The sequence below is a fragment of the Monodelphis domestica genome, chromosome 8 (genome assembly GCF_027887165.1).
Source record: "Monodelphis domestica isolate mMonDom1 chromosome 8, mMonDom1.pri, whole genome shotgun sequence".
In the NCBI taxonomy this organism is placed as follows: domain Eukaryota; kingdom Metazoa; phylum Chordata; class Mammalia; order Didelphimorphia; family Didelphidae; genus Monodelphis; species Monodelphis domestica.
The window spans coordinates 82,749,371-83,326,086 of NC_077234.1; the positions used below are offsets into that span (position 1 = coordinate 82,749,371).

The 576,716-nt window shown below is 36.1% G+C and overlaps 1 protein-coding gene, 2 long non-coding RNA genes and 3 pseudogenes across 6 annotated transcripts; 3 read left to right on the top strand and 3 right to left on the bottom strand.

Moving 5' to 3' along the window:
* Positions 1–8,473: 8,473 nt before the first annotated feature.
* On the top strand, positions 8,474–9,222 carry LOC100618805 (acidic leucine-rich nuclear phosphoprotein 32 family member B-like; annotated as a pseudogene).
* Positions 9,223–72,704: 63,482 nt separating this feature from the next.
* Positions 72,705–226,267, top strand: PTH2R (parathyroid hormone 2 receptor). Of its 4 annotated transcripts, none has more exons than XM_007501827.3 (13): positions 72,706–73,702; positions 106,717–106,819; positions 119,015–119,125; positions 119,240–119,361; positions 121,599–121,696; positions 123,756–123,942; positions 125,000–125,153; positions 147,736–147,796; positions 178,412–178,478; positions 213,826–213,920; positions 221,351–221,489; positions 222,979–223,020; positions 224,606–224,929. In XM_007501827.3, exons 1-13 carry the CDS (start codon positions 73,628–73,630, stop codon positions 224,813–224,815), a joined length of 1,464 nt encoding a protein of 487 aa, XP_007501889.2. In that variant the 5' UTR covers positions 72,706–73,627; the 3' UTR covers positions 224,816–224,929. The 4 variants fall into 4 exon arrangements, with proteins under 4 accessions (XP_056663751.1, XP_007501889.2, XP_007501888.1 ...); XM_001369519.4 differs by lacking the exon at positions 224,606–224,929 and adding an exon at positions 224,992–226,267 and having other exon boundaries at positions 72,718–73,702; XM_056807773.1 differs by lacking the exon at positions 119,015–119,125 and having other exon boundaries at positions 72,705–73,702; positions 224,606–226,267.
* Positions 145,738–358,122, bottom strand: LOC103106632 (uncharacterized). Its single transcript, XR_008914074.1, has 4 exons — positions 356,713–358,122; positions 268,129–268,176; positions 231,085–231,155; positions 145,738–147,983 (listed from the first exon to the last, which is right to left on the bottom strand). It is a non-coding gene; the product is annotated as an uncharacterized LOC103106632 (long non-coding RNA).
* On the bottom strand, positions 163,865–165,513 carry LOC100013431 (SH3 domain-binding protein 2-like; annotated as a pseudogene).
* Positions 313,590–316,594, top strand: LOC103106274 (eIF5-mimic protein 2-like; annotated as a pseudogene).
* LOC130455874 (uncharacterized) lies at positions 320,409–355,457 on the bottom strand. The gene is made up of 3 exons (XR_008914073.1): positions 354,318–355,457; positions 321,688–321,794; positions 320,409–320,769 (listed from the first exon to the last, which is right to left on the bottom strand). It is a non-coding gene; the product is annotated as an uncharacterized LOC130455874 (long non-coding RNA).
* Positions 358,123–576,716: the final 218,594 nt, after the last annotated feature.

The window sequence follows — 576,716 nt, forward strand, 5'->3', positions numbered from 1 at the left end:
TAGTATGGTTTTACTATCTATTTCTTCTTTGAGCTCATTCAATTTTTCCTTTAGAAATTTAGATGCTATACCTATAAATATTTAGTAATAATGACATTACTATCTTGTTTATATTACCTTTTAGCAAGATGTAATTTCCTTCCTTATTTCTTTTAATCAGATTAATTTCTACTTTAGCTTTGTCTGTTTCATGATTGCTACTCCTACTTTTCACTACTAAGTCCTGTGTGCTCCTGATTATAGCTCCATAGTATATGGATAATGTCTTTATGGCTGTTTAAAGTATTTTCTCTTTGGATTGGTGGCTCTTGAATTTAGCTATTAGATTCCTGGATATTGTCATTTGAGGATTTCTTTCTGGGGTGATCTGTGAATTCTTTAAATTTAAATTTTATTTTCTTGTTCAAGGATCTCTGTGCAGTTACCTTTAATAATTTCTTCTAATATGATGTCCAAGGTTTTTTCCTTGATCATGGCTTTTAGGTAGTCAAATAATTCTCAAATTGTCTCTCCTAGATCTATTTTCTAATTCAGTTATTTTTTTCAATAAGAGGAGTTCATGTTTTTCTCTGTTTTTTTTTTTCATTCCTTTGATTCTGCTTTATTGTTTCTTGATTTCTTATGAAATCATTAGTTTCTAGAGGGTAAATTCTGATATTTAAGATCTGATTTTCCTCTGTCAGATTTTTGTTCTCCTTTTTCAACTGGTCTATTTTTTCTTGCATCACTTTCATTTCCCTTCTCCACTTTTCGTATGCCTCTATTAATTGTTTTTTTTAATTTTTTTGAGATCAGAAAACTAATTTTTAATAATACCAAAGATGTCTCTACACATGGATATCACCAGATGGTCAATATCAAAGTCAAACTGATTATATATTTTTGCAGCAAAAGGTAAAAAATATCTATATAGTCAATTAAAACAAGATGTGGAGCTAACCATTGCTCAGATCATGAGCTTGTTATTGAAAAATTCAGATTTAAATTGAAGAAACTAGGGAAAACCATTATACCATATAGGTATGACCTAAATAACAACTCTTGTGAATATGAAGTGGCAGTGATGAATAAATCTAAAGGATTAGATCTGCTATAGTGACTAAAGAACATAGGCTCACAATATTTACAGAAAGCAGTTGGGGGAAGAAAAAGTCTAAAGAAAAAGAAGGAGAAAATGGCTGTCTGATGAGGCATTAGAAATGGATAAGGAAAGAAGTAAAATAAAAGGGAAAGGATAGAGGGAAGACATATAAAACTGAATGAAGTATTCCAGAGAATAGCAAGGAGAGATAAGGTTTTCTTATAGGGAGCAATGCAAATAAACAGATGAAAACAATTGAAGGAAAAAACCAAGAAATCCTTTCTGGTAAATTTGAGGCATTCATTTCATATGAAAATGGGCTTGATAGAATGCAAAACTGATAGAGACTTAAAATAATTAGAAGAGATAAAGATGAGGGGGAAAGTACAGAGAAGAACTATTCAAGAAGGATCTTAATTATATCACCAATAACCAAGACGGTGTGCTGTCAGATCTAGAATCAGACATCCTGGAAAATGAAGTCCCAAAGGCCATAAAAGGCCATAAAACTGTGTGTGCCCTTTCACCCAGCAACACCACTACTATTTCTGAAACCCAAGAAGTTTTTAAGATATAGTGAAAAAAAAAGTATCAAAAATGTTTATAGCACTTTTTTGTGGTAGCAAAGATGGAAACTGAAGGGATGTCCATCAATGGGGAATGGGCTCAACAAGTTGTTATATATTCTTGAAATGGAATTCTATTGTGCCATTTGAAATGTCAAAAAATATGATCATACACATACACCCACACACACACACACACACACAAACCTGAAAAGACATATAAAGTGAAGCAAATTGAAGTGAGCAAGAATCAAGAGACATTTTACTCTGAAATAACAATATTATATGATCATCAACTATGAATGACTTAGTTATTATAAGATGGAATCTGAATGCAGAATGAACTATATCATTATTCACTTTATTTCCTCCAATAATTTTCTCTTGTATGAACAATATGACTTTTTCACATATTTCCATGACATACATGGAAATATATATTTTATGATAATATATGTACAACTCATATCATATTACTTGCCCTCTTGGGAGGAGTAAAGGGATGGGTGAAACATAGATTGCAAAATGTCAGAAAATGAATATAAAAATTGCATTTACATGTAATCTAGAAAAATATATTTTTTAAAAGTGTTTTGTATTTCAATTTATATAGTTCCAGGGTTTGTCTTGGCAGGTAGACTCTCAAGTATTTTATATTATCTAATATTTTCATGCAATTCCTTTTTCTATCTCTTGGTGCTATGATTTGTTGGTAACATAGAAATACTGAAGATTTGTGTGTATTATTTAATATCTTGCAAGTGTGTTGAAGTTACTAATCATTTTAATTAATTTTTAGTTGATTCTCTAGAGTTCTCTAAGTATGCCATCTCCAAAGAGTGATAGATTTGTTTCTTTGTTGCCTATTTTAATTCCTTCAATTTCCTTTTTTCTTATTGCTATGCTTAACATGTCCAATAAAATATTGGATAATAGTGTTGATAGTGAGCATCCTTTTTTAACCCCTGTATCTTATTGGGAAGACCTCTAGCTTGTCACCATTATATATGATGCTTGCTGATAGATACTACTTATTTTAAGGAAAGCTCCATTTTTTTCCTGTGTTCTCTAGTGTTTTTAATAAGAATGGTTGTTACGTTTTTGTCAAAAGCTGTTTCTGCTTCTATTACAAAAATGTAGTTTCTATTAGTTTTGTGATTGATAGAATCAATTATACTAGTGGTATTCTTAATATTGAACTAGTTCTGCATTCCTGGTATAAAAACCCACCTGATCATAGTGAATGATCTTTGTGATATATTGGTATAATCTCCTTGCTAGGTTTTTTTTTTTAATTTTTGCATCATTATTCATTAGGGAGATTGGTTTATAGTTTTCTTTCTCTATTTTTGTTCCTCTTGGTCTGGGTATCAGCACTATATTTGTGTTATAAAAGGAATTTAGAAGGACTCCTTCAGGTGAATTCATCTTTTTCAGTTTTGATATTTGTAATTGTATATCCTTCTTTCTTTTAAAAATTAAAATTAATCAATGGCTTATTTATATAATTAATTTCCCCCATAAAACCAGGTTTTAACTTTATTTATTAGTTTAATAGTTTTCTTTCAATTTGATTCATCTCACCTTTGATTTTCAAGATTTCTAATTCTGTGTTTAATTAGGGATTTTTAATTTTTTCTTTTCCTAACTTTTTTAATGATATCCCAATTCCTTGATCTGTTCTTTCTCTAATTTATTGCTATAATCACGTAGATATATAAAAATTTTCCCTAATTACTATTTGGCTGAAATTTTTGTTTTAAAGTTATCCTAAGCAATGAAATAATATCAAAAATCTTTAGAGTAAATTTATCTGATAAAGGCCTTATTCCTCAAATATATAAGGAACTAAGTCAAATTTAAAAACATAAAAGCAATTACCCAATTGATAAATAGTCAAAAGATATGAATAAATTCTTTTTAGTAGAAGAAATCAAAGTTCTGTCTAGTCATATATTGATTAAAGATATGCAAATTAAAACAGCTTTGAAGTTTCATGTCACACCTATTAGAAATGAAAAATGCTAGACTGGATGAAGAAAAATAAGAATACTAATGAACTGTTGGTTGAATTATGAACTAGTTCACATAACTCTAGAGGACAATTTGGAACTGTGCCCAAAGGGCTATAAAACTATGAATACCCTTTGATACAGAAGTATCATTACCATGTTTGTACTCCAAAGAGATCAAAGAAAAAAGAAAAGAACTTAGATTAAAAAAATACTATTTAAGGCTGCATTTTATTTCCAGCAAAGAATAGGAAATTGAAGGGATACTCATCAGTTAGGGAATGGTGGAACAAGTTGTGGCATATGATTGTGATGGAGTACTTCTGGGCTATAAGAAATGATGAATGGGATACAAAGCCCTTTATGAACTGATGGAAAGTGAAGAAGAACCAGTAGATAATTGTGTATAGTAAAAGCAATTTTATAATGATGATCACCTGGGAAAGACATGGCTATTCTGATAAATAAAACAATTCAAGATAATTCCAAAGAATGCATGATGAAAAATGTTGTCCACTTCCAGAGAGGAAATTGATTAACTCAGTGCAAACTGAAGTGTAATTTTCTTGCTTTATCTTTTTTATTTTTGTGATATTACTTATATGGAAATATCTTTTTGCCTTAAAAAACAAAATCCATACAAAGGATTTTGCACTTTTCATTGTTGGTTCACATCTTGTTGGTATTGACTCATCTTTTCAGAATGTCATACATTTTAAATAATTATTCTTTTGTTTTTCATATTAGTTATTCCATTTAACTTCGTGTTAGTTGCAAATTTGATAAGTACATGCCTATATCTTCATCAAATATGTTAACAAAATATAAAATATGACATATACAGGAACAGAAATCTTGTGGTACATCATTAAAAACTCTATCATTTGATATTTATCTATTAATCAATGATCTTTGAAAATGATTATTAAGCTACAAATCTGCCTTTCTCTATTTTATCTCCAAGGATATTACAATTTATTCCATATCAGTGAAATGCCCTTGAATCTGATTCTGCAGTCTAATAAGCCTATCAATCAAGGAAATAAAGTTTGTAGAAAATAGTTTATTTTTAGAAAATTCAAAAAGGATCTAAATGAGACCTTTACCCCAATCTTGTTTTCTAAGCACTCTCAAGCCATTTTCTCATAATTTCTTCTAATTTTGCCTTAGAAATTGATATATTTCCATTTCTAGATGCAACATATTTTCCCTTTGAAAATTTGCCCATTTCCTATTACCTCCCTTGTTTCTTGTTTTCCATGAATTCTCAATTAATAAAGTTGTTTAATAATTTTAGCTACAAATGGTTTTAGAACTATAGCTGGTATATTTCTCCATTTTAGATCCTAATTTCATTTAAAGTAGCTAGACTCTTCATTATTTTCTCTATAACCTTTCAACTAAATCTAAAGTGAATTTATAATACACAAGGTATTTTTAACTTTTTAAGTTGCCTATCATTCCAAGAATCAGTTTTCTTTCTGACCTAGGCATGAGTCCTTGACTTATTTATCCATACGTTTTGATAATAAGTGGGTTGGGAGGGGAGGCTCAGGGAAATAATTGGTAATATTTCTCTTTTTGTCCCTCTTGCTACTTCTCATGAATCTATTCTATAGATCTTCAATTCATCAGTTTCTAAGGGCAGGCAAGTATTCAAAGAGTTCTCTAAACTTTCTTTTTTTCTATACCATCTTCCTATGAACAACAGTGACAACATAATGAAACAAAACAAAATCTCACCTCTGACACTACTTGTTTGACCATAGGAAAATCATTTTGTTTCTTCATCTGTAACTGTGGAATTTAATATATAGCCCATAAGCTTCCTTTCAGTTCTAGATCTTACAAAAAAAAAAGTAAAAGCTCACCTAAGTCCTATTCTCCCTACCTTTTCACTGCTTTCTACCCATGGATCCCTCTCTCTGCTTTCCTTTGTTTCTCTCATAATATATGATCCTTGGAGTATACACACTCTATGCTATGGATGTGACTTTGTGATAAGGCTGGTGTATTGGACAGTTTGGCTCAGAGAAAAGGAAGTTGCATTCATCTTTCCTAAAACTGAGGACAGCCTTGAAATCTTGTCATGTTCATTTCTTAATCATTTGTGAACATATTACAGATTTCTTCTGATTCTAATGCTAACTCATTCTGCTGTGCTGAAAAACAAGAATATATTATCAAATTAGAATTAACTCAGGTAATTTCAGGGCTGACTCATTATCCTTATGGGAGAGGGATATGTAGTCTGTTGGATTGGATGCTTTAGTTGATCTAATTTGATGGTAGCCATCAGTGCCAAATGGTTGTGTCATTTCTACTCATTAAAATTCTAGGCAAGGAATCATTTCCCCCAACAAAAAAGGTCATTATCATTAGGCTAACCAACTTTCTGGCTGATTTAACTAATCGATTAGGGTGAGATAGAAGTCTTTATCAGACCTTTTATAATGATTTTTATGTATTTTAAAAATCAGCACTGTTCACAATTCACAGGAAGAAGCCTTTTAAAACTCAGTTATTTCTGAATCTAAACATAATAAAAGTCCAAAGACCCAAATCATTATGAATTTCCTTTCTTTTTTAAACTCTTATTTTTGCTCTTAGTAATAATTTAAAGATAGAATGGTAAGGGGGGCAGCTAGAGTAGCTCAGAGGTTAGAGTGCTAAGGATAGAGATGAGAGGGGTCCTGGATTCAAATGTGGCCTGACAATTCCTAGCTTTGTGACGCTGGTCAAATTATATAAACCCAGTTGTCTAGTCTTTGCTACTCTTCTACATTGGAACCAATAATTAATATTAATTCTAAGATGGAAGGTAAGGCTTTCAAAAAAAAAAGAAAGAAGGGCAAGGACTAAGCAAAGAGAGGTAAGTGTCTTGCCCCAAGTCAAACAGCTAGGAAGTGTCTGAGGTCACATTTGAATCCAGATCCTCCTGGCCTAGCACTCTATTAACTCTGCCACCTAGCTTCCCCCAGACTTTCTGTCTTTAATAATTTTTTTTATTTTGACATTTCCCAATAACATTGCCCCCAGTCAAATCCTACCTCATAACAAAGCATAATTAAGAAAAATAAACCAGAACAGAGGCCATATCTGACAATGAATCTGTCTGTCTGCGGTCAAATACCCAGTTCAATATCTGTAATTTACTAGAATATTCTGAAAAGGAATAAAATCTATTTAATTGCTAGTCCTCTGAAATTTAATTGGTTTCAATGATTTTAATGACTTTGCATTGTTATGTTCTTTGCATTATAGAGACATACTATCCAGAAACTTAGAGAAGTCATGAGTAGCATATCATAGAATTATATCTTTAGGGAATGAGAACCACTCCTGATAGGCTTCAAATAAAATATAAATACCACATTAGACAATGAGTTGAAGTATCTGATGGCACATCACATTAACAGTCATATTTTAAGGCCAAAAGATATCACATTGGAGCATAATTGAACTGCAAAAGAGGAACCCAATAATTTTTAGATCAATGAACTGGTCTGCTTGTTTTCTGAAAAACTGCAGTCATGTCTAATTTTTTTAAAATGTAACGAGGGCATATTGTGTTATTTTAGCCAGTCATGAACATGGGATACTTTCTTTTAAGAAAACAAAAAAAAACATTTTAAAAAATGGACACAAAACAGACTTTTTTTAAAGGGAAATAGATCTAGATCAGGAAGACAACTCATGGGAAATCTAGTCGTGTCATTTTTTAAGTGATGAAATTTAAGCCCATAGCAAGGTAATTAGCATAGCCAAATGTTACATTAGTAATAAATTACAGAGGATGAGATTTGAGCCAAAGTCTTCTAGAGTCCAAATCCTGCCCTCTTTCCCTTTAATATTCATTTTCCATAAGAGAAAATAATTTTAAGTACAAAATGTTCTTCATTTTATGGAAGTGAACAAAAGAACACTAGACTTTGTTTTAGAAAGTAAAGTACTCTAGTATGATTCAGATAGATCAGCAAAGATGGTGGAAATAGAAATTGGTACTGCCTATTTTCCATTACAGATGACTACATAGTCAACCTTTCCAGAGCAAGCACACAAATTCCACTGAGGCAAGTAATAGTAATTTGAATTGTTGATGCTTTATTCAAAACAAGGTCAGTACTTATGGAATAGTGGTGGACAATTTGGCATCATAGCCAGATTGTTGATGGGTTAGGTCAGTAACATCTATGCCATTTCTCTAACTCCAGAACAGGATCTTGAGCTCAGCCCTAGCACTCAGAACAGGGCTAAGCATGCAGAACTATCATTTGGAATATGTAGAGCCTTCAAGCTAACTGGCAGAATCATCAACTGCTTATTAAATCTCCATTAAAGGAAAAGTCTACCATTCTGTTTCCTAGATCTAAAACTGAAAGAATATGGTACTCAATACTTGGAGAACAAAGGGAAGAATGTCAGAGAAGAAAGGACAGGACCATAGAGGATATAACATTACTTTAAAAAGTGTGCAGAACTTGGCTCTGCCACAAAGTCTCCAAATAGGAAGTGATGTTAGAAGAATGAGTAAGTAAAAAAAGATAAAGAGCTTTTATGTTTCTAGGGATGCTTAAGACACAAATCTAGAAGAGACAATGAACTCCAAAAGATCTACAAGCAAAGCTTTAAAGAAAAACACAGTTCAATTAAAATTATTAGAAGAAACACATATTTTAAGGAGGTAAAATAATATTATAAACTAAATGCAAAAACAAGAGGAAGGCTTTTGGCGCCTTCCTGGCGGTCTCCCTGGCGGCGACTCTGGGGGCTCTCAGGGATCTCTGGCTTGGCTGGGCTCAGGCTGAGTGGCCATGGACATCAAGAGGTGGCTTACACTGGAGCTGGGGAACAGGAAGCTGGGGGAGGTGAAGGATCTGCTCTTGGATAACTGTTCCTCGGAAGATGGCAAGATTGGGGGCCTGACTTCAGAGTTTGAAAATCTTGAGTTTCTCAGCATGATCAGCATCTACCTTGTGTCTTTGGTCAATCTTCCCAAGCTTCCCCTGGAGGTCCTGGCGGAGCAAACACCCAGCCCGGTCCAGTTAAACCTCAGTAGGAACAAAATCAAGGATCAACACTGGAGCCCCTGAAAAAACTGCCTCACCTCAAAAGCCTGGACCCTTTTAACTGCGATGTGACCATGTTGATGAGCTACAGGGAGAGCGCGTTTGGCCTCTTGTCCCAGCTCACCTACCTGGATGGCTACAGCACCAATGAAAAAGAAGCTCCAGACTCTGACCCTGAGGCTGATAGGGAGGGCCTGGATAGTGTCTGCAGGGAGAATGGAGAAGGTGAAGAGAAGGAGGAGGAAGAGGAAGAAGAGAAGCTTAATGAGGATGTCATTGATGAAAAGCATGGTGAGGATGATGAGGATGAAGATGTTGATGGAGAAGAGGAGGAAGAAGAGGAGGAAGAGTAAGAGGAGGAGGAAGATGGCATAGAGGATGAGGAGAACGAGGAAGATGAAGAAGAGGAGGGAGAAGTACCCCAGCATGGAGAGAAAAGGAAGTGAGCCACAGATGAAGAGGGTGAGGACATCAAGGATGAGGAGGAGGACTGAGCTAGCTGCCCTGCCCTGCAGTCAGGAAGTGAGCAGTGGCTTGTGGATGGACTCTGACAGCCTACCCTTGCCCTTTGCTCCCCATGCCCTGGGCACTGCTGGCTCTGGGGTCTGTTCTCTTCCAGAAGGGGCTCAACAGGCACAGCTTGGCCAGGGGATTTGGTGACCAAAGGTTCTCTCCGTTTTCAGAGGTGTTTTGTGCAACAATTTGTTGGAATTCTTTCTAAATCTTTGTTTCCAAGAAAACCATGTTCCATACCCTGCCTGGGCCCCAAAGGGGCAGAGACTCTGGCACTTTCTCAGGATAAGCCTTGCAGCCCACTCCCTCTTCCCTCTTATTTGTCTTTTTAAATAAATAAAAACTGAAATTTTTAAAAAAAGAGGAAGGATTTGGGCGCGCAAAAGCTTAAAAAAAAAGAGTTGGGAAGAAAAACTAACAGCTTACTTGTAGAGGTTCAATATCCTCATCCATGTGATTGACACCTCAAAAATTAGAATACACACAACAGTGGTTAATAAATCTAGGAGACAAGAAGAAAACATTTTAAAAAGTACAGAGGATTGAAAAAGAAGAAAATAAAAGGAATAATGCCCAATAAGATGTACAAATAACATCAAAATCAGCTAGAAAAGAGAATTCAAGAATTTGAAAACTACAAAAATAGAATGAAATGGTCATACATAAAGAAATTATGAAAGAAGCTACTCAGACCTCTTAAAACAAGAGGGCAAAGTGATAATGCAAAGATGCTACCAATCATCTCCTGAGAGAAACTACAAAGTGAAATTGCCCATCATTATCATAGCCATAATCTAGAGATTCTAGGTCAAAGAAAAAAAGACTGTATGTAGAAGCAAAAAGGAGTTCAAGTATTGTGGTTGAACAGTCAGTACCACATTGGGTATAGCAGCTACCAATAAAAAGGAATGAGAAAGATAAAAATGTAATATGCTAAAAGGTAAAAGATATAAGCCTTTAACTAAAAAGGTTATAAATTGATTTTTAATTAAAGTACTTCCAAGCATTATTGATAAAAAATAATAACCCAAATAGAAATTTGAAATACAAAGGCATGAGTCAAGAGAAATATCAACCTAAGTGTCTGGTCCCCTTAGAATCCTAATGTCATAAAAAGTTGTAAAAAGGACATTAGGCTTGGAAGTCATTTTATCTTTTAATGATCTTAAACAGAAAAGGAGAGTGAGAAACAACAAATCAAAGGGAAAGAAGGAAGGTTGGGCCAACCTATAAGGATTTATATTATTTAGTTGGGAGGTATAAATGGAATTTCATACAAATTAGGAATAGGTGAGAGTGAGTGATAACCACTTGAAGCTCACTTTCATTTGACTTGGTCGTAAAAGATTAAAAAAATGGACTCACATAAAGAGTTTGGTGAGAAATACATTCAGATTTTTTAAATGAGTGAATAGGTTAGAGAAGGAAGAGGAATAAAATGAAGAGAGTAGATTAAGGGAGGAATTAATCATAAGCAAAATAAAACCTAAGCTAAGAGGGAGGATCAGTAAGAGGACTATTAAGAGACATTTTGCTGCAAGGCTGATGATCATTTGGGGGACTGACATAAAGTAGAAGAAAAATAATAGCATCAGAAGAGCAGAAAACAGAACCCAAGGTCCTTCCAAATATATAACTTCTTGTCATTTTTAATGGAAATGTTGCTAAAATAGAGAAGAATATAATTCAGCATCACAATGCTGTGTTGCAAAAAAAATAAATAATTTCCTGGATTTTGCTTCATTCCCTAAATTCATCATTGCCTACAATTGGCCAAGAGAAAGTTTGCAAATACTCAAATTAAACAGACTTGGTGCTTGATTTACCAATTGATTACCAATAACTGAACTTGCTCCAAGTGTCTGAGACAGATAGTTGACTGATTTAAGGCTTTGCCAGTACCTAATGAGCTCAGTGTAAGATCACTTTCTTGCTGACACTCAGTGGATAATCCATCAATTGCAGAGAGACATTCAGGTGGCTATCTGTGGGCACTAATAAAAGAATAAGACATTTCCTCGATATGAAGCTATTATCAACAATCAAATAATAGCACTTATATCCAGGTTAGGTTCACATTTATAGCAGTTTCCTATATATAGTAACTAATTTGGTTGAAAGTCTATTAAAAGCACTTATCCCCTCAACTAGCACTTTTTTAAGGGGATAGAAACATGGCTTTTAATTAGCATGTGAAATTTCTGGTATAGAAAAACCCTCCCATGATACAGAATGGCAAACTGTGCATTTTTATCATTTCAGATTTGGAGCATTGAGAAACTCGGTAACTTGACCATGCTTTTATAGCTGGAAAGGAGGGAGACCTTGAACCCTAGTCTACCTAACTCTAAGGTCAGGAATTATATCACATCATTATGTCACACTTTCATTCACTGAAACATGTGATATGCTACATTAATATTTTTGAAGGAACATATTAACCAGCTCTTGCCATTCTCTGTTTTTATTCTCCTAATGTGCCTTTGATATTTGAATATTTAAGTTGGATCTATATGACAATATTCACATGTCAATTCATATGACTTTTGTGCATATTCCTAAATGAAATCATTTTCCATTGATTACATTCAATCATTTCCTAAATCATTTACATAATAGTTATGGAAGCCAGTAAAATGCTTGATCTGTCTATCCTTTCCTCTTCTGACATGATAGCTTTCCTTCTTTTCCTGGGAATATCCAGTGTTGTCTTCCATGTCACTAACGTGCAAGTCATTGTTGGTAATATGTTATAATCACCAACCCTGTATGGTTATCATATTACAGATTTCTGAGATGGTAAAAAGTTAGACAGGAGGTGGCTCTTTGCAAAATGAAGAAATATACCAAGTTTGTCTTGAGAAAACTTGACCTCTCTTATGGCACTCTATCTCTCATCTCTGCATTATAATGTCCTCATGTTTCACTCTCCCTTATTAAAATCTACTTTCAGGAAGTGTATAAGAAGAAAAGAACAACAACAACAAAAAAACCCAATGCTTTTACTGATACAGAGAATTCTCTGATAAGCAAACACATTTTACTCATGCAGATCTGCATATCATCTTCAATTTATATTCTTAGAAAGTTACCCAGAGCACTGGGAAGAGACTTATATGCAACAGTATATGTCAATGGTATTCCTTGAACCCAGATATTCCTAGCTTTAACTTCACTTCTCTATCCAAAACAATACATTGCCTCTCTGGTAAAGAACTAATAAATGCATTTATACTAAAGATAATACTAGATAATATAGATAACTTTATGGCTACAAATTATTTAGTCTGATTCATCTCATTTGAGTCAAACACCATATATTTTATCTCCATTATCCTTGCTTTGACCTCCAGTTTCTTCTCTAAGCCATCACTCCTGTTGTGATTTCACAACCTTGCTTCCCAGTCTCAACACTTTCATTTAACAGTTCAATTCTACTCTGTTCTCCACTTTAATTCTTTGTTCCATTTTCCATTGCCATTCATGCCTTGCCAAATTTCAGCCTTTGATTACTCCAGTCATCTATTTCTTCCATTCTTATTCACCGCTCTATATTTTATTTCCTAATCAGACACATTAAGTATTCTAAATCTTTTCAAGTTTCTGACACTGCAGTCTAATGATCTCCTATCGGCTTTGCATCATACTTTATTAAGAAAATAGGTGTAATTCACTACAAATTCTGTTTTCTCTCCTCTTTTTCTCATATATATTTGACCTCATCTTCTGTGCTCTTCTCCTCTACTAAAATCTCTGATAAGGTAGCTTGTCTCCTCAACCTAACCCATCTCTTTTCATCTACTCTTGATCTCAAATCTACTCTTTTCCTGCATTTTCCTTCCACAATCATCCCTAATTTTCCTTTAGTCTCTCTCCCTCTATTGTTTTCTTCTCTACTGCTTAAAAAACAAGACCAAGTCTGCCTCCTTTTTTTTAACATTTTCACTGAGTCCTCCCTTTCTTTTAAATTTACATCATATACCTCATCTTCCATGACAAGGATCCTTATTTTCATTACTTCCATATTATTTCCTCTCACATACACTCAGCCTTCAGAGAACTGTATTCTAATCTCCTCACTCAACTGAAACTTGTCTCCAAAGTCCTAATGATCTCTCAATTAACAAACCTGATAGTCTTGATTGAATCTCCATCCTTCACCTCCTCACTAATAGCATTTGACATTTTTGACTACCCTAACCTATATACTTTTACCCCTCTAGGTTTTTGTAACCTTCATATGTTACAGTTTTCCTCTTACCTGTTTAACTACTCCATCCCAGTCTCCTTGCATGACCATAATCCAGACTATATTCCCTAACAGGGGTGTTCTCAAGATTTTTTTCTTAGATTTCCTTCTCTATTCTCTATGCCTTCATGCATTGAGCACATCAGCTCACATCAATTTAATAATCAACTTTATGCAGATGATACATGGATACATAATTTCTCAGTGAAGGATCCATAATTCATCCTCTTTCCTGAGCTTCAATATGACATTACCAATTGACTATTAAAGAATCAAATTATATGTTCCTGAGCCATCTCAAATGGAGTACATCTTAAATAGACTCATTATCTTTTTCTCTTTCCTGCATGTCACTGTTTCTTTGAGGGAACTATCATCCTTGCAAGGACCAAAATTTGTTATATCAGTGTCATCCTTAGCTCCTCATTCTTCCTCTAAATACTTATCCAATCAGTTTCAAATCTTTTTGCTCTTTAACTATATCTCATGTATTTCCTCTTCTCTCTGGTTAAACAGCATCCCCTCTAGGTCATACTTTTGTAAGAAATTCTTAGTTGGTCTCTTTGCTTTGAGTCTTTCCCCTTTCCAAAATATACTTCTCACATCCAAAAACATATTGTTGTTCATGGGCAGGTATGATCATTTTACACTCTTGCCAATATCCATTCAATAAACTCTAAGGTCTCCATATTGCCTCTAAGAGCAAATATAAACTTTTCTGTTTGTGATTTAAAGTCCTTCATAACCTGACATCCTGTTACCCTTCCAGCTTTATTGCACAATAATCCCTTCCACGCAGTCTTTAGTCCAGTTACAGTTTTTCCTGCCACCAACACACAGTCCTCCATGCTGTGTTTCTATACTTCTAAGATTACTTATTCTTTTGTATATTATATGTACTTAGTTATTTCAAAGTAGTTTTCTCCATTAGGATTTGAACTCCTTGAGACCAGAGACTGTTTTTGTCTTCATTGATATCCCCAAGTCTTAACATAATGCCTAGGACATAGTAACTGTGTAAAAATACTTATTGAGAAATTGACTGATTTGATTTGCCCTGATTTTCCCCATGCCTAGAATGCACTTACTCCATAGCTCTACTTCATAGTCTTAGTTTCCTTGAAGTTTCAGCTCAAGAGCCACCTGTGGCATTAGGCCATTTCTAGTTCTCCTGGTTGCTAATTCTCTCCTCTCTTTTTAAATCAAAAATGTATTTGTTTCTAACTAAGAAATTTCAGCCCAAGCCATTATCAAATTGAATTCAATTCAACAAGTATTGAGAAGTCATACCATACAGTAGAGAGTCCTGAGTGCATCTTATTGTACATGTTTTCTTGGGTGAGTCTATTAATCTCTCTGAGACTGCCTTTTGTAGTATGTAAAGTGGGATTAATAATTTCTAAATGGCTCTACTAAACTCACAAGTTGGCTACTTTTATAATCCAAAGAGTGAATGAAAAGAAAAAAAAATGAGTATTTACTACGTGCTAACTACTGTTCTATGTGTTAATGATAGAAATACAAAAAAAGAGACAGTCTCTGTCTTCAAAGAACTTAAATACAAATAAGGGAAGACAACCCAAGGAAGAGTGTTTTATATTGAGGAGTCACAGAGATGATGAATTGCACAACAGGTCGATTCAATGATATCCCTTTTATTTTTTTTTAGTCAATGCTATTGTTGATCATATTATCATTCTTAGCAAAAATGTGGAAAGAGAGAGAAAAGTAGGGATGCATGCACATGGAGTCAGAGAGGAAATCAATAAGGTGAAAATAAAGATTTATGATTACAGATCTATAACTGTGAGGTGTTATGCCCTTTTTTGCTAAGTTCTACTCAAGAGCTGCCAAGGAGAAGGGTAACTAAGAACCACAGTGCACAGGTTACCAGTCCTGGAAACAGGAGGTCTTGGGTCTAAATATGACCTCAGACACTTCCTAGCTGTGTGACCTTGAGCAAGCCACTTAACTTGCCTAGTCTTTACTTCTCTTCTGCCTTAGAATCAATACTTAATATTAACTCTCAGATAGAAAGTTAGGATTTTTTTTAAAAGAATTGTCAAGGATAGACCTGGAGTTCTGGGGACCACAAAGTAAAAAGATCATGACCACATGAAAAAAAGATTCCTTGCATTCACTTGCTAACAATAATGCAATTTTTACTGCTTCTTGATAAATAATGTAGATAATATCCTATGTGGATCATTGAAGTGGTATTTACTATCCAGAAATGAATTTTTATTTTTATGCTCAGTTTCAAATTCTTCCCCTCCTTCTTATACCCTACTGCACCAATGCCTAGCTTAGTCATGTGGTCCAGACCAGACCATGATGAGACCTTATTCCCTCTTCAGACGAGCAAAAGAAAGTGAGTTGTGATTTCTTAGTAAGTGGTGTGGAAATAAGTGTTAGTGCCTGAGGCATTGACAGTGTTCCTGTAGTGATGGGGAAAGTTGATATCCCAATGTGTCTGACTTCTATCAGATTCACTTTGGAACTGAAGCCAGGATACAGAACCATGACCAGAATGGACACGTAACTCTCCTAAAGGTTTATGGGAAGAGGAAATGCTTTTCCTGAGGTCACAGGTCTTGGCAATTCTTAATAACATATTTTCATGATATGATACTTACTGTCTTAAGTAAATTATTCAGGTTCTACACCATGATATTATATTTTACTCTTAATCAAAGGCTATATCTAAATGGGAGTAATTTTAAGTGGGTAGAAGAACCCATACCCTGGGAAGACTCTCAGAAAATAACAGGAAAATCCTCTTAGGGAGACTATTCAAATACACATTAAACTTTTGTTTTAATAAATAGCTACACAAGACACCTTCTTGAATTTTATTAAATTATTGATCACTCAAATATGTCAAATATATTTTTTATCTATCAAGAATTATCATTAGTCTCACCTCGACTGTGCATGTTTCATCTGTTTAGTCTTATAGACTAATGACTTTACCCAACTATAATTGCTTTTTCAAGAGGTTTTAAATCTTTTAAACTTGGAAGGATAATTCAATGATTTGGTTGCTTTCACTTATCACTCAAATCCAGACAGTCCCTTGATACTTAAAGGATGCTTGAGTTCCACTGTATATATATGGGTTGGGGAGTGAATTGAAGATGAAGAAACCCATGTCACTGAAGTCTCCACAACACAAGGAAACGAATCAATGATAAGGTCAGCCCCAAATGTCAATACCTGGCATTATTTATCACAGTCAGTAAGACATTTTGCTTGTACTGAGTCAGTCAAACTCTATTTGCTGCAGTTTACCCCCTGCTACTGTAGATTACTACCAGTTATGATTGTTTGTCTGTATGAAATTTATCCTGTCCAATTTATATACAACTTCCTTCCTTCAGGTCAAGAGGAGACAATTCTCTCAGTGGTATTTTTTTTCTCTCTACCTTACAGCATGAACAGAAGAGCAAAGTTAGTTACTATGAATGTGTATTCAATGCCAGTACATTCTTTAAAACAGTATTAAGTGGTGTCATACTCAACAGCAAATGGATCTAAGTGGGCTGTGTTGATTTAGAAGACCATAAGTTAACATTATATATGCTGTGTTATATTTTTTATTTATTTTGGTAAACATTTCCCAATTATATTTTAATCTAGTTCAAGCAAAACCAAGGAATTATATGGTCCTCCCTCTGAAGATTTTGACACCTCTGTTCACATTTGACTTCTGGTCAAGTTTAATCTATGACATGTGCTACTGCATCAAGTAGGAAGACCACATTTCTAGAGCTACTTTCTTAGAACAGAGGTACCAATAGCAGACCTTTATCCAGGTTTCTTATCGACAAATCCACTGGAATGGTTATCATTTTATGTATTTAAAAGTAATAGATACAATCCCTGCCTTCAAATAAAGAAACAATAGATAATTTAATTAATCCCCAATACCAAATAAATTGTGATATCCAATGAGAAGCAGTCACATTATCAATAGCATTTTTTTTTGCTTAGCATGTTAGCTGAACCCCATTATTTCCCATTTCCATTGTGATCAGGTTGTCTTTAGTGTAAACTAATATATGGTGGGTTTAAAAAAAAAAACAAAGTATCCTGGCCAGGGACTGCATTTTCCAGCATACCTCAGGGGTCCCTCCTCCTTACTCCCTGGTGTGAGATTGGTTGGGGAGGGACCACGCCTCCCTACTTTTGGAAGTGGGAGTAGGGGAGCGTGGTCCATCCCCCAGCACAGGATTGTTCCATTCAAGATCAATCCCATACCAGGAAGTAAGGGGGACCCCTGGGGCACGCTGGGGAATGCAGTCCCCAGGCAGGATATTTTTTTAAACTATCAATGATATAACTGCTGTGAATTTTTCTACAGTGATCCAGATAGCCATCTTACCCAGGATACTTGACCCAATTGAAGATGCTATTCACTGGTATCATGCCTAAAGATAGGTCTATATTTAATATTCTGGTTCTACCTTACTTACTTTGTCTGGAGTGAATCGTATAAGTAGTCAATATTACTGATGGAGGTAGTAAAAAAAGTGCCAAAGGAGATGCTATAGACTTTTAAAGTCATTAATTTTTTCTTCATGTATACTCTTTCCTTAGATTTTTCTGGTCATGTAAAATTCTCCTAGGGTAATGGTGACTAGATATGTCATCCCATTTGATGAAAAAAAAAGATGTATTGATGTAATACATTTATAGAGGAGTGATGGCATTAAAACTATTATTTCAGGGAGGCAGCTAAGTGGCTTAGTGAATTGAGAGCCATGGCCAGACACAGAGGCCCTGGGTTCAAATATGACTTCAAACATTTCCTAGTTGTATGACCCTAGGCAGGTTATTTAACCTCCACTGCCTATCTCTTACTGCTCTTCTTCCCTGGAACCAATACACCAACAGACAAGGTAAGGGTTTAAAAAAAACACCATTCTTTCAGGAACAAATCTCCACAAGTCTGTAGGGCCATTGGTCAGTCACTACGGCATAGTAGTTAAAAAAAAAATCAGTTTACCACAACAAACATACATCTTTAGCCAAAAATTACCTGGTGGCTAACTGACAGAATTATTCTCCATAGAGCATCATGATATGATAGAATCTAAAATTTAGAGATAGAAAGGATCTTTAAGATGATCTAGTAAAGCTCGTTCATTTTCCAGATGAGAAATCTGAAATAAAAATAAATGAAAAGGTCTTGCCAAAGCTGGTTATCTAGTTATGGCAAAGCTGAAAGACTATAACTTGATCTTATTCTTGATGTGAAGGCATATCTATAAGCATTTTTACATGATTGTTATATCTAAGGTACTACACATTACTCTAAGGAGATATAAAACAGAAATGAAAGAGTTTTTCACCCTCAAGAAGCTATTAGAGAGGAGACAGAGACAATACACAGACAAAATAAACAAAAAAAAATCTAGATAATTTCAAGGGGAGATATCAGTAGCTAAGGGAATAAGCAAAGGCCTTATGAAGGAGTTAGTACTTGAGTTGATTCTTGATCTTATAGATTTCCACTGCTCTCATTTGCTTAGGGTCCCTAGTAAATTTTTAAATTACACTTACTAGTTAGTGTGATCTTAGGCAAGCCATTTAATCTTACTGTCCTTCATTTTCCTCATATATAAATTCAGGATAACTACCTACAAGGGCTGTTGTGAGCCTAAAATAAAATAATATTTATTATGTACATTATAGACCTTAAAGGATTATATAAATTCTACCTGTTATCATCATTTAATGTTTATTTGAATGACTGCATAAATTATTTGATTGTTAACAAACTAGCAGAGTATCACTCTAACCTACTCATCCTTCCTTCTTGTAGGGTCAGTTCTTCCATGGTACATTATTCTACCAGCTCTGTATTTGTTAAAGAATTGTAACATTACTAAAAAATATTTGAAAGGAGCATTGGTTTTAGGGAAATAAGTTGTTTTGCAATTCCTCAAATCATCAACCAAGAATTTTATCCAATTCCCAAATCCATTTTGAACATTCAAATGACCAAACCTTTATCCTTGCCCTTTTCTATACCACCACTATATACGTCAGTGTGGGTACTAGTGTTTTCAAATTAATAGGATGAAAATTGAATAATATGTGTTCTGGATGGGGTTGAAGAAGATTTAAAATGGCAAATAAGATGGGCAATGTCAGGATCCATAAAAAATAAAACTTGAAAGATTATAGAAATTATTGAGGCCCTATTATATGCCAATAAACCTGATAATCTAAGTGAAATAGATGAATTTTTACAAAAATGCAAATTGCCTAATTAGTAAAAGAGGAAATGGAATCCTTAAATAATCGTTTCTCAGAAAAAGAAATCAAATAAGCCATCAATGAATTCCTGAAGAAAAAACCCTTAGAGCAAGATAGATTCACCAGTGAATTCTTTCAAAGATTTAAAGAACAATTAATCCCAATACTACATAAACTATTTGGGAAAATAGGCAGGGAAGGAATCCTACCAAGTTCTTTTTATGATAGTAATATGGTACCCAAAAGAACAAAAACAAAGAAATTTACAGGCTATTTTCATTAATGAATATAGATGCAAACATTTTAAATAAAATATTAGGAAAGAGAATACATCAATATATCATAAGGATATTTCACTATGACAAGGTGGGATTTACACCAGTGTTAGGGGCAAATTTAGGGATTTTTGACTAATATATTGTACTAATGGTTGCCAGAGATTAATTCAAATCCCAATGAAAATACTCAAGTCAGTTTGGGAATTTTATGATGGTTTAATTAATATAGAGGGAAAGAATTACAAAGAAGAGAGAGAGAAAGGCGTAGAAGATTTCTCTAGCCTACCCTAAACAAAGAGAAGTTCAGAAACCTCAGTCATGAGGTCTACTCCGAGATGAGGGGCCTCCTAGGAGGATAGTGCTTTTAGGAAAGGTAAAGGAAGAAAAAAAAAAGGAATTAGACTAAACTCCAAGAGAGCTCAGGGAAGAACCCTCACCTGCCAAAATGACACCCAGAACAAAGAGCCAAATCTCTGCAAAAAAACACAGAGAGAGACCCAGAGCTCAACACCTCTGCCACCAAAGAGAGAGCTGGACAAGAGGAAGTGACATGAATATATAGACTTTTTTTTACATCACTTCCTGCATCTCACATGTACCAATGGTAGCTTAAGCTTGACTTAGCACAGCCCAGGGGGTCTGTCACAAAAAAACACAAAGTTGTTTCTTATTTGTCACTTGCTAGCACATGTCTTTCATAGGACATCCCTCCTCAACACTTAATCCTTAAGTAGGGGTGTATAAATTCCTGTTTGTTAGGATTTTAAAAACTAATCAGGGTGTAGAAAATCTCAAATCCATACCAGGAACATAGGGCTGGTATAATATTAGGAAACTATTGCATAATTTACCATATCAATAACCAAACTAACAGAAATCACATGATTATATCAATAGATACAAAAAAAAATTCATTGACAAAATACAAGACTCATTCCTATTAAAAACTAGAGGACTTCCAGGTAAGTGTGGCTGCAGAGTAGATGCAGCTCAGACCCAAAGACACAGACGACCTCAAAAGACCCTCCCCAAAAAAACAAACAAACAACCATCCTCATAAGATTGGAGGGACCCCACACTAAGGCTCAGCATTGAAGGTAGGTGGGATTCCAGCATTTCCACAATATAAGGGAATGAAAAGCTGACCCATCCCCACTCTCCCCACCAACCATACATCCGGAGCCAGAGTTAAAGTCAGCACTGGCCAGAATCAACAAGTGGGGGAGGGGCAAATGAACAACGGACAGCCCCAGTTCTGGGGACCTGACTAAGACCACCAAGGACCCACTCCTGTGAGTAGTAACACCTGAAACCCCGGCAGGCAGGCAAGGGGAACTCAGATCTGAGGCACCCATAACTAGCTCACTATAATCAACGAGTTCACAAAGGGATCCCCTGAAGTGAGCAAGGGGCACCCACAGGTTTTGGGAGTTAACTATGACCACCAAAGACCTACACCTGAGAGCAGTAATACCCAAAATGCCAGCAGGCGGGCAAGGGGAACTCAGATCACGAGTGCACAGAATTAGCATACTATAATCAACGAGTGCGCGAAGGGATCCCCTGAAGTGTGCAAGGGGTACCCACAGGTCTTGAGAGTTAACTAAGACCACCAAAGACCTACACCTGAGAGCAGTAACACTGGAAACACCGGCAGACAGGGGAAGGCAGACCCTGGGCTCCCCCGGGGAAGACAGCGCAGCTGTGGAGAACCAAGAATTTACCCGAGGCTAAAGCCTTGATCTTTAGACCCTTACACTGATAGCAAGCCCTCCTCACTCAGATTTCTGACTGGAAAGGGGAGGGGGAAAAAAACCATAGAGATGGCAAACAATGCCCAGTTATAGCCTCCAAACACCAAGAAAATCAAGAAGAACGGGGTGACTTTGGATACATTTTATAGAGGGAAAATACAGAATACAGAGGAAATAGAAGAGGAAACACAAACAAATGCTCCAAAACCTTCCAAACGAAATAGAAATTGTCCACAAGCTCTTGAAGAATTTAAATTGGAAGTGATCAAAAAGATGGAAGCCTTCTAGCAGGAAAAATGGGAAATAATGCAAAAGGAACTCAGCAATCTGAAGCATGAAAACATGCAACTGCAGAATCAGCTTGAAGCCTCAAAAGGCAGGTCAGACCAAACTGATAAGGAAAACCAGTCTTTAAAGGCCAAAATCAGGCAACTGGAAGACAATGATCTTGCAAAAGAGCAAGAATTAATAAAGTCAAAGGACTAAGAAATTGGAAGATAATATAAAATATCTCACTGACAAGGTAACAGACCTGGAAAACAGAGGAAGAAGAAACAATCTGAGAATCATTGGTCTACCAGAAAAGTCAGATATAAACAGTAATCTGGATATCATAATACAAGATATCACCCAAGAAAACTGCCTGGAGATTCTAGAACAAGGTTGCAAAATAGGCATTGAAAGAGCTCACAGAACACACTCTACACAAGATCCCCAAAAGACAACTCCCAGGAATGTAATTGCCAAATTCCAAAGCTTTCAAGCAAAAGAAAAAATTCTTACAAGAAGCCAGAAAAAGACAATTTAGATATAAAGGAATGCCAATCAGGGTCACACAAGACCTTGCAATTTCTACACTGAATGACCATAAGGCATGGAACATGATATTCAGAAAGACAAGAGAGCTGGGTCTTCAACCAAGAATCAGCTATCCATCAAAACTGACTATATACTTCCAGGGGATAGTATGGGCATTCAACAAAATAGAAGATTTCCAAGTATTTGTAAAGAAAAGACCAGAGCTCTGTGGAAAGTTTGACATCCAAACACAAAGAGCAAGAGAAACATAAAAAGGTAAATATGAAGGAAAGGGAAAAAGAGAAAATGTTATCTTTTTCTTTTATTCAAACTCTCTTCTATAAGGACTATATTGATATCAAATTATATATATTAATATGTGGGGAAAATGTAATGTGTAACTCTCAAAAATTGTATGCATCATTAGAGTAGTTAGAAGAATCATGCATAGGGAAAGACTGGGGCATAAAGACGATATGGAGAAGGGGGAAGAAAGAAAAAGGGAGGGGGGGAATCATTGATGGTACTAAGATATAATTCAAGAAAAAGAAAAAAAGTAAACAGAATAATCTTTCTCACACAAAGATACATATGGGAAGGGGAGGGGAAGAAATCTCCTATAAGAAGGAGAGGAAGAGAGTGCTTATTTGTATTACTTAAACCTTACTCTCAATGAAATCAACTCTGAGAGGGAAGAACATCTAGATCCATTGGGATCTTGAATTCTATCTTATCCAACTGGGTAAGAGAGAAGGAGAAATTAAGGAAGGGTGGGGGGGTATAAAAAGGGAGGGAAGGAGAGGGAGGAAAGAAGTTAACAGACCCTAAAAAAAAACCAACAAACAAACAAGAAGGGAACAAAAAGGGAGGGCCTAGAAAGTGAATCATAGCAAGGGAGGGACTAGGGGGACTGATTTAAAGTAAATCACTGGTTAAAAAAGTTATAGCTAAAAGAAGAAAGGTCTGAATTAGGGGAGGATATCAAAATGCCATGGAGTCCACAAGTGACAATCACAACTTTGAATTGGATGAACTCACCCATAAAATGTAGACGAATAGTAGAATGGATTAGAATCCAAAACCCTACCATATGTTGTCTTCAAGAAACACACATGAGGCGGGGAGACACCCACAAGGTCAGAATTAAAGGATGGAGTAAGACCTTGTGGGTCTCAACTGACAGAAAGAAGGCAGGAATTGTAATCATGATATCTAACAAAGCCAAAGCAAAAATAGACATGATTAAAAGTGATAGGGAAGGTAAATATATTCTGTTAAAGGGAGTATAGACAATGAGGAAATATCACTAGTCAACATGTATGCACCAAATGGTATAGCAGCCAAATTTCTAATGGAGAAACTAGAAGACTTGAAGGAGGAAATAGACAGTAAAACCATATTAGTGGGAGACCTGAACCAACCACTATCAAATTTAGATAAATAAAATCAAAAAATAAATAAGAAAGAGGTAAAAGAAGTAAATGAAATCTTAGAAAAAATAGAGTTAATAGACATATGCAGAAAAATAAATAGGGACAAAAAGGAATACACCTTCCTCTCAGTCCACATGGCACATTCACAAAGATTGACCATACACTGGGTCACAGAAACATGGCATACAAATGCAGAAAAGCAGAAATAATAAATGCAGCCTTTAAAGATCATAAGGCAATAAAAATAATGATCAGTATGGGTACATGGAGAGCCAAATCAAAAATTAATTGGAAATTAAATAATATGATACTCCAAAATCGGTTAGTTAGAGAACAAATGATAGAAACAATTAATAATTTCGTTGAGGAAAAGGACATCCTTTCAAACCTTATGGGATGCAGCCAAAGCAGTACTCAGAGGAAAATTCATATTCTTGAGTGCATATATTAACAAATCAGGGAGGGCAGAGATCAATGAATTGGAAGTGTAAATCAAAAAACATGAATGTTAACAAATTAAAAACCCCCAGAAGAAAACAAAACTAGAGATCCTAAAAATTAAGGGAGAAATTAATAAAATGGAAAGTGATAGAACTATTGAACTAATAAATAAGACTAGAAGCTGGTACTCTGAAAAAACAAAGAAAATAGACAAAGTACTGTTCAATCTAATTAAGAAAAGGAAAGAAGAAAAGCAAATTAACAGCATCAAAGATGAAAAAGGGGACATCACCTCCAATGAAGAAGAAATTAAGACAATCATTAAAAAATACTTTGCCCAACTATATGGCAATAAATATACCAATCGAGGTGATATGGATGAATATTTACAAAAATATAAATTTCCTAGAATAACAGAAGAAGAAATAGAATTCTTAAACAATCCCATATCAGAAAAAGAAATCCAACAGGCCATCAAAGAACTGCCTAAGAAAAAATCCCCAGGGCCTGATGGATTCACCAGTGAATTCTATCAAACATTCAAAGAACAACTAACCCCAATACTATACAAACTATTTGACATAATAAGCAAAGAGGGAGTTCTACCAAATTCCTTTTATGACACAAACACTGTACTGATTCCAAAGCAAGGCAGGTCTAAAACAGAGAAAGAAAACTATAGACCAATCTCCCTAATGAATATAGATGCAAAAATCTTAAATAGGACACTAGCAAAAGGACTCCAGCAAGTGATCATGAGGGTCATTCACCATGATCAAGTAGGATTTATACCAGGAATGCAGGGCTGGTTCAATATTAGGAAAACCATCCACATAATTGACCATATCAACAAGCAAACCAACAAAAATCACATGATTATCTCAATATATGCAGAAAACTCTTTGATAAAATACAACACCTATTCCTATTAAAAACACTAGAGAGCATAGGAATAGAAGGGTCTTTCCTAAAAATAATAAACAGTATGTATCTAAAACCATCAACTAATATCATGTGCAATGGGGATAAACTAGATGCATTCCCAATAAGATTAGGAGTGAAAAAAGGATGCCTATTATCATCTCTATTATTTAACATTGTAGAAACACTAGCAGTAGCAATTAGAGAAGAAAAAGAAATTGAAAGTATTAAAATAGGCAAGGAGGAGACCACGTTGTCACTCTTTGTGGATGATGTGATGGTCTACTTAAAGAATCCTAGAGAATCAACCAAAAAGCTAGTCAAAATAATCAACAACTTTAGCAAAGTTGTAGGATACAAAATAAACATGCATAAGTCATCAACATTTCTATTTATTTCCAACACAGCTCAGCAGCAAGAATAAGAAAGAGAAATCCCATTCAAAATTACCTTAGACAAAATAAAATACTTAGGAATCTATCTCCCAAGACAAACACAGGAACTGTATGAACACAACTATAAAACACTCTCCACACAACTAAAACTAGGTTTGAGCAATTGGAAAAACATTAACTGCTCATGGGTAGGATGAGCCAATATAATAAAAATGACCATTCTACCCGAACTTATTTATCGATTTAGTGCTATACCCATTGAACTTCCATAATTTTTTTTTTTTACTGATTTAGAAAAAAACATAACAAAGTTCATTTGGAAGAACAAAGGATCAAGGATATCCAGGGAAATAATGAAAAAAAAATACAAAGGAAGGTGGCCTTGCAATCCCAGATCTCAAACTCTATTATAAAGCAGCAGTCATCAAAACAATTTGGTACTGGCTTAGAGACAGAAAGGAGGATCGGTGGAATAGACTTCGGGTAAGTGACCTCAGCAAGACAGTCTATGACAAATCCAAAGACCCCAGCTTATGGGACAAAAACCCACTATTTGACCAAAACTGCTGGGAAAACTGGAAGACAGTATGGGAGAGATTAGGTTTGGATCAACACCTCACACCCTACACCAAGATAAACTCAGAATGGGTGAATGACTTGAACATAAAGAAGGAAACTATAAGTAAATTAGGTGAACACAGAATAGTATACATGTCAGACCTTTGGAAAGGGAAAGGTTTTAAAACCAAGCAAGACTTAGAAAGAGTCACAAAATGTAAAATAAACAATTTTGATTACATCAAGTTAAAAAGTTTTTGTACAAACCAAACCAATGTAACCAAAATGAGAAGGGAGGCAACAAATTGGGAAACAATCTTCATAACAAAAATCTCTAACAAAGGTCTAATTACCCAAATTTATAAAGAGCTACATCAATTATACAAAAAATCAAGCCATTCTCCAATTGATAAATGGGCAAGGGACATGAACAGTCAGTTTTCAGCCAAAGAAATCAAAACTATTAATAAGCACATGAAAAAGTGCTCTAAATCTATTATAATCAGAGAGATGCAAATCAAAACAACTCTGAGGTATCACCTCACACCTAGCAGATTGGCTAACATGACAGCAAAGGAAAGTAATGAATGCTGGAGGGGATGTGGCAAAGTGGGGACACTAATTCATTGCTGGTGGAGTTGTGAATTGATCCAAACATTCTGGAGAGCAATCTGGAACTATGTCCAAAAGTTGATAAAAGACTGTCTGCCCTTTGATCCAGCCATAGCACTGCTGGGTTTGTACCCCAAAGAGATAATAAGGAAAAAGACTTGTACAAGAATATTCATAGCTGCACTCTTTGTTGTGGCCAAAAATTGGAAAATGAGGGGATGCCCTTCAATTGGGGAATGGCTGAACAAACTGTGGTATATGTTGGTGATGGAATACTATTGTGCTCAAAGGAATAATAAAGTGGAGGAATTCCATGGAGACTGGAACAACCTCCAGGCAGTGATCCAGAGCGAAAGAAGCAGAACCAGGAAAACATTGTACTTAGAGACTGAAACTCTTTCGTATAATCAAATGTAATAGACTTCTCCATTAGTGTCAATACAATGTCCCTAAACATTCTGCAGGGATCTAGGAGAAAAAACACTATCCACAAGCAGAGGACAAATTGTGGGAGTAAAAACACAGAGGAAAAGCAACTGTTTGACTACAGGGGTTGAGGGGAGATGTCTGAGGAGAGACTCTAAATGAACACCCTAATGCAAATACCAATAACATGGAAATGTGTTCAAATCAAGGACACATGTGATACCCAGTGGAATCTCGCGTTGGCTATCGGAGGAGTAGTGGGGGTGAGGGGGAAGAAAATGACCTTTGTTTCCAATGAATAATGTTTGAAAATGACCAAATAACATAATGTTTTTTTTAAAAAGTAACATATCCTTTATATATAGATGACTTTCCCCAGATTTTTAGAGATCTTCATTCATTCCCTCACCCTCCCACCCCTCCCCTGTTTCTCATCTCAAGGCTTGTTTAGGTCAATTTTGTCATCCTCTTTTATAATAAGAACCAAATCAATACAATGGACAACAACATTTCTTTTTGTTAACAGAGATCAATAGCTATCTTTTCAATTTTGACTTATACATTATATTTCTTTTCTCTTCAATAAAGTTGGAATGCTCTTCATGAAATAAAAAAATAGAAAGCATAGGAATAAGAGGATCATTCCTTAAAATAATAAATACTATATACCTAAAATCTTCAGCAAGTATTATCTGCAATGGTTAGAAGCCTTCCCAATATGATCAGGAGTGAAGCAAGGATGCCCATTATCACTACTATTATTTGATATTGCCCTGGAAATGCTAGTTTTAGCAATAAGGGAAGAAAAAGAAATTGAAGAAATTAAAGTAGTCAGTGAGTAAACTAAACTCTGATTCTCCTTAGATGATATGATGGTATAATCACTGAATCCTAGAGAATCAACTAAAAACTAGTTGAAATAATTAATAGCTTTAGTAAAGTTTCAAAATACAAAATAAATCCACATAAATCAACAGCATTTCTATATACTACCAACAAAGTCCAGCAGCAAGAGTAAGAAAGAGAAATTCCATTTAAAATCACTCTAAACAATATAAAAGACATGAGAATATATTTTCCAAGGCAAACAGAGAAATTATATGAACATAATTGCAAAACACTTTTCACACAAATAAAATCATATCTAAACAACTGGAAAAACATTAATTTCTCATGGGTAGGCCAAACTAATATAATAAAAATGACAATTCTACCTAAATTAATTTATTATGTGTCATACAAAACTATCAAATAATTATTTTATAGAACATATAAAATATGGTGGGGTGGCAGTTGGAGCAGGAGAAGAGGCTTGTGGGAGTGAGAGAGGAAAAGAGAGGTCTTTGCCTTTGGAACTCTGGAGAGTGAGGAGCTAGAACCTGAGCTCAATATCCCAACCTGTGGTGACAGAGCTTTGCCTCCATTTCCCTTGCCTTGAAGAGAGAGGATTCCTGATATCTTTAGATCATCAACTAAAGAAAGAAAAGAACAACAGTGGCAACTGAAGGTTGCTGATCACTTGAACTTCACAGGGTCACCCTGAAGATACTTCCTATCCATTGACCTTCCCAAGAAGGACACTTGAAATCTGATTAGAATAGGATAGTGACAGTGATTAGAGAGTAAGGAGAAAGAGAAGCTGAGGCTGAGTCATTTGGCTCAGCTAAAGTAGGACAAAGACAACTTGTGGGTCTCCTATTCCCATAAAACTATTCTCCCTTTTATTACTTGAACTATTAAATTACTTTATATTGAAGAAACTCCAAGTCAGATTCAAATCATAGAAGAACAAAGAAAGAAAGTGTGGTGGGCTAGGCTAGCCATTTAGCCTTGGCTACTCAAATAAGAGTCAACAAGGACAGTCAGCCTGCCTGACTAATAAGGCTTCTTTGGCTCATGCAACAGCCAAGTCCTGAGGGAAAGTGAGCTCCATTATTCCCCAGAAGCCTACTCATTGAAGCACAGTCCCTGTTTATTCCTTGCCATAACATTAACTCAGGGGTACCTCTCTCTTGGATTTGAAGGGTGAGGGAAAGAGAGACTTTCACGGATCATTTCTCAGGCCCAGTGGATATCTCTCCCTTTATCTCACCAGCCCTCCTTATTCTCTCGGTCCCTTCACCTCCTCCATCCCCTGTTACAAACCATCCATATTCCCTTTTCCCAAATCCTTACATACCATAACCAAATTAGGGGAACACAGAATAGTTTACTTGATAGATCTTTAGAGAAGAGAAGAATTTATGACCAAATAAGAGATAATATTATAATATGAAAAATGAATAATTTTGATCACATTAAATTAAAAGGTTTTTATACAAACAAAAATAATTTAACCAAGATTAGAAGGGAAACAACAAAATGGGGGAAATTTTATAGCAAACATCTTTGATAAAGATCTAATTTCTCAAATTTATGAAGAACTAAATTTATAATAATACAAGCCATTCCTCAATGGACAAATAGTCAAAGGATATGAACAAGCAATTTTCAGATGAAGAAATCAAAGCCATTAATAATCATATGAAAATATGTTCTAAATCACTCTTGATTAGAGAGATGAAAATTAAACAACTCTGAGGTATCACCTCACACCTATCAAATTGGCCAATATGACAGTAAAGGAAAGTGGTAAATATTGGAGGGGACTTGACAAAATTGGAAAACTAATGCATTGTTGGTGGAGTTATGAACTGATCCAACAATTCTGAAGGACAATTTGGAATTATACCCAAAGGGCTATAAAACTGTATTTACTCTTAGATCTGGTAATACCACTACAGGGTATGTATCCAAAAGAGATAATAAAAAAGGGGAAAAGACTTGCTTGCACAAAAATACTTATAGTTGCTCTTTTTGTGGTGGCAAAGAATTGGAAATTGAAGGGTTGTCTATCAGTTAAGGAATGGCTGAACAAATTGTGGAACATGTTGGTAATGGAAAACTACTGTGCTATAAGAAATGATAAGCAAGATGATTTCATAAAAAGCTGGAAAGATCTGTGGGAACTGATGCAGAGTGAAATAAGTAGAACTGGGTGAACATTATATATAGTAAAAGCAATATTGCACAATGATTATCTATGAAAACTTGGGTACTCTGAGCAATGCACTGATCTAGGATAATCCTGAAATATTTATGATGGGGAATCCTATCCACCTCCAGAGAAATAACTCTGAGAGCCATCTTTTGCATTAATGTATTTATGATTTTATTTTGGGATTTGGGTTATACATGAGTTTCCTCATAAAACAATGGCCAATATCAAATTGTGTTTTGTATGACAATAAAAATGAGAAAAAGGAAATTATTGAGGCTTTGCTAATGAGTTTACCATTACAGATTCCTAAATAATCTAAACCACCACCATAGTTAGACTACATAGAAATTCAGATTTGTAAAGGAAAGCCATGGTATATGACAAATAATTTAGAGAACATTTGTGTAGATTACATGTAATTAACAGTTGGATCAATGAAATAGACTAGGGTAAATGACCTCAGCAAACTAGTATTCGATAAACCCAAAGATCCCAGCTTTGGGGTTAAGAACTCACTCTTCGAAAAAATCTGCTGGGAAAATAGGAAAACAGTATGGGAAAAATCAGGTTTAGATCAACATCTTACATCTTATACCAAGATAAATTCAAAATGGATAAATGACTTAAATATAAAGAATGAAATCATAAATAAATTAGATGAACATACAATAGTATACCTGTCAGATCTGTGGGGAAGGAAGGAATTTAAGACCAAGCAAGAGATAAAGAACATTACAAAATGTAAAATGAATGACTTTGATTATATCAAATTAAAAAGGTTTTGTACAAACAAAACCAATAGAAGGAAAGCACCAAGTTGGGGGGACATTTTTATAACAAAACTCTCTGACAAAGGTTTAATTTCCCAAATATATAAGGAAATGTATGTGGTAGGTTAAAAGAAGGGTTATATATATATATATATATATATGTATATATATATATATATACTTATTTTTTATTTTTATATACATTTTTATTTTTATCTTATATATATAATAAAAGTTTATTTAACTAAAGGGAGAAAGGAAGGGAAGGGAAGGGAATCAGGGAATAATTTACTTCTAACCCACACCTGATATTAAAATCCTAAATTTTCTATAATTATTCTAAACTAACTAATTAATTAAAGTTAAGGAAGTATTGGTAGTGGCAAGGACAAAGGGCCCAAAGAAATCTCAGAACACAGGAGTCCTTTCTTTGATTCAAACAGCAATCCCAGTAAGAAGTTACCAGAAACAGCAGAAATCCACTTCTCTGTAACAGCAGCAGTAGAAACAGGCAGAATATCAGGACAGCCAAAGAAAGAGGCAACCAACGGCTCTCTGGGTCTACTGCAGAAAACCAGACAGCTACCCTCTGGGTTATCCTGACAGCTAGAGAAAATGCAGTCTCTCACTCCTCCAGAGTCCACCAACTGCCAGCAACCTGTCTTTGCTCAGTCACCTCCTGAGAGCACTTGAATGTTGGCCCTGTCATTTCCCTGTGGGATCTCTTTGCTTCTTGCTTTTTGCAAAGCTAATTCTTTACAACAGAATTAAGTCAAATTTACAAAAAAATCAAGCCATTCCCCAATCAACAAATGATCTAGGTACTTGAATGGACAATTTTCACAGGAAGAAATCAAAATATCAATCAGCACATGAAAAAGTATTCTAAATCCCTCCTGATTAGAGAAGCACAAATGAAAACAACTCTTAGATACCACCTCACACCTAGCAGACCCACCAATAAGGCAGCAAAGGCAATTTATAAATGTTGGGGTGAATGTGGCAAAATTGGGATGCTAATACACTGCTGATGCAGTTGTAAATTGATCTGCTCATTCTGGAGAGCAATTTAGAACTATGCACAATGGGTTTTAAAAGAATGTCTTCCCTTTGATACAGCCATACCACTGCTGGGTTTGTACCCAAAAGAGAAAATAAGGAAAAATATTTGTACAAAAGCATTTATAGCCGTGCTTTTTGTGGTGGCAAAAAAAATGGAAAATGAGGGGATGCCCTCCAATTGGGGAATGGCTGAACAAATTGTTGTATATGTTGGTGATGGAATACTATTGTGCTGAAAGGAATAATGAACTGGAGTATTTCTGTGTGAACTGGAAAGATCTCCAGGAATTGTTGAAAGGAGCAGAACCAGGAGAGCATTTTACATAGAGATGGATACACTGTGGCACAATGGAATGACTTTTCTACTAGCAGCAATGGTAGATCCAAAACAATCCAGAGGAATTTATGAGAAAGAATGCTATCCACATCCAGATAAAGAACTGTGGGATTAGAAACAGAGTAGAAAAACATAGGATTGATCATGTGGTTTGATCAGGTTATGATTAAGTTTTTGATGTTAAAGGATCACTCTATTGCAAATATGAATAATGTGTAAATAAGTTTTGAACACTGATACATGTATAACCCAGTGGAATTGCTTGTCAGCTCTGGGAGGGGGCAGGGAAGAGGGAGAGGAAATCATGAATCATGTAACCATGGAAAAATATTCTAAATAAAGAAAAAATGTTGAAAGGAACAGAATGAAGGAATGAGCCACAGTAGAAAGTCTAGATGCAAGGAGACATGACAAGACAATTGTCCACCTTGCCTCCATCAATGGTCCCCAAAACTAAATTATTAACTACAGAAAACCAGCATAGCCCCTACCACAAAATAAGATATCAACAAAGAACTGCTGGACAAATAACAGAGTTACATAGATAGATTTATTTCTAGAAAGCAAGGGTTTATGAGGGTACCCAGAATAAGTGAGAATTGGTGTCAGAGAAGAAATCTAAGTTTCTTCAGTTTTGAGTTTCTGATCTGGCATCTATAGGAAGAAGGAGATAGAGTTTTATGTTAATGTTGAAACTGATTTAATTTTTTCAGTTAGTAAAATAGTTTTCATGCATATTTTCATCTATGAGTTCTCCTTACCTCTCCAAGCAGAATCACTGTGTAGCAGTTCACAGTCATAGGAGAGCGCGTTCTCTGCCCTGCCCATGGCCAGCAAGGCACTGAACTTTGATCCCAACTAGTTTGGGCACGAAATCAGGTTTCTTTGTTTTCTCCAGGCTGAAAAAGGATCCGCCCTTATCTTATGACAATTTACCTTTCTACCAATGATAATCCGCTAAGTCTTTAATTAATATGTATTATGTATCTTTGCATGTGGAAATCAATAAAAGACGAGCTCACAGACTTTGCCCAGCTTTTACCACTCATCTCTCTTCCTTACTACTATCTCTTTTTCTCTCTCTCTTGGAGCTGGCCTCTGGCCATGCTCAGCACCTCTGTTTCTCTAATCCCTATCATTAAGCCCGTGCACGGGTTTAAGGACTGTGGCTTGTCTCTATTGATCTCTAAGCTTATTTCTGTTGCCCATGATGTTGTGTTATGGTATTCTCACTGTCTTATGTATCTATGAAGTGGAAGGCCAGAGCTAAAGTCTGTGGGCTCGATTTATGTATTTGGTGCCTGGTTTTCTCTCTTGCCATCCCTCCCGGCTTCAGATCCTGGTTGCCCCAGAGATAAACTTCTATCTATCTTTCCTCTTGTGTGAGGGCTGCTGGCCAGTCCCTCTCGCCGCACACTGGATGAACCTAGCTTAGGCTTGACTCAGGATAGGTGGGATAAGCATACCAGAATGAGTACACTGGATAATCTTTTGATTCTCTTCTTGAATCTCAGCCATTTCATAGTTTTTTTTATTATTACTATTGTTTCTGTTCATCTCATTATTCTCCCCTTTTAAAAATGTGGTTCAGATAGAAATGACATAGAGATAAGTTGCCATCCGGCTACTATTCTTTTATATATAACTTTTTTGTTGACTGTTGTACAAGTGAATTTTTTAAAAGAGTTTTTGTATTTGAATAAAAGTATTGATTTGAACTCACTTTTTAGAAGTTCAATGAAAGCATCAAATTATTTTAGTAGCAGACAGGATATGTTATTAATTTATTCTGCTAGATCTCCATGTCAAAAAATTTGTTCCACTTAGCTTGAAGTTAATGAATATTTGCTATAATGAAATAACTTGAAAATATTCTTAAATCTTTTTATGGAAAAATATAATTTGTGGGTGATTCTGAGCAAATATTTTGCTTGAAAATAACAGTTATGTTCCCAAATCACATAAGAACAGTAATTGATTTAATCTAATTTTTGAGGAAATTTTGACATCTATATTTAGGAGGGTTTTTCACCTGTTAGTTTATGAAAGATAGTGATGTATAATTTTAGCTGCCAAGTCATATATTAAGCAGATACTAATTTTTATAGCCTTCAGTGATGTTTTCAAGAGTTTGTATTATTTTCATGAGTAATCTGTGCCTATATTGACATCATAAAAACTCATTCTTCTTATTTTGTTTGATAGACTTTGGATTAAAACAGTTCTGGGACAAATAATTATTCTGTTATTCATTTATAATTGATATTCTGTGGATGCTTCCCATTATGGACAATTTTATTTCTTAATCAGGATTTTTTTCCTCCTAATCTGGAAAACAGTTTTTTTGCTTTTGTTTGCTTTTATTTTTCACTTCATAGGAGACAAGATTTTTTTTAGATCTATAATTTTTTTCTTCATGGTAATATTCTGAAAATTTTTTATTTTAATTTTAATTTTGTTTTATTGGGTTTTTTGAGATGCAAGAAACTTATCCTGGCTTGACTTTATCCCACCTTTATGCAATATTTATTGATACGGTATCCCAAGTCAAACATCTTGACTTTTATCTTTTCACTGGACTATGATGACTCTGGAAGAGGGAATGAGGCCAATTATTTCACGCAATCACCTAAGTCTAATTTATGTGTGAGTCAACAGACATCACAAGTCAAGCCACTTTGATCCTCTTCAAGTATGTAGGACAAAAATCAACCAACTGACTTTACTGCAAGGTAAATAATTCATATATTTTTATCCTATTTATAATTTTATTTATATTTTACAGATGAGGAAATGTAGTGACAGATGAAAATCAAAATTAGTCTACTTCCTACTTTGAGTCTAAATCTCTCCCTATTATGCAACATTTTCTCTTATTTAGTCAATTCAGTAATTCTCCCAATTGTCTATTTAGTCATTAGTTATTTTCCTAACTGAAAAAAAAAGTAGTAGAAGGGTAAAAAATCCTGAAAAGACTTTACACTTTGATATGCCAAAAAATCATACATTATATCATGAGGGCAAGAACTCTTTTCATTGATTAGTAGATTGCAAATATCTTGGCATCTTAGGAGATGCTCTTTAAAAGTTGCGGTTTCAAAAAAGTATTGAGTGGGTGGCCAACTCACTAATGAGGAGTCTCTATGAACATTGCTAGGCTGGTTCTTGAATGATAAATATGAACTATAGTTCATATTCATATAGTTCATGAATAGTTCATATTCATATATAATGAACTATAGTTCATTACTGGATCTAAACCCAAATCTTTCCCCTTAAAAAATCTGTAGAAAGCTTCATTTTAAAATGAAGTTTCACCTCCATGCCAGTATGCATGTGCACATATACACATTTGTATATGTAAGAAGAGCATATAGGTCTTACCACATTCATTTGTAGGTCACCCAACCTCAGCTGACTATTGCTATACACTTAATTAATTATTGCTGACATCTATAGAAATCTAGGAGTAGGTTGGATAATTTACTTTAAAAACAAATCATTAATCTTTTTATTATTTAATTAACTCAAATCCTCGCTAATTTCATTATTAATTATTCAGCGAACTAGAAAAATCTCTTTTCTCATTAATAATATTGTTTTTGCTTATTTCTATTTAAATATATCTTAAAATTACTAAATATTAGGATTTAACAAATTAGATCAATAATAAACATGAAAATGTATATATAAAGTAACAAAATAATTTTAATAACTAATTTCATCACTAGAGTCACCTCAGTTTTTTACTCATTTGGAAACAGTATCAAATCACTCAATTCAATTCTGATGGTGATTTAAGCCTATTAAGCATCTTCATATCTCTCTTCAGGATTAAGCTATTCTCTTCTCTTCATCAACACAGGAATTACCTTCCAAGGAGTATATGCAAGTAGGTTAGAGATAGGCTGCATTGGGGTCAGGGAGCTATCCTAGAATTCAGGTTACTACAAGATAGATAATTCATGAAATTGTTTATGGGATAATTGTTTATCTAAATTGAATTTAGGAAAGCTGATAGTTCATGATTTTTAATCAAAAAAGATATTTTGAAAATAAATTATTTCTTGCTGGATATGAGATCTCAAGTCATCCAGTTGGTAGAGCTGTCCCAGAATTACTTTGTTTATATTCTATAGATATATATGTTTTTCCCCACAACAGAATGCCCTTGAGGGCAGGTACTTTTTTCATTCTTGAATTATATCTCAAAAACTGAAATCACTGCCTGGATCATAAGAGGAACATAAATGATTGCTGAATGAAGGAATTATGCTTATGTTGCATTCCTATACAGATAATAATAAAGATCATTTAATTGTTTTAAAATCATTTTATGTCTTCTGTGTGAATGGATAATTGGTGTTTCATATAATAATTTAACACCATAACACATTAATACTAATAGTAATGAGTTATACAATCAAGCTAATTTGCTATATTCCATAAATTTCTTATCTACAAAATATTTAGATGTGAAATGATTATAAATATTATTAAGTTTTCCTACAGATCAGTGAATACAGAAGCACTGTCAACATGACACACCACATTTTTCTTATATTTTGAACAAAAAGTCAACAAAAGAAAAAGTCATATTTAGTTATATTTAATAGGTGAGATTTTTCAGTATTTTTGAAGTTTAAGCATTAAACATATCCTGAATATGAAACATTAGAAATGTTTCTCCCTTTGTTCTCCCCAATTGCTTTGAAAAGAGATTATAAGATATATTTTGAGGTATGTAGAAAAGGATGATGCATTTGTATACATCCAGACACCTGTGATCCAGAGGGGTGTGTCTGTATGTATGTGTGTGTGCATGTGCATGTGTGTGTGCTTAGTGGATTCTCCAAATATAATAAATTAGAATACTTTATCAATGATTCTTGATGCTTTTTAGTGTTCTATGTTATTTTAATTAAGATCCTTCCTTATTATTTTTAGCCCTTGGCAATTGTTCTGCTTAGTTAACTCAATCAATTGTGCGTTACAGAAAGTACTGTTAATTAAAAAAAATCCATGAAAGTTAATAAACAGTCATAAAAGAGCAAAAATATATCAGATGCATTAAGGATTGAAAATAAACTAGACCTGTCTCCTTTTGCTCATGAACATGAATCCAACTTTAACCAGGAATTAGTTGGGTTCTTGGAAGCATTGAATGCTTGATGTAAATGTGTGCATCACATAATTCTCCATTTGGGCACCTTTCACCAATTTCTCATGCTGCAATAAGCGGTTCTAATGATCAGTGAAATGGCTCATTAAATTCATTTTACCCATTATTGTGATCAAGATAATACTCTCTCAATCAAAATAAGATACCATTGACACCTAACAAGTCCATGACATGTAATAGTAGTTTCATTCCAATATGATCAAACTGCTGTTAGAAGAACTGAGACTCATTAAATTATAGTAACTTACATATGATTATATAATGGTGACTGGTAGAATTTGGACTTAGTTGTGATTTCAGATCATGTGTTCTTTCCACTGAGGGAAAATGTCTTTTCTCTAACTGAATATGATTTGGGACAACTAACACTTTTCTGGTAAGTGAAACAGAAATATAATGTTTTACATTGTGAAAGTTGTGCTTGTTTTCTCAATTATCATACTATTGTTGTCCAGGTTTAACTCATACCTTACTAGTACTTCAAATTTTAAGTCTAAATTAAATCTAATCTAATTGTTTAATTCTAAATCTTAAGACTAAAATAAAGTAAATAAATATAAATAAATAAAGTAAATGCTTATTTAACTAAAAGGAGGATGGAAGGGAAGGGAATAAGGGACTACCTTACTTCTAACACACCCCAGATATTAAAATCCTATATTCTCTATAATTATACAAAACTAACTAAGTAATTCAAGTTAAGGAAGGATTGGTAGAGGCAAGGACAAAGGGGTCCAAAGAAATCTCACAATACAGGAGACTTTTCTTTGATCCAAATAGCAAATCCCAATAAGATATCAGATGAAATCTTCTCCATAGCAGTAGCACCAGCTCCAGTAGCAAGGACAGGCAGAAACAAGGAAGCCCATAGGAAAAAGAACCACTGGCTCTCTGGGTCCACTCCAGAAATAACCAGATAGCACCCCTGGGCTCTCTTGACTGCTAGAGGAAAGCAGCCTCACTCTTCCAGAGTTCACCAACTGCTTTCTGCAACTAATCTGTCTCCAATCCCAGTTTCTGGGAGTTCTGAGTGGAATGTTGGTCTGCAGGGTCTCATTCTGTCAGCTTGCCCTGTTATACCCTGCTAGAAATTCCTTACTACAGTATGCACAGCAGTGGAATCTCTTAATCAAAGAGTATCAGTTTAATCACTTATACGTGTATTTGCAGATTCCATTCCCAAATGGTTCTACCAGTTATTGGCTTCTCCAACATAAGCATTAGTATGCTTATCTTTCCACAGTCCCTCTAACATTGATTGTTGCCATCTTTTGTTATTTTTGCCAATTTGCTGGGCATAAGGTAAAACCTTAGAGTTGTTTTGATTTGTATTTATCTTATTATTAATAATTTGGAACAAAATGAAAGAATTCATAGGGTTTCTCATAGTTTACACTTCTTTTGCCAACTGTTCATATCCTTTGACCACTTATCTATTAGGAAATGGCTTTAGTCATATATTTCTATTATACATACATGTAGACACACCTATATATATAATAGATATAAAATTATATCAAAGATAATTGATACAAAGTTTGCACTATCTTGATATTTCTCTTTTTATCTTAGATGCATTCATTTTGTTTATATAAAAGCTTTTCAGTTACATAATCAAAATCATTTATTTTATGTTTTTTATTATTGCCTCTGTCCTTTGTTTGGTTAAGAATTCCTTCTCTACCCAGGACTAGAAATGACATATTATCTACTGTTCTTCATCCTTTATGGTATAATAGAAAACATGGAAGTCATATCTATTCTGAAAATATGGAATATAGCATAAAGTGTTAGTTTAAGGTTAATTTCTGCCAGACTGCTTTCCAGTTTTCCCAGCATTTCTTATAAAATTGGGAGCTCTTTCCTAGGTAACTTGGGGTTTTAATCAAAAACTGGGTTATTGAATTCAATTATTTCTGCTTCTCCCTTGCCTAATATGTTTCATTGTTAAGCTTTTCTATTTTAAAGTTAATAACAAATTGTTTTGTTGATGGTTACTTTATAATATGCTTTTTTTGTCAGAAAGTACTATCTTCATTACTATGTTTCCCAATTTGCTTACCCAGAAAAGGAAAAGGATTTTCAACAAGGATACAGAATTGATTCAGTTCAGAACTTCCCTGCTTTTGTGCCATTCATGCTAATTTTCTGGTCATTAGTCTGAGTTCCAGATGCTTTGAACACTGGCTTTTTGTATATAGGAAGCTGGAGGCTATGATAATGTCATAGGCTTTGGCCTCATGAGCCAATTAAGTTTCTACCAAGGTTTCACTGTTTTAAGGAAAAAATAGCCAAGCCCTACATAACAGATATTATGTCTCTCAGTGGTTAGGAAAAAATCTCTTTTAACAGAGTATTTATCCATTGTAAATCTAAACTAGCAGATCATAGAGGATTTTTGTTGCATTGGAAGAAGTATAGAATTGAAGTCAGAGGACCTAGGTTTGGGTCCTTTCAGTTCCTACCTATACAAATAACAAGACATTTGATCAGAGTTTTGGCCTTTTAAGGGTCCCCTTTAGCCTAACATTTATGGTGATAGTAAGAAGTCATGAGTAAGAATTTACTCAATAAAAATCTTTGTGTTCTGAGAGAGTTTATTAACCTCCAATGGGACTTCAATTGAACAATGGAGGAGTTGATTTACCACAAAATGCACATACTTTTAGAGATAGATTCATTTTTTTTTAATTTCAATTCTCCTTATCTCAATGAATGAAGTGAAATGCTGAACTCATTCTCCCATATTCAGTTTGGAAAAATAATCTTTCTCTTAACTCTAAATGCAATTTTCTAGCCATCAGACAAAATTCTCTCTCACTTTGTGTAATGATCTGGTAGTGTTGGCTAAATCCTTCATATGCAGATAGGGTCAGTGCTAATGAGGGCTGGATGGCCACCTAGATCCCTTCCAACTCTGAAATTGTGGTTCTCTAATGGACAATTAGATTAGATAGAGGAAACAGACAGATTTATCCTGCAGAACCAGTGCTTCATAGTTAGGGGACATTTTTAGTGTTGATCAGTCTAAAAGACTTTGGTCTGTTGCTGTCTAGTCTACTTTTCCAATATGGATGAAGGAAGAATATAGTCCAATTCCACCACAGTGCAGCCTTTTACGATACTAAATATAAACTGAAATAACAATAACAAGTCAACAGTCTTAAGTGAATAAAAATTTATTTTTGTAACAGAAGAATTTGCTACATGCCAGATATAATTTTTTACTTCAGTGAGCAGATGACAGTGATGAAAGGCGGTGATTAAACTCCTAATTTATGGGTTCCTAGTAATGATTAAAATTTCTCAATTCAAAATATTCTCTGCACCTTTTTGTTTCTTTGGCTTCTTCTGAAAATCAAAGTAAACAATAAAAAACAAAAAAAAATAGTATCATTTTTCTGAAGTCAGCCATTGATTATAAAAAACAGATTAGGAAGAATTTCCTTCAGTGAAAATACCTGTAATGAGAAATTACAAGTATTCTCTTGCAACAGTGAGCAATATAGAAATACATTTTGCATGATAATACATGTGTAACCCAGATCAAATGGTTTAACATCTCCAGGATGAGGAAGAGAAGGGAAGAAGGGAGACAATTTGGATCTTATCACTTCAGAAAACAGATGCAGAAAAATGTCATTACATGTAATTGGGAAAATAAAATATCTTTTAAGATAAAAAAGCTAAAAAATTCTAGTTCTAGTCTCTTTCAAAACATATGGACTAAATGGTATCTGAAATCCCATTTTGATCTTCTGCCTTATATACGAAGTATTAGTGCCAAGGCAAAAATGTGCCAAGGGCTAGGCAATGATTGACTTGCCTACAGGCACACAGCTAGGAAGTGTCTGAGTTCTCATTTGAACCCAATACCGCCTATATCTAAGCCTGGCTTTCTGTCTACTGAGCTACCTAGCTGTCCCTCAAAAATATACATTTTAAATAATATTTTTAAAAATCTTAAAATTACTCATTGATGAAATGATATTTTCATGTGCATAGAATTTTTCCTCCTCTAATACATTAAAGAATTATTTTTGATAAACACCCCAGGAAAAAATGACTCTAGTTATATTTCATAGGATCATAGATCAAAATAGAATCTCAGATATAATCTAGTCCATACATTTTGTAAGAAACCAAAACTAAAATATTCTTTTTTTTTATTAGGCAGGTGGGTAGCATAGTGGATGCAGTATTGGACCCAAAGTCAGGAAAAACCAAGTTCAACTATGTCCTCAAACACTTGGTTGTATAACGCTGAGCATATTACTTAATCCGAGTTTGCCTAAGTTTCCTTATCTGGAAAATGAGGATAATAAAAGTACCTACTTCTCAGCATTCTTGTGAGCATAAAATTAGATTTTATTTCATTTTTTATTTTATTAATAAATCTAATTCCTAGTATCTCAGCCCTTTCTTCCCCTCCCATCCATGTACCATAGAAGGCATAATCTGGCACATAGATTATATATACATATATATAATGTATTACATATATATTTATATAGAATGTATTTCATGTTTCCATTTTTCAGTTCATTGTCTGGAGATGAACAAGTTATTCTTCAAATATTAAATGTGTAGCTATATACAGTGTTTTCTTGGTTCTACTCATTCCACTCTTCATTATCTCATGTATTTCTTTACAAGTTTTTTTTTAATTAACTTGCTCATTTTTTCTCATGGCATGTAAAATGAGATTTTTAAAATTGTGAGGTACCTTCAATCTCTACACAAATTCAAGCTGCTGCCATTGCTTTCAAATGAGGAAACAATACCCAGGAGTTTAAATGACTAGTCCAAGATGACAAAACATTAGAGGCAATATTTGAATGCAATCTCTATGAATCCAGAGCTAGATATTTCCACATTAGCACTCAGCCTCATCTAGTCCTTTTTGAAAATAAAGGAATTGTCATTTCATAATCATAACCATATAGGACAAGCAGATATAATAGTTTACAATAATAACAGCTAGACCCTATATGGTACCTACAGTATGCTAGATAGTTTGCCTACATTCACATACATGTCTTGGTTTAATTTATCTTCCTCAATACATGACATAACTACAATAAGATAGAGTAAGCAATAAGAGTTTAAAATTTAAATAGCACTCATTTGATTCCAATTTTATTAGATAGGTAATGAAAGTATCTCAATCTATGCTTTAAAAAGGATGAAACAAGCGAGATATATTTTACCCAATAGTCATGTAGGTAGTGAGTAAAAGAGATGGGAATCATTCCCAGATCTTCTGATTTGAGAAGGTGTGCCTTGAGCAAATCACCTGGACTCTCCAAGACTTAATTTCATTACCTGTAAAATTAGGGAAGTAGCCTAAATAATCTCAAAAGTCCCTTTTAGTTCTAAATTTCTAAACCTGTGATCCATTTTTCAATTTTTCCATGATGCTCTAAATTCAGCTCAGCCAGTCTGATCTAAGGACCATAATCTAAGTTATTCCCAGCTTGGTGTCACTAATTGTGAGACAAGTTCACAGAAATTGGAGTCTCTCCAAATCACTAAAAGTTTAACGTGCCAAAGAGATATGGTTGATGGTTTTTTGTTGTTGAGTCATGATATTTTCTTGAGTTTTATAACCAATGAGGAGCAGTGAAGAGATATGAAAAAGGAGTGGAATTTGTTTCATTCTAATTGAAAGATAAAAAGGGGGTATTTTTTAGTTAAAATGTTTATGTTACAAAAACACTTTTTGAATGGGGTCAACAAATAAATATTGTTAAAAGTATATCCTTCATTTGTCAAAGAACACATTAAAATTAAAATATAGGAACTCAACTTGTGTGGTTCTGGTTTTTTATACTTAGCTGATCAAATGAGATTTTCAGAAAGATTTAAAGTCTACACAAATATTTAACTGGTTCAGTTCAAAACAGAAATATTTCTTATGTTTATTATGTGTGAGGCATTAAGATCTGAGAGATGCAAAGGAAAGGGCAACAGTCTTTAACCTATAGCAGCTTCTATTGTAATTAAATGAATAGCTTATATCTTTTTTCTAATATGCAAAATTATATTTTCATGTAGAGAATTCAATTGAGAATTACAACATTAATCATACCTTTGACCTTATTAAAAGGATCATGCTTTATGTATATCATTAAAACAGGAGACAAAAAGAAAAAATCTGCCTATAGGCACACAAAAATTCAGAGGAATTTTATTTCAAGGAGGAAAATAGCCTGAAAACAAACCCTATATACCACAGTTGAATAATGGGAGAAAAATGACATCACTTTAATGTAAAAAATACTATTGTGCCATTTAAAAAAATAAAGGAAGTATGTCATGATAAAAGATAGATCTATCTCAGGAAGACCTGAATTCAATTCTAATACATACTTCCTGAGTGGCCCTGGGTAAGTAACTAAACCTCAGTACGTCAAATAAATCTCTACAACTATATATTGAAGAAGAGTACCTAGTAATATTGGTAAAGTTTCTTACTGGAAGTTCCCACTAATGCTAGCTCCTTCCCTCTGGTGATTAGCTCTAACATCATTATATGTATCTTGTTTGTTTGTACATAGTTGTTTCATTTTGTCTCTCCAAAACTGTGAGCTGCTTGAGATGAAGGACTGACTTGTGCTCTTTGACTCCCCAATACTTAGCTCAATAGTAGGTGATTCATAAATAATTAGTGATAGACTTGTTGACTCATAAAGCTAAATATATTTCAATTCTAGTAAGAAAAAATACAAATGAGAAGCATGAATAATCCCAGCAAATTATGGAAAAAGTTATATGAAGTGATATAAAGTTAAAAAATAACATACACATTGTCTGTAATCATATTATTAAAAAATGATGGCAACAAAGCTCAGAAGAAAATGAGATCAGGAGAGGGACCATAGAAGGAAGTAGAACATGTTAGTTCTTATTTTCTTAAACCTAATATATAGTACAAAAGGTAAATTGTAAATAATTAAAATTTTGTTGTATAGATGATTTCATTTTAAAGTTTTGTTTATTTAGATTTTTGTTGCTATTACAGTTACCAGATAATTTTATACGGTCAATGAAATACAGTAAATAAATTCATAATCGGTAGGGGAAGGGAAGAATTAAATCAAACATGCAAAGTCTTAAGCATAAGTCCCAATTAGAAACCACATAGTAACTAGAAACCAGAGATAGCTGGTGCTGCACTGGATAAAACAGTGGGCCTGGTGTCAGGAAGATCTGATTTCCAGTTTGACCTCAGACATTTACTAGTTGTATGACCCTGGGCAAGCCACTTAAACTCTGTTTGCCTGAGTTTCCTCAGGCATAAAAAACAGATAATAACAGTATCTAAGTTAGAGAGTTGCTGTAAGGATAAAACAAAATAATATTTGCAAAAGTATTTAGCACAGTGCCTGGCACATAGTAGGTACTCTTCCCCTTCCCCTTCCCCTTCCCCTTCTTATTTCTTAGAGTTTGCTGTCTTGCTTTATTCCATTTTCGTATGTATATTCACACATACAGAATGCCAAGGCAGAGGTTATATGAGAACTTCATTGGAAAATGCTGTATTACTAAAGAGATGGCCTTACCAACATGGGATGATATGCAATTTGAAAAAAAGAAATAATAAAGTCTTATTACTATGTGACAAGAAGGAAGTATTGGGGCATTTAATAAAAAAAAATTAGTTATCACAAAATAACACATTGGCAAGGGCTCGAGGAGGCAGACAAATTGAGTACCTGGAAGATCGTGAGACTCTAAAATGCAAGCAGGAGGACATAAGGGAGGTCAGAGGCCAATAAACAGTGTCCAAAACAGGGCATTTGAGCTTATTGCAGAGATATATTCTCGATTTGATTGGGAGAGTGGGTGAACCTGTCTTAGTATTTGGAGTCATCCATGTGCCCCCTAACTTTAACAAATAAGCATTTGTTGTAGTCAGCTCTTGACTGTCTTGTAGCAAATCCAAAGTCCAGCCTTTTATTCCCTTCTTCCTCATTCACTGGCAGCTGACATTAGTTCTAAAGATAGCTTGCAGAGTAAATAAATAATTTTCATTCCTCAGTCATTTTCAGTAGTGTCCAATACTTTGTGATATCATTTGGGGTTTTCTTGGCAAAAATATTTGCTTCTCCAGCTCATTTTACAGATGAAAAAATGGGGGCAAACAAGGTTAAGTGACTTGCCCAGGGTCACACAAGTAGTAAGTGTTTGAGGCCATATTTGAACTCAGAAAGAGGAGTCTTCCTGAAACCAGTACTCTTATCCATTGTGTTTCCTAGCTGCCATGTTCTAATTTATGATCTATCTATATACCTAACCTGCCAGGAAACATTTGTATTCTTACTCTACATTCATTCTCCTTATTATGGAATTCATCTAATTTCACATTTCAAATACTATAAGAATTTTAACTCCTTAGTTTATATTATTTTAAATATATTTATTAATTTTACATAAATTTATAAAGTCTCTCCTATTCCCTCCTCAAAGAGGAAAAAAAAAGAAATTAAAAGCTTCATCATAAACATTCATATTTTGACAAAACAAATTTCCACATTGTGTATGCCCAAAAAAGTATCTGCATCATAAATTTATCATTTCTCCTGCAGGCAGTGAGTGTCATTCAAATATTATGTGTATTAAAATGGTTACGATTGGCTACTTTTATCCCTTGCCCTTTACCCACTCCCTATCTGTGTAAAGCTACCTACATCTCTTTTTGTATATTCTAATGACATTTGAAAATTATCATGTTGAAAATTAAACTTGTATTACTTTACCTTCCAAAGCTCTTCTTAACTTTTCATGGCTGTAAACACCATCACTACTGGTCAGTTTTCAAGGTCTGAAAAGCTAGTCCTATATTCAATCATAGCATTGCAGAATATTCAAGCTGTGAGAGAACTTGGGAAATCTATGCCCTAGACAGAGAGTTGGAAGAGACTTTAGAGATCATCTAGTTCAAACAGAAAATTTTACAGATGAAGAAATTCAGGCCAGCAGAGGTTAAGTGACTTCCCCAAGTTCCCACAGTAAATAGCAACAGCAGGATTTGAACTCAGGTTTGAAATAAAAATCTAATGCTCTGTTCCATTGCACCATTCCCTTATTAGATTGGTGCATTTTTAATGTTCAATTCACTAAAACTTCAAAGTCAAAGAATTACAGAAACATTGAGTTGAAAGGTACAGCTAACACCATTTACTCGAGTAAATTCCTGGAAAAGAATTATTTCTGAAAACATTCCTGGGACAGTTAAGTAGCAGAGTAGATAAATCACCAAGTCTGGAGTTTGGATGATGTGAGTTCAAATTTGGCCTCACACTTCCTAGCTATAAGACCCTGGGCAAATCACTTAATCCCATTGCCTAGCCTTGGCCACTCTTCTGTCTTAGAAATGATACTAAGTCAGAAAGAAAGAGTTTTAAATGAAAAAGAATCCTGACTCTTGATTCACCCAGCTGCCCCCCACCCCCCCGTGTTACATACATTCTTAAATTGTTAGGACACTTTTACTTTAGGTGTGAGGCACCAAGTGATACTTCCCAATATACTATTTCATTGTCACTATTACTTGAGCAATTCCATTATAACTATAAAAGAAATAATTCCACGATATCATCCTGGATTGTGTGATAAAGCATGGAAAGGTTTGCAATAGTCACACTAATAGAAGATATTCTGTTTCTAAAAGAAATCATAGAGCTGACATAATGGCAAAATTTGCGGCCAGAAATGCTCCAGTGTATATTATGAACTTATCAACTATAGAATCTGATGATCTAGAAAAAGGTTATATAGACTCAGAAATACAAAAATGGAAAGAGAAGTTTGGAGCAAGAAAAGAACATGGTATATGCTTAACAAATACAGGAAAGCCGCTGTTACCAAAAGACTTGTATACCTATTTGTGACAAGCCATTCACACAAAAGGTCATTTTGGTAGTCAAGCTGTAATTGACACAGTAAAGAGTCAATGGGTTGCTCCTGGAATAAGTACTGTAGCAAATGAGATCTGCTCATGATGCTGTTTTTCAAAAATTCAATCAAGGAGCATTCAGACAGAAAGGTTTAGGTGGTAGACCTTTAGCATATTGTCCATATGAGAGTCTGCAGATTGATTACATCAGTATGCCAAAGCTGGAAGATGCAAGTTTTGCTTGGTAATTGTTGATAGATAATTTCACTCAAGACATCCTGAAAAGAATCTATGAAAATCTAGGAATAACACCAAAATATCATATGCCGTATCATCCCCAAAATTCAGGCCAAGTTGAGTGTGTAAATAAGGAAATAAAGATGATGGTAGGGAAGCTCTATGCTGAAACTCATCTCAAATGGCCAGAGATTCTTCCCATAGCTTTCCCTTTACTTACATACGAGACCAAGAGCAGATTTACATATATCATCCTATGAAATGCTCTTTGGAGATGCTCCACTACAAGCAAAAACTTGTAAGGCAGTCTATACATGCCTCTTAGGAGGAGATTGTCAACTTGCTTCTTACTTAAGTGCTTTAGAACAGACTAAAAGAATTACATGAAATGGGAGTATTCATTCAAACTGGTCCTTTGGATTATTCTCTTCATAATTATGAACCAGGAGATATGGTATATGTAAAAAATTTTGCTAAAACATCAGCAACACAGGAAAGTTGGTTAGGTCCTTACACTATTGTGTTGGTTTGTCTTCAGTGAAAGTTTTGGGTAGAGATTCTTGGTATCATTGTTCACATATAAAATTAGCATATGGTATAAATAATGAAAATGTACAAATCATTGAAGAAGGAAATGAAGAGATTGCAGAAAGATAGAATCATCAGTCAAATTGAGTCTGCAGTCAGAAAGATCAGTAAGGAAAGGACCATTCCTGCAGAAGAGGATAGAAGAGGACAATGCAGATGAAGAGGAGAATTCAGGAATTAATGGACATTGATGAAAGACTGAGAACTTAAAAATTTAAAAGACTTTGTGAAATTTGCAATGAAGAGGATTACAGGATAAATGGACTAAAGATTTTATACTTTGGGTAATGTATTATAGTATATAATAACATAGCATTTATTCACATACAAACACAAATGTATTTCCTACTATGGAATTGCAGAAGGATATTCAAGAGGAAGGAAGTAGGGGTGAGTATGTTGCATACAACAGTAACATAACTCTTATATAACAGTAACACTGACATTTAAATAGCAAAACAACATGACAACAAAAGTAACTACATAATCAAACATAAACACAAAACATAAACATGGTTAGGTTACATTGAATCACTACTTAAATTAGTGAAACATGTATAGTTAGGGTACTAACAGTGTTATGATTAACTATAGATATGATATTTACTAACAAAATGTAGTTACATATTTAGATTTAGTTTAGGTATAGAAATTTAGTTAGGAGAAGTATTTTGAAGTTAGGTAAAATTAAGTAAGATAAGGTAAGAAAATTAGATACTGACTTGCACTGCATAATACATTACACAACACAAACAACATATGACATCACATATAAAACAAAATTGTCATAAATATGTAAATATATGTAAATAGGCTATATAATAGGATTGTAAATTAATTGTATTATAGTGTATGTAGATATGTAAACTATGTGTAAATATATGTGTATATGTATAGCATACATGTATATACTGTATGTATGTACTTTGTGTATATATATAAATTTTGTACATAGCTCACTGTTACACGTATTTGCATAAATGAGTTTATTGTTTGGTTTAATTTTCATTGTAAAACTTATGCAATGTTGGGTTTATTGTGATTTAAAAAAATTTTTCGGTAAGTTTAATGTCAATGTATTGCAATACTAGTACATTGTTCTGTTTTAGCTGATAAGAGTATTTTAAGTTTGATATTTGCATGGAAGTAATGTTCATCTGTTTGATGTTATTTGCTGTTCTGATTTGGCTTCTGTTTGACTTTTGTACTTGTTCATTATTTACTTTGTTTTCCTTTTCCTTTTTCCCTTGTTACAGTTCCTTAGAATAGGTTAGTGTAGGTTAGAGTAAGATAGTTGAGTGTAGGTTGTTTATTATTTTTAGGTAGATTTCTTAGTTTAGGTAACTGGTAAGTATTTTAGATTGTGCACAAATTCAAAAATTGTGTTTTCAACATGATTTTTGATTTGTGCAATAGGGGGGAATTGTGATAAAGGATGGAAAGGTTTGCAATTTGCAAAACTGTGCAAAAACTGAAAAGTGCAAACCTAGGTATGACTGACAGTGACATGAGACCAAGGGTCACATGGGAGCCTGAGGGGAGGATCTGGGAAGACGCCATCTTGCCCCAATGAACTTTTCTTCTGGTCTCCTGAGGAAGTCAAGACGAAGGTATTAAGAGGGTTTTCCTGTGTTGAACTGAGGAAGGATTCCTCTATCAAGCCTGTTGTCAGCATTCAGTCTCACTTGGACATCAGGACTTGCTTGGACATCTAACAACAGATCCTGGTTCTAACTGGTTTTTGGACCCCTGCTGAGTAAGATTTGGAAATGTGAATCTTAAAATTTCTCAGACTTGTGAATGTTAAAAATTCTCAGACTCTACCTTAGAACACTTGGTTAAGACCATTCCCCATTTTAAAGAATGAAGGTACTTGATCAGGAATGTGAGAACTCTAATATTACTCCACCCATACTTTAGCATATTTTAGGGGAAGATAAAGTTGTAAATTCCTTACTGAACAATGAAAAGCACTTACCCCATACTTAAAGTAAAGCTAAAAGCCCTTAAGCTAGGTCTATTTTTAGATCTAATACAAAAGGGTGCTAAGTATCTATGAAGGTCAAATTAATCACTAAAAGGTCAGGCAACTTGCAAACTTGCCAGGGACAAGCTTAACAAAAGAGCTGTGAAGTTTTAGTTTACTCAGGTGTGAATTACTCAAAAGTTTAGTCTACTCAGGTGTGAATTAAGAATGGTCAGTGCTGTGAAAACGTCTGCTGTGATTGGTAGATGTGAAAACTTAGGGGAGGTGACATAGGAGAAAATTCTCTTTAAAAGGAGGTCAGAAGGCCTCTGAACAAATTCAGCTATGGAGCTGAATTGGAGGCTGGGCTCTCTCTCGGTGGCTGAATTTAGTTCAGCTTCCTGAGCTATACTGGAGGGTCTCTCTGAACACTAGAGTTTTGCTTGGAAGAATGTTGTGGTGAGTTGATAAAAGACTGACTGATCTCTCTCGTAAGGTTTAAGCCTAGGCTGGCCTAGCCCTTTTCTCATTATTTCCTCTTACTCTCTCTCTCCCTTTCATTAATTTCTTATTTGTATTAATTAAAATCTCCATAAAAACCCAGCTGACTTGGGTATTTCATATATGGGAATTTTCCCATGGCGACCACTTTATTTTTTAATATAAAATCAAGACACTAAAAATTATCTTTTACAGTTTTGGCAATTCAAAGTCTTGAACTCATATTTTCGCGGTCACAGTTTTTAACAACCACTCTTTTGTCTTTTAACAGGAACTTGGTTAAGTTTTAGTTTAGCAATCTAGTTAGCATAATTAGTTTGTTTTTAAAAATAAGAATAAGCATAAGTAAATCCCCAAGCCCTTATTTCTTTCCCTTCCAAAACAATAAAGTAGATTTTTAATAGTCCGGCCCTCATACAGTGAACTGGCTCCCTGTCTAAAGAGTTTGGGGACCCCTGACTTAGAGGCCTTAATTAACCCTTTCATTTTCAGAATTTATGTTTTTCAGTCTTGGTGTCCTCATTTGGGAATGCTCCTACCAAGTCCCTTACTTCAGGCAGGATCTATTCATACTTCACTTCAACTCACATCCCTTAGGTACCTTCTTTTTTTTTTCCTAACCCTTAACTTCTATCCTAGAATCAATACGAAGTATTGGCTCCAAGGCAGAAGTACAATAAGGGATAGGCAATGGGAGTCAAATGACTTGCAAGGGTCACAGAGCTAGGAAGTGTGTAAGGTCAGTGTTGAACTCAGGACCTCCCATATGCAGGCTTAGTTCTCTATTCACTGAGTCAATTAGTTAGACATTTACTACCCTCCTCCCCTACCAAGATAGCTTCATGATAACCTCACCAACCTGCCTTACCACCATGTGGTTGCCTCCAGTTCTAGAGACATGATCAAATAAATCCTATCATCTTTCCTGGAAAGGTTTTTTTTTTTTTTTTATCAAACTATTCCCCCATAGTTCACTCAGTATCCCTTTATGGCATGTCCTTCTCTTACCACCACTGCCCTGTTTGTGGTGTATTCCAAATCAAAATGTAAAATCCTTGAAGGAGACTATTTTTTGCATTTGTATTTGTAGCCACTGTTTGGCCCATAGTAAGTGTTTAATAAATGCTTTGTATTTATTCAGCGTTATAAATGCATGGATCTTCTGTACAGATAGGATAGATAACTGAACTTATGGGAATAAAGAGGTAAGTCCTGCCTGTGACAGATATTCTGACTGCATGGCACTGGGCAAGTTACTTTAACTCTCTAGGATGATGTATTGTGAAGAAGATGCTTATATACATCAATAGAGAGAATTCCCCATCCTCTTCAGCAGCTCCTCATTACCAATGGGAAAAAAATGAATGAAACATTTATCTAGAATAAGATATTCTAATGGGAAGTGAAAAATCACATGGAGATCACATGTCAGCTGCAAGTGAGATGAAAAGGTCCAATGACCCCCTTAAAGCAGATGGAAATGTCTTTTCTTTAGGATTATTTCCACTGGCAAAATCTCATCATCATTTCATGTTTAGCTATCTGTCAATGGGAGGGATTTTGTTGGCATTGACTCTCATTTCTGGGATTTCAGATCCTGTCCCTTATGCTAAATCATGTTACCTTCCTCTGCCCTTTAAATATCTTATTTCTTTTCAATAAGATACCCTCATCCAGAGTTATATTCTAGTCATAGGTTTCATGGCTTCAAGTTTTAGTGATAACTCTGATAAAATTTGCCTCATTATATTAGGATTGCTATTCCACCTTGCTTGGTGCCTATGCTGCTATGTTTGGCTGAGTTTTGCCATTCAATGGATTTTACTACTAGTAGATTCTTGTCTTGGATTTTGTTCAATTCTGTCAGAATTGCAGATACTCTGGTTATTTTGTCCTTTTTCCTACCTTTTCAATGAAAAAGCTCTGTTGATTTGACTTATATGTTCATTTCCAAAAGTGAAGGGTATTCTTTCTCATTGGCCTGGATATCATCCACTTTCTTCTCTTATGACATTTTATCTCTTCTCTAGCATAGGCTCCTAAATACTACCAAATCTCTCCCTCTCCAATTTATCCTTCACTTTGAAGTCACATTATTTCTCCTGAAGTACAGTTCTAATCATGCCATTCTCTAGTATCAAAATCTTCAATGACTCTGAATCAAGTCCAAACTCCTTCCTCTGTCATTCAAGTCAGCAATGACCTGACAGAAACCATTTATCAATCTATGTCTTTCTACACGAGTCAGAAACTATAGTCAAATTAGTCAATTCAATGCTAATCCCTCCGGCTAGAATATCTTATCCCTCATATCTATATGTCAATTTCTTACCCATCCATAGACTTCCAACTCAAATTCCACCACTTTCATAAAACCTTAGACTGATCTGCACTCTCCCATTTTGAAGAGATTCCCCTGCCCTCAAGTCATTTTTGTACTTCTTTATTTATCGCATTTTTCCTCTTATTCATGTAATATAGTGTTCATATCCTTGAGTAGCAACTTGACGAAGTGGAAAGAGCATTGGACATGAAGTCAAGAAGAACTGATTTCAAATACTTCTACATATACTTATTAGTAAATTGATCCTGGATCACACTGACCCTCATTTTCCTTATCTATGAAACAGAAACAATAATGGCACCTACTTCAAAGGGTCGTTGTGAAGATCAAATGAGATATATATTAAATGCAAACATTTAAATATCACATATATTTATTTATTGTTGTTATACTCTTATCTGAAAGCTCTGTGAGGACAAGAATTCTATCCTATCATGCATGGAATTATCCAAGGATTTGTTGATAGATAACTGCTGCCAAGTCATAACTGTCAAACATACAGAGATAAGGAAAAACTGTTTATTTTATTCTCAGAGCATAAATTCACTGTATAAACAAATCAGTGAGCCCTGAGCAACAGTTTCAGCAACCTTACATAGGTTTTAGTTACCTAGGCAGGACCAGCACAATGGAACTTTGCATAGGAAAGAAAGATAAGGTCAGGATTTATACATCAAAGAACAGCTTGCCAAAACCTCTATAATACATACAGAGAAAGTCGGCAGTGAACACTAGGGATATAGCTGAAATTTGCAAACCAAACAATAACACTGGAGTTAAATTTAAAATTTCAGCTTGATTTTGCACAGCCTAGCTATCATAAGTAAATGATGGTAATAAAACGGAGCCAGAAATTCTCTAATGGCCCTCATCTTCTTTTTGCCTAGTAATTTGCAGGACATAGATGGGGTGTTGAGGGAGGAATAGCATCTGTCTGACCCAAACAGATGTGAAGATTCCTACCCACCCACTTCCATTCCTGCAGAATGGATGAGAACAATTTGTTCCAGTGGCCACAAAGGCCCTGGGGAGTGCTTCAGAGCTTGGTCAGATATTGAAGACACCAAGGTCATCTTCCTTATCCTAGCCAATCACCACTGACTTTTGTCCTGACAATGGATTTTGACTCTGGAAGAGAGAGTGAGGCTGACGATTTCATGCAACTCTGCCTCACTTAAATCCCATGACATCATTGGTCCTCTTCAAAAACTAAGGATAAACAACAGTAACTTTCACAGTGTAGATGCTCATGATATACCTGTTCGATGAATACAAGAATAACCAGTCACTGGAAGATATGTATACAGTTATCCCTTCCATATTGCAACTTTCCCTATAACCGGTTCTATATATCACAGGTTAGCAAAAGAAATCAAATGGGAATATTGGGAAAGTTTTGCAATAGCCAAGGGTGACACATGAAGGCCAGCAGGTGATGCAGAAAAAGTTCAGAGACTCAGAAATGCTTAATTAACCCAAAATTTACAATAGAGTGCTGTGAATAACAAAAGAAAATAATAGACTTCTTTTCTGGTAAGAAGGGAAGACCAAAAAATTTTACATGGATTTTCCAGATCATGCACCAACCCCTGTGATATAGAAGGAATGTATATTTTTTCTCCCTCATCTCCCACTACAAATCACTACTGTTTTCTCCATCTTCAAATTGCATGGTATTTACTAATTTATATACAAGATGCCTGACCCAATGCAAGCTTCCTAAGGGCAAGGACAATACAATTTGTTTCTTCCTGCCTTCAACATATAGTACAGTTCAATACCTATGTCCATAATAGGTGCTTAATAAGTATGTATTAAATTGACTAGAATAGGGTCTCTTTTGAAAGCACAAGATGTCAGTAAGTGACCCCATTCATAGTATATTGACCCCAATTTTTAAAAATTCCAAGTAAAAAAAAAGTTTTCTAAATGGCTCCTTTACTTATAATGCAATGTCAGTCCTAAAGTCCAGAGAGAGAGTTCAATTACCTCAGTTGCAGCTAGAACCATATCTACTATGAACATGATTTTGATGTCTAATGGAATTGGGGGAATATATTCTTGAACCAAAAATTCTTAGGACAAAGCAGGCTAAAAAAAAAAGTGGGGAATATAGGTTTGTTTTTTTGTTTTAGGCAAAGACATTTATAAGGTGAACAAAGAGGTAGAAGGTATTAAAAAACCAGGGATGTCAAAGCGTTGCCCCTTTCAGTTTTTCAAAAGGTTGGCCCTTCTTTGACAAAAATAAAATTTCTGCTCTACCCAAAATATACAGGAAAGCTTAGACCACATGCTTTAATTTTGTTGGCTATCAGGTGCTAATATGTTTATTTTTTTAATATAGAGAGCTCAGAGGAGTGAATACCAACACTAATTCATTTACTAGTTCTTGAAGTAGTGTTCTACTTTAAAAAATATAAAGTGCATAAAAGGCATGATTTTGCTTTAACAAGGTGAGATTTATGACTTAATAACCAAAACTCATTGTAAAATACTTGAACATTTATTTCATAGCTTAACAGAAAGTAATTATAAGAAAAGATCAGCATCTCAAAAGTTCATTTAGGATTAATGGAAAGAAACCATAAATTTGGGGCTCTCTTCTTTAAAAAAAATGACTACCTTCCATCTTAGAGTCAATATTGTGTTTCAAGGCAGAAGAACAGTAAGAGCTAGACAATAGGGGTTAAGTGACTTGCCCAAAGTCACAAAACTGGCAAGCATTTGGAGTTGGATTTGGACCCAAGACCTCTCATCTTTCAGCGTGACCCTCAGTCCACTGAGCCACCTACCTATAACCACAGGACTTTCTTCTTTTAAAGATAGTTGTATAGAAAATTGTGAAATATGCTAAGTTTGGCTTCCTCGGGCAGAGAGCAGTGCTTTCTTTCTCTTCCATTCTCTTAAACCATCTCTTAGAATCTCCCTATAAATTTCTCTATACTACTCCCACCTCCAAGCTCCTGTTGGAATTACCTCAACCCAGTTCCAATGACTGTGAATTTTTTAGTGTGAACATTTATACCTTGGAAATCAGCAAACTGCACATCAGAAATTAATTTATTATTTTGTTGTTTGTCTAGGTTTTTTTTTTTTAATTGATAAAGAAAATGTCATAATGTGGAATAAACCTAAAAGCTATAGGGCAAACTTTTTGAGGTTCTATTGTTTACTGTTGATACTCTTCTGACTAGTGCTTTCCCCTCTTGAGAATTTGTGTTCTCTAAATGTTTTGACTACAAAGCAAAATGGTTGTTTATGTAAATACAACAATTTAAAAATGTAAATGCCATTTTTTTTGGCCCTGAGGCCCTATCACAAAAAAAGGGCAGGATTTGGCCCTTGGGCCTTGTTTGCCTATTCCTGAGCCTCTAGTCCTCTAGTTGACAGTCCAAATGATTCAACTGTAGGGAAAACTCCATGTTTTATAGCTAACCTCATCCACAAATTATTTTTTTGAGAATATCCTCTGTTTTGAATCTTGGAACCTTATCCAACAGAGAAATTCTTTCTGCAGCCTACTTGAGTGTCATTCATCCTCTGCTTTCACTTCTACTTCCAAGGAAAGGGGCAACCTTTTAATAATAATTGCTTAATTTTTTTCAAACCCTTTAAGGTTTGAAAAGGCATTTACAAGTATGTATTATTTCATTTTTTTCTTATAATACCTCTGAGAGATAGGTGCCACTGTTGGTGGATGACCATGAAAATACCTTCTAACTCCAACATTTTATAAAATACCCCAGGAAAGGGTATTGTTAAATTTAAATTGTGGTTGGACTCTGAATTATATTAATTAAGTGGTCACCAGGGATTTAATTCCTAAATCCCAAAATGAATTACAAATGGAATTTTTGGCAGTTTATTTACAATATTTACAATAGAAGGAAGATATTAAAGAATGAAAGAGAGAGAGAAAACTCTGGCTTCTTCTGATACCAGTTAGAAATTCTAAGCCCCAGGCAGGGGAAGAGAGTTTCAAGGAGTTGGACCTTTCCTGGAGCCTCAGGCCTCCAGAAAGGTGAGGTCACTAAGTCAGCTCAACGGTAACAGTCTAAAAGAAGTCTGGGTGTCTATATTCTGGTCACTTCTCTGAGTCAGTGGCCTAATGTGTGAACGAATCTCCAACTCTCCGAATGTCTGTCGTCTCTTCAGCTCCAAGTGACTGATCCTTCACTCCAAGCCCCGGTGACTGACTGTCCCCTTCAGTCTTTTTCCCCTCTACTTACAGACCTTTTTCTCTTGTGTCACCTCCTCTAAATTTTCATGTCTACCAATTACAGCAGAAGCTTTTCTCCAGGACTGCCTATTCTTTAGTTCTCACTTTCTTTGTTTAGATTTTCTCCAGGATTGTCCATTCTTTAGTTCTTAACTTCTTTTGGTTAGATTTTTATATTTTTGGGTTACTTATATCCTCTTTTGTTAAGTTCACCTTTTGTAGTTACTTAACACCTTTTTGTGGTTAATTCACCTTTTGTAGTTACTTAACACCTTTTTGTAGTTAAAATCTAAAAAATAGATTGTAGCTTACAATTATAGCTTCACTCTAAAGGAAGAACTAAGTACCTTCATTGTTACAATTAGGAGATTACAATTTTATCTTCACAGTAAAGAAAGAGCTTAAGTATCTTCATTGTCACATCAGAAGATAGCTAAATCCAATCTTCACAGTATACATCAAATCATTTATCCCCAAGTATAAATTAATTTTGCCCTTTAAGTAGTTGTAAGGAAGAGAGAATTTGAGCATATGGTGTGGGTCTGCAGGGAGATGTAGATGCAGGGAAAATATTCTAGGATGTGTGTGTGGGAGCAGTGTGAAACAGTTAACTGATGTTGGAGCTGGGTCCTTCTCTGGTTTTGACCTGGAGGGACTGGCTGCTTTCCCTTGGTAGCTGTTTCTCCCTTGTCTTTCCCATACGACCTACTTACCTGCTGTTTTGTTGTCATCTACAGAGCTTCCTGTACCATTTTGGACATCTGTCTGTAACATAAGATCTGGGGTCCTTCTGGATCCAGGACCTCTCCTTGGGCCCTGTCCTGCCAAGCTGCCAAAACTCACCACCTCTATTACCATAAAAAGGGGATGGGGGATTAGGTTTAGTGTAGGTTTTTCTATATGAGGGATTGGGGTCTTTAGACAGATAGGTAAGAATTAGGTTAGCTCAAAATCTGGGAAGATTTTTAGATGTTCTAGATCTTTTTAGATTTTTTAGATCTTTTTAGATTTTTTGAGTTTAGGTAGTTGTTATTAGTTTAGGATTATCCAAATCCCATTTTCACCTTTCCTTGCCATAATAAATCCAACATTCATCCCTGTTCTATAGTGGTCTGTGTTTGTTACCTCAGAACAGGCTCTGCCTGGACTGGGTCTGTTAGCCTATCAGGTTACAGTCAACCTACTGACACTGCCTTCCCAAATCAGTTAAATCTTCTTAAAGTGATCCTATCTGAACCATCTAATCCCATTTCCAAACTATCCACCTTTACAAAGTGAAGTGATTTGCTCAGGGTCACAGAGCTAATGGATGTCTGAGGCTGCTTTTGAACTCGGGTCTTCTTGATTCTAGACTCAGTGCTTTATGTACTATACCACCTACCTGCTGCATTATGTGACCAGTCCATATTTTTCCTAATGTTTCCTTGATGATATTCTTTATACCATTTCCCTTTAATAGATTGTTCTTTGTAATATTTTTTTGCTATTTCATGCCCATTATATACCCTTTCAATAACCTTTGGAAAATACTCAAATTTTATCCTGAAAGCATCCAGATACTTGTTTCAGATGTCCATTCCTACTGACAATTAATACTCAGATATGTTCTTCTCTCATTATATTGGCTTCTGATGAATTGGCATCATCTTGTTCTTCCATTTTCTTATGTATAAATAATGACAACTTCTTTCTACCTTCTTTCCAGAAATTTTAAGACTTGAGGTGATAATATCTATAAAGAGCTTTGAAAAATACAGTATCTCTAGCAGTCTTTTTTTTAAATAATATTTTATTTGATCATTTCCAAGCATTATTCATTAAAGACAAAGATCATTTTCTTTTCCTCCCCCCCAAACCCCCCATAGCTGATGCGTGATTCCACTGGGTATCACATGTGTTCTTGATTCGAATCCATTGTCATGTTGTTAGTATTTGCATTAGAGTATTCGTTTAGAGTCTCTCCTCTGTCATGTACCCTCAACCACTGTAGTTGGGCAGTTGCTTTTCCTCGGTGTTTTTTTACACCCACAGTTTGTCCTCTGCTTATGAATAGTGCTTTTTCTCCTAGATCCCTGCAGATTGTTCATGGAAATTACACCCCTACTAATGGAGAAGTCCATTACGTTCGATTATACCACAGTGTATTAGTCTCTGTGTACAATGTTCTCCTGGTTCTACTCTTCTCTCTCTGTATCACTTCCTGGAGGCCATTCCAGTCTCCATGGAATTCCTCCACTTTATTATTCCTTTTTGCACAATAAAATTCCATCACCAACATATACCATAATTTGTTCAGCCATTCCCCAATTGAAGGGCATCCCCTCGTTTTCCAATTTTTGGCCACAACAAAGAGTGCAGCTATTAATATTTTTGTACAAGTCTTTTTGTCCATTATCTCTTTGGGGTACAGACACAGCAGTGCTATGGCTGGATCAAAGGGTAGACATTCTTTTATCGTCCTTTGGGCATAGTTCCAAATTGCTCTCCAGAATGGTTGGATCAGTTCACAACTCCACCAGCAATGAATTAATGTCCCTACTTTGCCACATCCCCTCCAACATTCATTACTTTCCATTGTTATCATGTTAGCCAATCTGCTAGGTGTGAGGTGATACCTCAGAGTTGTTTTGATTTGCATCTCTCTGATTATAAGAGATGTAGAACACTTCTTCATGTGCTTGTTAATAGTTTTGATTTCTTTATCTGAAAACTGCCTATCCATGTCCCTTGCCCATTTATCAATTGGAGAATGGCTTGGATTTTTGTACAACAGATTTAGCTCTTTATAAATATGAGTAATTAAACCTTTGTCAGAGGTTTTTATGAAGATTTTTTTCCCAATTTGTTGCTTCCCTTCTGATTTTAGTTACATTGGTTTTGTTTGTACAAAAGCTTTTTAGTTTGATGTAGTCAAAATTATTTATTTTACATTTTGTGATTCTTTCTATGTCTTGCTTGTTTTTAAAGTCTTTCCCCTCCCAAAGGTCTGACATGTATACTATTCTGTGTTTACCCAATTTACTTATGGTTTCCTTCTTTATGTTTAAGTCATTCACCCATTTTGAATTTATCTTGGTGTAGGGTGTGAGGTGTTGATCAATTCCTAATCTCTCCCATACTGTCTTCCAATTTTCCCAGCAGTTTTTATCGAATAGTGGATTTTTGTCCCAAAAGCTGGGATCTTTGGGTTTATCATATACTGTCTTGCTGAGGTCTCCTGCCCCCAGTCTATTCCACTGATCCTCCTTTCTGTCTCTTAGCCAGTACCAAATTGTTTTGATGACTGCTGCTTTGTAATATAGTTTAAGGTCTGGGACTGCAAGGCCCCCATCATTTGTGTTTTTTTTTCATTATTTCCCTGGATATCCTTGATCAATTGTTATTCCAAATGAACTGTGTTATGTTTTTTCTAAATCAGTAAAGAAATATTTTGGGAGTTTAATGGGTATGGCACTAAATAGATAAATAAGTTTGGGTAGGATGGTCATTTTTATTATATTGGCTCGTCCTATCCATGAGCAGTTAATGTTTTTTCCAATTGCTCAAGTCTAGTTTTAGTTGTGTGGAGAGTATTTTGTAGTTGTGTTCATATAGTTCCTGTGTTTGTCTTGGGAGATAGATTCCTAGGTATTTTATTTTATCTAAGGTGATTTTGAATGGGATTTCTCTTTCTAGTTTTTGCTGCTGAGCTGTGTTGGAGATATATAGAAATGCTGATGACTTATGTGGGTTTATTTTGTAACCTGCAACTTTGCTAAAGTTGTTGATTATTTCAATTAGCCTTTTGGTTGAATCTCTAGGATTCTTTAAGTAGACCATCATGTCATCTGCAAAGACCAATAACTTGGTCTCCTCCTTGCCTATTTTGATGCCTTCAATTTCTTTTTCTTCTCTAATTGCTACTGCTAGTGTTTCTAATACAATGTCAAATAGTAAAGGTGATAATGGGCATCCTTGTTTCACTCCTGATCTTATTGGGAATGCATCTAGTTTATTCCCATTGCAGATGCTATTAGCTGATGGTTTTAGATATATACTGTTTATTATTTTTAGGAACGTCCCTTCTATTCCTATGCTTTCTACTGTTTTTAAAAGGAATGGGTGTTGTATTTTATCAAAGGCTTTTTCTGCATCTATTGAGATGATCATGTGATTCTTGTTGGTTTGCTTGTTGATGTGGTCAATTATGTGGATGGTTTTCCTAATATTGAACCAGCCCTGCATCCCTGGTATAAATCCTACTTGATCATGGTGGATGACCCTTCTGATCACTTGCTGGAGTCTTTTTGCTAGTATCTTATTTAAGATTTTTGCATCTATATTCATTAGGGAGATTGGTCTATAGTTTTCTTTCTCTGTTTTTGACCTGCCTGGTTTTGGAATCAGTACCATGTTTGTGTCATAAAAGGAGTTTAGTAGAACTCCCTCTTTGCTTATTATGTCAAATAGTTTGTATAGTATTGGGGTTAACTGTTCTCTGAATGTTTGATAGAAGTCACTGGTGAATCCATCAGGCCCTGGGGACTTTTTCTTAGGAACTTCTTTGATGGCCTGTTGGATTTCATTTTCTGATATGGGATTATTTAAGAATTCTATTTCTTCTTCTGTTAGTCTAGGCAGTTTGTATTTTTGTAAATATTCATCCGTATCACCTAGGTTGGTATATTTATTGCCAGATAATTGGGCAAAATAATTTTTAATGATTGCCTTAATTTCCTCTTCATTGGAGGTGATGTCCCCCTTTTCATCTTTGATGCTGTTAATTTGCTTTTCTTCTTTCCATTTTATAATTAGTTAACCAGTACTTTGTCTATTTTGTTTGTTTTTTCAAAGTACCAGCTTCTTGTCTTATTTATTAAATCAATAGTTCTATGACTTTCGATTTTATTAATTTCTCCCTTAATTTTTAGGATTTCTAGTTTGGTTTTCTGCTGGTGGTTTTTAATTTGATCGCTTTAGAGTTTTTTTATTTGCATTTCCAATTGATTGATCTCTGCTCTCCCTAGTTTGTTAATATATGCACTAAGGGATATGAATTTACCTCTGATTACCACTTTGGCTGCATCCCAAAAGGTTTAAAAGGATGTCTCGCCATTGTCATTTTCCTCGGTGAAATTATTAATTGTTTCTATGATTTCTTCTCTAACTAAACAATTTTGGAGTATCATATTGTTTAATTTCCAATTAGTTTTTGATTTGGTTTTCCATGTACCATTACTGATCATTATTTTTCCTGCCTTGTGATCTGAAAAGGCTACATTTATTATTTCTACTTTTCTGCATTTGTGTGCCATGTTTCTGTGACCTAATGTATGGTCAATCTTTGTGAATGTGCCATGTGGTGCTGAGAAGAAGGTGTATTCCTTTTTATCCCTATTTATTTTTCTCCATATGTCTATTAATTCTAATTGTTCTAAGATTTCATTCACTTCTTTTACCTCTTTCTTATTTATTTTTTGATTTGATTTATCTAAATTTGATAATGGTTGGTTTAAGTCTCCCACTAATATAGTTTTACTGTCTATTTCTTCCTTCAATTCTCCTAGTTTCTCCATTAGAAATTTGGGTGCTATATTATTTGGTGCATACATGTTGATTAGTGATATTTCCTCATTATCTAAAGTCCCTTTTAACAAAATATAATTACCTTCCCTATCCCTTTTGATCAGGTCTCTTTTTGCTTTGGCTTTATCAGATATCATGATTGCCACTCCTGCCTTCTTTCTGTCAGTTGAGGCCCAGAAGGTCTTACTCCATCCTTTAATTCTGACCTTGTGGGTGTCTACCCGACTCCTGTGTGTTCCTTGAAGACAGCATATGGTAGGTTTTTGAATTCTAACCCATTCTGCTATTCGTCTATGTTTTATGGGTGAGTTCATCCCATTCACGTTCAAAGTTATGACTGTCACTGGTGGACTCCCTGGCATTTTGATATCCTTCCCTAATTCTAACCTTTCTTCTTTAGCTCTACCTTTTAGTCCAGTGATTTACTTTAAATCAGTCCCCCTTGTCCCCTCCCTTGATATGTTTCCCTTTCTAGTCCCTCCCTTTTTGTTCCCTTCCCCTACCCCCTCTTCTTCCCTCCCTTTTTTGTGTTCCCTCCCCCCCACCCCCCTTGGTTTTCCCTTCTCCCTTCCCTTGTTGGGTAAGATAGAATTCAAGATCCCACTGGATCTGGATGTTCTTCCCTCTCAGAGTTGATTTCCCTGAGAGTAAGGTTTAAGTGAAAACTCTCTTCCTCTCCTTCTTATAGGAGTTTTCTTCCCCTCCCCTTCCCATGTGAATCTTTGTGTGAGAAAGATTATTTTATTTGATCTTTCTTTTCCCCCTATTTATACATTACATTTTCCCCACATGTTAGTATACATAGATTGATAGAAATGTAGTTTTTATAGAAGAGAGTTTGGGTAAAAGAAAAAGATAACATTTTTCTCCTTTTCCCTTTCCTTCATATTTACCTTTTCAGGTATTCCATGCTCTTTTTTTTTCGATATCGAACTTTCCACAGAGCTCTGGTCTTTTCTTTGCAAAAACTTGGAAATCTTCTATTTTGTTGACTGCCCATACTTTCCTTTGGAAGTATATAGTCAGTTTTGCTGGATAGCTGATTCTTGGTTGAAGACCCAGCTCTTGTCTTTCTGAAAATCATGTTTCATGCCTTACGATCATTCAGAGTAGAAATTGCAAGGTCTTGTGTGACCCTGATTGGCATTCCTTTATATCTAAATTGTCTTTTTCTGGCTTCTTGTAGGATATTTTTTTTGTTTGAAAGCTTTGGAATTTGGCAATTACATGCCTGGGAGTTGTCTTTTGGGGATTTAGTGTAGAGGGTGTTCTGTGAGCTCTGTCAGTGGCTGTATTGCCCCCGTGTTCTAGAATCTCTGGGCAATTTTCTTTGATCATATCTTGTATTAACGATGTCGAGATTGTTGTTTGTTTCTGGCTTTTCTGGAAGTCCAATTATTCTTAAATGATCTCTTCTCCCTCTATTTTCCAGATCTGTCACCTTGTCAGTGATATATTTTATGTTCTCTTCTAATTTCTTGATCTTTTGGCTTTGCTTTATTGATTCTTGCTCTTTTACCTGCTCGTTGTCTTCGAGTTGCCTAATTCTGACCTTTAAAGCCTGGTTTTCCTTTTCAGTTTGGTCAAACTGGTTTTGTAGATACGTGAATTTCTTTTGCATTATTTCCCACTTTTCTTCCCAGAATGCTTCCATCTTTTTGATCCTTTCCAATTCAAATTCTTCATGGGTTTGTGGAGAGTTTCCATATCCTTTGGAAGGTTTTGGAGCATTTGCTTGTGTTTCCTCTTCTATCTCCTCTGTATTTTGTAGTTTTGCTCCATAAAATGTGTCCAAAGTCACCCCCTTCTTCTTGTTTTTCTTGGAATTTTGGGGCTTTTGTGCTTCTGTGGAGGTTGCCATCTCTATCTGAGTCAGGAGGACTAGCTTTTCTTATTGCTGTCTGGTGTTCAGAGGTTTTAGCCCTAGGCAGATTGTCCGTTCTATGCAGTTGTTGTTTTGTCTTCCTGAGGAAGCCAGGAATTGTTGGTGTTTTGGTGTTATTGCCCTCCTCAGTTCCCTCCCGATGCTTCTCTGTTGCCTTACTTCCATGCTCTGAGCCTGGCTCGGCACTTTCCTCGGGGTGTTTGTTTCTGTGCCTTAGCTGGCCAGGAGAGCCAGCACTCTGAGGGGGGAGGGGCCGCAGCTTCCCGGAGCTCTGAGGGCTAATGATAAGATTAACTTTCTCTGGGTTGAACTGAGTAGGCTTTGAGGCAGGGACCTTGAGACTCGGATGGAAGGATCCAGCCAGGGGGCTGCAGGTTCCCCCATCTCTTTCTGTTTCCCTACTGCCTGGGTACCCCCTCGACTGGGTCACGTTGTTTTCAGGATGCGGCCTTCAGGATAGCCAGCCCTGAGGCTCTGAGGTTCCCTCTGCTGCCTCGGACTCAGCGCTCTAGGTTGGGGGGATGGGTCCTGGGACCTTCCTTCTGCCTACCCCTTAGGTACGAGTGATCTCGTGTTCTGACTTTTGGGGGGGCCATACCTTTTGATCCAGGTCCAGGTCCAGGAGGAGGATTCCCGGGGTCTATGCTGTTGTTTGTTTTGAATTTTGGTGCCTTAGGAGCATATAATTTGAGTTTGGTAGGGAAGGGTTTCCGGAGATCTGAACTTTAGCTTTCTCTAAGCTGCCATCTTGACCGGATGACTCTAGCAGTCTTACAGAAAGACTAAATAAAACCAGTGTATAAATGGAGATTTTGAGCCTGTGGACTTCATCCCCCAGGAGTCCCTTAGAATTTCCCAAAATTTCCTTTTCCTGCATCCCCGCATTTTGCATGATTGTATTTAAGTGGCTGTAACTCCGCCCTCTTCCTCTCTTGGACCTGAAACCAGGCTGAAGTCAAGCAGTTCTTTTGTTTTAGTTATTATTAATAAGACTTAATAAAATATAATATTTAGTTATTGATTATTAATTTTAAAATCCACATTTTGCTTACCACAAAGGGACTCTGAATTCTCAAAAAATTTTTGAGCAGATAACCTTACAGTAAATATAGTAAGTTTGCCTGGTCTCTGCCCACTAAGAGTGTCCAGTGGCAGGGTGTGCTTGCTCTCCTGCCCCACCTGCAGCTGCGGGCTGTTTCTCCTGTCCATCTGCTTGGCCAGCATTCCTCAATGCTCTCCACCCATCTTGAAGTCTCCTCTTGCTGAGACCAGACCCACCACAAGAGCCTGCCAATCCCAGCCATTTTTTCCCCCACAGACATATAAAAATCTTTCTGCCCCAATCCCTTTCCATACTCCATATGTGTGTTTCTAGTCTGCCATAGCCATTTTTCAGTGAGGAGAAAAGAACCCCACACATTCTAATTTTCAAGCAGATTTTTTAAAGCTGATCCTGGATTCCTAGTTTAGGAGACTGTTACTAAAGGTTTTTCACAGGGAGGACAGTTAGTTCCAAATCAGTAGATTTAAACTCAGTTTGGGGGAATAAGCCTGTATTTTTTCCTTCTTTCTCTTGACCCAAAATACCAAGGAGAAGTATATTTTCTTTCATATGCAAATACACTATTGTTTTTCATCAAAGTTTTGTTTCTTTCTATTTACTCTTTAAACAAAATCCATTTAGCCTCCTTTAGGAAAAATGCTGTTGCAAAGCATGCTTGAAACTCTGAAACAACAGTTTGAGTTGGTAGAGCTAAAAAGTGCAGTTTGTATATGCTTAATTCTTATCCTGGGACTTTTTATTTTCATTGGAGATTCCCACTTTATTTCCTTATCCTCAAGAATATGCCACAAGCTAGGCTGCTTATGCTACAAACCAACCTGAAATATTTTGACAAAGTTCTGAAAGTCCTATCTGTTCTCAACATGCAGAGTGGAGATTCTGCCCTGTGCTTTTATGAGGAAATTCAGACCTCTGGAAATGAAATCTAAATGGATAATAAATATGAGGGGAGGGGAAGGAAACTTTAAAAGAGATCTGGAAGTTCCTTGCTAACTATTTTCAGTTTATTCTCCTCCTGTAATAGTGAACAAGTCTATTGGGATTGGTGAAAAGGATTTTGACTGCACTGCCTGCACCTTCTCATTTGTTTATATTTTTGCATTTACTGATTGCTTTTAAGGTTTAAATTTTTTTATCTGTATTAATCTAGTCAATACCTTTCTGTAATACTGAATCATTTTAAGTTACTATGTTTTGCCTATATTGATCTTTAATTTGTACCTTTACCTCTGCTGAAGAACAAAATATCACTGTATAAGCCCATGAACATCTTGCCTAAAACCCTTGTCACTACATCCATTGAAGATCACATGTTGCCCTTGTTAATTGTCACATAGATGATGATGGATGGATTTCAACAAAACTGGTTAAATTGTGTGCAATCTTTGGAGAATCTAATGAGCTAAGAATTCAAATGGTAATTCTAAGGGGTCTTTAGAAATAATTTTAGATAACTAGTGGTTTTTGAATGGATGATATTTTCTATTTCTATTTCTATTATAAAGAATGTTATATTAAAGGTAAAGAAACAAAGAAATGTTCCTACCAAGGTGTTTCTATGTAGCAAGAAGCTGGAAAAAAAAGAGATCCTGTAAAACTCTTCATTTTAATTTACTTCCACCAGAACAATCTAGATTTCTTGATGATGTTCTAGACCCAAATAAGTTTTACTTTGTTTAAAAATATATTTGCCAAGGTTGAAAGATTTGCTATCTCTGTAAAAATTGTGACAAATATTCATCAGTTCATAAGGTTTTTTTTATGTCATACAGCAACTTATATGAGATATGATAGTGGGTTTGTTTGCTATTGTAATTAACTGAACTATTGTGAATTTTGGAGACTGGTATTTTTAATGTTCATTATCTACTATGTTACTATTTTATTCTAAAAATCATTTGTAATCACACATGGCTGGCACAATATGTCACTGATTTTAAGCTATGTATTTTTGATTTTTAAAACTTTTTTATTATTGCTTTTCCTTGCATGTGCAATATAGTATCTGAGTTTTATTTTTTCCTCTCTTTTTTTATTTGAAGCACATGTTAACAATATTGAGATTTTTCTTTAGCTTTTTTTTATTTTGCAGTAATACTGAAATATATTTGTTCTAATATTAATGCATACCCAAAAAGCTTTAGACTATAAAAATTATGTCATTGATCCTTTTAAAGAATTATGGTATTTGCTTCATGATTCTGTCTCATTCCAGAAGAAGGGAATACACAAAAGAGCCACTGTGCAGTGCTAAAGAAGCACAGAGCACCTGTATAGTGCCTATGAAACACAAGATCAAAGAGACCAGATCCCAGTGGGGTTGATGTAATTTTCAGCCAAGACAAGAGGACTTGAACTTGTTTGGAGTTTGAGGTTGTAGCTGTTTTGACATATGTCAGAGGCTGGACTTCCTCTGAGCCACATTCTATCAAGTACCTACTTTTTGCTGCCATCCTGGCTCCCATTTGCTGCTGAAATCTACTCCCTTTTCTGTCTTTCATAGTGTGGCAAACTTTCTATAATCTTGACTACTGTTTCGGTGCTGCATGATTTCTTAAATCATTTTAATTGGGCCCTGATTCAAGGACCTGTTATAGATTTGTTTTGCCTTCAGACTTTTCAGACACAAGACTTTTACATTTTGTATTTCATCCACAAGTTATTTTTCTTTTTTACTTGGACTTTTTCATGTTTTTTATTTTCTTTTTCATAACTCAGCCATGAATACCTGAGGGATCCCTGTGTTTGTTATTATTCACCTGGGGGGGGGGGATAAGTTATTGTTTGAACTTTGATCTAAATTTGAGCAATTTTAGGATAAGAAACTTGCTACCTCCCAGAATCCAGAATGCAGCATGAAGATAGATGCCCGCAGAGACCACATGCTGCACTAGAAGATCCAGAGTGAACTTTGGGATGTGAATTGAACTATGGGGGGTTGAAATGTTTTTGTTTTGAATGTATACTCTTATGCCAAAGGGGACTGCCCCCAAATTGGTTTTTTGTCCATCTAGTAATCATTGGTTTTGTTCTCTTTTCCTTTTATCCATAAATTATTGCAATCTTTAAGTTGATGATGTTTCCATGATCCTTTTGGGGAAACTGGTTTCCCAATAAGGTCATAGGAGGGTATGTATAAATGGAGATTTTGCGCCTTTGAGAAGTCCCTTAGCATTTCCCAAAATTCCCTTTTCCTGCATCCCTGCATTTTGCATGATTGTATTTAAGTGGCTGTAATTCCTCCCTCTTCCTCTCTTGGACTTGCAACGAGGCTGAAGTCAGACAGTTCTTTTGTTTTAGCTATTATTAATAAAACTTTATAAAATATAATATTTAGTTGTTGATTATTAATTTTAAAATCCACACCAGCCATTATCAATATATACTAACATTTGGATGCTTGGTTAATAATAAGAGCTAGCATTTATATAATGAATTTTAAGATTTGCAAAGACCTTTATAAATATCTTCCCAATTTATCCTTAAAATAAACATGTAAAAAATGATGTGATCAGTACAAAGAAACATGAAAAAGACCCACAAGAACTGATGCAGAAATAAGTAGTCAAGAAAAGAATATACACAATGACCACAACTATGTAAATAGAAACACCTTTTACCAAAAAAAAAAATCAAAAAGTAAATGTAACAAAATTGTAAAGATTAAGTCAGATTTCAATTATATCCCTAACGTACCCCTTCTTGGAGGTGGAAGGTTCACAGGTATTATGTTACATATTCAGACTTTTAAAATATATCAATTAGTTGTTTTTTTAAACTTTTTCATATGGAAGAGCAAGAGGGAAAGACACTGGGGGCAACTATGATGATGATGAAAGAAACAGAAGATATCAATAAAACTTACATTTAAAAACTATACTAAGACTTTTGGGATATCTTTCATACATATACATCCTCTCCTCTCCCCTGATCTATGGTTCTTTTATCCTTGCTCTTTCCTTCTCATTCTTTTCCCTCTTTTCTTCTTTTATCATTTTTTCTCACCTTTTCTTTCTTCTCCTTTGTCTCTTATGTCAATTTAACTATAATAAATGGCATTTCCCTTTTTCTTTTTCAGTTTCTAGAAGCATTAGAAAAGGACAGAATGTTAAAATTAGAAGAAAAATTAAGGAATATTTCATCAAAACCCCACATTTTACAATCAAGGAAACTAAAATTCAAGGAAGACTAATTTATTTTTTCATTTTTGACTTTTCCTCTCAAATTTTGGATGGTTTGAATGATTTCTATTGCCTCATTATGAATTTAACTGAGAAGGATTTGAAGCACTTTGGGACTCAATGAAATCAGCATAATGCTATCTATTAGTGGGAGCTTTTGGAGAATCTCATTTGGACTCTGATAATAAGATATCATTCATTATAATAGTAACTATAAGTGAACATATGATTATAACTTTATGTTAATATTCAGCATATAACTGAACAAATTAGCAACATAGTTACATTTAAAATAATTTCAACATAGATATAAGAGATATTTTATTTGGGGGAACCTTTAAGACAGGATTGTTTTTAAGTTTTGTTTGTTAATACCAGTATATCTATTATTTGGTTCAATAAATATATGCTTTTATCTGGGTGGGGAGGAAGTTCAGAGTGCTATAATTAATGCCAGAACCAGAGCAGATGTTATCAACCAAGCACTAAATCTACCTCTCATATTCCAAGACTAGAGAACACTCTGGGATAACTTCCAACTTCTTTTCTGGCTCTCACAACTAGCTATTTCTTTCCCCTTATCTCTGTCTGTCCCTGTCTATTACCTTTCTCTTATTCGTCCAAGGTTTTATATGAATTATCCAATTAGATCATGGCTCTATTTGCTTGTTTTGTACTCTTTGAAAATTGTCCCTCCTATATTTCTTCAACTTAGATCTTGTGCATAGTCAGCACTTACTATTTGTTGAATTTTTTTTAAAGCATAGTAACTCCAAAGGAGAAGGCTCCAAAGAGGTAATATCACACATGATAGGCAATGAAGCTTTTCTCCAACACAACCATGACTAGTCTTAATTCCCAACATTCTCTAATTTTCCTCCCTTCTTTTGGTATGCCAGTCCCACAATCTTTCAACTGTGGAGGCTAACGTTGATATATCAGGGCATTTATGATCTTCAACCTGGTACCCATGGTAGCAACTGGCAGGTTTCTTTGGGAACATTTCCATTTTCTACCCTCCAATAGAATGCCAGCTTTATTCTCCCTCCAAAACACATTGTGGCTGGGGAGACACTGCTGAGAAGACACTGGTGGATTCCTAATCTCCTTTACCTTGTGTCATCGCTGACTACTTTTTAAATGTTCCTATGTTTCTCTAATTGTTCACATTCACTCCTTTATCCTTTGCCCATCTCTGTTGTTCAACCAGACAAGTGAAATCGATATCAGCATATCCAGAGTATAAGGACTATTAAACATTAAATAATTGTCCTCAAGTGTGGGAGGAGAAGCAAGATAAAGAAATGAAAGGCTATAAAAGTTTTTGCTGCTGTGGAATATGAAGAAACCTATTTCCCAAGTTATTGCCAAGTTATTACAAAAAGAGCAGGTGATTGACAGTGCTGCTCATTGTTAGGAGAATATAGAGAATTGAGTTAGCTACTATAGAAAAAAATGAATATTTAAAAAATTTTACTGAACTTAATCCAGGTAGTAAGACACTCTAAAACAAAAATTTTATACCATTTAATCAAATTCAAATTTAATTTATAAAAGGGATATCAAAAAAAGTATTTTGAAGGAAAAAGGGTTAATGTTATTTCTGACAGCATCAAGGTCTCACTGTTACCATTTGCAGGCACTTAGATGAATACAATACAATTCAAAGAAAACTTACTGAGCATTAGGTCAAAAATGCTGAAGAGACTGATTGGTCCCAGGCAGATTAAAAAAAAAAGACAAAGAAAGAAAAAGGAAAAAAAACATCTTTAAGGAGCTTAAAATTGATTGGCTAGATGCAGTGTATATAAGTTCAGCAGATGCTTAAACTGCCACAAATAAAAGACATTTCTTGAGGTCAGCGCTAGAGCAGACCAGCAGTCAAAAAACCTAATGAACTATGAAACTTTAAACCAAATCTCTTTATTCACACATTCTCAGTTTGACAACCTGTCAGTGTTCTTTGCAGCCTAGCGAACAGGATTAGTAGGTGATCTGATCACAAAAACTGTGTTGTTAACTGACAATTGTTCAATTGTTTTTCAGTCATGTCCAAACTCTTTGTTACCCAACTTGAGGTTTTCTTGGCAAATATACTCCAGTGGTTTGCAATTTTCTGCTCCAGCTCATTTTACAGATGAGGAAACTGGAGCAAACAGAGTTAAATGACTCACCCACCTAGCACTACTCGTGTCTGAGGTCAGAGTTGAGCTCAGGAAGATAGCTATTCCTGACTCCAGGCCAGATATTTTACCCAATGCATATCCTCCCTGACTACTGGCAGCTGGGTAAAATCTAACACTTTGGGGACAGGGAATGATCAGAACTTCCCCTTAGCTTCAGGTACAGGGGATAATCAAAACCAAGTCCTTTCCACCCAAGTCAGTATTGCAGGCAATATGAGCTCTGGGAGGATTTTTTTAAAACTCACCAGCTAGTCTCTGGCAAGTCTACAACTATCTTTCATTTATGGTCCTTGGAAAAGGGAATCTGCTTTCTTTACAAGAGAATTGCTTTGATCGTCCAAAAAGTGAATCCTTTACTTTTATGCCACAATATGTGAGGCTTCTCAACTAAAGCATGGAGAGGTTCCAATCGGAGAGAGGAGTATTCACATCAATGAAATCGAGGCTAAGTACTATATTTAAACAGCATAGGGAAAGGTGCACAGGATTCAGAGGACTTGGGAGACTACTATAATCAGTCAGAGAAAGTCAGGGTACCAGTCCGCCAGAGGTTTTGAGTTGTTAATCCTGTCTGCCCTCCTACCTCAAGTGACTAATCAGGTTGTGCGGTCATTCAGAGAACTTTCTGGAGTGATCGCTGAGAAGGCAGGGTGATATTACAGAAAGCAGAGCTGAAACACGGGAAACGGATGCAGCTCAGTTCACTAGCTCCATCCTGCCTGCTGGCTGAAGCACCAAGAGAACTCGTAGAGGACAAGGGCTCTGAGGAGCCCCTGGAGCTGCCTGGCACCAGGGCGATCCGCAGGGGCTTTCCTCCCGCCCTCTTCTTTGCCCTCTCCTTTCTTCTCCGGGCTTCTCCCTTTTCCAGACTGCAGCCTAGGCAGAGCCTGTGCTTGTTTGTTTGTTTGTAAACCTAGAGTATACCATTTCCCAGATGAGAGACCAAGAGAGGATCGACTGACTGTACTGGAGACAACCTGGCCCAAAAGAACGCGAGAAAGCTGGGACTCCCCGGAAGCCCGGGAAGAGATTCGTCTCTGCCAACAGTCCGAGCAAACTTGGGCACCGGCTGCCCTGCCCTCGTGACAAGAGGACTAGGGGCTGGTTGGAACTCTCTGTGGGGAGCCACAAGTTTGACGAGCGTGAACAAAGTTGGCAGTACCTGGATTCATAGTGAAGTGTTGTACCCCTCCGTCTCTCCACTGTGCTGCCCATCTCTAGCTATTAGCCATGGTCAAGCCCCGGGGGCTGCCCTATGTCTGGGGCTGGATGGCTCTCAGCAGCTGTCTCCTGACCAAAGCACAGGTAAGGAGGACGGGGGGGGGGGGGGGGGGGGGGGAGGGGGGCCTGAGGGGGGGGCCGGGAAGAATCACCTGCCCACCGAATCCCATCTTTCCCAGGGACCTACCCAGAGGAGATTCTTATTTACTAGGGAGATCCTGGATTACCTCCCCCTTCCTGAATCCTACAGGTGGTAGGGAAGCCTGGGATTTGGAAACATTTGGCAGAGTCGTAGGGATGGGAATGGCCACTTACTTTTTCCTGAGCACTGCCTTGCAGAAGTCCTAGAAAATAAAGAGGGGGTCCCCCTAGACAAAAAAGGGGGTGTGGAGACGGGGAGAAAAGGTGAAGGAATGAATACTTCTCTTCCTAGACAATTCCACCACGAGACAACTCTCCCAAAGATCTCGTATATGAGTCATCCAACCAGACCTGAGGACACTTGGAGTTTAGCAAAGAGTATGGCTATTACTTAAAATCTTAAACTTTCCTCCTCTGTTTCAAATAGACTCTCCAAAAGTGAGGGAAGCTAGATAGGAAAGACCAGTTTTGTTTCTAGTGTTGTTATATTAAAATCAGAGCCTTTATTCACTTTTTGATGTATTCATACAGGTGTGTGGTCTACTTGTATTGCAGAATTATCTGACCAAGACAAAACAACAGGTTTAAACTCCGAGCTTTTTTTGAATAAGTGAAATGTATGTGTTGACGAATGATAGAAAGTGGGAACTACAGTAATTGTGAATTTATTTTACATAACGTTCCATTTCCCTCTTCAATACAGTAGGGGGCGCTCCTTCACTTCCCTATGCGGTGCTTTCACTCACCTGTCCTCTTTTGGGAAAGCAATTCCTAATTCATGATAATATTTTTGTCAGTGGTAACTAACCATGCTTGATGATATCTTGTTCTCTAATCTTATATGACAGTTATCAAAAGTTCAATAATTTCAAAAGAGCAATTATGGTCCATTAAAGTAGCTATTATATTTCTAATCTAATAAATTAGGGATTGAATGGGCATTTCTAAAAAAAAAATGGGAGAATTATGAAATACTTTTGATTGTAGAGAGTATCATCACTATGTCTTAAATCCTCTAATGGAAATGAAAGCCAAGTCAGTTGTCTATCACTGATTTATAGAACTGGTCAGGGGCTTTTCAATGGAGAGCAAACTTAAAAAATTATTTAAACTCAAATATACCTCCAAGTTAATGAGTGGACTTTGATTGCAGCAATTACATGGGAAGTGTAATGGACAAGAAATTTTGCTTTTGGAAACTATTGAAAATCATCTTCTTCCTAATGGGACCCTCTGTCTTTCCTTTGGAATGTTGTTATTTAGTAGTGTCTACTTCTTCATGATCGCAAGATATTGCAGTGGTTTGTCATTTCTCCAATTTGTTTTAGAGATGAGAAAATTGAGGCTAACAGGATTAATGGATTTATTCAGGGTCACATAGCTAGTAAGGGTCTGAGGCTGTTATTTGAACTCCAGAAGATGAGTCTTTCTGACTCTAGGTCCACTATGCCATCTATTTGGAATATTGCTCTTGTAAGACCCATTTGCTTGTTTATAGTGCAAATTAACTGCAAGCAAGCATTGCTAGAAATGTTAAGTGCACTGGTTGATTTTTCTAAGGTGATAAGGAAATATCTTTTACTAAATGGGGAGGAAATCTCTGTAGTATGCCCAATTAGAGTGCTCTGCATTAATAATTGCATTCTGCTTTTAGATTAAGTGTTTTTTTTTAACTTGTAGTAAACAGTCTTAAAGCAAGGCATCAATTAAATGTTATTTGTGTTTTTCTAAATACTTAGTTCAAACTGTTAGCCACTTGCAGTTGGAATTTATCATCTTTCAAATGATAGTACATGAAAATGTGGGAAACTGAACCAAGGATTTTTCCTTTAGTAATAAACAAATAAACTAAATGCTAAATTCAAAGACCATATAGATTTCCTCTGAAAAACAGATAATGGAAAGATTATGAGAATGGAAGTCAGGACACTAGGGTTCTAGTCTATTTTCTACCATTAAACTATCTGTTTCCTTAGATTATATTTATTTATGTCTATCTATATATCTAATCTAATTTATATAAAATATAAAATCTAATATATTTATGTGTATAATATTTATATATATGTTAGATTTATGTCTTTAGGCCTCAGTTTCCTTATTTATAAAATGAGACCTCTGTGATTTTGTTAATTCACTGAAAGTCTCTTACTTTGTGAGTAATAAAATTTTATATTTCAATTTAAAATATGAAAACATTTGCAAAAAGTATAACTAGCAACCAGGCATCCCCTACAACTATTGAGCCCCTAGGGTAGGGAACATCCTCTGAGGAGAAGGGAAGCATTTCTGTTGATGCTAAACTAGGAGGGAGAAACCCTTTGCAAAATTGAACACACACACATATATGTATGTATGTATGTATGTATGTATGTATAATTGATCTACTTTGACTTCTATCTATCCCATAAGGGCAGTTGTATTTAGCCATTTGAAGGTCGGTTTGTCCTTGTTCTTTTCTAGTGATATCTAGAATTTTACTCATTTATCTTTTTGTAAGGAATTTGTGTCCATAAGGAGTAGACAGGGAAGACAAGGTCCATGGAAATTAGAACTAACTGTTGGCAGTCCTTTTAATCTCCCAAAGCAAGGCAGCATCAAGATGGAAAAGAGCCAGGAACTGCTGGGTTAGCTTGCTGTTGCCAGCACTGCACAGGAATTAGACCAGCCCTGTAACACTTTCTCTATTTATTAAGGATAAAAAATAGAAGTCTTTAAAAGGTAATGTTCATAGGCACTAGGGACTGCAATAGAGCTGGTCTTGCTCTCCAGTATGGCGTTTAAATTAGGTTACCTAACAGAGGATCATTGGCTTGTTTTTCTTTTCTTCTTAAAACTTTTTAGATGAAACATAATGACAGTTTCTTATCAATGTATCTTTTTTTTCTTTTTGATACCTAATTGTCCCTGATTTTTTTCTGAAGACTAACTCAGTTTTCAAGAAAAGGGAAATAAAACCAACAAAATATTTTTAAATTCTCTACATATACTATTTCTATTAATTTCCAGCTTTTTTTTGTCTTTACAGTTATGAATAGATTGTGAGCTCATTGGAAGTAGGAACTGTTCCTGGCCAGCTTTTTTTTTTCTTTTGTACCCCAACATTCAGCACAACTCTTGTCTCAGAAGAGACTTTTGACTTGACTTTCCAGATAAGAATTATCAGTTCCTTAAAGGCCTCAACTGGCTTTTGCCTCTTTTTATATCACCAGCACTGGCTTTTAATCAATTGATTGATTGATTGATTTCTATTGTGCTTCAGGGTTATCTTTGTTGAAAATTTTCTTTTGGCTTTTGTTGGTCTAAGAACTCAATCATCAGATCTGGAGTGAAAAGGTCCAGCTGGCCATCTTACCCAACAGATTCATGGCAAATTGATTCATAAGTCATTTCCTCATTTAATAAGCATTTAATGGAGTTCAAACTTTACTGTAATTTCTCTCCCTACTGGAGATAGTGTCACAATCCCTGGAGAGTAAGTGCTGGGGCAACCAAATTAAAATGAGTGTGTTTGCTTACTGAGTAAGAAGGAGAGAGCTGAGTATCTTAAATGTGGATCTATCTGCAATAAGACCTAATCAATTATTCTCCCACATAGGCTTTAAACTCTAAGATCCTGTTTCCATTTTTATTGACTATTTCTCTTTTTTAACTTCTCTTTCCTATGCTACAAAATACTATGCAAACATTTTCATGACATTTCCCCCCTTAGCTCTATGATTTTCTATTAATGCAAATGGAATTTTGCTCTAATGCCTATCTTACATTAATTTTTGTCTGAATAAAATATATTCCCTTCAGCACAATTTATGCATTTTTATCTTTTTTATTCTGGGGTGGCATGCTAATTTGTATTATTTTTTTCATGCAAAGAAAATACTCCTTTTTTTGGCCTTCATCTTTTTTTTTCAATCTTTGGTCTGATTTCTAGTTAGCCATCACCTCTCTAACTACTTTCTATAGTGTGCATCTGTAATTAATCTTTTTATGGGTCATGGTCCTTTTTGGCAGTTTAAAACCTATGGTTATTAGCTTGGAATAATGTTTTAATTTTTTATTTAAAACCCTTACCTTCCACCTTAGAATAAATATTGTGTATTGATTCCAAAGCAGAAGACTGGTAAGGGTTAGGAAATGGGGGGTAAGTGATTTGCCCATGGTCATACAGCTAGGAAGTGTCTGAGGTCACATTTGAACCCAGGACCTCATGTCTCTAGGCCCAGCTCTCAATCAACTGAGCCACCTAGCTGTCCCTGGTATAATGTTATAATTAATTATTAAGTAATAAATCATATAATTAATTATTAAAAATCAATTAATTATATTTTATTAATAAATACCAATTATTAATAAAGCACATTAAGTATGATTGTCAAAAAACAAATTATTTTAATATATAGTTATCAAAACAAGTTCATGGACCTTAGATTTAAAATCTTTGTTCTCCAATTTCTATTTTAAACCAGGCTTCATCTATTTTCCTAGACAAGGGAGGGGATGGCACATGTCACATTTCTCATCCAGAGTTCATAGCATGGAAAGATTAAGAGAGGAAGTTATATATCTCTTGACTAGTAGCACTCTAAGAGAATTTAATATTTTTTTAAAAACCCATTTAGCTTCACCAATGGGCAAGACTTAGAGAACTAATTATTCACCACAGATATTGTACCATTGGCTAATGTACTAGTGATTTTTTAAGTTCTCTGGAAGAAAATGAATCAATGTGTCCCTCCCTGCTCCCCCACAACTTTTAAGTTTACTGTGCTCGTCTAGAGAGTTAGAATTCCTATATCATCATTATGTAAGAGGTAGTCTGGATTTTAAGTAAGAAGATAAAGGATTCCAGTCTATCACTTTTCAGCTGTATGTATTAGCACTTAGGTTATTTTATGTCAAATCAGAGTTATCAAACCCATAGCCATTGTGACTCAAGATACTCTGAAATGTAATTAGGAAACATTTAACAAAATAAATAAAAATAAAATAAATCAGATAATATTAATATGTGATTTTCTAAGTCACTGTGTATACAGAGTTTGGGGACCCTCGTTTCTATTTGAGTTTGACACCAATGTCTCAGAGCATCTATGTAATGGCCTAACCAAGAAGAGGAGCAGAAATAGCTAAACCTAATGGGTCAAGACCAAACCCAGACAGATTAGGAAGAATTGATATGGGCCTAATCCATCATTCTCTACAATACCTCTTAGAAACTGTGAGCTTCACTATTTATTTGCCATCCACTATTTTCCCCATGGGTTTTTCTCCCCATCTCTGCACTAACCAATTATTGTCCATTTAGGAGAAAACTATCCCCAACCCCTTCTCCCATTCTATTATTTTCATTCTTTACAACCACACTTTCCTCACATCCTATTCTAACCCTGCATACCTCCTCCAATGTGCCTGCAGAAATTTCTGATCCGTAGTAAATATGCTTTACTGAATTTTGGAGCTCTTCCTCTCAGACTCTTATCTACTAGACTTCATTGAGACTTGTCTTCCCTCTGACAATACAGCATTTTTGGCTACAGCACTGGGGGCACCTTCCTTTATACCCTTCTCCTGGACCTTATCATTCTAGAGGGAATTCAATTTCTTGCTCCCCATTGCCACTTCAAGGTTCTCTCCTGGATTATTCTCACCCTCCATCTCCACTGCCCTTTCTCACAAGTGATTGGAGGAAGGTGTACAACAATGCTAACTGAGTTCATTATAAATACATGTTACCTGTACTCACCTGGACCCTTACTGCAGCAAATACGTCCTTTTACTCTTTTATTGGATTGTATGACATGGTTAAGCTGCCACCTTTCCCCCATTCTCTTCATTTCAAAATCCCTTCACATCTCATCATCTCTTTTCTTTTTCTGACCTCTAACAAAGAGGCAGCTTTACCCTTGACCAAGACTCTCTACACATACACTTTATCCCATCCCTCCCCATCTTAACAGTTTATATCTTCAACTTCTTCTTTATTGAACCTTTAATCTCTCACTAAATACTGGTTCCTTTCCCATTGCCTTTAGCCTCTGCCATCTTTAAAAAATCCATTGGCTCTATATGGCAATCTCTCCAAGAAGTTGTCCTCTATTTCTTCTCCCTATCACACCCAAGCTGCTTGTCAATACTTCTTGTATCCACTATCATCTCACCCCTCAAGCCATTAAAATCAGGTTTCTTACCTTGTCACTCAATTAAATCTGCTTTTTTCCAGAGTTCCTGATGATCTCTTCATTGTTAAATATGATAGTTTTTTATGCCACCCCCCCCAAATTGCTACTATGCTCACTGTTTGATTATTTATCCTCATGGCTCTTCAGCTGGGGGGAAATTATCTTCTTTTTTCTACTTGCACATAGCCTTGCTAAACTCGTATAAATTACCCATCACCCTTAAAAGAGCATTTAGAAAAAGTTGCCTATTCATGTGAATAAGAGTTCTTTGTAAGTCAACTGCCAAACTCATCAAATTGACCAGTTCTGGGATAAATATTTAGACTGACTCAGCATTCACTCATCTGGATACTGAATTTTCCAGTAACAGCACAGTTCAAATTAATTATTTAAGGCAGCCCACCAGCTTTCTAGAAGTTACAAAACCCCTTCTACATTTCTCTCATAAACCAAGAGAAAGCAGAGGCTCATCCTCCTCCAAACCTAGTTGGTTGAGAAAGCCAGTTGCTGGTCACTATTAGTGAAAGGTATCGGTTCTCTTACTATTCCTGAATCACTGAATTGAAATATTCTTTTAGCTAACTACTTTTGCCAGAATTTGAATACACTGTTTTTCATCCCGCTCTAACTCTTCTTAGGTTCTTTTTCCTTTCTTGCATGAAGATTCTTTCCTCCTTTATTCTTAAATGAAATTCTCCTGATTCTTGACTCATCCTTTACTTTTTTTTTTAAACCCTTACCTTCCATCCTGGAGTCAATACTGCGTATTGGCTCCAAGGCAGAAGAGTGGTAAGGGCTAGGCAATGGGGGTCAAGTGACTTGCCCAGGGTCACACAGCTGGGAGGTGTCTGAGGCCAGATTTGAACGCAAGACCTCCCATCACTAGACCTGACTCTCAATCCACTGAGCCACCCAGCTGCCCCCAACTCATCCTTTACTTAAAAAATTCACAACTTCCTAAATTCCTTCTATCATAGTTAGTTCAATTTAACTGTTTGATAGTAGTTCAATTAATTTCAGGAAGGCGGGCATAATTATTTTTGACTGTCTTTTTAAAATTATACCTTTAAAATCATACCTCAATCTCTAATTATTTACATGTTTCAGATTTTATTCTCTTAAATAATCTAACATATGCAAATTAGGTGGCATGCCATGATTCTGCAGTTCTTAAGTGCTCAACACAATAGTGGCTTTTTGGTATCCTTAAAACTGTGCTTTTCATTTTCACAGTTATTCTGTGTTTACTGAAAAATCTTTATCCAACTCTTAATAACAGTAAGATTCCTATATAAGTAAGGCATCATTCTATCTTGCTAATAGAGATTTAAGTCCTCAAGTCTATACAATAAATCATTTTCTTTCCAAAATTGTCTAACATCACATATGGGAAAAAGGTTGTTTTTTTTTTAACACATCTCTTAGCTGTTGACATTAAAATCAGCATTTTTCCTAATTATATTAAGTATCAAAGTATTTGAAACAGTGGCAATATGCTACACCCTTTGACAATCAATGCAAATCTCTTCCTTTGCACATTTTCTGCCCTTTTTATTATTAACTTATCCTTATGAAAATCACCTTAATGACTAGTGAAACTTAATTATTTTTAGCTTTCAAAAACCAACACATCTTTGTGGCTTCATTTGAGCATTATCCCCCATCTTCTTTATGCTGAGATTCAGCCCAGCTAATCTTTTCTCAGGTCTTCCCTCATAGACTTTCGCTCCATCTCCAGTGTCTACATCTCTGAGCTGGCTGTCCCTCATGCCTCAAATACGTTTGCTCCTTACTTCTGCTCATCAAGTCCCTGTCTTCATTTATGAAGCATCTCAGGCACCATCTTCTACATGAAGGCTTTTCAGAGCCCCCAGAACTGCTAGTGACCTGAACTCTAAATTACTTTTACTTATTTTGTATACTTTTCTTCACTTTATATATATATACGCTGTGTATATTTTATATGTATTTATTGTCTCTCATTAGAATGTGGACTCCCTGTGAGTAGGAACTCTTTCCTTCATTTCCCTTATATCCTCAGGACCTAGCATAGTATCCAGCACAGAGTAGGTGTTTAATATTTATTTGCTGATTGGTTGATTGAAAGTCCATTGCAGGAGCAGCTAGCTGGCTCAATGGACTATAAGTCAGGTCTAGCGATGAGAGGTCCTGGGTTCAAATATGACCTCAGACACTTCCTAGCTATGGGAGTCTGCACAAATCATATAACCCCATTGCCTAGCCTGTACCACTGTTTTTTCTGCCTTGGAACCAATATACTGTATTGATTCCAAGATGGAAGGTAAGAAGGAAGGCTTTTTAAAAGTACATTACATAGTATAGTGAATAAAGAATTGGATTTAGAATCAAGAAGATGTGGGTTGGAATCTTGAGTCAGTTATTAGTTATATGACTCACAAAAACCCATTTATCTTATTTTTCTCATCTGTAAATAAAGATAACTGTAGCACCGACTTTTTATGAGGGTTTATGAAAAGATCTAATGGATTCCTACAGAGAATACTCTGTAAAACCTTAATATAAGTCATTATGTAAGCTAAATAATTGTGAGTTGGGATTAACAAGCTACAACTATATGTGACTTTGAACATATACTAATGGAGAATAGTGTTCCCAAAAAGGATGCTAGAGTAATTGTAGCCATTCTATTCTATGTCACCAAATGAAAGCAGCTAGCAAACTCGTAAGAGATTTTTACAGAGAATGACAGGATTTTCCAGAAGAAAAAAATCCAGAAAAAAAAAACAGCAGTAGGTCCTGTCAAGCACTCTCTAGTCTAATGATTAGGGAGGGAGCTGGTTGCATGCTCATGATGACATTCAGAGTCTAATTTAAATTACATTACAACAACCAGCTTAATTAACATTTCCTAAGTGAAAAACAACATTGGAAGGCTGCTTCTCTCAATACTCTCTCTCAAATACTCAGTACTCAATACTCAGATGCTCTTAACCCCCTATTTCTAACTAGGCTGCTACTGCTGCCCATAATTGAGAAATTAGGGCTTTATTTTTTTTTCTTTTTAAGCCCTTATCTTCCATCTTAGAATCAATACTATGTATTGATTTCAAAGCAGAAGTGAGGTAAGGGCTAGGAAAATGGGGGTTAAGTGACTTGCTCAGGGTGACACATCTAGGAAGTTTTTGAACCCAGATTCTCATAAATTTAGACCTGGTTCTCAATCCACTGAACTACCTAGCTGGCTCCTCCTTTTACTTTTTAACAGTCCAGTTAAAAGCCAAAAACAAAAAATAAAAACAAAAACACTCAATAACAACTGATTAATGTCACTGTTAAATGAAGATAGGTGGCACAGAGTGTGTTTGTGTATGCTTTTATATGCTGCTTCCTCACCCAAATGAGAATATGGGTTTCTTTGGTTTTAGAGAGGCACTCCTGTATAAAATGGCTTCCAGAGTGGAAGTTCTCTCTCTGTCAATTTAATTTTGAATGGAATAAAAATACAGAAACAAAATTCTGGTGGTGGCCATTTGAGCAAAGGTTTCTCTCACATTTTCACATTGATAAACATAGCCTGGAGATACCTAAAAAGTTTATAATGAGTTTCATTGTATGGGGTGCAGAGATGGTTTAATGGATCTTCAAGAAGCCTTAAAAACATGCTGTAAATGAGGATCAATGCCATTATTCTATTCTACCCAACTTGCTCACAATTAATAGAAGAAACATATTAATGCTTTAATAAGCATGATAAGCCTCACATGTGCTTGAAGGAAGTGGTGTCAAACTCCAGTAGAAATATACAAGGATCCCTGCATGCCACATGTTGACTTAATTTTAAAATGTGATATTATCTAGGTTTTATTGTATTTTATTTATTTTGTTAAATATTTCCCCAACTACATTTTAACCTGTTGGGTATATATTTGACAATTCAGCCTCAAAGAATTACAGATCTACATGGTTCAATGTGGATATGATTGGAGATGTAGACTCTAAACAATCACCCTAGTGCAAATATTAATAATAGGGAAATAGGTCTCAATCAAGGACACATGTAAAACCCAGTGGAATTGTTCATTGGCTACGGGATGGGGTTGAGAGGAGGGGAGGGAAAGAACATGAATCATGTAACCATGGGAAAATATTCTAAATTAATTAATTAAATAAAAAATTTTCAAATAAAAAAAAAAGATTTACAGATCTAGAGTAAAGGAATCCTTGGACTTTCTAGCATGATCCTCTCATTTTTATAGAGAGGAAACTAAGGCTCAGCAAGTTGAGTGATTTACCCAAAGTCACATTGATAGTAAGAGTAATCAATGACCAGTAATCAAAGGTGGATTACATCCTTTAACTTCAAAGGAGAAACTCTCTTTCTTTTCTAACATATCCTTATATGCTGCCTTATATTGTTGTTATTTGTGTGAATCTTTTTGTTGTTGTTGAAGCATCTGGAAGCCCAGTGGATAGTGCTTTGGTCCAGGAGTCAAGAAGGTCTATAAATTCAAACCCTGTCTCTGACACGTTCTGGCTATCTGACCTTGGGCAAGTGACCCAACCTCTCTCTACCTGAGTTTCTCCATTTTTAAAGTAGAGATAATAATAAAACCTACCTCCTAGGGTTCTTATGATGATAAAATAACATCTATAAAATGCTTAGAAAACCTTAAAGTGTTACATTATTCCAGATAATATCATCATCATCATCATCATCATCATCATCATCATCACTGCTGTTACTATTATGTACTAGATTATTATAAACTGACTGTTGGCCATAACAGTTACTTGAACTTCTTTATAGCTTCCACAACTCCTTACATAGTGTTTTTTAACTCTTACCTTCATCTTAAAATCAATATTGTGTATTGGTTCCAGGGCAGAACAATAAGGGCTAGGTAATGACAGTGAAAAGACTAGCCAAGTGTCTAAAGCCAGATTTAAATCCATGACTTTTTATCTCTCCACCTTGCTCTCAATTCACTGAGTCACCTTGCTGCTTCTCCATAGTGTTTTATATATAGTAAGTGCTTGTCATCAAACTCAATAACTATTATGTTTGATCTACTATAATTGTTACTCTAAACAGCAAAGTTTTCTACTTGTATTGGGAAAATCTCCATTTGTATTAAGTTCTTCTAAAGTTTTTCTTAATTCTTCATGTCAAGATTTCCTTCCCTACCTATGTTTTCCCTTTACCTAATATGCCTTCTTTCTTTTTCACTGTTTTTCTCATATAGAATAAATATTCCATAATTTTCTGTTAATTAAATTAAAGGACAGAGTTGTCGTTTCTCAATGTAAAAAGATAATTATGTCTGACAGTGGGAAGTGCATAGAAATAGAAATTACTCCACTTTCAGAACCTAAATTTCCTTATCTGTAAAATGTAGAAATTGGACTCAGAGACTGCTTTGGTTCCTTCCAGATCTAAAATGTTTCATTCTTCATATAGGGAATTAACAGTCCTATTAAATGAGCAAAAGTCAATCCTTTAAAGATAACATGCAAAATGCTATTTTTGTTAAAACTTAAAAATTGGTTCACATAGGAAATAGTATAAATGAATCTAAGATCTTTGATGGTGAGTATCTAAAATATCCTATCAACTTAAAGACTCTTATGTGTCCATGCAACCCATAGTAATTACACAATTTCAACTGATATATCCTTTTAGATTATTTTTCTAATAGAACTTACAATCACAGTATCTTAATTGGTGTTTTAGAAACACAGAGAGTATGCTGATATTCTCTAGGTGTATTATCTATGGCCCTAGATATGTTCTTTGGTTTATGTTAGTTACACTAGTTTTCTACCTTTAAGTAACCCTTCTGCTTAAATTTAGTAGCAGTCACCATTATAAGCAATTAGTACTTTTTCATTTTTTAAATCAGCAAAAAAGGATAGGGGATGTTTATTTCCAGCCAATCTTTTCTTTTCTTTGAGATGGGAAATCAAAATGGATGGAGTACTAATTTGCCCACTCACTTCTATCTCTTTGAATTTCCTCAATTTAAAATTAGAATAATAATAGTAACATCACTTCTATGGTTGTTTTGAGTATAAAATGAGATAATATTCATAAAGTGCTTAGTATCAATCCTGTCAGACAGTAGACAATGAATAAATGTTTTCCTTTCTTCCTTCCATTATAAGATTTTGGTGTTGTGTCCATTTTTATGTTATTTTGTGTTTCTTTTCCTAAAAATATCCTCCAATAAAAACAAAGAGTAGCCTGATTCTAGGGGACAAATTATAGGATAGAAAATGGCCCTGTGATTACATTAATAAAACTCTGCTTTCTATACCAATCCAGATTTGGCATTTTCTCTACTGTGGATAGTATTAAAGAGTTGCCTAAGGCACTGAGAACTTAAATGAATTGTGCTGGGCCACATAGCCAGCATTTGTCAAAGGCAAAACTTTAACCCATGTCTTCCTGGGTCCACAGTCAGCTTTCTATCCACTACATCACTGCCTCTCATGTATATCACAACTGCACTTAGAAGGAACAGGTAGGTAGTACAGTGTATAGAGCCCCAACCCAAGAGCGGGGAGGACTTGGATTCCAATTTGGCCTCAGACACTTCTCTGCTGTGTGACCCTGGGCAAGTCACTTAACCTTGATGGCCAGCCTTTGCTGCTCTTCAGTCTTCAGAATTGCTACTAAGACAGAAGGTAAGGATTTTAGAAAAAACTGCACTAAGAGTACCTTTTAGCTTGTCATAATAAATAGTCCTCCCTCCCAGTATTAGTAAATCTAGCCATACTATACATCTAGATTCTGCTTAGTATGAATAAAGAATTCTTTAACAGGGTTGCATTACTCAAAATCATATGCATGTTTCCATTGGGCTGGAACCAATTACCATATTTTACATAATTATAGTTTTGAATAGCAAGAATTCAAATACATGCAACTACTTCTAGGGATTCATTAGTCACACAGATTAGAATCTGGCTGCAATGCATGTGAATTTTTAAATTTAGTATGGATATAATGGCATAATTTTACTTGGAAATTTGAGTGTAAGAAAGAGTCACATTTTCATACTGATTTTTCTTTCGAATCCTTTCATGCTAATCTTGGCTATGTCAGTATCTTGCTATACAGCCATAGCTAAGATAGTTCCTTTAGATCTACAATTTAATTTTGACATCTGCACATTGAGTAATTTGATTTAAAAGCTTTATGTTTTCTGTTTATTGAGGACACATGATTTTCCTTTTCATTTGTTGTATCCTCAGCACTTTGGACAGTTGCCTGGCATGCCAAAGTCACTCAATAAATGTTCATTGGATTGGATTCCCTAAAGGTAGAGGACCCTTCCTACTAGCTCTAATATTCATAACATTTATAAATAGCACGAGTTATAAGAAGAAGTCATCCAGAATTTTCACTTCATGAACAATGATTCATACTTTTGTCTTCAGTAAGTAAAAATATGCTGGTCATTCTACCTCCATTTTGTCCTGTCTGTAGAATTAACCATTTCAAATCTTGGGCAACGGCTCAGAAAACTAACTATATGTACCTATACATTAAAGAGAGCACTCTGATTGCAAATGTCTACCTTAAGAGTCATTATAGAAAAATAACTACTAGAGGGATTTGATGTGAAAACTATATGGCTATGAAGCCCTGCTCAGGTGTGCCATACACATTTATAGGGGTTCAGATTGTCCTTTTGAACTTTTAAAAAATATTTATTTAAATTATTTTTCCATGATTACATGATTCATGTTCTCTCTACCCTCTTCTCTTCCCCCTCTTGGAGCTGACAAGCAATTCCACTGGGTTATACACATACTCTCACTCAATACCTATTTCCATATTATTCATTATAATAATAGAGTTTTAAAGCCAAAAGCCCAAATCCTATGCCCATATAAACAAGTGATAAATTATATGTTTTTCTTCTGCATTTCTACTCAATGTGGATAACATTCATTGAATTGCTATTAACAAAGTCAATTACATTTTGATTGTCCCATAATATTTCAGTTCCTGTGTAAAATATTCTCCTGGTTCTGCTCATTTCACTCCACCTCAGTTCATGAAGGTCTTCCCAGTTTTTATAGAAATCAAGTAGTTTATCATTCCTTACAGCACAATAGTATTCCATCTCCATCATATGCTACAATTTATTCAGCCATTCCCCAATCCAGGGACACCTCATTTTGCAAAATTTTTTTGCCACCACAAAGAGCACCACAAAAATGTTTGTGTACAAACTATTTCTAATCTTTTTGGGGTATAAACCTAGTAGTAGTATTGCTGGATTAAAGGGCATGCATTCCTTTAAAGCCCTTTGGGAATAATTCCAAAGTACCTTCCAGATTGATTGGATCAATTCACAACTCCACCAGCAGTGTATTAGTTTCCCAATTTTGCTACATCCACTCCAACATTTATTATTTTTCTTTACTGTCATATTGGCCAATCTGCTAGATGTGAAGTGGTAGCTCAGAGTTTTTTTTTATTTGCATTTCTCTAATCAGGAGGGATTAAGAACAATTTTTTCATGTGATTATTGAAAGTTTTGATTTCTTCATCTGAAAACTGCCTATTCAGGTCCCTTCACCATTTTTGAAATGGGGAATGGCTTGATTTCTTGTACATTTGACTTAGTTCCTTATATAGTTGAGAAATTAGAACTTTGTCAGAGAATTTTGTTATTAATTTGCTTTCTAATTTTGTTTGCATTGGTTTTGTTTATACAAAATCTGTTTAATTTAACATAATTAAAATTATTCATTTTGTTTCTTGTTATGTTCTCTGACTATTGCTTAGTATTAAATCCTTCCCTTTCCCATTGATCTGACAGGTATATTATTCTATGTTCCCCTAATTTACTTAAAATTTACTCTTTATATTTAAGTCATTTACCCATTTTGAATTTATCTTGGTATAGTGCATGAGATGTTGATCTAAACCTAATTTTACCATGCTGTTTTCCAATTTTCCTAGCAGTTTTTGTCAAATAGTGGTTTCTTATTCCAAAAACAGGGATCTTTGGGTTTATTCAACACTAGCTTGCTGAGGTCCTTTACCCCAAGTCTATTCCATTGATCAACCCTTCTGTCTCTTAGCCATTTCCATACTGTTTTGATGATCACTGCTTTATAGTACTGCTAGGCCACCATCCTTCACATTTTTTTTCATTAGTTCCCTGGATATTCTTGATATTTTGTTTTTCCAGATGAACTTTTGTTATTTTTTTCTAATAAGTTTTTCTTATTCCCCTTCAACTTCTCTATCAAGTAAGATATAATTCTATATTCCAGTGAATCTGGCTTTCTTCTCTCCCTGAACCAATTCCAATGAGAGTGAGGTTTAAGTGTGACCTGTCACCAACCTCTTCTTCCCTTCCATTGTATCGGTCTTCCCCTCACCCCATGCTTCTTTACCTGATATATATTTACCTCATTTTACTTCTCTTTTATAATTTCTCTTAGTATTATCCTCTTTTTCACTAGTTTTATATATATTTTTGAAATGTCATCCTAAATAGTTTACTACCACACCCTCTATGTATACTTCTAACTACTATGATAATAATAACAATTTTTAAGACTTACAGATATTATCCTTCCATATAGGAGGTATATATTTTTCTCTTTCTTATTTAACTTTTTGTTCTCTTTGATTTTATATTTGTGCCTCAAATTTTCTGTTTAAGTCTGGTCTTTTCTTCAGGAATGCTTGGAAATCTTCTATTTATTAAATAACCATAATCTCCACTAAAAGAATTTAGTCAGTTTTGCTGGGTAGTTGATTCTTGATTGTAAAGCCAATTCATTTGCCTTCCAGAATATATTCCAAGCCTTTCAGTTCTTCAGTGTATAGGTTGCCAGATCCTGTGTGATCCTGCCTGGGGCTCCATGATATCTGAATTGTTTCTTTCTAGATGATTGGAGTATTTTCTCCTTGACCTGGGAGCTCTTGAACTTAGCTATAACATTCCTGAGAGTTATCATTTGGGGATTTAATGGAGCAGCTGATCTGTGGATTCATTCTATTTCTATTTTATCCTCTTGTTCAAGAATATCAGAGCAGCTGTCTTGGATAATTTCCTGTAACATGATATCTAGGATATTTTTTTGGTCATGAGTTTCAGGTAGTCCAATAATTTTTAAATTGTCTCTTTTAGATATATTTCCCAGGTCAGTTGTTTTTCAAAGAGATATTTCATATTTTTTCATTCTTTTGATTTTGTTTTATTATTTCTTGATGCCTTTTAAAGTCATTAGTTTCTAATTGCCCAATTCTAATTTTTAAGAACTAAATTTCTTTCATGACATTTTGATTCTCCTTTTCTAATTGGTTCATTCTTCTTTTTAAGTCATTCTTTACATCCTTTGACATTTTTGCCTCATTTTCCACTTGATCAATTCCTGTTTTTAAGATACTATTTTCTTATTTTAATTCATGGACCTCTGTTTTTAGATGACTTATTTTGTTTTTTAAGCTGTTGTTTTCCTTTTCCCATTTTTCTTCGACATGTCTTATTTGATTTTAAAATTCCTTTTTGAGATTTTCCAGAGTCTGAATCCAATTTCCTGGATTTTTTGAGGTTTTGCTTGAAGTTCCTTAGATCTTATCATCCTCTGTTGGTTCTGTTCTTTGGTCTTTATCCCCATAGAAGTTTTCAATCATTACCTCCTTCTTTTTATTTACTCCTCCCCCCTAGACTTTAAACTCATCCCTCTGTTGGTTTAAAGGAACAAGGCACTTGAAATGCCCTGCCATGGACAGGTCTTCTATTTCCTCTGCTAGTATACTGAATTAGACTGATTGAGCTGACCTGCCATGCTAATCTGCCATGAGGCCAAATCTTCAGTGTAGCCAAGTCACCATAGAGGCCAAAGGTGCCCAACCAGATGTGCTTCCCCCCCCCCCAAGTTTTTCCCTGATAGCCACTGTCAGAGTCTTAGATGTTGTATGATGGATCTGAGGTGCTTCATCATGGTTGAAGCCCCTTCCTGGAAATCCCACAGTCAACCCATGTCTATTCTCAGGTCTCAGCACATTAGGTTGGGACAGGGTATTCAGGCAGCCAAGTCTTCTTTCCTGTTTCTCCCTACCATGGAAATTAACTCTCTTTGCCTACCTTTCAAGTTGTTTTCAGCAGGAGAGTTCTGTAGCTCTGTCTTGTTGTTCAGTTTGGATTTCTGTCTTTTTTGAAGGACTCTTAAAAGATTGGTATGGAAGGATAGTCAGAGAGATTTCACCTTTTGCTTCTCCTAAGCCACCATCTTGACTTTGCCCCCACTGTTCTTGTGAACTTGTAAAAAAAGTGACTGTGTTTCTGTGCTTCAGACAAACTAAAATGAAAATGACAAAAATAATGGTGAAGTTGATGATTATATTTACCTTCAACTCTTTGCTGCCATAGAAACCTAGCCTTTTCAATTTTGGCTGTCAATTCCTTTAATATCCTGCCTGTAAACATTCTTCATACATATTTCCTTTATACTAAGATGACTCCTTATATACATTAGTCACTAAGTGTTAATTTGATATTAATTTCAGGAATTCACCATATTTTGAATTAGAGTTTTAATGAACTAAAGCATAAAGAATAAATGTTAACTAGGAATCTGTTATATATATATATATATATATATATATATATATATATATATATATATATATATATATATATATATATATATATATATATATATATATATATGGCTTCCATTGATATTAATAGGTATTATTTTCATTTAACTGAATGATTTAAGCCTTGATTTTGGGAAATTTTTTCTTTACTTTATGGGAATTGCGTAACATTTTCGAGCTAATTTTTTATGAATATAGGTGATGGAGGAAAATACCACTGAAAATTTACATTTCTTTCCTCTATTCTAAAAGTGACTTTAAATGTTTGTTCTTTTAGTATTCAGTAAAATACACACAAAAAAAAACACCTTAAATAGTTTCTCAAGCCATTTTTCTGACTAACTTAGAGTCTATTGAGATTCCACTTAGAGAATGCTGTGAGTCATACTTATACCTCCAAAAAAATTATATGATGATTTTCTTCCAATATATTTATAGAATTCTGAAAGCATTATTTAATGAAATCTCATAAACCACTTCCTTCCCTCCCCAACATAATCTATTCACAATCATCCCCAACTTTGTTGAGTGGAACAAGATTAATTTGACCTGAAAAACTCATCACACAGAGGTGTTCAATTATATAACTGTTCATGGTGAATAAGCAGAAGAGTCTAAAATCTTTCAGTGAACAATGGATGAGGAACCAAATGGACTGTGTTTTTATCCCTACTTTACTGATAATAAGCTTCCTGGGGACCTTTGACAAAGTATTCCAGTTCTCTAAATTTGCTTCCTTGTATGAATATTCCTGTACTTTTAGTAATTATCAAATCCAGAGACTTCTTCAAAATAGTCACTACATATCATGCCAACTGCCTCATATATTCTCACCACCACAAAAAGAAATAAAAATAAAAATAAACTTTGCTAGGGGAATGCAATGACTTTTGATGAGATGCTTGTTAGATGGTGATCTTTAAATATTAAACAAAAAATAAATGTTTTATTTATGCTAAAAAACTATACATACTAAATAAGGAAAGTATTTGTATAACAAAGGATCTGCTCCTAGAGCTCCCAAAATATCTGGAGAGATCACAAGATTGGTCCCTATGTCACAAAACAGGAACTACTAAACCTGATCATTAATTAAAATTTATAAAACTTATATTCTTACCTTAGACAGCACAAACTGTACTGTGAAGAATACATGTTCAATAAAAAGTTTAAAAAAATAATAAAAACACCTAAAGAAATGAAGAGGACTCTAATGGAAGGAATAAAGTTAAAAGGTTAATGGGCTAGTTGGTTAGCTGAATAGCACTAGTTATGTGACATCACCTATATTCACTCCCAAATGATAATACCACGCTGTGAATAATCGAAATTGTTGTTGGTGTGTCCTGCCCAATTATCTTGTACATGCTGTTTCTATAGCTTCTGCTACACATTGCCTCATTCTGAACATCTTTCTAGTAATTATGGCTCCATAATTATAGTTCAGTAGTAGTTTAATAAAATACTGTAAAATGAACATTTATATCTCATTGTCCCCTAGTCATGGCCCTTATTTTTTAAGCAAATGCTTTCAGAGCAAAGTATTATTTCGTTATCTTTATATTTGGTATATTTTGAAGTATACTAAAACATTTAGCTTCTGGATTCCTATATGAAATCCATTTATTTTCCCTTTTTCAATTTTCATTTCATTCTAAGTATTAAGTATTTGAAAATGGCGAAATGAAAAAGTTTATTAAGAAAATGAGAGACAGACAGACAGAGACAGAGGGACAGAGAGACAGGGACATATAGAGGAAAGGAGAGCGAGTAGCTGGTCCTATGTGGTAGCAATCACAATTCTAGGCAAGATCAAAGAGAAGTTTGTCCTACATGTATTCATTCATGAGTTTATTAATCCTATTCCCAGACAATTATTCATTAGAAAAGAGACAACAGAGACTCCTTATCATATGCTCTAATACTAGACACACACACACACACACACACACACACACATACATACACAAAATGAGAAAATGAATAAAGGTACAGAAGCTAAAAATAAATAGAAGGGAAGTCACTGTGGTCCTGAATGAAACCTAACATCCCGTAACATTTGCTGTTTAATAAAAGGGGTCATCATGCATTAAAATGGTGGGAATGAATAGAGTATACAGTTAGGGAAAGTTGCCTCCCCCTACCGAAATGCTATGCTAAGCTACAATCCCCCCCCAAATCTCTAGCTGTAATAAACTTTTGTAAATAATGCATAGTACTTATCCAATGTCCAGTTGTCTTTAATGGGATTTTACTAATAGACACTTCATGTGGCGGTACCATCTTTTATATAGTAACAGATAAAGCACTGCAGTATGAAATTCTAGCATCATCTCTGCTATGTATTCTCTATGTGGCTATGGGAAAGTCAATTCTTCTGTATTTTTCTCATTTTTAATCTGCAAAATGAGAAGTTTCAACCTAATGATCTCTGACTTCTTTAATACTTCTTGTCTCTTCTTCTTACATGATTGTGTTCTTATAAATATCTATTGAGATTTTCTCCATCCTATTCTAAAAGGAATTGAGGTTTACTCAGTGAAGGAATAAAGAATTGGGCTTGCATTAAGTCATTACTTTTTCTTGAACTAAAACTAGGTTGGGTGTCAGGAGGCATGGAATCTGGATTCAGCCCATCACTGAATATGACAAATGACTTTATCCCCCTTTCCTCAATCTATACCCTCTTCATAAGGACATTAGGAAGATTAATGTGCTAATATATTTAAATGAGGTCTTAATACCTCTGAAAACAAAATTATTATATAAATGCCTATAGCTATATTATCATTCTTTTAGAATTGATTCATTGTAAATGTTTAATCATTATTATACCTGAAAACTATATATCCTTCTCATCTCTTATTCAGGAACCAGGAATGTTAAATCAAACTATAATAAAAACATTACCATGGAACCAATTTACACACTTGGGGACTCCCACAAATATTTACTTTTTGTCATTATGTACTTTCTGTTTGTATAAATGTATGTTTATTAGACTGTCCTTGATTTCTTCTAAATGCAGAATTATCATGCTTTCATTGCTAAGAGATAACTCCTTTTTTTTAGAGAGAAGGAATTTTTAATTTTTTAATTTATTTATTTTTAACATTTATTTTTTAAGATAAAATTTGAGTACTAAATGGTTTTCCTCCCCCCTCCTTGATTCATTGAGAATGCAAGTAATATAATATCAATTAAAATTTTGAAGTCAAATTAAACATATTTCCATATTAGCCATGTTGCAAAAATGAACAATAAAAAGCAAGAAACGTAAAGTGAAAATAATAGGCTTCAGTCTGAACTAGAGCTCAATTTTCCATTGAAAAACTTAATATTTTGTCTCTGGATTCACTTAAGTACATGTTTTCAGTATTACTTTTCTCTTAGAACAATTTTCTTTCTTCTAAGCAGAATATTGAGAGTAAAATTGGAAGCTTTCCTATAGCATTATCATATTTGTAATATGGTAAAATGTAAGCAATCATTTTGGTTTACAGCTACTCGGTTTCTGAACACATTGCATTTTCAGTGCCATCACAATAAGCAATATAAAATTCTTGTTCTCTTCCTTAGGAAAATCAAAGAATATATTTTAATAGTCTAACAAATACCAATCCCTAACAATTCTAATATTGAAAGTCCCTCTTTTTTTTCCCTATAGACCTAATGGGTCATTGTGTAGTTAGCCTGCATACTTCCATTTTTTGAAGGAAATTGTTCTTCCTTGTCAAAAATTTCCAGGCAGAGAAGACACCTAAACTTCTGATTGACTGAAGAGTTGTCAGTTAAAGGTTCAAAAACTTTTCTTATGTGTATAGCCTTTGAAAATGTTCTTAATTAGCAGAATTTTCAATAGGATGTATGAACTCCAAAATTTAAAAGATCTATAAATTCATTAAGGTAAATCCTCCCAAAAGAAAATTCTGATTATCACCTCTTTAATTTAACAGATTATCTTTAAGTCCTGCCACAATGGTCAAAAACAATTGTGCTTGGGGATTAAGGCAAAGAAATTTTCAAATGATCCAAATATTGAATTTTTAAATTTTTTTACTAGATGAGATCATGAGTTAGTGAGAAGAAAGATGTAATGAGAGATTAGCCTAGTCCCAAATCATACTAAGGTCCATTTTGTTAGAGCCTGTGATTCAAATGATGCATAAATTAAATCTGATTATCAAGTGAACAAACATGACGTCCTATGCTCACCATTATTTGCCACTTTCATGATGGTTATCCCATAAGAATTTCAAATGGAAGAGGAACTCCTTAGATCAAATGAAATACTATTTGAAAAGAATTTAGCACAGTGCCTGGCATATAGAAAGTGCTTAATAAATGTCTGCTATCAACTTCTTCTTACCGTAAAGTAGATGAATCAGTCTAGATGCTCGTCTTTGCCAATAGATGATAGTTTTGACTGAAATGAACAACAGAAAAGTTTCCCTTAAGATCAATTCATGGTCACTCAAAAGAGGTTGATCAATAATCGACACAGAAAAAAACTAAGTAGATAAAGAACACATTTCTCAGATAATGAAATGTAATTAGATGGCCAACCAACTGAGTTAGTTTATCTACATGAAACATATATGCAAAGAGTTGAATACACAAACACATGTAACATTTGTTTTGGAGAAGAAAATTGATAATTTCTTAGTTTTAGGCACTAATATTAGAGTGGGACAGTTCCTCTTCTCCTAAGAAGGCAAGGTATTCTGTTGATGTCATTTCTCAATAAGGAGCCAATTTTGTTTGCATTAAGAGTTATAACTGATATTAAAGGTATTAATTCTTTTTTACTGGAGTTATATATGATGAACTAAAATGTAGCATTTCATGCTACAAAAAATTGTTACTCCTAGAGACAGCTAAATTGATTGTAACATTTGTCTTTGGGATAATGTAGAGGGATCATTCTGAATAATTTTAGTGGTTTGGATATTTATCTTTATCCAAAAGTACACTGTAAGGTCTCTACAGTTATATCTGGATGCTAGGACAAAAAGATTTGGAATGATGTTTATAAATGAAATGGCAAATAATCCCCCCCTTATATTACTCAAATGTAAAAGATATCCAAAAGAAGAATGGTCTCCTTTGGGTAGTAATAGATTCTACCTCCTGAAGATTCTATGAAGACCAACTTGACCACTAACTGGGTGTGTGTATAAAGGTGATCTTTGTGTTGGTATGAGTTCAAATGCTAGCCTATGGTCCATTCAGGTCTGTGTTCCCTGAAAACAAGGACTCTTTGGCCTTTCTGTTCCTGGTGCCTGGTACACAGTAGATGCTTAATAAATGCTAACTGATTGCCTGAAACAGAGTAGGCATGCTGACACAGTAGGTAGAGAACTGATCTTAGAGTAAGGGAGATCTGACTGGCCCTCATCTTCCTCATATATAGCTCTGTGTTGAGCATTTGCTCTTCAAAATAATGCTGAAAATTAGTTGCTGTAATTATACCCATTTTACAGTTGAGGTAACTGAGACAAACAGAGGTTAAGTGACATCCACAGATTATATAGCTAATAAGTGTTTAAGGCCACATTTGAACTTAGGTTTTCCTAATTCCTGTGCTACCAGCTACCTGAGGAAATGAATGAAATGTGCTTTGCAAAATTTAAAGCATTCTATAAAATAGAGTATGTTCATTATCATTCCTTATTCATTCGTATGAGGCATAATTAGAAATGATCCTTGAATCAATCACATATATATTACATTATTGTAATAATAACTGCTATTATTCTTTGATATTTAATATTCTTGGAATATTGAGTAAGTGAAAAAATTACTAGGTTTTGTAGTTTAATCAATCTATGAGGATTTAAGTTCATTTTCTGTAGGTTGAAAGCCTCCTGAGTAGAACTTCAGCTGAGCTTAGAACATACAAATACATCATGAACATGGAACTGGTTGAAAGGTTTTGTGATACTCAACAAAGCCCACATAAATAATATCAATAATTTGGATAATTAAGTTATTCCCTTCCCCATACATACCTCTAAATCCATGGATTTTTCCCCACATGCTTTAAGTGCTTCTATAATTTTTAGTGATGTAGGCTATAAATATATATATAAGGTACCCAAGTATTTAAATGTTGGTAAAATATCTGGCTGATAATTCATTATTGGTATTATTATATTTTTATTATATAGTCTTTGATTATCCTTTTAGTTCTTGAGATCAAACAAATGGACTCAAACTTAATCCACTATCTCCCAAAATGTTAGTAAAAAGGAGTCATTGTTCACAACGGTGGTTTAAGAAAGCAGGATCTTTTGTAACTATTTCTGGAAAATGAGTAGCAAGGAGCAGTTTCCTTGCCATAATCCCTTGAAATATTGCCAATAATGTCTCATTTCTTTCTTTTTACCTGACATTTGGGATTTGGAGGATTGTATGATATGATTAGATTGCCAATATTCAAATCACAGTGCAACAGAGTGAGTTTAGTTTCTGTTGTCCTTATTTGAAAGATAGATCCATTTGGAATTCAAACACACATAGAAAGCATAATTGAGTTCATCTTTTGGTCTCTTTAATGAAATCATTTTATGAAATACAAAAAGCAGAGTCTGGGTCAGAGCTACCATTAGAATATAAATTCTGAAAGTGTAGGTTCTCGCCTATTCACTGAGTCAGTCAGTCTCACAGAAACTATGTAAAGAACATTCATCCAGGTAAAATGATCATCATCAGTAAAATGAGGAGGTTGGGATTAGCTGAACTCTGTGTCCTGCCAAATCAAAAATTATTAATATTCAGCGAGGTAAGAAGATTCCTTTTTCTAAAACTAAAAGCATTTTATTTTTCTTTCTCTACTCATGCCTCTAATTTCATATTTATTCACCACAATTTATCTTTAACTTTCAATTTAATTTTTAATAAAATGAATTAACTTTGCTTTATTATTACACTTTGTAAAGCACAACTACTTGCTTAAAATCCCTCTCCATAGGGAGCAGTTGGGTAGCTCAGTGGATTGAGAGCCAGGCCTAGAGACAGGAGGTCCTAGGTTCAAATCTGACCTCAGAGACTTTCCAGCTGTGTGACCCTGGGCAAGTCACTTGACCCCCATTGCCTAGCCCTTACCACTCTTCCGCCTTGAAGCCAATACGCAGTATTGACTCCAAGGCAGAAGATAAGGGTTTTAATAAAAAAAAATCCCTCTCCATATAATAACCCTGCCTTGAAACAATGCCAAAACCACGACAAATAGAAATATATAACATTTCTTACTCATAAGAAAAATACTTTCATATACAAATAATGTACTCAGTCATTTACTAATTGAGGGTCACCAACTTTAAGACTTGGTTTTTATTTTTTTTTTTGCAACAACAAAAATACTGCTGAGAATATTTTCATATGAGTGGGTTATTTCTTTTGGATATGGACTTTTGGGGTATATATGCTTAGTACCGGGATACATGGATCAAAGTATATCCACAATTAAGTAACTTTCTCACTTCTTATCAAAACAATTTCAAGAATGGCTGAACAATGTACAATGATGAACTATGAATGAAATAACTATTGTCATCAAGGCATGATCTAGGACAACTATAAGAGACGCATGATGAAAGAGGCTATTCACCACCATATAAGGAACTGATAGTGTCTGAATACAGACGAAAGCATCCCATTCTCCTCTTTATTTCTTCCATGATTTTGTTCTCTACTGTAATAAATGGGTGTCTTTTTTTACAACATGATGAACATGGAAAAATGTTTTGCATGATAATACATATATAACCTATATCCTGTTACCTGACATCTGGGCTGATGTTTGGGGAGGGATGAAGGGAGAGAACATAGATCAACTATATGTCAGAAAATTACTATTAAACATTGTATTTACATATAAATTTTTTGAAAGAATGTTTGGACTAAAACAGTCAGGTCAAATTAACAAGCATTTATTTATGAAGTGCCTACTATGTGCCAAGCACTGTAATAAACACCTATTAGTGTGCCTGTATTCCAATAGTAATTTCAACACTGAAAATTTTAATATATTTGAAATAGAAGTCAATATAAAATCACTTGTTAGGGATTTATTATGTACCAAAAAAATATCTTAAGTAACAATATTATAAATAAAAAGACAACCAGGCCTTGTTCTCAAGGAACTCACATTTCAATTAGGAAAGAAAACATATAAAGTTGATGTGACTTCATGGGAAAATGGAGGGACCTATTGGTCCTATTAGGAAAAGCAGTAGAACAAATGGTATGGCCCTACACACCTTGGGAAGGGATGGTATGGCATATGATACCCAAATAATGGTAGCTGAGAAAGTAGGAAAGGCCCTGCAGGTCAGAATGAAGTGGAGTTCTGGGCTAACTCCAGCAGAAATGGGACAATGAGTCCTTTAGCCTAATTATTAGCAATACTTCCCAAGTTTATCTTGACTTCATCTTCTGGGATTTATGGTTCTAGATCAGTAGTTACATTATCATGGTTATCAAGGATATTAAGATCTTTCTTGTATAGCTCTTCTGTATATTCTTGCCACTTCTTCCTTATATTTCTTTGCTTATCTTTAGTATTAAAATGCTTAAATTTTTTTATTCCATTCCCTATAGTCAGACAGTTATTTTGCTTGACAGGCAAAAGAGATGAACAATCTGAGTTGTAGTTTTATTTTCCATCTCCTATGCATTATCTATTCCAAAATAGAGCCTATCCCTTGTTTTGACTAATATAGATTTTTTAAAAATTATTTTTTGTAAGTCTTAGCACATGCCTGGTTTTACCCAAAGAAAAAGTACTCTTACTTTTAGCCTTACACAATTCTGCTTTTAACTGAAAGAACCCTACATGTGTCAAGGTGGTTCAACTTACCTTTTAGGAAATATCATGGGTGCCACTGGTAGCAGCTGTCAACCTTAACTATCTAAATAATGTATTATTAATTCAATAAAAGAAAGGCATTATAAAAGGTTTATTTGGTTTGTTGAAATACTAATTCTGGGCAAGTAAAATCCTGGGCAAGGATCTTGCTACTAGATCTGAGCAATGATCTTCCATAGTTTGCTTTTCTCTCATGCAAACTCTAAACAGTGGCTAATGAGAGGCAGAGTCAAGATGGCAGTGTAGAGGCAGCCAAAGTTCAGACCTCTGAAAGCCCTCCCTTATCAATTACAAATTAAATGCTCCTAGGAGACTGAAAATCAAACCCAACAAGAGGAGAGAGCCAAGGAACCCTCCTGCTGGACTCAACTTAAAAGGTACACCCCCCAAAAGTCTGAATTTGAGAACACTTGGGTTTAAGGGTAAGGAAGCAGGAAGTTCCAGGATCCTGCCCCACCTAGAGCACTGAGCCACTCTGGGCAGGCAAGGGCGCTAGTCTGGAGGGAGTACCTTGCAGGCAAAGCTGTGCCAGGCTCAGAGCATCGAACTCAGGCAGTGGAGAAGCAGTTGGAGAAGAAGCAACCTCTTCACAGCAACTGAGACACTCACTCCACATTGCCCCACCCCTTCCTGAGTTTTTGGCTTTAGGGCACATCCAGCTCTGCAAGTTCAACTCAGATGGCCTTAATCTCATCAAGACCTCAGAGGGCAAGGAAGCTCAATTTCCAACACCCCTCTCCCACAGACTGCATTGAGAGATTTGCTGACTAAGCTCCAAGGGTGAAGACTGACAGAAAAGACCAAAACCACAGATCCAGCACACAATGAGAGGAGCAAGAATGCAGGCAACTCCAGGGGGAAAAGAAGGGGAAAATATGAGCAAACGACAGAAAAAGAAAAAAGAAATTACAATCAACAGCTTCTATCCAGGCAATGAATAAAAAGCAAAAGCAACAGAGAAGGATGAAGGACACCAAGAAAAACATAGAAACTCCAGCAAATTGGGCACAGGCTTTGGAAGAACTCAAAAGGAAATGAAAGATGAGGCAAAGAAAATGAAAGATGAGGCAAAGAAGATGAAAGATGACTTACAAAGAAAATCAGACAAGAATGAAAAGGCCAGGGATGAAATCCAGTCTTTAAAAATCAGAATACAACAATTAGAAGCAAGTGACCTCACAAGGCAGCAGGAAAGTATAAAACAAAATCAAAAGAATGAAAAAATGGAGGAAAATATGAAGCACCTCATCCACAAAATGGAAGATTTAGAAAATCATTCCAGGAGAGACAAGTTAAGAATCATTGGTCTACCAGAAGACCATGACATCATACTACAGTAAATTATCCAAGAAAACTGCACTGATATTCTAGAATAAGAGGGAAAAGTGGAGATTGAAAGAGTCCACAGATCATCTCCTGTACTTAATCCCCAATTGACAACACCCAGGAATGTTATAGCCAAATTCAAGAACTATCAGACCAAGGAAAAATTATTACAAGCTGCTAAGAAGAAGTCATTCAGATACCAAGGAACTACAGTGAGGATAACACAGGATCTGGCTACATCTACACTGAAGGACTGAAAGGCATGGAATATGATATTCTGGAAAGAAACTTATCTACCTACTTAGTGCCATACCAATTGAAGTTCCAAACATCATCTGCAATGGGGATAAACTAGATGCTTTCCCAATAAGATCAGGAGTGAAAGAAGGATGCCCATTATCACCTCTATTATTTAACATTGTACTAGAAACACTAGCAGTAGCAATTAGAGAAGAAAAAGAAATTGAAGGTATTAAAATAGGCAATGAGGAGACCAAGCTATCACTCTTTGCAGATGATATGATTGTCTACTTAAAGAATCCTAGAGAATCACCTAAAAAGGTAGTCGAAATAATCAACAACTTTAGCAAAGTTGCAGGATACAAAATAAACCCGCATAAGTCATCAGCATTTCTATGTATTTCCAAGACATCTCAGCAGCAAGAATTAGAAAGAGAAATTCCATTTAAAATCACCCTAGACAACATAAAATCCTTTGGAATCTATCTGCTGAGACAAACACAGGAGCTATATACAGACAACTACAAAACACTCTCCATACAAATAAAACTAGATCTAAATAATTGGAAAAACATTAACTACTCATGGGTAGGATGAGCCAATATAATAAAAATGACCATCCTACCCAAACTTATCTACTTACTTAGTTCCATACCCATTGAAGTTCCAAAAAACTTTTTTACTGAACTAGAAAAAAACCATAACAAAGTTCATTTGGAAGAACAAAAGATCAAGGCTATCCAGGGAAATCATGAAAAAAATACAAAGGAAGGTGACCTTGCAGTCCCAGATCTCAAACTATACTATAAAGCAGTGATCATCAAAACAATTTGGTACTGGCTAAGAGACAGAAAGGAGGATCAGTGGAATAGACTTGGGGCAAGTGACCTCAGCAAGACAGTCTATGACAAGCCCAAAGATCCCAGCTTTTGGGACCAAAACCCACTATTTGATAAAAACAGCTGGGAAAATTGGAAGACAGTGTGTGAGAGATTAGGTTTGGATCAACATCTCACACCCTACACCAAGATAAACACAGAATGGGTGAATGACCTGAATGTAAAGAAAGAAACTATAAGTAAATTAGGTGAACGTGGAATACTATATATGTCAGATCTTTGGGAAAGGTAAGATTTTAAAACCAAGCAAGAGCTAGAAAAAAAATCACAAAATGTAAAATAAATAATTTTGATTATATCAAAATAAAAAATTTCTGTATAAACAAAACAAATACAACCAACATTAGAAGGGAAGCAACAAATTGGGAAACGATGTTCATAACAAAAACCTCTGACAAAGGTCTAATTACTCAAATTTATGAAGAGCTAAATTGATTGTACAAAAAAATCAAGCCATTCTCCAATTGATAAATGGGCAAGGGACATGAATAGGTAATTTTTAGTTAAAGAAATCAAAACTATTAATAAGCATGTGAAAAAGTGCTCTAAATCTCTTATAATTAGAGAAATGCAAATCAAAACAACTCTTAGGTATCACCTCACACCTAGTAGATTGGCTAATATGACAGCAATGGAAAGTAATGAATGCTGGAAGGGATGTGGCTAAGTCAGGACATTAATGCATTGCTGGTGGAGTTGTGAATTGATCCAACCATTCTGGAGGGCAATTTGGAACTATGCCCAAAGGGCAATAAAAGACTGTCTGCCCTTTGATCCAGCCATAGCACTGCTGGGTTTGTACCCCAAAGAGATAATAAGGAAAAAGACATGTACAAGAATATTCATAGCTGTGCCTTTTGTGGTGGCAAAAAATTGGAAAATGAGGTGATGCCCTTCAATTGGGGAATTGTGGTATATGTTGGTGATGGAATACTATTGTGCTCAAAGGAATAATAATGTGGAGGAATTCCATGGGAACTGTAATGACCTCCAGGAATTGATGCAGAGTGAGAGGAGCAGAAGCAGGAGAACATTGTACACAGAGACTGATACACTGTGGGTGAATCAAATATAATGGACTTCTCCATTAGTGGCAATGCAGTGATTCTGAAAAACCCGGAGAGATCTACGAAAAAAGAACAGTATCCACATTCAGCGGAAAAACTGTGGAAGTAGAAACACAGAAGAAAAACCACTGCTTGATTACATGAGTCAAGAGGATATGATTGGGGATGGAGACTCTAAATGAACATCCTAGTGCAAACATCAACAACATGGAAATGGGTTCTGATCAAGGACACATGTAAAACCCACTAGAATTGTGCATCAGCTATGGGAAGGGTGGAGGGAGGGGAGAGAGGGAAAAATATGATTCTTGTAACCAAGGAATAATATTCTAAATTGACTAAATTAATTAACTAATTAAAAAATAAAATACTGATTAAAAAAAACAGTGGCTAATGTAGCCTTCTTGAGATGGAAGATATATCAGTCAAGAAAGACCAAAGAGCCCTCCTAAGTAAAAACAAAACACAAAGAAGTGATCTTTTGAGCAAATCTGATTTTATTAGTTCACAAAGTCAGGGTCTGCAGACATACCTAGCATAGTGTGAGACCTTGAACATTTCAGCTTGACAGATATTTATTTAAAACTTTTTTTCAAAAGGGCCAGATTATACAAATCTATCCTCAGAAGTGGGAGTGTTTGTTAAATATATTTCTTCTGCTCTTTAAAAGAAGGGCAAACTTTACTTTCCCTGAAAGCCAGATAGCTATAATTCCCATTGACAAAGGTCTAAAAGCTGAATTTCCTCCTTCAAGAAGGTCAGGTTATATCTTCTTTCTACAGGGCAGATTATGGAATCACCTACTATCTACATGATGGCAATAAAGATGGCCACGGTTTTTCTGTAGCTTCAAATCTACATGAGATAATATGGCTTCACAAACTCAGAAACTCCAGGCTACATTCTACAATGCTGAAGGCATGTGGAAATTATCTTTGGCAAAGTACTATGAATAATTTTTATTATTTCATTCATGCCATGATTATTAGTTATTGTTTCTTCAATCAACTATTCAATCAATAATTGTGATTAGTACTAAGAATTTATCATTAAAATGCTGAGTAGCTAATGGTATTAAATGTACATGTATAAAACTACAGACATTAAACAATGGATTTTGCAATTGCTTAATTAAGATAACTTTTACATTTACTATGCTTTGTACATGTTTCTAAGCAAAATAGTCCCTACATCACAAGTATAAAACTTTCCTGATAAGCATGGAAAAAAAGAAATCTTTATACTCTAGAAGTTCACATGGTAGAGGCTAGTGGTCAGGGATGCTAGTAGCATCCCTTGATTTCTATATGGCTTGTAATTCTATCTACTTCACAGTTTATGGAACAACTGTTTGAAATTCCATCTATTCCACAAGGACTCCTCCACCCCATTATGTATTTATAGCCCTGTCTTATGGACTATAAAAATATGGAAGTGTTTTTCATGATAATAAAACTAAAAAAAATTAAAAGGAGAAAATGGTTATGATATCCTAAGACCCTATATGTGTGTCAGTTTGATAATCTGCCTAATTGAAGAACAGTATTCTCTCTGCTTTAGATTTGAATTAAGCAACATGTGCACACACTTGTGTAGTAACACTATTATTTTGTCATTTCACATTTTAAATTCTTAATTTTAATGAATACAATAAAAATATTTCCTTATACAAAGTAGAACAGAAAAATGGGATTTCATATGAAATTATAGAAATATATTATGTAAAACTTGCTTTTTATTGATATGTATATCAATACAGTATACATCGATATATACATATTACACATAAGAAGCCATATATAATAGATGTACAGTTTTGCATATAATGGATTTTTATATGAGGAAATATATCTTAGGACAAAAATAGAAACCATTTTGTAATGAAAATTTAATAGTTTACAAAACATAAGATTATGTGTGAAGTGAAATCTATTATGCATAGCTTTCATATGTGTATATCATTTAGATATATATTATAATATCTTAATGAATTCATATGTACAAGCTGACAGAATAAATCCAGTACAAAATTAGTATTTCCTCCATGTATTCCTCTAAATTCTTTTTCCTTCTAATAAAGTTACTGAACTCTGATGGGATTATGGCAGTCCCCCCTATTTCATCATCCCCCCACTATGTCCCATTATCACTACTCTAGTCAGAAAGATTAATAAATGATTATTATAAGAATAATGTTTTGAGACTCACTAGTGCACACTATAAAAATATAAGCATCAGAAGAAATTGTTTCCCTGGGGTCTTGTAGTTTAAAAATACATTAAACTGTTGTCTTGTTTCTTCATATTAGGCATAGCACCTGGGAATATCCTTCTCATGGGAGGGGCTGGACAAGTATCTATACTTAAGACAATGAATGAATGAACTCAATATAAATCACTCCCTTACAAACATATCCTTAATAGGTCACTTTATCATAATTAATAGATGCCATTCTAAGACAGTTCATGAACTTCATGTTTAATCTTCATAAATCAAAAACATATAAAATTTTCTTACTAAGAACTTAATTAGTGTGAATGTTTTCTCATTTGAAACTACAAGTAAAAATAGCACAAATCCTTTTAGATTGTGGCAATTTTTTATTTTGTATCAGTTAAAGGAATATATTAAGCAACTTTCTAAAATAATATTAATAACCTCATTCTCTCCTTTTTGGAGGCCGAAACAAAAAAAACAATGTCATCTTTCTAGTGGGGAAATGTTTCATTTATTTTTTCACTCGTTTACTCTTTGCAGATAGATTCTGATGGCACAATTACAATGGAGGAACAGATTGTCCTTGTACTGAAGGCTAAGGTGCAGTGTGAACTGAACATCACAGCTCAGCTCCAAGAGGGAGGTAAGGAGATTCAAAACACTCTTTTATTGTTTCAAAATGGACTGAAGTTGTAAGTTTCCCTTCATTATTCTTATAGTGGGAGACAAAAAGCTTGAAGCTAGGTTCCCATTAGGAAATAAAACATACAGACTGGATTTCTACTTTAGATTCAATGACAACAACAAAACTGATCATTGGCAAGTCTACCAAGTGGTCACAAAATGAGCTGAGAGATGTTTTAGCTGTGTTTAAAACTAAACTGGCTGGTAGAATTTGTATTTTTAAGTAAAGAAAGAAAAATTAGCTAAATACCTACATATCTTCTTATGAGACAAAAAAAAGAAGTTGTTAATTATATGTTATGGACACAAGGAAAAGAAAACTGGATTTGAGCCACAGCTCTGTTTCTTCATTTAAATTTGTGACCTTGGGTAAATAATTTAATCTTCCTATGGCTCTGTAAAATGGACATAATAATGTTTTGGCCTCAAAGGGTTGTGAAAAACCAAGTGGAATCCAACACTGTATTAAAAAAAAAACACTATGTATACCCTACAATGCTTTCTGAGAGGACATTTTCAATGGCACAATATAAAATACTGGAAATGTAACTTTTTAAAATGAAATCTTTCCATACAAAGAAAAACTAGTATAAAAGGTATATAGGAAATGGTTAGCCTGATTTTAAAAAAGACATTTTCATGTCACTAGCTAGAGTAAGTCACTTAACACCTTTTCTCCCACAACTGTCTCAGTTTACTCCTCTGTAAAATGAGAGACTTACCAGACACAAAACAGGAACAAATCAGTATACAGATGGTCCAGCTCAAGCCATAGAAGGAGGCAAAGCTACATCAACACTCAGAAAGAAACTACAGGAAAGTATTTTACTTCAAATAGATTTTTTAAAGGAATAGAAAGGCAAAACCACGATGGCAAAATAGAGACATGGAAAGTTCTATCCTCTCTGAAAATCTTGTCCAAAGAATCTTAAAATAATGTTTCAAAAGAAATACCGGAGTGACAGAAACAACTATAGCAGAACATCCCCACTCCCACACTTGGAAGTTCCAAGTCCTAACACAAGCCTTCAGAGAAGCCCTAAGTTCTAGGTAAGGCAGTCCACAATGTGCCTGTTCAGTGTAAGCCTAGATCGAGGCCCAAGCCTGTAGTGAGGCCACATGCCCCAGCTTAGAGAAGCATGCAGCACACTTGGCTGGTATAGGTCAAGAGTGAGGATTAGAGACTCTGTCCAAGCCCAAAGAGAAGCCTCAAGTCTCCACAAAGAAGTCGGCAGTGCTTCAAGCTGTTAAGCCCAAAGAGAAACCCAAAGCTGCTATTCAAGTCTCCAGCGAGGACCTAAAATCCAAGTGCAAGGCAGTGCCTGCTGTACCTGGCCAGTATAAGCCCAGGGTGAGGCCTGGAATTCTTACTCAAGCTAGAAGTTCTGAGTGCCAACACAAAGTAGCTCATAGTACTCTGAACCCTAAAAGCTACCAGCATGTTCTGGAAGAGAATGAATCTGGATACAGGCAATTATATCACATAGGAAGAAATGAAACTTGCAGAAACACAGAAGTAGAACTGCAAGAAAAAACTGAAGCTTAAAAGAGTACCCCCTCTATATTTAGAACACAGCCCACCTTTAAGATACAAATAAAAGTCAAGAAAAAAGGATAGAAAAATGAACAAATAATAAAAAACACTCAGCCATGGAAAATCATTATGGAAACAAAGAGTAAAACACAGACTCAAAAGGGGAAAGTGAAATCAAAGTAGCCACATGCAAAACTTAAAAAAAAAAACTTTGGAAGACCTCAAAAAGGATTTCAAAAATTAAATAAGGGAGGCAGAGAAAAATGGAGAAGATAAAAGGAAGTGAGGCAAGAATAAAATAGTATCTTAAAAAGTAGAATTGGCAAAGAAGAAGAGGGACAACAATCCAATAAAGAAAGAGCTTCTTAAAAAGAACTGGCCAAATGGAAAAGGAGATTCAAAAGCTCATGGAAAAAAATAATTCTTTAAAAATTAGAATTGGACAAGTAGAAGCTAATAACTTCTTGAGACATCAAGAAATAGTAAAACAAAACCCAAAGAATGAAAAAGTAGAGGAAAATATGAAATATCTCATTGGAAAAACAACTGACCTGGAAAACAAATCCAGAGTGAAAATTTAAGAATTATTGGACTATATGAAAGCTATCATAAAAAAAATCCAACCATGGCATTATAAGAGATTATCAAAGGAAATTACCCTGATATCCTTGAATAAAATGGGAAAATTGAAACTGAGAGAATTCACATCTCACCTTCTGAAATAAATCAAGAAATGGTAACTTCCAGGAATAGTATAGCCATATTCTAGAGCTTGCATGCCAAGAATAAAATATTGCAAACAGCCAGAAAGAAACAATTCAAATACCATGGAGCAACAATCAGGATTACACAGGATATAGCAGCTTCTACATTAAAAAAACAAAACAAAACAGAAGTTTGGAATATATTACAGAAGTCAAAGGAACGAGGTTTACAAGCAAGAATCACCCACACAGCAAAATTAAGAATATTCTTTCAAGGGAAAATTGGTAATTTAATGAAATAGAATATTTCCAAGCATTCCTGATAAAAAGACCAGAACTAAACAGAAAATTTTATTTTCTAATACAGGACTTAAGAGAAGCAGAAAAAGGTAATGAAGAAAGGGAAAATATAAGGGATTCAATAAGTTTAAACTATATTTCTACATGGAAAGATATTTGTAAGTCTTAAATTTTTTATCATTGTTAGAGCAGTTAGAAGAAATATACATAGGTAAAGGGTGCAAGAGTAAGTTTATTAGGATGACATGATATGCAAAAAAACAGGGAAAGAAAGAATGGGGTAAATTATCTTACCAAAAGAGGTAAAAAAAGAACTATTATAGTGGAAGGGAAGATAAGGGTGACGACAGGCAATATTTAAACCTTACTCTCATCAGAATTGTGTCAGAAAGGGAAAGAGAAGAATCAAAAAGGGGGAAATAAAATGGAAGGGAATATAGAGGTGGTCATCATAACTGTGAATGTGAATAGAATGAACTCACCCCTAAAATGGAAGTAGATAGCAATGTGGATTAAAAAATCCAATCATATAATGTGATGTTTACAAGAAACACATCTGAGGCAGGGAAACACACACATAAAGTAAAGATAAGAGGCTGGAGCTGAATTTATTGTACTTCAGCTGAAGTTAAAAAAATTAGGAGTAGTACTCATGATCTCCAGTTGAGCTATAGCAAAAATAGAACTAATTAAAGAGAGAAGGAAGGAAAATATATCTTGCTAAAAGGTACTATAGCTAAATAAGTAATATCAATACTAAACATATATGCACCAAATGATATAGCCTCCAAATTTATAAAGAGTAAATAAAATGAGCTTCAGGAATAAATTAACAATAAAACTATACTAGTAGAATACTTCAATTTTCCTTTTTCATAACTAAATAAATCTAGCAAAAAATAAGAAAAAAGTGAAAGAAGTGTATGAAATTTTAGAAAAGTTAGGTTTAATAGATCTCTGGAGAAAATTGAATGGGAATAGAAAGGAATAACCTTCTTTTCAGCAGTACATGACACCTACACAAAAATTGACCATGTATTAGGGCATGAAAATTTACCAACCAAATGCAAAAAAGCAGGAATAATAAATGCATCCTTTTCAGACCATAACACAATAAAAATGATCACCAATAAAGATAAATGGAAAGAGAAATTAAAATTGAATTGGAAGTTTAACAATCTAATTCTTTAAAAGGGTATGTTTAAGGACAAATAATAAAAAAAAACAATAATTTCATTAAAGAGAATGACAATGAGGAGACAATATATTAAAACTTATAGGATACACCCAAGGCAATACTTAGTGGAAAATCTATATCTAAGTTTGGCATGCAACTAAAAAAATAGAAAAAGAACAAATTAAAAATCCCTAATTAAAGACTACATTGGAAATCCTAAATATTGAAGGAGAAGTTAACAAAATTGAAAGTAAAAGAACCATTGAAGTAATAAATAAGAATGGAGCATATTTCTAGGAGAAAAAATAATATAGAACATTGATTAATTTGATTAAGAAATCAAATTACCAATTTAAAAAAAGTGAAAAGGGTCACTTCATCATCAATGAAGAGGAAATTAAAGCAATTATTAGGAGCTTCTTTGCCCAAATATGTGCCAAAAAATGTGGCAATCTAAGTGAAATATATATATATATATATTTCAAAAAACACAAACTGCCCAGATGAACAAAAAGAGGAAATAAAATACTTAAATAATCCCATCTGAGAAAAAGAAATTGAGCAAGCTATAAATGAACTCCCTAAGAAAGAATCCTCAGGGCCAGATGGATTCACAAATGAATTCTTTCGAACTTTTAAAGAATAACTAATCTCTAAACTCTATAAACTATTTGAGAAAACGGGCAAAGAAATTAGTCCTACCTAATTGTTTCTATGATACAACTATGATGCTAATACCCAAGCTAGGAAAAGCAAAATCAGAGAAAGGAAATTATAGGCCAATTTCCTAAATTAACAGAGATGCAAAAATCCTAAATAAAATACTAGAAATGAGACTGAAACAATATGTCACAAGAATCATTCACTATGATTAGGTGAGATTTATTCCATAAATTCCAGGATGGTATAATATAAGGAAAATTATCAACATAATTGACCATATCAGTAACAAAGCTAACAGAAATCGCATGATTATCTCAAAAGACAGAGAAAAAACTTTAACAAAATAAAAAAAAATCCATTCTTATTAAAAAAAAAACATGATAAAGCATAGGAATAATTAGGCCAGTCCTTAAAAAGATTAATATCAGCATATATCACATGCAATGGGGATAAGATAGAAGCCTTCCAAATAATATCAGGGATGAAGCAAAGATGCCCATTATGAACACATTTATTTAATATTGTACTAGAAATGCTACCTTTAGTAATAAGAGTATATGAGAAATTGAAGGAATTTAAGTAAATGAAGAGACCAAATGATCACTCTTTGCAGATGATGATATGATGGTCTACTTAGAGAATCCTAGAGAATCAGCTAAAAAACTGTTGAAATAATAACTTAAACAAAGTTGCAGTATACAAAATAAATCCACATAATCAGCATTTCTACATATTACCAACAAAGTCCAGCATCAAAAGATAGAGAAAGCCCATTATGACTATAGACAATATAAACTACATGGAAATCTACTTGCCAAGAGAAACACAAGAACTATACAAATAGAATTATAAAACACTTTTCAGACACAAATAAAGTGAAATTTAAAACAATTTGAAAAGTATTAACTGCTCATGGGTAAACTAAGCTAAAATAAGAAACATGGCAATTCTGCCTAAATATATTTACTATTCAGTGCCACACCTACCAAACTACCAAAACACTCTTTTATAAAACAAGAAAAAATAATAAATAAATAATAAAATTCTTCTGAAAGAACAAAAAAGTCAAGAATATCAAGAGAATTAATGAAAAAATGTGAAGGAAGGTGGCTTATCCATACCAGATCTCAAACTGTACTATAAAATAGTAATCAACAAAACAATCTGATCCTAAGAAACAGAATGATCGCTCAATAGAATAGATCAAGATATTCAATATCCAGGATTATATGACCTTAGCAATCTAGTGTTTGATAAATCCAAAGATGGGTGCTTTGGTGATAAAAATTCACTATTTGACACAAACTGCTAGGAAGACTGGAAAAGAGTGTGGCATAAATTGGACATATATCAACAGGCCTCCTTTCTCAAATATATACAGAACTAATTTAAATTTATACAAATACAAGTCATTCTCCCACTGACAGCCATCAAAGGATATGAAAAAGCAGTTTTCAGATAGAGAAATCAAAGCTATCAATAATCATATAAAAATGTTTTAAATTTCTCTTACTTAGAGAAAGGCAAATCAAGACCATTCTGAGGTACCGCCTCTTACCTGTCAGATTGTCCAATAGGATAGTAAGGGAAAGTAACAAATGTTGGAAGGGATGCGGCAAACTTGGGACACTAATGCATTTTTAGTGCAGTTGTGAACTGATCCAACCATTCTGGAAGGTAATTTGGAACAATGCCCAAAGGGCTATAAATCTATGCATACTCTTTAATTCTGTAATATCATTAATATGTCTGTATCCCAAAAAGGTTTTAAAAAGGAGAGAAGAACCTCCTTATGTAAAATTATTTATAACAGCTTTTTGTGGTAGCAAAGAATTAAAAATTGAGGAGATGTCCATCAATTGAAGAATATTTGAAGAAATTATATGATTGTAATAGATGATGAACAACATGATTTCAGAAAAAAATCTGTGGAGATTTACATGAACTGGTGTAGACTGAAATAAGCAGAACCAGAAGAATATTGTATATAGTAGCAGCAATATTGTACAATGATTAATTGTGAAAGATCCAAGACAGTTATGAAAGAACTTAAGATAAAAAATGCTATCCACTTCTAGACAAAGGAATAGTCTCTTAATAAAATGATGAATGTGGAAGTATGTTTTGTATGAAAACACATGTATAACCCAGATCAAATTGCTTACCGCCTCAAGGAGGAAGGAAGGAAGGGAAGAAGGAAAACAATGTGGATCTTATAATTTTGGAAAATGTATGTTTTGGAAAATGGAAATTGTTAATGAGTGTAATTGAGAAAAATAAAATTCCTTTTAAAAATGAATAAAGAATTAGTTTAAAAGTTAATTTAAAAAATCAAAGAGTTATGGTGAAGCTCTCAGGATAAGACAACAGTAACGCTAAATATGACTAAAAGCAATAATCAGGGAAACTGATACTTAATACACCATATATATTAATATTAATAGTTTAAAATATTGCATTAGATTATATAATACCTAAATACATAAGTAAAATTTAACCAAAACATAGGGAGATTTATACAGTAATTTAATGAAGGATGTCATTGTACCTGTTCAGACCTAGGAAAATACAACAAGAAGATCAAGAAAACCAAGAAAAATGAAATTTTAGAAGTTATATGTAAACTTTATAATAGTTATAAGGATTATAGTGGATTGAAGAGGGACAGGGGGTAAGGAAGGTTTTGTAACATGGAATGGAAGAGTTGAAGGGACAGAGGGAATATGGCTGCCGGTGAGGTAAAAGGAGAAAGATACCCCTGCTGAGAGGCTATCTTTGAAAAATAGGTTCCCAGAAATGGGCCAATGATAGCCTGAGGGAGTGTCTTTCCTATTGATTGATGTTGAAGATACCCTGAGTAGGTAAGCACAGACCCCCCTGAGGGACAAGTCTCCCCCAAGACCAACATTGCTCAACAGGGGTCCCATGAGGATCATTTATGGTTCAATGGCTATCCTTAGGTTCTGCTCCCTCTAACGTCCCCCTGAAATGACAGTCCCCTTATCTGACTGTGGTTTATTTAAATAAAGATGAATTTTAATAACAAGTTTGGATTGGGGAGGTATCAGGGTAGAGGGAATAAGGATTTCCCTATACTTTTCCCCAGATGAGATTTGAGTCTCTCTCAGCTTTTGAGCTGAGGCCAGGCCTCACAAGATGGTGGAGGGTTTCTTTTATTCCTATCTATGCTATATCTCTGCTAGCTTTCTTAAGTTCAAAGTCTTTAGTAATATACAACAAGAGGAAGAAAAGATTCTGACATTCAGAGCTGTTTGGGCCTGTATCTTCAGGCTGACGCCCCTAAAGAATGGCCTTACAGTTCAAACTGCTCCACTTAAATACTTTTTTTTTTGATGACATGATCACAGGAATCCAGGTAGAGCACACAGTTGGGAAAATCAGGAATAGAAGAATTTCTATCCAGAGACAGGGAGAGAGGCTCCTTCCAGTCCGAGAGCCAGGAATAGAGTCTCAGGAGATCAACTGTCACTCTCCAAGTTTCCCTCCCCCCACCAACTGTCATTCCTGTCAATATCTTCTCTTTAACATTCTAATTGCTGTATATTCCACCTGAGTGGCAGAAAGTCCAAAACTTACTTCAGTTTTCCTTTCTACAACTTCAGGAGATTACTGGGTTAGAAAGGATAACAGATTTTGCCACTGTACATAGCATCTTTACAAAAACTGATGATACATTAAGACCTAAAAACTTCATGAACAAATTCCAATAAGCAGAAATAGTAAATACATCTTTTACTGGTCAGAATTCAATAAAAATTTATATTAAATAAAGGACTATTGAAGAACAGATTAAGATTAGTTGTAAGCTAAATTTATTAGTCAAAGAATGGTGGGTAAAAAAACAGTTTCATGAATCAAGCATCCTTCTCTCCTCTTGGTAAAGAAGTGATAAACTCAAGAAGCTGCATGTGATATTTTCTGACATGACCAAAGTGGGAGTTTGCTTTACTTGACTACTCATAGTTGGTCATGGAATTTTATAATCAGTTTAGGAGGGAAGAAGTGGGAAAAATAGAAAAGATGGTGAGAGGGTCAATGAAGTTTTGTGGAATTTTTAATGCTTAATGGAAGATAAAAGGAAGATAGCTTTAAAAATTACATGTTGAATTTCTTATATAAGCAAGCTGCATATTATATAGATTCACAGTTTCATTTAAGATGTTTCTTGGTTCTAATTTATATATGGAAATGCTCATTTAACTTATTTATTTTCATAATAAAAATTTAATTTAATTTAAAAAATTAACTTTGATGAATTCTGATGTGCCTTTTACCTATAGCATGCCATCTCTCTATGATCATGTTACCTCATGGCAAGTAATGAATGTTTCCTTATTCAATTATTTTTACAAATTCATATGGAAATTGAGGGAAGACAATAGAATGAAAATCTGAATTAGTGAGATGAAAAGACTAGGATAATGAAAAACATTTCATTTCTAATTTCTCTCAAGAATAAAAAAAAGAAAAAAGAAACAAAATCCTAAGTTAAGGAAACTGAATGGACATGTCAACAATATTAAAATAATTTTAATTTAACCCTAGATTTAAAGCTGGAATATAGTCTTAAAAGTCATCTTATCTAACTCTTTCATTCTACAGGAAAATTTAAATGACTTGCCTCAGGTCATATTAGTAGTAAGTAAGATAGACAGGATTTGAACCTAGAACCTCCAACTCTAAAGTCAGCACTTTCTCTACTATGCTATGGTCTATGATTACCAGCAATTATATTACTACCAGTACAAAATAGTAGAATTTATCTTAAGTTTCAAGAATACAGAAACATAGGGAAAGTGCATTTGGAACTCTCAAGATATTAGAATATATTTTACGTCACAGATTAAAAATTTCTACTAATAAGTTTTTGTGCTGGCACATACACAGATTTGGGTGTGATAATTAAGGATGTTAATTTAGGGAAAGAGATTAGTGAGTCATTATGCAATTAATTGTAAGAAGGAAGTAATACATTTTTCCCTTTTGTCAAGTAATGTAATATAGTTTATACTTACAATATATGAAATGATGATGAAAGAAAAATATGTTAATTAAAATTTATATTCAGTTGGACATTGATAAACTCTCTGAGAAGCAGTTATGGAAATATCTGATCTTTTTCAAAGGATCAACATTAAAATGTTGTGTTTTAAGTAAACTTGTCTGCAAATTCTTTTGTTTGGGAGGTTAATTTTATTTGAAAAAGATATTTCTACGGTCAAAAATGTATTGGGAAGTCCTTTTAAATAAATATATCATTTAAAATGGGTGACTAGTTGTAATAACCATTTAGTTAACAAATAAGCCAACAATTTTATTTAACATTTATTTGAAGGATAATAACTTTAAGAAGCCACACACAGTTAGTTAACCTTGTGTAAAGTGCTCCTGCCTGAAAATTTCATGTCGGAGCTATGCATTTTTAGTGGAGAAAATAGCAAATGGAAGATAAACATGGACCAATTAGCAGATAGGTTAGACTTGGAGTCAGAAAGACGAGTTCAAATCAAACCTCAGGCACTTATCTGGAATGAAAATAACATGTCAGGTGCTTTGCAAACCTTAAAATGCAATATAAATGCTTTCATTGTTATCATTACAGGGATAATTTACACAGATATCATAGAAAATATGTTGGATAATCTAACACAGGTAACACAGATAATCTAACACAGTAAATTATCAATAGTGAAAGAGAAAAAGATATACTATGTGGTTTAGGAACAGAAATGAACATCTTGGACAAAAGCTGAGAATAGAGATTGTTACAGCATGAGCAGAATTTTGAAAGAAGGCAATAAGCCCAGAGTGAGAGGAAACAATGAGAGCAGTTTAGACAGCTATACCAGTGGAGAGAGATGTAGGTGGACCTGAGCATAGAGAAAGAGGTGGCAACCAAGGTGTAGAGGTCTGCTAAAGAAATACATATTTTAGTTTGTGACATTTAGTGTCACAGCTTTTGTTTCTTAATAGGCTAAAAATGAAGCTTTCTCAAAGGAAATTTGATTTTCTTGAAAAAGTACTATAAATATATTCCCAGGAATAAAATCAAAACATTTTCTTAAGTTATTGTCCCAGAAATCATCAAGCTATATGAAGGAATGAACTATACCAATAATATGACAGGTATGTAGGATGCATTTCCTCAGGAGCAGATAAAAAGAAAGCTTTTTCTAGCATGAGATTTAAGTTGTAATTTTAAAATCTTTCTTCATTCCCCTCTCCCATCAAGTAAATACATTTATCACTTTACCAAGCAGACATACTTTCTCTAATCCATTTCCCAATGAATAATGTTATAGTAAAATTCCAGTATGTTTGACTACCCAGAGCAGAGCTATAGTCTGCATCATTTTTTTGAAATAATGGAAGAATTCCGTTTTTAGTGAAATTATTGTGACATAGAATGAAAATTATACAACCTATTGAAGTTGGGTTTTTTCTTATTTGGATGAGTTCTGGGTGTAAAATGCCTAAGGAGCTGTGATCTGATTTGAGAGATTTAAGCAGATGTTTAAAGCCTGTTGGCAACTAACTCACTGTCAGCAAATATCCAGGGCTCAGGCAAAGATAAATTCTCTGTCTTTCAGAATTAATGTTGGACTTCATGGAATTGATGAAAAGAACAGCAAGAAATTAAGACTAGATCTTAAGTTTTTGGTGTGATGTTCAATCTACCCAACTCCATGCTTCCTGATATTCTGTTTGTATACTGTGAAGATAAAGAAATAGGATTGTAGGTTTAGAGCTAGCTGGGACTTTATATATCATCTAATACAGTGATGGTGAACCTTTTAGAAACCTTAGAGACCGAATGCCCAAACTGCAACCCTTATGAAGCATGAGAGCCTCTCCCCCATCTTACCCAAGATAGGGGAGGGGAGAAGCACTCCCATTGGGCTGCTGGGCAGAGGAGTGGGTGATATGATAAATATCCTCAGATGGGCATGGAGATGGGAAAGGGAGCAGCCTCCTCCAGCATGCGTGCCATAAGTTCACCAAAATGGATCTAGTCAAGTCAATCATTTTGTAAATGAGGGAACTGAAACCCAGACAGGTTAAGTTACTTGCTCTCAGTGTTACAAAGTTAAAGTATAAAGCCTACAAGCATATTTAATAGACTTCAGTAGCTGCAGCTCCTTTGCCCAGGGAATATTTTTAAAATAATGAGTTCTGTAGCTCATGTTTTAGTTGCAGTAACTCTATCAGGCAAGTTATTCAGGTATTGTTCACATTTTCAACTATGAACATATCATCATAGATATTCTGTACACACAAGTTCCCATTCTTGCAAATATAAAGGTCTCAATGGTTGTACTTTTAACAAAAATAGTCAAGTAGGTTCAGGGACAAGCAGGGAGGAAAAACTATATTTCAGAACATTGAGGTAAACAGAATTTGAGTATTTGTGATATGTAATTTTAAGTACTGAGTGAGTATTTGCAATATGTAAAGTAAGTCTAATTTTAACCTCCTTGTACCTCAATTTGTGCATCCATGAAATACAGATAATAGCATTTCCTCTGCCTACCAGGCAGAATAATAGTGGAATAGCTTATTATTATTAAGTAATTATTTAGTGTTACTTCTGCTTCATCTTAACATTCAGGTTTCCCTTATATCTTCACAATTCCCTGGAATTTTTAAGGTTTTTTTGTATTTGTAGTCTGTTGTAAAACAGCTCTATTTTCTAATGTTTTCATTTTCTTTTTTATCTCTTTCCTTCCTACCTGCCCTCCCTTTCTTTTCCTTCAGAGGGAAATTGTTTTCCAGAATGGGATGGACTAATTTGCTGGCCCAGAGGCACAGTCGGGAAAATACTGGCTGTCCCATGTCCTCCTTATATTTATGACTTCAATCATAAAGGTATTGAATTCCTCCAGAAATGGTTGATCAAAAACAGAAAAGTAGTTCTCTTATGTTTGTGATAGAACTAAAGGGAAATGATCAGACTAAACATGTTTCCTTGCATTTTTACAGGAGTTGCATTCAGGCACTGTAACCCAAATGGAACATGGGATTTTATGGACAGTTTAAATAAAACATGGGCCAATTATTCAGAATGCCTCAGCTACTTGCAACCAGAGAGCAGCACAAGAAAGGTATCTGGATGTTGGGTTTTTTAAATAAATAGCATACTGATCTTTAAAATACTTTTGGTATCCTGCAGTTATGTATAGAACTCATTTTTATGCTTTCTTCATTGAGAATATGGAAAAGAACATAAGAATAAAATGAAATTCTTTCATTCCTTTTATTCAATTAAGTAGATATTTAGTGTCTACTATCTATACAAGTCACTGTTCACCTGCATCTTGGTCCTTTCTGATATTTTCAATGATATATAAGCTTATTTTCTTTTTCATGCACCAATCCCAGAGAATGGGACACCTTTTTTTTTCTTCCTTAAGTCAGGGCTACTTCTAAATATCTGCCAAATGGAAGACCAATAGTGATAAATGAAGCAATGGAACTATATAGGATTTAAGGTCCTTTCTAAGTCTAAATTCTATTATCCTAGAATTGCTTCTAAACTCTTCATGAATAGCCTGCTCCTACATTCCCTGAAACCCAAAATATTTTAAACTCTGGCTTCCCCTATACTGAATGGGTATACCTTTTGATTTTTAGATGGCAAATTTTAAAAAATCTTATAAAGGATGCCTGGTAGTTAATTTCATGAATATTTGAAAAACTAGAAGCATCTTGACATAATGGAGAGTTACCATAAAAGTCAGGAATATCTGGATTCAAATCCTATCTCTAAAAGCTGTGCAGCCCAGATATAGATTTGCTCTGGTTCAGAATTTCCTTTTTAAAACTTCACTAGACTAATGGAATGAAAGCTCTGATCACTAAATTTTGAAAAGTTATAATTATGAAACCCAAAATGTTAGTACTTTCTTTAGTTCCTTAAAGATCATTCATTCCCAACGTCACCACCCTCAGCTTCCAGATGAGGAAACTCAAAACCAAAGAGATGAAGACTTTGCTATGATGAAATAAATAGTCATTGGAAGAGCCAGAAGTTGAAATATGCAATTTGTTTTTGACTCCCAACCCAGTGTTTGGACAAAGAAGTGATTAACAAGGCCTCTAGAATTTTTCATAAAAAGAAATAAAGAATAGTTTACATATTGTAATGCAGTCATTGCTTTATCTTACTCATTTAAAATGCATTTAATGTTTAATGTTAATTTAATGTTAAATTACTTAGTTATATAAATATTATAGAATTCAATTTCAAAATGTCTATTTTATAAAATATATATAAAAATTGATTGGTTTTAATGAAAAGTATAAATGAGATTTCCAATGATAGTAGACCACTTCTAAATCCCTCTCCAATTAAGAATCAATTTAATTTGGTAATATTTCATGAATTCTGACTTAGATGATTTTGACCTTGATAAAATCACTTAACCTCCCTTGGTTTCAGTTTCCACACTTGTGAAATGGGGATGATTTTAGCATTTATCTCATTTAATTGTTGGAAGATCAAAGTTTTTAGCTTTTGTGTTTCCAATTTTTAATTTTTAAATAGCTACTTCTCTTCACTTTTCCCTTCCCCAGCATGAAAGGATGCTATTCTATAAATTCTTTGGAAAGTTACTAAACATTTTGACAATAAGCATCATTTCCACAAAATAGCATTGTAACCAGGAGTAGTGAACAGATAATAAAAGCATCTACAACTTCATCTAAAAATGAATTAAATTATATTTGATTAGATACATATTTTGGAGTCCTAATCATGTTGTGTTATGTAATATAATTGGTACAGTTGTATTTTTAAAGTTTTCTTTTATTCCCAATATTGAAAATACAATCTCAGAAAATATTAGAAAATTATTTCCCTCAAGACTTAAAGCTTTGAAGTGTCCTGACTTAATTCTCTTATATGGATTATATATTATTGGTTGTTGCACAAATGATACAGTCTTAAATGATTAGATTAGGGGAAAACAATGTGAAATTTGAAGATCTTAGGGAACCATTCTTTTGAAATTTGAGAAAAGATTATTAAGAAAAATTTTATTACCTTCCTTAGTACTATTAAAGATTTCCAAATATTTTCAAATAGCGAGTGAACAAATAAGGAAAGAATGATTTTGAAAGTAGAGAAGGAAAGGGACCCTTGCTATTTGGCACAAATTGATTAAAATTGCTTGAAACACAAAAGTTCAACCCTATTTGTAGTATACCAAAAGATAACTAAAACCCTACATATTGTGATTTCATATCCAGAGAAAATGTGTCATATTTTCTTTTGTTACACAAAGAAGGAAAATAAGTAGGAAATAATTATGTGACATAAGCTTGTTTGTTTCTCCTCCAGCGGGAGTTCTTTGAACGTCTCTACATCTTGTACACTGTTGGATATTCCATCTCCTTCAGTTCCCTAGCTGTAGCTATTTTCATCATTGGTTATTTCCGGTGAGCAGATCAGTCATGATTCCCTTTTTCTCATTTTCCTCTGTACAGTGAGAGAGGTCTTGTTTCCCATCCACAGAAGACATAAAGGTCCCAGGACCTTCCATGTTGAAATGCATTTATTCCACATTTGTATTTCATGTATTCAACCTTCCATTGTTCCATTATTCAATTTTGGCAAAGCTCTTATCACATAAGCAAGTTGGTGAATTTTTCAAAAATCACAACGGATCAAAGCAGAATAAATCCCAGAAGCCAATGGATCAACATTACAATTCATTTGTTTGCCAAAGATAGCTGTGTGAGTGATAAAAGATATATTTGTGGCTTACTGGCTCATTTCACTTATCATAAATTTACTCTGATGCCTATGAATAAAGTTGTCTCCTGTATATACATAAAGGAAAGAAGAACGTAAGAGCACACCAGGAATTTGGTATCTTTTACTATAGTACTTCAAGAAAGTGGTTTCATTAGTACAAAAGATCACCATCATTCCATTATTTTGTACAAGTCCTGCAGCCAAAACATAATCACTCTGATGCCAACTTTGAAATGAGCCTTGCTAAGCCTTCCTGGCTGGTCCTCTGATGACTTGCAGAAATCTCATCTCACCAAGCCTGAATGTCTTGGATGGACCTCTACTGGTAGAGATGTGAGGAACTCACTAAGCTAAGCATCAGAGAAGGACTTCAGCTCTTATAATAACTAAATTCTAGGGCTTTGTAATAATGGAAGTGAGAAATTATTATTTTCCCCATAATATTTTTTTACTATTTAAAGAATCACTCCTCAATCAATCTCTTAAATAATCCTTAACTATTTCAGTGAATGAAATTTCCTGGAGGACAGAGGCCACTTTTTGTTTTATCTTTGGATTCCTCACATCTAGCACAATGCTATACACCAAAAAGAAGCTACATTCCTCAAGTACTACTATCAGAGCATTTTCTTTTGGGAATAGGATATTAACTTTCCACAAAACACAAAGAAATTAACTTCAAACCAACTAGCATTTAGTACCTTCTACATATGAACCAAAAAACAATTCATCAACCTACTCTAACTATTTTTAGTACTGCATATGCCAAGGAAAGAGGGATGATAATTGTCATATACCATCTTTAGAAACAAGTTCAGGGGGCAGCTGGATGACTCAGTGGATTGAGAGTCAGGTCTAGAGATGGGAGGTATCTGGGTTCAAATTTGGCCTCACACACTTCCCAGCTGTGTGACCCTGGGCAAGTCACTTGACCCCCATTGCCTAGCCCTTACCACTCTTCTGCCTTGGAGCCAATACACAGTATTAACTCCAAGACAGAAGGTAAGGGTTTTTTAAAAAAAAGAAACAAGTTTTTTATACATTATGTTATTATTTTGTATTGTTTCCAGATTTTCACTAATTCACTTGGTATGAGTCAAAAGTTTTTCCATGCCCCTCCATAATCTCCAAAGTCATCATTTCTTATTGCTCACTAAATTTCTATTATATTCATCTACTACAGCTCATTTATATATATATGACAAATAGTATATAACTACTTTGTTCTTAGCCCTTTAGTATTATGCTCTAAATATCTTGGTGTATATGAGATCTATATTTGACCTCCTTGAGGTTCACTTCTTTCACTGGGATCTCAGGGTAAAAGAATTTTATTAATCCTTTTAACATATTTCAAAATTGATTCCAGAATAATTAGACCAACTTGCAATTATTCTTTTTCAATGTAGATAATTTATTGACTATGTTGGGATAAACATGAGAGACTCAGTAATATTTAGTTCAGCTAATTTTGCATTGAACATGATAGAAAACGTTACTCATTTGATCTATGTGGTTTTGGTCACATGCTAATTTATTATTTTAAACATTAATTAGGTTTCAAATAACCCCTATTTTAGTAATGGCTCTATAGTCACACTTGGGATCACAGGTTAATGGATTTGCAAAAAGTTCCTTCTTTATTTAGATTCATGACATTTATATGTGTTCCTTTTTCTCCTTTCTGGTTCCCTTAATAATTCTCTCCAAATCTTTTCCTTCTCTGTTTCCTGTTCTCAGGAGGCTGCATTGCACCAGGAATTATATCCACATGCACTTATTTGTTTCTTTCATGCTGAGGGCTGCAAGCATCTTTATTAAGGATAAAGTGGTCCATGCTCGTGTGGGTGTAAAGGAACTTGAGTCCCTTATGATGGGTGACCCACAAAATATAATGGTGGCACCGCCAGTGGACAAATCACAATATGTAAGTATTGTCTGCTCATGAATGATTAGAACCCTTTTCAGAAAGAAAAAACAAGCACACATGACCATGACCACACAGAAGAGGACCCAAGAATGCCATCCACTGGGATGATGCTACTTGTCTTATCTTGTTTGCTTTGAAACCATTCCAGAGAAAACAAAGATAAGTAGATCTAGCACATTGTTCCCCATTATTGATCTCATTGCTTCTTCCTATTCCCTACTTTGATTTGTTCATTCATTGTTCATTTTTCTGTGTTTATTGGATGGGATTTTCAGTCAAGACACCTCATCTGGCAATTTAGATTGAATTACATTTTAGAATCTGATTCTCAGGATGGGTAGACGTTTTGATGTTAAACTTTACTATAACCTGGATATCAAACCACAGGAATTCTGAGGTGTAAGTTACTCTCTTGACAATCCTGCTCTTCACCTACAAGTGTTTCCCCTTTTACTTCCTTTGTTTCTATGTACATCTTCAAAATGGAGAAAATAAACCTTGTTTACAATAAATAGGTATAATTTTCAAATAATGAATTTGAGTTTTCCCAATTAATAGAGTAAAGTGCTCACCTGTGGACTCAGACAATTGGATTTTGGAAACAGTAGAGTATCCAGGAATATTTGAGTAATCTAGAGCTTAGAACAACAAGGATGTTATATGTATGTATGTATATATATATATATATATATATATATATATATATATATATATATATATATATAAATACCTGAGTTAAGCCACAAATCTGTTTGTTTCACCAGGTGAATCAGGTGAAAGGTTCTTTTTATCTTCAGAGTTTATCACAGCATCTGGCACAGGATAGGAACTTAAAAAATAAATGCTTGTTGACTTGATGATTTTTCAAACTTCTTATAAGAAATCTGCCCAAGATGAAACCTTGGTGATCTGGATTTTATTTATATCACTGCATAAAGTAATATAATAATAAAAGCAAAAAAATTCAGCCCTGAGGTTTGAGGTTATGAAGTGTCATATTGATGTTTAAGTTCAACTGTCTGGAGAAAGTAAAACTTTTCATTATTTTTAACAGGTGGGGTGCAAGATTGCTGTAGTGATGTTTATTTACTTCTTGGCCACAAACTACTATTGGATCCTAGTGGAAGGCCTGTATCTACACAGTCTCATCTTTGTGGCTTTCTTTTCGGATTCCAAATATCTTTGGGGCTTCACCTTGGTGGGCTGGGGTAAGACTTTTAGGTTTCATTTTTTTATCTGAACTTTAAGATTGAATAATTTTGATCATGATGCTTTTCTTTCTTTAGTAATCTAGTAATGGAAAGATAAATAGTTCAGCTATACTCCAACATGACATGATTTGAAGAGAAAGATCATAGTCATATTTGAGGGGATTAATAATAACCTTCCTCTGATTGATTGTTCTTTAAAATGAAATTTGCTACAGGATAAAGATAAAAGAAAACTTTAAAAAATTGCCTATCAGGACTTATAGCAGCTTCCCAAGATTATCAAAATAAAGCCACCCATTTCTTTTCTTAAATAATATATTTCACTTTTAAAAATGTGAAAGCAAAACACATTGCTACTCATGCTAATCATTAAAAAACCCTTAATAGAAAATTAGACCAATTAAGTGGCTCATTTTGCTCTAACACTTCACTTATAAAGATACTATAATAAGAGATAGAAATAAAATTCTAGTCCTAGAGGCAGCCTGTCTTTTTCTAAGAAACTCTCATGTCTTTCATTAGTAGTTAATGAAGTCAAAAATCATTTTTTATTACAACTAAGCCCATATAACCCCTGTGTTATATTTAATTTGTTCAAACAACTAATTGAAACTTTTAATAAGCATTCACTTGGAAGGACTCATAAAGAACTGGATTGTATCCTACCCTATTATGATGTTTTCCTTAAAATTCGAGATTGATTTTTTTAATGTTCTAAATGTTTTTTCTCATTCATTGGGGGGGGGGGGGTTTCCTGTTTTTCTTTGTAGTTGTTTTATGTGTGTATGTCTGGATGGTTTTCTTTTGGATTGCCTGATGTTACCTTCTAAGAAAGTTAGTCTTCATTCTGAGAAAGATTTTGAAAATGGAATTATTCATCCTAAAGTGGATATAAATGGTATTTATAAATTATAAAATGCAATGAACACACTAGAGGACATTGTATTTTAGCAACCTCCTTGCTGTTCAGGATATTCGCTATATTGAATGATCAGCTTTGTCCCTTGCTGCTTGGACATGGCCTTTGAGGATTTTCTATGGAAATGAAGAAAAGGCTTGATGATGTCATCAATGAAGTAAAGTCATCAGTAGAAACTTCAATAATAAAATGTAGTAATGGGTCTACATTTTTGTTTAAAAGGCAGGGTCTGGGAGAGACAGCTGCTGTTTAACTTGGCCAAGGGAGAGAAGGGGGGAGTAAGTCTGTAGTTCCCCCCTTCAGTCTCCCCTCAACTATGGCTATTCACCCAAACTTCCTTTTGACTTCCCTCTAATACTATGATAGATAGAGCTTCCATCCTCAGAGAGAGAAAAGTTACCCCCCCCCAAGCTGGAACTGTTTCCTCACCTACACTAGAACCAGTTGGGGAAGACAACAACTTTATTCTAACTTATCAATTGGGGATACAGGGAAATGACTGCATTAGAGGTTTGTGAGGAAAGAGGGGGAAAAGGTGACCCTATTTTAGCTATCCCTTCCTCCCTCCTCAAGTAGGGGAACTGTAAAAAATGGAGACTTGAATCCAGGACTTCAATCCCCAGGAGTCCTTGCTCACTTCCCAGAATTCCTTGTAACCTCGCCTGGGCTGAGAGGGAGATGGGGTATTTAACCTGGCTGTAAAGGTTATTAGCGCTCTTCTCCTCCTGTCTCCGCTAGCAAACAGATGTGTCTCATGATGGAAGTGAAATTTGGGTGGGCCTCATGGCCCACCTAGCACATGCTTCTCTTGCTTGTATTTTCTTTAACCCTTGACCTTTCATAAACCTCATAAAAATAATACTCCTTGCAGAGAGAAACTAATTTCTACCTCTATCAGTTTCCCCCAATTTTAATCTTTACAGAACCCAGGCCTTGGCAGCCTTAGGCCCTTGAGAGATTCAGACTTGGATGGCCCTCTTGGCCCCGCTGGGCACAATTCAAACCCAGAGCACCAGGAACTGTGAGGTGATCTTGTCAGCTGCTTTGTGTCTTCTCAAGCCTTCCACTTCACTTGGGAACTGGAGGGAAGGGTATCCAGTCAACAGGAGAAAGATGGAAGACTTTTCTTAGGAGCAAGTCTTGACCAGACCTTTTCCTCAGGCTGCCTCAGGAATGAGAGAGCTAACTGCCTCTTCCACAGAATCTCCTCCTCTCTCAAGTTTCCAGAATCTCTCCTGGGGCCCCTCCCTCATTGTGGCTGAGGCTCCAGCAATTTCCCAGACTGTAACTCCAGTTCTTGTGGTTGAAACCTCTATCACACTATCTATACCCTATCCCTGTAAGAAAGCTTTCAAAAGAGCAGGGAGGGAGGCGTCTAGCAAAACTAAGCACTGCCACAGTGCTAGCTCTCAAAGAATGGAAGAAGGTCCACTTTTGGCAAGGTCCAGCCTTGCTGTTGTTTTTATTGTTCATCTTTTCAGTCGTTCTTGATTCTTCATGACGTTACTTAAGATTTCCTTGGCAAAGACAGACTAGAGTGGTTTGTTATTTTTTTCTTCAGCCCATGTTGCCGATGAGGAAATGGAAGCAGAATTAATTGACTTGCCCAGGGTCACCAGCTTGTTTGAGGTCAGATTCAAACTCAGGAAGATGAATCTTCCTGACTCCAAGCCCAGATCTCTGGCCACTGTGGCTACCTAGCTGCCTGGTCAACTTTGGTCATGCTCATTATTTGGACATCAGTTTGGGTTTTTTTTTTGGTGGTTGTTCCTTCTATTTACATTTTTTGTACTTGCTGTTTATATTGCTTTCCTGGATTTGTTTGATTCACTTTGTATCATTTCATATAAGTCTTCTAATTCTCCTATAAATTCTTCATTTAAATTATTCTTATGGATCAATAACATTACAGAGGTAGCTTAGTGTAATAAAGTCCTTAGATGTAGAGTCAGTCAGATCCAAGTTCAAATCTTTCCTCATATATGTATTATCTGTATGACTCTAGATAAGTTATTTTACTTCGTGAAACCTCAGTTTACTCATTTAAAAGAATTTTTTATTAAATTATATTTATTTTTAAACCCTCACCTTCCATTTTAGAATAAAAACTATAAATTGGTTCTAAGGAAGAAGACTGGTGGGGACTAGGCAATGGGGATTAAGTGACTTGTCCAGAGTCACACAGCTAGGAAGTGTTTGAGGACAGATTTAAACCCAGGACCTCCTCCCATCTCTAGCCTGACTCTCAATCCACTGAGCCACCCATCTTCCCCCAGTTTACTCATTTGTAAATAAAGAGGTAAAAAAAAATATCAACTCTCTAAGACTGAGAATACATGTAAATCATTTTTAAACTTTAAGGTGCTATATAAGTATTATTATTATTATTATTATTATCAGCTGCCATGTACCACAATTTGTTTAGCCATTTCCCACTTGATGGGCATCTGCTTTGCTTCCATAGATAGCATTCCATCTACTGCCTTTGTGGAACTGGCTGTCCCAAATGTCTATAATGCATTCCCTTCTTACCTCTGTCTTACAGAGTCACCATCTTCCTTAAAATCACAGTGCAAGCACCTGCATCGTGAAAGCCTTCCTGATCCCACCTTTGTTAGTGCCCAAACTAGCTTGGATTCAACTAGTTTTATACATTCATATTTATATTTTTTTTTAATTTTTGCTGGATATATGTTATATACTTATCCCTTTCCCAATTATAATGTAAGTGCCTTACATGTAGGAGTGGCTTTAGCCTTTTTTGCTTCTATCCCCAGAATACAAAATACCTGGCAACTTCATCAATATTTGATTGATGTGGCAGAAACATTAAGCTGGCAAAAAAGAGTGCTTTCGTTAAATTATTAGTATTTTTAAGAGGGACATGGAGAGATGGGAAATGGGTCATTTTTATGTCAGTATATAATTTTGGTTGCCCCCAAGGCAGCTCTTTGATACATATTGCTCAGAAATTGCTGATCTACATGGATAGAAAAAGTTCATCATGAGTCTATACAAAATAATACGACAAATGCATATACCTGGTCCAGTTTATCTATGGTCTATATTTCATATAGAATTCCTTTCTAGCCATCAGCCTCATAGTCACAGAGTTGAAAGGAACATCTTGTCAAAGTCATAATGAAAAAGAACCTTTTCTATAACCTGCCTCAAAATTTTTGCATGGAGTTGTCATGTAAGGGATAGGAAGTCCTTGCCTCCTGAGGTAGCCTATTCTGATCCTGAGTATCTCCAACTCTTAGGAAAGCATATCTTAAATTGAACAGAAATCTGCCTCCCTGGAACCTCCATTCCTTGCTCCTAATAGAGTCCTCTGGGGACAAGTAGAGCAAGCTGAATTCTTTTTATATATGACAGGCCTTCAGATACTTGAAGATTTCTTTCATGTCCTTTTCTCCCTCCTCCCTCAAACTTCTGTTCTCTAGTTCCTACAACTAATCTTTTTTATGGAACCTAGCCACTTTATCATCAACCCTAGAAATTCTTCCAAACCTCTTCATTCCTCCTCAAACCTTCCGTGGCTTTCTTGTACCTTACCCTCTCAGCTGAAAACTTTGTCTTATATTTTACTTTAAAAAATGAGGCAATTTACTGAGCGATCTTTCTTCTTCCTTGCTTCTCATCTCACAACACCTGGATGCCTTCTGCCACAGTCTTCATCAGACTTGACCTTTTCGTAATATTTTACTTTAAAAATGAGTCAATTTACTGAGAGATCTTTCTTCTTCCTTCCTTCCTTCCTTCCCATCTCACAATACCTAGATGCCTTCTGCCACTATCTTTACCAGTTTTGAACTTTTTTGTAACCTCTACGAATCATCCTTTTCTCATAGATACCTTCTCTCTAAGTCATCACCTTTACTCTTTCCTGGTTCTCCTATCACTTCTCTGACTATTCCTAACCCTTCCTTACTCGGTCTTCACCCAAAACATATCTGCTAACCAGGAGAGTCCCCAGGGCTCTGTCCTGGGCATCTTGTCCAAAGACCTATTGAATATCTAGAACTAGATGTCATAGAGGTATCTTAAAATCCAAATGTTCAGAAAAATGTTATCTTTTTCTGTTATTCAAACTCTCTTCTATAAGGACAACATTTATATCAATTTATATATAGATAGATTAATATGTGGGGAAAATGTAATGTGTAACTCTCAAAACTTGTATGCATCATTAGAGTGGTAAGAAGAATCATGCATAGGGAAAGTTTGGGGCATCAAGATGATATGGAGAAGGGGGGGATAGAAAGGAAAAGGGAGGGGGGAATCATTGATGGTACTAAGATAAACTCCAAGAAATAGAAAAAAAAATAAATAGAAAAATATTTCTCACAAAAAGATACACATGGGAAGGGGAGGGGAAGAATTCTCCTATAAGAAGGAGAGGAAGAGAGTTTTTACTTAAACCTTACTCTCAGTGAAATCAACTCTGAGAGGGAAGAACATCCAGATCCATTGGGATCTTGAATTTTATCTTATCCAACAGGGTAAGGGAGACTGGGAAACCAAGGGGGGGAGGGGGAGAGGGAACACAAAAAAAGGAGGGAAGGAGAGGGACAAGGGAAAGGGAACAAAAAGGGAGGGGCTAGAAAGGGAAACATATCAAGGGAGGGGACTAGAGGGACTGATTTAAAGTAAATCACTGGCTTAAAAGGTTATAGCTAAAGAAGAAAGGTCAGAATTAGGGGAGGATTTCAAATGCCAAGGAGTCCACAAGTGACAATCATAACTTTGAACGTGAATGGGATGAACTCACACATAAAACGTAGATGAATAGCAGAATGGATTAGAATCCAAAACCCTACCATATGTTGTCTTCAAGAAACACACATGAGGTGGGTAGACACCCACAAGGTCAGAATTAAAGGATGGAGTAAGACCTTCTGGACCTCAACTGATAGAAAGAAGACAGGAGTGGCAATCATGATATCTGATAGAGTCAAAGTGAAAAGAGACCTGATCAAAAGGGATAGGGAAGGTAATTATATTTTGTTAAAAGGGACTTTAGATAATGAGGAAATATCACTAATCAGCATGTATGCACCAAATAGTATAGCACCCAAATTTCTAATGGAGAAACTAGGAGAATTTAAGGAGGAAATAGTAAAACCATATTAGTAGGAGATTTGAACCAACCCCTATCAAATTTAGATAAATCAAATCAAAAAATAAATAAGAAAGAGGTAAAAGAAGTGAATGAAATCTTAGAAAAATTAGAGTTAATAGACATATGGAGAAAAATAGGGACAAAAAGGAATACACCTTCTTCTCAGCACCACATGGCACATTCACAAAGATTGACCATACATTAGGTCACAGAAGCATGGCATAAAAATGCAGAAAAGCAGAAATAATAAATGCAGCCTTTTCAGATCATAAGGCAATAAAAATAATGACCAGTAAGGGTACATGGAGAACCAAATCAAAAATTAATTGGAAATTAAATAATATGATACTCCAAAATTGGTTAGATAACAAATCAGAGAAGCAATTAATAATTTTGAGGAAAATGATAATGGATAGACAGCATTTCAAACCTTATGGGATGTAGCCAAAGCAGTAATCAGAGGAAAATTCATATCCTTGAGTGCATATATTAACAATCTAAGGAGGGCAGAGATCAATAAATTGGAAATGCAAATAAAAAAACTTGAAAGAGAACAAATTAAAAACCCCCAGAAGAAAAACAAAGTAGAGATCCTAAAAATTAAGGGAGAAATTAATAAAAACGAAAGTGATAGAACTATTGAACTAATAAATAAAACTAGAAGTTGGTACTTTGAAAAAACAAAAAAATGACAAAGTACTGGTAAATCTAATTTTATAAAGGACAGAAGAGAAGCAAATTAACAGCAGCAAAAATGAAAAGGGGGACATCACCTCCGATGAAGAGGAAATAAAGGCAATCATTAAAAATTACTTTGCCCAATTATATGGCAATAAATACACCAATTTAGATGATATGGAGGAATATATACAAAAATACAAACTGCCTAGACTAACAGAAGAAGAAATAGTTTTCTTAAATAATCCCATATCAGAAAATGAAATCCAACAGGCCATCAAAGAACTCCCTAAGAAAAAATCCCCAGGGCCTGATGGATTCACCAGTGAATTCTATCAAACATTCAGAGAACAGTTAATCCCAATACTATACAAACTATTTGACATAATAAGCAAAGAGGGAGTTCTACCAAATTCCTTTTATGACACAAACATGGTACTGATTCCAAAACCAGGCAGGCCAAAAACAGAGAAAGAAAATTTTAGACCAATCTCCCTAATGAATATAGATGCAAAGATCTTAAATAGGATACTAGCAAAAAGACTCCAGCAAGTGATCAGAAGGGTCATCCACCATGATCAAGTAGGATTTATACCAGGGATGCAGGGCTGGTTCAATATTAGGAAAACCATCCACATAATTGACCATATCAACAAGCAAACCAACAATAATCACATGATTATTTCAATAGACGCAGAAAAAGCCTTTGCTAAAATATAACACCCATTCCTATTAAAAACACTAGAAAGCATAGGAATAGAAGGGTCGTTCCTAAAAACAATAAACAGTATATATCTAAAACCATCAGCTAATATCATCTGCAATGGGGATAAATTAGATGCATTCTCAATAAGATCAGGAGTGAAATAAGGATGCCCATTATCACCTCTATTATTTGACATTGTACTAGAAACACTAGCAGTAGCATTTAGAGAAGAAAAAGAATTGAAGGCATCAAAATAGGCAAGGAGGAGACCAAGTTATTGGTCTTTGCAGATGACATGATGGTCTACTTAAAGAATCTTAGAGATTCAACCACAAAGCTAATTGAAATAATCAACAACTTTAGCAAAGTTGCAGGATACAAAATGAACCCACATAAGCCATCAGCATTTCTATATATTTCCAACACAGCTCAGCAGCAAGAACTAGAAAGAGAAATCCCATTCAAAATCACCCTAGACAAAATAAAATACTTAGGAATCGATCTCCAAAGACAAACACGGAAACTATATGAACACAACTACAAAACACTCTCCACACAACTAAAACTAGACTTGAGCAATTGGAAAAACATTAACTGCTCATGGGTAGGACGAGCCAATACAATAAAAATTACCATCCTACCCAAACTTATCTATCTATTTAGTGTCATACCCATTGAACTTCCAAAAAATTTCTTTATTGATTTAGAAAAAACCATAACAAAGTTCATTTGGAAGAACAAAGGATCAAGGATATCCAGGGAAATAATGGGAAAAAATACAAAGGAAGTTGGCCTTGCATTCCCAGATCTCAAACTATACTATAAAGCAGCGGTCATCAAAAGAATTTGGTACTGGCTAAGAGACAGAAAGGAGGATCAGTGGAATAGACTGGGGGCAAGTGACCTCAGCAAGACAGTATATGATAAACCCAAAGATCCCAGCTTTTGGGACAAAAGTCCACTATTTGATAAAAACTGCTAGGAAAATTGGAAGACAGTGTGGGAGAGATTAGGTTTGGATCAACACCTCACACCCTACACCAAGATAAATTCAAAATGGGTGAATGACTTGAACATAAAGAAGGAAACTATAAGTAAATTAGGCGAACACAGAATAGTATTCATGTCAGACCTTTGGGAAGGGAAAGACTTTAAAACCAAGCAAGACATAGAAAGAATCACAAAATGTAAAATAAATAATTTTGACTACATCAACTTAAAAAGCTTTTGTACAAACAAAACCAATGTAACTAAAATCAGAAGGGAAGCAACAAATTGGGAAACAATCTTCATAAAAACTTATTTTTTTATTTTTTTATTTTTTTTTAAATTTTAATATTATTTTATTTGGTCGTTTTCATACATTATTCACTGGAAACAAAGATTGTTTTCTTTTCCTCCCCTCCCCTTCCTCCCCCTCCCCCCGCCTTTCCCTCTCCCATAGCCGACGCATGATTCCACTCGTTGTCACATGTGTTCTTGACTCGAACCCATTTCCCTGTTGTTGGAGTTTGCATTATAGTGTTCATTTAGAGTCTCTCCTCAGTCTTATCTCCTCCAACCCTGTAGTCAAGCAGTTGCTTTTCAGCGGTGTTTTTACTCCCACAGTTTATCCTTTGCTTGTGGGTAGTATTTTTTTTTAGATCCCTGCAGATTGTTCAGGGATTGCATTGATACTAATGGAGAAGTCCATCACCTTCGATTGTACCACAATGTATCAGTCTCTGTGTACAATGTTTTCCTGGTTCTGCTCCTCTCGCTCTGCATTACTTCCTGGAGGTTGTTCCAGTCTCCATGGAACTTCTCCACTTTATTATTCCTTTTAGCACAATAGTATTCCATCACCAACATATACCACAATTTGTTCAGCCATTCCCCAATTGAAGGGCATCCCCTCATTTTCCAATTTTTGGCCACCACAAAGAGCGCAGCTATGAATATTTTTGTACAAGTCTTTTTGTCCATTATCTCTTTGGGGTACAAGCCCAGCAGTGCTATGGCTGGATCAAAGGGCAGACAGTCTTTTATCGCCCTTTGGACATAGTTCCAAATTGCCCTCCAGAATGGTTGGATCAATTCACAACTCCACCAGCAATGAATCAATGTCCCCACTTTGCCACATCCCCTCCAGCATTCATTACTTTGCATAGCTGTCATGTTAGCCAAACTGCTAGGTGTGAGATGATACCTCAGAGTTGTTTTGATTTGCATCTCTCTGATTATAAGAGATGTAGAGCACTTTTTCATGTGCTTATTAATAGTTTTGATTTCTTTGGCTGAGAATTGCCTGTTCATGTCCCTTGCCCATTTGTCAATTGGAGAATGGCTTGATTTTTTGTACAATTGATTTAGTTCTTTATAAATTTTAGTAATTAAACCCTTGTCAGAGGTTTTTATGAAGATTGTTTCCCAATTTGTTGCTACCCTTCTGATTTTGGTTACATTGGTTTTGTTTGTACAAAAACTTTTTAATTTGATGTAATCCAGATTATTTATTTTGCATTTTGTAACTCTTTCTAATTCTTGCTTGGTTTTGAAGTATTTCCCTTCCCAAAGGTCTGACATGTATACTATTCTGTGTTCGCCTAATTTTCTTATAGTTTCCTTCTTTATGTTCAAGTCATTCATCCATTTTGAATTTATCTTGGTGTAGGGTGTGAGGTGTTGATCTAAGCCTAATCTTTCCCACACTGTCCTCCAATTTTCCCAACAGTTTTTATGAAATAGTGGATTTTTGTCCCAAAAGCTGGGATCTTTGGGTTTGTCATATACTGTCTTGCTGAGGTTGCTTGCCCCCAGTCTATTCCACTGATCCTCCTTTCTGTCTCTTAGCCAGTACCAAATTGTTTTGATGACCGCTGCTTTATAATATAGTCTGAGATCTGGGACTGCAAGACCCCCTTCCTTTGTGTTTTTTTTTCATTAATTCCCTGGATATCCTTGATCTTTTGTTCTTCCAAATGAACTTTGTTATGTTTTTTTCTAAATCAGTAAAAAAAAATTTTGGAAGTTCCATGGGTATGGCACTAAATAGATAGATGAGTTTGGGTAGGATGGTCATTTTTATTATATTGGCTCGTCCTACCCATGAGCAGTTAATGTTCTTCCAATTGTTCAAGTCTAGTTTTAGTTGTGTGGAAAGTGTTTTGTAGTTGTGTTCATATAGATCCTGTGTTTGTCTCGGGAGATAGATTCCTAAGTATTTTATTTTGTCTTGGGTAATTTTGAATGGGATTTCTCTTTCTAGTTCTTGCTGCTGAGCTGTGTTGGAATTATATAGAAATGCTGATGACTTATGTGGGTTTATTTTGTATCCTGCAACTTTGCTAAAGTTGTTGATTATTTCAATTAGCTTTTTGGTTGAGTCTCTAGGATTCTTTAAGTAGACCATCATGTCATCTGCAAAGAGTGATAATTTGGTCTCCTCCTTGCCTATTTTGATGCCTTCAATTTCTTTTTCTTCTCTAATTGCTACTGCTAGTGTTTCTAATACAATGTCAAATAATAGAGGTGATAATGGGCATCCTTGTTTCACTCCTGATCTTAATGGGAATGGATTTAGTTTATCCCCATTGCAGATGATATTAGCTGATGGTTTTAGATATATACTGTTTATTATTTTTAGGAATGACCCTTCTATTCCTATGCTTTCTAGTGTTTTTAGTAGGAATGGGTGTTGTATTTTATCAAAGGCTTTTTCTGCATCTATTGAGATAATCATGTGATTCTTGTTGGTTTGCTTGTTGATGTGGTCAATTATGTGGATAGTTTTCCTAATGTTGAACCAGCCCTGCATCCCTGGTATGAATCCTACTTGATCATGGTGGATGACCCTTCTAATCACTTGCTGGAGTCTTTTTGCTAGTATCCTATTTAAGATTTTTGCATCTATATTCATTAGGGAGATTGGCCTATAGTTTTCTTTCTCTGTTTTTGGCCTGCCTGGCTTTGGAATTAGTACCATGCTTGTGTCATAAAAGGAGTTTGGCAGGACTCCCTCTTTGCTTATTATGTCAAATAGTTTGTATAATATTGGGGTTAACTGTTCTCTGAATGTTTGATAGAATTCACTGGTGAATCCATCAGGCCCTGGGGATTTTTTCTTAGGCAGTTCTTTGATGGCTTGATGGATTTCAATTTCTGATATGGGATTATTTAAGAAAACTATTTCTTCTTCTGTTAGTCTAGGCAATTTATATTTTTGTAAATATTCATCCATATCACCTAGGTTGGTATATTTATTGCCATATAGTTGGGCAAAGTAGTTTTTAATGATTGCCTTAATTTCCTCTTCATTTGAGGTGAGATCCCCCTTTTCATCCTTGATGCTATTAATTTGCCTTTCTTCTTTCCTTTTTTTAATTAAATTAACCAGTACTTTGTCTATTTTGTCTGTTTTTTCAAAGTACCAGCTTCTAGTCTTGTTTATTAGCTCAATAGTTCTGTCACTTTCTATTTTATTAATTTCTCCCTTAATTTTTAGGATCTCTAGTATGGTTTTCTTCTGGGGGTTTTTAATTTGTTCATTCTCAAGTTTTTTTATTAGCATTTCCAATTCCTTGGTCTCTGTCCTCCCTAATTTGTTAATATATGCACTCAGGGATATGAATTTTCCTCTAAGTACTGCCTTGGCTGCATCCCATAAGGTTTGAAAGGATGTTTTGCCGTTGTCATTTTCTTCAACGAAATTGTTAATTGTTTCTATGATTTCTTCTCTAACTATCCGATTTTGGAGTATCATGTTATTTAATTTCCAATTAATTTTTGATTTGGGTCTCCATGTACCCTTGCCGATCAATATTTTAATTGCCTTGTGATCTGAAAAGGCTGCAGTTAATATTTCTGCTTTTCTGCATTTAAGTGCCATGTTTCTATGACCTAGTGTATGATCTATTTTTGTGAATGTGCCATGTGGTGCTGAAAAGAAGGTGTATTCTTTTTTGTCCCTATTTATTTTTCTCCATATGTCTATTGATTCTATTTTTTCTAAGATTTCATTCACCTCTTTTACCTCTTTCTTATTTATTTTTTGATTTGATTTATCTAAATTTGATAGTGGTTGGTTCAAGTCTCCCACTAATATGGTTTTACTGTCTAATTCCTCCTTCAATTCTCCTAGTTTCTCTATTAAAAATTTGGATGCTATACCATTTGGTGCATACATGTTGATTAGTGATATTTCCTCATTGTCTATACTTCCTTTTAGCAGAATATATTTACCTTCCCTGTCCCTTTTGATCAGGTCTATTTGTACTTTGGCTTTGTCAGATATCATGATTGCAACTCCTGCCTTCTTTCTATCGGTTGAGGCCCAAAAGGTCTTACTCCAACCTTTAATTCTAACCTTGTGAGTGTCAACCCGTCTCATATGTGTTTCTTGAAGACAACATATGGTAGGGTTTTGTGTTCTAATCCAATCTGCTATTTGTCTGCGTTTTATGGGTGAGTTCATCCCATTCACGTTCAAAGTTATGATTGTTATTTGTGGATTCCCTGGCATTTTGATGTCTTCCCCTAGTTCTGACCTTTCTTCTTTAGCTTTCTCCTTTTGAACCAGTGATTTACTTTAGGTCAGTCCCCCTAGTCCCCTCCCTTGAGATGCTTCCCTTTCTAGCCCCTCCCTTTTTATGCTCCCTTCCCCTCCCCCCTCTCCTTCCCTCCCTTTTTGTACTCCCTCCCCCCCCTCCTTAATTTTCCTTTCTTTCTTGCCCTAATGGATAAGATAGAATTTAGGATCCCACTGGATCTAGATGTTCTTCCCTCTCAGATTTGATTTCACTGAGAGTAAGGTTTAAGTAATTCCACTTCACGCTCTCTTCCTCTCCTTCTCATATGAGAGTTCTTCCCCTCCCCTTCCCATGTGTATCTTTATATGGGAAAGTTTATTCTATTGATTCCCCCCCTATTTCTTGAAGTTAATCTTAGTATTATCACGGTTCCCCCCTCCCTTTTCCTTTTTTTGCCCCAACTTTCCCAAAATCTTCTTAATGCCCCAGTCTTTCCCTATGCATGTTTCTTCTAACTACTCTTATGATGATACAATTTATAAGAGTTCCACAAAACATTTTCCCCACATATTAATATATATAATTAGATGTAAATGTAGTCCTTATAGAAGGGAGTTTGACTTAAAGAGAAAGATAAGATTTATCTCCTTTTCCCTTTCTTTCATATTTACCTTTTCATGTTTCTCTTGCTTTCTGTGCTTGGATATCGAACTTTCCACAGAGCTCTGGTCTTTTCTTAGCAAATGCTTGGAAATCTTCTATTTTGTTGAATGCCCATACTTTCCCCTGGAAGTATATAGTCAGTTTTGCTGGGTAGTTGATTCTTGGTTGGAGACCCAGCTCTCTTGCCTTTCTAAATATCGTGTTCCATGCTTTGCGGTCTCTTAGTGTATTAGCCGCTAAGTCGTGTGTGATCCTTATGGGAGCCCCCTTATATCTGAAGCTCTTCTTCTTGGCTTCTTGTAGGATTTTCTCCTTTACTTGGAAGCTCTTGAATTTGGCAATTACATTCCTAGGCGTTGTCTTTTGGGGATTTAGTATAGAAGGTGTTCTATGAATCCTTTCTATTTCTATTTTGCCCCCTTGCTCCAGAACGTGGGGGCAATTTTCTTTTATAATCTCCTCTAGAATAAAATCCAATTTGTTGTTTACCTCTGGTTTTTCTGGGAGACCGATGATACGGAGATTTTCTCGTCTTCCTCTGTTCTCCAGGTCCGTGACCTTCTCAGTGAGATATTTTCTGTTTTCTTCCAATTCATTAATTATTTGGGTTTGCTTTATTGATTCTTGCTGTTTTATCATCTCACTTTCTTCGAGGTCCTTAATTCTGGTCATTAGGGACTGGATTTGCTTTTCAGCCTTGTCTGCCCTTCTATTGGATGCTTCGAGTTCTTTTTCCAATTGAGCAGTCTTATCTGTCAGACAGCTGATCTCTTTCTCCCATTTTTCTTTCCAGAAGGTTTCCATCTTTTGGATAAGTTCCAGTTTGAGATCTTCCAGAGCTTGTTGATAGTTTCCATTTTGGGAGACGTGTTCTGAATTTTTTTGGATTTCCTCCTCATTCTCCTCTTTTCCTTGGGTACTTCCACCATAAAAGTTTTCAATAGTCACTTTTTTCCCTTTCTTCCTGGAGGCTTGATTTTGGGCCATGTGAGCCATCCCTTTGGTGGTTTTATTTCCCTTTACTTTTTGGTCTGGGGTCTGGGTTATAAGAGCGGTTTTTCTGTGAATTTAGGTTGCTTCAGACTAGTTCTTCCCAGCCTCCGAGCCCAGGTATTCAGCTCCGCCCAGATAATCAGCGCACGTTGTTCAGCGCAGCCCGCACCGAGTCCAGGTCCGCTGGATTCTCCAGTGAAAGCGCCCTGAGACGTTTTTTTCCTGGCAGTCCCCAGATCCCAAGGACCCTGGAGTGCCCCCCCAGACAGAGACGCTCCCCACTCACTCGCTGTCCCGGTGAGCGCTCAGGTAGCTCACTCTGGTTTAGTGGGGGAGGTGGGGTGGGGGAAGGGCGGCTCAGTTCACTTTTCTGTGCAAGCTTTTCCTTCTTATTTTAGTGTGGAAATGTTCAAGCCCCACGTACCTTCGCCTCTGTGGGGTACTGGGGAGTCCTTCTGTTCCTCCAAAGGTGATTTTATGCTCCTTTGATGTAGTCTATTTCGTTCGGTGCTGGGGAGAGGAAGCGTGCCGCGTCTAGATTGCAGCCATGATTACCCGGAAGTCCCATAAAAACTTTTAACAAAGGTTTAATTACTCAAATTTACAAAGAGCTAAATCAATTGTACAAAAAATCAAGCCATTCTCCAATGGATAAATAGGCAAGGGGCATGAACAGGCAGTTCTCAGCCAAAGAAATCAAAAATATTAATAAGCATATGAAAAAGTGCTCTACATCTCTTATAATCAGAGAGATGCAAATCAAAACAACTCTGAGGTTTCACCTCACACCTAACAGATTGGCTAACATGACAGCAAAGGAAAGTAATGAATGCTGGAGGGGATGTGGCAAAGTCCGGACATTAATGCATTGCTGGTGGAGTTGTGGATTGATCCAACCATTCTGGAGAGCAATTTGGAACTATTCCTAAAGGGCGCTAAAAGACTGTCTGCCCTTTGATCCAGCCATAGCACTGCTGGGTTTGTACCCCAAAGAGATAATAAGGAAAAAGACTTGTACAAGAATATTCATAGCTGCGCTCTTTGTGGTGGCCAAAAATTGAAAAACGAGGGGATGCCCATCAATTGGGGAATGGCTGAACAAATTGTGGTATATGCTGGTGATGGAATACTATTCTGCAAAAAGGAACAATAAAGTGGAGGAGTTCCATGGAGACTGAAACAACCTCCAGGAAGTGATGCAGAGTGAAAGGAGCAGAACCAGAAAAACATTGTACACAGAGACTGATACACTATGGTACAATCGAACGTAATGGACTTCTCCATTAGTGTCAATGCAATGTCCCTGAACAATCTGCAGGGATCTAGGAGAAAAAACACTATCCACAAGTAGAGGACAAATTGTGGGAGTAAAAACACAGAGAAAAAGCAACTGCTTGACAACAGGGGTTGAGGGGACATGTCTGAGGAGGGACTCTAAATGAACACTCTAATGCAAATACCAACAACATGGAAATGGATTCGAATCAAGAACACATGTGATGCCCAGTGGAATCGCGCATTGGCTATGGGAGAGGTGGGGGGGGGGGGAGGAAAAGAAAATTATCTTTGTCTCCAATGAATAATGTTTTGAAGTGACCAAATAAAATAATGTTAAAACAAAAAGAAATGTTAAGGGGGTGAGGGTAGTTTGAGAAAAAAAAATGGCAAGACCTATATATGTATATATAGGTTTTGCCATGTTTATATGTGTGTGTGTGTGTGTGTGTGTGAAATGAGAACTGAGATCATTGCTGAAATAACAGCAATGTTGCACTGTCTGCCTAATTTTACATGTATAATTGATATCATTTTGCTTGTCTTCTGGGGTAAGGGAGGGATAAAAGAGAGGGAGGAAATTTGGACCTTCAAATTTAAGAATAAAATTTTTAATATAAATAATAAAATTTAAAAATAAAAAAGCCTGCTAAAATAAAAAAAATCCACATGTTCAAAACTGAACTCATCCCCCCACCAAAAAATTCCTTTTAATATTTACTATTATTTATATTTACTACAAACATTCTTAACATCTCTTCTACTCATAGGGTACCACTTTCCTCCCAGCAACCCTGATTCAAGCCAGGTATCACTCTTGATTACTCACTCTCAATTTCCTCTATATACAATTGGAACACTAGAGTTAGCTCTATGGGACACATTTGAGAAAGGACATTAACAAACTAGAGAATATCCTAAGGAGGGCAGCACTCTTTTCTTCTTTCTTTATGTTATTTCATTTGGTGATCACATTAGCTCCCATGTTTTCCATTATCTCTGCTTATGATTCTCAAATCCACTTATCCAGTTCTAACATCTCTATAAATGCCTGTTTCATGTTTTCTGTTCAGGGCACAATAGAATGGCAAGGCTATTATTACCCTCATTCTAGATCACTTCTTCTGAATTAACCACCTTTTTTTGGCTACTAAGTCATACTGAAGGTTCGCTGAATTCTGAATTCACTGAAACCTCAATATCTTTCACATCTGTACTGTTTAGCTATATTTTCTCAATCTTTCACTTTTGAGGTTGATGTTTCAATTAAAATTTCATCTTATATTCCACATTTCTAGTTCTTGTTGAGAGATGTCTAGATCATGTTGAGATGTCCAAAAGATGTTCAAATGGATAGAGCACTGCTCTTGGAGTCAGGAAAATGAGTTCAATTTTTTCCCTCAATTATTGATAGCAAATATAAATGATAGTAAATAGTAAAAGAATTTTTGGGGGGTCAAAAGGACTTTAGTTTCAGACACGTGGATTTTAGGATACCTATAGGATATCCAGTTCAAGATATTCAATTGATGTGTGACCCTGAACAAGTCACTTAACCTTTTTTCTATATGCCTCAGTTTCCTCATCTAGAAAATAAGTATAAGAATGGCACTTACTTTACAGAGTTGTTGTGCAGATAAAATGAGGTATTTGTGAAGCCTTTTGCAAACCTTAAAGTGCTAAGTTAGTTGTTGTTGTTAGTTTTATAATTGTTATTAACCTGAATCTGTCATCCAAAATGTTATTCCTTCCACTGGTATAGTTATAAAAATAGAAATAAATCAAAATATAAAAAGAGGCTATAAAAATAGAGATTATTGCAGATGTAAGCTACAGATAGATAACACAGTAAATAGATCATTGGACTTGAAGTCAAGCAGACCTGAGTTCCAATTCTGCCTTAGACATAATACAGGCTTTGGCAAGTCACTTAACCACTGCCTGCCTCAGTTTTCTCATCTGTAAAATGGTGATAATACTTGTACCTAACTCATAAGGCTATGGTCAGTATTGTATGAGATAACTTACAAAGCACTGGCAAAACTTGAAGCACTATATAAATGCTAGTTATTATTGTCATATGTTCATTGTAGATAACAACATACTTTTGATATGAAGTTGAATTGACCATTTAATTGAATTAAATTCTCAATATTCTGTAAAATTTTGTTTTTTATTTTCTCTCAATCCTAAAATAAACCATAATACTTTGTCTTGCTGTGAAGCTAAAAAGACATTATTTTTGATCCTGACTCCTCTTTCTAAATTTCCATCAGAAACATCTAACAATCAATAGATTTCCAGCTGCTTTCCAAGATTCTTTAACTGCGTAATTCATAGAAAGGCTGATTCTAAATGTTCTTTCTAGCATGTGATTTATTGGCTTCATTTGGGGAAAGGATGTGCTTGTATTCTTTGTATGCATTTATTATTAAAGCAAACTTAGAGGTTCTTACTTTAAGATCTATTTAGCCAGGTAAATATTTTGAAATTTATTGACCATTCTGTTGATTTGTTAAGTCAGTTTTGTTGATCCTTTGTAGTGAAAATGGAAGAAAAAGAGAATCGGGTCTTTTAGTGGAATAGATATAATCTCTCACTTGAGTTGCTAGAACAAAATGAAAATAGATACAGGAAATGGCTATTATAAAACCCATTTTCAGTTTTTCATCATTCAGTATTAGTATGTTTTTAATCTAGCATAAAATTCTTATAGAATAAAGGCAAATAATTGAAATAATTTCTTTCTTCATTTCTATATTTATATGTAGATTTGCTATAGTACATATTTACATATCTATAGATATTTATAGCTATATTGGTTTTCCTTTTTTTTTCCACCTAATTCCCAATTATGTGTCAGTTCTAATTAGTTAGTTCCACCTTATTCTTTTGATTTTTATTATTATGATTTGATATTATTATGGAACTAACTAATTAGAACTGGACTAGATGAACCGCAAAATTCCTTTCCAGCTTTAAACATATTTTTCTAAAAAAACTGGTTGCTCATTACTTTTGGGCATAAAGAAGACATTAAAATTGGTAATTCTCTATATTTACATAAAATGGGATATCTCTTTTTTGGGCTATAACTGCAATTCTCTACATTTTGCAAAATAAAACAATCTAAATATATTTTGCTATGTAAAATACTACTGTGATTACAACCATAAGAACAACAACAACTACTATGCTTATTGTTGTCCATTTGTTTTTTGTTTGTGTCCAACTTTTCATGAACCCATTTGGGGTTTTCTTGGCAAAGATCTGGAGTGGTTTGTCACTTTATTTTCCAGATCATTTTACATTTAGGAAACTGGAGAATACAAGGTTAAGTGATTTTGCCAAGTGTCACAGCTAATAAGTATCTGGGGTCTGATTTGAACTCAGGAAGACCAATTTTCCTGATTTCAGGTCCATAACTCTATCCACTGTCACTATGACTACTACTGCTAATGATAATAATAATGTCTTTTCCTTGTTGCCAAACCTCAAAACAGACAGAACATCTTTAATAAATATTCTGAAAAGAATGTGAGACAGTATAAACCAGTTGAAAAATGATGGAGATAGAGAAGCTTATTGAATCCCACATTTGCTGGTTACTCCTTTTGTGTACTTCAACATCTTTTCTGTTCTCTGAACTTCCTGTAATATGAGAAGATTGGACCAGATAGCCTCCTAAGGTGCCTTCCAGTCCTAAATCTATAACCATTAAATTTAGGTCATTCTATTTAATTTAGTTTCAAGCATTGTCCCTGAGGTTCCTTTTGGAGTATCATTTGCACTGGCATTCTACATAATTTTGGCTCTACAATCAAGAAACCTAGGTTTGAATCCTGCTTCTAACATTTTCTATCTGAGTGTCTGGGACAGTAACAAACTTCTCCAAATCTCATCTATAATCTACAAAATGAAGAGTTTGGCAGCCATACCACTGCTGGGTTTGTACTCCAAAGAGATAATAAGGAAAAAGACTTGTACAAAAATACTTATAGCTATGCTCTTTGTGGTGGCAAAAAAAATTGGAAAATGAGGGGATGCCCTTCAATTGGGGAATAGCTGTACAAATTGTGGTATCTATTGGTGATGGAATACTATTGTGCTCAAAGGAATGATGAACTGGAGGGATTCCATGTGAACTGGAACAACCTCTAGGAATTGATGGAGAGTGAAAGAAGCAGAACCAGGAGAACACTATACACAGAGACTGTTACACTGTGGCACAATCGAATATAATGGACTCTTCTACTAGCAGCAATGCAATGACCCCGCACAATCCAGAGGAACTTAGGAGAAAGAACATTATCCACATCCAGAGAAAGAACTTTGGGAGTAGAAACACAGAAGAAAAACATATGATCAATTGCGTGGTTCAATGGGAATATGATTGGGGTTTTGGCTTTAAAAGATCACTCTACTGCAAATATGAATAGCAAAAAAATAGGTTTTTGAAAAATGATACATGTATAACCCAATGGAATTACGTTTTAGCTCCGAGAGAGATGAGGGAATATAGTTGGGAAAAATCATGAATCATGTAACCATAAAAAAAATATTCTAAATTAATTAATTAATTTTTAAAAAAGAAAAATAACCTTTCCCTCTTCTAAATTAATATATGAGAATCCCAAAATCAAGTGACCTTTCAGATTGAGCTTATTTAATTATTTATTTATTTGATTATTTGTTTATTAACGCCATGTCACTAATTACTCTCAGGGACAGAAATAGAAGAAAAGTATTCTAATATCTAGGCCACTGTTTTCCTCTATAAAATAACACTTATCTAAAGAATCATTATAATGTTTATCTTAAAGTCAAATTTTCAAACATAGGCAAATTTGTTGGGCATTTGTATATATTGGTTTCTATTCACCCCTGTGTATACATGTATTATACATGATATATAGTATAAAAATTATCTTGTTGAGAATTTATATGACTTTGGTTTCGTGTATTCTTGCTTTTGAAAAATTTTAATGCAAGTTTTGGAAAGTAAGGGCTTGCATACAGGAGGTTACAAACGGTAACTATGGGCAATAATACTTTAAAACATAGCACCTGATAAAATAGATTTTTTAAAAATTCTGAATTACAATCATGTTTTCCATTAAATAAACAACATTAATTTAAAACATTTAAGTACTATTGCTATACAAAATATTATATAAGGTGCTAAGGGCTCTGAGAGGAACAAAAGCTCAAGATAGTACCTTCCTTTTGAAGATTTAACAGTTTGGTTGAGGACAAAGAATCATGTTTTTGTACAATAGAGTATAAAGTCCTCGAGAGCAGGGACTGTTTTACTCTCATATTTAATCTTCAGAACTTTGTATAATGCCTGGTACATGGTAACTGATTAATATACATCTGGTGAGACACATAAAAAGAAAATTGAGATTATTTGGAAAAACATATACAAAAATTTGAATATAAGGACTTGAATATGAGGCACAATCAAAATAAGATTGAGGAAATTAAAAATTGCTACCTGGAAGACAGAACTTCAGAATTTGTATTCATAGGTGAGTTGGGATACAAATAATTTATAAACTTAGCCCATAAGTTCATGATAACATTAAGAGATACAGTGATCCCACAAGCAGAGGCTATGAGACTTGGTCTAGACTTTTGCCCTATTTTTACTTTTGTTTTCTCTACACTTCTTTTTCACTTGGTTCCTTTAAGGAATATTCATGTACTTTAATGTTATACTGTTCTTTTGATATTCAAAAATTTTGAAATGTATTTTTTATTTCCTTTATTGATTTAATAATGTGTTCAAGAGAAATTCTATTAAGATTAGAAGAGACGAAGTTTCTTCTCCATTATAATAAATCTGTTAAAGCTTTTGACATGTTCTTTTTATGAAAGTATGCTTTGGTACTCTCTTGTCATAAAGGTTACACATATAGCCAGTCATTTACTCATGAGTCATTCAATCTTTCTATTTTCTGTTGAGGTTTTCTAAAAGCATATAATAATCATATTGTTGTGATATCATATATAATTCTTTTAGGAATCAAACTCTGAACCATCACCTTCTCACCAAGATGAAAGAAGTAATACTCTTGGGATTCACAGTAACAATAACTCCACACCACATTTAAATCATCATAAATAAGAACTTTCCTTATCTTCAAAAGACAAAAAAGTAAAAATTATTATATTCAGTCAATCTTAGTGAGTAAATGGATTTCAATTTTATACTCCCCAAGCCTTCATCTTTCTACATAAAGTGTCTTAATCTATTGTTTACTTCAAATCACAATTATAAATCCATGTTCTTGATCTTTTACTCTTCAATGGAATGAATGACACTCATCAATATAAAATTAGAATCCAGATGTTGATACTATACCATATTTTTGCCCTTAATTTCAAGAGTCACTTCCAGATAGTGTTTGATCCTATAAACTCTCACATTTCAATTAAACCAATGACAAACTTTAGGTTATTAATTACAAGAAAAATCAATGTTGGTGACAAATTCATTCATAGAAACATAGCTGATAGATTGAATATAATTCTCTAGTTCACGTAAAAGTCATGAGAACTTTTCTAGAACACAAAGCAATATGACATCTTTAAATTTGTCTGTAATGAACACATTTTATCTTGAATCCGGCAAATACTTTTAAATGGTAATTTTCCATTTTTAAAAAATTGAAATTGATGTTACCAAAAACATTTTTTCTGTCTTACAGGATTTCCAGCAGTGTTTGTTGTGGCCTGGACAGTGGTACGAGCAATGGTAGCAGATGCAAGGTAAGTGGAAATAGAAAGGGGGAAAAAGAGTATAAAAGTCTTTTCATTAGATATATCCTTTAACAATTTTAGGCATCTGGATCTTATCAATGGTGGATCAAACTTCTTAGATGCAAAAACAACTTCCTTGTGTCTTGTCCATTAGATGTTCTATAGACGAGAGATAGTGCTGTCTCAATTTCTTCATCTAGTAAAGGGAAATTGAAAATATTTAAACAATGGCTAGCTCATCATCTGTCAGAGGCTATTACAAAGAATATTTTTGCATTGGGAAGGAAATTGGTGAATATTGGTAATTTTTACCTTTTTTGTGTCATGTTAGCAATCTGCTGAAGTCTCGGTACACTTCTCAGCAAAATGATTTAAATGCATAAATAAGATATAGGATTATAAAGAAAAGAATTCTTTTTTGACTTAAGTATTTTATCAAAGCTCAAAGTCCCCAGGTTTAGGATCAAGGGAAAAGATGATATTTGAAGTTTTTTTCAACATTAAGACTTCATCATTTCTTTTATTGAAATAAAAGAAGTCATGTTATAAAGTTTTCAATAGCAAATGATGAAGTAATACTCTGAAAACTTCAATAACAAAAAAATGCTAAATTAATATAGTACTGTATATAATTTTTGAAACATTTTCCTACATACTCATTTAAATATTAAAGTGATTCCATTCTATTCAGTTTTCCTTAAATAATCCAACTTACATGTTCCTGTTTTTTACTTCTATGGCACTTATCTATGAAGGATTTATTAGTATAGTCAGAGAATTAGCAATTGTTTAAGTCCAAACATTCCATATGAAAGGGGTGAAAAACTTGAGCATCTTTCTCTTAAGTGTACTATTGGAAACGTTGTGAGAAGTGTTAGCAGTTAAAGGACAGTAAAAAATGCACTGTACATGAGACTGTTACCAGTTATCCTCTGTTGCATTGCTAGAAACTTGGTGAAATGCTTTTAATTGGCTTCAGGTGAACTTTGTGAAGAGCCTTTCTCTTACCACTTCCACACCACCACATTTCCCCATCTGTGCCTATTTCCCACTAGGGGATAAATGATGGATGAACATTGAGTTGTTCATTTTTCATCTTATCTCTGTTCTGAGCAATGATGAGTCAAACAAGAAAGAGGAAAAAAGGAAAATTCTACCTGGTACAAATACTTTGCTGTTTTTGCAAAACTCATTAAGAAAAAGAAAAGAATGTATAATGATAGTTTAAAATGAGATAGATTAGGTATTAATGCATTTAACCTTGAGTCATGTCAAATGCAGAGAGCATAATTAATCATCTGTACATCCTGTACATTTCTATATTTGTAGTATAATTCTTTAACTTTTAGATTCTAGAAATAAAATCTAATTTCTAGATTAACTTATATTTAATGATTAATTATACATTCTTTCACATTGTGAAAGATGCTGGAAAAGAAACCTAGATAAGACATAGTTCCTGCCCTCATGGAACTTACTGTCCAGTAGAAAGAAAGGACACACATGCAATAACTAAAATGAGAGAGAAAACTAGTAAGACAAAATAAGAGAGATAAATGAAGTCCTGGGTGAGGCCAAAGCAGATGATTGCTTACTGGTAAGGACTAGGTGGGCTTCATTCAGAGAGTTACATTTGAGCTTGACTTTTGAATGTACCAGAGTTAAAGATCTGAGTTGAAATTTGCAATAGAAGCTACAATGACTAGTCTTTGAATTGATGGCATCATTAAGTTCCATCCAGAAAGTCAGAATGCTTTTACAAAAGGTTATGAAGTTATAGTTCACTCAAGAGCTATTTTGATAAAAAAAATATTGGTAGGATTTCAAAAGTCTGGTGAAACAAGAAGGGGAAAACCTGGTTACCCAGTATAATTAATTATAAGGAAAGATGACTTCCAGTCAAGATGGCGGCTTAGAGAAAGCTAAAGTTCGGATCTCCGGAAACCCTTCCCTACCGAACTCAAACTATATGCTCCTAGGGCACTGAAATTCAAAACGAACAACAGCATAGACCCCGGGAATCCTCCTCCTGGACCTGGATCAAAAGGTATGCCCCCCCCCAAAAGCCAGAACCCGAGATCACTCGGACCTAAGGGGTAGGCAGAAGGAAGGTCCCAGGACCCATCCCCCCCAACCCAGTGCGCCGAGTCCAAGGCAGCAGAGGGAACCTCAGAGCCTCAGGGCCGGCTATTCTGAAGACCTCTTCCTGAAAACAACCTGACTCAGATGAGGGGGCACCCAGCACAGACAGCAGGGAAACAGAGAGAGACGGGGGGGAGCTTGTAACCCCCTGGCTGGATCCTTCCATCCAAGTCTCACAGAAGGTCCCTGCCACAGGGCAAACTCAGTTCAACCCAGGGAAAGTGAATACTATCAGGAGCCCTCCAAGCTCCTGGAAGCCACGGCCCCTCCACCCTCAGAGTGCTGGCTCTTCTGGCCGGCTAAGGCACAGAAAGAAACACCCCATGGAAAGGGCCAAGCCAGTCTCAGAGGGTGGAAGTGGGGCAGTGGAGAAGCATTGGGAGGGAACCAAGGAGGGCAGTAACATGGAAACACCAGCAATTCCTGGCTTCCCCGGGAAGACAGAACAACAACTGCACAGAACGGACAATCTACCTGGGGCTAAAACTTCTAAACACCAGACAGAGATAAGAAAAGCTAGTCCTCCCCACTCATATAGAGATGGCAAACTCCACAGAAGCACAAATGCCCCAAAATTCGAAGAAAAAAAAGAAGAAGGGGGTGACTTTGGACACATTTTATGGAGCAAAAATACAAAATACAGAGGAGATAGAAGAGGAAACACAAGCAAATGCTCCGAAACCTTCCAAAGGAAATGGAAACTCTCCACAAACCCATGAAGAATTTGATTCTGAAAGGATCAAAAAGATGGAAGCCTTTGGGGAGGAAAAGTGGGGAAAAATGCAAAAGAAATTCACACATCTACAAAACCAGTTTGACCAAACTGAAAAGGAAAACCAGGCTTTAAAGGTCAGAATTAGGCAACTTGAAGACAACAAGCAAGAACTAATAAAGCAAAGCCAAAAGACCAAGAAATTAGAAGAGAACATAAAATATCTCACTGACAAGGTGACAGACTTAGAAAATAGAGGAAGAAGAAATAATTTAAGAATAATTGGACTACCAGAAAATACAGAAATAAATAGCAAACTCGACATCGTGATACAAGATATAATCAAAGAAAATTGCCCAGAGATCCTAGAACAAGAGGGCAATACAGGCATTGAAAGAGTTCACAGAACACCCTCTATACTAAATCCCCAAAAGACAACTGCCAGGAATGTAATTGCCAAATTCCAAAGCATTCAAGCAAAAGAAAAAATCCTAAAAGAAGCCAGAAAAAGACAATTTAGATATAAAGGAATGCCAATCATGGTCACACAAGACCTTGCAAGTTCCACTCTGAATGACCATAAGGCATGGAACATGATTTTCAGAAAGGCAAGAGAGCTGGGTCTTCAACCAAAAATCAGCTATCCAGCAAAACTGACTATATACTTCCAAGGGAAAGTATGGGCATTCAACAAAATAGAAGATTTCCAACTTTTTGCAAAGAAAAGACCAGAGCTCCATGGAAAGTTTGATATCAAAAAGCAAAGAGCATGGAATACCTGAAAAGGTAAATATGAAGGAAAGGGAAAAGGAGAAAAATGTTATCTTTTTCTTTTACTCAAACTCTCTTCTATAAAAACTACATTTATATCAATCTATGTATACTCACATGTGGGAAAAATGTAATGTGTAAATAGGGGATAAAGAAAGACCAAATAGAATAATCTTTTCTCACACAAAGATTCACATGGGAAGGGGAGGGGAAGAAAACTCCTATAAGGAGAGGAAGAGAGTTTTTACTTAAACCTTACTCTCAGGGAAATCAACTCTGAGAGGGAAGAACATCCAGATCCATTGGGATCTTGAATTCTATCTTACCCAACAAGGGAAGGGAGAAGGGAAAACCAAGGGGGTATGGGGGTAACACAAAAAAGGGAGGGAAAAATAGAGGGGAGGGGAGGGAACAAAAAGGGAGGCAATAGAAAGGGAAACATATCAAGGGGGGGGACAAGGGGGACCAATTTTAAGTAAATCACTGGACTAAAAGGTAGAGCTGAAGAAGAAAGGTTAGAATTAGGGAAGGATATCAAAATACCAGGGAGTTCACAAGTGACAGTCATAACTTTGAACGTGAATGGGATGAACTCACCCATAAAACGTAGATGAATAGCAGAATGGATTAGAATTCAAAACCCTACCATATGTTGTCCTCAAGAAACACACATGAGGCAGGTAGATACCCACAAGGTCAGAATTAAAGGATGGAGTAAGACCTTCTGGGCCTCAACTGACAGAAAGAAGGCAGAAGTGGAAATCATGATATCTGATAAAGCCAAAGCAAAAAGAGACCTGATCAAAAGGGATAGGGAAGGTAATTATATTTTGTTAAGAGGGACTTTAGATGATCAGGAAATATCACTAATCAATATGTATGCACCAAATAAAATACCACCCAAATTTCTAATGGAGAAACTAGAAGAATTGAAGGAAGAAATAGACAGTAAAACCATATTAGTGGTAGACTTAAACCAACCATTATCAAATTTAGATAAATCAAATAAAAAAATAAATAAGAAAGAGGTAAAAGAAGTGAATGAAATATTAGAAAAATTAGAGTTAATAGACATATGGAGAAAAATAAATAGGGATAAAAAGGAATACACCTTCTTCTCAGGACCACATTGCACATTCACAAAGATTGACCATATATTAGGTAACAGAAACATGGCATAAAAATGCAGAAAAGCAGAAATAATAAATGCAGCCTTCTCAGATCACAAGGCAATAAAAATAATGATCAGTAATGGTACATGAAAAACCAAAGCAAAAACTAATTGGAAATTAAACAATATGATACTCCAAAATCATTCAGTTAGAGAAGAAATCATAGAAACAATTAATAATTTCATCGAGGAAAATGACAATGGTGAGACATCCTTTCAAACCTTTTGGGATGCAGCCAAAGCAGTAATCAGAGGTAAATTCATATCCCTGAGTGGATATATTTACAATCTAGGGAGGGCGTAGATCAATCAATTGGAGATACAAATAAAAAAACTCGAAAGGGATCAAATTAAAAACCACCAGCAGAAAACCAAACTAGAAATCCTAAAAATTAAGGGAGAAATTAATAAAATCGAAAGTGATAGAACTATTGATTTAATAAATTAGACAAGAAGTTGGTACTATGAAAAAACAAACAAAATAGACAAAGTACTGGTCAATCTAATTTTAAAAAGGACAGAAGAAAAGCAAATTAACAGCATCAAAGATGAAAAGGGTGACATCACCTCCGATGAAGAGGTAATTAAGGCAATCATTAAAAATTACTTTGCCCAATTATATGGCAATAAATACACCAATTTAGGTGATATGGATGAATATATACAAAAATACAAACTGCCTAGACTAACAGAAGAAGAAATAGAATTCTCAAATAATCCCATATCAGAAAATGAAATCCAACAAGCCATCAAAGAACTTCCTAAGAAAAAATCCCCAGGGCCTGATGGATTCACCAGTGAATTCTATCAAACATTCAGAAAACAGTTAATCCCAATACTATACAAACTACTTGACATAATAAGCAAAGAGGGAGTTCTACCAAACTCCTTTTATGACACAAACATGGTACTGATTCCAAAACCAGGCAGGTCAAAAACAGAGAAAGAAAACTATAGACCAATCTCCCTAATGAATATAGATGCAAAAATCTTAAATAGGATACTAGCAAAAAGACTCCAGCAAGTGATCAGAAGGGTCATCCACCATGATCAAGTAGGATTTATACCAGGGATGCAGGGCTGGTTCAATATTAGGAAAACCATCCACATAATTGACCATATCAACAAGCAAACCAACAAAAATCACATGATTATTTCAATAGACGCAGAAAAAGCCTTTGATAAAATATAACACCCATTCCTATTAAAAACACTAGAAAGCATAGGAATAGAAGGGTCGATCCTAAAAACAATAAACTATAAACCATCAGCTAATATCATCTGCAATGGGGATAAACTAGATGCATTCTCAATAAGATCAGGAGTGAAACAAGGATGCCCATTATCACCTCTACTATTTGACATTGTACTAGAAACACTAGCAGTAGCAATTAGAGAAGAAAAAGAAATTGAAGGCATCAAAATAGGCAAGGAGGAGACCAAGTTATCACTCTTTGCAGATGACATGATGGTCTACTTAAAGAATCTTAGAGATTCAACCACAAAGCTAATTGAAATAATCAACAACTTTAGCAAAGTTGCAGGATACAAAATAAACCCACATAAGTCATCAGCATTTCTATATATCTCCAACACAGCTCAGTAGCAAAAACTAGAAAGAGAAATCCCATTCAAAATCATACTAGACAAAATAAAATACCCAGGAATCTATCTCCCAAGACAAACACAGGAACTATATGAACACAACTACAAATCACTCTCCACACAACTAAAACTAGACTTGAGCAATTGGAAAAACATTAACTGCTCATGGATAGGACGAGCCAATATAATAAAAATCACCATCCTACCCAAACTTATTTATCTATTTAGTGCCATACCCATTGAACTCCAAAAATATTTCTTTACTGATTTAGAAAAAAACCATAACAAAGTTCATTTGGAATAACAAAAGTTCAAGGATATCCAGGGAAATAATGAAAAAAAAAACACAAATGATGGGAGCCTTACAGTCCCAGACCTTAAACTATATTACAAAGCAGAAGTCATCAAAACAATTTGCTACTGGCTAAGAGACAGAAAGGAGGATCAGTGGAATAGACTGGGGGCAAAAGACCTCAGCAAGACAGTATATGATAAACCCAAAGATCCTAGCTTTGGGGACAAAAATCTACTATTCGATTAAAACTGCTGGGAAAATTGGAAGACAGTGTGGGAGAGATTAGGAATTGATCAACACCTCACACCCTACACCAAGATAAATTCAAAATGGGTGAATGACTTAAATATAAAGAAGGAAACCATAAGTAAATTGGGTAAACACAGAATAGTGTACATGTCAGACCTTTGGGAGGGGAAAGACTTTAAAACCAAGCAAGACTTAGAAAGTGTCACAAAATGTAAAATAAATAATTTTGACTACATCAACTTAAAAAGCTTTTGTACAAACAAAACCAATGTAACTAAAATCAGAGGGGAAGCAACAAATTGGGAAACAATCGTCATAAAAACCTCTGACAAAGGTTTAATTACTCAAATTTACAAAGAGCTAAATCAATAGTACAAAAAACCAAGCCATTCTCCAATTGATAAATGAGCAAGGGACATGGATAGGCAGTTTTCAGATAAAGAAATCAAAACTATTAATAAGCACATGAATAAGTGTTCTAAATCCCTTATAATCAGAGAGATGCAAATCAAAACAACTCTGAGGTATCACCTCACACCTAGCAGATTGGCTAACATGATAGCAAAGGAAAGTAATGAATGCTGGAGAGGATGTTGCAAAGTAGGGACATTAATTCATTGCTGGTGGAGTTGTGAATTGATCCAACCATTCTGGAGAGCAATTTGGAACTATGCCCAAAGGGCGACAAAAGACTGTCTACCCATTGATCCAGCCATAGCACTGCTGGGTTTATACCCCAAAGAGATAATAAGGAAAAAGACTTGTACAAGAATATTCATAGCTGCGCTCTTTGTGGTGGCCAAAAATTGGAAAACGAGGGGATGCCCATCAATTGGGGAATGGATGAACAAATTGTGGTATATGTTGGTGATGGAATACTATTGTGCTCAAAGGAATAATAAAGTGGAGGAATTCCATGGAGACTGGAACGACCTCCAGGAAGTGATGCAGAGCGAGAGCAGAAGAACCAGGAGAACATTGTACACACAGACCAATACACTGTGGTATAATGGAACGTAATGGACTTCTCCATTAGTGGTGGTGTAATGTCCCTGAACAATCTGCAGGGATCAAGGAGAAAAAAGACTATTCATAAGCAGAGGACAAACTGTGGGAGTAGAAACACCGAGGAAAAGCAACTGCCTGACTACAGCGGTTGAGGGGACCTTACAGAGGAGAGACTCTAAAGGAAACCCTAATGCAAATATTAACAACATGGCAATGGGTTCAAATCAAGAACACATGTGATACCCAGTGGAATCATGCGTCGGCTATGGGGGGGTAGAGGGGGGGAAGAAAAGAAAATGATCTTTGTCTTCAATGAATAATGCTTGGAAATAATCAAATAAAATATTATAAAATTTTAAAAAAAGACTGTCTGCCTTTTTATCCAGCTGTACCAGCTGGGTTTATACCCCAAAGACATAATAAGGAAAAAGACCTGTACAAAAATATTTATAGCCATACTCTTTGTGGTGGCAAAAAAAAAATTGAAAAATGAAGGGATGCCTTCAATTGTGGAATAACTGAACAAATTGTGGTATCTGTTGGTGATGAAATACTACTGTGCTCAAAGGAATAATGAACTGGAGAAATTCCATGTGAACTGGAATGACCTCCATGAATTGATGCAGAGTGAAAGAAGAACCAAGAGAACATTATACACGGAGACTGATACACTGTGGCACAATAGAATGTAATGGACTTCTCTACTAGCAGCAATGCAATGATCCAGGACAATTCTGAGTGACTTATGAGAAATAATGCTATCCACATCCAGAGAAAAAACTATGGGAGTAGAAACACAGAAGAAATCAAATGCTTGGTCACATGGGTCGATGGGGGTATGATTGGGGATATAGACTCTAAATGATCACTCTAGTGCAAATATTAATAAAATGGAAATGAGTCTTGATCAAGGACACATGTAAAAAAATTATAAGGAAAGATTTACAAAAAGGCATAGAGTCAAGAAGTTACAACACCTGTATAAATAGTTTAGCCTAACTGAAGAATAGTGGTAATTATGTTAGGATGTTGTATTAGATAAGGATGAAAAGTAGTAGCAATTTTGAATTCAAATCCCAAGCCTCAGATACTTACTAGCTATGTGACCTTGGGTACTAAGTCAATTCATCTTTGCTTGTCTCAGTTTCTTCAGCTGTAAAATGGTAATAATAATCGTACCTAACTCTAAGGGTTGTGGTGAGAATCAAATTAGATAACTGTAAAGCTTAGCAAAATGCTTTCACATAGTAGGTACTATATCAATACTATTATTCTTGATTGATTAAGAGATTTTGAATAGAAAAATGACATAACCAATTCTAAGCATAATGATGAATAATCTGGAAGTACTACAAAGTATGGATTGAAAAGCTGATGGTAGTCATCCAAGGGAAGGGTCAGTACTCTGTGGAGGCATATTCTAAAATGGCATGGCTCATGTCAAGGGAGTGAAACTAGCATAGCCTTCTCTTTAACACATAAGAAATACATAATTCTTCAAGCACTATCAAGTTCTTTGCATACATCATCTCATTTGGTCTTTATGACAAGTCTGTGATGTAAGTTTTAAAAGTGTTATTCTCAATTTTTAGATGTATGTATAGATGCCAAAATATTTATAGGAGCTCTTTTTGTGGTGGCAAAGAACTACAATTGAAGGGATGTGCATCAATTAGGGAATGGGTGAACAAGCTGTGGTATCTGATTGTAATAGAATACTACTGCATTGTAAGAAATGATGGGCAGGTTAATTTAAAAAATGAAAGACCTACATGAAATTATGTAGAGCAAAATGAGCAGAACCCAGAGAACATCACATATATCAACAGAAATACTGTTTGAAGAATCACTGGTATATGTCATGTCTACCTCCAGAGAAAGAAATTATAAATAGAAACAAGCAAGACATAGTTTAACATATGCAATTTTTGTTGTTGTTATATGATGCCTTCCCTAGTGCCAGGAGGGGAGGGAAGAAAAGAGATACCTGGAAACTTTAATGTAACAAAAAATTTTAAAAATTTAGATCAGGAAAGTCAAGTTCAAGAAGGTTATGTGCCCAAAGTCCCATAGCTAGTGTCAAAAATGGGATTTCAACCCAGATATCTCAAATCCAAGTCCAGCTGTCTCTGACATCAGACCAAGCAGAGGAGAATACATGGATGTGAGAAGAATTGCAAAGGTACAATCAATAGGGTTTAGTTATTCCTATTTTGGGTTAGTGGTAGGGGAAAGGAGAGGTTAAAGATAGGAAGGAACTACCTGAGGACTTTAATGTAATAACTAAATAAGCTTAAATTAAAAAAAGATGGCGCCAGGGTTTCAATATGGGAACATGAGTGAAGGATGGTACTATAAAGACAAAGAATTCAGGAGAACAGACCATGGGTGGGGAACTGCGGGCAAAAATAAAAAGTTCAGTTTTAGAAATTTGGAGATCAAGGGGCCAGTAGGGTGCAACAAGAAATATCCAATCAAATAAACCTAAGATAAAGATTTGGAGATGGTATACAAAAGATTATATTTAAAGCCATGTGAATACAGACGATTGATAAAGAAAAGAATACAGAGGGAAGAAAAGGAGAGAACACTGGGAGACAACCATCTTAAAGGATCAGTTGGAAGAACAGGTGATAAAGGCTAAAGTTTTTTTCATTATTAAATACAAAAAAAAAAACTTCCACAGACAAAAGATGTAAGCAAAATTTCTTACTTCACTATTAATTTTCCCATGTTTTCTATTGGGTAATGAAACCTACAAGAAACATTGAATCTCAATGATGGTTGTGCCCCAAAACTTAATGCTTTGAATTCTTTGAAAGCTATATACCCTTTTAGATGCATTAAAGAAAATTTTTTTCAGCATAAAAATTCTCTGAAGATGTTAGAGGTGGCTTTTATTGAAGTAGAGGTAATTAATCTCCTCCTAATGAAATTTGGTCACCCTGGAGAAACTAACAACTCTGAGATCTTTCCTGGAGTTGAATTTTTAGCAGAGATGTAATAAAATCCAGTGAGGTAAGGGATATCTTTCAGACCCTTCCTTCATCTAATGTCTGAGATCAACAGAGGCCCTTGATTATTTTCTATCTAGACTACTTCAGCTGGTATTTATTTATTTTTCTCTGAATTCTGAACAGTTGACCTGAACATGATGTCACTTGGGAAAGAATTCATTTGTTGGATGTACCACATATATCAATGTCAAGAATATGTTCTGAACGAAGTAAGACAAGATAAAAAATACAGACTTAGTATTAAGTTTAATTGTTAAAGCATTTATTAAGTGATTACTATATAGTAAATGCTAAGGGAAGATAAATGAAGTGTGGTCCCTGTCTTCATGGCACTTACAATTTATTTTGGGAGATAAGTTGTAAAAAAAAAAAAGAACTGCTTTTTTTTTCTCCCTTAAAAATGTATTGATGGGGGGCAGCTGGGTGGCTCAGTAGATTGAGAGTCAGGCCTAGAGACAGGAGGCCCTAGGTTCAAATCTGACCTCAGACAATTCCCAGCTGTGTGACCCTGGGCAAGTCACTTAACCCCCATTGCCTAGCCCTTACCACTCTTCTGCCTTGGAACTGATAGACAGTATTGACTCCAAGATGGAAGGTGAGGGTTTTTTTTTAAATGTATTGATGCTATGCAACTTTACTAATAACATAAAGTTTTACATCTTTTAAATAATTTATTTTAAAATTGCATTGGTTGTTGAAAGACAAAGAAACAATGTTGTTTCATGGGCCAAAAATTGTATATATTACCAGATAAAATCTGAAACCAAACTGAATGTCAAATATATAGCACACATTGTGATATGACTGAAATTACTACATACCTCAACACCCCCCCCCATCGAATGATCAAGTTTATAAAACAGTAAACAGATGAAAACTATTCAAATCACTGACAGTATTTTGAGTCAGATGATTATTTTTTGCCTGTTCATCACTATAAGAAACTGATCGTTCATGGGGAAATGGGGGAATATGGGGAAATTGTACAAAGAAGGCAGCAGAATACAAAGACAGAAACAGAGTATATTAGCCAATGTTTAACTTTTTATAAATTTGCTAGTATAATTAATAATTTGATGGCAAATATTCTGGTAAAATACCCTCCATACTGGTAAAATACTCCATACCCTACAAAGGACTAAAAGTAATGATAAGGCAAAGTATAGATCAATAGATTGAAAACTAGAAGTTATCTTAAAAATCAGCTAGTATAGCTTTGTTTTTGGAGAAAACTGAAATGAGAGTTTATACTACTAGCCTAAGGTTACCCAGAGACTTAGTAATGGTGCCAAAACTTGTGCCAAGTGTCCTGGATTTCCATTTTATTATCTTTCAACCATACCATTTTTTAACTATACCATATTGCTACCTCATACCCAATTGATTTCCACTGTGTTTTTTGTTGCTATTTTTGTGCTTTTGATCTAAATCTATGATTTCACTGCTGTGGAGAGCTTCTCCATGGAGAAACTCCTTCCATTAATGCAGTCCAGTAATTCATATGAAAATTATACCCTCAGCATACCAAAGGGGACAGAAAGGCTAAATAATGCCTATGATCACTCAGATAATATGAATAAAAAGCAGAATCTATAAGGGGTCTAAGTTCTTAGCCCCTTATAGCTGACCCCTTATAAGCTAGGCTGAATCTTAGTGGCTTAATTTAATAACAAAATTTCCCATCCTGGACATGGTTGGGGATGTTGACTTTAAATGATCATTCTATAACAAATATTAATAATATGGAAATAGGTTCTGATCATTGATATATGTAAAAACCAGTGGAATTGCTCATTGGCTATGGGAGGGGGGAAGAGAGGGGAGGGAAAGAACATGAATTATGTAACCATGGAAAAATTCTAAATTAATTAATTGAATAAATAATAAAATAAAATAAAATTTCCCATCCTCCTCTTTATTATGTATTCCCAGGGATAATGAAGGAAAAATGAAATATCAGCTCCATTCAGTTGGCTTAGAAAACTACGGGGATAATTTCTATTTTTCTACATATAGCTAGGTCTTAATTAGTATATTAATTTTTTACTATATAGAGTATTATATATTTAATTAGTTTAAATAATAAATCCTATATAGTGGTTGCATGTATTTGAATTTGCACTCTCCGAAGTTCTAAGTATGTAAAATATGGTCATTGGTTCATTTCAACAGAAATATGCAGTGTGAATTTGAATAATGTGACAGATTCATAAGATTCATTATTTGAACTAATCAGTACCCAGATGTAATTTTCACAGTACCTACTGAAAATCTTCTTTGACTTAGTTAATGGATTCTGAAGAGTGAGTGATCATTTCTGACTGGAGAGATTAAAGATTTCTTGGAAAGATATGTGTATGTGTGTGTTTGGTTATTTCAGACTTACTCAATTCTTCCTGACTACATTTGGGATTTTCTTTGCAAAGAATCTGGAGTGTTTTGTCATTTCCTTCTCCAGCCCATTTCATAGATGTGGAAACTGAGGCAAGCTGGGTTAAGTGACTTGCCCAGGATTGTACCACTAGTAAGTATGTTTGAGTCTTCCCAACTTCAGGCCCGGCACTCCAATGCATTACACAGATGCCCCTCTTGGAAAATTAGAAACAGCATTAATGGAAAGGAAATAGCACTAAATTTTGAGTCAGACCATATAGATTCCACTGTTCTTTCCACTGCTTGCTACCTGTGTGACCATGGACAAAACACTCTATTCCAAGTCTAAGATCATCTCTAAATAAAGAGGGTTGGCTAGGATGAATTTTTAAGTCCTTTCTAGTTATGTCTTTGTTATCCTAAGAGGGTATCTGAGCTGGACTTGGAATAATTGTTTGAAATACAAAAGAATTGCAGCAGAGATGAGGGAGATGGCATTCAGGGTTTAATGAACGGTGGGAGCAAAGGCATAAAGGTGAAAAAAGCACCATATGTGTTCAAGAAAGTGAGAAATTCAATTTGACTGGACAGTTGGGTATGAGAAAGAAAAGAATACAAGACAGAATTTGAAAAGGAGACTTAGCTTTCTCATATACAAAAAGAATGGAAGCTTTGGAAAGGGAAAAAAGGAGAATTATGATTACATGCACTTTAAATTTCAGGCTGTTACCTTCTTTTCAATGTATTTTGCAATTCTACTAAACCAGTTTTTCAAGGTCAGTCTTTTTTTTTAAATATACACTTTAGCATGAAGAAATACTATTAATGAAATGCATTTATGGTTATTTGAAGGAAAGGCTAGACTTAAGAAATATTGATACAATGAAGAAAAACAAAACAGAAGGAATTGGATAGTTTTTGTGGTTAGCAAATTTCTGTACTATATTTTCTATATTCTTCATCTTATCTGTCATACAAGCAGTTTTCTAGAGTAGTGAATTCTACACAGTTAGAATGAGGCAGCCTTTTATTTTTCTGGACTGATCATTCATCATTTGAAAAACAGGGATATGCATATTACCCAAGAAACAAGTCAAATCAATTCAGATACCAGGAGAATTACTCTCCCTCCTCTAAAATGTTAACAGATTTCCTTGGACTACTTGAAAAAACTGTCTGAATGATTTGAAAACCACTTCTCAGTTTTGCTCCTTCAAACTCCTCCAGTTTTATGTGTGAGTGTTTTCAGAACAATGATTCAAATATATTTTTATTTATTTTTTATTAGTTAACATCAGAGACTCTCTTTAATAGGAGTTTAGCATTTGCACAGAGGGAATATTAAAGGACATAAACATTCTATGCCAACTTAATTGTCCCCCCAGAGTAAAAAGGGTCTGCTGCAATGCAAACTAGTTCTAATGTCTTGGCTTAGAGTTTTCTCCTTCTCTTGGCACCAAGTTCTCATTTGTTTTTAATCAGCCCACAACTGGAACAAAAGGATCAGTGTCTCATGGGTTGTACAAGAACGAGTCTATTGGTTGGTTTCCTGCTGATGAACACAAACCCAATAATCTAGGACAAAAGGTGGGCTCAAACTGGTATTTTGTGCAATAGAGAACAGCTTCCTGATGACACATTGCAAGGTGGCAATTGAAGGGTTGAGAGATGGGAGACCATTCTGCACGCCAGCCCAAGGAGAACTCAAGGAGTGCCACTAGAATCCTTGCCCATGATGGAAGCCTCATAACAATTTCCCTTTCAAATAGTCCATTCCCATGTTCATGCCTAGGAATGGATCTTCCACCTCTCCACGGATATTTCTCTGCTCTTGCTGCTCCTTGTTATCAGCATCCTCAGTCTATTTTGTTACTTTTATTCCTGGCCAGCAGGGAAAAGGAGGAGGGGTGAAGATGTGTGTGAGGTCACTGAAATGTTTCTTACTTGAAATGCAAGTGAATCCAATACAATTTTGCTTAAAACAATCCATTAATAATAGCTAGCATTTATAGAGTGCCTATTATGTGCCAGGCACTGTGCTAAGTGCTTTAAAATTATCATCACATTTGATCCTCACAACAATCCTGGGAGGTAGGTGCTATTATTATCCTCATTTTCCAGATGAGAAAACAGAGGCAAACAGGTTAAAAGACTTGCCCATGGTCATACAACTAGTGCATCTGTTTGGATTTGAACTTAGGTCTTCCAGCCTCAAGGCCCCTCGTTCAATCCACTATACCACTTAGCTGCCTTAAGTCATTAGCTCTGTTAGTCTACTAAGACTTCTCTAGCTAACTCCGTAAATCCAAGAGACACAGTAATCTGTGCCCTGATCCACAAAAGTATCTCTGTCCTCTTCTGTAGTGACCTTTCCCAATATTGTCATTCATTGCTTTCTCCAGTTTTGGACATCGGGGAAGAAGTCCTTTAAGAACAACTTGATAAATGGGGTTGAGGTTGTGCTTATTTATGATGGATGAATTCACTGGGGATTAGAGAGGGGAGGAAGTCATTGTAAGAGAGGTGGAGAGTGAACTGAATCCACTGGTCTCTGGGAGAGAATACACAGCAGAAGAATAACATGAGTTCAAAATAACATTCAGGAGAGATGAAATCAAGGATCCAGGTTGGATAGGTAGCCATCGCTGGCAGTCAAACCAACCATCTAAGTCTTTCTTTCCTTCTTCTGTGTCTAGGTTTAATTACTGCACCAAATCACTAAGTCAGTCAAGTGTCACCTGGGCCCTGAGTAGCCATAGGGATGCTGAAGAAGAGGCTCTTGTGTCCAGGGAAGACATGGGTGTAGTAGTGCTCAACAAGCTTCTGATGCTCACAAATAAGAGCTCTCCCTCTAGGTAAATTCGGGAGTCCTTTTCAAAAGATCCCGTAGTTTCTCACCTTGTTAAAGCCTTCATCCCACACAACCAAAACCTTTCCTGTCTTTGAAGAATTCCTTGTGCAGTAGAGTCCATCTTGGGGCTGTCCCCTAGGACCAGTGGCTTTCAACAAGCGTTCTGCTTCATAGGATTCGGTGGTGTTGACAAAGACAGAGTTAGGCAGTGGTACTTTTTCATAGTCTTCATCTGAATCCTCACAGCTGCTATCAACCTTGGTTGAGAGTGAAGGTTTCTCAAAGGAAAAACTTCTGAAACTTTGGGATCTCTGTAACTGGGGAAGTAGAGGTTTTTCCATTCTGGGCTTCAGTTCAGGCATGGGGAGTTTAGGCACCAGGACTGGCGGTGTGGGTGTCACAGGGGGCACAAAGAGTCCCCGTTTGATAGTTTCTCTTGCAGGCTGTGATTCTCCCATCTTTATGAGTTTGGGTTTACTGGCTGGGATTGGAGGAGGCTCAGCCAGAGGTGATCCTTGAAGGATCCTCGAGGAGACAGGTGGATGGATTTTAACTTGTCACAGCTTTTGGAGGAATTCAGGTGCCTTGGAGACGTGGCCTCTGGAGAAGTTGGTTTCCTGAAGTTGGGCACAACAGTTGTCTCCTACTGGGAGAAGGCGCTTTCAAATTAGGTTCTGGCCCTGGAGAAGAGACAGTTTCTCTTTTCAGATCATCAGGACTGATTTCCAGCAGGCCTCTTTTTGGAGGTGGGGAGGATGGAGGGCCCCGGGCACTGGGTGGAAAAGGAATGTGACCGCGGAGTTTCTGCGTAGGCTGGTTTTCTCCGAGTGGGGTTAAGAGGTGGGGGATAAGCTGGTGGGTGAATCATGGTATCTTCAACTTTCACTGAGTCTGGGGTATCTGGCTCCATGTAGGAGTCATCGTGGTCATAGTCTTCATTGTCGGTGGGAAACAGGGATAAACTGATATCGATGGGACGTTCCACAGAACCATAGAAACTATCTGTGTCAGAACTTGAGTCACTGAAATCTAATGAGGGTTCTTTGTTCTCCTGGTAATGGCCTATTTCCTTCCTTAGCAGAGCCATCCAACTCTTTCTTTCATCTTCAGAAGAGGCTGAAAAGAGCCAGGTTCCGTGTTTCTTGCTAATATGAACAATCTTGAAGGGGAAAACATTGTTTGATGTTATTTCTCCGGCGGATCGCATTACCCGATTGTAGCCAGCCACTCAGGGAGAAAGCGCCCTGGGGAGATGCTGAGGTGCTACTCTCAAAGGAATAAATGCATCTGGATAATCACAAACCTTAGTGGCCATTTTAGCAACTGCAGCTGGGTGCCATGTTTTTTGTGAAGATACCCGGACTTGACCACTCCCCCAGGCATCCGCAAGAGGTTCTGTGCTCCAATGGCCTTCATTGGCACAGGCCAATGCTGCTCCTCCGGAGCCATTAAGCTGCAGTGACCTGCTATAGGAAGATGTCTTCAAAGAAGATGCCCTGCATCTGTATTTGATGAAAATATCCTCCCAAGAAATGTGTCAGCAAATCTGATACAAGGTGAAGCATTAATCTGTGGGCTTGACTCAGGGGCGAGGCTGGGGGCGCCGGGACCGAGGGTACCTCCCAATCTCCATCTCAGTGGTGGGGGGCGCTGTTCAGCCTGGGGAGAGTTTTCAGAACCCCAGAGCTGCTGGTTCCTTGTGGGGAGCGCATGGGTGTGGGGACGCTCAGCAGCACCAGGCAGCGAGCTCACCTGGGTCGGCACAGAGGCTCCAGGGATCTAAGAAGTCTCCTGTTCGGCTCCGGCTCCGGCTCCGGCTCCAGCTCGGGCTCCGGTTGGGAATCCTCAAATATACTTAAAAAAAATTTAGCGCAGTAAAAAAGATCAGTTTGCACAATGTTATTGCATGAATGACTTTACTGAAAAAAATTCAATGGAATAAATTCTTCAACCTATGGATTCAGTAGAATAATTTGTTCCACCAAGGTGCAATTGTCTAACTACTTTGTCAACAAAGTACACAGAGTAGGTGACGGTAATAAGGAGAGAATGCATTAGCAGTTGGGGTGATTAGAAAAACTTCTTACAGAAGTTGGGCTTTGAGCTGACTAATGACAGAAGCCAAATTTGGAAGCCAATAGGCAAAGGCAAAAGAGCAGAACATTCCAAGTATTATGTGCAAAACTAGAGGAAAGTAACACCCAGAAGATGAGATTGTTTTCAAGAGACAACAAGAAAACCTTGGTGCTTCATCATACAGGATATAAAAAGGAATAAAGTGTAAAAAAGACTAAAAAGGTAGGAAAACACCAGGTTCTAAAGAGCTTCAAATGCCAGTGATCTTTATAGTAGCAGAAAGCACACAGTTCTAAGAGTCAGAAACACTGAGTTCCAATCCTGGTTCTACCAGTTTTATGACCCAAGAAAAGCCACCTAACTTCTATGAGTCTCTTTTTATCTGTCAATCATCTCATAAGATACTTGTGAGGATCGAATAAGATCATAAATTCAGAAGGATGTCATGAAATTTAATGTACTATCAAACTATTAAATAATAATTATTATTGTTGTTGTTCAGTCATTTTCTATCATGTCCAAATCTTTGTGACCCCATTTGGGGTTTTCTTGGCAAAGATCCTAGAATGGTTAACCATTTCCTTTTTCAGCTCATTTTACACATAAGTAACTGAGGCAAAAATGGCTAAGTTTTTTCCCAGGTTCACACAGCTAGAAAATCTGAGGCCAGATTTGAACTCATAAAGATGAGTCTTCCTGACTCTAGACTCAGTGCTCTATCCACTATAGCCCTTAGATACCTAATTATTAACAGATGTTTACTAATTGCTGACTCTAATGGGGTACTAATTTCATTTAAATTCTCCCCAAATCCCTAGCAGTTTAAAAACACAAACACATTACCATCCAGGGTGAATCATAATTAAATGTGCTACCCTTATTTTTATTGTATTCTTTATTTCATAGTCTGAAAACATAACTATTCTTAAAACAATCTTATACTTAGAAACTACTTCCTAATTGCCCATACTATTTTAGTAAATGATTATATAGTCTCAACAAGGTTAAAAGTGACTTTTCCCAGATTATAATGAGCAGAGACTTGAACACAGGAATTTTGTTTCTAGTTCTTTCCATTATACTATGATGCTAACTGAATTGGAAAGTGAAAAGTTAACATTTTATAATTTGTCACTTAAGAATGAAGGAGAAACCCCCTATGTGATTACAAGTAGCTATTTTCTCCTTATATCTTGACTGCTTTTATTATATCTGTTGACCCAGTCATTACAAGATCTTGCTACATTTGAATAGGTAATGGGAGACAGCTTGAATAGAACAACAATGAGGGAATATCTTAAGTAGTAATTATAATAAACAGGTTGGTAATGCATCATATACTTTAAAGACAATATGAAGAATCTTTTATACTTGGCTGTCCATCAATTCCAATTGTAATTTTCATTAATGCATCATCTATCCTAGAAATAATTTTAAGTGTAACCATAGTGTTCCTTTAAAAGAGTTATCCTGTGTGCTATCCATAATCTCTTTATGGTTTTTTCTAAGCAGGATACTGAATGTTCTGATTTAAATGGCTAATTTTGTAAGTTGCAAATGGATATTCTAGTTTGCTAGATAACTCTTAAGACTGTTGTGTCATTTTTAATTAGTTGTAGTTTTAGGATATTTTGTTTGTTGATACTGAACCTATGGTTCCATCATTGTGGAAAGCTTTCATGATTTCCTCTGCCAATTTATAACTATACCTTAGAAGAGTAATTCTTAACATTTTTTGTTTCATTCAGCCCAGCGGCCATCAGGAAAGCCTACGGTCTTCTCAGAAAAACATTTTTAAGTGCCTGCAATACATAGAATTTAAAGGAAATGTTATATCAAAATACAGTTAGCAATTGTAAATGCATAACTGCAAGTTAAGAACTCTTAGGCATTGAGAGTTTAAGTCTACCCAGGATCACATAGCCAGTATGTGTCAAAGGGAGGACCTGAACTTTTAGAGCTTCTTGCCTTTGAGGACAGTTCACTATTATGTCAGCTCTTAGTTATAGTTTAGGATCTTTCAATGTCCTGACACAATTTTAGTGAGATACGTGGTTCTCCTATAATTTTAATTTTTTTTTGCTTTTAGTTCATCTACAAAAGATTGTACAGTTTAGTCATATTATAAGCTAAGATGTGGTAAGATTGACTTGGCTTGAGTTTTATTTCCAAATTTTGGGCACATAGGAGAATCAAGGTCAATATTAGCAAATCTACCACATTACAGAATTATCAAGTTGGAAAATACCAAGAACCCATATAATACCTAAACATTAACCCCTCTCCACAGCATACAAGAAGTGTCCAATTTTAGATAGCTCTAGTCAGGAGTTAAAATATTTTCCCCTACTTTAAGCTTAAATCTTCACTCTGAAATTTCTACACTTTGCTTCTACCTATGGACTCTAGGGCCAAGCATAACATGCATCATCTATCACATGAAAATGCTTGAAGTAGTTAAATGCCTGTATCATCCCACTTCCTATATTCTCACCACTGCAAAACTTCTTTTCTATAGAAAAAATATCTCTAGTTTGTTCAACAAATTCATCAAAATTTATATCTTATACTTCCTCCATGTTAAGACTAGAATTTGGCCTTTGTTATGTGGCTCCATCTATCAACCCCAGAGAAAGAGTCTCTTTTGGGGAATTTGTGATTAAATTATTGTTTAGCCCCATTTATGTAGCCAGTATTGGTCACATGATTCTTCCTCTCAGAAAAAAAGGTATAGATTAGACTTGAGTCTAGGTGAAGAATGAAATATTTTCCCCAGGTCATCCTAAGGGCAACCAAAGAATTAAACTTACTTTTATCAACTCAAAAAATATCTATTGAGAAATGATTTTGCTTTGAAGGGAGTAGGAAAGAAATGCAAAGTATGGATTCCTGTCCTCTAAAAGCATGTAAAAGAATTTCAACTCTTCATTTACTGATTATTTTTTCATTATATCATTATATCAATTAATGTTTAGAGAATTTAAGAAATTTACATTATTTTTGTGTTAAAGCCAAATTTTGAAGTGTTAATAATCAGTATTATAATTAATTTTGAGAGTTTGCTACTAAAATTTCCATTAGCAATTTCTCTGAATGAGAGAGTTTACAGAGGTTCTAATCCATGATTTCAATATGAAGGTTATATTATTAAAATTAATAATATAGAAAGATGTTGAGAAACGTCATCCATGTTTTCTACTCATTGAAAACTAAACACTTTCTAAAATAACTTAGAATGCAACTCAAGTTGCTTAGGTTGCATCAAATATTTATAAATCAACCATCAAGAATTTATTAAGACTTATTGTTGGCTGGTATAAGGATGATATTAGAAATTAAGCCTTGTTATATTAGTTTAGAGATAAGAACTGAAGAAGCTGGCTTGAGAAAGAATTGTAGTTTCAAACAGAGTTGAGACAGTGTTAATTTCAAATGTTGATAGTCTAATGGTTCTTCTGTGGCAGTTAGACTCTCTTAGTGTGGCAGGGAGTAGGTGACATCTTTTCTCTCTCTCCTCACTGTCTGAGGTGGAAGGAAAGGAAGGAAAAATCTGAAGGAGCTAAGTGTTTTTCCTTTTCCAACTTGGGAAACACTAGTGACTGTCTATTGCTGTTACATAAATTGTTTTTAGATCTGAGAAGACCAAAGAAAGACCTGGTCGTTGTTTTGGACTCTGAATCTGTTAAGGCTCAGAGTCCTAACTTGGTTCTTGCTGAGGCTTAGCCAGCTAGCCTTTGTTATTTTTCTACCTGTAGATAAAGTTAAGAGTTATATACTTCATATAAGGATAATAGAGTTTAGTTTATTGTTGAATAGTAAAAATTTGGGTTAGTCAGATCAGGAAGGATCAGTGTAACCTGTGGAAGCAGGAGAAGCAGTTCCTTGCAAAACCAGGGAGTTTTATTTGGTTTGAGTTAGAATCTCTTAGAGTTAGAAATCCTTTTTTATTCTTATATTCTCAACAAATTGTTTATTTTTATATGACAAGAGACTCCTTAGCATCCTTGCACCTGGCCCTGAAGAGAAGTTCACTTATGAGCTTCACTTCACTGATATAAAATGAAGATACTTTGTAAGCACAGCAAGCAGAGAATCAAATTATTTTATAATCAACAATCAATTCATTCTACATTATTTTTACACTGGGCACTTTTCTGGTGCTATTGACACAAATGTAAAATTTAAACAGTGGTAGGCAATTACATTCTAATAGGGAGCTATAATACCTGATGGGGGGGTGGTGATCAAGTGAGGTGTTTTATTCTAAGCACTAACAGCAATTTTGAGTAAAGCCATAGGGCAATGTATTGTCATACCCTTTTCATAAGCCAAGGTAGTATTTATTTACTTATAGTTCTAAGAGAAAGAGGTTGGAAAAGGATGGGTATAATGTATGTAGCAATAAGACAGAAGTCAAGATTCTCTACACTAGATAAGCTCTGGTGTCCTGTTAGATTGCTAGCTGGGATGTGAAGATTTTATAAAACCCATTAACCAAAGCTTCTGATGCTCTCAACATGTGAAATAATTTAATCAGCTAGGTGATTATGTCACTGAGAATTAGGCTTTGAAACAAGATTTGAGTTATCAACAGTGGACATTCTATATTCTTTGGACTTGTTTTGTGTAATAAGGTCAGAAATTAATAGCTTAAATTATCTGGAACAATTAAATGTACATAAAAGCCATGGGTAGGTCTTCCTTAATAGATAATGAGTTGGAGTAAATGGATAGAGCATTGGGATTAGGGTAAAAAAGACATGGCAACAAAGTCAGCCTCAGATGCTCATTCGCTTTATGATCCTGGATTAGTGTCTTTAACTATCTGGGACTTAATATCCTCTTCTATAAAATGATGGAATTGGACCAAATGACTTCTTTGGTTTCTTTCACCTGTAAATCTGACAGGTTTTATTTTTATTTTCTGTAAAGTCATTCTGTAAATCTTGGGTCCTAAATCTTTGCTAGGATTCTGATTCACATGGGAAACTTAAAATGAGCTGTCCAAATTAAATTTTTTTGGATCTGTTGGCTTGCTCTATACTCTGAGAGAACCCTTTGAAGTGACTCTTGTTTGAATAGGATAGAGTAGTAAAGTGAAAAAGCAAGAATTGGGTTTTAATTTCAACTTTCCCATTATCTAATTGTGTAAAATTGGGTAATTCATTTAATGATATGGATCTCAGTTGTTGGAATTCTCTGTCCTCTCCATCGCCCCACCGCGCCCACATTACTACCTTTCCTTATCTCTAAAATGAGAGAATCCAGCCAATTAATTAACAAATATTTTTAAAGTCCTTAATATATCTCAGGCACTGTACTGGGCTAGAAAGATTCAAAGTTAGCAGTCATTTTCCCAGAAGTTAATACTTTATTGAGGCAGAAAACATATATATGTGTATATAGATAAAATGCATATATTCTTATTTGTTTGTGTGCAAAATAGATACAAGATCATTTTGAGTAAAAACACAAACATAACAAGATCAGGAAAGGATTCAGGCAAAAGAGGTTATCCCTTGTGAAGCCTTAAAAGAAACTAGGACTTCTGAAGAAGTGCAGGAGAGGAGGATTCCAGGCATGGAGTCAATGCAAAGGTACAAAGAAAGAGAAATCAAGTACTAACATGAAGGCACTTCCAGTTTGGCTGGACTCTAATGTACAAAGGTAATGTAGAGTATAGTTGGAAAGGTAAGTTGGAGGTAGATTGACATAATCATTAAATAACACATAGAGGAGTTTACACGTGGTCCTAGGAGTAAAGGAAACCATGGGAATTTGTTCTGTAGGGGAGTGTCCTGGTCAGACTTTTGGAAAATGACTGATAAAATTATCTCTAAGCCACTGCCATTTCAAATCTATTTTATTAGTATATAAGACAATTTTAATTCTAAATTTCTATAATTTTCTTTGGCAAGAATTAGAAATATTTAAAAGATGTAAGGACTGACATTTGACAATCCTTTGAGACACTTGTGACATCCTGACTTCTAGCTATCATCCTTTTTTTCTTATTCAAGTTTCATAGATACCAGATTTTGCTTAGGCTGTGTTTAGCATTTGCAACCTTGTCAAAACAAAACAAATAAAAATAGCAATGGTCTATAGACATTAAAATTCTTGTTTAATTTTTAATGAACAAAATGCCCAAGTAACAAATATGTATTTTCTTTGTCCCACCTTTCCCTTTGAAGAAAAAAAAAAGAGGAAAAGCAAAACCAAAATCTTTACAGTGGAATCAAGCAAAACAAATGGGTGCACCAATGTAAAAGTTCAAAATCCATTCCAGTATAAAAGAACATAGCAAAATCCTAAAATTGGGAGAGAAACGTTGATAAGATAAAGCCATGCAGAGATTCAATAAGGCCAAGTCAATGAGGGTAGACTTGATTATAGCCTTGAATAAGTTTCTGGACAAACCTGAATATATAGAATAAGCAAAGGCACATATTTATGTTTTAGATCAGCAGTGAGAGTGACAAACACAATGAAATTAATGCCTTGAGGGTCCTCTACTTTAGTTCTTTTGTTTTAAAGGCAGAATCAAAACTTTACAAAACTGGGAGGGTAATGGAGACTACCTTATCTGAAGCCATGTTTTATTAAATGATTGCTTACTTTCTGAGCTGTCACTATGAATTATGTACCAAAGTAAGCCTACAGAGCCCTTACTCCTCTGTGATTTGGAAAGAGTCAGTGAATAGGCTTAGTAACCTTTCCTTCATTATATGTGGGCAGAGAAGAAAAGGAATGAATTCAAAACTCTGATCCTGGAGAAGATGATTCACAGAATTTGAGAATGTCGATTTGGTTAAATTTTAGAATGCAGGAAAAGAATAAAAGTATAATGAGATTTTTAGAAAAGAATATTGTTTTTGCCTTCAAGGTAACCTAGTGGGAATGCTGAGATGATAACTAGTATACAAATAATGTACATGATAAAGAGTAGAATGTATTAAAGTTTATTAAAAATGAAAATAAAGGCAGTCCTTGCTATCAAGGAGTATATTATAGTCCAAGAGGGGAAGCAACAAAAATAAGATCCGCCAGGGAGAGGCACTTTGGTCCAAAAGGTTACTGAAATGGTGAGTGAGACTGTAGGAGACTAGAATGATACACCCTATCTAAGAACAATTGCAGAATTGATTTGGCCATGGTTCCATGCTTCGTGGTCCTGACGTTGGAAAAAATGAAAGGAAAGAATTCAGTGAAGTACAGCTTGTTTTTTTCAGAAGTAATCCTTTGGAAGTGGCAGTCACCATTCAAAGGAATATAAGGTTTTATTTACTAGGGCAATGAGCCAGCCAGTTGGGTTAAACTGGAAACATAAAAACACTGAATGTTCGAGTGGGAAGGGACCTTTGATAGCATCCAGTCCATAAATGTCAAATCTCAGCATACTAAGGAATTAGATTAAAATGTAACAGGGAAAGGTTTAATGAAATAAATATATAAAACAACAGAGACATGTTGATTTATGGTTTTCTAAGTCAATATGTACTCAGAGTTTAATCTATTCCTATAAGTCTGATATCACTGATCTAGTCCATCCACCTCATTTGTCAGATGAGGAAAATAGATCCAACAGAGTTGTTATTACTTGCCCAAGTTCACAGAGCTAGTCAACTCAGGTTATAAATTTCAGTCCAATGCTTTTTGTACTATATTTAGCTATTAATTATGATTGCCTAAGCGTATTGTAGGTTTAATCTGTCATGATTTTTCACACCAATCCATTTTAAACTCATGCAGATGATAATTGGAGCAGATCTTATACTGTTACACCATATATGTTGACTGTTTTGTGCTTTATTTCATCCAGCCCTACCATCTACATAACTGGAAGGCCAGTGGTCCACTAATGATCTAAAACTGTGGAAAATGTCCCCCCAAAAACCTTGATAGTTGACTTCGGAATGAATTATGTAATTTCATGATACAGCTTTATTTCAATGAACCACAAACATTTATGAAATGTCTTCTATATACAAGAAACTATGTGATACTGGGAAAAGAAGATACAGAAGAGACAGTCCCTGCCTTCAATGAACTTACAGGCTAATGGTTGGTTAGTGTAGAGTGAGAGAAGGTGGGACATTGTTCTATTAATCAAGTAGCCTAGAATACACGAAATGAGCATAAATGCCACAATGAGCCTGCTTTTTCTTGTCTGTGCAACTGCCAGTGGTGGATGCAGGCAACTCCAAAGTTCCCTGAATAACAAGGAAAATAGCTCAAATTTCTGACTTTGCTACTAGAACATAATCCAGAAAAGAAAAAGAAAAAAAGAAAGATAATTCAAATAGATAAGGAAGGGAAGCACTAAATGGGCAAATTATCTAATTGCCCAAATGAAGCATTTGTAAGGGTTTCTACTCACACACATAGTAAGGCTAATTCAACAGAAATGAAATATAGCAAGATTTCATAGTGGAAAAAATGTGTCCCTGCCCAGGAGTTAAGCAAAATGCTTTTTTTTACTTTTCTTCAATATGTGTAATGTATGTATTATAAATTTTACAAAACCACATGAAACAAACATTTCCATGTGAAAAAAAGAGAAGATAGTAAACTAATGAAATCACTTATGTGTTTAGCTTACTTTTCTTCATACCTACATTATAAATACCATACACTAGTATACCAGCCCTTCCCTACTCTCTCCCCATCACAATGGATATCATCAAGGTGTCCAACGTGTACATATAAATAAGTCTTTCATATTTCACCTTTCTATTCACTTTATGGAGGTAACATTCACAGTTTATTCTTCCAGGATTAATTCTGTTACTGTTCATATTCTTGTACACTATGTATATTCTCTTGGCTCTACTTATTTCACTGTACATTATCTCAGGTAGTTTTTATTCCATGTATTTGAAATAAGTCTGTTCATTATTTCTCAGTGGCACAGTACCATTCCATCACAATGATATACCACAGTTTTTTCAAACATTCCCCACTTGATGGGCATCCTCTCAGTTTCCAATTCATTGTCACCATAAAAAAAGCTGCTGTAAGCATTTTGGAACATATGGATTTTTTTCCCTTTCCCCAATCTCCTTGGGAAAGAGATACAGTAAATGTACTTCTAGTTTTAAGGGTATATATAGTTTTATAACTGTTGTATTAGTGGGGAAATTGAGAAGGAACCAGAGTTGCCAGATACTTGGAGAATAAATGTAAGGTATCACCACTTCTTCCTCCCCTTCCCCCAAGCAGAGCTGTTATCAAATGGAGTCAGGTCTGACTGGAGCTGAAAGGGTAAGTAAAATCCACTTTAGCCCCCTTCTTTAGATGATGTACTTTGAAATTTCCTTCCTAACACATTGAATGTGATTGAGTCTCTAGTAAAAATCAATATATCTATTTATTTGGGTAAAAGGATTGAAGTGTAATAAGGAGAGAGGGAAATAGGAAATCCCTAGCTATTTCCCTGTACAGATGATCTTAGGGGTTTGAATCAGGGAGTCTTCTTTAGAATAAGCTCTGGGTTTCCCCTAAGGGAAAAGTCTTTATCCTAAAGGTATCACCAATGAAAGACAGGATTTTCTGTTTCTCAGGCAAAAGTATTAAAGGATGCATAATCTTTACAGCAAAGGGTTAGTTCCCTCTCCCTTCAGATCATGGAGAAAAGAACCTTTAGCTTCTCAATTGCTGCCCTTTTAGCTTGGCTGGAAAGTTCCACACTATCCCCTGATGGCAGTGGGGTTCCATCTCATCTTCTCCTGAAACAGTCTTTCAAATTTAGTCTTTCCATTCCTTCTGGCCTTTCCCTCTTATACAATGTCCAGGTGTAATTCTAAATTACTCTCTAAAATGGTTCAATCAGTTCACAGCTCCACCAACAATGCATTAGTGTCCCCATTTTTCCACATCCCCAATTTTTGTCACTGTGCCCTTTTGCTATTTTAGTCAGTCTGATGGGTATGAGATAGTAACTCAGAATTTCCTTGGTTTGCATTTCTCTAATCAGTAGTGATTTAGAGCATTTTTTTCATATTCCTATATATGACTTTTGTTTCTTCATCTGAAAATTGTCTGTTCCTATCTTTTGTCCATTTATTAATTAGGGCATGGCTCAGATTCTTATAAATTTGACACAGTTCTCAATATATTTTAGATATGAGGAATCTATCTGAAAAGCTGTCTATAGAAAATTTCCCCGTTTCTGCTTTCCTTCTTATTATGGCAACATTTATTTTATTCACACAAAACTTTTTCAATTTAATATCCTCCAAATTATCCATTTTGCATTTTATAATGCTCTCCATCTCTTGATGATTCATAAATTCTTTTCCTATCCATAAATTTGATAATATGTTCCCTGTTATTCTAACTTACTTATGGTATCTTCTTTTATGCCTAGGTCATGAATCCATTTTGAACTTATCTTAGCAAATGGTGTAAGATATTCTTCTATACCTAGTTTCTGCCAAACTACTTTCCAATAATTTCAACAATTTTTACCAGTTATTTCTTATCCCCAAAACCTGGATCTATGATTTTATCAAATAGAAGATTACTACAATATTTTTCCTATCATTTGTTATATGTCTGTTTTGTTTCATTGATCTTTTTTTCCTTTCTTAGGCCAGTACCAGATAGTTTTGACAATTACTACCTTATAATACAACATAAAATCTGGTACTGCTAGATCTCCTTCCATTATATATTTTTTATTAATTCCTTTGATATTCTTGGTCTTTTATTTTTCCCAGTAAATTTTGTGATTTTTTTCTAACTCAAAATAGTTTTTAGGATGGCACTGAATAGGTAGTTTAATTTAGGTAGGATTGTCATTTTAATTATATTAGCTCTGCCTACCCATGAACAATTAATATTTCTCCAATTATTAGATCTGACCTAATTTGCATAAAAGTGTTTTATAATTATGCTCATGTAGCTCCTGAGTTTGTTTTGGCATGTTAGTTTTCAGGTATTTTATTCTATCTGTATTTGTTTTAAATGGAATACCTCTTTATATCTCTTCTTGCAGGACTTTGTCAGTAATATACATATATATAAATGCTGATGACCGGGGTTTTTATATCATGCTACTTTGCTAAAATTATTGATAGTTTCAGCTAATATTTAGTTGCATTTCTAGGAATTTCACCATATACCATCAGCGGACACAGATAGTTTTATTACCTCTTTGTCCACTATGATTCTTTCAATTTCTTTTTCTTCTCTTATTGTCATTGTTAGAATTTCTATTACCAAGTTAAATAATATTGATGAAAATGGGCATCCATGTTTCACTCCTGATCTTATTGGTAAAGCTTCTGGGTTCTCCTCATTATGAATAATACTTGCTAATGGTTTAGGTAGATGCTTCATATAATTTTAAGGAAAAAATCCATTTATACCTATGCTTTCCAGTGATTATAACATATACATATATATGAAATCCTAGTATTTTCTAATACAAAAGGTCAAAGATGAAAGCCTCTCCTTTTATTTTCATGTTATACTGCTTACATCTCACACAAAGAATTCCATGAAATTTTGTGTAAGCATCTTAGCAAAAACAGATGACTATTCTGTTAGCAAGTTTTGATAGTCATTTGAAGAAGAGAAAATCCAATTACATTGGAATATCTGTGTCCTTTCTGAGTGCCGGAAACCCATGATTTACTATTGTCAAGACAAAAGTCAATTTTCTATTCATTATGAAGTCAGAAAGCACTTGATCTGTTTTAATGGAGAAACACAGACTAATTTCACTTTTTTTAAATTAGCATTTATTATTTTAGGTAAGCCAGTTGATTCACATTCATTAAGTACCTCCAGTGTGGCAGACATTATGCTAAGCACTGGGGAGATTAAAAGAGGCAAAAGATGGCTCCTGTCCTCAAAGATCTCGCAATTGAACATATGAGACAGCTGGTGACACAGTGAAGAAAACAGTTGGCATGGACTCAAGAAACCTTGAGTTCAAATGCGAACTTCCTAGTGGTGAGACCCTGGGCAAGTTACCTGACCTCTGCTCTGGTTTTCTCAAATGTAGAATGAGGATAATAAAAGCACTTACCTCGAAGGGTTGTTTTAAGGATCCAATGAGATAATATTTGTAAAAACAACAATAATGCTTAATAGAGTATCCGGCACATGGTAGAGGCTATTATAAACACACTCCCTTCTCTACTCCTTTCATTCCTCCTTTAGGTAAGACATTAATATGTCTCTTCCTTGATCATCAATCAAGGACTAACCTCATGGGGTCTTTGGAGAAGAGTTCAAAATCTGGAATATTTAATTTTAATTAAATAACTAATCAAATAATTTAAAATAATACTAAACTCATTATTTTACAACATAATTCATAGAATGTCCCTCTTGGCTTTACAGGTGTTGGGAGCTTAGTGCTGGAGACATCAAGTGGATTTACCAAGCACCTATATTAGCAGCAATTGGGGTAAGTTTAATGAATCTAAAACATTTAATAAACTTAAAGCTTAAACTTGAAGATAAATTCACTTTTAAAAAATAACAAAAATAAATTGATAAACAGTTTGGTGAAACACAAGGAAACAGGATGTTTCTAAAGTTTTGTTTGATGACAGATTAATGGACAAGCTCACTAGTATAAAGATAACTAACAGGAAGAGTTCAGTTCAAGGACTATTTTCCATAATACCTAGAGAAAAGAATCCCGTGTATTTTGAAACATTAAATACAAGTAGAACCTTCCAATCTTTTCTATTTACTGGTCTCTGTGGCTAGTCATCAGGCTTAATAAAAGATTGAGAATGGAAGCAGTTTAACAGGGAATCATGTCTGTCCTGAAACTGCCCCTTCATCATTTCTTCTATTTCATTACTCCCCTTAGATTTAGCTACTAAACGCTCCTCTCCATGACATTCGAAAGCGTCTGTTTCCCTTCAATAATATTAGGGGGATGAGAAGTAGTTGTTAGTTTACTAGCTTTTATTAAGTTCCTAGTATGTGCCAAGTTCTTTGCTAAGTGCCAAGAATGCAGAGAAAGGAGGAAGGGTGGAACTCCCACCTCCTAAAGAATTCACAGGCTAATGGGCAAAATAACATGCAAGCAATAATGTATAAAAAGCTACATACATGATAAGTTGGAGGGCACAATTCTCTGAGGGAAGGAGCTAAGATCAAAAGAACTAGGAAAGACTTTTTTTTAGTAGGAGAAAGGGTTTTAGATAAGACATGAAGGAATCCAGGGAATCTAGGAAGCAGAGATGAGGAAGGAAAGAGTACCAAAAGGAGGACAAGACAGTGAAAATATCCATTCATAAAAAGGAGTACCCTATTTGAGGAACTGCATGGGGGTCAAAATCACTGGATCATAGAGTACATGGAGGGAAAGTGGAGCCTAGAAAGGTATGTATGTGTATGTGTGTAAGGTGAAGTAAGGTTATGAAGGTAAAAAGAGATTTTTATAGTTGATCCTGGAAGTGAAAGTTTATTGAATAGAAGTTTATTATTTTTATTGAATTTATTGAATAGTTTATTGAATAAAAGGGCGATGTAATCAGATGTTATTGATAGGAAGATTAATTTGACAACTCAGTAAAAGTTCAACTGGAGTGGAAAAAGACTTGAGGCAGAGAAAGCAATAAGCAGGCTATTCCAATAGTCCAGGCAACAGAGGAGAGAATAAAACATTTATGAAGCACGCTATCACATTACTCAACAACTGGTTGGATATGGTGTGGGTGGTGAGAGAGAGTGAAGACAACATCTGAGTCATGAGTCTAAGTAACTAGGAGAATGTGGTGATACTCTCAAAAATTAGAAGGCTATTAGGAAGAGGGGAGGATGTGAAAGAAAGCTAATAATTTCCATTTTAGATATGCCAAGTTTAAGAAGTCTATGGGGCAACCTATTTGAGATGTCTGATAGGAAAATAGAAATGCAAGTTTGAAGGTTAGTAGAGAAGTTACGGCTGGGCAAATAGATCTGAGAATCTGCAAAGAAATAATAATTCAGATCATGGAGGAAATGGAAGACTTATCCCAAAAGTTATGTAGTCAAAATTCATAATAGGGGAGGAAGAAGATGAAGAAATAGAGGGTGAAGGAATGAGAAAACAAGGGGAGCCCTTAAGTTAAACCAGAGATGAGCGATTTCGCTACAATTTCTTCAGAGTTGAATTAGCACAGTGAACCTGGGAGATAAGATATTGGGGAAGAAAAAAGCCTTTAAGTCTTAAGTTTAATTCTGTCCAATTAAATGTGAGTGAATCCTGTGTTTTTAGCAAACAGGTTTGGAATGGTAGATTATCGAATGGGCTTTATTTTGTGATAGTATTTTTCATGTATACTGTAACTATACTATTATTTAAGAAAAATGTTTTGCCACTTGATTCATCTTCTTAACTGTCATTGAAAGTTTTATGGTAACAGCAGAGAGGGAGAGGGAGAGGGAGAGGGAGAGGGAGAGGGAGAGGGAGAGGGAGAGGGAGAGGGAGAGGGAGAGGGAGAGGGAGAGGGAGAGGGAGAGGGAGAGGGAGAGAGCCATTACTGATAATACAGAGCTTGGAGTAACCTTAAAGTGATCTAGTTCAACCTTCTCATTTTGCAGATAAGGAAACTGAGGTCCAGAGACCTTAAATCTCTTCTCCAAGGTCTCATAAATAGTAAATGGCAGAACTGAGATTCAACCAATACCTTTTTGATATAAATCTAGTCTTCATTCCATAGGTTGCTTATAGCCAAGAGTTAGGTTTTTGTATTTTTTGTAAAATCCCCACAGCACTTAACCCAATTCTAGCACATACTAAATTAAGCTACTTACTTACTATTCTGAACTGAACTTCATAGTATCCTCATCATGAATTTGGACCCTTTTTAAGGATATAATTTGATTTTTCTCAAGGGTTAGGCTCACAGAGTTTTATTTATCTAGTGAAAATATAACAGTTAAGGGTAAAGAAGAAGGAAAGAAGTAATCTATCTATTAAGGATGAAGTACTACAGGATCAAGTGCATGAAGGAGGGTCTTAGATCAAAAATAAAACACCAAGAGATCAAGTGTAAATCCAGAGTATGAAAATGTTTAGTTTGAAATATAAACATGTATAAAATGAACCATATTTCTAATAAAACCAGCTTGCATGTTTGCTGAGGCTTACTGAGTGTTATCAGACTAAACCAGATTTTCTAAGAGAAACTCAGAAGACAGATTTGAGGCAAGAGGATGAATAAGTTAAAGGTATGAACTTTAATATGTTTTACTTTTTGTATTTAATGAAATATGTTACTACAGTGATAAACCAGGCCTGGCCTTCACTCTACCTTTTTGAAACAATATTATTGGTCCTAACTTTGAGATAAAGCTAAACTTATTATAAAAGCATTAAAATTTTAAAGTAGATTTTTTGTATTCTATCTTCTAATATGTTCTTTACCTATTAATTTCTGTATACTTTCCCTATTTACTTTTATAGTCCTTCATTTTTTAATCTTTTACTGATTTCTTTCCTTATTATGATTTTTTCTCTTTTTAAACTTTTTCATTTTATTTATTTGTTCCTACTTCAGAGTTAATTATAGTTTTTAAAGCATAAAGCAAAACTGATGCAAAGTAATCTTGGAAACACAAGTAGAATTATCTTTAGAGAAAAGTTCATCTTATGAAAATAAGATTTAATTTTTGCTTATATACACAATTCTTCTCTTTTTAAAGTAACTGTATGGAATATAACACTAACTCAACTGAAAGGGATCTAAAGCATTATTAACTATGCAATTAAGGAGGGCAGATAATGATAATTTCAGAGATTGTCTTTAGAATATCATGGGATGGTTTTTAAGAGATCATCAAAGTGAAACAAAGTAAAGAATATCTATGGAAGTGGAAAGAAAGGACAGAGAAAGATATGTTCAAGATTACTTCACTTTTGAAATCATGTTTAGAGAAGTTAGAATGCCTCAGAAGAAAAAAAATAACTAGGTCTTTTGATAACTAAGATCCCTTAGGACATTCAACATGTCCCAAAATTTTTACCACAACCTAAGATTATTAGAATACCTGGTTTATCTCTTCTCACATTTCAAATAGAAATCCATCTCAAAAAATAGGCCCATTTGAAAATCTTTATTGGTTGCCATTTTGTTTTCCAAAAGGGATTTAAGGTGTATCTTAATTTTTAAATGTACCAACTTTGGCCAAAATTGATCACTTCCTTTGAAAATTAAAATGGAATGGGTAAATTTTAACTACTGAGCAAAGAAGGTAAAGCAAAGACCCCATTGTGTCTAATCAATAATTTTAAAAGTGCAAGATATGAAAAGGAGAGAACTATAAGGAATGATAAAAAATGATGAGAACAAACGAAAAACAAATTAAATAAAAGAATAAGCAAAGTAGAATTTGAAAAGATATGGGGAAATGAAGTAAAGAGGCTATTAAATTGTTTATACTTGTCTGAGAGGAGAAAGACTAAAGTGAAAGATATGAACTTTGAGTGCAATATGTAGAAATGAAAAATAAGAGATGCCTTGTAGTAGAAATCTCATAGGCATCATGTAGAAGAAGCAACATAAGGAAGGCCACCTAATGGATCTGAAATATTTATTAGAAATAGAAGCTGAAATTTTGGGACAATAGGCCCCTGGAGAATTATATGTATATGTCTAATCAAATTTATTTTGGCTTACTAGGAACATATCCTGAGATAACAATTAAAAATGTATGTTTTATGTATATATGGGTATGGGATTTGGGGTTTAAGCTTTAAAAGATCACTCTATAGCAAAAATGAATAATATGGAAATGGGTATCAAGTGATAACATTTGTACAACCCAGTAGAATTGCTTGTTGGCTCTGGGAGAGGGGAGGTAAGAGAATAGGGAAAGAAAATGAATCATGTAAACATGGAAAAATATTGAAAGAGAAAAAAATGAATGTTTTAGGAATAAAACATAATATAAAGAGAGGGGGAAATTGAAGAAAGAAGGAAATTTTTTAAAAATCACACCTGAATGGAAGGAATATGGAGAGAAATGTCCCAGTAAAAGTGAACTGGAAGATGAATGTTTACAATTTTTCATTTTTGTTGCAAGTTGGCAATTCAATATTTTAAATGAAAAATATACAATTTAAATGGAAACATGCTAAGACCCGTAGTGCAAGAAGATTAAATTAGAACTAGTGTGTGTTTCTTGTTGTTTTCTTTTCAAAGGGTGTACACCTGAACATGTTTAGCATTTTTCTAAAGAGCAATTTCACTTAACTTTCAGATTTAGCTGTAATTCTTGCCAACTAAGTGCTGATCCGGCTTTTGCTTCACCTTATTTTGCTTATTTTTATATGTCAAATATAAAACTATGGAAATACATTTATAAAATACAAAGTGGAAAAATTCAATGCAATCTTCTGTGGCACAGGGAAGATTCTTGCTGTAGAAATAATAATAGGTATCATGTAAAAGTTTATATAAATGTCTTATAATTTATAAAGTACTGTACCTATGTTGGTTGTCTCATTAGATCCTCACAACAATCCTGTGAGCTAAGATGTGACAAATATTGTTATTCTCAATTTACAATTTAGGAAACTAAAATTAAGAGTTTTCAGTGATTACCATCAGCCAATAAATAGACACTGTGGTAGGTTCTAGTAATACCAGGATAAAAATAAACAATCCTCGGGGGCAGCTGGGTAGCTCAATAGATTGAGAGCCAGTCCTAGAGACAGGAGGTCCTAGGTTCAAATCTAGCCTCAGACACTTCCTAGCTGTGTGACCCTGGGCAAGTCACTTAACCCCCATTGCCTAGCCCTTACCACTCTTCTGCCTTGGAGCCAATACACAGTATTGACTCCAAGACAGAAGGTAAGGGTTTTTAAAAATAATAATAATAAAAAATAAACAATTCTTGTCTTCAAAGAACTTTTATGGAGAGAAACTACATGGATGAATAAACATGAAATCTGTTGTTAATTACTTACTTACAGGAAATGCATCATGCATTTGAAATGCATGAAATGCATCATTGTATTGCCCTAACTGCTCTAAACACTGGTGATGCAATACAAGAGCTACAGTTTCCCTGCCCTCTAGAAACTTAATTTCTAATTGAAAGAGACAATATTCATGGAGAAATGGTAGGCAGAGAATGGTGTTTTGGTCTGACAACTCAAGGGGAATAGTCAGCACAATGTGCTGATCAAATGACATTCCCTTTTCCCAAGAGCAATGGGAGGATTGATTTGATTATGATTCAACAAAATCAGAGAGTTTGTTGAGCAGAGCTAGAAAGAAGGTAAGAGGTGGAGGCTGGATGACTGCTGGATGAAAGACACCAAAATGGCCACGGTGAAAAAGTCTGGTCTTGGTTAATTCATAGATTAATGGTTTAACTCTTCCTGGGCATTCAGATATATATTGTATATATACACATACATGCGTGTATATCAAAATAGATGAAAACAAGGTAATAAAAGCAAGTGGGAGACACAAGCAACTGGGGTGATCAGGGAAAGTTTCCTTTTAAAGTCGGTACTTGAGCTGATGGTTTTCCATACTTTCTCCTATTAAATCTGAATTTTGCAATACCTCATGTTCTGAGCCATAATCAGCTCTACATCTTGATTTAACTGACTGTTTAGAGTTTTTCCACCTTTAGCTGTGAAGTAAATAATCAATTTGATTTTTATATGGACCACTTGATGATATTAATGTATAGAGTCACCTTCTGGTTGGTTGAAAAAGAGAGTTTGGGATGACCAATGTTATCTTGACAAAACTATATTAGTCTCTGGCCTGATTCATTTTGTAACCCAAGGCCAATTTTGCCCATTATTTGAATTAGCTTTTGATTTCCTATTTTATGATTTCAAACCCCTATGATAAATGTAACATCTTTTTAGGTGTTATTTCTAGAGATGTTGTAGCTCTTCATAAAACTGATCAAATTTGGCCTCCTTGGCATCAGTGGATAGAGCAAAGACTTGTATTTCTGTGATGTTGAATGGTTTGCCTTAAATTCAAATATATAATTTTGTCATTTTTGAAATTATTCCCGAGTATTTCTTTTCTCACCATTTTACTGACTCTGAGGACAACTCCATTTCCCTGAAGGGATTGTTGCCTATAGTAGTTATCACCTGAATTAAATTCACTCAGACTTTAAAAATTCTCCCATAAATCCCCATCCATTTAAATTCACTGACACCCAGGATATTGATGTTTAATCTTTCCATTTCCTTGACCATATCCAGCTTACCTTGATCCATAGATCTTACATTTGAGATTATTATGCAATGTTGATTTTTAAAGTACTGGACTCTCCTCTCATCACTAGATGCATCCATAGTTGAGCTTCCTTTCCACTTTGGTCCAGTCACTTCAAAAGTGTTGGAGCTAATTGTAGTTGTCTTCTGATCTTCCCCAGTAGAAGACACCTTCTAATCTAAGCAGCTCATCTTCCAGGATCATATTTTTTTTTACTTTAATACCATCCATGAAGTTTCCTTGGCAAAGATACCAGAGTGGTTTCCCTTTCCTTTTCCTGTAGATCACTTATGACCTATCTCTCTTGGATAGCCCTGCATGGCAAAGCTGGTTTTATTAAACTACACAAGCTACTCCTCCCTGAGAAGGCAGTGATCCAGTAAGGGTTAAGCATTACTAGTTGGGAAGAATCTTGTGTTCCAAGACTCCAGCTTTGAGATAATCCTTTAAATAATTATACTGGTTTTATAAGTAGAAGAACAAGAAATTTATCTTTATTAAATCAGATGTACTATTTTTATTTAATTTACGTCAATGGAAAAAACACTTTGAACAACCAAAATCCTTCCTCTTCTGTAATAGCTTTTTTTAGGGTGATTTTATTGTGAACTTCTCTAGAGAGAAATGTGCAATTAATGTTTACAGTACAGCTGAGCACAGCTGTCTGAAGGGTTAGCTATAGTATAGGATGCTGTGAAACAAGACTAGACAGCCAAAGCTTATTTTCTAGACTCCTGGATTAGCTGAAATCTTATATGCAGAGCTTGAAGCAACATGGTATAGTGGTTTGAGAGCAGGCTTTAGGGTCAGGGAGACCCAGTCCTGTCTTAGACATATACTGTCTGCAGGATCCTATACAAATCACTTGACCTTTTAGTACACCATGCAATTCTTTTAACCTGCAAATTTCAGAAAAGATGGAGTTTTTCACTAGAAGATTCATATACTGATGAAATCACAGGCCTATGTTTTAAAATAAAATAGATCAATTAGGTATTTGACAAGTAGGTTTCCTTCTCTTAAATTCTTAAAAAAAAAAAAACCCATCCAAATACCCAGGGAAACCTTTTTATTATGTGATGCTTGCCTCTTTTTTCATTCAGAGCTGCAAGTTCAAAATTAAATTGCTTTGAAATATGGAAATTCTATCAGTTATCCTTTTTATTTTGCAGATTATATCAAAATAATTTTTGATGATCATTTTATGACATTTATAATCCATGTTCTCTTCTTCCCTACAACCTTCCCAAAATAGCAGATAATAACATATAGGTTGCATATGTGTTATCATATAATACATGTTCCCATGTTTGCCATGTTGGGAAAGATGATTTATATCACTTACACTAGAGAAAAATCCAGGAGGAAATAAAGTGTAGAATCATATGCTTCAATCTACACTTACATCAATTCCTTCTTTGGTATTGGATAACTTTTTTCCTCATGAGACCCTAGGAGATGTTCTGGATCCTTGCATAGCTAATAATGTCATTCACAGCTGAACATCATATATTATTGTTTTAACTGTCTACAACATTCTCTTGCTCCTGCTCACCTCACTTTACATCACTTCATATCTTTCCAGGGATGCGTGTATGTGTGTGTGAGATCATCCTCATCATCATTTCTTACAACTCGATAGTATTCCATAGCAATCTGATACCACAACTTTTTCAGCCATTCCCCAGTTGATGGTTCTGGTGTCAAATACAGAGTCAGGAAAAGAGTGAACATTCTGAAAGAGATTTACTATTATGAGGATTGAGGTATTCTTTGTGAACCTGATGTAACAATGGCAGAAGTACAACTGAGTCTTAGAGATTTTCTTAAAGTCTGGCCCAAAGAAATTAAAAATATTGGCTTTTTCAACGTACGCAAGTGAAATGTAATTATCTGGCCCTAAATATTTTGTATTATCGCCTCTTAAAATTCCATCTTGAACTAAACTACGCACTTCCCGCCACCACCCCAACCGGGCACAGAATCAAAGAATGTCAGCGTGGAGAGATGTGACGTTTAACTTGAAGCACAGCTAACGGAGCAGAGGGAGAAGGAAGAGCATAGAAGACAAGTATTTATTTAGTACCTTCTATGTGCCAGGCGCTGTATTAGGAGTTGTTGCTGTTCATTTGTTTGTGTATTTTTACAAATATTATCTCATTTGATCCTTTTAACAGACCTAGGGAACAAATGCTATTATTATTTCCATTATAGAGTGGAGGAAATTGAGGCAGAGATTAAATGACTTGTCCCCGGCTACAAAGTTAGTAACTATCTGAGGTCTTTCTGTCTCCTGGCTCAGTGCCATAGTCACTATTCCTATCCCAGCACTTAGCACAGATTCCAGCACGTCATAGTTGTTCAATAAATGTTGACTGCCTGCCTGCTCCATCTAATTGTGTCAGGATGGGCCAGTGTCACCAGAAGTGACCAGGCACAGGCTCATCTCCATGCATGGTCCATCAGATAGCCACTTTGAGAATTCATTCCCTTCACTACCCCCACCTGGCCCACCAACTCCACTCCATTAGAGTTGGATGGAAGCTTGAGACTTTCTAGTACGATTTGTTCCTTAATAGAATAACTCTCTCTTACAGCATCCCTAATGAAATCCACTAAACTCTTCTTAAAGAGCTTCTGTGAGAGGCAACTAGGTGGCTCACTGGATAGAGAGCAAAGTCTGGGAGACAGAAATTCTTGGCTAAAATATGACCTCAGCTACTTTCTAGAGTATAAGCCCCTTGGCAAGTCAATTAACTCCAATTGCCTAGACATGAATTGCTCTTCTGTCTTGAACCCAATACTTGTATTAATTCTAGGAAAGAAGGTAAGGGTTAAAAAAAAACTTCAGTGAAAGGAAACATACTACATCTCCAGGTAGCCCATTCTACAGCTCTTATTGGTAGAAACTGTTTTCTTAGACTGAATCAAAATCTGCCCCATCTATAATTTCTCCAACCCCTATACTTCATGTTCTTCATACAAAAAGCAAGCAGAATAACTCTTTACTTTCATGGTTTTTTTTTTATTCAGTTGTCTCAAAAGTGCCTATCTCTTTTTTACCCCATTTGGGGTTTTCTTGGCAAAGATACTGGAGCGGTTCACCTTTTCTTCTTCCAGCTAATTTTACAGAGGAAGAAATAGGCAAACAGGATTAAGTGATTTGTCCATAGTCACATAGTAAGTGTCTGAGGTCAGATTCAAACCCAGAAAGATGAGTCTTCCCTGATTCCAGGCCTGGCACTCTATCCACTGCAAGACCTAGCTACCCCTTTTCATGGTAGCTCTTCGGATCCTCATACAGTTAAAGCATCCACCAGAGGTCTTCTCCATTCCAGGCTGAATAGCTCCAAGTTCTTCAGGACTCATACAGCCTCAAAAAGAAATAGGATGAGTTAATAGGGAGATATGAAACAAATGAACAATTTGTTTTCACTCTTTATTAGGTATTTTGAGTCATGTAGACCTGATATAAGACTGAGACATATTGGAAGGATTTTACTTTACCCATCTATACCAGATTCTATCTCTATATTTTTGTGAGGGAAAACAAACCCAGGGTGTCATTAGAAGTCTTGGATGACTTTAATGGACTCTAGTGAGAGCATAAAACTACCTTAATTTTGGGGGTGTGGTGAGAGATATTATGATATATAAGTCCAGTGGGTTTTCTCTTGAGTTTAATAAAACTAGTTCAGTATTTGATGTCTTTTTATTCTATATTCTTAACTGAGAGCTGAAAGCCTTTTGAGGGTAAGTCACAAGACAAATACAGAGGATGGCCTGGGAGGCAATAGGGACCTAGAGAAGTACAAAATGCCACCAAAAACCATTCTCACAGGGGGCAAGGTGTGAGCCTGTAATGCGAAATGAGACCTTATGATAGGTGTAGAATTGGAAAAGTTTGTGTTTGGAGGAATGGAGTTTCAGTTTTCCCGGGAGACTGGAATGCATTTATGCAATTTTCTGCCTCCAGAGGAAAAAAACAAAACTTAAAAAAAGAGAGGTAGAAAAAAGAGGTCAGCTAGCATCCAGAAGGAGAGGGAGAATATAGAGTTAAAAGAAAGAGATTGTCTTGGAAATGAAGACTAAGCAACAAAGAAAAAATGAAAGGAACATTAATTAAGTGCCTACTATATGCTAAGTACTGGGAATAAAAATCTAAGCAAAAAGGACTTTCCTTGTTAGTGACAGAACACAAAAAGTAGATAAAAGGAAGGTGGGTAAGACTGGGAAAGTGGTGGTATGTTTTTAAAGTCTAGAAGCCAGGAACAGGAATGGGAAAATGCAGTCTGGTTTTCTGTAAAAATTGGAGACTCCTGGGACTTCCGGTTAAGATGGCGGCTTAGAGAAAGCTGAAGTTCAGATCTCCGGAAAACCCTTCCCGACCCATCTCAAACTAGAAGCTCCTAAGGCGCCGAAATTCAAAACGATCAACAGCACAGACCCTGGGAACCCTCCTCCTGGACCTGGACCCGGTTCAAAAGGTACGGCTCCCCTTAAAAGCCAGAACCCGAGATCCCTCAGACCTCAGGGGTAGGAGCGCAGAGTCCAAGGCTCCCGGAAGCGGCAGCCGCGCCGGGCTCAGAGAGCAGGGTCTGAGGAACAACAACCCTCAGGGTCTTCTACCCAAGTCCCAGTCCGGGTGAAAGTTACTGCCTGGGGCCTCCGCTGCAGAGAGCTGGTCAAAACAACAGCAACCCTCAGGGCGGGCAAGACAGCCTCACGGGCTGGATCCTGCTATCCAAGTCTCAGTGAAAGTCTGTGCTCTCGGAGCTTGGGGAAGCGGCAGCCCATCCCCCCGCAGGCCTACGAAACAGCCTCACGGCCAGGGATTCTGAAAGCAACTTCCGGAAATCGAGCCAGGGGGAGAGTGTGGCCTCGTGGTCCGACCGCCTTCCATTCCAGTTCCAGTGAGGCATATTCAGTTTAACCCAGGGAACGCTCATAGAACCAACATCTGCCCAGGACTAAAGCCTCTGATCACCAGACAAAGACAAGAAAAGCCAATCCTCCACGTTCAGAGATGACAAACTCCACAGAAGCACAGAAGCCCCAAAATACCAAGAAAAATAAGAAGAAAGGGGCGACTCTGGACACATTCTATGGAGCCAAAATACAAAATACAGAGCAGATAGAAGAAGATATACAAGAAAATTCTCCAAAATCTCCCAAAGGAAATAGAAACTCTCCACAAACCCATGAAGAATTTGAATCAGAAAGGACCAAAAAGATGGAAGCCCTCTGGGAGGAAAAGTGGGAAATGATGCAAAAGAAATTCACGCATCTACAAAACCAGTTTGACCAAACTGTAAAAGAAAACCAGGCTTTAAAGCAAGAACTAATAAAGCAAAGCCAAAACACCAAGAAATTAGAAGAGAACATAAAATATCTCACCGACAAGGTGATAGATCTGGAAAACAGGGGGAGAAGAGAAAATTTAAGAATAATTGGACTCCCAGAAAAGCCAGAAATAAACACCAAACTGGACATGGTGATACAAGATATAATCAAAGAAAATTGCCCAGAGATTCTAGAACAAGGGGGCAATACAGCCACTGACAGAGCTCACAGAACACCTTCTACACTAAACCCCCAAAAGACAACTCCCAGGAATGTAATTGCCAAATTCCAAAGCTATCAAACAAAAGAAAAAATCCTACAGGAAGCCAGAAAAAGACAATTTAGATATAAAGGAATACCAATCAGGGTCACACAAGACCTTGCAAGTTCTACTCTGAATGATCGTAAGGCATGGAACATGATCTTCAGAAAGGCAAGAGAGCTGGGTCTCCAACCAAGAATCAGCTACCCAGCAAAACTGACTATATACTTCCAAGGGAAAGTATGGGCATTCAACAAAATAGAAGACTTCCAACTTTTTGCAAAGAAAAGACCAGAGCTCTGTGGAAAGTTTGATACCGAAAATCAAAGAGCAAGGAATACCTGAAAAGGTAAATATTAAGGAAAGGGGAAAAATGTTATCTTCTTTTACTCAAACTCTCTTCTATAAGGACTACATTTATATCAACCTATGTATACTAATATGTGGGGAAAATGTAATGTATAAATAGGGGGTAAAGAAAGACCAAATAGAATAATGGTTCTCACACAAAGATTCACAGGGGAAGGGGAGGGGAAGAAAACTCCTATAAGAAGGAGAGGAAGGGGGGGGGGGTTACTTAAACCTCAATCTCAGGGAAATCAACTCTGAGAGGGAAAAACATCCAGATCCATTGGGATCTTGAATTCTATCTTACCCAACAAGGGTAAGGAGAAGGGAAAACCAAGGGGGGGAGGGGGAGAGGGAGAACAAAAAGGGAGGGAAAGAGAGGGGGGAGGGGGAGGGAACAAAAGGGAGGGACTAAAAAGGGAAACATCAAGGGAGGGGACAAGGGGGACTGATTCAAAGTAAATCACTGGACTAAAAGGTAGAGCCGAAGAAGAAAAGGTTAGAATTAGGGAAGGCAATCAAAATGCCAGGGAGTCCACAAATGACAATCATAACTTTGAACGTGAATGGGATGAACTCACCCATAAAACGTAGACGAATAGCAGAATGGATTAGAATCCAAAACCCTACCATATGTTGTCTTCAAGAAACACACATGAGGCGGGTTGACACCCACAAGGTCAGAATTAAAGGATGGAGTAAGACCTTCTGGGCCTCAACTGATAGAAAGAAGGCAGGAGTGGTAATCATGATATCTGATAAAGCCAATGCAAAAATAGACCTGATCAAAAGGGATAGGGAAGGTAATTATATTTTGTTAAAAGGGACTCTAGACAATGAGGAAATATCATTAATCAACATGTATGCACCAAATAATATAGCACCCAAATTTCTAATGGAGAAACTAGGAGAATTGAAGGAAGAAATAGACAATAAAACCATACTAGTGGGAGACTTAAACCAACCATTATCAAATTTAGATAAATCAAATCAAAAAATAAATAAGAAAGAGGTAAAAGAAGTGAATGAAATCTTAGAAAAATTAGAATTAATAGACATATGGAGAAAAATAAATAGGGATAAAAAGGAATACACCTTCTTCTCAGCACCACATGGCACATTCACAAAAATTGACCATACATTAGGTCACAGAAACATAGCACACAAATGCAAAAAAGCAGAAATAATGAATGCAGCCTTCTCAGATCACAAGGCAATAAAAATAATGATTAGTAATGGTACATGGAAAACCAAATCTAAAACCAATTGGAAATTAAACAATATGATACTCCAAAACCATTTAGCTAAAGAAGAAATCATAGAAACAATTAATAATTTCATCAAGGAAAATGACAATGGCGAAACATCCTTTCAAACCTTTTGGGATGCAGCCAAAGCGGTAATCAGAGGCAAATTCATATCCCTGAAAGCTCATATTAACAAACAAGGGAGAGCAGAGATCAATCAATTGGAAATGCAATTGAAAAAACTCGAAAGCGATCAAATTAAAACCCCCCAGCAGAAAACCAAATTAGAAATCCTAAAAATTAAGGGAGAAATTAATAAAATCGAAAGTGATAGAACTATTGATTTAATAAATAAGACAAGAAGCTGGTACTTTGAAAAAACAAACAAAATAGACAAAGTACTGGTCAATCTAATTAAAAAAAGGAAGGAAGAAAAGCAAATTCACAGCATTAAAGATGAAAAGGGGGACAGCACCTCCAATGAGGAGGAAATTAAGGCAATCATTAGAAATTACTTTGCCCAATTATATGGCAATAAATACACCAATTTAGGAGAAATGGATGAATATATACAAAAATACAAACTGCCTAGACTAACAGAAGAGGAAATAGAATTCTTAAATAATCCCATATCAGAAATTGAAATCCATCAAGCCATCAAAGAACTTCCTAAGAAAAAATCCCCAGGGCCTGATGGATTCACCTGTGAATTCTATCAAACATTCAGAGAACAGTTAACCCCAATACTATACAAACTATTTGACATAATAAGCAAAGAGGGAGTTCTACCAAACTCCTTTTACGACACAAACATGGTACTGATTCCAAAACCAGGCAGGTCAAAAACAGAGAAAGAAAACTATAGACCAATCTCCCTAATGAATATAGATGCAAAAATTTTAAATAGGATACTAGCAAAAAGACTCCAGCAAGTGATCAGAAAGATCATTCACCATGATCAAGTAGGATTCATACCAGGGATGCAGGGCTGGTTCAACATTAGGAAAACCATCCACATAATTGACCACATCAACAAGCAAACTAGCAAGAACCACATGATTATCTCAATAGATGCAGAAAAAGTCTTTGATAAAATACAACACCCATTCCTATTAAAAACACTAGAAAGCATAGGAATAGAAGGGTCATTCCTAAAAATAATAAACAGTATATATCTAAAACCAACAGCTAATATCATCTGCAATGGGGATAAACTAGATGCATTCCCAATAAGATCAGGAGTGAAACAAGGATGCCCATTATCACCTCTACTATTTGACATTGTACTAGAAACACTAGCAGTAGCAATTAGAGAAGATAAAGAAATTGAAGGTATCAGAATAGGCAAGGAGGAGACCAAGTTATCACTCTTTGCGGATGACATGATGGTCTACTTAAAGAATCCTAGAGATTCAACCAAAAAGCTAATTGAAATAATCAACAACTTTAGCAAAGTTGCAGGATACAAAATAAACCCACATAAATCATCAGCTTTTCTATATATCTCCAACACAGCTCAGCAGCAAGAACTAGAAAGAGAAATCCCATTCAAAATCACCTTAGACAAAATAAAATACCTAGGAATCTATCTCCCAAGACAAACACAGGAACTATATGAACACAACTACAAAACACTCGCCACACAACTAAAACTAGACTTGAACAATTGGAAAAACATTAACTGCTCATGGATAGGACGAGCCAATATAATAAAAATGACCATCCTACCCAAACTTATTTATCTATTTAGTGCCATACCCATTGAACTACCAAAATACTTCTTCACTGATTTAGAAAAAACCATAACAAAGTTCATTTGGAAGAACAAAAGATCAAGGATATCCAGGGAAATAATGAAAAAAAACACATATGATGGGGGCCTTGCAGTCCCTGACCTAAAACTATATTACAAAGCAGCAGTCATCAAAACAATTTGGTACTGGCTAAGAAACAGAAAGGAAGATCAGTGGAATAGACTGGGGGAAAACGACCTCAGCAAGACAGTATACGATAAACCCAAAGATCCCAGCTTTTGGGACAAAAATCCACTATTCGATAAAAACTGCTGGGAAAATTGGAAGACAGTGTGGGAGAGACTAGGAATAGATCAACACCTCACACCCTACACCAAGATAAATTCAAAATGGGTGAGTGACTTAAACATAAAGAAGGAAACCATAAGTAAATTGGGTAAACACAGAATAGTATACATGTCAGACCTTTGGGAGGGGAAAGGCTTTAAAACCAAGCAAGATATAGAAAGAATCACAAAATGTAAAATAAATAATTTTGACTACATCAAACTAAAAAGCTTTTGTACAAACAAAACCAATATAACTAAAATCAGAAGGGAAACAACAAATTGGGAAAAAATCTTCATAGAAACCTCTGACAAAGGTTTAATTACTCATATTTATAATGAGCTAAATCAATTGTACAAAAAATCAAGCCATTCTCCAATTGATAAATGGGCAAGGGACATGGATAGGCAGTTCTCAGATAAAGAAATCAAAACTATTAACAAGCACATGAAGAAGTGTTCTACATCTCTTATAATCAGAGAGATGCAAATCAAAACAACTCTGAGGTATCACCTCACACCTAGCAGATTGGCTAACATAACAGCAAAGGAAAGTAATGAATGCTGGAGGGGATGTGGCAAAGTAGGGACATTAATTCATTGCTGGTGGAGTTGTGAACTGATCCAACCATTCTGGAGGGCAATTTGGAACTATGCCCAAAGGGCGACAAAAGAATATTTACCCTTTGACCCAGCCATAGCACTGCTGGGTCTGTACCCCAAAGAGATAATGGACACAAAGACTTGTACAAAAATATTCATAGCTGCGCTCTTTGTGGTGGCCCAAAACTGGAAAACGAGGGGATGCCCATCAATTGGGGAATGGCTGAACAAACTGTGGTATATGTTGGTGATGGAATACTATTGTGCTAAAAGGAATAATAAAGTGGAGAAGTTCCATGGAGACTGGAACAACCTCCAGGAAGTGATGCAGAGCGAGAGGAGCAGAACCAGGAGAACATTGTACACAGAGACTAATACACTGTGGTATAATCGAACGTAATGGACTTCTCCATTAGGGGCGGTGTAATGTCCCTGAACAACTTTCAGGGATCCAGGAGAAAAAAAACACCATTCATAAGCAAAGGATAAACTATGGGAGTGGAAACACCGAGAAAAAGCAACTGTCTGAATACAGAGGTTGAGGGGACATGACAGAGGATAGACTTTAAATGAACACTCTAATGCAAATACTATCAACAAAGCAATGGGTTCAAATCAAGAAAACATCTAATGCCCAGTGGACTTACGCGTCGGCTATGGGGGGTGGGGGGGAGGAAAAGAAAATGATCTATGTCTTTAACGAATAATGCTTGGAAATGATCAAATAAAATATATTTAAAAAAAAAAACAAAAAAAAAAGAAAAGAAAAGAGAAACATGAAAAAAAAAATTGGAGACTCCTGGAGGAAGCTTCAGTGGGAGGAGGGGGCAGTTCTTACAGAAAGATGTTCAGATTTTGAAGGCCACAAGATTAGGAATATGGCCTGGAAGGGAAAGAAGGCAGCTAAAGAGCTGAGGAAATACAATTTGGGGAACAGATTATTTTCAGCCATGAAACATAACTTCCATTTAGGTTTGCTACATAGATATACTGTAAACATAAGTAACTGGAAGGAGATTCAGTACTCATGACTGGACTGTGCCAACAAAACAATAACAAATGTATCATTTTACCTACCAAGGACACACTGTATAGAAGCACACAAAATAATAAAATTCATCTGAAGAAACAAAAAAATGTAGATAAGATCTCAAGTAAATAGCTAAAACAAGACTGGAATAAAGGGACTAGATGAATTTTTATATTTTTGATTATAAGATAAAACATTGATCATCAAAATTACTTGATCCTGATCTTTTATAAAGTTATCTGTTTGTTAAATGAAAATACCCAATTAATTCCCTCTCTTCCTCTCCCCCATTAAAGAAGATATCATTTGACAAAAAGGTATATGTATATATAAACAAGATCTTACTTATTTCTATTCATCAGTTCTTTCTCTGGAGATGGATATATATATATATATATATATATAAGAGAAAATTAGATCAATGAAATACTGGAAAAGGATATACTTGGAATAATAAACTCAAAAGCCAAGTTTTGGTAAATCCAAGAATTTTAAATTCAGGAATAACTCCCCATTAGGCAAAGATTTGGCATAAATTGGAATTAGACCAACATCTTACTCCACAAATCACCTAAAAAAAAGCCTAGGAATCTGGAATATTAAAGATAACACCATTAAGAAGTATAAGATAACTTTTATAGCTAAGAGGAAATTTCTTAACCCTGAAAATGACAACAGTGACCCCAAAAGATAAAATAGAGAATTCTAGTTTCATGAAATTAAGAGGCTCTCAGAATGATAAAACTGGAGAAAGAAGGATAAGGAAAATAGTCAATTAAAAAAACAACCTTTGTATCAAATATATCTGAAAAGAGTCTGATAACCAAAACATGTAGAGAACTAACAAATATATGATCAAAAGTCATTCACTAATTCCTAACTGGTCAAAAGATATGAAGAAAGAGCTTTGCAAACAAGAAATAAATACTATTAAGAACCATATAAAAGACTGCTCCAAATGACTAATTGTGGAAGCAAAAAACAAAACAACTCAGAAGTTTCACCTCATGCCCATCAAAGATGATAAAAGATGGAAAATGTTCATATTAGAGGGGTTATAAAGAGGCACAGACTAATATTCTAGTGATAAAACTGAAAGTGTGTTCAGCCATCCTGGAAAGCACTCTAAAATTATGCTAAGGAGTATGTAAAATGTCCACAAGTTTTGACCAAGAGGCACTATTGTTCAGCATATTCCCCAAGTAGGTTAATGATTTTTTGGCTCTATAAAAATATTTTAGCTGCACTTTTCTTGTAGTATTAAAAGATTAGAAACAAAGATCAGCTTTGATTGAGTGAATAGATAAATAAGTACAGTACACATAAATGATAAACTATTACATGAAGGTGCTACAACATAATAGATATAAAGAATACATGGAGGCTGAGGAAGAATCCTGTTTTCTGATGTGAAATGAAGTAAGCAAAACAAAGAAAATATAAGTGATGACTGTAGCAATAGATGTCAAATAACATCAGCAAAATTTGAAAATAACCACTGTTGAGATAATGATCAAGTGAGGTCTCCAAGAATAGATAGAAGAATGTACTTCTTACCCTTATTGCAGAGATTAGAGCCAAAGAGGTGCAAGACAAGATATCTTGTCAGACTTGATTAAGGTGTTGGTCAGTTTTATTGAACTTCACTATTTTCCTCCTCTCTTTTTATTCTTTCAAGAGATTGCTCGCCAAACAGAGGGGGAAGAAGGGATATACTGGGAAATAAAGATAACATAATAAAAGACATAAAAAGAAAGAAAATGCAGATGGAATAGGAAAAGAAAAATATTCTTGAAGTTGGCTTAGGATTTCCTTCTGTGTCAAAAATGAAAGTCCAAAGTGCTGATTGATGCTAGGGATGGATTTTTAGCAGATCCAGGTAAAGTAATGTGGCATGTGCCAATCTGATGAAAATCTTTATTCAAAAGTGGAACATTGAGCTGTTGTGAGAGGGACACTGGGATAATGTGAAACCATTCTGTTAGGCACCCATGCTGAAGTGTTATCAATAAAACTGATTTCATCATTTTCAAAATGAAGAAATGTTACCTAACATTTCCAGTGCAACTATGGGTTTATCCGATAAGGGCAAAATGGAGAGTTCTTCTTCTGAATATTAATACAAGAAATAGACAAGTAGGACTCTCTTCCATCATTGTAATTATTGCATAGACCTACTTGGAATGACATTCACAAACAAATTTAGATAGCAAATGAGTGAGAGATAAGAGCCCTATGAGAATACATATGAGAGAATGGAGACAAAGAATTTATTCTGGTATCCAGCAATAGACATATCTTTCTTCCTCATATGCCTTTCCTTCTTCCTACTTCCATCTCTATGTCCCCATAACTGCCCGGAATGGAAAGGAACCAGGCTGTGCTACTACAATGACTAGTGAGGCCCTTCCTACAAGGACCTGTACATCATTTTAAAATATTTGAATTATGATTCAAGAGGCATGACAACATGTGAGAGCAAAGATACCAGAGAATGAATAGAAAATGAGATGTCATCCATGGTTAGACATTACTTTCCATTTGCTAGTATACTTGTCACTGACACAGCATCTACTTGATGAAGTATTAATAGGCTTTCTCAGTCAATGTATCATAAAAAATTCTGATTTTTTGAAAACTTTTCACTCAATCAGAGCAGGATCAAATCATTTATATTTGAGAAATAATCACCCATTTACTTCACCATGGTTTAGGTGATGAGTCTAAGAAATGTATTTTCCTCTATTACCTGATAGCCTATTTGAAATTTGTGCTGGTCCCTCAAAGGCTAAGAATGCATGAGCTCTAAAAGACTAGTTCCAATCAGCAACAGTCAAGGCTTGGTAGTGTTTTCAAGGAATGACAAGTGACTGAAGGCAGCTTATTCCACGACTCATAAAGGTTGAACTCACTTAGTTGTAGAGGAAGTGGGATCTTACACAAGTGGAATATTGATCAAGGCAAATCATCCAAGGTAGCAGCCTTGCTCAAACATCTAGTTCAAATTCCATTTCTATTGGCTTTGGCATTAACATTCTTTAGAAAAATGGTCCAACACCTTCCTTTTGACATTAATATCATGGGTGTCTTGTGTACCATTGGGCTATCCATTTGTTGCCTCTAGTTCTTGCTATGTGAATTTCCCACCTCTTTTTCTGGACATACATATCTCCAATAATATTTTAATAGAATTATTATACATAATTCTGGTACATAAGAAGTTACAATTTAAAAGGGAACATGGTTTGTCCAGTGTCTGTGGTTTTCAATACTCTTTGGTCTAAGTTTTTGTAATTTAATTTCTTTGGTGATCATGATGTAGTATGAACCATTTGATATCACAAGAAGAATATTTATTTTAAAGAGATGGGCTTTGGTAGCTATAAGCAGCACACAATTATTTATATTACTGAATGATTATTTACATACAATTCAGTCCTATCTCCTCTTCTTCTTCCTCCATTCTATGTCAGTTCATTATCAGAACTGTAACTAGGGTAGGACAACTAGGGTTTTGCCTAAAAACACTAAAATTTTGAGGTCTCAAAATTTTAACTACTAATGCACCTTGAATCAACTGAGATTGTAGCTTAGTTGACAAGGACAATCAAGTTAAGCCAACAGGAACTTATTAGGTACTTAATTATGTGCCAGATAGTGTGCTATAAGCTAGGAATATAAATACAAGCAAAAAGAAATAAAGTCCCTACCTTCAAGGAGTTTGCAGCACAGAAAAGGAAGCTGAAATGGGAAAGTGAGGGAGAAGCAATGGTATTCAGAAGAGCACCTAGTAAAGAAAATCTGGAAAGTTAGGAGTAGAGCCCAGAGAAGAAGGAAGAAATGACCAGCCCAGGCACTTCGCTTAAAATTGAGAGGCTGGGAGGATCCATTCAATCAGAGGAAGAGGGAGAACATATTGCCAGTGTTAGCATATCAAAGTCATAGTGAACTTTCAAGGAGAGGATGCTATAGTAGCATAGAGAAAGAAATCTGAAGAGTCAGGAGTGGAGCCCACAAAGGAATGAAGTTAATAAAAATGTAAGTTATAATGAGAAGCTATTAGAGGTTTGTTAATAAATTTCCATCTGGGGGCAGCTGGGTAGCACAGTGGATTGAGAACCAGTCCTAGAGACGGGAGGTCCTAGGTTCAAATCTGGCTTCAGCCACTTCCCAGCTGTGTGACCCTGGGCAAGTCACTTGACCCCCATTGCCTAGCCCTTACCACTCTTCTGCCTTGGAGCCAATACACAGTATTGACTCCAAGACGGAAGGTAAGGGTTTTAGAATAAAAAAAAATAAATAAATTTCCATCTGTGGGCTACTTTAGTAACTAATTCTCCCTCTGGCTAATATGAATTTATCTTAAGTATTGTGTAGGATATTAACAAAGTTCAATCTGTGCTGGTTGTCAGGGGTTCTAAAATCACTAGTTATGGCTCTTCTGTGAATATCCAAGACACACATAGTGAAAGACTAATTTAATAAGCTCCCACCATCTTCATATTAGCATCTAGGCTCTATAATAGTTCTTGCCTACTTTTTTCCTAGTGTTTACAGTTAAACTAGTCTTTTTTTTTTACCCCTCACAGGATTTACTGATGAAATTTAGTGATGTTCTGGGACAAGCCTACAGAAAAAGAGTTCTTAAAGGGGGCAGCTGGGTAGCTCAGTAGATTGAGAGTCAGGCCTAGAGATGGGAAGTCCTGGGTTCAAATCTGATCTCAATTACTTCCTAGTTATATGACCCTGGGCAAATCACTTAACCCCCATTGCCTAGCCCTTACCTCTCTTCTGCCTTGGAACCTATACCCAGTATTTATTCTAAAACAGAAGGTAAAAAAAAAGTTCTTCACTTTTTACAGATCTCTTTGGAAGTAGTCTGGTGGGGTTATGGACCCTTTCCCACAATAATAAGGGTTTTCTTGTTGTTTTTAAATCCTTACCTTCTGTCTAAGAGCTGATACTCAGTATCAGTTGCAAGGCAGGAGTGTTAAGGGCTAAAGTAGTTGGGGTTTGGTGACTTGCTCAAAAGGGTCACATAGCTAGGAAATGTCTGAGGTCAGTTTTGAACCCAGGGCCTCTGGTCTCCTATCTGGCTCTCTATCCACTAAGCCAGCTTGCTGCTGCCTCCCACAATAATGTTTTAAAAGCATAAACTAAAGCACATAGTACCATAGTAGTAGTAGCAGCAGCAGCAAGAGTAGTAGGAGTAATTGTAGTAATGATATCTAATATTTATATAGTTCTTAAGATGTGCCAGGAACTATGGCAAGCACTTTATAATAATAATCTCATTTAGTCCTCAGAATCATCATGGAAGACAAATGACATTATCATCCCCATTTTATAGTTGAGAAAAATGAGGCAATCCGAGGTTAAGTTATTTTCCCAAAATCACACAACTAGTAGGTGTCTGAGGCTGGATAGGAACTCAGGTCCTACTGAAGCACACATTGGTAGCTGGATGCCTTCAGTGCATGGATTTGAAGTCAAAGCTTTTCAATCACAACTTAACTAACCCTGTTTTTATTCAGAGCAGGATTTTTTTAAATGATAACTGGAATGAACTTCACGTTGTACGCCCAAGGGCTTTTCCTGCGCAGAATATTGAGAGGGATGGGTTTTAGTTGTTCTTTCAGTTTCTAATATTCAGAATTTGGATGATGTCAGAAGCCATCTTTTTATGCCACTTAGGGGCATAAAAGTATCCAATAATACCTCTTGGCTTGGCTTGTTTTTGATATCTTGGTGGCTTATTTTTCTTGGAAGTGAAAAACTAATCATGTATTAACTAGTTTGATGGTAAGTTAAATTGCATCATACTTTTGACTTCAAGGGACTGTCTGGATTCTTTTCTAATTTTAGAATTTCACTATGTTCATTGTTGCCTAAATTAAACATTGCCAATGCCCAAAAATGAAAGCTTGTTTTACAGAGATATTGGTTGCTGTGAAATTTTTCCCACATACTCAGTTTTACGGAGTGTAATTTACATCAAAAATTCTACTTAAACAAGTCACTATCCTAACTCATTGGCAAAACAGGGTAGTTCCTCAAATGGAAAGAGTAACATATGAGGAAAAATCAAATAGCACTACTCTATGTAAACATAGATGCAAAAATCTATATTCTAGTAGCATGCCTGCGGTGTTTGTGGGTGGAAAGCAAGGAGCAGATTGCAGAAGGAGAAAAACAATCCTGTATTTCTTGTTGTTTTTTCTGACTCTTATCTTTCTTTGGAAATTACAAAAATCATTTCCTGTGCTTGACTCTTGCTTCCAGCATTAACATCTTTAGAACTGAAGTGATAGCCAATATTTCAGGCAGGCAGAAGAGAGTCAGAGACCACAGAGGATTTGTGGTAACAGGAACCAGTTACTGTTGTCCACAGGCTATGGGGCTATTTTGGATTCACAAAATGTTTACTTCTTGACACTTTTCAGTGCTCATGAAAATATATTCATATTTCACTGCATTAAAAAATGGCAAACTAGTGTCTTTGCCAAGAGAACTCCAAGAGGGAGTCAAAAAAATTAGTGCTGGATTGAAAACAACTAAACAACAGAAATCCTGGGTTATTGTACTCTTTTTTTTTTTTATGCAGACACTTGCAAATTGCAATTTGTGTCCATTAATAACTTATGGAAATGATTACCATTTCTTTATGGGCAAAAATCATACTTGCTTCTAATTTTAGCACAATTTGCTCATTACATAAAAGTCAAAGTCATTGCTCAATACTGTAACAGTAAATCTAATTACCTGTTACGATACATACATACAAATATTTTCTTTGAATGTCCGTTGTATCTCTTAGAAAATAGCTGAAAGATAGTTGTAACTTCACCATTTATACAAAGGTTAGAATCTACTTGAGAGGATGAGAGATGTTAACAAATGCCAAATAATCCAAAATAGAAATGACATTTAAAAAAAGAAGGAAAGGAAGAACTCCAGAGAAGTAGGAGACCAATAAAATTTCATTCTGTCAAAGGAAAACTCATAGACTATGTATGGCATGTGTGAGCCCTTGTCTATTATCACCAGGGCATGACTTGGTGACCTAATTAGATCCCACTAAATGGATCATGAGCTGACAGATCTCCAGCCAGAGCTAAAACTGCTTTGATTTCACAATGACAATTTTTGTAGAACTTTAAAGTTTACAAATTTCTTTGTATACATGACCATTCCCTTTTGATTCTATCATGTTCACCTCTTCACTCACATGGTCATCAACCTAATTCAGACCCTAGAATTGCCTGAACCATATAGCCTCCCAGCTGGTCTACCTGCCTCTACTCTCTCCCCTTTACTAATTCTTTCTCCACTCAACTGCCAAAGTGCATTCACAAAGATCAGGTCTTTGGGATTCCCTCTATTCAATAAACTCCACTGGCTCCCTAGAACCTCTAGAAATGGTAATAGAAAAGTGAAAGGCAGTCTTTCTTTTAGGGAACTTACCCTCTTCCATGTAAACATATAAGTGCTTTGATATTTTAATTGATCTGTAATCTCATAGATATGGGTATTCCTTCTAATGGTTCAGATCTCAACCAATCTATAGGCTTTTTTATCTAGTGCAGATTTTATTTTAGTAATTTCTTTTCTATTATTCTACCATTGCAAGCACAGGAGAATACATATGATAAAGGGCTATTTTTTTCTCTGTTGCCCTCTTTTCCATGGCCAAAGAATTCAAGTCATATGGCCACCCTACTTACAACTCTCTCTGCACTTAGGCTAGTTCTAAGGCAGGCATAATCTATTACTGGGGCCATACTTGAAGACTTTGCAGTAAGGTGAAAACTGATGGAGCCTATATCCCTCCAGCATATTATTTTTAAAAAACAGGATCAAGTTGGTAAATACAAGGTATTCGCATAGTGCCTAGCATAGAGTTATGACCTTTGTAACAAATAAAAATACTTGTTATTGTTGATTAAAAAAAAGAGTATTAATAACTAGAGTGGAGAGGGGGAAAGCTAGGAAGAGTCTCATGTAAAAAAGTTGTACCTGAGCTGAGCCTGGGAAAAAAATGCAAATATTCTAAGAGTTGAAGGTTAAAAGGAAGTACTTTTCAGGCAGGGGAACAATGCAAAGGAAAAGGGTAGGAAATCAAATCCTGGGTTCAAGCAATAACAAAATGGTCATTTTTCTTGGGATGTATAGTATATGAAAGCATGTCATGAGAATTATCTAGGGAGGTAATTTGTAGTCAGGTTATGAAGGTCTTTAAATGCTATACTGAAAAGATTTTATTTGAGTCTAAAAAAAGGATAGGAGCTACTGAAAAAAAAATTAACACAATTGTCATGATAAGATCTTTGGTTTGAGAGACTGTTTTAGTAGCTATGTGGAACATGTATTGGAAAGATGAGAAACTAGAAGCAGGAGAATGAATTAGGAGGATACTGAAATAGTCCAGGCTCTAAATTAAGATGATAACAATCAGAGAAGAGAAAAAGAGGATACATGACAGGTTTTGGAAATAGAATCTGGCAACTGACCCAATGTAAAAAGAATAAATGAAATTTGTCACAAAGTGGAAATAGCAGTGGATGATTGGAGAGATGGAGGTACTGAGCAGGAATTCGTAATTTTGAAGGAGGGGGAAGATTAGGATAGAAGTTAGTTTGTTCTATTCTGGATATTTTCAGTTTGATACCTAGGTCACCTAGATGGACATGTTCATTAGGCAACTGTTGATACAGGACTGGATTTGGGGAAAAATTAGAACTATATTCATAGATTTGGAAATCAACTGCCAATATAGGATAATTAAACACAAGGAGCTGATAAGATCACGATGAGAGAGGCTATAAAAAGTGAAGAAAAGAGGGCTAGCAAGAGTGCTACATGTATTCCCATTGAAAGTTAAATTTCTTAGAGGAAGTTTTCTAAGATATTTAAAAGTGGAACCTCTGGAGGTTTTATGGGAAATTATTTACAAAGGCCAGACAGGTGAGCATCAGTCTTTACAACTGGAGAATGAGAGCAGAGATCCATTGAAACCTTAAATTCCACACAATTATTTTGATAAGAGCATAAATTAGTAGAACATGTTCCCTATTCTACAGGCTTGAGGATTATATAATAGAGAGTTTTTAATTCTGTGAGGTAAATTTTATTTCAATTGTTACTGTTGCTGAGAAAACTGAGGCACAGAAAAGTAATTTACTTTCTTTGAATACTGTCTAGTAGATCATAGACTAGACTAGAATGAAAACTTCTATTCTTAAATTAATATCACATAGCTAAGGGTCTTTAACTCCCCTCCTGCTGGATTTTCAAAGAGTAAACTATATTTGTTTGGCATGCATCATATCAAACAAATATATTGCAAGATGGTGAAAAAAATCAAAAAAATGCCATTTTCTAAGGTGGTATTTTTGATGTCATATGACTCTTCATCACTGATCTTTAGTAATAACAGATACCACTTCTGATTCAGGAATATCAGGAAGGGATCAGGAGAGAAAAGAATATGAGAGTAAAAAGGATCCTACTTAAACACTGAGTGGAAGATGATAGAGAGAGGTAGTGAGAATTCATTACATGGCTCAACTGGGATCCTCTACTGTGGCTAGAAAAAGATGAACAACAAGAGTGTCTGTTGATAGCTTTTGTCAGTGTAACTAAGCAAATAGGATGGATTTAATTGGCATGATGGTTATAACCTTGTATAGGTCCACTTGTCTGGGATGATATAAAAAATGATAGTTCTCTGAAAATATGTTTCAGGAAAACCTAAATACATAGTGATAAGAATTTTTATTTCATTGAATCATAGAAAATAAACAGAATCACAATCAGAATAAATATGGACAGTTTCACTGACACTTTGTTTTATTTAGTTATGTGGAGATATTTTCTCAGAAGCTATAAACATTCCACATTAAACATGCAGTTTCCATAGTGATGATCATAGGAAAGAGGAAATCGAATGAAAAATGTAAATTAAAATGTAAAATAATATTCAACATCTATTATCAAGAATAAATAATGGAAATTCAGGACTGGTAACAGTGAGAGAATAGAATATATATAATTATGTTCTAATGATAGCTTACTTTTTGGCAAAGACTGATCAATTCGTTGCATCATTTTCTATCTGGAAAGAACCTTAAGAGATTAATGAGTCAATATAGGTAGGTGGTACAGAGGACAGAATGCTAGGCCTGGAATCAGGAAGACTCATCTTCCTGAGTTCTAATCTGGTCTCAGACACTTATTAGCTTTGGGTCACTGGCCAAATCATTTAATCCTGAATGAAGTCAATATGACTATTTATCTGTCTTTTTCTTAACCATCAAAAGATGACCAGCTTTGTAGCTTCAAAGCTGTGGAGCTTCCTAGCTATTTGTGATTTGACATAACTAAGGAGGAAAGCTTTTGATTTCCCTAGCTTCAGGCCTACCACTGTATACCCTGGATGTGGCCACAGAGTAAAGCAAACTATCTACTTGGAATTGCAGTGGCAAAACTGCCCAAAGTCTTTGGTTGGAGGACCTGAGGTCAATCACAGAGTAGAGTTTGAGTGAGGGGCCAGGAGTACATCCAACTCTGGACAATGAAGACTAGAATGATTAAATAGAATCTATGAAAAAAGCAAACATACACACAAATGCTGAGACCCAAGTTAACATGTCCCAACACAGTAGGAACCCTGGGACTCTAGCAAAAATCCAATAATTAAATCTATGGGCCTGGCCAATAAATTTTTTAAATAAATAAATAAAAATAAGCAAGCAAAAAAGAAAGAACTCAAGTATTGACAGCTAGTATGGAGACAGAACACCATGGCTCAAACTCAGGGGACAGTGAAATAAAAACATCTACTTAAAAAACAGCAAAGAAATACAACAAATGGCCACACCCTTCAAAATAACTTTTTAAAAGGCTTTAAAAAAAAACTTCAAAAACCAAATGAGAGAGGATAAGGGAAAAGAAAGGAAAAAATAAGAACAGTGAAAGAAAATTAAAAAAACTTATGAAAGATCACCCAAATAGAAAAAAAGATCCAGAAACTCATAGAAAAGTAATATATGAAAAACTAGAATTGGACAACTGCCATGGTCAGGGTTCAGCCCCACTCATGACTCCAGGGTTCCCGACAGGTGGCGAGCGATCAGTCAAAATAAATAACAACTGGAAGACAGCTTAATCATTATGGCCATGGGACTGATTTGTATCTGACAGCTGCTCTGCCATTCCCAGGACTGGGATTTATTTTTATACCCATTTTCTTGGCATGCAGATTATATTACCTAATACACATGTTCAAAGAGAGATAATTGGAAAAGTAATACATTAACTTTTAACAAATCACTTGATTAACATCCTATATTTTTGTATTGTGATTACAGACAGAATACAAGATAAATGATTTCTTCACAGGTGGCTTAGTAGGGAGTTTCTGAGTTACTGATTTGTGTAATTGAGTCACTGAGGCATATTGAAGCTTAGTGTACTTGTACTGTACCTGTACGTATTGTATGGGCCTTTATGATTGATTTGTGTGCTGGCTTCATGAGAATAGGCTTCTGTGAGTGGGAAAGTTTAGGGCTTGGTCTGTAGCTGCGGTTTCACCGAGAATTGTGTACCTAAATAAAAGTTAACCCATGATAGTCTTTTTGGGATTGGGTTTAAGGGTCTGATCCTTTGGTGATGTTTTGGAGAATCAGGGTACAGGTGTTTTGCTCTTGCATTATTTCTTTTGAGACTAGGGGGAATAATTATCATGTCAATTCATAGGTAAGGGGCATTGATGAAAGAGGTCATGTAAAGGGGATAGAGTGGGCAGTCACATCTTGCCAAGTACCACTCTGTGGTCTGATGGCCCTCAGCAGACAAGGAGAATCTAATAATTTCCTAAGTCAAGAAATAATAAACCAAAATCAAAAGAATGAAATAAGAGAATATGTAACATCTCATCACAAAAGCAACTTACATGGAAAATAAATCAAGGAGAGATAACATAAAGATAGTTGGATTCCTGAAAAAGTTATGATTTTTTAAAAAGAGTTTTATACACCATGCTTCAGGAAATCATAGAGGAAAATTGCCCAGACATTCTGTAAACAAAAGGTAAAATAGAAATTGAAAGAATCCACCAACCATTACCTCAAAGAGACCCAAAGATGAAAATGTACAGAAACATCATTAATAACTTTTATAGCTTCCAGTTTAAGGAAAAAAATACTATAAACAAAAAAAAAATATTAATTTGGTAGAGCTATAGTCAAAACTAACAGAAAACTTAGTAACCACAATAAGAACACTGGAAATGGAATCCATTTCATAAAGCAAAAGAATTCAGTTTACAACCAAGAATAACATCCAGCAAATATGATCATAATAATGAAGGTAAAGATGAGCTAAAGGAGTTTCAATTATTCCTATGGAAAAACTCAGAACTCAGCAGAAAATTTGATCTATAAAAAGCATACAAAGGGAACGAAAGACTAATCATAAGAAGCCCAAAAGGTTAAAATGTGGGAAAATGTCATCTATGACGTTTGGGAAGGCCATTATTGCCTGGCCATTTTGAACAGGCATGTGTGGATGGAAGACTCAAGGCTGATGTAAATGCAATGGAATGAGCCAAAATGGTAGTAGAAAAGATGAAGACTAGGTGAGATGGAATGACTATCTCTTATGGAGCAAAAATTCATGGAGGAACTGCCATGAAGAAGGGGCAGGGAGGACTATTGGTAATATAAAGAAAATAAAGGAAATATATGAAGAGGTGAAAAGATACTTAGAATAATATATGCTATTACATTTTACAAATAAGTCACAAAAGCAAGAGAAAAACTATCAAAATAAAATAAACCCAAAGATAACTCAAAAGCAGATGATATCTATATTACCACACATATAATTTACATATTTTAAACAAGTATTTGATATGGAGTTTGTGATTTTATACATAATTTTTATGCATTTGTTTCTGTCAGTGTTTTGTTGATGGTGATGGTTAATAAGTACATAACAAAAAATTGAGAGAAAAATAAAATGACACAAAAAAAGAAACTTGGAATGAACCAAATGGAAGTTAATGACTCCATAAAATAACAAGAATATTAAAGAAAGTCAAAAAACAAAATAATAGAAGAAAATGTAAGGTTTCTCACATAAAAACAGCTGATCTGTCAAAAAGATCAAAGAGAAATAATTTAAGAAATGTTGGGTTAAATCTGTATACACTTTTGAGCTCTGTGACTCTAGACAAATCATTTAAACTCCTCTGCCTTTCCCTTATCACTCTTCTACCTTAAAATCAATATATAGTATTGATTCCAAGACAGAAGGTAAGGGTTTAAAAAAACAATCATTGGACTTCCATGAAAACCTAGACATAATACTTATTGAAAGCATGTCTAGATTTCTTAGAACCAAAGAGCAAAATGAAATACAATCCACTAGTCACACCATGAAAGAAACCCTAAAACTAAAATTTCTAGAAGCCTCAGAGTAAAAATCAATAGCTTCCTGGTTAAAGAAAAATGTACACAGTTAGGGAAAAAAAAGAATTTAAAAACCAAGAAGCCAAAGTCAGAGTCACACACAAGACATAGCAGCCTCTAATACAAAGATGCAGAAGACTTGGAATGTGATATTTATTACACTAGAGATTACAATATTCATAGCCTTTGGTCCAAAGATTCCACTGTACTTTCCTTGAGAACAGATCAGACAGATAAAAGGTCCCATATGTATACATAAAAATATTAATAGGTGTACTTTCTTGTGAAAACATAAAATTGGAACCCCTAACCCCAGCCCCCCAAAAGAGATACCCATTGGATAGTGATATAGAGAACATTATTTAAATGGATCTTTTATTTACCAGACACTGTTTTATGCACTAAGAGATAAAAAGACAACACAACAACAAAACAGAGGGAAACTGCCTAACATCAAGGTGTTTATAATCTAAAAACAAAGACAACACACGAAATGGATTGAGAAAATGAGGATAGGATGGGAAGAGTATTGGCTCAGAGGCAAGGCTACTGGGGAGGACATGGAAAATTCTGGACAATGAGTGGATCTTGGAGTGGAGTGAGCATACCTTAGACATGTCATGAAATGGTAGTGTGGATCAGGGACTCATTGGTTGAAAAGAGAAAGGTACAAAGAGGCATCTCCAGGTTAGGGTTACTTGGAGAATGGCTAAACAAATAATGGCACATGTCTGGATGTAATTGAATTGTAAAGGCACTTAGATGGCGCTGTAGATAAAGCAGTGGGCCTGGGATCAGGAAGATTCATCTTTATGGGTTCAAATATGGCCACAGAGACTTACTAGTTGTGAGACCCAAGGCAAATTACTTAACATTGCTTGTCTCAGTTCACCATCTATAAAATGAGCTGGAGCAGGAAATGGCAAATCATTCCATTATCTTTACCATGAAAAGATCAAAATTGGGTCACAAAAAGTCAGACAAGACTGAAACAATTCAATAACAGCAAATGAATCATGACTAAATGACAAATATGAAATATTCAGAGAAGTATAGAAAAGCTTATATGAAGTGAGAATGAGAAATTACTTAATTACTAGTTTCATCAAATACAACTCTTTGCAATCCTATATGGACACTAGAACACCAATAATTTCCATGGGGTTTTCTTATAAAAAAAAATACTGGAATTGTTTTCCATTTCCTCCTCTCAAGGATTAAGGCAAACAGAGGTTAAGGGATGTGCCCAAGATCACCCAGCTGGTAAATGTCTAAAGCCTCATTTGAACTTAGGTCTTTCTGACTCCAGATCCAATATTCTATCCCCTTAGCTTCCTCCACTTAATTACTACAACAATGTAAATGGAAATAACAAAAATAAAATTGAACTTTGTGGTATTAGAATGATCAAATTTGGCTACAAAAAGAATAGAGAAAATATTCCTCATTCTCTTTATTATAGAAGTGGGAATCTATGGGTATAGAATATTACATCTACTGCTAAACATGGGTAATTTTTTGATATAAACACATTCTTTTCAAATCTTTTCTCACAAATTATGGCTGAGTAGGAGAAATTGGAAGTCCATATTTTTAAATAAAGAAATGTGATGTAACAGCAAAAGACATTGGTTTCATATATTTTTGTCATTTCCTTATGCATTACGAATATCAAATGTACTAAATCATGATTGTTGTGAATATTTTCCCTTCTCTACAATTTTACTTATTCTATCTACAGCATTCAGTTGCATTACCACATTTTAAATTTCATGTAATTAATTTATTTTTTTTACCACATAAATCCCATGTTTGGTTAAAAATTATCTCCCTGATTATATTTACCAGAGTTATCTGGTTAAAGGTTCTTTTTATGATGTAAATTTTTGTATTCATATTAAGATTATTATTTGTATTTTGTAAGATGCTGGTCTAAACACCTACTTTCAGGTATAAAGTATATCTACTTTTCCCAGTAATTTTTGTCAAATATGGAATCCTTTCCTCAAATAATTTATGTTTTGGGGTTTTCCAAACATTGAGACAACTTTCAAAAATTACTTTTGTTCCTTAGGCATAGACTTCATTGGACTAATCTACTTTCCTAGCACCAAATCAATCTGATGATCAATCATAACACTTAGTTAACAATCCTGAAAACTTAATTAGAAAATGTGATTATATATGATTGTAGCTTTATAGGACTTCAGAATGATATAAGACAATGAAACTTTTGCTTTTAAAGATAAATAATTATAGACAAATATGGCCCTGAAGTTCACACTCACAGTGGTAGCCTAGCCCAATAGCATATGAGCTAAGAACATGGTCTCTTTGTTCCACAGATAATTTGTTGTGTTCTTAAGATTTAATTCATCCTGTAAGTAATAAAATCCATGGGATTTTGAATGGCCTTAAAATCACCTCCTGTCTACAAATAGATTAAGAAAAATATTTCATTTGTGAGAACCACATAGCCAAATCCCCAGGAGACTGCCACACATTTAGAATTCACTAAGAAATGGACAGTTCCACATTGTTCAGGCAAGTTCTGACTTTTTTCCACATAAGAGAATTTGTAACAAAACCCATGGGATTCCTGCAGGTGGGGTGAGAGAAGAACTTTAAGAAGCACGTCTTTAAATTTGCTAGTTATGAAATCTAGTACTATTTCTAGCATTTGAAAGAAAGAAGAAAAAGAGGGGCAAGGTTCAGAGCCCAGATCTAGCACTGAAAACTTCATTGTTCTTTCACTTTCCATCCCATTTCCCTTCATTAATTTCACTTTTGACTGATTTAATATTAGAAAAGTAAATTATTCCAGTGGGTTACATATTTAAGAAACAAAAGTAAATTTTTAAATATCTTGGTGTTTGGTAAACTGCCAAATATAAGTTACTTGAGGAAAGAATTCCATATTTGACCAGAATTACTAGAAAAAATGGAAACCATTTTACCAGAGCCAGCATGTTTAGACCAGCATATTACAAAATATACAACAACCTGAATGCAAAAGATCACATCATAAAAAAGAGACTTTAAGTAAGCAATTCCTATAACTATAGTCAGAGGGAAATAAATAAATAAGAAACAAAGGAAGAAAAAGTAACAAATAAAAAATGAGAAAATACATTGACCACATAAAAATTTTAAAGCCTTCCCACAATTCTCATAGTAACATGGAATTTATTTAGATGGCATTTTGAAATTTTCAAAATCTTTTTATAATGTTACTTTATTTAATTGACATGTCATTTAATCTTCATAATAAGTGAAATGGGAAATATAATTATCGTCATGCCCATTTTACTGATAAACTGAAGTTCAGAGATAAAATGACTGATCTGTGATTATTTGGTTAAGAACTGTCAAAGGCAATATTCAAATGTAAGTTGTCTTGACTTGGACCTCTAAAATGTCAAGCTGAGAGAGGGAAAGAATATTTCCTGGACCAACTAGGCAACATTTTGTAAATGAGGCATCTGTTCCTCAGTACATGAAACTATATCCCTCATCACCATAAAATAGGCATAATTTCTAAGTGAATATAGCTATAGCACCTTGTTTTAGAAAGAGAGAATCTAGCTGTATCTCCTTGTTATACATATACATAAAATCTGTATTTGCTTGCCTGTGCACATATTCTTTTCTCCAGTAGATAGAAAGCTCCTTGAAGAAGGAGTGTTTTCTTATTTCTCTTGGTATCTCTAGTACCTAGCACAAGACTAGATTTGTGGATTTAATACTAACAAATAATAAACTGATTTGTGATTTAATATGTCTAAGGCAATGTTCATTTAAAAACACTTGTCTTTAAAATGTCTTGACTTATTGCATTTAAATGATCTGTTATCACTTGTGATCTGTTAGAAGTAAAATCAATATTTTGTACTTAAATAAAACAGCCAATTCCTGTTTCTTATGTTCTCATTTTTACTTTTTTTGAATGTTATTTATCATCTGATACAATGTCTAAGGGGATATTACATGTGCTAAGTCATAGCACATAGACTGGGAGTGTAAATAGATTGCCTGGATACTTCTAAGATATTTTATCCAACTGGCAAGAGGAGTGGTTTTCAAAATCAAGCCTTCAGATATATTACCAGAAAGAAGGCAAAACGAAATGAAGCAGAGCTGATTTTCTTTCTTTCTCATACTTTATTTTTCAGCTGAACTTTATTTTGTTCCTCAACACTGTGAGGGTCCTGGCCACTAAAATTTGGGAGACCAATGCTGTTGGGTATGACACAAGAAAACAATACAGGTAAGCCTGTGACAAGAATCCATCAAAGACTAAAGTGATGTGTCTGTGTAAGAAAAAATAAGAAATCAAAGAAACAAACATTTATGAGAAATGTCTGGCTTGTGAACGTGTTTTTGTTTCCTTTGTTTCATTGGTATAGCTGATTGGGAAGGCTTGGATATATGCTCTGTAAAACTATAATCAATGTTTACAAATGCAGGTATTTTGGGTGCATAACAGCGCACAAGTTTTATTTCTTCTTAAATTGTTTTAATCTGGCCTACTTTGAACAAATAATGTATTTTCCTGACTGCAAAAAGAATGAACATTCCCCTCCTTTTCAAAAGATCAAGAAAATGGGTTTGCTTTGGTAGTCTGAATCTTAGAGTTGGAAGATTTGTCAATAGTCACCAATCAACCTTATTTAAACAAAAATCTCTGCTACAATGCACAGGTCATCTTCACTTCATTTAGGGGGAGGATCCCAACTGTTTCCTAAAGTAGCATATTCTGCTTTGCAATAGTTAGGCAGTTTTTCCTTAAATCCTTTCACTTTCTCATCAGCATTATTTCTCTTTGTGTTTTCACAACTTCATTCTTGAAAACGTACTATCCTTCTTGAGCTGGTTTCCCCTGTCAAGTTTTAATTAAATATTAATAACAATAAGCATTAAAAATAAATTAAAATAATTTTAAAATCCTATGAACCTAGGTGTCTTTCCTCTGAATACTTTGAAATGTTCTAGCTGATATCTATGATGTTTATCACACTTTTCCCACCTTTTCTCTCCTCAAGCACAAAGTCTAAGAGAAAATAAGTGTTACCCCATCTTTTACACCACTGCAACCAGTTTTTCCTTTCTGGTGAAAATCAAGTCCAGCTAGTTTCCATTTATTGATTTTGAAGAATAGCATTCTTAAGGTAAACCAAGAAAGAACTTAGGCATATGTCCAAATAGTTAAAATCTCCTCTCACTCTAATAATACCCTCTGTGCCACTTTTGATCTGTTCTCTGAACTCATTGATTTCTTCTTTCTATACAAATGCTTTGTATATTATGCAATGATATCTGTTAGGAACTCATCCTTCATTGATCTGCAATGAAATTCTCTCAACTGCATGCTCTTTTATAAGACAAGACAGGAGCTTCTCAGACAGATTATAGATCTGCCTCCAAGAAGGCAGCAGACCTCTTTGTTCTTATCAGGCCAACAAATAGCTATTGCAATAGCTTTAGGCACCAACCATCACCCTACAAGAAAGGCAGCTCGATGTTGGCCACTGGGGTCAAATTCAAGTAAAAAAGGGAGGATCTGATCAGGATCACTAGGCTGAAGGTCGACTTAGTTTTTAAATGTAATATTATCTAGGTTTTAATGTATTTTATTTGTTTTGTTAAATATTTCCCAGTTACTTTTTAATCTAATTTACGCCACACTTTGTAGTTTTGTGAGCTGCATTTTTTACACATCTGTCATAGGAAGTAAGACACTGCACTTGAAATGAAAAAGATTTCATTTCAAATCTACCATATATAATATAAAATAATTATTAATAATAATAAGTAATAATAACATTTAAATATAAATGGCTCATTTGATCTTTCCTCTATTCTTTTGTTCATCTAACTCTCAATCCTCCTTTGAGATGATCTTTTAAAAAAAAAAAAACCTTATGATATTTCTTGGACCATTGTTGTACTCATTTTTCTGCCGTCACTGGTAAATTTCATGACTAAGCCTCCCTCTGCGATCCAGTCACTAAGCATAGCCTATCAAACTCAGAAAATAGGTTGAGGATTAGAAGATGGGGGAAGATGGAATTTTCTTTCTTATTAAGATATATTTACCATGATTAGGATTGCTAGGTATGAGCAAACCTATGAGTGGTACTTATGAAGAAGGGATTAATTTTTTTACCCTACTCTGTATACTGACTATGGAACTTCATTAATTGTTCCATTTCTGGGATCTTATCATCACCATGTATTCACTGGGGCTTCATTCTTCAAACAAAGAGGCTGACAGAGTGATGGGTATTTAAATTTCTTATCCTGGTACAATTCTTACTTTGCAAATAAATGAAGATATAAAATAAAGATCTGTGGTAATGTCAGTGAATTTTATATTTCATTTAAAAATTACATTTATTTCAAATTATCTGTCCACATTCCTTCTCATATAACAACTGTGTTCACATTTAAAATAATAATGTACAAAATTATTTAAAATCTATTTTAAAATAATTACATCCTGAACATGTGTTTCATATCATAAACATTAATCTGGTATCCTGGGAAAGCATCAAAATTAAGTAAGAATACATTCAGACGTAATTTGACTCCTAAAAAAAATATTCCTTTCTTATATGCAGTAGCATATTATGTTAAAACTGACTTTTAAGTGGAATAAATTAACTCAGGTATTCTGAGCCTGATAATGCTGAAAATAAAAGATTACATAAAATAAAATTATACTTTAAAAAATTATCTTTAATAATCATCCATTTGGAAAATTAAGAGATTAGAATCTTTAATTCAAAGAACAAAATAAATTTAAAATTCAAACTTTCATGGAAAAATAATCCTAGTCTGAATGTTGAAATATTTGTTTTGAAAAATAATATCCTCCTCCTCTGAGTTTTATTTGAACAATATATTTATTTGCCTTGTCAAGAGGACCACAATAATTTTAGTTTCTTCTTCCAATTTGTGATTTGTCCAGGTCCTTCTCTATGAGTATTTTCTTTAGTTATTTTATAAATATTAATTCCTTTTTATTAGAAACTATGGCTTTCTACAAAGCTTGGCTATAATGATGTTACGCACATGTATGTTGAATGTAAATGTCATGTGTTTTGTGTGTTGTAGCAACATAGGGTAAGATCCAAAATTGGATTGGAAAATTTGATCACTAAGCTCTGCCTTAATGACATCCATTAGAAAAGAGTGAAAAAGAACAATTGTGATATGTGAGGCAAATTTTTCACCTTACAAAATTGTTCTGGAGATTGAAAGTTTTCAAATTTCTCACATATAACATAGAACTAAGTTGAAGTTTTAAGAATATTTTTGCATTTAGTATTGATATCATCCAGAGGGAAAAATTAAAAGTAGGCTTAGTTTTTATAATATACCTCATTGGGTCTTACTATTTCACCCTAGAACAGAGGTTTTTAACCTTTTCTGGGTCCTGGACCTCTTTTAGCAGTTCAGAAGCACCTACGAATCTTTTCTGTAAATAGTTTTATTCACATTTGATGACTAAATTTCAGTTAGAGATAAGTAAAAAAATGTTATTAAACAAATCATGATACATGAAAGTGATGGAATAACAGTTCCAAGGCAGAAGAATGGTAAAAGTTAGGAAAGTGAGGTTAAGTGACTTGCCCAAGATCACATGATCTAGGAAGTATCTGGGGGTGAGATTTGAACCCAGGACCTCCTATCTCTAGGCCCTGATCTCTAACCACTGAAGCCCCTAGCTGACCTTGAGAGTAAAATTAATATGGTTCCTCTTTGCTGAATTTAATTCAGTTAAAATATATTTCATGCCCACAAAGTAGCTGGCACTAGGCAAGAAGCAATTCAGTCTTATCTTACAGAGAAAGCAAAGGCTCTCATTTCATAGAGGTTAGAATTTCTCAAAGATGAGACATAAAGAAATTCAAATAGTATGAGGAAAATCAAATAGTGTTCACATTTATTTCAGGAAGTCCTTCTGAATAAAAGAATTCTAAAGATGAACTTTAAATAATGGAAGAAATGTATTTATAAGAAATAAAAGAAGGATATGATGAGGATGATATGAAGGAACTGGGAATATATAAGGAAAATCAGGGAGATTGCTAGCAAATATAGATTTAATTCAATATTTTTTGCAAACAAGCTAGGAAAAAGAAAACATCCATGTGTCAAAAAAGCAAACACCATGATCAAGTGGGGTTTATATGAAAAATGGAAGAATTATTGAACATTGTGAACAGAATTAAAATAATCATATTAAAAATAAAAAAGTTCAAAATATATATCAATAGATGCATGAAAAACCTTTGACAAAGCAAAAGGCTTATGCTAAAAACCCTTAAATTATAAACATAGAAGGAATTTTTTCATGTAGAAAACTTATATCAGGTAGGATATTTATAAAGATAAAAAAATACATAGATAATTCTATTCCTATTTGCTGATGACACCAAGGTTTTTTTCTAAAACCCTAAAGAATTAGCCAAGAAACTAATCAAAGATATTGATAAGTTCAGTAAAGTAACAGGTTATAAAATACATCTACAAAAATCATAGCATTTCTATGAAACAATAACAAAATCCAGGTGGAAATATAGGCATCTCATTGAAGATAACTACAAAACCTATGAAATATCTAGTAGTTAATCTACAAAGCATCCCTAAGGTAAGTATAAATGTAATTATTTAAAAGAACTCTCTAAAGAAATAAAAATAATCATGAGTGGGTTGCCATAATATAATAAAAGTAATGATAATACATAAACTAATTGTTAAGACCAGATCAATTAAACTACCATAATGATACTTTAAAGGGGTATAAAAATGGAAAATTTCATTTGAAAGAACAAGAAATAATGTAGATGGGGGAGTGGAATTGCAAGGGAATAGCACTTCCAAATCTCAAATTATGCTCTAAATTACTGACCATGAAAACTAACTGGTGCTGTTTAAAAAATATAAAGGCAGATCAAAGAAACAATTCACCTAGTATCAGAAACATTCAATAATCCAATGTTCCCCAAACTCCAAAATATAAAAGACTTGGTGAAAAAATCCATATTTGAGAAGAACTACTACAAAAACTAGGAAGCAATTTGGTAGAAAGATTTAAATGAGCATCTTACACTATATACTATGATAAAGTCCAACTGGGTGCATAACCTGTATGTTAACTGTTACAATATTAAGAAAATAAATTAGAAAAAAACCCAGATTTTATACTTTTCACATATGGGGTGAGGAGTAGAATTCTTAACCAAAAAGAGGAAAAGATCAAACAAAAGATAAATAGAAAAAATTGATTATGTGAAATTTAAAAACTTTGGTACACCCAAAGAGATAATGGACACAAAGACTTGTACAAAAATATTCATAGCTGCGCTCTTTGTGGTGGCCCAAAACTGGAAAATGAGGGGATGCCCATCAATTGGGGAATGGCTGAACAAACTGTGGTATATGTTGGTGATGGAGTACTATTGTGCTAAAAGGAATAATAAAGTGGAGAAGTTCCATGGAGACTGGAACAACCTCCAGGAAGTGATGCAGAGCGAGAGGAGCAGAACCAGGAGAACATTGTACACAGAGACAAACACACTGTGGTATCATCGAACGTAATGGACTTCTCCATTAGTGGCGGTGTAATGTCCCTGAACAACTTGCAGGGACCCAGGAGAAAAAAACACCATTCATAAGCAAAGGATAAACTATGGGAGTGGAAACACCGAGAAAAAGCAACTGCCTGAATACAGAGGTTGAGGGGACATGACAGAGGATAGACTCTAAATGAACACTCTAATGCAAATACTATCAACAAAGCAATGGGTTCAAATCAAGAAAACATCTAATGCCCAGTGGACTTACGCGTCGGCTATGGGGGGTGGGGGGGGGAGGAAAAGAAAATGATCTATGTCTTTAACGAATAATGCTTGGAAATGATCAAATAAAATATATTTAAAAAAAAAAAAAGAAGCCAGCTCAGGTGAGAGTCCTGAAAGAATCCTCTTTCCTCAAAATGTTAGAGCACTGTCAGACCTTCTTCTCTTGTGCCCTTTTCCCATTGTGCCTGGAATCAGTTTCTTCTGCACTTGTGCTTACCTTATGTCTTCTGTCAGACTGGGAGCTCCTGGAGGGCAGGGGCTGAAAGAACATCTTCATCTGTATGGGACACACTGCCAAGCCTTTAGAAGTTAATAATAAATGTTTGTAATATTGAAAAAAAAAAAAACTTTGGTACAACCTAAATCAATATCAAATATTTCTGATATGGGTCTGATATCTAAGATATGTAGGTAATTAACACCAATGAATATATAAAACCAAGAGCCATTCCCTCAAATGAAAAAGAGATCAAAGGATATGAGCAAATATTTCTCAAAAGTCTTGGAAGCTATCAATCATAATACTTTTCCAAAAAGTTAAAAAAGAGAGGGGGGATCAAATTAGAATAATACGTAAGTATCACTTCACAACCAGAAATTGTCAAAGATGACAAGTATTATTTATACTATATGGTGCTGTGGAAATTCAGGCATGGAATCAGAAGTGTGAATCAGTACAATATGGAAAGTAATTTAGAATTATATTGTCACAAAGTTGTTGGTAACCTTTATCTTTGAGATCCCAATGCAAGGCATATGCCCAAGAAGGCTAAATACATAAGAGTTCTACACACATTAAAAAAATTTTTTTTTACTGATGATGATGAGTATGATCATTAAAGTATAATTTCATTTTGTCATAACAATAACTCTAGGAGGGAGGTATTATCATTATTCCCGTTTTACAGAAAAGGAAACTTCAGCAAACAAAAACTAAATTACTTGCCCAGTGTCACAGAGCTAGTAATTATTTAAGCACAAATTTGAACTGGTCTTACTAAACCCAAGTCCAGTGGTGCTCTTTCTACTGAACCATTTAGTTGTCTCAGCACTTTTTGTAATAGCAAGAAAGTAGGAACAAAACAGATGCCCATCAAGGATAGTTAAACAAATTATATTACATGAATGCAAAAGAATGTTGTTGTGCCATAAGAAACAATAATCATGAGGAATTCATAGAAGTAGAATTAGACATAAGAATTAATGCAAATGACATAAGCAGAAAAATAATATATATGATGACAATCAAAATATAAATGAAAAAAAGAAAAATAATTTTAAATGAATGCTGGGTAATAATTATAATGACCATGCTTGGCTTGAAGTTTAACCCTATTCTGCATAAGGCGGTAGTAGCAGATGAGGACAGTGTAAAGGCACTCATATGTATGAGTAGTAGTATTATAACTAAAATTGGTATAGGTTTAACAAAGAATTTTCCTCAAGATCAGAGATCACATTATACCCATTTTGTAGATAAAGAAACTGGATTAAAGAGTTGAAATGACTTGCTCAAATTCCAATCCTTTCTCTAATCAGTATTACTTATGCTTGGGGAAAAAATAATTCAATTAAGTTGAAAGCATAAATAAATATAAATAAGGAGAAATCAATGATACAAATTAGTTGAAATAATAATGTACTTTTTAATTTGAAATAAAAGGAAGGAGAATGAGAGATAATGATGAGTGGTTGGAGCAGAGAGATAAGCCAAGATAGACAAAAAATGGAAATTCCTACATTCATTAATATGCTACTTCTGTAAATTGTGCTATCATTAAGATATTCTAATTAATTATGAGAAAAAAATCTTGTCATTCTCTTTCAGAAAACTTGCAAAGTCTACTTTGGTTCTGATCTTGGTTTTTGGGGTCCATTACATTGTATTTGTGTGTCTGCCCCACACTTTCACTGGATTAGGATGGGAGATCCGGATGCACTTTGAACTCTTCTTTAACTCCTTTCAGGTACAAAGTACAGAAAAGTGCTAAGTGTTTGGGTTTTCCTTTCCCCTCTCCTGCCCCAGATTTGACCAATTTCTCTTCCTTTCTTGCCTCTCTTTGACTAATGCATATGCCCCTAATAACTACATAAGGGCATAATGATTTTGCTTCTTAGGTTATAAATTCCATGGCTTATCTGTCCTGGACTATGTTCTTAAGAGTCACTACTCTAGAAGCTTTTTCTCACAAATGAAAACTCAAATTCAGATTGTGTAACAATTGTTTGGTGGAGAATTAATTTGATATTATTGTCAGATTCAACAAAGGTTTAACAATTCCTTTTATCTGGAGAAGTCTAAAAGTTTTCACATAGATTAATATGATTTGATTGTCATAGTACTGCTGTCAGGCAGATATGTGTGCAGGTCAAGATTTTGCTGTTGTTGTCATTGTTGAGTTAGGGTTCAAACCAGTAAATCTCTCTTCTCAAATGCAATTGCACAACATCCCCCCCTTTTTTTAACCCTTACCTTCTGTCTTAGAATCAATATTGTATATTGGTTCCATGGCAAAAGAGCAATAAGTGCCAGGCAGTGGGGGTTGTGATTTGCCCAGGGTCACACAGCTAGAAAGTGTCTGATTTGAACCCAGGATCTCCTGTCTCTGGACCTGGTTCTCAATCCACTGAACAACCAAGCTGTCCCCAAAACATCTATTTTAATCTTAAAGAGAGTTGCATAAGCCACTGAGATCGTGGTGTCAGAGGAAGGATTTGAAAAGAGGTGTCCTGTCCACTAGACTGGCCTGCCTCTGAAAAGCAATATCATCACCATTGCCATTTTATAGGTGGGAAGGCTTAGAAAAGCAGCAGGAGTGATCTGACCAAATTCACATGTGTCGAAAAGTAGAAAAATTGGGATTCCTTCTCAAGTCTCTCATTAAATTCTATGCCTTTTTTTTTCTTTTATGGCACATTGAGTGGTTGAGTGGATTATTGGGTATGCTGAATCTCTCAATTCTGACCTTGGTTCATTATTCCACCAGATTGTTAGGCCCTTCTCAATGCCATTACCAGACTTTTATAAGTAGCTAAGAATTACAAAAAAAAAGTTGATTCACAGATCTTTAGTCATAATACAACTGGGAGTAACAGAAATAAATTTAGAAATTAAATCATAGTTCTATCATTTGTCTTTTTTATTCAGGTATTTATTTAGATCATTAAGGATGGAATAAATGTCCCTAAGAATGAAGAGTGGGACAATGCAAAGAGATCTTGAGTCAAATGATTTGAGTTCAAATTCCAACTCACATTTATTCTATAAACTCTCTAGGCTGTTGAGAGAATTGGACTAAATACCCTCTTTAAGTCCCTTTTAGCTCTAAGTTCATGAGCTCGTGGTCTGGGAAATACTTTGTGAATCATTTTTATATCCTCATCTCAAAGGGGTAATAATTGGTTCCTTCCTGTGAATACTCAAGTACACTAACTTCTTGATTTTTCACTCCACAGGGTTTCTTTGTGTCAATCATCTATTGTTACTGCAACGGAGAGGTAAATTCAAAACAGCTTTCAGTAATAATGTAGCACCATTCAAGCCACCTCAGAAAAGTGACTTAATTTCTCCAATATTATGGGACAGGAGAAAATTAGCAAACACCCTCAGATGCTGATATTCCTTCATGATGGTTATGTGTCAAAAGACTTCAGTCCAAATCCTGGCTCTGACATTTATTACCAATCTAATCCCAAGCAAATCCCAACCTTCCTGGGGTTCAGTTTCCTCATCTGTAAAATGAAAAGATTGGACTATGTGACATCTAATGTCCCTTCTAACTCTCATCCATGAACCTATAATCCCAAATTTGAACAACAGTGGGGCCATCACACTTCTCAAATCCCATTACAATTCAATAACATTTTGATTCAGCAAGCATTTTTAAGTATCTGCTTCATGTAAAAAGCACAGTACTTGGCACTGGAGGAAATGAGTCAAGCATTTATTAATATGATTGTCTAAAGGGAACTTGATTCCTATCCTCTTGGTAGTGGTGTTCAGTCACCTCAGCTGTGTCTGGAGCTTTTCATGACCCCATTTAGAGGGTTTTTTTGGCAAAGATACTGAAGCAGTGTGCCATTTCCTTTTCCAGCTCATTTCATAGATGAGGAAATTGAGGCAAAACGAGTAAAGTGACTTGCCCAAGGTGACACAGCAAGTAACTGTCTGAGGGTGGACTTGAACTCAGGAAGAGTTCAGTCTTCCTGACTCCAAGCCTCAGTACTCTATCCACAGAACCACCTAATTGCCTATGGGATCTAGTAGGTATTTTTAAATACACTGATAATTATAACATCTATATGTAATGTATAATATATAATATAATGCTATAAGCATTAAAGAGATGCAAAGTAGTTGCTGAATTTACCAAATTCATTTTTATTATATCAAATTACCATTTTATTATACCAAAATACCAAATTACCAAATTGATTTGAAACTCTCCAGGAAAATATTAGATAACTTAACTCCAAAAGTATCATAGTTTTCCTTAATGATATCCCATCCACTTAAGCCTAGATTTAAATGCAAATTCTCAAGAGTTTCCAACATGTATTTTAATGAGCAAGAATCCATCACCATGTTAGCTGTTTCTGCTACAAACTGGTGATGGGCCAAGTGTAGGTAGTTTAAGAGTTGCTTAGAAAGCAACAAAAGCTGGTGGCAAATTATGACCTAAGTGTTGTATGGCAGTTCCATTACTGATGATCTAGGTTGTGGTAAGCTACAGACTCTCTCCCCTTGCCAATTACAAATCCGATGTAAGCCCCAGAAAAATAATGATGTAAAAAAAGCCTGACTATGGTTCCCACTGATGTTCATTAGCAGTTTATTCTGGACACAGTCAAGGTTTAGAAATGGACTAGTTTGTGCTGTCTTGAATGGCATCTCACTGACTATCTATGGAGGAGCTTTTGTTTTATACCTTTGAGATATGTGTCTGCATATATGTGTGAGTTTGCTGTCTCATTTGTCATTTTGAACCTGGAGGGAGGAAAGGGCATGGCAAATGTTATTTCAAATGTTATTGGTTTTCATGAGCACTTTAAGAATGGGGTGTACCCTGTTTCCCTCTTCTAGAATGCCACATCAGTCCTTGCCTGGAGAACAACCATGATGAAACAAAATCAGAAATCTGAGGATAAGTTCGAACCCAATGAAATCAATTTCTCATTGATTGCTATTTTTAACACATTCCTTCTTTCTCCCTTTTTTCCCTTCTGCTGTATTCTGAGGGAAGTATTTTTCGTAATTCTAGCTAAAGACTACCCCCATAGCTTCTACTCATAGTGGGCACTGAGTTCATATTATTTCAGGTGTTTGCCTTTCTCTACCAATAAGCAATTTCTACTTGACTTTATACCAACTTTTGGCAAAGAACTTCAAGTGGTCAAATACTCTTAAAATGAGTTTATAATTTTTTATTTATGATTTTTAAAAATATAATAAAAATTATTTTGCTTCAGGTCCAAGCTGAAATCAAGAAGACATGGACCAGATGGAATCTGGCTGTTGACTGGAAAAGGACAACTCCATGTGGCAACTATAGATACGGCTCTGTCCTCACCAACATGACTCATAGTACCAGCAGCCAGTCTCAGATGGTGGCAAGTGCCCGCCTGGTGCTGATCTCTGGCAAAGTTTCTAGGAATGTCAGCAAACCGCCTGATAGCCATGTGAATTTACCAGGCTATGTCAGGAGCAACTCAGAACAGGACTGTCTTCATCAATGGATCCATGAGGAACCTAATGAAAATGAAGAGAAGCAAGTGGATGCTATATCACTGAAGGAGTGTTTGAAGCCAGGTGCAACTATCATAGATCCTGAGGGAAACAAAGGTGAAACTGAAGATGCCGTCTGAACTACATGCTTGACATCTGTCTGGTATTAATGATATTACTTGATTTTACTTTGAGAGGGGAAATTATAGCAATTTCCCCTTGAATCAAATTTGCTGACAGTTTGATGGAAAAATATTAATCCAAAGAGTTACTCACTATTTTGAACTGGATTTAACATGAGGGCACGAAGTGAAAATTATGAGTAAAATAATCATTTTGACATTAAATTCTCTTCAGTCTGTAAGAATGTAGGATGTACTTAACATGTGTGTAGATTTCTATGACTGTGATGTGAAAAGCTGTCATTGGATTGATTTAGTCCCTGCCAGGAAAAGATCACCTAAAATAGATGATTTTCAAGCTCAGTCTAAAACTAAGAGAGTGCAGACCAGATGGAATCTGCCCAGAGCACATTTTTGCCCCTTAAAATTTTTGTGTCTTCTCTCAATCCCTTTATTAAGCTTTTACCATTGTCCTCATCTAAGCTATACAACATCTGAGCTATAAGAGGATAGAAAAATATTTTTAAAGATCAAAGATCTAAGAAGATGAAGAGTAAATGAGCAAATGAATTTGCTGAGCTTTGGGGAAGCAAAAAAAATGATGGTAAACTTTCTTTCTAGGAATAAAGGAAAACTGTTTCAAAGTTTGTGCAGAATATAACTTCTTACTGCATGATTCTTCTGCAAGCCAGCAAGAGCCCACTTTTTTGTGCTCCACTCCAAACCATGACATTGGATAGGGCTCTCGCAGTCCATGGAAAGTTTTGGAAGCTGACACTAGAAATGATCATTTGTCTTTGTACTCGGTTGTACTGCTTCAGTGGCTTTTCCTGAACCTGCTCTGTTACTGAATATTGTTAAATGTCATGTGGAGAAATTAAAAGCTCATTTCTCTCTCCTTTTGTGTCCTCTTCTTTAACTTATTTGAAGTCCCACTGCTTCTTCCATTTTTCCTTCTTGGGATTCTTAGGCATTAAATTCTCTTGAAGGTGCTTTTATTTATCTTTAATCTCAGAGGGCTTTCTCCTGTTTAGCTGTCTTTCACTTTAAGCCATGACTAAAATACAATATTTAGAGATTGATATTATTTGGACCTAACAAAAGTCCACCCAGACTGTAATTCCTGCATGCACCCCACAAAGTCAACTGATATTCATGAACTTCAGGCCTGAGGCTTTAGGCTGAATGATGGTCACAAAGAAAATAAAAACAAAAAACAGAAAATATACTCCCCATCTGAATGTATCTTATATTGAAAAACTTGAAAACAATTGGAAAGCAATGGGTCAACAGCCTTTATTAATTACTTAATGTGTTCCAGATACATGGCAAGAGCTGCTCAAGAAATATCAGCATAGCAAAAGTAAAATAAAGATGTTTAAGCTAAATAACAAGATTGATATCACTGTAATAAGTTGTCAATAAATACATGTGAAGACTAGAAAGCCATAATATATAGTACCATTTCCACATTTCTCTGATTATGTTCCAGATAGCATTGGTCACTAATATGCTGTCACCCACACACAATAGACCCTTGTTTTAGCCAGATGCTGTGAGATATCAGATGATCAGGATTCTAGTTCAGCTTCATTAGTAACTAGGTATCTAGCCTAATTGATTCACTCAACTGTCCCCACTGTTTCAGTTTATCTATCTATGAAATGGGGTAACCTGCCTTTATCATAAATATTCTAGGATGAATAAAACAGTAGAAAAAAATGTTTTACAAAACAAAAGCACTGTAAAATATAGTTTTTTGTTATTTTATTTTTAAATTCAACTTTTACTTTTTCAGATTATAACTATATGGGTCCCATTGATCAAATACATATAGATCCCAAATTTGATTCTAAATCCACAGTTATTTATGATATCCAACTGGTGAGTAATGAACCAATCTAGATGCCAAGGTTATTTTAACTTTACTTCAGAATTCTTCCAACATTTCAACTACTCTGAAATGCCTACAAACCAGCTTGCCTAATTTTCTTAGAAGAGATGAAAAAGTTTTTTTCATGTAATTTGGGGAAAATAAAATATTATTTTTTTAAAAAGATGAAATGAAATGAAAAAATAAAGTTTTATGATGTTTCCATTAAACTATGGACTTTATGTAGAAATGTCAATAAATTCCACCTCTTTATAAGTTTTAGCAAAAAGATGAAAAATGTCAACTCTATTAGCCAATATGTAATAGTTTATTGTTATAGCTTAATCCTAAGAATTCTTTCCAAATATTCTTAGGAATTGGTGTCCTGTCATATTTGCTTAAAAGTCCTTTATAAAGTCCTTAGTACAAGTATTTTTCAGGGAGTAGTTATATTTAATTTGAACTTGGAATAAGTGTCCTAAGAAATTGTCTGTAATTCTCTAATGAGCAGATTTGAACTCAAATAGCCTTGAAGGGAAATAAGAAGACACACTGTACTGTTTTATAGTAACATTTCAAGTCTCCAATTCCAATTTTTGAAACTAGGATGTTTCTGAAATGTTTCTTTTCAAAGCAACAGACTATCAGCCTTTGGGAAATATGACAGATGCTAAATGCTAGTGACCCAGAATGACTACTAAAAGTCAATCAAAGCAGACCAGCTTTGAATGTTTCCTTTATAAGTTTGTTTACATGAATATTCCATTTGAATACTGCTTTTTTGCATCAGTCAAAAGACTGGCATCACTAATAGTACAATTTCCCATTACCTACTGCCAACAAGAATAGTAAACTGATTTTGACCAGACTGCTTTCATTAAAGCTCTTATATTTGAGTCCCTAATTATTCTTTACTTTGGGAATAATATAGGACCAACAGAGCTTGGCAAGCAGTAGTGATGTTTGCTCCATAGGCTCTGATGTCCATGAACTGTTGTTGCATGGCATTTGCCTGAGAGTATTGGATTCCCTAAACCTCTCAAAACAAATTGCACATCCACAAGTAATCAGTGATGTATAATTTCTTCTTAGGGATGCTATTCCAAATAGTATTCTATTTGTGTAGGACTTCCCTTGGAAATCTGTATGTAGTTCTGACATGTGGAGAATTCTAATAACCATACATTGCTAAATCCTGTATCAGTGGTTTGCTTAGTTACTTCTATGGAAAGTCAGTTTTCCCTGTTGTTCTCAACATTTCAGTTTGCATATGCATATGCATGGCATGGCATGGCATGCAGAGGTAGTCCAAACTGGGAGTGACTTGTACCTCTCTATTCTTCCTAATAATTACTGTATTCTAGCAATATACTTCAGAAGAAAATGTTCACTTTCTCAAAGTAGCGTGTACACAGGTTAAATAAGGGATGTAAGAGGTATTTTCTTATTTTTGTAAGATAGTCTCTAGGGTTAATTCTTGAACTAGTGAAGTCCCTTGAAGGCAACTACTATTCTATAAAGGATCCAGGGTAATCCTGAGAAGCCACGTTTCTAGGATTGTGACTCAAAAGTTCCTACCAATATGCTTCCCATTCATTTTAGTCAGTATGACTTTAATGAGCTTCTAGCAAAAGGTATTGATTAAAGTGGCATTGCTCAAATAATTTCTATAAAACATTCTCCCAAAACCTTGCATAAATTTTCCCCAAATACCGAGTCTATGGAAAGATGGTACACCAAATAATGACATGTAGAAAACACACATGTGTGGCAGTAAAATACCTACAGGTTCCTGTCCATGGAAGCCAATTTGTGGTTTACTTAATCAATATACTACTCACAAGCATTATTCCTCTAATGAGTTTGACACCACTGGTCTACACAATAACTAAAATTCTTTCTACTACTAAATCTAATGGAAATAATAATGACATATTGGTGCCTTTGTTGATTGGTCAATAGAAGCAGAGAGGTATGTTTTGATAGTGGAGACAGTAAGGAAAGATCTGGAGAACTAGATGAAGTAAAGAATTACAGTAAAAACCTTGGTTGGATAATGGGGTAACATAAATCTAGGAAAAATGAGAAGAATCACAAAAGGCAGAAACAAGGATAGGAAGAATGAAACAAGTCAACACCATCCCTAACAAGATTTTTCCAATACCCAGTTCTCATTCCCAGGCAGAAAAAAAAATGAGACACATCAAGGGAAAAAAATCTTTGTAATACATTTCTCTCAAAATAATTTGTTTTCCAGGATATATGGATAACTAATAGATCTATAAATAGATGGATAGAGATAGATAGACAGACAGACAGACAGATAGACAGATGGATGGATGGACGAATGGATGGATGGATAATAATCATTCCCAAAAAATAAATGGTGAAAGGATATGAATGGTTCTCAAAAGAATGCAAACTATTGACAAAGATATTAAGGAATGCTCCAAAACACTAATAATAAGGTAATTACAACTCAGAATAACCCTGAAGTTTTGCCTTATCCCCAGTAAATTTGCAAAGATTTGAAAAGATAGAAATAGACAATGTTGGAAAAGTTGTAGAGAAGCGCGCTAGTACATTATTGTTGGTTAAAAAACAATTTGGAATTATACAATTGAGGTTACAAAAATTCCCATATTCTGATTCATAGATTCTACTATTAAGCATTATACTCCAAAGAGATCATTGATAAGAAGGAAGTCCTCATAGACAAAAAAAATTGATATAGCAGCCCTTTTTATGGTCAGGAGAAATGCCAACAAAGCAATTGCCCATTGGTTGGAGAATGTCTAAGCAAACTGTGGCAAATTAAAAGAATGGAATGGAGCACTTATTCTGTTATAAGAAATGACCATGGTGAATAAAGAAATTAATTAAAAGAATTACATAGGTACAAAGTGAAGTACAAAGAAAAATTTTGAAAACAATATCAAAACAATCAAAAACGAACACTGAAGAATTATAAAGGATATGTACAACCTCAAAGAAGGTTCTCCCACTGGGCAAAGGTGGGAGGTTCATAGATGTAGAATACTGCATATATTTTCAGACCTTTTTATGTAATGATCATCTGGATGACTTTTTTTCCTTTCTCTTTTTTTCACTTTAAAAATATTCTTTCTTAAATGTAATATCTCTCTTGGAAGGGAAAGGAGGCGATACTGGGAGAAATATCAAAATAAAAAAGACATCAATAAAATCTATATTAAAAAGAAATTGTTAAAAAAAAGATGAAGCCATTTCCCCCACTAATTTCCCATATTTTTTAATTCTCTAAATTTCTAATTTTGTCCCCCTTTATGATTAGAATTGTTTAACATTTAAAGCGGAAATAACAAATAGCTTAAAACGTTTTATCTGTATATATTCTGATTTTTATTTTTGTTGGGAAATGACAATATTTTTGCTTCATATCAAAGTCTTATATAGCAGCTACTAACATCTTCATGTAAGGTGATGTAATATCATGTGATAAACCATTCTACATTCTTCCTTAATACCCTACTAAAGTCCATAGGCTATATAAGTTGCTGTTACACACATAGACACACACATTATTACTACATCATTAAGTTACCATTGCACTGAAAAACTGAAAATTGGGAGTTGGAGGTTTTCTCAAGAATTAAATGGACAAACCCATTATTTTCTTGTGATGACTTTTTGCAATAACTTTGCCTCCTCTTTCTTTTGCCTGTCATCTCTAGTAACATAGATAAAACATTTCAAATCTTATTGTCACATTGCCTAACCAGGTTTTTTCCCCATTTGCCCTAATATTTTGGTAATAACGTCACTGAAAGAGCTTATCTTTTAATGAACCTAGGATTACTTACCCACTACGACATTTGAAGATAACTTTATATAGCTCTGCATTTAAATCAAAGGCTACCTTGCTTCTCCATTGCTGAAAATATACAAAACAATAGATGTTTTAAGGATGGTGAAGAGTCCGGAATACATAGAATTTGTCTCATTATTAATTTATAATTAAGTATTTAGATCAACAGTCTTATAGACTTTTTACAGCCTACCTTTTAGATGAAAATGTATATGAATTTTTCCTATGAAGCCAAGTATTTTGTTTTTTTCCTGTTTTTTCCTCCTAATACTTTACCCACAGAACAAATAATTATCTACCAATGGCACTCTATAACTACCAAAGAGTGGTAACAGCCTAAGATATAAAAGCTCCCAACCCAATCTAATGCATTCCTGGTATCATGGTGGAAATATGACTGCTAGAGACTGAATACTGCCACCAGAATTTGCAAAGCATTGATTTTCAGACAGAGTAACTGAATTATTCTTTGGAATGGGCCGATTTCCCTTCACTGAAATCCTGTTCTGTTGCCTCATTGGCTAAATCAATGGAACACAAGAGTTATATTTTCTGTTAAGTTGAAAGGTAGCTTCATTTATAGAGCTGGTGGATTGTCTTTTCCTAGAATAACCTTCACTAAGAAAATAAAGTCTCATCACCAGATCGGCCAAAGGATAATGAATTTTTCTAGTACAATAGTTCTGGAAGACATCATCTAGTACATAAGAGAGAATTATGATCTACATCCATAGAATAACTATACCAATGAAATTATAGATACTTGGAGAATTGATATCCTGACACCAGGAAGCATTATTTGACTTTTAGAGCTAGGAAATCTATTTTAATAATTGACAGTAAGATATCAATGTCAAAATTAATTTGGATACTAGACCAGACTTCATCTATGTTTCACCTTCCAGAAAATGTAAATATGCATGTGTATATAACATAGTTTTCACCTAAAATGATTTATACTCTGGAATAAATATCAAATACTCTCCCCTACAGCCTATAATACTTCCTGAGAACTGCTGAACCAAATCAAAATGTAACTAGGAAATATTTAACAACATAAGTGAAAATACAACATAAATAAGATTAATGTGATTTTCTAAATCAATATGGGGACAGCAGGGAATCCTCATATGGGGTTTAGTGGACCCCTTTTCACTTTGAGATGGACAGCACTACTCTAGAGCAATTTGGTTTATATTCGAATGACCTCTTCAGGTAGTTTATTAGCCTTTAAAAATCATTTTGCCTGAGAGCCCTTTAACTCTTCCTTAGTATTAATCCCACTAATAACTAACTACTCTGCATTTATTTTGTATATACTGATTTATGTATGCTTTCTCATTTATAATTTGTGTGGCAGAGGACAAGTCATAGGACATCTCTTAACCTCATATGAATCTTCCCCAAATGAAAGGTATAATTTGTCTACTGGATATTTGTGATGATCAAATAAAATAACATTTGTAAAGTACTTACATAGTACCTGGCACATAGTAGATGCTATATGGACAATTATGCCCCCCTAAAGCCCAGATGGAACTGGGTTCTGGTAAATGTTTAACAGATGGCCCTTCAATATAGATAGAAAGATATATGTATATATGCATAACTATATAAATATTTAGAGGGAGTACTTTTCATTTTAATTATACTATTAAGAGTGTCTGCATCATTTTCTAATTTCCACCATGACCAACAGAAGCCCAAGGAAAGAATCAATAATGAGAGCCACACCACATAAACTTCAATATAGTATGGCAAGATGAATATGAAGTTCATTTGAAAATAAAAAGACCCATCACTTAGCCAATGAAATTCTTTTGTAAATAATTGTCAATAAGGCAGTTGTTGTTGTTCAGTCATTTCATGTCCAACTTTTCATGAGCCCATTTGAGGTTTTCTTGGCAAGGATACTAGAGTGGTTTGTCATTTCCTTCTCCAGCTTGTTTTGCAGAAGAAGAAACTGAGGCAAACAGGGTTAAGTGACTTGTCCATGGTCACATAGTAAGTATCTGAGACCAGATTTGAACTCAAAAAGATGTCTTCCTGACTCTAGACCTGGCATTCTATCCATTGTACCACCTAGCTGCCCCTACAACAGCAATAACAAATGTTCTGATCAATTTCCAATAGAGATAGGCAAAGAAAAAACTCACTTTCTGTGAAAGTACCTCTCTTCCCATTTTTGGCATGCCTATTCAATTTTTATATCCCATATTGTGCATATACATATTGCAGGCTATATGTGTGTACATGTATGTATGTACACATAGCACATATACTTGGAGAAACAAAATGTATGTATTTCATTGTATGTATACTGCATGTACATCAATAATATTTATATACTATGTCCTAGTAATATGTATGTATTTATCTATAATATACTATATATGTATATAGATTCTATACTCTGTATTAGAGAATTTATATATATAAATATAGTGAATATACATATATAGAATACATATAATAGTATTTAGATTCTACATATGCATATTATGCATATGTATACATGCATATATATGCATATGCATACATGTTAGATATGTAGACATATACACACATATGTTTAGAAACATATGTACAAATGGGTATCCCTTCCACATCACAGAAGTTGAGGACAAGATGCCCCTGCTAGCTGAAAAATCTATATAGAATTTTGGGTCTTCTTTTCATAATAGAGAAATCTGATTTTTTTCCTTTTACTCTTATGGGGTATTTATAGTACCTTTCATATATTTATGAGCTATTAAACTTTTTAAGACACCTTTAATTTTTTAGTGTATCATCTGATAGCTTTTACATTTCTTTTCATACATTTTAACTTTTTCCTTAGTTTAACTAAAGTGTATATATTTATGGTATTAAAATCTATGTTGCTATAATATAACATTAAACACATTTCTGAGTTTTGAAGCTTTTTCTGGGTTATCTGCTAGTCTTCCCATGTCATCTACAGCTTCTGAAAAACTCCCCCAAATTCCCATCTAATTGATTATGGCAACTTGAGATATATCAAACCACAATGAGAGGAGGCAGCTGAGTAGCTCAGTGGATTGAGAGCCAGGCCTAGAGACAGGAGGTCCTAGGTTCAAATCTGGTTCAAATCTCAGACCCTTCCCAGCTATGTGACCCTGGGTAAGTCACTTGACCCCCATTGCCTAGCCCTTACCACTCTTCTGCCTTGGAGCCAATATACAGTATTAATTCTAAGATGGAAGGTAAGGGTTAAAAAAAAAACCCACAATGAGGAAAGTTGCAATGTGGAAGGGACACCTATATAAATATGTATAATTATATTCTATATACATATAACATATTACATTGCTATATATTGCACATAAGCACAAAAAAGTCTTGCTAATTTGGTGGTTATTTCCTTGTTTTTCTTTCATCATTGTGAAACTATGTATTATTTTTAATAATTTTTGTATAAGATTGGGCAGTATCTGTTGTCAGATATGGATGAAATCATTCTAAATCATTTTCCCTTGCTTACATACAAGCATTTGTTTAAATGTTCTTGTTTGAAATGTTTCCTATAACTATCCAGTAACTATGGACAAACAACATACTGTTCTAGTCTGTGAAGAAGTCTGAATTCATAAGATGAATTAAGTCTGGGTCAGATACAGTGCTTTAATAATTGCAGGTGACCCTCTCTCCTCCTGGGAGCTGCCAAAAGGAAGTCAATTAAAAATGACTTAAGGCAGGCTCTTATTTAATAAAGAAGGATGGAATCAGATTTTTTCATAGTGAATGAAAAGGCAGGTGAACATAGGGGATAGAGTGTTGCCCTGCGAATCAGAAAGACTTGGGTTCCAGTCCTGGCTCTGCCATATACTGGCTTTTTGACCTTGCACAATCCTTATAACCTCTCAATGTCTCAGGCAACTAAATCTCTAAGGCTATAAGTTACATTGAAGGTACATTGAGGAAGAAAGGCCCTTATCAGATGTTCTCTATGTTAATAAATTCCATACTAATAAAATCACCCATTAAAAAAAAATAGTACAAGGCAGCTATGTGCCTCGGTGAATTGAAAGCCAGGTCTAGACACAGGAGGTCCAGAGTTCAAATTTGACCTTTGGTACTTCCTGTTTTTGTGACCATGGACAAGTCTCTTAATTCCCGATGCCTAAATGTTACCACTCTTCTGCCTTAGAACCAACACATAGTATTGGTAAGGGTTTAAAAAAATAGATTAACTTGTAATTGAAATGAGAGTGATATCTGCTCTGTTTGAGGAGATAGAATATGCTATTAATGAGTTGTTTTTTCCTTAAATCTTATTATTTAACTGCACAAAAGGAGGCAGATGCACTTAAGAGACAGGCAGTGATTGGGGGACTGTCATAAAAGCAAATTAATTCCTTCCCTATATATTATAAGGATGATATTAGAAATTGGGTCTTGTTACATTAGTTTAGAGATAGGAAGTAGAAAAGCTGGCTTGAGAAAGAATTGGAGTTTCAAACAGAGCTGAGTCAGTGTCAGTTTCAAGATTTTCTGTGTGGAGGTTGGTCTCAGGCAGTTGGCAGAGTCACTCAGAGACTCTCTGAGGGCTTGAAGGAAGTAACATCATTATGCGTGTCTGTCTGTCTGTCTCTCTCTCTCTGTCTCTGTCTCTCTCTCTCTGATAGGAGGAAAGAAGGGAAAGACCCAAAAGAGTTTAATGTTTTCTTTTTCCAACTAGAGAAACATTATTGACTATCAATTACTGTTTTTATAGATTATTTTAACTCTGAGAAGACCAAAGAAGACCTGGTTGTTGGTTTGGACTCTGAGTCAGCTAAGGCTCAGAGCCCTAACTTGATTCTTGTTGAGACTCAACCAGCTAACCTTTGCTATTTTTATAACTTGGAGGCAAATTTTTTTTTTAATCCCTTACCTTCCATCTTGGAGTCAATACTGTGTATTGGCTCCAAGGCAGAAGAGTGGTAATGACTAGGCAATGGGGGTTAAGTGACTTGCTCAGGGTCACACAGCTGGGAAATGGCTGAGGCCAGATTTGAACCTAGGACCTCCCATCTCTAGGCCTGGTTCTCAATCCACTGAGCTACCCAGCTGCCCCCTTGGAGGCAAAGTTAAGAATGATAAGGATAATAGTGTTAGTTTATTTAGAATAGGGAAAATTTGGGTTAGTCAGATCAGGAAGGATCAATGTAGCCTGTGTACATAGGAGAAGCAGTTCCTTGTAGAACCAGGGAGTTTTATTTGGGTGGAGTTAGAATCCCTTAAAATCCTTTTTTATCCTTATATTTTAATAAATAATTTATTTTTATATAGCAAGAGTCTCCATAGCCTCCTTGCACCTGGCCCTGAAGAGAAGTTCACTTATGAGTTTCACTTCACTTATATAAACTGAGGATACTGTGGAAAGGAAATAAGACTGACAGTTTGTGGGGGATGGGGCCAACTGGGATGGCACTTGGGTCTGGTGACTAGCTCTTCCTTCCTGCAGGCTGGGGACTGGCTTCCGGGTGTGGGAGAGAGGAGCTTGTTCAGCCCAGTCTGGAGTGGCATGCTCTTCTTGGTTCAGCCCAAAGACAAGGCTTCTAAAGGTTAGAATTGCTCTTGTTTGCTTTCTGTCTACTGCTAAGATTCTGAATTAGAACAACGAGAGTAGACAGGAGTGGGACAAGCTCTCCGCCAGCCTCTGGGGCCTGGCCTCAGGTCTGAAACTGAGAAAAACTCCAATCCCAACTAGTTATTAAACATTATATTATTTGAATACGCAGTCAGATAAGTGGACTATCTTTACTGATCATAGAGGGAGCTGAACTTCAGTTTCAGTCATTCAAAGACAAACTGTCCTTATTGGACCCCTGCTGTTTCCTCCAGCAGGGGGCATCTCCCTCCCTTGCCTCACCAAGCAGTGTTCCCTCTCTCCCCTCAACTACTCCATACCCATACAAACCTCCTTTTATCTCCCTTTTTCCCAATCCTATTTCCTTTCCCAATAAATATTATAGTTTTTGGCAGAGCCAGCTGGGTTTTCCAACCTATTTTGTTAAGAATTTGGGAAAAAGAAGGCAATTGGAGGTTTCAGAGAAGTTGGGCCTGCATACATTTCAAAAGCCTGTGTCTTTGGGCTGAACCAAGAAGAGCATGCCACTCCAGACTGGGCTGAACAAGCTCCTCTCTCCTCCGACACCCAGAAGCCAGTCCCCAGCCGGCAGGAAGGAAGAGCTAGTCACCAGACCCAACTGCCACTCCCAGTTGGCCCCATTCCCCCACAAACTGTCAGTCTTATTTCCTTTCCACAATACTTTGTGAACTCTGCAAGCAGAGTATGAAAATCAGGTTATAAAGCAATAATCAATCCACTGCCTATTAGTTTTACAATGTAAAGGTCCTTTTGGCCTCTGTAGCTTGGGGCATCATCTTTTGGTTTCATGTGGATTGGGTCCAGCCAAACAGAGGTTGATCTCTGAAGAGAAGCACATGACCAAGAGTGAGGTTTCTGAATAGAACTTAAATGGGTATGAAAATAGAATTTGCATCATTACTACTATCACAGCAAATATAAGTCCTTATTGTATACATGGTCCTATGATTTTGTTTAGTTCATTCATCAGCTGATCTTTATGTTGTACAGCCAAAGTGTTCCTCTAAATGTCATGCAACTACATTCCTTAGACTTTCACCTTTTATGTTTACCAAGTTCTAGATCAGTGTTAACAGAATACACTTTTTATTTTTTATCTCCTTCATTAAGAAACTGCCATCTCTTTGAGCATGAACATTGTCAGGTTATCCCAGCTGGCATTTTCAGGTGTGTGATATAATGGGCAAAGAACCAAACCAAAACAGATGAACAGGCAGAGAAAAACTGACAAAGGCAAGAAAATATTTAGAAATCTGAGTGGAGGAAATAGCTTAGGTTTGCCACCCTGGGAAGTCCCGTTGGCTGAAATCCTACTCCAACATGTGTACTTTTTGAAGTCTACTCCCACAGTTATCTCCTAATGTCATGGACTTCCATTTTAGTTCTTGGAACAGGCCAGTGAATAAGCCTTTTGTCATCCCCTCTGAATAACAAGAGCCCTAATAATAATAGAAAATTCATAATGTTTATCAAATGAAGTATGATCCTTGTACATAAGACCATAAGATTGACTTCAGCCTACATTAATCAAAATCGCTGCATCTATTTGGAAATTAATTTTAGAGGGAAAATTTTGAATTTAAATCCTCAGAAATATTGCAAATGATAACTTTTCTTCTGCTATTATCATTGTCTAAATCATTTTCCTATGGCCATGTGCTCTATTCACTTATTCAACAAGAATTTAAGTCTTGCTTTACACAAGACACTGTTTAGTATCTTAATTACAAGCAGGAAATAAAAAATATTCCCTACCCTCAAGGAACTTACATTCCACAACATTTAAAGTGATGTCAGTGCAAGAGAATTGAAGGAGGGAGAGAACATTGGCTGTTTAAAAAAAAAAAGCTTTCACATGGCACCTGAATTGAGCCTTAAAGAAAGCTAAAGCTTCTAAAAGGCACCAAAGAGAATTATATTTCCATCTATTTCTTCAAATCCATTGGTTCCCACAGCTCCACGATTTCTCAGTACCCAAAACACATGACTCATATTTGTACTCATCTCCAGAGCCCTAATCCTACCCCAACATTACCTGACAGTCTACTATATATATATATGTATATATATATAGGCAAACCCCTTGTTTCCTTCAGTTCTTTTTGGACTATGTCCTTTATCCAGGTGACCAACTTCTCTTCCTCCAGTCACTTAATAGTAAATTGTGTCCTCCTTCCCTTACATATTCATAGAAGAGGCAGTGCAAGTATTTGCCTTTAAGGGCTCTGCATAATACAAGCACTAGAAGTTTACTTTTATATGTTTTTATGTCCTTTTTATGTTAGGCAATAAATATTAAGTACTTGCTACTATATATAGTAATATGATAGTAATATAATATAGCATATATATATATATACATATATATAAAGTATAGTAATACAATACTTACTACAAGTATTAAGCATTTATTATGTGCCAGGCACTATGCTAAGCATGTGATGCAAAGAAAGGCAAAGACAGCCTCTGCCCTCAAGTTCATAGTCTTAATGTTTTGTGTCTATTATATGAATTCTTTTTTTAAAAAACCCTTACCTTCCATCTTAGAATCAATACTATGTATTGGTTTTAAGGCAGAAGAGTGGTAAGGGATAGGCAATGAGGGTTAAGTGACTTGCCCAGGGTCACACAGCTAGGAAGTATCTGAGGCCAGATTTGAACTCCTATCTCTGGGTCTGGCTCACAATCCATTGAGCTACCCAGCTGCTACCTGTCATATAAATTCTTAGTAGGGATTAAATATTACACACATATATCCACACTATGCAGTGAGAGAACCAGGATAAGTATAGTTAATTAAGCACTCAGGTCACTTATCATAAGCATCATCAAACACCAGAAGGTATTCTGGGCTATCAGCCTAGCCTCCACGGCTCCCTAAGGATCCACGAAAACTTCTGAAATTGCCTCTTTTGTGTGTTGACACAGATTCTTTCTCCTAGGTATGTTTTACCCAATCACATCACATTCTACTCTTCCTTAATTACTCTCTTGCTCAAGTCCCTAATTATGAACCTCATTGACTCAGTTACAAAGGGATTGTCTAAAACTTTAATCAGAATATTGAGAATGAAGTGATATTATTGCACCCCAGGGCATCTCCCTCATGCTGTGTGATTCTCTGCAAGTCAGACCTCGGAGGTCATTGCCTCTCTAAGCACTCCAACCTAGATAGCTCCAAAAAACTGGCACAGCAAGATATTCTGGTAAGTTCGGTCTAGGGAATGTTGGGGATACCCAGGAATTTAGGGTGCTTCTGCTGACCCCTCCCCAATTGGACTCTGTCTCAAAAAGCAGTTTCTGCTCTTATCCTGGTTACTTTTCGGTCTCCAATCCCTAGCTTGTTTCTCCCGTGCACTCTTCTAGCAGTATCTCTACCTCCTTAAACAATTGTGAGTCTGAGAGGAAACTTCTCCCCCCCCCCCAAGGCAATAAACAACCTGAGTCTCAATACTGTCTAAGCCACAGAAGTAAAGGAATGCCTGTTGTTTCATAGCAAGATATTTCCCTTCATCTGAATCTTCAAGTTCATCATCTAGGCCCCTTTTAAATCACATATTGCTTTGGCTTTATAAATGCAGTGGAAGTCAGGGCAGGAGGCACGAAGGATGGCCATTATGTGTGTATTTCGTAGGATCCTAGATTTAGAGCTAGAGGAATCTTAGAGATCATCTAGTTTTGGGATTCTTAACCTGTTTTGGTGCCTTTGTTGTAGTCTGGTAAAGTCTATGAACCCCTTCTTGGCATGTTTTTGAAATGCATAAAATGAAACACAACAGATTACAGAGAAATCAATTCCCTTAAAATACTATTATCAGGGGGCAGCTGGGTAACTCAGTGGATTAAGAGCCAGGCCTAGAGATAGGAGGTCCTGGGTTCAAATCTGAACTCAGACACTTCCCAGCTGTGTGACCCTGGACAAGTCACGTGACCCCTATTGCTTAGCCTTTATCACTCTTCTGCCTTGGAACCAATACACAGTATTGATTCCAAGATGGAAGGTAAGGGTTTTAAAAAAAAATTTTTAATACTGTTATCAAAATATAAAAAAATTAATGGATCTCAGAATAAGAACCCTTGGACTAATTCAATCCCCTCTTTTTTAATGAGAAAACTGAGGCCATTGAAGGTTAAATGACTTGTCCAAGGTCATGCAGGTCATAAATAAATTCAAGAAAGATTCTGAGAGAGCTAGAAGGAAAAAAGAGGAAAAAACTGATTCGATTTTGTGAAGGTATAATCATGGAGGTGCAGGGACCTCCAATTATCTCAGGGGCTAGCTAGAAATAAGCTCTGTTTTCCAGTTTCTCTTCCCAATTATCATATTTCTCCTCTTCCTGATGGTCTCCCATGGTATTGGCATCAAATTCTCTTTCAGCCCCTTTGGAGCTGACTTTCAACCTACCTACCCCACCAAGCTGACAGACTTTCCTTCCTTCCAAATTCAAGACCTCTAATCTTTTTGTGCTGTTTACATTAGGGTTTCTCTCACTCCAGCATTCTCTCCTCTATTTATTATCCTTTTCTGCCATATATATATATATATACATATATATATATACTTACATTTATACATATATTTGTATATGGATATGTATAATTTGCACAGTTGTTTCCATGGCATCTACCTTATTAGATTGAGAGCTGCTTGAAAGCAGGAACTTGTTTTTGCCTTTCTACACATTCCCAGTGCTTAGCACAGTGCCTGGCATCTAGTAGGCACTTGAATTCTTTTTGACTAACAAAGTCAGGATTTAAACTCTAAATCCAGCAGTTCTTGTCCTTCAAATTTGAGATGGAAGTAATCAGGCACTGTAATTAGAATCCATGTGTATAAAGTTCAAAGTATGCTTTTTAATTATAACAATAAGTTTTTGAAACCTTGAATAATCAGGTTTTTTTTAAATTACTATAAAAATATTTAGAGCATGACTGCTAAATGTGATGATAGAAAACCAATTACTTCAACACTTCAAGGATTTGTCATTTCACTGGCATGTTCATACCCTGCACCTATGCAGATTACAAGTTCTCTATATTTTAGTAGACTATTAAATTAGTTTCCATGGACGAAAAAATTCATCTTATTAAAGCTAACCTGGTGGTGTGCCTCTCTGAAGTTGGTTCAGCTAGTCCCCAAATGATGGATGTAACTGTCTCTATCAGGCCTCTTTACATCTTGTTGGAAGTGATCAGTTCTTTGTTGCTCAAGCTTATTTTTTGAAGAACTAAGCACACCCCTAAGCTACCATGAAGTATCAGAGGAGGATTCTAGTGGAAACTGACCAAGGTAGAGGAGATCATGGGCCTACAGTAGGACATAGTTGGTCTTTATAGGACACTCTTCTCCATCACCAAACATTTCTCTACTAAGCACTTACCATATGCCAGGCACTCTGCTAAGTACTGGTACCAAAAGAAATGCCAAAATATTGTTCTTGCCCTCAAGGAGCTCAAATATGTTTCAGAGGTGGGGAAGCTGATCAACTGGTCAGCCATTCCCAAGCTTCCCTAGGTTGTGAAGCAAATTCCTATCAAGCCAGAATATTAAGACTACAAGCTCCCTGTTTCCTAGAATCTTCTGGACTTAACAAAGTCAGACTGATTCCTGGGTAAGGAGCATTATTAGGTGGTTGAAGCAGGGAGCTAGGTGCTGTCATCCGCAGTGTTTATTGCCAGGTACCATAATGTCTCAGTATCTGAGCAAAATAGCCAATCATGTCAGCACTTATGATTCCCTCCACACCTATCTATGCCCTGCCATCAGCAAGCCCAGAAAGCTCTTAACAATTCTTGGATGAGCCACAGCACATTATTTTATCCCTATTATGGCTACTAACTGGAGTATTTCCAGGAGTCATTGAATCAAAAAAGTGGAGATTCACTGGCATAGGAAAACGAGGCCTCTTGAGAAGATATGCTGATATTGGAAAACTATAAATAGAATATAGAAGAAAAAATAAAAGGGTTCATGCTTTTGGGGAATACTTAAATAAAAAAATATCTTTCTGAGATGAATACTAGCAAGTAGTAGCTACTATGTTATTGATCAAACAAGGAATACAATGTAGGTGAGTGAGCTCAATGGCTTTTTAAATATTAGAAACAGAGCAAGAAAGATGGAAAATATATTGAAAATTATAGAAAAGAAAAATAAGGTCATTTTCTCCTTCAGTTGCAAGATCTAATCTCAGGAGAACAAAGTCTATCAGACAACATATATCAGAGGGCAAGTGTGGCCTATTAAGACCCAGACAGGCTACTTCCTGGAAAGATTTATTCTAGCTTGCAGAAACTGAGACACTTATAATTAATAGGAAAAAGAACTATTGATTTGGAGCCAAAACATCTATTAGAGACCATGGGCACATCATCTGTCCTCTCTGTGCCTCAGTTTTCTCATCAGTAAAATGAGGGGCTTGCATTAAATAGTCTCCACGGCACCTTTCAGTTCTAAGTCTTCTGCTTTGCATTTGCTAGGTTCCTATCAGTCCCTACAATACTTTCAATCATCAGTACTATTTTTAATAAACATTGTAATTATGCTTAATATGTATAAGACTCCAATGTGGTTTCTAGTCAAAACTTGATTCTTAAGTGGTTTTTTTCTTTTCTTTTTGCTTTTTTTTTTTTGAGAGTTCTTCCTATAATTACTGTCTGTGTAGGCAGAGAACCCTTAAATTTAGTTGAGCATTAAGGAACAGGAATCATCTCTTTCATTTGGTCCAACTGTAGACAAAGAAGAATAAGCAAAGGTCAGAAAAAGAACTCTTTGTCCATATGGAAAGTTAAAAGCCTCTGAAGCTGAAAGTTAAGCTTCAGGTGGTTAAGAATACAGAGTTCCTGTTACATGTAAAGTTCATTAATTGTGTTTATAAGACTGGTTACTTCACTGGCATATGGATTATCTAGGAACTCTTTCTGCCAGTATAGATCCCTATTCTTCAATGTATTAATCAACAAGCATTTATCAAACCCCTACTATGTGTCAGACACTGCTATATACTAGTGATACCAATACCAAGAATGAAATAACACCTGTTCACCATGAGCTTATATTCTACCAAGATAATTACATAATAAGAATATGCATGACAAATTTAAAGAAAATAAATGCAAACAAATACACAGTAGTTAAATTAAAAGTAGTTTAGGATGGAGGGTATGGAGTAGAATAGTTGGTACAGATGAGGAAAGACTTCATATAGCAGGTGGTGCTTTGCTATGTCTTAAAGGAAGAGAAGGTTGATGAGGAGGAAAGGAGGGCACCCAGAACAAAAGCATGGAGATAGAAGATGGGGTGCTAAGTGTGAGGAATAGAGTGCAGGCCACGTTTTATAGTCTTAGAGAGAAGTCTGGGTGCAGTGAGAGGCTAAGCCACCTGCCCAGCCATCAGAGGTAGATTCTAAATCCAAGTTTTCTTAACTGAGACTAACTCTATTCCCACTATTCCTTGTTGCCTCTCAATCAAGCTATCTGGGTCACAAAATAAATGCAATGGTGCAAATCTCAGTATTTAATCAATAGTAAATAAAAAGTGCCTTAGGGACCTATAATGTGTTTGGGAATAATGCCAAGGACTTTGGGGGACACATAAAAATATAAGACATAACTCCTACCTTCAAAGAGTTAATAGCCTAGTTGGAGAAACAAAATAATACATAACAAAACTTGAGTACAATTTAAAATGTATGATCAAGAATTGTGCAGCCTACTGCAAAACCAGTATGCATTTGGGGAAGGATGGTTCAGAAAAGACAAAGATTTATGGAGGGAAAAGGTCAAAGTAATTAGTAAAGGATTTATGGGGAGATAGAACTGGAGCTAGGCTTTGGTACACAAGTTAGATTGGCTTGGAATTAGATGGATGGATGGATGGATGGATGGATGGATGGGTGGGTGGGTGGGTGGGTGGATACTGTAAAGAGTTCTGGATGCAGAGTCAACAGACCTGATTACTCTGCCTCAAACTAGCTGGGTAACAACTGTTTAGACATCAGCTGTACTTCTCTATCCTCTTAAGTGAAAAGGATATTTCCAGGGCATCTTCAGATCTACATCTACCTATCTATATACACGTGTGTATACATGTATCTTTATGATCCTATGATTTAGTGAGGGACAACCAGTAAAGAAGCAATTGTCATGGTATGCAATCCCAGTAGCTATGAAATAGTGAAATTTTATATTCATTGCCTGCATATACTGGGTCCCCTGTAATATTACCGATATATTTAAAGATACAACTTACATGCATACTCACATTATAAAATGTAACTATGGGGTCATATTTAAAACTCCTAGCTCCCAGGGATGGCTGATACATGTATCGAAGCACTGCTTAAAATCCAAATGATGAAACAGAACAGAGGAGGAATTTAATGTCAGTGATGCATAGAATTGGAACCAGAGAAAATAAATGAGAATTCTATGCTTCTGTGGCACTAGCCTCAGCTCCAGTGTCTCCTCATGCATAAGCTTTTCAATGAGGGGAAAGAGTCAAGGCATCTAGTCTTTTTTATCCTTTCTTTCTTTTTTTTGGGTGGGTGGGGGGGTAAGGAGCCTCAATATAGTGTTGCATCTAGTAATTATTTAATGGTGAGTTAGAGACCAATGAATCCAATAAGAATGAGGAACAAACACTATAAAGGCATTGATGGTGCCTACAGCTAAGCAGGGATGCATAATTCACACAGAAAATTATGAGGTGCATCCATGGAATAAAATAGAATGATGATAAGTCTAATAACAAGTAGAAGCTTGCTGGATATTATGGCAAATGAGGGAAAGCTTTTCTGTTCTCCATTCCCAGTGGAATCAAATTGATGTCATGCATTCAGATATGATAATAGAACCTATGAACTTCATCATAAAAATGTAAGGTGCATTATAGAATGGTTTATGTGGGGAAATAGGCATGATGTTCAGCTCCTAAGAACCTAAGTTCCAAAAAGATAAACCAAGCAAACTAACCAACTTCTTTTTTTCTGGTATTTTTGCTGTTGAGTCATTTTGAGTCACTTCTGACTCATCATGATCCCATTTTGGTTTTCTTGCCAAAGTTACTTGAGTGGTTTCCCATTTCCTTCTCCAATTCATTTTACAAATGAAGAAACTGAGGCAAATAGGGTTAAGTGATTTACCCATACAATTATGTGTTTGAGACCAGATTTGAACTCAGGAAGATATCACTCTATCTCCTGGCCCAATACTCTTATCTATTGTGTCAACCAGCTGTCCTTTTAATACTATACACAGGGTTTTTCCTTTTTCCATTTTTGGTTCAGAGAACTGAGAAAGGTAAGGAAAGAAAGGGAAAAAAAAGAACTAAATTATAAAATTATACTCTGAGTTTTATAGTGTTCATCCCAGAGACAGATAAACATTATCAAATAGTATACATAAATATAAATACTCCAGAAAAACAGATATTTCTATTCATTCAGTCATTTACTCATCCATAACTCCCATTGATTCATTCAATTGTAATTGTCAGTTCTTTGGTAAATGGTATAAGCTTCTGAATTTCTATAAAACTTTAAAAGGAGATCTGATCCTCTTAGAAAAGAATATTACATAATACTATTATATTGGATAATAAGGAAGCCTCATCTAGAATGTTGTGTTTAATATTGGCAAAAGAAGAAAATTACTAATAAAACTGAAAAACGAACAAGAGTGAAATGAAATGAATAGAGGTGTAAATTAAGTATTTAAATATATGAATATACATGTAGACATCTATATATATACATATATATCTGCATATATGTATCTATTCATTAGGAAACTATACAAAATGAAATCCTATCTTAAAAAGGTGAGATGGGCATAAAATATGATGCTTCAAGATGACACAGAATTTAATGAAAGCTGATCAGTTTCTTATCTTTTTACACAATGCCATAATTTGAGAAATCAAGGATCATTTGGTGAGATAAATATATATATATATATATGAAAATTGCATGAAAAAAGGAAATAATTGCAAATACTACCCACGTAGTAGTATTCCTCCTGTATAGTTGGCAAATGAAGTTACTTTGGAATGGGTGGGAAGGATACTAATAGGCTAATGACATATTAAGTTAGATCTTTTGTATCTCCATCAAGCTAACAATACCTGTTAGTTTCAACAAAGTGAAGATAAAATATACTAGTCATCATATGTCAAATACAGGGATATCCAGGACTGCTGCAGTGATGTGTTAAATTATCTTCCATTTTTCAAGAATATACTCAGTCTGTATCAAGAATTTATCTCTCACTCTATATCACAAATTAATTACTAAGTTTTAAAAACTATTGATTAATGTGACCTGTGAAATGGTAGAATAGTTCCTCTCAGAAAACCACCAGGGGAAGAAAATTAAATGTGTATGTGTGTGATGTGTACACTCATATATATGCATATATATATATAAATAAAGAATATATGTGACAATAAAGTGTAACCAAGTCCACAAGATTAGAAAACATAAAAACAAGACAAGCTTTAAACCTCATTAAATAACATCAAATGACTTCAAACAAATAACATCAAAGAACTGAAATACTTATATCCCACAGAGCATCCTCAAATCCAAACAACCCCACATGCTATGTATTTTAAAATAATGAAATTTGAGAGAGTCAGACCCACGGGCTTGGAGTGAAGGACAGAGGAGCAACTGGAAAACCAACACCCAGACTTCTAAAGACTGTCACCTTTGAAAAAAGGGACTTCCGGTCAAGATGGCGGCGTAGAAGCAGCGAAAGTTCAGACCTCAGAAACCCTTCCTTACCGATCTCAAACAGAGTGCTCCTAGGCCACCGAAATTCAAGCTGAACAACAGGATAGACCTGGGGAAAACTCCTCCTGGACCTGGATCAAAAGGTACCACACCCCAAAAGCCAGAACCCTAGATCACTCAGATCTAAGGGGTAGACAGAAAGAAGGTCCCAGGACCCATCCCCCCCAACCCAGAGTGCTGAGCCCATGGCAGCAGCAGGAACCTCAGGGCTCTGAGGACTCACCTTGAAAGCAACCTGAGCCAGTCTCCAGGGTACCCAACACAGAAGGCAGGGGAACATAGAGAGAAGGGAGAAGCCTGTAGCCCCCTGGCTGGGTCTTTTCCATCTGAGTCTCAAGGGAGGTCCCAGCTTTAGGGCACCAGCTGAACCCAATCCCATCAGGAGCCCTCAGAGCTACTGAAAGGACAGAAAACTCAGGGCTGGCAAAGGGGTTGCTCTGAAGAGCTTACCTTGAAAGTAACCCGGGCCGTTTCTGGGCATTCAATACAGACTGTGGAAGAGGAGGTTGCTGCTTTTTTTTTCTTCCTTTTTTTGGCTCTGGGATCATTCAGCCCACATCACCTGAACCTAATCCCATCAGGAGCCCTGAGAGCTTCTAAAAGAACAAAAACCTCAGGGCCAGTGAAGGGCTTACCTTGAAAACAACCTGGGCCAGTCTCCAGGCATTCAACATAGATTATGGAGGAGGAGGCTTTTTACATCAGGGCTCATTTGGCCCAAACCAGGTGAACCTAATCCCATCAGGAGCCCTCAGAGCCCAGGCAAGCCACTACCCCTCCCCCTTTAGAGAGCAGGGTCTTCTGAAAGAACCAGCTGAGTCCCATCAGGAGCCCTCAGAGCCCAGAGAGGCCACACATCTCTCCCCTTAGAGAGCAGGGTCTTCTGGAAAAAAAAAAAAAAAACAGAAACCTAGAGGCCAAGTCAAGATGGCAGCCTAGAAGGAGCATAGACCTGGCAGCCTGGCCAGAGCTTTGGAGATCCTCCATATCTGCTCCAGCCGTCCAGGAAGTTTAAAACTCAGAGTAAACCCAACCCAACTAAGCTGAACTCAATCCCATCAAAAGTTTCCAGAACACAGGGAAGCCCAGGCTCCCCATCCATCCTCATTGACTGCTGGACTTTAAGCCAATCAAAAACCTCCAGAGGACAGGAAAGCTCGAACCCCCAACAACCCTCCCCCAGAGATTACACCAAGAGATCCTCTGTTAAAGCTCCAAGAGGAGAGACTGATAGAAGTCCCCAAAAAACAAAAAAATGAGAGGAACAAGAGCACAGACAAATGCGGGGAGGAAAGAAGGGGTGAATTTGAACAAACAACAGAAACAGAAGAAAGAAACTACAATAGACAGCTACTACTCACCAAATGGAACAGAGGGGGAGAGATCAGCAAATGATAAACCAGAAATCCCAGTGAATTGTATACAGGCTGTGGAAGAACTCAAAACACAACTAAGAGAGGCTGAAGCCAATTGGGAAAAGAACTTAAAAATTAAGATAAGTCATCTGGAAACAGAGGCACTTGAACTAAAACAAGAAAATAGTGTTCTGAAAGCCAAAATCATCCAGCTGGAAAATGAGGCAAAGGAGATGAAAGATGAGGCAAAGGAGATGAAAGACGATCTTCAAAGAAAATCAGACCAGAAGGAAAAAGACGACCAAAAAGCCAAAGATGAAATCCAATCTTTAAGAACCAGAGTAAAACAACTAGAATCAAGTGACCTCACAAGGCAGCAGGATACTATAAAACAAAACAAAAAGAATGAAAAAATTGAGGAAAATGTGAAGCATCTCATTCACAAAACAGACGATTTGGAAAGTCATTCAAGAAGAGACAATTTAAGAATAATTGGACTACCAGAAGACCACGACAAAAGAAAAAGCCTGGACATAATACTAGAGGAAATCCAGGAAAACTGTCCTGAGATCCTAGAACAAGAGGGGAAAGTGGAGATTGAAAGAATCCACAGATCACCCCCTGTATTTAATCCCCAACTGACAACACCAAGAAATGTTATAGCCAAATTCAAAAACAATCAGATGAAAGAACAGGTATTATAAGCTGCCAAGAAGAAGCCATTCAGATACCATGGAAACACGGTGAGGATAACACAGGATCTGTCTGCATCCACACTGAAAGACTGAAAGGCATGGAATACGATATTCCGGAAAGCAAGGGAACTAGGCCTACAGCCAAGAATAAAATACCCATCAAAACTGACTATATTCTTAAAGGGGAAAGTATGGTCATTTAATACAACAGAAGAGTTCCAAGCATTCATAAATAAAAGACCAGACCCTGAACAGAAAATTTCAAGTCCAACCACAGAACTCAAGAGAATCATCAAAAGGTAATTAAAAAAGAGGGGGAAAACAACAAGAACAACAACAAAAAAATTTTTATAAGAGACTCAATAAGTTAAAATGATATGTATCCCTATAAGAAAAAAGGTCATTGGCAACTCTTAAAAACTGTTGCTATCACCTAAGCAACTAGAAGAACTACACTCAGAGTGAACAGTGACAAACTGTATAGGATGAAAGGACAAGACATAAATAGGTATATAGATATATGCATGCATAAATACATATACATGTGTATGTATATATACATATATATATACATGACTAAAGCTAAAAAAGAAAAGAGTTTATGACTAAAAGAAATGGGAAAAGAAACAAATGGGGGTAAATTTATATGTCACAAAGAAGCTCATGGAGGGAGGGGGGAGAACATCGATGCACTGGAAGGGTAAAAAGGTTGGAGATAGGAAATACTCAACTCTTACATACTTTGAAACTGACCCAAAGAGGGAAGAACAATCCAATCCATTGGGGAAGAGAATAGATTTGCGCCCTATAGGAGAGTAGAAGGGTAAAAAACAGACTGGTGGGGAGGGAAGCAGTACAAGGGAGGGAGGGGGGGGAATTTTAAAAAGACTACAGGGAAAATAAGGGAGGGAATAAGAAGGGAGGGGAGTAGAAAGGGAAGTACAAGGGGGATTGATTTAAAGTAAATCACTGGACTAAAAGGTAGAGCTGAAGAAGAAAGGTTAGAATTAGGGAAGGATATCAAAATGCCAGGGAGTCCACAAGTGACAGTCATAACGTTGAACGTGAATGAACGTAGATGAATAGAAGAATGGATTAGAATCCAAAACCCTACCATATGTTGTCTCCAAGAAACACACATGAGGCAGGTAGACACCCACAAGGTCAGAATTAAAGGATGGAGTAAGACCTTCTGGGCCTCAAATGACAGAAAGAAGGAAGGAGTGGCAATCATGATATCTGATAAAGCCAAAGCAAAAATAATTTAATATATGAAAATTATTCATTAAAAAAATAATAATAATAATGAAATTTGAGGGTTTGTGCCTTTTATTGAAAAGGTGAAGGAAATCAATAAGAAAATAAACAAATCATCAAAACAAAAAATTATGTGAAATCATAATGAAAAAAGAATAAAAATAATTATTCAATTATTATTAAATACAATATACCAGAAAATGCAAAATTTTAAAACTAGAATATTTTATATTAAACTTTCTATATATTAACTAATATGAAATAGAAGAGAAAATTAATCAATATAATTAATGAAAATAAAAAATAAAATTTTAATTAAAATCCTAAAAAAGACAATAATATATTCAAAAAAGTATTCATAATACCCAAGTTTTGTTTATACCAAAAATGCAAGCCTGAACCATTAAAAAAAAAACACAATAGAGTTAATCATATCTAAAACCCAAATATCTCAAAACACATGATTATGTAGCTTGGGCAAAATACAATGCTCATTTTCATTTAAATCTCAACAAAAATAAATTAAAAATATATCAAAGGCCAAAAACTAACTTAATTTGCAATGGGGAAATAGTAGAAGCTTTCCTAGTAAATACTAGAATAAAGCAAGAATGTCCTTTTCCTCCCACTGTCATTTGATATCATTCCAAGAATGTTAGCAACAGCAATAGAAAAAAAGAATGAAAATTAAGGCATAAATATTGTTAAATAAAAGACCAAATTTTTCCTATTTTCTGGTCATAAGGATTTCTTTAGAAAACCCTAGGAGAAAGCATTAAAAAAATGTTACAAAATTAGTCATTTCAGTCAAGTTGGATACATAATAAATCTATAAAATCATCATTTCTATATAGCAATAGTTAAATCTAGGAGGAAATAGCTATGAAGGAAGTCTGATTCAAAATAACTATAAATTGCAGAAATTACCAACTTATATTCAAGAAATGTCATTGGGGTTATAAAATATTTTTAAAGAAATAAATAATTGGAAGACTTTCATTCTTTAAATATAGACTTTATATAATAAAAAAATAATCATATTATACATCAAACTATCAAGAGAGTTCTTTAGAAAACTAGCAAAATAAATTTTAAAAATTGTTTGAAGGGGGGAAACTAGATAGCTTAGTGGATTAAAAGGTAGGCCTAGAGATCAGAGCTCCTGGGTTCTAATCTGGCCTCAGTTACTTCACATCTGTGTAATCCTAGGCAAATCCACTTAACCCCCATTGCCTGGCCCTTATTGCTCTTTTACCTTAAAACCAATATGCACTATTGATTCTAAGATAGAAGGTAAGAGGGTTTTTTTTTTTAATCATTTGAAGAAACAAATAAGCCTGGAATCTCAGAATTACAGAATCATTGGAGTCAGAAGGATCTCAGCAGCCATGTAGTTCAATTCATAAGTGAAAGGATTCCTCATTATAAACTACCCAAGAGGTCTATCCTCTACTTGAAGAATTCTAAGGAAGGGGTGTCACAGCACCTCTTAAAGCAGTCAATTCTATTTCTGGACAACTTTAGTTGTTAGAAAATTTCTCTTGATAGCAAGCTCAAAGCAAGCTTTTTTTTGTGTGTGTGTGCATTGTTCTTTGCAGTTTCTTCCTGGTTCAACCCTTTACTACAAAACAGAATCAATCTAATCTCTCTTCTTATAACAGTCTTCAAATATTATTAGAAGGCTATTATACCATTCACTTCTCACTATTCTACTTCTTTTTTCCAGGCTAACCATCCCAAGTTCCTTCAGCAGATCTCACCTGATATGGCCCTTTATCCTCCTGGTTGCCCTACTCTGGGCACTCTCTAGCTTATCAAGGTACTCCCTTAAAAAATATTGCCTAGAATTAAACTAGATAGATAAAATCTGACGAGGATGTAGTATAGTAAAGCTACCATCTTTCTAATCCTAAAAAACTTTGCCTTCATAATGCAGTCCAACATTCCATGATCTTTTTTGGTTGATACATAATATTATTATAATGACTAATATCAGATTTGAAAGTCACTCATATTCCCTGCTCTTTTTCACAACTACTGTCTAACCAGGTCATCTTCTATCATGTTCTTATGAAGCATTCTCAAGATAAATCTTTTAAAAAGTAGGAATAAAGGGAGAATAGAATTTCCTAAATTCAATTTTATTATAAAGGAGAAATCATAAAAACTATTTAATTCTGGTTAGAAAAAAATCAGTAGAACTGACTAGCTATGGAAGAATCAGAAAACAGCCAAGTCCTCAATAAATCAAAGGACATGAATTACTTTGGAAAGAATTCCCTAAGTGTCAAGAACAGCTGAGAAAACAGAAATTTAGTTTGGTTCTACATCTCACACCATATAATACAAGAAATTCAAAATATTAGCATGATTTGAATAAATAAAGCTACACCATCTCAAAGAGACAGAGAGGATGGGAAGACATACCACACAGAGGCAGAGAGAGACAGAGACAGACAGAAAACATCAGTTAGCAGTTAACTTTCGTAGTTATGAATGGGTGGAAAAATTTCTTAAAAGCAAAAGATAGGGGTAATTCCCCAAAATAAATTAAATAATTCTCTTTGAATGAAACAAACAACATCAATGTAGCTATGACAAGGAGAATTTCTCTGCTTTCTGTCAAATAGCTTTGGAAAGGGTCTGATATCCAGAATGTATAGGGAATAAAGACAAGACCAAGAACCATTTCTGATGCATTTTATTTCATTTGAATGAAATTATGTCATTAATTTTTGGGAATGACCTCTATCCTTTGCTTTTTAAAATTTTCTCTTCCCCACACCAATCATAACAATAAAAGGTAACTAATAAAAAAAAGTCGCTATGAAGTTTCACCACATGCCCAATAAACTGGCAAATATGATACATATAAAATTAAAAGTTAATGTTTGAAAGGTGAGTATAGAAGTCAGGAATTCTAAGGCACTGTTAGTAGATTTATGATTTGGTCCAATCATTTTGAAAAGAAGTCTGGAAATATGCTTTAAGTGACTAAAATGTCTATTACTTTTGACCCAGAGATTCCAAATAGGAAAATAATATTAAAAAGGTTTTTTTTAAAAAGGAAGACAGTTTCCCTATATACTAAATATTCACAATTGCACTTTTGTGGTAGCCAAGAAATAGAAACAAAATGAATAGAAATGGAATGGGGAATGGCTAAACAAATCATGATACACAAATTCAAGAAACACTACTGTACCAAAAGACATGAGAAATGTGAATGCAAAGAAGCAGAAAGATGCATATGAACTGCTGCAAAGACAAGTAAGCAGGAATATTTTCAGTGGCTACAATAATATAAGTAGAAAGGGAAAAAATGAAGTGGAATGCCATATAATTTAAATATTCAAGGCAAAATAACCCTAAATGCATCTTCTCCCTTTTTTACAGAGGTAGGGAACAAGGAATGAGTAATACTGCATTTATTATTGATGTGTTGATTGACTTTTGTCCAACTGTTCTTTTCTCTTTCTGTTTACAAGGGATGATTCATTCATTTGTTTGGAGAGGGAGGAAAAATACATTCACAAATGAGGGTAATGTTTAAAAAAGCTAAAAAAGATAAGATAAATTATTAAATATATGGTGATGTGGAGATATAGTTGGGTGTCTAAATTTCTGCTGATAAATACTTGATCCCTGTGAGCCTGTCTTCTTTCATTGGTATGAAGTCTAACTTTCCAGAGGCCAAGCCCATTTTTGCCATTAAAATAATTATTCAAGGAATTCAGTATTTCCATGTTTTTGTACATATGTAAAATAGTTTTCCTTTCATGAAGACTAACCCTACGGTAGATATGCAGAGATGGGTCAGTTAAGTAAGACTTAGCTTAGCCTTCTTTTTCAAAGCTTGAACAAAACCCTAAGGTCATCTAAGTAGGTCTTTATTCTCTAAGAATGTTAATATTTTCTAGATGAGGAAAAAGAAAACTATATTTCCAAGTAGATATGTATATGAATTAGAAAAAAATCAATTTTCTAATGTTTTCTCAGTTAAATGTTAATATCAAAGCAAAGAAAGCTAAAACTTACCCTCTATCTTTTACAAGTCTAAGTGCTTTCACTGTATTAGACCTGCACAGAAGTTTGTTGAAGGGAGGGAAGCAGGAAAGGAGAGAAGCCAAAAGAAAGGAAATTTAATTCTAAAGAATGAGGAAGAATGAAAAATCTAGCCTTATAATTAGGTATGTGGATATTACCTTGTACAATCATAGTATCGTGTAATTTAGTCATAGATCTCTTATATCCTCACTGACTAGTTAGACTGGTACCTCAAACTCAATATGCCCAAAGAACAGAATTCGTTACTTGTCCCACTAAAACTTCCCTCTTCCAAACTCCCCTATCACAGGAGGACATTACCATCTCTCCAGTTAACCAAGCCTCAACTTTGTTGTTATCCTTGGCTCACCCACATCACCTACTTTCACAACATCTTTTGTACATATTTATTTATTTCAACTCATGACAGCCACAACTGTAGTTCAGGCCCTCATCACCTCCAGCCTGGTTTCTTGGAGGAAAAAAAAAACATCCTTTTAACTAGTCTCTCTTCCTCGAGTGTCTCTCCACTCCACTCTACTCAGAGACCAAAGTAACTTTTCTAATCCATGTCATGAGCTCCTGTCAAGGAGTTCCAAATAGGAAGACTACTATTTGACATTAAAAGCTCTTCAGAACCTGCCTTCTCCATTTCTAGTCTTCTTATACCTCATTGCCCTCCACATTCTCTACAACCGTGCTATAGTGCCCTATGTGTAGCTCCCTTAATATGGTGTTCTATCCACCATCTACGTGGATATGGATTTCCATTGACAACCACTCCAGGAACACCCTTTCTCCTTGCCTCTACCTTTTAGTTTCTCTGTCTGCCTTCAAGAATCATCCTTCAAGAGATCTTCCCAGGTGCCCTCAGATACTAATGCCTTCCCTTCTCAGACTACCTACTATCTACTCTCTATATCTCTTATAGGCATTTAGCTGTTTATAGTTTATCTTCCCCTTGGACTGCATGCTTCTTGAGGGCAGGGACTTTAAAAAATATTTATACTTTCTTTGTAACCCTAGCACTTAGCACTGAACCTGGCAAAAGTAAATACTTAATAACTGCTTGCTGACACACTGACCTACATTTGATCTAGACAATAAGTTCATCTTACAGAAGAGCAGCCAGGTGACACAGTGGAAAGAATATTGGACCTGAAGTTAGGAAGACTGAGTTCAAAAGTAACCTCAGACACATTATCTATGCAAGTCATTTAACCTTTATTTTGCCTCAGTTTTCAAACTAGTCTTCTCTCACAATGCGAGCAGTATGGAAATATGTACTGTATGGAAGCATAGGTATAATTTATATTAGATTATTTTACTGCCTGGGTTTGGTGAGAGTGGGTGGGAGGGAGGAAAAAGAGGGTAAGAGAGAATCTGAATCATAAAAATGTTTGAAATATTGTCAAAAATAATTTTCCATGTAATTGAAATTTTTTTAAAGTAAAAGAATTCTAACTGTAAATTGATGCTAATACCATTCATTAACTACCTCAAAGGGTTGTTCTGAGGATCAAATGAGATAATATTTATAAGATATTTAGCATGGTACCTGTAATATTGCTGATGCAAGATTGATGCTTATTCCCTCCCCAAATCCCCCCAATGATGGGGTAGTTCAGGTCTAGAGAGATGAAAGGACTTGCTCTAGGTCACATAAATATGACTACATTGTTTTAGGCTTAGAAAGAGCATAAATGTGTCCAATATTAGGTATATTTAGCATGTAACCCCAATGCTGGGGTCATTATTATTTATCCATATTGTGGAACAAAACAAAATTATTTACTCATTTCCCCTTAACGTACTTTTCCTAAATAAATATTTCAAACAACCAAATTCCTTTGGGTTGTTTTTGGTTTATTATTTAATTCATTTCAATGCACTGTTTTCTCTCTTCAAGTACCTTTTTGCTGAGGAAATAATAATGTTTACTTATGTGAACTTTATCCACATATGTTGCTTTTAGACACATCATTCCCACTCTACTAGCAACTATTTTGTTTGAAGGAAAAGGAATTACACAAGCAAATTTTTTTCGGATAATACTGTTGACAGGATAATTGATTTAGACCTTAAATTAATAATATTATTGTTGTCTTTTGCTAGGATTTTAATAAAAATTTATAGCACTTTCAATAATTATACTGATAAATTTTCTCCATTTCATGTTATGTTAATATATTTTATATCATCTGTTTAACTCTTACTTCATAGATGAAGAAGTTGAAGTTCAGAAAGTTGAATGATATGTTTGAATTCATTCAGGTCATCAATAGTAGATGCAGGATTTAAACCAGTTCCTTTATTCCATTGATGTACATTCTGAGCAGTCTGCCTTTTGCCTTCTTTTGTATCTCGAGCACTTAGCCCACTCCCTGTCATATAGAAGCCTCTTAATAAATGCTGACTGAATGACTGACTTTCCCCAACTTCCCCCCTAGGATTTCAAATGCTATAACTTGAAATTTAATTTGCCCATTGGCAGATTGGCAAAAAAAACCATTGATAGGCTCTCAGGCTTCAATAACCACTTTCTGCTTTACTCAATCTATATCCTCAGAGATCAAAGAAATAAGAAAAAGATCTCAAATTCTTATAAGATCATTTTTTATTACAGGACAGTACTGGAAATTAAGGGGGTGAGAATCACTCAGTGAATGGCTGAACAAACTATGACTATATGAATGTAATATTGCACTAAAAGAAATAATGAAAAAGATAAATTCAAGGATGCATAAGAAGTCTTAGATAAACTGATACAGAATCAAAGAGAAAAGATCAAGTACCATTAAACAAAGAAAAACTGTTTGGAAAGGTTTAAGAATTATAATCAGTTCAAAGACCAGATATGACTATTGAAACCTTATTATGAAGTACGTTACCCACCTCTTGATTGACAAGTGATAGACCAAGTAATAGACTCAATAGGCAGAATAAAACACAGATTTATGGACATGGCAAATGTGTGGATTTGTTTTTCCTGACTATTTCTTTCAAGGATTTTATTTTTCCATTTTATAAGTATAGGAAAGCAAGTGTTAGTATAATTTTTAAAAATAAGAATAAAACAAAAGACAGTCATTGCAGTCACCTTTAAAAAGACAGAAGGAATTTCAAAGGAAATTATAAATAAAAAAGCTTTGAATGTAATATGCATTTCTTATATATTTTTTAAAGTAAGCTCTACATAATGAAGATTTATGGTTTTACCCATATAAACACCTTTTCCTGTGCTATTTTGAATGGAATTTTTTCTCTTTTGAGATTTGCTAAATTCAGAAAAATAATTAAAAATAAAGGATTATAGGTATCAGGTGATAATATTGTACAACCCACTAGAAGCCAACAACACAAAGTACAGAGTAACCACAACAATATCAAAAGAACAAAAGAAAAAATCAAAAGTGAGTGATGCAAAATTATAAAGAATTTTGGCTCCAAAGAAGAGACTTCTGCCCCTCCATTATGCAAAGATGGAAGGTTCAAAATTATGAGTATGTTTTCATATTTTTGGATTGTATTGATTAGTTATGATATTTTTTTCTTTTTCTTTTTTTACCTTTAACCATCCTCTTTCTTATATAAGTGGCTTTCTGGGAAGTGAAAAGAAGTATACTTTGAACATTTTTGGTAATATAAAAAAGATATTAATAAAAATGTATTGAAATTTTAAAAAGAATTTGAAAGAATATAAGCTCCCTAAAGGCAGAGACTGTCTTGATTTTTGTATTTGCATTTCCACAGTTCAGTGATGCAACTGACAGATAATAAATGTTTAATAATTTCTTTTCATCAGTTTGTTCATTCTGCAGAAGCTACCCTTGGACTTGGCAGACTTTAGTCCAGATTCAGCAGAGATTCTCCCTCTTTTCATTACATCTGGGTAATCATCTCCTTGACTGGATTATAGTTCATCTCTTCATAATGGTTGTAGCTTTTTATTCCCTTAACATAAGAGAAACTCACTCTACATATGACAAGCAGGGAGATATCCAGAGCCCCATAAATTTATATTTTTTATATTGAACCTAATAAGTTCAGAATTTTCCCTAAGAGATTTTCCTTTCTTACAAAATTTCCGTCTCCTCTTGACTCATAACTGCCTCTGAATAAAATTAAAAATGTTTACACAGGTTACATAATTGGGAAAGGAGAGTCATTAGCCGCTTTATCAAAATAATTACCACTTTGGGCATTTTGGCCTTGAATTTGACTATGACCAAAACAACCAGTTTGCCACCTGCTGATATCCACTCCCTCCTGACCTCCCCTCTGGTCAGTGAATGGGGTCAGAGAATAGTTTGTGTCATGCTGCCTTTTGACCTCAATCTAAGTCAAGCTATCACTGCCTGCCCATAAATGGTAGAATAAGAGCTCACATTTACGTATTCCTGTTACACTCATCATATCTCTGTGGCCTAAATGGTACCAGCATTGAACAGATAAGAAATTGGGAATGAGTAAGGTTAAGAATATTGACTGGAAGCCAACATCAACTAAGCCTCAGAGCAGGAACTTAAATCCAAGTCCAGAAATCTTAACAGAACAATATAATACTGTCAGCTTGCAGGGAATTTCTACAGCTACTAATTCCATGAAATTGCTATTATGTAGTAGGAAGGCACCTTGATTTGAAGATAGAGGACAAAGGTTTGAATTCTAGCTCTACCAATGTTTTTCTTTGGCCAAGTAATTTAACATCTTTTGGCTTTAATTTCCCTGTCTGGCAAATGAGTGGAGATGAAAAAGATGAGCATAAAAAAAGTCTTAAGATTCTATCCAACTCTAAATGCCATCCATGATCCTATGTCTTATAACTGTTAGATTCTGTATCCCTAGCTTATTTGTGGCTAATGGCTTACCATTTAATTCATGTCTAATTTACTTTTCTTTTGGGAAACAGCTTAAGTATTTGGAAGGTTATCCAGACAAATTTATTTCCAAGAGTGTTCTGATCTAGAAGAAGCCATTATTTTGGCTGGGGGCTTCAGACCTAAAGTAGGTCATAGGCCAAGTTAGGCCTGGGGCAACTATAGTCTGAATGACTTTTGGAAGTTTAGGTTTACCTAGTCTAGGAGAAAGTCCATTTCTTTTCATGGACATTTCTACTTACTTTATCCAGCTATATTATTTCTAATTTTTCATAAGAGTAATAATGGAAGAGAAGAAGTGAGAGGAAATTGGGGAGAAGGAAGATAGAGAGAGAAAGTGAAAGAGAAAGAGAGAGAGAGAGAGAGAGAGGGAGAGACAGAGACAGAGACAGAGAGACAGAGAGAGAGAGAGAAATTATGAATGAATGGACAAATTTATCATTTATCCATCTAATCAGTCAAGTTGCAGTCAACCCTATAACTCCATGGAAATTAATCAGCAGCAGGAGAAATAACTAAAATTTATTATTAAAATATTAAAATTTTTGTCTAATATCATTTTACTCTTCTGTTTCTAATGAGTTCATGGAAACAAAAGGGGAATTGAATATAATTAGAATAAAGAGAAACTGATGAAGGTTTCCCTTTCTTCCAGTCAGAGGGAGAAGTTTAGGAAATAAATGTATCTATCTCTCTACAGCGTGGCAAAATTCCCCTAAAAATCTTAATGGTCACAATAAAACCAACAGTATGAGATTTCCAAATTAGGTACTTTCTGATTTTTCATCTCTTCTAAGTCTTCTGTCAACTATTGTCATGTAAGTAGAGCAAAACTAATTGAATATTAAGTCAATGGCAGCAGAATGATTCTGACACTAATAATCATATTCATATATATCATATATTTATGTCTCCCTTATTAATGATTTCCTATGACATTTGCATTTTTCATTAACAGATAGGAAATTATTTCTGAAAATCTCCATTTTAGATTACAGATTTTCAATTATATTCTATTTAATATCTGGTAATATAACATTTGTCATCAAGGATCATTCCCTTTCTGGCACTATTCCAGAGGTCCTCATTAAAGAGGCCAAGATGCCCTAGGAAATCAAAGTATGACTTAATTTTCTTCTTCATCTCTCAAATATTTGCAGTTCTTTGGGTTATGTAATGAGACCTGGATAAAGTTTCAGCTTTTGTTCTTTGAAATTCCTATGATGAAACCAAAATAAAATGAGTGGAATTTCTGCATTCAAAAATCTCTCATTTTTTAAAATAAATTAGCATCCTGTCACTTTATAGTAGCCCTGTGATTTTCAAAGCTGTTGCTCAAGAAACAAATAAAAAGTTGTATGGATGAGAGGAAAAACAGCAACACCAACTCAAGAAAAGTTGCATGATATTGCATTAGAATAAACAAAAATATAGGCAAATAATGTCTCTTTCAAGCTTTTTTTTCCCCTTGGTAATGTGACAGTTATTTTCATAGGTCATTCTGGTATAGGCAAGTACAAACTTTAGTGAATATATTTCATAAATTATTTAAGTAATAAAAACAGAGAAAAAATATTGAATAAAAAGGGAAAGAGAAAGAACCACAAGGCAGGGGAAAAGCAATATGTGCAGAAGGAAGCACATTGCACATATTCCTTTTACCCTAGTCCTCTATTCACATAGATCTAACCTTGTGACTCTTCTACTAGTTTAGATTTTCTGTGTGTAGAGGTCTATTTGATAGCATGAATGCCTATCCTCACACAGTAGGTCAAGTTCTGCCATGGTATCACACAAATGCAATCATTCCATTTTAATGGGATCTTATGATGCTAGATTTAGAGGTGGAAAGAACCTAAAAGTTTACATAATCCAACCTTCAGTATTTCAAAGGAGAATGATAAGGACAACTGAAGGAGGTGAGGCCCAAGGTTGCACAGGAAGTACCAGAAAGAATCAAGATTTGCACTCAGGTTTTCTGACTCAAGATCCAGAGTTATGACCAAAAATCTATGTCTCATTCTTTCCCCCCCTTTCTTCCACATTTCCCTCCATCCTAAGAAGGAAGGTAATATGATATACATTGTAAATGTAGTCATGTAATACTGATTTCCATGTTTGTAATATTGTGAAACAAGACATGTATTCCTTACGTTTGAGAGAAATTCATAGAGGAAATCAACTGAAAATGACATGTTTTGATATGCATTTTGTTTCCACACTTTTTTTGTAATGAGTCCCCTGGAGCTGTCCTGGATCTTGCCTTGCTGACAATAGTTATAGCATTCACAGTTAATACACTTTATGGTTCTTATTATCCAACACTCTGGTTCTGCTTTCTTCACTTTGTAACACTTCATATAAGTATTTCCAGGGTTTTGGTAATCATTTTGTTTGACATTTCTTTTGGAATAATAGTATTCTATTATATTCATATTCCACAGCTTATTCAGTCATTCTCCAACTGATAGACTCCCTTTAGTTTTCACTTCTTTTGTGCCACAAAAAGAGCTGCTATAAATATTATAGAATGTATAGCTTCTTTTCCTTTTTCCTTCTTCACCTTAAGAAATAAACCTGCACAATCATGAACTTCTGGGTAGTCTACCTGTGTCTTTTTTATTTCTTAATCTCAAACTATATGTTTGGGTGTATTTTTGCCATCTTCCCTTGCTTTATGAAATTATAGAGTTGCCAAGGTATATATTGACTTAATTTAGAGAAGCTTGTCAGGCTCTTAACAGAATTTCTCCATTTCATCATCTGCATCAATTGTTGATACATAAGCTGTAATTATTTTTGTGGTGTTCTGTTTGTTTAAGCTCATTGTCAGCACCGTGGGGCAAGATGCTCAAGAACTCAATAAAATTATATTTCTCATTGCCTTTGGGTAGAAACTGAAACTAATTTTGCAAACCTGTCAATCATCTTTCCATCTAACTACAACTTCTTTATGTCTTCTGGTTTTATTTACAGCAAGAATTTCAATGAAGATGTGACTTAATTCCTTTAGAAGTGCATCATTGACTTGAGTATCAGATAAATATTATACATGAAACACAGCTGGTGGAGCTGTGAAGTGATACAACCATTCTAGAGAGCATTTTGAAGCCCTGCCCAAATGAAACTGCATACCTTTTGACCCAGAAGTACCATTGCTAGGTCTGGACCCCAAAGAGATTAACAACAGAGGAAAAAGACCTACCTGTATGAAAATATTTATAGCAATTTCTTGTGACGGCAAATAATCGGAAACTGAAGGGATGTCCATCACTTGGGGAATGGCTGAACAAGTTGTGGTATAATTTGTAAAGGGATACTATTGTGCCATAAGAAATGACAAACAAGATGATCACAAAAAAATCTGGAAAGACTTGAAGTGACACAAACTGGAGTGAGCAAAACTAGGAGTATGTTGTACACCCGTAATAACAATAGTGTGAAATGATCAACTGGGAATGACTTAATTATCATCAGCAATGCAAGGATTCAGGAAAAACTGAAGATAAGCATGACAAAAAAAAAGGCCATCTACCACCATACAGGGAATTGAGAGTCCCAGTGCAGACTGAAGCATACCATTCTTGACTTTATTTCCTCCGTGAGTTTTTCTCTTGTTTGAGTTGTAAAGATTAATACAAAGTGATATGTGCCTTCTTTCACAACATGATAAACATGGAAATATGCATAGCATGATAGCACATTGTACAATCTATATTACCTGCCTCTTGTGGCAGGGGAGAAGAACATGGATCACCAAATGCCAGAAAACTATTATTAAAATTGTATCTACATATAATACTGAAAAATATAAATTAAAAATAAAACAAAAAAGTCAAACAGTAAGAGGACCAACATTTAAATTAATGGTTTAAGAGCTGTATGGTTGTTAATAGGCCACTCTCTTTTTTTACTGCTATATCACTGTGATTGTGTATAATCCAAGTGATAAACTGTATATGTAAATAAGAATGGGATTGCTAAATATAGAAAGGCAGAAGGACTCATCACCAGGATGATGGCCAACTCATAGGAGATGAGAAATATTTTAGATACATTTACCCATGAAATAGATAAAAATACAGAATAGACACAGTCGTATATAGTTTCTTTTTGCTTTCATAGTGACATTGGTGAGTGATGAGAAATGTGGCAGGGGGTGTTTAGAAGCACACAGTTCTTGGACCATATATAAACATAAATTTAATTATTGTATTCTTAAGGTGGGCTTCTAGGGGGTAGAGTGTATAGAGTTCTAGCTCTCGTGTCAGGAAGACCTGAGTTCAAATCTGTACTCATACACTAGTTGTGTGACCATAGACAAGTCATTTAATCCTGTTTGGCTTAGTTTCTTCATCTGTAAAATGAGCTACAGAAAGAGATAGCAAACTACTTCAGTATCTTTGCCAAGAACACCTCAAATAGGATCAAGAAGAATCAGACACGACTCAATGACTCAGTAACAACCAAAATTCTTAAGATGTGATATTTAACCGATAACAATCAGGTCAATAATATACTCCTAAAAGATCTATACTACACAGAAAGGACAATACTCAACATTTCTTCAGCTTGGTAGGGCTTGCTAGAATTCCTCTGGGATAGTCTTAAAGAATCAAAAATCACTTTTATATTTACATACGGCATAGAGGCAAACTTGTATGAAAGATTGGAATAATGAAAGGCAAAAAAACAGGAAACAAATGTTAGCTTCAGTTATTTTCCAGGTCATAGAAGCTGTCCTGTACAATCAAAAAAGAAGATAACAAAGTGTTCCAAATGCTCCTATTGCTATATTATTATATTGATGACAGCAAGCCCCAAACACATTTTTTCTTTCCCATCCCTCATATCTAATAAATTGCCAAATCTTATTAGTTCTACATTCACAAAATATTTTGTATTCATTCCTTTCTCTCCATAAATTTATTGACTACCTAAGTTCAAGCCTTCATTACCTCTCCCTTGGTATATGAGAATAGTTTCTCAACTTCTCTCCCTACCTCAAGTCCCTGGCTACTCCAATACATCCTTTAACTGCTACCAAAGCAATATTCCTGAAGTATAAGTCCTACCATATTACTATTTAATAAACTCTGATGTTTGAAGGAAAAACCAAGGACATAAGTAAGCCACAGTGCATTATTAAGAATGAAAAATGGCATTAAAGGCATCATTAGTGTGACATAACCCCTCGAATACATTAGAAATGTGTTATTGAAAAACAAAGCATCTTGTTCATGTATTGAGAAAGACAGAACACACATATGATCCAAATGGTTCACAGATATTCATGAGAGAGTAAAAGAAAGGAAGGAGACACCAGAACACAAAGTAAATCCTCAAAAGATTTATTAATTCAATTTAACAACCATTTGGTAAGGGCTTCCTATATGCTAGATAATATACTAGGATCCCTCCCCCTCAAAGGGTCTCAATTGTCCTAGAGAAGAGGGCAGAACAAAAACATAGATGATTAAATTGAAAATAATTTGAGAAGACAGAGAACACTAAATCCTGGAAGATCAGAGAAAACTTCATATTAGAGGTAGCACCTGAGCTGAGCTTGATGGAAAGTAGGAATTCTAATAGCAGGTGATGAGAAGGGAAAAGACAAGAAGATAAAAAGATGTAGTAAGGTAATAATTTCTATTAATTTAGTGCCTTCACAGATTAAGTCCTAAATCCATCAGAGTAGATTGACTCAAACACTTATACCAAATATAATATACCAAATATACCAAATAAGAAGTATGTGAATATGGATTCTGATTGCCTTCTACCCTTTTCACAGATTTTTGAATACATAAGAAGTAATTTCATCAAGGCAATGTCTTCAAATGAAAAAGATAGTTCCAAACATTTACTACTTTTCACAATAGCTGGAGGTCTGTATTATTCTGGTATTTCTCTTAAAAAGTCAAACACTAATCAATGTCTAATTTTATTCAGTCATGGCAGTAGAAACCCCAAATACCAAGAGAGATAAAGCAGACACTTGAATAGTACAATTACTCTGAGGTGCTTTGAAAGTCACTTCCTTTTCACTGGTTAACTCTAAACTTACTCCCAATTAGATAAAAAAGACAGAGCCAAAGAGTGTTGGATAGTCATTGTTAAAATATTATATTATCTGGGAATGTGTGGAACCTATCTTCCATTAGCACATGAAATATATGGCCTATAAGAGGATCACACACACAAACACCAGGGAACTGGAGAGAGGGAGAGAAAGAGTTGAGAGAATGGAGAGAGGAGAGGGATTGGGGGTTGGTAGGTAACCCAGGGAAGGTAACCAGGCTTTGTCTCCCTGAAGGGCACGTATGTCTCCTTAAAGAGTGGTTCTGGGAGGTAGAGGTTAAAAACTAGAGGCAAGAGCTTTAGTGAAATACCACACAGCTTCCCTTCTTGGCCTCAGCTATAGTTGAGAGACCAGATGGACCTTCTTGTCTCTGGGTCCTTTAAGTACACCAACTGCCATTTCTCCCCCCCCCCCAAAAAAAAACCTAGAGTTACTCCTCTGCCTAAAGGAGAGGATTATTCCTTTGGATCTAGTTATTTGGATCCTTAGGATCCTGAGTTAACCCTCCTTTTTGGGGAGAAGTATGGTTCTCCCAAAATCTTCAGCTGCATTTCTTTGTGTCAGGAACTAGGCAGACCTGATATAAGTAGTAACACTTTATTTTGGATCCCCCAGGGAATGGAGAGATGAAAGTATTAGGTGAGGAAAGTGGGTAGCAGGAATCCCTATTGATTGGCAGACTGACCTCCCCAAATCTCTGGGATCCAGGCTTTTGGCCTTGACCCCTCTTCTAGTCAGCAGCTGACTTGGTCCCTACTCCTGAGCTAATCTAGTTAGAGTAAGGAGTTCAGGACAAGTTGGGGAGAGAGATAGAGAATAATCTTTGGAGAGGAGTTTCTCAGTAGAGAGCTTTCTTCAAAGTCCCAGTCTATAATGTCTCAAGCTAAATGAGAGATTTCAGAGGTTCATTGGGAAGCAGTTGATATCCAGAGGGACTCCCAGCCTCAGAGATCCTCTTCTCAGGCTCTCAGCTGGAGAAGTGAGGTGAGCTGGCAGTTTTGAGTTCTCTCAGCTTCTGTTCTTTTACTGGAATCTTGAGTTTTTTCCTTTACTCTTCCCCCGTGCTTTCTCTTTGCAGCTGATTTCTGCCAAAGTTTTCTCCCTTACACACATTAATGTCTTTTGTCATACTAGGTTAGATGAATTCTCTAGCTAATGATCATATTGGAAAACAGGACTGCCTCAAATCTAACGATAAGGACATTTGAAAGGACGGAGGAAGGGAACAAGCATATACTGAGCACTTACTATGTGCCAGGAACTGTGCTAAGGTTATCCTTTACAGATATTAGCTCCTTTGATCCTCACAACAATAGTAGGATGTAGGTGCTATTATTTTTCCCCATTTTTCAGTTAAGGAAACTGAGGCATACAGAGGTTAAGATATTTGCCTAGGGTCACCCAGCTAGGAAGTGGCTGAGGCCAGATTTAAACAAAAGTTTTCCTAATGCCAGATCCAGTGCTCAATCCACCATGTCACCTAGCTGTCAGGAGGATGGACAAGTGATGGAGGTCCAAAGAGCAGGATGATTCTCAAGAAGTAAGGATAATAGTTTGAAAGCACCATGTGACTGAAGGGGGGAAGGGACTAAAAGTCACCCCCAAAAGGAGTGGGAGAAAGATAAACTTACTTCATAGTACAATGAATTGAGTATCAGTGATAATCAGCTTTTTCTGCAGGAGTCAGCAGCTAGCCACCTAGCATGGCGAGCACATCCTCTAAATTGCACACACTTTCTAAACTAAACAATGACTCCAATACTAAGCTAGGCTCTTGCAACAAGCACTTTCAATTTCATGGGATTTGGGCATCCTCCATATTCCCTAGCAGACTACAGTTTACTCAAGAGTCTTCCTAAGAAAAAAGCAGGTTAATTTGGGGTAACACTTAACATTTTGGAGGGTGTATCCATTTAACCACCCACCATTGCTCTGTTAGTTAATTTTTTAGAGTTGACAGATCAACAATAAGATTATTGAAATGGAATTAATTTTCAAATCATTATTTTTGTCAGCGCTTAATGAATGTGTTCCATGAGTACCTATCCCCCATTGTTCACATGGAATGCAAGTATAGAAAAAAAAAAGATTTAAATTAGGCAATTACTTAATGTGTCAATTAAAACACTTTAGAAATGAGGTCAGAGTTTAAAGACAGCTAAGTAGTATAATGGATAAAACCCAGTCAAGTGGAGTTTGAGTTCCAAATTTTCCTCAGATACTTACTAGATGTACGACTTTGGTTATAAACTGTCATTTAAATGGTGCACATGGAATCAAGAAGACCTGAGTTCAAATCCTCCCTCATATACTTACTGGTTGTTGGACCCTTGATCACTGAACTCTCAGCTTCCATTTCTTCATCTATAAAATTGGATAATAATAAATAGGGAATAATGAATAAAGAATATAGAATAATGAATAATACTAAAAAGTGATAATAATGAAATCTATCGGGGCAGTTAGGTAGTACAGGAAACTCGCCCACTGTGACATAACCAGATTATGTCTTAGATAGAACTTGAACCTAGGTCCTTCTAATTCCAAGACCATTCCTTTAGCTGCTTGGCTACTCATGCTGCCTCTCAAATTAGTCTTACTGCGGACAGGTAGGTGGCTCAGTGGATACAGAACCAGGTCTGGATTCAGGAGGTCCTGGGTTCAAATTGGCTTCAAATACTTCCTAGCAATGTGGCCCTGGGCAAATCACTTAACCCCAATTATCTAATACTTACTGCTCTTCTGCCTTAGAGCCAATACTTAATATTAATTCTAAAACAGAAGGGAAGAGTTTAAAAATAAATAATAGCATCTATCGTACAGAGTGATTGTGAGAAACAGAAGGTTTGCATTTCTTACTGTTTTATGAACCTTGAAGCTCTACACAAATGTTATTTTTAGTATTTTAGAGCTTTGGACCAAAGTCTATTAACAAGTACAATAATGTACATCAAGCACTTTGCAAACCTTAAAGCACTATATAAATGCTAACTACTACTGTTATTATCGCTATTAGTTTTAGAATATAAATTGCTAGAGTTCCCTACACCAGTGAAATTGAATATCCAATAAAAGAAGTAAAGGGTGACATTTCAAAGCTGGTTTCACAAAAGAAACCAGATCAACATATCAATCCACATATCACTGTCAGTCAGTCAATAATAATTTGTGAAGTTTAGACACTGTGCTGTTAGAGATATAAAGTAGAAAAAACCCTACTGTCAAGGAACACTATATAATGGGGAAATATTAGGCAAATGGCTATATGTAAACAATATATATATGCAGGACAAATTAAAGAGAATCAACAGGGAAAAGTCACTAGCTTTAAGGAGGGACAGGGAAGGTTTTCCTGAGAAAATGAAATACTGCATTATTTTACTTACAGTATCGAAATTGCATTTATTACTAATTTTTAAAGTGGGCAATGAAAACAACGAGTCAAATAGTTCTGAGCATTTCCATGTCAAGTAAAATATGATTAGTCATTTCTGGGAGAGTTCTGAGTTGATATTCACTTTCACCAATTATGAGCTATTTTTTGACCTGGTTCCAGATTCATGGGGCAGATGGACAGATTAAATGGGATGTTTTCTAGTTCGGAAACAGCACAGATACAGGTTTGTTAGTCTGAGGCAATCTGGAAGCATCTCCCTTTGATCTTTCCTGTAGTGCTGTATAGAAGAAGCTTATCAATGAAAGGATGACTGAGCTAAGACAAATTGACTGGTTGGATCAATTACTGTAAGCTCTTTTAATTCTTTTCACTTCCTGAGGTAAGAAATGTGCATCCAAATAGTCACGCATTTCTATTTTAGGCTTTAGTATTTGAATTGGAAATCTACTTGGTATTGATTGGACCAGTTTAAAAATAGCCTCTCCATCTGCAGGAATGGAAGAGTTAAAGTAGTTTGTGGTATTGAGAAATCCAGCCCTTACCATATGGTAGCTAGTTCTCATGAGGAATTTCCTATCTCTAAGATTTAGATTATGATCAGAGCTATAATCATTCTACCTCCTGGAGCACACATCCCAGAGCACAACTGGGGCATGCAGAAGCAATGGTATCCTCAAATCACAGTATTAAGACAAATTTAGTTGGTGTTGAGTGAAGCCCAAGGAAAATATCTTAGTCCTCAGCATAAAGATCCTGTAGGGGAAGAAAGGGCAGCTAAGCTAGGTGGAACACTGGATAGAGCAGTTTTCGGCATGGATGTAGTGCAGAGCCTGGAGTTAGGTAGACTTAATCTTCCTGAGTGCAAATTTGGCCTCAGACATTTACCAGCTGTGTGAACATGGGCAGGTTCCTGTTTGCCTCAGTTTGTTCATCTGTAAAATGAGCTGAAGAAGGAAATGGCAAACCCCTCCAGTATCTTTGCCAAGAAAATCCAAATAGATCACAGAGTTGGATATGACTGGAACAACTGAACAACAATAAGCAAAAGACCATCCTGGATACCAACTCACTGCACTAAGCAATCAGAGACACTAGGATGCTATCAATGAATGGCATCTATTGGGAGGAATCCCAGCTCACCAGAAGGTCACTGATGGGAGACAGAACTAAAATGGGCCAGTACAGGAAGGAACTTACTGGCCAAATACTGTCAATCCTATAATCCAAATCCTATAAATTGTTTTTTTTTAATATTATCTTCCACTTTGAATTGATACTAAGCATTGGTCCCAAGGCAAAAGAGTATTAAGGGCTAGGCAATGGGGGTTAAGTGACTTGCCCAGAATCACACATCTAGGAAGTGTCTGAGGTTTGAACCCCAAACCTCCCATCTCCAGGTCTGGGGCTCTATCCACTAGCTGTTCCTTTTTTGTCCTATAAATGTCATATCCTTGAGGAAAGCTTGAGTTGCTTCACACTAGTTACATCTGCCATGGAGTATGGGTTCTAAATGAAATATACAAAGAAATCAATATGTTTTGCTTGTTTTGATTTTCTAAGGACTTTGAGACTTCATACAATGATTGAAAAAAAATTTTAGCTTCATTTTAATAGAGTCTTTTCCCATTTAGACTCCATTCTAAATGGGGAAAAAAAAACACCCAACCCTAGCATTAGGTAATGGGCTTTCACCCAAAAGATTGAAATTTATAAAGCACTGATAGTACTTGTCGAGTGAGCTACTTTCTGGCCTGCCTCAACCTTAATTCATCCCCTTTCTTTGACCCAAACTGAAGTTGCCAGTGTTATGGGAAGTGAGGAAGGAGAAGAGATAGGAAATATGTTAGTGAACTGTTTTGTTAGCTTTCCAGATTTATTTCAATCACATATTGCTACTCTTTTAATATATATTTTTCCAAAAAATAATTTATTTTATAACCCTGTCTACACTGGTATATATATATATATATATATATATATATATATATATATATATATATATATATATGTATGCATATATATCATATATATCAGAATCCTAGTCCATGACTGATCCATAAAAATTACTAGCCCTTGTTGTTCAGAATCTTCTATTCAGAATCTTCTTACATAATTTACATTACAAATGAAAATTCTTTAAAAGGTCAGGGATAGCATGTGTACTAAGAGAAATTAATCATATGAAGAAGTGTTAGGCAAATCAATATGAAGGAAAGGTAAGACAAAACATGGACTTGTAGATTGCAAAAACTTAATAGAATAAACCAACTGGATCTTTGTTCAGAGAGAAATGGAAACAGAGAGCATGAGATTATAAATCCTGAGGTTGAGCTCTACAGTCTTGCCATAGAGAGCAATTATCGATTTCAGTGAATTTCATTAAAATTAACAATTATACAAATATCCAACACTGGTTAATAATTACAGTATGCACCACATATAAAAGTTCTTGAGATTTTTTCAAAAAAACTATTTTAAATTACTTTTTATTTATTATTACTTTTTTATATTTTGTTTCTAAATTTTTATAAATGTAATATATGTAGTGATTATTATTAATTACTATTAATTGTGATTTTAAATTAAATACAAATTAATGCTTAAATGTTATGCTTTAGTATTCCTTTGTAGTTATCATGAAGCATAACTGGTAGCTTTTTTTAACACATAATTGTAAAAGATCCTAAGATCACATATTGATCAGTTCTGACACATTTCTTTGTGTCTAAAAACATGACCAGATCCTCTCCACTATTCTTAATTTTTTTAAAAACCTACTTTTAGCCACTATCCTATTATATAATCTCTCTCCCTTTCTTTTTCTCTCTCTCTCTCACACACATACATAACTCCCCCCATTACTAAACTTCTATTCTACAATTTATGCTTCACTTCTTTTATACCCAGTCACTCCTCAATTCCCTTTAACTGTCTTCTGGGCCTCTAATGAAAATGTACTCTACAAAGTCATCAATGATTAAATTACTTCTTACTAGTAGCAATATTTTTCAGTAATAATACTTATTGATCAGTAGCAATACCTAATAAATACTTATCCCTTTTCTGGAATATTTAACACAATTAAATAACAGTGGTCATTTCTTCCTCTGACTTCCATTATAAGGTACCCATCAGATCTCCTACTTTTCTGTTCACTCCTTGGTCCTTCACTGATGCTTTTCAACAAGCTTGCTTCATCCTAAATTTAAAGTATTGCTTCATAGTATTTCTTGTCACATGTCCTTCCCTTTATGGTATTTTTGTAGCTCCCATCTTTTATGTCTCATAGGGACTCTCCAACAGCACTTTCATGGCTGTTGAAATCATTCTTTATTCTCAGCTAAAAGAGAATTTTCCCTCCTTTAATCTTTCAGGATACTCTACTTGACCTTTATTATGAATTGAATCATTATGCTTATTAGAATTTTTTAATCCCCTATTGCAATAGAAAAGTTAGTTCCTTGAAGGAAGTGACTATATTGTTTTCTTCTTTATAAGCCTTGCACTTTGTGAAATGCCACACACATAAAAATCCTTAGTAAATATTTATTGAATTGAGTTAAAGTCCAGCCTAATAATTACATTAAAGGTTTTTGTTCATCAATTTCATATCCCCTGTATTGCATGCTGGGGTAGTCCTACTACTACCCTAAGAATTACCCTTGGCAACATAGAAGGTAGCCATAGTAACTGATTTCTCGGATTAAGTCCCAATAGCAGTGACAAATCCTACAACAAGGCAACAAAAATCTAAATTCAATCACCATGTCAAAGAATAGACAGATGGAAAAATCTCATAGGTTCAAACTAAAGGGCTACTAAAAGGGAAATTATAGAGTGACGAAGGTAACTATGGACACCACCCAGGAAACTGAAAAGGGATGCAGTGCATCTTGGCACAGTGAACCTCCCTCCACTTTCCACCAAGTCTGGTTATGGCTGTGCTCCACTTCAGGGCTAGGTTCTTTCTCTTCTGTTAAGCTAATGGATCTACCTCTGGTGATTCATCCCCACAGTTCTACTTATCTCCACCAGGTCATGACACAGATGTCTGCTCAAATGATCATTATTTCCCTGCCTCATTGGCAGGTGGCTGGTCCAATTGCTATTCCTCTCTCTAGGCAAACAGACATGACATGTAAGGTGATTTATAAAGAACCCATAGATAATATGTGTCTTCATAATATGGAGGGTTAAAGGGAATGGGAGAGGAGAGAACATGATAATCTCTGGAGCCCTCTTCCTATTCTATTCTGACAATTCAAATTGTCCTTAGGACATTGAAAAAGAAAGAGTTTTTGTTCCATTGAGTTTGATATCCCCCTCCTGATGTTCATTTGAGTTTCTATTAAGCTCTTTTTTAAAAACCATCAATTGTGCAATTAGAAGCCTTCGTGACTAAAATCTATTTAAATAAATAAATAAAAAGGAACTATGCAACCAAATCTCAATTATTCCATTAATTTCCTCTCTTAAAACCTCCTATCTCTGGAAGGGCAGAGTTAAGATGGCAGCATAGCAGCAGGAGCCTTCTGAATCTCCTTCCAAACAATCATTACAAATCATTGCAAAAGGATAGAAATCACAATTAGGCCAGCAAAGGGGCTCTCCAATGGGATACAGCCTTAAAGGTAGGCAGTGCTTAGGGATTCCCAAGCTATGTGGGGGTAAAATTGCCCTCAGCAAAGCACAAGCTGATCATCCCTCCCCAACACTACCTACTGTACCAGAGGCAGAGTGAGGGCAGGGTAATCTCCAAATTCTCAGGAGGCTGGCTGAAAGCATGACAGACTTACCCCTGAAGGCAGTGCAAAGCCTTGGCAGTGAAACTTGATACCTGAGGCTGAAAAGTGTAGAGCCTAGGCAATAGAACATGGAGCTTGGGCAGAAATAAGGCTGGATATAGCCTAGAAAGCAGTGACTGGAAAGATAGCCTCAGAGAAAAATGCCACAAAGTATTCTACACAAAGAACATCACATTAGCCAGTCCTCACTCAAGCTTCTGGCTGGGAAGAGAAGATACTACCAAGGCAAAGCCCTGCAAGACAGAAGCGAAGAAAACTATCAACATGCAGGAACCCCAATCAACTGTTGACAAAAAGAATAACCAGCAGCAAAAAAAAAAAGCTCTTGACCCTGGATAATTTCTATGGAGAAAAAGACCAAAACACAGAAAAAGCAGAAGAGAGTGACAAACAAGCAAGCACATTCAAACATTCCCAAAAAAGTGGAAATTGATCACAAGATCTCAAGAAATTCAAAAAGCAGTTCAAGAACCAGGTAAGAAAGATAGAAGAAAAATGGGAAGAAAAGTGGGGAAAATAAATTAAAGTAATACAAAAAGAAAATAACAGCTTAAAAGACAAAATTGCCCGTAGGGGAAAAGAGGCATAAAAATCAAGTGAATTAACAAGCAAATTGGAGACCATAATTGCCCTGCTGGAAGCCATGAAAAGCAGGATAGACAAAACCAAAAATGAAAATCAAAAGATCATGGCTGAAAATCAGTCTTTAAAGACTAGAACTGGTCAAATAGAAGCTAACAATGTCACAAAACAGCAAGAATAATAAAGCAAAATCAAAAGAAGGAAAAAATGGAAGGGAACACTGACCTGGAAAACAGATATAAGAGAGACAATCTGAGAATTATTGGTCTACTTGAAAGCCTGGAACAAAATAAAAGCATTGAAATCATATTACAAGAAAATTCCCCTGATATTTTTTAACAAGAGGGCAAAATAAAGTTGAAAGAATCCATAGATCACCCCCTATGTTAAATTTCCAAAAGACACTCCCCCCCAGGAATGTTATAGCCAAATTCAAAGATTTCCAGGCCAAGGAGAAAATATTGTAACTGTCCAGAAAGAGACAATTCAGATATCAAGGAGCCCCAGTCAGGATTACACAGGTTCTGGCAGCCTCCACACTAAAGGACCACAAGACTTGGAATATGATATTCAGGAAGGCAAAAGAATTGGGTCTACAACCAAGGATCACCTACCCATCAAAACTGTCTATATACTTTCAGAGGACAGTATGGGCATTTAATAAAATAAAAGATTTCCTAGCATTCCTAAAGAAAATACCAGAACTAAATGGAAAATGTGATGTCCAAACAAAAAAATTCAAGAGAACCATAAAAAGGTAAACAAGAAAGAAGGTGGAAAAAATTTAAGGGCTTCTGAAGGTCAAATAAATTATATTCCTGTTTGGAAAAAATAATAATTGTTTTGATTATCATAGTAGATAGAAGAATTCTAATCTTCAAAATAATATAATAATATCAAATCAATTCATCTTATTCCCATCCCCAAAAAACCACCCTAATACAAGAAAAAAATCAAAAATTAATTTGAAATTAAATAATCTGATTCTCCAAAACTGGTTGGTTAAAGAACAAATCATAGAAACAATTAATGATTTCATTGAAGAGAATGACAAGGAAACAACATATCAAAATTGTTGGAATACTACAAAAGCAGTACTCAAGGGAAAATTTATATCCCTGAGTGCCCATATTAAAAAAGAGAGAGAAAGAGAAAGGGGAGATTAATAAATTGGTCATGCAACTGAACAAACTAGAAAAAAGAACAAATTAAAAACCCTCAGATAAAAACCAAATTGTAAATCATAAAAATTACAGGAGAAATTAATAAAGACTATCAGGTGGTATTCTGAAAAAAATAAAATAGATAAAGTATTGGTTAATATAATTAAGAAAAAGAAAGAAGAGAAGCAAATTAATAGTATCATAAATGAAAAGATTGATCTCACCTCTACTGAAGAGGAAATTAAGGTAATTATCAAGAACTATTTTGCCCAATTACATGGCAATAAATATGGTAATCTAGGTGAAATGAATGAATATTTACAAATATATAAAGTGCCTAGATTAATAGAAAAGGGGAAATAATACTTTAATAATCCCATATCAGAAAAAGAAATTGAACAAACCATCAAAGAACTCCCTAGGAAAAAATCACCAGGGCCAGATGGATTCACAAGTGAATTCTATCAAACATTTAAATATCAATTAATCCCAATATTCTACAAACTATTTGACAAAATATGCATAGGAGTCTTGACAAATTCTTTTTATAATACATATTTGTTATTGTGGAATTGGCTAAAAGGTGTAGATTGCATAAAATCCCACTGTATTTTTTATTTATTAAACTGAATTTTGTTTTTTAGCATGAATTTAATGATCATCAAAAATATAAACATGCCAATACAAAAAGGAGAATAAAAACATATGTCAATGAACTCCAGTTTTGAAAATCACAATGGCACCAAAAATAACAATAATGAGAACTGGTGTCTATATAGCACCTTAAAGTTGGCAAAGCAAACTGATGCAGAATGAAATAAGCAGAACTAGGGGTACATTGTACACAGTAACAGCAATATTGTAGAATGATCTAATGTGTTAGATTTAGCTACTATCAGCAATACAATGATCCAGGACAATTCTGAGGAACTTATGACAAAGAATGCTACCCACTTCCAGAGAAAGAACTACTAGAGTCCAAATGCAAATGAAAGCATGTGATTTTTCACTTGTTTATTTGCAGATTTGTTTTAGGGTTTTGGTTTTATGTGATTATTCTCTTTAAAAAATGAACACTATAGAAATGTGTTTTGCATGATAATACAAGTATAACCCAGATGGAATTGCTTGCCAAGCCTAAGGGGTGAAGGAAAGGAGGGAGACAATTTAGATCATATAACTTTGGAAAACTTATGTGGAAATTTGTTATTAAATGTGATAGGTAAAAATCTTTATTAAAAAAGCATTCAAAAAGGAAGCATTCTCCAAAAGTCATGGTATAATCTGATTTCAGTGTACTCTCTGGGTTCATTTTAAAATTAGTTCTAAAGAAGGACTAGCAAATCCTACGTATATCAGTATCTGTTGGATAGTTTTATTTTGTTTCATAACTCTAGAAAATAACCAGTCCTTATTTTAGAGGTATATTTTAATCATAGAAAGAGTGATTTAAGGTTTACAAAATACAAATATTATCCTATGTGATCTTCACAACAACCTAGGGGTGCAGTTACTTTTATTATTCCTGTTTTACAGATGAGGAAACCGAAGCAAGCAGAGGTTAAATGACTTGCCTTTGTCTGAGTCAAGATTCAAACTTAGATTTCCCTGGATTTAAGTTTGATATCCATTGCACCAATATCTATGCAGTGAATTTTGAAGATTATGTTTAAATACTCATATTCTTTGTCCTTGTTTCTCCCCAACAGTTAAAAACTAGACAAAACTCTAAATTATAAATTGCTATATTAAAAAATGGAATTTGTCATGGTTTAACATCCCACATTTAATTATGCTTCTGAAATCAACCAAGAAAGTTAATCCAGTTACTGTTTATATTATCAACACTACAAATATGGGACATCCCATCAATGAAAATGAGAAAATCCTGGTGGATAAGATTATAAATTCCTTCAGCACAAGTCTACCAGATTGTAAGCTCTATGTGCCTTGTACTAGCATCTGAGTCTTTTATTGTTGTTATAATTATTCAATTGTTTTTATTCATGTCCAACCCTTTGGGATCCTATTTGGTATATTCTTGGGAATCATACTGGAATGGTTTGCCATTTCCTTCTCCAACTAATTTTACAAATGAGGAAACTGAGGCAATCAGGGTAAAGTGTCCTGCCTTGGGTCACATAGATAATAAGTATCTGAGGGCAGTTTTGAATTTAGGAAGACAAAGCATCTTGCATATATGATATCATTTTATGCTCACAACAAAGTAAGTGACTCCCCAATTCATAAACAGTCAAGGGATATGAACAGGCAGTTCTCAGATGGAGAAATTAAAATCGTCTGTAATCACATGAAAAAAATTCTCCACATCACTATTAAATAGAGAAATGCAAATTAAAACAATTCTGAAATACCACCTCACACCTACCAGACTGGCTAACAGGATTTAAAAAAAGGAAAAGGATAAATGCTGGAGGAGATGTAACAAAAAAACGGGGACACTAATACACTGGACTAATACGACCACTAGAAAGCAATCTGGAACCAAGGCCAAGGGGCCATAAGACTATACTAATTACCCTTTGACTCAGCAATACCACTACTAATTCTGTCTACCAAAAAGATTAAAGATAAGGGGAAAGAAACTGCCTGTACAAAAATAGTTATAGCAGTTCTTTTTGTGGTGGCAAAGATTGGAAAGTTGGGGAATGAATGGCTGAACATATGACTGTAATGGAATGTTATTGTGCCATAAGAAATGATGAGCATGATCACAAAAAAATCTGGAAAGACATATAAAGTGATGAAACATGAAATGAGCAGAACCAAGAGAATATTGTACATAGTAAAACAATAATGTATGAGGATTAGCTGTGAATGACAACTGATTTCAACGAGATAAGGACCCAGGATATCTCCAAGGAACTCATGATGAAAAAGGCTCTCCTCTGCTATAGAAACGATGGCGTCTGCATGCAGTTTGAATTTTTCTCTAGCATAAGCAATATGCATCTTGTTTCACAATGTGATGCATGGAAATATGTTTTGTATTATAACATATCATACAGCCTATATCATTTACCTGCCTTCTAGGGGAAGAAGGGGGCAGGAGAGAGAGGAAATGAACTTGGACTGCAAAATGTCAGAAAATAATTATTAAAAATTGTATTGGTGTGTAATCTGAAAAAAAAAATTTTAAACAGTCAGTGATACTAATAATGATGGTGATAGGAATTCTTTCCCAGTTTCCAAAGCACTTTTATATCTATTATGTCATTTGAACTAAAAAAGAATCATTGAACTAGAATCCCATTTTTGGCATTCTAATATGGCTTACACTGAAATCAGAAAGTGTGATTGCAACAGTTTCTCAGGCTAAAAGAATAAATGATATAGGCATAGAATTAGAGATTAGAAAGAGGGGCAAAGACTCAGGAAAAACATTATGACTAAGAGGGAGGAAGGAGGATCAAAGCCCGGTTCATCAAATGGAGGAGATGGAGTCCTAAACTCTCAGTTGTCTATTTTTAAGCATATTTTAGTTATCAGTTGCATAATAACAAAAGGATGAACAATGTTGAATTTCTTCTTCCTTGTAACAATTTTCTCAAGTAGTTTGTTTTTATCATTGTGATTTGATTTGTCTTAAGGTGGCCTAGGGATTTGCTTATAGGTAGTATAATTGTAATTCTGCATGTCCCATCAGAAAATTAATTTCCTCCAACAAATAATTAAGCCATAACAGCATTCTTCATTGCAGTTGACCTCTCCACCATGCAGAGTTTTTCCTTCTGGTTTATACTTGCTTTCATGCTGAGGAGCTATTTCACTTAAGCTCAATAAGTTCCATCATTTATTTGTGATATGCCTTCTGAGACTGAGGTGTCTAATGGAGAGGTATACTGGAAAATGAGAGACTAGTAAAGGCTCTCTCAGAATCAGTCTATGGAAGCTCTTGACTAATTGAAGAGCTTAGTTATAGTAAGGCAGAGGGGCAAGAATAAAATTAAAAATCAAAGGAAGCAGCATGGAACTGCTCCAAGTAGATCTAGGTGGTGCAGTGGAGTCAGGAAGATTGAAAACAAATCTGTTGTCAGATCCTCACTAGCTGTGTGATCTTGGGTAAGTGGCTTAATCTCCCTCAGGCTCAGTTTCCTCTACTATAAATGGAGATAATAATAGCACCTATCTTCCAGGGTTGTTGTGAGAATCAAGTGATTGAAAAATGCTTAGAAGAGTGTGTGTCATATAGCAAATGCAATGTAAATGTAAGTAAATATCATTATGTATTTGATACTTTGTCCCTTTTCTAGTTCTTTATTTGACAAGTGAGTTCCTTTGACCAGATTTAGTTACTCAGGCACAACTCAGCCTTTGATGTTTTTAATTTAGGTGAAAGCAGCATCAATTTTAAAATTCAGATATACTGCTCACTACTGGCTTCTCAGAAGAGATTTCTTTAAATGGATGGAAATAGGTAGAAGTATTATGCAACTGGCTAAAAGATGTAGATCATTTAAGATCCTGATGACTTTATTGATTGGTTAAATTGAATTTTATTTTTAATTGTGAACTTAATGATCATTAAAAAACACAAACATGGAAAGACCTTAGTGAAATTATGAAGAGGGAAGTTAGCAGAACCAAGAAAACATTACTTCTATCCATGAACAGAAATATTGTTTGAAGAATAACTCGTCTATGTCCAACTCCAGAAAAAGAACTGATAAAAAGAAATAAGCATTTCATAGTTTTGTACATACTTTTTGGTGGTCAAATTCTGCCTTCTGTAGTTTAGGGAGGGGAAGGAGGGAGGGAAATAACTGGGAACTTAAACAACAAACATTTCAAAACACAAAGAAAAAGGATATGTGCAAAAGTATCCCAGTCTTGAATAATAATAATAGTATTTAGCACTCATATAGCACCTCTTTCCTGAAAGCTTTCTTGTCTTGACTTAACTAATACTTATTTTCAGGTTATAAGAGTTTATTGTTATCCAAAATTCTCTCTCCTCATTTAGACTTTGCTCAAATTGCAATTTCCATCAAAAAGGTTTCCTTGATGGTTCTCTCTTTGATGTCCTTCCTTTAGCAGTACTAAGACTCTATCATTCATAATTTATCCCAAATATAAATATATTTGTACTGTCTCTCTCTCTCAGTCCAGTGGAATTTGGCTGCAACTCTTCACTAATCTTCTGAAATGGTTCTCTCTAAGGTGACCTCCTTGAAGGGTTGAAGACAAATGCATGTCCTCTTTTTCCATCCTTGTCTTCCTGGATTTTATAAGGAGCACTTATGATCGTTGCCCACTCACTCTTTCCAGAATTCCTATCCTCCCTTACCTCCCCTCATATTTCACTCTCATGGTTATATTCCTACCTCTATGAATGCTTCTTTTCTTCTTTTCTGAGGTGGTCCAGGCTTATCCTGCTCCTTAAATATGGGCATTCCCCAAGGTAATGTCTTTGTTTTTATTATATTCTCTAATTGTTCTTTCTTAATTAACTTATCCACTCTCAGACTTTATTATCTCCATGCAGATGATTCCCAAAGCTACATTTCTACTCCCAACTTAACCCTCCTAATGTGTGTTCGAGGGGAGGTTAATTTGTAACCAAGGGGATCAGCCTTTCAGTATAGAGAAAAGAGAGTGGAGACCTCCCTTCTCAAAGGAGGGTTCAGGGGAGACAGCTGATGTTTAAGGTTGGCTCAGAGAGGGGAGAGAGGGTTTGAAGATTTTTCCCCCTTCTGCCTTCACTCCTTAGCTAAGGCTGCTCTCCCAGATTCACTCTTGTCCCTCTTGTCCCCCCTCAACTACTTGAAACCAAAGGGTCTCCCCCTTGATCTGTTCACTCACACTCAGCTTGGGGAAAAGATAACTATTTTAACATCAACTCATTGGGGGTAATACACAGGAATAACTATCAGGGAAAGAATGGGAAAGGAAGGTAGGAAAAGGGGGTCCCTGTCTCTATCTAAAACCCATTTCCCTCCCTCCTCAAGTTTGGGGGGAACTCGGGCCTTGGCAGCCCGAGCCCCCTAAAAAAAAGTCAGGTTGACTCACCCTGGGATTGGCCCTTTGGCCACAGTTCAGAATCAGGGCAACAGGAGCTGAGGTAAAGTCAGACAGAGATTTAAAATGTCTTTCTCAGGTTTCCTCTTCGTCTTTTCAAATGGGAAATGTTGTGGGGAAATATTTCCAGTCACCAGCAGAAAAAATGGATAACCCTCAGGAGAAAGTCTTTTTCCACCTTCTCTCTTCGGCTTCTCAAAACTGAGAAACCAACTCCTCTACCAGCCAGAGTCTTCCCTTCCTCCAGATCCCAAATCCTTGGGGCCCCTCCCCCATCGAGGTGATCAGTTTCACACACTCTTCAGCCTGGCACTTATTCTTTAGTGCCAGCCTCTGCCACAATGCTATTCTCTTGTTTCCAAATGAATTCTCAGTATCTTCATTTGGACATTCCACTTCATCACAACTTCAATGTATCCTAGATAAAACAGTGGGAAAATCACTAGCTCTAGAAGCAGAATGAAAATCCCACTTATGATCTATGTTTTTTCTGTGAACTAGGACAAATCATTTAGCTCTGTGGAGCCTCAATTTCTTTTGAAAATTTTTTGGGGAGGGGTAAGAGTAGATGGTCTTTGAGGGCCCTTCCAACTCTCAACCTGTGATTTTATTATCTTTATCCATAGTCCCTTGAATTGTCCTTCCCTCTAACCTCTCCATTCTATTGATAGTACCTATGTTCCCAATTACTGAAGTCCATCACTTTAGAGTTATCTTTGCTTCTTCTCACAATTGATATATCCTATTATTTCTATCCCCTATATATCTATTGCATCTTTCCTCTTTCTATTTCCAGTGTAGCCACGTGGATTCAGGGTCTCATCACTTCTTATAATGCATCTCAATTAATCAATTATCCAAAAAGTATTTACTACGTGTTTACTAAGTACCAGATGCTAATAGGCTGCTGAGAATCCAAATGCAATATAGATATAATTCATCCTTTGCACCACTGCTCAAGTACTGTTTCTAATCCATCAATGTCATCATTTTACTGCCAAGAAGCAATGCAGTATGCTGAAGAAAGACAGTATGGTACAATGGGGAACATAGTTCATATAATTCATAAATACCAGACTTGGAGTCAGAAGACCTGGATTCAAATCATGCCTCTATTACTTACTGACCATGTGACATTAGAGAAGACACTCAACAGCTCAAGGCCTTTATTTCCTCATCTATAAAATGAAATGGTTTCCAAATGTTATGTGCTTTTGTATGTCCTACATTATCTAGAACAGTGTGGCATGTAACCAATATAGATTGATTGATTGTTACTATGGAGGATATGCAAATTCAGTTCAACAAATATTCATAAAATGTCTGCTGAGTGCCAGGCATTGTTCTCAATTCTTAGAAATACAAAGACAAAAATTGTCTCCCTTTAATAAAATAGACAATTAAATTGAATTTGTGGAAATAAAATGATGAAGATGCCTCTTGGTTATCTGAGGATTTCATTATAATGTATTGACTTATCAAAGAGAAGAACTGCTTTCTTCCTTTGCAGAATCAATTCTTGTCAAAGGCATCCATGTTTTGTATAGCAAATAAACAGCCAGGGAAGCAGGGAACTGAATAATAATGAAGTAAACTTTTAGCACTCAGTTGATTTTCTTCCTGAAACCATTTCATCCCATGTGTACTTCACACAGTAAAGAGGAGAGAAATTTTTCTTTCAGATAGTCTGGAATTTCTGATGTCACAGATAACACTTTAGACAGGTGGTTTCCCCAGAGTAGTTGGTTGAAATGCATTACCAATCTCTAGATTGCTGAACATCCCATTCTCCAAATGTGCTCTTAGAGATTTGTCAGAGTTGTCTCTGATGATGCTTAATGCAAGTAACTTTCCAAATGGACTGTAGTAAATCTCTGGGAATTGGTGCTTGCAAAGACAGCCATCTAGTGGCACCCCTATTAATTATGTCAATTTGTTTATTGGCATCGTGTCCTGTGCTCTTTGGCATGAATGAAATTTAAAATAAATTATAGCACAATTACAATCATTTCATAATGAAAATAAAATCATAGTAAAGTATCTATGAAAATGTTACCTTGAATAACAATTTGTTCTTCATCCATTCATTCTAGTAGTATAAACCAAACCGGAATGGTTGTTTTTTATAAAATTATTTTTCATAAATTCCCCACTACCACCACTATCTCTGAGTCCTAGCAATGACCCTACAAAATAACTTTTTTCCACATGAACCCATGGAAACAAATGCTTACTCTCTTTGACTGAGAGTAGCCCCTATTTTGTCATAACTTCATTTGTTTGTTTTAAAATCAATCCTTTCATTCATTTTTACCACTATTGAAAAGCCAAATACATTGGGCTGAACTTTTTATGGATCACTAAGACTATCTTTATGAAACCAGAACAATTAGTAGACAAGTACAAAACACAACTGAACCATTTTTTTTTACATCAAGTAAATGAAATCCAGTTTCTTCTACTCAATCTATTTCTCTTTCTAAATTCTATCAAACCATTTGTCTCTGTTGACTGAGAGTCTTACAAGAATTCATTGAAGAAAGAAGGAAGTTAAATGAAAGACACATGAGAAACTTTGGGTTTTGAGGTCTTGGTAGAACATGCTTATTTGAGCCCTTTTGAATTAAAATTTAAAATAGCCTTGAAACTACACCCAAAGGGCTATAAAACTGTGTGTGCCCTTTGATCCAGTAATACCACTACTGGGTCTATATCCCAAAGAGATAATAAAAAAGGAGAAAGCACCTACTTGCACAAAAATATTTGTAGCAGTTCTTTTTGGGTGGCAAAGAATTAGAAACTGAGGGGGTAGCCATCACTTGGGGAATGGCTGAACAAATTGTTGTATATTTTGGTGATGGAATAGTATTTCATCACCAAAAAGAAATGATAAGTAAAATGATTTAAGAAAAATCTGGAAATATCTACAGGAATTGATGCAAAGTGAAACAAAGAGAACTGGGAGAACATCATACAAGGTAACAGAAATATTGGATGACGATTATCTGCGAAAGCTTGGCTTCTCTCAGCAATGCACTGATCTGGGGCAATCCTGATAGACATATGGCAGGGAATGCTCTCCACCTCCAGAGAAAGAACTGTTGGAGTTGTCTTTCACATCGGTGTATCTTTGGTTTTATTTTGGGGTTTTGGTTATGTATGAGTGCACACTTAAAACAATGATTGATAGAGCAGTGTGTTTTGCGTGCAGTTAAAAATGGAAAAAATTAAAGGTTCCAAATGTTTATCTCACCCAACTCTCTCATTTTATTCTTGAGGAAACTGAGGGACAAAGAAGTAAAATAATTTATTTGAGGTCATAGAACCAATAAATTATAAACCCAGGACTCAACTGGCTCCAACTGTCCAGTCTATTAATTTTTGTCAACTTTGACTTATAAGAGTTCTCTTTCCTTGGTTATTACCCCCACCAAAAAAAAAAAAAAGGATGTAAATCAAAATATTTCTGTGCATAGGTAATTCTTTTTTTTTTTTTTTGCTTTTGGTAAATCCTTATTGCTTTACTAAGACAAAAGAGCTTGGCAATTGGGGTTAAAAGCCTTGCTCAGGTCAAATAGCTAGGAAGTATCTGAAGTCAGATTTGAATCCAGGTCTTCCCAACTCCAGGCTTGTAGCTCTCTATTCACTAAACCACCCAGCTGCTCCAGTTTTTTTGTTTTATGGGAGTTTTGTGGTTGTTTTAATGCATAGGGAATTCTAATCCAGTCTAAGCAGCCAGCTGGCATCATCATGAACCGAGTACTGAACTAGAGTCAGGAACACCTGAATTCAAATCTAGTCTCAGATACTTGCTAGCTCTGTGAAATTGAGCAACTTACTTAACCAAAGTCAACCTCAATTTCTTCATGTGCAAAATAGGAATCATGATAGCATCTACTAGTCCTCCTCCCTCACCGAGTTTCTTAATGTGAATGAACGAAAGAATGATGATACTCTAGCCCTGAGAGAAATATGAAAGTCAGATAAAGGAGATCTGGTTTGTGGAAGCGGTGGTTGAGCTTGATTTCAGATAAGTAGAACTTCAAGGTCAGTAGTGAGAGCTATCCAAAAGGTAAGACTTAGAAAGCAGTTGGAGATGAAGGAGAGAGGTCAGAATAAGAATGTTAAATTTGGAAATCATTTCCTAAGGCAGAGTGGGTAGAGAACTGGTCTGGGAACCTAAAGGCACTGAGTTCATGTCTCAAACATGATTCATCATGGCTGTATGACTGGACAAATCATTTAACCTCTTGGTGCTTTAGGCAACTCTCTAAGACTATAAATTAATTCAAGCAGAGAAAATAATGAATGACCTGCACTGCTAGAGGAAACTTCCTCACCCAGGCAGTTCCCTATATCAATGAAGGGGAAGGTTCAGTTCTTATCTATGTTCCCTGTAGTCTCTGAAGCCATGAAAAAGGAGTCCTCTGGGAGAGAATATACAGAGGGAAGAGAATAGGAGACTGAAGACCAAATACTCTGGGATACCCACATTGAAGTCAAAAGAAATAGAGAAGAAGCAGATTGAAAGGCAGACAAATTAGAATAGTGTCCTGTCACATATGTCAAGGAAGCAATATTTCATGAAAGAAGAGATGTTCAACCATTTCAAGATCTATAAAGAAAACAAGGTAAATATTCTCTCAAATATTCAAGTTAAGTGTGATGAATTAATATCAGTGGATAACCATTGGAGAAATCATACCAATGGGAGCTAATAAATACTGGATGGGGGAAATTACTAGAAAAAATATTTCTCTAGCCCCTCAGTTATTCCATAGAATTGAGGGAAGATGACACAATAATCTGGTTCTGCAGACCTCACCTGCCAGTAGAATTAGGCAGCATGGTGAAGCCTCTAAATCCCTTTCTAGAATGATTTTCAGGTGTATAAAACGAAAAATTATAACATATAAAAGCATTTTGCAAGCCTAAAAAACTAGCTGTTAGCTATTATATTTTAAATGCATAAAATGACAAATGATACCAATTATTTAAGAAAAAGTATTCACTTTTAAAATTTAATTTTTATAAATAGTTTAACTAATCCATATTTTATGGTTATCTCTAGATGAAGTCAACTGGATAGTTATTCAAATTTCCCAGGGTTTATTCTCAAGATATTCTAGGTAATAAATTGGACTGAAATAATGTAAAGCATTCCCCCCTACCACTGGGTAGGTGGGGACCCCACATTCTCTATGAGCTACATGCATTATATATTACTTTATGTATAACTGTATTAAATAGCTTTGCCTACATTTAAAAAAACTACTTTGAGACAATAAAATATGGTAGCTCTTTGCCTTCAAGGAGATGTCATTCCTCTCTGTAGCCCCTAATATATGTAACTCCTTCCAGCTATAAAATTAGGCAGTTTTCCTTTAGAATTTCTTTTCACTCAACTGTAGGAAAAAAATATATTCTTTCCAGAAGTTTCTAGCAGTCACTCTGAGATGTTAGTTTTTATTGTAAGAATATTTGCTTAGGGCATTTGGGGGAGGGAGACAGTAGAATGACTGACTGGATAATTTCAGGGTAGCTGGTTTTCCTTCAAAGACTAAGAAAAATTCTGAGGCTATCCAACTGTTTGTGGAGGAGAGAGAGAGAGAGAGAGTAAACATAGGATATTCTCAAAGGTAAAAACTATGAATGTGAATGTAAAAAATGAAAACAGAATTATTATCTTTTAGGCCAGGGAAGAGGAAAAAACAGTGAATTACATGCTCTCTTATAGATAACAAGAGGGGAATTTGATTCCCAGAGAAAAATTAGAATATATAATGCTACCACAGAACACCATAGCAAGCTATTCATCATTCTCTTGATATTTGCCTCACAGGTTGTAGTGAGGCTCAAATGAGATATTTTGTATAAAACATTTTCCAAACTTTAAAAGAATAAGTAGTTGCCATTGTTGCTACTATTATTATTATTCATTTGAAATTTTTAACAGTATAAGGTTGTATAACCAATGGAGTCAACGTCAGAAAGGCTAGAATTCTTCTCCTGCCTACAGTTAATGAACTTTGTGACTTTGGAGAAATTATGTAGTTACTCTTGAACTCAATTTTCCTTTTCATAAAGTGGAACACTGTTGATCAGTTACTAACATTATTAATTAAGATTATAAAGATTATATGAAGATTGTAGAGTACTCAAGTCATATCTATCTGATCTGGGACAAGTCACTTCCCCTCTTTATATTTAAAATAAGGGGTTTGAATTAGACATTCCTCATGGAGTCAGCTAGATGGCTGAGTGGACAGAGTGCTGGGGCTGGAGTCAGAAAGACCTCAGTTCAAATTTGGCCTCAGATACTTACTAGCCATGTGACCTTTGGCAAGTCACTTAACCTGTTTGTCCTAATCCACTGGAGAAAGCAGTGGCAAAGCACTACAGCATCTCTGACAACAAAACTCACAGTCAGAAATAAAGAGTCAAACATGACTGTGGAAAGACAACAAAGATCCCTTGCCAATTTGAAATTCCATGGCATATAAGAAGAAGACAAATCATATTACCTTGTCCTTAAAAAGCATTGTAGGACCGCTGCAAAAATATGTATGGCAGCTCTTTTTGTGGTGGCAATGAACTGGAAACTTAAGGCATGCCCAACAGTTGAAAATAGTTGTGGTACATGATTGTAATGGAATATTATTGTGCCATAAGAAATGATGAACAAGATGGAAGGAAGGAAGGAAGAAAGGAAGGAAGGAAGGAAGGAAGGAAGGAAGGAAGGAAGGAAGGAAGGAAGGAAGGAAGGAAGGAAGGAAGGAAGGAAGGAAGGAAGGAAGGAAGGAAGGAAGGAAGGAAGGAAAGGAAGGAAAGGAAGGAAAGGAAGGAAAGGAAGGAAAGGAAGGAAAGGAAGGAAAGGAAGGAAAGGAAGGAAAGGAAGGAAAGGAAGGAAAGGAAGGAAAGGAAGGAAAGGAAGGAAGGAAGGAAGGAAGGAAGGAAGGAAGGAAGGAAGGAAGGAAGGAAGGAAGGAAGGAAGGAAGGAAGGAAGCCCTGGAAAAACTTATACAGAGGGATGCAAAGTGAAGTGAGCAGAAGCAGAATGTTGTGCACAATAACAGCAATAATGCATGAGGATCACCTATAAATGACTTGACTAAATTATTAACATGGCAAGAATCCAGGACAACTCCAAGACACTCATGCCAAAAAACAGAAATCCATCACCATAGAAGAAACAGATGGAGTCCAAATCTTCAAAATGCAAATTGAAAAATACCATTATTTCCTTCATGGATTTTTTTTCTGGTATACATGGAAATGTGCATTACATGATAATATATCATCATATTACCTGTATTATTGGGGAGGAGGGAGGGTTGGGAGGGAGAAAAAGAACATGGTTTGCAGAATATAAGAAAACAAATATTAAGAAATTGCATTAATGTGTAATCTGGAAAAAATAAAATTTATAAAAAGTTTTTTAAAGAGAAGCATTGTAGGAATTTCCCAGTCTAGGTTCTTTGAGAAGCCTGGAAGAATCTCATTCGCTATTATATCTGTAAGACTTGAGGGGATGGGGGAAAAGGAGGACATCAAAAAGTGAGTAACCAGACTGAAGGGAAAAGAAATGTATTCGTGTTCTATTCCCTGGGAACAGCTTCATAGGATATAGATTGGGTTTTAGCCTTTTAAGTAAGCTTAGAGGACAGTCAATCAACAGCATTCCAGGCAGAAAAGGAAATGGGGAAGTTGAAAGACGAAGTCACAGAAGCTGCTAAATGTCATGTTGTCTTCTTTTCTTTTATAAATATGCATTGCTCAGTAGTTATAATCTTACCAGAATTACTTGTATAAGCAGGGAATCTTTAAGATGGCCCAAGCCCCTTAAAAAAATCAAATCATCCTTATTTATCCTATCACCAATAAGGTGGGAAATAAAGTACAAACCCCTTTGGACTCTTTGAGGTTATTTTACTAAAGGAAAATGTTCCCTCAAAACACATAGTATCCAGGTTCATCTACCTCCTTTATAGAAGCTAGAAGTGTCACAGGAGGAAACAAGACTGGCAAATGGAAAATGGAAAACAACAACTAAGGTCAAAGAAACTTACATTTTTCCTACATGGATTTTTTAAAGCTAAAGTCTAATAAATGCACAAATATATTTGGAAGAAAACTTAATATCCCCCAGGGATTATTGTTAGGGTGACAAGAGTGTCACAGAACTAAAGAAATATGCATGGGATTTCACTGGACTGAGTGCCTTTGATCTGAAACCCTTTCTCTGGAACTAGCCCCAAGTCAAATCTATGAAGGTATGAATGTGCCTTCTGACTTGCTCAGATTCCAACACACTGAAGATGCCAAAAATCTTTCTAGGAGAATGAAACTAAGTATGTGTTGAAGCATTTATTTAATCAGACAGTGCAAGAGACTCGTTGTGTGTGTGTGTGTTGAGGCTGGGTGGGTGGGGGAGAAAAGGATTTTACTACATCTTTAGATCAGGAGTTCTTAATTTTTTCTTGTGTCATGGACCCTCTCAGAAGTCTGGTGAAGCCCATGGGTTTAGTCTCAGAATAATATTTTAAATACATAAAATAATAAAGGATCCAGGGCAGCAAGGTAGCACAGTAGATAGAGCACTGGGCCTGAAAGTGAAAGGGCCTTAAGTTCAAATCTGCCCTCAGAGACTTACTAACTATGTGACCCTGGGCAAGTCTTAACTTCTCTAAGCCTTCTATAAAAGGGGAATACAGATTCAGTGGAGTCTGAAATCCTTTCTACCTTTAAATCCATTCTCCTGTTAAGTATTTAAAAATAAGAATTCATACAGAATTCAATCAGCAAAGAAATACCATACTAAGTTAAGGAAAAAGTAAATTATTTCATGCCCAATATAAAAATTTAACATAATTTAAAATGTCTATGAAAAAGATGTCCAATCTCTACCTATTAAATACTATTAATAGACTTGTAAAAGACATCCTTTACAGCAAACACATTCACCAGCACTGTCATTATCCTCTGCATGATATTACTGAAATCAAAGATAGAGGGAAAAAGTATTTTTTCTAACTTAGCAAGTACTACGATTTTAAATATTCAATTTTAAAATAGCAACATAAAATTTCAGGCTAACAGAATAAAATATTTTTCTGATATAATGCCATTTAAAAATATGAATATGCCTACTGTTTAGTAATTCTAAGTGTAACAATAAGTAATTAATATTTCTACACTGCAGATCTATAGAAATTTGAATTTACCTTCTATTTTTAAAGAAATGTCAGCTAATCAACTCTATTTGAGCAAAGTATTAATGAAGTGAAAGTCATTCTTTAGATTCTACAGGAATCAATTATGTACTGAAAAGCTGTATTTCATAGCCATTGACATCATTAACATTAGTCTTTTTTTGTTTTGTTTTTCTTTTTTATTACTCTTTTTAATCAAGCACAAAAATCATGTTAAAAGGGTACAAATATGTCAACATAAGAGTCACTGAGGTAAAGTAGAAAAAGAATTGAATCAGAGTTCCTGGATCCAGGATCGTGTGCCACTTACCAACTACATAATGTTGAGCAAGTTAAATGAATTTTCTGTTTCAATTTCCTTATCTTTAAAATGGTGAGAATATTTAAGCTGCCCTACTCAGTGTTGTTCCAAGATTCAGTTGACATAATGAATGAGAAGTGATCTAAAAACATGGGCTATTATTATAATCCATCAAAATCATACCACAAAATTAATGAAGGCACCTTTCTACTAATTGTGAATCATCTTTGCATGACAAAAATGACATTACTTTTAAATATATACCTTGATAATAATATATGCCTTAATAATACTATATAACAATAAATTCTAATTTAAGAAACCTTCCCTTCCCCATAACATGTAGATTTCACCCTTTCCCATTTCCCTTTCTGTCATCCCTTCTATGTTAAAATAAATTCAATATTTATGTTTTCTCTCTGTATTACTGTCCTTCCCCCATCCAAATTATATTAAATTATATATACTTTTAACATATGAATGTTTTAGAACATCCTACAGAAAATAGAAGAGGCATTACATAGATGGTGACTGATAGAGTGCCAATCTTCAAAAAAAAAAAAAAAAGGAGAAAAAGATATATTCTCCCTAAAAAGCCTGGCACATTTAAGGATGAATCCTGGGAAAATTTTAGGATTCCTCACTTATGGCTAGGTTTGTGGACTCTTTAGAAAGAGAAATGATAAACAGTAGAATTGATTCATGGGAATATTTCTTGCTAATGTAGTGCTCTTCTTCTCTTATTCTAAGGCTAACTGACCTTTCTCCTTTACTTTAGCAGGTCAGGACCTAGAAGGCAGCTATTTATCCCAATAAAGATTCTAGAGATAACATTTTCAGGTTTCTAGTACTGTGACTCATGAGCCCCAACCCATATGTTCCTAAAATTATCAACCAGTAATCTCAATAAGCTTTTAAGAAAGATATTTACTATAATTTTATAGTAAAAATAGTTAATCCTGTGAAAAATTGACACCAGCCCCTGCCCTTTTTCTTGATATTCCAAGTTTAACTTTCATAGATTTTAAAATTAATATCCAATACTCTAAGTATTATATTTAATGAGATTTATTAAAATTAGCTTGAAGCAAAAAGGAAAATAAAGGCTGGAGAAACAGAGTTGACCCAGCCTCCCATGTGGACAAAAGAGCAAGGGCGGGGAAAAACATTCAACTTAGAAAAAACAATTTAACGATGCTAACATGAACAAGGGTCAAAGGATTTGGGGGTTGAGAAAAGAATTCTGGGAGATGGAGTCTCAATTTTTCTAATTACATACTTTGGACTTTAAAAAGGGAGAGTTTTGATAATAAGTTCAAAATACCCTGCTCTCAGATGGAATTAAATGGCAATTGACCCCATTCTTTGAATGAAGAACAAACAAAACCTGTTACTTATCTGTCAGTAAGTTACTCATGAGAGTGTGAGCATGCCCTACCTCACTGCCATGTTAAAGGCCAGGCTAGAAGGCTCCTGGCATCCATAAGACATGAGTCTGACCCAACCTTTTAATTTATTTAATAATTACACATTAAGAGGCAGTCTTCAGAATAGTTTAATCTTAACAGTCCCAAAACAATTCCTTCAAATGTCTGGGGCAAAGATTCCTACCACTACAGTGTCTGCGGTCAGGGGAATGAGCACGAAACTAAAGCAAAATGATGGCGAGGCAAATGAGAAAATAACTTAAGTAGCAAGAAGTTAACAATATTGGTTGGCCCCGAACATCGGAATTAGGATCCAAGGAGAGAATTTCTTTAAATAGATGTAAACTTAATGTAAAAAAAAAAACGTCCTGGCCATCGGGGCTATACAAAAAGCAAATGGGCTGCCTCGGGAGGCGAGCGGTGGGGTTTAGCCATGCATGGAGAAGGATTGGCGGTCAGATAGATTGATTAGAGAGCCTCTCAACACGGAGATTCTGTGAAAGCTTTGTCAGGTTCCCAACACGTTTCCTTTCAAACACGGTTTACGGTTGTAATGGAGGGGACGCGGTCCTCCCTTCCCATGCTCCACTCCCCCAGATGGGCATAAGCACTAGGGGAGACCCCAGAAGAAACGGGGGAGCGCGCTGCAGTAAAGAGCCAGGAACGCGTTGCTGCTCGGACTGGAAGGGCATTGAGACATCGGCTAGCGAGAAATGAGCCACGGCACTGAGTCTGTAAAAGCTGTCGTGGCCAGTCACGGAGGACACTGAGGCTCAGCGCAGCCAGATTTCTCCTTCTAAGGCATGACGTCTCCTCCTCGTAAGGAGGACAATGTGGGCTATTCTCTAAAGAGGAGGGAGAGACGCGGGGCTTCTTCTCCTCTCCACTCCCGGTAGACATTATATCTTCATAGTAATCAGCAGGAAGCAGAGAAACAGAGGGAGACAGTCCCAGGAAATTGCTTCAGGGACTGTGACCTCTGAGAGCAAAGAACAGAGTTGACTATTAAGTACAAGGTACACCACATGTTAACCACACACAAACAACACATATACTACATGCTAAATATGCCACATGTCAGCTACATATAGGCAGCATACATGTCACGTGCTGCATACACACAGCAAACATGCAAGACACATGCAAAGCAAGCACAACATGCAATGTGCAACCTGCATAAAACACACAGGGAAGTGCACATAATATGCCACATGCCAGCTACATGCAAACATCACGCATATAACATGCTGTGTGCCTGCTACATACAAACAACACATATGTAAATACTGCATTGTTACATGGCATCTATATGCAGACAACGCATACTACACAATGCAACACACTATGTATCAACTACAAACACTGCATACAACATGCTATATACATGTGTGGCATACACACAATGTACTAATGTTGCACACTACATGTCAATCACATGCACAGTGCATGCCAACTACATACAAACACAGATACAACGTGCTACATATCAACTAGATACAAACCGCATACTCCATGCTAAGTGCCAGCTATATATAGACAACACACATGCTACACACTATATATACAACACATGCAAGACACCTGCAACACGCTACAGCCACCTACATACACACTACATAATGAAGCAGATAAGCAACATGCTATAATGCAATATACTACATGCCAACTACACACAATCTACAACATGATGTTACATACGACATGCCCACTATATACACATACACATATGATGCATGTGTACGACATGCACACAATATACCATGTACAACACAAGTGAAACACAACATACTACATATCAACATGCATGCTACATGCCAACTATATGCGAATGATACCTACAGCATGCTACATGCCAAAACATGGAGACCACATATATGCTACATGCAGGCTGCATGCCAACTATGTACGGACAACACATACATAGTAGATACATGCAACACATACAATGCACGCATAACATGCTGCATGCCACCTACATACAAATAATGAAACATACAAGCTACATACTATAATACATCATACTACATGCCAACTACAACCTACACACAAAATGCCACACACAACACAATTAAACACACAACATACTACATGCCAACTACATGCAGGCAATATGCACACTACCTACATGTTACATTAATGCTATGTGCAAACTACATACAAACAACACAAACTGCCCCTACATAGATATCAACACATGCAAGACATGCACAACCTGCTACATGCCACCTATATACATATAACATAATGAAACCCACAAGAAACATACTACAATGTGCTGCATGCCAATTACGTACAAACAACATATATAACACTACATACAACCTAAATGCATGCAGCATACGACCTACAACCTGAATACATACTAAATCATTCAGCATAGTGCATGCATTCAAGATACATACTACATACAATATACACATACCACATCCATACAACATAATATATACATACTGGACATATACAACATATATGCAATGTCATATGGCGTATACATGTTGCATACATGCCACACATACTACATATTGCAGGTTTCATTCCTACTTCATACTACATGCATACTACATGCAGCATACAATATATAGCATGCATACTGTGTAATGCTACATATAGCACTTTACATGCAACATATATGCATGCAACATACACTGCAGACAGCATACACTATGTATACATACAACCTGCCCATACCCTACCTACCACATACTACGTGCATACAACATACCACACTACGTGACATATATAACATGCATACAGCATACCAACTACACACTATACACCAGCTACATACACACAACATGCCACATACTGCATATATGCATGCAACACACTGTATGCCTACTGGATACTACATACACACAACATATATGCAACATTAACTGCCCGAGGAAATACACTTTTGTAAACATGACCTTTCAAAAGCATCAAGCCTCATAAAATTTGAAGTAACTGTTTATTGGGGCAATTCAAATGCAAAATTTCCAATATTCTAATTATATATTATATTCTTTTAATTCTGTATTCTACATTAATTTTATATTATAACTAGAAATATGTATAATATATAATATAGTTATATATAAGTACATACTTATATATACCATGTATCTACAATGTATGTAATAAAAATTATATATTATATATTATGTAAAATACAACACATTTTATATATTATATGTAATATATATTTAAATGTAAAAATAATGTATATTGTATATATTATAATATTATGAATGTTCTATATATATAATATGGATATTCTAACTTAAAAATCATTCTGTTTTACATTTTACAAAAAGGTCTTAAATTTAAATGTTTTCTTGGCACCCAATAATCTCTTTCTCTAATGTAATGCTATATATGTTTGTGCCTATCTGTGTGTTTTGAGGTTAGCTATATTGTAAAAAATTATAATTCATCACTAATACTTAGAAAATACTAAATTAGAGTCATGTTTAAAAATATTTTCCTTCATTTCTCGTTTTGTGTTGATCCAATTTCTCACACAAGTGCTTGAGTATGTATGATATAGTGGGATGGCTCCCCTTGGTTTAATTTAGTTTCTAATCCTTTTTATTTTTTTAGTGACTGAAACTATATCGAGGTAAAAAGGTGAAGTTTTAATTGGCTGTGCCACGAAGGCAGCAAAGAAAGTTATACAGTTGTTTTTTTGGTATTGAGAGAATTGAATGATTTTAAGAACTGTTTCCTCTGATGAATTTCAAATTGTGTATAAATGCCAATTTCTGTCTTATTCTATTTCTTCTTCGCAGGAAAGATGAGTCCACTTTTGCACTATCATTTGTCTGCTTTCACTCAGTCCTGTTTCCTAATTGGCAGACGAAGCAGAGTGAGCGATTAGCTACCACTCCCCAAAGAATTACCCAGGCAATATATCTCAAGACATTGGCTTCCACTTTGTCTCTTGAGCATTTGAAGTTACAAGACTATGACAAAGCTAGTGATAAAAGCTCTCTCTCCTCATTAAGGGAACCAAACACTGAATTCAGAGATCCCCAAACAAACTTTGTTTTCTTCAAAGACAAGTTAGGGTTTACCTCCAAAAGAACCAAGTTCCCAAAATATCCCAGAATGAAGAGTTGGTGGCTTGCTTCATTCAAGGGGCTTTGACAAGTCTGCTGTTCAGTCTCCCTACACAGACCTGATAAATAGTGCAGTTTCCTGGAAGAGTGATTACACTGCAGCCCCTTGGGCTGGAGAACAATTTGAGATTAAGTGAGGAAAGGGACTGACTTGCTCGTGCCCTTTGACATAGTGATCCTTCTACCAAGCAGAGAACCAAAATGAGTTAAAGACCAAAAGAATCAATAAACAAGACTGTATTAAATGCCTACTATCTACCAGAAAACACTGTGCTATGTGCTGCGGATACAGGTACAAAGAATAAAATAAATCCTAGTTGCAAAAAGTTTACAGTCTAATGGGGGAGACAACAAGTGCATATATAAATATATGCAGCCTATGATATGATACCTCTATATAGTACAAATGTAAACATATACAAAGAAGTCAAACACAAGATAGGTTAGGAGGGAGGGTACCAGCATTTCATGGGTTGAAGAAAGTCTTCATTCAGATAATGGTACTTGAGCAGCATATTAAAGGAAGTTGTGGTTGTTGTTGTTGTTGTATCTGACTCTTGGTGACTCATTTTGGGTTTTCTTGGCAATAAATGGATTGGTTTGCCATTTCCTTCTCCATCTCATTTTATGGATGGAGAAACTGAAACAAATAGGGTTAAGTGACTTGTGCAGGGTCACATAAAAGTGCCTGAAGCCACATTTGAACTCGGGAGAAGAGTCTTCCTGACTCTAGATCTAGCACTCTATTCACTGTGCTACATGAGGGCAAAACCCTATGAAGCAGAGATAAAGAAATCTGTTCCAGTCAAATGGGACAACCAGGTCAAAGCAGAATGAGAAAAGCAAAACCAAGAGTATAATATATATAAGAATAAGACAAACAACAACCCTGAACAATCAAAATAATACAAAATGACACCTGGATTCAGATTAATTAAAATAACCAATTTTTGGTCCAAGAGGACAGATAATGAAATAGATTTCTGCTCTTTACACTGAGAAATTGGAGTCTGTGACTGTCAAAGTTTTCATAGGCTATTAGATAGTCCGTTTAGGGACCAGTTTGGTTTAACTGTTTTTGTTATTCCTAGTGCGGGGTTACAAGGAGGGTTCAATTGGGAGAGGTAGTTATGTCAAATGACAATGGTGGAAAAAACAAAAAAGCATCCATTCTGGCTCCATAATTGTCATCTTGGAAAAATAAATTTTCTGAGTCTCTATCTTTCTTCACCAGTAAGAGTGAGATAGTAATACTGCCCCCTACCAATATAATATAGTTATTAGAAGGATGGAAAAATATAAATATCTAGATTGTGTAATTAGTATCTGTTACCCTAAAAATTATGATGCCCAGCAAATTCCCAGAATTCCCTACAATTCCCAGAACCCCACTCACTTCCTATTGTTATGTGCTGATGTAGACAGGATATAAATTGGGTGGAGGTCCATTTCTCTCCCTCTTTCATGGCTTTGGTGGAGTGGGGATTTTTGAGCAGGTAGAAAACTTAGTCATGTGGTTCTATTTTGTCAGATAATAAACTTTATAAAAATAATACTTGAAGTATTAGACATTAATTTAAATTCTACAAGATATATATGTACATATTTTGTGTATAAATATATACATAAACATATACATATTTTTAAAGTATTCACAGCATTTATATATATGTATATATATAAATGCTGTGAATACTTTAAATATGAAATAAAATACCAATATAGATATAAAATTGTACTATTATCCAGGTTTACTGGAATAATAGTCATTTCCGGTTCTTCTAAGAGTTTCCATTAGGTGCCCTTAAGGTTTTTCTTTCTTTTCTTAACTTAGATTATAATGCTAAGGATTTTTTTGAGACAGTTTCTCTACCAGAGCCCATGAGCCACTTTAGAGTTTGTCTAGAGCAGAAGTTCTCGGGCTTTTTTATGTCATGTATTCCTTTTGGTAGTCCAGAGAATGCATAAAATACATGTGATGTCAAATACAATAAATTATATTGAAATGCAGTTATCAATTTTTTTAAATTTCATGGACTCCATATTAAGAACCCCTGCAAAGGAAAATCACTGGATATTAGTCAATCAACACTGTAGATGATTTTGATCACAAGCTAAAAGAAATATTTGCCGTTGGCTATCTTGTTATGTCAAGTCTATAGATTATCTGAATATTTCTCAGGTACCATGCCTGTTAGAAAGGACCTCAGTGGGGGCAGCTGGGTAGCTCAGTGGATTGAGAGCCAGGTCTAGAGATGAGAGGTCCTAGGTTCAAATCTGGCCTCAGGCACTTCCTAACTGTGTGACCCTGGGCAAGTCACTTAACCCCCATTGCCTAGCCCTTACCACTCTTCTGCCTTGGAACCAATACACAGCATTGACTCCAAGACAGAAGGTAAGGGAAGAAAAAAGGGAAGGAGGGAAGGAGGAAGGGAGGGAGGGAAGGAGGGAAAGAGGGAAGGAGAGAAGGAAGGAAAGAAAGAAAAGGAAGAACCTCAGTGATTCTTTAGTCCAAACTCTTCATTGTATGAATAAGGAAATTAAGAACTTGGGAGTTAGGTGGTTTGCCCAGGGTCACACAAGTAGCAATCATAAGTGAGGCCAAAGCCTTTCCAAGGAACCTAGTTTGCAATGTTAAAGTTGTGGATTCTTGAGAACAGAAAGAAGCATATACTCCACATTCTTGTGCTTTTTCTATGTGAGTAGAGGGAATAATAATGAGAATAGTAGGTTCCAGACACATCTTGAGCATTACTTAGCTAATGCTTATGAGATGGATGACCATGAGCAAGTCCAAATCACTTCAATTCTCTGAAAAAGACTCTTCCTCCAGGAAAAAAAAAAGAACACAGATAACAACTCCTACAGCACCTAACTCAAAGGGCTCTTGTAAATTTCAAATGAGGTAATGTCTGAAAAAGTACTTTATAATAACATTTCTGTTGCATGATAGATATCACTGCTTTCTGATAATAAACATGTGTTTAAACTTAAGATTTTTTTAAAACATCTAAAAATTAACCCAAGTACAGGTTAGTGTAAGGAAGAAGAATTCTTCTCACACTAATCTTCAGCTATAATCTATTACTTCTTAATATAACTGGAGTGAACTCTAACTTGTAATACTCAGAGATCTTGCATTTGTTTGCCAATCAGGGCCAAAGCAGGAAATCCTTTGATGAGAGAATTCCAGCATCTGCTAGCTTCTTTTGCAAGCTATTATTCCACACACTCTGTCTGTCTGTCTGTCTGTCTCTCTCAGAACCACTTTCTCTTTCATTCAGTCCTTTATTTCCTCCCCTCTCATCCTACTGCTGATGCCTTCCTTCTTGCAACTATAATCTTCTCTCTCCTATCCTTAAAAAAATAGCTTTCATTTGACCTTGCTATTCCCTCCAATTATAATTCTGTATCTTAATTTCATTTCATTCCTTCACTCCCAGAAAGAGAAGATGACACTGAGTTCCTCCACTTCCTTACCACCCCCATACCCTTCAACTCCTTACAGTCTGACTACTGATTCCCCAACTGCAGAAACTAATTAAAGTCATTTATAATTTCTTAAGAGCTCCATCTGTTGGTCATATATCACCCTTTTGACTGATTAATTCACTGTGTTTTCTATAGCTTACCACACTATTAACCACCTCCTCCCTCAACAAACTCTCCTCCCTTGTCTTCTATGACACTGCTCTCCTCTATTTCTCTAGCCTTCTCTTTGACAACTTTCTCTTGGGTTCCATTAGTTCATCCTCCTCCTTGTTGACTCTATTCTGAACATTTTTCCCACTTCTCTCTTTATTACTCTCACTTGGTAACCTGCTTCAGTAAGTTTAAATTACCACTACCAGCCCCCATACCTTTTTGATCATGCACCTACATAAGTAAAAAATTTTGAATACTCATCCTCAATATTTGCATATTTACTCATTTGTAAATATATACATGCATTATTCAACTATATTAGAAAATTTACACAAAATTGACATTTTAAGTTTGAGATAAAGTAGTATTTGATCCTTCAGTCACTAGAGTTTATTGAATAGAGGAGTAATGTGCTTCAACTTGATATTTTGGAAAATTACATTGGCGGTGGGATGGAGGATGAGATAGAGAAGGGAGAGAGCAATTAGGAACCTATTAAGAGAAGTAATGAGGATATAAGTCAAGATAGTGACTGTATGAGTTGAGAAAAGGGTAAGATATAAGAGATACTTATTAGATAGAAATGGGTCAATTTGGAAAATGACTGGTTATATAAGGTGGAGGAGACAAAAGAGTTAAAGATGATACTGAGGCTATGAAAAATTGGATAAATGAAAGATAGTAGTACCCCTTGAAAGTAAGGATGTTTAGAAGATTAATGGATCCTAAGGTGGAATAAAAGATAAATGCCTTGCTATCTGAGACTATCACAATCAATTGCTGCCTGTTGTGACAAGGAAATCACTTTAAAAGACTGATATATATTAATTTAAGGTCACCAAGGAATTCAGCTATGTAATTCCTTAATGAAAACTCAAGTCAGCAGTCAACCTTTTATGGAGTTTAATTACAAACAGGAGGAAGAAAGGTATGAGAGGGAGAGGGAGAAGGAGAGGGAGAGGGGAATAGGGCTTAAATACCCCCTCTGTTTAGGCTGGGCCAAAGGCCCAAGCCCTTAGATAGCTGAGGCAAAGAAAAGGGATCAGTCCCTATCACTCACGTGACCAAAATGGAAAAACAGTCTCAGGGCCTCCACCTCCAGCTTCCTTCAGAGCAAGCTTCTCAGAGCACCTCTCCAACCTCTTCAGAGCCACCTCGCTCAGAGCAAAACCTCCTCCTTCCTCCCTAGTCCTCAGACCCCTCTATCTTTAAGGAAACCATCCAAGTTCCCTCCCCTCAGTTCTCACATCTACCAATCACTGTCCATGTCTCCCCTGTGCCAATGGTGGCTCTAGCTTAACCCAGGACCTCCCAGAGGTCTGTGGCTTTGCACATGTCTGTTGAAGGTCATATTCTCAAATAATTAAATCTTGATCCTTTGCTGCAGCCCTTCCTAAATCCTTTTACCCTGAGCAGCGTGGAGATTGGAAGTTCCAAGGCCTGGTTCTGTCATTCCAAGTATCTCTATTGTATCAATTCTAAAATCAATCATGACTCAAAGAACTTCCTGTTCTATGCTTAAGCATAGGTCAAAGCCCTTTCCATTGTTCAGCAAAAGGTTTCTGTCCTAAAGTAATCTTAAGTAGGGAGGAGAAAGACCCTCCCATGCCAATGGGGTTCACATTCCAATAGACTATCAGTAGGAAATTTTTCAAGTATGAAATTTCCCAATGGTGAAATTTCCAACATTTATAAGTCTAAGAAATTTTAAGGTTTACACTGTCCATCTTTTGTAACTCATTTTATCCTACCCTAAATAGAGGTGGAACTATTAGTCATCTATCACTGCTCACAAGCACTGAGCATTCACTGAAAAGGCACCTGCCAAATACACAAAATGATACCAACAGTACCTAGTTTAATATTACTATACTAAAGGACCTACATCTAGCTCAGAAACAGGGAAGCTGGGAGCCTGGACATCAGAAGAAAGAGAAAGTAATAGAATGTTAGGGAATAAGGGTGAGAACAGTTAATTTTGATGATAAGCCCACCTTGACTGTCTCAGCAAGGTGAGGATAAGACCTGTCTTCCTATTTTCCAACTCATTGATCATACACATCCCTTGGGACATATGTTACTGGGTCCTAGGTTATGGCCCTTCATTTTGGAGATCAATTTCCCCCCCAAGCTCTAATCTCACATATTCAGTTGTCATTTGGACATCATCCTTGAGACAATCTGCTAGTACCTAAATCTCAACATCCCAAACTGAACTATTTAAATCTCCTTTGAAACTCAGATCTCAGGTTAACGGAGCCTGCTCAGAAAAGTGAAAGCTCTTTGAGGGTAGAGAGTGTTTCATTTTTAAAGTTTTTATCCCCAATACCTAGCATAGGACCTGACACAAAGAAGAAGCTAAACTGAAGCAGCCTCCCAATCATCTATGCTCAAAGGTCAGAAGAATTTATTGTGGAGGGGAAAGAGGACATTCATATGGCTGCATGCTGTAGACTATATCCTTTCAGGTTTTGATCTTGGAATTTCAAATTGATCTATACTTTTTTTGAACATGAGAGGGCTTTTTGATTATTTTAATGAACTCTTTTTCTTTATATTAGGCAAAGTTTAGTTTCAGAATTATGCATTTAAGGAATATAACTTTATACTATCCGAATCATTTAACAGTTAACAGGGATAGAGGACTGGTTCTTATGAGAAAAAAAAAACAATGAGGTCTTTTGAAAAGCCCTGCAATCACCTTCTTGAAATCACTTCCCCCATACTTGCCACTCTTCCTATATCATCAAATTACCATACAGGTAAGCCATTGTTATAGCTCATTATGTTTTTCATCTGCATTCTAGTAAATATGCTCTGCTGTTGGAGGGTTGTTAGTATATCAGCATACCAACAGTATCTATAATTCTAGTCCAAGAATATTGCAAAGCTTACTCAATGAAATATATAATCCCCAAAGATAATTTAGCCTAATTATCCAGACAAGAAAATGAAATGGCGGAAGAACATCTATTATCATGGCTGAGAAAAACAGAATTAGAAAAGACAAGACAATTCCTGATTTCAAGAAACCTGTACAATCTGAGGAAGACAAATAAAATGTATCAATACCATTAAAGGAGAAAAGGAAAAGGTTCTTGCAGAAGGTGGGATCTTAGTTCGTAATTGAAGGAAGCCTGGAAAATTAGTCCACTGAGTTGAGGAGTAAGAGAGTTCCTGGCATATTGGACAATAAGTGAAAATTCCAGGAGTTAGGAGACAGATTGCCTAGTTCAAGAAACAGCAAAGAGGGCAGTATCATTGGATCATAGAATACAAGGGAGGGAGTAAGGAGTGAGAATACTGGAAATGTAAAAAGTTATGTATATAGCTCATCCATCAATAAATAGATATTTAGAATACTTAATGCCAATAGACAATGAAGCAGGCTTATATTCAAATAAGAAGAGGGAAATGGGTGGAAGACTCTTGGGGAATAGGTAAAGTATGTTTGATGGCCCCAAGCTTCTCTTTGAAACAAAATTCCATGTTTTAAATACCAGTGGTCTTTCAGGATTGTATGACTTCAAGCCATGGAATCCTACATCTCTAAAGAACTAAAATTAAAGATTACCCAAGGATAATTGGGAAACAGATGATGGATATGAACAACTGGAAACACATTGCAAATGATCTCTTTCTGCATGTGTCCAATTTTTTTCTCTTTCTTTGCATAGGTGTAATAAGGAAAACAATAGTTTTGATGCTCCTGAACCAAATAGTTAGGCTGTCAAGTCCTTTTTCTATTATTCCTTTGGAAAGTTTGCCACATCCTCTCCCTTGCTTGGACTTGTAAATTAAATTCTTTTGAAGCTCTTTTGGTATTCTTATTCCCCTTTGATCCAGGTGAAATGTATGTCTGGGATTCATGGTTGGTCTTCTAACAGATGAGAATCAAAAGAAACCTATGTCATATCTAGCTTGCCCCAGAAACTGCAAGAAGAAAATAGCTTTGCACTCATATTGGTTTTCAGAACCTGGGTAGCTCTTTTTGGTGGTCCAATTCATGTGCTAAAATCTTTCTGACAGGATGAATGGGATTGTAACTCTTAAAGCAGAATCCTTAGGAGAGTTAGTTGAGATGTTGATCTGAATCATGACTATACCTTATAAATTTGCTGAAATTCTGCCTTCAGAAAACAGCTGTGCTAGCTAGGAAATAAATGTATTTAAATGGGGAATGCCTTTCTGAACTATGAAAACCTAATCTGCACATCAGAACAGGATAGGGATGAAGAAATAGTATATAAATTGGGGCCAATCTTGAGTAAGAGGAAGTCTCATTCACATATGGCAAAATCATTTGGGAAAACAGAAGGAAGTCATTCTTAATCTCTTGCTGCTTCATATCTATAGATAATAGGCAAATTGTCCTAGAAGTAGAAGTCAAATAGTTGATAATCCTTGAATCTATGCTGTATTGATGCCAGAAATTGTTATGGTACTATGCTTCCTCTGCTCCTGATTGATGAGCTATTACACGGAGAATTAGTCACTTGTTCCTGCCAACTAAAATATCAATAGTTAGCCAGCTCTTTGGCGTCTACTCTGGTAGTTAACCATGATTCTGTTTTAGTCTTAGTTCCAATATTAGGTTTAATATTTATTTTCTAGTACTCTTACTAAATCAAGAAACCATATTATGAAGGATTCTTATTGATGAGGATGTGTGCTGATGAATCACCCACTTCCATCTCTAAAAAGAGGCAACTTCAGCAGTCTATTTACAGAGTTTATAGGGATGACACGCTGAAGCCATAATGTTGACTCTGAGTGACAAAATTAAATTTTGAATCAGTCCTCCATAGGATGAGTGGAAAGGTTTAGAGAAGTAGGCTTATGAAAGTAATGGCAGAATTCTTCTGGAAATATCTTATTATGCCATTCCTTCTCCTTTTGGAAAAGAAGTTGGTTGATCTTTGTTGATTATGGACCTTCTTAATATATCCCTGGAACTGTGTGACATATTACATGATATAAGCTGGATAATACAATGATTAGAGTAGCAGACCTGAAGTCAAGAAGACCTGAGTTCAAATCCAGGATCAGACATTTATTAGTTGTGCATCCCTGGGCAAGTCACTTCACTTTTGACTGATTCGGTTTCCTTACTGGTAAAATTCAGGAAATAAAATAAGGATAATTAACTATTTACCAAAGTTGTTGAAAGGACAAAATGATAAAATTTTTGTAAACTACTTTGCAAACCTTAAAGTGCTGTATAAATTTTGTTATTATAGATTGACCATTTGGGACTCAAACTTTACCAAGAATGCAAACAGGATTACAAAAAAATTATTTGTGTTCAAGGGAATATCCAGTGATTTAAACTACAATCACAGATGGCTCTCATTTGAGTGTTGACAATGAACTCCACAATTCCTAGTGTATGCCAACAATGGCGAGCTCTCTTCAAGTAAGCCCAAGTGAAATCAGAATATCCACTGCGAACCGAGCTCTTTGAAATTTAAAGCTGTTTATTGGAAAAATTAAGGGCAGAATGAAAGATATCAAAGAAATAGGAACCTTAAAGAGATCTCCCCCTCTTGCCTGTTCCTTCCTTGAGCCTTCACAAAAACTACCACAGAGAAGAAGGTTATAACTTTGGTTGGGCCCACAGCACTAGGGAAAAAAAAATTCCTGGCATGGTTATTTTCTGTGATTATGATATTTACTTCCTGCTTAAATTGCTGTTTAATAACCTAATCATCAAACAAGTTTAAGTTTGTCCTTTTGACAAGGACCTTCATGTCCATTTATGCCCAGCTATGTGTATTTATCCACAGTATTCTTATTCCTGTCTTGTGATAAAACTACCTGTTAAGATGTAGAATACACTATTTCAAAAAAAAAAAAACTTTCTGGATTTCTGGACCTAGCATTTCATCTCTTCTCGAGACAAATCCTCTCATCCTACCATCATTCCCACTCAAGAGCTGAGAGAGCCATTGTTAGTTCCCTTAAAGAAACACAGCATTGATCCCCAATGCCTGAAGTTATTCATTACCATAATGAAGAGCAAAGCAGGTGAGCCCAATATGCTAGGGGAAGGGAAGAGCAGAGAGAGAAGGTTTTCATTCTCCTCCTGTGACAAATAGAAAGGTAGCTCTCTCTTCTGCTTCACCTAGAGATTACTCCACTGGATTCTATTGCCTCATCTTAGCAATGGCAGGGGACCAAAGCACTGGGAGGGAGGGAGGAAGGAAGAAAGGAAGAAAGGAAGAAAGGAAGGAAGGGAAGGAAGGAAGGAAGGAAGGAAGGAAGAAAGGAAGGAAGGAAGGAAGGGAAGGAAGGAAGGAAGGAAGGAAGGGAAGGAAGGGAAGGAAGGGAAGGAAGGGAAGGAAGGGAAGGAAGGGAAGGAAGGGAAGGAAGGGAAGGAAGGGAAGGAAGGGAAGGAAGGGAAGGAAGGGAAGGAAGGAAGGAAGGAAGGAAGGAAGGAAGGAAGGAAGGAAGGAAGGAAGGAAGGAAGGAAGGAAGGAAGGAAGGAAGGAAGGAAGGAAGGAAGGAAGGAAGGAAGGAAGGAAGGAAGGAAGGAAGGAAGGAAGGAAGGAAGGAAGGAAGGAAGGAAGGAAGGAAGGAAATCCTAAGTCAAAAAAGCATTTAATAAGTGTTTACTAAGTGCTAGGCACTATGCAAAGTATTGGGGTTTCAAAGAAAAAAATAATTTTTGCTCTCACGGAGCTCATGATCTAGAGGTTGAACCCATGATTGAATAGCAAGACACAGGAAATCCTTAAATGACATAAGCAGGTCAGATTATAGTGCTGGGGACTGAAGGGCACAGGTTCAGGTTCTATCTCTCAAAGGAAGGAGTAAAGTTGTTGATTTCCATCTCATAGAAATCCTGTATATAGTCAAGAAGAAGAAAGCATCTGAAATATTAACATCTTCCAAAGAATGGATAGCCCAAGATAAATGTAAAGGGTGGGATAGATATATGATAGCTGCCCTCCCCACCACCATAGATGAGCTCTGAGATGTCCCTGGAGTAAGAGAAAAAGAGAGAGGAAACATTCTCTTTGAATGAGGAGGAAAAAAAGAGAGGAAAACTGTGTTTTTCTTTGCCCGGCTATCCAAGTGAGTTCTGAGCCATCTAGGACTGGGGAAGAAATGGCTATAAAAAAAAATAGTCAACTTGTATATAAAACTTCAGGTTTGGAAAGCACTTCATGTAATTATTGTCATGACCCACCCACTATCTATAGCAATATTGCCAAATTCAAACAGAAAGGAATGGGCCACCAAACTATACACAAGGATCTTGCAACTTCACTTTAGAAAAACACTTATTAATATCATCTATGTTCTATTGTATTCTTATTTATTTTGTTAAATATTTCCCAATTACATTTTAATTTGGCTCAGCTAGGTGTTTGATACTTCTGCTCTAGAGGAGCCTTGTTTCAAATTTCCAAAGAAAAAGCAATCACTCTAGGCTAGAGATTAATGATGGCTTCCCCCCCCCCCACAATGATATGCAGCACTTATTAATAAATACTTTTCCATTCATTCTTAAATAATTATTAATATGTGACAATTACAAATACTGAAAATATAAGCCAGTACATTGGAAAAAAATTGAGGAAACTTTCAAGAAATATTTTTAAACACAGTTTAGAGTGCAATTTTCAGTTTCCAGGAATAAACAATGCCCTCTGAGTCCTCTTCACCCTTTCCACCCCACCCACCTAGTTATAAAATGTCTCAGGTCAAGGCAAAGTGGATCAGAACTATTTTTCCCTTCCCTTGGTAATTGGAATTATGATTGGAGTCCAAAAAATGCCTTTGTAAAGCCGACAGCCAGTTTTCAGAGACTTAGCAAATATTTGAAGGAAAAATGAATAGTAGGAGAACTGTGTATAAAAGTACAAAAAAAAAACCCAAAATGGGAGCAACTAGGTGGCTCAGTGGATTAAGAACAAAGTCTAGAGATGGGAGGTCCTAGGTTCAAATCTGGCCTCAGACACTTCCTAGCTAAGTGATTTTAGGCAAGTCACTTAACCCCTGGATTGCCTAGTCTTTACCACTCCAATTCTAAGAATGAAGGTAAGGGGTTTTTTAAAGGGGAAAACATTAATAAAGTGAAAGAGACAAAAGAACATTGCTTCAAGAAAATAATAAGCAAATAGGTCCAGGGCAGAAGGAGTAAAAATAGAATGAATCCAAGGAGTAACAGTATCAAAGAGGCAAGACTCAAATGGCACCCTCAATGTTTCTGCCGAGGATAAGAGTATAGGCAAAGAATACAAGATCACCATCACCAATAACAAAGGTGGTCTGAGCAAGGAAGACATTGAACACGTGGTCCAGGAGGCTGAGAAGTACAAGACTGAAGACAAGAAGCAGAAAGAAAAGGTGTCTTCCAAGAATTCTCGAGACAAACTTTCAACATGAATGCAACTGGAGAGGATGAGACGCTGCAAGGTAAAATTGGTGATGAAGAGGAACAGAAGATCTTTGACAAGTGTAATGAAATGATCAGCTGTCTAGATCAGAGCCAGACTTCTGAGAAGGAAGAATTTGAGCATTAGCATAAAGAATTAGAGAAGGTCTGCATTCCCATCATCACTAATCCATACCAGAGTGGGAGAGGCATGCCTGGCAGGTTCCCAGGAGGTGTACCATAAGAAAGAGCATTCCGCCCAGCTTTCCAAAACTTGAAGGACTTAAATGTGTAGCCAAGTTGGTAGTAGTTTAAAGAGATTGGTGGACTACACCAGCTAACCCCCATCTCATCACAAGAATGATTAGCCGCCACCAAGGCATTGCTGAGGAAATGCAAATTCTGACATAATTAGATTCAGCAAAATTTCTCTAATCATTTCTCCCATTTTCTAATAGGTATTTTTTCTGTCTCCACATGATTGACTCATTTCTTTTTCTTCTGATTTTCATGGAGGCTTAAAAAATATTTAGATCATTACTCATTTGGAATTTATTGTAGTAAATAGTGTGAGGAGGCAGATAGGTAGCACAAGAGGTTGATAAAGCACTGGGCCTGGAGTCAGGAGGCCCTAGATTCAACTCTGGCCTCAGACATTTCTAGCTATGTGACCCTGAGCAATGTGACCCAAATTGCCTAGCTCTCACTGCTCTTCTGTCTTAGAATTAATACTAAGACATAAGTAAAGGGGTTTTTTTTAAAGTATATAATGTGAAGTATAACTATAATCCTGTTTTTCAATAGCTTCAGCTTTTCCAATTATCTTTCATTGATGATATAATAATGAACTTAGGGGCCTCAGAGACCATTAGTCCAGCTTTCTCATTTTATAGATCAAAACCTAGAACACACATGCAAAAGGGAAGGGGTCAGGATTCTGACTGAGATCCTTTGGTTCCAAATCCAGTGTTCTACCCACTGCACCAAATCAATTCCTTCCTTGTTTTCCCATTTGAGGGTGATGAAACATTAATCTCTCATATTCACTTTATTCTAATTTTGGATTTTCTGATCTCTTCCTTTTACCTATGTGCATGCTTAAGTATTTCTTTTTATTCAGTACCTAATAGCTTTGCTAATTATTGCTTAACAGTATAACTTGAGGTCAGGCAGCATGTTTCAATTCCCTCAGACAACTTCTAACTCTGAAGAATAAGGAAAAGCATAAACTCTGAATGAGACTCCTTGTGTCAGGTCACAGTGTGCCTGGAGCCACTAAAAATAAAATTATACATATCTGCCTAGTTATTTTCCTAGAACATCAGGGACACAGATACAAACCACAATCATGAAATCCTGCACTGATACTACATCTGGCTCAGAGAACTGAGCTCTAGGAGACTTATCTCCAGTCCATAATAATAATTATATTGGCAGATGGGTGGTTCCAGACTTGTGATTTGATAATCTTACAAATTTCAGAGGTGGGAAAACTCTCTACACTGATTGCAAAAATGTATATGGACCTTTGAGGTTTAAGAGAATTGACTGAAGTACTGGGAAATTAGACGACTTGACCAGGGTCAGAGATAAGTAAACCAAGGTCTTCATCAAAAGATTTTCTAAGTCAAAGATCTGCCTTTTAACCACTGTACTCTATATACTGATTCTCAATAGAATAATAACTTATATTCATTTCAACTTTAAAGTATAGAAAGCATTTTTGATGATGTCCTTATGAGTTAGTCAGGACAAGAATTATTGTTCCCATTTTGCAGAAGTTGAAGCTATCAAATATGATAATTTTGTAAAGCACTTGGTAGTGTCTAATACATAATAAGCACTTAATGCTTATTTTGGAGCAGCAAGGTGGCTCAATGGATACAAAGTCAGTCCTGTAGACAGGATGACCCAGGTTCAAATCTAGCCTCAGATACTTCCTACTTGTGTGACCCTAGGTAAGTCACTTTATCCTAATTGCCTAGCCCTTACTGCTCTTCTGTGTGGGAAGCTATACTTAGTATTGATTAAAGGTAGACAGAAGGTAAAGATTTAATAAATAAACATTTTCTTCCCTTCCCTCAAGTGACTAACCTATTACCCCACTAACTTATAGCTAATAAGTGTTGGAGGGAGGATTTGATCTCAGATCTCCTCATTGTCAGAGTGTTCGTTATATTCAGACGTGTAGGAAGGATACTGCAAATATCTTCTTCAAGGAAAAAAGGAAGAAAGCTCAGGCATACTTGGGAGTTGAGGAATGGCTTTGCTTTTCAGGGTTGTAACCTATGAATTATGAATAAACATCTCCTTTACTGCAAACAATTGTACCACAGCAATTCCAAGGTGGCAAACCTACTCTCTTTAAAGAATTGTAATTTGTGCCATATCATGAAAAAGATTAGAAATCACTTCAGTTATTATACTTTGTTGATCTTAATATTTAATTGGCTTTGAAATGTTTAAGGATCCAATGTTTAAAACTTACATATTTGAGTATTTTTCAATTGATGGCATTCTGCCTTTATAAAGGCAGCTATTATAAGAATCAGCAGGGTTTCTGTTCTTTGTTTCTGAAGTACTGAATCTTGCTGACAAATATGTAATGCTTTGGGTCCATTGTGTTCCATCCATCTGGGATATCACAGATACTTGAATCAAGTACAGATCCTAATCCATCCACACCTACCAATCTACTTTGATTCTATCTCAGATGATCTCATAACTCTTTCCTATAGAGTTTAGCCAAAGTGCAGGAAACCTTCCTCTTTAAATAGAGCTCTTAATCTAGAATTCACTAATTTATTTTCTTGCAAATATTTCTATAACAGTCTTTCAAGATAATTGGTTTCTTTTGTGATCCTATATATTTTACACATTTACAATCACTCTGAGAAGGAATCAATCTACTTCAGAATGCCAGGGGATGAAAGAGAGAGAGACAGAGACAAAGAGAGACAGAGACAGAGAGACAGTTAGTTAGTTGGTTAGTTAAGAAGTTTTTATATCTTTTGGGTACCAAGGCAGAATCTGAGCTATCAAATTCACATGTGTCACATGATTGGTCTACAGCCCTATTCAATCATATATTTTCTGCAGGATACCTTCTACATCCCTTCCTGCATATAGATCATTATTGCTAATATATTTTAGTCTGCTGACCCCAAACGTGTCTTCCCATTGGTCTCTGAGTAACATTCATTTTTTTTTTAAACCCTTACCTTCCGTCTTGGAGTCAATACTGTGTATTGGCTCCAAGGCAGAAGAGTGGTAAGGGCTAGGCAATGGCGGTCAAGTGACTTGCCCAGGGTCACACAGCTGGGAAGTGTCTGAGGACGGATTTGAACCTAGGACCTCCCATCTCTAGGCCTGGCTCTCAACACACTGAGCTACCCAGCTGCCCCCAACATTCATTTTTAACTCTGTAGATTTTGTTATTTTTCATGTTACCTTCATATATCACCATGAGAAGAATATTTGTGTTAAATAAAGGGGGGGGGTTCTTTCAGAGAGTAATTTGGGTTTTTCTTAATGCTACCATTTTATTTTTCAAACTCAACCTTGTCCATTCTCTTCCTATTTAATTCTGGGTCCAACAGTATCCATCTATAGTATTGCCCACATGTAGCTATATTGATGAACTAGCTCATGTTGTCTATCCAAATACATTTCTCAAAAGTAAGTATACTTCAGACCTACTTGTACAAAAATATATTCAGAGCAGCTGTTTTGTGATGGCAAAGAACTGGAAACTGAAGAAGTGTCCATCAATTGAGGAATGTCTGAATAAATTGTGGTATATGATTATAATGAATTATTATTTTTTTTAAACCCTTACCTTCCATCTTGGAGTCAATACTGTGTATTGGCTCCAAGGCAGAAGAGTGGTAAGGGCTAGGCAATGGGGGTCAAGTGACTTGCCCAGGGTCACACAGCTGGGAAGTGTCTGAGGCCAGATTTGAACCTAGGACCTTCTGTCTCTAGGCTTGACTCTCAATCCAATGAGCTACCCAGTTGCCCCCGATTGTAATGAATTATTATTGTGCCATGTAAATGATGAATAAGATAAGATGATCACAAAAACAGTGACAATGTATAATGATGAACTGTGAATAACTTAAATATGAGTAATGCAAAGATCCAGGACAATTCCAAGGAACTCATAACAAAAAAGGCTATCCATCATCAAAGAAGGAACTGATGGAATCTAAATATAAATTGAATCATACTATTTTTCACTTTATTTCTTCCACAAATTTTTTTCTGGTATAAGTGTCTTCTTTCACAACATGACAAATACAGAATTATATATTGCATGATAGCACAAGTCCAACCTATAGCCTATTAGCTGTCATCTCAGGGAGGGAAAGAACATGGCTCACAAATGTCAGAAAACAACTATTAAAACTGTGTCTACATCTAATCCAGAAAAAATAAAACATGTATTATCCAAGAAAGAAAAGGATCAAGAAAGGTGGTAAATTTTTAAAATATACTTCAAAATTTGTTCTTTTGTGTGTGGGTTGTCAGTTCTAATTCTTTGCAGTGTTTGTGAATTTCATTAAGGAGTCAATGTAGAATTCTGGGGCTTGATTCAATCAGCATTTTATCATCAATGTCTAAAGGGAATCCATCCTCTATTTGGCCTTTGCACTGGACACCTTCTATAGCAATGGCAATTATCTTTGGCCTTTAAATTCTTTTAAAACTTTTCCCAGCAGTTACCGCCACCTCAGGGATTTCTGGCTCTTTTCTCTCTGCCTTAAAATTGGGTGTCTTTTATGAATAATCAAAAGCAGCAAAAGCCAACCCTATCAGGCCAGCTTTTTAAAACTAGAAAAAGAGATGAAAAAGAGAGGTTTGACCCTACTCAGCTTCAGGACTATATTATTCAAGGTTTAACTGAAACTGGCACTGATTTGGAAGCAGTAGCAAAATTTCTTGATGCTTCTGGGGCAAACTTGATTATCGCCGATATGCAGAAACACTCTCTGACATTCTGGTGGCTGGTGGCATGCTGGCAGATATGATGCGTACAGATGTCTGTGTACTTGCAGCACAAGAAGACCTAGAGACCATGCAAGCCTTTGCTCAGGTATTCAACAACTTAATCAGGCGATACAAATACCTTGAAAAGGGATTTGAGGATGAAGTTAAAAAGCTGCTGCTATTCTTAAAGGGTTTTTCAGAGTCTAAGAGGAACAAACTAGCCATGCTGACTGGGTTCTTCTGGCCAATGGGACACTTAATGCATCCATTCTTAACAGCCTTTATAATGACAATTTGGTTAAAGAAGGCATTTCAGCAGCCTTTGCTGTAAAGCTGTTTAAATCATAGATAAATGAAAAAGATATCAATGCAGTAGCTGCTAGTCTTCAAAAAGTCAGCATGGACAACAGACTGATGGAACTTTTTCTGGCCAACAAGCAAAGTGTTGAGCACTTCACAAAATATTTTACCGAAGCAGGTCTAAAAGAACTTTCTGAGTATGTTCGGAACCAGCACACCATAGGAGCTCGTAAAGAGCTACAGAAAGAACTGCAAGAACAAATGTCACGTGGTGATCCATTTAAGGATGTAATTTTGTATGTCAAGGAGGAGATGAAGAAAAACAGTATCCCAGAACAGATCGTTATAGGCATAGGCTTGTCAAGTGTAATGAGCACTGTGGAATGGAACAAAAAGGAGGAGCTGGTGGCAGAGCAAGCCATCAAGCATTTGAAGCAATAGAGCCCTCTACTTGCTGCCTTTACTACTCAAGGTCAGTCTGAGCTGACCCTGTTACTGAAGATTCAGGAGTACTGTTATGACAACATTCACTTCATGAAAGCCTTCCAGAAAATCGTGGTGCTTTTTTCTAAAGCTGAAGTCCTGAGTGAAGAGCCCATTTTGAAGTGGTATAAAGATGCACATGTTGCAAAGGGGGAAAGTGTCTTCCTTGAGCAAATGAAAAAATGTATAGAGTGGCTCAAGAATGCAGAAGAAGAATCTGAGTCTGAAGCGGAAGAAGGCGACTGAATTGTGAAACTACAAGTTCAGTAAAGCAAACAGGAGTTGTAGATAAAATGTCATGTCTCATGTGTCCTTCTGGTTCTTACATCTTCCTACCTCCCTGTATCAAGCATGATATAAGGGCTTTCATGGCAAATTTATTTTAATTGTTTTCTATGGTTACTGAAAAATGTTGGGTTTAGTTTTTAAAACCATGTTTTAAGTAGCTACAGGAGCTATAGATTTGAATCTAATGTTGCATTAGTCTTTTCAGTTATCTTCTACCTCCTGTATTTTCTGCTGTAATAATGTAATTTAAGGCCTTCCACAATGAACAGTTCATTTTATCCCTGGGTTTTCTATAAACAGTTTACAAGACATGATTTGGTTAAAAACAATTTGTTATGGAAATTCTGTTTGCAAATTAAACTGTACAAGTATCCAAAGTCAAAAGGCAAATGACTTGTGTGATAATATGATATGAAATGAGAAGGCAGCATTAAATGGTTTTCAGAGCTCCATTCATCAGATGATAGTCCATATACGACCTCAAAGCTTAATTTCTGAACATTGATTCTGAAGTAGTAATTGGCCAGCTCTTTGTTGATACTTCTAAAGAGTATTTCTTTTAGCAGGGGGCGGGGGGGCATCATTCAAGGTTTTAAGCAAAGGTTTTCCAAGTAGCCTATAGCTAAAATGTCAATTCTCTTTGCTTCCTGGTTTCTCACTTATAAGTAAAGGAATTGTTGGGAAGCAATTCAGAAAAATGAAGGCAGCACAAGTGACCAGAGAGGCAGAAAGAAAGAAAATTACAATCTCTCCATTGCATACTTCTCTTCATTTCAGTGTTGTAGCCAAAAAAGGTAGATGAGCGTCTGTTATGCCACCATCTCCAGGTCTGCTTACTGACGTATAATAGTCTTTGGCATTCACAGAATCTTGCACTCTGGAGAACCCTAAGTTCAGAGGATAAAAATCTTTAGAGGGAGTGCATATAAGGAAGTGATGAGTATCCTAAAACCAGTAAAACTTTAAAATGTTAAATGACCAATGTTACAGATGAGCCCTTTGGGGACTCCCAGCATAATTGTCCCATCTGTCCTGTTGGCTTAGAGTCATCCTGTATGTTGTATTGTAATGCAATGATGTGATACCACTTGGCCATACTGGACTATCTTCATTCTTGGCATACAGGGATGACTGAAGCGGCTGCCTAATATCTGCCCCAGTTGCCATTTTCTTCTTGCCACAAGCCAAAAGGTTTCTTTTCTAGCTCTCAATCTTTTTATTCTGATGGCTTACTTTTTTTTACTTTAATTTATCTTTGCTGATAATTTGTCTACATACAGAGCAGCCATTGGGGCTGCTAAATTTTGTGGTAGGGAAGACTATTAAATGAACATGTTGGAATAAGGTGTTCTGAACTCTTCACCAAAGCTGGAAACAGTGTCACCAGGACGTCAGTGAACTATGCCCTATTTTAGCATGTGCATTGAGCCAAGAATTTGGTATTTAAAATTAAAAATACACCTCAAGGGAATGAAGTGTAATATAATTTGAAGCTAACGTCCTTATAAGGAAGAGCATTATAACTGATAGTCTTGTGAGTGGAGTATATGTTAAGTTTTCATGTGTAGATATTATGTATCTAATAGGTTTCTACTGTAGTGATCTGCTTCCTTTGTAATTTGTAGTCCTAAAGACTTTTTTAAAAAATAAAGGCCATCCTTAAACTTAGGTTTAATAGATCCATTTTTGTTAAATTGGAATTTTAAAAACATTGATACCTAAATGACCGGCATTGTATAACACATCAAAAATGTCCTAGCAGTTTATAACTAATGTAAATGCTGCTTTTCATCCAAGTATGTCCCAAACTACAGGATCCATACCGCCAGAGGACTGGGATCTAGATCAAGCTAGGTTCATGTACCTCCACAATGAAGTCGCATGTTACACAATACAATCAAAATTAAATCATTTAATTGCAAAAAAAAAACAAAAAAACAAAAAACTTTTCCCAATAATTTAAGTTCAACCTAAAGCTCTAATAAGAATTTACAACATTGAAAAATGCTTTCTCATACTGCACAATATCATAAAATGATGCAACTTGGAACTTTATATATCATGCAATTCAAATCAGTATATCAGTCCCTAGAGTCCAATGGGAAATGTTATGCTTTTGCAATAATATGATTTTTAAGTTGGGCCTCAGATAGGTTATACCAAATGTCAATATTCATGGCTTATGCCTAGATGAATTGTTCTGGAATAGGTCATTTCTACAACATTGTAGAAATACCTTGATGAGAGTAAGTTTGAAGACACTGGACACATTCAAGAATTTATCTTTCCAAATGGAAGTTAGTTAGGTAAATAGTCTCCTATTGACCTAAATAGTATATATTCTGAAATGTCTCCATTTAACTCTCATCATTTTAACCTGGAGCAATACTTTGAATCTACAAAACATTTTATATTTCCTATGTGTTTTACCATCAGTTATATTGATATCATAGTTTAAAAGAATATATTGATTTGTTACCAGGACAAAAGTGGGATAGGGAGAAGGTGGAAAAGGAAGACAGCAATCCAGATATCCCTTAAATCCTAGAAATGTCTCAAATCCCTTTTGTCTGATATTGTGACTAGAACTTTCAGAATCTCCTGGGACTCATTCTCTCCCTCCAGTCCCCATCCTCTGGGTCTGAAATAATGGCCCAGAGATAGCAAACATCCCAAAGTAAACATATTCATTGTGAATCTGAGGCACTGTAGATCAGTCTCCGTCTATCCTGACCGCAAAGTAATTTTATACAGGGACAGCATTGATCTCTCAAGCCTCCAGCCTAACACAGAGCCAGTTAGGTTATCAAGAAAGTAATAGCCAATGTAAATTAAGGCAACACTAAGAGTCAACAAAACTCAGGAAGAAAGAATGTTAGTATCATATCCTGCAAGTTAAAGCACATACTCTTCCTATTCACAGTAAACAACAAAAGTAGAAAGTAATATCTACCAACCTACCAACTGTAATCATACATGGTTTTGTTTAGCTGTCTCCTAAGAATGTACTTTTTGTGGATGAGGGTTATTTCTGAATGCTGGTTTGGAAGCATCTATTTTGTACCAAAATACATATATATATATATATATATATATATATATATATATATATATGCCTCTAACTAAATGAATGGACAAAAGATAGATGCAATTCCTGTTTTCTTTTAAAGTGATACCTCCTGTCCCAATTGTTCCCTTCACTTTGCCAGAGAAGATGTTTTCAAGATTTTTTATCTCAGGGTCCCTTTACAATCTTAAAAATTATTGAGAACTCCTAAAAACTTTTGTTGATGCATATCTATTAATATTTACCTTTTTATTAATAAAAAATTGATTGTTAATAAAATCTATTGCTAACATGCTAACAATATATGTTATGATATGATATGTTAATGAAAAGTGATTTTAAAAATAGAGAAAAGTGGTATTTTGCGTTTGTTGCAAATCTTTGTTTTAATGCCTTAAAAGAAGATGGCTAGATTATGTGAATTTATATTTCTCTGGAATTAAACTTGTTTTCAATGATATGACAATTTGGTATTTCAGTTCTATCATAGTATCAGAAGATTTAGAAATAGAAAAGTTTTAGTGATCATCTAGTCTAATGTCTCCATTTCACAGGCAAGGAAACAGGCTTGCTCAAGTTCCCACAGATCATAAATTAAAGAACCAATATGCAAACCTCATTCTAAATCCAAGACCATCTTCACCATACAATGTACAAAACTCGCCTGCAGAGCCAAGCAATTCAGTTTTATTGAACATTTATTATGTGTTTAGTGTGTGCCAGGGATAGTAGACAATTTCAAGTAATAGTTACTAACACAATTTGGCTAGAATAGACAATGCATGAAGGGGGAAAAGGCAAAAATAAAACTGAAAAGGTAGGTGAGAGTCAGATTATAGAGAGCCTTAAAAGTCACTCTAAGACTTATCTTATGAGTAACAGGCAGGTGTTGAAAGTGGTCAGACTTAGGTACTGCAAACTGGACATTCCAGGAGATGGAGGCTAAATAAATGAGAATATACTAAGAAAATTAAATCACTTGGAACCTAATTTATTTCCCCAGAGTCACTAAGGATGCTAGATGAAACTAGAGATTTCTAGCCCCTGAATTTCTTAAATGTTCAACTCATTGGGTTCAATTGTCTGATCAAAATTCCACAATGGAAGCTTCCTTTTTACCACTATTTCAGTTCAGCAGATATCTATTACACATAATCCTATACCTTTTCTCCTCTTTCAGGCTTCACAAATTCATTTAATAAGCAACAGTGAGAATAAGATCTTGAACAAGAACCTGCTGGCCATTACTCAGGCTAGACAGCCTAGAGCTCACCTCTCCTTTGTCCTTGCTAATACCCTAACCCATCGATCAAAGTGTCCCTTGCAGAGGGGATGCTCGTAAGTGTTGTTTACAGATTGGCATTTTATGTTAGAATATTTTCCCTAGGCTTGTTAGCTTTTCCCTGCCTTTTTCTTTTCTTTTTGTCATCCTTTTGAAAACTTGACAAGTGGTTTTGCTTTGCCATTTGAGGGGCTGTGTTGTGGCAAATATGTGACATGTTTGCTTTCTAATGAAATAACAAACTGCGTATACATTAGTGGCAGGTAAAATGATATGCATTATTCATCATTAGTCTTTTGAAAACCATGCTGGGTTAACTGTCATACAGCATCCCTGAGTGTAGCTGTTTGGGAATATATTTAAAAGAAATCTTTGAAAATATGAGCAATCGAGTAGCCCAAGATGTTCACAACTCCTCAAAACAAATAAATTCATGCTTTTCTTGATGCAAGACAAGGTAGCCATTGAAAGCAGAGGGCCATTTTGATAATGTTGCCTCTGAGGTGCAAGACTAACATCTAGGCTACAGATTAAATTTCCTATAACACATCTTGACTATAAATAAAATTATATGGAGTGTCATGACTTGCTCTGTGGTATATCAGAATGAATATCTGAATAATAATAAATCTTGTTATATTGATATTCAGTTGTTTCAGAATTGTCTTTTGTCTAACATAATAAGAAACTCAGTGTAGGTTATTCAAACTAAATTTATAGCTTTAGCGTAGCTTTCATCATCGCCAAAGGGAAACAACAGTTTAGAGTAAAAAACATTTTCAAAACATTATGGAGAAAAGTGATAAATTATGAACCACATTGCCTCCCCAAATATCCCAAAAGTGGTGGAGAGCACATAGGTATTTAGGAAATTATGATCATTTTCTTCAGTTTAGAATTGCAGTACTTGCCCATAAAGCTCTGTATAAATCCTAGGTGTTATGTCTATGGTTCTAGTTGCCACTGGGTGACTAGGTATTACAATACTATATTCATAAAATTAGAGGACCATTGGCTAACCTTTGTTCTAGCACAAAGAACTGAGAGAAGTGAGATAAAGCATAAACTTCTGTACTCACTTGTGTTCTTTTCCCTCTGAAAATATACTCTTTATTAAATAAACTCTGGGCTTATTAGTCTCACAGTGCTCATACTCATCATCCAGCTTTATAATCAAAATGACCTAAGAAAGCTGTAAAGATAATTAGAGCTACTGGGCAACATCTGTTATAGATTTTCCAAACCAAGAAAATATCTACAATGATACTCATTAATTGAAAGGTGCCTAGGAGAGGATGGACAAAAATATGTAGTAAAAAAAAAATGCTCTACATGAAGATATGAAAGTGACCAAAGACTTACAAGCAACTTAGACAGCCAATGCTTCTATATCATAAATATTTTCTTCAAGAAGAGAGTTAGGTGAGCTGCTCCAAAACCTTCAATAATACCTTTAAAATTCAGTCAGTAGTCATCAGGAGAACGAACAGGAATCTGAAGGCATCACATCACAGTCATCATGATGACAAAGATGTTAAAAAATGGGAAACCACTAATTAGAGAAATGCACATCAAAACAACTCTGAGGTACCACCTCACACCTAGCTGATTGGCGAATATGACAGTAAATGAAAATAATAAATATTAGAGAGAATGTGGCAAAATTGGGACACTAATACATTGCTGGTGGAGCTATAAATTGATCTAATCTTTCTGGAAGGCAATTTGGAGTGACACCCAATGTAATATTTAAAAGGGATTGTAGTGATATTGAAGAGGTACAGGGGGAAAATATGTTTTCTAACAGGGAATGGAGGAGTTAAGGGAGAGAAGGAATATGGCTGCTGGTGAGGTAAAAGGCAATACCTCCTGCTGAGAGGTTATCTTTGAAATTGGGGTTCCCAAGAAATGGACCACTTGTGATAGTCTGAGGGGGTGTCTTCTCTATTGATTGAGGTTGAAAATACCCCAGGGCAGGTAAGCATGGATCCCCCCCACCAACAGACAAGTCTCCCCTCAAACCAAGGTTGCCCAGGAGGGGTCTAATAAGGACCATTTATGGTTGAATGGATGTCCTTAGGTTCTGCTCCCTCTGTCCTCTTGAAATGATAGTCCTCTTATCTGACAGCAGTTATTTAAATAAAGATGAATTTAATAACAAGTTTGGATTGGGGAGGTGTCAGGGAAGAGGGAATCAAATTTCCCTAGATTGGGTTTGAGTCTCTCTCAGCTTTTGAGCTGAGGTCAGGCCTCGCAGGTTGGTAGAGGGTTTCTTTTATTCCTGTCTAAACTAATCTATGCTAGTTTTCTTAAGTTCAAAGTCTTTAGCAGTAGACAGCAAGAGAAAGAAAAGATTCTGACCTTCAGAGCTTGTAGGGCTTGTCTCTTCAGACTAGCATCCTAAAGACTCACCTTACAGTTCAAACTGCTCTCCTTAAATTCTTTTTTTCAATGACACGATCACAGGAATCCAGGTAGAGCACACAGTTGGGAAAATCAGGAATGGAGGTACTTCTATCCTGAGACAGAAAGAGAGGCTCCTTCCAGTCCCAGGAAGAGATCTGCAAGACCAACTGTCACTCCAAGTTCCCCTACCCCCACCAACTGTCATTCTTGTCAATATCTTCTAACATTCCAACTGCTGTTTGTTCCACCTGAGTGGCAGAAAGTCCAGAACTTGATTCAGTTTTCCTTTCCACAATCGTCCCCTTTTTTTGTTGTGACCTTCCCAAGGTCACTCATTTTTATTATACTAATCAATCTACTAAATCTAATTTCTAACTAGTTCCCCCAAAATAATAAACTTCCCTCAATTACTCTATCACTATTCTATGCTAACTTTATCTACTCTAAGGAATTCTATGCAGGAAAGTTTGGGTAAGGGTAGTTTTAGGGTTTTACAATAAATTCAGAACAATAAATGTTTGAACAAAACCATTACAAAGAAATTTGAATCTTAGTGCTAATACTACTTACTTTTGCTAAGTTAAACTAATAAACATTTTTCCTATTTTATATATCTATAATTATTTGCAAACTATCTTATCTACATATATTCCCATTAAACACAATTTCAGCATTAGCTTTACAATAAATTAAAAGTTTACTATCTGCAAATGCAGCTTAAGTCTATTTCTAAGTATAACTATCTATGCTATGCTTAACTTAACTTACTCCTAATCTATTTTTACTTATAACTATTCTCTAAAGCCTTAGTCTAATCTATAACCTAATCTTATGTATAACATATATACATGCTATGCTAAATATTTACAGACTCTATCATTATGTTACTAACTTGTAGTATATACATTATTTATAAAGATTGTTTACATATTTTACAATAATATACATTGTTCTGCATCCTGATGTCAGTCAAATAGAAAAATCTATTGATCTTTCTATTTGTCTAAGACCTTATGGAACTAACTATATATATAATAACATTTTGCATAAATATAATTTCATACACTTGTTTATTTAAACAAGGTCTCCCAATATATTTCAGTTTGTGACTTTGTGTTTTGTGTTTAATAGTGTTGTGTTGAATTAATACTTATCAAGTTTCTTCATATTTCCACTTCTCATGTTGACTGATGGATCTCTTCTTCCTTCCAAGTTATGTAGTGTTGCATGCTATTTCCCTATGTGAATAGGGATATGTGAAATTAATTTTGTTTTATGATTTTGCCACACTCAGTCTTACATACAAGTCTTGTTTTCTCTCTATATTCTTCTTCTAGAAATAAATTTACAAAGTCCAAAATCTTAGCTGTCCATTTCAGCTTTTTCTCTTTGTTTCTTCTCTATAGCAGCTTTTCTTGATGCTTTTCCTCTGGGATGGTTTAAAGTCTTTTCCTTCTGGCTGCAAAGTTGTCTTCTTCTCATCACTGTGGTATGCTTGAGTGCTAGGATGTCATTATCTCAAACATTATGTGTCACCATTATTTCTTTATAGTGTATTTTTTTGACATTAATCAGTTTTTGTTTTCATTTTCTTGTTTTCATTTCACAGCACTATGTTTTATGTAGCTACCTTCATCTTCTATGTCTGTTACAGTGATATCACATTTTTCTGGTTTTATGTGGGAACAGTGAAACCATGAGTCTTTCCCTGCAATTTTTATAACTGTTGGGGTAGTAAGCAATACTTCATGTGGTCCAGTCCATTTTATGTCTGTAGCCAATTTTCTATTGAAATTTTTTAAGTATACTTTGTCTCCTGGTTTGATGTTGTGCAAATTGTAATCCAGGGGTACTCTTTGTTGTATCAAGTCCATTTCATGCAATTCTGCTATTTTTGTTTTTAAAGCTTGTATATATTTTGTTAATTGACAATCTCCACCTATTATTGCAATGTAAGCTGGTTTACAAGTCCTTCTTTACCAAATTCTGTGTCTATATAGCATCTCAAATGGAGAGATGTGCAGATCTCCACTGGGTCTTGTTCTAAGATAGAACAGAACTAATGGTTTGTCCATTTTTGGTGTGTTTCTGCACAAAATTTTCCTATCAATGTTTTGATGTCTTTATTTAACCTCTCCACTTGCCCTGAACTTTGGGGATGATATGATATGGTATGTTGTTTGTATTCGTAAATTTAATTTAATATTGAGTAAAGTGACTCCCATGGTCTGAATCCAATTTTGTGGGAATTCCAAATCAAGGTATAATTTCTTTTAATGAGATTTTGACCACAAATGCTGCATTGTTCTTTTTGGCAGGAAAAACTTCTGACCATCTAGTCAGTCTGTCTATGATGACGAGGCAATACTTAAACCTTTTGTCTTTCAGCATATTGATAAAAATCTATCTGTATGCATGCAAATGGAGTATATGCTAAGGGACAACCTCCTAACCCTTTGGTCTTATAAACTCCCTGATTGAACTGTATACAAATTTTACATTTTTGACAGACTCTTATAGCATGTGTGGATATTCCTGATGCAGTCCAAAATTGTGTCACTGAATCGATCACAGCTTAGATTCCATAGTGTCATCATGCATGTATTGCATTACATACGTGATAGAATAATGTTCTAGGCAGGATGGACTTCCCTAATTGTGAAAACCATGTACCCCTTATTTGTTTTGCCCCTAAGTTCTTTATCTGTGATTGAATTTCCTATTCATTGTAGGCATGAGTTAGATTGTCCTGTTCAACTATTAAGAAATTCAATACAGGTCCTTCTCTAGCTCCAAATTGTGCCATAATGTCAGATCTATTGTTTCCTAAGGAAACATGATCTTTAGCCCCCGTGTGTGATCTACAGTGGATTATTGCCTCTTCCTTGAGTAGTTGTACAACCTCAAGAAGTTGCCTTATGACTTTGGCATATGTGATCTCTTTGCCTGGACTTGTCAAAAATCCTCTATGTTTCCAAATATCTGCTGTGGCATGAATTACTGAGAATGCGTACTGGGAATCTGTGTAAATATTCACCTGTTTATCTTTTCCAATTTGCAAAGATTTTAATAAAGCAACTAGCTCTGCCTCTTGAGTGCTCACATGCTTTGGTAAGGATGCATACCATAATGTCTCTGTTTGTGTTACTATTGTGTTACTATTGCTGCTCCGGTGTACCTTTCCCCATTAACTATCATGCTCGAACCCTCTGTATACATTTCGATGTTGGGCTATTCCAGGGGAGTGTCTTTTAAATAATTTCTTGGTTTTTCTACTAATGACATTGTTTCCTGACAATTATGTATGGGTTCCCCTTCAAATAGCAGATTTGGAATCAAGGTTGCCAGATTCAATGGCTAGCAATATTTTAAAGTGATATTTTCGTTGCTTAGTAACACAATTTCATATTGAGAAAGTCTTTGTTGAGTGCAAGCTAGTAAATGACATTTCTTCAATATGGATTCTAGTTCGTGTGAAGAGTAGGCATTAAGTTTTTATCCTAATACCAAATCAGATGACTTTTGAATCATGGCTGCTGTGGCTGCGATTGCTCTCATACAGGGAATCATTCCTTTCTCAATTATATCCAGCTGTGTATTATAATATGCCACTAGCCTAAAACTGGGTCCTAAACTTTATTATAAGAAGCAATGCCTTGTGCTTCAGGTAAAAAGAGATGGAATTCTTTGTTGTATTCTGGAATACCTAAGGCTGGAGCTGATATGATTGCTTCTTTGAGCTACCAAGACTTGGAGAAGCTCTTTTATTAGTTTCAAAGGTTCTGTGACTGTGTTTTTGGTTAAATTCATAAGGCATTTTGTTATTTGGCTATAGCCTGGGATCCTTTGTGTACCAAAACCTGTTACTCCTAAGAAGGCTCTCAGTTTTGTTTCTTAGTCTTTGGCACACTGAGCTTTTGTATATCCTTTACTCTTTTCTTGGAAGTCTTTTTCATTCCCCTTTCCAAGATAAATCCTAGGTATTCCACTTTCGGCATGACCCACTGTGGCTTTGATTTGGAAACTTTGTGGCCTTTCTTATATAGCTCTAGGAGGAGTTTTTTACTGTCATGGTAACAAACTTTAGCAGATGGGGTTGCAAGAAGAATGTCAGCTACATTGTGCATGATTTTGCTTTCTTTGAATTGTACGTTCTTTAAATCTTGTTGCAATATTTGGCAAAATGCTATTGGGCTATCACAGAATCCTACTGGTAATCTTCCCCATGTCATCTGAGTCCCATTCCAAGTGAAAGCAAAGATTTTTTGGCTTTCCTTTGCAATTATAATGCTAAAAGAAGCACTACACAGATCAACAATGGTATAATATCTAGATGTACTTGGAATTTCTGAAATTATTTTAGATGGGCTTGGAATGACTGCATGGGACTTTTTTTTACAAAGTTATTTACTGCTCTTAAATCTTGGACCAGTCTCCATTGAACTTTTTCTTGCTTTCTTTATATGTATTATTGGTGTATTATATTTTGAAATTATTGGGATTAAAATTTTCTGATCTAACAAGCTTTGGATAATCAGGTAGATTCCATCTATGGCTTCTTTACTTAGTTTGTATTGTGGTATCTTTGGTGGTGTCCCTTCTTTAACTTCTACTTTTATTGGAGTTACTGACTTTAGAATCCATACATCTGTAGAATGTGTAGCCCAAAGCCCTTCTGGTATGTCACTTAGTATTTCAAATATTTTACTTTCATCCTGAACTTGTTCATCATTAACATGCCCCATGAACAGCAATGGATAATGTTTTAAAGAGTCTTTGGGTAGATGTAGAAAGATTTTCCCAGATTTATCACATTGAATAGTTGCTCCAATTTTACACAAAAAATCTCTCCCAAGAAGGTTGATTGGGCATTCTGGGATTAACAAGAATGTATGTTCTGTTGTTAGGGATCCTAGAGTTACTATTTTTTATTTTAGTTTTGACACTCTGTTTTTTCCCTGTAGCTCCCATTATTTGTATGTAACTTGTGATTTGGTTGTCTTCGAGAGATGTTTTTAAAACAGATATAGTTGACCCTGTATTGATAAGAGTTGGGTAGATTTCATTACCCACTTTTATCATGACCCTTGGGTCTGTTCTCATTTTGTTGGCATACTTGGACCGTAGGTGCTTGTATTTCTATTTTGTTCATATCCCAGTTTTGTTCTTCAGCTAAGTTACTTTTCTCTTGTGCTGAGAAATGTTGCAATTCACTGTTGCTTGGATCTAATCTCTCCTGTTATTTGCTTTTTAAGTAATAATGTTCTAATAAGTTTAAGTTTACTGTTGCCAGATCTGTTCCTTCCCCTTTGTACCTTGTCCCACTATTCCAAAAATTTTCTCTCTAATCTCTGTTATATCATTATCTAATTGGATTTATTCTTCTTTCTGCTCTTTAGTTTTATTTTGTGCTTTTGGACTCCCAAATTCTATTTGCATGCAGCCTCCTTCCTTTTCATTTTCCCCATTTTCTTTCCCATTTTTCCTTTTTGATATTACCCCATGTATGTGGCATCATAACTGACATGTTTGACACCACCTGAAACTACTTGCAAAGAATGTGGTTTTGCTCCCTGTTGGATGTATCTCTCCATGGTTTCTAAATTTGGTGCTTGCAATCAATTCTTGCAATTATAATTGCAACATTTTGTATTTGTTTGTGTACTGTTGCTGCTATACTTTATGTTGATTTTACAGGATCTCTTTTTATTGTTAGTGTGGACTAATTGTGCCTTTAAATAACAGTCGCAAGCCATGTGACCCATTTTTCCACATAGGAAACATTTGGGTACATTTCTCATTTGATTGTTTTATGTGTAATTTCTTGTGGGTTTGTATGAATGCAAAATAAATGTATGAATTTATTTCTTCAATTTCTTTATGTTTAATTGTGCTATTTGCCTCCTTGAGCTTGGTTTTAAGCTCTTTTATTATTTCATCCTTTTCCTCCAGGATTTCTTTATGACCTGTGAATATGTAAGTTGTAGTTTTTCCTAAATCTTCCAGACTTAGTGTTTCCCAATCTGGGCATTGAAGTTTAAAATATGACCTAATAGGTGTGTTATTGCCTTTCACAAATTGTCTCCTTATGTGTTGGAGATTTTGTTCGGTTAAATTTTCAAATCCAAGCACATCCTCTGCCACTTCAATCACTCAATCAAGGAACTTTGATGGATGTTCCCCACTCTCCTGTCCCAATTTCTCAAATTTTCCCCAAGTATCTGGTCTTTTTGAAAAACTTTTCATTGCCTCTAATAGAATTTCTCTGGCTTTTTTAGATAATGTAGATTCACATTCTTAGATAACTCTAAATCTGTTCCTTCCTCAGGCCATGATGTTAAATTTGGATTATTTCTAGTTTCATCAATGAATTGTTGTTTTTCTCTCTTTGAAAATAATTCTGAGAGAAGAATTTCAGTGTCCTGGAAATTTGGATAATAAAGCCTAATTGCTCTTTTAAATTCTTTTAAACATTTCACTGGGTCTGAAAATCAGGAAGGCATCCATTTTTTCAGACTTTCAAGGTCTGCTGCTGTAAATGGCTTATGTGTTTTAATATGAATTATGCCGCTGTCTGGTTGTAGGCATGTTTGATCTCTTAGTGGTAATACTGGTATTCCCCCTTCAGTCCCATCTGTGTTTTCTTGCTCAGTTACATTGTTATTTTTAGGTATGTCTTGTTGTGTATTAATATTTTTGCAACTTTGTTTCTCCTCAGTTAGTTGCTAAATCATTTGCTTTAGTTGTGTCATCTCCTCCGTCATGGCTAAAATCATCACAGCAATTTCATTGTCTTTTGCTTTTTCCCCATAAATTAAGATGCACACCTATTTTCAGGCCATAGTATAATTGGATTACGGAGAATCATGCTCCAGCATATGTGAGAATGAATGAAATCAAGTGATGTACACTAATCTTCAGCCATTGAAAACTTTCATTGATGTTAACCAGAAAATGAATATAATCTGGAATCTTGACAAAAAAATAAGTTGTAAACCATATAAAAGAAATGTCCAATCAAAGCTAGATAATCCACGGCAAGTATAAATTTCTTTGCTGTCTTGTATCTTGAAAAGTCTTTTGCAAAGGAAAAAAAAATGTTTTTTAAGTCTGGCCCTTTAAGAGTTACCTCTTCCCTTCAGGAATGGTCTCTTATTGGCTGTTGTGTCACTAGGCGGATTAGCTGCCCTACCCCAAAGGGCTTTAAAAGAATACATACCCATTGATCTAACAATACCACTAACTAGGTTTGTACCCCAGAGAAATAATAACAAATGTTTATACAAAATATTCATAGCCACACTCTTTGTGGTAGAAAAAAATTAGAAAATGAGTGGGTGCCCCCTTGATTGAGAAATGGCTGAATGAATTGTGGTATATGATAGTGATGGAATACTATTTTGCTATAAGGAATGATGAACTACTTGATTTCTATGTGAACTGGAAAGACCTCCATGACTTGATGCAGAGTGTAATCAACTTTGCTATTAGCAGTAATGCAATGATCCAGGACAATCCTGAGGGACTTATGAGAATGGATGCTATCCATATCCAGAGAAAGAACCATGGGAGTAGAAACACAGAAGAAAAACATATGATTTATCACGTGTTTATATGGGTATATGATTTGGAGTTTGAGTTTTAAAAGATTACTCTATTACAAAAAATGAATAATGTGGAAATGGGGATTAAGTGATAACAAATGTATAACCCAGTGGAGTTGCTTGTTAGCTCCAGCTCCAGAAGGGGGGAGGTAAGATGGGAGGTAGAGAACATAAATCATGTAACCAAGGGAAAATATTTAAAAAGAAATAAATAAATTTTTAAAAATAAGTAAAATAAACATTCTTTAAAACATTTTTAAATGGGAAACCAAAAGAAATATAGATATGGTAATTCATTGCTGATGGGACTGTGAATTTATTTGACCATTCTGAAAAACAAAAAATGATTCATATTCTTCAGCCCAAATATCCTATTGTTTCTATATCCCAAGGAAATTATTAATAGCCAGAAAAGCATCTTATGGAAGATACTTAAATTTACTCTCGTGAATAAAAGGAATGGCTATGGACACCAAATTTTGCATGTAGGTTGCAGTTTTTAAAATTTTTTCTTTATTACAAAGTATGCTTCTATGGTAGCCAAGATGCATATTGAGAAAAGACTATGGTATGAAAAGTACATCAGTAACACTTTTTAAAACTATATCTACTCCAACATTATCCAGAAGAGCAATAATCTCAAAAAAATGTGCCAAATAATTAGAGAATGGCTAGATAACTTATAGAACATAAATATCACCATACCCTAAGTAATGATAAAGATTAAGAATTCAGAGGAATGGGAATGCAAAAAATGAAACTGACTACATCAAACAGAAAAGAAATAATTGGTTACTGATATGATCACCATTTTAGAATCAAATATCTTAATATGGTCATATTGACTATACAAAAGCTGAATTCAATGCCAGATTAAAAGAGAAGAAAAAGATGAGAATATTCAAGTGATGGTGGCTCTAAGTGGACTTGTTTTAACAAGCTTTCAGCTCTGAAAAATAGCAAATGGATAAAGGAACTGAATCTAATTACCAGAATTCTATAGTCAATTTCAACTATGCAAAATTGCCACCTTACTGAGGAGAACAGAAGAGGCAGAAAAAAGCTTTAAGCAACAAGTATTTGTTCTTCTTGCCAAACAAGAGACATGATAGCCAAAAGGAAACACCAATGTAGAGTAGAATCTCATTTTCAAAACATAATGGAGGAAGTCAAGAGAAGGTTATGAGTAATAATGCTTCACAAAATAGCATAAAGTAGAAGTGAGGGAAATTAGTCTACAGAAAGCTTGATGCGACCCTTGCTATGCAAGATCATCCTGAAAGCATTTATAGATAAAATTAGAAGGGGTAAATATGTGTGTGTGTGTGTGTGTGTGTGTGTGTGTGTGTGTGTGTGTGTGTGAAATGAACCAGATTTGCCAACATTTCCATGGTGATGTATTCTTATTAGTCATGATTGTGAAACCATCGCATTTTTATTTTAGCACCCCAAGACCTTATATGCTATGTAGGGAAATGGAAATGACAATTAAGAAGATTAAGATAGGAAAAACAGTTGGACCTGACTTAAAACACGTGGGATTAATTCACCCTAGAGGCAATATAATTATAAAAATACTCAGAAAATTATTTGCAAAAGATCTCAAAGAGATGGAAAAGATTATGAATGCTATCAGAACAAAAAAAAGGAAGAAAGAAAAGAGAAAACATGAGCATCTACTGATCCTTAGGATTACTTTCCCATTTCTATAAATTTTGTATGAGAACAGTACATACATATTAAGGAAAACCTTCAAAAATATGAAAAGTGATCATTTCATAGGTGATTTTCTACAGAAGATGACATTTTCAGAGGCATAATTTATGAGAAATGTAAAGAATATAATATCCAACTGTGTTTATTTTTTTGTTGATCACAAAAATGTAATTTAACTTGGCAGAGGAAAATATGGCATTAAAGACATTTCTCCAATAAGGAGTTCTTCATGAATATTTTAAAATAAGAGGAAATTTTTCAATAGAGGTAATCGCAGAGACTATTTTGTTCAAAGAATCAAAATTGCAGGTCTCCCAAAGGGCAATGGAAAGATTCATAAGGAAGAGCAGTTGGGTAAAGGTGTAAACAAATAGTAGAATATTACCACCAAAATTTATGAACAACAGATGGCATAAAAAGTGTAATCAAAGATAAATATAACTGAAAAGGATGTAACCATTGTGGAGCAAAAATAAGATTTGGTCAGGCCCATTTATGTAAGCTATTAAGAGGACCAGAATGTTTCTGATACTTTGGGCAGACCTCCTTTATAGGAAATTTTTAGAAAGTTATGGACTGGTATAACTGCTATCTATCAAAGTAGAGAGTATACCCATCTAGATAACAGCATGATCCATTTGAAGTATTAAAACAAAAGAATGCAAAAGTTCAGTTCAAGTTTCCTGCCAGAAATTCTTTTTTTTCCCTGACACTAAACCCCTTTCCTCCTAAACATTTTACAGTGTGATTTAAACATAAAATAATGGTTATTATTTTAAGTATATGGTGGGAGGCGGAGTCAAGATAGCAGCATAGAGGCAGTGAAAGTTTGGAACTCTGAAAACCCTTCCTCACCAATTAAAAACCAAATGCTCCTAGGGTACTGAAAACCAAATCTAACAACAGGACAGAACCAAGGAACCCTCCTGCTGGACTCAACTTAAAAGGTATGCTCCCAAAAAGCCTGAATTCAAGAACACTCAGGTTTAAGGGTAAGGAAGAAGGAAGGTCCCAGAACCCCTCCCCCACCTACAGTACTGAACCTCCAGCAGTGGCTGGAATCTCTGGTCAGGCAACAGCACTAGTCTAGAGGGAGTACCTTGTGGGCAAAGCTGTGCCAGGCTCAAGGCTTTGAACACAGGTGGTGGGGAGGCAGCTGGAGGACAACCTCAAAGAAGGCAGCCCAAATGCTGCTGAGACACTCCATATTATTCCCCCCTTCCCGAGGTTTTGCCCTCAGGGCACATCAAGCTCTGCAAGTTCAACTCTGCTGGACCTAATCTTATCAAGCCTTCAGAGGGCAGGGAAGCTCAAGCTCCAATACCCCTCCCCCATAGACCTCTCTGAGAGCCTTGCTAAGCTCCAAGGGTGAAGGCTGCCAAAAAAGACGAAACCCACAGATCCAGCACATAATGAGAGGAGCAAGAGTGCAGGCAACTACAGGGGGAAAAGAAGGAGCAAATATGAGCAAACAAAAAAAAGAAAGAAAGAAAAAAGAAATTACAAAACAGTTTCTATCCAGGCAATGAACAAAGAGCAAATGTAACAGAGGAGGATCAAAAACACCAAGCAAAAACACAGAAATTTAAGCAAATTGAACACAGGCTTTGGAAGTACTCAAAATACAATTCAAAACACAATTAAGAGAGGCCGAATACAACTGGGAAAAGAACTTAAAAAGCAAGATAAGTCATCTGGAAACAGAGGCACTTGAAAAGGGAGACCTCACCTCTAATGAAGAGGAAATTAAGACAATCAATAAAAACGATTATGCCCAATTATATGGCAATCTAGGTGATATGGATGACTATTTACAAAAATATAAATTGCCCAGATTAACAGAGGAAGAAATAGAATACCTAAACAACCCCATATCAGAAAAAGAAATTAAACAAGACATCAAAGAACTCCCTAAGAAAAAAACCCCAGGACCAGATGTATTCACAAATGAATTCTATCAAACATTCAAAAAACAACTAATCCCAATGTTATACAAACTATTTGACATAATAAGCAAAGAAGGAGTTCTACCAAATTTCTTTTACAACCAAAATATGGTACTGATTCCAAAGCCAGGCAGGTCAAAAAGAGAAAGAAAACTATAGACCAATCTCCTTAATGAGGATACTAGCAAAAAGACTCCAGCAAGTGATCATGAGGGTTATTCACTATGATCAGGTGGGATTTATACCAGGAATGCAAGGATGGTTCAATATTAGGAAAACCATTCACATAATTGACCATATTAACAAGCAAACCAACAAAAATCACATGATTATCTCAATAGATGCAGAAAAAGCCTTTGACAAAATACAACACTCATTCCTATTGAAAACACCAGAAAGCATGGGAATAGAAGAGCCTTTCCTAAAAATAAACAGTAAGTATATATTTAAAACCAGGAGCAAACATCATCTGCAATGGGGATAAATTAGAAGCCTTCCCAATAAGATCAGTAGTGAAACAAGGATGCCCATTATTACCTCTATTATTTAACATTGTACTAGAAACACTAGCAGTAGCAATTAGAGAAGAAAAAGAAATGGAAGGTATTAAAATAGGCAAGGAGGAGACAAAGCTATCACTCTTTGCGGATGACATGATGGTCTACTTAATGAATCCTAGAGAATCAACTAAATAGTGGAAATAATCAACAACTTTAGCAATGTTGCAGGATACAAAATAAACCCACATAAGTCATCAGCATTTCTATATATTTCCAACACATCTCAACAGCAAGAATTAGAAAGAGAAATTCCATTTAAAATCACCCTAGACAATACAAAATACTTAAGAATCTATCTGTCAAGACAAACACAGGAACTATATGAATACAACTACAAAACACACTCCACACAATTAAAACTAGGTTGAAACAATTGGAAAAACATCAATTGCTCATGGGTAGGACAAGCTACCATAATAAAAATGACAATACTACCCAAATTAATTTACTTATTTAGTGCCATACACATTGAACTACCAAAATTTTTTTCTGAAATAGAAAAAACCATAACAAAGTTCATTTAGAAGAACAAAAGATCAAGGATATCCAGGGAAATAATGAAAAAAAAATGCAAAGGAAAGTGGTCTTGCAATCCCAGATCTCAAGCTATACTATAAAGCAGTAGTCATCAAAACAATATGGTACTGGCTAAGAGACAGAAAGGAGGATCAGTGGAATAGACTTGGGGTAAGTGACCACAACAAACCTGTCTATGATAAGCCCAAAGATCCCAGCTTTGGGGACCAAAACCCACTATTTGATAAAAACTGCTGAGAAAATTGGAAGACAGTATGGAAGAGATTGTGTTTGGATCAAGATCTCACACCTTACACCAAGATAAACTCAGAATTGATGAATGACTTGAATATAAAGAAGGAAACTATATGTAAATTAGGTGAACACAGAATAGTATACATGTCAGACCTTTGGGAAAGGAAAGATTTTAAGACCAAGCAAGACTTAGAAAGATTCTCAAAATGTAAAATAAATACTTTTGATTACATTAAATTAAAAAGGTTTTGTACAAACAAAACCAATGCAACCAAAATTAGAAGGGAAACAACAAATTGGGGAAAATCTTCATAACAAAAACCTCTGACAAAGGTCTAATTACTCAAATTTATAAAGAGCTAAATCAATTGTACAAAAAATCAAGCCATTCTCCAATTGATAAATGGGCAGGGGACATGAATAGGCAATTTTCAGTTAAAGAAATGAAAACTATTAAAAAGCACATGAAAAAGTGTTCTAAATCTCTGATAATCAGAGAGATGCAAATCAAAACAGCTCTGAGGTATCACCTCACACCTAGCAGATTGGCTAACATGACAGCAAAAGAAAGTAATGAATGCTGGAGGGGATGTGGCAAAGTAGGGTCATTAATGCATTGCTGGTGGAGTTGTGAATTGATCCAACTACTCTGGAGGGCAATTTGGAACTATGCCCAAAGGGTGCTAAAAGACTGCCCTTTTATCCAGCCATATCACTGCTAGGTTTGTACCCCAAAGAGATAATAAGGAAAAAGACTTGTTCAAGAATATTCATAGCTGCGCTCTTTGTGGTGGCAAAAAAAAAAATGGAAAATGAGGGGATGCCTGTCAATTTGGAAATGGCTGAACAAATTGTGGTATATGTTGGTGATGGAATACTATTGTGCTAAAAGGAATAATAAAGTGGAGGAATTCCATGGAGACTGGAACAACCTCCAAGAAGTGATGCAGAGCGAAAGGAGCAGAACCAGGAGAACATTGTACACAGAGATGGATACCCTGTGGTACAATCAAACGTAATGGAATTCTCCATTAGTGGCATTGCAGCAACCCTGAACAACTTTGAGGAATCTACAAGAAAGACCACTATCCACATCCAGAGGAAAAACTGTGGGAGCAGAAACACAGAAGAAAAACAACTGCTTGAATACATGGGTCAAGAGAGATATGACTGGGGATGTAGACTCTAAATGAACATCCTAGTGCAAACATCAACAATATGGAAATAGGTTCTGATCAAGGTCACATGTAAAAACCCAGTGGAATTGCATGTCAGCTCTGGGAAGGGGTGGGGGGAGAGGAGGGAGGTAAATATGATTCTTGTAACCAAGGAATAATGTTCTAAATTGACTAAATATAATTTTAAAAATGAAAAATAAAGCAACAAAAGCCAATAAGAGAAATGTTGTGATGATAAAAGTCAACCTTGTTTTACCTTAAATGATTGCCTACATAAAAATAAAGGAAAATGATTTTGCAAAAAATTAAAAAAATTAAAAATTAAAAATATATGGTGGCTTCCTCATAGTGTTCAATAAATACTTGCATGGGAATGATGCCTACTATATGTGCCAGGCACTAGTTTAAATACTTGAAAATATCTCATGCAATCCTCATTAACCCCAGTGGGATAGGCTCTGTTAGTAGCCCTATTTAATACTTGAGGAAAATCAGGCAAACAGAAATTAAGTCCCTTGTGTAATCATATAGTTTGTAAGTACCTCAAGGCAGAATTTTAACTTGAGCTTCCCAATTTTTGACACTATCCACTGTGCCGCCTAGCTGCCTTGATGATCAATTTTGTAATATTATTTCAATGGTGCCATATCTCAAGTATTCATATTTCTAAATACATTACCTCAGCTTTTTTCTCAGACAAGTAAAATATAAGCCTATTTTATTTAGCAGAAAGACTTACATGCCAGTTACAATCCTTAATGAAAATGATTTCCCAGAATCACTACTAGCCATCAACCATCTGGTGCCATTATCTCTTCCATCATTTTTAAATGTCTGTCCCTTCCCCTTGTCTTGGTCAGTAGCTTCATGCCAAAGAGAGTTAGTCTACTATTTAGTACCCCCTGCCTACCACAGGAATGTGATGAAACCTCAACACATAATTTTCAAAAGTTGCCAAAATTTTCAATATATATTCTATAATGTGACAATTCTGTTGGCCCTCTACCACTGAGACGTGTTTCAAGTTGGGGATGGGAGGTAACATGGCAGAGAAACCAGTAGTAGTATACATAAAATTTCTTCATATTCAACTGCCCAATTCTCTTTTATAAAAAATTAAAATAAAAAAAAATTTTTTAAAGCTGCCTCCCCAGTCCAGTTGCATTTGGTACCGTAATTGCTTTTTTATAAGACATTGTTCTTATTGAAGCTGAAAGCAAAGAATATTATTGGAACTTTCCAAATGTCTAGAAGGTAATGAGCAATCATTTGAAATTATATTGAAAGAAGCTTTGTAAAAATATTCTAGGCAGTTAGGTGGCTCAGAGGATAAAACACCTGGCTTACACTCAGGAAGACTCCTCATCTGAGTTCAAATTTGGTCTCAGACACTCACTAGCTGTGTGATCCCAAGCAAATTGCTTAACCCTGTTTGCCTCGGTTTCCTAATCTGTAAAATTAACTGCAGAAGTAAATGGCAGATTGCTTTTGTACCTTTACCAAGAAAATCACAAATGTAGTCACAAAAAGATGGACATGAGTGAGCTAAAAACATACAAAAATAATCTACATCTTGATAGATATTACATATTGCCATTTACTGACCACTATAATTTTGGTTGTTTATGAATCATAAAAGTTTGCTCTTCCATCAGTCTAAAGATTAACCCTGGAATGAGAAGTTCATCTAGATCACTTGAGTATATCTCTAGATCCACTGGATATTGCTTGTGTCACCTTAAAAACGTATTTTTGGTAGGTGACTATTATCCATCATCTTGGTCAGAAAGAAAGTGCTTCCGACACATGTAAAATCCAGTGAAATTGTGCATCAGCTATAGTAGGGGGTGAGGAGAGGAGAGGGAAAGAACATGAATCTTGTAACCATGGAAAAATATTTTAAATTAATTAATTAAATGAAATTTTCCAAATAAAGTTTAAAATGTTCATTGGGACTCACAAAATGAATATAAGCAATCTAATTTTTAAAAAAAAGAAAGTGCTTTCCTTTCAGAGAAATGATTCTATTTATCAAATTTTTAATCACCTCTGGTATCAAAGATTTTATCAATGGTACTTGAATAACCATATCTAGGGTTATTGATTCTGATGAAAATATTTAATGAATATCAAGACCTTTCATCTGCAGCCTTACTCTGAGGCAATATCAAGTCAAACTTGGATGGTGTAAATGCCAGTAATGAGTGTTGTTTTTCTTTCCTTTCTTTCTTTTCTTCTTGTTTTTTGAAACTCATGAATTTTGCTTAGCCACTTAGGTGGTCTGACCATCTGTGCTCTAAATTTGTTTGATGACAGGCTTGTAGCATCTACTTTTCTCAGTTACATTCACCCCATGCTTTTCTGCCTCATGGATTCCTGTCTTAGAAGTCTTAGTAGAACTTTCCCATCTGTGTGAATTCTACCAAAAAAAAACAAAACAAAACATGGAACTTCTCTGGAGAATTTTAACTGGAAGGGAATTTTCTCACACACACACACACACACAGTAGTTCCTTTTAAGGGGATTAGCTTGAACTCCTTCAGCATTAGACTAGCCTACTACTGGATTGTAACAACTTCAATTGATATATAAGCTCACCTGCCATTTTGGGAGGGGGGAGGAAAGCAGAGGGAGATAAAGAATGTGAATTGCAAAATGTCAGAAAATGATTATTAAAAAATGTATCTACACATAATCCAGAAAAAATATTAAAGTATATAAGCCCAAAAATATATTGGCTACTTCTTTCAGTCAGTCGCAAAATATTTCCTATAAAATAATGACAATAATCACAATTGCATTTAGATGGCACTTGAAGGTTTGCAAAGCACTTTGTCATTATTTCATTTTATCTGCATAACAACCCTTGAAAGCAAATACTATTATTATCTTTACTTTATAGATGAGGAAATGGAGATAGGTCAAGGCAAGAGACTTGACCAGGGTCACATAGATGTCTAAAGTACATTCAAACTCAAGTCTTCCTGAATTCAACTCCAGTTACTCCCCACTGACTCTCTACATGGAAGTGACTTATTGAGGTATTTTGATCGGAGTGTTTTTACAAAGAAAGGGTCATTTGGAAAACCTCTCCTTTCCCCCGTCAATTTGATGAGTCCCCCTGATCAACTTGATGAGATCACAGGATATGAACCTTTGGCTGAATGGCTTTCCCATAAAAAGAAATATGTTTTCTAGCTCCTTGCTCAGATGATATAGGAACCACTCTTACTAAATCCACACAACTATACTGCTTCCAACTTGACTAGCAACTAATGTGTCAAAGGAGGAAAATAAATTCAAATGCATGGACTTATCAGAAAAAGTACCCTTTCCCCAGTGAGAGGGCTCAGTCCCTTCTTTTCAAGTGCTTTCTCTCCTTTGGATTTTCAGACAAGAATACTTGGGTAGACTGCTGGGTTTGTACCCCAAAGAGATAATAAGGAAAAATAAGTGTACAAAAATATTCATTGTTGTGCTCTTTGTGGTGGCCAAAAATTGGAAAATGAGGGGATGCCCTTCAATTGGGGAATGGCTGAACAAATTGTGGTATATGTTGGTAATGGAATACTGAATACTATTGTGCCTAAAGGAATGATGAACTGGAGGGATTCCATGTGAACTGGAAAGACCTCCAGGACTTGATGCAGAGCGAGAGGAGCAGAACTGGGAGAACATGGTACACAGAGACAGATACATTGTGGCAGAATCAAATATAATGGACTACTCTACTAGCAGCAATGCAATGATCCAGGAAAATTCTGAGGGACATGAGAAAGATGCTATCCACATCCAGAGGAAGAACTGTGGGAATAAAAACACAGAAGAAAAACATTTCCTGGATCACATGATTTGACTGAGATATGATTGGGCATGTAGACTCTAATCACCCTAGTGCAAATATTAATAATATGGAAATAGGTCTTGATCAATGATACTTGTAAAATCCAGTGGAATTGCACGTTGGCTACTGGCCAGGGGAGGGAAGAAGGGAGGGAAAGAACATGAATCATGTAACCATGGAAAAATATTCTAAATTAATTAATTAAATTGAGTACTTGGATAGGAGGAGGGGAAGAGCAGGACTACTGTTCAGATTTCTATAATGAACGATTAGTCAATGCCATCTCAGTCTTTAGAACATTAATAATATACCCTGCCTTATTCCAAACCACAATAAATCCTGGTAAGCCTGCATCTGGACATGCCTAAAATATAGGCCCTTTCTGATGCATCAGAATGTGAGCTTCCTATTAGGTTAGTACTCAATGAAGAAAAACTGGTGAGCTGGAACTGGGTGTGAATACAAAAAGTTTGGAAGAACTATCTCTAGTTCTCTTCTCTATTGACTTTTCAATGAAAAAGAATTCTTGTGGGCTTCAAAGTAGGAGGAGTATCATATAGCCCTATGTCCCATCCAACTACCATGGGCTCATGAGTTCATGGTACCTATGTGTGTGTGTGTGGTTTTTTTCTTGTGTTTATTCCTTCCTGATTTTTAACGAATGAGTATCAGAGACAGGATGGAGCATATCACAACAATGGAGCTTCAAAAGATCAGAAGTACCTTTCCTCAACATGCAGAGCAAATATCAGCAGCCAACAAGTTTGGTTAAAAGCAACATGCTCAAATGTGCCTGTATGGGCTAAAGGACTTCCTTGATCTTTTTTCCATGTAACTCAGTTATTTTTTTCTTTCCTTTTTTGCCTTGATGTCCCTATTCCATCATTTCTTTCCAGCTTAATTTTTGAGTCTCTTTTTCTTTTCAACGTCTTTCACAGATCAAATGTCTCTTTAAGAATTCTGGGATGTTACCTACATTATGACTCAAAGATTGTTATAGTTCTAAATAATTCTCAAAGCTAAGAGAAAATGTTTATGCCTAAGAGTCACAAATCCCCTCTTTATAAGTATGAATAGGTACTGATTAACGTGCAGATAATAATCTCTCTACATTTTACTAAATGGTCTTTATGATTTGCCATAGGAATGAAAAAAAAACCATTATCCTCTGTAGGATGATTCTCATCATGAGCCTTTCCAAACCTTTCTATCCAAACCTTAATAATACTCACAATGTCTTTCTCCTTTATTTTGAGCTTTTCAAGATTGGTTGGACCTACTCGAACTTATTTCTTACATATATAACCTTAAAAAACCTAGGGCCCTCTATGTCCCAATATACAGTTGTACTTAAGCGGAGCTCCAGTATGAACAGAAATGGATAAATATCCAGTTTTAAGAAGCAAAAGTCCTTCTATATAAACTCTTCAGAGACCTTTGGAAACTCATTGGAATGAGCTGATTCTGAATGGTGCATCCAAACCCTCTCTTCTTTATCTCTGTCCACAAATCCACTATGTTTTCTTCTGTGTCCCTAAATTTGTTACATTTGTGCAGAGATGTGTTTAATTTACCAGCTCTGCTCACCTATGTCACCTTTCTTTTGTGCATTTTTAAAAAACCTTTACCTTCCATCTTAATATTGGTTCCAAGACAGAAGAGCAGTAAGGGCTAGGCAATGGGGTTTAAGTGACTTGCCCAGGGTCACACAGGTAGGAAGTGTCTGAGACCAGATTTGAACCCAGGACCTCCCATCTCTAGGTCTGCAATCCACTGAGCTACCCAATTTCCCCCCTTTCATGTATTTTTAAATGTTTCATTGCCAATCCCTTGTTTCTTTTCTTCTTTTTTTCTAGTGTCACTATTCCCCCTAATCCATCCATCTCTCTTACCCTCCTCTCACTCCATTATTTACAGTCCTCCCCTTATAGCAAATGAATATAGTCAAAATAAACAGATCTACACATTGGCCATGCCTAACAAAGTTTGTGCCTCTTCTCTATCAGCTTTCTGCCAAAAAGTAGGTTGTGGCTGATCATAGTATCCAGTGTTCTAAGTTCTTTTGTCTTTCACAGTTGTGGGGGGTTTTCTTTTATGATGCTATATCCAATGTATCATTTGTTCCCCTGGTCCTCTGCCTTCACCTTCCCAGTTGATTTTCTCATTCAAAAAGAATAAGGGACAGAGAGAGATGTCACATGAAGATAGTAACTGAAACAAGAGGCAAGTCTGTTTCTCACTTTCACTGGTTACCATCCAAAATAAGGACCTATCCTAAAACATTCCACTTATAACTTTTCATCTGGTTGACAAAAACAAGCCAATTACCCTGCATAGATCAGAAATGTATGGGCATCACACTACTAGTATATTGTCAAAGACTAGAAATTATGGATCAAGGGGCTACTAGATGGCTCAGTGGATAGAAAGTCAGACCCGGAGGCAAGAGGGATAAGAAGGGAGGAAGGGAAGGAGGGAAGGAAAATTATTGATCCTTTTAGACTCATAGACATACATAAGAAACCTGATTCATCAATATGAGAAATTCCTGGTACTCGAACAAATGACCACCAAAAATGCTGAAACCAATCCCTTACTTAATAATTAGGACCATGCTATGTATAGAGAAAAGGTTGTTTCAAAAGAAAATTGCCATAAAAATCATCTCACTGCAAAAGTATAGATGCAGTCTTAAGACTCTGGCTCTTATTTCGCTGAGGAGGAATACAGATCATTTACTTATGTAAAAGGTAATCTAATTAGGCAACATCAGTTTATGTTCACTATTTTATGCCTCTGTATAGCTGCATATTCTCTATATGTGATCCTATTAGATAATCAGTATTTTAGTGATAAGTTATAAAGAATAATCCCAAATATTGATCAAATAATTATGAAAATCAATATCAGAACTATATTAAGAGAAAATCCTTTGAAATGTCTTTGCAAAATACCTTTGCCAGGGAGAGTTGGCATGTTTTTAGCGTCTTGGAATATATCCAACTTCTAAAGACAACAGCATCTCTTTTGGCATTGAAACCAATGGAATAATTGACTTACTCTATTGAGACAAGGAGACAACATAATTCCCCCTTCATAAGAACATAAGAAAACAACCTGACTTTCTGGAAGAAAGAAACCTCCTCAAAAGGGTACTTTGGGTTTTCCCCTTCTGAAGAAACATTCAGTTAACCACCTCCCTTTGGCTGGGAGGAGGGGGGGCGGGGAAGGGAAGAGTTTGTATAATATATTTTTAATATAAACTATAAAAGGTTTGGGCAGTTCAAATCTCAGGTCTTCTGACCAGCCTGGGTTGGTCTGACCCTAAACCCTGATATTTTGTCATTTATAACTTTCCACAATAAAATGCCATTATGGCTTAGATAATTGCTTCCCAGCAGTATTTACTTTTCTCTTAACAGTTATCCGTTGCTATATGCCAAAATGAACACCAGAGGTAAACCAATATTAAACTTAGGCAAACTAGTATTTAAAATTTGGAGATTAAATAAAATAACAATGTCTTTTGATACTATAAAGGGGATAGGGAGATGAGTAATAAAGCTCTTTGGATCTTTGTGAAGGCTGTCATAGAATGGAAAGAAGTCTTGATAAGTATATTTCTGCCTACATATTGTTCATCAGTTCTATCAGGCTCAAGAAACCATTGAGGTTGCCCCCAGGAAAGATTCTGGGTTGCAACAAATAATAATTAAAAATTAAAAAGTTGCCCTCTCCTCAATTCCAAATGATAACTCAATGACACCTTTTGATTATAAGATTTGTTCCAATACTAAATCAACCACAGAGACGACAGATATATGGAGAGCCTTTAAAATCCCAATTCTAATCCCAGATTCCCTAATTAAACAAAGACAAATAGAAAAGTAAAGTACACACACTTGAACAGAAAATAGACAAATTTAAGTGTCACACAGAATTTCCAGCTACTCTGGATGATGTTGTTGCTGCTTGTTTCAATGTCTCTAGTCAGCACATCCTTCCTTCTCTCAAAACCACAGCTAAAATTATCATCAACATGAAGCCAAACAGGTCCATGATTTAGGCACTTGGCTTGATTCACCTCGTTATGTCAAAGAACATCTGGGAAGAGAGAATTCTAGGCAGCCACTGCCTCGATTTTTTTTCCCTCTTCCTTGGGATTATGTTAAGGAAATGAGTGACAGCATAGCAGATATGAACACCATCCAAAGTGGGAAACAGGCAAGGATTAGCAAAAGGAATGTTTTACTAAATTTTGTCCCTATTCAAATATAACTTAAATCCTCTTTCCTCACCATCCTATTGACTATTCATCATGTTTCTGGTCAAAAATCTTAACCTTTCCGTGTACAATAGTCTAGTAAGCTCTTTAAATCTTCTCTGTAACAGCTACATACTGTGGCATCTCCTTCTCATCTGTTAATTGTTTCCAGTAACTAGAGATACAAAAAAAAAAATTCAAATTGCTATTCCTGAAAGTTCTGGGGATTAGGCAAAATGTTAAAAAGCAAAATGAGATCCTGGCTATTTCAGATTAGATGTATAATAATCCTTGCAGCCTCCTTTAAAGAGAATAAATGAGGGGGCAGCTGAGTGGCTCAGTGGATTGAACGCCAGACCCAGAGACAGGAGCTCCTAGGTTCAAATCTGACCTCAGAGACTTCCCAGCTGTGTGACCCTGGGCAAGTCACTTGACCCCCCTTGCCTAGCCCTTACCACTCTTCTGCCTTATAATCAATACCCAGTATTGGCATATTATTATAATATATATGTGTATATATATATTTATTTATATATTATCTGACTTTCTAGGAATTATTCAGATAAAGCGAAGCATTTGGAAGAGAAGAAAACATTGGAGCAATCCAAATATTTTCAACCTCAACATCCCAGTGTTTACAGAATTGAATTTGAACCAAAGTTACATACAACGCCCTCCACTTATTAATGATACATAAAACAAAGTCTCCTTTAATTCATATGGTGGGAGTTCAATAAATTAATACTCTGAAGAGTAACATTTCTGAACAAAGTCAGTCTAAGTTAAGGTATGGGGGAACTCTTTGATCTCACTGAGCATAGGACCACTGGAGATGCAATGGTAAGTGGTGTGCTAGGAAAATGGAAAACAGGACACAGTGGTCCCTAAAAGAAAATTGTAAATGATTTTGAGATTCTCAAAGTTGTATGACATCTTTTCTGACATCAAAATAATTAATACGTTATTATTGTTAATTTTCCAGTCTCTTGTGGTTGAAGAACATTTAAATGGAAGTACAGACTTCATAATTAGTTATATACCTGGGTTAACAAAGAAAAGCATGACACTGTACAAAAACAACCCAAATCTTTTTTACTATAAGTGATATCAAACTAAAAAGATGGTACTTCACAGGATTCTATGTAAAAAAAATTTGAAGACATAATCAAACTGTACCAACAGACATGAAAGCTTGAGCTTTGAGAATCATAAAATGTTAACTCTAGGAGGGACCAAGACAACCCAAGAAAATAGCCTAATTTTATGAAAAATAAATAATCAATAAGTTGTGGAGAGTGAATGAGATAGAATATTATTAAACTATAAAAAATGAGGTGGCAAATAAATGCAGAGAGACATGGAAAAACTTGTAAGAACTATAAAGAGTGAAGTATAATCAGAAGAAAAATTTATCCTATAATATCAATATTATAAAAATGAACAATTTAAAAACTATTATGATTAAAAATGAAATTAATAGAAACAAAAAACAATATATGACAAGTCTGTTTAAAGACAAACAACTTTGAAAGTTGCAAGATCTATGGTCAATACAAAGACTGACCATTTTCGGGAAGAATGATGATAAACATACTAGTTACTTCTTCACAAAGGGATGATGGATTTTTGATGAATAATCAAACATATGTGTGTGTGTATGTGTGTAGTCATTGAGGGAACATGCTGATTGAATATTTATTACAATGAAATTTTCTTTCCTTTTCCAATAGAGTGAATATGGGATTGAAAATAAATTTCTGTTCATTTGAAAAACAATTTAAATTACAGGGATTAGGAGGTGCTACAAATGTGTCGTGTTGCATGTTTTTTTCAGATGAGACTACTGTATATTATTGGTTTGTTTAATTGTTTTATTTTGCTACAAGAGGCTTCTCATGAAATCATAATAATCTGGAAATATTTGGAATGTTAAAAAACAAAACATGTCAATACAACTTTTAAAAAATAATGTAAATTGGCTTCTGTATAATGGAAAGGGAACAAATATTTATGAAATGACTACCACACTTTATAATCTCTTAATCCTCACAACAAACCCAGTGAAGCAGGTACTATGATTCCCTTTTACACTGAGGCAACTGAAGCAGTCAGAGATGAAGTGGTTTACCTAGGGCAACACAGCTAGGAAATGTCTGAGAATAGATTTGAACTCAGGTATCCCTGACTACAGGGGCAGAGAGCTAACTCAGTAGATGGAGTGCTGGGTCTGGAATCAGAGACACCTGAGTTCAAATCTGGTCTCAGACACTTAATAGCTGTGTGACACTTGGCAAATCACTGAGATGAATAGTTTCCTCATCCATAAAATGAGCTGAAGAAGGAAAAGGCAAACCACTCCAGTGTCTTTGCCAAGAAAACCCCAAACAGGATCTTGAAGAATCAGACAATACTGAACAACATTCCTGACTAAAGACCCAATATTCTGTACCTCTATACCATGCACAAATATATATTTATTTATAAACATAACATAATATTTTTCATTATTATTTTCATAAGATTGATTATTATATATTATATAACTATAACATGTTCATATATTATTACATTTATATATTTTATAAGCAGAATAAATGATTGTGGAAGAGTTACCTCAATCTCAAAACATTATAGAAATTCCCCAATTGATAAGTGGTCAAAAGAAATGAACAGACAGTGTCTGGATAAAGAATACAATGCTATATACAACTATGTGAAATTTTTCTTTAAATCATAATTGATTAGAGAAATGCAACTCAAAACAACTCAGATATCATCTCACCCCTATCAGATTAGCTAAAATGATAAAAAGATAAAATGGCAAATATTGGAGGGGATGTGGAAAAAATAGGGACACTAATATGTGGTTGACAGAACTGTGACCTGATTGAAACATTTTGGAGAGAAATCTGGAATTCAAATAGTTATAAAACTACATATACCTTTTCACCCAGTAATAACATTATAAGGTTTATTTCCTGAGGTGATCAAGGAAAAAGGAAAAGAAACTATGTTCTAATATATAGTAGCAATTTTTGTGGTGTCAAAGAACTGGAAATTGAAGGGATCCCCATCAACTGGAGATGGTTGAACAAGTTGTGGTATATGATTGCAATGGAATACTATGGTGCCATAAGAAATGATGAACAGGATGGTCACAAAAAAAAAAAACTGAAAAGACTTCTATGAAGTGATGCAATGTGATGCGAACAGAACCAGGAGAAACACTGTACACAGGAAGAACAATAATGTGTGATGATCAATTGTGAATGGTTTAACTATTATCAACAAGGCAAGAATCCAGGACATCTACAAGGGGCTCATGAGGGGAAAAGATATCCATCACCATAGAAGAAACAGATAAGATCGAAACATAATATTCTCCACATTATTTTTGACATGAATTTTTCTTTAGTGTGAGCAATATGTCTCTTATTTCAGATGACAAACAAGGAAATATGCATGATAATATATGTTCAACCTATATAGTATTATCTGCCTTTTTGGGGAGGGACAAATGGAGGGAGATGAAAAATGTAGATTTTTAGACATAGCTAGCTAATGTGAGAATTTGTTTGTCTTCGATAAACATATTTATTATAATTTATCATATATTTAAAACAAATATATGTATTATTATATTTCATATCATTACATATAAAAATAAATATCTATGCTTTAAAAATCATAGAAGTCTAATTATTACTGGAATCTCAAAGAAAGGGAAAGTATTTCCATGCATAAATTGCTGAACTCCATTCATAATGAAGTCAAATAAATTATGATCCATACCATGGAGAAAAAATATATTATATTTTCAACTAGATAATCTACAATATAGTTAATACTAAAAATTAAAAGTAAAATAATTATATATAAATATTACTTAGAATTAAATTATCTTTATGCAAAGGAATAATAAACATTTAATAGTGAAAAATAAAAGAAAATAGATCACAGAGAGTTTAAATGACTTGCCAAGGTTACCACACAGTATCACATTTTGAATCTGGGTCTTTTGCTTGCAAATCCACTGTGTTTTCCACTACTCTATAGTTTTCTCTCATAAGTGAAATATTTATGGGAGTGCTAAGAAACAATACTCCTGGTAGGAAATGGAAAGCACAGGGTGTTTCAACTGCCATGTTGTTTCTATTCAATTGTCTTCAGTTGTATATGACTCTTCATGACCCCATTTGTAGTTTTCTTGGCAAAGATACTGGATTGGTTTGCCACTTCTTTCTCCAGTTCATTTTCTAGATGAGGAAATTTTTCATATTAGAGATAAGGGACTTGTCCATGTTCACAAAGCAAGTAAGTTGTCTGAGGCCAAATTTGAATTCAGGAAGATGAGTCTTCCTAATTCCAGGCCTGACACTCTATCCACTGAGCCACCTAGCTAACCCAATCAACTGACATGATGGACTCTATATGTCAATGTTAGAAAGGATTAGCTTTTTAAATTGTTAGTGCATTTTTGTCAGCCTACAATTATGTAATTAGAGAGTTTCCGTGCCCATGAAAAAATAATACACAGTCTTGCATAGAATTGATGTCAAGTGTAATAGAGAATGCATATTTTTAGATATGATATATATTCTTACTTAGCTTAATATGTTTAAGCAAATATATGCAAGGTGGATTCATCACTTAATTTCTCACGCACCATTTCAAAACTATTTATCATGGTCTGTGATTGATTAAATTTAGTCTTCTTTTTTGGATTGCATTCCCAAAAGAAGAACTATTACAAGGTACAGGCTATGTGTAATGTTTAATTTCTTTGATTTGCATCACAATTAAAACAAATGTATTCAGTATTAATCACATCTGAATTGAAACTACTATTAGAGGAGTGATTCTGATTATGTTTTAGTCCTTCAGATAAAAGACAAAGATAACTAAACAATTAGAAGAAAGGGAATCTATTATAGACATAGTGGGTTAAAAAAAAAATAGGAGACAACCATTGAGTTCAGGCACAAGGCTATCCTTGCACAGAATTGACCAAAACCCAGGAATCAGGATCATTGGAAAGAAAGCAATTATATAATATAATCTAGAATACGAAAGGGGGCAATAAATCTTAGAGCAGATGTTTTTAACCTAAAAGTTATGGACTTGTTAAAGATATCTTTAAAATTGTATTTCAGTATAATTGGTTTCCTTTGTAATACTATGTATTTCATTGTATGAATTTTAAAATGTTATTCTGAGAAGAAATCTACAGATTTCTCCCAGACTACTAAAGATGTCTATGACATCTGGATGCATAAAATGTTTAAGGGACTCCTGAATTCGATCATGGACTATTAGAGATGGAATGAATCTCAGCAATATTGTAGTCCAACCCAACTGAAACCCAGAAAGCTCAGTGATCTTACTGAAGGTCACACAGCTAGCAAGAAGCAGAGCCAGAATTTAAGTCCCAAAGTAGCCATTTCTCTACTACACCACCACTTTCATTTTGCTTTAGAATCCTCAAAAAACATATTTTGCACTCCTGCACAACTGCAGCACATATCCTAGAAATGCCACATCTACCCAAGATGGCTGTCCTAGTGATAGAGGGGGGAAAACACCTGTACTTTAAAACACTTCAAGGCTTACCAAGAATTTTCCTCCCAACAGTTATGTGAAGTAGGTAGCTCCAGGGTTTTTGATATGAGCAAAAGGGACTTAATCAAGATCAGAATTAGGAAGCATTAAAGCCTTGGTTCAAAGTCAAGTATTCTGGCTCCGAATCCAGCTTGCTTTGTATTACATCAAAACAGGAGAGAAAGGGAAACATACTTTTGCTCTGTAAAGTATAATTGAGGGGATAGTTTCAGAAAGGAAGACTTAAATGAACTGATGCTGAATGAGGTAAACATACCCAGGAAAACTACTTACACAATAACAACATTATAGAATAACTCGATGACAAATCGGCATTGTAAAGGACTGATGATGAAACATGCTATGACATCTCCTGTCAGATGATGGATTTGGGGATTAAGACATTTTGGGATGTGAATAATGTAGGAAATTTGTTTTGCTCAACTATGCATATTTGCTACCAGAATTTTTCCCCTTTCATTGGGGTTGAGGAAAGTGAGAGGAAGAAAAAGAGATTTTTTATTAAGAAAAAAAAATTTAAGTAAAGAGAATAATGTCTAAAAAAGAGGAGGCAAAATAACATTCATGTTTTTTTAGATTATTTGAAATTTTTTCCCATGGAATTTTAGCTAAACAATGGCAAAAGAAAAAGGCTAGGATGCTCCTCAAGGTCAGCCTAAAGACTATCTACATCATGATGGAATAACCATGGATCCAAATCTTTAAATTCTTAACTTCAGAAATTTGTTTTGTCAATTGTCCTAGGAATTCTTTGGTTCTGAACACTTGAGTTACATAACTTATTTAAAAGAACTCAATTATGAGCTATAATATCCATTTATTTATATCTCTCCAATGATTCAGATTCTCATATACATCAACCAGAGAACCTGCATCTATCAACTATCAAAGCATCTACGAAACCAATAGCCAATAGGAGGGCCCTTAGAAGCAGGAAATTTTAATGTTGGAAGTTACTTCAATGGCTGTGTTTCCATCCCTACCCAAAAACAATTCCCACTACAATATATTTGATCAAACCTTGACTTGGAAACCTCCAGTGAGAGGAAACCTGCTTACAAAGGCTGTTTCTGGTTTACTATTCAATTTTGATTTTATCCATTAGGGCTTTGGGATTTTTGCAGAGCTTTATTTTTTTTAAATCACTATTTAGCATCGAACATCCCTTCCAATTGTATATCTATATATGTTTGAATGCCAGTAATAATACAGTTCTTTATTTAATGGTTGCAATTCCTCTCTGTTGCCCTCTTAATTAACCTTACTTTGATGAGTTTTCTATGACGTATCTAATCCCACCAGTAGCATATTAGCATGAAAAAGAGTCTTTAATCGTTTTTTTAACAAGGAAAGGCTCCAACGGGAGAGGGCAGGATCTGAAGTAACAGTCACACCAAGACAAAATGCATCAACAAAACCCTATCTTCTCCTATTTAATCATACATTATCTCAGCAAATTTTCTCATAATAGAGCTACTTCAATATTCTATTCAAGATTTCGGGGTCTGATAGTTTCCTAACTACCCCATTAGCATTGGAGGCACCACCATCTTTCAGTCACACAGACTCACAACCTTGTTGTCAACCTCCCAAACCTCATATCCAATCTGTTGTCATCAAGGTAGAATTGGCATATTTCATATGTGCACTCTGTTCCCTTCTGACACTTCTACCATCCAGCTGCAGGTCCTCTGCACCTCACAACTGGACTATAACAACCTTCCTGCTAGTCTCTCTGTCTCAAATATTTCCCCATTCAAATCCATCCTCAACTTGGCTCTCAAAGTGACCTTCCCAAAGTATGAATCTGACCATGTAAATCCCTCATTCAATGAACTCCACTATTTCCCTATAACTTCCATAATCAAACCAAATTCTTTTTGACTTTGGAAGCCTTGTATAACCTGGACCCTTCCCACCTTTCCCAATGTTCTTATACCTTGCTTCTTTGAACTCTTATGATCCAGTGACTCCAACCTCCCCCACAAGGCAGTCCATCTATCCACTTGGTACAGGCAGTTCTCCATGCTTGGAATTATCTCCCTCCTCATATCTGATTCCTAGCTTCTCTGGTTTCCTTCAAATCCCAGATAACAGCCAATATTTTATAGGAAACCTTTTCTAATTGTCTTTAATATTACTGCTTTCCCTCTGAGATTATTTCCAATTTATCCTGTATGTATTTTATATATACATAGCTCTTTGAAAGTTATCCTCTTTCCTGCACATCCCACCATTAGATTGAGCATCTTGAAGGGAGGGTCTGTTTTCCTTTCTTGGTCCTCCCATACTTAATATAGTGCCTAGAACATTCTAGATGCTTAATAAATGCTTACTGACTATCAAACAACATAATAGTCCATTAGATCCAAATGCCTTTTATATCTTTTTTCTAAATCAGTGAAAAAAAGCCCCATGCCAAGAATAAATTCCTAGGAAACTCTACTAGGGACTTTCAGTCAACTGAAATGAACATTAATGACTATTTTGTTTAATCTGGCCATTATACTAGAGTTCCAAATCCATTTTGCTGTATTTTTGTGTAACCCATAACTCTACATCTTTTCCACAAGAATAGCATGAGAGACTTTGTCAAATGTTTTTCTAAAATCTAGATAGACTCTTTCTGTGCTGTAGCATTCCCCTGACCTGCAAGTCTGGTAACCCTGTTGGAAAAAGAAATGAGATCAGCTTAGCATGACCTCTCCTTCATGAAACCATTCTGACTCTGTGATCACTGCTTCCTTTTCTATATATTTACCAATGACCCCTTTAATAATAGACTGTACAATTTTCTATGAATCAAAGTCGAGCTGTCAGACCTAGAGTCTACAAATACCATTCCCTTTTTTAAAACTGTCTGAAAAATAAAGGTGTTTGCCTTTCTCTAGTACTGTAGAATTTCTCCTATTCTCCATGATCTTTCAAAGAGGACTAACAATAATTGCCTCTTCTCTTAGTCGGCCCTTTCAGGTGGATGGAATGGATGGAATAAGAACAAGAGCTGTTGGACGGTCTTGTGTAATATTTTATCCAGTTTGTGATTGAGCTTTATAAATTATACCTGGACAGCACACATTTCTAATTGCTACTCATACCCACCAGATTCTAAGCCTTGGACAATATTACTTACTTCTTTCCTCTTTTTTTTCAAATCCTCATTCATGTTATCTCAGACAGTAGGCAATTAGACTACTATTTATTTTATCTTCGTTACATTCTGAGAACGACATAAATAAAGCCTTTGAAAGAGGAATGGATTTGAAATGCAAAGTCTCAGTTTTGTAAATTTAAACCCAACCTTGACTGTTTATTAGCTATATAACCTTAAAACATAATCTGTTTCATTAAAATAAGAAAAATGTTTGCAATACCTGAATCATGGGGCTATGATAAAAGCACTTTGTAGATTGTAAAGAACTATCTAAATATAAGCTATTAATATTATTTTTATTTCCTTCTGCTCAATGAAATTGTCACATATCCTCATCCCTTGATAAAGATACCTTATTGATCTCAGCAAATTCAATAATAGCATGTTTATAAATAATTTTATAGCATGGTTCTTCTCCTCTTTTTAACCTCATCTCCAGATCCAGGAAGTACATATTTTCAGTCTCTTGTGTCCCTTTGCATTGATTATAGTCAGAACTTAATCATTCTAAGCCCATCTCAAATGCTTAGAAGGATAAGTTACTATCATTCTAATTGTAAAAATCAGACACGTAATACAAATCTTCTGAATGCAGGATTACTTATTAGGCATTGTAAAAGTGTGTAGGTGTGCAGGAGAAAGGGAACCAAATACAAAAGAAATAATAGATCCTATGCAAGCCCATCATTTTGATTATAGTTTGACATTTCAAGACAAGATTCGAGATTTTCCTTCTTTGTTGAAGAAGGCAAAGATATTTTAAATCCCAATCATCACTTCATCTGTTCAAAAATAAGCTCTACAAACCTCATCAGGTTCATTATATATCCTGATTCCTACACTTTCTTGGTTTATTTCCAAACTCAATACCTTTCATTCTTAAATTTTACTGAATTTTAATGAATATTTCAAAGAAAAGGAAAAGTGACTTTGGGACAAAAAAAAACACCAACTACTTATTCTTTAAAAAAAAATAAGAGGAAAATAAATGTGGTTCAACTTTTGTAAGTCAATTGTCTGATGAGTTCAATATTCATAAGGTATGATTTGGGGAACAAGGAAAGACTATTTTGCAGAAAAAAAAATCTCTAATTTAGTTCCTGTAATTGCTCCTTCTTTGGGGTTAAGACAGTTAAAGAGAGAGGCTGATGTCAGTAAATATGACCCAAATAAATGAATGATTACCTCTATGGTCAAATACAAAGCATTCCACTTGGCACTGAAAGCCTTTCATGTCCTGGCCCTCATCTGCATTTCCAGGCTTGCCATACCTTACTCTTTGTGAATTCTACTGCCCTGTTTCTCACACACAATAATTCATTTCTCATACACAGCAGGTCATCTTCTGTCTTTGTGCTTTTAAATAAGCTGTTCCCTATAGCGAAGACAAACTCTGCCCCCCTTTGGCTGTTGGGGTTCCTAGTTTCCTTCAAAGCTCATTTCGAGCACTCTTTTTGGCAGACAACTTGTCCTAACACCCCCATTGTCTTGTATTCATTTTGTCTAGCAAATGTTCATGGTCCGTCTTGCATGGACCCCACACCGATACTCTTTCGGCTCGCTGGCTCCCCCTAATCTAGGCTCACTCTGCAGGCTCTTGCTCTCACAGGGTCACCGGCACATCGGTATGCTTAAGGCATTTCTTGGTAGTCTTGTTTTGGAGTTATCAGCTGCCCTGATGCCCCAGTAGATCTCCTAAACCCCATCTGATGTGATTCCACTTGTACAAAACTAGCTCCTCTCAAAGAAAACACCACTAAATCTTAAACTTGACAATTTACTTAATTAAGGCAAAAGTAATCGTGATCAATGCATTACAAATGCTCAGTAAAAGCAATGCAGGAATAATCAACAGATCACAGGCCATCCCACTCTCCAAACAATGCGCTCAGTGTCTGCGGGAAAGAGTGGGAGAATGGGCGCATACAGAAACCTGGCCGAGAAGCCCATGAATAAAGAAAACCGATAGTCTCCGGTACCTTGGAACTCTGCTCTGTAGACTTGATGCCGTTGGTCCCCTCAGGAATATCGCCGTCACACAAAGGTGTTTCTCTGCTAACTTCTTTCCCGACTATCCTCAACTCTCTCCTTCTGGGCAGATCTTCCCTTCTTATCTCAAACTGAGGAAGCACTATGACGTCAGCAAGTCTTTACTTCTCCTCAAAAGTTAGGCTAATTTGTTTTTCTTAAAAGGTACTGAAACCCTCTTTAAAACTTGGCTGGAGGAGGGGACTAAAGGTTCGGGTTATTGGCCTTATTTCTAGGTCACTGGAATACCAAAAATAATAATAATAATAAAAAGGCATGAGGTCCTTCGGCCTCTCTGATGCTTAGCTAGCGGACTGTGATGGGCAACTCAAGGGTGAGTCTTGCTCAGCTGAGTCAAGTCAGTGTGTATTCTCAGTGTGTATTCTTGCTTAATAGCTTTCTGCTGTGGCCAAGTAAATCTCCTTTTATTGACTTAATCTACGACTATCTCAATTCATTTGATTGTCAAACATAAACTGTAAGGGGACAAACCTGAGTCAGACTAACCTAGGATAAGCACTGAGAATCTCTTTTTAATTTGTGATCACTCTTAAAAGGGCACTGCTAATTGTATTAGCGACAAATTCCCTTTAAACTAGAGAACTGCGAAGCTTCTCGGGCTGGTTCCCACTAAGCCCAGGAACATCTTTACCCACAAGGATTCCGCATCTTCCAATAAATTATCAGCCAACCAATCCAACAGTAATTCAGCTGCAAACCCTGTTCCCCCTTTCTGCTTTTCCCTCTATAAAAAGACAGGGGAGAAGAGAAAAACAAACACCTCCTAGAGGCTTCCCCTCTCTTACAATGTAGCCCTAAAGGATAAATAGCTGCCTTCAAATGACCTTCAGCTCTAATCCAGCCAATCAGAAACTAGCAGATGGTGTCTCTCTCTTTCTCAGTTGAATCTCTTGTCCCTCAGATTTTCATACAGCTCCATCAGTTCTGGTTTTTCCTGTCCCTGTTGATTCTCCATTCTCCTCCTCAGTTTTTTACTTATCCTATTTCTTCTATCCTCTAACCATGTTCTTCACATTTTTCATGATTCAAATCCATGAATAAGCCAAAAAAAAAAAAAACCCTCAAAGCAACTTACAATGGCTCAATGCAGAGCCTCCTGTTCCTAGGTAACTCATTTTTCCCTTATGAAGTAAAAAAATAAATTCACAAACTTTTCTGTTGCTTATAAAACTGTTTTTAATCACACCATAGTCTCAGAAAAGATTTTGTTTTAACCCACAAACTCTAAAAACAGTTAAATGCAATTGAGAATAAGGGACCACAGAGCACTGTAGCTTCAGACATTTTATCTGTCCTCAAATTAGTCTTCTTAATATTATGTGCCTCTGAAAAGTGTTTCTTCATGTTTGAATCTTAAAAGATTTTTCTGTTCCTTTCAGTAACCAAAAATTTTTATATATGAAAGTGGCATCACCTTATAGAATTTAAATGGCAACTTAACACAAATTTTTCTATCTTCTATATTTGTGGCAACCAAACTGCTGAATAGGATTTTAAAAAAACACAAGGATTGTTATCGACTCTTACTAAATAGAAGTTGCTTTTCTGCTTCTTTCACCCACCAAACTATTTACTTATAAAAGGAGACATTATCTAGCATTCTTCTCAAAGTGTTTTTTTTCTTTCATAAAAATACCTTATTTCTTCCAATTTCACCAACCAAACTACTCACTCACATCCTTAAGGGGCAGCACATCATATTACATATCTTGAATAGACATATATTCAAATATTTCTCCCTCCAAGAGAATGAAAGTTCCTTGAATGCATAGACTTTTTCATTTTGGCACCTCAGCAGAGAGACAAATACATAGTAGATTTTTGGCACCCCAGCATAGAGAGAAATACATAGTAGATTTTTAATAAATGCTCATTGAGATTCATTATAGTCCTTGCCTGTCTTCAAATATTAGGTAAGCTTAAATAATTTAGCCCTATGAGAATGAATCACAGAGTCAGGAGAGTGATAGGGAGAAAAAGAGAAAGCAGGAATAGTCCTGAATATAGAGCCCTACAGCACCCTGAACAGGAAGAATTACATCCTGGAAACTGGAAGGAGGAGAAGACCTTGGAAAGGAAGAAACAGTGCCAAAATAGTAGGGGACCAAAGATAAAATTTGCCTACTTTACCACACTGACCACTACCCAGGCAGCAGTTTGTGTGTTAATGCTTTGAAATTGATCGTGGCATTTACTACTATTTCCTTAGGCCTATACTTGCCCGGAAACTACGTTTATGTTGTTACTAATGGTTTCATCAAAAAGTCATGTGGTGGTTCAAAAAGGAAAAAGAGAGACACAAAAGTTGTTGTAATAATGCCATACCCCTTTATCTTCTTAACTCTGGCACTTGAGCATATATTATCTTCAACTGATAAATTCAATCCTGTCCCGATTCTGAGATCAATTCTGGCCCTAGAAAGGGAGGAGACATAAGAAGCTTAATTGCCAGCAAAGGGGTTCATCACATCTTTGTGATGGCCTTGATACCCCAATTCCCCAGGAGCTATGTGTCTTGCCTTAAGCCCTGTCCTTAATGACTGAGTTTTGGACTCAAATTTAAATGCTACTTCTTCTAAGAAGTCTTCCCTGATTCTTCTGACTGGTAATAACTTTCCTTAGCAAACACTATATAAAACACTTTGTGTTTAACTCTCTGGCACATATTATATTGTGTATTAGTTACCTGCGATAGTGTTCTATCCCTTTCTAGACTATAAGCTTCCTGAGAGCATGGCAAGTTTCTTAGCTAAACTTTCTAACTCCCAAAAACCAAACACAGTGAAATACACATTCAGCATGTATTACACATATTTGTCATTATGTTATACCTTGTTCCTGAAGTTTCCTGACCATCCATCACAATGGTTAGGTTTCTGATATTAATTCCTGGCCTTCTCTGAAAACAATTATCTACCCACTTGGATCTCTTCATTTAGCCTGCTGATCAAGCTTTGGATGATTACCTGACCTCCCTCTACTGTGTTGGAAACATGAGATCACAGACTTTATTTTAAATTTTGTAACATATTTCGTTTTTCTGTCTTTTTTCCAAGCTTGGACTTAGAAAGTTCCTTTTGAAGAACTTCAAGAATGTAGCCCTAAATAATATAATAGGATATTTGTTAATTAAGAGTTACTCATTAAGCATTTATTAAGCATTTGCTATGTTATCAGACACCCTACATGATAGAGCCACAAAGTAAGCAAAAACCATTGTTTTCTTCAAGAAGCTCATATTCTAATGGGGGAGGCTACATATAGAATACTAGGTACATGCAAAAATGTATACAAAGTAGATGGAAAGTCATCTCAGAAAGAAAAGCACTAGTATCTTAGAGAAGGAAGGCAGGGAGAAGATGGAAAAATAGACCTGGGAAAAGCATCTATTCCTTGTAAGACTTGATTAAATGATGGAGAATACTGAAGCTACTATTTAATACTTGAGGAGAGCTGAAAGTTTAAATACTATTACCCATCATTCCTTCTTACCTTCCTATTTTCTTTCTATTCTTCCTTCCTTCTTTCTTTTGAATCTCTTATTCTTGTAGAGATCTAACTATTAAAAGTGATTAACAGCATCACAATCATCCAATTATGGTAGCCTTCCTTTTTCTTCTGGTCTTAGACTGTGGTATTTTAGAAGCACTGTTTAGAATCAAGTTTTTTAAGTTCTTGATAAGCAGAAAATTCACATTTAAAATTCACAAGTCTCTCTCTGTCTTTCTGTCTCTGTCTCTGTCTCTCTCTCTCTCCCTCCCTCCCTCTCCCTTTCATAAGGTAGAAATTGAGAAAGGAGAGTGGTGTTGCTAGGCAATTCAGAGCCATGGCTTATAGTTGACATTCCTTGAATTTAATCTTAACTAGTAAGAGGCTATCATGTTTTAGTTTTTAGCTGTTGAGCTTTAGGACATCTGAGAAAACTGGGTTGTTCAATCAATGAGTAAGTGCTTTTAGAATATTTTTTTCCTAAGATTGCCATGCTTAGAATAGTATGAGAGAACAGTGGCTTTGTTTGAGATGGCATAATAACCAACAAGAGTTAGGTTGAGTTTCATTGGTGTTGAAGTGGAAAAAGGAGGGGGAGAAAGGAAATTACTAAATAACGCAGTTGCAAATTGCAAAGCTTTATATACAAAGCCAACTTATCAAAGAAAATTTCAACCAGAACAACAAACGTGCTAAAAAGCACCTGAAGTCTAATCAGAGATCAAGATCTGAGAATCTACAGTAATTCTTCCTAAGAGGAAGAACTTGAAAATCATTCTTATTTGAACCACAAAACAGAAAGAACATCTGAGTTGATAATAAGCTGGCAGTAGAGTGTGATGGAAAGGATGGCTTTGGACTCATTTTACCTGCCTTGAGTCTCTGTCTCCTCATTTGAAAAATGGGGTCTGGGGACAGGGAGGATGCAGCTAGATGGCTCAATAGATTGAGAGTCAAGCTCAGCGATGCCAGATACAGGGTTCAAATCTGGCCTCAGACACATCCTAGATCTGTAACCCTGGATTAGTCACTTAATTCTATTTGACTACTTCTCTTCTGCCTTGGAACCAATACAGAGTATTGATTCTAAAACAAAAGGTAAGGGATTTAATTTTTCTTTTAAAAGGGAGTCTATTCAACTCAAAGGTTTCTGAGATCCTTTACAGCTTGATGCTCTGATTTCTAACTTGGTATTTTCCTTTGATTATTTTTTGACATCTCCTATGCTTAAGATCAGCTAGGTGGCACAGTAGATAGAGTGTTGGACCTGGTTTCTTCCTGAGTTCAAATCTGGCCTCAGACACTTAATAGATGTGACTCTGGGCAAATCACTTACCCCTGTTGCCTCAGCTTCCTTATCAGTAAAATGAACTGGAGAAGGAAATGTAAAACCACTCCAGTATCTTTGCCAAGAAAACCCAAAAAGGGATCATGAAGAATCAAACACCACTGAAAAATGACCGACAAAAACAAAAATGACTTAAAATCATCCCCTGAATCTGTGAAGATCACATTTTTCTTATCAATTTTCCCCAATTACAATGAGGACAAAATATATCAAAAAAGTTCTTAGAAATTACTACATATAACACAATGCTAACATATTTACCATGTAAAAGAAATGAATGATTATCTATAGAAGCATAAAATACCAAAACTAAGAAGAGAAATAAATAATCTAATAGTCTAATCTTAGGAGAATTCAAACAGACTTTTTAAATACTTCTGAGTAAAAAAAAAAAAGACACTGGATATGGGCAGATTTGAAAATGGGTTCAAATCCTGTCTCTAACACTAATATGACCAGGCAAATAATTTAATCTCCATTGGACCTCAGTTTCCTCATATGTAAAATGAAGGCATTGAACTAAGTGGTATTTAAGGTCCTCTATAAGTCTAGATTTATGATCACATGAAATCTACCAGACTTTGAAAGATTAACTAATTCTACCATATAAATGATCTCAAAATATAGAAAAAATGGCTTTGCTATTCCTTCAATGAGCCAAATTTAATTTATATCCCTACACTAAAATCCCTACACAGAGCTGAGAAGAAAAAAACTACAGTCTAATATCATTAATGAAAATAGATATAAAATACTTAGAAAATAGAATATAATATATAGAATTCTCTTCATTTTGAGCCAATCTCAAGAAAGAGATTTAGAAAGAGAAAATGACAAAATGTGTTGAGTGGGTAGGTTTCATAAATAGAACACTGGATTTGAAGTGAGAAGACATAAGCTTAAATACTACTGAGGATACTTATTATCTGTGTGACCTTGGGCAAGCCATTTATTTTCTCTAATTTCTACTTCTCTAAAATGAAGACATTAAACAAATTATCTCAAAGGTTCTTTCCACCTCTAAACTAGAATTCCATGACCAAGAAGGATTTATAAAACAAGTAAAAAGATGGTTTCATGCCAGCAAGAAAAATCAATATAATAAATCACACCAACAAAAGAAATTATAAAAAAAAACTATGTAATTCTTTCATTAGCTCCAAAGCCTTCAAAAGAATACAACACTCATATTTTTAAGGGCAGCTAAAGCACTTAGGTAGCAATAGAGTATTGGGCATGGAGTCAGTAAGTCATGAATTTAAATTAAACCTCAGACACTAACTCTATGACCCTAGGCAAGTAACTTAACTGTTTATCTCAGTTTCCTCATTTATACAATGAGTAGGGAATGGCAAACTATTCAATTATCTTTGCCAATAAAATCCCAAATGAGATCACAAAAAAAATTGAACATGATTAAACAGTGTTTTTTTAAAGATTTTTTTTAATAAAGAACTAGAAGGAAATCCTTTATAAAAGACAGAAACTAGACTCTCACCTCTCTCTCCTTTACATCTGCTTGTATGTCTGGTTTCAACACTATCTGGAACAAGATGCCTGCAGCTGGTGCCTGCCTCCCTTTCCTACTTCCATTTGTGGATTTTCTTCCCTGTTAGATTATAAATTCTTTGAAGATAAGGAATATCTTCCTTTTTCTTATTGGCAACCACAGTGCTTAGCATAGTGCCTGTCACACAAGTAGGTGCTCAATAAATGTTTATTAAATTGAATATGTAGGTGTTGACAGATATAAACAAAAGGGTTTCTCAGATCCCCCAAAGCCTTCTTTCTTTACTTATTTGTTGGATTAAAGTTCCCAAGTATCTCCTTCCCTCCCTCACCTCCCCACACTAATGAAGGTATCATTTGACACACTCTCTCTATATATATTGTGAATCTTAAAAATTCTCAGACTCTACCTTAGAACATTTGGTTAGGACCATTCCCCATTTTAAAACAATGAAGGGACTTTAGTCAGGAATGTAGGTGGGAACTCTAACATTACTCCACCCATACTTAGGCATACTTTAGGGGAAGATAAAGTTGTAAACTCCTGATTGAACAATGAAAAGTCCCCTTCCCATATTTAAAGTGAAGCAAGAACCCTTAAGTTAAGTCTATTTTTAGATCTAATACAAAGGAGTGCTAAGTACCTATGAAGATCAAATTAATCAGGCAACTTGCAAAGGACAAGATTAGTCTACTCAGGTGTGAATTATTCAAAAGTTTTAGTCTACTCAGGTGTGAATTAAGAATGGTCAGTCCTTTGGAAAACGTCTACTGTGATTGATAGACATAGAAATTTAGGGGAGGTGACATAGGAGAAATTTTTCTTTAAAAGGAAGGAGCTGGAGGGCTCTAAAAGAAGAATTCAGCTTTGGAGCTGAATTGGAGGCTGGTCTCTCTCTCAGTGGCTGAACTTAGTTCAGCTTCCTGAGCTAAACTGGAGGGTCACTAGAGTTTTGCTTGGAAGGATCTTGTGGTGAGCTGATAAAAGACTGACTAGTCTCTCCTAAGGCTCAGGCCTAGGCCATGTTGGCCTAGGCCCTTCATACTATATTTCTCTTATTCTCTCTCCATTTCCTTAATTCCTTTATTTGTATTAATTAAAATCTCCATAAAACCCAGCTGACTTGAGTATATTTAATATTTGGGAATTTTCCCATGGCGACCACTAATTTTTTTATTTAAAATCACATTTTTCATGGTCACAGTTTAAGGCAACCACTCTTTTAACTGTAACAATATATAGATACTATATATGTATATAATATATATATTTATACTGTCACATTTCTATTTATCAGTTCTTTCACTGAAGGTGGATATTCACAGTTATTCTTCAAACAATATTTCTTTTGCAAAATATAATGTTCTCTTGGTTTTTGCTCATTTTACTCTTCATAATTTCATGTAGGTATTTCCATGATTTTTTTTTGTTAATCTCCTCAGGGGCAGCTAGGTAACACAATTGACCGTGCTACAAGCCTGGAGTCAGGAGGACCTGGGTTCAAATTGGATCTCAGAAACTTCCTAGTTGTATGACCCTGGGCGAGTCACTTAATTCTGTTTGCCTAGACCTTGCTCTTCTCTCTTAGAGTTGTTACTAAGACAGAAAGTAAGGGTTTTAAAAAATACAAATAACATACAATTAGCCTGCTTGCCATTCCATATGGTACAGTAATATTCCATCATAATCCTATACCATAACTCATTTAGCCATTCCCCAATTGATAGACATCCTCTCAATTTCTAGTTCTTTGCCACCACAAAGAGAGATACTATAAACATTTTAGAACATACAGGTTCTTTTCCTTTTTCCTTGATCATCTTAGGAAATAGGCCTATATGGCACAATTGCTGAGTTCAAAGGGTATACACAGTTTTATAATTTTTGGACTATATAAGCCTTAAGTGTAACATGAATTTGCTGAAAAGTCAGCCTTTATTTCATGTCAAAGGAAATTTAGAGTGTGTAAAGGACACATAGGAGCCCATAATCCAGGAAAAAAATATACTCAAAGTAACTTCTAATCAATCATAATTCTTTTCTCTTTCTAATGGGTCCTATTATTCCACAAACTTATAAAGTCTTCACCATTCAAGTTTACACCATGGTTTGGACTTTTCTTGGAAGGAAACTGAGTTTACCAGACATTCCAATGACTTAATCTTTTCTAGAGTCCCCCACAGTGGCAACATATAATTTAGACTTCCTCTGGAATTAAGACTTATTTTGGTAGCTTCTAGACAAGCTACTCTACAACTGGTGACTTCCTCATTTAAACCATAGAGGAAATTCTGGATTTGAACACTTCTAAGTGGAAATACACTATTTTAAAACTATTAGATGGGTCAAAGGACCCAATATGTGTTAGGTACATTCTTTCACCTCTCCGAGATCCTAAGAGGATCTCTTGGACTCCCCTAAAAAGGAAACTCTGATACTACAAAGACAATCTTCCATCACATCTTCACTGGCCCAATAACTTACCATAATGGCAAAATTCAGGATCTATGTCTTCAGTCAGCTTTCCTCTCCACCCCTCCTCATTCGTATTCCATTACAGCCTTAGTCTTTTACTGATCTCAGCTGCAGGGGCCACATAAGTGATCATCTTCCCTTTCTAAAAGTTAAGCTGCACAATAAATTTCCTTCTCACAATAAATTTCCTTCTCTCTTTAGAACCTCAAATTCCAGAACTCTCAAACTCAGTAATGTGCAATGCCAATCCTTGACAAGAGGGCTATATAAGCTTAAAAAGATAGATTCTGGGGTCATTGTGATTAGGAAATCCCCTCCCCCTTCATCTCATCAAGGGACTAGAGTTTAGAAATGGCCTTTTCTAAGAACTTCCCTTTCAGAATATGTGATTAAGCACATGTCTACAACTATCACAAAGCAGACATTTGCAGTTCTTGGGTTGAGTAAGTGGTAAGAGTAACTGGCAGACATTCTCTGTTGCCCTTTAAGAATTTCTTTGGAGCAAAGGTAGAAATGGAAAACATGAAAAGTTCCAAAACCTCATCAATAAAGACTCATTTCTAGAGCTCAGCCCAAAGAGTGGTTTTCCTAATAGAATTCGCCCTCTCAAGAATCCAGACCAATGAATTCAGCTGGAAGTAATCTATCTCCTGGGAGTGGGGACGGTAAGAGGTGGATCCAAACCATGTTGGGGGTAGTTCTAGTTGCTGAAACTTTATCAACTATCTTTATTCCTAGTAAAGTTTTACCAATGGGTATGGTAAAACCACTCAGAGGGAGATGATTTTTTTAAGGCCCAAATAAAAGACTTACATTATTCTTTAAATACATCAAGTTGATCAACAAATTCCCTTGACCAGTGTCCCACAGATAAAGCCATAACAACATTCATAAAAACAGCAAAAGCAGAAAAGGGAACTAGTACTATAAAATCTCAAAAGCAATTAAAAAAAAAAAGCTCCCCTAGAACAAGAAAAATAACAAAATCAATAGAATATAATAGAGAACTGAAAGTACAATCAAATATATATGAAATTATAGTATTTGATAGATTAGTGATTAAAGACATTAGAGAATGGCACTGATGATTCAAAAAATAGTGAAAATCAATAAAAATTGTTTTGGATATCTATCATAATGCATATTATAATGCACTCTCAATAATTCTATACAATGAAAAAACATTATATTTAAAATTAAGAGAAAAGTGTATCAAATAATAATAAGGGACTATATTTGATTGGTAATTGATAACTACAGATCAGGCAGTAATCTTCTTTCTTCTGTCTACCCTCCCTTCCTCCCATTTCCTCCTCTCTTCAGCCTCTTCAGCTTCCCTCCCCCTTTCTTTTTCTTCTTCTTTCTAAATCACTCAGGGTGAGTTTATGATGTTTCAAATGAAATATTCTTTATCTTCTTTTATCTTAAGTAAGGGTTTATTTGGGGAAGACAGGAAAAGATAGAGAATGAAGGTAAGAGGGTTGAGAATTTCCCTAATACTACAGTGAGCCTTAGGTTGGAGGATATCGGGATAGAGTTCAAATTGAGAGGAATGGTTGACAGGTCTGGAGGTTCAGTCACTATCATCAACAGAGCAAGTCAGAGAGATATTTGGACTTTTGTCCTTCTTTCTTCTGCCTTCAAAGTCACCAGACCACCTCCTGTCCATCTTCCAGGTTAAAAGACATAAATAACCTTTCAGTTGGTCTATTCCTTTCTTTCCAACAGCTCTTCCCAGAAACATTCTAAATAGAACCTTCATTTGACTGACAGGCCATCAGCCTCCACTGCTTCTGTCTTTTTCATGCTTCCCAATTTCTCTCTTCCGCAAAAGAAAAATATTGAAGGAATTATTTTTAGTAAATATATCATATTAAAGGTGTGCTATCCAAAATCTAAAAGAAATTTATACACAACAACAAACAGTCCCTTTTGGAGCAATGGTCAGAGGACATGAACAGACAATTTATGAAGGAAAAAATTCAAACTGTGGATAACCACATGAAAACATGAACAAATTCTCTAATAATCACAGAAACAACAATCAAGCAATCTTAAGATGCTACTTTACACCCACTAGAATCAAAAAATAGCAAAAAAAAAAAGATTTTGAAAAGCAATGATAGCAGGGCTGTTGGAAAACAAGAATCTTGGTGGGGATGCAGATTGATGTGAACAATTTGGAAAGCAATATGCAATGAGTCACAAAACTAATACGAAAATGTATTTCTACATTTACAAAACAATTTTAAAGGGGAAAAAAGAACTATTTTAACCAACAGTGTATTTACTTTCTTTAGGACATTTAGTCAATAACAAGAAGGATAGCAAAAAAGGAAAAAGGAAAGAGAAATAAAAGATATTTGAAATAGAACGATAAGTACCACAGTTCTTCTTTCTAATTTTCCCTACAATTTTTTTCAAGTTCTAATTATTTCATCACCCCCATCTGAAACTAGGTTAGAATAATAACTATTTGAAATAAAATTGAGGAACTTGGAAATCAGTACCAATTGCTCTTAAATACTTCAGGGAAATTTTATCCTGGAGGGCTATTACATTTAAGCATCCTCTTTGTTTCCCTACTGCTCCAAAACTCCCAACTGTGAAGTTGAATCTGTTGGAAATAAGATTAGTTAAAAGTTACCATCGTCAAATTGGAGCTAGGAGTCCAATTCAAACAGTGATAACCCTTTCAATTGGGACTTGGTTTATCTCACTAATTGAGAACTCTGAAGTAAATGGTTCTAAAGATACTGAAGCAGGAGGTCCTGGGTTCAAATTTGACCTCAGATACTTCCTAGCTATGTGACCCTAAGTAACTAATTTAACCCCCACTGCCTAGCGCCTTCTTCCACTTTAGAAACATTACACAGTTTTGATTCTAAGTCAGAAGGTAAGAGTTTAAAAAAAAATAAAGATACTGAAAGTAGATATGGGAGCTCTGCAGTTCTCATTTAGAATATTCTTTTTCCTACCTGTTTTCTAGACATATGGAAAGAACTTGAGGGGACACTTGAGAAATCTAATAAAAGCTTTAGTGCTTTTTGCATTTCTTGAAAATATGTGCCATAGATACATAGTATCATTTTTTATTTTCACTGAAAAGTCTGAGGCATTATTGCTGAAAGTTAACATGCCACATTCAGATATTATTTCTTTTTTTATTTTCATAAAAATAAATTTTGACAATCTGAAGAATGCCAAATCAATATGATTGTTAAGAAATCTAATTCTGCAATTATTGCAATGAGTAAATGACCAAATCACCACAAATTGAGATTTTCTGTAGAAAAAAAGGACAAAGTGCATGTCATCTCACAGTCTAAAAAGCACACCCCTGTAGCATTATGATCATGTACTTAAACTTTGCCCATTTATGAACTTTGAAAAGCACTTCTTACAGGAAAAAGAAAGTACTGTGGGAAATCTTAGGCAATCAGCAAGTGAAGGAGTAACCAGGGGAAAAATAGAGTATGGAGGGATGAGAATCGTTGTTTTTCCCATCAGCTAAGATCTGGGCAATCATCCTGCACATTTAAGGAGGGACCATTCCATTTTTGTCTTCATAGCTCCAATGCCTTGCATATAGTAAGCACTTAATAAATGATTTTCAAACTGAATTGAATTAGGGAACAGGGAAGAGTCAAATTGAGAATCACAGGATGGTAGCTCCTTGGGAGTCATGATGGCACCCAACCCATTTAGAAAAGGATAATAAAGAGTGAATTGGGAAATAGTAGCACCAATTATTTCATTCCTACCTACCATGGGCAACGCAGGCTAACTTTTTTCATCAGACCAAGCTGTAGTATAGTTACTATTGTATAAGAACAATGACGGACAATGTTTATAAAGCACTTTTAATTTAAAATAACTTTACATATAGTATTTCTCTGCACAACAATCCTTCATCTCCATTTTTTAGATGAGAAAACTGAGGGTCAGAGAGATGTTACTAACCTGAAGTCACAAGGAAAGTTAATTGCAAATGGCAGTTACAGAAAAAAATACAGATCTGGCTCTATATCTAAAATTATTTTCTACTCTGGAGCAGCGTACATTTCATCTAATCAGAGATATTTAAAGCCAGACGGAGGTTCTTAAGAAGTCTTAGGAGGCTTGGGTGGGAGAGTGTGAAAAGCAAGATGTTTAGAAGCAGACTCAGACATCTGAGATACAAAGCATTTTAGTAGCAAGCAATACTACAAGCTTATGGTGTCTAGTTGGCTTTTTCCTGTGCCTAAATTGCCAATTGCCTGATACCTTGAGTGTATATGTTGTCCATTCTCTGACATAATGGTAGGCACTTCACAATACTATGAAGCATGAGTGACAGACATCTAATATTCTCTTAGTTCTCCATTGACTCACCTCTCACTTTTGACAAATTTGAGGGCTGCTTTTGAAAACTCCCAGGAGTTTTCCCCACAACTTACTCAGGAAATGTACTGAATTTTGACAGGGATGAGAGGTGGAGGTAGAGGGGAAAGAAAAGAAAACCACAAATAGAAACTGTTTAAAGAGCTCTTTAGTGAGTAGAATACTTATAGAATTTTTTACTAGAAGTTAGAAGCATATTCTGAGATAAGCATCACAAAGTGGAATATTTCTAGTACATCTCATGGAGCAACTGGAAATTAATGTCTCACAAAAAGATTTTGAGGAGTTTTAATTATGAATAACAAATTATTCCTATGGAGCACTTTAAGGCATCCTCAAATTCATGTGAGGGTCCACCAGGAAAGGCTAACTCATGGAAATAGTCTGATTTTATATGTCCCATATTGAAAGCATCCATTCATCTGTATCTGCTCAGAATCATAGCTCATGAACCCCTCTTAGATGTGTTTTCTTTTTTCTAGTCAGCAAAGAGGCAAAATTAGTTCAAATCAAAAGCATTTAATAAGAGAGCATGGCAAAAAAAAAAGTTGCAATAAAACATTTTCCCCACAAATTTTGTGCAAATTCTTCCATATATATACTCATCAATGGGAAGAGCTATATACAAACACACAGACACATATGCAAGATTTTTTTTTAAAAAGCTAAATGTATCAAGTAATAGTTGATTTTGGGAAAAAAAGTTGAATTCAACTATTTCCTTTTCAAACTAACCAGAAGTTTTTTTTGTGGATTAAGGAAACGTGTCAAGATGACTTCTTTGGCTAAGTCTACACAAATGAACATATTCAGGACATGGGTGTTAGTATACAAAAGTGTGTAAGTCTTCTTTAGAAAGATGTGTCATCCTCTCCCTGTAATTCTGCACTCTTGATAGGAGGTTCTTCTTTTAGGTCAAACTAATCCTTTTTCTTGCCTCCTTTATATATCTTCTCCTTCTCCAAAACAATGACCAAGTGCAGCAAAATATAGAGGGTGCAAACACCTTAAGACATTTTTTTAAATTGTGCAATTTTCAATTTTGTTACTTTTTGACAACACTTGACATCCATTAGCAAAGTAGAAACAAGAGGGCTTAGCACCTAGTTAGCTAGAAAAATTAGTGAAAATAACACTGAACAACCCTTAATCCTGCCACCTTGCTTCCAGACTTACCAACTTCAGGAAAACCATTACACAGTTGTGAAACACTAGTGTCCATGGCAGAAGAGCCTTGAGATGATCTCCTGGACACTCCCTTAAAGAACTCAGACCTGATCTTATTTACTGATGGTTCTTCTTTCATGAGGGATGGCATACGCTACAGTGGAGCTGCTGTAGTCACAGAATTTGCCACTGAGTGGTCAGCTTCACTGCCCTCTAACATTAGCGCTCAAGGGGCAGAACTCATACCTCTAAAACAAGCCTGTACAATTGCCAAGGATAAAAAGGCAACAATTTATGCGGATTCTAGATATGCTTTTGGCATTTGTCACTCAGTTGGGATGCTATGGCTCCAGAGAGGATTTTTAACCTCAGCTGGAAAATCCATAGCTAATGCTGAAATTATTAATGAAGTTCTTTCTGCTCTCAAACTGACTAAAGCCCTAGCTGTAGTTCATTGCTCAGGCCATACAGGTGGCACCGACCCTGTCTCTAGGGGAAATGACCGAGCAGATGCTGCTGCAAAGCTAGCAGCCATAGAAGGGCCTGAATTACTTTTACCTTTAACAACTACTGATGACTTAAATTTATCACTTTCCTATAATAAGAAGGAATTGGAAAAATGGAAACAAAAATTCAAAGCAAAACAGATAAATGGAGTCTGGGTGTCATCTGAAGGAAAACCCCTGCTCCCTAGAAGTTTCTATCACCAAATTTGCCAATCTGTTCATAATGGCCACTTTGGTACCCAGGGCATCGTGGACTCTGTTAAGAGAGTATGGATAGCCCCTGGTATAACTACCATAGCCTCTAAAGTGTGTTCAGCCTGCTCTACCTGCCAGGCATATAACCAACATGCCTTTTGTGGCAAAGCCTTTGGTGGGTGTCCTCTGGCTTACACACCTTTTGAGCACCTGCAGATAGATTTCATAACGATGCCAAAGGCTGGACAATATAAATTTTGTTTGGTCATAGTAGACCAACTGACCAGATGGCCGGAAGCATTTCCTACAGCCCGAGCCACAGCAGATTTTGTTGCTAAGGTGCTTTTAAAAGAAATTATTCCTCACTTTGGCCTGCCAGCACATATTGATTCCAATAGGGGGAGTCATTTTACTGATTCTGTTCTAAACCAGATATATTCTTGCTTGGGGATAACTCCCAAATTCCATGTTCCATATCATCCCCAGAGTTCAGGCCAAGTTGAGAGGATGAACAAAGAACTTAAAACTATGATTGGCAAATTATGCACTGAGACCCATTTGAAATGGCCCAAAATTCTCCCTTTGGCCCTATTTTATCTTAGAAGCAGGCCTAGAGGAGACTTACACATCTCACCATTTGAAATGCTTTTTGGACATCCGCCTATACAGGCTAAGCCTTTCTCCCCGGCTTATACATCACTATTAGGCGGAGATACTACAATTGCTTCCTATATACAAGAATTACAGCACAAACTGTGTGAGCTATATGAATCCGGAGCTGCAGTACAAGCCGGACCACTAGACTTCTCACTTCATGACCTGAACCCAGGAGACAACGTATATATAAAGAACTTCGAGCGTACGGGAGCAACCCAGCCTTCCTGGGAAGGACCATTCCAAATATTGTTAACTACTCCAGCATCTATAAAGGTTGGAGAAAAAGGACTCTTGGATTCACTGCTCACATGTAAAGAGAGCATCTTCTGTTGAGACTGATTGACTGTATCCATGCATTGGAGATAACTACCCATTGACAAGTGGAACTGTTTTATTCTGCTTTTGACACATTGAATTCCTAAATTTAATTTTTTTCTTTTTTTCCTTTTTTTCTCTTTTCCTTATTTTATTATTATTCTTTTTTACAATATTTTATTTTTTCCCCTTTTTCTCATTTCTATGTACTTAAGATACATACAATCAATATTAATTTTATTCTACAATAATATAAGTTTAAATATATATACTTGCTATTTAATACGCATCCAAAACAGCTTTAGACTATGGGAATCTGCCATTTATTGATAATTGTTGTGGGACTATGATTAATGTTTGTGTCTGATTCTAGGAACGGGATCAAAAAGGAGCACAGAGATAACCTGGATAATGCCTAAAGAGCTCACAGGTCTAAAAATCAAAGACCAATCCAGGTAGGATTAATGCATTTCTAAGCCAATACTAAGGACTTGAACCTAATGTGAGACTTGGGGTTGCGACACTTGACAGACGTCAAGATGTAGGCCTTCCTTGTATCCACACTCTTCGTGAAAATACCTACAGACAAGTACCAAAGGTTGGCTACCATCCTGGCTCCCTCCATCCCTGAGTATGAAGGTAAAATCAGACGAGGAAATGACACTTCCCTAGATATAAAATAAAAATCTAGTCCTTTTTCTCTCCTATAGTATGGCAACTTCCTGTAGTCTTGGCTGCAAATGGGTAAGTGAAATTTGCTGCATTCTGTCCTACAGACTTTTGGGATTAGAAATTACTTAACTGGACCCTAATATAGGGGCCTGTGAGAAAATTTTGTTCTTGCTTTCTCAAATTTTTGTGTACATAGATATTTTTGATATTTTGATAATGATTTTGAATTTTTATTTAATATAAATATATGTATATATGAAGGGTCTATATTTTTCCCTTAATCTTTTCCCTTTTTCTTCTTTTGATTTTGTTTTTTATTTTATTTTCATTTTGTTTTGTTTTCCTTTTGGATTAACCCGCACACCCCCACAATTAAAACTTGCATCCTCAGCTGGACTCAGTGTTTTTTCAACACTTTCTTCAGGGGGGGATTTTATTTCATCAAATCCAAGATTTAAATTTTGTTCGAGATAAATCTTCAGAGAAGAAGCTTGCTAACTAACTGAATCCAGAGAATGAACTGTTTGCAGAAAGATATCTAAACCTTTTCACTACAGGAAGATCCAGAATGAACTTTGGGGTGTGGTCAATTGAACATTTTTTGAATGTACACTCTTATGCCAAAGGGGACTGCCCCCTAAATAGGCTTTTGTCAATGCGCCCAGCAAAATATTGGTTAGCTGTCTTTCTCTCTCCTCTATTTCCCCCTATCTACAACTATTATAGTTTTCCTCTTAGTGGGTAAAATTTTTGTATACACTTACAGTTGGAATTTTTTGGGGTGCAGTATGCTTATGTTTAGTGATCAATTGGGGAGACTAGTCCCCCAATCATCATCAGGGGGGATTGTGAATTTTAAAAGTCTCCATCTTGGTCTAGCACCCAAAAAAATTGTGCACACCCACACTACACGGGCATGTGCTAGTCAATGACAAATCAGAAATAATTAACTGCCCACCTGGGCTGTCCTAAGCCAAGCTAGAGCCACCATTGGCACTTGTGAGGCACAGGAAGTGAGGTAGGGAACAGCCTCTGGAATTCGCAAACTTCCTGTGGAAAGAGTTAGATGCCAGTTCATGTGAGGAGCTTGGACAGGCAGGAGGCCCGCAGACAGCTTCCCTTCAGATCGGTCACGTGAGCCAAGGACTGATTCCTTCCACCTTGGCCCTTTGGGCCTAAACTCCCTCTACCTTGGTCAGAGGTTGAGTAGCCCCTTTCCCCTTTTCTCCTCTCTCCTTCTGTCCCTCTCCTTTGCCCTACTCCCATTGTGATTAAACCTCCATAGACTCCATTCTGACTTGAGTGTTTCATTTTAGGAATTTCATAAGTAAATTCCTTGGTGGCCATTGTTCAATATTATAACAATCTTAAAAGGTAAAATTTTCACCACAACAAGATGCAAAAATCTTAAATAGGATACTAGCAAAAAGACTCCAGCAAGTGATCAGAAGGGTCATCCACCATGATCAAGTAGGATTCATACCAGGGATGCAGGGCTGGTTCAAAATTAGGAAAACCATCCACATAATTGACCACATCAACAAGCAAACCAACAAAAATCACATGATTATTTCAATAGACTCAGAAAAAGCCTTTGATAAAATACAATATCCATTCCTATTGAAAACACTAAAAAGCATAGGAATAGAAGGGTCGTTCCTAAAAATAATAAACAGTATATATCTAAAACCATCAGCTAATATCATCTGCAATAGGGATAAACTAGATGCATTCACAATAAGATCAGGAGTGAAACAAGGATGCCCATTATCACCTCTACTATTTGACATTGTACTAGAAACACTAGCAGTAGCAATTAGAGAAGAAAAAGAAATTGAAGGCATCAAAATACACAAGGAGGAGACTAAGCTATCACTCTTTGCAGATGACATGATGGTCTACTTAAAGAATCCTAGAGATTCAACCAAAAAGCTAATTGAATAATCAACAACTTTAGCAAAGTTGCAGGATACAAAATAAACCCGCATAAGTCATCAGCATTTCTATACATCTCCAACACAGCTCAGCAGCAAAAACTAGAAAGAGAAATCCCATTCAAAATCACCTTAGACAAAATCCTAGGAATCTATCTCCTGAGACAAACACAGGAACTATATGAACACAACTACAAAACACTCTCCACACAACTAAAACTAGACTTGAGCAATTGGAAAAACATTAACTGCTCATGGATAGGATGAGCCAATATAGTAAAAATGACCATCCTACCCAAATGTATCTATCTATTTAGTGCCATACCTATAGAACTTCCAAAAAATTTCTTTACTGATTTAGAAAAAACCATAACAAAGTTCATTTGAAATAACAAAGGATCAAGGATATCCAGGGAAATCATGAAAAAAAAAATACAAAGGAAGGGGGCCTTGCAGTCCCAGATCTCAAACTATATTACAAAGCAGCAGTCATCAAAACAATTTGTTACTGGCTAAGAGACAGAAAGGAGGATCAGTGGAATAGACTTGAGGTAAATGACCTCAGCAAGGTAATATATGATAAACCCAAAGATCCCAGCTTTTGGGTCAAAAATCCACTATTTGATAAAAAACTGCTGGGAAACTGGAAGACAGTGTGGGAGAAATTAGGATTAGATCAACACCTCACACCCTACACCAAGATAAATTCAAAATGGGTGACTGACATGAACATAAAGAAGGAAACTATAAGTAAATTAGGTAAACACAGAATAGTATACATATCAGACCTTTGGGAAGGGAAAGACTTTAAAACCAAGCAAGACATAGAAAGAGTCACAAAATGTAAAATAAATAATTTCGACTACATCAAATTAAAAAGCTTTTGTACAAACAAAACCAATATAACTAAAATCAGAAGGAAAGCAACAAATTGGGAAGCAATCTTCATAAAAACCTCTGACAAAGGTTTCATTACTCAAATTTACAAAGAGCTAAATCAATTGTACAAAAAATCAAGCCATTCTCCAATTGATAAATGGGCAAGGGACATGAACAGGCAGTTCTCAGCCAAAGAAATCAAAACTTAATAAGCACATGAAAAAGTGCTCTACATCTCTTATAATCAGAGAGATGCAAATCAAAACAACTCTGAGGTATCACCTCACACCTAGCAGATTGGCTAACATGACAGCTATGGAAAGTAATGAATGCTGGAGGGGATGCGGCAAAGTAGGGACATTAATTCATTGCTGGTGGAGTTGTGAACTGATCCAACCATTCTGGAGGGCAATTTGGAACTATGCCCAAAGGGCAATAAAAGACTGTCTTCCCTTTGAACCAGCCATAGCACTGCTGGGTTTGTACCCCAAAGAGATAATAAGGAAAAAGACTTGTACAAGAACATTCATAGCTGCACTCTTTGTGGTGGCCAAAAATTGGAAAACGAGGGGTGTTACAAGGAAATCACTTTAAAAGACTGATATATATTAATTTAAGGTCGCCAAGGAATTCAGCTATGCAATTCCTAAATGAAAACTCAAGTCAGCAGTTAATCTTTTATGGAGTTTAATTACAATAGGAGGAAGAAAAGAATTAGAGATAGAGAGAGAGAAAAAGGGAGAGAAGGGAATAGGGCTTAAATACCCCTCCTGTTTAGACTGGGCCAAAAGGCCCAAGCCCTTAGATAGCTGGGGTAAAGAAAAGAGATCAGTCCCTATTACTCACATGACCAAAATGGAGAAACAGTCTCAGGGGCCCCCACCTTCAGCTTCCTTCAGAGCAAGCTTCTCAGAGCATAACACAACCACTCCGGCCAACTCCTCAACCACCCTCCGAGTCTTCAGACCCCCCTGATCTTTAAGGAAACCATCCAAGTTGCCTCCCCTCAGTTCTCACATCTACCAATCACTGTCCATCAAATTCCCTGTGCCAATGGAGGCTCTAGCTTAAACCCAGGACCGCCCAGAGGTCTCTGGCTTTTGCACATGTCTGTTGAAGGTCATATTTTCAAATAATTAAATCTTTGGTCCTTTGCTACAGCCCTTTCTAAATCCTGTTAACCTGAGTAGGGTAGAGATTGGAATAATTAAATTTTGATCTAGGCTGCAGCCCTTACTCAATCCTGTTAGGACTGAATAGGGTAGAGATTGATTCCAAGTATCTCCATTGTATCAATTCTAAAATCAATCATGACTCAAAAAAATTCCTGTTCTATGCTTAAGCATAGGTCAAAGTCCTTTCCATTGTTCAGCAAAAGGTTTCTGTCCTAAAGTAATCTTAAGAAGGGAGGAGAAGGAACCTCCCATGCCAATGGAGTTCACATTCCAATAGTCAAGACCCACTATCAATAGGAAATTTTTCAAGTATGAAATTTCCCAATGGTGAAATTTCCAACATTTATAAGTCTAAGAAATTTTGAGGTTTACAGGGGATGCCCTTCAATTGGGGATTGGCTGAACAAATTGTGGTATATGTTGGTGATGGAATACTATTGTGCTAAAAGAAATAATAAAGTGGAGGAATTCCATGGAGACTGGAACAACCTACAGGAAGTGATGCAGAGCGAAAGGAGAAGAACCAGGAAAACATTGTACACAGAGACTGATACACTGTGGTACAATCGAAGGTAATGGACTCCCCCACTAGGGACAATGCAATGTCTCTAAACAATCTGCAGGGATCTAAAAAACACTATCCACAAGCAGAGGATAAACTGTGGGAGTAAAAACACCGATGAAAAACAACTGCTTGACTACACACCACAGCTGGCGGGTCATCCCCTTTAAGCGGTCGAAATCAAAGAAAAAATACAAAGAAACTCCTAATAGGAGCATGGAACATCAGGACATTACTTGATAGAGAGAATACCCCAAGAACTGAGAGAAGAACAGCTCTAATCGGTAAAGAACTGGCGTGATATAATATCAACATTGCAGCCTTAAGCAAAACACGCTTACCAGAAGAGGGATCACTTAGCGAACCTACCACTGGATACACCTTCTTCTGGAAAGGTAGAGCCTCAAATGAAAACAGAATCCACGGTGTTGGACTGGCTATCAAGACCAGTTTGCTCAAACAGCTGCCAGACTTGCCTGTGGGCATCAGCGAGAGGCTCATGAAGATCCGTTTGCCTCTCAGCAAAGACCGGTACGGTACGCCACAATCATCAGCGCATATGCCCCAACACTGACCAGCACAGAGGAGACCATCAAGCAGTTCTACTCTAACCTGAGTGCCATCCTGCACTCAGTGCCCACCAATGACAAGCTGATACTACTGGGAGACTTTAACGCCTGCGTTGGCCAGGACCATGAAAGATGGAAAGGAGTGCTCGGCAAACACGGCGTGGGCAAAATGAACAACAACGGCCTACTGCTACTCAGCAAATGCTCAGAGTTCAAACTCACCATCATGAACACTGTGTTCAGAATGGCGAACAAATATAAAACACATGATAAAAACAGTGGCATCTCATTGACTACATCATTGTACACCGGCGAGACATCCAGGATGTACAGATCACCAGAGCCATGAGAGGAGCTGACTGCTGGACAGACCACCGATTGGTTAGAGTGACCCTTCAAATACACATTGAGCCTCACCATCCAAAACGCGCTCAGACAGTTCACACATCTTGCAACATGAGTCGCCTTGGAGATCCATTTTATCTGCAAACATTCCAGTCCTGTCTGGACGACAAGCTGTCTGCCAAGGGACCACTCACTGGAAGCCCAACCGAGAAATGAAACCAGTTCAGAGATGCTGTGATGGAAACATCAAAGGCAGTTCTAGGCCCCAAACAACGCAACCACCAGGACTGGTTTGACAAGAACAACACTGCTATTGAAGACCTGTTGAACAAAAAGAACAAAGTCTTTATGGAGTGGCAAAATAACCCAAACTCTGATCCTAAAAAGGACAGATTCAAGTCTCTCCAAGCCACGGCGCAGTGTGAGATCAGGAAGATGCAAGACCGATGGTGGGGAAAAAAGGCAGAAGAAATTCAGTGCCTTGCTGACACGAAAAAGTATAAACAATTTTTCAGTGCCCTCAAGACTGTCTATGGGCCATTAAAATCCGCCACCGCCCCCTTGCTATCCTCTGACGGTGACACTCTCATAAAAGACAAAAAAGGCATCAGCAACAGATGAAAAGAACACTTCAGCCAGCTCTTCAACCTATCCTCCTCAGTCGACCAAAGGGCCATTGACCAGATCCCCCAAAACCACATCATCGAGCAACTTGACGTCCCTCCTTCATTAGAAGAAGTCCAAAAAGCCATTAAACAAATGAGTGCAGGCAAGGCACCTGGTAAAGACGGGATCCCAACCGAGGTGTACAAGGCCTTAAATGGAAAGGTGCTCCAGGCATTCCACATAGTGCTGACCAGCATATGGCAAGAGGAAGACATGCCCCCAGAACTCAGAGATGCCTCCATCATAGCCCTATACAAGAACAAAGGCGCACAAGCAGCCTGTGACAACCACAGAGGCATCTCACTACTCTTCACTGCTGGAAAGATCTTCGCCTGTGTTATACTCAACAGACTCTTGTCATCTGTCTCAGAGCAGAACCTACCTGAATCACAATGCGGCTTCCGACCAGATCGCAGTACCATAGACATGGTCTTCACAGTGAGGAAAATGCAGGAAAAATGCCTTGAGCAAAACCTGAGTCTCTACATGGTCTTCATAGACCTTGACGAAGGCGTTCGACACAGTGAATAGGGACGCATTGTGGGTGATCCTCAGCAAGCTCCGTTGCCCAGCAGAATTTGTCAAACTGATCCAGATCTTTCATGTCAATATGACAGGGGAAGTCCTATCTGGTGGAGAGACTTCCGATCGCTTCAACATCTCCAATGGTATGAAACAAGGCTGCGTCCTCGCTCCGGTGCTATTCAACCTATACTTCACCCAAGTATTACCACATGCTGTGATGGATCTAGACCTGGGCGTCTACATCAAATACCAACTGGATGACTCATTATTCGACCTTTGCCGCTTGACCACAAAAACAAAGACAACAGAGAGACTCATCCTGGAAGCTCTCTTCGCAGATGACTGTGCTCTCATGGCCCATCAAGAAAATCACCTTCAAATCATTGTGGACAGGTTCTCTACTACAACAAAACGGTTTGGCCTGACTATCAGCCTCAGCAAAACAGAGGTGCTATTTCAACCTGCACCAGGGAGGCCAACTAACCAGCCGTGCATTACAATTGATGGCATGCAGCTTTCTAACATCAACACCTTCAAGTACCTGGGCAGCACCATCGCCAGCGACGGGTCCCTAGACCATGAGATCAATGCCAGGATCCAAAAGGCCAGCCAGACACTCTGGTGGCTGCACTCCAAAGTCCTCCAAAACAGTGGTGTAAGCACTGCAACAAAGCTCAAAGTGTATAACGCAGTGGTCCTCAGCTCGCTCCTTTACGGTTGTGAGACATGGACACTGTACCGGAAGCACATGAAACAGCTGGAGCAATTCCACCAACGTTCTCTCTGATCAATCCTGAGGATCTGATGGCAGGACCGAATCACCAACCAGGAAGTCCTCGACACAGCCAACTCCACCAGCATCGAAGCTATGGTCCTCAAAATCCAGCTACGATGGTCTGGACACGTCATCCGCATGGACCCACAGCGAATACCAAGAGAGGTATTCTATGGTTAACTGTCAGCTGGACTCAGGAAACAAGGTCGACCAAAGAAAAGATTCAAGGATCAGCTAAAGTCCAACTTGAAGTGGTCTGGCATTGCACCAAAGCAACTAGAACTTGCTGTCTCTGACAGAAGCAGCTGGCGTACCCACATTAACCATGCCGCCGCCACCTTTGAAGATGAATGACGTTGATGTCTTGCTGCTGCGCATGAACACCGACACCAGGCCACAACCGCACCTCCCGTAATAGCTGGCGTTCCATGCCCCATGTGCCCCAAACTTTGTGCCTCAGTCTTTGGACTTCAAAGCCACATGAGGGTACATCAATAGATGATAATGCACAAAGACAATCATCATTCTCAGCTTCTGAGAGACTACTACTAAGATTCAGTTGTGTTCAACTCTTCCTAACTTCATAGATCATAACACACTAGGTCCTTCTATTCTCCACTATCACCCAAAGTCCATCCAAACCCCTGTTCATTGATTCCACAACACTTCCCTCTCATCCTTCTGCTATCCCTCTCCTCTTGCTGTCAATCTTTCCCAATATCAAGGTTTTTCCAGTGAGTCCTGTCTTCTCATTATATGGCCAAAGTATTTAAGCTTCAGTTGCAGTATTTGTCCTTCCAAGAACGGTCTAAGTTAATTTCTTCAAGTACTGGCAGGTTTGATTTCTTTTCTGTCCAAAGGACTCTCAAGAGTTTTCTCCAACATCACAATTCAAAAGTGTTGATTCTGAGGCACTAAGCTTAAGTCCAACTCTCAGAGCCAGACATTACTACTGGAAAAACCATAGCTTTGACTATACAGACCTTTGTTGGCAAGCTGATATCTGCTTGTTAGTATGCTGTCCAGATTTACCATAGCTAGCATCTTAATTTCATGACTTCTTCACCATCAGCAGTGATCTTTGAGTCTAAGAATATAAAATGTGACTGTGCTTCCATTTCTTCTCCTTCTATTTCCAGGAAGTGATGAGCCCAGTTGTTATGATCTTTATTTGTTTTTTAAGTTAAGCTTCAAACCAGAATTTACACTCTCCTCATTTACTCTGATTAAGAGGTTTCTTAATTCTTCTTCACTTTCTGCCATCAGAGTAGTATCATCTGCATTTCTAAGACTGTTGCTTTTTCTCCCAACATTTCCTATTTTTCCTAGCATTTCCAATGATATATTCTGTATATAAATTAAACAGGTAATCTGACAATATATTGCCTTTTCATACTCCTTTCCCTATTGTAAATTATGCATTGGTTCCATGTTTGCTTCTAATCGTTGCTTCTTGACCTATATTCAGATTACTCAAGAGACAAATAAGATGATGTGGTTCAAGAACTTGCTGAATTTTGTTGTGATCCACATAGTCAAAGGCTTTACTGTAGTGAATGAAGTAGAAGAGCATGTTTTTCTGAACTCCATTGCTTTCTCCATAATCTAGTGAATGTGACAATTTGGTTCTCTGCCTCTGCAAACCATCCTGCTCTTCTAGTAATTCTTGGTTCACATATTGCTGAAGCCTAACTTGCAGAATCTTAAGCATAAATTCGCTGGCATGTGAAATGAGCACAATTTTCAGTAATTTGAGCATTCTTTGGCATTGCACTTCTTTGGTATCAGGACATAAACTGATCTTTTCCAATCCAGTGGCTACTATTGAGTTTTCCAAATTTTCTGCCATATTGAAGGCAGCACTTTAACAGCATCATATTTTAGAATTATAGATTGTTTAGATGGAATTCTGTCACCTCCACTAGCCTTATTAGCAATGCTTCCTAAGGTCTATTTTACTTCATTGCCTAGGATGTACAGTTCTAGATCAGTAATCATACCCTTGTGATTATTGGTAATGTTAAGTTCTTTATTATACAATTGTTCTATGTATTCCTGCCACTCCTTTTTAATGTCTTCTCTTTCTGTTAAGTCCCTTTCATTTTTGTCATTCATTATGCCCATTTTTGCATGAAATGTTCTTTTGATATCTCAAATTATCCTGAAGAGCACTCTTGTCTTTTCCTTTATATTGGATTTTTTTCTTATTTCTTTGCTTTACTAATTTAAGAAAACTTTCTCTCTCCTTGCCATTCTCTGGAATTCTGCATTGAGTTGGATATATTTTCTCCTTTCTTCTTTACCTTTCACATTCCTTCTTTCCTCAGCTATTTATAAAGCCTCATTAGACAGCCATTTTGCTTTCTTGCTCTTCTATTTCTTTGAGATGCTTTTTGTTGTTGCCTCTAATACACTATTGTGAATCCTCATCCATAGTTCTTTAGGCACTCTACCAGATCTACTGCCTTAAATCTACTCATCCCCTTCACTTCATGTTCACAAGAGATGATATTTAGGTTTAAATTAATTTAATTAGGTCAATTTAAGCTAAATTCCTAGTGGCTGGGGGCAAATCAAGAGAGGGATGGGGAAGGGGCTGGGCAGTGTGTGTTTTAAAATGGCTCTGAACCCTGGGATCTCCCAGGACTCTCTACCCCAACTTCCTCAGACACATCCCACTTCCTTTATGGGATGTGTCTGAGAAGATATAAAAGAAGAGAGAAGAATGGTTTGGGATGCCTTTTCTGCAGAAGAGCCTTTTGCTCCGAGATCCTTTTAACCACGGGCTGGAGATCTAATTTTTTCTAGCCTTTCCAGACCTTTATTTTCAGAGTAAAAATAAACCTATCTAAAGATCCCTGAAGTCTGGCTTGATTTAATTTAAATCCTTAGCATAATTATAGCTAAAAAGAAAAGCCAGGTCAATTTCCCTACTGGGACTGGGGTCCCTGGCTACCTTCCTTTCCCTACCTTTTCCCTCCATTTTCCATCAACATTATTTGGCGTCCCAGAAGGACTTGAACCTACAATCTTCTCAACCTGATTGTTGCTCTGCCTCAAAATCTTCAGGTAAGTTAAAAAACTTCCCACCCAAAAACCCAACCCAGCGGGGGGGTCCCTTTTCCTCTACTAGGCAGTTTCAATCACTGCCGGCTCCTCTCATCCCAGGAGCCTTACCCTAATTCCCCTCACCGGCTAAAACCCAGCAGGGCATCTGACTAAAGAAATCAGCAGGGATGGGGGGGTAAGGGGGGGAGACACTAGACTCTCTCTCCCTCTTCCACCCACTCCCAGGCTACTTCAAAAACTAACTGACTGCCCCCCAAACTTAACTGCCTGTGCAGTCTTTCCCTCTGGAGTAAAACTGCCTTTAAACAGGCAACTCTCAAGCGTCAAAAACTCAAACCCCAGTTACCTTTACAGCAAGGCACTCCGGAGTGCTTTTACCCAACCCCTTTCCTCCTTTCTGGTTCATGGCACCAGGCAGTGCCTTAAGTCCCACCCCCTTACCCACAATTCCCTTTCCCAACTCCCATCCCCATTAGCAATTTGCTCCTCCGGCCACTAGAGGCCAACACTGAGCACTACATTTCCCCCACTTTCTGCTGAGTTGCATTCTGCCTTTCTGGGGGGGGCAGCACTACTAAAAATATATATAGCAAAAAAAAAAAAAATTATTGCTCAGTGCACTGGACCTGGACTGAAGATGACTAGATTTAAATATAGCTTCAGATATTTACGAACTGTGTGATCTTGATCAAATCACTTTATCTCTTTTTAATTAGGAGACAGCTACATGGCTTAGTGGATAGAATGCTGGCTCTAGAGCAGTGGTTCTCAACCTTTCTAATGCCATGACCCTGCAATACAGTTCCTCATGTTGCAGTGACCCCAAACCAAAAAATTATTTTGGTGGTGTTAAGGTCCGGGATTTCACCCACCACCATGGAAGACTGAGGACAATGCAAACAGGCAGAGAAAGGCCATTTATTGAACTGATAAGTGCATCAGTGGGAACCTCTGTCATCAGAGTTCCAAGTTGCTTCTGAGAGGCTGGGCCTTAAGTACTCTCCAGCATGTATGGCCCCCTCTTCCAGCCCCTTATCTGCTACATACGATTCTTGGAACGTTGCCGGCATGTTTGGCTCCCCTCAGCCCTTATCGGTTACATACTATTCTTGGGACCTTGACAATCTCATGTTATTGGGGTCTTCTTGGCCTTTATCTGGTACCTACTGCAGCTGGGGTTTGGCATGTTTATTGGGGTCCTCCTGGCCTTTATCTGGTACCTACTGCAGCTGCATGTTTATTGTTATCTTCCTAATTTCCAAGGCCAGCCAGCTTGTTAAGGTTTTCCTGTATTTTCAAGGCTGGTCATTTTGGCTTCCCTCAGTGGCTACTTCAAAACTGTAATTTTGCTATAGTTATGATTCAGAATGTAAGTACCTGATATGCATTATGTATTCTCATTGCTACAAATCAAACATAATTTAAACAGTGATTAATCACAAAAACAATATTTAATTATATGTTGAGAAATATTAATCCAGCAGGAGGCAGCCTGAGCACTGGGGCGGGAGGTAAGTCCTGCCTGGGGAGGGGGTCCACAGACGCTGCCTTCTTTTTCCTGTCATCTCCCTCCAGCTCAAGCTGAGGCTTCACTTTGCTGGGGTTACTCAGCTCCATTATCCTCTCCAGGAGTTATCCACTCCAGGACTTGTTTTTAACCCCTCTGGAGCCAGCACCCAGGTGTTCTCTATGGGTCTCTGTTTGAGTCCAGTCTCCAGGCAACAGGGTAAATACATAGCCCCTCATAGGGGGAGGGCTGCTGATAGGTAAGTAATAGTACAATGTGCGGGCAGCAGGGTCCCCATTCTTTTCAAGATCTTGCTGTAAAGTAGTGTGATTTCTCAGCAGCTAAAGCCATCGGAAATACGGATTTTCCCACAGATTGAGAACCGCTGCTCTAGAGTCAGGAAGATGAGTTCAAATCTGCCATCAGGCATTTAGTAACTGTATGATCCTGGGCAAGTCACTTAACTTCTGTTTGCCTTAATCCACTGAGAAGGAAGGAGCAAACCATTCCAGGATCTTTTACTCTGAAAACCATATGAACATCACAGAGTCAGATACAATTGAATGACTGAATAACAACTATATGGTCTGATGCTTTTGTTTACTTTTTCACATGAAGCCTGAATTTTTCAACAAGAATATTATCTGAGCCACACTCTGCCCTGTTGCATTTTGTACTCTAAAGCCAAATCCCGTCTTTTTATTGTCCTTCAATTATCTTTTGTTTTCCTACTTTAACATTCCTTTCTTACCCTTTTATTGAATCTGAGGGCTACTCCATTTCTTCTAAGGGATTGTAGTGATCACCTTAATTATTTCACCCATTTGCATCCATTTAAGTTTACTGACACTAAGATATTGATGTTTACTATGCCCATTTCCTGTTTGATCACTTCCAGTTTACTTAGATTCATAGATCTTCCGTTCCAGTTTCTATAGCACTGAGCTTTCCCTCTACCACCAGATACATCTGCAGCTGAGCTTCCTTTGGACTTTGGCCCAGCCTCTTCATTCTTTCTGAAGCTACTTATAGTTGTCCTCTGCTCTTCTCCAATAGTGTGTCAGACACCTTCTGACCTGAGAAACCCATCTTCTAGTGTCATACCTTTTATCGTTTTAATACTATCCATGGAGTTTTCTTGACAAAGAAACTATAATGGTTTGCCATTTCCTTCTGCAATGGATTCAAGCAAACAAAAGTTAAATGACTTTCCAAGGATCACCCAGGTAGTAAGTGTATTTGAACTTTTTAATTTGTTATTTATTTTTATTATTTGCCTTTATTATTATTTTCTATGTAATATTATAATTACAATATTATATAACATTTTAATTATAGAATATTACATATTTTATATATATTAATATAATTCTATAATATAGATAAATTATATCATTCTATAATATGGATAAATTATATAATTCTATAATATAGATAAATTATATAATATAGATAAATGAAAATATAAAATTATAATATTATATAAGAAATATATTTAAAATATAGAATTATAATATTATATAAAATATATAAAAATATAGAATTATAATATATTATATTAAAATGATATATATCATTTTAATATATGATTCTATTATCATTTAGATATTGTTGTATTCTTATTTAAATATTTTTATTTATTTATTCATTTGAGCTTCCACATTTTATAGATTGAAAGTGCTAAGAAAGGTTAATCCACTTTCTCACTATCTCAGGACTAGTCAGAGTGTGAGGCAGCATGGGAAAGGAGGAAGGACAAAGACATTTATGGCATTTATTCAGTTCCTACTCTTTGTCTGGGACTATGGTAAATGCTTTATGAATATCTCTGTGAGGTCAGCACTATTAGTGTCCCCACTTATAGTTGAGGAAACTGAAACCAGCAGAGGTTAAGTAACTTGCCCAGAGTCACACAGCCAGTATTTGAAGTCAAATTTGCACTCAGGTCTTCTTGACGGCAGACCCAACATTCTATCCCCTGGGCCACCTCAGCTAAAGTCAGGTCTCCTAACTCCACATCCCCTTCTAATGCTCAGAAGCTACACAAGTCCGAACAGAGGTGAGAGCTCAAGGTAGGGCTCTCCTACAAAGAGATTAGTCCAGATATTTTTCCTCTGGCTTAAGCATCTGATTCCCTAAATAAGCAGCACTAGATATGTGGAGAAGTGGCAGAAAAGTGCTCTTAACAAGGCAATGAGTGAACCGCTGGCCCCCTCCCTCTGCTTAGCTTAGTCTTCTGTAAAAGAAGGCTGAAGCACTTGGGCTGAAACATCTCCCTGCAGATTTGCTGGGAAGCCCTTTGGCACATTCTCTTCCGGAAGCTCCCTGAAGTGTTCTTAATAACACTTGGGGCAGCAGAGAAGGCCAAATCCTGTCCTAATGACTGTCCCCAGGTGCGTTATGATTCACACCCAAATTGTGTCCTATTTGCTATGTAAATGCCATAATCAAAACCTGAGTGAAGAGCAAATTAGCAAGGAGCCCTCCGCCTCTTCTGGCCCCTGGGACACCACCTGCAGATTGCTGAGCTGGAGGAATGTTTACTTTCGTCCAAGGTATAATTTTCTACATCTTTTATATCACTTAATTAAAGATCACACTTCATTAAAAAAAAAAAGACGTTTTACTTATTTCCCATGTTAAACACATCTTCCTCCAATAACCCACCAATTTTTTTTCCTTTTAAAATATATTTTATTTCAGTTTTGTAATGGGAACCTAATTCAAATTCCCCTAACTTTCTCTGCTCTGGTTCCTTTGATATCAATTCAGCCTCTTAATTCCACAAATTTAGCTGAACTAATCTGCTGCTACATTGAAGAAATCAAAAATAACCTCACTGGATGACAGCACGCTCTTTCCAAAGTTACCAATGCTATTTTCATTCTATTTAATAGCCTTTTCTCAGCCTTTATCCTTCTTGACTTCTGCAATTTCAGGAAAAGGCAGTGTGACTGAGAGGAAGAAGTGGATCTCAGAGTCAGAAAGACCTCCTCTGTTCCTTAGCTGGATCTTCATCCAGATCAAGCCCCCTTAATAAGGGTATCTCACTAGGTTTGGGCTGGGATCCTCCTTTTTTTTTCCCCTCCAGTCTAGTTCACTTGTTAATCTCATCAGCTTCCGTGCATTCACTTCCCATCTCTATGCTGATGACAGGCAAATCTACTTCTGTCTGGCTCTAACCTCTTTGCTGGCCTTCAGTCTCACATCTCCAACTGCTTTTCAAACATCTCAAACTGGATGTCCCAATGACATCTTCAGAACAGAACAAGTCCCAAACTGAACTTATCTTTTCTCCAAAACCCTATTCTCTTTCTAGCTTCCCTATTATGCCAAGGGCACCCCAATCCTCTTATTCACTCAGGCTTGCAACCTGGTCATCATCATCATCAATGCCATTCTCTCACTTCTCCATATCCCATTTCTTGCTAAATCCTAAAGATTGCACCTTTAAAACATTATCTCCTCTCTTTATATTTTTTGCTCCTTTGGCACTGCCACCACTCTGTCAGACATCTTTATCACTTTCTTCCTGGACTATTCTAATGGCCTAATGATGGGTCATTGCCCCCTCTCTCCTTATTCCTGTTCATTCTCCACTCAGCCACCAAACTGTTCTTCCTGACATTCAGATCAACTTTGTCATTCTCTTATTCATTAAATCTCAGTCACTCTCAATCTCTTCCAGGATCAAATATAACATCCTCTGACTTTTAAAGCTCCTCAAGCCCTTTCCTATCTTTCTAGTCTGCTTTTTTTTTTTTATCCCTTACTTTCCATCTTGGAATACATAGAAAATGTTGGTTCCAAGGCAGAAGAGCTGTAAGGGCTAAGCAGTGGAGGTTAAGTGACTGACCCAGAGTCACACAGCTAGGAAGTGTTTGAGGCCAGATTTGTCTCCAAGCTTGGCTAATGACTTTTCTCTGAAATGCCTCCAGTTTTTCCACTATATATCTTGTTTGTACACAGTCCTTTGCATATTGTCTACTATTAAATTGTCGGCTTCTTGAAGACAAAGGCTGGTTTTCATTTTGCTTTTTTTTTTTGGTCCCCAGAACTTAGCATTATTATGCACATGGTAAGTGCATAACAAATGAATCTGAATAAATTGAGTCTGATAAGAAACATCATCAGGAGAGGCATAAAACAGTAGGAGTTATGCTTACCAAAAGTATTCACCAGTGTGATAGAGGAGATCCAATGTAAAGCCCAGTGATTCTCAGTGGATGGAAGAGTCTCTTATATCCATCCTCTTTGCAGACAACATTGGGCTGAGCAGTCAAGCCCTGAGATGATGCAAGGCCTCCTGAAAGAGATCCATAATCATCCATAGAAATATAGCCTATCCATCCCCACAAAAAAACCCAAGTGGATGAAGAATGCCTATTGCCAAGTTTCAGCATTCATTTGGATGGAAACTATATAGAATTGTCCAAAAGACCCAGATATGGAACAAACAATACAGATAGAAAAGGAACTGGGCCTCCTTTTTAAGAGGAGAGAAAAGGGGGCTGTGTCAGAAACTATGAAATTCATTATTAATTCCAATATTCCCTGAAAGTGTGAAGATAGTGTGAACTCTTCCCTTGCCTGTTTTTAAATTAATCAACAAAAACTGAAAACACCCATACTTAACACTAAGTAGGAAAGGTCTTTAAAGTCACTTGCTAAAGAAGGTGACAACTCCAGAAGCCACTGACCACTCCCTGGGGCAGTGCTAAGAAAATTTAAAGATTCCAATTGGCTCCTGTAAAGTAGATGAAGGGACAGGAAGGGACATGGGAAAGGGAATATAAAAGTCCTGACCTTCCTGTCTAAGGTGGTCTTTGGCTTGAATCTTGGGTTTGGGGGATCTTAGACTGGGACTGCAGCTTGGAACTATGATTTGAGACTTTGACCTGGGATTCTGGCACTTGGACTGCTTCTGATAAGACTTCTCCTGGATCTTCTCCTTTGGAGCTTCAGCTTGAGTGAGTGAGAAGCTAAACTTCCTTTCCTGGCTTCTGGAGAGATTAGTTCTGGAGAGGTCTTTCCTTCTTGGAGGAGGCAGTGTGGGTGGAAGCCCTGTTTAATTCATCACTGGGTCCTCCAGCTAAGGATTAACAGCCCTCCCAGGCTGACCTGGGGACCGGAGCAACATTTAGAGTTATAGGCTAGATTTCTCTATTCTCTTTTATATTTCTCTACTTTCACTCCTTCCACCTTTTTGTAAATAAAACTACTAAAAGTCATTTTGGCTTGAGCTATAATATTTTTAAATCAGCAATCCAGTATTATCTTAGAATTCTTATATATTTAGTCAAACCCTTAAATTTAATTCCTTACAAAAGCAAAGGTTTACATTTCCAATACAAATATCTTACTAGTATTCATAGATCTAAAGCTGGAAGTGACCTGAGAGGGCATCTAGTCTAACCCCTTTGTTTTAGAGGTGAACAAACTAGCTCAAGAACTTTAACTATCTAAGATCATACATGTAATTAGCATCAGAAGCAAGATTTGAACTCAGGGGTTCTGACTTCACAACCAGTACAGAGGCTCAAGGCCACAATTTGCCTGGTCATCCTTGTCAAGGAAAAGGATCATCCCTTCCTGAGGACGAGAATGAGGCAGAAAAGAATGTATAATTCTTTTCTGTTTTCACCATTGCTCCAAGACCCTTTGTACTGACTTTTTCTGGCCTTCTCGTCCAACTCCTATTCATAGCAGGTTATCTCTCTCTTACCAGAGATAAAGGGATGAAAAGGAACAAACATGAGAATTAGGGAGATCAAAAGAAGAGATAATAGAGTATGTCTGAAGAACCAGGTCCTATTCCCTTCTCTGCCCCCCCCCACCATAGAAACCCTACAGGCAAGTCATCACATCCTGACATATGCCAGGAGCCCAAAAGGACCCCAACCCCAGAATTCCCTGTCACTCCCCCTCCTAACATATGCCAGGAGCCGATAATGACCCCAGCCCCAGAAGTTCCTGTCAAGTTCCTGTTCACTCCCCCCACCCCAGGAATTCCTGTGCATTCCCCATACCACAAAAGTTCCTGGTCACTACAGTGTATAAAAGGACCGTCAAGCCCCAGACTCAGGGCTCCAGCCATCTTAGAGTGCCAAGCCCAAGCTGCAGTTTGTTTAATAAACTCCCTCTTGTGTGTTACATTGTTGGTCATCATTTCATCCTTGGGATTGATTCACTGGGTACTTCATGTCATACTAGACCAGAATTAGCTTTCAAAGGATATCTTTGTAGAGTTTGTGATTCTATGATAGAAATGTGTTTTTTTTTTCCTAATAAATAGGAAAGACCAGCTTTTTTTGAAGGCAGTGATCTCTGTCTCTTAGTCTTTCTGCCTTTCTGTTTGTCTCTCTCTCTCTTTCTCTCGCTCTCGCTCTCGCTCTCTCTTTGTCTGTCTTTCTGTGTGTCTATCTGTGTGTGTATCTCTGTCTATCTGTCTTTCTCTCTCTCTCTCTGCATTTTTCATTCATCAAAATTCAAGGACAAGTTGGTCCAGGGTCATGCCATACATTACTTGGTTCCGGGCTTCATTTACTCACTATTTCCACTGAAAAATATACAAACATGAATATTGAAAATCACAGGGCTAGAGGTTCAGAGAATTGGAAATTTAAAAGTTAATATGGTAGGATATGAACAATGAGAAAAGCTATTTATGTGAGAAAGAAGTTTAGAGGAAAATAGTGTTTGCATCTGAGAATAGTGCCATGACAGCTGAGCAGAAGCATGGAAATCTCAAACCTCCCTGAGAATCCTCTTGAAACAAACTTAAAATAGCACTTCAAAACAAATACTGGAGGGACAGAATGAAAAAGAGGTCAGGATAAAGCAATTATCCTTCAGAAAACAACTTGGAAGGTTGTCAGAGTGGTTCTGGATCATTAGGAGGAGTGCAGACCACAATAAGGCTATGTAGCACCCACAGCAAGACTACACCAGGGAGTACCAGAGCAAGCCAACAGCAAGCCCTACTTCACCCCACCTCTGCTACTCCAGATTCTGAATTTTGGCCAAAACCAACTTTGAAACTTCAAGACCCTACTTCATCCAATAGCAGAGCACTCCATGCCCACCCCTCAAAGTTCCAAGCCCTAGCATAAGCCCCCAAACCCTAGTGGAAAGCAGTCAGTGTACCTGTCCAATGCAAGCCCAGAGTGTGGCCCAAAGCTCCGGCCCAAGCATGCAATGATGCCCCAAGCCCCATAAAAGCCCCAGATCTGAGCAGATTATGGTACACCTGGCTGTACAAGGCTAAGAGGAGGCCAAGAGCCCCTGCCCAGGCTGGAGGTAAGGCTTTGAGCTTCAGCACAAGTTAGCTTACAGTGCTCTAATCCCAGAAAGCCATTAGCAGCTCCAAGGGACACTGAATAAGTAGTGGGAGATGTCTTTTAGAATTCCCATCTCGGTGAGGACTTCCGGTTAAGATGGCGGCTTAGAGAAAGCTAAAGCTCAGATCTCCGGAAAACCCTTCCCGACCGATCTCAAACGATAAGCTCCTAAGGCGCCAAAATTCAAAACGATCAACAGCACAGACCCTGGGAACCCTCCTCCTGGACCTGGACCCGGTTCAAAAGGTACGGCTCCCCTCAAAAGCCAGAACCCGAGATCACTCGGACCTCAGGGGTAGGAGCGCAGAGTCCAAGGCTCCCGGAAGCCGCAGCCCGGCCAGGCTCAGAGAGCAGAACCCTCAGGGCCTTCTACCCGAGTCCCAGTGAAAGTTACTGCCTGGGGCTTCCGCTGCAGAGAGCTGGTCTAAACAACAGCAACCCTCAGGGCGGGCAAGACAGCCTCACGGGCTGGATCCTGCTATCCAAGTCTCAGTGAAAGTCCTCGCCCTCGGAGCTTGGGAAAGCTGCAGCCCATCCCCCCTGCAGGCCGACGAAACAGCCTCACGGCCAGCGATTCTGAAGGCAACTTCCGGAAAGCGAGCTGGGGGGAGAGTGTGGCCTCGTGGTCCGACCCTTCCATTCCAGTTCCAGTGAGGCACATTCAGTTTAACCCAGGGAAAGCTCATAGAACCATCTGCCCAGGACTAAAGCCTCTGATCACCAGACAGAGATAAGAAAAGCTAATCCTCCACATTCAGAGATGACAAACTCCACAGAAGCACAGAAGCCCCAAAATACCAAGAAAAATAAGAAGAAAGGGGCGACTTTGGACACATTCTATGGAGCCAAAATACAAAATACAGAGCAGATAGAAGAAGATATACAAGAAAATTCTCCAAAATCTTCCAAAGGAAATAGAAACTCTCCACAAACCCATGAAGAATTTGAATCAGAAATGACCAAAAAGATGGAAGCCCTCTGGGAGGAAAAGTGGGAAATAATGCAAAAGAAATTCACGCATCTACAAAACCAGTTTGACCAAACTGTAAAAGAAAACCAGGCTTTAAAGCAAGAACTAATAAAGCAAAGCCAAAACACCAAGAAATTAGAAGAGAACATAAAATATCTCACCGACAAGGTGATAGATCTGGAAAATAGAGGGAGAAGAGAAAATTTAAGAATAATTGGACTCCCAGAAAAGCCAGAAATAAACACCAAACTGGACATGGTGATACAAGATATAATCAAAGAAAATTGCCCAGAGATTCTAGAACAAGGGGGCAATACAGCCACTGACAGAGCTCACAGAACACCTTCTACACTAAACCCCCAAAAGACAACTCCCAGGAATGTAATTGCCAAATTCCAAAGCTATCAAACAAAAGAAAAAATCCTACAGGAAGCCAGAAAAAGACAATTTAGATATAAAGGAATACCAATCAGGGTCACACAAGACCTTGCAAGTTCTACTCTGAATGATCGTAAGGCATGGAACATGATCTTCAGAAAGGCAAGAGAGCTGGGTCTCCAACCAAGAATCAGCTACCCAGCAAAACTGACTATATACTTCCAAGGGAAAGTATGGGCATTCAACAAAATAGAAGACTTCCAACTTTTTGCAAAGAAAAGACCAGAGCTCTGTGGAAAGTTTGATACCGAAAATCAAAGAGCAAGGAATACCTGAAAAGGTAAATATTAAGGAAAGGGGAAAAATGTTATCTTCTTCTTTTACTCAAACTCTCTTCTATAAGGACTACATTTATATCAATCTATGTATACTAACATATGGGGAAAATGTAATGTATAAATAGGGGGTAAAGAAAGACCAAATAGAATAATGGTTCTCACACAAAGATTCACATGGGAAGGGGAGGGGAAGAAAACTCCTATAAGAAGGAGAGGAAGAGAGGGGGGGGGGGTTTACTTAAACCTCAATCTCAGGGAAATCAACTCTGAGAGGGAAAAACATCCAGATCCATTGGGATCTCGAATTCTATCTTACCCAACAAGGGTAAGGAGAAGGGAAAACCAAGGGGGGGAAGGGAGAGGGAGAACAAAAAGGGAGGGAAAGAGAGGGGGGAGGGGGAGGGATCAAAAACGGAGGGACTAAAAAGGGAAACATCAAGGGAGGGGACAAGGGGCACTGATTCAAAGTAAATCACTGGACTAAAAGGTAGAGCCGAAGAAGAAAAGGTTAGAATTAGGGAAGGATATCAAAATGCCAGGGAGTCCACAAATGACAATCATAACTTTGAACGTGAATGGGATGAACTCACCCATAAAACGTAGACGAATAGCAGAATGGATTAGAATCCAAAACCCTACCATATGTTGTCTTCAAGAAACACACATGAGGCGGGTTGACACCCACAAGGTCAGAATTAAAGGATGGAGTAAGACCTTCTGGGCCTCAACTGATAGAAAGAAGGCAGGAGTGGTAATCATGATATCTGATAAAGCCAATGCAAAAATAGACCTGATCAAAAGGGATAGGGAAGGTAATTATATTTTGTTAAAAGGGACTCTAGACAACGAGGAAATATCACTAATCAACATGTATGCACCAAATAATATAGCATCCAAATTTCTAATGGAGAAACTAGGCGAATTGAAGGAAGAAATAGACAATAAAACCATACTAGTGGGAGACTTAAACCAACCATTATCAAATTTAGATAAATCAAATCAAAAAATAAATAAGAAAGAGGTAAAAGAAGTGAATGAAATCTTAGAAAAATTAGAATTAATAGACATATGGAGAAAAATAAATAGGGATAATAAGGAATACACCTTCTTCTCAGCACCACATGGCACATTCACAAAAATTGACCATACATTAGGTCACAGAAACATAGCACACAAATGCAAAAAAGCAGAAATAATGAATGCAGCCTTCTCAGATCACAAGGCAATAAAAATAATGATTAGTAATGGTACATGGAAAACCAAATCTAAAACCAATTGGAAATTAAACAATATGATACTCCAAAACTGTTTAGTTAAAGAAGAAATCATAGAAACAATTAATAATTTCATCAAGGAAAATGACAATGGCGAAACATCCTTTCAAACCTTTTGGGATGCAGCCAAAGCGGTAATCAGAGGCAAATTCATATCCCTGAAAGCTTATATTAACAAACAAGGGAGAGCAGAGATCAATCAATTGGAAATGCAATTGAAAAAACTCGAAAGCGATCAAATTAAAAACCCCCAGCAGAAAACCAAATTAGAAATCCTAAAAATTAAGGGAGAAATTAATAAAATCGAAAGTGATAGAACTATTGATTTAATAAATAAGACAAGAAGCTGGTACTTTGAAAAAACAAACAAAATAGACAAAGTACTGGTCAATCTAATTAAAAAAAGGAAGGAAGAAAAGCAAATTCACAGCATTAAAGATGAAAAGGGGGATAGCACCTCCAATGAGGAGGAAATTAAGGCAATCATTAGAAATTACTTTGCCCAATTATATGGCAACAAATACACCAATTTAGGAGAAATGGATGAATATATACAAAAATACAAACTGCCTAGACTAACAGAAGAGGAAATAGAATTCTTAAATAATCCCATATCAGAAATTGAAATCCATCAAGCCATCAAAGAACTTCCTAAGAAAAAATCCCCAGGGCCTGATGGATTCACCTGTGAATTCTATCAAACATTCAGAGAACAGTTAACCCCAATACTATACAAACTATTTGACATAATAAGCAAAGAGGGAGTTCTACCAAACTCCTTTTACGACACAAACATGGTACTGATTCCAAAACCAGGCAGGTCAAAAACAGAGAAAGAAAACTATAGGCCAATCTCCCTAATGAATATAGATGCAAAAATCTTAAATAGGATACTAGCAAAAAGACTCCAGCAAGTGATCAGAAGGATCATTCACCATGATCAAGTAGAATTCATACCAGGGATGCAGGGCTGGTTCAACATTAGGAAAACCATCCACATAATTGACCACATCAACAAGCAAACTAGCAAGAACCACATGATTATCTCAATAGATGCAGAAAAAGCCTTTGATAAAGTACAACACCCATTCCTATTAAAAACACTAGAAAGCATAGGAATAGAAGGGTCATTCCTAAAAATAATAAACAGTATATATCTAAAACCAACAGCTAATATCATCTGCAATGGGGATAAACTAGATGCATTCCCAATAAGATCAGGAGTGAAACAAGGATGCCCATTATCACCCCTACTATTTGACATTGTACTAGAAACACTAGCAGTAGCAATTAGAGAAGATAAAGAAATTGAAGGCATCAAAATAGGCAAGGAGGAGACCAAGTTATCACTCTTTGCGGATGACATGATGGTCTACTTAAAGAATCCTAGATATTCAACCAAAAAGCTAATTGAAATAATCAACAACTTTAGCAAAGTTGCAGGATACAAAATAAACCCACATAAATCATCAGCTTTTCTATATATCTCCAACACAGCTCAGCAGCAAGAACTATAAAGAGAAATCCCATTCAAAATCACCTTAGACAAAATAAAATACCTAGGAATCTATCTCCCAAGACAAACACAGGAACTATATGAACACAACTACAAAACACTCGCCACACAACTAAAACTAGACCTGAACAAATGGAAAAACATTAACTGCCCATGGATAGGACGAGCCAATATAATAAAAATGACCATCCTACCCAAACTTATTTATCTATTTAGTGCCATACCCATTGAACTACCAAAATACTTCTTCACTGATTTAGAAAAAACCATAACAAAGTTCATTTGGAAGAACAAAAGATCAAGGATATCCAGGGAAATAATGAAAAAAAACACATACGATGGGGGCCTTGCAGTCCCTGACCTAAAACTATATTACAAAGCAGCAGTCATCAAAACAATTTGGTACTGGCTAAGAAACAGAAAGGAAGATCAGTGGAATAGACTGGGGGAAAGCGACCTCAGCAAGACAGTATACGATAAACCCAAAGATCCCAGCTTTTGGGACAAAAATCCACTATTCGATAAAAACTGCTGGGAAAATTGGAAGACAGTGTGGGAGAGACTAGGAATAGATCAACACCTCACACCCTACACCAAGATAAATTCAAAATGGGTGAGTGACTTAAACATAAAGAAGGAAACCATAAGTAAATTGGGTAAACACAGAATAGTATACATGTCAGACCTTTGGGAGGGGAAAGGCTTTAAAACCAAGCAAGATATAGAAAGAATCACAAAATGTAAAATAAATAATTTTGACTACATCAAACTAAAAAGCTTTTGTACAAACAAAACCAATATAACTAAAATCAGAAGGGAAACAACAAATTGGGAAAAAATCTTCATAGAAACCTCTGACAAAGGTTTAATTACTCATATTTATAATGAGCTAAATCAATTGTACAAAAAATCAAGCCATTCTCCAATTGATAAATGGGCAAGGGACATGGATAGGCAGTTCTCAGATAAAGAAATCAAAACTATTAATAAGCACATGAAGAAGTGCTCTACATCTCTTATAATCAGAGAGATGCAAATCAAAACAACTCTGAGGTATCACCTCACACCTAGCAGATTGGCTAACATTACAGCAAAGGAAAGTAATGAATGCTGGAGGGGATGTGGCAAAGTAGGGACATTAATTCATTGCTGGTGGAGTTGTGAATTGATCCAACCATTCTGGAGGGCAATTTGGAACTATGCCCAAAGGGCGACAAAAGAATGTCTACCCTTTGACCCAGCCATAGCACTGCTGGGTCTGTACCCCAAAGAGATAATGGACAAAAAGACTTGTACAAAAATATTCATAGCTGCGCTCTTTGTGGTGGCCCAAAACTGGAAAACAAGGGGATGCCCATCAATTGGGGAATGGCTGAACAAACTGTGGTATATGTTGGTGATGGAGTACTATTGTGCTAAAAGGAATAATAAAGTGGAGAAGTTCCATGGAGACTGGAACAACCTCCAGGAAGTGATGCAGAGCGAGAGGAGCAGAACCAGGAGAACATTGTACACAGAGACTAATACACTGTGGTATAATCGAACGTAATGGACTTCTCCATTAGTGGCGGTGTAATGTCCCTGAACAATCTGCAGGGATCTAGGAAAAAAAAACACCATTCATAAGCAAAGGATAAACTATGGGAGTGGAAACACCGAGGAAAAGCAACTGCCTGAATACAGAGGTTGAGGGGACATGACAGAGGACAGACTCTAAATGAACACTCTAGTGCAAATACTATCAACAAAGCAATGGGTTCAAATCAAGAAAACATCTAATGCCCAGTGGACTTACGCGTCGGCTATGGGGGGTGGGGGGGAGGAAAAGAAAATGATCTTTAACGAATAATGCTTGGAAATGATCAAATAAAATATATTTTAAAAAAAATATAAAATAAAAAAAAAGAAAAAAAAAGAATTCCCATCTCACAGGCCATTATGCAACCTTAGAAAAACTTGCAGAAACCCAGAACTAGAGCTGAGGTAGCAACAATGAAAAACTGAAGTTTAAGGGAGTGCCCCTTATACTCTGAGAACAAAGTCCCCCTTAACATAAAAATAAAAGTTGAGAAAAAGGCTAGAAAAAGAATGAGCAATTTTTTAAAAAAAAATCTAACCACATAAAATTATTATGGAGAAAAAGAACAAGGCACAGACTCAGAAGGGGATAGTGAGATCAAAGCATCTTGGTACAAAACTTTTAAAAATAACAGGAACTGGTTTCAGCCTCTCAAAGAGTTCAAAAAGGAATTTGAACATGAAATAAGAGAAGCAGAATAAAAATGAGGAAGAGAAATGAAAATGATGAAAGAATAAAGTAACATCTTAAAAAGCAAAATTGGTCAAATGGAAAAAGATATAAAAATACAATGAAGAAAAGAACAGTTTAAAAAGTAGAATTTGCCAAAAGGAAAAGAAGGTTCAAAAGCTTCTAGAAGAAAATAATGTCTTAAAACTAGATTTGGGCAAGAAGTTAATGACTTCATGAGACATCAAGAAACAATAAAACAAAGTCAAAAGGATGAAAAAAATTGAAGAAAGTATGAAGTCTCATTGGAAAAACTGACCGGAAAAATAGATCCAAGAGAAAATTTAAGAATTACTGCATTACCAAAAAGTCATGATCAAAGAAACAAGCTTAGATATCATAATATTAAAAAAATTATCAAAGAAAACTACCCTAATATTCTTGAACACACTCATACATGCCAGGTATGCAGATAGGCAACAGGAGATGATGTCACCTGCAACTCCAGAAAGTGGAGCAGGTAAATTTCCTTCACACAATCAGATATAGAATCCTATCTTTTCTTACAGAGAAGTAGGAGTGGAATAAGACAAGGGTCAGGGATAATAGAAGAGAGGAAGAAGTGGGGAGGTGAATATCCTTGTCCCTACAGAGTGAAAGGAGAGAGAAAAGCAGGAACAAAAGAGGAAAATAAGATGGAGGGGAATACACAATTGGTAATCATAACCATGAATGCCCAAATTAACAAAAGAAGAAATAGAATAATGAAATAACACCATCACAGAAAAAGAAGTTGAATTTATGGCTTCATAAATGAACTCCCTAAGAAAAAAGTCCTCAGGGCCAGAGAGATTCATAAGTGAATTCTATCAAACATTTAAAGAGCAATTCATCCCAATACTACATAAACTATTTGGGGAAAACAGAAAAAGAAGTTTTTTCAAATTCTTTTTTTGAAACAAACATGATGCTGTACCTAAGACAGGAGAAGCAAAACCAGAAAAAGAAAATTATAGGAAAATTATAGGTAATTGCCTTAATGAATACAGATGCAAAAAAATTTAAATAAAATACTAGCAAGGAGACTAAAGCAATATATCACAAGAATCATTCACCATGACTAAGTAGGATTTATACCAGGAATGAAGAAGTAGTTCAATAGTAGGAAAACTATCAGCATAATTGACCATATCACATGATTATCTCAATAGATTCAGAAAACGTTTTTGACAAAATACAATGCCCATTCCTATTTTTTTTAAACCCTTACCTTCTGTCTTGGAAATAATACTGTTTATTGGCTCCAAGGCAGAAGAGTGGTAAGAGCTAGGCAATGGGGGTCAAGTGACTTGCCCAGGGTCACACAGCTAGGAGGTGTCTGAGACCAGATTTGAATCCAGGACCTCCCATCTCTGGGCCTGGCTCTCAATCCACTGAGCCACCCAACTGCCCCCCACAGTTCCTATTAAAAACACTAGAAAGTATAGGAGTAAATGTGCCATTCCTTAAAACGATAAGTAGATAAGTATCTAAAACCATCAGCAAGTATTGTCTGCAATGGGGAGGCACTAGAAGTCTTTCCAATAAGATCAGAAGTATGCCCATTTAATATTGTGCTAGACCAATATCTCAGATACTATACTAGTGATGGCAAACCTTTTAGAGCCGGAGTGTCGGGCCCTGCCCTCATCCCATCCCCCAGACTAAGTGCTGTTCCCCCCTCCCAGAGACAGGATGCCATGCCCCTCTTCCCCATCAAGTGTCAGGAGTACCCCATCCCCCTTACCCTACACAGAGGAAGGAGAAAGCTCTCCCATTGGGCTGCTGGGTAGAAGCGCTGGTAAATGAGGAATGTCCTCAGCTAGTGAAGAGAGAGGAAGGGGAGTAGCCCAAGTGCTCCACTCCCCTCCAACTCTGCCACCTGTGAGCTGCCCACCTTACCTCCTGTGCACTCCCATTGGAGTAGGGGATGTGAAAAAATGTCACTCCTGGTGGAGAGGGGGAGGGGAACAGCTCTGTCCCAGGCCTCTGCCTTTCTAGTAATGAACTCTGATCGGGGAAGGGGGTTCGCCATGTGCCCACAGAGAGCACTTTGCATACCATCTTTGTCACTCATGCCATAGGTTTGCTATCACTGCCCTATATCAAGATTAGGACAAAATGGATATGGATTTAGACAAAAAAGGTGATACCATAAGTAAATTATGGGAATATAGAATAGTTTGCCTATCAGATACATGGAAAAAGGAAGAATTTATGAACAAACAAAAGATAGAGAAGATTATGAGATATAAGATGAATAATTTTGTTATTTTAAACTAAAAAGATTTTGTACAAATAAAACCAATGTAACCAAGATTAGAATGGAAACATCAAATTGTGAGGAAATCTTATAGCAAATTTCTCTGATTATGGTCTTATTTCTCACATATTAGAGAACTAATTCAAATTTGAAAGACTATAATTCATTCCCCATTCAACATAAGGTCAAAGGATATGAATAAGCAATTTTCTAGTAATCAATGCTATCAATAATCATGAAAAAAATATTATAAATCACTCTCAACTAGAGAAATGCAAATTAAAGCAACTCTCAAGTACCACCTCATACCTATTAGATTGACCAATATGAGAGTAAAGGAAAGTGACAAATAATGGAGGGGATGTAGCAAAATTGGGCAGTAATGAATTGTTAGTGGAGTTATAACCTGATACAAAATTCTGGAGGGCAATTTGGAACTATTCCCAAAGATCTATAAAATTGTGCTATCCTTTGATCCTGTAATACTGCTATATCTGTATCCCAAAGAGATTTTTAAAAAAATAAGGTAGGAAGGATATGCTTATACATAAATATTTATAGCAGTTCTTTTTGTGGTGGCAAAGACTTTGAAATTGAGGGTCTTTTGATCAATTGGGTAGTTACTGAACAAACTGTAGTATATGATGGTGATGGATTAATATTGTGCCATAAGAAATGATGAACAAGATATTTTTAACAAAAGCTGGAAAGACTAATGCAGAGTGAAATAAGCAGGACCAGAACATGGTACATAATAACAGAAATATTGTATGATGATCAGCTATGAAAGAATTAGCTACTCTTAGCAATATAATAATCCAAGACAATTTTGAAGGTCTTATGATTTTTAAAAATGCCATCCACCTTCAGAGAAAGAACCATTAAAGCTGGAAGGCAGATCAAAGCATATTACTTTTCACTTTAGTTTGGGTTTTATATGAGCCTTCTCTTACAACAATGACCAACATGGAAGTATGTTTTACACAATACATGTATAACTGTGATCAAATTGCTTACCATCTCTGGGAGAGGGGAGGGAAGAAAGAAAGGGATACAATTTGGTTCTTATGATTTCAGAAAACATATGTTGAAATTTTTATTACATGTAATTGGAAAAATAAAATATCATAAGTGCAGAAGTGAAGAAAGGTTACAAAGAGAATAAAATCAATCGTCTAGGACAAAAATATCACCTTAAAAATTTAGAATCATACCAGAGGACTGTAGGAGGCAACCCAAGGTTCTCTTAGTCCACTCAGTTCATTAGAGATAAAGGAATTATAGCCTAGAGTGGTTCTAGTGACTTGACCAAGTCTATAGCAAATATCAAACAGCAAAGCCAAGATCTGAACACAGGACTTCTGGCTCCAAACTTGAAATCCTTTCTACTTCACCATGCCAATCCAACTCTTTAATTGTGTAATTGTGATAGGGATTAGGGCTAAATCTGAGATTTCATTGGTTTAAGTAAATTCCAGGTGAGAAGATCCCATCTACTATTATAGATCAGCACCTTCTATTCAAAGTGAGTCTTAGAAGGCTGCTTACAGACATGAGTTTAAGTGACTTGCCCAGTCCCTTAGGTTAGCCAATATGTAACCAAGATGAGATCTGAACCCAAACCCTCCTGATTCCAAGGCCAGCTCTCTAACCCCGACTGCCTCTCTATATAGTTTCATTCAAGGCAGCTCCCCATCCATTACACCATTACAGTGCTAGTAGTTTTATTAAGGATATTAATTTTGCCTAGGTGCCTGTGTCTCTTTTGAAAACTAAGTAGACTAGAGCTGTTGCTGCTACTACTGCTGCTGCCACAAGGATGAATATTATAACAATCAGGTGCCTTTAGGGATAATCCAAAGCCCAGTTTGAAACTTAGGGTACCCATATTAAAGAGCCCTGAGCTAGAAATGGAATACCTTTCTATCGGAATAGCAAGAAGGCCAGGCATTTATTTCAAAATCACAAAAATTTGTAAATTACCCAAATTATATTCCTCACATCAAGTTATTTTACAAAAGTGTAAAAAAACCAATTGGCTCAAAAATCAAATATTCTTTTTACTTACAGATCATCAGCTCTTTGAAGGCAAAAGTTATTCTTTTTTATTTTCTTGTTTCCTTCTGATCTCCCCCACCTCAACTCATAGAACCTTTGTACCACTCTATGTACTTTGTATTTTGTACTACATAGCTATCTATGTAACACATGCATTTCATATCCCTAGCAATTTAAGAAATGTTTACTAACAATTTCCAGCCTATGACACCCTTAAGAACATGACTATGACAAGACAAAATCTAGTAAAAGGAGAGGAGACACATATCCTTTTCTGTCTCCCCTCCATTCCCACTCCTATCCCCCATCCAGCTAGCCATGCACTCATTCTCCTGGCTTCATTTTTACCCCCTCAAGTTATCCTTCCTCCCTCTCTCAATGGGGTCTCATTTCAATCCCACCCTGATAAAAAATCTGGCAAAGAGGAAGAACACAAAAACCCTGGACATCAAGACCTTCTGAAGCCACACCAAGGAGTTCAGAAGTACCATTTGGAAAATGATGAATTAGAGAATCACTGAACTTGAGTAGGGTAAGAAGACTGTCAAGAGAAGGCAAGGAAAATAAAAGCTATACATTAGCAATTAAAAAACTGAATTATTTAGAAAAGAGCTGAACTCTCACATAAGACTCTGTGAAAGCAATCTAATTGAATATGAAACATTCAGGGAAGAAGACAAAAACAAAACTGGATTGAGGTCAAACAAACTTTATTCTTGTGGTATATATTAAATTCTGTGGTATACATTAAATTCTTGCTGGCTCCATTTTTGATGCTTAATAAGTATAATTATAGTTTATTTCTAAAACTAATTATACATCCTAAGTATTAATCACCTCATACTCAATGATTTTTCTTCAAAATCTATTTTAATTAAAACATTAAAATTGGAAATACATACTACTTCATTTAGAAAATACTTCAGAGAGTTCTAATGATGAACTTCTTAGAATAGGAAGCAACATTCTCCACAAGTGATTGCAGTGATGATGAAGCTGAAATATCCTCTTCTTTGTAAATTGCAGTTTTTGTTATTATTATAGAATGAACTGTTGTTGAAATGATATGAGAGCAGCTACAGGCAATCAAAGAGACTCTTGACCGAAGTGTCACATGCTTCTACACCACTATCCATTGGAGTATCACCCAATGAATTATTTGATTAACAAGTCTTTATTAAGCGGCTACCTTGTACTTGTCAGATTTCAACACATTTTGGGGGATACAAAAGTTGTTAAGAGCCATAAGCCATAAGAAGAGTCAAAAGATAGCTGTGATGAGGTTGCATTTAACTGAGGAGAAAAAAACAAACATCTCCATCACTTGTGTGTCCTTGGACTACACCTCCATAGAACTCAAGGTTTTTTTGTGTAAAATGAGGCATCCCCTGATCATCAGTTTGGAGCTGAAAGAGAACTTTGTGATCATATCTAGTCATTTTTCTCTGTCATTGGCTTTTACCTTTTTAAGTTAGAGTGAGAAAGAAGAGAGACAGACACAGAGACTGAGAGACAGAAAGAGGAAGGACATGAGACAAAAATTGACATGAAAATGTTTGAATTGTAAACGATGTCATTTTTGCCTTATAATTCAGAGAGAGATGAAAATTTAAAAATAAAAATTTATAAGAGATTTAATTATATCTTAGCGAGGAATAGTTCCTCTTGAAAAAAGACTAAAGAAGAAATTGGTAGTAACAAAAAAAAAAATAAAGATCAGACCTTGATGTTTCCAGAGCTTCATTTAATAGTTTAAAATATATTTGAACACTGTTTGTTTTGAGAAACATTAAAAGGAAGTTTGACCACTAAGCAAAGTAATGAAGACCATTTTCGTTCCTATAAAGACCTACTGGAGAGGGAAAAAAATCAGCCTTCGGTCTCATGGAAGTAAATAGCAATAATCAAAAGTCAGGAACAACATTAGAAAATTAATTCCTGGTTACCATGCCAACATAAACACTGCATACCACCCACTCCACCATCAATGCACATTTAAAGAAGTAACATTGGCAACAGAGTGCTAAAAATGCTATTAAAAAAAAAAGATTACAATTGCTACTGTATTTGGTCAATATGTTTGGAAATATTTCAAGTCATGATTCGCAAATCATTAGAACTGAAAGAGATTGCCACAGGCAAGACAAAATTAATTCTGGAAAAGTTTTTCTACTTCAGACTTAAATACTACTTTCAGAAATGAATAGAAAAAAACATACTAATATAATATTACTTTGTTGGTCTCTTTTCAGTCCTTTCTATTCATATAGCAATGTTTCCCCTTTGATCTCTGTATGTATATGTGTAAGTATCTGGGGAGAGGGAAGGCACTGGAAAGTCAAGGATGAGGAAGGGAAACAATGATTCTCCCTCAGACTTTCCTCCTGGAATCTCTGGGGCAAGGGTTCTCAGTGATTTCTTTAAAACTGATCTTGACCCGTTAGGAATTGGTAGCTATGCACAGAGCTGCTTGAATAGTTTCTGTAAACAGAAGGTATCTGGAGCTTCCATTCTCAAGGGGAATAGCTAAATAGATCACTTAGATTCTTACTCCTCTACTCTTTCCAAAGGAGAGGTATGACAAACTAAGCTTCCAGGCCTGGGCCAGATATGTGGGGACTCTCACATCAGTGTTGTCCTGGAACTCAGACGTCTTTTTGACAATGAAATAAATTAAGTGTAAATGGATCCTAAACAAGTTTAGATAGCAATATTGATGTCCTAGTTCAGATTTTAATTTTTTTTAATTAGCAAGCTTCTCTTTTCTCTCCCTTCTGCCTCCCTCATTCCCACCCCCACCCCACCCCCCGCCATAGGGAATGGGGGTGAGATAGAAAGTAAAAGAAACAAAACTTGTGTAACAAATCACGCATAGTCCAGTAAAATAAATTCCTCCATTGGCAATGTCTGGTACAAATTTGTTCTTTAGTCTTCACTTTTCAGGATGAACAATTATTTTTCAAGACAGAATTTAATCTTCTATGAATTCTTATATTTTAAATTTCATTTCTCTCAGACTTACAAGGCAAAAGGCAGACACTTTATATTTCAAATGTTTTTATCTAATATTCTCTCTCTCTCTTTGTCTCTCTTCTCTCTCTCTCTCTCTCTCTCTCTCTCTCTCTCTCTCTCTCTCTCTCTCTCTCTCTCTCTCTCTCATAAAGAAGATGAGTGCCTAAATGTCAGGAAACTTCCAGAAGATGTAATTTCAAAATTATAAATCTCATATATGTTCTTTTCTCAAATACGATTGCCTTTTTCTACTAATTTATTTTAAAATAATTATTATAATTCAGGAAGAGAGACTTTATTTGTATAGGGGTAAAACAATTGTTTTTCAACTTTCCTCTCCACATTATCCATTGATCAGAATGAGGGGGAGGGCAGGGAGAGGATACTTTTTTAAATTTACTTGTATGTTTGTTTGTTACATTAAAATTTCTAAGTAACTCCTTCCCTTTTTCCCCAACCCACACTGGAGATGTTATCATTTGACAAAAAGATGTATGTATATATAAAACTATTTCTTACTTTTTTCTATTTATCAGTTCTTTCTCTGGAGGTGGAAATACATGTCATTCCTCAAATAATATTTCTGTTTCCTGCATGTAATGCTCTCTTGGTTCTGCTCATTTTACTCTTCATAATTTTGTGTAAGCCTTTATATGTTGTTGTTTTTTATCTAATTAACTTGCTCATTGTATCTTATAGCACAGTAGCAGTCCATCACAATCATATGCTACAACTTCTTTCTTTAGTCATTCCCCTTTGACTTTAGTCATTCCCCAATTGATGAGTATCCCCTCAATTTCCAGTTCCTTGGCACCACAAAGATTGCTGCTATAAATATTTTAGAGCATATTAGATTATTTTCCTTTTACCCTGATCAGTTTAGGAAATAAACTTAATAGTGGTATTTCTGGGTCAAATGGTACCCAGTTTTATAATTCTCTGAAAAGAAGCTTTCATTTGCATTTCTCTATGGGAATTTTCTATAAATGTCAAAAAAATATATGTTCAACTGGATATATGAGTGGAACCAAAATTTCTGGTTCCTCTCCCTCCACTATTTTTAGATGTCACTAAATCTCTCAGCCTTTCAGTGTACAAAGGATAATTGGGCCTCATCCATTCTTCTCAAAGTGGTTTCCTATTTTTAAAAAGTTAAGAGTAAATTGTGTCCTATTGATTGGAATGAGGAAGAAAGAAAATTAGACTAAAGGGATTTCTTCTCAAAGTAATGAGAATGGAGGACTATTGGGAATGAGTCAGGAATGAGTTGGGAGAGGCATCATGGTTTATTTTGTCCTGGAAACTTTCAGGAGAGGAAATTTCCTCTACCAATGCAGGTCAACACATTCCCTACAACTTAGAGTTTGATAAGGATAAGAGCAATCGTAGGTTGAGTGACTTGCCAGGAACATCCATACAGTTTCAAAGGTAGAACTTGATCCCTGGTCCTTCCTGGTTTCAAGGTTAGCCTTCTAACATGCCTCTCTGGGTGTCGAATGTTTCATGTTTGGTCAGATATCACTGATGATGTCTTAACTTTGCTGAGAAATCCCATCACTCCTTCCTTTTAATCTTTGTTATAAGAATTGGATGAGGGAAAAGAGACATTCAGAAATGAAGATATTACAAAATATGTTAATAAGATAAATATAAATAATGGAATGTCCTTATATCAAAAGGTATATTCATGCAAATTTTTTAAAAGAGTTGAATAAAAACAATCCCCATAGTCTCAGAATGAAAAATATCATCTGCCTCCAGAGGAAGAAGCGATAGAGTTGGAAAAAGGCTAAAATATGATATATTTCACTTTCTTCATCTTTTGTTTGGGTTTATTTTTGTTTGAGTTTCTTCCACAAAATGATTAATATGGAAAAATGCTTTACATGATTGCACATGTAAAATCTATATCAGATGGTTTACTGCCTCAGAGAAAGGAGAAGAGAAAAAGGGAGAGAATTTGGAACTCAAAAAAAATTTACTGTTAAAACATGTTTTTATACATAATTTGGGAACAAATAAAATATTTTTAAAGTAAAATAAAAATTATGGTAAAAAAGTTGAATAGCCTAGAAGGAAACAAGGACTAACAAAGGATTACAATTCCAGAGGTCCATTTTTAATTGTTTTCTTTGTTATCTTTCTTTTAAAATCCGGATCTCCCATCTTAAAATTAATACTGAGTATCCATTCTGAAGCAGTAAAATGGCAAAGGTTTAGGCAATTGTGGTTAAGTGATGTGCCCAGAGCCATATAGCTAGGAAGTGTCTGAGGGCGGAGTTGAATGTAGATCCTGCCATCTCCAGGACTGGCTCTCTAACTGCTGAGCCGCCTCATCGTTCCAAATTGCTTTCTTTTTGACTTATCCCAGATTTTTCCCTTTGAACTTATACATGCTGTGCATGGATCTTATTACTTGATGACAAAAACTGACATTTACGGAATAAAGTTTCCAAAATACTATATGTGTGTATATAAAATTGCTCTTGACATTCATGACAACCGTGTGAGATAGGAGCTATTTCCTCTGTTTCATGAATGAGCAAACAGAGGCAGAAAAGGCAGAGAAAAGTGCCAGAGGCAGAATTCAAGCCCAAGACTTTCCAGACTCTAAGTCCAATGTGTTCTCTATTATAAAGCATGGCTTCCACTACTCTGATATAAGTTCAACCCTTGGTCCTCTTTCTCCCACTTCCTCTTGTGTGCCCTAACAGAGGACCTCTGACTATGTTTGAAGAATTAACCTCCAGAATGAAGCTTGTCCTCTCAAAAGGCAGAGTATACACCTTTAATCCTTTCCAACAATGCTATTTTGTGGCTCTCAGAAAATGGGGAGAGACATGGGGAAAGAGAGGGAGAAAATATATATAAGCCATTTAAAATTCAGGGTTTCCTGAAGGGAAATGTAGCAAAGGAAAAAACAATAACAGAGACATTACGATACAAAATAACCTCAAAAGTTTCTTTGAAAAGTGAAATAAATGGCCTCCAGAGCTGAACTAGACAGGTTTGAAAGTCGCTTCAAACCATAAATCTATGATCCAAAAAACTAATCATGTGTATTCATCCCCATCAAATGCCAAAAGTGGCCTTTTTAATGTCTTTTTTTTTTAATTTTCTTTAAAATTGAAAGTAAATTTAAAAATTTTCTGATTCCTCAGAAATTCAGGACACATGGAGGGTGGGGGTAGGGTTGTTTGTTTTTTACAAAGGGGATAAGAGTTTTTTCCCCTCTAAGTCCTCCCTGTGTTCAATCGTTTTTCAGTTTTTCCTGACTCTTCATGATCTCATTGAGGGTTTTATTGGCAAAGATACTGGAGTGGTTTGCCATTCCCTTCTCCAGTTCATTTTACAGATGAGGAAACTGAGGCAAACAGGATTAAGTGCTTTGCTTAGGGTCATAGAGCTAGTCTGGTCTGAGGCTAGACTTTAATTCAGAAAAATGAGTCTTCCTAACTACAGTCCTGTCACTCTACCCGCTATAGCATCACCTAGCTGCCCTATGGCTCCTATTTTCTTTGATTTGAAAGGGAAAATGGAGGTGAGTATCATTTAAAATTTATTTTTGCCTTTTTTTCTAAGTTGAAGAAATCAATCTTTTGTCCCAATCTTAGATGGTAGAGATTGTCTCAGAGAATAAGATTTATATAATTAGTAAGTGTAATTATAACAATTATGTTAGCTGGTTGATTGCATCATGAGACACTGATCAATGGGTCAAGAAATAGCCCATGTTCCTTTCTCTGATGAAATTAGTGGGGTGAATTGTCAGTCTCATTAGTTTCCATAGTCTATAGGAGGCTGCCACCTTGATTTCCTTCACAAAAAGGAACTTGACACCACACCAAGGACGACAGTCGGCCTGACCCTGGCAATATTAGGAGATGTCATGCCAATGTTCCACATAGCAGTCAGAAAATAAATGAGTATATCAAGTCTGTTTAGGGCTGGCAAAATCAAATGTTCTCTGTGGTCAATGGGAACATAATGAAGTCTTTTCAGCAATTTGCAGACCCTCAAACGTAGGCAGCTCTTTTCTTAGAAAGTATCCGTATGCTGGAGATAGCACTAGGTGGTAATACTTTTCAAATTGTCTGTGAAATTGGGTCAGCATTTTCTGACTTCATTCAACAGGGCCCACCAGACCAGAAGCACTGATTGCCAATTAAGATCTAACACTAATGTTCCATCAGCTGCAAAGAACTCAAGACAGAGGACTTCGAAAGGTGGAATTGATGAAATCGCTCTTATGTCCTGATAGAAATCATCCATTTGGCCTTTTGGTTGCTATGACAATTTTGCTCATTATTAATTGGAATCCAGGCTGTGCAACCATCATTAATACAAACAAGTGCTTCAGAAAGTCAGAAGCACAAGGTAGCAAATAATCAAAGTAATTGTCTATGAACTGCTTCATCTTTCATTTGTGGTCATAATGGACAATTATGCATAGAGAAATAAATATTTTCTTTATTGTACCGGCTTAGAAATTGCCCCAAGGTTGCTTGTGACACTGAGACTGGATTAATAGGTCACTTCTTATCCTACGTGAAGGGCTGTTAGCCTGGTCTCCTGGGAGTAGAAAATGTGTTTCATTCCTCAGCAAGAATAGAGAATGCTGTAGCACAATCATACTGAAAGCTGTATTCTATGTGTATTGATCTGGCAGGTAACCCATTCATTAGAGCTAAACTTCTACAAATAACTTTTTGAGATTCAGTTCACTGCCAAAATATAATACTTTGCTTCATTTCCGAGTCTGCAGCCTAAGAGGAATTTTTAAGTAAGGGTTCTTATCCCTTTTTGTGATATTTGGCAGTCTGGGCAAGTCTATGGAGCCTTTCTTGAGTAATATTTCTAAATGTAGGCAATAAAACACACACGATTATGGAGTAAATCAATTATAATTAAATTCCATTCTCAAAATACTTTAAAAAAATCATTTCACAGACTCCAGGTTAAAAACCCCTTGTCTTAGAGAGAAGTCCTTGGCAGTTTTTTTTTCAGGTTATTACTGAGAAAAAACTCTAGAAACTCCTGAACAGCCCTGAACAAAGTTATTTTACCCAAACACTCCTCTTGGTTTTAAAAGAGATCATTTTGGCATCCAGATTTTATCCCACAAACAGACTAACAAATAAATTTAACAAATATTTCGTGCCTTCTACGTGTAAGACATTGTACTGGGTATCAGGGACACTAATTTAGCCACTAAGTGGTGCTTTTAGCCACTGAGATGACCCTACACATTGGGAAATCACTGCAGACTCACTAAAACTATTGAGGAAGTACAAAACCATCTCTGTTTCTCATTGAGTAGAAGAGCCTATATTTGCTCAGTCTAGGCAGGGTAGTTTGCCTATATTTAATCGGGTCAGCTCTCAATTTTCATTTATTGGCAAAACCCTTCCTACTATCTAACTTGCTACTTTTTAGTGAATATAGGTCACATACTGGTAGAAATATGCTCCCCACAGGAACAGATAAAATGAATAATAATATCTACCAGGATGCTATACTATGCATAGCTTCTCCTAGAGTCAAGCAGCCATTGGACAGAGAAGGAATAAAAAACTTTGTCCAAACCCAAGAGTTGTAGAGTTTGTTTAGTCTCCCTTTCTACCATTCTCAACTGTGATATTAGGGAGCTGGGAACAGAGAAAAACAGTAACATTCATCTAAGTAATATTTCCAGAAATACCCATTGCCTTAGGAAGGGTAAACTTGTCAATTCAGGCATTAATGGATCAATGCCCGGTACCTGACCATATGTATCTAAAGAGTATGATATTATTTGGATATTTATTAATGTCCTTTTCATTCCATTTTCTTGCAATAGAAGTATACTATTTGATAATGTGGATGTGCTTTCTTGTGGGTCACACAAAAGGAAGAATGAGACTTAAAATGTTCATGTGAGATAAGATACTGGATATACCTAAACTATATTTGTTTTCCCTGAAGTAAATTCCAAGTAAAGACAAAATAACGAGATGAACTTGTAATAAGTTTATAAAATATTACATCAGAGTGATTCTTCTATATCTTAAAAACTCCACTGAGGGGTTCTTAACTTGAGTCCATGAAATTTTTTAAAAATAAATTTTTATAACCGTATTTCAATATAATTGGTTTTCCTTACAATCCTCTGTGTATTATTTTATGCATTTAAAAAACAATATTCGGAGGCTTTCTGATGAGAGGCAAACAAGCCCAGATTTGAAATGCAGCAAATCAAAGCTTCCAATTTCATAAGTAATGGGAGTGGGGAGTGGGGAGTGCAGCTAGGGAACACAGTGGATAGAACACTGGACCTGGAATCAGAAGACTCATCTTTCTGAGTTGAAATCTAGCCTTAAACATTTATCTGCTGTGTAAGCCTGGGCAAGTTACTTATCCTGTTTGCCTCAGTTTCTTCGTTTTTAAACTGAATTGGAAAAGAAAATAGCTTACCACTCCAGTTTCTTTGCCAAGAAACCCCAAATAGACTTATAACAAAGAATGTTATCCACCTCCAGAGAAAGACTGTTAGACTTGGAATGCAGATCAAAGCATATGATTTTTCACTTTAGCTTATTTGGGTTTTTGTTTTGGGGTTTAGGTTTTATATGATTCTTCTCTTAAAAAAATGAACAATGTGAAAATACGTTTTGCATGACAATATATACATAACCCAGTTTGAATTGCTTTCCAGCTGCAGGAGGGAGAAGGGAAAGAGAAAATTTGGATCACATCACTTCAGGAAACTTATGTGGAAATTTGTTATTATGTTTAACATAATAAAAAATGAAATATCTTTATAAATAAAATATATTTATAATGAAAAAATTTCACAACAAAGATGAAATGAAAGTTTAAAAACCCAAATGGGGTCACAAAGGGTTAGACATGACTAAATGACTGAACAACTAAAGTACTAAGGTCATAAAAAAAAATGGTGGAAGGGATGCATAGGCTTTGCCAAACTGCCACAGGAATTCATGACACACACAAAATAATTAACTCCTATCCTAAACCAAGCCTAAAGGAACTTGCTATAAGATATTCTGTTAGGACAACTTTTTTAAGCTATCTACTGTCATAGAAATAGTATTTACCTGTGGAAAGGTACCTAAGCATTTCTCCTACTCCAGGAATATATTCCAAGTCTCCTTCCCTACCTTTTCACCAGATGATTAAAACCTCAATCCCCAAGTGTCGATTTTCCTTATCTGTAAAATGAGAGGGTTAGACTGGATAGCTTTTAAAGTTTCTTCCAGCAAACTTTTCCAAATTAATTGGGTCAATCTCAAAATCTCCAGCATCAGACAGAGTTCCAATAGCCACTATTTTATCAAACTAATCAAACAGTTGTGCAGAGAAGGAATTGGAAATCACTGTCCATTGTGCTTATTTGGGTTTCCTTGGAACAATTTGGCATCTTCAATAAACTTGATAAGATTATGGGATTGGACCTTTGTTTAAAGGTATTTGAAGATCAATTTACCAAGGAGGCTAGAGATCTACTCTGGTACAGTGCTAAAGGAACACAAAGAGTCTCTATGAAGGGTTCCCAGAGATGGAGGCTACCTCCAAGAGAATCAGTTAAGCATCAGAAAGATCAGCTCTTGTCAGAAAAGGTGCTTCTACCTCATGGTCTATAAAAATGATCAGGTCATAACACTTCTCCTGCCAATCCCCATTCTACTCTGTCCTCCACCCTAGCTTGGAATAAAGGCTGAAAGCACAACAGAGCAGTTCTAAGGAGTATGGGAACCCCACTGAGAATAGTTGATGGTGACTTGCAGAAGTACTCAGTGAGCTGTTAGTGTCACCCATGTGGCAAAATACTTCTGGATGTCAAGTTCTTTCTGTCTTCTGCTTTTCTTTTTTCTTTGGCTGAGAACTAATCAGAGACTAGATTTCCCAAGGACAAATTTTCCCTGTATTAGTGGCCAAGGCATCAATGGAATTCCCATAGAATAAACATCTGGTAAAGGAAAACATGTGATTATATACAGCCTAATCAAAGTCTTAAGAATGAACTTTCTTAATTTAGGGATTACCTGGAGAGTCATCCTAGATGAATGACTTCCCAAGTTGAAGAATGCAGGTACCCACCTTCTAAAGGGATATTTATTTCTTCAGCATCATATTTACTAGAAAAATAAGAGGGCTGTTAATGAGGCCCCTCAAGCTGGAAGACAAGTCCCATGAAATAGTGGGATAAAGAAAGAAAGTCAAGAGTGAAAATCTGCTCATTGCCCACACCACTATTGCCTTGAGTTCCTAAGAAAGTCGGATATGACAGTGAGCACTTGTTCCTATTGCTAGACTCCCCTGTAGGAACATTGTGGGGGAACAACTCTAATGGGCATTCTGAGTGCATTCTGCATTTCTACTCTGAATCTGGCACTACGCTTAAGCTCAGGTGATCCAAAGGGGAAAAAAAAAGTTTCCATACTGTGTCATCTGCATTCCATCTATCATTTCCTACTGACTCTAGGGCATTGGATTCTGATCATCAAGCTTTCACTTTTTGTTGCTTAGAACCAGGCTGCCAAGATATTTCTGAGTCAATTACACACCATGCCCACTCTTCCCCCTTGCTCACTTCTAAACATTGACAGGAAGACATACAAATGTAAGCTCCCTGAGGACCTAGAACATAATAATTGTTTAACAAGTGTTTTCTCTATAAGTATTCTTTGCTCTCAGGTAGCTCATGTTCACAAATCAGTATATACTAGACAAATTCAGGGTAAATTGACAATTACCTTAGAGGAGAAGGCACCAATAGCAGAAGCAAGTGGTGGAAGGGGAGGAAACTTCTGGGACTCCTTTGCTTTTTATGCATTTTTTGTACGGTGAAATAAAAAATATAAACTGTCAAAGGACACTTATTTTGAATGCCTGTGAAGAATTTGGGAATGTTCCAATTCCACTTTCAGGGAAACTTAGACGTAAGTATGAGCTATACCATGAATATACTTAAAATGTTTTTCCTTCCATATTTCAGGTGAGGACAATGAGTCTAATTAATTAATTAATTACCTCTCTTGAAATCAGACTCTGAAGTATGGGAACCTTTGGGAAATACTAAATGAGGGTTGTTGTTGTTGTTGTTGTTGTTTTTTAATAAAATAAGGTCATTCCAAAATTAGGATGAAAAGGAGAGGTACTTTTTTTGGCAACTTCTGATGGGAAGCTTTCACAGCCCAGAACAAATACCTCTCTTTCTAGTATCAGAGAGACTTTAAAATAAAAGGTAAAAAGGTAGTAGAAGGTGATGCAGGTCCCAAGTGGGATGAGAACCTTTTTTCTAATAACTGAATCATGTAGTATCAGATGTAAAGTCAAGTACAAGTAGTCTAATCCCTATTTATTGTACCTCCACTGCTAAAGAATGAGGAAATAGATTCTTGGATTGGCATCACTTGAAATTATTTCATTATCTCTTTGGGACCAGTGTGGAAGAGGCATGCATGCAAAAGACAAGAAGCTGGAGATTGATCAGCTGTCAATCAAAGGAAAATTCCATTTGGAATGTGACCAGAAAAGCAGTTTAGAGCCAATCCAATGGTGACTATTTTTCTGGGCTTTGGGCTGATGGTGGTGACCCTGAAGGAAGAAGCTGGGTTTATCTCTGGGACTTGGGATAATCAAGCTGGAGGTGGCCTGGCTGTTTTGAAGGCAGAAGAAGGACAATACTCCATATATCTCTCTCTGACTGGCTCTGTTTCATGGTAGTGGTTGAATTGCCATTTCTCTCAATATCCTCTAACCTAAGACTCACTGTAGGTAATAGGGAAACCTCCACCCCTCTTACCTCCATCTTCTATCTTGTCCTGTTTTCCCCAATAAACCCTTACCAAAGAAAAAGAAGAGAAAGGAGTATTTCCTCTGAAACATCATAGCTCACCTTGAGTGACTTAGAAGGAGGCTGAAGAAGAAGGGGGAAGGGGAAACTAAAGGGAAAAAGAGGGGAGGAAGGGAGATTGGAAAAGGGAGAAGAGAGATATAAAAGGGAGGAGGGTAGGCAAAAGAAGATAACTACCTGATCCATTAGTTATCTAGTATCCATCAAATATACCCTCAAATATCATCTATTATACCAGTCATATTGAATGTGTATGAAGAAAAATAACTTGGAGAGAAGGAGAAAGAGGGGAAAGTAAAAGGGGAATGCCTTACTCTGTGATATAGTAGGCACATGAGCTATCATCACAATAAAGTAGTAAAGAAAAGCCAAAGGAGAGCCAACTTTTTGGAAATACCACTTATTCCCCAGATCAGAAACAAAGAAAAATCAAGGCAGGCTTTGAAGCCTTCCTTTAAGCAGTCCCCAGAAAGAGACTAACTTAGATAATGATGTCCTCTTTAATTCTTTCAGCTTTAAACTTGGTCTGCACAAGAGCAGAAAGCAGTAACTCATAACAGTGAGTTTTTCTCAATTAAATCAGTTTTGAGGCAATTAGCACCTCATTGTAGAATCTTCTGCAAGAACTATTACTGAATCTCCAAAGTGGGACATTAATGTGCACTTAATAATACACATGATTTCCTTTTTCTTTATGTATATTAGAAAGCAACAATCAAGCTATCAGATCAGATTAAAATTGTCTTGCTGTTGCTTCATGTTTCTGCCTTCCATCGACCAAGATTCCTCAATCAACTATTTCCAGGTCACTGTAGTTCATAGCCATTTTTCATCTTGAAAACAATCACCAGCTATTCTACTTATCTCAAGGACTACAAGCATTATCTGTTCATTAAAAATGAATGGCAATTTTTTTAAATAAAAAAAGAAAAGGACAATGTGACTTCTTTTTATGTTTGAACAATTTCATAAATTAATATATTCATTGTTTGGAAACTTGTTTTTTTTAATTAATAGAAGAGAAGACAAAACGAAAGAAAGGGGATATGACACACAATGAAAGAGAGCATCATAGAGTCAACAGAGTTTTGGTCTCACAACCAAGAGCACCTGAGATCCAAAGTTACCTCTGACCTACACTTGCTAATATGATCCTTGAAAAGTCAAAAAATACCCCAAACAACTCTCTAAGATTATAAATTATAAATAAGATGCCCAACATCACTGGTAGAGGAAAATTCTTATGGGGAAACTACCCACCTAGATGAAATGGCAGGTGAGTTTTTTTAAAGGAGAAAAATGAGTGGGAAGTAAAGAGTGAAATAAAATGTAAAAATGGAGAATCCCTTTTAAGGAAAATGAAAGTCAAGGCCAAAATTAGAAATGTGATTTTCATTCATATGTTTCATAACTGAAGAAAAGTATTGTATTAGAGTCTTATTTTTCCTGAATCCTACCTTTAGAGCTCATTAGACAAAAAGCCTTGTCATTTCATCATGTTAATGACATATTCATATGTTTTAATTAACATTTGGATTCTCATTGAAAATTCTCAAGGTTCCTTTACACAATGACTCCTGTTTGACTAACTGGGAAAATAAGAAAAACTTACTTGAAACTTTGGAGGATAAAACTGTGAAGCTGGCAAAATCTGTCTTTGAGGATTGATGACACCAATTCTTTGTGACATTTCTCCACCCAATCAGGGCTTTTGTCCCCTAACCCAAATTGCCCAGAGCTTTTCACTGCAGGAACAACACACAGGCTTTCTGAGTAACTTTCCATTCACCCCTTTGCTCTATCCCATTCTATTTGAAACAATTATTAAACACCTACTATATACTGAGGCAAGAGAAAAGAGAAGTTGGTTAACTGGTTCTTTATTCAATCTCTAAAGTGATTTTCCTAAAATACAACCCCTTTAAAACTCTTAACTCTTCTCTGCTTTCCCCAACTACCCTAATGAATTAAAAGATGACAAACCCATCAAACTAGAATTGGTCAGAGCTTATTGTAATAATGCAGTAGCCTTTTATAGAAAAACTGTGGTCTCCCTCTAGAATCCATGACTAGAAGAAAATTACACTCAAGACCTAGGAAATATCTTGATTGTATCTTTTCTTACTCTACCCCCAGTTCATTTGAGATTTCATATGAGGACCTTATATTCTCTTATTTCTTTTTTTCTCTTCCCTTCTCACCCATATGTCTTTTTTTCTTTAATCCTTACTTTCCATCTTAGAATCAATACTGTGTCTTAGTTTCAAGGCAGAAGAGTAGTTAGGGCTAGGCAAAAAGAGTTAAGTGAATTGCCCAGGGTCCCACAGCTAGGAAATATATGCGGCCAAATTTGAACCCAAGCCCCCACCCATTGTGTCTTAAATTAAGCCAGGTTAGCCTTACTTTGGGCAAGATAAAATGTACCAAATATAAAACATATTCTTCTCATAAGGCCCTTTCTTTGTGGAGGAGTTTAGGAATGAAAATGGCAGAAAAAGTATTTTTACATTAAAATATATGCCAAAGAATGTAAGATATTGCCATTGTTATAGGTGAACATTTTGACAACTAAAGAGTTGAAAAATAAGAATCATGATTTTAAGATGTGATTTGAATAGTTTTGTACATAAAATGAACTATTATGTAAATATAAATATAAAAAGCAAATTCCCCATGTGAAAAATGTAGAATGATTCCTCCCTTGTGTGGGAACGATTTGCTATTTTAAAGAGAGAGAAAATCTATTATGTGTTAAAAATGGAAAATATGAGTGGAACCAAACAGTTTAGACCACTAAATAGACAGAGACCATGCTGAAGTACAAGCATTATGAATACCTCAGCTCATCTGCATGTAACTTTATGATGAGATAAAATTTAAAAATGAGAATCATATAAACATTTGGAGAATAAGGTTTTTTTTTTGAAGTTCAGCTTTATAAGGAAATTTGAAGAAGTGATTTTTTTACATGCAATGTGAGTCATTGAGAATCACGTGACTCATTTAAGTCCCTAAAAGATAAAGAAGAGCCTGACTTAGGAACTTAAGAGGGAGAATCGAGGACTTAAAGGAAGAGTTAAAATGATTCTGTCATAGCTGAGGGTATCAGGAACAGTCAGCTGACAGAAGGCCCCAGCTAAGTGATTCCTGATTGGTGGAAGATCAAATTTACTTCATTAGCCACAAGCTTCAGTGATAGCCAATTGCCCATCAGCATCACCAAACAAGTGCCTATTGCTTTCTGCAGCCACCTCTGAATTGAGCAGAAAAACCAGATGGGTTTTTATAGCTCCTTTGCTACAAAACAGCTACGTTTGTTTTTCTGACTTAAAAAATTAAGCTGAAATATATTGCTCTGAGCTGTATTCTGACAAGGCAATGCAGCATCTACATGAATGAGTAACTGGCTAGGCTAATCTATATAGCTCAGAAGTAGAAAGTGTAATAATCTTTTCCATTCTCTGGCTTAAAGGGATATGTACTGAAGCAACATTTTCTAAATAGTCTTTTTAAGGGCAACTATAAATTAAAAGATTATAAAAACTATCAGTGTCTTCATTACGAGTGGCTAGTTGGATAGATAGATATATGGGATGGAGGCTCAAGACCTAGAGTGCTAAGTAGAGGAAATATGTTTTTCCTCAACGAAGTTACTTGGGCCAATAACCAAGAATTTACACTGTGGGTACAAGGGCCCAACAGACGGTCTGGACCAGGCAGAGCCTACACAGATAACAAAGTCACAGTAAATGGGAGTGTATTTATTTTCAAAAGGGAGAAGTTAAGAGGGTAAGGGGAAAATCCCTAACACTAATTTTACTAACTAAAGTACCCCAAAATCTAAAGTTTTTGCATGAAGGATCTTCATACAGTTGATTTTTCTACTCTATCTCCCTGTCCTGCTAAGCTGTAAACCCAGTCCCTATCTATCTATCCTGTACTAAAACCCTCTCTTGACTTTATTAGAGATACTTGGTCAATAATAGATCAGGCCGGGATCCAGGGAAAGGTCCCAAGTCCAGATGGACTCTGACCTCCCACTCACTGACAGCCACAGATGACTGGATGTTGTTTCAGATTAGCTTCAGGTTCAGAGATCTTCTTCCAAGGGAAACACAAGTCTCAACAGCAAGGAACTCCACCAGGTCTTTGGCAGCAAAATCTTTCCAGGTGCTTGAAGTCAGCAAACCCCCAGAGAGACTAACTGCTTCTGAGTTCCCAGCTCAACCCCCTCCTGCAGCATTCCAGAATCTTTCCCTGTTGGTCTCATGTCTCTTTTCTCTGCAAACATCTCTTCCTTATAATAGTAACTAAAGAGAAGCATTGTATTGATTTCTTATAAATTCTGAATTCACTTGTATACCCTTGGACGTTGCTTTGGGTTGACCACTCAGAGCAGTGCCCCCATCTTCTCCTTCTCTCTCATGAAGGCCATTTTTCTGCCAGCATCTTATCAAGTCTCCTGTCTGCTCATTAGAGTGACTTTGGGGTACAGAATCCTGAGATTCCACTCCACACAGGAGTAACTGAACTGTCAAACATCCCTGAATTGGGCCCCTTGTTTCTTATTATCAATCACTCTTCCCAAGCTCATCTCTGGAACTTCTAGATAAAACAGTCACCAAAAGCAACAAACTAGCCTCCACATCCCCTTCTCGAGTCAGACTAAAAACTGGGTGCTAAACTGTAAGAAATAGGGTATAAGCTGAATACTCATTCTGAGAATAATACACTTAATTCTATCCCACTTAGAAAGAATTAGGAAGTACAGTGATGTAATGTCTCTCCATTTGTTTTGATTAATGATCTCCATGGATTTCAGAAAAGGCAAATTACAAATATGGCAAAAAGGATCATGGATTCCCAGAATGTCAGAATCAGAAAGAACCTTACCCATACCTGAACAAAAATCCTCTCTTCAATATCCCCAACAAGACAGCATCCAGTCTTCACTTAAAGAACTCAAGTCAAAAGAAGTTATCTTCTCATTCAGCCTCTAACATCAAGGAAATTTATTTTTCTTACATGAATCCAAAATCTGTCTCTCTGAAATTCCCACCTATTTCTCCAAGATTTCTAGTATTAAGAAAAACAAATCTAATCTCTCTTCTACCTATGACAACCTTTCAAATGCTTCAAGGCATCTATCATGTTCCCATTAATTATTTTCTTCTCTGAGATAATGAATGTCCTTTCAACTAATCCTTATTGACCTAATTTTAATACTCTTTATTCTCCTGATTGCCCTTTTCTGGATACTCCTTACTTTGTCAGTAACCTGAGAATAGTAAGAAGCACATTCCCTGTGGAGAATATCATGGATTCACACTATTGTTCATTTTCTCTGAAATCACCAAACTTGACTTATCATCCTTCTTTAAGCATGTTCCCTAATTTTTTGTGCCTTAAAGGTCACACTGTTCTCTCTATGTAGAATGGCCTTCCTTTATGGACACAACACAACCTTAGCTGCTGTTTTGTTACTTATTCTTCTTGAATGCCATCTCCTCTATGAAGTCTTCTCTCATCTTTCCAGCCAGAAGTAATTGATTGCTCCCTCATCTGCAAACTCTCATAGTACTTTTGTTGACATTTCTCTCTCTCAAATTGTACTTTGAATTAACTAATTCATTCCAATATAAGAAATGGATATTAAGCATCCAAGAGATGCAAGGCACTGTGCTTAATTCCAAGGACACAAAGATGATTAAAAAAAAAGAGATCCTTACCCTCAAAGAGCTTAATGGAGGGACAACATTTATAAAGAGATAATCATAATAATAATTGAGATTCATGGGGGATGGTGCTTTAAGATTTGCAAAATATGCACTATTTTTTTACATAAAACAAGAACTTTGTTATGTGGCACAGCAAACAGACAAAAGCACACACAGATATATTCACACTATATGGCATGTAAACAGAGGTTTGTCCCCACAGATGCAAGAAACTAGCTGAGAGAAAGAGAGAGGAGAGGAGAGGAGAGGAGAGGAGAGGAGAGGAGAGGAGAGGAGAGGAGAGGAGAGGAGAGGAGAGGAGAGGAGAGGAGAGGAGAGGAGAGGAGAGGAGAGGGGAGAGTAGAGGAGAGGGGAGGGGAGAGGAGAGGAGGGGAGGTGAGAGGAGGGGAGGGGAGGGGAGGGGAGGGGAGAGGAGGGGAGGGGAGGGGAGAGGAGAGGAGAGGAGAGGAGAGGAGAGGAGAGGAGAGGAGAGGAGAGGAGAGGAGAGGAGAGGGGAGAGGAGAGGAGAGGGGAGGGGAGAGGAGAGGAGGGGAGGTGAGAGGAGGGGAGGGGAGGGGAGGGGAGAGGAGGGGAGGGGAGGGGAGAGGAGAGGAGAGGAGAGGAGAGGAGAGGAGAGGAGAGGAGAGGAGAGGAGAGGAGAGGAGAGGAGAGGAGAGGAGAGGAGAGGAGAGGAGAGGAGAGGAGAGGAGAGGAGAGGAGAGGAGAGGAGAGGAGAGGAGAGGAGAGGAGAGGAGAGGAGAGGAGAGGAGAGGAGAGAAGAGGAGAGGGGAGGGGAGGAGAGGGGAGGGGAGAGAGAGACAGAGAGAGACAGAGAGAGACAGAGAGAGAGACAGAGAGAGAGATGTTGGAGATAAAACTGAAGTTGGGATTCAGATAGTAAAATTATATTTTCAAAAATGGGCTTATTGAAGACAGATCATTGGTGCCAGATACAAGATATAGACATTGTAGATATTATTATCTTTGAAGTTCAGTGAAATTGAATGGTTTGTTTATACTCATCCAACTAGTGCAGGATTTCAACATATCTTACTGACTCCAGATGTGGCATTCTATCTATTACAACATGTAGTCTTTCTTAAGTATATATTATCTATACATGTTAAATATATATATATATATATATATATATATATAGAGAGAGAGAGAGAGAGAGAGAGAGAGAGACAGATTTTAAAGGATTTTAAATGTTTAATTGAGTATATATTTTCTTGTAAGGGCAATAAGGAGTTACCAGAGATTCTCAAGAAAAGGAGTCACCTAGTAATATATTCTTTAGTAATATTATTTTGACTATTTTGTGGGAAATAGCCTGGAAATGTGAGTAACTAGAAGCCAAAAATATGATTACGTTCTTTTTTACCTTATATCTTTGCAAACATCAGAAAAACTATGAAGGAATGGACAAGAATTTTTTGTCTTTTCATTTCTCTCCACACCTAACATAGAACCTTACATATAATAGGTGCTTTTAAAAAGTTGGTGTGGAAGTGGAACTGTCTCCACCTAACCCACCTCAATACCGCCACTCACTATGGCTAAAAGAATCCATTCTTCATGCTTACTCTTGATATACAAAATAAATGTACATTTTTTTTTCAGAATCATTTTGTTCAAGCTCTGCTCACTTTATTCTATTTGTTTCCTTTTTCCTACTTATTGCCTGTTCTGGGAATACAGAAATTCAATCAATTACAGGATAAGTAGACTGTCTTGGGCTAAAATGTGATATAACTTGAAAATATAAGCCTTGTGGCAACTCAAAAACACTAATAGAAGATTTCTGAGCTCTTTTCACTTCTTGATCTGAACTTCTGTAGCCCTCAAAAAAAAGATTAATGTAAGTTTCAATTAAGTTCTCATTCCCTCTTGAGGAATGAGGAAAACAGGAGGAGAAGAATTTGCCTCAATTTATTTAAGAAACAGAATTCTTGTTTCTGGAGAAGAATCATCATGTTATTCTTATATGTATTCCATTAATGATCATCTTCATCTCAAATCCTATATCATTCCCCATAATGGTATTTTGCCACTTTCCAGATACTGGAGACCAAATGATTGACTTCAGGTTAATAGAAATGATCTGTTCTTCAGTGAAGGAGCTGAGTGGCAATGCATTTCTGTGCTGTGGCAGGCATTTTTTTTTAGAACATTGACCTTTTGGGGAGAAAATTTTAATTATAGCACCAAACAAGGAAATCTAATATGACCTGAATAGTGCTCCCAGTATGGTTTCTTGATATAGCTTCCTATACATTCTGCATCCAAATAGGAAAGATGCCATGCTCCACCAGTGTTGAAATGTTTGACTCACTCTAAATCAGGATGGCTTTGTGCTACCCTGGATGAATGGTAGAAAATAAAAACCTTTGAGAGCTGACCTAGTTGTAATTATCCCTCACTGGAATATTTGGGAGAAGGTGTCTAGTTGTTTCCCTATTCAAAGAAGAGCATTTAAATTGCAGAATGGAACATTCTCTGTAGGGACACTTAGTTTAAAATACCAGTATATCTCAGTGCTTATATATAAATGGCCCTTACTTTTTGTAGCAGATTCTCTACCAAGTCATTAGTTCCAGGGTGGTTCTTCATAATTGAAACTTATTCATACTCTCCAATACAATGTTGGGCTTCCAAATATAAAGGCTTAATCTCGGGAACAGTTGGGATTCCTGGGACCCTATTTGAATCATTTTACCATTGAGTCATGTTTAAAGTCATATCAATTTATACAATGTATTGGACTTGTATAACTGAAATCTGTTACCCTAAAAAAGAAGTAAATTTCCCAGGAGCCCCCTAACTTCGTGTCATTACATACTTCCTATAGACAGAGGATATTAGAGAGTGGGCGGTCCTCTTGGGCCTCTTTCTTGGGCTTGCAGCCAGTATGGTGATGGTGTAAGCTAAGCACAGGGATTTTGAAGTGCCTAATCAGTCATGGGCATATGGTCTTTATTTTGTATCGTCTTTATTCTATGATTTCTAATGATCATTAACAAATCTCCTAAAATATAACATTTTTAGTATTGAAACTAATTTTAATTTTTACAATGATGGCAACCTCTCGGAGAAAAGAATTCTCTATTTTTTTTAAGATAGCCTAGATAAATTTTAAGCCATGTTTCTCTTGCCAAGGCTTTTCACCCACCACCACCCCACACACCCACCCCACACACACACACACTCTCTTTGGAACTGCTGCCTTTTTCTTTCCTTACTTTTTGCCCAGTTGCCCTCCCTACTGGCCAGGCTATTTTTAGCCAGGGGACTATTGGAGAAGAAGAAATAAGCTGCTTCTCTTTCCCATCTTCTTGAGCCCATGTTCCTCAGTTCCTCACTGCTGCCTCTGGCATTGCTGTTGCTGATACTGCCTGATTCCACTCCTGAATCCTCCTCATGATCTCCTGGCCTATAGTTGTGTCTTCAGAATCACAAACTAGCTAGTAAAAACTGGGGTGTATTTTCTCCTTAGGCAATGATTAGCCTCCTAACTCCCTCTCCACATATCTGGGGGACAGGCTGCTCCCTAGCATTTTACCTCAGGGGGGAAGGGAAGAAGGAAGTTACTCCTCCAAACAGGAAGTAAATTACAAGCATGGAGTACTCTATGAAAGAGCAGTACCTTGCCTATTTCAAACAGCTTCTATCATTCATGAGTGCACTGATTCTTTTACTTATCTTACCTGAGATTCAGGGGAGAAATTCATCTCCCTACAACCCTTTGCCATTTTGGCCTACGCAGTCTCTATGAGTCATCCAATTTGGGATTCCTCCTCACCATGTTCAGCAAGGAATTCTCCCTCACTAAGGGAGAGCCAAAAAAAAAAATCTAACAAAAAGAATCTGGACAGATAGAGAAAGGAACTTCAAAGAGACTGCAGGTGAAAATTTTAAGCCTTTTCAGACTATATTATTTTATTAAAATCTCTGTATTTTATTGTATTTTTCTGATTGTTTTAAGATTTAATTTTGTTGTTTTAAGTTCATATATTAATGTATTCAATACTATTCTGTTACTGAATCAGTTTAATCTACTGAGTTTTAATTACTGATATGTTCTGTTACCTTTCCCCTATAACTATACTGAAAAAATATTATTGAATAAGCCCATATAAAACGGATTTTTCTTCCATTTTGGATTTGTAAATTGTCACACAGATGATGGATGGACTCTGTCAACCTGGTTAACAACCTTTGGTAAATTTAATGAGCTAAATATCTCAAATTGATTTTAAGGGATCTTTAGATATGATCTAAAAAATTTTTTTTCAACAACTCTGACTGATCATTTTGCCTACCTCTGAGTTATTTATAACAAGATGTAAAGGGTCCATTTTAGTAGCTGAAGTAAAGTACAATTATAATCCTCACCTCTTGCATTTATAAAAATATGAATGGATGGGGCATAACAGTCTCATACCAAAGGAGCTGTGAAGTTGATCCCAGGGCATGGTACCATTGGATGGCTCCCAAGATGGAGCATCTCTCATTTGTAACTCTTCAGTTTAATTTACTTCCATCAGAACAATCTAGTTTTCTTATTAATGTTCTAGACCCAGATAAGTTTTACTTTGTTTAAAAATATCTCAACTAAGGTTGAAAGATTTACTACACCTGAAAAACCTGATAAGTATCCATTAGCTTTAAATGTTATACAGCAGACTTATGTAAAATATGAAAGTGGCTTTGTTTGCTATTGTCATTAAATGGGCTATTACAACTTTGGGAATTTTAATATTTCTGGAATGTGCATTACCTGTTGTACTTTTGTTCTTTATAAAATCTGTTACTCTGTAAACAATAGATCATGGCCAAGTTTGAAAAGGAAATGGATCTCATTTTTGGGTGATAAACCTTTGTATTCTACCTTTCCTTAGCTGACACAGTGTGTCAATGATTATAAGCTATATATTTTTATTTTTTTTAAACTTTTTAATTATTGTTTTACTTGCATGTGCAATATACTATTTCAGTTTTCTTTTTCTCTCCTTTTTGTGTTTGAAACACATGTCAACAGTATTGAGAAGATTTTTCTTTAACTTTTTTGATTTTGCAGTAATACAGGTTTAAAATACATTTGCCCTGATGTCAATGCATACCCAAAAAGCTTTAGACTATAAAAATGATGCCATTGATTGTTTAAGAAAAATTTATGGGACTTTGCTTAATGATTTTGTCTGATTCCAGGAGAAGGAAATACAAAGAGAGTCATTGCACAGTGCCAAAGAAGCACAAAGTTACTTGCATAGTGTCAATAGAGCACAAGGTCAAAGAGACCAAACCAATCCTATGTGAATTGATGACATTCTACAAAAAAAGCAAAAGGACCTAATTATGTGTGAGACTCAAGGTTGCGGCTGTTAAAGGCAGGTGTTCCTTGTACCACACACTCTATATAAAATATATGACATTGATTATTCTGGCTTCATTATGGCTCCCATTTGCTCCTATAATATAGTCCCTTTTCTCTCTTACAGTATGGCAACTTCTGGTAGTATTGGCTGCACATGGGTAAGTGAAATATCAATGCATTTTGTCCAAAGACTTGCTGGATAGAAATTACTTTAATTGGGCCCTGATTCAAGGACCTGTTATAGGTTAATTATCCTTTACTTAAAATTTTTACACATAAGTCTTTGATAGTCTATATTTCATCCAGAAGATTTTTTTTATGTTTTTAGATTTTCTCTTGCCAATTGATTCATATACCTCATAACTCAGCCATTCATCCCTAAGTGATCCTTGTGTTTTTCAATCACCCTCTTTGGGGGGGGGGTGTATTATTATTCTAAAATGCAAAGTTTAAATTCTTTTTGAGAGTAATTTTAGTTTAAGAAACATGCTACCTCTCCAAATCCAGAAAGTGAACTGTTTGGAGAAGGCACCATGAAGATATCTACACAGACAACACACTGCACCAGAAGATCCAGAGTTAACTTTGGGATGTGGTTATTTGAACTGTGTGGGGTTGAATGCATTTGTTTTTGTATGTATATTCTTATACCAAGGGGGACTGCCCCCTAACTGGCTTTTTGTCAATGAGTCTAGCAATCATTGGTTTTGTTCTCTTTTCCTTTTATTCCCAAATTATTGTAATTTCAAAGTTGATTACGTTTACAAGATCCATTGGAGAGACTAGTCTCCCATGGATCTCAGGGAGGAATGTATAATTGAAAATCTGTTACCCTAAAAAAGAAGTATATTTCCCAGGGGCACACTGACTATAATTTTGTACTTCCTGTAGACACAGGATATTAGCGAGTGGGTGGCCCTCTTGGACCTCTTTCTTGGGCTTGCAGCCAGCATAGTGGCAGTGGTAAGCTAAACTCAGGGATTTTAAATGGGCTAATCAGTCATGGGCATATGGTCTTTTATTTTGTATCTTCTTTATTCCTTGATTTCTAATGATCATTAATAAATCTCCTAAAATATAATATTTTTATTATTGACATTAATTTTAATTTTTGCAGACCATTATGATGGTCATCAGTTGAAAGTATTCATTAGTAATTGATGACCATTACAATGGTTGAGTAGACCTAGGACTTGCATACATCCCAAGTGTCAATGAAAAGATTTGTGGATTATACCCAATCACTGGGGAAATTTTCAGAAAGCTAAGACCCTGGTTTTTCACTGTTTGGTCCAAAGAAACAGTAGGGTTAAGAGATAGGTGGGCAATTTCATAGATTCTTTGACACTGCTTTTCAGTAGTTTCAATGGTGAAGCAGGATAATATGATCAGTCTCTTCTCCCAAAAAGGAAGGGGGAGGTTATAAAATACCCTGGAGTGCAATTTCCAAAACAATTCTATCAGCTCTTAATTTTTGTACTTCTAACCTGCTTGAATTTGGAATATCTCTAAGGTCCCTTTTGTCCAATTTAGAATAAAACTATGTAGGATCTTAAATCTATGGGTCATCCAATAGTTGCACTTCATCCAAACAGCCCACTGTCTTAAATTGCAACTTGATTTCCCTGGGAATCCAATAATTGAGAGTGAAGTGGATATACACATATTTTCTTATACTTTTCTTATATTCGTAAGTCCAGATAGTTTGTGTATAACAGGGGATATTACCAATACATGTGTATTATTCAATAAACCCTGTAATTAGCTTAAAATGACTATGGCTTTGTCTATATCCCATGATATTCTGAACTGGGTTACCACAAGGGGTCATTGTAGCAGAATGCATCCATGCTCCCACTTGTAGAACCCAGACTAGAATCTAGCTCTTCCAACACTCAATCCAGAAAATTTGCCACTATACCATACTGTCTTTCCATTTTGCACCATTCCATCAAAGAGATATTTCTAAAACTAAATTGACTCTTAAATAAAAGTAGGAATCTATTAGTGGTTAGGTTATATATAATGGCATTAAAAAAAATCAGGACCAGTATTACTCAGAGATACAAACCATATTCTTTTTTATGTGGGAGAAGGAATGTAGAAAAAAATGAACAGATTTCTCTGTCCCCAAAATTATCTCTCTGCTGAGTCTGCCTGAGATTTCAATACTTTAGGTCATTTCCTTAAGTTAAGGAACTACAGGCTACAATAAAAACAAATATTTCCAAAGGAACTTTTTCTATGAGCTACAGGCTACCAGGAACTCTTTAGCTCAAAAGTTTCTCAGATTCATTTTAGTAGACAGCAGGTCCCTGAAAGAACAGAACAAAAAAACAGGTATGTCTGCAGGAAATACAGTGGTTGCAAAGAATTTAGAACATGAGGCAGTGCAAAAGATAGTAGTAGTCTCTTGGTAACCGAGGATGACGATTGTCTTTGTGCGTTTTCATCTATGATAGATGAGTGTGCACAAAGACACTTGTGTGTGAAGGAGATTTAAGTGGAAAAGTCAATGCACAGAGACAGTCCCACTCTCTTGGCGTTGGAAGCCTGGGTCCAGTGGCACGAAAAATCGTTACACCTGGAGACTTCCTCAGCTGCACTGGATGGCCATGTTGTCCTTTGTGCTCCAACACGCCCTAAGCACTCCACAGTGCTTTGTTGCGTTGCCATCTCAGCCGTTGAACCTTCTTGTTGGTTTCTTCTGCCTGTTCTGCCGAAGCAGTCTTCACATACTGGGTGAGCAAAGCCCTGGTTCACCAGGGGTCTATGACCCAATGGCTACCCTCACAAGGTTTAGCCAGCCTGTTGAAGCCATTGCCCCTATGATGAAATTAAAGATCCAATCCCTATGATGAAATTAAAGATCCATTCAAGATATTGATGGATGAATAGGTATAGACCACAGCTAGCAAATGGCCCTCTGCTCATTCCTCTGAGATCTGGTCATGATGATTTATTGCATGCTTTCTTGAGCATTTATGAATGTATGTTTAATAGGATTTGTCCACTGCTTGGTATTCTTCTCTCAGGTGAAAGATGGAGGTGGACACATATATTTGGAAAATATTTGCATCGATATAATAATTTCAGCCATGGGACTGGAGGAAAAAGATTGTGCAGAGAGTGTATTAAAAGGAAAGAGAAACCAAAAGTACCATTCTGAGGAACACCCACACTTAAGGGATGAAGAAAGAAGCAATGAGGGTCCTAGGAAGGAACCATCAGAGATGCATGAGAAGGAAGGAGATGGGGCAAGGTGGAGGGAAGAGGGCGTTTCAACAAGAAGGGGCTGTGGATTGATATTATGCAATGCAGTGTCCTAGCAGCAAAAGATAGGCAGCTTCAAAATAGGTATTGCCCAGCGAGGAGCCCTAGAAAACTAGCTAGCAATATGAGTCTCTGGGTATTTAAAGGAGAGGGCTCAGAAAAGAAGTCTAAGAAGACCTTGAAAACACACTGTGTACACTCTTCCTAGGTGCGAAGTTTAACAGGTATTTATTATACTGAATTGATTTGATTTGAATTGAAAGGAAATTATCTTCTTCACTGTTTTTTGTTAGAGCAAATTCTAGGTTTAATAAACTAAGCATCTCTTTGCCAGTACTATCCACATTGGCTTCATGGCCCTGCATTGTTCCCTTCCTGTCCTCTCTGCTGACAATTGAACTGCAATTATAATTCTTTAAATTGGAACTGAAACCCTGGGAAACTTCCCCTCCCACTCACAAAGTCTCACATGGAAGTATACAAACATGATCAAATATTCCTTTTCAGGTTGAAAATGAGATAGCTGATCACTCCTAGGAAAATCAGTTCCAAATGACAGGTGCAGATAATGTGGTAGGATTTCACAACTCCAAGGGTATATGTAGTACCCTACATATATTGTGGTTCTGTCTTCCTATTAAGGAGACAGTAATATCTGGCAGACTGTGACGTGTGGCTAAACCATTTTTCTTGTGTGGAAGGAGATTTGCTTTAAGTGAAATGTGCTGGAAATAAGCACTGGTTTTAAAATATTATTCAAGGGATAAAAAAACCAAGCAGATAGAGATGTCAAGTAACATCAAAAGACACTCTTTATCGGATTCAGTTTGGGGAATCACAAAATCTCAGGGACAGAAACAGCTTCAGAGATTACCAATTATCACAATAATGTATAAATGTGTGCCACACTCTGTAGACTGTCCTAAATTTCTCCAAATTTCACAAATTTGTAAAACATCAACAGCAAGACAGAACCAACAATGGATTGTTTCAGGGCATAGAAGTGAGTGTCTAAGGAGATGAGTGCCTGAATTTGTGTGTGTGTGTAGGGATATGTGTGCCCAGCATCAGCTCAAGGGAAGAAGCATGTGAGGAGTGGGCTCTGTGTTACTCTCAGAATATGTTTCTCAAAAAATGCCTAACTGAGTAATGTGCTATTTCCACACATGCTGACAAATGTGTCATCCCCAGAAACCCCTAACCCCCTCTCCTTTTACTAGACTGTGCCCCGAGTATGCCCCAGCATGCTACAGGTGTTATAAATTGTGGTTGACTATTTGCTAACTGGGTCAAGCTTCTAAGCTAAATTATAGGTATTACAAGGGGGGAAGGAAAATCCCATCATTGAAGTGCTCTCTTTCATGAAGGGAATAAGCAACTTCCTCTTTTTACTCCTACCTTCTTATTCCAGGTCTCCTTTATTTGAGTGAGTGGGGTACTTGTGCTCATCACAGTTGAGTGGGCATTGGTCATCATTTTTATCTCATACAATACTGTATAAGTCCCTAGAGAGGAAATGTGGTTCAGTAGAAAAAGAAGCAAGATATCATGACTACTACAAGTCATGATTTTTCTTTTTTCATTGGTAGGATAAAAGCTGTCATTTTTATTAAAGCCCTTACCTTCCATCTTGGAATCAATACTGTGTATTGGTTCCAAGGCAGAAGAGTGGTAAGGCTAGGCAATGGGGGTCAAGTGACTTGCCCAGGGTCACACAGCTGAGAAGTGTCTGAGGCCAGGTTTGAACCTAGGACCTCCCATCTCTAGGCCTGGCTCTCAATTCACTGAGCTACCCAGCTGCCCCCATGAAATACTTTTAAAATCTTAAAGTTCTACTTTTGGAGAAAGAATGCTGATAAGAGCATATGATTTTTCACTTGTTTATTGAGTATACATTTAGGGGTTTTGGTTTTATAAGTTTATTCACTCACAAAAATGAACAATATGGAACTGGGTTTTGTTTGATAATACATGTATAACCCAGATTGAAATGTTTGCCAGTTCCAGAAGGGAGGAGCAGAGAAGAGAGGGAGACTATTTGGATCATATATTTATTACATGTAATTGGCAAAATAAATAAAATCTTAAAGTTCAGGATAATGACCATTTATAAAGGTTTTTCACAAGAATTTGTGATTATTAATAATGTAAATTATAATGTTCACATTCACCTAATGCTTTAAAGCTTATAAAACCCTTTCCCTCCAATACTTTCATGAGGTGAGTACTGCCAAAGACTCCCCATTACAGATGAGAAGAATGAAGGCCAAGTTGGTTAAGTAACTGGCCCAAAGTCATTTCTTATAAGTGATAAGGCCAGAGCTTGAACGGAATACTTCTCTCTCATGAGTTTAGAGCAAATATTCCATTCTGGCTCAGTGCACAACACATCAGGATGTGGTCTCTACTCATGTATTCTGGAAGAGAATAAGCAAGGACATATACAAAGCATTTTACTAAATACTAGATACTAAAAATAATTAAATTAAATTAAGAAGATTAAACCAGTTTAAGTGATTGTAATCATCTACTCCTTTTCTCACCCTGTCATGACTCACCAGCCAGAAGAATGAAAATGCAAATAGAAAATCATAGGGTGAGAAGGTAATCAGAGTTCTATTTAGAACTCAAGCATTCAACTCAGAGAATTTGGTAAATACTCTTCCTACATGTTTATGCTCTGATGAGAACATTCTCCCTCTTCTACATAATATGTGCAAAAAGCATTGAACCGAGTCCTGCTGCTTAGTTCAGGGCTCCAGAACATGAGAAAGGAGAGAAGTAATTATCTGGATAATTCAAGAAAGACTCACCGAGTAAGAATTGAAAGTTGTAATGAGCGCTGTTATTAAAACTCCCAGGCCACTGTAAAGACCAGAGCAATAGTTTTCCTCTCATGAAATAGTTTCGATTTCCAGGGTTGCTAAATAGGTATGACCTGGATGGGCTTTACTATCATGGCCCGGAGCCCTTAGCAGACCAAATAGAGCATGTTAGAGCATCAAAGAACCAGAGAGGGCCAAATGAAGTATCTATAAAAAATGCTTAGCAGAGGCTGGCACTTAGTAGTAAGCCCTTTATAAATGCTCATTCCTTCCTTCCCATTTCTTCCTCCCTCCCATAGTATCTAGTCCAACACCTTCATTTTACTGATGAGGAAGAAACAGAGATTGAGAGTGTTTTGCTCAAGATGGCTCAGTATTGCAGAGAAAAGACTAGAATCCAGATCAGTCAGTGTTATATGGGCATGGTGGTAAGGAGAAAAAAAAGGAAGACCAAACAAAAAGTCTCCTGATGCCTCAGTAGAACTCTAACGACAATATCAACAATACACTAGTACGTTGCTTTGTTTCATTTAGTATCCATATTATACTTTATTATATATTGTTATTAATAATAATATGATACTGTATAATATAAATATTATGCAACACTTTGTCAAGAGGCAACAAAGTGACTAGAAGGCTGGCCGTGGGGTAGAGAGACTTAGTTGCAACTTACCTTTGGCCCATGTTAGTTATGTGACCATGAGTAAGTCGCCCCCTCTCTGAGCCACAGGCAACTCTGTAAGTGGCTCTAAGCAACGGAAGAGTAGCAAACCTGCAGGATTGGAGAATGTTTCAGTATTACGAATTCCATACACTGGTGAGAGCACAAGGACACCCTATATGTGTATGTGTGTGTGTTCATCATAAAGCTTACAAAATCCCTTTCACACACACCCTCCCCCCAAAAAATCATTGAGTCAGAGTCCATTATCCTCCTACAGGTAACCAAATCAATGAGAAACATTAACTCAAATGACTGGCTGTGTCATTCATTCTTCCACTGGTTACTGCATGTAGAGTACAAGACTAAGTAACAGGAGAGGGGATAAATAATTGAGCTAAGACATGACTACTGCCCTTAAGACCTGTCAGTTACCTGGTACACACCTGGCTTAGTCCACTCATGAGACAGTTTGTCAGGTTGTGGTCATTGTACACACTCCAGCTTTTTGGAACAACAGGTGAGAGCTGGGTGGCAGGTGGACATCAAAAGAGGAAAGCAGCCCTGAAAAGAGCTCGGCAAACCCTCATACCAGAGGTGCTAGTCTTCCCTGAATACCCCTTGAGTTATGGGAGGGGGGCTCAGTAGATTGAGAGTCAGTCTTAGAGACTGGTGGTCCTAAATTCACTTCCTAGCTGTATGACCCTGGGCAAATCACTTGACTCCCATTGCCTAACCCACTTTTCTGCTTTGGAATCAATACACAGTATTGTTCCACATTATTGTTCCAAGATGGAAGGTAAGGATTTTTCTTAAAATAAATAAAGTCTTGATTTGTGACATTTGCTGATCTCCAAAGTATAGATCCACATAATGAAAATTTCACAATCAGCTGGCTCCAGCACAACCCTGGGTCCAATTCTCAACTCATCAACTTCCTTTACTTTCTACTTTATTTTAGCTCAGCCACTCACTGAAGTGGATAAAACTTTAGATCTCCCCATTATTGCCAATTCTCACTTTCATTATTTTGAACTCTGAAATTTCCTTCTTTGATTATAATCTCTGGTCCTTCATCTTAGCATCTACCATTCTCTCCTTCTAGAACTATCCTTTGTCTCCATTAAAACATCAATTCTCTTTATTCCCCATAGTTCTCTTTGTGTATCATCTTTGTTCTGGCCTTATTTTTAACAGTCCAACTATTTACTATCCCACCCCGGAATCACTTGCATTTCTTGTCCTTTCATTATTCATGCTGAGTCAACCTCAACTCTGGATGATCTTCACCATCTACCTTCTCAGGTCCTACTCCTAAATTTAAAAATAATACTAAAAAAGATCAGAAAACAGCTTTACACTAATTGTTCATGAATGGTAAGAACACCACCTTAACATATTCCTTTATTTCCTTTTTATTGATGTGGATTATTATAGTGTAACATTTTGCCAAAGGACAACATAGTGGATAGAAGGCTGGACTTGGGTTAGAAAGACATTTCCTCAGATCCTATCCCTGACACATATTGACTATGAGTAAGTCACTCTTTCATAATTATTAATATTTCATGTTATCCTGTCCCCAGAGGACTACCCTCGCATAGCACAGTTATCTATGCATTTATAGAGAATAGAAGCCCAAACATTTTTATGTCTTTGGCAAGATCATGGACCAGTGAGAGAATTCCGTGAGACATACTCCCAAGATATAACCCATGACCCAGAATTCAAGCTCTAGGTTTACAAAGATGAGGTACAATCTCAAAGACATCTCTCTTAGAAATCTCTTTCCTGAATTCCAGTACCACCTGGTCAATTCCTTACTGAACATCTCTAACTAGATATCCTGACACTATTTCACATTCAACATCCAAAATGCAACTCATTTCCCTCAGTAAATCCACCTTTTCTCCAGGCTTTATACTTTTGGATTAGGTATAGCACCATTCTCCTAATCAACCAGGTTCAAGACTTCAGTCATCTCATACAATAACACCTTGGTTTTTGTGTGACCCCCACTGCCTAGCCCTTACCACTCTTCTGCCTTGTGTGTATTGGTTCCAAGACAGAAGCTAAGGGTTTTTGTTGACATCAGTTATTGTCAGTTTCAGTTTTCATCCATTTTTCCCAAAAAAAATTTATCTCCATTTTCTTTGGTTGCCTCAGATTTCTTGGCGTGCTCATTGCTAATTTTGCAAAAACAAAGGGCAACCCAAGTGTTCTCCTGCTCAGTGTGGTATTGTTTCTACTTGTGTGATCATTACCCCTAGTATCTAACCAAACAATTGCATTGCTTTCCAGTGTTTTTGTGCTTTTTTTTGATTGATTGAGAGTGCTAATATCACAATTACAAATAAGCAATTACAAAGTATACAATATTTGGCTTAATTTGTTTATTTTGTGTTTTTCAGTTTCAAAATGTACATAAGGCCTGTAAGATAAAATCACATGTGCTCAAATCTCATTGTTCCTGTTAAGTATTTTCCTTGCTAATAAGCTAACCCTTTCCTTTTAGCTCTATCATGGGACCAAAGAAGGTTTCCTTTTAGTACCCATACCTAAGGTCCTTATGGAGGGGCATTACTCTTCCAAATAACATTTCTCTCCCCTCCTCACTGTCTTCCATATGACAAGAAGAGTCTTCAAAAAGGTGAATGCCATGTTAAATGTTCATTTATTCTTTACATTAGTCTTTTATATTCATTTTATATTAATTTCTTATTGTTTTTAGTATTAAACATTTTCTTTTTCTGTATAAAATGTGCTTTTGGTATGTATTTTGGAATGTCTAGAAAGAACTAATTGAATTTACATTGATTCATATTGAAATATTTGCCTTGATTTTTGTTGGTTTCAGATTTTGGCCATTGTTTTCCAATGGATTATGGACGAAAACCAAAGTATCGCTGTATTCTTGACTATCCCTCACCACCTATATTTAGTCATTTTTACCTGTTGTAAAGATTAAAATTTAGGGGAGACTGAGGCAGGTAGAAATTAGTTTCTCTCTGCAAGGAGTATTATATTTTTTAGAGGTTTATTAAAAGTAAGGATTAAAGAAAATACAGGATAAGAAACATGTGCCTAGGCCAGAGAGGCCTAGACAAGATAATCTCACATCATGGAAGAGACGTGTCTGCTCCAAAACGGAAGTCCAAAAGCGAGCAACAAAAGCCTTTGCAATCAGCTTAAATCCCTTCTAGATCTCAGCCCACATGAGAATTCAAAGCATTCTGGGGAAGTGGAGCAAGGGCTTCTGGGGATTGAAGTCCAGAGTTCGAGTCTATTTTTACACTGTACAATGTCTCTTAAATTCCCCCTTTCTCTCCATTCACATGGCTACCACCCTGGCTGAGGTCTTAATCACCTCTCAACTGGACTCTTACAATAGCATTCAGTTTATTCCCACTGATCTTCAATTTAGCATATACGCAGCTGTCAAAATATCCTTATTAAGACAGTGATCCAACCATATCAATCTCCTTTTCAAAAACATTCTGTGGCTCCCAATTACCTGTGAAGATTTTTAAAAAAATCATAAGCTGCCATTTAAAGTCTTTTGCAATTTAATTCCAACCTAATTTTTCTGTCTTCATATTCTTTCTCTCTCTCTGTCTCTCCTTTCCCTCTCTCCCTCTCTCTCAGCCTCTCTCTCTGCCTCTTTCTCCTCTCTCTCTCCTCCATCCCTACTCCTCTCTCTCCCCTCCATCCTTCCTTTCTTCTCCTCCTCCTCCAATTACTTTGTATTTTTGTATATATTTTGTATCCCACAAGTGTGATAGAGGCCCATCTTTTTAAAAAGATGTATTCTTCCTTCTTTTCATTCTCACACTCCTCCCTGAAAAAATCAATCTACAATCTCTTCCAATTCCTCTCCTCTCACTTTCTCAACTCTTTGTCCTTGATTTTATCACTAAACTGAGAGTCTGTTCCTAATTATCAATGATTTTAATTTCCTTACTTCTAACCAAATTTCTTTTTCTCAGCATGGATTCATATTTCTTGATGTCTGAAACATTTGACACTGTTGACCATTCTCTCCTCTTGAATTCCATCTGAGTTTTCATGATATTTTCTCTTGATTTTTCTCCTGTTCATCAAGCTATTTCTCTCTCCTTTGCTGATATATACACATATCCACATATGTATTGATGTATACCCTCTTTCTCTTTCTTTGATCTCATCACAGCTTTCATGGGATTAGTTATAACTTCTATGCAAATGACTTCTATGCAGTGATCCCTCACCTGGGAGTTATGTCCCAGAGACGCCCATGATAAGTGAAAATTCGTGAAGTAGCAGCTTTATATTTATTTGATTATTTATATATATTTTAAGGCTTCATAAACCCTTCCCCCTCTCCTGTAAACATTTTCCACACTCTTATTAACCTTTCCCATTCTCTTATAAACACTTCGTATGCTCTTAAACACTTTCTACACTCTTAAACCTACATAATTTGGTGCTTGGGTTCACTGCCAAAAGCCTTAAAAGGCACAGAACATTTAGGTGACATACGGTTTGAAATAAATTCAAACTTTTATGAAAACTTCACAAAAACACACCACCTCAGCACACAGCAATCAGACATTGATGTGAAAAGGACAAGGAGAGATGCTGAATGTATGGGCACAGTGCAGGAGAGTAAACAGACTAATGCTATAGTCATTGAGTCAATCAGTACCCAGGATATAGGAAACAGTGATGTTGTTGGTCCCCTTTCATTCCAACAGCCAATAGTGTGACATATACAATCTCATGTTGGCAAACTTTCTCAAGAGGTAGTGGCATACTGCATTTCCATTGTGTACAGTATGGTATTCATCTGCAAAATCCCACAATATAGAGCAAACTTTGCTATACATAATTAGACTTTAAAAAAACCCCATGATACAGTACAGCCACAACAGGTAAACTTCAATATAGCAAGGGACAACTGTATTTATATGTCCTTTGTATATATTTTCTATTTACTTGTATATGTACACATTCTCACCTCAACTTTATTCTTTATACACCAGAGCTCTTTTTTTTATATTTTGCCTTTCATTTAGTAAATGCTTACTAAAAGTTTCCTGAGTTCAATAGAAAGAGATATGATTGTGGCTTTATAGAGGATTGGAAGCTGTCTATGATTCCTATAGACTCTACTGTCCTCATTTAAATTATCCTAGGCCAGTGAAAAAACAATAAGATCCCAAAGCTGATTTTGTCTTTCCTTTTCTTTCCCATAGCTCTTTTGCTTTCATTTTGAGATTATTTTGAATTCTTTAAGGATGCAAGTCCTGCCTTCTAATGATCCTTGGGTAGCACTTATGGAATAGAGCAAAATTGAAGTCTATTTATAGGTTACTGAAAACCAGACATTCCTAAGCATGAAGCATGAAGAGGACTGGAAGTGCTGACCCTTTAATTAGTGAATAATTCCACTTGCTGCAAGAACAATTTACTCCATATTGAAGCAAAAAGAACTACCCTAAAGGATGGTCCCCTCAACTCCAATTTCTATCACCAAGAAAATTGTGTCCTTGATAGGGCATGCCCTTGGGTGGAAAGAATTAATAGTGAGGATACATCCATTTATCCAAATCAAACTACCACCATACTTTAAAAAACAGAAGGATTCAACCTTTCCATGGGTTTGATTTTCCAATGCCTTGTGTTTTCTCTGATTAGAGAATCTGTCCAACTGTAAAATCAACAAATATTCACACTAGAGACCACTTAATGAACTCTCAAAGTGCAATAGAACACTTGGTATGGCTCCACTAGCAGCTGGTAAACAGAATACACCATCTGGCACAAATGATTTATAGTTAATCTTTTGTGGCCAGTTTGCCTAGCTTATTCAGATTCTTAAATACTAATTAGGAGCAGCAAAGACAGGCTATGCAAAATAAAAATGTTCAGATGGGCAAAAGAGGATATGAAATGTGGCTTTGGATACATTCTGGGAAGGGGAGTGAGGCTGGTGGATAATATGGATGGAATTACTTTAAGTTTGTGAGGAAATACAATATGCCACTTGATATAGATGCCCCCAAAGCCTTAATATTGTACAATAATAAATATTATATAAATAAAATAACTAATGTATATATGTTATATATAAATATCTAACTAAATCAAATAAATAACTAATATAAATAATATATAAAATGAATAATTTATTTTAAAATTTAAAAATTAAATTATTATTGTACATGCAAAATTATGTTTTTGTACAAATTGAAGGTCTGTGACAACCCTGTATCAAATAAGTTTATCAATATCATTCTTCCAATAGCATGTGCTCACATCATGTCTCCGAGTCCCATTTTGGTATTTCTTGCAATATTTCAAAATTTTTAGTATTATTATACCTGTTATAGTGATCTGTGGTCAATGATCTGTGGAAAGGGCTAAAAGAAAACTCCTCTCTCTCTTCAATATGACACTTTATTCAAACAAAAACCTGGGGAGTTTCCCCATGAAATTAACTCACCACTCTCACTCCTAACCCCATTCAACACACTTATTCATAAAAGAGCAAGCCCTCTCGGTGCAGGATTGGTCCTTATATAGACCAATCCCACACCTGGAAGTGGAGGGCATGGCCCCTCCCTAGCACAGGATTGGTCTATTTAAGACCAAATCCCACACCAGGAAGTAGGAGGGACCCCTGAGGCATGCTGGGGAATGCAGTTACACACACAATATCTTTAATGTTACTATTATAATTATTCGAGGGCATCACAAACCACACCCTTATAAGATGTTGAAATTACTCAACAAATAATGTTTTTGTTCAGAGGACTCTACCAATCAGTGATTTCTGCCTCTCTCCTTTTCCTTGGGCCTCCCTGTTCCCTAAGACAGGACAATATTGAAATTAGGGCAATTAACAACCCTACAATAGCCTCTAAGTGTGTAAGTGAAAGATTCATCATAATTTCTAACTTCATTGTTGTCTTATTTTTTTAAATTGCCACAACCACCCCAGCTTTTAGCAATCACCACCCTGATCAGTCAGCAGCCATTAACATCAAGGAAAAATTCTTCCACTAGCAAAAAAAGATTACAACTTGCTGAAGACTCAAATAATGATACTTCGCCTTTTTTAGCAATAAAGTATTTTAATTAAGAAATGTAGGGGTTTTTTTACATGATAGTATTGTACACTTAATAGACTACAACATAGTATAACTATAACTTTTATATGGAATCAGAAACTAAAAAATTCATGATTCACTTTATTGCAATATTTGATTTATTGTAGTAGTCAGGAACCAAACCTTCAATATCTCCAAGCTGTGCCTGTATGAAGGAATGGTTGGGGGGACAAGAAGGGGAAGGGGGAAGGATGGAGAGCCATGAAAAAATGAGGATTCCTTTTGCTTGACAACTCCTGGATTAAAATGTAAACTACCAATTAGTTGATTTAGCAGTTACATATTAGAAAATCCCTGGATTCACTTAGGGATAGAATTTTACTAAGCACAATAGGTTTTCCCATACAGAAGCTATGACAGATCATGTTGGTGTTGCTGTTTCTATCTGACCATTGATCTTAAAATGCTGATTTTCTATAGGACCATCAAGTAGAACAAAAGATACACTGGAGAGGAAAGACATAGAGAAGGAGTGTATGATACAAGCATTTTATTCATAGGAATTCTATTTGTCCCCCTCGATTTTAAACCAAGTCTATGAACCACAAGTGGTTAATTAGACCTCTATCACCACAGAATTGTTTTGTCTTCTTTCTAGTTAAGTCCTTGAAAAATAGTTTTAAAAAATTGTTGTGAAATACATAAGAAATGACTTACAGGCAATCATAAAAAAAAGACATAAAAGGACCCAAAGTGAAGTGACTAGAAGCACAATTTTATACACAGTAACAGCCATAAAGTATGATGATCAATGCAAGGATCCAGGACTGCTCCAAAGGGGTCATAATGAGAAAAGCTGTCCACCACCATAGAAGGAACTTAAGGAATCTGAATGCGGATTGAAACACACCACTTTCCCCATTATTTCCTTCATGAGTTTTTTTCTTGTAAAAGTAATGTGTCTTCTTTCACAACATGATGAATGTAGAAATATGTACTGCATTATAGCACATATATAACCTATATTATATTATGTCCTCTTTCAGAAAGAGGAAAAGAGAGGAAGAGAGAACATAAATTGCAAAGTGTCAAAAAAACAATGATTAAAAATTGTGTTGACATGAAAAAATAAATTAAATAAGATTTTAATTAAAAAAAGAGATTATTGTATTTCTGTATGTTGTATTCAAACACAGGAAAATCAGGTCCTAATTGTTAGTATTAAAAAAAAAAGCAAATAATTGAAATTAGAAATTCCTGGACACTTCCTACATTCTGAAGGCTGTTCTCAGCCTTTGACATTGAAGAGCCATTTAAAATTAGCCAAGTTTAGTTCAATGTAAGTTTTATTTTTCTAATAAATATCTCAGCATTTAAATAACTTGAAAAAGAATAAAGCAAGAATCCCTAATACTACTCCCCACACCACTCCTAATTCATTGAAATCTTAAACAAGTAAATTACTTCATTTATCTGAGTCAGTTTCCTAAACGATAATTTTGCAATATTTGCTTGTAGTAGAGGTAAACCCACAATCTCTCCAATGCATGTCTGTATAAGGGAATGGAAAAGTGGGAAAGAAGAGATGGAGAGCCATGAAAAAATAAGTACTGTTAAATCTATATTTTGGAAAGGGGGAAAGAAGGTAATACAAAAGGAAAACAGCACATATAAATAATATTGAATTTATTAACAGAGAAGGGAGGAAGGAAAATGGGAGAAGGGAAATCTGATTGCTTTACCCTCTAATTAAACCCACTATTTAACTACCTTAACTAATTACATAAATTCCTAAAGGCAAGTCCAACAGGTAACCAGATTTCTCACACTCAGAGAGTGCTTTGATAGGTCAGGTACAGGAATCCAGCTGAGTCCTCAGATGTCCAAAAGAGAGACTGATTTCCTCCAATTTTCCTCTCTGTCCACCAGAGGGTATTGGGGAAACTCCTGCTCACTCGTGCTTGATAGTATTCAAAGGGGCTGCTTTCAAGATGTCCAAGGGAGTCCAGCAGAGATCAGATCTGCACCCTTCAGGCTTCACTTCTCAGCTCCAGACTGTCAGCTGCAGAACTGTGTCTTCAACAGTTTGGAACTTTTCCTGTCAGCCCTGGGAGAATTCGGAGTCTTGAGGGCTTGTCAATCAAAACTCTTTGCACTCTGTAATTTCCCTTGATACCGTACTCCTTACCCATGAGGATGGGTAAAATGAGAAATATGGCTTCACATTTCTTCCACCTGCTGGATTTTACTTATTTAGTCATTGAGGTGGGGTGGAGAAGGATTAGTAGATACCTATCAATCAACAAGTGTTTATTCTGTGACAGGCAATGTGTTCTCTTTGAGGAATGCAAAAAGAAAGTAAAAACAGGTTCTGCCCTCAAGGAATTTACATCCTAATGGAGTAAACAATATTTACATAAATCAGGACAGAGAAGATAAATGCCAATAGATGGAAGGTAGAGTTTAAAGAAGACATTAGCAGATAGGGGAATTGAGCTATGTTTAAGAGGTGGCTAGCTCCATATTTAAAGTCATTTTAAAAATAAATTCATGATCATCTTAAAAGCAATCTCAACAAAAAAATTAAAAATAAGGAATAAAACAAAATATAAAACATAATTTATTTATTTTAATGTGCATATATGTATGGTATATATATATATATATATATATATATACATGTATATATATATATATATATATATATATATATATATATATATATATATATATATATATATAGGTTGGAACCAAACTGTGAAGGAATATATATTCCTTCACAGTTTGGTTCCAACCTATCTTTCCAGAATGATTATGTAATTCAGACATACAAATTTTTTGTTATAGTCAATCTAAACTATTTAAATCTCCCTATTTATTGCATTGAATTTTCTGACTCTGTGCCTTTGCCTAGGTTATCTCTCCCAAACCCAAACTGCACACTCTCCTCACCTCCCCTTTATATAATCCCTAGATTCCTTCAAAACACATCTTAGATATTACCTCTTCCAAAAGACCTTTCATAACCTTCAAGTTTTGAGTACTCTCTCCACACACTGTTTAATATATATAAAATACCTACAGGCTGAATGCATTTATCTAGATAGATATTACTTGGAGGAAGGATGCCTTTGCAAAAGCTGGCCCAGTGTTAAGTGATTAAAGGACTTGAGCTGTAAGGGACCCATACAATTAAAAAGCATCATCCATTGTGGCAGGAGTCAATAGCAGAGAGACTAGCTCCCAAATCCATTTAAGGGCACAAGAGAACTCTTGGGGAAGGGTGAAATGCTATACTCTTGGCTTTCAGGCAGTGAGAACCAAGTTAGCTACTGTTAAAATATACTAAACAAAAGGAAAGTTAGACTAGATTAGACTACACAAAAACAAAGATAGACTAAAGAAAAATAGACCCCTCCCCCAAAAAAAAAGAAAGGAGAGAGAGACAGAGACAGAGAGAGATTCTTTCTTAGAAACCAACAGACAAGTCTTGGTGGATATAGAGTTTAGTTTTTATAAATACAGATTAACAAATATTATTTATGAATCTTATTGGAATCTGACTTTGAACCTAAGGCATTTGAAATCATACCCCCAGCTCTTTCTCTTCTATTACAGCTGTTCATAGTCGCATGCTTGTCCTTCTGACTACTCTGGTCAAAAAGGAAAAGATTCAAGGCTGACTGTCCCTTTCCGTTACCTCCCCTTCTTCCCCACTGCATAATCAGAGTCAAATGTTCTTACTGAGAATGACCTGTCCCACTGGGCGTATGACATTTGCCCATCACCAACACTGAAAGTGGCTACTGATGTTTGTCCAACAAAGCACACAAGTATGCTGAAATTGCATTTGTAGTATGCTTGTAGCATTCAGTAATTAGCATTAATCAAAGTATACTTCAGTCCCTGTTCAACTCTGATCTCTCAAATAATCTTTTGAGGAAAAAAGGTTTTAATGAATCTTTTGGGAAAGCTAACAAAATGAGAGTTTGTATTTGCAAAATTTAACTCTTCTATGCACTAATGCAATATGTTTTTGGTATAAATATTGGTCATAATACCCTGGGAATATTGCATGCTGATGATTTAATTACATTTGTTGTGGACTGCAACTTTTCTATGTAATCATAAAATTCTACCCCAATATTAACAAAAAGGACCAAAGTATAATTTATCTTCCATAACTAAAATACATCTAGAAATTTTAATGAAGAAGAATGTTGAAATTCCTATCCATGTTTTTCTACATGTGTATTTTAGCTTGCTTTATGAGGAGCAAAAACATGTTGAAGAGTACTTGCATTTTTTTCACAGGACAGGTATCACATGATTTGCAATAGAGCTAATGAACCTCAGGTTTTATGATAGTCAACAGAGGAAAAAATAAGCAAATCTTGTTGTATACATGTTTATTACACAAAACATTAATTTCATTCATTGTCTTATCTTTACCTCTGCAAGGGATTATGTCTCCTGCATTTCTTCGGCAGAGCCAAATGTCTCCAAAGGCCCTCCCCAACAAACTCAATATCTTCATTTTAATATTCTTCAGCTCCTTAGACAAAAATAGTATTTGCTCAAGAATCCCTATCTTCAGTCCTGGAAGCTTCCTATTTTCAGCCAAACATAGGATATAGAGTTGTTAATGAACAAACCAAAACCTTCCTTTCTCAGATTTTAAAAATCAATCTCTAATTTTCTAGGTCCTAGAATATTTTTGTAGCCTTTTAGATCTGTTATTAAGAGAGACAGAGACAGAGAGAGAGAGAGAGAAAGAGAGAGAGAGAGAGAGAGAGAGAGAGAGAGAGAGAGAGAGAGAGAGAGAGAGAGAGAGAGAGAGAGAGAGAGAGAGAGAGAGAGAGGAGAAAGAGATCTACAGATATATAGATTCAGGTTTTTTAAATTCCATCTGCTATACTCTAAGAGTAAATACTAGACAGGATCAAAATAGTCAGAGGCCTCTAATCTTTTTGAGTTGAGTATTTTTTCCCCTGATGTGCTTCACAGACCTTTCCATGATCTTATCTATGTCCCCCAACAAAGGAATAATGCCAAAGTTCATATTCTATAAATGCCTGAAGTCTTGCAATAGTGATTTCATAAGGTAAAACAGGGCTGTGACTCCCAAAATTCTCAGTAATCATCAGTGGCTTCATAGACCTATTTTATTTGATATTTTCAGAACAATCTGTAAATAAATGCAATACTATTACCAGACCACTTCAAAGTTTTACCAGTCTTAACTTTTTTTTAAACTTTATGTTCATCTTAAAATCAATACTAAGTATTCATTCCAAGGCAGAAGAACAATAAGAGCTAGACTGTGGGGGTTGTGTCCCACCCAGGGTCACACCGCTAGGAGGTGTCCCAGACCTAACTCTTACCACCAGGAGGAATCTCATAAATAACATGAATTGGTAAGGCATCATTAAAATACTGTTTCTTCTATTGTGTTTATCAAAGCAATGTGGCAATATATGGTTCAATAATGTCCCTTTTCACTAGTTTTGATCCTAGTAGTTTAGAATTAGGATAATTTAGACTGGTTTCAAATCTACGTTTCCTTTTGGGGAGGAACAGAGGATAAGTCTGAACCTTTGATTCTTTAGGAGGGGAAGGGCTTCTTTGTAGACATGCTCTCAACTGATGAGAATCACCCAATTCGTAGGTGGTTGAGAATTGTCCAAGATACTAAAAGGTTTCCCACTGTTACATAGCCAGTAGACAATAGAAACCAGTGAAGGAGAAAACATGCTACCTTCTACCCATCCCATTACACTCTTTGAATTGAATTGATTTTAATTTATGTAGGTGTATATGACTATGTTTGTCTACTTAATAACAAAGGTCAATTAAGTCCTTTTCCCCTATCTCTGATATTTTTTGGGATAAAGATCCAGTAGTAATATAAATGGTATACATAATTTTATGGGTTTTTGGGGTGTGGTTCCATATTGCTCTCCAGAATGGTTGTATCAATTCACAGTTCCATCAACAGTGTATTAGTGTCCCGGTTTTCCTAGATTTATCATTTTCATTTTCGATCATTAGCAATCTGATAAGTGAGTGATGGAATCTCAGAATTGTTTTAATTTGCATTTTTCTAATCAATATTTATTTGGATTATTTTCTTATGACCATTGATAGTTTTAATTTCTTCATCTGACAACTGCCTACTCTTATCCTTTGACTATTTATCAATTGGAGAATGCTTTTCATTATAAATTTGACTCAGTTCTCTATATGTTAAAGAAATGAGATATTTTTCAGAGACACTTGTTATAATTTTTTTCCAATTCATTTACCTTCTAACTTCTAACTTCTAACTCTTGGTTACATTGGTTTGTCTTTTTAATTTAATGTAATCATAATTACCCATTACATTTTTCATAATTTTCTCTGTCTTATTTTTGTAAATTCTGCCCTTATTCATAAGTCTGAGAGGTAAACTTTTCCATGTCCCATGTGAAGATTAAATTAACTCTCCCCTGCCTAATTTTAGATTTAATCACCAGAAGTGCAACAGTGGATTGGTACACTTCAAATGAAGGAAGTGACGAAAAGAAATGGTCTTTAAAAATGCCAAGAAACTTCCTGTGGGAGCGCTCTTCTCTCTTTGGTCTTTGACCTGACTTTGGAGGAGCTTGGGCTTGAGATCTCAGACTGCTTCCCTTTGGACTGACACATGGTGAGTGAAGGGCTGACTCCTTTCCTGGATTTTCTGAAGAGACTAGCCTCAGGAGGGACCTACCCTCTTGAGAGAGGCTCCTACATCCCCAGATCCTCTGAGTCCCCTCTGGCTAAGGACTAACTAGCCCTGCCTGTGTTGAGCCAGGGCTAGAGCAAATTACTTAGTGTGTAAGCTAGATATCTTACCCTATTCTCTCTCTGATTTTTCTTACTTTCACTCTTTCTATATTTTATAAATAAATTGTTAAAATAAATCTCTTTGGAATTAATCTAATTCTGGTGACCCTATTCTTAAATAATCCAGTCCAAGCTTTTATAAAAACCCCTCACATTTCGACCTCTTATACTCACTAATTTGTTTATGGTATCTCCTTTTATTTCTAAATCAAGTATCCATTTTGACTTCATCTTAGTGTATGGCATGAGATTTTGGTCTATGCCAAGTTTCTGCCATTATATTTTCTAGTTTTCACTGAGCTACTCTTCTAATTCCAGTAAGATGTGTCCATCCTGCTTTTCTTTTTTTGAAGCAATATATTTTCTATTTTTGTGTGTTTAGAGGGTATGGGCAAGTTGAACATCCCTTACTCCTCCTTAGGTGTGGAGTCCCACTCCTAGGTGTGGAAAGGAAAACTAAAGAAAGTTTTGGACTTTCCGCCACTCAGGTGGAACAAACAGCAGTTGGAATGTTAGAGAGAAGATATTGACAAGAATGACAGTTGGTGGGGGGAGGGGATTCTGGGAGTGACAGTTGGTCTTGAGGCTTTCTATCTCTTGGCCCTGGGACTGGAAGGAGCCTCTCTCCCTATCTCGATAGAAGTTCCTCTATTCCTGATTTTTCCCAACTGTGTGCTCTACCTGGATTTCTGTGATCGTGTCATCAAACAAAAGGGTTTAAGGGGAACAGTTTGAACTTTAAGGCTGGTCTGTACTGAAGGTCAGAACCTTTTCTTCCCCTTGCTGTCTATTGTTAAAGACTAAACTTAAGAAAACTAGCATAGATATAGCATAGACAGGAATAAAAGAAACCCTCCACCAGCCTGAGAGACCTGGCTTCAGCGAGGCTTGTCCCTCATCAGAGAGGTCCATTCTTATCTGCCCTGGGGTATCTTCAATATCAATCGAGAAGATACCCCATCAGGCTATCATAGGTGGCCCATTTCTGGGTAATCCCATTTTTCAAAGAAAGCCTCTCAGCAGGGGTATCTCCTTTTACCTCACTGGCAGTCATATTCCCTCTCTCCCTTCAACGCCTCCATTCTCTATTACAAATCCTTCTTTATTCCCTGTTACCTCTTCAATATTCCCTACAATTCTTTTAACTATTACATAGGTCCCAACATGCTTTAATTGGGCCATGCTTATTTTCTGAAACTTGGCTAACCATTTGGAAATTTCCTTAGAGAAGGTGGGATTTGAATTGAATATTGGAAGAGGTTCCAAGAAGCAGTGGTAATGAAAGGGTGTTTATTTTATTTAGTATAAGTTCTAGATGAGGGATCTCTTTTTTAACCAGCAAAAATAGAGGCAATGTATAGATTTAGGATTATCTGCAAGAACTTAAGAGAAAAACAAATTTTATCTAAAATACAAATCATCACCAAAATTGGAGGTTACTAAAAAGAAAGGAAACAAACATTTACCAGAAGCCTACTATATACCAAGAATTGTGCTAATTGCTTTATAATTAGTATCTCATTTGATCTTTGCAAGAACTCTGTGATGTAGGTATTATTAATATAATTTCTATTTTATATTTGAGGAAATTGAGGTAGATATAAATTAAGTGACTTGCCTAGTGTCACACAGCTGGTAAGTGTCTGAGAGTCAATTAGAACTGAGATCTTCCTTATTCAAAGCCCAGTGCTCTATACACTTCACCCTTTAGCTACCTCTAGGTATCAAAAAGGCAAGAGATAGCATTCTCTGAATTGCCATAAACATCCTATTGACTAATGCTTATGCTATAGTTTTGTCTATGGGAAATGTTTATCTGAGCTGCTAGATGGTTTGGTGGATAATAAAACACTAGACCTGGAGTCTGGAAGACATGAGTTCATATCTGGTCTCTGACATTCATGTAATTTCTGTTTGCCTTAATCCATTGGAGAAGGAAATGACAAACCATTCAGGATCTTTGTCATGGACAGTTTGGGCATGCTATGGTTAAGCTATGTCTTAATAATCAGACAACAGAACAACAGAACAACAACAAAGCACCTTACCTTCTCTCTTAGAATAAGTACTGTGTATTAGTTCCAAAGCAGAAGAGTGATAAGGAGGTTAAATGGCGTGCCTGATGTCACATAGGTAGGAAGTGCCTGAGGTCAGATTTGAACCCAGGACTTCCCATCTCTTGGCCTGATTCTCAATCCACTGAGCAACCTAGCTGCCCACACAACAAGACTTTTGATAGAGTTGTTGTAAGTAATGGCAATCATCAATCCATGACCCTGCAATAGACGCCAAGATCACAATTCATATTTTTTTTTTATTTCTGACTCTAAAATCTGTGATCTTTGATTCTATTTGAACTTTCAGAGCCAAGTCACAGTAAACAAAACCCTATATATCATTTAAAGTTTTGTTCCAATGGATCTAACTGCCTCTGTTTTATCTCAATTTGTCTTTTCTTAGAACTTACTAACACTATCAAATAGGGTCATCTCTATACTTTTAGAAAATTAATTCTGACAGACCAGGTACTCAATAGATGCTTAGAAATACATAATTTTATTAATTCATGAAAGGAACCAGAAAGTATATGAAGAGATTTTTGCATTGGTTTCATTGGTGAGGGTATCTGTGTGACTATGATGGGTCTAGCAGAAATTCAGATCTCAAATGTTCATCTCTTATATTGCCATCTTATTTACCAGTGGCTTACTTTCACACTAATAATAAAAGGTGCCATAATGTTGTGGGCAGGGTAGAACCAAACTAGCTAGCTAATAAATAATATTCTGAGGCTTTGGGGATTGGTATAAAAATGAGAAAGAAAATGCTTCCTTTTATAGTATAAGTATTAAATTAGGGGTTTGAAAAAATAAAAGAGCAGCTTTTAATAACTTCAAGTTTTAATGAGAATATAGTAAAATTATAAATTAATTTAAGCCAGAGAAAAGAAAACTTCTAGAAGCTTTTAACAATTAATAATTTAGTATTGATTAAAATAGAGATAGTAAAAGAATATAGTAAATAAAATAAATATAGTAAAAGAGGTAAATATAGGAAAGAGATAACGAAATTTTCCTAATGTCTATACTAGTCATCCTATAACTGCCTATAACTACCTAATAACAACCACCCCACAAATTCCAACCGAATCCAGCCCAATCAGTGGTTAATCCAACCCCAATTAGGTCTATCAATGAAGACCAGGAACCTTCCAAAAGGTTCAAGGAAGGGAAAAAACACCCCAAACCAAAAGCCAAAAACCTAAAAGGAAAAAAGTCCTCTAAAGGCTAAAGCCAAAAGCCCTCTCAGTAAGCTTAGGCCCACCTTTATATTCCAGCAACTAAACACCAACCACCAACTAATCACCAAACCACACCACCAGCAACCAACCCCCAACAACCAACTCACACCTAGCAGCCAACTTCCCCACAACTGCCAGCCCTAACTCTCAGCAACTGACAGACCACAACTATCAACAACTGACCCACCTACCTGTCAGCAACTGACAGACCAACCAACCCAGCTGGGTCCCTTTTATAACCTTCTCCTACCTCACTTCCCATCTCTATGGTTCCTCCTTCCCATCTCTATGGTTTCTCCTTCCTGTCTCTAATGTTTCTACTTCCTTTTACTGTGGGCTGGTTAATCCCTACACATCTCTATGGTAAGAGGACCTCCAAGTCCCCCGTTAAATTAGAAAGGAATTAAGAAGTCCATTTTAAAATAGAGTGTACATACAGTAAGAAAGAATGATATTTTCACCTCCCTTATCCTACCCCCCCAACATATAGATAAGAGGAGAAAAATCCAAAAAAAAATAATTAAAATGAATCAACACCAAAGCCTAATCTTTTAAATAATACAATTTTTTGTATTATTTACAATCATTTATAGCTAAGATAACCCTAAAATTCCACTTTAAAACAGCGTTTCAATGATTTTCCACTTTAAGACTTTTTTGGGTGTGTTTTCCAAGAGAGCCAACAAAATTGGCTAACTGGTTATTGGTTCTCTTCTTTCTTCCTTCTAAGGCATATATGCCTTCCAGATGAAGAAAGCCAAATGTGTGAATTAAATATCTAGGGGATCTCCAACCCAGTACAATCCTGGAAGACCCACCACAGTAAGTAGCCATAGTTGTCACAAAGTCATATGTCCTAATTTTCCAGCATAACAGGTGAGATTCCTGACCATGGAAGTCACAGAAGTCAAGGAACATGACATATACAGACAGAGGTGAAACTTTTGGCCAATTAAAGGATCCTGGGTTTTGACTAAACTTAAAAAGCCAGCACACTCTCTCAGCCATTCCTTTGAGTTTGTGAAAGGATCCCTTTCTCTCATCCATTCATCTCTGGCAAGCAGTGTGACAGGGACCTTGCCAGGGTAGAATCTGAGAAGTCTGTCTCTTGCATTCTGGTCCCTGCCTGAACACAAGCCCATTCCTTGGCTGGCCTTAATTTGTCTGGTCCAACCATGTGGGTAGCTGTACCTCCAGGACTCCCACTTGTGAAATGGGCCAGAGCCCATGGAGAATCTAGGATCTGATGGAGAAAATTAACTCAACTAGGGGCTTACTTTAAATCAAAAGGGCTTATTTCTCTCTTTCTTGCTCTTTACTAATAAAATACTTACATGTTTAGTATAAAGTTTCAAGATCAATTTTTATTTATAACACTAGAGAGAAATAAGAACAGAGACAGGGAAGAGTAGAATATATTTTAAATAGATCATGCTGGAAGCCATCATACCCCCCACTGACTGACCAAATCACAGTTTAGGAAATGGGAGCTGCAAGGCAGCCCCCAGAAAATGAGGCCCCCATTGATCCCCCTCTGGGACTTCTCTCTCTTTAACTTCCCTTAATAATGGATGATTATTGTTCTCTCTCCAATACAAAAGAAATGATATAAAAGCAAAGACTTATAGAACATATATACCACCTTAATCCCCCCCCCAGATTATTACACTAAAAGATTACATTCATAGAATTAAAACCTAAAGATCACTACCTATTACCCCCTCTCCTTTCCCTCTCCACAGAGTTACATCCATTCCCATTACAAGCCAGGCAAGCCAAGAACATTAATCACCTTCAAGCCCAGGTTTACAGGGCGCACTCCACTGAAGACAGAAACCAGACAACATTGCCAGATGCTTTAAAGTAACACAAGAAATCATGTCTCTCCTAGTGAGACTTATTATCTCACAATTTTGTTTAAAAAACACTCAGATCATGCCCTCCATAAACTGTGGTTATTGTCTTCGTCATCTAGGACAGTGGTTCTCAACCTTTCTAATGCCATGACCCTGCAATACAGTTCCTCATGTTGCAGTGACCCCAAACCAAAAAATTATTTTGGTGGCTACTTGAAAACTGTAATTTTTCTACAGTTATGATTCAGAATGTAAATACCTGATATGCATTATGTATTCTCATTGCTATAAATTGAGAGGTTGAGAACTGCTGATCTAGGACCTCCTGATGCCTTTATTCCTCTTGATGAAACCTAAGACCAAAGACAATTGATTGTTCTGTCCCACATCCTCACTCTTTCCCATTCTGCCTTGCTTTTCCAGTTATTCAAGGTAAAGAGAACTTTTAGCTTACTTCCTCTCTTAATAATTATTACTCATATCACCTTTTTTTTCAATAGAAAACTTTCAACACCCCAGAATGCCAGATTTCCATGAAATGCTATCTTTGAGGTTTTATCTCTAAGGCCATTCCCCCCACTCCTGCTCTAACATTCTAAGATTCTATTACTGTGTACTAAGATAAAAGTGGTAAAATCCAATGTGTTTTTATTGGGAGGGAGTGGGTATAACTATTCCTTTTCATTCTAGAACATTTCCTATTTGATCTGTAAGTTTTGAAAAGAACACAGAATTCTTGGAAAGGTGATCAATAAGAAAATCAGAGAATGAGTTGGATTTTCAATGTCTACAACATTATAAGCTACCATTATAAGTGTGAATGCTGAGATTACTTTCAAGCCTGAATTTATTATTTTTATTACTTCGTTAACAAGATTTAGATAAATGAATTGTCTTTTTTGCCTGATTGAATTTTAGAAATTAAGAGAATACAGATTCAAATATAGTTACAAAATAAAGCTCAAGGCAAAAAATAGAAGTATAGCTCCTACTTTTGAAAGTAAATGAAAATCCCTTGGAATTTCTCAGACTTGAGAAAAATCAAGAAGATAATTCTTTTTCAGAATGTATTGTCACATTGACTTATACATTGACAACTGAAGTTAGATTTTAATATAGATACCTATTATATTTGAAAGGTCAGAAGCAATTCACATTCAACTCATCTGAAATAATAATTTCACATTCCAGTAGGAAACATTACATTCAGATTTGGGAATATCACTACTATAAATTTTATATAATGTCAACTTAGTAAGACATTCTTTTAGTTTGAAAATATTCCTTAAATCAGATTCCGCTAAATTGATGAAATATAAGAAACTAAGTTTAATTGATGATATGTCAGGGAAAATAAAAACAGAATACTTCTCTTCTTGCTGTAATTTGAATCTTCTGACTATTCACCAACTAAAACATTAAATTTAACTGACATTTCTTTGGAGAGAATGAGACATTTCCCAAAAAAAGGCAAATATGAATTATGCATATTATTCTTCAGTAATGCTACTTCCTTCTGTTTTAGAAACCATTGATTTTGATTGTAAGAAGGCTTTCAATTCTATTACAGGGGATGCAGTCAATGATCTGGGAAATGGGCTGTCCTCAAAGGGGATTTATCAATGAATCAACGATGCTTTGATACCAATATATCAGTAGCACCTTAACTTCAAGGCCCTCTTTGCTTGGCATTTCCATCAAAGACTTGAGTTATGGTTACAGTTACAACTAGTTATTTTGGTACTAAAGACAAGCAATTCTAAATGTACCCTGAAATCAATCATAGGGAAAAGGAATAACCCCAAGATATGTGACATAACAGAAGAGATTCTGGATCACTAGCCCCTGTTGGGGTACTACCTAGGTGATATAGGGAATTCACTTCCAGGAAAGCCATTTCTCAGAATAACAAGGGTAGGGCTATGACTAGGAGGCTTTCAAGTAGTATGCATACACCAAGGAAAGGTCATCATTTGTAAGCCTCTTAGTTTACTTCATTTATAGCATTGCTGAATAGTTTCTACATTGCTGAAAAAGGGACAGTGATGTAAATATATAAATGTAACAAATTTGACAATGGCACAGTTGTTTTAAAATTAAAAGGTTTTGCATCATCTTTTCAGTTTTATTGTCCACATAGTTGTGATTATGGCACACAGAGTATACGCATTTTTTTTGCTGTTGATACTGTATAATTGAAAATCTGTTACTCTAAAAAACTACATTTCCCAGGAGCCTACTGACTTCCTGTTGTCCCATATTTCCTGTAGACAGGGGATATCAGGCAGTGATGTGGAGGATCCTGGCCACTCTTTGGCTTCATGGCAAAGATGGTAAGGAGGGGGAGGAGGTGCTGAACAGGCTAATTAGCCATGGGCACATGATTTTTATTTTGTATCCCTTTTATTCCTTTATTTCTAATGATCATTAATAAATCTCTTAAAATATAATATTTTATTATTGAGATTTATTTTTAATTTTTACAATACCGAGTGGGTAGACAACAGGAAGGTCAGTTAGAGCATTTTTAAGGAAAGACTGAATTCTAAATAATTATAGTAAATTAAAGTGGTCAGATGTAAAAAGATGAAGGTTAGTTAGAGGACCTGTACTCACTCATTTGGGAGAAGAGATGGCTAGGTTACTTAAGAACAGTAGCAATGAAAGTGTTTTATAGAAGGCAGTAACCAAATATTTTCTATTTCCCAAAAAGAAGAAATGGTCATCGATTAAAGCATGGAGGATTTAAGAGAATATGACTTTTTAAATTAAATTTTATTTTTAAAATTAAAAAGAATTTATTGTTTCTCCTTCCTACCCCATCTTCCTACACACACAGGAAAAAAAGAAAAAGAAAAACTGAATACTTGTAATAAATATGCCTAGTCAAGCAAAACAAATTCCCACATTGGCTATATCCTAAAATGCGTGTTTTATTCTACATATATAGTCTATTACTTCTCTATCAGGAGATGTGTAGCATTTATCATAAGTCCTCTAGAACCTGATTAGTCATTAAATCTTTCAAAAATGATCACTTTTATAATCTTATAGTATAAATTGTTCTTCTAATTTTGCCCACTTCCCTTTGTATCAGTTCCAGATTTCTCTGAAACTGTTTCTTTTGTTATTTCTTAGGGTATAATAGTATTCAATTTCATAAATATATCATAATTTGCCCCAATCATTCTCCAATTGATTGACACCATAAAGAAATATGTCTTCATGGTACGAATTAGAATTGATTACTGAATAAAATTGTGGAATTTTCTTTGAAGTCTAAAATAATATAGATCCATTTCTGTCATCACCATCTTATATTAAGCCCTTTCTAAAGGTGGATGATCAACTAAAGACCCATATGATTCAATGACAACATAGAGGTTAACTGACTTGATTGTTCCAGACATTCAGAGGGAAGATTCTGATGGATGTTATTTCTTCATAAGGATATCTCTTTCAAGGTAAGGGACAGAATAGAGTAGGCACAATGAAATGTTGCATGGAGTACTCAGACTGATTGAGGAATAACTTATTAAAGAACCTGGCAAGTTTCGTGAATTGATCACCTTTGATGATGAAAAAGAAAAATATTGGACAAAGATCTGATCAAAACTGATTTTATTGCAAGTTTTGAAGTCACAGAATCAGGATCTACAGACACACCAGCATGGTCTGAGACACTGAGTTTTTCAGCTGACAAGTATTTATACTTTATGCAAGAGATCCAGATTACATAAATTCACCTTAGAAGGAGGAGTCAGCCAAACCATATCTTCATACCCCCTGAAGTTAGACATTCATCTGCCTTGAGGTAGGGTATCCTCTCCTTTCTTAAGGCAGATTATGTAGCCACCTTTTCCTTACATACTGATATAAAGACAACCAAGATCATTCTGTAGCTAAATGAAATATCATAAAACCTACATTCTTAGGAACATTTGCATACATTCCAGGATGTTAAAGGCATGTGCAAACTTCCCTTGACAAAGACATCTTGCTAGGTATTACAAGGAATTTTCCTTATTATTTTATTCACCCTGTGATTGTGATTTTCATTAACAGTTATTTAATCAGCTAATAGCTAAGATTATTGTTTACTTCAGTTATTTTGTGTGTGTTCTGGTGGTGTTTTGTCTCTTACCAATTAACTTTGTTACATTAGAGGCAAATTCTGTTTGTTTCTGAAGATCCAGAATAAGACCATTGAACCTTGTTTTTTAGCTCTAGCTTGGATCTATTTTCTAGTTCAATGGTTTACTCTTAAAAAACTTTGAAACTTCCATGACTATCAGTGTTTCCACTCAGGTATGCAAAGTCCTATAATAAGCCTCTTGTCCATGTTTCAGAAAGGAGAGACTGAGCCCAGAGACTGTCAAGGGATAAAATCTCAAAGGAAATAGTAATAATAATAATAATAATAAATAATCGCTTATATTTATGTAGGGCTTTAAGATTTATGAAGCATTCTTCTTGCAATAACACTCTGAAGAAGTTGTCAAATCTTCTTTTTGCCATTTCCTTTGCCTTGTCTTTCCTTTCTTTTACCTTCCTTCTCCAGATGAGGAAACCAAAGCTTAGAGAGACTGTGACTTGCTCAAAATCACATAGATAGCAAAAGTCAGAGCTATCTCCAAGTTCAGTGCTCTTTGTTTTATCATAATGCTTCAATAAAATATATTTAGTTTTGCCAGAAGACATCCTTGACCAACTTCAAATTTCAACTTGTCACTCACAGAGTTCCATTATCAGTCCTGAGAGCCAAGGGAACTAATTTACATGTTATGACAAAAGACTAGTTCCTTCTTAACTCAGGCAAAATTAATTTCTTCATTTTCTTTTTTTCAGTTAACCAAAGCATGGAATCCTTTTCTTTCAGCAAGTAAATAAATATATGGACCTATGGAAGTACCCCTGGGAACCATGGACAAGTTTCAATTGCTGTAGGTGTCAGTATCTGCATTTCTTGGGTTATGCTCTTTTATTTCCCAGAATCATAATAAGAACTAAAACTTCAAAGTTAGCACAACCCAAGAAAGAGGGTCCATACTAGACTCTACAGTGACATTCCCTTTAGATTGTAAGCTCATTGAAGACAGGGACTGCTTCTCAATTGGCTTAGTTCATAAAAGGATTATCAGTGTATACCATGTGAGGAGGTCCATCACCCAAGGATGTTGCTTCTTTTTTCTATAATTTTCCAGAGAGATTATATTTTATAAGATTTATTAATAATCACTTGAAGTAGAAGAAAGTAAAAACTGTGAGTAAAGAGCAGCTTCCTAGACTGAGAAAGCTGGAGAAGAGAGGGAGAGGGAGGAGTTACAGAAACTTTTATCTGCAAAACATAAGGATGCAATATGAGGACAAAAGAGGAATGCTGGGAAATGTAGTTCAAGGGGTACAAATTCTAATTACACAGAACATCCAAACAGGACAGGATGCTGAATGGTCACAGTCTCAAGGTAGTAATGAAGAGCAAGAGCTACACAGACTTTCCCTCTTGACCCATTTTGTTGAGAGAGCATGGAAGAAGATCACCTAAGTTTGCAGGTGGCCAGGATTATGATGGAATGCTACAATTCCATAAGAAATGACAAGCAAGTTAATTTTGGAAAAATGTGAGAAAAGTATTGGAAATTATGAAGATCAAAACAAGAAGAACCAAGAGAATGTTACAAGCAACAGAAATATCATTTGAAGAATGACTTGTGTATGTCCACCTCCAACAAAAGAACTGATATATAGAAATAAGCAGGACATAGTTTTTAATATACATACATCTTTTGTCAAATGATGCCTTCTCTAATGGGGAAATGGGGAAGTGGGAGGAGGTTAACAGGTTATTTAAATGTAACAAAGAAAAGAATAAATTTTAGAAGAAAAAGAAAATTTAAAAAGAAAGGAATGAAGTTTCTTCTATAGGGAGCTAGGTTTCTATAAGTATCAAAAGGTGGAAAGAACCTTTTTTTAATCTTATTTGATTCTCACAACAAGCCTGGGAGGGATATGCTATTATTATTGCTATTTTATCTGAAGAAATTGAAGCAAGAATATGTTAAGGGACTTCTGGGGGTTGGGGGGGGGGGCAATACAGTTACTAAATGACTAAGGCCAGATTTGGAGTCAGGTCTTTCTCACTCCAGGTTCAACCCTCTATCCACTGAATCACAGCTTTAGGCAAATGCATGTGCCTATATGCATGTATGTGTGTAAGTATATGTATGTATGTATGTATTCACTTAATGCTGTTTGCCTCAGTTTCCTCATCTGTAAAATGAGCTGAAAAATAAAATGGCAAACCATTCTAGTATCTTTGGAAAGAAAACCCTGAGAGTCAGACATACCTGAAATGACTGAACAATAAAGGCATATATGTGTGTGTATATATATATAAATATATATACATATGTATATGTATGTATATGTATATGTATATTTATTTTACAAAAATTATTGGGAGTTATTTTGCTTTTTTCTTAGGAAAATTTTTATAGCTTGTTTAATTTCTTTATCTAAAATAGGCTTATTTAAATGTTCAATTTTTAGGGAAGGTAATTTATATTTTTGTAAGTTTTCATCCATTTCACTTATATTATTAAATTTATTGGCATATAATTAGTTGTAATATTATTATCTACCAGATTTATGGATAGGCAAATAAGGAGTTAGAAAAGATTGTGAAATGTAAAATGGATAATTTTGAATACATTAAATTGGGAAAAAATTGTACAAATAAAACTAAGGCAGCCAAGATTATAAGAAAAGCAGTAAGTTGGGGGGATTTTATAGACATTATCAGATATATCTACATATCTTATATACAACTTATCTCTATATATATTTGACAAAGTTCTCATTCTCTCTTTCTGATCAAACTCTGCCAAATATATAAGAATATGAGCCAATCCCCAAATGACAAATGGTCAAAATATACAAATAGGCAGTTTTTGGATAAAGAAATCAAATCTACATAACTGAAAATGAATTATTATTGGTTAGAGAAATGCAAATCAAAACAGCTCTCAGATATCTTACAATATCAGACTGGCTAAAATGATAAAAGGGCAAAATTACCAATGTTTGAGGGGATGCGGAAAACATAGGGACACCAATACATTGCTGGTAAAACTGTGAACTGATCAACCATTTTGGAGAGTAATCCAAAATTATACTCAAAGATATATAAAACTATGTATATATTTTGACCCAGCAAAGCCATTATTGGGCTCCTTTCCTAAGATGATCAAGGAGAAGGGAAAAGATCATATATGTTCTAAAATATTAATAGCATCTCTTTTTTCGTGGTGGCAAAGAACTGAAAATTGAAGGGATGTTCATCAATTGGGAAATGGCTGAACAAGTTGTGGTATATGATTGAAATGGAATATTACTGTGTCATTAGAAATTATACTCAAGATAATCATTAAGAAAAAAACCCTGGAAAGATTTATATGAAGAAATGCAAATCAATGTGAACAGAACCAGGAGAATATTGTTCACAGGAAATGTGAATGACAACTATTATCAGTAAAGCAAGAATCTGGGACATCTCCAAGGCACTCATGATTAAAAAGGAGATCCATCCCCATAGAAGGAGTGGATCGGGTCCAAATGCAGATTGAAATATACCATTCTTTACTTCATTTCTTCCATCAAGAGGGGACAAGACATTCATCGACATGTTGATAGGAAGAAATATTTTTTTTATGTTACATGGAATGATGTAGTGTAAGATAAGAGAAGAGACATTCTACATTGAGTAGAAAGCAGTCTCTGGAAGAGACCAGCTGAAGAGAGAGTGGAGGAGGGACAAAGAAAAAAACTGAGAATTCTAAGGGAGAATCAGAAGCTTGAAGATCCAACTGGCAACTCACTCCTAGCTTGGGGAAGTTAGAGGAAAGGTGAATTCCCTGAAGCTGAGAAGAAGCCTTTTTCTTTGGAGATGTACTATCCCTTCTGCAGCCCTGAATACTCTCAGGGGCAGCAGTCAAAAGTCCTCAAGTGGGATTGTGGATTGGGACTCTTGAAGAGGGTCATCCACAGACCCTTTCCCTAGGATTTCTCTTTCTTTCTCTCTCTCCCTTACCTGTCCCTGGACTCATACTTTCAAGGTCTAGATAGTTGAAAGTAGGGGCAAGAAAGCAGTTGGCAAAATGAGAGGTCAAGGCTGAGAAGCCTGTGAACTCCAGACTGGGGGGGTTGGGGGGGGCAACATGCAAGAGGGGAAAGTTTATAGGACTTCCCTTTTTACCTACTTTCCTGTCTGACCTCCCTGCCATCCCCTTCCTACTTGAACCTCAATAAATTATTTGACATTTAGGATTTGGGTTTGGGCCTGTCTCTAAACAACATAGTTAAGGGGATTGAAGATTTGGGAGGGTCACACCTCTCCCCAGTGATTCAAGATTGCCTGACCAAAGGAACTGACATCTTTCCTTGGCAGTTGACTACTAAGACCCTGAAAGGGGCTGACAGCTAATGTTCCTGGGAGAAGCAGAGGCATAAGAAATCATCTTTCCTCTCAAGGACAGATTTGACCTCGGGAACCCTGGCCTCCACTGAGAGAGGTATCCTGCTATCTCACTGAGGCAATCACACTCTAGTCTCCTGCCCTCCATCTCCCAGAAATTTTCTCTGTGGAGATATCCTCCCTTTTCAAGGGGACAGGACCTGGCTTATCTCCCCCCCCCCCATAAGTAAGGGAGGAGAAGAACAAATAGAACAATCTTTTCACTCTCACCCCTATTCCCTCTTTCTACCCCCCCCCCCATCTCTTCTCCTTCATTACAGTAGTAGAAAACAGAAAGACTGCTCTATGGGAAATTATAGAAGCCACTCTAAACATTTCAGTCAGTACATACATGGTCGAAAGCACCCATTATTTTCTAAGCAGCCAGGACTCCTAGGCAATGAAGACACAAAACTATCCTGCATATTAATACTTGCAGTATTGAAGCTGATTTCTTTCATCAAATTCTTGGAGGAAGTTTTAAATGGTCCTCTAAAAACATGACTCTAGGAAGGAACAAGCACAAATTCTATGATATTTTTTGCTTTTTATTCTGGATTAATAAATTTCATTTAAAACCTCCCATAAAAGTGATATTGGAAATGATACAAGGAAAACTTGAGTTTTAAAATGGCCCCTATATAGAACTTAAACTTAGAAGGAGAATAAGATGTGGGGTTTTCCTTAATGGACTTCCCTGACCAGCAGGGTCCCACAAGGGAAGGGGCTCACCTTTGTGATGGGACCCGAGGAGAGGTAGGAACCGAGAACCAGGGTGGAGAATGAAAGACACGGACAAATCAGTGATTGGATAGGGCAGGCAACCCCTATGATTTTCCTTAAGGAGGAAAATGAGGATAATGGAATACAAGGTGGTTGAGGAGATTAAGATAGAGAATGCAGGCCGAGATGGTTCCAGCCTCGGGGAAGGAGAAGGTCAAGAAGAGAGAGACATAGTGATAGAGGAGCCCAGTGGAGCTCCATGGAAGGGAGAAAGGCCAAGAGGAAATTCATGGGATTGCCTCTGAATTTATTCATGTCCTGCTTGGGCGGTACTCCCAAGGACGTAGTAACCACATCACAAAGTATAGACAATTAAGATTGGGTGGCAAGGTGGAGGGAACACCTTTTGGGCGTGTAGATTGCAAACCGCGCTTTCCCGGGGAATTGACTCCGAGCATGCTAATGAGTTTGTCTTAGCCAAGGGCCACATGGCCAGTTCAAGGTTACATTCACAAGCCTCATTGGTATAACCTTATGCTTGGAGACACAGTAGCCATACAGTCATCTATATTTCATAGATGTGAATATGCTTGGGATGCTACATATCCCCCCTTTTTTTTTTTTTTATAAAAGGTGATTAATATAGAAATGTGATCAAAATCAAAAATATAAAAATCATGTAGCATCACCAATTGATGCTTCAAGTGATTAAAAATAGATATTCAAAATATATTGCCAAAGCCTTGGCTGAAAAAAGTAAGTGTGATTATCAACAATAATAAAATCTTCCTCTTTGCTCATAAAGATTATTGCAAAGATAAAATGTGTTCTTAATACTAAACAATCAAAATCAAAGATAAAAATTTTCATAAACGATTAAAAATAATGACAAAAGTAATGAGAAAATAGTTTTCACTCTGATTGTCCTGAATTATTGAGGTAGTAGTCCCATAGAACATAGGACGGGTGCATTAGATTATTGCCCACACACAGTTAGGATTACAAGAAGTTGCCAGTGCTTTTGTAGCAAGATAAAAGATGACTGCATCTGGATATGAAGGGGAATTTCCTTTTTCTCCCTTGTACTGATTATGCATTTTAGGGATACACCCGCCTAGATGCCTGCCACATGGCAATATGGTTGGATTTTGATACCCGAGCCACCTGTGAATGAGGGTGTCAAGCACCGTGTCCCAGTACCTCCAACCTCAGCAGCCCACATATATCCATCTTTTATGGAATATATGCCTGTGTGTGTGGCTTTGGCTGTCTGGCCCATTGAGGTGTCCTTTGCATTCCCTTTTTATGCAATCAGTGATGGTTTCCCAGTATAGTCACCTGCAACTTTAACAATTGCTGTCACGTTCTTGTAATCTGATTCTGTTGGGTACATTTCAAGAGAAATATTGGCACCTTCATTGCTCAGGATTAGAGTGTTAAAAGTACTTGAAATATTTTTCAAAATATAAGAGAAAAATGAAAACAACATAGTATAATCAAAATATTCAGAGAAAATAAAGTGAGAGCATCAAATCAAAATTGCTCAATAGGATTAAAATGATATAAAAATGTTCTTAAAAATACTTTCTGTCTTATCCCCCTTTTTTTTTTGAATAGCATACCAAAGATATTAGCATCTTTTACATTTTTCAAACAGTAGTGCAAACATTAATACAAATATCAATTTTGCCATAAATATAACATTTTGATTTGTTGAAGACATAATAAAAATGAAGCTAATGAAATGACTTTGTACATTCTGGCTGCATATTTCTTATATGAGCCTTATTTAAATCTCTGCTATAAATGAATTAATCAATATAATAACCCAGAATATAACATAACCAATGTTTGCAAAATTCATTCCACCAAACCAATGTTTGGAGTGATAGAAGCTTGAGTTGCTTTCTATGTAGAAGCAATTTCTACAGTTACTTGATCATACAGAGTTTGATGTAACTTATTTTTCCTAGTTGTAAATGAATAATATTCAATGTGCTTTTTCTACAAGCTTATTAGTGCCAAAATTTTTCCTATTTTCAATACATACTCCAAAAAAGAGAAACTTAGTGTATACTTTGCCCTTGCTCCATGTATGTATGTAATAACCTATTCCATCTAGGAGGTTCAACAACTGCGCGTCCACAGAGATTGTCCAACCTAGGCTTTACTTCCATGTACCAGAACGTCTTCCGGTATCTGAAGTGGAAGTTAATATACCCCGAATCCAGCGGCCGTCTGAATTCTGGGACTGGTGTTAGAGAGCAAGAAAGAGTTTCCATTAAGATGGGGTTTCAGGAGTAGTGATCAACAATGATGTTATCATTTAACTACAGCAATGGCAGTTGGCACATAATGTCTACATAGATTTTGTCAGGAATATAACCTACACATGGATGTAGATGATCAATTTTCAATAACATTGGTTCCTAATTAAAAATTTCTAAAGTGCATTTTGCCTGATATCTCATCCCTTTTTTAAGAGTGACATCAGGACCATCTGTGCATTAAACATTCCTATTCTGCATCTCCTGCATAGAACATAATTTTTGTAGTCAGGGTTGCTAGGTTTGTGTTATGAATGAAAAATTTTCTATCTCCTTTCCTTTGGAGATTCATACCAAAGTCTATACCCTTGTTGATAGATCAATTTTTTACAATACAAGGAGTTCTACAATGCATACAAAATAAATTTCCTTTTGACATATATAACAGATATCCAAAATGAAAGATATACATTAGTGTTTGAACAATTGTAGCTGTTTCGATGTTGATCCCATGACAAAGTCTTTGGAGTGTGGGATCCATCTGACGTCATAAATATATGAGTGGGGTTTAGTCCATACAAGTTGACATGCTTGATATTGGTTTAGTTATAAAAGACCAATGGATGTCAGCATGATAATTGTCCTTCAGTAGAATAGTGAATGTCATTAAAAGTAGTATAATGTCAGTGTTTGGTTTTTATAGTCACCAATAATGGTTTCTTGCCGCTTGCTTGGTATGCAATCAGCTGGCATCATAGATGGTACTCGTCTGCTTCTCTTCCTGGTCCTGTGCCTCATGGCATGAGGTGCTTGGTGGGTGACCAGGTGTTTTCATTCTCTGTAAACATACAAACAAAACCTCGACCCAAAATTATCATCCTGTTGGGTCCCTGACAGTCTTAATCTCCTGGCAATATTCAGCCCAATCCATGTACAACATACAATGCAACGTTTGTCATTACATGAGAATTGTGATTTAATAATATTAGCTTATATTCCTTCTGGGGTGTAGGAGAGATAGATGGTTAGTAATACCATTTCCACCCCGTTTTTCTTTTTAAAAGCTTCAATGCCTTTTCCAATAACGTATTGAATAAGATTGATTCTAATGAAGACCTAATTCGTTCTTACAAATTTAAAATGAACCCTATAAGATAAATATTATACATACATTTTGGATGATAGCAACAATTTGTTACAATTGGACAGTATTCACTGTACTGTTTCAATATTTCAATAGTATGATTTTCATTTGATCAAATTTGGGTAACATGGAACAATTCCACTAAAATAATTGCATGTTACATATTGTACAAATACTTCAAAGGGTAAGTTTTCAGGTACATGATAAACTTAGATCTTACAACAAATACCCATATACTAGCATAATAGAATGCTTGTGAGTAACAATGTTATTTTTCTCTAGGTATTGTCTTTCATACAAGTACATTTGTGTGGATATTGCATTAGACCTGCCTATAGGGCAGTGATGGTTTTTCCCAGTTCATTGGCTGCTTTTCCTGTTGTCTGGCATCGGTGCCATGTTGTGGATGGTGCCAGGCACATCTGCATTGACTTTCTGGGCAGACTGTCTTTCAGCTGGATCATTTTAGTTTTCTTCCACGGACTTCTGGTATCTGAGAAAATAAACAGAAATCTCGACCCCAAAAGAAAGCTTGTTGGGTCTTGTTAAATTAGAAAGTGGCTGAAAATATCTCCTTCTGTTTGGAGTTTGGGGCTTATCAATTCTTTTGAGCCCTTTTGAAATTGCTTGCATTTAGGCCATAGATTATCCCAGTCAGCCCATGTTTTGCTGTTACAAGCACTGTTACTCCACAATTGTTTTGGAATAGTTAGATATGCCCAATTATTTAAAAGATCTGTAATAACTTTGCATACTTTACCATTTTGAGATTAATCCTATACATCAGGAGAGTGATTATCTCCCATCACATTAGCTTTTAGATTTTTATACCATAGGGGCATGTAGTAATGCTTCCCTTAGTCCACAATGTTTAGTTTGGACACCTGTCTGAAGTGCATGAGTGACATGATAACATTCACAGGATTTTGCACTGGTAGCTAATTTCACTTGTGTGAATAAAATATTGAGGAATACTGGACTTGGCACTCTGATGTGTCAGAGAGTGCAAGTGATCTGTGTCTGCTCAAAGCAGTGTCCTCAAGGCCATTTGCCTTTGATAGTGATTTCACCTTGGCTTTGCAATGAGGTCTATGTAGATGTTTAATTTTCACGTTTTGAACCAATACTCATAAAAGCATTATACCCTAAATAGATGCAGTAAATGTAAGCATAGTAATTGCTGTGATATTTTTATTTTTAAACTGTCAAATTTAAATTCATGACTGAAAAGATTTTGATAATATGAATGGAATTATCAATTTTACCTAAGATGTTTACAAGATTCTGTTGCCAAAATGGACCACCTAGTGCAAGTAATATTTGAGCTTGTACACTAGTAATTGGTTTTATACTGCAGTAATGATTAGGATTGATATTTGCAATTTGAATAAGTGGTAGTTTTGCCCATTCTAAACCACACATAGGTCACTGTTACTGGTTAATCAAATTAATTAATAACCTTAATAATTTATTACTGATTAACAATTTGAATCCTATCAGCACTGTATTTACTCTGATGCCTTGCAATGCTGAGAATGTGTCTCATATTTAGAATTGATGCTATATTATTTTGATATTGAGTAATTTTAATTAATTTGCTTTTTGGATAAAGTGGCAGTGATGTGCTTTACATACAATTTTTTGACTTTATACAGGTTTTTAAATAATGGCTGCTAATTTTTATCCTTGTTGACCTTATGTCCTGTTTAAAAATTTTTAATGATTTCTACATATTTAAAATTGGAATATATTTGAAAGTTTTCTAAAGCATATGCCAATTGATGTTGGTCAATTAAAAATATTCAATACTTGACATAAAAACTTGTAACCTGAGGTGTAGGTGCATTGCCTTCTATATGGCAGGATCAATTTATGAAACTGCTGAATTAAGTTTCCTTTCCAGATCCAAATAGTTTTGGTAGTGAGTCACATGGTTGCAAGAGTCCATGAGGATTTTACCTCTGAAAACCTTGATAAATTTGTGTTTATACCTTGGTTTTTGGCCTACAGTTATACAATAATTCCTTTTAAAATATTACAGATAAAATATCTCCTGTAGCATATGACAAAAGTCTTTCTCTGACTTTTTAACTTTAAAACTTTGCCTTATAAGAAATACAATTGGACCTTCTTATGTAATTTTGCCATGTCCAATCCAAATTAAGACAATTTAATTTTTTAAATTTTGCTTCATAATCATACCATCTTTTAGCAAAGATCTGTTTGAAAGACAGGTTTATACCTTTACATTTAAATAATATTCCTCCTGTATTCTCTGGTGCTGCTTCAAAAGGCCTGTTCCTTTTAGAAATGCTAAACTGGTGGAGAGGTTTGCTGATAAGAAAGTCTTTTTGCTCCGTTTGTCCTCATGAGAGCAAAATGTCTGTTTGCTTCCTAGTTAGGGCAAACACGTACTCTGCTTTTTTTAAACTGGTCTTCCTTTTGGTTCTTAAGGAATAGTTTTCATGCTTTGATACGATCTTATGGTCCTTATGTGAGGGATCGTCTCCTCACAGCACTTTAACCTTACGCTAGTAGCCCAAAGTGATGAAAGGTTTGCTCTAAGTTTAAGCTTTGCTCATTAAGCTTTCACCATTCACCTGTGCCAGGTAACTTCTGGTAGATGACCGTGTTATGGCACAGAGTTATGATGTTTGGCTTTTTTCTTGCCTCACTTTTGCAATAAGCAATGTTTAAGTCAAGAAATGTCTTGCCATGAACTTATATTTAATTGATAAGAATGGTTTGGTTCTAGGACTCGTCTGTGTTAGTCTTATCTAGCCCCGTATGCTTTAGCTGGAAGCTTAATACTCTGCTTTGAATTTCTATAGGAGTCAGGATTTCAATGGCCAGAGGCTGAATTAAACTTCCGTCTGTACTATTGGAATCATTTCTAAGTTTTGTAGAAGAAACATTTCTACCTGCTTATTTCTATAAATTTAAATGATCATAATACTACATTAAGCATGGGTGGAGGCAGAGGTTGACAAAGAATATTTCTGTCTGTTTCTGCAGCAACAGACAGGGGAGAGATAGCAAGGATAGATCAGTCAGTCAAAGGAAGAGAGTTAAGTATATTGTTAGTATCTTTAGTGAAAGGAAGAGCAAAAGACTGAAAGATAAGTCAATCCTCCTTGTTTAATGTAGCATTGTAATCAGAATCCATGTGCTCTTAGCAGCAGGTAATATTTTTCTTAATTTCCAATTATCTGGTGTAAAATTTGTTGCTAAAGAGTTTTGATCAGCTCTGTAATGCTGCGAGCTTCCCATGTTTTTGCATGCTATGGCACAATCTAGAAATCCTGCTTCTCCTTTGCAGGGGGCTCTCTGTGGCCTCCTTATTGCCCTTTTGGCTTGCAGAGTTCTGCGGGGGAGGGGGCGGGCTGCACAAGATAAGAAGCCTTAAAGGATGAAGGTGGCTGAAGAAGACTGAAAGCTTCCGAGGAAGAGACTTCCTCTTGCATTTGGAAAGATCCTTCTACCTTATGATCGGGATGTTGAAATGGCTTTGCGTTGAACGCCCTTTGCCTAATTTCCCACATTTTAAAAGGTAGAGGAGGGAGCTGTGAGCCAAACGCATTGAACGTTATGGCTTCCCAGCTTTTTAGAATGGTATCCTTCATAGTGAAAAGATTAGGAGAAAGTGTTAGACTTGCCCATGGCGCTCTCTCGGCCATCTGCCCTAAGAGATAGGTTTGAGCAGAGGCTTTTTCCTCCACAGGTGGAGGGACCTTCCTCATTCTGAGAATTAGGGTTAGACTGAGGCTTGGCTTTCCAGCACCCGTGATGCCTAAAATCTGCACAGGTTGTGCCGTCAAGGCCATCCTTGTAGTTTCCCAAGTATTCCAACTGACTTGTGATATTTTGTCTTTCTTTCTGATACTGCCTCGTTTTTTCTTTCTTTTACCCATCAGATCTCATAGCTGCACTTTGGGAACTCCCCTTGCTGGGAATTCAGATTTTGCTTCAGTGCCTATTTAAGCAATGCTTCAGAGATCTCAATACCTTTCTGTTCAATCAGAGACATTAACCGTCTAAGGTGACTAGTATATGATGAGGCTTATGGACCCGTGGTTCTAGATAATTTCTAAAATAAGAAATTGAAATAAAAGACGTTTCTCACCTTCAGAGGCCACCTGCAAGGTCACGCCTTTGTGATTCCGTACCTCAGTGATCGCTCCTCAGGTTGCACGTGCTTGAATGCCTGGGACAAAGGAATTTCGCTCCCAAATCCGGGGTGCCAAGTGTGGGGTTTTCCTTAATGGACTTCCCTGACCAGCAGGGTCCCACAAGGGAAGGGGCTCACCTTTGTGATGGGACCCGAGGAGAGGTAGGAACCGAGAACCAGGGTGGAGAATGAAAGACACGGACAAATCAGTGATTGGATAGGGCAGGCAACCCCTATGATTTTCCTTAAGGAGGAAAATGAGGATAATGGAATACAAGGTGGTTGAGGAGATTAAGATAGAGAATGCAGGCCGAGATGGTTCCAGCCTCGGGGAAGGAGAAGGTCAAGAAGAGAGAGACATAGTGATAGAGGAGCCCAGTGGAGCTCCATGGAAGGGAGAAAGGCCAAGAGGAAATTCATGGGATTGCCTCTGAATTTATTCATGTCCTGCTTGGGCGGTACTCCCAAGGACGTAGTAACCACATCACAAAGTATAGACAATTAAGATTGGGTGGCAAGGTGGAGGGAACACCTTTTGGGCGTGTAGATTGCAAACCGCGCTTTCCCGGGGAATTGACTCCGAGCATGCTAATGAGTTTGTCTTAGCCAAGGGCCACATGGCCAGTTCAAGGTTACATTCACAAGCCTCATTGGTATAACCTTATGCTTGGAGACACAGTAGCCATACAGTCATCTATATTTCATAGATGTGAATATGCTTGGGATGCTACATAAGATACACACTGTTCTTTAGCATGAAAATTATTCATTCTTCCTCATCCAATTTAAGAGAAACTCTAATAATTTTTTTCCAATGGTAGAATAATGTTCAGGAATCAAAATGCATTTCCTTCATTTCTAGACAAGATAATTGTGCTAAGTGTCTGAATGTGCTCCATGTTCCTTCCTTTCTGATAGTTGGGTAGACAGCGCATCTAGAATGTGAATGGGATTAGAAGTGCCTCTTACCCCTAAGTGGGGGAAAGCTGAATTCACCATTCAATTATCCTCATCTACCTCCCCAGGAGCCAGAGCTCCAACCTCAGCATCAGACCAAATGGGAAGGAAGAAGCAAGAATATCATTCCCTCTTCTACTGCCCCCTGAGGCTTTATGAGGACAGGGTTCCTCACCAGATAAACCATATTAGTCCCATCATTGTATGGGTCCCAATAAGTATATTCAGTAAATTAGGTGAACATAGAATAGCATGCCTATCAAATCTATGGGAAAGGAAAGAATTTAAGTTCAAACAAGATACAGAAAATATTACAAGATGTAAAATGAATAATTTCAATTATATTAAATTCAAAAGTTTTTGTACAAACAAAATCAATGTAACCAAAATTAGAAGGGAAGCCACAAACTGGGGGAAAATTTATAACAAAAAATCTCTGACAAAGGTCTAATTTCTCAACTTTATAAGGAACTAAGTCAAATATACAAGAAATCAAGCCATTCCCCAAATGAAAAATGGTCAAGGGATATGAATAGGCAGCTTTCAGATGAAGAAATAAAAACTATCAATAATCACAATGAAAAAGAGTTCTAAATTCCTCCTGATTAGAGAAATGCACATCAAAAGAACTCTAAGGTACCACCTCACACCTAGCAGATTAGCCAATATAACATAAAGGAAAATAATACATGTTGGATTGTTGGTGGAGTTGTGAATTGATTCAACCATTCTGGAAGGCATTTTGGAATTATGCCCAAATGGCTTTAAAAGCCTGCCCGCCCTTTGATCCAGCAATATCACCATTGTGTTTGTACCCTATAGATAATAAGGAAAAATACTTAAATGGGATAAGTACTCCGGTATTCCCCAAATTAAGCCACTCAGAATGAATTATTCTCTCTGACTCCAGATGGGTGAAATTTTGCTGTATTTGGTTTGCTGGAAGCAAGGTATACTTTATGGCATTTCTGTTTCCTTTTCAATTCATGCTATAATTTTGATGTCTTAAAGAGTTTGAGGCTCAGAACTCCTTATTGCTTTGCCTACAAGGTAAACCTCACTGGGGCTTGACTATATAATAAATAGTTTTCCTAAAATCCAACTGTGCTAAGAAACAGACTCGCCACTGAAAAGGATCACAAAAAGGTAGCTCTCACAAATAAACTCAAGCAGGCGGCATCATTCTTTCTCTAATTTTGCCTCTCATTTATATTTTTGCTTATTTATTTACTATAACTTCTGGCTTTCCCCTCCCTCACCCCATTGACATCTAACTAGAGAATTTGGACTTTTAAAGAATGCATTTATATTCTTCCTAGAATAACAGGGACAAATGATGTCAAATTGCTCCAGTCTTTAGAGGAAGAACTGACTTTATGAGAAAAAAAAAAACCTTCTATAACTTGTTTTTAGGTAAATTTATAAATATAGGCAGGAATGCCAGAAAAATCTTAATTATGTCCCATCTATTGACATATACTTGTTGAATGACTCTGGACTAGTCCTTTAACATATCCATTCTCTAAGCAACTCTCTAAGGCTCAAGTTGAAGAGAAAGGGCTAACCTGCTTTGGTAGAAAGAGTTCTTAGACAAATGAAACCCAATTTGCATTCAGCTTCTGAATATTCTTAACTTTTTAAATTAATTTATTTATTTTTAAATATTTTATTAACTGCTGTTAATTATTTCATATTTATTCTCTCTATATATAGTTTGTATATTTCATTTGCTTACTATCTACCCCCATTCAATTGTGAACTCCTTGAGGGCAGGCCCTGTCTTTTACCTTTTTTTTCTCCAATACTTAGCATAAATAGTACATGGCAAATGACTTGGGACATAGTAGGTGCATACTAAATATCTGTTGACTTACGTGACTGACTGCCACCTATATTATAAATACATTTAATCTAAGTATGTTGGTAAACCAATGAAGAGCACCAAGAACAGAGATGAAGTAAACTTCCACCACAACTGTATGCCACAACTTGTTTAGTGATTCTCCAATTGATAGGAATCTCTTCAATTCCCAGTTCTTTGCCACCACAAAGAGAACTGCTATAAATATTTTTAATATATAGATTCTCTTTCTTTTCCCTGACTATCTTAAGAAATAAACCCAATAGTGGTATTTCTAGATCAAATAATGACTAAGATGAAAAGTAAAGGATTAAGCTGGGTCTAGGGGGATTATAGTTTCTCAGATAGAGGGTTTCACATCTAAAATAGAGAACTTTGTCAAATATATAAGAATATTAGTCATTCCCCAATTGATAATAGTCGAAAGATGTGAATAGACAGTTTTTGGATGGAGAAATCAAAACTACATATAACTTTATGAAAACTTAATTCTCTTTTCATAATATTCTTGTATTGCTCTCATAAACTTCTCAATTTTTCATCTACCAATAGTATCTCTTTCTTTACCTCTTCTAGAAATTCTTTTTCTTCTTCTTTATTTTTTAAAAATAGTTTTATTATGCAAAACACACTTCCAAATTGACTGTTGTTTTAAGAGCACACTCATACAAAACCCAAACCCCAAAATAAAATTTAAAAATACACTGATGTGAAAGGTACTATGGTTAATCCACATCTATCTATATCCAAGAGTTCTTTCTCTGGAGGTAGATAGAATTTTGTGTTATAAGTCTTTCAGGATTGTCCCAGATTATTGCATTGCTGAGAGTAGTCAAGTTTTCACTGTTGATCATTGTGCAGTGTTGCTGTTACTATGTACAATGTTCTTCAGATTCTGTTCATTTCACTCTGAATCAGTTCATGTGGTTCTTTCCAGCTTTTTCTGAAATCATCTAATCACTTCTTCTAGCACAATAGTATCACTAACATATCACAATTTATTCAGCCATTCCCTAATTGATGGACATCCCCTCAATTTTCAATTCTTTGCCACTACAAAAAGAGCTGCTATAAATATTTTTGTAAGAGTAGGGCCTTTCCCTTTTTTTATGATTTGTTCAAAAATTCTTATTAGACTTGGGTCCATTTAGCATTTTTTGAGGCTTTATTTGTAGGTGTTTTTAGTTGTTGTCTTCTGAGTCTACATCTTGGCCTTCCCTGCGTTGTAGTAGTTTTTTATGCTCAAATTATACTTTTTGTTGTCATTTGCTTATGTTTTCCTGCCTATTTTTTTGCTTTGAACTTTTTGTTAATGCTTGGCTCTGCTCAGGCTTTTTTGTGTTCCTCTTTTCAGAGTTAGCACTGGGGGTTTACAAGTTCTTGGTGCTTCCAAGGTGTGTGGTCCTGGGATAGACATCATCACTGCTCTTCTGGTCTGCATTCTGGGCTTTACTCAGGAAGAACCCCTGGTATCCCAAAGCACAATCACTAGCACTCTCATTGCCTTGGAACTGCTCCCTTGTGATAGGCCCCCAGAAATCCTCCCCACCATGGAACTATATGAGAAATAGAACTTCATATGAAAAATACAGTACCAGGGTCCCCTGTAATCTCTTTCTGACCAGTTGTCCAGCATCTTAATAATTTCTGTGTTGATAGTTCCTGAAACTGCTATTGCTTTTGCAGCTCATAGACTTGGGAAAGGCTTCTACCCTGGTATCACAAACTACTCTTAACAACCTCCTAAATATTCTTAGGTCAGAAAAAAATGTCTCACCCTGAAATATGAGGCATTATTTTAAAGTTGTTTGGAAGGGACTGTTGAGAGAATTCAGCTGGGACGCCTCTAATCCACTATCTTGGCTCTGCCCCTATTAGAATTAATCAATTTCAAATGATAGTGATGAAAAAGGTTTTCTTGAATTTATCTCTTGAAGATGGTTTATTATTTTTAAGCATTGAAAAATATCACAGAAATTAGCTTTTTAATCTAATATTTAAAAATAAGAAAATGGTAGGGCTTCTTGTGAGTTGTATTCATAGCAAGTGAACAGAAGGAATTGTAATGACCCTATTACTCATCTCCTTTGTTATTGTTTGAATTATTTCCAGTTTGGCATTATGATAATAGATCTGTTAAAAGCCACTAAAGTGTTCTTTGTAATTTCTTTATTTTTTAATTTTAAAAATTTATTTAGAATATTTTTCCATAGTTATATGATTCATGATTCTCCCCTCCCCCCTTTGCTTCCTCATTCTGGAGCTGACAAGTAGGTCCACTGGGTTATACATGTATCATTGTTCAAAACTTACTTCCATGTTATTCATATTTGCAGTGGAGTGATCTTTTAACATCAAAACTTGAATCATATCCCCAACGAACCACATGATCAATGCCATGTTTTTCTTCTGTGTTTCTGCTCCCACAGTTCTTTCTCTGGATGTAGATAATGTTCTTTCTCATAAGTCCCTCAGAATCATCCTAGATCATTGCATTGCTGCAGGTAGAGAAGTCCGTTACATTTGATTGTGCCACAGTGTATCAGTCTGTGTATAAGGTTCTCCTTGTTGTGCTCTTTTCACTCTGCCTCAATTCCCGGAAGTCTTTCCAGTTCACATGGGATTCCTCCAGGTCATCATCCTTTTCAGCACAATATATTCCATCACCATCAGATACCACAATTTGTTCAGCCATTCCCCAATCGAAGGACATCTCTTCATTTTTTAATTTTTTGCCACCACAAAGAGCAAAGCTCTGAATATTTTTGTACACGTATTTTTCCTTATTATCTCTTTAGGGTAGAAATCCAGCAGTGGTATGAATGGATCAAAGGGTAGGTAGTCTTTTAAAGCCCTTTGCACATCATTCCAAATTGCCCTCCAGAATGGTTGGACCAATTTACAACTCCACCACTAGTGTATTAGTGTCCCAATTTTGCCACATTCCCTCCAACATTTATCACTTTCCTTTGCTGCTATATTGGTCAATCTGCTAAGTGTGAGGTGGTACCTCAATGTTGTTTTCATTTGCAATTTCTTTTTTTTAAATGCCAACAATTCTTATCTTCCATTTTAGAATCAATACCGCATATGGGTTCCAAGGCAAAAGAGTAGTAAGGACCAGGCAATGGGGGTTAAGTGAGTTGCACAGGGTCACATAGTCAGGAAGTATATGAGACTAGATTTGAGCCCAGAATCTCCCCTCTTTAGGCCTGGCTCTCAATCCACTGAGTTACATAACTGCCCAAAGGAAACCTTTTAAAACCTTGTTTGAGACCAAGGCTTCATTTTATAGCTTGGGAAACAACTAGATCTTCCAATTTTACAAAACCTTTAATCAGAAAGGAATAATTTTTGAGCTGGATGAACAGAATGATTTAGTCTCTCATATCTGATAGTTTTCTTACATATCATAGTTCTTAAAATAGGGGTCATAATTCTCTGTCATTCCTAAACCCAATTGGAGATATAACATCTGGAGAGTCATTTCTTCCATTTAGGAGTATTAAATAAAGGAGATAAGATCTATATACCAAGAATTTTCCTCTCTGAAGGCTACCAAATATGGGATGAGGGTAAGGTGAAGGGAAAATGGGGGGTGGGGGGGAAGAGTAAAAACTATATAGGCTGGAGAAAATTTATACTACAGAATCAGAGATTTAGAACTAAAAGATATCCTTGAGGTCTTTCTCACTCAACTCCCTCATTATGCAGATGGAAAAACAATATTTCAAGAATATGAAAAATAGAAAAACCAAATAGAAAAAGTTCTGTAGGAGTTACAAACATCTTCAGGCTAGATACTATCTCTTATATTTTTTCTTTCTTCTTCCTAATAATGTCACTACTATGTTTTGGTCTCCCCTTCCATGATACACAGCAATTTCTACTCAGTCCTTTTATTATCACAGAAGCATTAATAATTCTTTAAAATGTATTTAAACATGGAATTGAAACCTATCTGGTATTAATTCTCTTTGTTCAAATAAAACTCAACTGTCTAAAATTCCCAATGTGGGAAGCAGCACTTCTGCTTAGAAATACAGAGGGAATGAGCATGATAAGAAGTTTTATATCTCTTTAATCTCAAAAAAATGTAATGAACTAAATTATAGCTTAATTAAAAGGCTGAAAAAACAACTTCTTTCAGTATAGGAATTATCACACTATTAAAGGAGAAAAATAGTGGCATAATAGCCCAGGTGTTATAGATAAGTCCATTTCATTAGAAGGAATATTAGCATTTGATAAGCTTCTGTCACACAGAAAGTCACTCATCACTGAAAGTCTAACCCCTGGGAGTTCTGCCTATGAAGGAAATTATCACAAAAATTTCCTTGATTTAATTGGACTACAGTAATCAAACTGTGCTTCCAAAGAATTGTCTGGAGCACTACGTATCCACTGAAGAAAAGGGGTGACTCCACAAGAAAATTACAGGTTAATCCCTTCAATATCCTTTCTCTTCCTGTCTTCCTCTTTTGCATACAACGAAAAGATTGAAGTGTATTTTAAAGGACATATAACAACACAGTAAAACCGAGAGAGAAAAATACCAAAGAACCACTTCCTGGCTATTTGTTAGGCAAATCCCTTCCTTAATCTAGGAGTTCTTAAACTGGGGTTCAAAGACCCACAAATCAAGGGGTCTATGAACTTAATATTTTGATTGTTAAATTTTAATAAAATCAATTTTCTTTGTATTTTGAGCATTTTATTCTATACATGCTATTTTTCTGGTCTCTGTGGCATTTTGATTTGAGCCTCCCCTCTCTGCCCAAGCTCTGCCCTATCTCCACGTTTCCTCCATCTCCTGGGGTCCCTAGTCTTGCTGTTCTTAAGCCCCTGAGAACTTAGAGGTTGACTGGAAGAAGACTGGGTGTGGAGTGTAGGGAGGTCTCTATATTGAGCCCTGGAGAGGTTTTAGCCCTAGGGCTTTTTACTATTCTTTGTGGCATTTTTGCTGTGCACCACCCTCTCTCCCCAAGCTCCGCAACCCTCTATCTCCACGTTTCCTCAGTTTCCCAGTGTTCTGAGTCATTCTTCTTCGGGGTAAGTCTGTGTTTAACTCTGTCAGCCTCCCTCCTAGAACTTAGAAGTTTGTCCTCTGCTGGCTCGGACTCTGGAAAGGTAGGTGAAGTGGGGGAGGGGTGGTAAGCTCGCCCCTTGGTGGGGGAAATTCCACCCCCTTTTAGCGTGGGAATTCCCTAACTTTGCCTACCTTCTGTGCTGTGTCCTATTGTGGAACTCCTTCACTCGTTTGATCGTGGTTTTGTCTATTTAGGAGAAGAGCTCTGCTCCTACTCAGTAGCCATCTTGGTATTTTCTGTTTAAATGGGAAAGGATCAGGGGATTCAAAATCTACATCAGTTGGTAAAGGGAAACTTCATAGCAAAGAGCAAATTTTAAGACCTTTTGGGGAAAAAAGGGGAGAAAAAGATTTGATTTTGGTGATCTGGACAGAAAAAGACAGGCTGATTCCAAGTATAGTTCTGTCCAGAAGACTCAGAGGTAAGAAATTGAGTGATCAGTCAAGTATTATGAAAGACTAAATTAATGAAGATAGGAGTTGCTCAGTAAATCTATTACCACTTCTTTGTTTCTCCTCCAGTGCTTAGCATAATATTCAGTTTAGAGTAGTTATTCAATACATTTTTGTTGAATGGAATCAAATACTGAATTATGTTGATATAATTATCTATATTAGCATTACCAAAATTCACGAATAAATAAATTTCAGAAAAATAAAACTATACAACACCAACCCACAAAAAATAGGTACCCTCTACTACTTTTGGCTATCCAAACAAGATTTTTGTTTATATCCATTATCCTCTAAGTCCCTATTACTGTTTTATTATTGTTTTTCTGTCTCTCCTTGTCTTTTTCTACCCCCCCCCCCTTTCTTTTTCTCTTCCCCACAAATGAAAAAAAACCTCTGTTTTTCTAGTTATCAAAAACCTCACTGCTTTAGAAATTTGGTTTGTAGGCAGGGCTCTTTGTGCTGAATTATCCAGGTAATTTACAATACAGATAATTAAAAAAAAATTTTTTTTAAGTGTCTAATTTTAAATGTGATACCGAACAGAATGGATTCTGTACTATTAAAATGATGGATCAAACATCTTAAACTGCTTTTTTAAAACCAAACTAGTCAAGGCAGAATAAAATAGTACAAAAAGGACTTGTACTGTACTTGACATCAGGACAGCTGGGTTTGTATCCAGACTTTGACACTTACTGTGTGATCATAGGGAAATCGCTTTTAACACCCTTAGCCTGAACTTGTTCATTTATGAAATCAGGATAACACCCATCATTTGCATTACTTGTCTCACAGAATTCATAGTTCCACAATTTCATAAATTTAGAGTTGAAAGGCCTGCAGTGGCCATCCACTCATCTTTTATTTTAAAAATAATTTAACTAAGCTACTACCTTGGAATGATAGATACTGACAGACAATGGAACCAGGTAAGAGTTATCTAGAAAGAGTAAATTGTCCCATATTAAGTGGCAAAGCTAAGGATTTGAGTCCAAATCCTCTGACTCAAAACCTAAGACTTCTTTTCACTGGGTATTTTGATTATTTTATAGGTTTTTTTTTTTAAAGACTTAAAGCACAGGGTCACTGTAATTATTATTAAGATCCAAGCCAATTTTAAGAATTTACCAACAAAAACACTCAACGGCAATTTTAGATACTTAAAAGTAAAAGAATTTTAAAATTCAAGTTATTTCGTGTTACATTAAAACAAATCTGAAACCTGCCTTCATCCATAACTTATATAGGGACTAGGGAGAGAATTGTACAGTATGCACTCAGTAACAGATAAAACCAAAAGGTAGAGAGAAGAGAAATATGAACACTTCTGTCATGAATTCGTAGGAGAATGGACACATCCTTCCCTAAATCTATTATCTCTAATTACCAAAAAGTAATTGAAATAATGAAGATCAAGAATCTCAGAGTTGGAAAAGGTCTTCCAGGCCCTCTATTCCAATCAGCACAAGGACAATAATATCATAAGCAACATCCCCAAGGAGTAGTCATTAAGCCTATTCTGAAAGACCTTGTCTTCAGGGGAAGCTGCTACCTCAAATGGCACCTGATTCCACTTTAGGGAAACTCCAGTTATTAGGAAGTTTCCTCTTACATTAAGTCTAAATATGCTTTTCTGTAATTTTTGCCTATGAGTCTAATGCTTCTTCCTCATAACAACCATCAAAATACTTGAAAACACTTTTCATTTCCCTCTTGAGCCTTCTCTCCTCGAAGCAAAGCATCTGCATGTCTTTCAACCAATCTTCCTACTGAACAGTTACTAACTTGACAATATCCTTCAGAAACATTGCTTCCAATAATCCATCCATGGTCTGACAAAGGCAGAAGACAATAAATGAAAATATCATCTCCTTCGTTCCCATTCTAGATTCTACACCTAGCATAATTAATTCCTTTTTTTGACAGTTAATGCACATAACTAGCTCATGTTAAGCTTATAGTCTATTAAAACCCAAAGATATTTTCAAAACTACTACTAATATCCTGGTTTATATTTCAACACTTTGCTAATATGCATTAGGTCTAGGAAATTTCATGCTTCACTAAACAATAAAGTCTTTCTCCCATTCAATTCATATACTCTTGATGATCTAGGTGCAATCCAGAAGTTGATGATAAATCTATCAGGTACTTCACCAATAACTTCCTAACATCACGACCTTGGCAAACAGCAATAACTAGGAACTTTTTTTCTCAAAAAAAAAAATGAATTTGGCTGGATCAGCATAGAGGACAATCCCCTGCAGAGGAGAGGACGAGGCAAGAGGCAAGGACAGTCTGACCATAGGTATGATCATTATTAAAAATAGGCAATATCTGCCTCTTGCCCCATAGTAGAGGGGTATGTTGGCAATAAGACCTATGAGGGAAGAAAGTCAATGTAGTTACCCAAGGTAGTAGAAATTGCTAATGGATATCCAATGACATGAAACATTCGAACAATGAAAGCCATAGTAAGGAATCATATTTTCTCACTGTAAGGAAGAAAATATTTATTACTACCTACCAGAATATTAGCAAAGATTTATTTGTTCCTTGCTAATTATCCCTCTATTGGATAGAACTTACCACATTGGCTATCATATAGAGAAACTTTAATCAACATAGTGTTACAAGAAGCCCTAATTTATGCTACACTTTCAGCTACTTCAGTTTCTAAGGAGGCAAGTCATTTATTTGTTCCTGGTCATCTTGTTATCTTGTTCACTTCTTGTTGTAGGTATCTTGGTCTGGATTTCACAACCCTGGAGCATGAGTCTCTTGGAATACTTTCATCTTCCTGGTAGTTATAACTACTGGAAATGGAAGCTACAGAAAACAACCTGGAAGCATACAAACTGAACAGAAACAATGGACAGATATAAATCTACCCAGCTGCTGCCCATCCTGTGGGCCTTTATCAGAGCCATGCTGTTGCTGTCTGGGTAACATCTCAGGAGAGGTCTCTCCATAGCCTTTACTCTTATGTAAAAGTATTTGTTACTGTGAGGTTCTTGGTAAATGGAGTGTGGCATTGATTTTTAGTTTATAAAAGGATATTTGAACTCCTGTAAACTTGGAAAATAGGAGGAAAATTGAGGTCAACACTGTAGCTTTCAAATCTTGCAATGCAACAAAAACAAAATAAAAAAATAACGAGGTCTTCTTCAGAAGATATTTTATGTGAAAGAAAGACCATAAAATCAGAATGAAATAGAAAAAATATATATATTTTTTAAAACCCTTACCTTCCGTCTTGGAGTCAATACTGTGTATTGGCTCCAAGGCAGAAGAGTGGTAAGGGCTAGGCAATGGGGGTCAAGTGACTTGCCCAGGGTCACACAACTGGGAAGTGTCTGAGGTCAGATTTGAACCTAGGACCTCCCGTCTCTAGGCCTAGCTCTCAACACACTGAGCTACCCAGCTGCCCCTGAAATAGAAAATATTTAAGCAGTAAGTTCATTGCACCCAGGTCAGAAGAGCTGCTTCTACACGTCATCCTTCCATAAAAAGCATTGACTTATAGAGCAAGAGAAAAGCTCTCCAGGGGCTGTTCAAACATCCTGCCTTTTTTCATTAAGCTGTGTCTTTCTTTCTAAGACATACACAATTGGCCCTTTTGTCCTACTTTTTCTGATGGAGCTGATGGGTTTCAGAGACCTTCCCCATAGGTCATATCCACAGCTCCCATAGAGGTTGCTTCAGGCACCAACATTCTTGACCTTAGAAGACCCTCATGCTCCACTGAAGTGAAAGAGGGTAGTTCTGTCCAATAAAGTGGCCACACTCTCTCTTTCAAGAGCACTATTCTATCATTTACACTTTCATTTATCCTTTCTTTAAAGTTCTATCTTTTCCTGAAAACTTTCACTGTTGTATTTGTAGCTTTAGCAAAAACCTATCTCGACAATATTTACTATTCTTTTTCTTTTGTTGGGTCAAGGTTTGGTCTGTGCTAGAATTTGCTTACCAACATCCTGACCAAGCATTCCTTTTGTCTTGGAATTGATCCAGTAATCTACTACTGCTTTAAGGTCTCTGGCATGCATAGCAAGTCCTTTAAATCCATTCTCCTTCTCTCCATTGCTCAATGACTTTGTCTCTTTGTCAACAAATCCTATCTTGTCTGATTTTATCCCCTTTGGACTTGTTTCAAGTAGTTCCTTTTCTACACTTACCTCCTCTAGATCTAGCTTCACTACTCTTCAATTCTGAGTTGAATTTAATTATATTTGCCTAAGGTTAGGCAGCTCACTTATCCTGAGTGTTAAAGACCAGAGCCATTAAAACAACACCAACAAGGGGCAGCTGGGTAGCTCAATGGATTAAGAGTCAGGCCTAGAGACGGGAGGTCCTAGGGTCAAATCTGGCCTCAGCCACTTCCTAGCTGTGTGACCCTGGGCAAGTCACTTGACCCCTGTTGCCTAGCCCTTACCACTCTTTTGCCTTGGAGCCACTATTGGCTCCAAGATGGAAGGTAAGGGTTAAAAAAAAAAACAAAAAAAAACCAACAAACCCAAAGAGTTTCTCCTCCAAAAAAGGAAAGAAAGAAAAACTATAAAGGAAGAAATGTCTCAAGGATTTCTTTCTAAATTTTAACATTTTTTTAATGAGCAGGCACCACAAAAAAGCTACTTCTGCAGTAATCCAAGGTATGAAAGTCAGAACACCTGACCATCTTTCAAGCATCCTCTTTGCAGGTCTGCTTCTGCCTCAGGTCTTTGAGTATTATAACATATGCTGATACTTCAGGACCCATTGTCTTCTGTTTGTCTTATTTATGATAGCTGAGGTCAATTGATTTTTAACAATTAGGAAAACTGAAAGAAAGCTTCTTTTGAAGCTTTTGAAATCACAACTACCATTTGATTGAAATAATAGCTAGTAATTGATTATCCAGAGAAAATTTGAGAATACAAGTACAAAGGAGGGATGCTTCTTTGTAAATTAGTCATTTCCCACTCCCTGTATATGATTTGAAGAGGGCTAGGTTAATTGATCTGGGAATAACAAATCCTCTCTAATGAATAGACCTGTACAACAAATGCTTTCTGCAGTTTTTATTCCTGTAACAGTGACTTTATAAAAGGGTAAATAATATATTCTATTTGCACAGAAAGAATAAAGGGAAAGAGGAAAGCAGAAATGAGATGAGCTATAAATTCAACTTTGTTGTTTTTGTTATTGGATTTTTGTTGTTGGACTTTAAAGAAACTATGATCAAAATCACACATAGTTTTTTTTTTAAATATGGGAAGGCATGGATAGGTCATAATCTATACAGGTAGAGAGAGAAACATTTTGCCAATATCATGGATTTGATTATAGTATGTATATATGCATAATAATAATATTAAATATTCATATATCACCTTAAGGTTTACAAAGTGTCTTCCATAGATTATTCCATTTAATCCATATTATAATCCTATGAAGTAGGTGCTATTATTATTATTATTATTATTATTATTATTCCCATTTTATAGCTCAGGAAACTAAGACTGGGATATTAAGTGTCTTGCATAGGGTCATATAGCTAATAAACATCTGAGGTGGGATTCAAACTCCTGACTCCAAGAGCCGCATTCTAGTCACTAGACTACTCAACAGCCTGTGTATATGATGTATTTGTATGTGTTTGTATATATGTATATGTGTGCATATATATATATATATATATACATGGTTCATACAGCTGTGGAAAGGAAAACTGAATCAGGCTCTGGATTTCTGCCACTCAGGTGGAACAGACAGCATTTGGAATGTTGGAATGAAGATATTGACAACGATGACAATTAGTGGGGGGAAGGGAGACTTGGAGAGTGACAGTTGTTCTCAAGGTCTCTCTTTCCTGGCCCTCATGTCATCGAATAAAAGGATTTAAGGGGAGCAGTTTGAACTTAAGGCCTGTCTTTAGGGGTGCTAGCCTGAAGAGACAGGCCCACCAGCTCTGAAGGTCAGAACCTTTTCTTCCTCTTGCTGTCTTATGCTAAAGACTTTGAACTTAAGAAAGCTAGCATAGATTAGCTTAGCCAGGAATAAAAGAAATCCTCCATAAGCCTGCAAGGCCTGGCCTCAGCTCAAAAGTTGAGAGAGGCTCAAACTCAATCTGAGGAAAAGTATAAGGCAATCCTTATTTCCCTTGACACTCCCAACCCAAACTTGTTATTAAATTCATCTTGAGTTAAATAACCCGCAGTCAGATAAGAGGATTATCATTTCAGGAGGACATAGAGGGAGCTGAACCTAAGGACAACCATTCAACCATAAACGGGTTTTATCAGACCCTGCTGGGCGACCTTGGTTGGGGGTGGGGGGTAGGCTTGTCCCTCAGGGGGGTCCATGCTTACCTGCCCTTGGGTATCTTCAACATCAATCAATAGAAAAGACATCCCCTCAGGCTATCATAGTTGGCCCATTTCTTGGGAAACCCATTTTTCACAGACAGCCTCTCAGCAAGGGGTATCTCTCCTTTTACCTCACCAGCATCCATATTCCCTCTATCCCTTCAACTCCTCCATTCCCTGTTACAAAACCTTCCTTATCCCCTGTATCTCTTCAATCATCTACAATTCCTTTAACTATTACATAGCACAATGATAGCAAACCTTTGAGAGACTAGAGGCATGTGTGCCTTACCCTAGACAGGGGAGGGAGGAAGCAGTCCCATTGAGCTGCTGGGCAGAGGGACAGGTGATGTGAGCAATGTCTTCAGATGCATATGGAGAGGGGAAAGGGAGCAGCCCCCCTCTAGCACGTATGCCATAGGTTTGCCAACATAGATATAGCACTTGCCCTTCAGGTTTGGTCATTCCTAACTACCTCAAACACTCCATTGAAATTCTCTAAATAAAATATGATGTTATCATTTATTTCTATAAGGAAACTGAAAATATGTTCCAAATGAAAATAAAAAATATGAGACTTCAGGAAATAGGGGGTTGGGCAAATAAAGTGGGGAAAAATACCAAGGCTGGGAGATGAGGGGAAGAAGGACTGGAAAAATGTAAAGAAGAAAGGTGGGCAGTAAAGGAGTAAGTGCAGTGTAGTACAAAAGGACATTGGGTTAGTAATCCAGAGACCTGGCTTCCAGTTCTAGCTATTGCTACTATGTGTCTTTGGACAAATCAATTATTCAAACATATGAATGACCTCAGGAGAAAGATCATAATCTGTGTGTCTTTTGATATGGAAATCTAGATGATACGGATGAATATTTACAAAGCTATAAATTGCCTAGATTAACCAAAGAAGTAGAATACTTAAATAATCCCATATCAGAAAAAGAAATTAAACAAGCCATCAAAGAACTCCCTAAGAAAAAATCCCCAGGACCAGATGGATTCACAAATGAATTTTATCAAACATTCAAAGAACAACTAATCCCAATATTATACAAACTATTTGACATAATAAGCAAAGAAGGAGCTCTACCAAAGTCCTTTTATGGCACAAATATGGTACTGATTCCAAAGCCAGGTAGATCGAAAACAGAGAAAGAAAACTACAGACCAATCTCCTTAATGAACATAGATGCAAAAATCTTAAATAGAATACTAGCAAACAAACTCCAGCAAGTGATCCTCAATTTTCTCATTGTAAAAGAAAGGGATTGAACTTCATTTTCCTAAATATTTCTTCTGGTTCTAACATTCTTTGACTTTAACTAAGATGGAAGGGATGAGGAGAAGAAAAAATGTTTCCATTCATTCTAACATCTATTAAGCTCATTCCACATTGAGCTCTGTTTTAGATGCTCAGGGAGACAAATAGATCTGTACTTCTGTTCCTCTGCCTCTAGTGCATTGCTGCTGTGGCTCCTGCTATAGAGTGACAGAAAGGAAAGCTTTGCAGTGGCAGTAGCAATGCATCTGATTTTGCCTGTCTCACCTTAGTAGGCTGTAAGGAAAGAAACTGCATGGGGGAAAGAATGGCCATCCAGGGTCAGTTGCTGTCTTTTCAAGGAGAGGGTTTTTCAGTCTGGGAAAATCTCAGATGATTTTGGTTTGTTCAATTTTCCTTCTATTTGCTTTTGTTATTTTAGTGGAGGAATTTTCTTTTTTAGCAATTCATATTATACATTTACCAATACTGTCAACAAATTCACATACACAAATAACATGTAGATTTGAACCTGAAATAAAATAGAAACTATTGTCATTTTTCTGGAAAACTAATATGATATAAAGTAAACAAATGTATAATAATTTATATGTTTTGTAATCCCTTCTGGGTTCTTTTCTGTGTACATATGTAATGTAGTAAACCATGGGTCCTGTCTCTTTTGTCACTGTCCATGGTACTGAAGAAGGAGAAGGTATTGGCCTCAGAACATTCATGCCAGGTAATTGCTAGAAGTAACTTCTTAATTTAAGAGCAGGAGGTGAAAAATAAAAACTGGCAAGACTTGGATAATCCTTCCGAAGTCCCTAAAAAGAGTTAAATGGATACTACTTACAGTGTATTTTGTTTTCTTGAAAAAAATCTGGAGTGGTCTTTTAGATGGAGAGGTACTAGTAATCATGGACTATAACTCTTGCACTGTTATGAAAACAGGGCACAAAAAGATAACCCTGCTTCCCTGTCTGTTTTTATGTGACTGGGGTCTTACAGGAGTTGAATAAAAGAGATCAAACTCAGGAAGTAGGAATTTATGGTCTGGTCATCACTAGAGTAATGATAGCAATGGAAAGAATGCTAAGAATTGCTAGATTGGGAAAACTCTTAAGGTTCCTTTCCTTTGCTTGACAAAATTGTTTGCCTTGACACAGAAGATTGTATTAGAGTGAGAATTCAAAAAGGTCCCCTGACTCCAAGTTCAACATTCTAGTGACTATAAAACTTTTTGATAATGTACCCCAACATATATTTATTAACTATAGAGCTATGCTCCTGCACTAATATGTTGCATATGTTACAAAAATATATAAAAATAAAGTTAAATTGATAAGGAAGATTGAATAAATATTTAAAATATCTATTTTATGTGTAAATGTATCAAAACATCTTTTTGTTCTCTAGAATTTTCCAGACAGCAATGTGATTAAATATGCTTCAATATTTTTGAAATCTTCATTTAATATATATGATATAGCTATCTGAGTGTTTTGTTCTAAGGTTAAATGATTTTCATATTTGTGTTGAAGAGGAAAGATATGCAAACTGAATTGCCAGAGCTCACAAAGTACCATCTTTAAAAGCAATAGGTTGACTAGTAAGTGAAAGAGTATTGTTTTATTCTTAACTTCATCAGACCCAGAAGTTCTCCACTCAAAGTCTATTAAAACGAAGCTCAAAAATTGTCTTTAGTTCCTGGAAGTGCTATCCCTGCAAAGATGTTCTGGATTCACTCACTTGTTAACACTTGGTCTCTAATCCTCATAGTACCCCGAAATTTCTTTATAGTTATTAAATGGCAGAACAAGGTAATTAGGGGTCTACCATCCACTGGAGAAGAGCAAGTATCCTAGCTCTTCCAATGACATGTGCCCAGGCCCCTTTCAGTGGGCCACATGATCAATCCTGTCAACCCCATTTCATATATATTTAAAATTTATTTGCAGAAGTGTTGTTTTCATTGAATAACATATAAGATCCTGGATTGTAAACCTAGACTATTCCCAGTTTTCACATCCTCCAAAAGGGTGAAGAACCTAAAGTGAAACATTACCATCTGACATATGGTCCAAATGAGGGAACCACCATCAACTTATACAGTATATTAATAATCTTAGTTTTTCTGGGTTTTAAATAAAATAAAAAATAGTTCTAGCATTTTCTTCCCCAAACCCCACAGATCATCCTGTGCATCAAATGTGATGTATCTATTTGGAGACCATTGCACTTTACCATGAAAAGCTTTCAAGTTCTGCTTAGGATATGCCAGGGAAAAAAAATATTATAAAAAGGACAGAGGACTAATTAATGGACAATTTCAAGAGATCTGCTTTTGATTTAATATGTTCTTTGAAAATACAGCACCCCTGGGGGCAGCTGGGTGGCTCAGTGGATTGAAAGCCAGGCCTAGAGACTAGGTTCAAATCTGGCCTCAGCCACTTCCTAGCTGTGTGACCCTGGGCAAGTCACTTGATCCTCATTGCCTAGCCCTTACCACTCTTCTGCCTTAGAACCAATACACAGTATTGATTCCAAGATGGAAGGTAATGGTTTAAAAAAAAATACAGCACCCCTAATGACCATACATAATTCTAGAGAACAAATGATGAAGCATGCTACCTATATTTTGACAGACATAATGGACTCGGTACAGAATGAAACATACATTTTTATGAGCCAAAGTGAGAATTTATTTTGCTTGACTACGTACACTCTTTGTAAGAGTTTTTTTTTTATTTTTCCCCTTCTCAACTGAAATGAAAATAAAGAAGAAAAATAAATGCTTGGTAATTGGTGTATAATTATAATTTTGTACCTCTTGAACCACATTTCCCAGCATTCCTCATTTGTCCTCACATTATGTCCTTATGTTTTGTAGATAAAAGTTTCTGTAACTCCTCCCTCTCACTATTCTCCCCCTTTTGTGCTCTTTACTCAAGGTTTCTACTTTCCTCTACTTCAAGTGATTATTAATAAATCTTACAAAATGTAATACTTATAGTTATTGCATATTAATTTTAATCTTACAGTTCACACCACCCATTATATCACTTTGCTCAGATCCATATTACAGTCATCTGCCAGGCTCCAGATATTTTCCTCTCCATTTTTAAGGAATTAAATACCTGGTTTATAGTCTTTCAATTCTATATTTTATAGCCTTTTTATAGTCTTTTCAATTCTGCCTTCATACTTAGGGACTTCTATTAATATACATAATTGGTGTTCTCTCAAACATTCTGGGGCCCCAGTTTGTCAAACGTCTTGATTCTTATGTCCTACATCCATTTCCATTGACAGGTTTCTGAGACTTATTACTAATGCTGTATCATTTTTTAAAAATTTCTCAGTGATACTCTGTATAATTTTCTAATTGGGGCTTAATCTGTGTTTCAAGCCTCTTTCCTCATTTCCTTTTTCCTGATACTCTTATACATTCCCTATTCAAGAAGAGCTTCTAAATTTGGGATGATTGAGATTGAGACTGTGAGCTCCATCTTGTCCAAATAACAAGGACAACTAGCTTAAGCCGAGTATGACTGGGGGGCAGCAAAGCAACATCCTTGGACCCTGTATTAAAATGAATTGAAGAAAGTCACTCTTAACCTGATTTCTTACTCTAGACACTGTAATCCTAGGATCAGGTATGTAATTTTCCATTATCATCAAGGAATTCGGAAGTAAGTATAAATTGTTAAGCCTATCTCCTCATTAGGTATTTACTGATTAGAGATGTCTTGAGCTATCTATGGAGGGCTAAATAACCATCTTATGAAATTGTATTTAATTATTTGAGATGCTGAATGTTTTTTGTCTTGATCCACTGAGATAAACCACTCGCCAATTATTTTATTGGTTATTCATAGTCTGCTCAATAATTGATTTTCTTTCCCAGAACTTCAGAGTTTTTAATCATTACATAATAATAGTACTTCTATAACACTAAAAAAAAAATCACAACCTTTGGAATTTGTTCCATACCCTTAGTCGATACAAAGGACATTTTTTTCTCCTCCCTTCTCATCACTGGGGATTTGCATCCCTCCTTTTAGTTGATTTTTTTTAAACCCTTACCTTCCATCTTGGAGTTAATACTGTGTATTGGCTCCAAGGAAGAAGAGTGGTAAAGACTAGGCAATATGGGTCAAGTGACTTGCCCAGGGTTACACAGATAGGAAGTGGCTGAGGCCAGATTTGAACCTAGGACCTCCCATCTCTAGGCCCTGACTCTCAATCCACTGAGCCACCCAGCTGCCCCCTTCATTGATCTTTATGAGCCACATTCCATCCCGTTTCTGATCTTTGCTTTTGTACAGACTGCTTGAATGTCTCAAATGCCCATTCTCCCCAATTTTGTCTTTTAGAATTCCTTCTTTTTGTTGTTGTTTAGTCATTTTCAATGGTGTCCAACTCTTTGTGACCCTATTTGGAATTTTCTTGGCAAAGATATTGGTGTGTTTTGCCATTCCTTCTCCAACTTATTTTACAGATGAGGAAGCTAAGGCAAACAGGGTTAAATTATTTGCCCTGGGACACAGTTTTAAAGTTGTCAGGCTGGATTTGAACTCCTAAAGATGAGTCTTCCTGACTTCAAGCCTGGCATTCTATCTGTTGGCAGCCATCAAACCCCCACTGGCTAACAAAGTCACAGTTTGGGAAATGCTCTCAAAGACTATCCACTACACCATCTGACCTCCTTCAAAGCTCGTTCAAATGTCACCTCTTAAATGTGGCCATTTCTGATCCCCTCACTTGCTATGGTACTCTCCCTTGAAATTGTATTCTTTGTATATATTACAAATTTACTTATATGTGAACATGTTGTTTCTTCCCTATAGAATACCTGTTCCTTGAGAGCAGAATTGTTTTATATTTATCTTTTTATTTTTTAATATCCAGAAGTCTGGAAGGTCTCTAAAGTCTTTTCCAGATTTAACCTTGCTTGCTTCTAGAATTCTGAACTTACCAATTTTGATCTAGTCTGTTCTGATTAGTCCAGCCAACTGGCCTGGATTAAATCTGAACATTCTACAGAATATCAAGAGTGGTCACTGTCCAAGTCCCAGGGAAATGTTGAGAAGTAAATAAGGAGTGTTTTAATGACCCAGCAAATGACAGCTAAGAGAGAGGAATAAATCAATTAAAGCTACAAATGTATGAAAAAGCATGTATTAATTATGAATACTATTTATTATTAAACATGGTAGAATTATTAATTAATTATTCCCTTGTTACTTAATCATTCTGTTAATTAGTATGGTTATTTTAATTAGAGAAGTTGAAAATAATGTATTACTATTCTTTTTCATGTCTTCACAAAGCTGTACCCTTCCAGGGTTTATTTGCTAGTTTTAAAAAATTACAACTCAGCTCAATGAACCAATAAGAAACTTGTCAGATGCAAAAGTCATTCATAAACAAGGTCTTTATCAGGGAATTGGGGCCAGCTTTCCACTTTACTATTGAACAATGTTGCTGTCAGAATCATCATCACATCTGCAATGTATGTCTATTCTTATTCAGGGATAGTGTGAAACCTAACCCCTCCCAGATGTGTGTAATCCAGCAATAAAGTACTAGTCAATTAAACATTTCTTCAGTATAGAGGCATGGAGATTGCTGTGGAGAGATATGGAATCAAATTTTTTCTCTTCTTTTTTATGATCAAAACCATCTTGTGTTAAAAAATATATGAAGTGAGCATGTTTTTTCCAATGCATCAAGCATATTTGGTGTCTTTCAGGTGATGCCTGGGCTAGTGTCCTCCAACCAACTAGTATCCATCAACTAATTGGTATATAGAATTGTTCTTGATATGTCTCATTCTGCTTGTTTTACTTTGCTGGTGCTTTCTGTCTTTATTACTAATATTCTCAAAAGGTATTTTCTAGCCTGAATAATGATAACTGACATTTACATAGTTTTTTAAAAAAGGTTTATGAAGTACATTATAGTAACTTTGTCTATCCTGATAATCCCCTTATAAATTGGGGTTATTATTATTGCCATTTGGAAACTGAGACTCACAGCTTTTAAGTGATTTGCCCATAGCCCTGGGGCTAGTATGTATTAAATGTAGGCTTCAAATACTGTTATCTCTTTTTCTTCAACGATAGCATTCTTTTTACTATACCATGTTACCTCTGTGAAAATTTACAAATTTTGCTTTTTTTTCTCCAAAGTAAACATGTCATTAAAAATTGTTTTGAGTCCTTTATAAAGACAGTTAAGTTGTTTACATGATTAAATTGATAACAAGTATCAAATAAGAACAAGGATCCACTTTGGGAATTGTTGATAGGCAGTAGGTGATAGATATCTGTCAAACTTGATTTTTTACAAAAGTCCTATTTCAACGAGTCACCATGGCATAGAAGTGACTTGTGGTTCTTGATTCTCTCAGAAGAATGTAACTTCTGAAAGGTTCTACTAAGTTGAAAAATCTTTGCATAGGGTTCAGCACTAGAATGTATCTACTTTTTAAGGACCAACCAAGCTAAGTTTGGAGAGGCTTATGAATATAACATGGACCAAGAAGTGATGGTTTCTTTTTTGGTTGTGGTTGCCCCTGAATAAATAGTACTTAATTAGATCTATGATCCTGTTAGTAATGTTGATACTTCTGTTGGTGAAGATAACAGCCTCTCTGTGCCTTCTTATCTTGCACAAAAGGAAAGGAGAACCAAAAAAATGCCTAATTTTGGGGTGCTCAGGGAGGAGGAGTATCTCTGGTATGGAGGGCTTGTCATGCCCTCCTAGGGCAGCTCTCCAGCCTCTGACCCTCACCTGACACCCAGCTCTCACTTGTGGCTCCCAGAAGCTGCTAGCATGTGGCAGCGGCCACACCCCAGGCAATGGCTTCAACAGGCCAGCTAAACCTTGTGAGGGTAGCCATCGGGTCATCGACCCCTGGTGAACTAAGGCTTTGCTCACCCAACATGTGAAGACTGCTTCGGCCAAACAGACAGAAGAAACTAATAAGAAGGTTCAACGGCTGAGATGGCGACGCAGCAAAGCACTGTGGAGCGCTTAGGGTGTGTTAGAGCACAAAGAACAACACAGCCTTTGTGTCCAATGCAGCTGAAGAAGTCTCCAGGTGTAATGATTTTTCATGCCACTGGACCCAGAATTCCAACGCTGAGAGAGTGGGACTGTCTCTGTGCATCGACTTTTCCACTTAAATCTCCTTCATGCACAAGTGTCTTTGTGCACACTCATCTACATCACAGATGAAAGTGCACAAAGACAATCATCATCCTCAGTTACCAAGAGACTACTACTACTACTAGATACCAAAGAAAATAGGATGAAGAATAGCAGCAAATATACACAGACATATCCTAGAGATACAATCCAAGAAAGATGTCAGTAATAAAACTCAGAGTTTCAGTGGTCAAATGGTAAATAAAATATGGGTAATAGGAAAGGTGGGTGAGAGACACTTATAGGTATCACTCAGACTTGCTGAGATGAGAACTGATATCTACTGTTAATCTCCAAAAAACCAATCAATCAACATGGATTTCAAAGAAATTAAGAAGTAAATGAGGGCAGGTAGCAGAAGATGAATATAAAGGCTTTGGCACTGACTTGTATCATAAAAAACACATAGTCCTATAAGAATAGTCACTAGTGTAAAAGCATTATTCTTGGATGTAAACGTGGATTGAAGTAAACTTCCCGAAATGCTAAGGAATCAAAAAATGAGGTTTTGTTTGTTTTTAAGTTAAATATGAGAAAAGAAGAATATTTAAGAGGTGATTGACCTCTTTTCAGGGCAGATGGGATTGATTGATAGAAATAGATGACAGAGTAAAGGTAGAACTACTCAAATTTTATTTTGTTTCTGTTTTTTCTGCCAGGGAGAATAATCTTTGGAATAGAAAGTATAGAAAAATATTGTTAATATCAATAACAACTAGCATTTATAAAGTACATCAAGATTTACAAAACTTTGTATGTATGTTATGTGAAGACTGGATTTAGCTATCTCCTGATTATAACAATGAAGGTACTTAGCTCTTCCTTTATTGGGAAGATTGAATTGTAATTGACAACCTATTTTTAGATTTTAATCTACAAAAGGCGAAAACTCAGTATTTTAAGTAGATCTACCCATTTTAAGTACAAAAAGATGTTAAGTAACTACAACAGATGAGCTAACCAAAAAAGGTGTTAAGTAACCCAAAGAAGGTGTGAACTAAAGAGTGGGAAGTCCTGGAGAAAATCATCTGCTGTGATTGGTAGATGTGAAATTTAGGGGAGGTTACACAAGAGAAAAAGATTTTTAAAAAGAGAACCAGAGGCCAAAAGAAGATATATTTCATTTGATTCGATTTGATTCAAGGAGATCAAAGAGCTCTCTGACTCAGAGGAGAGACTGGAAGACAGACACCCAGACTTCTTTCCCATTTAGATGGTCACTATTGCTGAGTGAAAGTCTGACTTAGTGACCCTGCCTTTCTCGGAGGTTTAGACCTCTGAGAAAGGCCCATCATCTTGAGACTCTCTTCCCCTGGCTGGGGCTTAGAATTTCTAACTGGTATCAGAGGAATCCAGAGCTCTCTATCTCTCTCTCTCCCCCTCTTTTCTCTCTCCCTTAATATCTTCCCTCTGTTGTAAATAAACTACCATAAATTCCATTTACTTTAGTAATTCATTTTGGGATTTAGAAATTAGATCCCTGGCGACCACCTATATAAATATTCAGAGTCCAACCACAATTAAATTTAACAATTATCTCATCTGATAGTCACAATAATCTTGTGGTGGAGATGCTATTTTTATCCACATTTTAGATATATAAACCTTGAAGCTCAGAGAAATTATGTTTATCAAGTCAAGCTAAGAAGTGTCTGAAGTCAGGCATCACAGCAAACCCCATTTCTGAAAGTATTTTTATATAAATATATCTATCACATATTTTTAACAAATGATGCAAATAAACATATGAATAATGCAGATTAAACAGAAGTAGGTCAGGGTGAAACAAAGAGAAGCACTGTTATGACATGGACAAAACTTAGTCTTACTGACTCTCAGTCCAGCACTCTATCCATTGTACTAACTAGCTGTCTTCTTAGGGAAGTAGAAGCCTAAAATAATTATGGAGAGAATAAGCCAGTTTTCCATAAAGTCTTCATCTGCTGAGCTAGCAAAATACAATCTCTGAAAGGTTCAGCTAAAAAATGATTGAGCATTAAACCAGCCATAGAATGAGTGTATTTTCTGAGAACTCACCTAGATAACTGAGAAGAATATTATCAGCAGTCTAGCAACCTGATGGTGAATATTTTTGGCCTTGGTATTCCATGAAACAAAGAAAGGGGTCCTCTGTAGTCTCCTTTTGCTCCTGCAGTGACTGTAACAGAGTGGAGAAAAAGTACTACAGTAATGCACAAAATCCTATAGACACAACTGTGTGTATGCATATATAAATGTAGATAGATACATAATGTAAATGTACAGTGGATTAGCTAAGAATTAATCAGGAGACCTGGCTGAATTGCTTTTGGAAAATGGCAGCTCCTTTAATGATCCCAAAGTTTTTCCCAAAATATCATTTTTGTTAAGGGTAAAATTAGGGGTTATTGACTGAATATATTATACTAGTGGTTGCCAGGGATTAATTCAATCCCAATAAAATGTTCAAATCAGTTTGGGTTTTTTATGGTAGTTTAATTACAATAGAAGGAAGGAATTAAGAAGGAGAGAGAGAAAAGGATATAAGTTTTTCTCTGGCTTAACCTAAGCCAAGGGACATTCAGAGAACTAAGCCATGAGGCCTCCTCAGAAGATTAAAACTAGTTCAGCTTTCAGCCACAAGGTCTACTCCTAGATGAGGGGCCTCCTAAGAAGATAGTGCTTCAGGAGGTAAAGGAAAAGGAGTAATCAGCCTAACCACTCGCCCAGGTTGCTCAGGGAAGATGCCTCACCTAACTCACGCTACAGAGCTTCTCCCAGTTACCTCACCAGCAAGTCTCAACTGCCAAAGCATGCCAAGAGCTGCAAGCACGCCAAAATGCCACCCAGTGCTCTCACGCTGCTGACAGTCACATGAGCCAGAGAGAGAGCCACGTCTCCACGAGAGAGGCCAGAAAGAGGAAGTGACGTGAAATATATAGACCGTCCTTTACATCACTTCCTGCGTCTCACATATATCAATGGTAGCTTAAGCTTGACTTAGGACAGCCCAGGGAGTCTGTCAGTTGTTTCTTATTTGTCACTTGCTAGAACATATCTTTCATAGGCCATCCTCCTCCACACTTAATTCTTAAGTAGGGGTGTATACATTCCTGGTTGCTAGGATTTTTAAAGACTAACCAGGGTGGAGAAAATTTAAAATTCACATTTTAATGCCAATATTCTACTGGTATTTTTCTATGACCAAGAGTCATACAATACCATGCATCTGAAGAATTGAAATTGAATGTCACTCAGAAGGCAACATAGAGGTGCATATTGGGTATAAGCAGGGTGCAATTCACAATTAAAAAGGAACAACAAGCAACCACAGTAAAGGATGTCATCAAAGAAATGTGATTGAGAAAAAAAGTAGTCTTGTCATATGGCAAGAATTAGAGAAAACTACTTAAGCGCACATACAGTAGGATTTCATTTTGTGCAAACTCAGTATATACCAATTCAGGTATTCGCAATTGGCAACTGAAAAAAATAAAGGCTGAAAAATATATCAAATCAATATTTTAATTACATGCTAAATCTGTGCCATTTTCCCAAGCAGTGAAAAGTATCTTGCCAAATCATGCTCATTCTCACTCTGATAAGTATTAATATGAGTCACTATATTGTTTTTGTACCAAACATTAGCTCCCACATTAGTCTTTTTCCCGAGTTCTCAATTATAACAAGGAGTCTTGGAATACATCAATCACATAAAATGAAATGCTCCTGTACTTGTATCCTCATGGTAACAAGAGAAAGCAAGTAAGGTCCTCAGAACATTGGAGAGATCCCTCCAGTAAACTCTGGGGAGGACGTGAGCAAGAGTTCCAGGGGATGGGCAATCTTGGCTGGGTTATGACTTGATGGCCACATATGGAAATCACAGATTCATTAGAATATTTGAACTTTGAGTTTCTCTATTCCTTTTTACCTCTAAACAGCCTAGGAGGAAGATGAATCTAGAAGCTGGCCTTCATCAAGAAATTCAAGAAGGGCAACTTCTTCAAGAAATTCAATTAGCAGACTTCCGGTCAAGATGGCGGCGTAGAAGCAGTGAAAGTTCAGATCTCAGAAACCCTTCCTTACCGATCGCAAACAGAGTGCTCCTAGGACACCGAAATTCAAGCTGAACAACAGGATAGACCTGGGGAACTCTCCTCCTGGACCTGGATCAAAAGGTACCACACCCCAAAAGCCAGAACCCTAGATCACTCAGATCTAAGGGGTAGGCAGAAGGAAGGTCCCAGGACCTATCCCCCCAACCCAGAGTGCTGAGCCCACAGCAGCATCAGGAACCTCAGGGCTCTGAGGACTCACCTTGAAAGCAACCTGAGCCAGTCCCCAGGTCGCCCAACACAGATGGCAGAGAAACATAGAGAGAAGGGGGAAGCCTGTAGCCCCCTGGCTGGGTCCTTCCATCCAAGTCTCAAGGAAGGTCCCAGCTTTAGAGCACCAGCTGAACCCAATCCCATCAGGAGCCCTCAGAGCTACTGAAAGGACAGAAAACTCAGGGCTGGCAAAGGGGTTGCTCTGAAGAGCTTACCTTGAAAGTAACCCGGGCCAGTCTCCTGGCATTCAATACAGACCATGGAGGAGGAGATTGGTTTTTTTTTCTTCCTTTTTTTGGCTTGGGGATCATTCGGCCCACACCACCTGAACCTAATCCCATCAGGAGCCCTCAGAGCTTCTGAAAGAACAAAAACCTCAGGGCCAGTGAAGGGCTTACCTTGAAAACAACCCGGGCCAAGCTCCAGGCATTCAACACAGATTGTGGAGGAGGAGGTTTATTGCCTCAGGGCTCATTTGGCCCAAACCAGGTGAACCTAATCCCATCAGGAGCCCTCAGAGCCCAGGCAAGCCAGGACCTCTCCCCCCCTTAGAGATCAGGGTCTTCTGAAAGAACCAGCTGAACCTAATCCCATCAGGAGCCCTCAGAGCCCAGGGAGGCCATGCACCTCCCCCCATAGAGAGCAGGGTCTTCTGAAAAAAAGAAACCTAGAGGCGAAGTCAAGATGGCAGCCTAGAAGGAGCATAGAACTGGCAGCCTGGCCAGAGCTTTGGAGATCCTCCATATTTGCTCCAGCCATCCAGGAAGTTTAAAATTCAGAGTAAACCCAGCCCAACTAAGCTGAACTCAATCCCATCAAAAGTCTCTAGAACACAGGGAAGCCCAGGCTCCCCATCCATCCTCATTGACTGCTGGACTTTAAGCCAATCAAAAGCCTCCAGAGGACAGGAAAGCTCAAACCCCCAACAACCCTACTCCAGAGATTACACCAAGAGATCTTCTGTTAAAGCTCCAAGAGGGGAGACTGATAGAAGTCCCCAAAAAACAAAAAACTGAGAGGAACAATAGCACAGACAAATACGGGGAGTAAAGAAGGGGTGAATTTGAACAAACAACAGAAACAGAAGAAAGAAACTACAATAGACAGCTACTACTCACCAAATGGAACAGAGGGGGAGAGATCAGCAAATGATAAACCAGAAATCCCAGCAAATTGGATACAGGCTGTGGAAGAACTCAAAAAACAACTAAGAGAGGCTGAAGACAATTGGGAAAAGAACTTAAAAATTAAGATAAGTCATCTGGAAACAGAGGCACTTGAACTAAAACAAGAAAATAGTGTCCTGAAAGCCAAAATCATCCAGCTGGAAAATGAGGCAAAGGAGATGAAAGATGAGGCAAAGGAAATGAAAGACGAGATAAAGAGGATGAAAGATGATCTTCAAAGAAACTCAGACCAGAAGGAAAAAGACAACCAAAAAGCCAAAGATGAAATCCAATCTTTAAGAACCAGAGTAAAACAACTAGAATCAAGTGACCTCACAAGGCAGCAGGACACTATAAAACAAAACAAAAAGAATGAAAAAATTGAGGAAAATGTGAAGCATCTCATTCACAAAACAGACGATTTAGAAAATCATTCAAGAAGAGACAATTTCAGAATAATTGGACTACCAGAAGACCACGACAAAAGAAAAGGCCTGGACATAATACTAGAGGAAATTATCCAGGAAAACTGTCCCGAGATCCTAGAACAAGAGGGGAAAGTGGAGATTGAAAGAATCCACAGATCACCCCCTATATTTAATCCCCAACTGACAACACCAAGAAATGTTATAGCCAAATTCAAAAACAATCAGATGAAAGAACAGATATTACAAGCTGCCAAGAAGAAGCCATTCAGATACCATGGAAACACGGTGAGGATAACACAGGATCTGTCTGCATCCATACTGAAGGACCGAAAGGCATGGAATACGATATTCCGGAAAGCAAGGGAACTAGGCCTACAGCCAAGAATAAAATACCCATCGAAACTGGCTATATCCTTACAGGGGAAAGTATGGTCATTTAACACAACAGAAGAGTTCCAAGCATTCATAAATAAAAGACCAGACCTGAACAGAAAATTTGAAGTCCAGCCACAGAACTCAAAAGAATCATCAAAAGGTAATTAAAAAAAGGGGAAAAAACAACAACAACAACAAAACATTTTTAAGAGACTCAATAAGTTAAACTGATATGTATCCCTATAAGAAAAGAGGTCATTGGCAACTCTTAAAAACTGTTGCTATCACCTGAGCAGCAAGAAGAACTACACTCAGAGGGAACAGTGACAAACTGTATAGGATGAAAGGACAAGACATAAATAGGTATATAGATATATGCATGCATAAATACATATACATGTGTATGTATATATATACATGACTAAAGCTAAAAAAGAAAAGAGTTTATGACTAAAAGAAATGGGAAAAGAAACAAATGGGGGTAAATTTATATGTCACAAAGAAGCTCATGGCGGGAGGGGGGAGATCATCGCTACACTAGAAGGGTAAAGAGGTTGGAGATAGGAAATACTCAACTCTTACATACTTTGAAACTGACCCAAAGAGGGAAGAACAATCCAATCCACTGGGGAAGAGAATAGATTTTTGCACCCTATAGGGGAGTAGAAGGGTGAAAAACAGACTGGTGGGGAGGGAAGCAGTACAAGGGAGGGAGAGGGTGGGAGGGGATTTTAAAAAGACTACAGGGGAAAATAAGGGAGGGAATAAGAAGGGAGGGGGGTAGAAAGGGAAGTATAAGGGGGACTGATTTAAAGTAAATCACTGGACTAAAAGGTAGAGCTGAAGAAGAAAGGTTAGAATTAGGGAAGGATATCAAAATGCCAGGGAGTCCACAAATGACAGTCATAACTTTGAACGTGAATGGGATGAACTCACACATAAAACGTAGACAAATAGCAGAATGGATTAGAATTCAAAACCCTACCATATGCTGTCTTCAAGAAACACACATGAGGAGGGTAGACACCCACAAGGTCAGAATTAAAGAATGGAGTAAGACCTTCTGGACCCCAACTGACAGAAAGAAGGCAGGAGTTGCAATCATGATATCTGATAAAGCCAAAACAAAAAGAGACCTGATCAAAAGGGATAGGGAAGGTAATTATATTTTGTTAAAAGGAACTTTAGATAATGAGGAAATATCACTAATCAACATGTATGCACCAAATAATATAGCACCCAAATTTCTAATGGAGAAACTAGGAGAATTGAAGGAAGAAATAGACAGTAAAACTATGTTAATGGGAGACTTGAACCAACCATTATCAAATTTAGATAAATCAAATAAAAAAATAAATAAGAAAGAGGTAAAAGAAGTGAATGAAATCTTAGAAAAATTAGAATTAATAGACATATGGAGAAAAATAAATAGGGACAAAAAGGAATACACCTTCTTCTCAGCACCACATGGCACATTCACAAAGATTGACCATACATTAGGTCACAGAAACATGGCACACAAATGCAGAAAAGCAGAAATAATAAATGCAGCCTTTTCAGATCACAAGGCAATAAAAATAATGATCAGTAATGGTACATGGAAAACCAAATCAAAAACTAATTGGAAATTAAACAATATGATACTCCAAAATCATTTAGTTAGAGAAGAATCATAGAAACAATTAATAATTTCATCGAGGAAAATGACAATGGCAAGAAATTCTTTCAAACCTTTTGGGATGCAGCCAAAGCGGTAATCAGAGGTAAATTCATATCCCTGAGTGCATATATTAACAAACTAGGGAGAGCAGAGATCAATCAATTGGAAATGCAAATAAAAAAACTCGAAAGTGACCAAATTAAAAACCCCCAGCAGAAAACCAAACTAGAAATCCTAAAAATTAAGGGAGAAATTAATAAAATCGAAAGTGATAGAACTATTGATTTAATAAATAAGACAAGAAGCTGATACTTTGAAAAAACAAACAAAATAGACAAAGTACTGGTCAATCTAATTTAAAAAATGAAGGAAGAAAAGCAAATTAGCAGCATCAAAGATGAAAAGGGGGACATCACCTCTGATGAAGACGAAATTAAGGCAATCATTAAAAATTACTTTGCCCAATTATATGGCAATAAATACACCAATTTAGGTGATATGGATGAATATATACAAAAATACAAACTGCCTAGACTACCAGAAGAAGAAATAGAATTCTTAAATAATCCCATATCAGAAAATGAAATCCAACAGGCCATCAAAGAACTTCCTAAGAAAAAATTCCCAGGGCCTGATGGATTCACCAGTGAATTCTATCAAACATTCAGAGAACAGTTAATCCCAATACTATACAAACTATTTGACATAATAAGCAAAGAGGGAGTTCTACCAAACTCCTTTTACGACACAAACATGGTACTGATTCCAAAACCAGGCAGGTCAAAAACAGAGAAAGAAAACTATAAACCAATCTCCCTAATAAATATAGATGCAAAAATCTTAAATAGGATACTAGCAAAAAGACTCCAGCAAGTGATCAGAAGGGTCATCCACCATGATCAAGTAGGATTTATACCAGGGATGCAGGGCTGGTTCAATATTAGGAAAACCATCCACATAATTGACCACATCAACAAGCAAACCAAGAAGAACCACATGATTATCTCAATAGACGCAGAAAAAGCCTTTGATAACATACAACACCCATTCCCATTAAAAACACTAGAAAGCACAGGAATAGAAGGGTCGTTCCTAAAAATAATAAACAGTATATATCTAAAACCATCAGCTAATATCATCTGCAATGGGGATAAACTAGATGTATTCCCAATAAGATCAGGAGTGAAACAAGGATGCCCATTATCACCTCTATTATTTGACATTGTACTAGAAACACTAGCAGTAGCAATTAGAGAAGAAAAAGAAATTGAAGGCATCAAAATAGGCAAGGAGGAGACGAAATTATCGCTCTTTGCAGATGACATGATGGTCCACTTAAAGAATCCTAGAGATTCAACCAAAAAGCTAATAGAAATAATCAACAACTTTAGCAAAGTTGCAGGATACAAAATAAACCCACATAAGTCATCAGCATTTCTATATATCTCCAACACAGCTCAGCAGCAAAAACTAGAAAGAGAAATCCCATTCAAAATCACCTTAGACAAAATAAAATACCTAGGAATCTATCTCCCAAGACAAACACAGGAACTATATGAACACAACTACAAAACACTCGCCACACAACTAAAACTAGACTTGAGCAATTGGAAAAACATTAATTGCTCATGGATAGGACGAGCCAATATAATAAAAATGACCATCCTACCAAACTTATTTATCTAGTTAGTGCCATACCCATGGAACTCCCCAAAATTTTCTTACTGATTTAGAAAAAAACATAACAAAGTTCATTTGGAATAACAAAAGATCAAGGATATCCAGGGAAATCATGAAAAAAACCACAAATGAGGGGGACCTTGCAGTCCCAGACCTCAAACTATATTACAAAGCAGCAGTCATCAAAACAATTTGGTACTGGCTAAGAGACAGAAAGGAGGATCAGTGGAATAGACTAAGGGCAAATGATCTCAGCAAGACAGTATACGATAAACCCAAAGATCCCAGCTTTGGGGACAAAAATCCACTATTCGATAAAAAACTGCTGGGAAAATTGGAAGACAATGTGGGAGAGATTAGGAATTGATCAACACCTCACACCCTACACCAAGATAAATTCAAAATGGATGAATGACTTAAACATAAAGAAGGAAACCATAAGTAAATTGGGTAAACACAGAATAGTATACATGTCAGACCTTTGGGAGGGGAAAGACTTTAAAACCATGCAAGACATAGAAAGAATGACAAAATGTAAAATAAATAATTTTGACTACATCAAATTAAATACAAACAAAACCAATGTAACTAAAATCAGAAGGAAAACAACAAATTGGGAAAAAATCTTCATAGAAACCTCTGACAAAGGTTTAATTACTCAAATTTATAAAGAGCTGAATCAATTGTACAAAAAGCCAAGCCATTCTCCAATTGATAAATGGGCAAGGGACATGGATAGGCAGTTTTCAGATAAAGAAATCAAAACTATTAATAAGCACATGAAGAAGTGTTCTACATCTCTTATAATCAGAGAGATGCAAATCAAAACAACTCTGAGGTATCACCTCACACCTAGCAGATGGGCTAACATGATAGCAAAGGAAAGTAATGAATGCTGGAGGGGATGTGGCAAAGTAGGGACATTAATTCATTGCTGGTGGAGTTGTGAACTGATCCAACCATTCTGGGGGGCAATTTGGAACTATGCCCAAAGGGCAATAAAAGAATGTCTACCCTTTGATCCAGCCATAGCACTGCTGGGTTTGTACCCCAAAGAGATAATAAGGAAAAAGACTTGTATGAGAATATTCATAGCCGCGCTCTTTGTGGTGGCCAAAAATTGGAAAACGAGGGGATGCCCATCAATTGGGGAATGGCTGAACAAATTGTGGTATATGTTGGTGATGGAATACTATTGTGCTAAAAGGAATAATAAAGTGGAGGAATTCCATGGAGACTGGAATGACCTCCAGAAAGTGATGCAGAGCGAAAGGAGCAGAACCAGGAGAACATTGTACACAGAGACTAATACACTGTGGTATAATCGAACATAATAGACTTCTCCATTAGTAGCGGTGTAATGTCCCTGAAATCTGCAGGGATCTAGGAGAAAAACACTATCCATAAGCAGAGGACAAACTGTGGGAGTAGAAACACCGAGGAAAAGCAACTGCCTGACTACAGCGGTTGAGGGGACATGACAGAGGAGAGACTCTAAACGTACACTCTAATGCAAATACTAACAACATGGCAATGGGTTCGAATCAAGAACACATGTGATACCCAGTGGAATCACATGTCGGCTACGGGGGTGGGGAGGAGGAAAAGAAAATGATCTTTGTCTTTAATGAATAATGCTTAGAAATGATCAAATAAAATATTATTTAAAAAAAAAAAGAATGCAACACTCCAAAGCTTAGCTTAGAAATAAAAAGAGAAATCTATTAATTTAAGTCATGGTGAAAAGGCTGGGAGAGAGTATGCAGGTGGAGCACTGCCTCCTAGAGGAGATGTGTTCTGGGCTTTATATACCCTTTTGACAACAGAGTCTATGTGACTAAAGAAAGGATGATAATGGCATGTTACTGGGACTCTGGAACCTGAGATGGGTCATGTGGTTATGTTCTATGCATCTAAGATAAAAGGAGGTAAACTGTCCAGTTTAGAAGACAATCAGAGATATCCAGGACACAAATATTAATCAGGAGCAAGCTGGGATGTGTCTATCTGTGCTCATCAAGAATGAACAGAGAGGCTGGAAAGCCTCAAAGTCACCTTCAAAAGTGTAAGGAAAAATTAAGTCTTTTAAGTACCCTACACATTCTGGGGGTTGGGATATCTGGGGAAGCCTGTACCCCCATATCAAAATAACATATCCAATAAATATTTCTTTGTTTTCCTGATTCTACTCATTTTATTTTATTTTAATTTATACAAGTCTTCCTAGATCTCTCTGAAATAGCCCACTGCATTATTTCTTATGGCACTATAGGATTCCACATTTATATGCTTTGTTCAGTCATTCTCCAGTAGATGGGTCATTCTTTTTTCCCCACAAAGTACTTTCAAATAATTTGTATGTATATATAAGGCTTTCTCTCCTCCTTTTTAAAATTTCTTTGAGATCTAAGTCTAGTAGCAGTATCACTGTGTTAAGCCATGTAGAACTATACATAGTTTAATAACTTTGGTGCATAGTTCCAAATTGCTTTCCAGAATTCACAGTTCCATAAATACTGCATCTATGAACTTCTTTTCACATTTCTTCTCCAAGTTTTGTATTTTTTCTTGTTTTCTATCAACTTTATTAATCTGATGAATATGAAATAGATCCTCATAATTGTTTTAATTTATATTTCTATAATTTTTAGGGACCTGGACCATTTTCTTAAAAAAAGCTATAGGCAGCTTTGATTTCATCCCTTGAGAATAGTCTTTCATATATTTTAACAGTTGAGAAAATGAAAAATAAATCTTAAGTGTGTATCTTTTCATTTTTTTCTGGCTATGGAATTCACTAGAAAACACCATGTAAATATGGAATATTAAGTATTCTGTAGAACTTCACAAACCTGGACATAAATTCCCTTATTGGAAAATAACTAATAATAAGCTAGTCAGCTGTAATAATGGTGCAAACATTAGAACAAAAAGAGAATCAATGAAACATCAAAAGAAAAAAAGAAAAAAGATTTAGGAGGGGGAAAATAGGAAAATATTATTACTACTGTATTGAATTAATTATAACTTTTTAACAAATTATATCTAACAGTAAAAAAAAAATCACAGAGTGTAAGCTCTTCATGCCTTCACATTCTTTGTAAGCTGTGAATACAGGTACTTATCTATTATCTCTTACTTGGAGGAATCACCTAAACAGAGATCTCCCTGATCAACAAACATATGCTCTTACAGACACAAGATACATCATAGTGGGAGAAAAATAAAACAGATTCCAATAAAATACTTTTAATAAGTTCAAGGAGGGGAAAAGCCTATTTAGAATGGAACATTATAAAAGGCTTTTTGGAGGAGGTAGCACCTGCCTTAGACCTTAAAGGATTTCAGAAGGCAGAAAGGAGAAGAGAGTAATTCTAGCAATGGCATGTGAAAATGTTAGAAACTGAGAGATACATGGAGAGATCAGAAAATAGTTAGCAAATTTGGTTTGGCTGGATATCTAGTGGTGTGTGTGTGTGTGTGTGTGTGTGTGTGTGTGTGTGAAATAAGGCTAGAGATACAATATTACAGAAGTAGCACAGAGCCTTAATAGTGCTATCAAAAATTTTAGCACATTTTTCAAAAAGAGATGACAACCAATGTAGCAAAATATGGCCCTATGTAGTGTATGTTAACTGAGAACTAGATGGGCTAAAGTGATCAAATTAAATGCTGATGGGACATGGATATAAAGGCCTAATATTACATTGCTAAAGCAGCTATAAAAAAATTTTTTTTAGAAAACAAGATGGAAATATACAATAAGAGCTGTAAAGTTGTTCATGCTCATTGACCTAGAGATCCCATTATTAGGCTAGGCACTAAGGGCATTTTGTTGAGAAAGTAAAAAGCGATGTATGTATGAAAATATTCACAGAAGCTTTGTTTGTTAAGACAAAAATAACTGGAAATAGCACAAATACAATGAATAGGAGAAATAACAATAGATGGTGATATTTTAATAAAATGGATTGTGTGTTGTGTTATTAGAAATAACAAGTATTAGAAGTATAAAGAAAATAAAGGAAATATATAAAGAGAAAAAAAAGAAAATGAGGATAATACACACCATAATTGCATTTTTTAAAAACTAAGAGCTACAAAATCAAGAGGGACAAGTATCCAAAGAAAACTCAAAAGTGGGGGATGTTTATATTAACTTACATTTATAACTTAAATATTTTAAACAAATCATAAACAATACAGAGTTTGTGGTTATGTACATAATCTTTTTTATGCTTCGTTTCTATATTTTTGTTGGCAGTGGTGGCTACTAAGTATATAATAAATAATAATAAATAATTTTAAAGTAGATGACTCTTAGACTACTTCCTTCAGACAAATTTTCATTTATATAGACATCTTAATGCTTTATACTTATTATGCATCTGGGTTCTATAGTGAGGCTTGTAAAAAAAATTGGAGCTATCATAAGAGAAAGCACCCCAAGAAAGGATTCAGTAATGAAATCTATAACTTTCTGTTGTCCAAGTGACAGCCAAGATGAAAATAGCAATTCTAATGCAAGGAAATAAATTTGAATTCACGGTTATCACTGAAAATTGGTGGTATAAAACCCATAATAAGAATATGGGTTGAGAAGTTTTTACTTTATTCAAAAGTAGGAAAGGCAAGGATGACAGGCAGAGTAGCCTTGTAAATTAATAAGATATATTTATATGAAGACATCCCAAAACCAGGAGAAATAAACATGGTAACAATCATTTAGATGAATTCCAACTAAATATAAGTAATTTAAATCTAAATTCTTCTGTCAGGAATCAACCTCAGCCTGGAAGTGGCATGCAAAACTCCTTGGTGCTACCAACCCATACTAAAATGAAATTGGGAAATGCTTAACAAAATAAGTAAAAAATACAAATGGATAATATTCAATGTGTGGTTTTCTAGGTCAATATGCTGCCCATGGAATTTGTGTTCAACTTGGACACCACTGACCTAAATCTTTAAATAGAAGAGGTAGTCACTGGAGTTTCCCATAGACGACCTAGATACAAGGAAGAAATATATGAGGACTTTGAGAGACCCTTCAGAAGGTTGGCACAGAGATGCAATATAATAGTGATGTTATAATTCTATTATCCATACTAATGTTGACCAAAGGAGAGCCACTAATAGCTCCTATACTTGTCTGAAAAAAATAATGTGCATCTTCAAAAGGTGGAAAGACAAAATAGAGGAAAGTATATCTTGGATCTGATTCTCATAAACAAGATGGAATTGGTTGCCAAGGAGGAAATCATATGAACTTTAGGAAGAAGTGACTCTTAAAGTGACATCTTAAAAGTTGTAATACAGAAATGGAAAGTTAGATATATTCTACATGCAACTAAATTTAGGAGAGCTAAAAGAATTTCAAAGAGTTCTGGAATCTCATGGACTAAAGTCTGTTAAATTAACATCTTCTATTTAGGTTTTGTCTTGGAAAGGGGGCACTATGGTATAGCCAAAAGCTCATTGGACTTAGAAGGACAATGGTTTGGTTTCTCAGCTCCAACACTTTTTTAGCTAAATGACCTATGAAAAGTAATTTCATCTTAAAAATGAGAGCAATAATATTTGTACTATCTACTTCCCAAGAAGGCTTAGAGGAAAACGTTCTATAAATCTTAAAGTGCTATTAAATTATGAATCTTTACTATTAATTAGACTAATAATAACCTGGAAGTTAGAGGAAGGTTCCACATTAATCGCACCAAAGTCCTGTTGAAGAATCGGTAACATGGAAAGCTTTTTCATGACTTCAGGCCAAAATATCAAAGTACCAAAATGCTATGATGGCAAGAAACTCTGGTAAGGAGGATATAACATAGATACAGTAGTAGAAAGAGTTCTGGATTAGGAGACAGAAGACCTATGACTGAATCCCCTTCTGCCATTCAGGAGCTATAGGGATGGGAGTAAATTTCCAGCATCCTCATATATAACATGAGGTAGTTAAGGCTAGATGACCTTTAAGGTCCCTTCCAACTCTGTGATCCTGGAGGAAGAAACTGAAGATATTTATGTCATGTATCTCTTTCCAGTGGCAAAGGTGGTGTTGGCAGTGTCTACTATGAAGAGGATGTTTCTGAAGTAGTCATTTTTGTAAGTCCAGAATTACAAAAGCAAACACCGATGCTCTTGATGCATTTATTATCCTATATATTTTTATAATATTAACAACTCCCATTTCTTTTCTTAGCAGAAGAATTTATGTTTATTGGCAAACTGGTCGTGTGTTATTTTATGTGCAGTTCAATTTAGCCTTTAAAATGACCTAAAAATGAAACCATTGGTCTAGTTCTTTCTTTAAAAAAAAAATCCTTTAGCTTCCATCTTGGGATCAATATGGTGTTCCAAGGCAGAAGAGTTTTGGACTAGGCAATAGAGGATAAATAATTTGTGCAGGGTCAGTGTCAGAGGCCAGATTTAAATCTAGAACCTCCTTTCTCTAGGCCTGGCTCTCTATCCACTGAGCCACCTAGCTGCCCATCAATGTCCCTATTTTAAGGTAAGAAATCTGTGGCTCATAGAGGACAACAGACTTGTCCAGGGTCCTCTAGGATTTAAACTCGATGTCTAAAACTCAAACTCCAAGGATCTTTATACAATACTACAATTTCTTTGTCCTCTGATACTCAAAGCAGGATAATTTGAGCAGATAAATCATGTAGAATTCTATTTATGAGAAGGCTGTGACTTTATTAGAGGTATTAGCAATAAATAGCTGTTGTGCTTTCAGTAAAGATATCAGTTGTGCTTTCTTTAAAGATATTAACATTAAAAATATCAGTTGTGTTTTCACTAAAGATATCAGGCAGCAAAACATTTCCAAGTAATCAGAGAAGCTCTAAGTTAAACAGAATCTTGGAGGCCATCTAGTTCAACCTATGTCAGAAGAGACATCCCCAACAAAAAAAGTCTTTGCTTAAAGACATCAAACAAGGGGGAATTTGCTTCCCCATAAAGCATCCCATTATGTTTTGGGATAGCTCTGATTATTAGGAAATTTTCCCTTACAGCAAACCTAAATCCAGGAGCTAAAAGGGGTCAAGTATGATAGTTGTCTCTAATTTCTATCCTAAGGATGTGAGCTAATAGTTCTGTCCTCTGGGACCAAGAGGAATAAAACTAAGCCCAACCTCACTTCATAACTTTACAACTATTATATGACTGCTATCATATCCTCACTAAGATACCTCTTTTCCACTCTCTGCATCCTCATTTCCTTCAACCGATCTCCATAAGGTATAGTCCTGAGGTGAATTCACCTCTCTGTGATTATTAATTCAAAAGAATAAGAATTTCTGAATACTGAAAGTAGCTTGAATTTCATACTTTGAAATCTGTAGCAGAGTCTCACCGTCAATCAATACTTTTGTTTATTAATTACTGTTTGTTATCAAGTTAAAGAATTTTTCTCCTAACAACTACACAATGCAGAAGAGCGAATGAACATAAATTCCCTATCAATTCTTCTCTTCTTGGCAGTATGATATAAAGGAAAGAACTCTAGCCTGGAAGTTGAGAGACCCAAGTTCTAGTCCTATTTGTGTCATTGGCTGTGTGATTGTGGACAAGTTATTTTGTCTCAAAGTTTCATCATTTGTAAAATGAAGCTCGATGATCTCTAAAGTCCCTTGAAATTTCAAAAGTCTGTGATTCTAAAGTAAAAAGATTGGAAATGAGGGAAACTACTGATATAATTGTATGCTTCTGGTTTGATTCAATAAGAAGGATGAGGGAAGGAGTTTCCTTGAAGTTGATTTACATTGAACATTATCAGAGTTAGTGTTGGACATTAGTGTTGAACATTACCCATATATCTATCTGAAACAGGCAATGTTATCTGATATGCAGTCTCCAAATATTAAACATTAAACTATATTTCCTCAGATTCCTTCCTTGAATACATTGCCTTCCTACAGGCTAGCTGAATAATGTCCATTTCAATTCTTCTTGTTCCTTTTGAGTAATGAATGTGTCAGACAGCTCCTCCATCAGTCAGGGCAAAGGGTCCTTTGCTAAACATTATTCAAAATCTCTCTAAAAGCAATCTTCTGAGTGGATAAGCTCAAAGTGAATCTTGTGAATATCTCAAATGTGAAGTAAAATAAAGAGTCATCCTCTCCAAATACAACCCTTCCTTTTCCAGGAGTGACAAGTGCTTGCTCATAATTGTGATCCCAAAAATGTGGGGCTCCATTCATTTCCCATGGAACTCTGCATTCAAGGCTATAAAATTCAATTACAAACACTGAGACCTTGAACTTCTACTGTCACAACTCTGAGAAAGGGAGTCGTGCATATTACAGACATCACAAGCAATTTAATACTTCCCACATATTCAATTTAAAAGATTCGTTTAGTGAAGAGTCTTCTCTCTTTGCAATTGGAGATTTGCTTCAGTTGACAAATCTGACAACCTCTCTTTCTCTCTCTCTCTGCCTCTCTCTCTCCCTTTCTCTCCTTCTCCCTCCCTCCTTCTCCCTCTCTCTCTCCAAATCCCTCTCTCCCTCTCTCTCTCCTTTTCTCTCTCTCCCTCTTCCTCCTCTTTCCCCCCTCTCTCCTTCTCTCTCTCCCTTTCTCTATCTTTCTTTCTCTCCTCTCCCTCTCTTCCTCTTTCTCTCTCCCTCTCCCCCCTCTCCCCCTCCCTCTCTTTCTCTCCCCCTCTCTCCCTCTCTACCTCTTTCTCTCACCCCCTCTCTTCCTCTCCCTCTCTCCCCCCTCTCTCCCTCTCTCCCTCCCTCTCTCCCTCCCTCCCTCTCTCTCTCTCTCTCTCTCTCTCTCTCTCTCTCTCTCTCTCTCTCTCTCTCAGCACTGTCAAATGAGAGTAATTTCAAGTTCAGAGTAAATATCTCCCCATGTTTCACAGAGGTCATCTTGTTAAATGACCAGTAGGGTTACATTTTGAAAAACTGAGACCAATAAAAAATAAATACAAGAAAGCCTCCTTTTCTGACTTTTTTCTTTGCCTTCGCAATCTCAACACTTTGTAAAGCAATTCTCAATAAAAACCAGCCAAGCTTCAAAAACTCCAAATTTCATGATGGGTATGTTAATAAACTGTCTCAACATTTCACATTATTACCCAGTTCCATTTCTCAATATTTGGAAAGAGTTACTCCCACTGAGCCATTTGACAAGTATTTGCAAACCCGTATTTTGCTACTGAACGTCCAAGCTTTTATGTCTTTAAGTGCAATTCTTCCCTATGGGATCCTTATGTGGTTGTAATGACAGCAAGATTTTGACAATTCCCTATAGTAGATAGGTGAGGTTTTTCTATAGAATGAGTGTGGCCAAATTTTAAAGTTCAGTGTGTTGGGTAGATCAATAGGATGAGAAAGCATTCTGTGATAATCCTACCTTACTTATTTATCCTCCAAGCCCACTACCACAGCAAATCATTTTCGTATTGGGATTAACTAATTGGACTCTATCTCACTTGTTACTTCAGGAGTTGAAAAAGATGTGTCAAATGAAGAGGAAATGAAAAGTCCAATGCTAGAAAACTGTAGTGCCTTCTTAATCCTTCCAATATAATTTCTTTTCTACTAAAACTGCATTCTCAAAGTTCACCCTTAATCAGTTTATCCATTGAATTTTTCTCCAACCTCATCCTCTGACATTTCTGCAGCTGTTGACCACTCTTCCCTTGGTTTCTTTGGCATTAACACTTGTCTTATTCTCCTCCTACTTCTCTGGCTACTTATATTCTGTCTCCTTTGCAAGCTGTTCCTCTTTCATAGTCCCCAAGTTATAGCTGGCAATAGACTTCTGAATTCTGGACACCTTGCCTCTTTTAATGTCAATTAGAATTGAATTTTTTTTCTTTTAGCTCTTTTCTAGTGTTATTCTTAGAAACGTTATTTCCCAGAAGACTTCAGAGTATGGAATGAACTCCAGTTTGAAATTTTAAAAAAAGTTATCAAATTCCAGGTATTGCATTTAAGAGCTGAGTGGAAGGCAATTTGGTATAATGGGAAGAAAACTGGCCTTGACACCAGCAAGTCCTCAGTTCATGTCCTGCACTGGCTATCATTTAACCTTATATTTCTCTTATTATTCCAACTCTACATCTATGATCTCTATATCCTGGGTCTGTTCTACCTATTGACATGTATTGTCCCCATTCTTTTATGGTGAGACTTTACAACCTAAGGATCAATTCTTGTCAAGACATTATTGGACATTAATGAGTGTGATTCCTAGGTAGGATTTTTGAGTTTTAAAATAAGACTTCCTGGAATTTTTATATCTCTCACTATATATACACTCACATACAAACACAAATACACAAATATCTACATATTAAAATTTTACCTCACAAATAGAGGAGCTAATAAGTAATATATATGATTTCTTATTGTATTAATGCTATTTACACATTACTTTTATTATATATGAAATAGAAGTAATATAAAAATAATTATTTGTTGTAATTAATTTTTATATTCTCTGTTAAACTATATTACATAAAGTATAATTATGTTATATATATTTTACATTATTAATATATTTAAAACATAATGTATAAAGTATATGATATACAACTTATAATATATTACAATATGTAATATTATATAACAATTATGTCTATTATAATATATGACATGTTATATTACTTACATATGTGATGTTTTATGTAAATAAATAATAATATCATATATGTTACTTATTAGCAACTCTACCTTGTGATGTAGGCAACATTTTTACATATAGATATGTGAGTGAGTGTGTATTTTGTAAGAGAATATAAAAATACCAGCAACCTTATTTTAAAATGAAAAAATCCTATGTAGGAATCACCTTTATTAATATCCAGTAATGTTGTAGGAAGAATGACTTATCAGATTGTAAAGTCTGACCATAAAGGAATGAGGATTATATGCATAGATGAGTACAACAGGCCCGCAGCATAGAGATCATGAATTTAGAGTTGGAGGAAGAAAAAGAAATTAATTCTAATTTTAATCTCTTAGAATAAGCATTGTGAGGGCCTGGTATATAGTAGATGCTTAATAAATGCATTATGATTGATTCATTTATGTCACCCCCTCTCCCATTATAGATGAGGCAACTGAGACCCTGAGGTTCAATTAATTCCCTAAAGCTTATGGGTATTCGCAGCAGAGTCAAGATTCAAACCCAAGTCCTTTTGCTTTGATTCTTTTTTTTGCTCCTCTTCCTACAGCAGGATGCTTCCTGCCAAAAGTGGCCTGGATTGTTGGGTATAGCATAAGTATACAGAGTACTCTTAGGGGAGAAGCATCCAAAGAGGAAGAGAATATCAGAAAAGAGACAGCCAATGGCACTTTCAATAAAATGAGCCCTGCAACCATCTACAAAAAGTAAAAGAGTTAGACTCAAAAAAATTTCCCAAAGGGGCTGTCACAGGAAGTTCCATCAGAAGATTCCCAATACATTCTGCAACAAGCACCACCAAAAGTTGTTCTGGGGCATTTGTTCCTACTATTCCAAATAAAAAGTTACTTATTCATATAGATAACTATAATTTAACCTCCCAAGAATGTAAAGGGTGAATATTATGGTTGAGACTGAAAAAAAATCTAAATTTAAATGATCGCCAAGGGAAATCCCAAATAATAAAATACCCAAGTCAGCTGCCAAATTTTTATGGTGTTTTAATTACAACAGGAGGAAGAAAATATTAGAGGGAGAGAGAGAGAGAGAGAGAGAGAGAGAGAGAGAGAGAGAGAGAGAGAGAGAGAGAGAGAGAGAGAGAAAGAGAGAGAGAGATGGAAAAAGGGAGAGAATGAAAGAAGGAAAGAAGTTTAACTCAGAACCACTCTGGCTCAGGCTGAGCCAAAGTGGGCCTTAAGGCCTTGGAAAGCCAAGGAAGAGAAAGGGGTCAATCCCTATCAATCACATGACTGGTCTGAAGAAAAGCTGTCTGTGGGGATCCTCCAGGCTCAAGCTCCAGGATCAAACTGATAGCCCTCTCCACAGGAAGTCACGAGAACTCCCAAGGCTGTTCTCTACCTCACTTCCTGCATCCCACTTGTGCCAATGGTGGTTCAAGCTTGACTTAGGACTGCCCAGAGGTCTGTCCTTTTTTTGCACATGTCTGTTGATGGCCATTTTCTCAAATAATTAAATCTTGAGTTTGCTGCAGCCCTTACTAATCTTGTTACACTGAGTAGGATGGAGAATGTGGGTTTCCAAGACCTGATTCTGTTATTCCAAGTATCTCTATTGTTATTGATCAGTAAATAGCTAAATCAGATCTTCTAAAGAATGGTCTGATTAGGGTGGAATAGTTTTGAAATTCACAATACCCCCTGAGGCCCGAGGAATTCACAAGAATAGACAATAAGCAATCAGAAAATAAAGTTGATGTTCCAGCAATGGGAGCTCACTACTTCCCTTTCTTTGATGGTGATGAGCAAGAGAAGGGGACAATGTAATTTAAATACTCCTAGACATGGTGTGAGCTGAGATTACACGGTCCTGTTATACTGCTCAATACAGATGCTGAGGGAAAAAAAAGGAGGGAGTGGTGCCAGGTAAGAGAATGAGAAATCTGAGTTTCTGGCATGAATATGTAAAAACTATTCAAGCATGTTCTCCCACCTTCCATTCATTTTCAGAGCTTGACAACTCATTTTTCAGACTGAAACATCTGGAACCACCATGTTGGAAAACTAAGTTAGCTCTGAAATGTCAACTCAGCTTTTATCCAACCAAGGTTGTCTAAATGTTGTTAAAACTTTTCCAGTTCAAATGTAAATGGTCTGCTCTCTTTGATTCTCATTGTGGCAGCATTTGGTTCTTGTGAGTGACTAGTTTTCCAGCTGATTGAATTTTGTTGAAAGGTGGAAAAGCATCTTAAATTCTCAGCTGTAATAATGGAGACCACTCAGCTATACAAGACTTAGAAGGGTTTCCAAAATCACCTCCCAGTGGTTGGCAATTTTATAATTAAAATGAAGTAAGGGACTTGAATTTGGGAATATTTCTGTATTCTGAATTACACATAAGAAGATTAAATAGTAGAATTTTTTCCCCAGTAGTTAGATTGGCTACTGGTTTCATTTTCATTTGAACACTAACATAATATAATCTTTCTTCAAAGATTATTGAATGAAGGGAACAATTTATCTTGATTGTTGGGAATATCAGCAAACATTGGCAAGGTTTCAATATGGATGGTATTCAGAATATCTTCCAAGTACAACCCAGAATACAACTGGGAGTACCAAAATGGACTGGTTCCACTGAGCCATCCCTGCCCTTAAAGAAAATAGAATCTTTGTATCCTTGTCCCTTTTTCTCCCTAGAAAATCAGTTAATTGTTTGTTTGTTTTTTTTTATCAAAGTGCTACAATGCATTGTACTAGGTGCTGAGAGTACAGAACAAAAATGAAAGAATACTTACTCTAGAGAAACATATTCTAACAGGGGAGATAACAAAAAGATGTATAAGTAAGAATAAATATAAAAAGAGAATAAATACAAAACCATTAAATACAAAACAGTTTGGGAAGAAGACCACTACCAGTTAGGGACAGGAAAAAGGTCAAGATAGATATCGTGTATGAGGTGGTAAATAGGAATTTCTGTCTATTCTTCCTCATATCAACAAAATAAGTGACAACAACTAATTATTATTTGGTTTGTAGAGTACTGCATTAGGTACTGGAAAAGATACCAAATCTGTACTTCCAATCCTGTTCTCTCTTCAAAGCTCCACACCTACACCTGTAATTTGCCTGTAGGATACCTCTATCTGAATGCCCCATTGGCACCTCAAATTCACTGTCTCCAAAACTGAGCTCATTATATTTCTCCTTAGAAATGATCCAACTTCTGTAAAAATTAAAATTTGTGTCAAAGAATAAAAATATTATATTTAAGAGGTATATTAGTGATCATTAGAAATCAAAGGAATAAAAGAGATACAAAATAAATACCACATGTCCATGGCTGATTAGCCATTTCAAAATCCCCACTCACCACTTCCAAGCTCGCCAACAGGGCCAGAAAAAAAGGCGGGACCCTTTATATCCTTGCCTAATATCCCCTGTCTACAGGAAGTACATAGTGACAGGAAGTCAGTGGGCTCCTCGGAAATATAGTTCTGTTTTTAGGGTAACATTTTCAATTATACACTTCTGATTTAAATATTTTTCTTTTTCACACAAACATTAACTCAGTCTCCTATCGTTAGCTTCTGGGAGTTTTTCTTGACTCTTTATCCTCCCAAATCCCTACCCTCGAAATGCTCACAGTCTAATTAATGGATGAGAAAACATGGAAACAACTATTTACAAGCACATCAAATATAAGTTTTTGGAGAGATAAACAACTGAAGAGTCAATGAATTCCAATTAATTTCTCTTTTTTGTTTGTTAATATTTATTTTTCCTTTACATATATAAAACAATAATATGTAACATAACAATAACACATTATTTGCTATAAATATGTAATAAATTATAATAAATATGTTTATCCAAGAGAAACAAATTCTCACATTTGCTATGTCACAAAATGTCTCATTTCCCCCCCCCCAACTTCCACCCCTCCCTAAGAAGACAGGTAATATGACATAGGTTGTATATTTATATGGTATACATATATATATATATATAAAATCACATAATATATATTTCCCCATTCATCGTGTTCTGAAATAAGACATATTGATTACTCTAGAGATAAATTCATGGAGGAAATAAAGTGAAGAATGTTTCAATCTGCATTCGTACTCCATCAGCTTCTTCTATGCTACTGGATATCCTTTTTTGTCATATGTCCCTGGGACTTGTCCTGTATCCTTGCGATGTTAATAATAATTAAGACATTCATATTTGGTCATCATAAGTTATTGTTGTTATTACACATAGCATTCTCATGGTTGTGCTCATTCCACTTTGCATCACTTCATATGAGTATTTTGAGGTTTTTTGGTAATCATCTTGTTTGTCTTTCTTTTGTCACAACAATATTCCATTATAATCATATACCACAACATGTTCAGTCATTCCCCAATTGATGGACATCTCTTCCATTTCCAGTTCCTTGACACCAGAAAAAAAAAAGAGCTGTTATAAATATTTCAAAACATATATTTTCTTTTTTCTCTTCCTTGATCACCTTATAAAATAAGCAAAAAGTGGTGTTACTGGGTCAAAAGCTATACAGTTTTATAACTCTCTGAGTATAATACCAAATTGCTCTCCAAAATGTTTGCATCAGTTCACAGTTCCAAACAGTGTATTAGTGTCCTGGTTTTTTCACATCCCCTCCTACATTTGTAATTTTGTCCTTTTTTTCATTTTTAGACAACCTGATAGGTGTGAGATGATACCTCAGATTTGTTTGGTTTGCATTTCTCTAATCAATAATGATTTAGAGCATCTTTTCATAGCATTATATATACATATATGTTACTTTAATTTCTTTATCTCAGATCTGTCTATTCATATTTTTGGCCATGGGGAATAGCTCATATTTTTCATATTTGACAAAATTTTCTAGATATTTTAGATATGAGACTCCTATTTAAGAAACTGTTTACAAAAATTCCTTTCCCAACTTAACCCTTTCCTTCTAATTTTGACTGCCTTGCTTTTATTTGTACAAAAAATTTCAATTTAACATATCCAAAATTATTCATTTTATATTTCACAGTGCTTTCTAACTCTAGTTTATTCATAAATTCTTCTCCTACCCATAAATCTGATAGCTAATATGTTCCCTTTTCTTCTAATTTGTTTGTAACATCTCCCATGATACCTGTCATGAACCTAGTTTGATCTTGTTTTCATAAACGCCATAAGATATTTGTCTATATTTAGTTTCTGCCAAATTGCTTTTTAGTTTTCCCAGTTTTTTCAATTTTTATTGTCATGCAAAACACAATTCCATATTGGTCATTGTTGTAAGAGCAAAGCCATGTGTAACAAAAACTCCAAAATAAAATCATAAATACATAGATGTGAAAGATGACTTCAACAGTTCTTTCTTTGGAGGTGGATAACATTCCCTATTATAAGGTTTTCAAGATTGTCCCATCAGCCTAGAGATGGGATGTCGTAGGTTCAAATCTGGCCTCAGACACTTACCAGCTGTATGACCCTGGGCAAGTCACTTAACCTCGATTGCCTAGCCCTTACCACTCTTCTGCCTTGGAACCAATACACAGTAATGATTCCAAGATGGAAGATAAAGGTTTAAAAAAATAAAAAAAAAGATTGTCCCAGATCTTTGCATTGCAGAGATTAGTCAAGTTTTCACAGTTGATCACTGTATAATACTGCTGTTACTGTATATAATGTTCTTCAGGTTCTGCTTATTTCACTCTGTATCAGTCCATGTTGGTCTTTCCAGCTTTTTCTGAAAACATCTTACTTATCATTTCTTATAGCACAAGTATTCCATTACCAACATGTACCACAATTTGTTCAGCCATTCTCCAATTGATGGATACCCACAGTTTCCAATACTTTGCCACAGTAAAAAAAAAGCAGCTATAAACATTTTTGTATAGGTAGGTCCTTTCCCCTTTTTTATTATCTTACTGGATCAAAGGGTATGCACAGTTTTATAGGTCTTTGGGTGTAGTTCCAAATTGTCCTCCAGAATGATTGAATAAGTTCACCACTCTACCAACAATACATTAATGCCCCAACTTTGCCACATCTTCTCCAGCATTTACCATTTTCCTTTACTCCCATACTGGTTAATCTGATATGTGTGAGGTGGTACCACAGAGTTATTTTAATTTGCATTTCTTTAATCAAGAGTGATTTAGAACATTTTTCATGTGATTATTGATGACTTTGATTTCCTTGTCTGAAAATTGTTTGTTCGTATCCTTTGACTATTTGTCAATTAGGGAAGGGTTTGTAGTCTTATAAATTTTACTTCATTCTTTATAAATTTGAGAAATTAGACCTTTATCAGAGATGCTTGGTATAATAAAATTTCCCAGTTTATTGTTTCCTTTCTAATCTTGGTAAGATTAGTTTTGTTTGTACAAAAGCTTTTAAATTTAATATAATAAAAAAGTATTTATTTTACATCTTATAATACTCTCCATCTCTTCTTTCCCAATAATTTTTACCAAATAATCAATTCTTAATTCAGAAATTTGGAACTTTTGCCTTTAACAAACACAAGGTTACTATAATCTTTTATGATTGTTTATTTTATGTCTATTCTGTTCCACTGATCTACATTTCTATTTCTTAGGCAGTATTAATTTTGATAATTACTGCTTTATAAAACAGTTTAAAATCTGGCACTGCTAGACTGTCTTCCTTAACATTTTTTTCATTATTTCCTTTGATATAATTGATCATTTTCCAAATGAATTTTATTATTTTTTCTAGTTCAATTAAAAAAAAAGTTTTGGTCATTTAATTGGGATGGCATTGAATAAATTGATTGGTTTACATAGGATTATCATTTTATTTAGATTGGCTATGCCTATCCATGAACAATTAATATTTTCCCAAATATTTCAATGACTATTCGTATAAAAAGCACTATACAGTTATGTTCATATAGCTTCTTCAATTGTTTTAGAAGGTAAACTCTTAGGTATTTTATTATGTCAATGGCTAATTTAAATGGTTTATCTCTATCTCTTCTAGCAGGACATTGTTGGTGAAAAATAGAAATACTGTTGTTTTATGTGGGTTTATTTTAAATTCTGCTACATTATTAAAATTATTGATAGTTTTGATTAATTTTTAGCTAAATTTCTAGGATTTTATATATATGTATATTATATATATATATCATCTATCATCTGTGGAAAAAAATGGTTTTATTATCTCTTTGCCCATTCTGATATCTTTAGTTTCTTTTTCTTCTCTTATTGCTATTGCTAACATTTCTAGTACAATATTAGTGATAATGAGTACCCTAATTTTACCCTGATCTTATAGGAATGGCTTCTTATCTATCCCCTTTATACATAATGTATGCTGATGATTTCAAATATATACTTAGCATTCTAAGGAACAATTCATTTATACTTATGTATTCAAGTGTTTTTATAGGAATGAGTGTTATATTTTGTCAAAAGCTTTTTCCACAACTATGTATATAATCATATGATTTTTGTTACCTTTTTGTTGATGTAATCAACTATTTTAATAGTTTTACTGATATTAAATCATCCTTGCATATCTGGAACAAATCCTATTTGGTCATAATGTACACTCTTTGGGACATATTGTTGTAGCCTCCTGGGTAATATTTTATTTAGAATTTTTGCATCGATATTCATTAATGTCTAATATTCTTCCTGTGTTTTTGCTCTTCCTGGTTTAGGCATCAGCACCACATTCGTCTTATTCAAGGAGTCTGGTTGGACTCCTTTGTCAATTGTGTTAAATAATTGACTCAATAATGGGATTCAATAATCTTTAAATGTTTAGTAAAATTCACTTGTAAATCCATCTGGTCTTCATGTCTTTTTTCTAAGAAGTTTTTTTTAATACCTTGTTCAATTTCTTTTTCTAAAACAGGTTTATCTTAATAGTCTATTTCCTCCTCTGTTAGTCTAGGCAATTTATATTTTTGTAAGTATTCATCCATTGCTTAAATTATTAAATGTATTGTGATTGAGAGACAGAAGAAATGACAGGCAAAACAAGAAGAGCTCAAGAAAAGCATGGAATCCAGACCCAGACCCATCAGGGGTAGAGAGAGAGAATTCCATGGAAGCTTGAGGAAGGAGACAGTTAGTCCCAAGCTGAATTCTTCTCATTTCTGCTTGGGAATGGTCTGAAGACACACCACTTCATTTTCTCTCTGGCTAACCTTTCTCCACATAACTTCAGCTGAAGAAAAGAAAGTTTTGCCCCAAAAAGACCTCAGCAGGATTACTGCTGTTTCCCTCAGGGGAAGAAATTTTATGCCTTTGAAGAGACTTACATCAAAACCTTCAATAAGTGACAGAAATTAGGGAAGACCCCTCTCCTTCTCTCCCAGTTTCCCCCTTATTTCCTTCCCCAAGAGAATAAATAGATCCTTTTCAACTAAAGAACTGAAGATTTTTTGTAATTGGAGAAAGGAACTGACTCACCATCTGGGAGGCAAACTTCACTAGGTTGCTTAGTGAGGAGAACAAGAAGTAAGGGTGTGCTCTGAAATCAGCTTCCCTCCTTCAAACTGTTTCCTGGTGTAACATCTTTTGATTTCCCTTATTATCTCTCACTAATTTCCCCTCTAATACAGTATTGGCATATAATTGGGCAAAATAACTCCTAAAATTCATTTTTATTTTATCTTAATTAGTGGTAAATTCACCCTTTTTATTTTTAATGCTAGTGATTTGGTTTTATTTTCTCTTTTTTAAAAATCATATTAACAAATGGTTGATATATTATATTGGGTTTTTTTTCATAGAATCAACTGTTAGTTTTACTTATTAATTCAATAGTTTTCTAACATCCAATTTTGTGTCTCAACTTTGATTTTTAAGATTTCCAAGTTAGTATTTAATTTGTTCTTTTTTTCTAGTTTTTTAATTATATAAACTATTTATTCATCTGTTCTTTCTCTATTTTACTGATATAAGTATTTAGGGATATACATTTTCTTCTAATTACTGCTTTTGCTATACTCCATAAGTTTTGATATCTTGTCTTATTATCATTTTAAATAAAATTATTTATTATTTCTATTACTTGTTAATTTTTATTCTGTGATTCCATGGTATCTTACTAAACATAACTTTATTATATTATAACCTGAAAAGGATGCATTTAATAATTCTGCTTTTCTGAAGTCCATTGTAAAATGTTTGTGTCTTAATATATGGTTAATTTAGTATATTCCTTTCTAGCTCTATTCAATTCCCTTAAGATATCTATCTTAGCTTACTTAAGATTTTATTTATCTCCTTAATTTATTTCTTATTATTTTTTGGTTAGATTTATCCAGTCCTGATTGGGAAAGGGTTTAAATCCCCCACTATTATATTTATATTATCTATTTCCACCTCTAACTCCTTTAGCTTTCCCTTTAAAAATTTCTTCTTGAATGCATACCCTTTGATCTAGCAATGCCACTACTAGGTTTGTGCCCCAAAGAGTTAATAATGGAAAATGTTTGTACAAAAATTTCCATAGCTGTGTTTTTGTGGTGCAAAAAATTGGAAAATGAGGGGATGTCCCTTGATTTGGGAAAGGTTGAACAAACTGTGGCATATGATGGTGCCGGAATACTAACTACTGTGCAATTATGAACAATAAAACTGCTTGATTTCCATAGGAGTTGGAAAGACCTCTACAAATTGATGTGGAGTGAAATGAGCAGAACCAAGAGAACATTGTTCATAGAGACTGAAACAATGTGGAACAATCATATATAATTGACTTTGCTACTGATAGCAATGCAATGATCCAAGACAATCCTGAGGGACTTTTTAAGAAAAAATGCTATCCTCATTGAGAGAAAGAACTGTGGGAATGGAAATGTAGAAGGAAAACATCTGATTTTTCACTTATTTATTTAGGGATTAATGTGGGATTTTGGTTTTTAAAAAATTATTACAAAAATGAAGAATATGGAAATAGGTATTGAGTGATAATATATGCATAACCCAATGGAGTTGCTTGTCAGCTCTGGGAGGAGGAAGAGAAAGAGGAAAGGGAAAGAATATGAAGCATGTAACCATGGGAAAATCCTTAAATTTTTTAATTAAAAAAATTAAAATTAAAATGTCTTCTTAGTGGAAGCTTGTTGCTGATAGCATCCACAGATTCTGTTTTGTTCTTAAATACATCAGATATTGGTATAAGTACTCCTCCTCCAGGGCAAATTATGACCTGCGCACACTGTGTCATTCTGTGTAATTTCCAGTCCAAATTTCTGTATAAATCTTGCATAAGAATCAAGATAACTGATTATTGGAACTTACCCAATATTTATGCTACTTACTCAAAGACCAGATTCAAACAATGATTTTTTTTCTGAGATTTGGCTTGAAGTATACTTCTGAATATATTCTGAAGATAAATTATTTCATTCCATAGAGCTATATTCCTACAATAAATCATATTCTTTATGATATAACTCAGTCATTGGGATTATTTCAGTAAGCATTGCCATTTCTTAGCATTCAAAACTGAGAAGTACTCTAAGGCGTCTAGGGAAATGTGATCTATGAATACAAAGAGCTATTATTAACATGAATATGAATCCACTGAGAAAGTGCAGCTATTTCTATTAACTATAGACAAGCTTGCTTTATAACAGCCATATGCTAACAGAGTGATAAAGGGCACTCATTGCTCTTAGCAAAGTAGAAAACATGAAGGCTGCTAAGGTACGAATTCATCGGTGATAGCCATTGCAAAGAGTTCATCACTCATACATAAACCATAGATCTTTCGTAGCAATATACAAAGCTAGATAACGAAGCTATATAATGAAAGGCTCCACCTGGAAAAAGGCCTATAAAACAGCAACCAGGGAAAGTGCACTGACTGAATCATGAGAAAAAAGAAATCAAGCCCCTCAGAATATGACATGCATCTAGGACCAAAATGTGTGTATGTATATTTACCTGAAAGAAATTTTGACAGGAAGGAAAGAAAAAAATGTCAGAGAGAATTTTTTTCTGCATTCTTCTTTCTCCTTCACCACAATTCTAAAACACAACCTGGAGTGGGGGATCAAAAAGCATGGGCTTTTAAATTCCCCAGCTTAGAATAATCTCCAAGGACAGAAAGAGGGAAAGAAATGAAATAGAGACAGAAAAGAGAGCCTTAAGGGAATTATAAATAAGGATACATTTAATTAACCTAATAAAAAGTGAAATGGGAATCTTTACAGAACATTCAAAGAAGTTATTTTGGCTCAAGTAAAGTCAGAATGAATGTAAACAAATTTTTTTAAAAAGTGGCCAGGGATAGAAATTTGATTTATTATTTTACTGGACTAAGGAATTGCTGGCTAAGGAAATTCCTTCTATTGATGAAGAGCAGCACCTTCTCTTCAAGTTATGTAGTATTAGAAGGTTGGCTAAAGCACTGAAAAGTTAAGTGACTTTCTTAGGGTAACTTAGCCAGTATGTGTCAGAGGCTGGACTTGAACCAAGGAGTTCCTGGTTCCAAGGCCAGTCCTCTATTCACTACAGAATGGCTGCCTCCAAGAATTTGAATAAAAATTCACCAGTAATCTTGGTATTGTCTTCCTTTCAGTAGATATCCTTCTCCCTGCCCATATCATCACTTCAATTCAACAATTATTTCTCTCTATTCTCTTCAATATGTATTTAATGAGTGCCTACTGTATTAGGTGATAATCATGTAAAAACAAAACTAAAAATAATCCCTGCCTTCAAAGAGGTTGTTAACTCCTACTATATTCAAATCACCATACTAGTTAAGGATACAGAGATAAATATAGCACAAACCTGTTCTCAAGAAGTTTGTGAACAAATAGAAGAAACCTACCCAAATATCTGTGCTACCAGATAGAATCAAAGAAGATAGGGGCTCTCACTCAATCAAGGCATATTAACTCTCTCCTCCATCTGAGGATCTGCCAGCTTTCAAATGGGAACAAGATCCCCTTCCCAGGATGATCCCAGGATCACTTCAAATCTCATTGCCATGTTGCCAACTCTAGGCTTGTCTGGCACTTTCCTCAGCCTTCCTTTCTCTCTGATTGGAGGAATGGATGATTGTGTACTAAATTCCTCCCAAATCTTTCCCTATATAGAGGTCAGAAATTGGACTTTCAACTCACTCCAGTCCCTCTCTGCAGCTCTGCCTGGTTTCAACTCCATGGAACAAGACACTCCTTAGGGTGTACCCCAACCCCAGCAATGAGCACCATGCCAGATACATAGCTGTTTGTCCTTTGTTTTCAATAAGGACCAATGACATCATGGGGTGGTGACTTGACTTGTACTTGAATTGGATTTAAATGAGGCAGAATTGCACAGAGTTATCAACCCTCACTCTCTCTTCCACAGTCATCAAAGTCTAGTGGCAAAACAAAAGACAAGACAATTGGTGATGGCTCCAGATGCAGTGAATGACCATAAGCATCACATAGTAAAATTATTCTCATTTATGACTGCTGTGAAGTGGATGGGGGCAAGTCTTTATTTTTATTTTTGGAAATTTTTATTTAATTAATTAGGAATATTTTTCCATGGTTACAAGATTCATGGTTCTTTCCTTCCTCCCGTAACCGACGTGCAATTCCACTGGGTTTTACAAGTGTCATTGAACAAGATCTATTTCCATATTATTGATATTTGGGGCAAGTCTTTAGAAGCTTGGGGCAAACATCCCCCAAACTCACCAATGAGTTTGAAGCTTATATTTAAACCTAGTTTATCTGCTGAGACAGTTTTACTGAGGCATAGAGCAGGCTACAGCTTCATAGAGCCACAGGCGAGAGTTGAGTGAAAGGTAGAGTCCCAAAGTTACATGAGGGGCTCTGAAAAAGGCTTGGAAAGTCCTCACCCCAGAGGTACCAGTTCCCTATAAACACCCCCTATTATTTAATAAATGTTTATTGAACTGAATGCATCTTTCCCTAATCCTAGCCCAGTACTTAGAACACTGTTGGAACTGAATAAATATTTGAATGATGATAAATTTAAGGAGAGAGCATTTTCAGCTGAGAATTGGGACGTGGAAGAGATAGGTCAAGGAGGCCATTGTGGGCAGTTGCCACTTCAGTGGAGCCATGAAGCAAGAAATAAATGTCAACAGATGGAAACAAGGCAGTCATCATCCATTCCATGTAAAGGGGGCAGTGGAGAGGAATAGGAAGCCAGGAAGCCAGGGGAGAAATCAGAATAAAACTGGGACAAAAAGAGCTCTAGTTTGACTGGAATTTCGAGTTTTACTATGTGTCTTATTCTCCTTCCACTTCAAGCCAACTGGCCAACTTGCTTTTCTCATATGAGACATTCTATCTCCTTTTTCCTTAACTTTTTAATAGGCTCTCTCCCTTGCCAATAATGCTCAGTCCTCATCTCTGCCTCAAAGAATCCCAAACTTCCTTCAAAGCTCAGGTCAAATGCTATTTCCAATAAGATCCTCATCCTCATCCCCTACTTACTAATGCACTCTTTCTGGAAATGACTTTGTAACTACTTTGAATGTACTGTTTATTTCCTTTTCTGGACACATGTTGCTTTCTTAAAAAGAACAGAAGCTTCTCAAGGACAAAGACTATTTGTATTTGTCTTTGTATCCCTATCTTCTAGTACAGTGCCTGGCATATACTGATGTGTTCCATGAAAAATGCTGAATGAATGAATGAATGAATGAATGAATGAGTAGTGTGCAGAATGATGATAACTAAGATAAAGGGACTAGAGCTCTGGCCAACAATAGTGAACTTGGAGAGTGCTTTTAGCACTCATAATACTCATAATTATTTCAGGAGCAGAAAACAACAGAGCTTATCCCCTAGCTAGTAAGAATTTTACCTAATTAGGTAGAATAAAAACTACCAGATGACTTTATTTGGCAAAAATGACATCCTGTCCTGCTCTGCCCTTTTGTCTGTCTTCTCCCTCTGGCCCACTCAACAGATTCTCCAGAAATGGCAGTGTGTAGATATGTCCGCTATCTGCCTTCTCCTCCCCACAGCTTGATGGCCATCTTTGTCCCAAATGAGTCTGTGCTTGGGTACTTGCACAAAAATTACTAGTTATAGCTCCAGTGTGACATAAAAGTAAGATGATGGAAGGTCTTGAATGCAAAGATCTGGAGTTTTGGAGTGATTTCTTCACCTACCAAGTAAGGAAGTTGGACTAAATAATCTCTAAGGCCCTTCGGTCTCTAAAATATTATAATTCTTTTCACCATTGAAAAGGCAGAAATGAAAAAGATATCATCAGGTATACAAAGGTAGGAAACTCTTAAAAGCTTCCTTTCCATAAGAAATGGAACTAAAATTATAGAATACTATATGCTTGATGTTCCTCCACAGTTACCTCTCCATTTAATATATAAATTAACTAGTCACTAGGATGCAAATTTAATTAACTGCTATCTTTAGAGATTTTGATTTTTTTAAAACCCTCTTCATCTCAATAAGTGTCAAGATAATTTTACCACCTACTCCTAAGAGATTTTAACCACCAATTGGGGAAAATCTTTTTTTTTTCTCGTGGAACAAATTACCACTCCAGGATCAGTAGTGGTTAATAACTAATGTTTAAAATCCTTCTCAAATTTAGAATTTCTCTTATATCAAATCATGCTCACTGGAACAAAATGTACTACATCTACCTAAATTATCATCAAATCAAAGATATTATAAAACTATTAATGAAAAAAGTCACAAACGGGGTTAAATGCTTTATATTTTTCTATATTAAAAAAGGGACATCCCTCTCCATAATAAATGGTAAGGAGATGAAGAGATGTTCAACAATAGTTACTTCATTAAGTTGAAATGTGAAAGGAATGTCTCTCCTTAGCCTCTTTGATCTCATTAGGCCTAAAGGTCCTATGGAATAAAATTAAGTAACAATTCACAGTTCCTCTAGAGGCAGGTAGATAACACAGTGGAGAGAATGTTGAACTTGGAGTCAAGAAGTTCCAAGTTCAAACCTGCTTTAGATACTTATTAGTTATACGGTCTACTTAACTTGTTTGCCTCAGTCTCCTCATCTGTAAAATAGGAATAGTAATAATAATAGCACCTATGTACCTCCCAGGATTGTTGTGAGGATTACATGAAATGAGATTATATAAAATGCTTTGCAAATCTTAAGGTGCTATATCAATACAATTAATATGATTTCTACAGCTGAGCTGTACAAAATTTATAAGCAAATACTCTCTCCTTTTTTTCTACTGGACCTATAGTTGTGTCACTGAAGTAAGTGAAGAAATTTCTTTTACTAAAGCAAACTGGCACTTGTTCTGCAACCTACATTCTAATATATAATATATAATTGCATAACAAGACTAAGGGGTAAGTGACTTGTCCAGAGTCACACAGCTAAGCAATATTAGAAATAGGTCTCAAATTGGAGATTTCTCACTCCTAAAAATAATTTAAATTGTAGCATATTAGGTTAAATCTTTAAGTATTTATATATGTATGATTGATCACATAGCCACATATATATATTTACCCAAGAGGCATTTTCTCAGCTACAAGGTAGATATGACACCAGGATTACCCTTCACTTCTCTCTCTAACATTCCATATTCATTAGTTCTTTTTCCCCCTCTAAAACTAAATCCTATGACTATCTCTCTCTCCCTATACTACCTCTCATAGAGAATAAATCTACTCTTAGGACTTCAACTGTCATCTATGTGTTGGTAACCCAATCTCTATCACTAACTCTGGCCTTTCTCCTAATATCCAAACTCCAGGCTCCACATGCTTCCTGGAAATTTCAACTGGGAAAATCCATACTAGTTATCTCAGACTCAGCATCCTTGCAACAAAATTCAGCATCTTTCTCTCCTGAAAAATTGCTTCCCCTCTTCTGATTTCTTCATTTTCATATAGTGTCATTGCTCTTCCCAGTACCTCAAAGTTACATTGAACCTCTCCTTCCCAGAATGTCTTCTCTGCTCACTCATGAGGTCCCAACAATGTTTTTCTTCATCAGGGTTTGACAAACATTCTGCTGCCACCCTAGAATAGGACTTTATCCTCTCATGCTTGAATTTGTGCAATAGCCCTATAGAATGCCGGAATGGACCTCAGAGGCCATTTCTCTTCTAGCTGTGCTCCTGACTCAGCTTCACCATCATAAGTTAGCTGCCTATTTGGAACTATGCCCAAAGGGCACTAAAAGATGTCTTCCCTTTGATCCAGCCATAGCACTGCTGGGTTTGTACCCCAAAGAGATAATAAAGAAAAAGATTTGTACAAGAATATTTATAGCTGCACTCTTTGTGGTGGCCAAAAATTGGAAAACGAGGGGATGCCCTTCAATTGGGGAATGGCTGAACACATTGTGGTATATGCTGGTGATGGAATAATAAAGTGGAGGAATTCCATGGAGACTGGAACAACCTCCAGGAAGTGATGCAGAGGGAAAGGAGCAGAACCAGGAAAACATTGTACACAGAGATGGATACACTGTGGTACAATCAAATGTAATGGACTTCTCTACTAGCAGCAATGCAATGATCCAGGACAATTCTGAGGAACTTATGAGAAAGATGCTATCCACATTCAGAGGAAGAACTGTGGGAGTAGAAACACAGAAGAAAAACAACTGCTTGATCACATGGGTTGATGGGGATATGACTGGGGATGTAGACTCTAAATGATCACCCTAATGCAAATACCAATAATATGGAAATAGGTCTTGATCAATGATACATGTAAAACCCAGTGAAATTGCTCATTTGGCTATGGGAGGGGCTTGGGAGGAAAAGGAAAGAACATGAATCATGTAACCATGTAAAAATATTCTTAATTAATTAATTAAATAAAAATTTTCAAATTAAAAAAATGAGTCAATTGCCTTCTCATTCTACAACTTCTCCCAGCTCCTGGACCTTTTCACCCTGCAACATCCCTTCACCATTCTAGGGCCCCTATCTCCCAATGGTGAGTTCCTTCTGGGGACCACCATTTTGGAGATAGGTCTAGACCAACCATTCCTCATTCCCTGCTTCACAATGCCCCAGCTCACATACTGCTACATGTGTGTGTGCATGCACTCACAAACAAACGCACAAACACACACACACACACACATATACACACACACACACACCCTTCAGTTCCATTTTATGTGTTGTCTTCTATTAGTATGTAAGCTCATTGAGGGCAGGGTTTGTCTTTATTTTTTCTTTTATTCTTATCCCCAGAACTTAGCCAAAAAAGTGAAACAATCGTGGGCCAAACATGGTTATCATGTTCCTTTCCACTGGGGAGTTAGGATATAAATAGTGTAAGGAATTAAATTAAGGGGTTTGACTAAATATATGAGAATTTTAAGATAATACTGTGGTCACTGATTTTAAAATTAATACAGCCTAAGTCAGAATGACTTTCCGTAGCTTTATTTACAAAGAGGTGGAATGAGTAAAAGTAGAGAAATGTGAAAGAGCATAAGTCTAGCTTATCACCGTAAATGTTGTTCCAGTCCCTGGCTCAACCCATGCAGGGCTTGTTAACCTCTCAGCCAGAGGATTTGGTGGTGAATTAAGTAAGAGTTCAACCCACCCAGTCTTCTCCAGGAAGGGGAGGTCTCTTCAGAACTAATCTCTCCAGAAACCAGGAAAGGAGGGTCAGCTTTTTTTTCACTCACCCAATCCAAAGTCCAAAAGGAGAAGATCCAAGAGCAGCCTTACCAGAATCACTTCAAGTCACCAGCTCCAGGTCCTTCATGCTGAAAATGCAGGACAAAGACCCAAGTTGTAGCTCTGAGCCACAGTCCCAGTCCAAGATCCTCCAAGCCCTAAAATTGAGGCTGAATACCACAGACCAGACATCCTGACAGGAAATTTAGGCCTTTTTTATGGACCTTTCTTTACATCACTTCCTATCCCTTCCTCCACTTTAAGGGGACCAATTGCAGTCTTTAAATTTATTTAGCACTGCCCACGGGGCAGCCAATCACTTCTAGAGGTATATTTCACTTTAGTAAGTGGTTTGTGAGCCTCCCCTACTTATAGTTAAGTAGAGGTGTCTTCACTTTTGGTTGATTAAAATTAAAAGTAGGCAAGGGGAAAGTCAATCCCATCTTCACAGTGGTAATGACTAATACTTGAGTCTGACCATTTAAAGGTAATTGACATCTGGGTAGCTCAGTGGATTAAGAGCCAGGCCTAGAGGTCCTAGGTTCAAATATGGCCTAATATACTTCCTAGATGTGTGACCCTGGGCAAGTCACTTAACCCTCATTGCCTAGACTTTACCATTCTTCTGCCTTAGAACCAATACTAAGTAATGATTCTAAAATGGAAGGTAAGAGTTTAAAAAAAAAAAAGGAATTGTACAATCACCTTTAAAAGGAGCCAGCTCCTTTTAAAGAGAAATTTCTCTTATGTCACCTCCCCTAAATTTTCACATCTACCAATCACAGTAGATGTTCTTAATTCACATCTTCTTTTGTTATCACCTACCCTGAGTAGACTAAAACTTCACACCTCTTGCTAAGTTTGCCCTTTGTCAGTTGCTTGACCTTTTAGTGATTAATTTAAACTTTATAGATACTTAGTACCCTTTTGTATTAGATCTAAAAATAGACCTAGCTTAAGGCTTTTTGCTTCACTATAAGTATGAGTTGGGGACTTTTCATTGTTCAGTAAGGAGTTTACAACTTTATCTTCCCCTAAGGTATGCCTAAGTATGGGTGGAGTAATGTTAAAATTCCTAGTACATTCCTGATCAAGTACCTCCATTGTTACAATAAGGGAATAGCCTTAACCAAATGTTCTAAGGTATAGTCTGAGCAATTTTAAGATTCACAATGGAATGGCATTTACAGGAAAGTGCAAGAAGGCCAATTTGACTGTAATTTGTAATCTATGAGGGGGAACAATGTAAAATCAGTCTGAAAAAATTACTTTGTGCCCAATTGTAAAGGGCCTTAAGTGTTAAACAGAGTTTTTATTTTATCATAGAAGCAAAGGGGAGCCAATGAAGCTCTTTAGGGAGAGTAGTGCCATGGTAAGGAAGCCCTGTCATTTTGGAAAATCTGTTTGGCAGATGCATAGAGCAAATGGAGCTAAGAAAACCAATAAAAACACGACCACAATAGTCTAGCTGAGAGAAAATAGAAGAAAAAAATCAATCAAAAAAAGACATCATGAATCAAATATATTAATTCTAAATTGGGTCTAGTTTAATGATAATCTATAAATTATAATGCTGGCTAACAGTAATCAACCCTCACCTAAAATACATACCACTTGGGGGTCCCAATGTTCCCCATTTTAATCCAGATCTGAGCTCATTTAGCATTTTTAACCTAAAGATCTAATTCAACAAAGCTTTGGAACTAGAAAAAATCTATTGTTCTATTCAAGCTAATCAAAGATAAAGACTTCATTTGAGCAGTTGCTTTAAAGTTGACATTCCACAGCAAATTGGTACTAAACTTCAGAGGAAAAATTTTGTGTGAAGTTAACTAAATGACTGATGCTCTGAATATCAATCAATCAACAATTCTATTAAGCATTTTTTATGTGCCAAGCACAAAGACACTGCCTCTGCCCTCAAGGGAGACAACATGCAAATAAATGCATTCTCTTCTTTTTTTCTCTCTGTCTCTCTCCTTTTCTACTTTTCTCTCTCCCACTCCTTTCCTATCTTTCTTTCCTTCTCTCCTTCCTTCTTTCTTTCTTTTTCTTCTTTTTATCCCTCCTTCCCTCTTTTTCTCCCTTTCTCTTTCCCTCCTTCCCTTTCTTTCTTTTCCTCTCCTTCCTATCTTTTTTTCACTCTTTCTCTGTCTGTCTCTCTCTCTGTGGCTTTCTCTGTCTCTGTCTCTCTCTTTCTCTCTCTCTCTCTCACCCCATCTCTGTCTTTCCCTGTCTCTGTCTCTTTCCCTCCCTACCCTTCTTTCCCCATCTTTCTCCCTTCCTCTCTGTCTGTCCTCTCTATATATACATGTACATACACACATACATATATATATATACACACACACAGATATATGGTTTGGTAAATACGTAGGGAAGGTAATCTCAGAGGGAAGGCACTAGGGGGAAAGAAAGTATGGGGAAGCCATTTTTAGGAAGCAAGATTTGAAGACAAGGAATTCACTTTTTTTTCACTACCACTTTTTTTTAGAGGTTATTATTTTTTTTCTAATTTAGCTTCCACAACACGTTAAAAGTAGCTATGGCCCTTCCATTAAATGCTTGGGAAAAGTCCTGGTCCCCTCCCTGACCTCCACATCTCTTATGAAGGACTCGTGCCACAAACCTTATCCACAAGGAAGATATAGTTAGCCAAGGGTGACTACAGACACATCTGCCTCCTTTTCTGTTGGTATTTACAACTAGGAAGTAGTAGCTAGGGCAGTCACCATACCATATTACTCTCAGTATATATAATGATGAGAATGTCTGTGCATACCTGGCTCCCAGGGGTTTCTTGCCAAGCACGATGACTGTTCATAGAGGCTCTGCATAGCCTTAAAGAATCCTGATGGATGAAGATTAATGTCATGTAACTCATCTGTATTTTTCTTTCAACACCATTATGCTAAGCTATCATAACCCTATCTGAAAGGAAGGTAAATTAGAAACATGTATTTGTTAATAAAAACAAGAGCATATTGATGAAGTCTTGCACACTTTTCTATTTGTCTCATTTAAAACCAAGATTTGAAAGGATCTTTTTTTGTCAATATTTTCCCCAGGACTTCAATGCTGAAGGTATTCTTTCCCAAGATAAAATATGGAGTTCTAATTAAACAGATGCATATAACAAACACACTATTTCCCACAAGGTATCATGAAGCCACCATAATCCTAAGAAAAAGCCCATCAAGAGAATGAGAGCGAGTGACTCTGTGTTGATGCTAAAGCAAAAATAATAATAATAATGTTCAGACTCACAAAGTTGGTAATGTTAACTCTCAAAAACCAGAGAGGAGGGGGCAGCTGGGTAGCTCAATGGATTGAGGGCCAGGACTAGAGATAGGAGGCCCTAGGTTCAAATCTGGCCTCAGACACTTCTCAGCTGTGTGACTGTGGAGAAGTCACTTAACCCCCATTGCCTAGCCCTTACCTCTCTTCTGCCTTGGAACTGATAGACAGTATTGACTCCAAGACTGAAGGTAAGAATTTAAAAAATAATAATAAAAGAAGAAGGAAAGATGATGGGTTACAGTGCTGAGAAATTTTAAAGAATGGAAGAAAGAAGTTCATGGGATCCTATAATATAGAGTTGAGAGGATTTCATAGATTATTTATTCCAATTCCTTCATTTTATACATGAACATAATGAGGTCCCAATAACTGAAATGACTTGCCTCAAGTTACAGAAATGGCACTTAGAAAAGATAAGATTCTAACCCAGGTCCTCTGACTCCAGCTTCAATGCTGTTTGCATTCCTTCTGTCAAAGGACTCTTCCAAACATAGTAAGAAGGAGGGATTTCTATACTTGAAGGTAGAGACTGAGAGTAGGGACATATAATTAGCAAGTTAAGGAGAAAGAAAACATTTTGAAGCAGTAGAAGTGGAGAATGAGATAAGAAATTAGTATGTGATTCCTTTAGGCACACCCAGCTTTGATATCCATTCACAACCGAGCAGCTGTGCTTAATAACTATAATAATAATAACTAGCATTTACATAGCACTTTAAAGTTTGCAAAGTACTTTACAAATATTACCACCTTTGATCAGCTGAATAATCCTGGGAGTCAGATACAATTATTCTCTTTGTTATACAGTTATAGAAACAAGCTAAGGGAGATTTACTCATTTGCCCAAAGTCACACAATTAGTAAGTGTCTGAGCTGGATCTGAACTCAGATCTTCTAGGCTCCAATTACAGAATCCCAACTCTATTCCTTCTGTCACCTAGCTACCTGATTACATAATGTTTATAGCTATCAAAAATTTTAAGTTTTGCAAAATACTCTAGATTCATTCATTTGATTCTTGCAGCAGCATTGTGAAGTAGGATTGTAGAAAGGAGGATCCTGGTCACTTCAGAAGGTAATGCATTACCTAGACTCATTGACTTGGGATGAAAATTCCAGAGGCCACTTCCTCCAACCTGATCATTAAAAAAAAAAAACACTAAATACTAGAGAAATTAATAGGTTAAGGTTACATGGTAAGAGGTAAGATTTGAACCCAGATCTTCTGGTTCCATATCCACGTTTTCTTTCCAGTGTACCATACTATCACTCAAGCAAAAACTGGATAACTCCTTTCTAAGTATGTTGCAGAACAGATTCAGGTTCAGGTATGGGCTGGAGTAGGTGATCTCTGAAGTTCCTTCTCACTGAGATTCTGCGTGATTCTCTATAATGGCTAAAGCAATGAGGCATAGTGGATAAAGAGCTGACCTGCCCAAAGTCTTATCCAGTATATGGGTCAAATGCAGGGATTGAACCTGGGTTTTTCTGACTCTGAGGCAAGTTCCCTATCCCCCCATGACATTTTAACTATCTTTTATGTCCTTCCTTCTGGGTTTCTTTGTAGTTACTAACAGTAAAACCCTTTTGAAAAAAAAATCTCCCAAAAGGAGGTCATGCCATCTGCCTACTTCAGAGACAGCAGAGAAGTTAAGTAAAATGGGAAATGGTGGAAATCTGTGTCCTCCAGGAGATTTGGGTAGAAAAGAAAACAAATAAGAAAAATGATTTCCTCAGTATCAAAGGGAGAGGAAAGGACAGATCCAGGGGCTCAGTGGAAGGAAGAAAGAACTGCTTTATATGTGTTTTGTATATGGGTGGTCTCTTTATTAGACTGTAAACTCCTTTAGGGTAAGAAATGTTTTCGTATTTGCATTTGTATCTCCAGTGTCAATAAGCACATTTTTAAATGTTTTCTGATTGAATGGTTGGCAAAATACTTTGTATATAGCAGGTATTTAATAAATGTTTATTGAATTGAATTGGCATAGACCATAGAAACATCTGTATGGCAGGAGACTTTATATGTCCCCATAGCTTCAGGATGCCATTTTCTTTTCTTTTTTTTTTAAGCAGAACATGGAGAACATTATACACATTAAGAACTATATTATATGATGATCAACTGTGAAAACTTGGCTACTCTCAGCAAAGCAATGATCTGGGACAATCCTGAAGACTTAAGATGGGGAATGCTCTCCACCTCCAGAGAAAGAACTGTTGGAGGGAGATGGATGAGATTCAAAGCATACTATCTTTCACATCAGTGTATTTATGGTTTTATTTGGGGATTTTGGTTTTGTATGAGTGTGCTCTTAAAACAATGACCAATATGGAAGGAAGTGTGTCTTGCATAATAATAAAAATAAAATTTAAAACAAATTTTTCCAGATTACATTGGTACAATTTTCAAAAATTGTTTTCTGACATTTTGAGATCCATGTTCTCTCTCTCTCTTTCCCTCTCTCCTCTCTCTCTCTCTCTCTTTCTCTCTCTCCTTTTCTCTCTCTCTCAAATCTCTCTCTTCCTTTCTCTTTCCAATATCTCTCTCCTCTCCAATCTTTCTTCTCTCTCTCTCTCTCTCACTCCTCCACATTCCTCCCCAAAATGTGTTATCATACAATACATATTTCTATGTTTATAATGTTGTGAAAAAAAGACAACACACACTAGAGAAAAATTCATGAAAGAAATAAAGTAAACAATGGTACGCTTCAATCTGCATTTAGATTCATCAGTTCCTTCTATAGCAGTGGAGAGTCACTTGGAGTTGTTCTGGAACTTTGCATTGCTAAGACTAGTTGTCATTCACAATGGGGTACCATTTTCCCCAATGATGAGCTCACCCATACACATCCTAGTTTCCCATGCTAAAAGGATGACGCTTTAAATTGGTTTTGAGGGAAAAATTACAGAACAGCTCCAGAAAGAAGATATTTAGGAGCTAAATTGTGTGGTACTGACCTAAAGACTATGGAAGTTCATCCATCCAACATTTACTAAACATTTAACAGTTGCTGATGAAATAGTTATGCTATACAGGAGGAAATCAGTATTCAGGGGAAAAGAGAGCACCTTTATGTAGCTCCACTTGACATTTTGTACAATTTGGTGATTGTCATGAAATTCAATCTATTCAATCTATGACCTTATGTCCTTCCCAAATGTTCCCATCGGCAGTCAATGGATGAGGAGGAAGCAGATTTTGTAGTAGGAGAACAGTAATGAAACCCCAGACTGCCACATCAGATCCAAAATGGGATCCTCTCAATGACGACAAAGCCTAATGGTCTGAAGAGGAATTCTGAGAGCTCTTTACGTCAGATGCCAAATATAGGCATTTGACATGCATTAAACCATTCTGGTTGAATCTATATATAAACTGTCGCAATTGAACTCTTCATCTATTTAGGCTGCATTGAACATTCTATTCATATAAAGCTGAGCTCCTGAAAACTTCGAGAATTCTGGTGCTAAAGCCCCTTGCTACATATGTCTCAGGTTTAGCATCTGATGCTTTGATTAACCAATTTTGAAGATCATGGCCTGGGCCTCCTCCAATATAATACCTTCTATTTACAGAGCATGTGAGACCTTTGTCCAATAGCATAAGCATTTAATTAAATATAAAACAATGTCAATGACAGGAATGAATCAAGCAATGTCATCTTTCTCTGCCCCCAGGCAAAATTGCATTAATCACCTTATGCATCCTGAAATGATAGATGGGGAGGAATCTTCCTGAAGAGAAACTTATGAGCAACAAAATTATTACACAGGAAGATCATTTAAAGAAAGTGTCCTCCATCTTTTGCCTGGTTGCATTTCACATTCCTTCAGTGACCAGCATGGAGATCTACTGTTACGTCACCTTAGCTCTGGTGCTTAGTTCTGGGCTGCTAACTCTTCCTGCATGAAATTCATCTTCTGGGTTTCCATGTTCCAATTGCAGTTTTAGCACTAGCATCTCTTGATTGTTCAACTCTCTTCACAACTGCTCAGGAAAATACGAGGACTCCCAGACCTTTACGTTCTTCTCTTTTCCAAATCACTTGTTTTTTCCTATGTTACACATTCTGAGAGAGCTCAGTAAACACTTGTGGACTGATGATTTTTCCAAATGAAAAAATGGAAATGAAAGATACAGCCCAAGGAAAGGAAAGAAGTCTATTCAGTGAAGCAAGAGGAAGAAAGTTCCAAGATTTAAAAAAGAAGATGAAAGAGAAACAGTTAAATTGGATGACTTTCTATTTGACACAGTCATCTAATGTTCCCAAGATTACCAACTGATTGATGTAATAAAAAACGTAAGAAAGCAATGACAGAGACCTTGCAGTTAAGTGTATGGCTTCTCTCTCTTCACTTCTTTTTTTAACTTGTTCTCTTATCAAACACAAGCTGTTTATTCCCTGAAGAGGCTCAAGTGACTCATTTTCTTAAAAAAAAAATCTTGTTACATAAGGTAAAAATTCCACTGTAAAAAAGATATAGTATATTCACATCTATATGTTTCTATGTAAAGGATGAATCAATCTATTCAATCTATGTCCTTATAGCATATTCTGAAATGATCCTATAAGATAGACAATGAATATAAAGAATCTACATCCATGCGTAAATGCTTTCTGTATTCATGTGTGTTTGCAGCTCATAGTATCAAAGCCAAAAGGAACTTTTAAAAATCCTCTGCACCAACTCACTCATTTTATAGAAAAGGAAACTAAGATTCAGAGAAGTAACTCAAGGTCAGATAGGTTGTAAATGGCAAAAACAGGATTTGAACCTAGGTCCTATGATCCCAAGGCAATTACTCTTTCTGCTGTACCTCATCACCCCCAGTTTGTTACCAACATTCACCTACTTAACTTACATAAACCCCTAATGCATGAATGAATGACCACCTAGTAATGGCCAGTCACACCATTAACTAGAGAAATTTCCCTTCTCTTTCCCCTGCTGCCACTTAAAATTTCTCTCTCCTCCAACCTTCCTTTCCCTTCTTGTATTATCATAGATTCACACCTGCTTTTCATCTGCCACAGAAGTGGTCTAACACAGTCTGTGGTCTTAGATCTTGTGGGACTGAGGAAGAAGAGAAGGGAAGAGAGGAGACTAACCTCTGATCCCATTCCATCTCCTGTCTTCATCCAGACACCTAATTCTGTTCTTCATCTCAGTCCCAGAGAGGCTATCCTAGGTCCAATAACAAAATGTCCAAGAGCCTTGTTAACTCTGAATGTAGCAGATTCATAATTCTGTTTTCTAAGTACCCAAAGAACCATTCAACTATATATTTGGTTTTGTCTTTTCATTTAGGGCATAAATAAGCAAAAAGAGTTGTGGAGAAGGAAGTAGAGGAGGGATCCTTTGTTGACCTAATTTCCCATTGGTGTTTATAATATATTTTATTCATATTGAATTAGGTTGTTTTTTGTTTTATAAACCCTTACCTTCCATCTTGGAGTCAATACTGTGTATTGGCTCCAAGGCAGAAGAGTGGTAAGGGCTAGGCAATGGGGGTTAAGTGACTTGCCCAGGGTCACACCGCTGGGAAGTGTCTGAGGCCAGATTTTAACCCAGGACCTCCCATCTCTAGGCCTGACTCTCAATGCATTGAGCCACCCAGCTGCCCCCTAGGTTGGGTTTTTTTGAAGGGGGAAAGGCTTAGGTTTATAATATTAGCCATGTAAGAAACTCTCAGAATGGAAAATTCTTCTAGCACTGTAGATGGGCAATTCATCGCTATGCCTTAAATTAAATGACTAGGTAACTAAAAGGTTGAATGATTTGTCCATGGTCACACAGTTAGTATGTATCAGAGGTAGGACTTGAATCCAGGTATTCCAGCTATCAAATCTGGACATCTAACCACTATGTCACACCACCAAAGATTAATAAATATCTTTAGATCATTTCAAAAGGGCATTGGCAGGGCAGCTAGGTGGCTCAATGGAATGAGAGCCAAGCCTACAGATGGGAGGTCTTAGGTTCAAATCTAACCTCAGACACTTCCCACGCAAGTCACTTAACCCCCATTGCCTAACCCTTACCACTTTTCTGCCTTGGAACCAATACACAGTATTGACTCCAAGATGGAAGGCAAGGGTTTTTTAAAAAGGGGCATTGGAATCCTCCTATCCATTCTACATACAATTACCAGATTGATCATTCTAAAATGTTGTTTTCATTATTTTACTCTCCTTTTCAAAAACTTTTAGGGCCACCTTGTTGCCAATAAGCATCAAGAAAAAATTATTCATTCTGTCTTCAAAACCCTCTTCAATCTGGATGCCAGTTATCTATTCAACCTACAGTTCTACTCTCCAGGTATATATTCTGCTCCAGTTAAAGAGATCTGACTTCTTTCCTGCCTTCTTCCATTTTTCCCCTCATAAGCCACCTGAAATGATCTCAATCCAAATCCTACCCATCTTTCTAAAATCACTTGTCATCCTCCTTCCCTGAAGCTTTTCTAGAATTTCTAGTCCACAATGATCTTCTCTCCCTCTGACTTAATGGTATTGTTGTACACATCAGAGGTCTCCATGCTTTATCATATACCTTTAACAGTGAGGAAAAAAAATGTATTAATACTTAACTATAAATTGTATGCATATACTACAATATTATTATATGTATTATAAAACACATGCAAAAAGAGACATTTTAAAAGGATAAAATTAAAATATATAAAAATTTGTCAATAATACAAAACAAGTATTTTTATTCATCATAATCTTTTTGTGAGCATAATACAATTTAAATGCTTCATTATTTCTGAAAATCTTGGTTTAATTCTATGATACAGTATTTCAAAGGTCTGGTTCTAATTTCTGATTTTGATGCTTGTTATTAATGGTTGTCATAGATTTTTTTTAAACCCTTACCTTCCATCTTAGAACCAATACTGTGTATTGGTTGTAAGGCAGAAGAGTGGTAAGGGCTAGGCAATGGGGGTCAAGTGACTTGCCCAGGGTCACACAGCTAGGAAGTGTTTGAGGTCAAACTTGAACCTACGACCTCCCATCTCTGGGCCTGCCTCTCAATCCACTGAGCTATCCAACTGCCCCCTGTGAGATTTTTTAAAAGGATTACTCACCAAGATACAGAGATCAAAACAGAAAGCCTTCATCATTGGCTGTGCTTAAGCCTTTTTTTTTTAATCCTTATTTTCCATCTTAGAATCAATACTAAGTATTGGTTCCAAGACAGGAGTGGCAAGAGATAAGCAGTTGGGGTTGTGACTTGCCCAGGGTCAAACTGCCAGGAAGTACTTGAGACCAGATCTGATCTCAATCCGCTAAACCACTGAGCTGCTGATTAAGACTTTTTCGATCCCATTTACCAATTACTTTTCTTGAAATATGACTAGTAAATTTCCTTCTTCTCTGATGCCAAATGATTGTTGCATGCTTGTATTTTTAACAAATGGGTTGAAAATACACTGAAACTTCATTGCAGGACTTTTAAATAGGTTTGAAAATTCTATTTCTAAAATTTTTGAGCAAGCAGATCTGAGAGTGTTAATAACTTTAATCAATAATAGCTTAATTTTTACATACCTGCTCCCTAAAGTTCTTTCATAAGAACAATATCTCAGAGCACAGTATGCACACATTTATGCATGGTATAGAACAGAATCAGGCTTATTGTTAACTATAATGGAACTAAAGCTATGTTCTAAGTAATCGACTTGATCCTCTTTAAATTTTTTGACCAAGTTACTTGTCAGAGCCTATAAAACTATTGTTTTTATTTCATAATGTGATTGACAAGAACTGGTAGAAGAGGTGTCAACTGTCATTCTTGTCACTCTTACTCCTATTATTAGTAATGTCTTCAGCCTACACTTACAGACAAAGTCTGTAAGCCATTTGTCCTTTTTGGGAAGGTTACTTTAGATAAAACTAGATAATATAATCCATAAATCAATTTAACTAAGCATCTGTAAACTGCAATATATTATAATATACTTAAGAATGAAAATTTGTTAATTGCTTCTCGATGTGAAAATCTTCCCTCAAGATGCCTCACATTATATAAAATAGTTTTTCTGAACACATAACTGTCTCATTCAGGCACAGTGATAAGAATACATAGTAGCATGCATGTTATGAGCCAAAATAAAGTCTCTGAAAAATAAAAATTCACATTACTTTCTGATTCCACCTTATATTGATCCTTCAGGATCAGACACTTACTGGCCATGTGAATCTCAACAAATCTCTTCACTTCTATCTAACTCAGTTTCCTGTGACAAATAGGGATAATAAGATCATCCACCCGAGTTGTTATAGGATCAAATGAGATAATAAAGTGCTTTGCAAACCTTAAAACGATAGATAAATGCCAACTTTTAAAAAATCTTTTAGGTTTACCAAGTGCTTCTAGGTTGTGAAGATCATTTAATCTTCACAACAGTCCTGCAAGATTTTTCTCATTTTCAGATGAAGAAATGAGCCTCAGAGGGGCTGAATGATTTGTCTGTGGTCAAATAGCAAGGAAAGAACAGCTGGATAGTGGATAGATTACTGGGCCTGAAGTCTGGAAGATTCATCTTCCTGAGTTCAAATCTAGTCTTAGACATTTGCTAACTGTGACTCTGGGCAAATCATTTAACCCTGTTTGTCTCAGTTTCCTCATCTGTAAAATGAGCCAGAAAAGGAAATGGCAAACCACTGGAGTAATTTTGCTAAGAAAATCACAAATGAGGTCCCAAAGTATGGGACATAATTGAAAAACAAAATGACAATAAAGCTTGGCAAGACTTGCTCTTTTTCACTCCATATCCAGGATTTATAGCTACTCTGTCATGCTGTCAGATCTCTCTTGCTCCTCTTTATGCCTTCCCTAGAAAGAAATCCTATCCTATCCTACCCTCCCTTTCCCTTCCCCTTCTCTGTCTCCTTAGATAATCTCAAACCTTACTGTGACAATTTGGAAAACCAGGACATTTAAAGGAAAAGATGGGGCTTTTAATAAGCCTTAAGAGCAAATCTTAATAGGAGGCATGGTGGTTGGCTTCCAACATATCTAGAGTCTAGACAGAATATATCACCACAATCCATTCCAGGCGAATATTTAGCAAAGAAAAAAAAAAGAGGCAAGAAGTTGAGAAAGTGGAAGCTTCTGACCAAGTAGGAAATAACTCCTTGATAGATTGGCTTGGTAAGGGGAAGCAAAAGGAGGGAAGATAAGAGGGAGGAATATGTTCTTGTTGGGCTGTGAGTTTGGAGGTGTGAGTAGAGCTGAAGACATGATTAATATTCAGAAAATGTGTCCCTTGCTTAAGGTTACTGAGAGAAGTTCAAGCTCTCTCATTATTTCTCATTGAAATGTCTGCAATCATGATCATCCTGAATGTTCTCCATCTGCCCATCAGCAATTGTCAGCTGTGCAACACATAGCAATTTAATTAATGAAAAATTTACTGCAAGTTTCTTTAAACAGCAAGTGTTTAGAATTCATATTCATAGAGTCTGGTTTGCTGCTACTTCTACTTTGCTCCTAAGCTATGGCATTTGTGCCTCTAGTTTGTAATCTTGTCTCTATGTAGTTTGTAGACTCTGATTGCCACTATCCCACAAGAAAGCAGTAATGGCATCGGTATCTAATACTAACTATTCAGCAGCTTATCTGTGAACTTTTATGACTTTCACCCCTTGCTATCTCCACTTCCCTTCTGTGAAAGGAATACAAGAAGAAGGATGAGCAACTGAAAAGCCTTGCCTCCTCCTTCCCAGTCTTCTTTATTTCTATGTATTCTATATAATTCTATATTGGTACTTATGACAAGTCAACTACCTCTCTTTGCCCAGTCTCTTGGATCATTCTTTATATATCTTGCTTTCTTTGTCCAGTGAAGTCTTGAAAAACTTTGGCCAAAGGCCCAGACCATAATTGTTATGTATTGATTATTTTATTTCAGTGACCTTACTTTCATTTAACAAATTTCTCTTTTAGGATTGGCATTTAATAGAATGTTCATGGTCGTGTTTGTTGAGTATTTCTTTTTAAATTCAGCTTTAAATCCCATTCCAAGAGATGCTGGTGATTTCCTTTTTCTCATTCCATTATGAAACCTCACAAGATTTGTCACTATAGTAATGTACATCTTACATCAGCACAGAAATTATGCATCAGGTGCTTACAGCAGACAAAATTGGAAGCTGCCATCTTTGCTTCAATAAGTAGAGCTATAAGTATCAGGGAACATGTAGAACTTTCTCTAGAGTACCAACATTCAAGGATACACACTTCCAACCCTAGGAAACAAATGCCATCCCCCATGAAGACTGCTGATCCCTACACCTCCCCTTAGCCCTTTGCCAGTCCTTGTCACTAAGCAATACAAGTGCTCCTTAGCCTCCATGACTCTGTTCCAAAAGCCTGAGGCAGTAGAGGCTAAAATCCCTTTCTTGGTATCAATTTTAGACAGTCTTCTGAGGCACTTCCACCACCACCCTCATACTAGATTTTGTTTCATTGTTGTGATTATTGTTTTGCCCCAAATGAATACATTTATATTTATGTTTATCTATAATAACTATATATTATGTTCTATTTATGACTTTAAGATGATTTCTTATGAAAAGACCTTTGATATAGATTTGGAAGGCCCCTAGGGGCCAGCAAGTTACAATGGAAATAAAATCCCCTTTATTACAATTTCTTAAATAGAAAACAGTAAAAGGTATATGCCATCTATGGTTACAAATCTAAGCAGAAAAAAAGCAATAATTATCACATAGATAAATGTGTGTGTGTGTGTCTATGAACAAACAGGCTTCTTAATATACTCCATTTCCCACAACAAGATAAGAGAACATATATTCATATTGGATTCACAAAGAGTTGGTTATTTGCTAGGGGCCATCAAGCCATGATGTCTTGACATGGTCACACATGGAGGCCAGAAGGTCATAAAGTGACTCCTTGGAAGGATGGAGACATCCATTCAGCCCCCCTCTGTATGACTTATCTCACTAACATCCCTTATTATTAAAACTGCTATGATTATTGTTCTCACCCCAGATTCAGGAAAATTAATATAAGAGCAAAATACTTGCACATATTCCCCCCAGAATACCACCAAAAGATCATACTTATAAAACCAAACCCAAAAGACTATTGTGGTTTAAATTCTGCTTATGCACATAACTCCTAACAAAGCTGTGCTCAGAAATTCCCCACTCCCATGCACAGAACAAATTCTCCTAAGCCAGAATATCAATCACTTTAGGGAGAGACTAGTACATCATGCCTCGGTGACTTGATTTACCAACTGAAATCCATCTCGGGAACTCCCCATGAAACTCTGAAAAATTATTAGTTTAATGTTAAGACTGAATTGTGTTTCTATTCCCCTTTGATCCGTCAACTTGGCCACAATGTTTATCAACTGTCTTCACAGAATGTTAATCAGATGATTTGTTAAAAGTTAATGTATCACTTATCCAATTATCTGCATTTGAACATATATGTTGAATAATGTATCTGTGTGCCAAAAAGTATGTAATCCTTGGGGTATAAAAATAAATCAAGCCTGGGCCTGGTGGAAGTATTTCCGTGCAAAGCTTGGCCCCAGGCTGACACACATAGCTGTCTTCCATCACTCATTTACGCCTTCGCTATCATACCTGACTGAGGACCCCTGAAACCGCAAGCGAGGCAGGCCCTGAACTCGCAACAGTTATTGTCCTTGGTTATAGTTAGTTGTGTTTCCTAATCTGTTAGTTTGTTGTTGGCTTTGGGCAACTAAGTCACTGTCTTTTGGTTTACTTTGTACAAGAATTGGGGTAAAGAAGGCAAAATTAAGAATCAAATATTGCCTATTTTAAATTATGTGAATAAAGTGACTAAAATGTCTATGCCCTTCAACCAAGGGATTCCACTCTTAGGCATATACCCCAAGGAGTTCATTGACAAAAGGAAGGAGGAGGAGGAGGAGGAGGAGGAGGAGGAGAAGGAGAAGGAGAAGGAGAAGGAGAAGGAGAAGGAGAAGGAGAAGGAGAAGGAGAAGGAGAAGGAGAAGGAGAAGGAGAAGGAGAAGGAGAAGGAGAAGGAGAAGGAGAAGGAGAAGGAGAAGGAGAAGGAGAAGGAGAAGGAGAAGGAGAAGGAGAAGGAGAAGGAGAAGAAAAATTCCATAAACATTCCAACATAAGGGATTTTTGTTACATATTTATCAATTTTACTGATATTTTCTCTTTCCGAGGAAAAATAAGAGCCCAACTCAATATCACATACTCTAACTCTGCTCATTTTACAGAAACTGAGGGTTAAAGTTGGACAATTATTTCACAGAATCATAATATTATAGATTTAGAAATAGAAGGAAGCCTAAAGGCCATCTCATCCAACACTCTAATTTCACAGATGAGAACAGTGAGACCCCTGGGAGATCAGTTTATCAATCAATAGCCATTTATTAAGATCTTACCTATGGCTCCTCATGAAAGAGTTGAAATTTTTTCTATTTTCTTTAGGTCCAAATCTTCTTCCCATTTGACCTCTCTCTAAACAAGAGAATAACCCTAAAGAACGAGAGATTTCCAGGACAAATCTTCCAAGAAAGGATTATAAAATAACTCATCAAATTTAACCAGAAGCATGTGTGCCATTGGCAAACAGGCCTCTGCAGTGAATTATCCCAAAGTAGAGGCAGCATTGCCCGGAGCCAATTTCCCTGATTTAAAAAAAAAAATCAATAGTACTCTCAGTTACAAGTTTTATATATATAAAACAAACCTAACATATATTTCTTAAAATATATAATACATAAGATATACATTACATATATTAAATCTTAAACAACATTAACAAATCTAAAAAAAGGAAAATTAAGAAAAAGATTATAAGCTATAAAATGAATTCTGAATTGGGATTTTAAAAAATTGGGGGGGGGGGCAGAGTCAAGATGGCTGCTTAGAAGCAGCAAAAGTTCAGACATCTGTGAAAACCCTTATACACCAATCAAAAACAAAGCACTTTGAGGGGACAGAAAACCAAATCTAATAACAGGGCATAGCTGGGGAACCCTCCTGCTCGATTCAATTTAAAAGGTACACAGAGAAGGCAGAATTCCTAGGATAAGGAAAAGGAAGAAGGAAGGTCCCAGGGCCCTTCCCCCACCAACTGTGCTGAGTCTCTTGCAATCGCTAAAATCTTGGAGTGAGGGCTCCAGCTCAGAGGGAATGCCTTGCTGCCACAGCTGTGTCAGGCTCAGGGCTCTAACCACAGCCAGCAGGGAGGCAGCTGGAGCAGAGGCATGGAGGGGAGGGCAGCTTGGTCACAGCCCTCTCCATCTTGGGCCTCTGCTTCTCAAGGTTTGGGTCTCAAGGCACATTCACCAGGATTAATCTAGTCTATCAATAGGGCAAATAAGAAGCCTTCAGAAGGCAGGGAAGTTCAATCACCATCATCCTTCCCCCATCGATTATGCTGAGAGCCACCATAAGAATCCTGCTGACTCAGATCCCAGGATGAAAGTTGCAACCACTACAGAATAAATTGATAATAGGGCAGGAAGCACAGTTCCCTTCACCTTTCAGCTTTCAGCCTTCAGCCTTCAGCCTCCAGCCTCTAGCTTCACCAACACCTTCAGCTTCTTCTGCAAACTGGTGAAGATCTGACTTCAGGGCTCATTAATACTCCATCAGCCTAATCTAGCCAATCAGCAGAGCAAAGAAGAAGCCCCATCAGGACAGAATAGCCCAAACCCACAGTTCCAGCAAATAATCAGAGAAGTAAGATTTCAGCTAATGACAGGGGATGAAGAAGGGAAAAGTATGAATAAACAACAGAAAAAGAAAAAAGAAATTATAATTGACTGCTTCTATCCAGGTAATGAACAAAGAGCCAATGGAAAAGAGGAGGACCAAGAAACGCCAAGCAAAAATGTAGAAACTCCAGTGAATTCGATTCAGTCTTTGGAAGAACTCAAAACACAATTCAAAAAACAATTAAGAGAGGCTGAAGACAATTGGGAAAAGAACTTAGAAAGGAAAATAAGTCATCTGGAAACAGAGGCATATGAACTAAAACAAGAAAATAGTGTCTTGAAAGCCAGAATTGACCTGCTTGAAAATGAGACAAAAAAGTGAAAGATGACCTACAAAGAAAAACAGACCAAAGGAAAAATATGACCAAAAAGTCAGGGATGAAATTCAGTCTTTAAAACTTAGAATCCAACAACTAGAAGCAAATGACTTCATAAGGCAGCAAGAGTCTATAAAACAAAATCAAAAGAATGAAAAAATTGAGGAAAATATAAAACACCTCATTGATAAAACTATAGATCTGGAAAATAGATCCAGAAGAAAGAATTTTAAAATTGTTGGACTACCATAAAATCATAACAAAAGGAAAAGGCTGGACATCATTCTACAGAAAATTATCCAAGAAAGTTGTCCTGACATTCTTGAACAAGAGGGAAATGTGGAGATTGAAAGAATCCACAGATCACCTCCTGCCTTTAATCCCCAACTGACAATGCCCAGGAATATTATAGCCAAATTCAATATCTACCAGACCAAGGAAAAGATACTACAATCTGCTGAGAAGAAAGCATTCAATTCATAGCTGTGCTCTTTGTGGTGGCAAAAAATTGGAAAATTGGGGGATGCCCTTCAATTGGGGAATGGCTGAACAAATTGTGGTATATGTTGGTGATGGAAAACTATTGTGCTCAAAGGAATAATAAAGTGGAGGAATTCCATGAGAACTGGAACAACCTCCAGGAAGTGATGCAGAGCAAAAGGAGCAGAACCAGGAGAATATTGTACACAGAGACTAGTACATTGTGGTACAATCAAATGTAATGGACTTCTCCATTAGTTGCAAGCAGTGATCATGAACAACCAGGCGGGATCTATGAGAAAGAACACTATCCACATTTAGAGGAAAAACTGTGGGAGTAAAAACACTGAAGAAAAACAACTGCTTGATTACATGGTTTGAGGGGGATATGATTGGGGATATAGACCCTAAATGAACATCCTAGTGCAAACATCAACAGCATGGAAATAGGTTCTGATCAGGGACACATGTAATACCCAGTGGAATTGCACATTGGCAATGGGAAGGGTGGGGGGAGGGAAGGGAGGAATATAATATGATTTTTGTAACCAAGGAATAATGTTTGAAATTGACCAAAAAAAGGGGGAAAAAAGAAAGAAACCATTCAGATATCATGGAACCACAGTTGAGATAACACAGGACCTGACTGCATCCATACTAAAGGACCAAAAGGCATGCAATATGATATTCTGTAAATCAAGGGAACTGGGTCTACAACCAAGAATCAACTACCCAGTAAAATTGCCTATATTCTTACAGGGAAAACTATGGTCATTTAATAAAATAGAAGACTTTTAAGCATTCTTAAAGAAAAGACCTGATTTAAACAGAAAATTTGATGCCAAAATACAGAACTCAAGAGAATCATCAAAAGGTAATTAAGAAAGGAGAAAAAAAAGTTTAAAGGACCCAATAAGTTTAAATTTTTTGTATTGCTATAAGGAAACATTATATTGGTAACTCTTAAAAATTATTATCATCATGGTAGCTAGAAGAAATATACTTAGAGGGTACAGTGACAAACTGTATAGGATGATATATCAAACAAATACAAAAAACTAGGGGTAAAAAGAGGATAATACTAAGATAAATGGAAAAAGAAATAAAAAATGTAAATATATATTGCATAAAGAAGCACATGAGGGGAGTGGGGAGAAGACAAATATAATGGAAGAGTTAAAGAGGTTAGAGACAGTCTCAAATAAAATTTTAATCATTATAGTGGGAAGGGTCAGAAAGATTCAAATGGCAGGAAAACCTCCAACTCCAAATTCAATCATCAACATCATTGTTATCAACAACATCATCAACACTATCATCAACACCAACAACATCAACATCACCAACATCATCATCAACAACAATAACGTCATCAACAACATCACTGACATCATCAACACCACTGACATCATCATCAACAATAACATCATTGTCATTAACAACATGATTGACATCATCAACATCATCAACAACAATAACATCAGCAATGTCATCAACTTCAAAGTTATCAATGTCATCATCAATATCAATATCTAACTATCCATCTTTTCCTGGTCCAGGAAAGATTTTTACTTGGTGGCCTAACCTAATAGCATACTATGCATACTAAGCTTAAGTGCCACAATGTGTCCTCTCAGGGTAAAAAGAAAGCTTTTTTTTCCCTGGACTCAGTTTCCTCATTTATGTATGAGTGAAGATTACCAGGATTCTACATTAAGTTAATCAATTAAATCAAAGAATAAACCTGGTGTAAACAAGGAGGAAAAATTCTGAATTAGCCACCTATCTGCTACAGAAACTAAGTCACAATTTAGTAACAGTTTTCCTTGTGGTACTCATTCTAAGCATTGCAACATGGGATGTTCACAGCTCCATTTTAAAATATCCATTTTCCCCAGCTGCAACTCTATTCCCACCATTTGTATAGCTTCTCAAATCATTCTCCCTCCACTGTTATTACAGCCTCTGTTATAATGGCAGTATCCACTCTGTGAATTAAGGAAATAAAAACTCTCTCATCTAGCCCAGAAGCAGCCAATTTTTAGGAATGACTTGAGTGATATTCTCATTCCTCCTCTGATGCCACAAATAGTAGTATTAATGAAAAAGTCTGGAATAGAAATTAGGAAACCTGGGTTCTAGTTTCAGCATGGCTGCTAATCCCTTGTATGACCTTTGGCAAGTCACACATCTCTCTGAGCCTTTGATTATTTGGTCTTAAAATAAAGGTGTAATTAATTTCAAGCTCTGCTCATTCTAGATTCTTTGCATTCATCATCGTCTTTCATCTTCTATCTCCTTTTAGGATGCAAATAAATGTGGAGACAGAAATGCATTGTTAAGATACACATTTTGGGTCTAGACTTGTAACTTCATTGATATTGGTAAAGATATACCCTCTATCAGTGTAGACTGGTCCCAACTCTGCCCATTATAATTTGAGAGCTGACTAGAATGCTGACAGGTTATATGACTTGATTAGGGCCACACAGTCAAGGTGTGTGGTCTTCCTGACCCTGAAGTCATCTTTCTACCCAGAGCACCATGATGCCTCTCATGTTCTTAATATCTTGGCCTTATAAAAGTTCATAACCTTTTTTGTATCATGAATCACTTTGGCAATTTAGTGAAACATATAAACACCTTCCCAGAATGCTTTTTAATTGTTGAGGGAAATACTAAATTTCAGTTAAAGGTTAGTAAAAATAAAGATATATTTTTCCCATCCAAGTTCATGAACCCCCTGAAATCTATCTGTGGATCACAAGATGAACATCTCTTAAATAAATTAATTTATCATGAAAGTCAACAAGTATTTATTATGTGCCTAATATTTCCTACATAGTGGGAAGGTTTGACCTTATTTAAGAATCTAAGATCCCAGGAGCAGTTAGGTGCCTCAGTGGATTGACATCAAAGCCTAGAGATGGAAGATCCTAGGTTCAAATATCGCCTCAGATACTTCCTACCTGTGTGACCCTGGGCAAGTCACATTCCCCATTGCCTTGCTCTTACCACTCTTCCCCCTTGGAACCACTATAGTCTTCATTCTAAGATGGAAGATAGGATTTGATAGAAAGGGGGGGAAAGGCCAAGGTCCTGAGTGTGATCCGAAGGAGGAAAAGAAAGAAAGTACAAAGAAGAGGGAATCTGAGAGAGTCCAAAGGCACATCTTGCAGACTACACAATTTTGCCAATGGCTGATCCTACAGCAGCCCCATGATTGCTACCTCCTTGGAATTGGCCAGAAAGCCAGAGCTCCTGCCACAAATCAGGTGCAATGAAGACATATAACATAGAGGTGAACCAAAAGACCCAGCTGATCAGGGTACAGAAAGGAGGATGGAAATAGATTCTTGGTATCAAATCAAATACCAGACACTTTCTAAGCATATTCATTTTTTCAAGTTTACTGATTCTTCTTTGGTTAGGCAACTGTTTCAACCAATATTGTACTCATTGGATGAGTGGGATTGGGTTCTTTAATTTGGAACCTAAAGAGCAAATACTCTGGGAAACCGGTCATGACTAGCTGAGCAGGATGACAGATCTGCCAGTCAGTCAAAAAACATTTCATGAGCACAGAGCCAGGCACTGGGGTAAGCACCAGGGATACAGAGAAAGGCAAAAGACAGTTCTTGTCCTCAAGGAGTTCTGAATCTAATGGGGGAGACAATTTACAAATAATATTTACAAGCAGTTATGTACAGAATAAATTGGAGTCAACCCAGGTGGAAAAAATAGTATTGTTAGAGGTTTTGTGGTGAGCCGTGATGGTGAATGGCATGCTGGTCGTAGCTAGTTTAAACTTTGGCTCGGGGGAACTGTAAGCTGTTATCATAGACTTTTCTCTAGTTTTGGACTGTTAGAGAATTCAGTAGAAGTTCTATACATATGCTCTCTCTCATTCCAAATTGGTGATGTTTTCCAGGTTAGTATTCAGCCCAACTACAAGCAATCAATTCTCTTGACAGCCCTGCACATTTTTATTTTTTCTGTCCAGACCTCTGACATTATCAGTGTAAGTAGACAGCTCCTGGTGAGGAGACTTCTTCCACTTATGCAGAAAGGATCACAAATTTAAACCTAAAAGGGATTTTAGAGGTCAAATGCATCCCCTTCATTTTACAGTTAAGGAAATTGAGTCATGAAGAGCATTAAATGGCCTGCCCAAAGTCACAGGAATAGTATTGTCTGATGAAAGGTGTGAACCCAAATCTACTTAACTCCAAGTTCAGCACTTGAGCCCAATGCTGCCTATTGCTCAGAATTATTGGGAGATTTTAGAGGCACAAAGAGGTTAAGTGACTTTCATATTCTCATACATCCAGCATGTATCACATGGTGGACTTGAGCCAGTCTTCTGGATTTCAAATCTGGTCTTAGCAACTCATGCTATGTTTTGTTCATTTTTCAGTTGTGTCAGACTCTTCAAGACTCCATTTGAGTTTTCTTGGCAAAGATATTAGAGTGGTTTGTCATTTCATTCTCCAGCTCATCTTACAGATGAGGAAACTGAGGCAAACAGAGTCAAGTGACTTGTCCAGGGTCTCAGAGCTAGTAAATGTCTGAGGGCAGATTTAAACTCACAGGAAAGGAGTCTTCACAATTCCAGGCTTTGTGCTCTACCCTCTGTACCACCCAGATGCTATCTGCTACATTGCCTCTAGCTATCCAGAATGTTCTTTCTTACTAGAATTCTCTATTCTCTGAACCCCTTAATCACTTGTTTTGCTCTCCTCCAGACTATCGCTCATTTAAGGCACCCTAATGTGCCTGCTTCATTCCAGGGAGAGCTTTCCTAGAACTGGAGCATGAAACCTCATGCCTGCCCAATCACATTAAGGTTCTTAGCAATTACTCCTAATTGGCTATGAGCTCTGAGCTTAGTTTTGACAAGAGCTTATTCTTTTATTGTATGATGCTAAATTGTACTGAAAGCGACAGCCAATATTTACACAACACTGAAGTTACAAAGCATTACACACACACTATCTCATTTGATCTTCTCAACAAACTTGTGGGCTCTGGTCCATCATGAAACTACTATTATCTCTATTTTGTAGATGAGGAAACTGAGGCAAAGACAGGTAACGTGCATTTTAGCCAAGTAAAAATCACCTGGTAGTTGCATCCAAGCCCGAGAACTATAACTCTAGTAGTCTTCTCATTCTTTCATGTTGCCTCATCCAGAAACTATTTCTATCCCGTGAACTAGTTTGCACTTACCTGGGCTGAATCTCACTGACATTTCTGGGCCTTTGGGACAACTTTTGTGGATCTCATGATTACTTTTTTTTTTCTATGAAAGAGATATTTCCCTAAAAATCATCACTTGAAAAAATGTATAATATATTTTGTTCACTCTTTTCCAGTTCCATAAAGACATCCTATAAAATTCATCTCTATAGGGTGAGGTAGGTGGGTTTTAAAGTGTTGTGGCCGGGGAAACTGCATCCCCCAGGGTGCCCCAGAAGTCCCTCCCAACTACTTCCTGCAGTGGGATTGGTCTTGAATTGGACCAATCCCATGCTGGGGAGGGGGGCATGCCCCCTACTTCCAGACATGGGATTGGTCTATATAAGGACCAATCCCGCGCCTAGGAAAAAACTTTGAATCTGAGAAGATAGGGCGATAGTTAATTTCAGCTAGGGAGCTCCGGTGGATTTTTTTCTTTTACTAAAGTTTGTTTGTTTGTTTGTTTGTTTTAAGTTCAAAGAGATAGTTTACTTTCACTTGTTTCAGATAGGGTAGATAAGCTTTGGACTAGTAACCAAGAAACCTGAATTCCAGTCCTACTTTGACCACTAACTACCTATGTGATCCCTACTCATTATCTACTGAACAGTGTATTACCACTATTTACTATTATTTAAATCATATATTATTTAGTTAACTATTAATCTGTATTATTTATAAATTATTATTTATAGTATGTAGTATTTAACTTCCCACATATGTATTTTTTGCTTTATGATTTATATTTCTATCCTTCCCCCTTATCTACCATCTCCACCTCACCCAGTATTTCCTAACGTTTAGGTCTTCTCATGTAATTCCCCAATTCAATAAACTCCAGCTGCTGCCTGTCACCTCTGGAATCAACATTAAATCTTTGGTATTCAAAGCCTTTCATAATCTGCCCCTTCCTTCCGCTACTCTGCTTCCCCCACCTGACATAAATGCCTTTCCAATCTCCTTCACCATTCATTCTGCCTAGATCCAGGAGCACTGGCCTCATGGCTATTCTTCACACCATATAGTCTATCCCTGAGGGAACCCAATCAGAACTGAATGACCACCTCCCACCACCCTCTAAATCTCCTACCATCTCATTGCATGGGGAGATTAATTTCCTAGGACTACTTCTGGAGTTGGAAGAGGATGAACAAAAGGAATTAGACTTTCTTACAGATCATGCTTTCTGCTTTCTGGAAGCAGACAACCCCTTCTTCCCTCAAGGAGCCTGTGACCTCTTCCATGTCTATCATTTTGTCCACAAAGCACAGAGAATCTCTTTTATACTCCCCTTCATGGTATAATAGTAGAATGGCTTGAGACAATGGCTGTGACATGAAATGACTTCAGCAGTTCACCTCTATACTTTCTCCTTTTCTTTGCTAGAGATGCCAAGAAAATGCAAAACAAAAGGAGAGAAAACTCAGCCAGGTGGAGGTAGCATTTAACTGATTTAATTTTTCTTGTGAAATTTACTGAACACACTGATTCTTAGTAAAAATAAAGGTCTGCTTATTATTGCATAAAACTGAAGAGAAAGAATTAGATGGCACAATGTATAGAGCACTGAACTTACAGTCAAGAAGACTTGAATTCAGATCCTGCCTCAGATCCCTTCTAGCTGGACAAGTCATTTAACTGTTCTCCATCATAGTTTCTTTGTCTGTCTATTATAATAGCAGTTACCTCAAGAGGTTATTGTGAGAATCAAATGAGATCATCTATTTAAAGAATTATGCATGGGTCTGTATCCCAAAGACATAATAAAAAAAGAGAGAGGTCCTAGTTGTGAAAAATATTTGTAGCTACTCTTTTTGTGGTGGCAAAGAATTGGAAATTGAGGGGATGTCCGTCAATTGGGGAATTGTCAGAGGTTGATATCTCTGGCTCTATCTTAGATAAAGATCTGAGAGCCCTCCTCAGAGGTTGAATTCTCAGGGTCTGTCTGAGAACAGGTCCAAGTGTCCTCACCTCTACCTTCTTTTAGTTTCCCATAACAGATTGCTGACTATTTCATGAACCCCAGATGATTCCTGGAACCATTATCTTGCCCCAACCACTATCCTACCAGCTGCACTATCTACACTCTTGTTACACTTTCCCATGCACCTTTCTCATGAGTGATTGTTTGTAATTCCTACGGTTTTTACCTTTAAAAGATCTACCAGTCTTCAATAAACTCGAACCCATTGCCACCAGCACTGGGTCCCTTCTGACCCCACACTGTGATTGTAACTGATTCTTATCTTTTCCCTCACCCTTATTTTCAGGTGAGATCCTTCTTATTTCTATCTTTGCATTTCCTCTTCTTATTTTCACCATTCCTTACATGTGAAACCCTGGACTCAGTCCTGCCCCTCCTTGGGGGCTTTATTAGGGAATGGCTGGACAAATTGTGGTATGTATTGGTAATGGGATGCTATTGTGCTATAAGTAATGATAAGCAAGATGATTTCAGAAAAAGCTGGAAAGATCTTCAGGAACCGATACAGAGCAAAATAAGCAGAGCTGGAAGAACATTGCACATAACTGAAGTGTTTCCAGGTATGGCTCTCTATCCACTAGCTGTCCCTGCAGGATTCTTTTTTTATTTTTTAATTAAGTCTTGTGGAAAGACCTCCAGAATGGATTCTTCCTGGTAGCTATTGAAGGATTCAATCATCTTTTGAATGAGGGCTGCAACTTCTCTGCCCCAAGCTACCAAATTTCTAATATCAGCTTCTCGGATAGTAATCAAGACCCTTCAACAACTAACTCCTATATAACAATTTTATTAAACAAACATATTCTCTTATGTACAACAAGGTTCTATGGAAATTTAAAGAAAGACCAAGAATTAGCACCTGCCCTTAAAAAGCTCACAGTCTTGTAAGGTATGTACACAGATAAATATGAGGACGAGTAAAAACATAACCATTTCAAAAACATCTGGCAGATTCAAGGGAGAAAGTCATATCCTTACTGAGCCATGGTAAGAAAATATGGATTATAAGAGACAGAACTAAGGAGGAAGTAGATTCCAGACATGGAAAACAGCTGGTACCAATATATGGAAAAGGGGGATTGAATGCCTATAAAATGGGAATAATATTTACACCTACCTCAGAGGGTTGTTGTAGCAATCAAATGAGATAATATCTGAAAGATACTCAATGTGATGCTGGGCACATAGTAGGCACTATACAAGTGCTAGTTATTATTACTAATAAGTGTAACGTCTTATATTTTACCTTGTATTTTAAATTTCACTTTTCATGTGTGTATGTCTTTTCCCCTACCTTGATTACAAATAGTTTGGGATCATACACATCTCAGTCTATATATCTTTGTCATCTCCATGACATCTAACAAGGTATCCCACTCATAGACTTTTTTGTTCAATCAATGTTCTTTGATTTAACTTGCTTTGAAACGGCAGGACAAACACAAGACAATTTATTCTTTTCATCTTGCATTTCAACTTTATAATGAAGAGTCTTCCTTTCCCCTGATTGCAATGTTTGTCATTATTACTTGCCTGCCTAATCCTCTTATTATAATTACTCAAACATGTTTACTAACGGCTTTGCCTTCTAAGCTTCAGCAATATGCTTTGGAAAAGATTCCTTACCAATTTGCTCCAGAAAATTATGGTCATTCTACTTCTCCTCGAATCATTCATCCGCCCTCCATTTGCCTTCCCTACAAACCTAAAGTTGCTTTTCTTTTCTCAACATTTTCTAAGTCAAGTATCAAATTTATTGGCAAAAAAAAAGTACTTGGAAAAACTATAATAACCTGGGATCATTTAAATCCTTCCTGTTGGATAGAGGGAAATGCCTTAGGGACCAATTAAAGTAAAGGAGATATGGCCTCCTCATCGGGCCATTTTTTTTTTTTTGGAGACTTGGATGTATCAGATATTGAGCTATGGCTCTTTTTCTTTTCCTGGGTTCCTTAAAATCATTGTAAATACCTACTTTGTGGTGCCTTAATAAAGCACCCATCACTAAGAAGTTAATGATTACATGAGCAGACAATGAGGGCTTTTATTAGTGAACAGATAAGCTGTGAGATATTTCCTAACAAACTAGCTATTAACTCTGCCCAGTAACAATTGGAAGTGACTCTCTATCATTAAAATACTGCATTATACTCCCATGAGACAATGATACAGGGGATCTTTTTTTCTATTCTTTGAATCTAAACGTTTTAGCTTCTATAAAGAATGATTAGGTTCAGTAAACTAAAGGAAGCATTGTTCCCATTAAAACCAGGTCAGGGACTATGAAAATGGGACGATCACTGTCATAATGGTACTAAGGATGGGTTTGAAGGTTTAAACTAAAGTATATCTTGAACATAGAAATTCATGAAAGTAGTATCACAGATCCAGAGCTGAAAGGAATGGCAAAGGTCATATAATCCAATCTCAGTTTGGGAAAAAGGAACTGAGATCCTGGAGAGCTAAATGATTTCTCCAAAGTCACACAAATAGTAAGTGTCAGAGAGAGAGAATTTGAACCTGGCCCTTTGTATCCATTCCTCTATTTTCTCATTTCTGTCCTTAGAATTTCTTCCTCAATACCTTCAAGTTTAGGGATTATCTTAATGGTTTAACTAAAAATATTACTTACTCTTCTTCTAGTTACTAAATGTAACATTCATATAGCAATGTATAATTATAAAGCAATTCACATACATGCCTACATTTTATTCTCACAATAACCTTAAGAAATTTTTATTATATCTACTGAGAAAATTGAAACTCTGAGAGGTTTGTGTTACCTAGTCATTAAATGGGTAACAATGTGTCTCTAACTTCAAGTTCAAGGCTCATTTTACTAGATCATGCTCTCTATTAGTCAGCAAAGCAAGAGAGAGACAGAGAGAGAGAGGAAGGGAGGGGAGGGGAGGGGAGGGGAGGGGAGGGGAGGGGAGGAGAGGAGAGAGAGTTATAAATCAGTAAGCATAGGACCAATTAGCTCCTACCTTAAGATTTTTTTTTAAGATACCTCAAATCTTAAGATATTACATGAGTGAAGGTTTAGTCCAAAGCAGGTCCTTTCCAATCTAGAGTCACTGTAGAAAATGGACTAAGTCATGGGTTCTTAACCTTTTTTATATCCTGGACCCCTTTAGTAGTCTGATGAAGCTTATGAACTCCTCAGAATAATGTTTTTTTAATTGCATTAAATTAAATGCACTAGATCACAAAAAAAAAACCCAATTATATTGAAATAGTGACTTGCCCAGGGTCACACAACTGGGATGTGTTCACTGAGGACGTCTTATCTCTAGGCCTGGCTCTCAATCTACTGAGCTACCCAACTGCCCCCTTTTCCTTTTTTTTTTTTAATTAAAATTTTTAAAAAGACAGAAGGTAAGGTCATTTAAAAACATTAAAAATAAGTTTAATTAAAATTAAAATTTCTAATTTAAAAAGACCTTACCTTGTGTATTAGAATCCATATTGAATATCAGCACCAAAGCAGAAAAGCCATAAGTACTAGGCAATTGGGATTAAGAAACTTGTCACAGCTGGGAAATGTCTGAGCTCAGTTTTGAAGCCAGGAACTTCCCTTTTACAGGTCTGACTCTCTATCCACTGGATCACCCAGCTATCCCAAGTTCTTTCTTAGATTAATGTTTTCAAGTACATCAAATAAAATGCATAGGATTACAAAGGAAACCTATTTATAGATGTAAAATGAAAAAAAGCATATAGACTCCAGATTAAGAACCTGTGAGTGGGAGGGAATAAATATTAAATAAATAAAAATAGAAAAATAAAATAGAATAAAAGAGTGAATTCAAGAGGTCAAATTCAATAAAATAGAATAAAAGAGTGAATTCAAGAGTGAATTCACTTGGTCAAATTTAGCAAACATATTTCCAAATGCTAACAGCAGACCCTAAGGAAGAGAGATGATATCCCCATCAACTTGGGTCATTAGACTGACACTGGATACATCCAAGCAGAATTAATCAATCCTTTCAAAGCACTGAAACAAAATCCTTCCTGAATCTTGGTCATTCTGTGGAGATAAGTATTAGATAATATTTTTTTATTTATAATACTTTTATTATATAAAATAACAATTTATAATGATATTTATTATATTATTTATATTAAATTTATTATCTTTATAATATAAAATAATTAATTTATAATAATAAAAATTACTAGATAATAACTAGGTAATTTCTAGTAGTGTCTTATTGTATATGACCAAAAACATTCCTCTCAATAGTGTATAGAGCCAGAAAGTCACTCAAAATCTAATCTGCTTAACCAAGGACTTCCCAGTCTTCATGTGCATCCTTCTCCATTGGAGACTCGTTCTACTTTTACTTACACTGGCTTACTCTGGTCTGAGGTAGGGATGAAGAGGGCTCAGTGAAGACTAGTGGGAGAGGGATAACTAAGCTCGCTGTGTCCCTGAGAAATCAATAGGCAGAAGAAGCAAACCGATGACTAAAGTGGCCACATTGCTTTGGTGAAAAGCTCAAACAGAGAATTCTGTCTCATACAACATCTACGATCTAAGACCCAAAACAAAGCTGAGCCAATGGCTCTCATGTGCTTACACCTGCAGAATGCAGGGGAAACAACCCTTCCCTAGTATCCGGGGTGAAAGTGGTCATCATATTCTTTTATGGACATGTAGAATTTAGACATTTTTCAAAAGCACTACTGGTCACCTCTGCAGATTGAGGGTAAGATCCAGCTGCTAATTCCTTGCTTAAGCCAGGCTCAGAAAAACTGAATTAACAAATTCTGCATCAACACACTTTCTGCTTAGGCTGATCCCTAAGTGAAATTTCCCCTAAGTTTTTTTAAGCCTTCTGAGAAAGAGTCAGCATTTCCTTGGGCAGAACAGCGTGACTGCAACCAAATCATAGCTCTAGGGAAGGCAGTGGCTCTGGGCTGCATGGCAATGATCATGGAAACTGGCAGCTGAGCAGGTGTTAATGCCCTCTGGAAAAAAATATATGTATTTATAAATTATTCTGAAGATGCACCGAACATCTCCTATGCCTTTTTATTCCTGCATTATTTATACAAGGCAAATTTGCATAGAAACAGAATCCTTTTCCCTCCAGAGGCATATCTGCTTTTGCTCCTATCTGAAAATCAAGATGTTCATTTTACAGCAGTATAATCATATCTGTAGAAAGGAAATGTGATGTCAAAGACAGAAAACTGATTAAAGGTAAGGTACAAGTAGGAAGCCACCAGTGGATCCTGGAGGAGCAGGGAATATTTTTATATGCAGAATACCTCTTCAAACTAAAAACAATCAAGAAAGGGACCGATCATGGTGAAGTCCCATCTCCAGTGAGCTCGTGGCATAGGAGAAGTATGGACTAGCCTACTTTATGACTGGACCTCTTTAAAGGTTTAAAAGTTTGACTTCTCAGAAAGTTACATAACGTAGATGAAAATTTTGGTGCAGAAGATTTTAACTCTTTTTTGTGGTTGTTGTTGTGGCAGCTCTGGCTAAGTGGTACAGGGGATAGAGAGCTGGATCTGAGCTCAGGAAGACCAGAGTTCAAATGAGCCTCCAACACTAACTAGTAAGTAGATTGGTCTCAGACCATTCCAGAACCAACCTCCTAGAGTTTTAGTGAATGACCATATAAACAAGCTTATCAGACTCCACTATTAAATAGAGAATTGGATCATATGATCTCTAAGATTCCTTCCAGCTAAAAATTTATGATTCTATAATGTGTTATCCTAAGTTCAAGGAAATAAAACAACAAAGTCTTTATTTTTGAGCAACTTTTAAAAAACTTTTTTTTAAAACTGCATATAATATAGGATGCGCTATCTTGAAATCCTCGACATCCATCTTTTTTGACAAATTTTCTTCCCAAATGCTTGTGGGGTAGCATATTGGCTTAGGAAAATCTTTAAGAATAATACCTCTTTTTTAAAAAAAATTTTAATAAAAAAAATTAAAATTAAAAAAGAATATAAGACCTATTGATTTGTTGTCCATGGTTCTGGTTCATTTGTTTTTATCTTTGGAACCTTCTTCACCTCTAGAGAAGTAAGAGAAAGAAAAGGGGTTACACACAACACTGTCACATTTAACCTTGAATGACTAGCTAGAATTGAGCCAAAATTACATTTACCATTAAGCAAATGAGGACTATAGAATTCTTGGCCATTTGAATTTTTTTTTAAATACAGAAATCATATTCATAGGATCATAGATTTAGCTATCCAAGGGACCTTAGAGGCTATCCAATACCATCCCTTCATTTTATTTATTTTTTTTTTGGATAAGATAACTGTATGGAGACATACAGAGAAGCTAAGTGATTCTGTCCAGGGTCTTATAGCTAATAGTAGAGCCATTTTTTGAAATCATGTCCTCTAATTCTAAATTCAGTTAGTGTTCTTTCCAATGCAACACATTGCCTCTCCACTCACTGTTCCTTTGGGATTTAAATATTATCAGATAAAGATTTCTCCTTGTAAGAGCCCAGCCAGTAAGAGAACTGGAGTAGTCCTTAATTACTCAACTGTGGGAAGCCTTGTGACAAAATATAAAAAGCTCTAAATTTATAATCCTGGGATATGAGTTTAAACTGAAAATCTCCTACTGTTTACATGTATGATCTTGGGCAAAACATTTATCCTTACAGACCTCACTTTCTCCTTTGCAAAATGAGGAAATTGAACTAGATGACCTTTCTCAGACCCCTATCAATGATTTCATAATAGTACATTATTTACAAAATATTTTGCCTAATGACAATGATAATAGATTACCGATCAACTCCCTAAAAGTAGACATCACTGGATCCAGAGTTTTCTTTCCAAAACACTTTTAAATTAAGTTTCTTGGGTAATGGAGGAAAAAAAAACAACACAGTCAGTCTGGTTCCAAGACCCCACATGGCATTATAGGTAATTTAAGCAGGATAATTCAAAGTTATTTAAGAGCTCTTATTAAAATATGATTTAATAACCTTTAAAAAACACTATAGGTTGTGCATAAAGTTTAATCAATTTAATATCACAATAACATATTTTCTGTCACAAAAATTTTTTCTATCTCAAAAAAATATGTTAAAACTTCTCTTGATCCTCTAAAAAGCTATTAAAAAATTTTTTTCCCAAGTGACACAATACATCAACCCAATTAAAACCAAACAAACAAAAAAGCTTTTATGTCAAACATTTCCAACCTTTTTCATTCTTTGCACTTTTGGAAAGTGCAAAGAAAAGGCTCAGGAGATCCACTAGCAAATTTTCAAACAACCCCAAACAATAAACTGCAGGAAAGAGTTGAAGGTTTTTTATATATCCCCAGAGATTTTGTAAAACAAAGATTAAATTGTTTTACCAAGATGTAAATCTAAAACAACAGCAACTACATGTCAGTGGTTTTCCAACATTAAAGAGGGAAACATGCATTATGCAATAGAATTTTCTCACAAAGCTTCATAACAATTTTTCATAGTCAACTGTGCTCAAAACATCCTGTAGAAAATGTTTCCCTACAATAGGTCACCTAATATTTAGATCTGCAAGCAATATCATTTCCTTTTCCTACTAGTTCAATAGGACATTTCAGAACTCCCTGAATAGGATCCCTGATCCCATTTAACTGGCCAGTACCAGGAAAGCAAACAGTTCCTCAGTAAAGAATAGAGCACTTCCGGTCATCTTAATATCTATCCATAATGCCAGTAACAAAAATGTTCTATGCTAAGACCAGCCAATAGTCTCACCACCTTCATTATGTCAAATCGGTCACAATCCTATACTCATCTGTAAAGGGGACTGGGGGAGAGTTGATCACAAATACTTCAATTAAATCCAACATTTACTGTGATTGCTAAACATTACGAGAGACCCCAAAGCTATGAAACTTTATGACTTTTCATCTAGATGTCAAAAGAAGACACAAGTATTAATCATTAGAAACCAATTCCAACCATATAGAGAAGGCAACATAAGTAACAAAAAAAAACACTCCAATTGGTGTCAAAAGATTTGGATTGGAATACTCATTCTGCTAATAGCTGTCTTTAAGGTTTTAATATTTGACATACTACCTATTCTTCCACTGAAAGGATAGTCAGAATTAGTCAGAGAACACATGCAAAACCCAATGGAATTGTTCATTGGCTATGGAGGGGGGTGGGAAGAGAATGATTCATATAACTATGGAAAAATATTCTAAAATAATTAAAGAAAGAAAGAGAAGAGAAGAGAAGAAATTAAAAAAAAAGAATTAGAGAAGACTCAAACTGGGTTTTCCCCCTTGGACTTCTTGCAACACTGAATTTTATATCTCTTAAGCACTTACCATCCATGGATTATTAAGTATTAGTAGACTGTAAATTCCTTGAAGATAGGGACTATTTTGTTTTAGCCTTTGGATCCTTAGTACCTCGCACAGTGCATGGTATGTAGTAGACACTCAATAAATGCTAGTTGACTTAAGGTTTACTTATGGGTGCCCACCGCTATTATACTACTTTAATGTCTCATTGTATAGTATGGCTTCTTAAAGGCAGTGCCTATGGAACAAAAATTCTGGTTGGTCCGAGTACCTTGGAACAGGTGGGTGATTGTATGTCTCCTGTCTGAGGACCATCCTAGGTAAGGTCAAAGATGCTCATCACCAAGTTGGTCACACTTTTAAACCACTTTAACTCTCAAATGCCAGAGAATGTGTTTTGGAGGGATTGCTGCATATATGTTGGTAGAAAGAGTAGCCACAATGGTAAACTTATAGATTCCTGAAGTAGTTATGACAGTATCTGTGTATATTGCCTAGTTCCCTTCTAGATATTAAGCTCCATGATGACAGAAACGATCTAAAATTAGAGAATTCTTCAAATACTAACATGTCTTGATCATAATGCATCCTAATTACCATTTCTCAAATTCAATTGAACTGGACTTTGATAAGATTTGAATTGACTAAGAAGAAAAGTAAGGGAGTTTTTCTGATAGTAAATAAGTAAATGAATAAGAACTTTCCCAAACCCTGACATCTGCTCCATCTTCCTAAACCAGTATCTGACTTAATTGGACCCTCCCACACTATATCTCCCCACTCACCTTATGCCCCACAGTCACATCAGATAGCAAAGGAAATGAACTGATTACTATGGGTCAGTCAACAAATATTAAACACTTACTATGCACCAGGCATCCTGTTAAGCACTAGAATTTGGCAAATTTCTAAAAACAATTGGATTACACTGTCCAAAGTACATCAAGGAAAGGGGAAGATATTGTTTTTTTCTGAGGAAATAGGGGTGACCAAATATTTCCTTAAGAATGCCCTAGTTCTAATGAATGCTGGAGGGGATGTGGCAAAGTAGGGACATTAATTCATTGCTGGTGGAGTTGTGAACTGATCCAACCATTCTGGAGGGCAATTTGAAACTATGCCCAAAGGGCGACAAAAGAATGTCTACCCTTTGATCCAGCCATAGCACTGCTAAGTCTGTACCCCAAAGAGATAATGGACAAAAAGACTTGTACAAAAATATTCATAGCTGCGCTCTTTGTGGTGGCCAAAAATTGGAAAACGAGGGGATGCCCATCAATTGGGGAATGGCTGAACAAATTGTGGTATTTGTTGGTGATGGAATACTATTGTGCTAAAAGGAATAATAAAGTGGAGGAATTCCATGGAGACTGGAACAACCTCCAGGAAGTGATGCAAAGCGAAAGGAGCAGAACCAGGAGAACATTGTACACAGAGACTAATACACTGTGGTATAATCGAATGTAATGGACTTCTCCATTAGGGGCGGTGTAATGTCCCTGAACAATCTGCAGGGATCTAGGAGAAAAAACACTATTCATAAGCAGAGGATAAACTGTGGGAGTAGAAACACCGAGGAAAAGCAACTGCCTGACTACAGCGGTTGAGGGGACATGACAGAGGAGAGACTCTAAACAAAACTCTAATGCAAATATTAACAACATGGCAATGGGTTCGAATCAAGAACACATGTGATACCCAGTGGAATCACGCGTTGGCTATGGGGGGTTGGGGGGAAGAAAAGAAAATGATGTTTGTCTTTAACGAATAATGCTTGGAAATGATCAAATAAAATATTATAAAATTTTTAAAAAATGAGAAAAAAAAAGAATGCCCTAGTTCCAAGTTTCTGGATTATCATTTCATTTTGTATCAAAAGTAGTTTTGTCTTTCTTGTAAATTTCTTTATGGTAGAAGTCTAATTTCGGTGGAGGTTTTGTATTATAATATCTTTGTCAATTGAATTCAGAACTTTGAAGTTCAGATCAAATGGCACCTCCTCCAGAGAATCAACCCTGATCCTTTCTGTCTAAGAACCTTTCCCCTAAGATCTCAAATAACATCTTGCTCTATATGTCTCTAATGTACATTATATCTGCTCATCTCTTTATCCCTTCCAAATTATATAAACTGAATGAAGAATGGAATTATGATATCTACATTTTGTATCTATGCCAGGCCCTTACAAAGATGACTACCAATGTCATGAACTTAATAAGGCTATGTAATAAAAATTTTGAGTCAATGTCAAGGGCATTGACAAACAAAATTATCAAAGAACAAAGGGCTAGAAGGAAATCTGAAACTTCATCATTCTCCAGTCTGTCATGATAGCTTCTAAACTCTTCAAAAGAGTTCATTTTCTGCCTTTCCCTTAAATATCTTTGGTAAATAATCATAAAATCACAGAATCTCAGTGTCAGAATGGACCCCAGAGTAACCAGTACCTTAAAAAGCATCCCTTCTGCCTCATTCCTAAAAAGTGATATTCCGACTTTGGCTTGACACCATTGAAAGGAAATGGACTACATCCTGAGTCAACCCATTTCACTTTTGGAGAGTTCTAAATGTAATCAAGTTTTTCCTTACACTAATGCCAAAATTGCTCCTTTGTGATTGTTACCCATCTCACCAAGTTCTGCCTTTTTCGTGCCAAGTAAAATAAGTTTAATACCTCATCCATATAATAATCTTTTAAATATTTGAAGAGAAATAGTATGTCTCCACCTTCAGCTTCCCTCTTTCCCAGGTTCATCATTCCCATTTCCTTAAAATGACATGATCTCAAAGTCTTTCACTGTCCTATTTGCCTTCTTATGAATGTCCAGCTCCTCAACATCTTTCCTAAGATTCAGTGCCCAGAGTGGATCACTATATTCCAGGTGTGACCTGGCTAGGGCACAGTATAGTAGGAATATAATTTCACTCACTGAAGGCACTGTGCCTATTGTGAGGTAACTTAAGATTTCATTTACATTTTTTGCTGCCCTTGTTCACTAATGGCTTGTAGAGAATTGCAATCAACTAAAACTCTCAGATCTTTTTCCTGTCTGGTCATGTTCCATTTATCTTGTACTTGTGAAGTTGATTTTTGGAATACAGGAAAGACTTTGTATTAATCCTTGTTAAATTTGACCCAACATTCTAACCTGTTAGGATGACATGGTGAATCCTAAGTCTGCCATCCAACATACTAGCTATTCCTCCAAGCTTTGGGTCTCTTACAATTCTGCTAAACATGGCATCCATATATGACTTTCTCCAACCCCTAAATAAAAATGTAAAACAACACAAGGCTAAACAAAAATCCTGGGTAGGACCCCCCCACTTAGAAATTGCCTTCTAAATTGATATCATACAGTGACTATCCTTTGAGCCTGATTTAACAGAATTTACTTTTCTTTTGCAAAGTCATTGTCCTCTATAAGTAGCAATGAAATTATGTGTATGTATGATGTATGTATGTATGTTTATATTTTACATATGTGGGTATGTACACATATATGTGTGTGTATAATTAGAACTCATAATGTCTTCATTTTCTTGACCTGGATTTCAAAATTGCAATATTTTCTAGGTTCCTACTGATAGGATCATTTCTTTGCACATAAATTGACCAGAATTAGATAACTCTTCAGTCATGTGGAATTTTTTCTCATAAACTCAATGTTTGAAGGCAACAGATTTATTATTATAAAGTTGGCAAATAGCTGCTGCCTCAGTACTCCTTAAATAAGTGGTGATGCTAACCACTACTACTTACTTACCCTTTCCTTTGATCCTTACTGGATCATCTTTCACTTAATACCTTAGCATTATTCTTTGGAAGGGGGTGTATGGGGTGCTCAGGGAGGGGTAGTATCTCTGGTATGGAGGGCTTGTCATGCCCTCCTAGGGCAGCTCTCCAGCCTCTGACCCTCACCTGACACCCAGCTCTCACTTGTGGCTCCCACTAGCTGCTAGCATGTGGCAGCGGCCACACCCCGGGCAAGGCTTCAACAGGCCGGCTAAACCTTGTGAGGGTAGCCATCGGGTCATCGACCCCTGGTGAACCAGGGCTTTGCTCACCCAGCATGTGAAGACTGCTTCAGCGGAACAGACAGAAGAAACCAATAAGAAGGTTCAACGGCTGAGATGGCGACGCAGCAAAGCACTGTGGAGTGCTCAGGGCATGTTGGAGCACAAAAGACAACACGGCCATCCAATGCAGCAGAGGAAGTCTCCAGGTGTAACGATTTTTCATGCCACTGGACCCAGGCTTCCAATGCCAAGAGAGTGGGACTGCCTCTGTGCATCGGCTTTTCCACTTAAATCTCCTTCATGCACAAGTGTCTTTGTGCACACTCATCTATACACCACAGATGAAAACACACAAAGACAATCGTCGTCCTCAGTTACTGAGAGACTACTACTATTCTTTGGAAGAGCACCGGATGCTTCCACTTCAGAGGGGCCAGTTCTCTTCTTTATAAGAGCCTCAAATCTATTGTTTTAACTAAAGGTCTTCTCTTTTGTGTTAAATTCTTCAAACTCTAACCTCTTGACAGAGATAAGAATTCTCTTCACCCTTTTCATATTACTTTTCCCTATTTTTATCTTTGCATCCTTCTTTCATGTTTTAAAGAATACTTTCTTCTCTCTAATAATTCAGAGAGATGAGAAGCATTCATTCAGTCCTTTACCTTCTCTTAAAGGAGGGAAATAAACTGCACTTTTCTGTTTACCACTGTACATGGCTTTTTCAGAAATATAAACATCATTCACTCTATGCAGGTCACTTCAAAATCCTTTCTGTTCTCCTCATCAGGTCAACTCCTGTGGTGAGCTAATGTGAAAATAATTGAAAAAGATTTGTCAAACTCCCTTAAATTGTAAAACATTCTATAATGTCTCATGCCCTTGTATTCTGGAAATTCTGAATAATGTCTTAACACATTCATCTTCATCTTATCCTCAGCAGAGATGGAGTACATTCAATGTCTTATTTCTAAATACAACACTTTACTCCCCAGAACACTCCCTTTGTACCATGACTGTTGTCATTTCATTCAAGCTAATAGTACACTATGATACCACATGAAAAAAAACCTGGGAAAATAAACATTCTGGACAAAAGAAAAAATATTTTAAAAATAGGAAGAACTATTCTTTCAATAGAAGAAAAATAGTTTATTATTGGCTTCACTTGTACAGGGTAACTAATCTCACAGATATGTAATTGCAAAGACATGACCATGTGAAAGAACTGTTTGGAGATAATCATTAGAATCCAGAAGTCTGGCTTATAAGGACTATTATCAGATATTTTTGGTTCCTAAAACTATCATCATTTCTTCAGCAATAGACCTTAGAAAACAAAAAGGAAAATGTTTAAAATAGCTTAACTAGGTTTCCATCATGATGGCTGAAACACTTAAGAAACTGTACAAAGACACAATATGCTTCATGGACAACAGAAGAGGGAAGATAAGTACAGCAAATGATCCGTAAACAAGATGAAAACAAGAGAAATGTTCCAGGGACATCTGGATTGAGGAAAGCCAATTAAAAGAAAACAAAGTCTAGCATGGTAACCGATCTTTCCTTCTCTTTATCCAACATTTACTAGCAATTACTCTCTAAATAAACAGCTATATCATTGTTACTGATATACTTGGAAAATATTTTTATTTATACTATGCTAAGAAAAGAAAATACACACACAGAAAAATGAAAGCCCTACAAAGAATTTAATTTTACTGGGCAAGGGTAAGGAAACTGCACATTAAATGATAAGCAAATACAAAATATATTCAAAGTATATGAGGAAGTTACAGATAGGCATTTATAAAATGTTTATTAAATCTAAATGAATTGTCTTAGGAACTAATAGCATCCTATATTTAAGCTGAATGTGTCCTACAAATTCATATAGTTTAAAACATAATTGTACACTTTGAGGAAGCTGAGACCCAGAGGGGTAAAGGGAATTTCCCTAAATTCCAGAGGTAGTGACAGAATCAAATTTTAATCCTATGTGCTCTGACTCCAAATCCAGCACTCTTTCTACTGTATCTTGCTGCTTCAACATTGTGGCCTTTTTTGTGATTATTATGAGCACTACAAAAGAATATGCTCAAGGATCTCATAAAATAGTATTTCTTGTTACCCTGGGGCATGTGATATAACCAATTCTACCATCTCATTTGTTTACCTCTCTAAAGAGAAACTATTTGCCAAGCTCCCAAATATCTTCTGGTTTAATTTATCACAAAAATATCAATGTCTATGTGGTTCAATTTTCCCAATAATATATCAATTAATCACTGGACAAAGGTCTCCTGATTTTGAATTTCAGTATTCCAGGAATGGTCTTCCAAAGAATTCTTTCATGTGATCCTATCTCTAAACCACAAAACCTATTGGGTGACAATTTTACTATTTTTAGTAGTGATAAAAATGATTAACTTTATAGAGAATAGAAAAAATAAAACATAGTCTTATTTTAGCTTACACTTTGCTTAGAACATTACAGTCTCTTCTAAATCATCCTTTCCTTGTTTCACTTCCATTTCAGAAGACTCCTTCCATGGCCTGATTTCTTGGGTCATTCTGTTCTTCTTTATTATTTTATTGTTTAATCTATTTCCTAAACCAAATTTGATGCTATTTTTCTCACTTATTCAAGTCATTCTGGTGAAATAAGATCATGAATTTGGAGTCAGAAATTTTTTTGTTCAAATTCTAATTCTGCCATTTGATGTATGACCTTCATCAGGACCACTTTGCCTCTTGACCTATAAAAATAAAAAGGGTGGAGAAGATAACAAGATGATGATGATGATGATGATGATGATGATGATGATGATGATGTAGATGCTGAGGGTGATAATGATGATGATGATGTTGATGTTACCACCTGGACTCTTGATGTTCACCATTTCAGTTGTGTCCAATTCTTTATGATCTCACTTGAGGTTTTTATAGCAAAGACACTGTCATTTCCTCCTACAGTTCATTTTACTAATTAGAAAACTGTTGTTATTAAAAGGACATTTAACAAAATTTTAAGTGCTGTGGAAATAGGTTAGTATCCTCAACCTCATCAAATACTAAAATATGTAAGTTGTGGATCTTCAGGTCTGTCATTAAAATCTCTGAGACCATCTGGAGACCAGATCAGCCCCATGACCTAGAATATAACTAAATTCTCAGTAGAAATTAAATGGTTCATTGGAGAGATGGCTCTAGGAACAAAGACCTGTGCTCACATCACAAACTGTCCAGTTTCCCTGGAACTCTGCTTTTATGATATCCCTGGACAAAATTCTCATTTTTTTCTGGTCACATCCTCTTGCTCAGCTCCTTTCAGCTGTCCCTGTAATAAAAATTCCTTCCTCACTTTGTGTCACTGAATTATTTTCAAATGCTAAGCTTTCATAATTTTATTTATCCTCTTAGGGATTTCAGACTTATCAACCTGTGTCATTGGTTTGCTTTTTGGAGAACTATCTTTCTAAGGCATTATCACCCAATCATTATCTCTTTACCAAAAACAAAATAATTTATATAGAACACTAGTGCATTTACAATTTAATTATTTTTCATTCACTCTTGCCTTCCTCAGCTCCTAAATCTACAGAATTTGGACATATTGAGTCTTTTACTAAACTTGCATTTGATTTGAAGTCGTTCACTTTTTTAAAAACCTTGCCTTGATACTAAGTATTGATTCTAAGGCAGAAGAGCAGTAAGGGTCAGATAACTGGGATTAAGTGACTTGCCTAAGATCACACAGCTAGCAAATGTCTGAGACCAAATTTGAACCCAAGTCCCCCAAACTCCAGGCCTGGCACTCTGCTCACTGTGCTACCTCGCTGACCCTCAATTTTACTTTTAAACTTTAACAAATTCAGTTAGACAAAGCATTTATTAAGTGCCTACCATGTTCTAGTTGCTAGGAATTCAAAAATGAAACATGCTGGTCCCTGCCTTCAAGAAGATTACAATTGGAGCAGCTGAGTGGCTCAGTGGACGGAAAGGCAGACCTAGAAACAGGAGGTCCTGGGTTCAAATGTGGCCTCTGATACTATCTAGCTGTGTGACACTGGGCAAGTCGCTTAACCCCCATTGCCTAGCCCTTAACAGTCTTCTACCCTGAAACCAATACTTAGTATCAGACAGAAGTTAAGAATTTGGGGGGGCAGCTGGGTAGCTCAGTGGATTGAGAGCCAGGCCTAGAGACGGGAGGTCCTAGGTTCAAATCTGGCCTCAGCCACTTCCTAGCTGTGTGACCCTGGGCAAGTCACTTGACCCCCATTGCCTACCCTTACCACTCTTCTGCCTTGGAGCCAATACACAGTATTGACTCCAAGACAGAAGGTAAGGGTTTAAAAAAAAAAAAGAAGTTAAGAATTTTTAAAAATTGTTTTAAAGGAATATACCCTTTTACCCTTTTCCCTCTCTCTTCTTCTTAATTCCTTCCCTCTATGTTAATTAAACCACCATAAAATTCCCAAACTGACTTGAGTATTTTTATTGAGATTTGAATTCATCCCTGGCAACCAACTAAATTTATATTCAATTTGTAGGATTCCAGGATCAGTCTCTGACCTGAGTCACAAAAGGTTTAGCCCTGGACTGGTCTGACAACATTCCAATGCACGATTTATGAGCAGACCATGCTGTCTTTGTTCTGGGAGTTTGAAAAGAGTGGGCTGTACTTACCACGCCTCTAGCTTGTACGTCATGGATTTGTCTAGCCAATGTAAATGCACTATATGCATTACCTAGCCCTGACATCATGACTTCAATAAAGAGGAAGGACGCGGGACCCTCCTCTTGCTCTTCTTCCTCTCTTGCTCTCTGTCTCTCTCTGTCTCTGTCTCTCTGTCTCTGTCTCTGTCTCTGTCTCTGTCTCTCTATCTCTGTCTCTGTCTCTGTCTCTGTCTCTCTCTGTCTCTCTCTCTCTCTCTCTGTCTCTGTCTCTGTCTCTCTCTCTCTCTCTCTCCCCTCCCCCCACCTGCCTGCTGGCCACATGGATCTGTCCAGTGATGGGGAACCAGTATTCCTCTAATCATGCATTCTGGTCAATTTCTATCTTCCTGTATTGTGTGCCCAGCAAAGGAAGATAGAAGGGAAGTCTCGTCCTTCCACAACAAGTTATGATCTGGTGTCTATCTCTATTCATCTACCTCTCCCCTTGATGAGTCTCTTCTCCTCAAAATCATAATTCCTTTAGTTATTCCCTTTCAGGTAGCAATTTCAGGTAAATTGCTACACAGTTAAATAAAACAACCCAAATTTAACCCTTACACCCATACCATGGGTTCACCATCACTGTCCTATAGTGACCTCATGGACTGATAAAGTCAAGAGTCCCACATGATTGGCAAACATAAATGGATTATGATCTACATCTTTGGAAGGAACATCCATACCCATCCATCTGAGTATAAAATATAGAAAGTGGATTGAAAGGGGGAGAGATTAGACTCAAAAAGACCATTACAAAGGTCTAGTGAAGAGATAATAAGAGCTTGAGCTGGACCTAAGGATCTGGAACACTGCACTTTCTCCTTCTCTGCTAACATGCCTTCTCAGATCTGGTCCCAAAATATGTTTGGATCAGGTTGGATCTTTTATTTTTTCCCAATCAGGTTTGATCTTGAAAGAACCTGACCACCTAAAAGTAAGATCAGACCCTTTCTGGTATTCCCAAGCTCTTTACACTCTCACCCCAGAGTCCCAGAGAAAATGATTGAAAGCTTAGTTTTTAGTTCATGTCTAAAATCTTGTCAAAGAGGAGCATAGAAAAGTATTTAATTTATAAGGTAATCAAGTAAACAGCATTTAACCACAATTTCAAACATCCCTTTCTCCACCATTGGCTTATAAATCCACATGTGAGCACTTCTAGGAATACTTTACACACCTATCATCATCACCATCATCATCATATCAAAGCTAGTATTGCTATATAGTTCCTTAAGATTTGCAAAGCATTTTACCAATATTGTACCATTTGATCCTCATAGCAATAGCACCTAGGGATAGGTGCTACAACTAGCCTCATTTGTAATGGTTAAGCAACTGATTCAGGGTCATAGAGCTAATAGGTGTCTGAAAAAGGATTTGAACTCAGGTCTTCCTGATTCTGAATCTAGCTCTGTAAGCATTGCACTACATTGCTGAAGAATGCTCAGATCCTGGATCTCCTTTCTAGCAATGTGACCCTGGGCAAGTCACTTGACCCCATTGCCTAGCCCTTACCACTCTTCTGCCTTAGAATCAATTCACAGTATTGATTCTAGGACGGAAGGTAAAGGTTTAAAAAAAAATCCTGGATCTCTCACTCATGTCTTGGGGGACAGCAAGCATGGTCCTATGCAAACCTTCAAGTGCTATGTAAATGTCCCCACTTATTAATTATCACTTTCCTCATTTGTCAAATGGGAGTAAAGAGAGAAGGTACTAGAAGGTACTGTTTTGAGGTTCAACAATGAATGAAGGTGAAAATTGTTTTGTATTGCCTAGAATAGATGTGAGCTATTGTTATTATGGAGTATTTGACTTTGACTTCATTTTTATGGATATTACTTTCCTTGTCAATAAAATGAAGTATTGGGTGGGGGGAGAAAGGAAGTGGCATTAATTTCCTCCATACAAAAGAAATGCTAAATACATAAGACTCACAAGTATATACTGACCAGAAAATCTAAAGGATTAATAATAATTAGAACTACTTTTTCAAAAGATCCACGGAATAGGAGACTCATTTCTCAGTATCCAATAAGGGGATTTCTTCATCTGAGGGTTTTTAGTTTGTTTTTAGTTTAGTTTAGTTTAGAAATTAGTTTCAAAGAGAAGAATTAGAATTAATGGATGAAAGGCAGAAAGGTCAAGTCTTTTAACCACCATTGCCTAGCCCTTACCACTCTTCTGACTTGAAATCAATACATAGAATTGATTCCAAACTGGGAGGTAAAGGTTTAAAAATAAACCAACAAACAAACTAAACCACTCCATATGGAATCTTTCAATTAGTACATTGTTTTCTGTGTTCAGAAGTTCTGAGAAATTTTCTTGTATTATTATTTTCTGCATTATGATGTTCAAATTTTTTCAAATTGTCACATCCTTAAGGAAGATTTTTGATCCGTGAGTTGTCTCTATGTATCCTGTCTTTTAGATCAATGGTTTTTTATTGTATAGAGATGATCATTTCTTTTTATATTATTGTCTTTTGCTTCTCCTTGTCTAGATTGTTTTTTACTTTAATGTATTTGTGTTCCCAATCTATTGTTTATTCATCACTTCTGTGGAAAGATTTGCCCCCTTTGATTCAGGTTTCTCCATTCTGTTTAATGTTTCTGCTGTGCAGGACATAAATGCAGCCATTTTCCCTTTTAACTTCCTTCAAGATTTGTCTTTCTTTTGAACTAATTTAAAACTATCTTTTGGGGGGGGAACCTACATGGTCTTGTTTTTCATCAGATATTGGTTCAATTTCCTTTTGCTTGTCATATTAATTTTAAAGGATTTTGTAAACTTTTGAATATTTTGGTACTCTGGTTTTTAATACTTTCTAGTTGAAATATTTGATGGCTTCAGCATTTTCCCCCCCTCCCCCCTTATATCCCCTTGTGTGGTAGAGGCTGGAGAGAGAGAGAACTTGTAAAACAAGATGAAAAAAAAAGTGGAGACCTATCTGTCAATCAAAAGAAGGAGTTTCCAAAACTTAATGTTCCCAAGAGTTGGCAGTTGAGCTGACAGGGGGAGGAGACTTGGAGTCACTCTCTCTGGAGATTAGAAAAAACCTTGCTGAAAGACCCTGGTGGGGCTGATTTGATTTTGGGGTTCTCTGGCCACACTGAGGAGAAGAAGCAGGATCTAAAAGGCTTTGGACTTTGTCTCTGGCTCTGAGCAGTTGAAGCTGACTAGGGAAGAAGCTTTTGAGTTGGTTGTATCTTGGAGAGAGTTGAGCTGACCAAGAGAAATTGAGAAACTTTGGACTTTGTTTTCTCTCTGGGGTTAAGCTGAGAGACCTTGCTGATTTTGTGAGGAAGAAGAAAGAAGATACATACACAAAACCTGTTTCCCAGAAACCTAGTTACCAGGCAAGATCAGTGCAAAAAGAAACTAGGGAGTGTTTCTTTTGTCACCGTAAAGGGCACTTGATTAGAAACTGTTTTTTGAAGAAGAAACTGGAGAATAATAACAGAGATAAACAGAATGCAGAAACTAGGTACAAGAAATCCACTTGCTATTCACACTGCAAGTTGAAGTCCTCACAGCAAGCTCCTGATTTGAGGGAAATGCAAAAGGCAATAGAAACTGGAGCAAAGCCAAAGTATTCAGATATGGTTAGAAGGGAATTATGAAGCCAGGACCCTAGTGTGACACTTGGAGGTAGAAGAAATAGTAATAATGAGGCTGTGAACAAAAATAATAGTAAAAAGTTGGGAAATATTGTAAAATTGGTACAAGAAAGTGATTCTGTGAATGATAGCCATTGCAATAAGGCAAGAGAAAGGCAGAGACAGATTAGAGAGTCAGAAACAGAAATTAATGAAATAACATCTCAAATTGCAAATGAGATAAGAGAATTTTATAAGACCTGTATAGTAACCACACAGGAAAAGTCTGTAAAGGAAATCAGATCATTCCTAGAAAACTTTTTCCAGTGTAGAGTGGATAATAGGATTGTATTATGCAAAAGAAAAAGGAAGAAATAGTCACAAGAACTCAAGAAAAAGTTTTTGACTGGTGCAAAGACACATAATTTCAGTTCCCTAAAGGTTACTATTGATAAAGATGATAAGCCTCTAGAAACATTCACAGATGGAGACCCACCAAGCTTAGTTAATTCTGTCAATAGCTTTATGGCAAAGGTACCCTTTGTAAATACATCTAATTTGAATCCAGAAGCTAGTACCTTCCATCCAGCAGTGAGTGATGTAGATAAGAAAATATTAACTGATAATGAAACTGACATTGCTTTTGAACACAAAGATTATCAAAGTAGTGGAGGTGACATTTCAGTTAAATTTGAATCTGGGGGTGGAATGGCAGGCTTAGTAACAACCAAGGATTCAGTTAGTGCCAGCGTTCTAAATGGCAAAGGGGTATCTGGCCAAGGCAACCGCCATAGTTTAGGTTCGTTTTCCATTGTATTGTTGAGAATACAACCTCTAATGTAGACTTCAATGGGAATGAATCAAATCAAGAAGAATTAACTGGTTACATATGCACCTGGAAGAGAGTAGCAAGGATATGAACAATGAGTCATTAGTTATGGACACCTTGGCTACTAAATCAGAAACAGATACATGTTGTTGTGGGGGGTAACATGAAGACACACATCCTATTACTGATGGTGCAGGGGGAAATGCAGAAGTACAAACCTTATTCCCAGAACAAAATACTGAAATAGAGGAAAAGATTCCTATCTCTACACAGTTAAGTGGGAAAGAAGATAAACATAAACCTCAGACTAGTGTTAGAGTAGGATCTATCATTATTAACAGTGTACAAGATCTGCAAGAAGAAGTTAACCCCATACCATCTAGTTTACCTCTTCAAAATTAAAATCTAAAGCTTAATAGTAAGAAACTGACTTGAGGAACACAGAAGCTGGTGACAAAGGCTTAGATCAAAGCACAAAGCCAGAGTTACCAACATCTGACAAAGGTTTAAATGGCATTGAGCAGAATCCAAATAACATAGAAATTGGATTTAGTGATTCAGAGTCAGACACTGAATCTGAAGGAATACCAGAAGGTGTAATGATAATGAATGAAAGGGGGCAGCTAGGTGGCTCAGTGGATTGAGAGCCAGGCCTAGAGATGGGAGGTCCTAGGTTCAAATCTGACCTCAGACACTTCCTAGCTGTGTGGCCCTAGGCAAGTCACTTCACCCCCATTGTCTAACCCTTACCACTCTTCTGCCTTGGAGCCAATACACAGTACAATACACAGTATTGACTCCAAGACAGAAGGTAAGGGTTTAAAAAAAATAATGAATGAAGATGATGTAAAACAAATGCCTTATCCATTTTATAAGCTTTATGAAGAGGTAGATGAAGAA

What these genes read in the sequence shown, in the direction of transcription:
- PTH2R (XM_001369519.4), top strand. Translation starts at nt 73,628, where the DNA reads ATGGTCAAGCCCCGGGGGCTGCCCTATGTCTGGGGCTGGATGGCTCTC. An exon ending in GTCTCCTGACCAAAGCACAG is followed by an intron (nt 73,703 to 106,716) that starts GTAAGGAGGACG and finishes TACTCTTTGCAG; the next exon opens with ATAGATTCTGATGGCACAAT. An exon ending in GCAATGGTAGCAGATGCAAG is followed by an intron (nt 147,797 to 178,411) that starts GTAAGTGGAAAT and finishes TTGGCTTTACAG; the next exon opens with GTGTTGGGAGCTTAGTGCTG.